Source organism: Calonectris borealis, chromosome Z (genome assembly GCF_964195595.1).
Source record: "Calonectris borealis chromosome Z, bCalBor7.hap1.2, whole genome shotgun sequence".
In the NCBI taxonomy this organism is placed as follows: domain Eukaryota; kingdom Metazoa; phylum Chordata; class Aves; order Procellariiformes; family Procellariidae; genus Calonectris; species Calonectris borealis.
The window spans coordinates 39,487,584-40,064,299 of record NC_134352.1 but is presented as its reverse complement, the minus strand read 5'-3'; the positions used below and the strand labels follow the sequence as shown (position 1 = coordinate 40,064,299).

The window sequence follows — 576,716 nt, the reverse complement described above, 5'->3', positions numbered from 1 at the left end:
AATCCAGAAAAACTACACCCACTACCTTCCCTTCATCCACTAGCCAAGTGACCTTATCACAGAAGGATATCAAATTAGTTAAGCAGGACTCTCCCTTTGTGACCCCATGCTGACTGTGCCTGATAATTACATTGTCCTTGAAATGTCTTTCAATAGCAGCCATTATGATCTTCTCCATCATTTTTCCAGGTACTGAGGTTAAACTAAGAGGTCTGTAGTTTCCTGGGTCTTCCCTCACAGCCTTCTTGTAAATTGGAATAACATTGCCTAGCTTCCAGTCAGCAGGGACCTCCCCAGAGTCCCAAGACGTTTAGCAGATGATTGAGAGGGGTCCTATTGTAACATCCGCTAGCTCCTTCAGTACTCTGGGATGAATCCTATCAAGCCCCTTGGACTTATGAACATTCAACTGGTCCCTTACAATTTCAGGGTCCACAAATGGAAAGTCATTGTTCCTGTAGTCGTGGTTTTCCAACTGAGAGGAGCCAGAAGCCCAAGGTCTATCATTAGTATTAAAGACTGAGGCAAAAAAAGCATTGAATGCCTCCACATTTTCTGCATCCCTGTTTGCCAGGTGATCATCTTCATCAAGTATCAGTCCAATATTTTTCTTAGACCTCCTCTTGCTATTTTGTTTAATACAGTGACAAAATGTATTTTAATCCTGCCTTTATCATTAAAACCCAGCATTTCCACAGCAAAGGAAGCTGAATGTCTCCCAGTAAAGCAGCTAATCAGATTGTTTGCAGAACAAAATTGTTGCTACACTGGTTACCACACGTTGTCTGAAAGTAATGCATCCAGTGAAAAGCATTATCCTAAGGAGAGGTGTTTCATTTGACTCAAGTGTTAAAACTGTATTTTAAATAGAAAGAGGATTCTAAATATTAAATAGTAATCCAAGAATAATTTAGAAATAAATGAAGACATAATTTAGTTCCACAACTGAAACTTAGTTAATCATCATGTTCAACTATTCTTACACTACTACTGAGTGTCAAAGTTATTAAAGTCACTAAATTAAAGAGACATGAATGAATAACAGAGGCAATAAATTATATGGCATAACTATCACAGGTGCATTTGATGTAGGTGCTTGTTAAACCCTCTTCTGAAATAAATGGAATTGACCTCTCAGCTCCTGCCTCAAACTACAGATCATAAATATATCCAAATTCACAGCTGGATCATATCTTTCTCTTTCTCTACATTATACACATTTATTTATATAGCAAAGGATTTATAAATAAATCTAGGTAACTGAATCATATAGCAGGGATACCTGAGAGAGAATAGGATGAGAAGGACAAAATAATCACTCTCCTGTGTTTGGTATGGATCTGAAGCAATAACTCAAGCAGATGGAATAAGTATTCTGCATACAGCTTCAGTTTGTTCTGTAAGTGCATATCTATAAATTTAATACAGAAAGGTTATTTTTCAATGTACCGGAAGATAGTGGAACATGACCTTTTTGGTACCACTACAATTTTTGTTTTTCCTTGGCATTCAGTGTTACTTGCTTTAATCATCTGCTGCACAACCTCCTGAAAAACATTACCTCAGTCTAATCTCGTCCCAACCTCAAGATGATGCTTTCTTCCAACCTTGGCAAAATATTTTTGAGAGGTGTCCCTGTGTCTATTTTCTTAGTCTGAAGAATGAACTCTTTCCCAAAGAAACAGAAGCTCTCTGCTTCAGTATTTTATTGGACATATGGAGAATGTAGAACCATGACTAAAAGAACATCAGGTATGAATCTGATCATACAGCCCGTTTTTTTTTCCTTATAAATTAGCTTAAAACTGGTTGAGATAGACCACATAATAACTCAGTACTCTGAGTTAGTAAACAGTAGTAATAGTTTGGGGATAAATTAGTCCCCAATACAGTATTTAAGAAATATTCTTACCTTAAAGGTTTAAGTGAGTTGGTAAAACTTATGTATGTACATATGTATGTATATGTATGTGTGGCAACACAGAGTTTCCTCCAAATTTCATTCAGCCCAGCACTGAAGAACAGAACCTAATTGATACCTTGGAGTGTCAGTATTTCTCCATAATACTGGGTGAATATTTACTGCAAATGGTACTTCACTAGGAAGATAGAGAGTGTGTATGAATCAAGGGCAAAACCTGAACATAGTCAGGTAAAAGTTAAATTGTTATTCTGATTTGAGAAAAGGCAAACACTGGGGAAGACAAAATTTTAAAGACATAATTGTAATATATTACAGCACAGTTAGTTCTCTAGTTAAGTTTTAGAAAATCGTTCCCATTCCTGTGCTGCAGCAGTTGTAACAAAGCATTCTATTGTTGCATTGTACAAAGCAACATTTCTTCTTCAAATCACAAATATTAGGGCTACATTCTTGCATTTTGCTTATGATACATGTGTGATAATCAGGCAATATATGTAGGATAAGGACCGTTCTGTGACAGGTTACCTGGAAATTCTTCCAAAATAATAAAATCTGTAACAAAATGATGTAAAACCGCAGTAGCAACAGGCTTTTTTTGTTTTTGTTTTTGTTTTTGTTTTTTTTCTTTTTCTACAGGTTGGAAAAGACCTCTAAGATCATCGTGTCCAACCGTCAACCCAACACCACCATGCCCACTACACCATGTCCCTAAGGGCCTCATCTACACGTCTTTTAAATACCTCCAGGGATGGTGACTCAACCACTTCCCTGGGCAGCCTGTTCCAAGGCCTGACCACTCTTTCAGTAAAGAAATTTTTCCTAATGTTCAATCTAAACCTCCCTTGGCGCAACTTGAGGCCATTTCCTCTTGCCCTATCGCTAGTTACTTGGCAGAAGAGACCAATGCCCACCTCACTAAAACCTCCTTTCAGGTAGTTGTAGAGCGCGATGAGGTTTCCCCTCAGCCTCCTCTTCTCCAGACTAAACAGTCCCAGTTCCCTCAGCCGCTCCTCATAAGACTTGTGCTCCAGCTTCGTTGCCCTCCTCTGGACACGCTCCAACACCTCCATGTCTTTCTTGTAGTGAGGGGCCCAAAACTGAACACAGGATTCGAGGTGTGGCCTCACGAGTGCCAAGTACAGGGGCACGATCACCTCCCTACTCCTGCTGGCCACACTATTTCTGATACAGGCCAGGATGCCGTTGGCCTTCTTGGCCACCTGAGCACACTGCCGGCTCATGTTCAGCAGGCTGTCAATCAGCACCCCCAGGTCCTTTTCCTCTGGGCAGCTTTCCAGCCACTCTTCCCCAAGCCTGTAGCGTTGCCTGGGGTTGTTGTGGCCGAAGTGCAGGACCCGGCACTTGGCCTTGTTGAATCTCATACAGTTGGCCTCGGCCCATCGATCCAGCCTGTCCAGGTCCCTCTGCAGAGCCTTCCTACCCTCCAGCAGATCAACACTCCCGCCCAGCTTGGTGTCGTCTGCAAACTTACTGAGGGAGCACTCGATCCCCTCGTCCAGATCATTGATGAAGATATTGAACAGGACCGGCCCCAAAACTGAGCCCTGGGGAACACCGCTCGTGACCGGCCGCCAACTGGATTTAACTCCGTTCACCACAACTCTCTGGGCTCGGCCGTCCAACCAGTTTTTTACCCAGCAAAGAGTGCACCTGTCTAGGCCGTGAGCCGCCAGCTTCTCTAGGAGAATGCTGTGGGAGACAGTGTCAAAGGCCTTACTGAAGTCCAAGTAGACCACATCCACAGCCTTTCCCTCATCCACTAGGCGGGTCACCTGGTCCTAGAAGGAGATCAGGTTGGTCAAGCAGGACCTGCCTTCCATGAACCTGTGCTGGCTGGGCCTGATCCCCAGGTTGTCCGGGACATGGCTCGTGAGCGCCCTCAAAACCAACCGCTCCATGATCTTCCCCGGCACCGAGGTCAGGCTGACCGGTCTGTAGTTCCCCGGATCCTCCCTCCGGCCCTTCTTGTAGATGGGAGTCACATTGGCGAGCCTCCAGTCGTCCGGGACCTCCCCAGTTAACCAGGACTGCTGGTAAATGATGGAGAGCGGCTCGGCAAGCTCCTCCGCCAGCTCCCTTAGTACCCTCGGGTGGATCCCATCCGGCCCCATAGACTTGTGAACGTCCAGGTGGCATAGCAGGTCATGAACTTCATCCTCTTGAATTATGGGGGGTTTATCCTGCTCGCCGTCCCTGTCTTCCAGCTCAGGGGGCTGAGTACCCTGAGGATAACCACTCTGACTACTAAAGACTGAGGCAAAGAAGGCGTTGAGTACCTCAGCCTTTTCCTCGTCCTTGGTGGCAACGTTCCCCCCCGCATCCAATAGAGGATGGAGATTCTCCTTGGCTCTCCTTTTGTCATTAACATACTTATAAAAGCATTTTTTGTTGTCTCTCAGGACAGTGGCCAGGTTGAGTTCTAGCCGGGCTTTTGCCTTTCTAATTTCCTCTCTGCACGACCTAACGCGATCCCTGTACTCTTCCTGAGTTGCCTGACCCTTCCTCCACAAGTGATAAACTCTCCTTTTTTCCCTGAGTCCCAGCCAGAGCTCCCCGTTCAGCCAGGCCGGTCGCCTTCCCCGCCCGTTCTTCTTTCGACACATGGGGACAGCCCGCTCCTGCGCCTTTAAGACTTCCTTCTTGAAGAACGTCCAGCCTTCCTGGACCCCTTTGCCCTTCAGGACCGTCTCCCAAGGGACCCTCTCGACCAGTGTCCTGAGCAGGCCAAAGTCCGCCCGCCGGAAGTCCATGGTAGCGGTTTTGCTGGCCCCCCTCTTTACTTCACTAAGTATCGAAAATTCTACCATTTCATGGTCGCTAAGCCCAAGCCGGCCTCCGACCACCACATCTCCCACCAGCCCTTCTCTGTTTGTGAACAGCAGGTCAAGCGAGGCATCTCCCCTGGTGGGCTCGCTTACCAGCTGCGTCAGGAAGTTATTCTCCACACACTCCAGGAACCTCCTCGACTGTTTCCTCTCTGCCGTGTGGTATTTCCAGCAGACATCCGGAAAGTTGAAGTCCCCCACGAGAACAAGGGCTAGCGACTGGGAGACTTCTGCCAGCCTCTGGTAGAATATTTTGTCTGCCTCCTCTTCCTGGCTAGGTGGTCTATAACAGACCCCCAGCAGGATATCTGCCTTGTTGGCCTTCCCCCTCATCCTTACCCACAAGCACTCGACCTCGTCATCACTACCATCGAGCTCTAGACAGTCGAAGCATTCCCTAACATACAGGGCTACTCCACCGCCTCTCCTTCCTTGCCTGTCCCTTCTGAAAAGCTTATAGCCGTCCATTGCAGCACTCCAATCGTGAGGCTTAGCTGTATCTATCACCTTTGCAACACTTAGATGTTCCTGAATGACTTAAAATTCATAGAATCATAGAATATCTCAAGTTGGAAGAGACCCATAAGGATCATCGAGTCCAACTCCCTGCTCCTCACAGGACTACCTAAAACTAAACCATATGACTAAGAACATTGTCCAGATGGTCTTTGAATTCTGACAGACTGGCGCCATGACCACGTTCCTGGGGAATCTGTTCCAGTGACCGACCACCCTCTCAGTGAAGAAACTCTTCCTAATGTCCAATCTGAACTTCCCCTTACACAGCTTCATTCAATTTCCTCATGTTCTATCACTGGGCACCAGAGAGAGGAGATCAGCATCTGCCCCTCCGCTGCCCCCTGTGAGGAAGGTGCAGACTGCGATAACTGCCTTCTTTTCTCCAAGCTGAACAAACCAAGCGAGCTCAGCCATTCCTCCTAAGTTTTGCCCTCGAGACCTCTCACCATCTTGGTTGCACTTCTGTGGACACACTCTAATAGTTTGATGTCCTTCTTGTATTGAGGCACCAAAAGCTGCACACAGTACTCGAGGTGGGGCCGCAGCAGTGCAGTGTAGAGTGGGGTAATCACCTCCTTCAGCCAACTAGCTATCTATGCTTGCGGCACCCCATGACATGGTTGGCCCTTTTGGCTTCCAGGGCACACTGTTGACTCATATTCAACTTGCCATCAACATACATCAAATCACAACCAAGGAACAGAAAAATAAAAGCATGTTGGTATCAAATATTCCCAGACAGCTGAGTTACTATTAAGACAACTAACCCAAATGTGATTATAAATTAGCAGTAGTATTGGACTGAGGATGGTGATGGTGGAAATGCACCTTTGACCTGTTTCTCATTCCCTAGAGCTCAAGGTGCCAAATACAGCTTAGTCTATTTGAGATGTCTCACAGTATGTAAGTTTTCTTCCATTCCAACCTGTTCACTCGGTAAAATTTTTTACATTCATAAAGTCATACGGAATTTCAAAGACATTTTAAAAAAGGAGGAAGTCAATATTGTGAGTTTTGTTCAGTTTGGGTTTTTTTATAATTTAAGCCTTATAATCAAGGTATCTAATTTAACAAACATCAGATTAAATAACTATACAAGTGAAAATAATATACAGTTTTTCAGGTAGAAGGATGTTGACAATTTTTTATTTAGAAGAACAAAACAAATCATTTCCTTCAGCATGTATTTTGCATATAGAATCATAGAATGATAGAATCATTAAGGTTGGAAAAGACCTCTAAGATCATCCAGTCCAACCATCAACCCAACACACCATGCCCACTACACCATGTCCCTAAACACCTCATCTACACGTCTTTTAAATACTTCCAGGGATGGGGACCACTTCCCTGGGCAGCCTGTTCCAAGGCCTGACCACCCTTTCAGTAAAGAAATCTTTCCTAATGTCCAATCTAAACCTCCCTTGGTGCAACTTGAGGCCACTTCCTCTCGTCCTATCGCTAGTTACTTGGGAGAAGAGACCAACACCCACCTCGCTACAGCCTCCTTTCAGGTAGTTGTAGAGCGCGATGAGGTCTCCCCTCAGCCTCCTCTTCTCCAGGCTAAACAGTCACAGTTCCCTCAGTTGCTCCTCATAAGACTTGTGCTCCAGGCCCTTCACCAGCTTCGTTGCCCTCCTCTGGACACGCTCCAGCACCTCCATGTCCTTCTTGTAGTGAGGGGCACAAAATATAGGTGTAAATATAGGTGTAAACCTGAAGTATACCAGTGGTAGTTAACATGCAACTTTTATCAACTGGTGTCATTGCTACCCTCCTAATTGATGGTATGCTCTTGATTCTTATAAACAAACCACAGTATCTCTTATCTTCTTTATGTGTGCCTGTTTATTTTTTTATTTTTAGAAATTTGAGTCTCCTGCAGAGCTGTTAGAGCTCAGAGAATGAAACATCTGAAACAAAATTTCCATAAGGTCTAAATAGCCAGGCATTAGATTTAATCTTGTTCTCAAAGACTGCAGTTTATGTGATTACCTGTACTTATCATAAAGATGTCTTTTCTGAACAGTTCAGGCAATTGTCAACTTTTCATGTTTCCAAATAAGAACAATATTAAAACTAAGGTTTTATTCAGGTTCTAAAAGAGAAGTATGGGAAGAAAACTGTTCTGATTCATTCCCTCTTGTTAAAACTAACAAGCCTGAGACATTTTATTCTGCAAAATACCTCTGCCTTTCAGAGAGATGATTATTACCTTTAGCAGCAAAAGCTGGACTGATTTTTTTGATCCATTTGGAAGACTAAATAAAACAAGGGATCATGCACAACGTAACAATCATAACTGTGAAGAAAGAAAAACAGTAATCATTGTAGAGTGGTAGTTTTACAGTTGTTGATATTAAATACTGTGTACTTGGTAACAGTTTTCAGAGACATAACCAAGATTATGCTAATTTTGATTTGCAAGAGAGAAGGGCACTGGTGTACTCTCAGTTTAACAGGCAAAGCAAAAGCTGCCAGCACAAGGCTTGTCCTCCATTGGTTCAGGTGGTTCCTGCTATAGTAATTCCTATCACATGCCACTCAAATCATGGGTTTCAACAATTTAAAGGTATCTCCACCCCTGGTCCCTTTGGGCCATGTTATAGGGTTTAACATTGCAATGAACTCCTCCCCTTGCTCTCAGCTTGGCTAGCAACAAGGGGTTCCTGCTGTAGCAATTCCCATAACATGCAACTCAAATCATGGGTTACAACAATTTAAAGGTATTTCCATTACAATCGCCACCCCTGGTCCCTTTGGACCAGACCCTCGGGCTTGACATTGCAATGAACTCCTTTCCTTCCCCTGTTACAGCTTGGATTTAACCACAGACTACAGTCCTTTAAGGGTGTACCTGCTCCAAGTGGAGCTTTATCTATGAGCCACAGTCTCTCCATGGGTATACCTGCTGTGGCACAGACTTATCCACAGCCACAATCGCTTTGAGATGCACCTGTTCCAGTGTGGCCTTCTCTATGGGCCACAATGTCTTCAGATATATACCTGTTCCATCATAACCTTACCCACAGCCACAGTCCCTTCAGGAGTGAACCTACTCCAGCATGACCTCATACGCAGCCACTGATGCTTCAAGGTGTACCTGTTGCAGCATGGACTTATCCACAGCCAGAGATGCTTTAAGGTGTACCTTCTCCAGCGTGGACTTATCCTTGGGCCACAATCCCTTCAGAGATACACCTGCTGCAGCACAGACATAACCACAGCCACAGACACTTCAAGATGTACCTGCTTTGGCATGGGCTTTTCCATGGCCACAGACACTTCAGGGTGTCCTGCTCCTGCATGGATTCATCCACTGTTCACATCACTTCGACTAGAGTTCACACCGGAGTTCCAACCTGTCCAGTTCAGCAGCACAGAAACAGCAGCGATGCCCTGGTCATCTGCCAGCCCAGGCCTATTATTTTAAGATGTGTGTTCAGACTACTGTAAATATGCCCTCTAACAATGCTGGGATATAAAAACAATAGGACATATAAAAATATTTTATTTGTGGCTTCACTTTAAACTGAGCTTAATATTTTCCATCCTCAAAATCTTTTTCTCCTTCTGTTAAGAATTTGCCATTTAATTTTAAGTAGGCAAATATCTGAGTCTTTAGTGCTCCAAAAAAAGGCCAGGATTTGTCCAAGAAAAAGCCAAACCAAACCTGACACAGATAATAAATTTAATAGAAATCCATGTTTTAAATTATATTTTCCAGTTTCATCTGGAAAGTTTCAGAAAAATTTAATTGTGACTTGGCTGTATTTGTTATATATCACTAGAAGATTAAATTCCTCTAGACTATAAAATGTCTTGATCTGTCACGGCCTTTGGCTTTTGCAGTATATTTTAGTATCCTTTAGTTCACCTTTTAACTTTTTCAGTCCATCTTCTTCTACACATTTTCATTTTATGCAGCATCTTGACATTATTGATTGTGTTTGCTGTGAGTACAGTATGAAGAGTGCTGTCTAAGTGCATGTAGGTGCTGTTTTTACAGGCAGTTCATATTCCTGCATGAAAACATATAAGCCACTAGGCTTCAAAAACTTCTGTGTAATGATCCTCAATTGCTGTTAAACCTATTCAGATAGTTATATAGTAAAAGCATACTGCATTTCTTCTAAAAGCGGTGAATATAATAGGTTCTTTTTCTCTTCAGTTCCGTTCCTCAAGAATTATGCCCATGAGCAACACAAAATTATAACTTGTAAAGTATAAGATGCATTATAAATCATGTTCTGCCCACATGTAACAAATTATAACAAATATTTGAATGTGACAGAGATACTCAAAAACTCATGAAAAAAAGGCAATATGGGTAGAATAAGCATGATGTTTAAAATAATTTTGTCTTTTAAATAAACATAGATACTCACCTAGAAGGCATTGAACTATTTTATGAATTATAGTCAAGGGAAAATCTTTGCCACTGGTCTGAAACTTTCAAGAAAAATGTAACACAACTAACTATCATCTTTATTTCTTCCCTTTATATATTAACCTTATTTCCTATTGTATACCAAACTTTCAGCAGTTAAGTTCATAATATAGGTCACACGTCTTAAAGTGAAGTAAACTGGAAAGAAAAGGCATCACTTTCCTTGATGGTAGGACAAGTACACCCAAGAACAGAAACAACTTTTCTTTCAAGTAGAAACAGCTGATTTCATTCATGCTATAAGGCAATCTGCAGTACTCCATTACAAGGTGAACAAAAGTCCATATTTTGTGGAAGACAGCAAGGTTTGTTACGTCTCTATTATGTGATAAACAGTATACTGAAATAATTATTTAAATTTTGCAGCATATCTTTAAAATGCCACGTTAGTCACTTACTCAAAGTTATAACATGATGTGTTTTAACACAAATGATACCTTATTCATAGTCCGTTCTGAAATTGCTAATTGTCAGGAAAAGCAACATGATGATGGATGTCAGTATAAATCCACAAAATAGATACTGTCAGACTCAGCAAACAAATCTCAGTAATCCTGTAAGCCACATTGTTCTTTTCATATGTAGAGCTAACAGTTATATACTGACTTGCCAGTAGCAAACATTTTGTGAAATATCTAGGTATATGCTATTGGAAAGGAAGAATTATTGGTGATTTGCATGTTGTGTCATCTTTTCCAAAAGTAGTTGCACATCACAGGATAAAAAATAGTGTGAAAATATTTGTATATGAGAGAAGCAATTTCTAATGATAAGGAAAATTGAACACTCTAATAAGTTACCTAAAGAAGCAACCTATTAACAACCTAATCCTCATCAATCGAAACTTTTAAGATCACGTTAGGCAAATACTGTCAGTAAAACCTTACATATTTAATTGTTCTTTGGTAAAAGACAAGATGGGCTACAGCCACCCACATCAAAAGTCACTTTCAATTATACTAATTTAATAGATCATCCTTCCTTTAAAATTAGGATATTGGGGTTAAAATCTTGCTCCCTTGCTCTCCCCAGGTCAATTCTAGTACTGCCCTTGTAGCACTCTAGAACCAGAGATTAAGTAATTCAAGAGGCATAATTCAAGAGGAAGAAGTTAATGACCTGCTACGCCACCTGGACATTCACAAGTCTATGGGGCCGGATGGGATCCACCCGAGGGTACTGAGGGAGCTGGCGGAGGAGCTTGCCGAGCTGCTCTCCATCATTTACAAGCAGTCCTGGTTAACTGGGGAAGTCAAGGACAACTGGAGGGTCACCAATGTGACGCCCATCTATAAGAAGGGCCGGAAGGAGGATCCGGGGAATTATAGGCCTGTCAGCCTGACCTCGGTGCCGGAGAAGATCATGGAGCGGTTCATTTTGAGGGCGCTCACGAGCCATGTCCAGGACAACCAGGGGATCAGGCCCAGTCAGCACGGGTACATGGAATGCAGGTCCTGCTTGACCAACCTGATCTCCTTCTATGAGCAAGTGACCCACTGAGTGGATGAGGGAAAGGCTGTGGATGTGCTCTACCTGGACTTCAGTAAAGCCTTTGACACTGTCTCCCACAGCATTCTCCTAGAGAAGCTGGCGGCTCACGGCCTAGACAGGTACACTCTTCGCTGGGAAAAAACCTGACTGGACAGCCAAGTCCAGAGAGTTGTGGTCAACAGAGAAATTTCTTTACTGAAAGAGTGATCAGGCCTTGGAACAGGCTGCCCAGGGACGTGGTGGAGTCACCATCCCTGGAAGTATTTAAAAGACGTGTAGATGAGGTGCTTAGGAACATGGTATAGTGGGCATGGTGTGTTGGGTTGACAGTTGGACACGATGATCTTAGAGGTCTTTTCCAACCTTAATGATTCTATGATTCTATGATTCTATGATTCTAAGTAGATCTCCTGCAAAAATCTGCAGTGCATTCTTTCAGTGGTATATACAATTTTGTCTAACTGTTAACAGGATCAGAAGAGTTAGATTAGTGATAAAGAAAACCTGAAAGAAAGGGACAGTGATGTGATTTTTGACTTTGTAAGGCTTGGAGGATGGGACAGAACTTGCCACATAAAATTTGGAAGGCTTGACTTCTGATATCTTGGATTGTTTTAATGCAGCAGGTTGTCTGACATTGCAGAGGTCAATGTTAAACTAAATTTATGGAACTGTTGTGGTCCCTCACTGTGGCTAGTGTGTCTCTCCCTATGAAAAATCTGAGATAAGCAGTCACACTTATGGGTGGTATAGATGATGCTACGTGATTTGTGTTCACAGGTGAGTGTTCCTACCATCACAGTATTATACTTAAGAATCCAAGTATTAGCTCAATAGAAAAGTTATCTGGTTATGATTTCATGTAAAGATTTCATCTGTGCTGAATAGTACAGAAAGGTTGAAAAGGTACATTGACAATTGTCTAATGCAGTAGACGGTCTAGACCTCTTGCATAAACTTTGGCAATGTTATATTTGGAAGAAACATCAAACAAGGAATATTGACCCTAAATTAATATAGTGTTAATATGTAAAGGGCAAAAGAAACAAGCCATGTACCCATAAACAAAAAGAGGAAAAAAAACCCCAAAACCCAAACAAGCACTGCTGTTCAAACACTTCCCTTATCTTACTATAAGTGGAATAGTTTTTGAGCTTCTTTTTGTTACTGCTTCCTAAACCAGAAAAACATTCAGACTCTCATTTAAAAATAGTAAAAATAATGAGGATGTTAGCATTATGGAAAATAAGGCAAAATTATCAAAGTTGACACACACGGATAAGAATGGAAAAAGTAAAACTTATGTTAAAGTGAAAATTACAGATTTAGCTTGATGTTCTACTACACATTAATCAAAAGTCTGACTATGAGATATTTATTGGTCTTAATTGGTTTCCTGCTCACTTTAGAGTGGATAGCTTAAACTATATTACAGTATTAATGAGTACAATTGATCTTCTAGGCTCTGTCTTCAAATATACAAAGGTACTATAGGAGTAGGAATCAGGCTTTAAAAGGAAATTTCTCTTTTCCGTTGTCTATGACTTATTTATGTGGGGTATTTCAAATACATTGACTTGCAATTAGTTCTCTGTGATCTAATGGATTTTAATTTAGTAGTCAAATTAGAAGCAGACAGCTAGAGTTTGCAGTGTTAACAGCCATATCAGCGTTGATAGAGGTAACGAAGAACAGCACCCTGATGAGCTAAGATCTGCCACCATTCATATTTTCTGGCAATGACAAGCCTGTCAGCAAATGCAGTTCATGCCAAAAGACAGGATGACATAGAATTGTTTAGATGGTTTGTTAAGAATCATAGAATCATAAAATCATTAAGGTTGGAAAAGACCTTCAAGATCATCGAGTCCAACCGTCAACCCAACACCACCATACCCACTAAACCATGTCCCTAAGCTCCACATCTACATGTCTTTTAAATACTTCCAGGGATGGGGACTCAACCACTTCCCTGGGCAGCCTGTTCCAAGGCCTGACCACTCTTTCAGTAAAGAAATCTTTCCTAATGTCCGATCTAAACCTCCCTTGGTGCAACTTGAGGCCATTTCCTCTCGTCCTATTGCTAGTTACTCGGGAGAAGAGACCAACACCCACCTCGCTACAGCCTCCTTTCAGGTAGTTGTAGAGCACGATGAGGTCTCCCCTCAGCCTCCTCTTCTCCAGGCTAAACAGTCCCAGTTCCCTCAGCCGCTCCTCATAAGACTTGTGCTCCAGGCCCTTCACCAGCTTCATTGCCCTCCTCTGGAGCACCTCCATGTCCTTCTTGTAGTGAGGGGCCCAAAACTGAACACAGGATTCGAGGTGCGGCCTCACCAGTGCCGAGTACAGGGGCATGATCACATCCCTACTCCTGCTGGCCACACTATTTTTGATACAGGCCAGGATGCTGTTGGCCTTCTTGGCCCCCTGGGCACACTGCCAGCTCATGTTCAGCAGGCTGTCAATCAGCACCCCCAGGTCCTTTTCCTCTGAGCAGCTTTCCAGCCACTCTTCCCCAAACCTGTAGCGTTGCATGGGGTTGTTATGTTCCAAGTGCAGGATCCAGCACTTGGCCTTGCTGAATCTCATACAATTGGCCTCAACCCATGGATCCAGCCTGTCCAGGTCCCTCTGCAGAGCCTTCCTACCCTCCAGCAGATCAACACTCCCGTCCAACTTGGTGTCGTCTGCAAACTTGCTGCGGGAGCACTCAATCCCCTCATCTAGACCATTGATAAAGATATTGAACAAGACTGGCCCCAAAACTGAGCCCTGGGGAACACCGCTCATGACTGCTCGCCAACTGGATTTAACTCCATTCACCGCAACTCTCTGGGCTCGGCCATCCAGCCAGTTTTTTACCCAGCAAAGAGTGTACCTATCTAGGCCGTGAGCCGCCAGCTTCTCTAGGAGAATGCTGTGGGAGACAGTGTCAAAGGCTTTACTGAAGTCCAGGTAGACCACATCCACAGCCTTTCCCTCATCCACTCAGTGGGTCACCTGCTCATAGAAGGAGATCAGGTGCATTCCATGAACCTGTGCTGACTGGGCCTGATCCCCTGGTTGTCCTGCACATGCCTTGTGAGCGTCCTCAAGATGAACTGTTCCATAATCTTCCCCACCATCAAGGTCAGGCTGACAGGCCTGTAGTTCCCCGGATCCTCCTTCCGGCCCTTCGTATAGATGGGCGTCACATTGGCAAGCCTCCAGTCATCCGGGACCTCCCCTGTTACAAGGACTTCTGGTAAATGATGGAGAGTGGCTCGACAAGCTCCTCCGCCAGCTCCCTTAGTACCCTTGGGTGGATCCCATCCGGCCCCATAGACTTGTGAGCATCCGGGTGGCGTAGCAGGTCATTAACTTTTTCCTCTTGGATTGTGGGGGGTTTGTCCTGCTCGCCATCCCTGTCTTCCAGCTCAGGGGGCTAAGTACCCTGAGGATAACTGCTCTGACTACTAAAGACTGAGGTAAAGAAGGCGTTGAGTACCTCAGCCTTATCCTCATCCTTGGTGGCAACATTCCCCCCTGCATCCAATAGAGGATGGAGAATATCACCCTTTATTACTGAGACCACATAGCTTGTTTAAATTGACTTCCTGACTTGGTAATTCCAATTTCTTATTTGGATTATTATGTTTTGTCTGTTCTTTGCTGGCTTTTGACAATGTTTTTTTTGTAATTTTTCAAAAGTACATGATTTATGTTGGTTTTTTTCTTTTTTTTTTTTGAGATTTCTGTTATTGAACCTGGCCACTGTCATAAGAGACAAAGAAAAAGGTTTTACAAATATATTAATGACAAAAAGAGAACCAAGGAGAATCTCCATCCTTGATTGGATGCAGGGGGAACCGAGGACGAGGAAAACGCTGAGGTACATAATGCCTTCTTTGCCTCAGTCTTTAGTCCGAACAGTCTGAACAACTGGAGGCTTGCCAATGTGACGCCCATCTATACGAAGGGCCGGAAGGAGGATCTGGGGAACTACAGGCCTGTCAGCCTGACCTTGATGGTGGGGAAGATTATGGAACAGTTCATCTTGAGGACGCTCACAAGGCATGTGCAGGACAACCAGGGGATCAGGCCCAGTCAGCACAGGTTCATGGAAGGCAGGTCCTGCTTGACCAACCTGATCTCCTTCTATGAGCAGGTGACCCACTGAGTGGATGAGGGAAAGGCTGTGGATGTAGTCTACCTGGACTTCAGTAAAGCCTTTGACACTGTCTCCCACAGCATTCTCCTAGAGAAGCTGGCGGCTCACGGCCTAGATAGGTACACTCTTTGCTGGGTAAAAAACTGGCTGGATGGCCGAGCCCAGAGGGTTGCGGTGAATGGAGTTAAATCCAGTTGGCGAGCAGTCATGAGCGGTGTTCCCCAGGGCTCAGTTTTGGGGCCAGTCTTGTTCAATATCTTTATCAATGGTCTAGATGAGGGGATTGAGTGCTCCCGCAGCAAGTTTGCAGACGACACCAAGTTGGACGGGAGTGTTGATCTGCTGGAGGGTAGGAAGGCTCTGCAGAGGGACCTGGACAGGCTGGATCCATGGGTTGAGGCCAATTGTATGAGATTCAGCAAGGCCAAGTGCTGGATCCTGCACTTGGAACATAACAACCCCATGCAACGCTACAGGTTTGGGGAAGAGTGGCTGGAAAGCTGCTCAGAGGAAAAGGACCTGGGGGTGCTGATTGACAGCCTGCTGAACATGAGCTGGCAGTGTGCCCAGGTGGCCAAGAAGGCCAACGGCATCCTGGCCTGAATTAGAAATAGTGTGGCCAGCAGGAGTAGGGATGTGATCATGCCCCTGTACTCGGCACTGGTGAGGCCGCACCTCGAATCCTGTGTTCAGTTTTGGGTCCCTCACTACAAGAAGGACATTGAGATGCTGGAGCGAGTCCAGAGGAGGGCAATGAAGCTGGTGAAGGGCCTGGAGCACAAGTCTTATGAGGAGCGGCTGAGGGAACTGGGACTGTTTAGCCTGGAGAAGAGAAGGCTGAGGGGACACCCTATCGCACTCTACAACTACCTGAAAGGAGGCTGTAGCGAGGTGGGTGTTGGTCTCTTCTCCCGAGTTACTAGCGATAGGACAAGAGGAAATGGCTTCAAGTTGCGCCAAGGGAGGTTTAGATCGGACATTAGGAAATATTTCTTTACTGAAAGAGTTGTCAAGCCTTGGAACAGGGAAGTGGTTGAGTCCCCGTCCCTGGAAGTATTTAAAAGACGTGTAGATGAGGCGCTTAGGGACATGGTGTAGTGAGCATGGTGGTGTTGGGTTGACGGTTGGACTCGATGATCTTAGAGGTCTTTTCCAACCTTAATGATTCTATGATTCTATATTACTCAAGCAGTCTTCATAAAATAGTGGTAAAGCAGTTAAGGTCTATGGGATCTCACAGATGCAGACAAAAGGTATACATTTTGGAGACAGTAGATATTGAGATGGAGATATCATAGCTGTTGCTGCATTACTGAAAAGATAATGATGTTGTTCACTACTGGGAAAGAGTTTGCATTTGTTGCTGTAACAGAAGTAGCTTTATGATTACCCAAACTAGTTTGGTATTGTCTGTGGGAAACTGGATTACAAATTTGGGACTATAGGAGTATCCATTTTCTGTAGTAATTAGTTGAAGTGTTGATGAAGTCTTAGGAAAGGTTTCTGTCAATCTGACTTCTGGACTTGTATTTGTTTTGTTGGCTTAGTCTCTCTAGACAACTAGGTTGGTTTTTTCCATGTGTTCTGTTGTCTAGACTGGAAAATTCAGCCTAAGTCCATCTTTTGATAATGAAGATATTGAAAATTTCCTAAAGCAAAACAATGGACATAGATAGCAACTAATTTATCTGAGACTGTTTACTCCTGTTATGGAAAGTCACCTTCGCTCTGGTACTGCTTTGTTGCCCCGCTATGTAGATTAATCAAGTCTGGCACAGGGAGAGATTTTTTCTAGATCATGTTGCTATGAGTCACTTGGGCAGCAGAGACAATGCATTGCTAGTTATGCTGTCACATTTTATCAGGTGATTTTCTAGCAGTTTTATATGCACAAGAAGAAAGTTGCTCCTTGTAACAATTGTCCTTGTAATCACATTTGTTGGAGATTTCTAACTCAAAGTATTGTGAATTGGAAAAACAAAAAATCACACAATAAAACGTTTACACCACCTAAAATCAGCATTAAAACAGTACAGCATTAAAACAGTACAGAGGAAAAAATATAAACACCAAACCAACCAAACAAAGAAACAAAACCCCAAACCCCCTAACAGATGGGACATCAAATGTAGCATGAATGGTCCTCAGATAATCTTATAGGGATATGCTAATTCTTGAGTAACTATATTGACCTGAATTTGACTGGTGATCTGTGCAAATATGTTGCTTTTCTTCTATAATCTTACAAATCCCAAGAAGTGTTTTACTATGCATGACATTTTAGGGATGTGAAAACTGCTACCAATCAGTTGGATATGTTGCATTTATGGACCTCTAAGTTTTTGTCTCTCGATCTGGGCTGGCTCAGAATTTGCAAGATGAACCTTGTACAAAATGCAGAGTGAAAATTCCCTATGCACATTATTTCTACCTGTATTGATAAGATGTAAGCACTTCTGTTCATATAAAGGTAAAGATATTTCTGTGTGAAAGTTGTGTTGTGTCAGATTTGATTGACATGCTTCAATGCAATTTGCACAACAATATGACCAAAGCAGCAGCACTTGCTAGAAGAGGTTACAAATATATTGAGTTTACAGTTCTGAAAGTGAATTGACTTATTCAGATTAGATAGTTGCATCTTATAAATGAACTTCATGGATTTTTGAATCTTGTTTCCTCTTATATTTTAATTGAAATAACCTGCATGTTATAACATGCTTTAGATCACCTTTGCTAAATTTACTGAAAAAGTTACAAATTGTCATTGCTGATGTTCTCCAGATGCTATACAAACTTTTTCCTTCGTATTCCATGGTATGCCATAATAGACAAGCACAAAGGAGAAAAATATGTGGTATTGCTTACTGTATGATGGTCTCAGGTAAGTTTTAATATCAATATTTTCTACCTAATAGGGTCTCTTAAAAACATTGTAATGTCCATGCACAAAGATGTTTACAACTAAATGAAAACACCTTTAAATTTTGTTAGTAGTTGAAATTTTTGAAACGTTTACTCACTTTTGAATAACATTTTAAAAAAATCCCAAACCCTTGATCTTGAACATGAAGTAGAGAGCTGCTGTGAAAATTCCAGTTTGAATAAATTAAGCATGCCAAAATTACAAGAATATACTTGGTAGCCTTAATTGTAGAGAACACTTTTTTCTGCTCTATTCATTCCTATAAATATAAATTTATATACTTATAGCATTTTATGTATCTGTGACTTCTTTCATACGTGACAGTACTTTCAGAGTGATTTGGAGTCTGAAGTCTTAGACATGAATTGCAGTATTTCAGCTTTGATGGTATAAATTTCATCTATCTTAGACATAGTTCAGAAATGGTCCACATGACCTGTTTGAAGCTTTCTGGCTCGTACATAAAGATAACTCTCTATGCGCTTAGTTGCCTAGGGAATTTGCTGTAATTCTAAACCAAGAATGTTTAGGTAAGCATCTAGAGACAGTCAACATACCCAAATAGAGCAGTAGATATCCATACATGTTTGTATGATGTTGTTGTGCATGTGTAAACATTCACTTGATTTTAATTACGACTTCTGCCTTTTTTCAAAAGCAATAAATGCAATGGAAAGATCCCACACAGTCTAGGAGTAAAGGTCAGTTTTGGCCACATTGGTGGTTGGGCAGGATGCTGAAAAAAAAAATAAAGTACTTATCCAAAATCTCTTCTTGTCTGCAGTGAGCAGAGTTACATTTAATGCAGAAATCACCTAGAATTCTGCAGTATTTGGTAAAAGTAAATATTCTTTTGATTAGAAACACATACTAGAAAGATGTTGCTGGTTCAGCTAATGTCTTAAACATCTTTCTAATGAATGTATCTTTGCAATACTGCAGTAATTTCAACCATAATTATTTTCATTAAATCTTTCTTTGCATAAACTGTTTTATTCATGCTATTATAATTTACCATATACTGTTAACAAAGCCCAGGCTATTTCATATTCCATTTCATATTCAGCTATGACTGATTAGTTCAAGCACATTGCATGATCATGCATATACATTGACACATTTTTCATCATTTTGTCTTCAGATCTGGCAGGTTTTGTTTTCAAGTAGATGATCTTAACTAATGAGGTGCACATTTCTTTATATAAATCAAGGAACAACACAAAACCCCCCTGAGCTTCCTGGATCAGAAATCTGTCTAACCATATGCAATCGACACAGCAGCAGGACAGAGGCCTACCTTAAGACTTTATTTGAGATAGCAGTCAAGAACTGTAGTCTTTCTTCAAAATAAATTTTCAAGTAATAAACATTGTAACACTCAACGACAGCAACTTCCATTGTTGCAAGTTGTTAAGAAAATCCCCTTCCCTAACCATTATATCAATCAGTCCTTACAGTACGAAAGTGTATTAACTTTTAAAATATATATTAGTTCTCATCATACACTGTCATATAACGAGGTAGTGGAATTTTACTGAAGACTTTGGTATTGTTCATGCTTAAGTAAAACAATTTAAAGGACAGCCCAGCCCGGGAAATAAGGACTTTGCTTCTTGGAAGCTTAGAGCTGTCTGTGAAGGATAAAGGACACCTCTGCACAACCAAGATAATACCAGCTTTCCAGCACGTCTAACACATCTTTGAAACCCTCCCAGTGTTGTCTGGTATCATAAATAAGAAACTATAGAAAGTCTGACTCCAGGGATGTCTGGATCAATAGACAAGCAGTAAGAATGCTGCAAAAATGTAGTTGCTTTGCAAAGTTTTACTATGATTAGTAATCAGTAGTGTGGATGTTACTGATGAGTCAAATCACGTTGTATCTGAACCTTTGAAGTGTATAAGAACCTTGTGTAAAATCACATTTGGGGTGTCCCAATATGGCTGGGACACCTCATGTGCATGAATCAATATTTACTCTTGTAATTCAACACTTTGCGTCCTAGCCCTTCTCCTTGGTTGCTATGGGCCAGTTGTGAATTTTCGTGACAAATAAAAGTCCCTGTGACCTGGCTGCATATTACAGGAGGAGAGACAAAGCACTCTTGTTCTGAGAAAAGGAGGAAATAATATAACAGGACAAAGGTACTAGAGAAATTATTCAATACAATGATGGATACGATCAAAGCATTTAGAGTGCCTTCTAGCTCAAACGTATTTTGTGATAGTCAGAGACATTACGGTTCAACTCCTCTCAACTCTTTGATCTTTTTCCACTGTTGTTTCAGAACTGGCTAGCTCTTTGGTCTTTCATTAATTATTTGTAGGAAGAACATTTTGTTTGGATTAATTTTTTATGTCCTTTATGTAGTATTATAATATTTGGATTTTCATGTAAAGCTTAATAGTTTAATGTATTTACATAACTCAGAAATTTATTTCAAAAAATGATTGAGGTCTTTGATCTCTGGAGTGTTTTTTTGTTTTGTTTTGATTTGTGTTTTTTTTTTTTTTTTTTAAATCTAGCTATCTCACTATTTAAATGTCTAACATGACTCAAGGTTTTGGAATGGGTTTTTATATAAGTCCTTTTTATTAGAATGACTTTGAGCTGCAGAAACTGTGTTAGTTCTAAAAGTTTGTATAGACACACTCAGGATATATAGAGTCATTACAACCCAGCACAGGGAGGGATCTTCAGAAACCCCAAACCAATATTAGCTGTATTGACCTAGCTTCTTACGTGGTTTGCAGCTTGCAGCTTAGTTTTACTGTGTGGTTACATGTTGATTATTTCTCTAGTTATTTTAAAATTTGCTCAACCATATTTATGGGCTGCAGTCTGATCATGACGTGTTTTCTGATCAAATAAGCATAGCAAAATCAAAAGCTTTTAACCAACTCCTTTCCCACCCATGTCAAAGACAAAATTTAATTCAGTGAAAATTTTAAATTAATGTAACCCTACTTAAAATAAAAGCTTTCTCATCATTGATAGTTAATGTGTGTCATTATACCTTTGAAAGAGAGTTTTACTGGCAAACTCACTTGAAATGGGTCAAGCTAACAAAGTAGCTTAAACATTCAAGCGCTTGTTCTTTGTGTTTCAGCAAAATATCAAGTTTGAAGTCTAGGAAATTGCGGGGGGGGGGCGCATCTGTATGTCTGTGTATCTATATGGTAAAGCGTAGTATAAATCTCAATGAAACAAGAAGTCGGAGAGTGTATCTCTCATACTTTCTTTAACATCTTCACAAAATCATTCCAAGTCACAGACAAATTTAAATGCAGAGATTTTAATTAATGATTTGAATGAATAATTATTTGATTACACGTAAATTCATTTTCAGGTCTGAAAATGAAACCTTTTTTTGCCATTTCAAGCTCTAAATTCATACTGATACCACATTCTGGAGTAAAAGTGGCTCAGCTCTGTATTGTAAGCCTATTTTTGCAATGGAGAACATTAATTGCCACTAAAATTCCTTTTTAACACAAAACAGATTTGAACATTGCTACTGTAGCTGGTGTAAACTGTTTTTCTTCTGGAAATCAGTATCTACTATATAATGCTTTTATTATCCATATTAGTTTTTGAATCACTGTTCTGTACACCCAATTAGAAAGATTTGTATTGTACTTCGTATTCACAACTCAGCTGATGAATGTCAGTTTTCATTTATTTTACTTTCTCACCCATCCCTGAAATTTCCTCTTTGGCTTAAACAAAGGGTTCAGGGATTATTCAAAGCTGCTGCTAGATTTTTCTTGGCTTCATACTCCAGCAATTTTTTTCTTTTTTTTCCTGTTCTGAGAATATAAAATAGTAAATTCTGAGTTCTGGCATTTTGGGGGGATAATTCTCCACCTTTAACCCCAATTATTTAACTATTCATTCATAAAACCAAGGAATTGTTTTCAGAACCATAGTTTTACATGGCAATATAGAAAGAATCATGAATAAAGATAAGATTTAAAGCACTCAAACAGTACCATTAAGATTGTTTGATGACTGATGATAAAATTAGATATAAGTTTAATTATTTTGATGAAATGGATCTCAGACCTTTACTTTTGACAACATATACAATAAATATACAAATAGAGGCATGTGCAGCCAGGAAAGAACTGATGTTGAATTTTAACCTATTATTCTTGCTGGACTTCACTTCTTCCTTAGGTTCTGGAACCCTAAAGTATAACGTGTTTTCAGGTATGGTATTTGCAGAAAGGCAATATAGTACAAATGAGATTTGTGGTGATATTGGTGATTATAATAAGAAGATTACACAATCTTAAGTCATTTATAGTGGAAAAACACTTACAATAGTATATGGCGTTCCTTTATGTATATTATTTTGGATGTAATAGGTAAAGCTTTTGGACAAGTATATAAATGATTAATATTTTTGTCGAGAAATTACATTGCTTTCTTTCTGTTACATTACCATCTTCCTGGCATACACAATGAGTTTGACATTAGAAAACATAAAGATAGAGGATACTTTCTGGTGAATTTGTATACAAAAAAAAACCCTAATAACCCATTTAATTTCTGTTGCTTCCTTTTTCTTATCATCCTACCTGCATAGTGAGGATCTACTCAGGATGTATTCAGGGCTCCTGGCTATTGGAACTGCCTATCTGCAGAAGCTGCTAAACATGTAAAAATGCATTTCTTACGTTTTATGCCTCAGGACAACACTTGGTATTTCATCAGGGATTCTTAAATTAATGATGATGTGAGCCATTTTGGTTTGCTTTTAGTTTTTTAGTTATGCTTTTGTTTTTTTGGGGGGCAGGAAGGGTAAAGGAAGGACTTCTTTTACTTATTTTCTTTGATCCCTAAATTCTCTTTTATCCTTTGTTTGGCAGAACGTTATCAATTTTTCATGTTTGAAGCCCTTTCTAGCTCAGATCTTTCCGACCTTGCAATGGTAATAGCTGCCACTCTGTGGGTTGCATTTAATTCTGACTGATCTAGTAGCATTAACTTTGCTCTTAATACTTCTGAAACTAGTACAAGACACAACTTTTGGAGATGACACTCATTTCCAAGGTTGAAATCACCTTTCATTTTCCAAGTGAAGTTCTGTTCATTAGGCTTATTCTCTATAGTTAATGGTTACATCCAGCCTGGGATCTCAATAGATCTCTTTCTTATAAATATGTGAGGAGGGGAAAAGAACAACAGAAGCAGATTAAGAGGAAAGAGCACTGAATAGATTGTATTCATGAGCAAGTTATGAGCCAAGAGCATGAAAAAAATCTCTCTTTTTTAAATGAGCCTTGTTAGAATTCATAAGAAGAATCAAGAATTTTATTACAGTCATGATATATTACAGATGTTTAGTAAAAGCCTTTTTTTAAGAAAGGACATAGGAAGTGAAATTTGTGTTTTCTGGAAAGAAAGTTACCTTTGTCTTCTAAAGTAATTTGGCAGATATTCTCAAGTTTTTTAATATCGTGTAGCTTAAAAAGAGAATATAAATAAATAAATATATACTTATAAAAATGAAAGCAAATAACATCACTGGTCCATAAGTCAAGCTCAAAACTCACTGACATTGGAAGAAAAAAAATCCTTGATTTTTTTTTCCTTGAATGTGTGCAATGTATACCTTTTCTCATTATTAAACTGTAAAACAGGTCAGAACATTTACAATTAAACAAATATCCTTTGTCATAAAATGCCACATGGTCCAAAAGGAAAGTTTGATGGTAACATGTCAATCTTAATCTATGTTTGAGATAAGTACAAAATATGTGGACAAAAACAAGAGAGAGTAAAAAGAAACAAGAACAAAAGCAGTCTCTTGACTGAAGAATGCACTTGAGTAAATAATTTCTGCATCAAGGCCCTGGTGTATCCTAATGTACAAATATTTATCCATTTGTCTTTTTTGTTATTATAAAATAGATTTAAAGACGTGAGGTTTTTTTTCTTAATATGGGAGAGAAAGCTTTCTCAACAGAACACCAATTAAAATCTCAGATTTTGGTGAGAAAGTTTTCAGTATAGCTTCTGCCCCTAGACAGGTTGGTAAATTTTATCAATTACTTTGATAATCAAATACATTAGACTCAAGAGACTATGAGTCTGACTGTGGTGGGTTAGCCTTGGCTAACAGCCAATGCCCACCCGGCTGCTTGCTCCGACCTGACCCCCCTCCAGTGGGATGAGAAGTAGAAAAGAGGATTGAGAAAGCTTGTGGTATGAGATAAAGTCAGGGATATAGCTTACCAATTGCTGTTACCAGAACAGACTGAACTTGGGGAAAACTAGCTTAAATTATTTCCAGTTAAAAGAAATATGTAATTACTCCTTTGGGTACTGGAAACAGAAAGACAGACTTTAAAACAACCCCTTTCCTCCCCACTTTCCCAAGCTTACCTTCACTTGTTCACTCCAGACACTATGCCCCCCCACCAAGTGGTACAGGGGAATATGGGGGTGGAGTTTACAGTCAGTTCACAGCAGTTCCTCTCTGCCGCTCCTTCCTCCTCACACTCTTTCTCTGCTCCAGCATGGTCTCTCCATGGCCTGCAGTTCCTTCAGGAATATCCAACTGCAGCTGTATAGGTCTTCCATGGGTTACAGTGTGGAGATCTGCTCCACCATGGAACACGTCTCCTCCTGCACTGACCTTGGTATTCCCTCTGGTCTTTCTCGCTCTTTTTGTTCATTCTACATCTAGCATTTTTTGCCCTATCTTAAACACATTTTTACAGTGGCACCACATGTGCCTGATGGGCTCAGCTGTGTCCTGTGGTGGGTTCATTGGAGCCGGTTGGAACCAGCTGTGTCTGGAATGAGACAGCCTCTGGTGTCTTTCCACAGAGGCCACCCCGCAGCCTCCACACTGACAGCACCTTGCCACAGACATCCAATACACTGACAAGAAAAGAAAAGTGAGCTAGTTTTCTAAAGAGAAAAAGATCTGGAAAACTGTTTCCTTCACATGATGAAGACTGTCATCTGGGAATTGTTAATTGTTCTTGAATTTACAATGATTTGATGAGTTGGCATTATGAGTATTTCATAACATTAATAATGATAAAATAAAACTGTTTGAAAGTGATTATATTTGGGGTTTGATTAGAGACAGGGTCTCTAATCCTTCCCTTAATTGGTTTGTTCATGGAAGGTGGTTGGGAAAGTGTGCTGTTCAGGCATTCTCTTTCTCTCTCCGTCTATGGTCAGAACCAGGAGTTTTACTGTCTCGTGAATTATTCATAATTAGGTGGTTTGTATACTGACCTTAAGGAACCTTGTCAGCTTTAGACACAACCATGGGACATGATTTCAGTACATGGAATGTGTACATACAAACAAATACACAAAAATGCATATATTAGTATTTAGTAGTATCATTATGTGTTTAGGATTTAGTTGTGTTGTTACGTGCAGCAAACATTTTAGCACTGAGAACCTGGCTTTCATGTAGCACTAGTAACATATACCTTCGGGGCAAAGTGTGTTCTAAGCATCTGTTTGGAGGATGGGCATAACCTATTGCATGAGTTGCTTTAGTAAATAATTCAAATGATGTAATTACTTGTGGGGCAACACTGAGATCAGTGATTTTTTTTCACCCTGCATAATCTGCTGGAACAGAAAGCCTTTCCCTTATTTTAAGGTTGGTAGAAAGTCAGATATCCTTTTTGTGGAGTCAGTACCTCACAATTCACAGAGACTGGTGTGCTACTCATCTCTTCCTCTTCCAAGAGTTATGGAAGACAAGTAATTTCCTGACCTTGAGAAACAAAGTGTCTTACCTATTTTTTAACTAGGCTTATTTCAGAGTTTCTCAAGCTGGTACACAGGTGACTTACGCAGTACTTCTTGATATTTGCTAGTAAGGTGGCAATGCTATGCTGATGGCATACACATAATAAATCATGTTAAAAGAGGGTGAAGTAGTTCAGTGCTCTTCTAATGTCACTTTTCCACACAAGCAGTTGCTGTTACAAAAATGTCGTGTGATCATGACAACAAGTAACAGGAGAATAGTGAAAGTTCATTAACTGTGTGAAAATACTGTAATATCATGACTGAATATTTAAACTTTGGTTCAGACTTTGTTCACACATCAGCTTTAATGGGCTGTTAATTTTACAGTTTGAAATGCATATACAACAGAGATACATTTTTGTACCTATCTCATACCGGAGATAAGCATTCAAAAAGGTCATGGTATATTTAAATGTGTGCAAAAATATTTGTTTCATCTCGAAAGTTCTGCGACTCTTATGATCCTTTGAGTTACGAACAATGACATGTCTGTCATGAGACATTTTTACATTTCACATTTGATGAGAGTGAAAAACCTATATTAAAATATTCTGTTATATGTGAAGTGTCTGTTTTCCCAACATCCATTCTCATAAGCCTATGACATAATGTTCAAGCAGGGTCTGTGACTCTTCCTAGAAAGAGAACAAGATCAGATGTCTCTCACACTGAATATAGTGTAACAGATAGCAGCTTCAGCAACAATGATGACTGAGAGAAGAGCTTTTGCATACCGAAGCTAGAAAAACTAATGTGTAAAACACACAGTAATTATTAAAGTGGACTAGGCATTATACTTATAATGGTTTCCTGAGGTGAAAAGATCAAGGTCTGTTTTCAATACTGGTATATATAAAATGTAATTAATTCTTTTATGGTGATAAAATATTTTTGTTTTCCCACAACACTAGCATTAATTTTACTGTGGTTGCATCATGTAACATTAGGAGAGTAAATTAGTTCAGAAGAGCAGTTTTAAGTGATGTTCACAGATAATTTAGAAGAAACATTATATTCTCCTGTGCTTAATGGAAGTCACAACTGCACTAATGAAGAACACAGTCACTGATGGTAAAGCAAAGTCATTAGGAATCAAATCTCTGATTGAGTATTTTAACTCTGTAAATGAGCTGCATAGATACTTAACCTGGGAACTCCCAGGATATTTTTAAGCATATTTCCAATTAAATCTGTCTTGAGCAACAGCAAGTAGAACAGTACTATATTTTCTTTAGAGTTAGTGGGGATATTGTTTTTCCTTTCATCTGCATGTGTATTCGTGTTCTGCTACGAAGTTATCACTGGCAGATGTTTAAAATATAGGCTGGAGTTGTATGAGTGCAACTTTTCACAGTTGTTGCACAAGTTTGAGAAGGGCAACCTGCTCTAGTGAACCCTGCTTTGAGCAAGGAGGTTGGACTAGACAATATCCAGAAGTCCCTTTCAACCTTAATCATTCTATGATTTTATAGGATAGAACAGAACAGAATAGTATAGAATAGAATAGCATAGCATGGAATGGAATAGAATAGAACAGAACAGAATGATCTTAGACATCATAATAGCACTTTGATTTCCTCACTTGTTAAGATGGGCAGTGTAATGTATGCAAACCTACACAGTGATCTTAATGGACATTCTACTGTTCAAGTATTTAAGAACCTGCTTTTTGAAATACTCCCTAAATGCAGTAAATTACAAAAAACGTCAAATCTACAAGCAGTTCAGTATTACATATTCATGATGAGTAAAAAAAAATCAGATAAACATGGAGATCATAAACATGAAGAAAAATTCATTCCATGATATTTCTAGCAGAGACTTATGTATTTCATTATTACTGTATCTTGACTTAGCTTTCTTTTCTTATGCTAAGGATCTAGATATTTTCCAGTAACATATCTGCTTGGCATTCAGCTCACGGTCCTTCAAAATATGTAATTTTTTTTGAAATTTTTTTGCCTGCTGAAATGGTCCCTGTATTATGTTTGAGCAGCTGGTTATTTCTTACAGAGTTTGGTAGAATTCAGTGTGCCATGGTATAATACAAATGTAATTTGTCAAAATAAAGATTGCAGGATGATTCAAACCTTTTGTAAATTAAAATGGAAAAATCCCACAAAAATAAATACTGCATGCCGGACAAAACAAGAATGGTGTTGCGTTGGAAGAGATACAAATATGTCATTCACTCCATCAGCCTGAGCTAAATTAGGATCATATACCTATTATGATCTATCTTTTCCTTCATAGGACAAGCATGTTTTTAGATATTCTATTTGTTTTTCAGAAACTACAGAAGCCCAGATTGGTTTAACTTTTCTAGAATACCATAATACTTTATGTATTCTTTTCAAAAGTAAAATAGATTCCACTCTATTTTTAAATATTTTAAATGTTATTACTATCTTCTTTAAATATCTTAATATCTACTTCCTTTTAAAGGAAGTATTTTTGAAGTGAAAAGGAAGTATTTAGAGGAAGTGATTTTTGAAATTATTATTTTCTCCCCTCCCTGATATATACCAGACTAAATATAAAATTGTAATTGCCATGTGATGAGTCCAGAAAACAGAATCAGAAATCCTAATAAAACAACTAGAAGTCAGAAGCTCTTCTATCAGAGTATGAAAGTATGAAATTGAAATACCTTGTGGAAATATGTCGGTTTTGTTGAATTTTTAGTTGGAAATTCACAAGAAATTTAATAACGAGTATTCTTTATTTTATGTTATTCTATATTTTTTTATTGCAGTATTTTAAAGTGTAATGTTGAATTTTTTTTTTTTTAATTGTGAAAAACCAAGCAAATAGATTTTGCGGTCCTTGAATTTCCTGAAAGATACATATTCAACTATGATCAATTGTATAAATAATATACAAACTGTCAAAATCTAGTTCAATATGAAGTGAGCTAGGCCTTTACCTTGTATAGACCAAATGGGCTAAAGAAGCTATTACATGGATACATTACTATTTAGAAGTATGACAAACTGCTCTGTACATTTCAGGCTATTCATTAGAAAACAGCTAGTGCATTACGATGAAGAAAGAATGAAGACGGTGGTTGCCAGAGACTGTAATTGCCTTCCTCAAGAGATAGATGTGTTTTAAAATACACAATAAGTTTACAACAGAGATTTATATATTTGGTTCTACAAGGCAGTCATTTGAACTTTAACTTCCTCTGTCATTATGGTAATGGCACTTTAATGGCTCAAAAAACAATTGAACTTTGATGTCTTCCATCTCCATGCAGTATGTGTTAAGGTACTGCAGTGCCAAACCTTAACGGGTGATGATGCCTGTTAATATTTCTTCCCTTTCAAACAGTGCAATCACTGGGATAGCATTTTTAATGCATAATTATATCAATGACATTATTTCTGTCTTTCTCATGTTATGACAATGGTATTTTTCCATAGATAATGATTTCTGTTACTGGAACTTTTTAAAATATTTTGCAGATGTTTCAGATGATAATTCTTTTCCACCCACTAGGAAAATGTGGCTCTCCCCTTTCCTTTTTTAGTATCTATTAGTTCTACAATTACCAAAGACGGCAAAAATCTGTATATGTCAAAAAAAAAAGGGGTGTTAATATTTCAGTTTATGAAGTATCATCAAGGTTCAGGTCATACACTTCAAATTTCAGCAATGAAAACACACAAATATATACATAGACACCTCTGGCTCCGTAGGTGCATATTTAGTCAAAAATATATTTGGAAAATATCTATTTGGTTGTTGTTAGAAATTCCATGGTTTGTTTATTTGCAGCAGAACTTTAAAAATAGAAAGGGGAAAAGTGGAAAATTAGTTCTGTTACATAATTTTGTACTTTCATGAGATTCAATAATGTTACAATTCAATAAGTCCTTAGAAATAAAGATTTTGAATCCATAATCATAAAAAAAAATATTTCTTTCAACACCTCTCAATTTATATTTATAAAATCAGAGATAACAAAAGTAAGTGTATGGTATTTTATTTTATTTATCTAATTACCAAGCCCTGTTTAGATAGTATTTTAACTCTTATCATTATGATAACAAATATATTGTGTTTACAAAGTGTTAATCTTTTTACAGACACCCACTATGTATTCATATGGTTACATGAACATTTCATAAAGTTCGTGGAAATTTTGCACTGTGTAATAAAATGGTGTACCATTTGTGATGAGCTTATGTTATAGTTTGCTATACTCTAAGAAAGTTTCTGTAGTACCTCATAGAATAAGTATTAGATACTTTAAAGTTAATGAGCATATTTCTGTGCTTCAATGTTAATAAATAATGTATCTTTCAAAGTCTTTTATAAAAGGTGAAATCTATTAAAGATTTATATTTAAGAGAACATGGCATATGTTTCATATTCAACTACAATCAATCAAGATGTTTTGACTTGATCTGAATGCTAATGGTTATTCAAGTCTATCATGAGTTTTTAAATGAAATGAAGAAAGGTACTAAGGCAGCTAAAAGAAATCTTTCTTTTCCTTCATTCTTCAGTGTATTTTTAAATTAGCATAAAGTAAGGTAATATTCATCATTGTATTCTGATACTTCCGTTTCTTTGAGCTGCAAACAATGCATCCTCATCAGTAGAATATATGATAAATATTTAAGAAAGACGATTGGATGTCATTTGATGTTGTGCTCCATTTAGTTTCAAACATTGTAATAAGGTTTTTATTTTGTACAAAACTTTTAGTCCACTTACAGTATATGACATAAGAGGTAGAGTTTTCAATAAGGTGTCTAAATTTCTGATGAATAATTGATTCTAAACGGTTAGTCAGGAATATTCCTCTGTCCAAATAGTGCATGCTGTATTCATTGGATTATTAATTTAACTTTTTGCTGAGATATTTAACAAAATTCTTCAAACCCTATTCTTTGATAACAAACTTTCTAACACGCAATCTATTAATTAAAATTAAATTTTAATGATATCTTTTTTTGACTGCATTTTTCTTTGACAGATTCAAAATAAAAGTGCAAATATCATTCCTGGTAAATTATATTTACCTGGAAAGTATCATCAGTTAAAAGACGTAGTGACTCATGAATACTCATTAATTGTATTTGCATTATATTAGAAACTAACTAGAAACTTAGTTATGCTGACCTCATTAAGAGTCAGCTTTTAATTTGGACACACAACTGGACAGACATAAGAAGCATTAAAGAGACAACATGGCCTGTTATAGACCATTAAGTGTCTTTTATATGCATTTGTGTACAGTTACTTTAGATATTGACTATATTCTTCTAGTGCAAACTACCAGCTCTGTTTTAGGTATTTTTCTTGTTTCAGAATATTTTCAAACTGAAACCTTTACTATGTTTAAGCAAAATCTGTAATTCCATTTTCTCCTCAGCTCAAATGAAAATGCCACCTGAACTCAGTACCCTGATGTAAGCCATCAGTTGCCTGAATTGTATGATGGCATTATGTTACTGTTTTATACAGCTGAAGTCACATTATTCCTTCTATGAGACTAGAGAATACTTTTGTGAGCATATTTTGTTCTCATGAATTTTTGGGAAAGCAAGTATGATCAATTTTGCCCAGTTTAATACACAAGTGACGCAGCAAATCACTCACTCGCAGAGGTTGGGAATAAAAAAATTACAAAACTCCTATTTGGATTGATGATGCCATTTAAAGTCATTTTCAGCAAACTGTTTATAGATGCACCTGACCCTCTTTCTTTCTTCCTCATTTCTTAAACATCTTATATTGAGAAAAAGCTATTCCACAGCTTTGAAAAAAACATTGATTTAAAAGAAAAGTATATCAATAACAAGATAAAGAGTATTAGCAGCTCAGATGGTACATAAACTCATAGGGCAGTCAGTAGACTATGTGTAAAGTATAGCAGAAGGAATAGTATTCTAATCTGCCTCATTCAATTCCTAAATCAGATATGAGAAGATTTATTGTATACTGTGCATTAAAGATTTCAAAATGAATACACCTTAGCTTTCTGTAACTGCTGCACTTATATGGCCAAAAGTGGTAGCACTTTAGGGCTTCATCCTGCTGTCTTTCAGGTGAATACTATTTTTGCAATGGAGTTTTCTGAGAGCAGGACTGAGCACACATTTGAGCACCATCTCCTTGCAAATTCATGCTGTTAATAATCAACACTCAATGTTTTCCTTAGTTTTATCCATAGTATTGAAAACAGGTAAAGATAGAAGCACAAAAAAATCTGTGAATAGTATTTCGTTGTGGACCTGAATGTTGATTTGAATGAATCAAATAGTATTCTGAGCTGGTATTTTGTCATCAGACCTCCCATATATTCATATGCTGGAAACCGTGTGATGGAAGTACAAATCACAAAAAGAAATGTCCATAACCATGCTTGAAGCTTCAAAACACTTCTTTTCTGGGGAAGAAAGAGGTATAAAAAGAAACTGACTCATGGATAGATATGAAAGAAAAATTCTCCTTGAAATTACTATTCTTATGTACATCCCGTAACTGATGAACAGGTGCGTGTTTGCTCAGAGACTTTGCCATCAGTGCTTTGTGTATGACCCCTACATGTTGGTGTTTTATTGGTCTTTTCCTCTGTTTCAACCTAATGAAATAAAGGGTGGAGCATATGAGTCTAATTTCTTTTGTCTGCTGTTTGTTTCAAGACAGAGCTTTTAAAATTATATTGCTCTCAGAGGCCATGCTGCCAGAAACCTTGCTGGCAAGTCCCTCAAAAAAGAGTTTGTAGGTACCTGAGTATGTGGGTATCTGGATGCCAGAGTAAGGATGCCAGGGAATTACTAACAGTAACTACCTCTCTTCAATAACCTTAGTGAGCACTAGTGTCATCAGACTTGTGACAAATACCAGAGTTAAATGTCTGAGTTGATGAAGTCTTAGTGAAATTTATTAGATAGGGCCTGGTTTTGTTTTGTTTGTTTGTTTGTTTTTAATCAGATACTAAATTTGCTTTCTTTTTTTTTTCTTCCCCCCCCCCCCGCCCCCCCTACAGAATGGACTCTTTAAGGTCCTCCGGATCCAAATATTCTCTTGTATGAGAGTTGATAATGGATACTTCAAGTTCCTCTGCTAGCCTGAAGAATACTAAGGAAATAGTTCACCTTCAAGTTTTATAAATATCAAGTTCCAAAGAAGTCTAATTTACAGATTTATGTCCCGGCAAGACTGAAGTGGTGTAATGGGCAACACAAATGATGGTATCTTTCAAAATAAAGAAATTATTTTTTTTGAAGTATAGGACTAAAGGAATGTGTTCCGAGAATGTATAAGCCTCCGTTAATTGTATCAGGAAATATATGGGGGGAAAAAAGGGAAACTGACCAAATCTTTTTAAATATAGGGTTTTTCAGCTACAAGCTTTTTAATTTGAAAGCAACTTTAAAAAAACTTGAAACTTCAAAATTAATTTTGAAAATGAAAATTTAACTGATTCCTCTGCCCTTTGTTTACACTCATAATCCGTCTCTTCCTCCTCATACAGTTTTCCCAGTAAAAGTAATACTAGGAACAAAGGAAAATAAGAAGAGAAACAAAAGAGAAGTAAAACCACCATCACAGACTGTCAATATCAAAGACCTCTGGCTATTTGTGTCTTTCCTTACTGTAAAGAAAACAAAACAGTTTAAGTGAATAACTTAAAGTTATTAAACTTATTAAATTTTATAAACTTTATTTTATTTATATATTTATGTATTTACATTTGTATTTGTAAAATTATATCTATACACTTGTTATAATTATAATATTTAACTGTAATATAACAATTGTAATATAATATATACAGTATAAAATATAACTATATCATATATAATTATATTTAAATTCATATCTAGAAATATATTTATACATGTAAATAAATAAATATATATTTTAATTTATAGCAGTACAAACTTATCGAAGTGACTAAATTTGATAGATCTGAGAACAGGAATTAATTAAAAGCCTTAACTGGAAGACATGGAAACACCTAGAGAACGCTAGTCAAGACATTCAATGATTTAGATTTTTAAATTTGTGTTTAATAATATAAGTAAATGCCTTGTATTTTCAAAACCACAGCTTTCACTGAAGTCAGTTTTAAAAAAAATATCAGTAGTAATTTTAAGGTTATAAAACGTTGAAGGAATGGTAGGATTGAGATTAGTGGTAGTTGGTCACCTGATGTAGTAAGCACTACGATTGTTGTGTTGGAGGTTTATTGGTAAAGGAACGTTATAGATGTTGCTCCATCATTTTATATAAAGACAAATTGACCTTTACTTCTCAAAGCTGCAGACTATTATAACAGGCTCTTGAAAGAACAAAAATCTATCTGTTTTTATTAACATGACCAATGTGAAAAAGTACCTTTTGGAGACTGCAGCTGGCAGGTAACATTTAGATAAAAGGTTTAGGATTGTTTCTGCCAGATTTTACTTGCATATGTATTCTTTTAAAGGATTATGAATCCTTCTTTAGAAAATATAGGCCCTCTTAGTGAATGATGATACACGTCTGTCAGAGATATTGTTGCCTGATCACTTCAGGGAATCAAGGCTTCATTTGAATTAAATAATAATTATATTGATTAAAAAAAAAAAAAGAAGGAGGAAACCTGGTTTTCCCAGCTGCATATTTTACCAGGAATTTTGGCCTCATCCAGTTAATTAATCCATGCCTATATCTAAGCAAACATATGTTTACATAACTATAGTAAATATGTTTACATGCAAGTAAGTATACTTGTATAATATAAATAATACAATATAAATATAATTTTGCATATAATGCTATAATGAAATGTAACGATATTGAATTATATAATTAATATATTAATAGCATATATATATGAATAGTAAGTATATCACAAATATATCCATATATCAGATTATGTATATAAATAAGTAAGCTTGTGATATCACAGCCACATAGCTTTTTTACAGTGCCTGCATGAGACTGTAATACCTAAGAGACTGCTTTTTGTTTAATACAAATTATGACTGACTTATGTTTTTAATAAAGATCCCAGTGGTACTTAAAGGGAGAGCTTGAATGTCATTATCATGCTGAATCTCCTCTATATTGATCTGGTTACTATTATTTAAGTTACCTGTTTAACAATAATTATAATATGCCATCCTTGTGAAGTATTTGGTGCTTAATGAGAAATAATAGATCATTGCTCTAGAGCCTTAGCAATACTAATACTTTGGCTATTTCTGTCATTTTCCTATTAGCATATGATCATTTCTTTCAATCAAAAATAGTTCCTCATTTCCTTCACCTTGCTTACATTGTTGAAGATTTTAACAAGGTTGGTTTATGGTCTTTCTACCATTTGTAGATTTATGATCACAAATAATTTAATATATACCTGTAATAGACATTATACTGATAAAAAGAAGATCAGAAGGTAATTCTTTTACTACAGTGGACCTTTCAGTTCAGTTGAATATACTATTTCGACAAGGTTTCATCCTTAAAATCCAGTATCTTTGTTGAACAGATTTCTCACAAAATTATGTTCATACCTGGGCAACATAACTGTACGACAATTTAACAGAACACTGACACACTATATGAGAATAATACTGGACACAATCTTGCAATTTGTATTGAGAGGTCAAATTAATTTGTATCTAAGTGGAATTTAGGCTTAGTTCTTTTTAATTTTAAGGCCATTTTATACCATTTGGGTCAGGCTTTAACATGAATCTAAACGTGGAGATGGCAATGTAGGGTATTTATTGGGGGTGACGTTGTGTCTAGTCCTTGAAGGTAAGAACTGAACAGTTGTCTATAGGAGCTATAGTGTCATGGAAATCTTGATTAGTGAGAGGCCTTCAGAAATTTTCCTTGATCTCACTTCCATCTAAGTGAATCTACTAAATGTAATGAAATGAGCCAGTATTTCTATGGGAGCAAATGAAACCTAAATGAGGACATGATTTGCATATTTTTTTGTCACTAATTTCCACTGATCTCCTCTGGCAAGTTATTCTAATTGCATGATATTTTGCAGATTGTTCTCTTGACCATCTCCACTTTTCTTGTCCACTCTGTTCAGCCCTGGAATTTTGCAATATTTCAGAGAAAACAAAATTTAATAGGTGCATTGGATTGGAATTTTGTGATAATATTTTTGTGACTTTTAAGAAAACAATTAAGACACATTTTCTACTCAGATTTGGAATACAGGAGCAGAGGAGTTGCTCATAGTTTTCCAGTACTTCTTAGCAGTTTAGATTATTTTGGCTTTAATTACATTTTAAAGGATTATAGTTTCATTTTAATACTCAGCAATCAAGTTGCTTTCAATGAAATAATGGAAGAAATTTCTACCAGCATCTCCTTGTGTGACGAGAATTGGGGAGGAAAGTTAGCCCAAATTATGCATGCTTTAAAGTGTTCTTTCAGAAATATCCTAGCAAGAAAAAATCTATTTCTATAATTTCTTCTTCTTTTATTTTTAGACAAATTATAACAGTGATTTTCTGAATGCTTTACTACTTCATTTGTTGTCTCTGCTTTCCGCTGAAATATTTTCTGTGAAAAAGGTTTGTTAAAGAAATACATCTAAAGTAGAAAGTCATAGAGAAAAAAACCCCACAGATCTTTGAATAATACAAATAAGAAAGTCATATGATATATGCTACTAAAATCACAAATAATGCTTTGCCTGGATAATTCAAAAGTTAAGCAAAGCTGAGAGCTTTAAGCAAGACCTGAAAAGCAGTAAATTTTTTCTTTTCTTGGGACTGAAAGATGTATGGCTAGAAATGTATTTTAAGAGAAAAAATCATGGCAGAAACTACATGTTACAGGCTCTGTTTTCTTGAACTAGTTATGAAGATATTGATGACTGACCATACTGAAGATTTTCTTATTTTCTGAATTTTTTTAACCTTTGGAGAAATTAGAAACATGTAAATGCATAGTTGCTTACTGGAGTGACATTGTTCATTGGGATGATAAAGGGATCAGAATAAGCTTTCATTTACAGTAACCAGGTTAGACCAGAGTCATGTACAAAACTGCTTGTAAATTATTCTTTGTAGCTTTATATATATGTAGTGCAGCGAGCAGGGTTTGTCAAACAACATGTGCAGTAGTTTTCTTCAGGAAGAGCAAGAGGAAGAAGAGAAAGAAGAGGTGCTGGTTCCTGGAAGGAAAGAAAACTGGGAGGGGTGTAAGACTGGTGTGAGGAGCAGGAGGTGGCTGGGTGCTCTGGGTGAATATCTAGGGATCACTGAGGCAGCTGAGGCAATTCTGAGGGCTTTCAGAGCCAGTGACTCCCACGGGAGCAGTAGGACACTGTGAATAGTCTTGGCAACACAGTTTCAAGTTGTGTCTCAGGGTAAAAGAGGTTGCTCACGGTAAGGAAAAAGGGCAGTAGCTGGGCAATCAGGGAACATTTTGTTGTGCTATAAATCTACAAAGAGTTCAGATCAGCTTGCCTTTTGCATTGTGTTTTCTTTTTCTATGGTTATGAATATTTCTTCCATTTACTAACTAGCTTAATAAGCATGGATAGGGTTAGAGAACAGCACACTTACTCATTCCTTTAAAAGAGAAACTAAATTAATAAAAACATCCAAAAAAGATGTCCAAAACAGATTTAAGTGGGTAGAAGCTTCTTAATTAAATTGGAACAAACAGTCAAGATCTTAAATGGAGGTGGTTTGTAATTGGAGAGTTTCTACTCTTAAGTATATAGATTGAGGTCTAAGGACTGAGGTGTAACTTGCCGGCTCAATGTGAAGGCTGCGCATCTTAGGAGTTATGTAGATGGGGCACTTGGGATGTAGGAGAAAAGCTATTAGTCACGGGTACATATGGTACCAGTGTAGGAGGGAAGTTCTGGAAGTTTACCTCAGGATGCTATGCAGAAGGCTGAAGCTACGGACCAACATCATTGAAATAATACCAGTTGCACATGAGAGGTCCAGGATGTAGTTAGAGATCTGGAGTCTTATGCAAGGAAGATATTACCATGCAAGGAGGAAAGATTCAGGCATGTCAGAAACTCTCGAACCCTATGGAAACAAGATCTGATCTGGAAGGAAAGGTTACACCTTAATTTTAATGGAACCAGACTGTTACAACTCAAAATTAAAAAGGTCACAGAGAACTGCTGGTTGAGAAAAATTGACAGCCACAGAAGAGCATCTGGTTTGAGCTGACAGGACTGAAGCGTGTATGACTAATATTTAATGTGTTTCTGAAAAGGCCAGGAAGAAAATAAAATAATAATTACAATAAATAAGGCAGGCAAATTAGATACCTAAATGCCAGCTGACTATGGTATGCAGTATTGAGTGAGCAGTTGAAAGTAAAACTTACTAGTGCTGAACGATGTGAATTCTGGCATCCTAAAAAATAAAATGGGACACTAGAGCTCTTGGCATCAAACAACTACAGTGATATAATAGGCATGTCACAGACCTGATGGAAGGAGAGTAATTAGTAGGATAGAGTGGTGTGGGGCTAGCACCTGTACAGGAACAGTGAAGTAACACATACTGGTAGCAGCTCTGTATTTGAAGGATTACATAAAGTATCACAGCATAAAAATGGTCTAGCAAAAGAGAAACCCCTACTGTAATATTAAAAATACAATAGTAAGACTGTAATACTGATCATTGCTCATGAGAAAAATAGTGTTGAGGAACAATTGACCAGCTGGAAATCTGGAGTAGGGTGTATTAGAGAGATTTCAGCTGTCCACAAAATGACAAGATCAATGCCACATCAAGATGGATAGTAGAAAAAAAATTTGGGATTTAATGACTGACTACAATCAAAGACACTGTTCTGCTTTTTTCTTTTGATTAAATGCATGGAGTTTAATTTGAGAAATTAGAGGCCAAGTTGCTCAGTACAATTAAATTTAACACTATAATAGAGAGAGTAGGCCAAACAAATGCAGCACACAGACGTTAAATTTCAAGAAAGAGACCTACGTGAGCATGAGTTACTCAAAACCAAAACAAATAAACTAAAAAACCACCACCACCATAAAAGAAGCAGTGTAAAAAGTGGCTTGGAGACTGTTAGAAATAAATGCTCTACCAGAAGCCCATGTAAAATAAATGTCAAAATTTAATGAGGAAAAAAACAAGCAAGAAGCTTTGGATTTAGGGAGGATCTGCCAGGAAGAAAGACTGGCTTTTCAAAAATAGATGGCATATCCTAATGAAAATTGGAAGGTCCATAAAATATAATGGATGAAATATGCGCATGAAATTAAGACGACTAAAAAAAGTATTAATACAAGAATGCTTTTCAAATGATGCTCAACTGGAAGCAAATAATTTTACACTGAAAGGGGGATTGTGGACATACTCAGATTAAACATAATCCTTAAATGGTATAAGGATCCTTATGGTAGCACTGAAGCCTTAATATTATACAGGGAGAGGACAGTACTTAACTGTCTTGTGGTAAAAGAAAATGGAGTCCATCTTACTATCTTTTTTCTTTGTTGTTTCCTTTTACCTTTGTTTTTTCTTTTTTTCCCTAAGATGTATTTTCCACTAACTGCAGCCAGGTCTGTGATGTACCTTTGTATTTACAGAATAAACTTAAAGAAATTGCTCTCTCTATAATTACTCAACTGCACATCAAATTATGCTCAACAGTTAAAATCTATTTGAAGGGATTCATTGCAGAGTCGGTCTATAGTACAGTGGTGAGTATTCCCACCTATCGGCGTTCGATTCCCTGATGGGGAGCCACTTACTGATCACTCCTTGACTCTCCAGTCACTGGATCAGCTTATGGATGGGAACCAGGGGGTCTGGATTGGTGTGATATTTTTGCTGGTGCACTGTCATGGTAGCAATTGGCACCTCCTGTTCTTTAACCTGCAGCAACCCCACCACTGACGGATCCTCTGAGAGACCAGGTGTCCTGGTTCCGGCTGGGACAGAGTTAACTTTCTTCCCAGTAGCTTGAGGGGTGTGCTGTGTTTGGGGTTTGGTGTGAAAGGAGCGTTGATGGCCCATTGATGCTTTGACTCTTGCTGGGTGATGCTTGCACCAGGGAGGGGGAGCACAGCCGGGGTGGTGGACCCAGCTGGCCAATGGGGTATTCTATACCATGTGACATCATGCTCACTATAAAAACCAGGTGTGTGGGGGGGCTCGCCCCCTGTTCATGACACGCGGTCAGTGGTCGGTGAGCAGTTGCATTGTGCATCGTCTGCTTTGTGTATTCTGTTATTGTTGTTGTTATCATTGTTATTATTACTGTTCTACTTCGTTTTATTTCAATTATTAAACTGTTTTTATCTCAACCCAGGAGTTTTCCTACTTGTGCCCTCCTGATTCTCTCCCCCAGCCCATTGGAGGCAGGGGTGAGCGAGCGGCTGCGTGGGCTTATTTGCTGGCTGCGGTTACTTGCCATGACACCAGGCAAGCTAGACAGCTGTTTAATCTTCTCTGTACTAAAGGCAGCTATACCAAAAGCTCACTGGTACCCTTTTACCCCTGGAAATATTTGGATTGGATGGGCCTCTGAGCAAACCTGATCTAGCTGAAGATGTCCCTGCTCATTGTAGGGGGCATTGGACTAGATGACCTTTAAAGGTCCCTTCCAACCCAAACTTTTCTATGATTTTATGATTCTGTCATCCCATGATCCTATGTTTCTATGATTGCAGCTACGAAGTTCAGCTGCGTAAAGATTTAGTGAAAACCAGGACCAGATTTAGACGGACTGCATGAAAAGCATTGGTTTTCTGGACCATTTTCCTAGTAGATGACTCAGTCTGCTGTCTTTTCCAAACCACATGATCAGTTTAAGAAAGACGAGCAAATGTTAAAACAGAGCCTCTCTTTTCTGACAGCTCTGAACTTTTATTTCCTCCTTCTGAATAAATGGAATAGTAGCAGGAGTTGAGGTGGGCATAGAGTAGCTATGATTTTTCTCTTTTCTTTTCCAAACTCATGTATTTTCAAGATGTGTGCTTGTTGATCTCTTTGGGAACAGCTTCAGATAAACTGTATTATTGTAACATTGTTATTGTAAAGGGCTTCAGCCTGTGGAAGTGGAACCAGAAATTTGCACTGAAATCTGACTGGCAGATGCAGGCAACACCTTTTTTTCATGTTTTGCTGTAATCTTTAAAAATACCAATATTCTAAGCCAAAATTCAGTGATTCATGCTTTTTCTAATAAGGAGGGACATATTTGAAAACCACCAACATGATATTCTTGAAGTACTCCAGTGGACTAAAACTCAGTCCAGAAAACTTTATGAATACCATTGTCCAGATTTAAGTGGGCTGATATGCATTTATTTTACCATTTAGGTAGTATAGAGCTAAAGTAACTGTGCTGTGTGTTATCGCTGAAGCAAATGTTACTTCACTTAGGCAGTTTTTTATGTGAAATTCATATGAAACATAGAGTCATACCACTGTTGTAGATTCTGACAGATACATTAATAATTTTTAAAAAAAGATGTAATTCTTTATTGAATTCTATAGATTTTTTAAAGTCATTCTGCAAAAATTTTAATTAATTTTTACTAGAACTCCTCAGTTTGTACACACTACCTTGGAGTAAATCATCCTGTTCTGTAAATTAAAGATACATAATCTGGGAAGATACAAGGAAGCACGGAGCCAGGGAAATGCCTTTGTTTTCCATGTTTCAAATACATGCTAAAAAAATATATGTTGCCTCTTCTCAAGCCTAAACATGTTTTGAAGTCACTTTTAAAGAGCCAGATACGAACTCCTCCACCTCCTCACTGATTGCTGATAACAAATTTAGTACCCTTTGGTCTCTATATATTATATTGACTGAGGAAAGTATCGTGAGTGCCTGAGAAGGTGGCAATATGTGCTTTTCTTTCAGGACACAAGATACAGTGTTGTCGCATAGCTAAGAACATAACATATTTTTCAAAAGCAACTTCAGGATGCAACATGGTCCTTAAAATATTCTTGAGATTTTTCTTTCTATGAGGAAAGGAGCATATAGTGACACCTGGCATATTTCCCATTGTTAACATTTTCAGAGTAGAAATTAGCAATCTATGGCTGTTTTAAGTGAGATGGTAAGAAAGTCCTTTAAATCTCATGAAGTTCAATGAGGCCAAGTGCAAAGTCCTGCACCTGGGTCAGGGCAATCCCCAATATCAATACAGAATGGGGTTGAAATCTTACTGCTTAACTGTCCTGTCACCTATGATATAAAAAGCAGCATATTATGATCTCAGGAGAAGAAAAAGTAGCAGATTCATGGGAATTTTTAACAGGAAAACCATTCTTAAATAACAGGATGCAAGAAAAAGAAACACAAAGGTCTGGGAGTACATATGTGTTCTGGGAATATATATAGAGATGTATGTAGATTTAGAGTTTTTTAATCTCATCCTCTTAGGGATTCATATATGTGGTATGTCAAAGAAATATTTTAGTGTTTTACACAAATGAAAATATTAACATGGATATTTTCTTTGAATGACATCAAGAATTAGTAATTTTCTGTTGGTGGTGGGTGTTTTGGGGGGAATGGAAGACTTGCTTATTTTTGAAAACTTTGCCGTACCTTCAGCATTTTTATTTTATTTAATATACGGAATTAAAATGTGTTGATGCTTTTGTATAACATGATCTTTGGTAAAAAATGTAGATGTTTACAGCATTTTAGTGAATTAACAATTTGCTATAATCTTATGTTAGACTGTATGAAGCCCACGACTCATTAGGCTCCAACTTCAATGATCCTCTCTCTTCTCCACTGTTATATCAGTGAAAAAGTTTCAGAGGGAGGTTAGGATTTCAAGGGAGAGAGACTCTTTAGAAGTAGCTCCATACAAGGCTTGAGAAAATAGAATAGGGCTGTTGCAACGTGTCCTGGGTTCCACAGGCAGCTGGTGCTGACAGTGAGTCATATATGTATTGTTGAACATGATCTGCTATGTCATGTTCATTACTGGAAATAAATTACCATGAGCACATTGGTTTAAACATAATCTTCTAGTGATAAGAAGTAGAGGCATGCATTTTTGTCATTCTGGCAATTTGTTGAATCCAAAAACTGTGACAGTGTAAAATGAATCTGTATTTTAAGTGGATGGTGTCATTACAGACGATGTTCCCATATAGAATGATTTTAGCCTTCTCAGAAATCAGTTAAAAAATAACCTTGGAGCTGATGAGAATCTTCGTTGTAATATTGGCTTTTCCTGCCATGCATTCCCCTTGTAATGGTTGCCTCTACATGTTAAATAAAACATATAGAATCATAGAACAGTTTGTGTTGGCAGGGACCTTTAAAGGTCATCTAGTTCAACCCCCCTGCCACAGTCAGGGACATCTTCAACTAGATCAGGTTTGCTCAGAGTCCCATCCAACCTGACCTTGAATGTTTCCAGGGATGGGGCATCTACCACCTCTCTGGGCAACCTGTTCCCATGTTTCACCACCCTCACTGTAAAAAATTTCTTCCTTATACCTAGTCTAAATCCACCCTCTTTTAGCTTAAAACCATTACCCCTTGTCCTGTCACAACAGGCCCTGCTAAAAAGTTTCCACCACCTTTCTTACAAGCCCCCTTTAAGTACTGCCAGGCCGCAATAAGGTCTCCCCGGAGTCTTCTCTTCTCCAGGCTGAATAACCCCAACTCTCTCAGCCTTTCTTCATAGGAGAGGCGTTCCATCCCTCTGATCATTTTTGTGGCCCTCCTCCAGACCCACTCCAACACGTCCATGTCTTTCCTGTGCTGAGGGTTCCAGAGCTGGACACAGTACTCCAGGTGGGGTCTCACCAGAGTAGAGTAGAGGGTCAAAATCTCCCTCGACCTGCTGGCACCCTTTTTTTGATGCAGCCCAGGATACGGTTGGCCTTCTGGGCTGCGAGCGCACATTGTCGGCTCATGTCCAGCTTTTTGTCCACCAGTATCCCCGAGTTCTTCTCGGCAGGGCTGCTCTCAATCCCTTCATCTCACAGCCTGTATTGATACCGGTGGTTGCCCTGACCCAGGTGCAGCACCTTGCAACTTGGCCTTGTTGAACCTCATGAGGTTCACACAGGCCCACTTTTCGAGCTTGTCCAGGTCCCCCTGGATGGCATTCCATCCCTCGGCGTGTCTACCACAGCACTCATCTTGGTGTCATCTGTAAACTTGCTGAGGGTACACTCAATCCCACTATGTCATTAATGAAGATATTAAACAGTACCAGTCCCAGTCCCGGACCTCTGAGGGACACCACTCATCTCTGACCTCCATCTGGACATTGAGCCCATTGACCACTACCCTCTGGATGTAACCATCCAACCAATTCCTCACCCACCAGACAGTCCACCCATTAAATCCATACCTCTCCAGTTTAGCGAGAAGGATGTTGTGGGGGACTCTGTCAAAGGCTTTACAGAGGTGCAGATAAATGACATCTGTAGCTCTTCCCGTGTCCACTGATGTAGTCACTACATCATAGAAGACCACTAGGTTGGTCAGGCAGCATTTGCCCTTGGTGAAGCCATGCTGGCTGTCTCGAATCCTGTCCTCCGTGTGCCTTAGCATAACTTCCAGGAGGATCTGTTCCATGATCTTCCCAGGCACAGAGGTGAGTCTGACTGGCCTATAGTTCCCTGAGTCTTCCTTTTTTCCCTTTTCAAAAATGGGGGTTATGTTTCCCCTTTCCCAGTCAATGGGAACTTCACCAGACTGCCACGACTTCTCAAATATGATGGATAGTGGTTTAGCAACTTCATCCCCCAGTTCCCTCAGGACCCATGGATGGATCTCATTAGGTCTCATAGACTTGTGCACCTTCAGGTTCCTTAGATGGTCTCGAACTTGATCTTCTCCTACAGTGGGCGGCTTTTCATTCTCCCAGTCCCCACCTTTGCCTTCTGCAGCTTGGGTGGTGAGGCTCAAGCACTTGCTGGTGAAGACTGAGGCAAAAAAGTCATTGAGTACCTCCCCCTTCTCTGTATTCCGGGTAACCAGGTCTCCCATTTCGTTCCAGAGAGAGCCCACATTTTCCCTAGTCTTCCTTTTATCCCCAACATACCTGTAGAAGCTTTTCTTGTTTGCCCTGATGTCCCTTGTCAGATGTAATTGTATCAGGGCTTTAGCTTTCCTAACCTGATCCCTGGCTGCTCGGACAATTTCTCTGTATTCCTCTCAGGATACCTGCCCTTGCTTCCAACCTCTGCAGGCTTTCTTTTTGTGTTTGAGTGTGTCCAGGAGCTCCTTGTTCACCCATGCAGGCCTCCTGGTATTTTTGCCTGATTTCCTCTTTGTCGGGATGCATTGCTCTTGAGCTTGGAGGAGGTGATCATTGAATATTAACCAGCTTTCTTGGGCCCCTCTTCCCTCCAGGGCTCTCTACCATGGTACCCATGGCACTCTACCAAGCAGATCCCTGAGGAGGCCAAAGTCTCCTCTCCTGAAGTCCAGGGTAGTGAGCTTGCTGTGTGCCCTCCTCAGTGTCCTAAGGATCTTGAACTCCACCATTTCATGGTCACTGCAGACAAGGCTGCCTTTGAGCTTCACATTCCCCACGAGCCCCTCCTTGTTGGTGAGAACAAGGTCCAGCATAACACCTCTCCTCATTGGCTCCTCTTGGAGAGGAAGTTATCTTCGATGCATTCCAGGAGCCTCCCGGATTGCTTACGCCCTGCCATGTTGTCTCTCCAACAGATATTGGGGTGGTTGAAGTCCCCCCCTGAGGACCAGGGCTTGTGAATGTGAGGCTGCCCCTATTTGTCTAAGAAGTGCCTCACCCGCTCGGTGTTCCTGGTTGTGTGGCCTGTAGCAGACCCCCACCGTAATGTCACCCTGTCCCTGCCCTCCCTTTAATCCTGACCCATAAGCTCTCAGTCAGCTCCTCATCCATCCCCCATGGAGCTCCATGCACTCCAGCTGGTCATTGACATAGAGGGTGACACCCCCTCTTCATCTGTATCCCTCCATCCCAACACTCCAGTCATAGGATCTATCCCACCACATCTCCGTGATGCCAATAAGATCTTGGCCCTGCAGGCGTGCGCACGTCTCTAACTCCTCTTGTTTACTCCCCATGCTATGTGTATTTGCATAGAGGCATTTAAGTTGGGCCCCCGATGAAGCTGTCTTACTGGATGGGGTTCCTTTATGCCACTCTTCAGGCACTCTCCTGCTGACCTCTGATCCTTCTCCAGGTTCTGGGCATCTATTGCTGGCCCTGGCATCAAACTGGTAGAATTGGGATGGATTGAGGTTCCCCTCCCCCAGCAACTTTAGTTTAAAGCCCTCTTCACCAGCTTGGCAAGCCTATGCCCGAAGATGCTCTTCCCCTTCTCTGAGAGATGGACCCCATCAGCCCCCAGTAGACCAGGTTTCTCAAAGCGAGTCCCATGGTCTAAGTAGCTGAACCCCTGGCTGTGGCACCAGTCCCATAACCATTCGTTGATTTGCCAGATTCAACTGACCCTTTCAAACCCTTATATATATATGAACAGTCTGAAGGAGCTGGAAGTGAATAAATAGCCATCTAAACCCATTCTTCTTAGACAAAGAAAAGACTTGAACCATTTTAAAAAATTTCTATTTAGCCATGAAGTTACCTAGTGACTGGTTGGGAGAATCTGTTGCTTAGTAGAAATGAATGTTGATGTCCACACTTAGTATTTTGATGTTGTGTGTGGTCATGGAAAAAACAGGGTAAGTTTAGTTAAACTTCTCTCCCAAAGATTTCATACAAGTTTAATAGATTTCCTGCGGATCAGTTTCAGCCAGATGATTTTACTGAATACAGTATCAGCAATTGAGAAAGCAATGAAGGAAGGAAGGAATGTATTTTTGTCAGTAAAATAACTCCTCAGAGATTTAGTTCTTGGATATCCCATATGTTGTCCATGTAACCAAAAGTAAATCACTTAATCCAGTGTCTTAGTTCCTTTGTAAAACTAGGAAAAATTCAAAGGATAGTTCACTAATATAACATTAAGACTATATAAGTGACTTCACAAATAGTTTCCATTCTCCCGGATATCATCCATTCAATGAGTAGGTATGTTCTTAATGATTCTAAAGGCATATGTATTGGGTTTACATGGTGAGGTTTTGTTAGTAGGGGGGGCTACAGGAGTGGCTTCTGTCAGAAGATGCCAGAAGCTTCCCCCATGTCTAACAGAGACAGTTCCAACTGGCTCCAAGACGGACACACTGCTGGCCAAAGCTGAGCCTATCGGCAACAGTGGTAGCACCTCTGTAATATATTTTAAAAAGGCTAAAAACTGCTGCACAACAGCAGCTGGGAGAGAGGAGTGAGAACACGTGAGAGAAACAAGTCTGCAGACACCAAAGTCAGTGAAGAAGGAGGGGGAGGAGGTGCTCCAGGTGCTGGAGCAGAGGTTCACCTGCAGCCCATGGTGAAGACCATGGTGACACAGGTTACCGCTCTGCAGCCTGTGGGAGTCTACAGTGGAGCAGATATCCACACTGTGGAGGAACCCACACCAGAGCAGATAGGTGTACCCTGAAGGAAGCTGTGACCCTGTGGAGAGCTTGCGTTGGAGGAGGCTCCTGGCAGGACTGGTAGCCTTGTGAAGAGGAGTCCATACTGGAGCACATTTGCCAGCAGGACCTATGGCCCTGAGGGGGGGCTCGTGCTGGAGCAGTCTGTTCCTGAAGGACGGCACCCTGTGGAAAGGACCCATGCTGGAACAGTTCATGAAGAACTGCAGCTTGTGGAAAGGACCCGCGTTGGAGAAGTTTGTGGAGGACTGTCTCCCATGGGTTGGACCCCACACTGGAGGAGGGGAAGAGCATGAGGAGGAAAGAGCAGCAGAGACAATGTGTGATGAACTGGCCTCAACCCCCATTCCCCATCCTCCTGCACTGCCTGTGGGTGGAGGAGGTAGAGAAATGGAGAGTGAAGCTGAGCCGGGAAGAAAGGAGGGATGAGGGAAGGTGTTTTAAGATTTCTTCTTACTTCTCATTATGCTACTCTGATTTGATTGGATTGGCAATAAATTAAATTAATTTCCCCAAATTGAGTCAGCATTTGCCTGTTATGGTAAATGCTGAGTGATCTCCCTGCCCTCGTCTCGACCCATGAGCCTTTCATCATATTTTCTCTCCCCTGGCCAGTGAGGAGCGGGAGAGAGAGAGTGGCTTGGTGGGCACCTGACAGAGTCAAGGTCAACCCCACACATAATCTGATACATGTACCACTTTATGCCACTAAAGCAATATGAAGTAGTCCAAACCACCAGGTAAATCAACAAGTATATTATGTTTATGACAAGAAATGGAAAATATTTTAAAGTTGAGTTAAAAATAGACACATTTACTTACAGAAGTTTTTACAGGACAGAAGTTTTGCTACAAGGAAAAAAAAACAACTTATGAAATAGGTCTGGTGTATAATTCGGCAATACTAATTAAAAATTTGGTAAAGGGAAAGGAAATTTGGACTTCTAGTTCCTTATTTTGGTGTATTATTTTTAACCAAAAAGGAATTAAAAAATATTGTTCTAGTTGTTTCTTCATTGATAAAGTAACTTGAAATATTAACTTCTTTCTTTCTTCCTTTCTTTCTAAATTTCACCTGGAGACATTGCTGTGGTCTTTCTCAGGTACATGATAAAATTGGTTTTGTAAACACAACTGAGGTAATAAATTTAGAGTAGATATGCCATTTGAGTAAATACAGTATTTCTCATTCATATAAGTCATAAGGTGCTTTTCAGAATTATAAATATTCAAGGAAAAATATTGTATCACAGCAAAAAATAAAAACAAATACAACTTTTTGAAATTCTATATATTATTTGACCATGGTTTATTCATTTGCAAGACTACACTGATTAAATAAGTGAAATATTCTCCTAAATATTTACTGGATCTTAAGAATGCAATGTACATCTATTAATTTCTGAGTCATTTGTCATGAAAATGGATAAACCCTGAATTTTAAAGAAAAAAATGGCCTTCTATCTATGCATTGTAGTGTCTACTGGAAAATATATACCAAGGTCAAAAACTCAGTTGCTGTTTGTTTTTGTCATTAAATTATTTTTCATTTCTTCTCACATTTTTAGAAGGTTGAATTCATAAATGTATAGAATACACTTCTTTTTAGATACTGAGGTAAATTATTAAAACTTGCTGTAGAACTTTGTTATATTCTAAATATATTTGAGCACAGGGAAAATTAAAGATTTTATCACCCTGGATTATTTCATAGAAGTAAATAGTATATTTTAATCTCATATGTTGAAACACTTCATTTAGAAATAAGACACCCTACTCTGTGTCAAGCTAAAAAGCAGTGTGATTTCAAACTATAATCCAGAGGCAATAAATTTGATAGTTCAGGACTAAACTTATCATTAATGTCAGACACAGTACACATTCATTTACTGGAGTTCTTAAAATATTGAATTCTTAATTTCCACATTTTGATCAATTTAATTCAAACTCCAAGACTCATTTCTATTTTAAATTTGATGATGTCAAGTCTGTTGTACCTGAAAGCTCATTTCCAGAGCTAGATTCCATTCTAATAGGGAAGTCCTATTTTTTTGTCCTCACATTAAAAGAAGTCTAAGTTAATTGATTGCAGGTGAAATGAACTATAGACTTTTCAGTTCAGTGTTGTAGTATTCAATATCCTGTTTGAATGTAAAGTAAATATAACTGGAGGAAAGTTTTATGTACAGAGATTGCTCTTTGGCCCTTGGCATTTGTCCAGATTGTCCAACTGTCATATACACTGAATAAACTGAATTTAAAAATGTTTGACTCAAAATATAGAATGTTCTGTGTTTTTTCCTATATTTTAGATGTGTTGGGGAGGCAGGAGTGGTTGCAGAGGACAAGTCAGAGCATTTCTGCAATGGTTAATGGACATTTGAGTGAGTACAGAGTACATTTTTGTAGAGCAGATATAGTATTCTTTGTCTGCCATACATATAAAGAGGATTTTCAATGGGATAACAAGAACAGGAGTCCTTTAAGAAGCAGTATGACAACTAAACATTTATTTTTGTGCAATTTCAGTCTCTGAGGAATGTCACGTATTTTCTTCTATTTTACAATGTACTGTATGAAATGCCAGTACCGTTTTGAAAGCCAATGCTTATAGATAGAGAAATAGGCAGGCATAAGTGTGTTAGCAGAATATAAACACTTGGTAAGCCCAGATAAAGTTTTGATGACAGAGTGTGGCCTGTTTCTTCTTTCTTCTTATTTTGAGAAATTTTCTGTTTCTTGTTGTTGTCTTCCTTGGATGTATCGTCTCCAAGGAGTTTAATAAAAAATATTTTTTTTCTATAGTTGACCAGTATTTCCAGGCATAAAATGGCTTATCTAACTACTGTAGGTTTGGGAATCCTGATGTGACCACTGTCCATGCATAAGTCATAGGTTGGGAAGAACTGAACTCATTGCACTCATGTATAGCTGTTAACGAGCAACTGTGCAATAGCCATAAATAATTAAATGGACTTCCCGCACATTCATATAGTAATATTGCATACGTAGCTGTGTATACATAACACTTGCAAGTAAGTAATTGCTTGATGCAATTACCAGGTTTAGTGTCTTGGAACAGACTACAAGAAATTCTGGGTGAAATACAGAACACTGATTCCTAATAAACTGGTCTGTTACTGAAAATGTCTGTTTTACATACTGACCAATTGATGCTGTATTACAAAGGTAAAGCTTTCTTATGTGTGTAGAGAAGACATTACTGTCTTAATTATTCTTACTGTGAAGTGGCTCTCTCACAACACTAGTCTAAAGAATGAACAAGAGAAAAGGTCTGTGAGTAGGCTCCACTTGATCTTTGACTGGCCTCACTACTCTTTAAGCCATTTGAAACGACTAACATCAGACTGTATGGGAAGTTCAGGCCGGCAGTCATAAAATATAGTATGTAGGTAGTCTGACTTTTACATGACAACTAACTCATATGCCTAAACAAGTACGGTCTGACTGTGTAATGTGGAATTTGATTCAGCTGTAAAATATGAAAACGTACAAAATGCAGAGTATTATGTTGTTCTTATTTTCTTTGGTCACACATCCTAAAAATTTCCCTAAGTCTCAGGAATATATTTCATGCTTTGTGTTTGTGTTCATGACCACTATTGATGAACAGAACCTGCATACATCAACTGGAGAGCATTACTAGTAAAAGAAGTAATACTGAGATTTAAACACATTTTAAACAGAGATTGATTGTTTTTTACTATTTAGATTATTTTTAAAAAGGTTCTTAAGCAAATTGCAGCAGAGGGGAGGAATAAAAAGAGAATATCAGGATTTTCATATCATTCACAGTTTTTTGAAAGTTAGAGTTAGCTGATTATGCAGCACAATAAGATGGTATGTACTATGCACTACTGTATTTCTCTTACTATTTTTCAAGAGAAAGGAGTACTTTTTGTTTACTTCAAGCAGTTTTGAAAGAAACAATCCTGAAAGGTTCCAAATAGGAAACAAATACATAGCACCTCAGGACTTAAAACACATTTTATTTTCGTGAGTTAAAGAGACCTTTGCATTCCTCATTAGTTTCAGAATGAAACGGAGTCACAGGTTAGAGAATAGGTCACCCTAATGAGCAAAAATAAAATGCGTAGATCACCTCAAGAGTTATTGTATATTCTTTGTGGAATATTGGTATATTTTTATATCTTGTTTCTGTTGAGAACTTTTCCCCTGTGAAGTTGTGTTTATAATGGAAAAGTTGTTTGTTGTTTTGTTTTTCCTCTAGAATTTTCTCTTCTCTCATGCTGCCATATAATTTTAAAGGTGGCTATACTCTGAATGACAGAATTTATGCTCAGAGTGCATTTTAAATTTTAGAAAAAATGTTGATAGAAAAAGCAGGATTAGAACAAAGAGGAAGATGCTTTTTTTTCTGTTTTTCAATTACAATTACTATTGTTGTAATTAAAGTATATACTACAGTATGCAAACAATCATAGTTCTTGTCCTCAGGTACTTGGGTTGTTATTTGAAAAAAAATCTGTACATAGTCATACATTTGTCCCCTGAGAAAGCATTAATGACCAAATTTAACCAGACTGTAAGTACTTCCACGGTTTGGGGTCCTGAATTTTGTAATAGCTACAGAGAAAGCAATTCAGATGCATCCTAAGTAATATCTGAAGGCACATGAATTATTTCTAAAGATACTTGCAGCTAACTGACATGAGACATACAGATGTGTAAATAATAAAACACAAAGTGCAACTTAAGCCCTTTCTGTGCAAAAGCCTCTCTATCTGTGATTCCCAACAGCTTGCCCTCCCGATCTTAAAACATCTCTTTCTTCCATGTCTTCAACTTCCACTTCCTCCTTCCCTGTATTCCTCATCTACACTTCAACTTTGAATCTGTCTGTACCTGAAGCATTTGATATGGGACAAAGTTACCTAAGAATTTGCTTTCTGGACTGGTACTTTTAAGAAGCTGCAGATTTTCCAAATAATGGTTATCCAGGTGTGAAATATGTCTTTCATCCAGTCTGTATTAAGCCTGCTGAGGAAAATGCAAAACATATGAAATGAAGTTCAAATTAAACATCTTTAATACACTGAAATGCTAGCTGAAACATTGCTATACAGACATATTTTTATTTATGCATATTTTGTATGCACATATATTTATATAAAAATATATATATGAATGAATTATAGAAATAAATAGACATATATTTCACACATTTATTTTTACACTTCATTTATTATGTTGTTTACTTTTTGTCTGGTGATTAAAGAACATTTAACAAGAATGTTTCCTGCCAAGGGAAGTTGGTAATCTGAAGAGAAATTATCTGTAAAGAATAATGCATAGTAATCACCATAACATCCTACAGCTTCTCATAATAGTTACAGTTGCCTGCATTACTTAAAATAAAGCTGTAAAATAGGGGAAAAAATTGCTTACTTTGTTAATGTTAAAAGTAGTGAGAAGTTTAAGTGCCAGGATCTCTCTGCAAAGAAAAACAGTACCATAGGGATCGGGGTGGTGCAAACCAATCTAGTTCTTTATGGATTCAACAATGCTAGGTAGCTCCACTGGTTCTCATTCCTCAGTCCCTGTCTTGCATCTGCTGGAGTATTTTGTATAATATCACTGTTGTGTAAAGCTACTGTGTATCAACATAGAGAAAGGAAATATAGCAAAACAGGAAGATAAACTGAAAATCTTTACTTTGTTGTGTGTAATCACAAATTAACTTAAAAAAAAAAAAAGCAAGCAATAATTCAGAAGAACATTTTCATTTTTCAGTAAGAGAAATTCTATTACTTCTCAAGAGTCGGTGAGCCAAATCAGTAAATGAAAAACCTTACATTTCTAGAGAGAACTCCTTGATGTGAAATGAAAGTAGAATGACAGACATTAAAAATAAGAAATTTTACCTATTAAACTGTTTTTATCTCAATCCATGAATTGTCTCACTTTTACCATTCCAATTCTCTCCCCCATCCCACTGTGAGGGGAGTGAATGAGTGGCTGTGTGGTGCTTAGTTGCTGGCAGGGTTTAAACCATGACAGAGGATGAGATTCTTTGCAAGTATATATTGACTTTTCTCTATTGACTTTACTGGAAAAGTGCTAGGCTACAGCAGTTGAAGGTTTGGTCATACAATTTGAGAAATGGGTGAGAACATAAAGGAAAATAATTAGAGGTGGTTGAGACTATGAACTTTATCTTAGCAAATTAGTTATGAGTTGAGTCGATAGGATGTATGTGATTGTGAACAGGAAAGTGCAGTGGTCAAAATGAAGGACAGTGAAGGCATGAATGAGATTATTTTTTTCTAAATCTAAATTATTCCTTTCAAGCACCTAAACTTTTAATCTTATACGTAAGTACAATTATGCATCTGTAGGTTTGTGATGTACGCAAAAAAGGTAAGAGGAGATCTGCTGAATCATATTGCAGGACAGAATGTCTATATTTATGGGTAGATTCAAATGCCAGAGGGTTTGTAAAAATAAGGAAAATAGAAAAGTCTGTCAAGTTGTTGATAAGGAAATCAGCGTGACCAAGGGGATGTTTATGTGATGACCGATTGTATAAAGAAGTGACAGAAAACCAATATTTATTGTTAGACTGTGTTTACTGTAAGAAAAGACAGTGATTTCTGTGTGGGCTAAGGTTCAGTCATTTTACCTTAAGTTCTGCAAATTTTCAGAATTTTGAATTTTTTTTTCTTCTTTCCTTCTAACTGGAAAAAAACTACCAATCAAACAACCCCAAAACTAAAACCTGAAGCTTAAATTCAGAAGCTTGAAAGTTTCTGAAAACTCCAGAGACTTTTCCAGCCCCTTGGAGATTTATGATTCTGTCTGGTTTTTTTCATGTCCATCTTTTGTTTACAATCTGTATTAGTACTCTCATTTGACAATTTTCTGTAACATCACTCTTCCTATCTATTGTGATTCTATAGTAGTGGTATCTGTGGTATCTTAACAAAACTGTTAGTGTCACAACAGTAAACAATTTTACAAAAAGTAGCCAAGAATACTCATAGCGGAAACTTAATAGAATATGGAGAAATCTTTTGGCACAGTGAAACATAATCTGTTCTTTCTTTTGTGTTATTTTTTGTAGGTTCTCCAAAAGTTTTTATGTTTCTTTAAGTTTTACTTTCTATTGGTAGAAAATATTAAAAAATAATTGCTGTTCAGTAATCCAAAAAAGTAATTTGTACTTGTAAGGCTATGTGGAAAGGAGGGTGACTGCTCCTTTAAGGGTATCTGGTCAATGACTTTTTTCAGTGTAAAAGGGGATAATAAGAAAAGGAAGAAGCCATAAACCAAACTTACAAGGACACAAAACTGACCTACAAATGATAAAGGAGGTGATGATGGGAAGCAGACCTGGTCAGTTGCATTTGTTGACAGAGCATGTGAGAGTGTGAGTATGTTTATTCCATCGAGGTTATCTAAATGGGGACCTTGGCAATTTGGAAACTAAGGGAAAAAGGGGGAAACCAGAAACCAAAGACACAGACCTGACAAAACAGATATGGAGACAATGACAAGAAACAAACTTTACCACTCAGACTAACTGATGGGCTATCAAGAAACTACAGGTGCCACTTACAGGAAGATCAACCTGGACAATTGTAATCCAGGGGGCATGCCAGACCAGACCGGGAGGGGTGTGGTAATCAACAGGGCTGTACAAACACCGGAGGGGACTAAAGCGGGAAGGGGAAGAAAGGAGGAACAAAGTGGGGATAGACAGAAAAAGATATAAAAGGGACAGTTTGCGTGTAAAACGGGGCCAGTCAGTACGTGTGTCTGGCTGATCCCTGCACCCGATTATTGCAGTATGTTCTTTCTTCTTATTAAACCTTTCCTTAACTATCTTTCCATGTATTGTCAGTCTTTATCCTGTGTGTATGTGTGTTGCAAGGACTAAGTGCCAGCTATTGGTGAGATCTGTATCTGTCTGAGTTAAATGTGTATGGTGCCTGGCTACTGGAGTCAGACTGGGATGTAGGCACCCTTGGCCTCTGGTGTCAGCAGCTGGAGTGAGTGGGGTAGTCTTTAACCTCTAGCCACTATGGTGGGAACAGTGTGTATCCCAAAAAACAGCTACTGGGGGACTGGTGTGAGTGAGGTGAGGGAGGGGCTCAGCACCGGGGGCTGGAGCAGGATGGCAGATCACAGCCCATGTGCCTGGTGCCATCTGAGTGGGGGGCCAAGCATCCATGTCTTCCCCAAACCAGATGTGCATGGGTTGTGTGTGCATACTCTCCAGCAAAACTAAAGCTGGATGAGCCACAGGTAAGGGAAGCCTCAGGTCTGGGCCAGGTTACCAGGTGGGTGGAGGGTCCATGCTGGTATGTCCAGGAGCCCTTGCGAGTGTGGGGTCCTTATGGGATGAGAGTGTAAGTGCTGTGTATTTGGTAGCGAGCACCAAGCTAGACCAGCTGGCGAGCTGGGGGCCTGTGGGGTGGGTAGGAGGACCCAGTATATGGGCAGGGGTGCAGGGTGGGCAGAGGAGCGAAGCCGGTACTTGGGGGATCTGTGAATGTGCATGTGCTTGTAAATGTGTCGTCTGTGTGTCCGCTTTAGTGATCTCTGGTCTCTGTCAGCCTAAGGGGAGGCAGGGACTTGGTTGTCTGTGTTTGTGTTTTAGGTGAGTCCTGTATTTGTGTTTTAGGTGAGTCCTGTATTTGTGTTTTAGGTGAGGTGTGGCTGCTGTTGAAGGCAGCGCCTTGCCTGTGGCAGTCTGTGTGACTGGCCATGTCAGTGTCCTGTGTGTGTCTGTGTGTTTCAGTGTTCTCTCTGTGTGTTTAGAACTGAATGTATGTGTCTGTCTGTGTGTCTCTGGGATACATGCTCAGCTTTGTTACTGGTTGAATCCACAAAGGGGAGAGCAGAACTGCATCCCTCAGCCTGGGCAGAAACCCTGGGTCCCCGGGGCACTGGGCTGAGCTCCAGCAGCCAGGCAGGAGGGTCCTGGGCCAGAGCAGCTGGAGGAGGTGGTCATGCGCCTAATATCATTACACATTATCCTTTCTACTGATGCCAATAGTGCAACTGTTTCAAAAGAGTTGGAAGATTTGACAGAAAATGTAAGACACCAAATATTTTTTTAACAATACAGGTGATTCACACATTATCAGCACTGTGCATAGACAATGAAACATCCCTCAGCTGTGCTAGAGTAGCACAGCAGGTAACATGATAGACCCTCTCATCTTCAGTGCCTCCACTCTTTGTAAATGTTAGTTACGTTATTATTACGTTAGTATTACGAAAAAGTGTAAAACAAAAAGTCTTTGAAGCGTAACTAAGAACAACTCAATTAGTTCAAATCAATATCAAACCACTGATATGACTGTTTTAGTTTTGTAAACATGTAGATTTTCATTGTCAAATTACTAGTCCATCAGTAGTGAAGTTTTTGTGGGTACTGGTATAAGACTACAGACCTTTTTTATTTGTTTTTTAAAACAGATGGGTTACCAATCCAAGGAAAAAAAATGTCTTTTATCTAGGCTTTTGCCATGTACACTGTAATATAGACGCCCTAAAATATAGAGTGTAATGTTTCTTTTCAACCGAAATTCTCAAAACATTCTCCCAACAGTATAGTACGCCACATAGCACTTGTGACGGTGACGTGTGTAAGTGTAATGAGAACCATTTGCTCAGTTGAAGTATTTGGCACTCTACGTAACTCTTTGGTTTCAGAGAATAAAACTCTGGAGCCTGTCTTCTGATATTCAGGTGAGAGGGATAGAACACCCATCTTGTAGTTTGAGTGGAAAATAGTGAATAGCAATCTGTGAGAGCACAAAGCTCATTTTTGGGCAGGCATCTCTGAAGAGACAGAAACTGGATTAGTTGGAAACAGACTACTTGTTCTGAATGTTGCATGGGCTTGTTTCTCTCTGCTAAAGGCTTTAAGATCGGGGATATTCCCCCCCCGCCCCCCTTCTTTATTTTTTTCTCTGTCAGAAGATGAATAATATCATCAATTTCTTTTAAAAAAAGGAGCTTTAGAGAGTGTCAAATGTCTCTAACTACACATAGAGGAATTCCAACTGCCCCACAAATTTTTGGTAACTGATCTACTGTATTTTACAACTGAAATAACATATAGTTCACTGTTTAGCACCACGTTTTGTCCTGGCATGTCCTCTTTACCAGTCTTTCCTCCTTACCATCATGAGCACTGGCTATGAGGTTTAATGTCCAGGCTTGTCCATTTAACTTCATATGTGCATCAATTGTGAAGGAATTTTCAAGAAATTATATTTTCATGGTTTAGTATCACCTATTTCCTGTCACTTGATTTCAGTGGACAGAAATCACCACTGAAATAATCCACTGATATCCATTTAGTCCATGTAGTAACATCAAGTTAATTTTATTGCACTTCTCTAACACTGTTGAGGGGAAGTCTCTGTATCTTTCAAAAAATCAGAAATTTTGAGATTTTCAGAACTGTTCACCATGATAGCAAAGGACCTACACTGGGTCAGAGGAAGAAAAGAAGAGACCATTTATCACCTTAGGTATGGTGGGTTTTTTGGGGGGGGTTAAATTATTTTTTCAAATATAGAAGCAAATTCTATGCAGAACTTTTACTTCTCTCTTCAGCTGTCACTCTAGAATTACCTGAACTGGAATACCTCTCTTTAATGATTGTGCAGTGCATGGAAAGGATATCTGGTTGATGGAAAGATCGGCATGCCTGAGGGATGGGATGCCATCCAGGGGGACCTGGACAAGCTCGAAAAGTGGGCCTGTGTGAACCTCATGAGGTTCAACAAGGCCAAGTTGCAAGGTGCTGCACCTGGGTCAGGGCAACCACCGGTATCAATACAGGCTGTGAGATGAAGGGATTGAGAGCAGCCCTGCCGAGAAGAACTCGGGGATACTGGTGGACAAAAAGCTGGACATGAGCCGACAATGTGCACTCGCAGCCCAGAAGGCCAACCGTATCCTGGGCTGCATCAAAAAAAGGGTGCCAGCAGGTCGAGGGAGATTTTGACCCTCTACTCTACTCTGGTGAGACCCCACCTGGAGTACTGTGTCCAGCTCTGGAACCCTCAGCACAGGAAAGACATGGACGTGTTGGAGTGGGTCTGGAGGAGGGCCACAAAAATGATCAGAGGGATGGAACGCCTCTCCTATGAAGAAAGGCTGAGAGAGTTGGGGTTATTCAGCCTGGAGAAGAGAAGACTCCGGGGAGACCTTATTGCGGCCTGGCAGTACTTAAAGGGGGCTTGTAAGAAAGGTGGTGGAAACTTTTTAGCAGGGCCTGTTGTGACAGGACAAGGGGTAATGGTTTTAAGCTAAAAGAGGGTGGATTTAGACTAGGTATAAGGAAGAAATTTTTTACAGTGAGGGTGGTGAAACATGGGAACAGGTTGCCCAGAGAGGTGGTAGATGCCCCATCCCTGGAAACATTCAAGGTCAGGTTGGATGGGACTCTGAGCAAACCTGATCTAGTTGAAGATGTCCCTGACCGTGGCAGGGGGATTGGACTAGATGGCCTTTAAAGGTTCCTTCCAACACAAACTATTTTATGATTTTATGATTCTATGATATACAAGCAAAGTAAACCAGTTTATCTAAGATAGATAGATAGTTTATCTAAGATAGATAAACTTATAATAGAGCAGGGGGGAAAAAGTATATGCACAGTTTAGCAGTCCTCAAATTTAGATCTTAGAAATAATTGAGATACTATCATCAATATCAGCAGTACCTTTAGTGAAAGTCCAAACTATTTCCATTGCCTTTATGAACATTGCTCTAGAATTATATACATATAGCAGAGTTGTATTTATACCTTATAAAGACTTTTAAACCTTCTCTAACTTAACCAGGGAAAGCCAATAGAGTTCCTTGGGAGTTTCACCAGTATTATTGAAACAATTGTTTAGCCCAGATTGCAGCTACTCACCTTAAACTATTAAAAATCACCTTTTTTTTTTTTTTTAATTTTCTGGTTTTTATTTTCTTGTTGGGCTTTCAGGAGGTGGGAGGAAAAGTATGGGACTGATATTGATTCATGATTCAAATCAAGGTTCTGAAACTTTCTGCAACTTAATAGGCTGGTATCAAGAAACATGTCTCCTGGTGATCTAGAATGTAATCTTACAGAATTTTTCATAACTTCACAGATGACAGACTTTTTTTTTCCTGAATTCATCTCAGTATTTTTAAAAATTATCACACATAATGCAATGATACAGAGCTACTTCATTCAAATTACTTATCAAAGAAGAGTAAATAATGAAAAAAAAAGAACGTTGGTGTTAGTAGCCAGACTGAGAAATCCCATTTTTTTTAAGGCATTGCAAATTCATGAGAAAAGGAGTTTTCAATACATTTAGCTAAGGTCTTCTTTCCTTAATGTGCTTCAAATTGAGAGGAACATAATTTATCTAAATGATTACCCTTTAATTCATAAATACACTGGAACGTTTTCGCTTTTGGCATACTTAGTGTAAATTCATCATTTTTATTTTCTCAGACATCAAAGGGGCAGTAAGATCAAGGCTGCATTGACTGTTTTTGTAGTTCACATACTGGAAGAAAAAATAATTTTAAAAAGAGTTGACGTTTTCAAATGCTAAATCACCTTGTGTTTTATATAAACATTTTATAAGATACAGCAATCTTCTCAATCAATGAAGAATAAAAATTAAACAATTTTATGTGCAATCTCCAAACAGATAAATTACAAAAAAAAGAGATTTGTGTAAAATAAATTACAAAAAAAAAAAAAAAGTTTGAAGATTTACAGGTATGGCATCTGAGTTTATCTCATGTTATACATCAGTGCTTTACATTACTTCATTTAAATTCATGTGCTGTGGTTTTGTTAATCACTGAACAAAGTAAATGTAAGATTGCTTCACTCTGTACTCACAGAGAGTCTACTCACATCGTGGCATAAGCCCTTAAAGGTCACTGTGGGAGGGTCACTTTAGTTCACTGAGAATCGTACTTGGATGTTCTGAAGAAGTAGCATCTGTTTCTATAGTTTAATTCATTAAAAGTACCAGAAATAAGCCTGTAAATTGACCATAAACATACAAAAGTTGTCATGTTGGCCATTATTTTCAGCCTGAACCACCTGGGCAACCAGTCAGCTGGGAGCTATACTGGTACTTCTCTCAGCAGGAAAGGGATGGATTTCAGGAGACTGGCTTTACTGGCTTCACTGTTTTTAAGGGAGTGTTAAAAGACAGACAAATCCCAAATAAATAAAACCAAAAATGAGTACCTCATTCTAAACTTCATCACTGTTAATGCTTAATGTCATTAAGATGAAAGATAAGGTTATAACTTCATGAGCTTGAAATTAAAACAGTCTTGAGAGAGGTCAGTGATGGTTCCCTCGTAAGTCGCAAGCTTGCGCAGCTCAAGTAAAATCACTTCCATGTGTCCTGTGGTCACCCTGCTGCACTACTACAAATGACAGAGTACAGGCAGAGTAGGGGAAGCATGAGGTTTTTTGAGTCATATATACTGAAAGCATTTATTTGCTAATGTCACGTGGCATCCACATAATCTATCTGATGTTGCTACCTGATGTGTCAGTGTCAGCTGTTGTCATGACCCTATATGAAAGAGATACAGGAGGCCTTTTAGATTTCTTCTATTGATTAGACTAAATCCTTTCAAATGAAGCTGTAAAAGCCTGAATTAAAATTCCAACCAGCCACCACTCCTTATTCATACTCACGCTTGGGATACTATTCTGGTTTTGGCTGAACTGGCTGGCTTGTAAAGGGAATGACATCAACACTATTCCTCAGTCATAATGATTAAAATCAAAAGGAACACAAATAGATTTTCCGGACTTGTAAGTCTTTTTGTAAGTAATATCATTTCCTGCATCATTTGCTTTGCAGAAACATTTTGCAATAAGCTGGGAAGACATAGTAAAGATGGACATAGACAGAAGTGTGTTTAAAAATATACGACCAAAGTAGACTTTTCAGAATGCTTTTTTGCTTTTGGAGAGCTCTTTATGAGTGTCAAGGGTTATAAGCAAGAGAATTAGAGACACAGTTTGGACAATGTTGTACCTTATCAGGTACCTTATATCTTAAGCTAAATCCTGATCCAGCAAACTGTTCCTTATCACATTTGCTAAAATTTAATAGCATGTGTAGTCAGTTGGTTTGGAGTTTGCTGCTGTAAAAATAGTTTTCTGGAGTGAATTAGTGCATTTTAAACATTAAGATTCTGCAAGACTTACAAAGTTTCCTACTATTTCTGAAAATTCTCATTGAATGTTCAGCAGCATCTGAATAACTCGATACCCTGAGTGTTGTAGGTTACTTGCCATGTACTTGTTATCCACTTCACCTGTAGCTGTTGACTCTTAGTACTTTCACCACTGTATGTCATGGTGTCTCTACGTTAACCATTTAGTAAATGAGAAAAAAACATAGGCCAAATGTTACAACGTAGCTCTCGTGACTTGCCCAGTTTCTGACACGAACTCTGTGGCACAGGTATTATCTCGAGAATATGGTGTCCTTTCTTCTCTATGATGTTGTTTGGAAATCTTCCCATTCTTGCATCAGATGAACGATCTTAAATACAATAATTCTTCATTGTACAATTTTGATTTAACAACATGCAGTGTATAACTCTACCTTACAGTAAGTAGAGCAGTCTAATTGTGCATTTGAAAACTGACATGTCTAGATACATGAAGTAACCCCTTATTCTGACAATCCTCACTTTTGAATACATCATTTTGACACAAAACATGATATTGTCAGTGTTAAGATTTTTAGACTAACAGGCCAGATCCCTAATGCATGAGCTAATGGAGAAGCAGGCATCAGTTATATGATATCAGCCGCTGGTATTGCCACTTTTTCCCTCTCTATCTTTACACCTTATATTCTATTTCTTTGTTTGCCTTACACTCCTCTACTGTGCCTACCAGGGCCTCCTGTGCCTCCTGCAATCAGCCTTTTCTACTCATGGCAAAATCTGATCCTTTTCCTTCCACCCTTTGCTCTAGCATCATTGTTGGTAAGAACACAGAGGGACCAGTCTTTCCTGCATGTGGGACATTAGGAAATTCAGCTTAATGGAAAAAGAAGAAACTCTTTCCCCAGGAACCAGTAGTCAGATTATTTCACCTGCCAGAAACTAATAGCTGGGTAAAAGTAAGTCACATGTCCCTGAAATGTACTGCTTTGCTAAATTTGGCTTGATTTTACATGGCTAGTGATGGCAGAGCTTTAACTTATGGGTAATGTCTCTATCAATTTTGTAGTCTTCTAACCAAAGTCTGGAGACAGCAAAACTTCTGAGAGAAAAACTTTGGGAATTTTTTGGTATGAAATAAGTGATTTGGTTTTACTAATCTCTTTTCAGAAATAGCTGACACACTTCAGGCAAAAATGCCCCAAAATCTAATATAAGGCAGGGAATCAGTATAGAATATTGCATCATGAAGATTTTTTTTTCTTTTTCTTTTTTTTTTTTTTTTGACATTTTCCAAACTATTAGCAGCTCGAAAAAGGGGTTTGTAAGGGCCAGGGTCAGGAAACTCTGAGATTATGCTCTTTTCATAGACCAAAGAAGTAGTCCACAACCAGTTCCCTCAGGGCTTGAGTATGTCATACAATTGATAAAACAATGATCATTAAAAAAAAGGAAAAGACCTAGTAACTATAGATTGCCATCATAGAATATTTTCTCCCTCAACATATAGGATTTTCCTTACAAATTTATAGTCATTCAAGTTGTAAAATGAGTGATATCAATTTCTGATCTGCTGTCATGCTAAGGGTTATACATTTCATTGCATTATGGAGTGAAAAAAGGAACTTCATGCCACTATAAATAATACAATTCTACCTGTTAAATGTGATTCACATCATCTGCTTTCGTGACCACTTTCCCCATCTTGAAAGGCTTTGAGGTGGTGTACTTTGAAACATGACATTCACCTGTGCTGTAAAGCTACTTAGATGAAATTTAAATATATTATTGATGAATTTTCTATCTTCCTTGGTGGTCTCTAGCAGCAAATTAATAGAAACTGGCAAAGTCAGTATTAATTTAATTTTATGTGCTATGTGAAATTTTGACATTTTCAAAAAGACTCACCCTTGAACTAGAATTAAAACTAGATTTTCTTGAAATTTCTCAAAGAAGATTTCTTAAGTTCTTCATAACAAAACTGGGCAGCTGGTTGATCTGTTACTTTAGCATTCTCTCAATTCTTAAACCCTCTTTCATTGACAATATCATGACCAGCTCTAGCAATGAGGGCATTTGACATTCCAGGTGGAAGCAGAGTGGTCTGGTGAAAGATTTTAATGTTTTCATTTGCTCTGAGCTGGAAAAAGTGTGCTGGGTTTTGCTACCCATGAGTCCTCACCCATTCTAAACCTATACTAATAGAAGTTTATCATACACCATCCATATTCTATAGCTTCCTTTGTGTCTCTGTGTGTTTCCATATATGTATTATTGACTTCAGTATACCAGCTCAATATTTGCCCCTTGAAAATGAGGAAGAATTGGTTTTTTGTCTCACACATCACATTTGATAGTTTACAAGGGCAAGTGTATTATCCAAAAATTTATTGAACAGCCTAATGTTGCAGTTCCTTAGGACACACACAAAAAGGCCCACAGGTTGAACACTTCTGATGTGGAATTGATATGGAATGTTTTGTCATCAATGTATGACTGAAGGTAGCTATCAACACGTCTCAGCAATAAGAAGTTTTTGGATATTAATGCTGGTTTCTTACTCTTTGTTATCTGAAGTTAATAAAGTGTAAAATTAGATCATTCTTACTTTGCCCATATGCTTTCTAACAATTATTTCAATCTTCAGTATCTTCACATCTATTTATGTGACTTTTTTGATGTATATTTTTGCAAAATCTGTGGGATTACATCTTTATCCTATCTGTTACCTTCCTTGCTATTTAATAATCACAGAAATGTTTTCTCGTGGTAATCAGTGGTAAAATAATAATTGATGAGTAAAATGATATATTAGATGTTATGATCAAAAATGAAGGACTGTTTGCTTTATAATGTTTTATTTATAGTATGTTGAACCCTAGTTACAAGATTAGAAGTTAGGTTCTACTATTTCACATGCATTCAATAGCAGTCTAGACACAATGTTATGGAAAGCTGTGGGAGCAGGAGCAAGGGTAAAAGGTGTGATTTGTTAGAGGTTTACCTGATAGACGTTAGACAGCAACTAAAATGTGAAAGTAGACCTACAGATTAGGTCCTCTGAACAAACCAGTAGCCATGATACCAGCATTGTGCCCCTTCCTAAGTTTATTGCTATTAAATTAAAAAGAAAAAAGAAACAAATCCCAACACCTAGTCCTAATTTAATGTCAGATCAAATAGTCTTTCTCTGGGTTTTGACAAGTGACAATGTTCTCCTTTCTGTTATTCCTTTATTTTAGTAAGTTCTGTTGTCTGTATACTCCAGTTTACCGGTGGGGGGAGAGAGAAGAATGGGAGAAGATTTCTTCATAGTTTTTTGAATGAGCCCCAAGGAGGAATTCAAGGACATATGTTCTTTGTGTGCAAAGATGAGTATTTAATCTATTGTTTTGTACTGTGGTTTTCTTGGTTTGTTTTTTTTTTTTTTTTATTTATTATGTGCTTTTGAATTGCACATGAATCTTTAATGTTGTCTGCCTGTATAATCTTAATCGTTTAAGTAAGGAGAGTGTTTGTTTTCCACTTCTTGAACACCTACTAAGTCTAAACATTTAAAGTTTTCCAGTTTTCTAGTTTTAAGCTTTCCTTTTTAAAAGTGTGTAAAGGTATTACTGCTGTTTAGAATCATAGAATCATTTAGGTTGGAAAAGGCCCTTAAGATCATTGAGTCCAACTATCAACCTAACACTATCAAGTCCACCACTAAACCGTGTCCCTAAGCACATCTACACGTCTTTTAAATACCTCCAGGCATGGTGACACAACCACTTACCTGGGCAGCCTGTTCCAACACTTGATAACCCTTTCAGTGAAGAAATTTTTCCTAATATCCAGTCTAAACCTTCCCTGGCACAACTTGAGGATGTTTCCTCTTGTCCTATCACTTGTTACTTGGGAAAAGAGACCAACACCCACTTCACTACAACCTCCTTTCAGGCAGTTGTAGAGAGCAATAAGGTCTCCCCTGAGCATCCTTTTCTCTGGGCTGAACAACTCCAGTTCCCTCAGCCGCTTCTCATTAGACTTGTGCTCTAGACCCTTCACCAGCTTTGTTGTTCTTCTCTGGACACGCTCCAGCACCTCAATGTCTTTCTTGTAGTGGTGAGGGGCCCGAAACTGAATACAGTATTTGAGGTGCTGACTCATCAGTGCCAAGTACAGAGAGACAATCACTTCCCTAGTCCTGCTGGCCACACTATTTCTGATTCAAGCCAGGATGTTATTGGCCTTCTTGCCCCCCTGGGCACACTGCCGGCTCATGTTCAGCTGGCTGTTGACCAACACCCCCAGGTCCTTTTCTGCCAGGCAGCTTTCCAGCCACTCTTCCCCAAACCTATAGCGTTGCACGGGATTGTTGTGACCCAAGTGCAGGACACGGCACTTAGCCCTTGAACTAACTGCCTTTTAAGTCTACTTCCATCTTATTGTGGTTCATTTCTACTGGTTATGGAACTTTTTGTATGCAAGAAGTGCAGCTAAGCATAACATTAGACCAATGTGACCTAAGTACTGATCTTTTTCTGTTATGATCTCAAACTTCAAACAACATTGATAAAATGTCATCATAATGACTCTACTGGAAGATGACTATTAAAAATTGACTGCCACCTTTCCCACAATATTTTGTTTGCAGATCAAATCTTTGACCAACCAGCAAATGTTACTTGAAGATTTGGAGGTTTAATACCTACAATTAAAAACCGTATCTTTTTCAAATAAAAAATGTATAGCACATTCTTTTTTTTTCTGGTTAAAATCATAGTTAAAGAAGCCAAGAGTCTTAGTTTAACAGGAAAAAAAAGTGGATAGATATTTTAAAACACTCAATAATTTCAGTTTTCCAGATTGTGAAAGTCGTATTTGCTGGTAATGACTACATAATTACTCCCACTGACTTCTTTCAAGTTAGTCATATGGATAATATCACTGATATGAGTAAATAACTGCAAGTTCAGCCTTGTTGATGAAAATAGTGCCCAGTACCAGTTAAAGTTCCTTCATTTTCAGCAAGTTAAATTGGATAAGATCATGACTCTTTTTTTTTTTTTTTTTTTAAACTCTTCAATAGATTCAGCAGGAACAGTCAACATTTATAAAGTTAAAAATTAGATTTGTATGTGCCACTTTGATGTCTGGAGGGATAAATCTGCCCACACAGCCTTTTTCACCTCTGTTCATGGGAGGGGAAAAAAACCCAAAACAACAAACTGTTCCCAATGTTTCTCTTCCATCCAACTTCTGACAAACACACTTCTTTGTTATTATTGGAAGGTTCTGTTTTTAAGTGCGCCTGTAGCATGAAGTGAATGATCCTTGAACTGTGTGAGAGCCTATCTTGAACTTCATGTTTCAGGAAATGAAGTTGCATGTATTCTGACCTGTAAAATATTGGGTGACCTATTCAGTAATGCTGATAAACAATATTCCTGAATAATTACTCTGTGGGTTGTTTACTTAAATTATAAATTATTTCAGTTCAATTAGAACTTACTGAGGTATTTCTGAGAACAACTTAGAAAGTTATTTTTTCCTGAAAGTCAGGTACAGGGAAAAATAATACTCTCTCATCTCTGTTAAATATCAACTAAATCCACATAGGGTTATAAGGAAGTAAAGATGCTTTCATCTTTATACCAGCTTGCAATTAGTCCATGAACATATCCTGAAAAGGATGACCTCAAATAAGGACAAGCCACTGATGTGCACTGCATATCTTTTATGATAGAGGGAAACATAGGCTGGCTGTGGAAATGAAAATTGGTTTAAATAAGTAAGAGATTGGAGATTTTTCATATTTTGCTTCTTCTTCCTCTGGGTATTTTGCTTATCTCAGTCTGGGTATGCACATTTTACCATGCTTGCTATTTAAATTTCAAGCTAATGCTTCTGAAAATTTGCAAATTTATAGAAACATTCCACATTCATTTTTATTTTAGAGAAAATTCACTGATATCTAAATTCTTATAACATTCCTTTAAGTTCACATTTTCATCAGAGGAGAGTAATATCAATTTGCATAGGAAAATAACTTACTTTACATCTTTCTTAATTTGGAAAAGCAAAATTTCACACTATATTGCACAGATTTACCAAACTGTCGAGTGTCAACACCTTTCTGAAAAAAATTTGCTGAACAGGAGAAGATTATTTACTGTATTCTCAATGTGGGGCAATAGAAATTAATGGAGTGTTTGCTATTGATTGCAGTGGAAGAAAAACAGGGTCGCTAATAAATGGGCTTCTCGCCTTAGTGAAAATGGTGTCAGTTTGACCTAAGGTGGATAATGCTTTTGTCTATACCTGTAACTCTCACTTTTATTTTATATGCTACAGCTTATCCTTTCAAAATTGCAAATGCAGGGCTCAGGTTAGCAAAATGCAATTCTATGTTGACTAAGAAAATTGTAAATTTCCTATATATCACTGCAAAAAAAATTATTTTAATTATGATGGATAGTAATTTTAAAGTTCCTTATTTTCTTTAACATCATGTGTTTTGTTACATGATTAAAACTCATCTGTACATCCACTAAGGAGCATAGAGGCAATGGCAGGAGGGGGACCCCCAAAAATACCCTGGCCCAGTGTGGTGGTGCATTCATACCCCCCCTTTCTTCCCTGGGCCACTTGTTGATCTGGGCCGCCTGTTGATCTCAGAAATTTCCATGAAACCTCGGCCTTTGTGTATTGAAGTCTGGCAGTTGAGCGCTCCTTGACTGTATCAGAAACTCTGTATAGCTGAGGTTGGGAACATCCTCCTACTGTCTGGCCCAGGTGTCCAGTAGAACAACACTGAAACCTTGAGAATTTTTTAGTAATTACCACCTGGAACTGTGGCCAGGATGGAAATTTACGGATGACTAAAGCCAACCATCTTGCGAACCTATAAACAGTGGTCCTAAGTGAGGCCCTTTGAGCTCTCCTGGACGGCAGCGGGCTGCACCAGCATCTCCCTCTGAGTGGGATGCCTCTCAGAGCTTGCGATCTTTCAGGCCTGCGATATTCAGAGGACCACTGGGTCCTGGGTGAGTCCCTTTCGAAGCTCAACCCTTCGCCCATTGAGAGGGAATGCCTAGACATTCGACGTGAATATTTCTTCATTGAAATTGAGGGAAATTTTTAACAGGTACCTTCTGTATATTTTTATATATATATATGTTTCTCTGTGTGTGAGAACTAATAGTAAGCATAATATGTAATTAAATTGTGATTGTAGTAGATTTACTAACTCACTTTGCAAATATTGAATTACTTAGTGATTAGGCGTTACTAAAGTTTGTTAATGATTAGTTGATAATTAAGTGTTGCTAAATTGTGAATGAAACCTAGACTGTCCCTGAAATATAAACTCTTAGATGATTTTCCTTTATATGTTTCACCCATGTAATAAGTAATAGAGTGAACCTTGCCATCGAATTCTGTTAGGTCGCACCTTTATAAATCTCTATTAAAATCACTTTCTGCTAATATCTTTGATAGTGATTCTTTAAGTGGCCTCTAAACCACTCATTTGCGACACCTAGCTACCTCTAGGCTCATTACAGGTGCTGTCAGCCCAGCAAAGACCCACCTGCACAAGTCCAGAGGACCAGGGGAGAACAGTGGTAGGTGGGAAAGGATGTATTTTCTGGGCCCTTCCCAGCGCTGTCCCAGGACAGGCTAGGCCCCAGTGTCCAGCTATGGAGGACAGGGGAATCCTTGTCAGCTCTGTGTGTGTATGTGTGTGTGCAATGTTGTGTGGGACTGTAGAAGAAGTTGGAGTGGGGCTGTAGCCTTGGAGATTATATAGAATCATAGAATCATAGAATCATTAAGGTTGGAAAAGACCTCTAAGATCATCGAGTCCAACCGTCAACCCAACACCACCATGCCCACTACACCATGTCCCTAAGGGCCTCATCTACACGTCTTTTAAATACTTCCAGGGATGGGGACTCAACCACTTCCCTGGGCAGCCTGTTCCAAGGCCTGACCACCCTTTCAGTAAAGAAATTTCTCCTAATATCCAATCTAAACCTCCCTTGGTGCAACTTGAGGCCATTTCCTCTCGTCCTATCGCTAGTTACTTGGGAGAAGAGACCAACACCCACCTCACTACAACCTCCTTTCAGGTAGTTGTAGAGCTCGATGAGGTCTCCCCTCAGCCTCCTCTTCTTCAGACTAAACAGTCCCAGTTCCCTCAGTTGCTCCTCATAAGACTTTGTGCTCCAGGCCCTTCACCAGCTTCGTTGCCCTCCTCTGGACACGCTCCAGCACCTCCATGTCCTTCTTGTAGTGAGGGGCCCAAAACTGAACACAGGATTCGAGGTGCGGCCTCACCAGTGCCGAGTACAGGGGCACGATGACCTCTCTAGCCCTGCTGGCCACACTAATTTTGATACAGGCCAGGATGCCATTGGCCTTCTTGGCCACCTGGGCACACTGCCGGCTCATGTTCAGCCAGCTGTCAATCAGCACCCCCAGGTCCTTTTCCTCCGGGCACTGCCAGCAACTGGGGAGACTGGGATCCAGGCACAGCTGCTGGGCAGGTTGCAGATCTGAGCCAGCCTGTTGGAGGGGCCTAACTCATACGTATATGTATGTATATTGTTACTCATGAACCCCCATCTTGCTCAGACAGAGAGAGGAGCAGTATGAGGCTATTGTTGCTGTCTATGTTCATGTGAGTGCTCTGAGTGTTTGCCTGTGATCCATGTGGCTGACTGTGTATATGTGTATACATGCGGTAAACATGTGTGCTTTGTGTGCATGTGCCTTCTGGGAACTCATCTTCAGCCTTCCTGCTGGTTGGACTTGGACACATGGAAAGGCACCACCCTGGCTTCTTGGATCTGACATGAAACTCTAACAGTTTTTCTAATATCCAGTCTGGTTACGAATTAGATACTGAAATTTTTTAACTGAAGTGTTTTGTAGGTTATAGTGATTAAGAATGGTGAGTCCGTTTTAAGCTTTCTAAAAGAAATCTTTTTTTTTACAGAGTACTGAAAGAGAAATACAGAATCCAGAACCTTTTCTGTATTCCCCGTTCCATATAGAGTTCAATCTTGATATTCTTGCTCTTATGGCTATGCAAATGGTATTCAATTGCTGTTGTATTTCATATTTCTTTTTCTTTTGTTGGACACACTAATATGCGGTTATCTAGACATAAGATTTACATTATAAATATGGGTCTGTAAACTATTTTAGCAGCTTAGATAAATCTGTCTCTCTGGTAAAGTCTATGTACACTGGTGTAGGTCCACTAAAGAGAAGCCTGTACTTCCACAGAGTGAAGACTAATAAAATGAATCCAGTACAAAAAGCAGCAGAAGAGGAAATAAGGTGTATAATTTGGTTTTTTTGCCCTTACTCATAAACTGTTTTCTGGCTAAATAATTTTTCATTGCTGTAATCATATTCTTAAAATCCAGTTATTCAATTGCATGTTTTCAAACTCTTGCACAATGCTGTTCACTTACATTTCTCCATTAGTATTTGTCTCTTTAATCCCTTGACGCAGCTTGCCAATTTATTTTTGACACACCGTGATTTCTGTCTTTTTGCTGTGTGAGAAGTCTGATTTGCTTGAACTTATCAGGCAGGTTGTTGGATGCTTCTTTGTGCATTTGACTCAAGTGATCTTACAGGCTCTGTGCATTTTAGTGCTGCCTAAGAGAACACACATTTTTAATCTGTGCAATTGTTCTTACTATGTATCATTTATTCTGTTTGTCTTTGAGTCATCTGCCTTTTAAGTAATGTAATTAGTCTTTCTCTATTATTTGCACTCTCCCCTTCTTCCTAAACTCTTTTCAGTAAGCAAACTGATTTCTTTAGATCCTTTAATAATAACATCATACTGTAGAGGACCAAGGAGAAAGTTAGAAAGGCAAAAGCCTCGGTAGAACTCAACCTGGCCACTGTCGTAAGAGACAACAAAAAGTGTTTTTATAAGAGTACTGATGTTGGCTCATCTCATAATATACTCAGTCTTAGTACTTGCACTATGATATCAGGGGAAAGAAACTAGATCAGGGTCATTATAGAATCAGCCAAGAAAGCACTAAATACTGAATCTGAAAAGTATTAAGGACTATTCCTTACCGTTCAGAGTTTTTGTTCATTCTGAGAGGAAAACTATAAATTTGGGGAAGGAAGATACAGATTCCTTCAGAAAATTAGATCTTATTATTTCTGCCTTAATCGTGTGATTATGAAAGACATAACTACTCCCATGAATGGAGCAGAGAACCAAGAATTAGTTTGATCCAGGGGATGCATCCATCTGGAACAAGTAATTCAGGACATCCTGGAAGTGATTAGTAGGGTTACTATGGCCTTCCACTCATATTTTAGTGTAGCAGTTCAGCATATTAACCAGCTGAGTACAGGACAGTACTACCATGGCTATCCCACTTCTGGATGTGTGGCTAGCTCCAGCTGAACTTACAGCTTAGACCAGCTGTCTTTGACATGGGAGACAGACTGTTTTGCTAGTTCCACTCTTTAGGTTAAGCATAAGTGGAAACAGATTAATTAAGTTATGAGAGGGAAGCAGATTTTAATAGTAAAGGGCTAAGATTAGCATTAAAAATGTTTTCTTGTGTTGCATTTGATATCCCCTAAGTGCTCAGTGTCACACACTGGAGACATTTTTCTTTTGAGTCCGCAGTATCTGTCAAAGTGTTTTGTGTGTTTGTGAAGTGTGAGATTCCTACACCTATATACACAACAGGTACATACAAATGTTGGCTGAGATTTGAGTCTTGTTAATTCATTTTAATAATTCCTATTTAGCTCATTGGTGTTATTATTACTAGCTTCTAAAGTAGCTAAAAAGCTGAAGTCATAACAGTGCAATGTCCCCGAGATCAAGAGATTTTTTTTTCCTCTTGCTTCTAAAGAAGCTCATTAGTCTCCACTCCACCAGCCTTTTACATTATTCAAACTCCCAATTAAAGAATGAACATTACATCGTATACTTGTTGGAATATTCTTTTTTATTAAGTCATGTGAACAATTCATATGTGAAATAATGACTTACTACATTTTTCTCTAAAATTTCTGTCTCTGTTTATTACTTCAGTTGTGTCATAATTCTGGTCATTAACTTACGAACAGTGAAGCATATAGGTGTCTTTAAAAGTGACGACACTTTTAAACTCATTTATGTATGTTTGAAATCATACCCGTCAGGACTCAGTACTAATCCTATCTCCTCTCCTGATTAGATTATAGCACTATGCCAACCTACCATCAGCCAGGCTGAGAATATCTTTCTGTTTAATGATTTGCATTAAGTGCTGACTGTATCTATTTAGTTACTTTGCCTTGATGTTTGATGCTCTGCAGTGTTCTTCAGTCTGATTAGTGTTCCAAAACTGGGAACATCTGTGTCATGAGCATGTCCCAGAAAAAGGCCCATGCAACAAAAATGCAAGATTTTTCCTGAAGATGAAAGATTACACCCGGTTCTTTCTGTCTTTTTCCCAGCTGTGGTAATGAACTCTTGTGTTATTCATAGCAGCATGATATCAGATAGTCAACCTTTCTGCCTATCCACCTGTACTGCTGCCTTAGGAAAATAACAAAATAACGTGCAAAAATAAAAAAACCCTACAGTCTTGACATAGCATGGGCAGAATCACCATGAATCAACTAGATTTCATAACGTGTAAGTCGACCAACTTTCACTTGAGCTGGATGTTTCAAGCAGACATAAGGAAGTGTTGTCACTGAACTATTGTTCAGTCCATATGGAAATTACTCCACCGATGAAAATTTACATTTCAGCAGTATTTCAAAGTAAAGAAAGAAGTCTGGGAATTGGAAAAAGAATGTAAGAAAATCCAAAATGTGTTTTAGCGTTGCAGTACTTTTTAATGACCCCTCATACAGTGGCATGTAAAACTGCATTAATTTCCTTACCCTCCCTCGCTTTATTACATTTATCTCACACCTAACTGTGACGAGCCCCACGGCAATAAAGTGCAGATTTCAGCTGCTAACAGAAACTACATGATATGGTACTAAAATGAAATGTCATAAAATAAATGAAGATCAGAGGATCTTGATTCCTTTCTTCTCAGGGATCCTGATGGGTGGATAACTTTGTATTTCATTAACAGTTCTGCAAAGCTGCTTCAACTAACATAATCTTTGTTTACAACATTGTAACCATAGAACATAAATACAATTTGAATTTTTTGAACGCTTGTGTTAGTTGTGATAGCTAAGAATATTGTGTTGTTTTTAAATCAGTAACATTTGATTGCTTCAGCCCAGTTTTCCTTCTTCTTCTTTCTTTCATTTTCTTTCTTTCTCTCTCTCTCTCTCTCTGTCTCAATTTCAATAGTTTGATTTATCAGCTCTACTCTCTAATTTACAATGAATTAAATCTCATTACTGGGTGTCATTTACATAATATATAATCCATATTAAGTATTTCAAATTAATATATGTGATCCTGACCATTTATACAAATATGTTTTGACTATATCGTTCTCATTACATGAAGTAACGATCATGGGATTCTGCATGGTGTAATGGTAGTATAATTGTTACATTTGCTGCTGACAACAATACAGCTAAATTATTGGTAATACTGAAGGATAGCGGATGTATTAGTAGTACTTATGAATTATTTTGAACCATGAGAACAAAAGCAACCATGTACACATGGAGTCATCACACAGAGTACCCAGCTCATGGGATAATTCAGAAGACCTCAGGAAGTCTCTGGTCCAACCCCTGGTCATCACAGGATCAACTAGGAGGTCAGACCTGGTTTCTCAGGGCTTTGCTTTTTCAAGGCTTGAAATCCTCCAAAGATGGAGACTACATAATGCCTCTGGGCAACCTGTTCTACTGCTTGACATTCCTCATGGTGAAAAAGCAGAGTTATGTCTTTTGGAACCTCTTCTGTTTCTACTGATCTCTCAGTCTCCTTTTCTGTGCCTCCATAAAGTGCCTGGCTCTGTTTTCTCAATAACTTCCTCTTTGGTTTCTATCAGCTTCCCCATAAGCCTTCTCTTCTCCAGATTAAACAAACTCATTTCTCTCAGTTTCTTCTCTTAAGCCATTCATATGTTTATTTGCCAAAATTACAGTTTGATGATTTTGAACCATTTCAATTGGGATTTGGCAATTTTGTTTTCTTGCCACACAGAATCATAGAATAGAATCACAGAATAATTTAGTCTAGGATGCACCTTTTGAGGCCATCTGGTGTAATCTCCTATTTAAACCGGAGTTAACTTTAAGGTTGGATCACGTTGCTTGTCTGGTTGGGTATTTAATAGCTCCAAGGATGAAGGTTTTACATCTCCTCTGAGCAATCCTTTAAATGTGCTTAATCACACTTGAGAATTTTTTTTTTAAATTGTTTCTATCTATGATGCAACTTCTGATCACTGATTATCTATCCCTTTGCTATGCACTTCTGAGAAGAGTTTGACTCTGTTTTCTCTATAATCTTTACCACCAAGTAATTGAAGACAGCAGATGGATTTCCCCCTTATCCTTCCCTTCTCAGGCTGAATAAATCCAGTTTCCTGAGCCACTCTTTGGAAGTCATGTTCTTCAGTGCCTTAGTGGTCTTCTGTAAGTTTGTCACCATGTCTTATAATTTAAACAACCAAAACTGGATTCATTTCTCCGAATACATTCACAAGTGTTAATAGGGGGTTGTAATCACTTCTTCAATCTCAGCCTTAAAAAAGATACAGCCCATGTCATTGGGCTCACTCGGGCATACATTGCCACAAAGGCACGATGCCGATTCATGTTCAGCTTCCATGCCCCCAGGCACTCCTGTCCCTTTTTGCGAAGCTTCTACCCAGACAGCTGGTCCCAAGCCTGTACTGTGGTACGGACTTATTCTGCCATTCAAATTTCTCATTTTATTGAAATACATGAGGTTCTTGCCAGAGCTTCCAGTCACTCTGGAAGGTGCAGAGTGCCCTCTACTCTACTGACCAGTACCTGCAAGTTAATGTCATCTGGATGGGGCATATTCTGCCATGTTGATTATGAAGGTTTTGAACTATTGGTCCCTGTATTCGTCTGAGAGGAATGCCATTCATAACCATCTGTCAGTTAGACTTTGAACTGTTCATTATGAGGCCATTTCAGGCTATTGTTCATCCCATTTTTCATCCATCTTGTAGTCCAGATGCTGAGATCTCACTGCCTACGTTTGGTTACAGGGGTGCTAAGGAAGACCATGTTAAAGTTAAGGTAAATAATACTCATTGATGTCTTCTTGTCCACAAAGCCAGTTATTTCATCATAGAAGGCAATCAGGTTGGCCATGACTGACTTTCTCTTTGTAAATCTGTGCTGTCTACTCTTACTCATGTTCTCGCCTTTCATGTGCTTAGAAGCTTATGGGAGGGTTTGCTCCATAATCTTCCAAGGGACTGAGGTGAGAGTGACCAGCATGTGATTTCCTGGATCTTTACTCTTATCTTTTTTCAAGATGTGCATAGTATTTGCCTTTTTCTAGTCATTACAGACCTTCCCAGAAGGCCATTCAAAGATAATACAGAGTGGTCTTATAATGATACTGTCCAGCTCTCTCAACACCCTTGAACGCATCTGGTTCAACATTTGCTTCCAGTGTATCTGTGGAAACCTTTATTATTGCCTTTGATGTCCTTCACTAGTTTCTGCGTCAGCTGAAGTTTGGGTTTCTGAATTCCATCCCCAACTGCCCAGTCCTCTACTCCTCTTGAGCAGCCTATCCTCACTTCCATCTGCTGTACATTTCCCATAGGCTCCCCTTCTTTCATTCAGACAGGAGTAGCCTGGCTTCCTACCATGCCTGCTTAATTCCCTGATCATCTGCATAGATCATTCATGTGTTTTGAGGAGGTTGTCTTTGAAGATCAACATTTAGGAATTTTATAGAAACTGTGAATGAAAAAAAACCCACCATACTAACCAGCAGACCCCAGGGAAGGGAGAATGAAGTACTCTCTCCCATCTGGCAAACTTACTTTTGATTATCTTTGTGCTTCATTCAGAGGGAAAGGCCAAACTGTTTTTAATATGTTTCTGAGTGGTGTCCACATCTGGCTGTAGGCTTCTGTATGTTCAATATGGGACTGGTTTTTGTTGGGTTTTGTTTTGGGTTTTTTTGGTGTTGTTTGGATTTTTGGTTTTGGGTTTTTTTTTTTAATGGTCAGGGCCTTATGACATAACTCCCTGGCTAGACACAGAACAACTGGACAAAATGGGCCTATGGTTATGGCTGGTGAACCTGATACTGTCCTTCCAACTCTGGCTTGGTCTATTTCAAGTAGCGTAAACCCACATTCTTCCCAATAGACTGAGGGTCTTTTGGGATGATAAAACACTACCACATGAGGCGTTTGAAAAAGAAAACTTGGTTTTAAAACTGTGTTACTTACAAAAAGTACCAAGGATTAGAAAGAAACTTATTTACTCATTTTGGAGATGTGGAAGAAGCACCCAAGACAGAGAATGGATTAATGGTGGTGATAAGTAAAAAGGAAAGAAAAAGGAAGGAGCACGAGAAGATTAAACGTTTTCTTAAGAAATTGAACTTCTGAGATAGAGATAAAGAGAGAGAAAATTTGGAAGAGAAGATGAGGGAGGTAGAGTTGTAAATCAGAGTGATCACAGACTGACAGCAGAAAGCAATTGATGAGATATTAGCTGGCAGGGGAACATGAAGTGAGTAGAAATAAAAATGGATTGTGTAGAGAAGAAAGAAAAAAAAAATGTCGGTAACTTTGGAAGTAAGATATAAAATAAAATTCACAACCAGCTAGAATAGGAATAGTTAAAATATACTGTATTAACCAGCATGCTTCATATGTTACAAAAATTATGTGTTTGCTTGTTGATTTTTAACCATCTTTCATGGCTTCAGTCTTGGGCTAAATACCTCTGTTTCTTGTTTGTGTATATTTATTTCTTATTTTAATTCTCAGTGACAGCTGTGTATTTGTTCTGTATAATCACAGTAACACTCAGATGCCATTTTCAGTGTTTCAGTGCTTACAAGATGGCAATCTGATAGAAATGAATATGTGTAGAATAGAATAGAATAGAACAGAATAGTTCAGCTGGAAGGGACCTACAATGATAATCTAGTCTAACTGTCTGACCATTTCAGGGCTGACCAAAAGTTAAAGTGTATTATTAAGAGCATTGTTCAAATGCCTCTTTTTAAGGCACTGATAGGCATAGGGCATTGACCACCTCTCTAGAAAACCTGTTCCAGTGTTTGACCACCCTCTTGGTAAAGAAATGTTTCCTAATGTCAAGTCTGAACTTCCCCTGATGCAGCTTCAAACCATTCCCATGCGTCCTGTCACTGGAACCCAGGGAGAAGAGATCAGCACCTCCCTCACCACTTCCCCTCCTCAGTCTCCTTTTCTCCAAACTAGACAAACCAAGAGTCCTCAGCCGCTCCTCAGAGGAGAAAGGGCCTTCCAGCCCTTTCACCGGCTTTGTTGCCCTCCTCTGGATGCATTCAAGTACCTTAATATCCTTCTTAAATTGTGGGGCCCAGAACTCCACACAATGCTCAAGGTGAGGCTGGGTTAATCACCTCTTTTGACTGGCTAGTTATGCTATGTTTAACACACCTCAGGGTGCGGTTTGCCCTCCTGGCTGCCAAGGCACACTGCTGACTCACACTGAGCCTACGCTTATATTGAGTGTAGATTATGTATTACTCTTAGGTGCATGAAGTACAAAAATTCCTTTTTTTAATCTAGTCAAGATTTTTAAAGCAGCTTTTTTGTTTGTCATGTCATTAACGTTCAAGCCATGGAAATGACTTAAAACTCATGATAGAATTTAGATCAAAGTATTTAACTCAAATGCTTATCTTGAATAGCTTGAGTAGTATGACAATTCTGTTTGCACCCCTCTTCTTGGATTGGTTTCTGAATTCATCTTAGGCATTTGAGGATGGACTGCATACACGATAATGAATATGTGGAAAAGTACTTTTTTTTTTTAGTGTCTGAGACTAGTAGTCTGAGACTATATAACGGACATGTAGATATTCTGATAAACAATGTTTATATATAAATACTTGTGAATTAATTCCCTTTATGTAGAAAGTATCAAGAATATCCTTGCTGTACAATTGTAAATGTATGGTAAATTGATTTTAATATAAAATCAGAGCACAAAATGCTTCACAATTTATTTAAAAAAAAAGCTTTAAAAGCTAAATTCTATATTGTTTTTTTTTTTTTAAATAATAATAAAAAAATATTCTGTGAATTATTCTATTGAATGTATTTGTCTGTGGGAATTCATTTAATGTTTTTATTGTGTTCTACAGAAACTTTCACAAATATTGAGATTAGGTTGTGTCTAAAACACAGCTAGGACATTTCAAAGAAGACTAATTTATGCTAAAGAACAAAGACACAGGTTGAGATAGGGAAGATTAATTTTCATAGTTTTCTATTTCCCTTCCAACAATGGAATTTTCTACTGGGCCTGATTACCGTACATGCTATTGGTGGTACCTTTCCTTGTAAATAATCTGTCCCTGTACAATAGAAAATGCATATTACTAAGATAATATTTATTACTAAGATAGTTACTGCTTGTAGCACATTAGATGTAGCACTGTAGGTAGATAATAATATGTGTTTTTTATTGTATAAGGATAGAGTATTCACAAGAAAATTTGCTACTTGTTTCTATTCCAAATAATCTTTTAAAATACAAAATAAAAATGTAATTTCTATTTCACAAAGTTCATGGTAAGAATAATGAAAACACAGTATCCCATTTCTGATGAATAATTTTCCTGCTGTGTAATATATTGAATGAAAATTGTATGTGTCAGCACATAAAACTTATACAAAAGGTAATAAAATCAATCTTTGCAAAGACAGTTTCTTAACAATTTAACAGTAATTTTTTATATAAACTGTATTTTATAAAGCATGCTTTAAAGGTTTTGTTACATTAAGTGTTGTATTAGAAACAACACTAAATATCTTAGAGGAATTTATGGCCTTAACCTCTAGCAATCTCTGTCAAGACTTCCAAAACAAGGTGCTAATGCATTTGGAGTCGAGGGTTAAGCAAAGTTGAGAAAAATATTGCTTGACTGAGCTACCTAGGAGACTAAGGTTACTCTCTAAAAAGAAAATGAGCCTGAAGTGATAGATTTTGAAACGTCACTACCAAGTTGTGCCTGAAAAATATTTAAACTTATGCACTAATTAAATGCTTGAATCAAGTAAGTTAACGGCAAATAAAAGCGTTTTCTCAAATAATGTACGAATCAGAGGTAAAAAAAATACTCACGTTGATCTTTGGAAAGATTTGTTAATGTTGCTTTAGGTTACATTTTCCACTACAGAAATTCAAGTGAAATTTTAACATTCATTAAAAATTAATAGTATTTTGAATAGTATCAGGAACTTGGCAAATATGTACTCCTTGTATGAAAAAAGGTCACACACAAAAACAAAGAAGCAGTCTTCTATACTCTAGCAGCGTAACTTGTCTGCCTCAGAACATCCAACTGTTCCAAATTTTGCTTGAGCTATCAAGACATGTAAGGTAATTAGGCTGGATGATTTTTAAACATGAAATTGTTCTAACAACACAACCCTAGCAATTTTCTGTTCACCAGTCTCCATGATACTTTGGCATATTTATGAATATAGTCCTGCAACATAATCAAGCTTGCTTCTGTTTAAATATAAACATATATAAAAAGAGGAATCTCATTATTTTGGCTGGATTAATAATGTATTGAGGTATTTAAAAGTAACATTATTTATATCTGTAGATATAAATAACATTAATTATATCTGTAGATTATATTATATCTGTAGATAATAACATTAATTATATCTGTAGATATAATTCTACACAACTTGCTTGAGGTTCATATGTGTGATAGAACTGGAATTAAAAGTGTATCTTTTTGTTCCTTAACCTGTATATTACCAGTTCTGTCTGTCTTGTTTAGTTGAAAATTGTAACTATTTTCAATTTGTAACTACAGTGTACAAGAACATTCAAGTCAATTGTGTTCTCGCACACCCCAGCTTATACTCATTGATGACTGTGATAATGTTAAATAATATTTTGACTTTGTTTCATGTTTAGCAGAAACAAAGAACTTCAGTCATGCATTAAACTCTTTTTTTAGGAAAGGCATATTAACTCTGAATAGTAACAGAAACAGAGTTACTCATAGATATGGTAAGTTCATTCTGAACTTCTTCTCTATAAAATAGAAAAGTGCATATTTCACATAGATTAATTGATATATTTTCTACATGATTATTTGTGAATTTGTTGTGAAATATGGTGAAAGATGATCTGAAAGTTGTTTCAGTGTTCTTCACTTCTGCTTTATTTAGATAAACATTTCAAGTCTTGTCACAATATCTGTCAGATAATAAGAAATGAATAATAACTATTGAAGAAAAGTATTAGATACACACATACAAACACATATAGTTCAATTTTGCATTTCCCTTCTTGACAAAATTTCCATTTTGTTAGGAAGTGGTTGAAGCAGTGAGAGAACTGGGAGCTGGTCCCTCTCCTTAGCTTACAGTCTCACCCTAACTTGATTTCTAATCATTTAGCCTAAAGGTGATAGATGTTTTTTGGTGTTTGTTCTTAGTAATAAGACCTGCCCATGGAAAAGATCTCCTTGGGGCTTATTTATTTCTGAATTTTAATTAAAATATCCAAACTATGCAGAGATTTGATCAATCTTCACTGCATCAAGTGTGCCTATGGGATGCATTGTAGCACTGATAGCTCTTGCCCTCAACAATTAGTATAAAGTGAGATAACAAAATATAAAATGCTGTCTTGTGCTAGCCACAGAAGTGAAGTTATGTAATAGGGTATTAAGAAGAAATGCAATCTTAAACCTTTCCAGTAATAATTCATCACCTGGGGCTACCTCAGCTTTCTAGGTTGGAGACACATGATGTTTCATTCCAGACATTTTAATTCTCTCTGTTATTCTCAGCCAGCAGGTAACATTTGTAAGTTGGTGAACTGTTTAAAATGAAATATAGCACAAGTGAGCCACAGAGAGATGATCAAAAGTGGTAAATGGAGGCACTTCCCCTCTCCCATATGTCTTCCCACCATGCCATGAAGACAACTGTTATGGTTGCCATTTCAAAATGATGACATAGCGACTCTGAATATATTCCTAAATAGCAGTGGGAAGGCTGATGTTAATTGTGGTTTTACAGCACAGAATAAGAAATGTAACACCTGCTTCCAGAAATTCCCTACTTATTTCCCTCTGCATTCCACCACCTACCCCCTACTTTGCTTCCCTACCCTTTGACCACAGTCTGGCCAGGGTTCTGCGGATGACTGACAGCCTGTCCCCAGAACAGAATCTTCAGTCTTGAGAGAGCCTGTGGATACCTGAACTTCAGCCTGGGAGGAGGGGAGGAATAGTCCTTGGTACCTTCAAGGATGGGTGGATGAAAGAGGGACTGTAGATTTATGAAAGAGAGAAGAGCCCAAGCCTTACAATACATGGCAATACTAACACCTGTTAGAGAAGATTATCCACTTTGTATCAAACATGGACCTGCTCAGAACAGATGATAGGCAAACTTTTCATGCAGTAGAGAAATGTGCATAAGACAAGACCTGCTCTTTTTTGTGTGATCCTTCATAGAACAGTGGTGTCACTATGTAACCCCTCCATGTTACATGATTTTGTAGGCATCAAATTAATATCAAGAAAAACAAAAAGGTTTTTTTAGACATCATGCTTACAGAGATGTTCCCTGCTGTAAAATTCTGTCAGGCTGAGAAGTCACGAGGTTAGCTGTCATTGTCTATTCTTTTAACTGTGTGAAAACATCACTTCGATACACCATAATGCAATATTATCCAGCAAACTTTTTCCCCCCTGTGTACAATAAGAAAGCCAGAGTCTAAGAAGGAGATCTGTGAAAAAAATCATTAATAGGTCAAATTTGACTAAACCTGTATTAGTCTTATTTGCCACTTTAGTCCAGAGTAAAAAATGTTAGAAGAAGAAAATAAAGATCTAAAAATCCTCTACAAAAACTAAGTGAAGGGAAACATAATAAAAAATTGTTTTAGATTTTCCAAAGGAACCTGAAATGGTCTTCTCTTCCATGGCAGTGACTACAACAATATAACTAGGAAGGAAAGATTAATAGTGTCCTTGAAACTATTCAAATAAGTTCTGATCAAATCCAATAAATCAAAGTTTTATATTTTCTTTAGTGTAAAACTGATTTAATGCTGAGTTCATAAAACAAGCCTTTCTAATAGCATCAGATAATCAGTAAGTTACTTTCTATTTCTAGAATGATAAAATTTCTCTCAATATTGGAGACCTTTTTAGTTAAGTGTGAACTGGTATGTTCTTTTGTTTAATGCTTTATTAAATTATTAAACAATTTCCTTCCTTTTCCTCATTTCTGCATGACTGCAATTTCAGTATGTTACTCTCATGAAGCTGTGATGAATCTGCATGCCGATAATCTTCAGAGTTCAGGGTTAACCTGTTTCTGTTCATGGATGGAGGTATTTTTTTAGAGATTAGAAACTGACTTTCAGCTCATGTAAAAAAGAAAAGCAATTTTCAGAACGGAGGGGTTTATTTTTCCATTTGTCTCACTTGAGAGACTTCATAAATACTGATATCCTAGGGCTATAAACGGCTCTCAGCTCGTGCAGCCAGCTTTCATTGACATCCCTGACATTTTATTCTTCGTCAAGGATAACATACGACCGGTCATCTCTCACAACCCTTGATCTCCTGAAGGAATAAAGCAAAGAGAACTGATTTTTAAAAATTGGATTGCTGGTCTCTCTGTTTTGTTACTTTCTGAGGTTTATTTATTTAGAGTGGCAAATTAAGTACATGCTAAGGTTTTGACACTCACGATAAACCTTTCAAATTACTCTTATCTGACAAATAAGGCCATAAAATAGTATCAGCTTTAATCCCTTCTGTGCAAAAAATTTTGACATGACCCTCACATCTTAAACTCCACCCTGGCTGTCCACATTTGATTCATTAATCAAATTTACTGTTGCCTATGCTCACCCATGACTTCTGTTAAAAACTGTTGGCAGGACAAACTATCACTGCTGCTTAAAGCCTTATTCAGATATTTAAAATGGTATTTCTTTCAGCTGTGAAATAAATCTTAATGTATGCTGTTGCTTCTTTTGGCTGTTTTTTCTGGAACCTCTTTGCTCTATCATTTGTAGCTAGAAGAAAAAAGAAATGTTTTCATTTGAGTTGCTACTGATAGACCTTCCATTTCAGATTAAAATTCTTTGTCTTTGTAAGGTTCTGAGTTTGGGAAATATACACAAGTTATCACATATCGTCACCTTTCATGACAGATCGTGGTCAGATGAAATTTACAGGTAAGTTGGAACTAGTTCTAATTTCACAAGGGTGCTCAGTTGCCTTGCTTGGTACACTCAGACATCTCAGAAAAGTTTGTTTTCCATAAATTTGATAAAATTTTTGTATTTTCACCAGCCATGATATTCTTGGAAACACTCATTTAAAGACTACAGTTCTCATGCACAAATGCCACAACATATTTGGCGAATTTATTGCAGCAATGTGTGTGTAGGAAGCCTATAAAGGAATTAAATCTTATATAATGATTTAGGAATAAATAAATGTGTTTATTTCAGTCATTAAGTGAATATATATTTTCTGTCACCTTTGATTAAGTGGGATATTTTTATTTCTTTTTCTTAAAACTTCATAAAAATTATAGTTGACTAGAAAAAGACTGAATATTTCAGTATCTGAAATACCAAAAAAATTAAGTTTTATTAGATGCTGAACCTACAGCTAGTCATTTTTACAAATTCAGTTCCTTATGACTTCACCGTAGTTCATGGGAAATTTAATTACATCTATTTACCAGTTCTCAGGTAGTTAATCCAGAAAGTTTTAAGTTGTGACAATGCTAAATAAAGCTATGTGTAAAGCTTTGAGTAGCAATGTACAGTGTGGGGTAAGTTCACTGACACTTTCTACATAAGGCTTGCATAATCCTTCAAGTTACCTCTTGCAGCTCCAGAACCTTAGAGCTATGGTGTCTCACACAACTACTAAACAGTTGGTAAGGAACACTGTGTCTGTGTGCCAGCACACTATCACCTTGTCTGAGAGGACACAAATCACAGCTGTTACAAAAGTACTATGGGAAGAGAAAAAGCCCTTTGAGCCATATCACTTCCCAAATTAGGGAAGTAGAATGGAAAATCACCCCAAATACACTATTCTTTGGTAAATATAGTGATGGAGGACAAGACTGGTTAAAAAATCCAACAGTGCAATTCTCTGCTGTAAGACACATTTGTTAGTTGTATAGCACTGGATCCTTTTTTTTTTTAAAAAAAAAAAAAAGACTATTTTCCATAAGCATGTTCTTTTTCTTCAGGAGGACATCCATACAAGTTGTTTTTAGTTTTGAATTGGTTTATATGGTTTGTAAACATTTGGTTTTCTTTTGTTTAGAGCAATTGTAATGACTTCCACTTTGGAAATTTCCACCTAGTTGTAGTGTTTATGTTCTGAAGCATTTTGATGAAAAGCAAGAAGAATATTTTTCCAGCTTTTTAAATGGTTTTGCCAAGAATAAATTGATTTTCCTGTACTACATATTCTCTATGGAAAAAAACCCAAAACATCATGACGTGTCTAGGTATAAAATACAAAAAGATTTAATAACATGCTTCAGTTGCTCAAACCAAATTGGGAAGCCTGTATGTCTTTGAAACCTGGCCTTTCCAACAGTATGGTGGTATGAATAACTGATGTAAAATGTATTGTTCCAGTGTATTTTGCAGAGTTATAATCTTTTCTATTTTTTGCTGCAGTGACTGCTATTAGTTACCAAAAAATAGATTTGAACACTGTTTTGTTTCAAATCCCAAAACTGGGAGATCTAAAAGTGATTTTAATTCCTCTAGAGAAGAAAGAATTAGAATAGATTGATAACATTTAAAAAAAAAAAAGTTCCTTTTTTTTTCCTTTTTTTCTTTATTTTTTCTTTTTTTCTTTTTTTCCCCATTTTATTTTCAGGAGTAGCACAGCATAAGAAAAATCAGTGCAAGTTTCCCTGTGCTATGGTAAGGTGGAATTTAGCCTCTGACAACTCTGGCCCATTGGTAGTTCTTGTCCTTTTAAGTAGGTGCTCTGAAGGTGTCATTTGTGAGACATGTTTTGTTTGTTCTTGTTATGGAGGCACCTGTCAGCTAGGAACTCAACTGACAGCAGGAATCTTATTATTAGGGATGTGCCAAAACCAAAGTCCCTGCTGTTTCTTTCTGCTTCCTATCAGCAGGCAAATATTCCTTCCCTACCTGTGATATAGGTTTTCTATTTACTGAGAACCAAAGTATTTTATTATCATACAATAGAGGTCCAGCAACAATGCCTGACTGAAAGCAAATTAAAAAAAAAAAAAAAGAAAAAAACCCCATTTCTTTATTAACAGAAAGTTTTACCAAAGATTTGGATACTGTATCTGGATAATAGTGAATGCAAAAGAAACTTTCTAAATGTTTAGTTATAGCAGAAAATATTTGCCTTATCAATGCTTTTGCTACGCTTCAGCAGAAAGTATTAATCGCAAAGATTAGATCCTTCTGCAAGTAAAGCACTGGCTGTGAGGCTGTGGGTCTGGGCCCTGCCTTTGGTTCCAGACTCTGGCCCTGATTCTCCTTGGTCAATTTTCTGTAGCCTGTGAAAAAGAGAAAAAAAAGTCTCAAATCAAGAGCAGAAAAAAGAAAAAACCAACAGACAAACTAAAAGGTTCTGCATCATCAAGTAAGAAATTCAGTACTTAAGAAAGTAAAGGAAAAAAAGTAGTACTGTGGATGCTGTAGTAGATTGATATTTGGAGCATTATAGGTTTGTTCACCTGAGAGGAGAAAATTTATGTGAATCAGTTTTATTCTTCAGTGAAACCCTTCTTTGCTCAGGAAAGAAAAGCACAGAGAAATTTGTGAATAGAGTAGAAACAAAAGTAAAAAGGCAGTTTTCATGCTCAAAAATCCTGAAAATTGTTTGTCCAGCAATGTCCAATTCTGAAAGCTCTGCTTTTTGTCTACACTTAAGCCATGTTTTTGCTTGCTTTTCCCATCTGTTGGCTTTCAGATCCTTCTGGACTGAGGGTAAGCAACAATACTAATTAAGCTGGTTCTTCCCATATCTTTACTGCTCCTTCTTGTCCCCTCCTTGTTTTGCAAAAAGCAACTGTTTGTACAGCTGTTCAGTGAACTGGATGAAGACTAGCTTAAAACCAGCTGGAAAAAAATTGACATTTTCTAGGTAAATTTCTAGGTTCTCTAAAGACCAAGGCTCCTCAAAAGTGACACTGAAAAACTAAAGGATTAAATTCAACAATACCAATATTAGGCAGGAATTACTCTTCAACAGCCAAAGCACTTTTGTAAATGAAAATATGAGGGTTAAAGTAGATCACAAGTACCATGTTAATAAGCAATTTTATACTGCTTAGAGAAAAACATTTCTCTAAATACATAGCTTGCAAGAAATTAATTCACCCTGCTGCTATACTTACCAATGGTTTCCCTCGCTGGCTATCTTTCCAGGTCATTTCTGAATACTCCAGTATTTTACACATATTTAAAGTGCATTAAAAATCAAAAGCTCTGATTTCTCTACTCACCCTTCACTTTAATCAGGTTACAGAAAATTTCAGTGGTGAAATAAGTTTCAAGCAAATATAATATTTTCCCTCCTTGATGAAGTTTACTCAATTCAGCATATTGAAGACAATAAGCAGTATAATTTTATCTAGACACACAGAATTTGGTGGACTGTACGAATGGTAGAATATAGGAAGTCTTATCCTTAGGTATCTTGAGTAAACTGGAAGTGCTGAAAGACTCCACAGGGGGAAAACAACATTAGGAAATGAAGCAACCATAAGCTGGTGATTGGAAATTGACAAACTCAGAAATTACTCAATTAATTTTTGCTTTTCAGTTCAGCATTAAAACAAAATTTTGAAAAACATAGGCAATTACTGTTGAGGATAAATACTAATAAGATCATGCTTTCTGAAGTAACTTGATGCTTACTGTATGTTAGAATCTTTTGTGACTGCACAAATACACCTAAACACAGCTTTGTCAACAATGTTTGTGGTCCATTGTACTTATTACGGAAACAAAGGATACCACAGAAACTGGATTCAGACCAAAAGAAGGAAAATACATCTCATCCCTACACAGTGTTCCAAGCATTAAAACACTATAAAAATTCTCAAAAAAAGACTTTTTCTAAACCTACAAACACTGCACACAAGCATAGGTTGAAGCAAACAATTCTATATTAATCCAGACCTGCCACCACTACAATAAAATACAGAGGACGTGAAAGAAAGTGGGTATGGAAAAAGAACTGCTGGTTTGGAACAATGAACGAAAACAGAAAAATCTGAAAAGAGAATAATAAAGACTCTTTTTTGTTTCATCAAATAATTTCTCAACAAGATATGAAAAGCAGTCTGTGTAACGTAAATAATTATTTGATAAAATTTAAAATATTGCTTATTTGTATAAATAAAACACTTTAAAAATCAATCTTAACTTGTGTATGATATCACCTGAGAGATTGGATTAGTCCACTGAAGTTCTTAAGTCAAAGAATACATTGTTAAGGGGGAATAATATTGTTGAATTATATCCATAACTGAAAATATGTCTCCATAAGCATTATGAAACATACTTTTAATGCAAATTCTAAATACTTATTTACAGAAAATAACATGCTACATATTTTTAATACTATTTTATCATAATTTCTGGTGAGACAGTACTGTAAAAAATGCTAGTTTAATCTTTGACAAAAATAATAAAAGTAATTCATATACTTCCTCTAATGTTTAGTTTGTAAAGAGAAAAAGATTAAAAGTTTGTGTGGGGAAATCCTCTATCTATTATCAAATGCCACTGAAGAAATAATTTTGGGACTAACCAGCAGAAAGACATAAAACAAATTTGTTGACAATAGGGGATATTAGTTATTTTCACGATTGCTAGAAAAGAAATTGTGAAACAGACTACCTGTTAGTTATTAATGTACCGGTGACTTTTTTTTTCATTGCCCCAAAAGTGGATATACAAACTAAAGCAGATGCTTGTCTTGGTTTGATTGTGGCCAGAATCCAATTAATCCAGGAGGAAATGGCTAAAATGACCTATAAAAAGGCAATACAGTTAAGGGTGTCTATGATATGTCAAAATTTTTGATACTTAAGAAGAGGAGAATTAGGAACTCTAAAAACAAATAAGCAATGACATTCAGGAAAGCCATAAATATGAAAATGGTGAGATCTCCAAGAGACAAATTTAAATGAAAAAAAAGAATTAAAAGAAGCTGAACTTTCCTTAAAGAAACACTGTAAAGTTACATGCAAATTATCCAATGGTCTACATTACAAAGGAATAATTTGTATTTGTGTGTTGTTACTTAATGGAACTATCATCTTCTCTTCTGTTGTAAAGCCTGCCTCACCTTTCCTTTGCTTGGACAAAATGGAGACTAGAAAGTTTCTGTTACCACCATCAGTAGAGGGCTTTATAAATAGATTAGATGAGTATCATCTGCTTAATTACATACACAATTACCTATGTATAATATATAAATTACATCCATGTATTTCACTCATCAGCTAACTTCATAGGTAGTGTATATATTCAGATATTTTAAATATTCCTCACTATAGTTTTACTCACTATAGTTGGGCCTGGCTTGTAGTAGGCAAAATGGTTACCCTTTGATTTTCAGCTTTTTTTTTTACAAAAATGATTAAGATTTAAGTGATGATTTTGATTATCTTATGACTTAGAGTTATGAATTAGTTTGTCATTTTACTATCTTGTCATATAAATATTACTTGACTCAAAGATAGTTTTCTTTGTATTGCACACAGATAGCTGACTAAGGGCTTGATCCATTATCCAGATAAGTCAAAGGAAATGCTAATTAAATTAAAAGCTTAGCTGAACACCCATAATGTCCTTGGAAACATTCATATGGCAAACAAATGCCAGTCTGTGAATGAGGAGCACAAGCATGTGAAAAGAAACAGGCATTCAAATATTGCCACAGACTAGAATTAAAAACTCTTATATATGGTTGGAAAACTAACTTTCTAACTGATCATCAGTACATTTAGAGGTCCTCTTTCCTAATTATTACTGCATTTATGTCTCTTACTTTCTCTAAGTTTAAATATATTTCTGAGTTTGATCCTTCAGCCTTTGTGAGTTTTTTAGCTTCTAGGACTTAATCAACAGACAACCAAGTCTTATTCTTGTTGCCAGTAGTGCACGATTGTAATTCTTAAGGCACACGTTCCCCAAAGATAGCTGTGCTGTAGAGGAAGTAAGCCTGATTACACATTAAGAGTGTTGGACTTTATATAACAATGTACTTAAAGCTATACTTAAGGGAAGAGAGGAAGAAAGGGTTCTTCCTTATAGAACGGTTAACATAAATTATGTTGGATCAAGGCTTTTCTCAATGGAGTGACAAAATTACTCTCTGAATCTCCCCTTGGAGACATGCCAAAGAAGTCCATAAGCATACATCACAAATCCTCCCTGGTGTCACGACCAAGTCTTCAAGGATAATTATTGTGTAAGAAATCACAGTCTCCACAAGACGTGTGCTGGTGTTGGAAAAGTAAAGGACAATGTACTGAAAAGTGAGTACCATGCATCAGACAATCAAAAGTGTAATGACATCTTTCTTCCCTTCCTTCTTTCCCCCACCCACACCCAGCACAGGGAGCAAATAAGGTGCTTGCAATAGGACTATACCATACATTTAACTACATATTCTGCAGTAATCTAGAAGTTTATTTATTTTCCCCAAGGGCCTATTTAGAAATAATTTGTGTTCTGCATTTAAGAAACTGTGTCAGCAATTTATTGTGAAGACAAATGGAGAAAGTTACGTGCAGTGGAATATTAGTGTATATAACAAGTTTTGAAAATCTGAGTACAGTTAGAGCTTCATTACTTAAAGGTCTGCCTGTGTAAATGTAACTGCAAAAAAAATCACAGTTAAGCTCAGGTTTTGCCTTTTGTCTTTTTTTCCAAAAAATAAATCATGCACCTCCCCTTAGCCAATGCCATATTTTAGTTTCATTATTTTTTAATATTTTATCCATAAGAATAATTAAGTCAAACATAGTTAAATTTGTGATGTTTTACCGTGCTTATAATCATATAGATGTTGAGTATTCAGAGAAAGAAAATAAGCAAAACCAGTTAGTTTTATGACTAAGAATGTAAGCTGATAAAGGAGAGATTTACCTTCAAATCCTTGCTCTAAAGAACATTGAGGCATTTTATCTTAAGTATTTCAGAACAGAGATGGGTGCTACTTCTCCCAAATCAAAGCCATAACTGTTGGAAAAGTCATGCTCATGCATGTTCTTTTTCTTCTTCCAATTAACATTTAATTATTTTATGTAAAATGAAGCTCCTGTGGTTAGAAGAAGATACATTTATTTATCCAGCGTTCCCTTTAGCCTATGGGGTAGGATGTGTAATCAGGAGAGACTAACAGAAGTGAAGTGAGAGGGGAAAATTGAGTCTCAGATTAATACATCATACATGAGTACTCTAAAAGTTAACTATTAAATCACAAAGGCTGCAGTTCTTATAATTTCACCTCTTTATACAGCAAAATACTGGCAAATACCCCTAACTCCATGAGAAAGCTAAAGCCTGGGAACCAGTGTAAAATAGTTGATACCTTGAAGCCCAGAACAAAGACCATATTAGGGATATCCTGCAGTACACAACCTCTTTACATTGCTGAATAGCAGGTAATGTAATAACTACCACCATACGGTTTAAAGGAATTTCTCTTTTTAAATACCATATTTTGTATACATAGTGTAAGACCAAAAAACCAACTTAAATGGCCTGAAAGTACTCTTAAAAAAATTGTCTCAAATTTTGGTGGGTTTGTTGACTTTGTTTGGTTGTTTGTTTTTGTTTTTGTTTTTGTTTTTTTTCCCTATGCTTGTCTGGGTCTAACTCTGGAGTGCCAGTCCTGCAAACACTCTTAATATTTAAGTTTAAATCAATAGGACTAAAAATGCAAACATACTTAAGCCCTATGGGCTTGATGCTATACAATGTTATTCTTCCAAACAATGATGCACAGAGATGGGTTTAAAACCCTCTCCCTCAGTAGAAAGGCTGGAGCAAATGTAACTTGTGAATCATCTCAGCCAAATGATGACTGCGAATAGGCTGAAACGGAACTAATCACTAACTTAAAACCCATAGAAATGGGACTATAAGCTAAAAATCTATTGTGGAATTTTCCATTTGTTTTCACAGGTAATGTTTTCTGAGTACTTTTCCCAGCAATTTTCTCTTATTTTATGAACAGATATGTTAATTTTTTCCCTTTCATGGAGTGTCAGAGAATTGAATCAAAATATTCATAACTTTTTACGTATAGTTTTTTTTTTTCACATAGGTCTGTTCAAATTCTTTATCATAGAAAGAGGAAGTTGGTGGTGTTTCATTATACAGTGGCCTGACCTGAAAAATTCCACAGAAAAATGGGCTAAAAAATGTAGACTGTAGGAAATTTTATACAAACTGCACTTCTTTTCAGTTTAAAAGAATGGCTGAAATTATGATCCTTCTCTCATGAGAAAGGCACTTCTCTTTTTGCAGTTTAGGCATGTTTCAGAAAATGCAGCCTTCAGCATCACCTTGCAACCTCTGCCTTTCTATGCCTCTCCAGGAATGGAGAATGTAGCGCATGACAGAAAAAGGTCAGCTAAATTAAGCAACAAAATGACATCTGAGAGAAATCCAGCTGTGGTGTTCACAAAACATCATTACTATTTTCAATAGTAACACCTTAGATAAAGTACTTTTTGAAACATAGAGGTCCAAAGAAAATCTAAAAAAAAAATGGGGAAGAATTTTTGTAATTTTCCTTCTGGCCATAAAAAAACCCCAAAAACCCAGCTGTATTTTTTTACTTACATCTCAAAGGGCTTTGACAGGTCTGATGCAGGCTTGGATAAGTTACAGTTAATCATGCATTGCTGGAATCAGAAGGATGTGCTAGGAATTTTCTTTATTCTTTGTGTTTCTGAAAACTGCATGTTTTCTTTACGATTCTCTGTAAAGAACACTGCAGACAACATTTTTTGCATGACGAGAATGTTGTATATCAGTCACCTTCCCTACAGAATCACCTTTTCTCTAAAAATATCTGAAAACAAAGACTTTCAATGTCATAACCTGAAATTTCCATGCAACCTGAAAGTTGTTCCAGTTATAGAAACTTTGAGCCACATAAATAAGACAAAAAAAAATTATAAACTAGTAAATGTATTTCTATTTAAAAAAATGCAGTTACCAGTAATCAAGCCAGAAGTTTAACAGTGTGTTGAATTCTTGATGTTGGTGATGAGGTGCTGGTTTTTGTCTGAATTACTTTAACTTACTTTAGTCATAGAACTATGCCAACTTTTCCAAAGTTGGAGTTGTAACAGGAGCTAAAATTCAAAATTAGAGTCAGGAATAATTTAAAACTAGGTGAACAGAGTCAGCACCTTAGTTAAACTCTTGGGTTTTATACTGATATTTTCTTTCCTTCCAATTTAAATGTTGTAAAGAAGACTTTCTCTTTTCGTAATCATCTTTCTCAGTGTCACAGAACAGAGATAGCTGAAGTCTATTCAAGGTTGACAGAAAACAACCAGTAAACTTGAAATTAAGTCCCTGAAGAGTACAAATGGGACTTTGGCTCACTTTAAACTAAGAAGAATTATAGAACAAAGATTGATTTTTGAGCCATAATGATACTTGAACAAGAATGAACTGATTGGTGCTGGTTCTATAATACAAACTTACTAAAAAGTATATGATATTTGTGAGGTGAACACCACCAGTGTGGATAGACACAGTTAAATTTAGGCTTCCAGTGTTACTTCTGTCTAAGTAAGACCAGGTAATGTAATAGAATGCATTGCTTTTTGTCAAGACTCTAGTGTGAGAATACATAACAGCAATGGACATTGTATGTTTATTCCAATATATGGAAAATTACTGACTTCAACGGGTAGCTAAATATATAACATATCTAACATTAATACACTTCAGGAATTTAAAAAGGTTTAGTGGAAAATGAAGGACAATTAGTTTAAGAAATAAGTGTATCTTCAAAGTAATTCAGTAATGGCCTGAGGTATTAGAACGTGATTAGAACATGATGCCAGTCTTCTAAAAAACCATTATTTCTGCAATCGTTAGTTGACAGTTATTTTTACAGGTTGTTAAGCATTATTATGTAAAGAAAAAATTATGGATGAGTTTTTAGAATAAAACATTTCAAGAGACAAAATATATACTAGGTCTGTTATCAAAAAAGCTATTGTGTGTTTACCACTGTGCCTAAAGGCATATCTCACTTATGCAGAGGTATGTTTCAGGCTTAAATGCAGACAATTAAAATATATTTCCACAATGCAATCATGATTTCCTCACATTTTATGAATCATATCTGAAACACAGATGTATATGTGTATATATATTGAGTGCGTGTGTACGTACACATTATAAATTAAGTAGATCACATCCATTCTTAGAATACATTTTTGAAATGTTTATTATAAATAGAAATATAGTTGCTTCCCCTTGAAACCTCTTGACTGCAAATTAATAGTTTAAATTAAAAACTAAAGATGCAATGAATAGGAATGCAACTCTCAGATAATCTAATTCATTTGTCTGTATCTAAAGTTTGCCTTAGCCAAAACTTTCATTATTGAAAATGTTAGTGTACTCAAACACCAAAATAACACTTGGAATGTAATAACTTTTCTTGAAATTTAAATAAAAATGGGTATTGTTTTAACCCTGTCCACTTTTCTTGAAAAGATGCTTCAGAAGACTTCGGATTTATATGTGATGAGGTATTTGTATGCTTTGTAAACCACATGCCACTACAACAGCAGGACACATCACTAATGTGATTAATAATAATAGTAGTATTCATATTCCTCTAGATTAACACTCTACTGTAGGTTTTCCAAGTGATGCTCAGTCGGTGGCTGTGAATTTCTTGGAGTAGGTTCCAAATGAATTCAGGATGGTTTTTTTAGCTACTTTGCTTCATCCTTATATTCACAATGATCTAGCCTAACTGTGCAAAACATTTTTTTCCTTACTGACCCTAAAGCATAGTATTAGTCTTTTAGAAATAAGAGTGATGAAGCACAGAGTGGTCTGCTGTTGAATGCAAACTAGGCACCTGAATCTTTCAGAAAGTTTAGTGCTTTTACTCTGTTATGCTCCTCATCCAAAAACCTACCCAAGTTGTAAAAACTCCCTGACTTTTAAGGCTTTCCAACCAGCACTAGATGAGGAGCTAATAATGCCTGTCAACGGACAGAGTATGACTGCCACATCACAGGCTCTGAGTATTCAAAACAAGTAAGGCTCAGAGCTACAAGTAGTAGATCAAATGAGAGATAAATGCCTCAAAACAAAATAAGCTTATTGTTTGATAGATATTTCTCTTCTTTTGCTTTTTTTCTTTTTCCTTTGAAGAAACTCTAATGTCAAATGCTTTTCTTTATGTGCTGGTTTCGGCCAGATAGAGTTAATTTTCTTCAGAGCAGCTAGTATGGGGCTATGTTTTGGATTTGTGCTGGAAACAGTGTTGATAATACAGAGATGTTTTAGTTATTGCTGAGCAGTGCTTACACAGAATCAAGGCCTTTTCTGCCTCTCGCACCACCACACCAGCAAGTAGGTTGGGACTGCACAAGAACCTGGGGGGGGATACAGCTGGGACAGCTGACCCCAACTGACCAAAAAGGGTATTCCATACCATATGACATCATGTTCAGCATATGAAGCTGGGGGAAGAACAAGGAAGGGGGGACATTTGGAGTGATGGAGTTTTGTCTTCCCAAGTAACCATAATGCGTGATGGAGCCCTGCTTTCCTGGAGATGGCTGAACACCAGCCTGCCGATGGGAAGTGGGGAATGAATTCCTTGTTTTGCTTTGCTTGTGCTCACAGCTTTTTCTTTACTTATTAAACCATCTTTATCTCGATCCGTGAGTTTTCTCACTTTTCTGATTCTCTCCTCCATCCCGCTGCTGGGGAAGTGAGTGAGCAGTTGCATGTTGATTAGTTGCTGGCTGGGGTTAAAACACGACACTTTAAAAGTAGAGTACTAAGCAAAAGCAAGCTTAAATCTCTTTACCCAACAATGCTGGGAAGCAAAATGCATTGAAAAATGTCCTGGCCCTCTTGGGTTTTTTTTGTTGGTTTTGCTTGTGATCATACAATAACTGTCTGCATTTCTAGAAATACTGACTACCTTCACCTAAGTGTCCCATTGGGACATAACCTTTTAATGGTGGAAACGTGCAGCTAAGCAAAGGAATACCAGCACTGCCAGTGTGTCAGCAAGTGACTTCTGTTCGTTGTTATCTTCATTACTAGTGTGCAGCTCAAGATATCTTTCTAAAACAAATAGTATTCTGCTTGATTGCAAATAATACAGACTTTCAGTCTTGCTACAGTAACTGACATAAATCGGGTTAAAAACTGTCAGTCAGTTGGATTCATGACAGCCATATCTTCAGAAAATTGGTATTTCATTCTATACAAGAAAATGATACATTTCACAGAATGACTAGAGCTCTTAAAAAAAACAGAGTCTGGCTTTTTAAAAGAGGATGTGCTTTTTGCTTGTTTGTTTTTTAAAGGAAAATCTACCAAATTATATGTTTCTTGTCATTTGTGGAATTTACAAATAGATGGATCAGACTTAGAAAAATATGAAATTAAACTCCATAAGTCTAGAAGCTATTCTAGTGAACTCCACTGTCCTCAGTGGAATGTGAAACTTGCCAAGCAAAAGGAAAATGTGAGCTGCCGAAACATCAACAAGAATTCAGTATAGCTTCTGATCATTAGAGTACAAACCTCCAGAGTGGGAAATGGTTGTTTCTGATCTGAGTTGTTACATCTACATTCATCTAACTAAAGAGAAGTCCAAAGTGATTGTGAAGCTTGACACCAACATGCATATTGCTTTTATTGACAGCCTGAATTCAGCTCACTGTCTCTGCTCATTGTAGCTGGCATTGGCCCACTACAGATTCCTTGTCCAGTGTTAGTCACATGGCACAGATGCCAGGGCAGCTAGAATAGATAAAATCTGCAAAAAATCCCAAAATTTGTTTCCAGGCTATCAATCAGCCTAGAAGGTAAATATGTTCTTGGTGTGAGTTGTAACATATAGTCAGAAGAACCAGCTTTTTGTTCTAGTTCCAGGCTTGAGGATATTCCAGCAAATAGTGTGGTCAGACCTCTGACCAAGGCTACCTACACAAATCATGAACCTAATTAGATAGGAAGTTGGATCTGACTCTGAATCTCTGATGAAAGTCCTAGCAACTGAGCTAAGAACTTTTCTTTTTTCCTGTGTCTCCTTGCAGTCTTGTTCAGAAATTCCATCCAAGGGATGGTATATTTCTTCTTTAAGACCTGGTTTTGAAATCAGTATTTTCTGACAAAAAGAAATGATAAAAAATAAAAGTCAGGAGATGGTGACAAGATCTAATAATGAGCACTGAACTACATGCACTTGATTTCTAGGTGAAACTGGATAATTTCAAGTTTTTGTCCACTAAGTTTGCCTGGCAGCAGTCATAAATAAACGAGCAAAGACTACATGACTGCTGCTCACTTTTTTTATCTGTTTTTCTTGGAGCCACAACTTCTCTGAATGTTAAAAATAATTTACAACCTCATCATACTTCACTCATCTGTTCTTTTCAAATATGTCATACATATTTAAGTAGAAAAAGCCTACTTCTCTACCATCCTTTTGTAATGCGGTTGATTAACTTTATTACAACTGTGTTTATAACTGTGATGTATCCACACCTTGAGTATTGCATGAATTTTTGGCTGAAAAGGATCTAATAGAACTAGAAAAGGCTAGAATGACAGTAGTAATGAAAGAGGTGGAACAGTTTCCATACAAAGCAGGCTAAATACAACAGAGTCCTTTACAATGGTAACACAATTGTGACCTGATAAAACTTCTACAATAATGAATGGTATAGAGAAGGTTAATAGGGAATTGCAATAAAAAAGCCACCCCTAGTGAAATGTTCAGGTATCCATTTGAAACAGAACAAAAGGAAAGGGAGAGGGTAAATTAGAGTTAAAAAGTAACTACCAATTTAATGCTCATGACATGAGTTTAAAACGGGGCAAAAAGAACATTTTTATGTATACATAATTATGTTGCCACAGGAAGCTGAGAGGATAACTGGAACAGAAATGCTTGACAGTCTCATTTTGTATTTTGTGATCTGAAAACAATTACAGAAGAGTATCTCTAGATAACATTTTTCTTCCAAAAAGTACTTTGGAATGGATTTATCCAAATCATAAGCTGAAATGGGGGGATCGTAATTTATTCTATCTGGGATCGGAAAGTGGTGGCAGACTGAGTATAGTGATACAATTTTTACCTTGCCAAGGAGACATACACTAATGAGCAGAAGAATAATCAAACAGCTGGAGACTATTTGCCTATTCTCAGCCACACTGCTTTTTCAGACAGTGCTATTATCGCAAAAGTTCACTTTTGTGGATTTTTCTAAGGCCATATAGCTGTTTTGCTTAGGTGTTGCTAAAGGCCTACTCCCTCCTCCCTGCTTCATAGCTTTCTTCTTTACCTGGACTGTCTTTCTTTCCACATATATTATGTAAAATAAACCTTGTCAACTCTTCTAGTCCCAGCAATGAGAAGGCATGCACCCTTGAGTTTGTTTTTCTTTTGGGATGGGAACATAATGTGTTTAAATCCTATAGTTTGCTAACATGAAGGATAACAGCATACATTTCAATGAGTTTCAACAGCATCTTTTTGTCTCTGTCTGTATGGGTTATACATAACTGAAATACAGTTCCACACAGACACAAATGATGTAGACATGATATAGTTCAGAAACTGTGCAGAGATAAGTGAAATGCAGGCTTTGAAGTATAAATACATATACATACGGAGAATGTTACTTCTGACTGCAGTTGAAACATCAATATAACCTGACGGAGTGTACTTTTTTCATGACAGAAGTTGAACATTAACAACGTATGCTGCTCACCTCACTTTTGATTATTAACTGTTTGGAAATAAACAAAACATTCTCAGTGCTGGTGCTCTTAGATTAGCTGCAGCATGAAGAGAATTGTTCCTTCTAATATATCCACCAGAAGCTTGAATGAGTCTGGTGGTTCTGTCCCTGATTCACTGGAAAAGTTTATTTTGCAAAGTGAAACCTTGCAACTTTTGCACATGTGGCATGTTATATGTCTTGTACTATTGCTGAGACCTATACTGAGAAATCAAAGCAAAGCCCTTGCGTACTAAATAAAAAATACAATATAGAATTGTATGGGATAGGTGCCTAGACTTGAAAAAGGCTTTTTAATGATTAGTCAAGGTCATTAAATATAACAAGTATTATTTCATAACTTGACTGTATAAAGAATTTGTTAGGTATTGAGGATAAAAGATACATATTAAGAAAATATTTACGTATGAACTGAAAAGAGTGGGTTTCCAGGAAGATCAGTGTTCAAGCTATTATTCATCTCAGTTAACCTACAAATTCTACCAGAGATACTGCCCGGAAATATATGCATTGTACACATTGAATTTTTAAGTTTAATCATTACATAACAGGTATGGAACGACTCAGAATAAAACAACATATAAATTACATAAAGAGTCCAGTAATTGTAATGAAAAATATACATGAAATAGCATATGCACTGCATGCTTTTTCTTTCTTTTACTTAAGCAAGTTTGCCAATCTTTCTTTTAAGATTCAAGCAATGAAGCATAGTAACTTGCTAGGGTGAAAATAGACTACTGGGAAAAAAAATAGATTGTTGAGAAATCTCTCAGAATATCTACTGGATGCCTGAAAAGTCATAATTCCACAGGTAAATAGTAAAACAGGACAAAAGAAGGTAAGAAGGAAGTTGTAAAAATGTTGCCATAAGGAGGTAGAGAAGTGAGGACAATGAAGATGTATAAGTGTGTGAATATGTGTATATGTATATGCACATTAATAACTGAAGAGAGATTTAATGAAATAGCAAGGCCAATGGCATAAAAAATAAGTAGTTCTTTTATGATAGTATTAGAAGCAAGAAAAGAACATAGTCCAGCCTATATCTAATGCTAGCTGTAAATGATAAAACTGTAAAAGTAATATAGGAAAGGAAGAAAAGCTCGGCAGAGATTTCTGCTCTTTACTTGAAATATATAATCACAGTTAAATGACATTGTCTATGCTATGTCTGAAAGAAAACTCTTCTAGTCAGATTTCTTGTCTTGGTGGCCAAAAGTGTAAGAGTGAAGAGTGAAAACAAGGAATGTGTATTTGATACTTTCACGTAATCGTTGTGCATCCTACAAGCATCTGCAGCTCAGAGTCTTCTGAAAAGGATGTGACTGCTACGTTATCTGTAACTCTTACCAGATTTTCCTTGATTAACTTGTTTTGTCCATTCTTGAATCTTTCAAATTTATCATCCATGAAGTCTCTGGATCTGAAAGGTCAATGTCTGTAATCACGTAGGGTAGTAAAATCAAACATTTGACAAGAACTGGCTGAGATTCCTCATACTCAGATTTTTTAAAAGTAGTAGTTGAGGAACCTTGTCAATGCTTATTATCAATATTTATTTAACTGAGAAAATAAAAAAAAAATGGAAGAGGCAATTTTATAAATCCTGGAATGATGTTGGTGAAAGAGAGAACATCAGGAACTACAGACAGAATGTGCATAAACAACAGGTATTTAATTAAGAATTTCACTAACAAAAATTGTAACCAAGTTTTGACTAATTTTACATGAAATAGTCAACATCATTTTACAAAAAATAGATCTTGCCTGTGTAAGCTTGTTAGATTTGTTTGATTTGTTTGATGTTATTACAGAACTGCTTTCTAAGGACACTCAATGATATGGTCGAATTTCTCAAGGTTGGGCTTTTTTTTGTTGTTTCCAAATATTATCTTTGTTGAAAAGCTTATATTAAAAATATTTAAACAGCTGTATATGTGATAGACTGCCAACTGATCTATGAATGGATATATATCATTAAAGAGGATTATTTCTGTGTGACTCTGTTTCATTGCACCCCCAAGGATTAAAAGTTTTCTGAGTAATCATGATATAAAACCTTTGATGATAAAGGTGACAGTACTATAGTAAACATTGAGAGGAACAAATTACTTATACAGGGTGGTGTGAGCTGATGGTTAAATAGTCATATTCCAACCAAATGCTTGTAATATATGTGGGCCTGCAGAAGAGCTTATGCCTACATTAATTTAAAGGGACAGATTATTAAACAACATCAATTAAAAAAACGGACAAGGAAACAACACAAAAATAATTTTCTTCTAGGTCCAGGTTCTCAGCTAAAATAAATCAGTATCTGTTAGGTTTGATGGATCTATATAGTATATTTTTATCATATATATAAAACATCAAAGCCACATGGATTGGTATCACTAATTTTGCAAATTTACTCACATAGAATAAATTTCATACTGATCACTGATTACAATATGGCAGATGATGTAGAACTGTAAAGGACTATCATGATCAGAAGAAAACCATAGGTTATTAATTTCTATAAAGCTACTCTAAAATTTACTGTTTTCTAAAATGCAATACATTCTCTGTACTAAAATAATTTCATGACAACATCTTTATTTGAAAAGGTCTTGAACTCTTGAAGTGAAGAGTTAAAAATTATGATAAGAAATGACAGCTGCTGTTTTAAGGTTAATCAAAACTCTCTCATACAAGAAGGAATGATAAACAGGTTTGGCAGAAATTCCAGCACTATGGGCTAAAAGTAGAAAGCTCTAATCTATTCTACTTGAATCCATTAATTAGGTGACTAATAGTTTTGAGAGACACAGAAATCAACCAAAGGACAATGATTGACCTCAAGGCTTTTTTGAAATCCAGTTAAATGTGTTCGCTATGATTTCCACAGAAAATTCAAAAGGTTTTCTAAGACCTTAAATGAACACTGTATAACATAGGGTTGTCATGCACCAGTAAAAAACTAAATTACTAAAATAAACTTCTGTCTAAATAAATATGATGACAACTTTCTTATTCTCAGATCTCTCCTGCTAAAGTTTGTTTCAGAGTTGTCAGACACTGTTTTCTGTGCCATCTTATTTTGATATTTAACCTAAATCTCAGTTTGTCCAAATATACAGTTCTGTTGTGTTAGTGACAACAGCAGGAGACTTCATATGGCATAGGTACTTCATTTTTAAAATCTGTCGTGAAGAGCTGAAATCTTCTTAGAGTTATGTGTGAGCTTTGACAGGGGTTTGGGGAATATCTGGATGAAAAATAAGTTCATCTAAATTTGCATGCACATTTGAAACCTCTACCATTTCTGCTAAGTTTAATGAGAGAATAGAGAGGATACTTTCTTTTCTATTGATATCTGGGTTACCAGCTGTCAGTTACCTGAAAGGCGATGAGAAAAAATAATCAGTCATAGATGTATTTTCTAACATTGGAATATTTTTCCAGTTTATGACTACAGTAAAATCTACACTACTCACTACTCCTCAAAGAGCTCTGATTTTAAACTATTATCCTTAAGTATTGCAAAATATGCTTCTCAAAATATTTCTCATGTTCCTTGCATGGAATGAGTTTCTGGTTTGGTATTTGTGTTGAAAATAGTAAAGGAAAATAAATTGAGTTTGATTTTTCAATAAAGGCCTCAACAATTAGTAACTTTGTTATTAAATATGGAATAAGTGATGGAAATCACTGAATTGACATATATCAAGTTTCTGTTGTTTTTAACTAGCTCCACTATGATACATCTTATGATGCATCAAGTTTTTAGGACTGAAATATTTTCAGGTGTATTGAAAAAAGAGTAAATGAAATAGTCTTAAATCAATACAGTCCTGACCTTTGACACACTGTTATATCAGCGTTGGTAGGCAGCTGAGCCCCACACAGCTGCTCGTTCACTCATCCCTGGTGGGATGGGGAAGAGAATCGGGAGGGTAAATATGAGAAAACTCATGGATTGAAATAAAGACAAAAGTCTGCAAAACAAAAGCTTTGTCTTGCAAAGCAAAAGCTGCATGTGCAAGCAGGGCAAAATACCCAATTCATTCACTAATCATTGGCAGGCAGATGGTCAGCCATTTCCACAAAAGTAGGGCTTCATCACACTTAACAGTTTCTTGGGAAGACAAATACCATGACTCCAAATATCTCTCCTTCCTCCTTCTTCCATGCAGCTTATATTGCTGAGCGCAATGCCATATGGTATGGGATATCCCTTTGGTTGTCAGCTGTCCCAGCTGTGTTCCCTCCAAACTTCTTGCCCACCCCAGGTTAATTGCTGGCAAGCCAACACAAGAAGGAGAAAAGGCCTTGAGACTGTGTATGCACTGCTCAGCAATAACTAAAAGATCCCTGTGTTATCAATATTGTTTTCGTCAAAAATCCAGAACATGGCACCATACAAGCTGCTATGAAGAAAATTAACGCTATCCCAGCCAAACCCATACAACCAGGCAGAGACATATCAATAGTATACACAAATTAGCTGGCTTGAAAGTAAAGGGGATGTTAATCAGTGGTTTACTGGGGGACTTCCTGGAAGATGACATTGCAATGCTTGAGGTTTTTTTGATTCTGCCATGTCAGGATTGTGAGTATAAAAGGCCAAGTTTCTTTGTAGAACTGCCTTTGATTTTAATAATAGGGAGAGCTTATATTGAGAGGGTAACAGTGATATAAAGACACTCCCCAGGATTACCTCATCTGTAACCAGTTAGTGACAAAAATTTATAAATGGATTAGAAGCTTAACCAAACAATTACAGAAATTTTTATTTATTGTTTATTAGGAAACATTTTGTTCAGGTGCTGCTGTGACTTGTTAATTCAAGCTGCGCTTTAGTGTTAGTACATGACATTACTGGGAATTTGTGCTGGTTTTGGCTGGGATAAAGTTAATTTTCTTCAGAGTAGCTAGTATGGGGCTATGTTTTGGATTTGTGCTGGAAACAGTGTTGATAACACAGGGATGTTTTAGTTATTGCTGAGCAGTGCTTACACAGAGTCAAGACCTTTTCTGCTTCTCACACCACCACACCAGCAAGTAGGCTGAGGGTGCACAAGAAGTTGGGAGGGGATACAGCTGGGACAGCTGACCCCAACTGACCAAAGGGGTATTCCATACCATATGACATCATGCTAGCATATAAAGCTGGGGGAAGAACAAGGAAGGGGGGACATTTAGAGTGATGGAGTTTTGTCTTCCCAAGTAACCATAATGCGTGATGGAGCCCTGCTTTCCTGGAGATGGCTGAACACCTGCCTGCCGATGGGAAGTAGTGAATGAATTACTTGTTTTGCTTTCCTTGTGTTCACGGCTTTTGCTTTACCTATTAAACTGTCTTTATCTCAGCCTATGAGTTTTCTCAGTTTTACTCTTCTGATTCTCTCCCCCATCCCATGGGGGGGGGGGAGTGACCGAGCAGCTGTGTGGTGCTTAGTTGCTGACTGGCGTTAAACCACAACAGAATTACAGATCTTTCTCTTAGATGTAGTGAATTCTAAGAAAAAAACATTACATTTCCCAAAGGAGTGGCTGTGTTAAATACATATATTTGTATGTATATAAACAATCATGAAACTATACATTTGAAGCCTGAAACATGCTTACTTTTCTAAATATCTTTCACAGATTTTTTCCTACCAATTTAATTTTTGCAATACCTCTTCAAACTCTGCTTGGTCCATCTTTGTAATTGTGAGTAACTGCTTAAATCTATCTTTCCTAAGGGACTTGATATTACTGCCTTTGAACAAAAGGTAAAAAAAACTTACATTTTTCTTAGGAACCAGAAAAGTCAGTATGGAAGGGCTGAGTTAGGGTAATAAACTCTCCAAAATGATGCCTTCTTCACCAGTAAAGTTGTCTGCACAAGTCAAATTTGCTTTAATTACACCCATACTTGGCAGGACCTTAGAGGACCACCCCAGATACTAGGAATTCTTTTGCTTTTGACTTCTAGCCTTGAGACTGTTCTGAACAGAAGGCCAACGTGACATTTGGGTAGGAGTAAAGGATAGTCTTAAAGAGGATATTTACGATGGTTTTCTTGCTCCTTTTCATTTTCTGCTATACAGACAATGAAAGCATCTATAGTATTGTAAGGATTAAGACCAAAATATTTAGTCTGTAATTAAAAACTTAAGTCAAGATGAAGAAAAATGTATATGAAGACAAAAGTTGCATGTTTACTTTAGTTCTGTTTCTGCAAAGCAAGCAGAAGGAAATGATTCGTGGAGAAAAGGTTTTTTGTTGCATGAACTTGCTTTGTAATTCATTAAAAGGAAGTTTATTAATACTAGGAAAAATAATGTGTTCATAGTTTCATTAAAATGTAAATTTCATTATAGGATCTAACTGATTTTTTCTTAGGATGCCTTTATTAGGCACCTCAATAAAAGTAAAAACCATTCTTTACTCAGCAACTATAACAGATATTTTGGGTTATAAATATTGGGCTAGAGTAAAATCATTCACACATATTTTTTTCTGTTAGCTATTTTAAAGGTATGAATTTGTCCCAGTTCCATTTAAGGTTTCAGGACTGGGACAAATCCATACCTTTGAAATGGTTAATAGAAAAAATATTTCTGAATTATTTTACTGAAACCGTATTAGTCTAACTACTTAAATAAAGCAGTGGGGTACTGTAATTTGATTCTATAACATTTATAATGTTGAATAATGCCGGCTTTCAATGGCAAATCAGTTTGCAGGTAATAAATGCTGAAATCTCCCTGGCTTTTCATGGTCCCTGCATTTCTAAACAAATTGAATCAGCTGTTATACCCAATGTCATCTCCATAAATCCTAAGCCATATTGTTTGAATAAAACCAATGGATGTGTCATGTATGTTTATATATTACCCTTTAGAAGCAGTGGTTTTTTTATGAGAGAGATGTCCAAGCATAATGTTGGATAGAACAGGTACTCTGTTTTGGCTTGTTTTATTTCACGAGTTTTTTTCTCTTTTTATTTCAGATCTTGGTTTCACTGATGTAGTCTGAAGTCAATGCAATGTTGCTGTCCTTACTGAGGCCAGGCTGAGGAGGAGACAACTTTTGACTACAAAGACTGGACAAACCAACATGAATCATAAGTGGAAGGTAATGTTTTTCATTATAGCATTTCCCACAGTGAGTTTCCTTATTGCAAACTATTCTCCAGTGAAGTAAAGCTATGTTTATATGCCCAAGATTAAAACAATTAAAATTGTTACTTGGGAGAAAGAAAAGAAAGTAGCTTTAGAAAGCAAATAGAAGGCTTTCCGTTTGATCCCCCCCACCCCCCACCCCCGCAAGGCCAAATACAGAACTTTTAATGCTGAATTTTAAATATATACACACTTTTTTAAAAGTAATAGGTTTTAACTTTATCCAGTTTATCTTATCTCAGTGGAGAAATCATTCTATCCTGGATGTATACCTGGATATGGACCAACATTGCCCAGAGGAAAGCATGTCTCCAAGCACAAGTAATTCTGAATATTTTTAGTAATGAAATTATGTTCCAGGACTAGAAAGCTATTGAAAACTTTAGGAAAGTTTCCACTATGAATTAGGGAATGCAAATTTCAAAAATGAGAAATCTTTCAGTAGTAGTGTACCACTGAAATACTAAGTACTCCAGAGTAGTGTCCTAATCCACAAGCTATTGGTTGTTTCATGCTTTTATTCACTGACATGACCTTACATCCTGGGAGCTGAGGAGTCTTTCCTACAGTTATAAAGTTATAAAACCAACATGTGCTTCTGAAAAGTTTTCACTTATGAATCAGTATTTTCCACTGAATCCAGCTCCTCTTTGATGAAAAGTCTTGGCCATCTTGAATGCTGAGGCTCAATGTATTGTGTGGTTTTGAAATCAAAGATGCAGCACAAGGGTTGCTATTCCATTTGGTGTTGTTCAATGCATTTTCTAAGCTATAGACTAGAATCTGGCTGTTGAGTAAATATATGCAGGAAGGCACAGTTCTGACTCTTCAGTTTATCCCCTTGCTACATTTGAAATCAGAATAAATACGGTTATATATCTGTATATAAAACAAATATATATATTTATGGTTTTACTGTTTGCGGTCTTGTGGAAATAGGTGGTTAAAGGTAACTAATTAATTTCACACCTAAATATAAAAAAACTCTTTTGCAAATTGAACTTGAAGTTGGATGAGTATCCCTCACTCATCTGCGTTCATAGGTATTCCTGCATAGAGTAAGAAGACTTGTTTTCTTCCTTATGTAGTTGATACAAACAAAATCATGCCCTGAAAAAATTACATAGTTTTCTCCTAATGTTATTTTTCCAGTCCTATTTCCTTTCTGGCTCTTTTTTTTTCTTTCTTTCTTTATCGCCTTTAACATATATCAATTAAATAGTCTATGGGTTACTGAAAGTCATTTATCTACCAAGGCACTCTGAAATGGCTTTATAATACATCTCAGCTGCTGGTGCACTCTTGAAATCATTAAGATTGAATCAAATGAAATTTTTACTTGTAACCATCAAAGGAAAAAGAAGCAAACAGAAGTACCTTGCTGAGGAGATTAGGTCATGTCATTAATAGATAGCTTTCTGCATGCCTAGCATACGTGATATTAAAGAGGTGCTCACAGAAAGGTTGAGGAATTTAAAAATGCAAAGAATCATAATACGTCCAATTTTTTGCAAACAATTATGTTCATAGGTTAGCCATCTGCAATTGGTGTTAATCCAGAGATTGTTTAAGTACTTATCATATACTGTGTATGTTCCTCACTCATTCTGCAAAGAATCTTCAAGAAAATGAACCGATTTTTCTCCAGCCTCAGCATTTCTTGACTTTTATGACAATAGCATATTTTTTTAAAGTTTCTTATCTCAGTGCACAGGCATTCTATCTTGATGGCTCAGGACATTTATGGTACGTACTTTCAATACCTGCTGACCATTATAAACCAAGGTTTATGAGCTATGGCATTAAAAGCTCTTATGTCCAGAGTATAAAGCTGGAAAAAAGACCAAGTGGAGTGATGATGTATCAAAATATGTTAATATAAACATACTGTAATCAGATGCTGTTTTCTATAAAGTATCTTCTTAAGATGTAGCTGCTGTGGAAATTGTAACTATTTATGGCAAAAGGAGTCATACTGCTAGTATGCTGTCATGTATTTCATCAGTTGGCACTTTTAATCTTATTAAATACATGATCTTGAAGGATTTCCTCAATGAGTGTCTTCCTCCTGAGATGAATATTTGTCAGAATGACAGCCCACTAAATGATGTTAAGAAATATCTAGACATAAAGTTAAAACTGAGTCTGAACATTTAAATCAATGAAAAATAAAATAACAAAACCAAAACTCCCATCCATTTGGATCTGAGATTTTGGCTGTGGGCTATCTCTGTGACATTATTAATGTTCCATCAAGCTGGTGGGCATTGTAGGCAACTATAAACACCAGTAACTTTAGATGCGGTAAAACCAATGATCCTTAAAACCACAGTACCCTGAGCTATAAAAAAGGACCAAATCATGCTGCTGATGTGTCCCTGCCTGCACCTAAATGTTATTCACAAAGTTAATTGACAGCTTCAACACAATAACCCAATCACATAACCGATTTGCTTAAGCATAAATATTACTTATCTTCTGTGCATGAACTTACTGCATACTCAAGTGTATTCAGTGGTGAGTTCTTGAACAAGAATACATAGAAATTCATGCTGATTTCTTCAGCATTCCTTACACTTAGTTAATGTTATTTCAAAAGTTAATTTAATTTCATGTTTTCATCCATTCAAAATACTTACTTTTCACCCAATTTTTTTTTCCTTCACAAAATGCTTTTTTGCTTTTTTTTTTTTCTTTTTCAAAATAACAATTTGTAATGTACTGGGACAAAATAGTTCTGTGCAGGTTTATGAAAACACATCATGAGTTTTTACAGGCACAAGAAACCCTAGTGTTGAAGCATGATTTTATTTAGTGCAGTCTACACTGACAATGCTTTTGACACTCAGGAAACTCTATACACAAGCTTCCTCAGCCATTAATTACAGAAACTGGCTCATCTCCTCTTTATATATGCAAGATACTTCCCCCTGCCCCGAGACTAACTGCATGAGCCAAATCTGTTATGACGTTAGCATGTGCTGAAATCAAAAGCCTGTTGTTTACTCCCTTATGCCCAGGACAACACAGAGCACTCCAGTGCTTCACTTCTGTAGCAGTGAAATCCTGCCATTAATTACATTTTCAGGTAAAAGAAACTATGATGCAGAACATAAGACTTCATCACTTGAGTCGCCTTCATTGCTTTGGTCTTGTTAGTCTCTCAGTCCCGTATCAGTATATCAACTGACAGAGCCACTATGTCTTTAATGTCTTACGTGTGTTGAAGGAACATGTCTTATTGTGAAAGTTCAATATTTATCTGCACAAAAGGCTGATTAAATGTGAAGGAATGAACAACAATGCATGTTAATATTGTGAAAACTAGCTCCCTGAACTACAATGGTCTTCTGTATCTTCCATGTAACACATTTTCTCCTACACTGCCCTGCAGAATTTTGTCTCTGTGCTGAAAAAAATGCTCCAGAAAACAGAAAAAAATAGATGTTTCTTGAGGAAAGATGGCTCATTTGGCTTAGATATTCTGGTTTGGGTTAAGAGAATAAGTTGAAGGAACATATTTATATTCATAGCCTCATCAGTGCAGTTCATAATAAAGTTTTTTTAAAATCAGAGACACACAACAAAATTCCATGTATTTGATTTTTTTTTGAATGAAAATATACATTAGTGCATGTCCTGAAATGGTCCTGTTGATGTACAAGACCCTAAAAGCTCTTAGCCCACAGAAAAAAAATGCCAAAGAATAAATTTGCCTGTGAGGAGAATCAAGAGTAAAGCTGTTTTCATCATTGCAGTTGTATTTTGTTCATATACACACACTGTGATGTATGTATAATCTATAGTCATATATACACAGAAATGTATGGAAATATGAAATTTAAAAATTTCAGAAAATTAGTAAGGTAAGCTAAAGAGAACAAGGTGAATCTGTGGCTAGAACAAAGATGTGCAAAAAAGAGAAATTCAAAGTATCTTAGGAACAAAAATAAACCCAGCAGTGGTATTGATTTTTTTATATATGTGAAGAGTAAAAATACTGATAATAATGGAGAAGAATTCAAAAGTGTAAGATTTATGATTCTTATTTGGGGAAAATAACCATATAACAAAGTAATACAACATTTTTAATCGAGCTAGTAGACTTTTGAGAGCAGCAGGTTCAGGGAATTTTCATTCAAAAGTTTTAAGAAAGCTGACAGAGAAACTTCTTAAACTATTAATATTGATTTTCAGTAAGTCTTAAAATACTGGAGAAGTACCACAAGCCTAAGAGAAAGATAGTCTCGTGCCAATATTTTAAAATGACAAACAGGTGACTTAGGTACTTGTAGGCCTGTCAACTCTTCATTGATCCCATTGAAAAATAATGGAAATTATGAGTCAGAAATTACTGAATAAAGAACAGAAGGTTAGTAAGACAGTAATGACACTAGGATTTGTTTATGGAAAACAGACATTGTAAAGCAAATTTTTTTTTTCAAGTTTTGTTGACAATAATAATAGTTTATTTCATATAAGACATCTCGCTCTAGGTAAGGACTGACCTAGAAATGAGAATGATACAAAAATCAAGATAGTAAAAACTAAAAGTCCATTAAAAAATGTGCTACATCTCAAAATAAAGGGAAATTCTAAATCATTATTAAGGACCTCTATACATAAGTGGGGTAGATCACAGGAGAGTTAATGTTTTTCTTGAGGAAATAGAAAGAAAAGTTTATAAGAAGATATAAAAATTACACGCAAAATATATGTTACAAGCACAACAGGTTTAATGGTCCAAACTGATTCTGATTCTGATTCTGATTCTTTTGAGAAATATGGGAGACAGGATAATGCCAATAAAAGTTGCAGATGGCTGAGGTTAATCAAATTGTTCCTCTCTATTTACTAATTTGCTCATGATTGGTTAGTTTATGACCAGATCTTGAGTTATAAAAGGTCATCTACTATTGCACTGCTAAATAGTTATCCCATATTAACCGTATCACATACTGGTCTAAGATAATCGCTATATATAAGTATAGAAAGTACTAAACCACTTCTTCAGTGTACTTCTTTTACTATAAGGCTTTACTTTCATAATAGGTGCATTCACACATTATAGAATTAAGCTGTTTGAAAAAGCTTCTGAGGTCTTTTTTGCTAATCCCTACCAAGTGTGAGAGGGAGATAGATTGGTGGAGCCACACCCTACCATCCCTGAGGCAAGGGCAGCACATGGAGGCTCCACAAGAAGCGGAGGATCCCCTGCCCTCTTGCAACCAGGCAGAAGGAGGAGACTCAGGCAACAGAGGGGAATGGACACAGGTCCCTGCTCAGGGCACCAGGCAAATCCCCATCCGGCCTTCCTCACCTCAACCTTCCCAGTTGCCCTTACAGAACAGATACGGGGCTCTGGATCTTGAGGGCCAGACAAACGAGGACGCAGATGAAGGCCCACCCAGGGGGTTGCCCGAGGCGAGGCAGTCAGCCCCACACATTACGACTGCCTCTGCTAAGAAAAAAAGGAGAGTAATTGTCATAGGTGATTCCCTTCTGAGGGGCACAGAGGGCCCGATTTGCTGGCCAGACCCATCCCACAGGGAAGTCTGCTGCCTCCCTGGAGCCTGGGTTAAGGACATTACTAGGAAGCTCCCCAGTCTGGTACAGACCTGCAATTACTACACGCTACTGGTTATACAGGCTGGCAGGGAGGAGGTTGCAGAGAGAAGTCCCGAAGCGATCAAAAGGTACTTCAGGGCACTGGGGTGACTGGTGGAAGGATCGGGAGCACAGGTAGTGTTTTCCTCGATCCCTTCAGTGGCAGGGAGGAATACTGAAGGAACAGGAAAACTCATTGGATCAACACGTGGCTTAGGGGCTGGTGCCATTGGCAGAATTTTGGCTTCTTTGACCATGGGGAGGTTTACACAGCACCAGGCCTGCTGGCGACGGACGGAGTTCAGCTGTCTCACAGGGGGAAAAGGATTCTGGTGCATGAGTTGGTGGGGCTCATCGAGAGGGCTTTACACCAGGTTCGAAGGGGGAAGGGGATAAAACCAGGGTCACCAGAGAAGAGCCTAGGGGCAGCACGCCAATCTCGGGGGAGAAATCGGCAGCCCAGCTCAAGTGCATGTACACCAATGCACGCAGCATGGGCGGCAAACAGGAGGAGCTGGAAGCCACTGTGCAGCGGGGTAGCTGTGACTTAGTCACCATCACAGAAACATGGTGGGATGAGTCTCATGATTGGAGTGCTGCAATGGATGGCTATAAGCTCTTCAGAATGGACAGGCGAGGAAGGAGAGGCGGTGGGGTAGCCCTGTATGTTAGGGAGTGCTTCGACTGTCTAGAGCTCAAAGATAGTGATGACGAGGTCGAGTGCTTGTGGGTAAGGATGAGGGGGAAGGCCAACAAGACAGATATCCTGCTGGGAGTTTGTTATAGACCACCTAACCAAGACGAGGAGGCAGACGAAATGTTCTACCAGAAGCTCACAGAAGTCTCACAGTCACTAGCCCTTGTTCTCATGGGGGACTTCAACTTTCCGGATGTCTGCTGGAAATACCACACGGCAGAGAGTAAATAGTTGAAAAGGTTCCTGGAGTGTGTGGAAGACAACTTCCTGACGCAGCTGGTAAGCAAGCCCACTAGGGGAGGTGCCTCGCTTGACCTGATGTTCACAAACAGAGAAGGACTGGTGGGAGATGTTGTGGTCAGAGGCCGGCTTGGGCTTAGCAACCATGAAATGATAGAACACTCAATACTTAGTGAAGTAAGGAGAGGGGCCAGCAAAACCGCTACCGTGGACTTCCGGAGGGCGGACTTTGGCCTGTTCAGGACACTGGTTGAGAGGGTCCCTTGGGAGGCAGTCCTGAAGGGCAAAGGGGTCCAGGAAGGTTGGACGTTCTTCAAGAAGGAAGTCTTAAAGGCGCAGGAGCGGGCTGTCCCCATGTGCCGTAAGAAGAACGGGCGGGGAAGACGTCCGGCCTGGCTGAACGGGGAGCTCTGGCTGGGACTTAGGAAAAAAAGGAGAGTTTATCAACTTTGGAAGAAGGGGTAGGCGACTCAAGAAGAGTACAGTGATCTCGTTAGGTCATGCAGAGAGGAAATTAGAAAGGCAAAAGCCCGGCTAGAACTCAACCTGGCCACTGTCCTGAGAGACAATAAAAAATGCTTTTACAAGTATATTAATGACAAAAGGAGAGCCAAGGAGAATCTCCATCCTCTATTGGATGCAGGGGGGGATGTTGCCACCAAGGACGAGGATAAGGCTGAGGTACTCAATACCTTCTTTGCCACAGTCTTTAATAGTCACAGCAGTTATCCTCAGGGTGCTCAGCCCCCTGAGCTGGAAGACAGGGACAGCGAGCAGGATAAACCCCCCATAATCCAAGAGGAAGAAGTTAATGACCTGCTATGCCACCTGGACGTTCACAAGTCTATGGGGCCGGATGGGATCCACCCAAGGCTACTGAGGGAACTGGCGGAGGAGCTTGCCGAGCCACTCTCCATCATTTACCAGCAGTCCTGGTTAACTGGGAAAGTCCCAGACAACTGGAGGCTTGCCAATGTGACGCCTATCTACAAGATGGGCCGGAAGGAGGATCTGGGGAACTACAGGCCGGTCAGCCTGACCTTGGTGCCGGGGATGATCATGGAGTGGTTCGTTTTGAGGGCGCTCATGAGCCATGTCTGGGACAACCTGGGGATCAGGCCCAGCCAGTACGGGTTCATGGAAGGCAGGTCCTGTTTGACCAACCCGATCTCCTTCTATGACCAGATGACCTGCCTCGTGGATGAGGGAAAGGCTGTGGATGTGGTCTACCTGGACTTCAGTAAAGCCTTTGACACTGTCTCTCACAGCATTCTCCTAGAGAAGCTGGCAGCTCATGGCTTAGTTAAGTACACTCTTTGCTGGGTAAAAAACTGGCTGGGCAGCTGAGCCCAGAGAGTTGTGGTGAACGGAGTTAAATCCAGTTGGCAGCCGGTCACGAGCGGTGTTCCCCAGGGCTCAGTTTTGGGGCTGGTCCGGTTCAATATCTTTATCAATGAACTGGATGAGGGGATCAAGTCCTCCCTCAGTAAGTTTGCAGATGACATCAAGTTGGGTGGGAGTGTTGATCTGCTTGAGGATAGGAAGGCTCTGCAGAGGGACCTGGACAGGCTGGATCGATGGGCTGAGGCCAACTGTATGAGGTTCAACAAGGCCAAGTGCCGGGTCCTGCACTTCGGCCACAACAACCCCATGCAACGCTACAGGCTTGGGGAAGAGTGGCTGGAAAGCTGCTCAGAGGAAAAGGACCTGGGGATGCTGGTTGACAGCCAGCTGAACATGAGCCAACAGTGTGCCCAGGTGGCCAAGAAGGCCAATGGCATCCTGGCCTGTATCAGAAATAGTGTGGCCAGCAGGAGTAGGGAGGTGATCGTGCCCCTGTACTCGGCACTAGTGAGGCCGCATCTCGAATCCTGTGTTCAGTTTTGGGCCCCTCACTACAAGAAGGACATGGAGGTGCTGGAGCGTGTCCAGAGAAGGGCAACAAAGCTGGTGAAGGGCCTGGAGCCAAGCCTTATGAGGAGCGGTTGAGGGAACTGGGACTGTTTAGCCTGGAGAAGGCTAAGGGGAGACCTCATTGCACTCTACAACTACCTGAAGGGAGGTTGTAGTGAGGTGGGTGTTGGTCTCTTCTCCCAAGTAACTAGCGATAGGACGAGAGGAAATGGCCTCAAGTTGCGCCAAGGGAGGTTTAGATTGGATATTAGGAGAAATTTCTTTACTGAAAGAGTGGTCAGGCCTTGGAACAGGCTGCCCAGGGAAGTGGTTGAGTCACCATCCCTGGAAGTATTTAAAAGACGTGTAGATGAGACGCTTAGGGACCTGGTGTAGTGGGCATGGTGGTGTTGGGTTGACGGTTGGACTCGATGATCTTAGAGGTCTTTTCCAACCTTAATGATTCTATGATTCTATGATTCTATCTGAGGTAAAACCTTGCTGGTTTATGCATTTCCATCATTGTCTTCCTTTATTTTACTTTCACAAGTGAAAAGTAATTTTTCAGACTTTGAAAACCTTTCTCTCATATGTAATAAACAAACATGTTTTTTCCCTAAATAATGGGGACTAATCAACATTGATAAATAGAAATTTCATTTTGGATATTAAATTTTCTCAACATTCTGACAGTGGAGATTTCTAGAGATCACAAAAAATAAACAGTATAATTCATCACTACATGAGAAAGTTAGGTTTTTAACATAAATTATGAAAATTAAATATTACTTCAATGCTAATTGTTTTTTATGATCAGAGGCTTCGAGATATAATGGTAGTTTCTAATCAGCCACCAAATTACTATCTTTTTTTTACAATGCAAACCAAAACACATGTGGTTTGGGGTGTCTATCAAATGCCTGCGTATTTCACTTAGGGTCATCTACTGTTACTGGAACACTTTCCTTCAAAAGCACTAAAGAATTAATCTCTGTTTATAGAAAAGTTGACCTCATTAATTGCTGGGACCTAATTAACACCTAACAGCTCAGATCTACAAATCAATGTAGAATGAGTACAAAACTCTCATATCAAGAAGTAATTTCAAAATCTCACTAATGTAACTCAATCCTTTTTGTTTCATTTTCTTTTTCTCTCCTGATTGTTTTTATGAGGTGACTTTCCTCTTCCCTTTCCCTTTCCCTTGCCCTTTCCCTTTCCCTTGCCCTTTCCCTTTCCCTTGCCCTTTCCCTTTCCCTTTCCCTTTCCCTTTCCCTTGCCCTTTCCCTTTCCCTTGCCCTTTCCCTTGCCCTTGCCCTTTCCCTTGCCCTTTCCCTTGCCCTTTCCCTTTCCCTTTCCCTTTCCCTTTCCCTTTCCCTTTCCCTTGCCCTTGCCCTTGCCCTTGCCCTTGCCCTTGCCCTTGCCCTTGCCCTTGCCCTTGCCCTTTCCCTTGCCCTTGCCCTTGCCCTTGCCCTTTCCCTTGCCCTTGCCCTTGCCCTTGCCCTTGCCCTTGCCCTTGCCCTTTCCCTTTCCCTTTCCCTTTCCTTTTCCCTTTCCCTTTCCCTTTCCCTTTCCCTTTCCCATTCCCATTAGCTTTTCAGTGTCTGAAGGTCTGTGGGTAATATAATGTCTGGTAAGAGTGTCTAACATGCTTTCCTTCTACAGCCTTTGCATTAATTTAATGAATACAAATTTAGGGTCAAAATTATCTCTGCTTTTGAAGATGATGCAGTTTGTAGCCTTTAACACTATTAGCAAATATAGTAAATCACAATATTTATCCAGTTATTTCAACTTAAGGGTAACTGGATAAGACCTTTGTGGACAATTAGTTACATCAGCTTTAAGCTTTTCTAGAGCAGTACGTTAGTCTGCAATTTTCTATTTGAAATGTCAAAGGTGTCAACAGATGTTAGGTGACATTCAGGAGTTAGAAGACACCTACTGTCACAGAAGCACTGTTTGCTTGGCTAGTAAGTATTTTCATTTTATAGGTACTTAGGGTGAGATTTTCAAAGCTTTGTAGCTATCTCAAATCAAAGTTTCTTATCAAGGACATGACCAATTCAGCCTAGCCTTGAAGCCAGGTTTGGAAATAAGTGTCAAAGTCAGAAATTAGGAAAGCTAATACTGCTATGGAGCCAGTGGTCAGAAAAACAAACAAACAAGTAAACACACCAGGGTACCACAAATTGCCAGGTAAAACAACATATTCACCCTTCTCTTGGATTGTTACCCATGGTGGCAGTAATCCCTGTAAGTGGATCACTGGCACTTGGTTCCAGTTGAGACAAATGAAACAGTGGGTCTTCTGAATGGTTGTCAGAAGCTATAGTCTTTTTAAGGACTATATATTGATGTCTCACTGTGTTGACCCGCTGTATTAATCCTTAGACCACATGTAAAGTTCTACAATTAATCGAAAAGCAAGTGTTTCCCAAGGCCCTTGGTATGTATGTTTCTTCAACAGTGAGATGTTCTAGACTTTGTGAATGTTTTAACTAGTTTGATAGGTACTGGTGCCTGGGAGGGTAGAGCTGTAGATAGAAACCGTAGCTGGAAAATGAGGGAGTCCTGTAAGCAGAGGTGGGCTGAGGTTCATGTGCCCATTCTGTGTGTGTACAGGAACCGGTCCAGGTTATCCTGGTAATATTTTGAAAGCACAAAAGATACTTTGATTTTTTTTTTAAATTCTCTAGGTGTGCTTATCTGTCTCAGTGGGGTAAGCAGACTGGCTAATCAGCTTAACATAATGGGTTTAAAGAGAACCTGCCTGAAGCATGAGATGAAATGTGGCACTCTATCAGAAACAATGCTGTCAGAAAGGTCATGCATGTGGAAGGTTTCTGTTGGGAAGAGCTAACTGATTTGCTAACAGAAAAATTTATGATAAAGCACCTTTATCCAGATATAGCTGTAAATAGTCTAGCTTAATCCTGTTTTATTAGATTTTAGTTTAAAACGACACATTTCCTGAATGAAGTGGGTTACTGGTATTAAAACCTGATGCAGTCTTACTGGAACAAACTGTATTAGAAAACAAAATTAATTTTATGCATTTATTAAAAATGAAATTGAGAAATATGAATTTGATTCCTTGATTTTGATCATAGTTTTATTATGGGGATAGTAAATCTGTTGATCACTGCTAAGACATTTCTATGGATTATGATATTCTTAAGACAAAGAAAATAACAGGAGAGAAACAGAGTGGGTTTGGAGAGAAAGGTTTTAGCATATCCATTTATTTAAAAATTGTTCTGTGAGTGGAAAGGGATCACCCTCAGTTATAAACTGCAAAGTTAAAGCTTAACTGTAAAACAACCTCAAAAAGTGCCTTCTCATCACCAGTTAGCAGCAGGAAATGGTTTTTGTCCTGAAAGAACTTAAAAAAGATAAGATACTCTTTTGTTCACAAGAAACATGTTACAACAAATAGTTGCAGTGCTTTCCTACTTTTGAACATTAGCCAATGAGTAATTCATGCATTCTGATGATAATATTCAAGAATGCATGAACAGATTTGTAAACTCAAAGAACTATCATTTTATTGCTGTATTTTACTTAAATTTGATACCTATGCCCAATTGCTATGCTTAGGCTTGTAATCCTAAAAACCTGCTCATTATTTACCATAAAATGCCTTTGTCAGTCAGTCTTCCTAGATACTCCAAAAATATACTAGCCATTTTTCTGTTGTCTCATAGAAATATATACACAGGAATGCAACAATAATTCTATCTTGGAAGTTAAAAGAGTAAGAGCATATCTGAAAATCTGTCTTAAGCTATTCTGAGATATTTTGGGTGGATACTGTGTCTTCTGGATATTTTTTCCCCCTTTCCATCCATTATAATAACACTCAGGGCTTTGTCTGCACTTTCCTTTGGCAGTGGAAATTGTTGATTGAACTGTACGTAGATTATCATTCAGTTGGAGCTTCCTAATGAAAATTTTTTAGTATAATAGACCAACAAAACAGTAATAATAAAAAGGAAAGATTTGTTTGCCCTCATTGTTTTACATCTGGTTTTTAGCTGCTCCTTAAATTATTCCTTTCAACAGATACACTCAGTACAATTTTGAACCTGAATGAACTCAGTTTATCTGCGTCTTAACATTAAACATTTTACCTGTAAACACAGAAATAAGCCTTCTATTAGCAATTTCCGTGTAGCCTGTGTTGTCTCATATTTTTATATTAACAGCTGAAATGCTGAATACCAACATGTTGGTGCCAAACAACTGTTTGAATTGTTGGAATACATGGGAATTAAGCAGAATAACAATAGACCTTGTATTTCTAAAGATATGAATTTAGATAACAGAGATAAAGGAGTACACTCTGTGCTTGACATACATCTTCTTTTGTTTGTTACATTCTGTGGATCCAGAGACATCTTGTAAAAATGCTTTGACTTATATAATTGGGTTTCATTTTCAAGTCACGATAAGGTGCATGTTCCTTACACAGTTATTTGTTTAGTTTTTACATAAATTTATTATCATGGTTCAAAGAAAAAGACGGTTTTACCCAAGATCAGCATTTCACAATATTGTTCCTTTCACTGAATCTCTCTGTGATGTGTTGACTTCTGTAGATTTCCTATAATATTGAACAAGTAACCTATAGATTGTACAGCTATAGGGAAGTAATATCCTCTGTAGAAGAGCTAGTGTTATGCTATCTCACTTCTTTCACACACATACAGGACAACGGCTAATTCTCTTGGTGTTGATATCTTAGGAGACACAATAGCTGTTTATGAATCTTGTATGATATCAGCTGAACTCTGTTTTCAAAGGGACTTCTGTGACATGCCTCATGTCATGGCAATTGCACCAGTGTATAACTGTACAATAATGTGGAGTAAATCCTATGATCATGGAACAGCCATTAAATAAGTAGATCTTCAAGTTAGTAATTTATAGTTAATAGATTGTACCTTTTTTCCATTTAATTTATATTTTATAAACAGATGTGGTTAGCAAGGCAGCCGTATGTCTTTTCCTATTTAATAAGATAACAACAAAAAATATTTTTCTGAGTATATCATTAAGTACATACCATGCCAAATCACAAAACTATTTCTAGCCAAGGGCAAGATTTAGTGTGCTAATAACAGTAAATTGTAATACAAGGATTCTCAAAAGTAGCTTCTGGTAGACGGATGTAGAAGGCAACTGAAAAATACAAAAAGTTACCTAGGAAAGACCTAGGGCGACCATTATGTCATGGTTGCAGGCTTACAATTTGAACAAAATCTTACTGTTTTAAAAGCTGAATTGACACATTCTACTCAAGATCTAATACAAACAATATCAAGCTAATCATACTTTAGCTTTAAAACAAACAAACGAACAAATAAAAAAAAAAACAAAGAAAAGAGAACAAACTAGTCTAATTAATTAATTAAGACATCTAAAACTGATGTTGTATTGGTGATCAAGTGGTAATGCTTCTTCAGACATAGCCGGGAAAAAAAGAATTGTTCAAAAGTTAGAAAAACCTCCCGTACATTTTCAGGATGTTCGTGTTATATGTGTGCCTTTTTATATTTCATGTCTACTTAGTAGTTTATGCATACCAGTGATTCAGGTCTACCAGACCATTGAGATCTCATGGTACAAGATTTCAATCCCTTTTAAGTTATTGCAATCACACAGCTAAAAAGTGTTAGCTTTTCAATGTATGCATCCTTCTTTAAATATTTCTAGACAGTTTTAAGTATTGGATAATGTAAATAGACTTAGATAAGAGTATCAGCTGAAGTAAATTGTTATGTGCCAGTGGAAGATCTGGGCTGTATTAATGTGAAATTCTTTTTGGTATCTAATTAACTCCTAACTCTTGAGGACTGTATGTATAAATATTGGATATAAAATGTGGACTATTACATGTTTTAGATAAAATAATGTCATATGTGAAAAAGTTGGTGTAAAATGTGTAGAAAGTATCATAGAATGAAATCTCTTTTATGAGAAGTTTGATATAACTGGATGAGAACCGTGAGGGTTTTTTATTAACAATATTCTCCCAAAGAGTTTCTGCTTCTCTTCATTCTGTGCACAATGCCTTCTTTGACAACATGTCATCTTTAATACTAACCAGGATTAATTTTCCTCAAATTGCCATTCATTAGGTCTCTAACATTCTTCCTAAAGCATATCTTCAGTTAATTTTCTATCCTAATATATAATACTTTACTTCTATTGTAAGTGCAATATGTAATACAAAAAATGCACTGATCTTTTAGAGCTGATATAATCTCAAATAAATACTTGTATGAAATACTTGAAGCCTACAAAACAGACATGTCTATTTGATATTCTTTTAATGTCATCAGGTCAGCTTAAATTAATTATATTGTAGATGGATATTAAAATGTAGTAATATCCCTATACTTGAGAATCATTATTGACTTATTCACAGCTGAATTTACGTGAGGGCTGAGCTCAACAACCATGAGATCTCTTTTCAGAAGATCTAATGAAAGAGAAAAGAAAAAGAAAAAAATTTCATTTTCTATATAAAATAGTATAAAATAGAATAGAATGGAATAGAATGGAATAGAATAGTATAAAATAAAATAAAAAAAGTAAAAAAAAAAAAATTAATTTCCAGTATGGAATTACATGAGAGGCATATTAGATTAGCTATTTCTAATTTAGACATTAATGATTTTCTTAAATTTTAATGATCTATTTCCTCTGCACTGATGCAACAAATTCAGTTTTGTTTATGTTATTTGATGTTCCAACTGTTTGTAGGACAGAACTGTATTGAACAGGAAGAAAATGAATCTAAAATTAATAATTACTGAAAAGGTCCTAAGAAGGCAGAAGTTGCAAAATTTCCAGCCAACACTAAAGACAGAGTATTTGAGAATTATTCACAGAGAATTTTAATACAAAGCTGATATTTCATATACTTTTCCAGAAAGTAGTTAGTTCAAATCAGTTTGGTATCACCACTACAATCATTCTGGATAATCTGGTGTGTTCAGACCTTCCAAGTAACTTCTGTATAGTGACAAGGTTCCTAACTACCTCACTTTTAATTATGAACTAGTTTATGACTGGTGAGTTAAATAACTATCAAAGAATAGACGGCTTAGTACTCAGTAACATATCTTCTTGTCATGTAACATACCTCTAGCCATGTGGGAAAAAATAATCTGACATTTGCCAGCTGGTATTTTTTATTTGTATGGCCCACTACCAACTGGCTGTCATTTCCTCAGTCACAGTGGAATGGGAAACAAGCTTCTTGCTGTACATACAAATCCACTTCTATTTGTACTTTGCCCCAGGAATAAACTAATTGATGTTGTAAAACACTGTTTGCATTTACCCAGAATTCATCTATGAACCCTGGGAGAGAGGAATGTAAAATTGTGCCAGCTGGCCTTTTGGCTTTGACTAGCCAGTTAATAGGTAGCTGTGAATTAGCTGTTCACACTGGAATAGTTAAGAAAGAAAAAGTTTACTGACATGTAAATTAGATTCAGCATCTATTGCTCATTCTGATCACTCTTTGCCTCATGGATCTTAGGCCCTATAGTTGGAAAAGAATCAATATGTCTTGTCATCTGCCTCTCTGTCAATGCAGGTTTAGTTTTTATTATACGCTTACAGGGTGCTGCCCAGCCTAGTTATGTCTCAAGTAATATCTCTCCTAATTTATTTCCTTAGGTATTTAATCAAAAGTTGATCAGATTCTTCTTTCTTAAAAGTTTTTTTGTTTTTGATTTTGTTTTTTTTTTAAATATTTCTTCACACAATATTTATTCTCTTGCCTCATAACACTCCTCCTTCATGGCTTTACTTTTCCCTTTCCATCTACTACCTTTTGCAGTCAAACACAAGTTTCTGTATTCCATTCAGTGATGCAGTTGCACTTTCTCCTTCCCCCATTGTCAAAAAATCACACTTTCTCTCATCAATACATATGCATATACCATCATTCACAAAAGAGAAAACTCTGCTTCCTGAAAAACAGTTCTTACATATATATACCTGCACTTCTATTAATTGTTGTTACTAGGCTTGACTGGGGAACTTAATATGTGACTGTATTCTAATTTACCAGATTTATTCTGATTGTAATAGAAGATCTAACTTTCAATAGATTAAATAATAAATTTGACTTCTAGTTTGCAAAATGAAAAATACGGGTCATTCCCTCACAGATAAGATATCATCAGAATCATCAGCCTTATGATGCCATGTAGTGAATTAGAAAACTATGAAATATTTAAATTGCCCTGACACTAGGATCCCATCTGGTTCTTGGTGTTGTATAAAATTCTAAAGGTCTGAAATAGCATTATACAGTTTCCTTTATGTTGAGTGCCCAACTGACCTGACTGTCAGGTGCTCAATAAATAATAGAACAATTCTACTGCTATCACAATTACAAGAGCAAGAATGTAAACCCTTGAGTGGTGGGAAACAACCACTTAGTATTTCTGATTTAGTTGACAAAACATTCCCCAAAGACTTGCCATCTTGCAAGCAGCAATTGCACAGGTTAATCAATACAAATTCTTTCTGACTGTTTTAGGGTCTTTTAGAAGGAAGAAAAAGACAGACATTTTACAGGGTAACCAATTTTGTTGCAATTACTTTAGACAGACAGGCAGGCTGGTGTTTCATAAAAGATTATATGATTTCAAATCGACTATTCTCTGAAGGCCAAGACAACCACTAAAAAACCATTTGAAATTTTGTACAATTCTGATTATGTTTGTTCAAGAAAGATTAATACAGTTTGAAACAGGCCAAGAAAAGTGCTTTTGGTGTAATCAAGGGAATTAGCAGTTTGTATTAAAACTTGCAGAGCCTGACTTGATAATCTAGTAAAACGGAGCGGAGAAGAGAATAGATCTTTATCAATGTGTCTGTGAAAGGAGGATAGGATGAACATGAGGTAATAAGCAATGGTAAAAGACACACTAGAATGTACATAAACAAGTCACAAGTAAATTTAAACTTGAGATTAAAAGGTAGATATTAACTGTCAGGAGGGTTCTTGAAAACAACAATGGGAACCTAATATACCTGTGAACAGGAGTATAAGTAGTGTTTTGGGAATAGCTGGGGTCTGGAAGGAGGCACTTTATATAAAGTTGCGTACAATATTACCAAGTGGTAAGGACTAATTGCCTGGAAGATAAATCACAGAATCACAGAATGGTTGAGGGGGGTCGGAAAGGTCCTCTGGAGGCCGTCTGGTCTAATGAGCCTGCTCAAACACGCTCGCCCAGAGCGTGCTGCCCTGGACTATGTCCAGATGACTTTTGAAGATTTCACAGGACAGAGACTCCACAAGCTCTCTGCGCAATCTGTTCCCACACTCAGTCATCCCACAGTAAAAAAATGTTTCTTTATGTTCTGCAGAAACCTCCTGTGCTTCAGTTTTTGCACTCTTGCCAATGCGAAAGAACCTGTCTCCATCTTCTTCACACCCTCCCTTCAGATATTTATACACGTTCATTAGATCCCTCTAAACCAACAGATACAGTACTGACTGTCATTGATGAATCAGTCATTGTGTTTCACAAAAAATTCTTTCAAAGCTCAAGTTTCTGATATTCTGAACTCTGCATACTGGCTGCTTTGTTTCACTTTTTTGTCTTTGTGCTAGCAAAGCTGGTTTTCCCTCTACTGCATTCTTTCATAACAGCTTCTTTTGAAATACTAACCAGGTAACCTTGAGGATAAGTAACTGCTCACCTTGAAGTTTTGTGTAAACATATGAAGTCTTAGCATATACAGATTCTTTGGGCATGGAATTGTCATGTTTCTGACTATCTAATCATAAATGGTAGCTGCTGTAAGAGTCAGCACAGTGGTGTCTTGTGCTTTGCAGACTGCTATAACACTGTGAGTCATTTGTGCTGCATCTGAGTTACTATAGTTTTCAGAGATGGCAATTTGAGGTAGTTGATCACATTGACTTGTTTACATCCAATAATATCTGCCTCTACCTAAAAGCAATAATCTGAAAAGATGCTATATGATCACCTGTTTGCTAAGATGACTTGTTTTAATAGGAAGTTTCTAAACTGATACCCATATTTATTTTTTTTTTTTTCCTCTGGGAAAATTTCTTTCAAGCATCTTTTTTTGCTGTGGTACTCCTCAAAACTTGGCAAGCCTGCCATTCTCAGTTACACTATCTGTGAGTAAAAAAAAAAAATTTAAAATTATTTTCCTGTGGTCACACAGTCAAATCATAGGAAGATTAATCAACTTTCTTTATCCTTGAAACACTGTTAGATTAATAGTTTGCATCATTCTGCATTTGTATTTATATGTTCCACTAAATAACAGATATACTTATTCTAGTTCATTTCTTATTGAATGCAAGCAATATGAAAAGATAGATAAAATATGAAGTATATTCAGAACTTCATAAATGCAGTTTATGACTGACCTGAGAAAGCATAGAGTAGGAGTTGAGAATTATGCCATTGCCAATCTCAAGTCTAAAAAAGGAGAAGAGAAATAAATTTAGAAAAAAAAGTCCCTTTAGTTAATCTTAGTACTTACTAATAACTAGTAATAATGAAATGATGAAATTAATGTTTTCTTCAGAAACAAATGGTGCAGACATCAATGGAGCTTTAATTATTTCTTGCTGTTTTACCGCACATATTGAAAATATTAAACAAGAGGAAGGTAACTGTGACTTCTATTCTAGTAGTGATTCAAAACATGAAAAAGATTAAGTAAAAAAAGGACACGTCTAAAATTGAGTTAGGCAGAATTTTGAATCAGAAAGGTTATATTCAGCTGGACTGACATACATATATAAATATAGACATATATTACATTATTATACCTATTTATATGTAAAAACACACACCTATCATTTCACACTTGTTTAAGGAGTTCCTATGCACATCCCACAGTTTTCAAGGATCGAGGTAGCACAGTACCTGTCTTTTACCAAAGTTAAATCAACACTTGGATAGCTCTCCTAAAGTATTGTGTTAAGGTCTTAATATACACTAGTAAAATTCAATAGTATATAAAATTGATTTAACATCACTTTCTTGTTGTAGATGGGTTCTGGTAGTCATTATTTTCCCCCAGGTCAACAACCTATATACAAAAGCTTACATACAAAGAAGTGAGACGTCTGTTCATTTCCATTTGCATAGTGTGTTCAAATTCTTGCTTCCTAGTCCCTATTTTGGAATGGAAAATCTCTTAACCTTTCTACTAATGATGTTTTATTAAAAAAAAAAAAGTATATGTGTATATAAACATATGTGTGTCTATGTACACATATGTATGCTTACATATTTTTATATAGACATAAATACACACATGATATACACATACATACATACAACTGTAAGTATATAAATATATATATAAAAATATGCACATGTTTATGTATAAATACCTCTATGTACATAAACATATCTATATTTCTATATACCTCTATCTATCTATCTATCTATCTATCTATCTATCTATCTACTTATCTATCTATCTATTGCCTAGGATCCTAGGCAACAGAGAGAAGGGCAAGGCAAATGAGGATGTGTTCACTATAAAAGGGAATAGCTGACTTCCAGGCTTTGATGTCTGGGACAGTTTATCTGAGCTGAATGGTTGTATTATGCAGCATGCATCTTTTACTAAAATTTCTATTGAAATTTCCTTCTGCTATCTATAATTTTGATGTGCACAGTTGTGTCTGCATGCTTTTATTCCAATTTTATGTATGGTTTCAAATCTCTATATATCTCTATTTTTCAGATAAATTTACACTATTTTGCATTTCCTCATATAAAATATCTCCTCCTCATTCCAGATAATCCAGGTTCAGAGCCAAACTTTTGATGATTATTTCTCTGCAATTAAAAAAAAAATGCAGGCGGGTGTCTCACAAAGCAAAACCTGGTGATTCTCAGAGCTTCTGGATGCAAAACACCATATTCCTTGTACTCGGTACACTCCTCTCTTGAGAAGCAAGAGGAGCGTTTGCTATGAGCATTATCAGAGCTATAATTTTAGCTGTCCTTTGGGCAAACCAGCCACCAATATGTGGGACTTGATTTTAATAGCTTGTGTTGTCTATTCAAAGGTCTTTCATGGGAATACAACTCTTCATCATCTAGCTCAATAGATGGAATTCATAGCAGTCAAGAGCATGCTTTCAAAATAATTTTCCGTGTTAAAGAAGCTAGAACAGGATGCCTACATAGGGTGTTGTGGTTTCTTTTGTGTACTAAATAGCCATAAAGATTTAAATTGTATTCCCACTGCCCCCACTAGCATTTTGACTTTTAGTTGTAGAGCAAACTAATCTTAAATCTAATGCACATTAGACTTTTGAAGCTCCAAATCTTGGGCAATATAGGAAGAAAAACTAGTGGTTATCATAAGATTGAAATCAAAAAACAATTTTTGTACTTTGTGGGATTCATACATCCCTTTAGCTTTGAGGCATTAATTAAAAGGATTCAGACAGCTCTAAAGAAAGACATTGTAAAAATTATTCCATATAATATTTACATGTAAGAAAAGAATCAAACTCAAGAAACTAAAACAACCATTATGTAGTCAAAACTATTACCTAACATATGATTATGAAGATATTACGAAAACTGATGGCTAGTTAAATGCAAATGAAGCAGCATATATAATAAATTGTTGAATAAAGCAAGCTGTTTAAATCTTCATACCAGACCATAGGTGAAAATTATTCTGGTAATGAAATCTATATTTAGACAAAGCACTACGACAGATTTTTTTGCCTTATGCTGAAGGCATTTAAACTTGCATATGAATGTGTTCTCAAGGAAAATTTAATGCTGTGTAATTTTGTCTCCAATACCTCATTAGAGTATATTTTTTATATATATACATTTTTGTATTGTAATTATTTATGTATTTTTGTACACGTAAACCTTATATACTTATCCTACACTTTATTGGGGTCATGCAATTCTTATTGGTATGCTGGAGAAGTTCAAGTGCATGGTGATTCTTATATCACTTCTTGCATGTGACCGTTACCTACTAGAGATTGTATCCTGCATTCTCCTTTTTTTTGTGGAAGATATTGGTTTTTAGTGACTTTTCACTGTGCTGATTCTACTACTCAATACTGAATGTACTTTAGTAGCAGTGTTTGGTTAGACTGATTTTGGGTTTGTACAGCTGAGCTTCTCAGCTAGTAAAAGTGCAGTGTCATATGTTACAATGATGTCCCCAAAAAATTGCCCAAAGTTGTAAAACAAATATAAACCCCCTCCTTTATCTATTAAATTGTGGTATCTCAGCAATGTGTGCAGTCTGCTGCCTTAGAAGCAGATTCACTTCCCACACAATAACACAAAGTGTAATTTATTAACCTTTATGTAACGTGAAGATATGCAGATGCAATCAAATAAAATTGTCATGATTTTATTGGATACATGCTACATGGAACATGTATTTCAGCTGAGGTTATTAAGATAGTTCCCTGAAAATTTTTCAAAAGTTTAGGTGGAGATATAAACTTTTGGGGTGAGCAGTTTAATTTAGGTCATGTTTGAAAATTGATTTTTAAATCCTAAATCTTAATTAATTATGCATCTGCATTTTCTATGTTAAAGCAAAAAAGGAAGAGGTTTTCAGAGGGCAGGCAGAGCACTTATGGTACTTCGTATTTAGATTTGATAATCCACAAGAATTGCTTTACCTGCACTTTTTTTTATTTCTGGCCAGTAAATAGACAGGTAAGTGCACCTTTGGCACACCAAATCCACTTCTCAAGTAGATTTTCACAGGTGACCTGGGTGGTATTTCCAAAAAGCTGTTCATGTAGTCTCAAATACCTACTGTAGAATTTAGTATTCCATGCAAGTAATTTGTGGTCTACAAAAAGCCATAGAAAGACTTTAATCTCTGAATTCAAACATTAAGTAGTCAGAAGGTGTAGTTATACATGTAATTTCTTTCACCTGCAGACAGAATATTTCCTTGCTCTAGATATAAGATATTCGAAAATCTTTCTGCTGTCCTGTTTACACTTAATATTGTCCTAAATTATGTTTGACTACCTAATTTCAGCCTGTAGACCAGCATTCTGAAGATTATATAGACTTGCAGCTATTGATTGCTGATAAAGTATGGGGTATGCAGCTGTCAAAACTTCATTTCACACTTCATCACACAATGAGCTTTTTGCTTAGTTTATTCATTTCCACACAAGAGACAATATTCATCAATTAAAGGTATTTATCTTGTGGAAATTATTTTGTGCTCTGTCCACATTACTAGATTATTCTGTGCTCTGTCCACATTACTTTTAAGGATGTCTGCTGTAGGTACTTAAAAATTATTTTAGCCAAAAATATGTCATGTAAAGAGACCAAACATAAAAAGAAAAAATAGTTCATCCTTACTTCACAATCAAAATAAAAACAACAGTGAAAATAAATACTAGGAACACTTTAGTTTAATAAATGTCTGTTAAAAGCCAATGTCACTATCACAAATAAACTTTGTTGGTTCTAGGCTCAAACTCTTGTTTTAGTAACGTTCTAGTACTTCTGGTTTTAGTAATTAGTATTACAGTGAATTATACCATGATACCAATAATAAGGCCCTCTGTATCACCTCTTCCCAGTTTTCGGTGTTGCTCTGGAAAAGCATAAAAATATATTTTTTTAAAAAACAAGTGTCACTCAAGTAATTTTGGTGAGTTATCTGTTCTTTCATTCTGCATTCATTCATTACTAAATTGTGGAATCTATTGTCCACTCTTTTTCAGGAAAAAAAGCCTGGAGAATTTTTGTTACAGAAAGCCTTGGTGAATATTGGATATATAAAATAGCCAGAGGTCAGTACCCTGTATTATGAAGAAACTGGAGAACTGGAAGGGTAAAAGTGAGAAAAACTCATGGGTTGAGATGAAGACAGTTTAATAAATGAAGGAAAGAGAAAGAGGGGGTGGAGCGCGGAAGAGTGGTACAATCACTCACCACTTCCCACCAGCAGACTGGCGTCCAGCCAGCTTGCAAGAAATGGTTAGTTTGGAAAAACTGCCTCCAGTTTTATTGCTGAGCATGATGTTATATGGTATGGAACATCTCTCTGGTCAATTCGGGTCAGCTGTCCCAATTTCTTGTCCATTCCCAACCTACACGCTGAGGGGCAGCGCGAGATACAGAGAAGGCCTTGATGCTATGCAAGCACAGTTCAGCAACAGCTAAAACATTGGTGTGTTACCACCACTGCTTTGGTCACAAATCCAAAACAGAGCACCATACAAGCTGCTATGAAAAAAAATTAACTCCATCCCAGCAAAACCCAGTACTCTCAGGACATCATCACGTGAAGATTGTGAAAGTGATGAATAAGGATGAACATTTGAACAATTGTGTGTGTGTGCACCTGCACACGTGTGCGATAACATGTGGCTGTTCTTCTCAGTCCTTAATCTAAATTTATTAAATTTAAATATTTTGGTTGAAAGGAGGCCTCCAGTTAGAATAGGATGGAAACAACTGAAAATAACGTCTAATGGGATGAACAATATTTTACAAGAGGAAAAATTCAGATTTCATTTTTTTAGAGGATTGTTAGCTACTAATAAACTTCCCACAAGAATAGATACAAGAACAGTCTCTGGAGCGATGTGGCAGGGTGGAAATTAAATTATTTTAGGAAGCCTGGGTACAGGTGCTGGTAAACTGAAACTACTCCCTTCATAGGCATATAAGATCATGGTGGGCTAAACAGAGACCCATTCTCAAGCAAATATGTTCCTACAAGACCTTAAGACTCCACTAGCTAGGGTGGATACAAGAAAACCATATGAATTTCAAGAAATGATAATATGGTGTCATGATGCAAAAATCAAGCTCATGCTTCTAGATTGGAGGTAGTGTTATGCAAGGAGCAGACTTGAAAAGGAAGAGTCTAAGAGGAAGTCTTAGGTAGGGTGGATAATTTGCTGAGGATGTAGTGCAGAGCTCTGGCTAGAAGGCTAAGAGTAGCAATAACTACGTAAGCGGGGGAATGCTTGAAAAAACAAAAAACGGAAGAAAGCATAGGAAAATATGCCTGTAGTGAGAGACTCCATAAGCTCAATCTGTTTAATTTATTGAACAGAAAGTTAAATGGTGACTTGATCACCAACCTAAAGAACCAATATGGAAGACACAGGAGTTCACAATATATATACAGAATGTTGCATATTACAGGTAATTTATTTGCTGGTAATTGTAGCTGGGCAAATTTGGAAACATCATCTAGTTGTGTGGAGTTTTGTTTGTTTGTTTGTTTGTTTGTTTGTCTGTTTTCTTTTAAAGAAGAAAAAGAAGTTCATCCTATAAAAACTAGATGATATTGTGAAAAAGCTAGTATCACAGAAACAGTAATTAATTTGTAGAAGTCTCTGGCTTTTTTTGTACAGAATTTTAAACACTGGACCACTTCCAATGGGCTTTATAATCAATTAGTTTAATTAAAATAATGTGATTGTAAGGGTGGTGCAATGTCAAAACTCATTGATTCTGGGATGAAAAAAAAATAACCTACTGAAATGGTGGTGGTGTAGGTAAGGAATCAATTATTCCAATCTTCTTTCAGAATAAACAGTAGAAGCAGATGAACTCTTTTACTGGAGTGAAATGGTCAAAACAATAACAGCCAGTGTGTGAAACACTAGCAAATACAAGACAGGTCATAAGTTAAGCTGTCTGCATCAAGGGGCTGAAAGTATTTTAGGCTGAATACAAATGCAGAGAACTGTGTATTAACCTCATGGAATCGGTAGCATTTGAGAGCTTAAGCAGGCAGAAATGAACAAAGATAGACAAAGTGAGAACAAAAGAGGCATTAGCAGCTGAGGAGATGGAGAGAGAAGTTTTTGACAAAAAAAAAAAAAAGGAGTGGCTGGCAAAAAACCTGCAACTGTGAACAGAAAAATTCTTGCTGCTCTTTGTTTTATTCTGCTTTGAGGAAAAGAATAAATAAACAGGACTGCCTGAAACATCAGGTTTTCATCCTCACAGAAATATCAAATGTCCAAAATAATAGCTAACTGCTTGAGATACATGGCTATTTTTAAACTACCATTTCTTAAGAATTGTCGTTTCTTAAGGATTATCTTTCTTTAGATGTATTTTGAATTATATTATATTGTAATATGTGTTATTAAAGTACATCAGAGGTAATAACTATTTTAAATAATTCTTTGTGAAAGTAAAATTAAATAAAAAAATAGCTATACAGTGGAATAGCTAATGGTTTGTAAATTACTGTGTAAAGCAGTGTTTCAGTGGCTGAATTTGGAAAAGATAAATAATTTTTAATTTGGTGAAATGTTGACATTCTTAAAGTACAAAACTATAAATATTATTGATGTCAAGAATACTGATTAACACTGAGTTAGCTGCTGCTATATTTTTATCTTACAGTAATTAGCAGTTAAAGGGAGACAAGGAGTAAGTTTTAGGATGTACAGCTAGGTTTCATGAATAATACAGAAAGTTATGCAGAAAGTCTAGAAATATCTTAGGCTCATATACCTAACTTCATTTAGTGTTAGAAATGTAATCAAATCCCACAAAGCTCAATATTATGGGGAATTTTGCATCTAACTTAAAACCTTGGCAGTTGCTGTTCTACCCTTTAAAATGTCTGAACCACAAAAAAGGATCTGAATACTTATTAACTTTGTAAGGGGGAATGCTAGAGTTTAATGCATGAATTACCTTATATGTAAAAAACTTTCAGTGGAATAGCTTAGTGATCCCAAAGCTTTTCTACCATTTTCTGAAGAGATCTGTTTCAGTTGTAACTCTATTTAGGATATAACTTGTGCATTATCTATACTTAATTTGTGACAGATAGGATATTTTTTCACCCTTGGTGTTGCCTAACTTCCCAAAGATTGGTTGGAACTGTGGGAGGTTCATGCAAATCTGTACTGGTGAAATGTTTTGCTGAGATAGAATAATATACCATTGAATTATCATGGCAGAATGATACATTTGGACCTTCATAAGTATAAAAAAAATAGATTCTTAAACCCATTTCTGAGGTTTGCATTTCTCTAGGTGGGAAAACGAGATGTGTATTATGACTTTTGTGATCAGTTTTATTTAGTATTTAATATATTTCGGTGTAGAACAATTAGGTGGAAAAAAAATACTGATATGCTAAGGAAATTGTCAGACAACAGTGTTGATAAATCTACTTTTTGTAGGACAGGGCAAACATACAAGTTGTAATTTATTTCCTCTACCACACATCCAGGTAATAGTGAGAAAAGTTTTGGTGTATTTTGGTAACCTTCGTAGGGGTTTCCCTGTATGTTAAAAATATCAAAAGCTTTTTCAAATACATTAGAAAAAGCTGGTGTTCAGCATAAAGCAGAGTGCGATTACTGAATGTAATAAAAGTCAGCTCTTTCTCTCACTACAGTGGTCCTCTTGGAGATGTATCAAAACAAGATATGATTCTAGGAGACTGTTTCCATTAGGAAGGGGGTGCCTAATCTTTTTTTTTTTTTAATGTCTCAGCTGATTAGTATTATGTTCATATAATTTTTATCGCTTCCTGTTTAAATTGCATAGTATGCTTCTTTTTTTTTCTTTTTTTTTTTTTCCTCCTTCATAACTGCAGGCACTCTGAGAAGGTTGCCAGGTAAGCATAAATAGCTGCAGCCTTAATAATATACAGCTTAATAAGTCTGACAAAACAGTGTGATATGGTTCAGAAGAAATATATCCTGCCTAACACCAGTCTTTTTGCCATATAAACTTTAAAAATGCAAATTTCCAACCTGTAGTGAATTGTTACCTGGTGATTGAGTTTAAGTATTATATTGTACTTTTTGAGTCTTTCTTAATATAAGTGTGGTTGTCAGTCTTTGAGGCGAGAGGTGTGGGTTGGTTTTTTTTATGGGCTAAATGATTAGATTTACATGTATCTGTAAAATAAGATTTCTTTTATAAATGAAATTCTATTTCAGAAAAGACAGAGTTAGGGGATATGCATGTAAACAGGCTTTTAGAAGATGGAAGAACAGAAATAAGCAAGAAGTGAAAAGGAAAAAAGTTATTTTATATTTTAATCAGAGCTGGTGAAAATTTTTCTGTGATGGGAAAAAATCTGATTCAATCTTACTGCAGCATTCTATAAAGCCTCCTGGCAAGCCTGTCTGACTTGCTTTGTGTTCACCTATCAGCTGTCGTATAGGCTGCCTACCACCTGCCTAGGACATGGGCACAGATTTAAAAAAAAAAAAAAAAAAAGTTATTTTTGATTGGTCAAAACATAATTTAAAAAATCTTTCATTTAAATTTTCATTTTTCTAACTTTGAATTGCAGCTCAGAATAAATTAAAAAATGTTTGAAAATATCAGCTTGCTTCCTTTATGAAGGTAAAATTTTCATTCCCTTTAAGATTTAATTTTAATTAAAAATTTAATAAGAAATTTTACTAATGACAGGAGATAGTTCTCAGCTCTTTATGGGTAACAGTTTTATGCCCAAAGATGCTCACATCACCAAAAGTTTTTGTTTTTTTTTTTTTAAGCCAGTCCAGAACTGATGAAAAGACGTACATATCCCTGATGAGTATTCTCAGTGGGTTTTAATTTTGTTGTCTCTGTTGTTCAAATTGAATCTAAAATAATTTGAAGTGAAAAGATGGTAGAATTATGGTCTGCATTAAAGAACTCCACTGTTTTTTATTTATAGACAAAAAAGCTACTGATTTATCTTATAGTAAAAATTTGATAGAAGACACTTATGAGTATCTTACCTTAAGATCAGCTAATATTAAAAGTAATGATACTAAAATCAATGTTTAAATCATTTTCAGTGTACCTTTATAGTGGGAAATGTTGAACATGGTTCTACCCAGTGTGTGTGGTGGTGACAGTTACAAAATATCACAAGTGTAATTAATTTTTATAACACTTAACAGCACTATACCAGGACCTGATGTCAATGCTACTATTGCTGCTGCTACTAATTCGTCAGGCTGATTTGTTATATTATTTTAAACCTGATTGCAGGAGTGTGTAAAATATGTTAAATATTTGCAGAAAAACCCATAAAATATGTAGTTCTTTAATCTTTTAACTATGGGATGAGCTGAGGTGGATGGATAGGGAAAGGTATGACTTTTCACTCACCTCACCTTCACTCACCTTGGAGGAGGTGGAAAGCTGAACTACTCCTCTGGTCTTGAGTTCTACACATGCATGCAATGATCAATTATATAAAATTAATGCAGATGTCAAAACATTCTCTTATAGTTTTATGTTGTGGTTTCAGAGTTCTGCTGTTTCACTTCTATTTCCTTTTCAACTTCACTCTCTTGAAGAAACAGAATTCTTTTCAGATGTTCAAAGTGGGCTTCTTTCACCTGAAAGATAGAAGTCCCAAATGCTGGTTTTATTGTTTAACCACATTATGAAATGACAACAGATTTCTTTTTTAAGTAGAAAGAAAAGTCCACAGTCTTCTAGATGGCTATGTAAAAAAAAAAGTGTGATTTGCCACTCCTACAACAAGCTCCTTGCTTTTCCATAATCCAACTTTAAGTAATAACAAACATCAAATTCATCAAAATCATGATGTCAGAAAATTATATTTGTCTAGTTAAGTAAGCAACTTAACTTGAAGAACAATGTTAAGCTTGTCCAAATAGTAACCTTTATGTTTCAAAACAAAGAAAATGTATGACATTTACATATTAAAAAGCAGCTTGTGACATTAGTTATTAATATGTAATTTTTTTTACTTCCACTTGAATTGAAAATCTGAAATCTTGTTCGTTTTGCAATATATCATCTTCCATAAACCACTCTCTGAGTCAGAAGATCTATTTGGTTTCTGATGGGAGAAAGATATCTTTTCCATGCTTTTACTTGACTCAGTTTGCTGGTTTTAATGTTTACTTGCATTTCAGTTTTAACCTGCAGAACTAAAAATTAACTACTAAAATGCTACTAGCATGATTCGGGCTGTAGGGCCAAACTTTCAGCAAGCTGACAGTGTGCAGAAGTATGGATTGCTTTGCCCATCTCTGCCATATTTCCAGGTATCAGCTCATATTGTCAATTAGGGACAACATAAACTTTGCATCAGCATATCTCTTAGGTAATTTTCAATGACAGAAGACTCAACCAAAATGTGGACCTGATCTCCTGACGCTGCAAATGGGACAGGCAGTGTTGAAAAACCTGGTAGCTACTGTTGATATTGTGGCTTCCAGCTCCCCCCAAAGTGTGTTATAATATATGTATAACCTGGGTAAATACATACGTAATTAAAAAGCCTTTATTGCTACCTTCTCAACTGTTCTATAGCTTTGGATTAGATCCTTCAGTACACTGGTTAGGAAGAGAAAGAAATGTAACAAGTTCTTTGATGAAGAAGCTTCAAAATTGTTCTAGTTACAGTAATAGAATTCCCAGAAGTCATTAATTTCGCTCAGAATTCTGTTTTATCGCTCTATCTATTCCCTGACCAGATCTAAAATTGTCCTACAAATAGCACAGAGCCTCTGTGGTCAATGTGCACTGATCGAGCTCTATGGTCTGCTATAAATAGTGGCATAGCCATAACTCTATATCTTCCCTATCTTTATGATTTGTTCCTGGAGGAAACAAGATTTAATAATCCTTGTAGATATGTTGTTCATAGGGACATATTTCTACATGTCCTTGAGAAGGGATACTTTTTTCTGTATTTACAAATAATACCTTCTTGCTAGTCTGCAGAGAAGGGGCCTATAAGTGCTAATAGTCACTTCAAAGCATGCTGTAGCATTCTAGATGCTACAGAGGTTCTCCTTTATTTGAAGTGAACAGACCTAAGGTCAGAAGGGTGGGAGGATTTGTCATGGAAGTGAAGAAATGGGTATCTGATTTTTACAGTAACTTTGTCTGTAATCTTTGCTGACTTATTGCTGTCTTCCTTAAATTGTTTCCAGTGATGTCACAAAAAATCACGAATCTGTTTTAAGGACAATTCTTAGAACTGATGCAGGGAATACTTGAACGATGAAGTGAAAACAACAGGGTTTTTTTGTTTTGTTTTGTTTTGTTTTTTTAACTGGTCATTATACTATTAAGAGATCTTTGGATGTAAGAAGTCAGTGCACCGTGTTAGGACATGAAGGAAGGAAGACTGAGTAAGAAACGGGAAAGACAGTTTGGTCATGTTAACTACTCTGGAATAGCATTGAAGGACAGTATATTTGAAATAATTTCTTTAGGTATGAGATCATTTGTCACAAGACTTTTTTTTAAAAAGGGGAATTTGTTAACAGTGTTTTGACTATGATGTCTGCTTAAGGAGCATTTTGTAGAAGGGAGAGTAGTTGCTTTTGGAATATTCTTAAAAGCACCTTTTTGTTAATATGTTGTAACATTTTATTTTCCTCTTTTAGAACATTGTTAAGTCAATTCTTTTTGTTAATAATCTGTATGTGAATGTATGTCTTTTTAAGGACAGTGTGATGTTTTAATTTCTAAAATCATTGTGAAGACTAGATCTTCCTAGAAAGTTTCTTAAAAAGTTTAAAAATTCCTGGAGAAAACAAACCTGGCTTGCTTATATATGCTACTCATTGTAATTCTGAATGTGGACATTATCTTCCATTCTGTCTCATATCCCCAGAAGTAGCTATTACAGTCTTTGCTTAAATTGCCAAACATGAGATATTTAACAGGACATCCAGGTAATGAACATGGAAACTCAAACATATACAGAAGCAGACAGCTGTAAGCCTAAATATAGATTTAAGTAGCTAAATGTGAGCTTATGATTTGCTTTTAAAACACTCAACTTCAAAATTGGCCGCCTTGTCAATGTAATGTGAACAAAATAGCCCCCAGTGAAATTCCTCTACTTTTTCCCTTTTTCTTTTTTTTTTTTATTTTTAAATCAAACTGACAGAAACCCCAGGATGTGGAGAAATGAGTACAGACAGGGTAAACAGAGTGCTGCTGAGAAAGGCTTTAACCTTCACTTTTCAAAAATATATTTTTCATTGTTCAAAACAGGAGTTAATGAGGACTTAATAGAGTTTTTGACCCTAGCCTAAATTGTTTCTGTATGGCTAATAAACAAAATTTATTTCAGATGAAATGTAACATAGTAGTTTTTACTGAAGTTTTATGGATTAGGATTGCACATAATGAGATCTTTCTCTAAGAAGGTTTTTATGAGTTCACACATTTTGTACAAGCAAATCTATGTACTGTAAAACATATGATTCATGAAAGAACTTTTGTTAACCAAAGCAATTTTTCTATAATGAAGTAGTAAAGCACAGAACATTTTTTTTCATTATCATAACCATCATATATATTTGAGTCTTAAAATGTTGTCTTTCTAGCTTCAGTATGTACTTCCCAGTAAATAATCTTGACCTACACAAAACATCTGAGACTAATATGAAAAGAATGCTGAAGGTGAGAAAGAGTAATTACAAAATAATACAATATTTGTTGACAAGGGGTGTTTGCGTGTTACACAATAAAATAAGACTAACTGACTCTTCTATGATGCTGCCGTAAAGTTTGAGCTGTATTGGACAGAGGGCTGAAAACCTTATTTAAATTCCAAACCAAAACCAGTGATATTCTACTATTAAAATCCATCAGCTTCCACCTTATGATCTTAAGCCATTTATTGATAAATCAGAAGTCGCATACATGAACAACTAACTGTCTTCTTCATTAACATATGTACATTTTTATAATTTTCCAAGGAGTAGGTCCAAAGGAATCTACTCGGTTTTGGCAAACATCTCTAAAACCACCACGACATTCATCACATACTAAAAAATCCATGTGCATTAAAAAAATCTTTCAGAATGAATGAATGCATTGAGCCAGACACTTCTTAATAGGCAAATGATACCCCATGTAGAGATTGAGGGGAAGCATATTTTGAGTTTTTCCTTCCTTCATAAATCTACATAACAGTGAGGTTATGAGAAAGATCAAGGTAAGGTTCTCTGCAGGACAGAACACTACCCATATGCAATACCCATAAAAGACAAATACTCCATAAAATATAACTACAATACTCTCTAACAAACAATAAGTCATAAAATGACTGCTAGTACAAATGCATCTGAAATTATGAATTGTCTGGAACTGCAGGAATTCCAGCATGTGTAGGAAAGGCATAATTTCCAACTGTAACATAAAACGGTTGCTAGACAAACCAATATTATCTACCCCAGCTGATAGATAAATGAGTAAGGAAACGGAAAGTTCCTTTCAATTTTAGGGTAAGCACAAGACTAAATTTAATGAATTAAAGAAGTTTGATTGTTACTGACTATGTTCTTTTTAAATATTCCATAATACCTCTGCAGCAAAAGGAACTCAAGTTTGTAGTGTCACCAACAAAAATAACCACACTCAGTAAAGAAGGGTTACAAGTTACTGGGAAGCTATAATTGAAACAACTTTTAATTTGCTGACTTTTCCACTGACACAGGTTCAACGTTGTTTGATTTTTCCATAACAGAAAGACCAAACGTCTTCATTAAATGCTTCTGACTTACTCAATATAACTAACACTGATGACATTGCTTCTATAACTTGACACAGCACACATTTTTCAATAATAACTTGGAAGACTGTGACCTTCTATTATCCCAAGTTTCCTTGAGTTATGGTTTACTGTGTAACTGATCCAGTTGAAGGGGACAGAACTTGTCATGCATTGAAGTACTATTTCATATTAGCAAGAACAATCTTCCTTTGGAGAAGTTTTTCTCTCTAAAGTAGCATATTATAGAATCATAGAATCATAGAATCATTAAGGTTGGAAAAGACCTCTAAGATCATCGAGTCCAACCGTCAACCCAACACCACCATGCCCACTACACCATGTCCCTAAGCGCCTCATCTACACGTCTTTTAAATACTTCCAGGGATGGGGACTCCACCACTTCCCTGGGCAGCCTGTTCCAAGGCCTGACCACCCTTTCAGTAAAGAAATTTCTCCTAATATCCAATCTAAACCTCCCTTGGCGCAACTTGAGGCCATTTTCTCTCATCCTATCGCTAGTTACTTGGGAGAAGAGACCAACACCCACCTCGCTACAACCTCCCTTCAGGTAGTTGTAGAGCGCGATGAGGTCTCCCCTCAACCTCCTCTTCTCCAGACTAAACAGTCCCAGTTCCCTCAGCCACTCCTCATAAGACTTGTGCTCCAGGCCCTTCACCAGCTTCATTGCCCTTCTCTAGACACACTCCAGCACCTCCATGTCCTTCTTGTAGTGAGGGGCCCAAAACTGAACACAGGATTCGAGGTGCGGCCTCACTAGTGCCGAGTACAGGGGCACGATCACCTCCCTACTCCTGCTGGCCACACTATTTCTAATACAGGCCAGGATGCCGTTGGCCTTCTTGGCCACCTGGGCACACTGCCGGTTCATGTTCAGCCGGCTGTCAATCAGCACCCCCAGGTCCTTTTCCTCTGAGCAGCTTTCCAGCCACTCTTCCCCAAGCCTGTAGCGTTGCGTGGGGTTGTTGTGGCCAAAGTGCAGGACCCGGCACTTGGCCTTGTTGAACCTCATACAGTTGGCTTCACCCCATGGATCCAGCCTGTCCAGGTCCCTCTGCAGAGCCTTCCTACCCTCCAGCAGATCAACACTCCCACCCAACTTGGTGTCGTCTGCAAACTTGCTGAGGGAGCACTCGATCCCCTCATCCAGATCATTGATAAAGATATTGAACCGGACCAGCCCCAAAACTGAGCCCTGGGGAACACCGCTCGTGACCGACTGCCAACTGGATTTAACTCCATTCACACAACTCTCTGGGCTCAGCTGCCCAGCCAGTTTTTTACCCAGCAAACAGTGTACCTGTCTAGGCCGTGAGTCGCCAGCTTCTCTAGGAGAATGCTGTGAGAGACAGTGTCAAAGGCTTTACTGAAGTCCAGGTAGACCACATCCACAGCCTTTCCCTCATCCACGAGGCAGGTCACCTGGTCATAGAAGGAGATCGGGTTGGTCAAGCAGGACCTGCCTTCCATGAACCCGTACTGGCTGGGCCTGATCCCCAGGTTGTCCCAGACATGGCTCATGAGCGCCCTCAAAACAAACCGCTTCATGATCTTCCCCGGCACTGAGGTCAGGCTGACTGGCCTGTAGTTCCCCAGATCCTCCTTCCGGCCCATCTTGTAGATAGGCGTCACATTGGCAAGCCTCCCCAGTTAACCAGGACTGCTGGTAAATGATGGAGAGTGGCTCGGCAAGCTCCTCCGCCAGTTCCCTCAGTAGCCTTGGGTGGATCCCATCCGGCCCCATAGACTTGTGAACATCCAGGTGGCATAGCAGGTCATTAACTTCTTCCTCTTGGATTATGGGGATTTATCCTGCTCGCTGTCCCTGTCTTCCAGCTCAGGGGGCTGAGCACCCTGAGGATAACTGCTCTGACTATTAAAGACTGTGGCAAAGAAGGCATTGAGTACCTCATTCTTATCCTCATCCTTGGAGGCAACATCCCCCCCTGCATCCAATAGAGGATGGAGATTCTCCTTGGCTCTCCTTTTGTCATTAATATACTTGTAAAAGCATTTTTTATTGTCTCTCAGGACAGTGGCCAGGTTGAGTTCTAGCCGGGCTTTTGCCTTTCTAATTTCCTCTCTGCATGACCTAATGAGATCACTGTACTCTTCTTGAGTTGCCTGCCCCTTCTTCCAAAGGTGATAAACTCTCCTTTTTTTCCCAAGTCCCAGCCAGAGCTCCCCGTTCAGCCAGGCCGGACGTCTTCCCCGCCCGTTCTTCTTACGGCACATGGGGACAGCCCGCTCCTGCGCCTTTAAGACTTCCTTCTTGAAGAACGTCCAGCCTTCCTGGACCCCTTTGCCCTTCAGGACTGTCTCCCAAGTGACCCTCTCGACCAGTGTCCTGAACAGGCCAAAGTTCGCCCTCCGGAAGTCCACGGTAGCGGTTTTGCTGGCCCCCCTCTTTACTTCACTAAGTATTGAGTATTCTATCATTTCATGGTCACTAAGCCCAAGCCGGCCTCCGACCGCAACATCTCCCACCAGTCCTCTGTTTGTGAACATCAGGTCAAGCGAGGCACCTCTCCTAGTGGGCTCGCTTACCAGCTGCGTCAGGAAGTTATCTTCCACACACTCCAGGAACCTCCTCGACTGTTTCCTCTCTGCCGTGTGGCATTTCCAGCAGACGTCCAGAAAGTTGAACAATAATATATGTATTGTGTTAATACTAAACATCACAGTCAGTGTTTTGCTGGTTTTGCTGGTAAAAGAGTTTTCATGGTCTTCCCACAGTATGAAACAGTATGAAAGAAGGCAGTGACGATACTGTATAAGCTAGGAAAAGACCTGTCTCTTCTGTCCTGAAGGGTTTAGCGTGTTAAGTGAGCATGACAAAGGAAGAACTCAATAATGCTGAGTTTGGAAGTGTACGGTAAAGAAAGAGACTCTATACAGGTTATTTAAGTCCATAATTTCAAATCTTATTTAAATAAATTTACCTAATTTAGCAAATTATATTAAACAGTCAAAAATTAAATGATTACACAGTAAGGAAAATTATCTTATTATCTATTATTAACAATACAACTGTACAGATATTATTGTCTAGATAAAAGGAAAAGAATCTTGATTCTTGATAGAAAAAAAAAAATCTGTATTAAGGGATTCATGCACTTTCTGTCTTTCTTGTCAAGGTAACTTGACAGCTTTTTTGTTGATAGTGTGTAGAACATGGGTTGTGACCTTTCTTCAACACTGAGCCAAAGGACGTGTGGAAATAAATTTTCCCACTCAGGCTGTGGAATGGCTAGACATTCACTACATGGAGACTACTCCCCCTCAAGGGATGCTTTTTCAAATTTATGGGAAAAAACCCTGCATAATATGTAGTAGTCCTGCTCCCTAACCCTTTGCATTCTACTTAACACCTTTTTCTTCCTATCTTCTTTTTTCTAGACACACTAAGCATTCACAGAAAGTATTTGTTCCCTTTCAGGACTTCTCTGACAACCTGTCAGTCAAGCTCCCCTGGAATATGTATTAGAAGTATCTTAGGATAATAAATAAATAATAACAGAAATGGTATGAAATACGTTGTCCATTGCAAAAAAAAAAAAATCAGGACTAGAAGATGAAACATATCATGTAACAATAGCAGTCAGCCAGCAATTTGGGAATTCAGCGTTATGAGTGTAATCATATAGTAATCCATATGGTTTATGTTTAACTCTATATACATAGCTTTTTATGAGATAATTCATGTCTTATATGATCATGGACTGAAACTCAAAGTTTTGCCCCTGAGCTAGTTTAAGGATAAGTTAGCACACACTAGAAATTAAGATTGCATATTGCTGGAGTTTTCATTTTTCATCAGTAACATGTTTAATTAGTAACAAAATATAAGTTCACTTTCTAAAAAGACTAATGGTATAAATTTTAATGCAACACATAGCCTGGATTTGCTACCTTAATTGTTTTCATATTTTATAACAAATCTCACTCCTTCCAGAAATCAAAACATACCTGAAATACTGCAGAACATTTCTCCATTATTTCTGCCTTGTTGAGCTTTTATGGCAAAGCTGTAATTGTGAAACACTGAAAAAAAGATTGTAGAACTTTTACAAAACAGCTGCTGTTCTTTACAAAAGATTCCATCAAGTGTCATGAAAGTGGGCTTACAAACGTCTGAATTTTATTAAGATGGCTGGAAAGCTGCCTGATGGAAAAGGGCCTGGGGGTGTTGATCAACAGCTGGCTGAATATGAGCCAGCAGTGTGCCTAGGGGGCCAAGAAGGCCAGCAGCATCCTGGCTTGTATCAAACAGGGAAGTGATTGCCCCCTGTACTTGGCACTGGTGAGGCCACACCTCGAATACTGTGTTCAGTTTTGGGCCCCTGACTACAACACAGACATGGAAGTGCTGGAGTGTGTCCAAAGAAAGGCAACGAAGATGGTGAAGGGTCTGGTGCACAAGTCTTATGAGGAGCAGCTGAGGGAACTGGGGTTGTCTAGCCTGGAGAAAAGGAGGCTGAGGGGAGTCCTTACTGCTCTTTACAACTACCTGAAAGGAGGTTGTAGTGAGGTGGGTGTTGGTCTCTTTTCCCAAGTAACTAGCGATAGGATGAGAGGAAATGGCCTCAAGTTGCACCAAGGGAGGTTTAGATTGGACATTAGGAGAAATTTCTTTACTGAAAGAGTGGTCAGGCCTTGGAACACGCTGCCCAGGGAAGTGGTTGAGTCACCATCCCTGGAAGTATTTAAAAGACGTGTAGATGAGGTGCTTAGGGACATGGTGTAGTGGGCATGGCCGTGTTGGGTTGATGGTTGGACTGGATGATCTTAGAGGTCTTTTCCAACCTTAATGATTCTATGATTCTATGATTCTAAGGGTCTTTTCCAATATAAATGGTTCTATGATTCTATGAAATGTATTTATTCAAAAAAAAATTTCCTAGTTTTTCAGGAGATTAAATTTCTTTCAAATTCTAGGCACTTCCAAATTGCATTTGTGATATACTAAATTCAGAACAGAGAAATAGTTCTTGTCATTGTAGGTTTCCTTCTGAATGAATATTCACTGGACTGATATTTCTAGAAAGAAAAATAATTGAATCTGCTGAGTCAGCTTCGATTCAAATATTGAATAGGGTTTTCTTATTTTTATTCCTGTTGTTCAATTGCTTTTATTTCAATATTCACTGAATTTCAGGTGTGTGACAGGATTAATAGTCCTTTGCCTATATCGTCCATCCCCATCTTCCATGAGTGAAATGGACTAATAACCAATTTTGAAAATACTACCAAACAGGAAACTGCACCACAACTCATCTAAGTAATTTCCAAACCTGGTCAGAGTTTGTATGACAGTGTCAGAATGCAGTTCATCTTTAGTTTTTCCTAAAATGTTTGTGTTCTTTGGAAATTTATTTTCTTAAAAGGTTTGTTTCTGTTTTGTTCTGAAATGTGGTTTTCATCAAACTCTATTTACAAACAGAATAAGAAGAGGTTGACAAAGCTGATGGTAGAATAGTAGTGTTTTTAAATTAAATGAAAAGATACTTAGTGTGCCTGGGTCTTTACCGTAAAATATTTAAAAATTGCTCAGGAAGAAGACATGGGTATGCAAATCTTTTATTCTAAAATAAATATACTTTTGTTCTGGATTCTGTCTCTGGTTGTGACTGATATTCTTAGTGAACAATAAAAAAGTATTAGTATTTATAGATATTGTTTTCATTTTTATTTGTGAATTTATTTCTTACTATTTTAATTTGTAACTATTTTTCACAACATCCTTTGGGCTTACACTACATGAACTGATTAAGCACTGTTTCAGCAAGGTTTTTAATTTCATTTGAATGCTAGCAGTCCTTAAGTTTCATTGAATAGCACTTTTAGATACTTTTAAGGTATTTTCTAGCTTTGCATGGAACTTACAACATTTTATACTGAATATCTTTTGTCGTGGTTTTGGCTGGGATAGAGTTAAATTTCTTCCTAGTGCTGTGTTTTGGATTCAGTATGAGAAGAATGTTGATAACACACTGATGTTTTTCGTTGTTGCTAAGTACCCTATAGTCAAGGACTTTTTAGCTTTCCGTGCTCTGCCGGGTGCACAAGAAGCTGGGAGGGAGCATAGCCAGGACAGCTATGCTGGCCAACGGGGTATTCCATACCATATGACGTCATGCTCAGTATATAAATAAGAGATGTGGTCCAGGAAGTAGCGATCACTGCTTGGTTATCGGTCAGCGGGTGGTGAGCAATTGCATTGTGCATCGCTCATTTTGTATATTCTACCACTAGTATTAGTATTAGTATTAGTATTAGTATTAGTATTATTACTTCCTTTTCTATTCTATTAAACTGTCTTATCTCAATCCATGAATTTTACTTTTTTTTTTTTCCCCAATTCTCTCCCCCATCCTACTGGGGGGGTGGGGGTGAGGGGGAGCGAGTGGCTGTGTGGTGTTTGGCTGCCTGCCGGATTAAACGAGAACAGTCCTTTTTGGCGCTCAATGTGGGGCATGAAGGGTTGAGATAATGACAGATCTGACCAAAGTGTGTTAAGGCAAAATTTGTTATAAGCATTCATTATATTGGTGTAATAGGCGCTGGTCACAATGTTGATTTATTGGCTCTCAAAGTTGTGGGGCTGGCTCTCAGTTTTGTGTTATGTAATACCTTACTTGGAGTATATATTTCCTGTTGTGCTGTTTATCACTGCTCGGAACTGGGTCAAGGTTATTATTTTGGTGCACTGCGTAATACTGTTTTATGATATGATAAAATCATTGGTCGTGAGTCTAATCTGGTATCTGTATTCAGCATTGCTGTCATCTCTGTATCTTGGGAACCACCTCTTAAAAACTATAAATAATTACACTCTTTTCTCCTCTGAGAACCAATTTATGGGGGAGACAGGGTGGGACACTTTCCTCCACTCCTTCATTTTCCCTTTCATATCTCCAGAAACTCCTCTTTCTTCTACCTTCTTCATGAAGCCCCTCACAACAATTCCTAAGAATTTTGAATATCCTTGGGATCTTCAAAAAAGCATGTTTGCATTGCTGAACCACATCTCCTGAATGTGGTTCGGGTCTTGTTTAGGGTTAAACAATTATTTAGGAATACTGTCTGGAGATCAACCCCAGTAACAGACATGGTGGCTACTCAAATCTTCGCGACAGGCACTGCAGCTACTCAAACCCCAGCAACAGGCACTTCAACTGAACCAGAGAACCAACCTGTGCCGGTGTCAGTCGCCCCTATACAGAAGAATAAATACACAAGAAAATCAGCTTTTTTAGTAAGGGATGAAGATGAACCAGGTCCATCATGACAACAGGAGGTGGAAAAGGCAGAAGCCATAAATGAGATGGTAACCACCCAATCCCTACACCTGAATGAGCTGCGAGATGTGCGAAAAGATTTCAGTCGTCGTCCAGGCGAGCACATTATCACCTGGCGGCTCCGATGCTGGGATAACGGGGCCAGTAGCCCGGAATTAAAGGGTAGGGAAGCCAAGCAGCTGGGATTCTTTCTAGGGAAGGGGTCATTTGGAAAAGGGGCACAAACCCTCAGCCTCTGGAGGCGACTCCTGAAGGAAAGGTATCCCTTCAAGGAAGATGTTATATGTCAGCCAGGCAAGTGGACCACCCCATACAGTACCTGGGGGAATTAGCCATGCTGGAAGTGATTTATGATGACCTGAACAACCAGCAGTATCCAAAGATCCAGATGAAGTCAAGTGCACCCGACCCATGTGGCGGAAGTCTGTACAGAGTGTACCAGCATCATATGGACACTTATTGGCCATAATGACTTGGAAAGATGGAGAGGAACAAATGGTGGATGAATTGACTGGCCAATTCTGGCAATATGAAGAAAGTCTCTCTGCCTCCTTACGAGCCTGTGTCTCTGCTGTGAAAAAACTGCCCCAGGAGTTCTAGCAAGTCAAAGAAGATATGTCCTACTCCCCACCCGTCTGGACCAGTTATCTCAGCCATTAGGAGTAAGCGCCTCTCTGGTCAAGAGAGGAGATATCGCGGGTACACACTCCAGGGCATTCTGCAGTTTTACCTGCGTGACCATGGAGAGGACATGAGGAAATGGGATGGAAAATCTACCTCAGTCCTAGAGGCATGGACACATGAGTTACAAGGAAAAACAATCACAAAAATGGGTTCTTCCAGAAAAACTGCTGCTCCAGTCTCCAGTGAGCAGTTCCCCAGACAGAGTAGATGGGCTGACTTTACTTCTGATCTTAATAAAGGGACTTTTGATTCGCACCTACAAGAAGTGAGTAACGAGTACTATGACCAGGACTAGAGGGGCCCTGCCTCCAGCCAGGTGGAGGAAAGGGACAACTGGGTTTACTGGACTGTGTGGATTCGATGGCCTGGCACATCAGGCCCACGGGAGTATAAGGCTCTCGTAGACACTGGCGCACAGTGTACCCTGATGCCATCAAGCTATAAAGGGGCAGAACCCATTTGTATTTCTGGAGTGACAGGGGGATCCCAAGAGCTAACTGTATTGGAGGCCGAAGTGAGCCTAATGGGGAATGAGTAGCAGAAGCACCCCATTGTGACTGGCCCAGAGTCTCCGTGCATCCTTCGCATAGATTACCTCAGGAGAGGGTATTTTAAGGACCCAAAAGAGTATCAGTGGGCTTTTGGTATAGCTGCCTTGAAGTCAGAGGAAAATAAACAACTGTCTACCTTGTCCAGTCTCTCGAAGGACCCTTCTGTTGTGGGGTTGCTGAGGGTTGAAGAACAGCAGGTACCAATCACCACCACAACAGTGCACCGGTGGCAATATCGCACCAACTGAGATTCTCTGATTCCCATCCATAAGCTGATTCCTCGACTGGAGAGACAAGGAGTGATCAGTAAGACTCACTCATCCTTTAACAGTCCCATATGGCCAGTGTGAAAACCTAACGGAGAGTGGAGACTAACAGTGGACTATGGTGACCTGAACTAAGTCACACTGCCATTGAGTGCTGCCATGCCAGACATGCTAGAATTTCAATACAAACTGGAGTCAAAGGCAGCCAAGTGGTATGCCACAACTGATATCACTAATGAGTTCTTCCCAATCCCTTTGATGGCAGAGTAGAAGCCATAGTTTGCTTTCACTTGTAGGGGCGTCCAGTACACCTGGAATCAACTGCTCCAGGGGTGGAAACACAGTCCTACCATTTGCCATGGACTGATCCACACTGCACTGGAACAGGGTGAGGCTCCGGAACACCTACAATATATTGATGACATCATTGCACGGGGCAACACAGCAGAATAAGTTTTTCAGAAAGGGAAGAAAATAATTCAAATCCTTCTGAAGGCCGGTTTTGCCATAAAACAAAGTAAGGTCAAGGGACCTACACAGGAGATCCAGGTTTTAGGAATAAAATGGCAAGATGGACGTCGTCAGATCCCAATGGATGTGAACAACAAAATAACAGTCATGTCTCCACCAACTAGCAAAAAAGAAACACAAGCTTTCTAAGGTGTTGTAGGCTTTTGGAGAACGCATATTCCAAATTACAGCTTGATTGTAAGCCCTCTCTATCAAGTGACTCGGAAGAAGAATGATTTCAAATGGGGCCATGAGCAATGACAAGCCTTTGAACAAATTAAACAGGAGATAGTTCATACAGTAGCCCTTGGGCCAGTCTGGGCAGGACAAGATGTAAAATATGTGGTCTACACCGCAGCGGGGGAGAATGGCCCTACCTGGAGCCTCTGGCAGAAAGCACCAGAGGAGACTCAAGGTCAACCCTTAGGGTTCTGGAGTTGGGGATACAGAGGATCCAAGGCCCACTATACTCCAACAGAGAAGGAGATATTGGCAGCATATGAAGGGATTCGAGCTGCTTCGGAAGTGGTTGGTACTGAAACACAGCTCCTCCTGGCACCCCGACTGCTGGTGCTGGACTGGATGCTCAAAGGGAGGGTCTCCTCTACACATCATGCAACCGATGCTATGTGGAGTAAGTGGGTCGCACTGATCACACAACAGGCCCGAATAGGAAACCCCAGTTGCCCAGGAATCTTGGAATTGACCATGAACTGGCCAGAAGACAAAGATGTCAGAATACCACCAGAAGAGGAGGTAAGACGTGCTGAAAAGACCGCACTGTATCGTAAACTACCAGAAAATGAGAAGCAATATGCCCTGTTCACTGATGGGTCTTGTCATCTTGTGGGAAAGTATCGGAGATGGAAGGCTACTGTATGGAGTCCTATATGCCAAGTTGCAGAAACTGCTGAAGGAGAAGGTGAATCGAGCCAGTTTGCAGAGCTGAAAACCACCCAGCAGGGTTTGGATATTGCGGAACAAGAAAAATGGCCAGTACTTTATCTCTATACTGACTCATGGACGGTGGCAAATGCCCTGTGGGGGTGGTTGCAGCAGTGGAAGCAGAACAACTGGCAGCGCAGAGGTAAACCCATCTGGGCTGCCGCGTTGTGGCAAGATATTGCTGCCCGGGTAGAGAACCTGGTTGTAAAAGTACGTCACGCAGATGCTCACGTACCCAAGAGTTGGGCCACTGAAGAATATTAAAACAACCAGCAGGTGGATCAGGCTCCTAAGATCGAAGTAGCTCAGGTGGCTCTGGACTGGCAACATAAGGGTGAATTATTTACAGCTCGGTGGGCCCATGACGCGTCAGGCCATCAAGGAAGAGATGCAACATATAGATGGGCTTGTGATCGAGGGGTGGACTTAACCATGGACGCTATTGCGCAGGTTATCCATGAATGTGAAACATGCACTGCAATCAAGCAAACCAAGCTTTTTGGTATGGAGGATGATGGTTGAAATATAAATATGGGGAGGCTTGGCAAATTGATTATATCACACTCCCACAAACCCGCCAAGGCAAGCGCTGTGTGCTCACCATGGTAGAAGGAACCACAGGATGGCTGGAAACATATCCTATGCCCCATGCCACTGTCCGGAACACCATCCTGGGCCTTGAAAAGCAAGTCCTATGGCGACATGGCACCCCAGAAAGAATTGAGTCAGACAACGGGACTCATTTCCGAAACACCCTCATAGACACTTGAGCCAAAGAGCATGGCATTGAGTGGGTATATCACATCCTCTACCATGCACCAGCCTCTAAGAAAGTTGAACAATACAATGGACTACTAAAGACTACACTGAGAGCAATGGGTGCTGGGATGTTGAAGCATTGGGATACACATTTAGCAAAAGCCACCTGGTTAGTCAACACTAGGGGATCTGTCACTCAAGCTGGCCCTGTCCAATCAAAACTTTTACATACTGTAGAAGGGGATAAAGTCCCTGTTATGCACACAAGATACATGCTGGGGAAGGCTGTCTGGGTTACTCCTGCCTCGGGCAAGGGAAAACCCATTCGTAGGATTGCTTTTGCTGAAGGACCTGGGTGCACTCGGTGGGTAATATGAAAGAATGCGGAAGTCCGGTGTGTATCTCAAGGGGATTTGATTTTGGATGAAAATAACCAATGAACTGAATTGTATGATGTTAATTGCTGTATAATATTGTAGATCATCACTTCTATGGTTGCTATATGTCATATCAAGGGTATTGCAGTAAAAATCACCCTGATTAATGAAGATTAATGAAGAGTGAATTCTAATGAAACAAAGCAAAGTGCAGCAATGATAGAACCAGACAAGCACAGCGATAATGGAACCAGGACTGGCTTCAGGATGCAACAATCCCACACCACACACCACCTCTCCTGCCCTGGAAAACTGTTATGACAGACAGAGCCCAAAGTCATGGACTAAATGAACTCAGCAGACATTTTAGAGGGATGGCCCATAGACTAAGGGAATGATATCAGTGTGTATATATCAAAAGACAAGAAAAGTGGTGACGTTTATTTGGAATGTATTGGAAAATGTGAGATCTAGGCATGACATGGATGGTTTAGAATTAGGGGTAGATACCGTCCTGGTTTTGGCTGGAGTTAAATTTCTTCCTAGTGCTGTGTTTTGGATTCAGTATGAGAAGAATGTTGATAACACACTGATGTTTTTTGTTGTTGCTAATTACCCTGCTAGTCAAGGATCTTTCAGCTTCCCATGCTCTTGCCAGGTGCACAAGAAGCTGGGAGGGAGTATAGCCAGGACAGCTAACCCAACTGGCCAATAGGGTATTCTATACCATATAACATCATGGCCATTATATAAATAGGAAGTAGTGGTTACTGTTTGGGCATTGCTCGGCGGGTTGTGAGCAATTGCATTGTGTAGCACTCATTTTGTATATTCTATCATTGTTGTTGTTGTTGTTGTTATTTTCGCTTCCTTTTCTATTCTATTAAACTGTCTTTATCTCAATCCATGAATTTTACTTTTTTTTTTCATTTCTCTCCCCCATCCCACTGCGGCGGCTGTGTGGTGTTTGGCTGCCTGTTGGGTTAAACCACAACAGGCTGTAACAGGCTGTTACAGACCATCTCATCTTACTCTTTCTGTATTGAATAACACTACAATGAATAATCTTTTTTTAGATTGGATCTGTGTTGTCCCTTCCCAGACACATCCTTTTCTCAGAGCATTATCTGTTTCTTCTATATCTTTCCCAAAATGATATGGTTAAACTGAAAAAGAACATTCAACATCAGGAGGTACCTAGTGACTTATACAAACTTAATGTCATCAGAATATTTTATTTATGAGCTCAAACAGTCCCCAAACTGATGTTGGAGCACCTTAATATTAAGTTCTGTTCACTCAGAGAATTACTGAGTGAACAGAAGTTAATTGTTACTTCTGGCTTCCAGTTCTTAAACACTTTTTAACTCATACCAGTGTTGGCACTGTGGTTATTATCAGCTTCCTTTAATGATCTCATCCAAGTGTGTCATTGGAAATCTAAGTTAATTGTGTCCTCTGCTCCTCCTCTACAGTCATTCTTTTATAATATATTGTTGTGGTTTAACCCCAGCCAGCAACTAAACATCACACAGCCGCTCACTCACTCCCCCCTGCTGGGATGGGAGAGAGAAGCAGAAGAGTAAAAGTGAGAAAACTCGTGGTTGAGATAAAGACAGTTCAATAGGCAAAGCAAAAGCTGCGAGCACAAGCAAAACAAAACAAGGAATTTATTCACTACTTCCCATCGGCAGGCAGGTGTTCAGTCATCTCCAGGAAAACAGGGGTCCATCATGCGTAAAGGTTACTTGGGAAGACAAAACGCCATCACTCCAAATGTCCCGCCCTTCCTTCTTCTTCCCTCAGCTTTATATGCTGAGCATGACGTCATGGAATATCCCCCATGACGACATGGAATATCCCTGTCCCAGCTGTTTCCCCTCCCAACTTCTTGTGCACCCCCAGCCTACTCGCTGGTGGGGTTGTGTGAGAAGCAGAAATGGCCTTGATTCTGTGTAAGCACTGCTCAGCAGTAACTAAAACATCCCTGTGTTATCAACACTCTTTCCAGCACAAATCAAAACCATAACCCCATACTAGCTACTCTGAAGAAAATTAGCTCTACCCAGCCAAAACCAGCTGGTTAAATATTTATTATCTAAAATAATTTGATGATGTATTTTTTTGCATTTCAAAATTGTGGTGCTTTGTTATAATGGAATACATATCAAGGTGTTTGTTTTGCTTTATTTGATTGCTTTTTCATTGTTTTCCTTTTTTCTGTGATAAAACTCAATAGTTACCTAATTTTTATGCAGTCAATTAAGTAGGCAGCTAGAATTTGGGGCAGATGTTTAAGAGCTTCTCTGTGTGTGTGTGTTTGTCACAGTGAATGTTTCCTCAGAAATCTAGAATATCTGTGCAAATGTTCAGTATCTGTGCACAAGGGGAATATTAGCTGTGTAATACATGGCTCCTCACACTGCATGCTGTGTGTTTGATTCTGCATCTCTGGGTACACAGATGCCTCAAAGCTGGACAAAAAGTGTGCTGGTGTTCCCATCTGAATATGTTTCCCAGAGATTCGGAGTCAGCAAGAAACCTGGAACGAAAATTGTACATTTACAAAATCTGGAAGTTGATTTCTCTAAGCACTTGGCACTTTAAATACCAGGAAAATTAATATGAAAGGTAAAATTCTAATGATGTTGTGATCATGTTGCACAAGTATTATAATTACAACAAACTCTAAGTTAAAAAGTGAAGTGTTTCTTGAGATAATCATGACAGCTTTTTCATGTTGAAATATGAAACAATTTTACTTTGTAAAACTTTTACCAGTCAAGTTGCAGAGAACAAGAGTAACTTTTTTGTTTAAAAATCAGCCTTAAAGATGTCTTCTTAGCTAAAAACACTTAAACTCCCTTCCTGTAGATAAAAATTATAAAGAGCTTTTTTTATTTTTCCTATGTGGCTGGTATAAAACTGGGATAAGGGCTGAATTCAAGAAGCATTCCTTTCTTCAGTCTCTGTCTCGGCCAGTTTAGACAGCCCTTCTCAGGAAATTGATGTCTACTTCTCTTACTTCTGTTATTTATTTCTTGCAAAGCTTACAGCATGCATAATGTATATGTGTAATAGTGTCATCATCTGATTTAACAAGCTTTAATGGGAAAGGCAGGCTTTATCGCATAAGCCTCAAAGCCATTCTAATATTATGCAATATTACTTTCAACAGTCAAGATATTATTGGTTATGTAATATTACTTTCAACAGCCAAGACACCGTAACTTTTAAGTGCTAGGTGGCACACAGCTGTTCAGTCTGCCAATAGCTCAGCTTGTTCACACTTAAGACATTGTTGCTGTGATGCCAAAGGAAGAAAAATGTACATTACATTTTGCTGGGATGATCAACCTGAATAACACAAATGTAAATTAAGATTCACAGTGAAATACCTATATTTAACTGTTATTGGCTATTCTTTTGTACATATACAACAGCAGAGCAATTGTATTCTGGTCCTTTGTCCACAGCATAAGGGACGTGTTTCATGGAGCTCAGCGCTTTTCCTTACTGCCTGTGAGCATATGTTTCCTTCCACAAAAAGATGAGGATATTTTCTTCAGCTTTCTCAGCTAGCACTCTAAGCACAGTGACCATGTGATCTGGAATTTATCTAAAAACACAGAGATTATATGTTTTTCAGGTCTCTAAAATCTGGTCTCATACAAAATCATTCAAGAGTGAGTTTGAGGATGAAATTGTAGTCAGAAGTTTGAAATTTATGACAAAGCCAACTCCTTATCATGTTCTGTGTCCAGTTACATCACACTCAATATTCCCTTGCTCTCTGTCCTGTCCACAGTTCTTGTTTGGATTATGAGTCTGTGTTGTTCTGATTTGACTTTGAAATTTCCACTTCTGCTTTAAAGTAAAACTAATCTACTTAAACATCATATTTTTTTTAATGAACCAAATGTAGTCCATAAATTTATTTTCTGGTTTCAATTTTACGACACTAATTGCTAAACGTTAGTTATAAAAGTTGTGGAGAGATTATTTTGAAAGACCTTGAAAAGTGTAATAAGGTTTAAGGTTTTATTGAAGTTAAAAATTAAGTTTTGCCAATGAAATTTCTGCATAAATTATTCATAGAAGTCCATAATGCATGAATAATTCAAGCAGCATCTTTAATTAGGTGCTAAAAAAAACCTCTGCAGCAGCCTATCATTGCTTTAATGATCTAGAAGCAGATCGAGTTTGAAAAACAAAGAACTTCTGCTCAAAGTCAAATTAGCAAGCAATTATTAAACCACTCATTGCAATTGAACTGTTATCAATACTGTTTATATTCACAAACATACAGTACATTATGATGTATAATGCTTATGAAATGTCAATAAAATGGAGTGCAAACAATGAGATTTTTAATGAAAATACAGTGCCATTTATAAGCTGTTATTAACATTGGAAAAAATGAGCTGTGAATAATAAGCTTTTGAGACCTAACATTAAGGGATAATGGAACACTATATATTAGAACACAATAGCCATTGCTTGTTTTTCTATTAATAAACATCTTTACGTTCTCATAAGAGAAAAAATTCACTTTCTTCGCATCTTGGTCCTTACCTCAAGTATTAAAATTGATTTAATATCACTATTAAATCTTTTATAAAATGTAGGAATGGAAGAGTGTTTTAAAAGTCCTTCTGCAAAATCATCCTGCTCATGGAATTGTCTGCCAAACATGGTAGATATTTTCTGAATCTTTCCTGTTCCCTTTAATATTGAGTATTTTGAGTACTCTCTTTTTAAGAGAGTATGTCCCAGGTTGTAATAATTGTACTACAAAGTTCTACCTAACATCAAGGCTGTTTCTTCATAACTAAACCCAAACATATTATATCTTGCTAGTATGGAAAGAAAAGAACAATATTTCTTTCCTCTATGCTGCAGTTTTTGTTTGTTTGTTTGGGCTTTTTGTTTTGTTTTGTTTGTTTGGGGGAATGTTTGTTTTTTTATTGTTGTCATTGTTTAGTAAAGACTTCTATGTCTGAGTTTCTCTTTATTTTAAACTTAAATTTGTAAGTTGCTTTTTTTCTTGACCTGCAGTCATTTTACTTCTGTTATGAGTGTGAGTCCTAGACTCATGTGCAGGAAAGGATGGTTGTCCAATGGGACTGCAGTTTAGTTCATCAGCCTTGACAAAATGCAAATATCTGAGATGCATCTGGGTTGTTTTCTATTTTGTGTCTATTCTGAAGGAACTTATGTTCGTATCTAGTTTCATTTTCTGCTTAGTGCATGCTCCAGATACTGTCTGGTTTACCTTTTTTCTGGTTTAAATAGTATCAGGGAACAGAGTAGTGCACAGATGTAACAAAATCTTTCCTTATGAATAATCATACTGTTATCGTGTGTTTGTTGAGAGAATGATCAAATCATGCAATAGGAATGTTTACTGTTTATTTCTGCATAAATAACTCAATATGAACAAAGTTGAGGAATTTCAGAAAAACAGCTTCTCCAGAGATGAAGTACTCAAATTCCTTTCACTGGTTGAGAACTACTCTTCAAACAGTTATTATAGTTGCTATTTCAAGATTTTGTGGAAAGGATGGATACCAGAAGAAAAACTTACAGACAAAGTTTTATGGAAGTTTTTACTGTACACCTCTGGGACCATTTTCAATTTACCACCTGCCACTGAATAGAAGCCTCACACTGTTAACATCAAGATCTTGAACCTTCTTCCTGCCAAGACAGAGACATTTTAACCTGTGCAGTTTGTTTTATGAAATGTTCCAGCAGTTCTATAGAGTATAGTGCAATCATAAGTCAATAATTTCATAAAAATTGATGCAGAAGATTTCTCAATATCTGTCCTCCTTTATGAAGAAGAAGAAATATTATTTGGCTTACAGGTCACAGTTTGTGCTGTCCTCTAATCGCTGGCTGTTGGTTTTTTTCTTTTCCTTTCTTTATGACCTTTAGAAAATTATGTACTTTATCTCAAAAGTGAAATTAAATCTAATGATAGTACTACTAATTAAGTAATATTACTGTTCATAAAATCAAGGGAGGAAGTCTGAAGAAAGCTTAAAAAAAAAAGGAATAAAACTGTGCTAGGGACATGGAAGGAGAGACATTATTATTTAATGGTCTAAGCTGTGATATTGAGATTCCTAAATAGCATTTTGTAGGTATAAGCAGACATTCAGCAAAGTGAAGTTTAATTGCAAAGTCTAAAATATACAGAGAACTGCTGTTGAGTCCTAAGACTAAAGATTCCTGTGGCTGCCAGGCTATTGGGAAATAAAAGTGAAAAAAAGGTGTAGGGTACGAAGTTAGAAGTCTACTTGTAAAGAGTAGTGGGAAGAAAAGAGAGAGTAAAAATAGGTAGCTGAGAAATTAACCAAAATTTTTTTCTTCTATTTTTTTCTATGGAAAAGAAATGAAAACAATCCCAAAACTCTGTAGAAAATCAGTAACTTTTCACAGCTACCTTCTTTTCATAGATGGCTCAGGGAAAATAAAACACCAACTCTTGCCTTGGTTCTCACTCTAGTACTGTTTAGGAATCTTGATTTCATAACTCTCATTGGCAAATAACTCTTTGTTTTTATTGGAATCTTTCAACATATATAACTACAACAGAGCATCTGATCCTAACACAGATTTATTCTCTCTCTTCTGTACTTCAACCACTGAATTAGAGCAAATTTGGTAATAATTTTGCATATTAAGTACATGTTCTTTCTTTTCCTGCTGCCAACCTTTCTTCAGAGGAAAATGAGAGCCAAATAAACTGTAAATTGTTAAAGGAAAAATAAATACTTATGTTGGTATGAATTTTCAGAAAATTATCGTCATTTAGTTTCTTAAATTGAAGCCCAAAAATATATGTAATGGAATTTGCAGCTTTTTATCTTTTGATCATATTTATTCTGTGCCTTATGGAAGTCCAGTTTAACACTAGTACTTTTTTCCAGGTCTTCTGAACAGTTTTGTTCCTAGACAACATCCAACCCTTTAGTGCCTCTAATGTTCTGACTGTTCAGCCTCTCAGCTGAAAAATATTACAAAGCTCTTCATAATTATCGAGAAAAGTAGCACCCCAAGTGTTTGACTAGCCATTTCATAGGAAAAGTCTCTTATTTCAAAACAGCTGTTGAAGTGTTCTCAGTAAACATATCTCTAGAGAACATGCACACATAGCGTGTACATACACATATATACTTAAATAAAAAAAAAATCTCATATCTTCAAGCCTAGAAAGCTTTACTGTTTTCCCATTTGTTTCCTTCAGTCATCAAATAATAATATAATCTTAAACTCTAAATAAACAGAAAGTTACAAAAGTAGGTATTTCCTCATAGGTTCAGAAGGTTTAGAAATTTTATTATATTTATACAAAGACTGGGATCCCAGGTAAGTGTATGATGTATTTAGCAGTAAGATGAGAAATTACATATTTTACACTGGGCATTTTATGGTGTAAAACTGCTGAATTTTTGAATAATATATCAAAAAAATCAGGTTGTAAACACAGTGTGAACTGGAACCTGAGAACTTGTTCTGGCTTAAATGTATCTGTCTCCAGGACTTAAGTAAATTGGATCCTCAAAAGAAAGCGAAAAAAGGGGGAAAAAAAAGGGAAAAAAAACCCACTCTAAAATTATTTGCTATTTAAGACCTCCTTAACTGATTTCTAAATTGTGGATAATTCTCTAGATTCTATCTAGAGAACAGTTAGATAAGATGCTGCATGTCTGACAGTTTTTAAAACTTCATTATTTACATAGGTTGAAAAGTAACACTTTTCCTCACAAGGCAGGATATTAGAATGACCTTATCTACAAAATTGCTTGCCTCGTAGTTTTATTCATTCCTATGATTCTACTTTTCTATCAGAAATATTTCACACTAATGACACACTATGCATTTAATTGCTTCAGCTGTAATTGGTCTTCTGGCTTTTAAATATTATTTGCATCATGCCTGCATGATCTTAGTATGCATTTTCTGTATAGTGTATGAAAAAACATATGCAAAGTAATCATAAAATCACGATATTCATTCCATTTTATAAACCCACTGTTAGGATAGAACTAGGAAAAGATCTTCTAACATTTCAGTGGTATCTGCCTGGAAGCATCCCATAACTACAGGAAAGGCTTTCCTTTGTGTAGCGTTCATTTCAGGTTAGCTTTGATGTGTTGTGATTTTACTACAGCCTTAATCTTGTGACAGCTTTCTCTCCATCCCTACTCAAAATGGTTACTCTATCTCATAATGACCAGCAATTTTGTGCAGACTTTGCAGATGAAAGCAAATATCTTTGCTTTGGAAATAGCTGAAATGGTGTTTCAAATATTGCCCTGAACTTGTGATGTATACAGTATCATTATTGTCTGACAGTGTAGCATAAGAGAGTTAGTAAAGCTGAAAGAAGACCTAAGGAAAATGCAAAAAAACTATGTATGAAGTGTCTAGAAGATCAAGGAAAGGCGAAAGTGTGTGGCTAGAAAATCACTGGGAGAGGAGATTACACATAATAAACCTTGAGCAATGGGGTGACTGAAAAAGGATAGCGGATGCTGAGGGAGAACTATGAAGCCTTCCTAAATAAGTGTTAAAAGAAGTCAATTAAATGAACCCACGTATATTCTTAAGACTTTATTTTTATTGAGGTACTGGCAAATGACTAGCTTTTAGTTTAGGAAGTTTTGTCCTTAAATAGAAAATTAGATAGGACTTCACATTATGTGCCTTTCTGGGGATATAATCGGAAATGAAAACCTGTCTATGGATGTAGACTTAGCACATTTTATGGACTCAAATGCTGCTTCCGGCTTGTGTCCTATCTGTTCTTTGGAATTTAGATCAGGTTGTTTGGTCTGGTTGAACCTACAGAATAATTTACTACGGATGTACTAACATGACCACTTTTAAATAAACCAAGCGCTCTGCATTGTTGATTTGGTTACCCTAGCTAGCTAGACTTTTGTTGAACTGTGTAATTGCACTCCCAGCATTTAAGGTTTTGGTTAAGGTCATGAGGTTATTTCTTCTGAACTTTTTTCCCATGCATTCTTTCTCTTGACTTTTTCCTCTCTCCAGATCTCTGTTTCTTTCCTACACACGCTTCTAGTGCTCCCATCAGTGCTGATTGCAGATAACTTGAATTAGCTGTGCAGTGGAACACTGAGTTTGGAAATGCAGGAATAAACCAGCCTATATCATTGCTGCTACCTTGAAGGATGTAGATGAAATAGGATGGAGAAATTTGTAGAATCTTGATTTAACAACTGTTTCTGAGTCGCTGAGGAATTAGATAATAATATATCATTGATAGTATCAGCAGTAAATTACTATATTATGTTGAGGCAGAGGAAGAAATATGCAGCTGAGGGAACTCACAGAAGCTCAAGGTTTCAAAAAAAAAAAAAAAAGAAAGATACTCATATTATGTAGTAACTTAACAAATCTGAAATGGGAAGGATGTTTTCCCAAAGTACCCTTTAAGGGATTGTGTTAGGGAGAAACCAGACACACTTCCAATAAGGAATAAAAGCTGCAAGTTCATGGTAATAGAGTCAATGCACAGGCAACAGTGGCTGGAAGCAATGGTGAAGGAAAGGGACGTGTACCAAGGCTTAAACTCTTGCCTTCAGGCTCTAACATGAACTATATCACGTAATGGTACTCTGAGACCTTAAAAACTGCAGAAAAACTGAAAGATGTGATTTTATGGAAATATTAAGCAAATATTGGAAAGATCAGATGAGTGGGGGAAATAATGACTGCTGAGTCAAATTTATTCAGTTTTATTATTTCAATCTACATAGAAGTTTTCCTGAACAGGGGGTGCCGGTGCCTCAGTTCTTTCACAGCAAATGAGCAGTGTCATTTGCCTCATCTCTGTGGTGTTACATAACGCGTAAAAAAATCATGCTAACAAAATGCTTTTCCAAGATCATCTTAAAAAAACACACATAAATTATAAAATTGTATAGGCTTTTGTAATGATTTAGCAGAGGACAGTGTTTGATTTCCACCACTTCAGCACAGCAAAAAAACAGAGCTGAAAAATTGCCCCACAATATGCCACGTTGCTAGAATGTTACAGTGGAACTCGGTTATTTTGCTTCCTGCTCAGCAGGGGTGGAATACAACTAAAGTACAAGATATTAATCAACTTAATTTCTTATGACAGTTTAGTGTGTCTTTCAACCTGTATAATTTGTATCGGTCCTTCAGTATGGGCAATGAGTATCATGTATAAAGGCATTTGAAATATCTTTATTTACTGTATGTGTTAATTACAGTCAACTTATGTGGTATGTCATATTGCCCTGGCAGGCAAAGAAGTAACTGTCTGGGAGGTTATGTTACCCTTCTATTATTGTGGTTTTCTCTGCTACTGCTTCTTCTGTAATCAGAAGAAGTCCAAGCTTATAGAAGGACAGGAAAATGTGGCATCCATGTGGGTTTTGTGCTCTCTTGATGACTAAAAATCATTGGCAGAAAGTAGAAGTGTGAAAATTATCTCTGAGAAAAAATCATTGGCTTAATTTCTTCTTTTTCTTTGTTTCTGTTTTGCTCAAAGAAACTATTTTTAATAAGGTCCCATTCATTATACAACTGGCATTTTACAGGGAACAAATTTCAGGCTGTGATTTACTCTGTTCACTGGGATTTGAAAGTTTCATTCTGTCTTCAAATGCACTATGACACTTTTAATTTTTTTTTTGCCCTGTTATTGCCCTGTCTTTCTGAGGAAGAAAATAATCAGAAAACTTCAAGTTTAAGACTCTGTGGCCCTGTGACAGCGAGGACTGGCACTGTTTCAATGTTTTCAGCCGTTTTATGGAAATGGAAAACATTTATCTCTCTAGTTGTGATCAAAAGGCAAGATACCCTGACTGAATGAATAGCAGTCATGACTGCCTGATAAAATCACAAATGTAGGGACTCTGTATATTAATTTCCCTAAGCAGATTAAAGGGTGCAAAAGACCTGTATTTCGTATTTCTTAATACGTTCTTAAAATTTCAAAATAATTTATTTTTTACAGGATGACCTGTTTGGGTCAATGATCAAAATTTTTTTTTGCAATTTACTTTGACTGAAACCAGCTAAGGCAATCTTTCACAAAAGGAAACCTTTCTTTTGGTCAAGCCTAGGGGTGACAACTCCCATCTTTTAATAATTTTAGAATCTTGCAACAGGAGGACAGAGGACATCATGGCACCTTAGGAAAGTTGTTCCCAAGAAAAGTCCAAAGAACTTGTTTTTTTCTTAAGGGCCTGAATATCTTGAAGACATATTTTGTATAAATGTGGTAAGGCCGCCTTGATAGAAGCCCTCTATTTTACCTTGGTTTTGCTTTCAGTAGTGATCATTGATACTGCATTTCACAGCTCAGTTTTTAAAAAAGAATGTCAGAATAATTTTGCCTTGTAAATGGTTTTATGTCTCCTTTCTTCTACCTTTCCACTACAAAATGGCTATTCATTTTATATAATATTTAGTTATTAGTGCAAAATAATGATTTGTGGATAGCTGAATCTAAAATTGGATTTTATTGTACGTCAGTAAAAAAAACAGGTGATTTTCTTCAAACATGATCTTGTCTCAGAGGCATTTCTTTTTGATTAACTTGTTCTTCATTCAGATAATCTAGACATGAATACCGAACTGTTTCTCTGAGGACATTGTTAACACCTGTTTCTGTTTTAAAGCAGCAATAACTATCAACATATCTAATGTGTGTCTACTCTTATCAATAGCAATGCATTGATATTTCTCTTCTAAATAGTTCGAATAGTTCAATTGCTTTATTATTCTGACTATAAATAAAAAAAAAATACCCATGGAACACAAACAAGAAGACAGTGCTTATCTCCCTTTGGGGGAAAAATAGGGCTAGATAAAATGAGCTATGTAAAATAAGCCAAGTATTGAAAATAGAAGGAAGTAAAAAATAGGCAAGTTGAGTCTTAAGTGAAAACAGGGAAATTGTCTGATAATCATGGCTTGTAATATCTGAGGTGAACAGCTCTGCAAAGCATAACTCAAAGCACAGATGTAAGAGCAAAGCCTCAAGGCTAAAATTTAAATAGATTCAGGATGAACCATGGGGAAGATACAATTGTGCTTGTGCCTATGAGGAGTTTTAAGGAGGGCATTTTCTGTTTGTTTGCTAGGGTTTTTGTTTGTTTGTTTGTTTGTTTTTCCCTAAACTGTAAACTTGCTGAGGAACAAGAAGCAAAAAGATGGTTCAGGAAGTGTTTATCCATTCCTGAAATGTCAAACATTTGGCCCAGTTTGATATTCTTGCATCCATACTGCAAAACTTAGGCTTTCATTTAAAAGTGAACGTTCCTAATCTTTTTGTGTTCTCCAAGTTTAGACCAATTAAAAACTGATGGAATGTCACCTTTTCAGTCTTTAGGTACCCTGAGTTAATGACTCTGAAACAGAGAGAAACTTCCTTTCTCTCCATAAATTTATTTAAAATGTTAATCCAGAAATTTAATTATAGTGGCTAATTGTCAGTGTAAGCCATATCAATGGTAACTATTCTGAAATGCTTCCACCTAAACAGCTAGGAATGGGTAGTTCTTGCTGAACTGATATACAAAATAATTATTTCAATAGAAACATGAATTTCTTGCCGGTCAGATCTGAACAGTAATGTTACAGGTTTATAAAGGAAGGAAAGGAAAAACAGAACTTACTTAATTTAAATGGGAAATTTGAATTATGGTTTTCTTTGATCTAAGTTTTTATCTTCCTCACCTGTAAACCTGTCATGTCCTTCTCCTGCCCCCATAAGCTTGCTAAGAAGATAGTAAACAAATAAAAGATACTAATACTATGAATGTTGAGAATGTTGTACTGATTATTACCACTGAAAAACTCCTGAAAAGTTGATAATTCAATGTTTATATTACAGTTTAAAGAGTATACATTATCTCTTAAAACATGAGGGCAAACAATAATCCATGAGATAAAAACAGGTACTAAATATATGCTCATTAAGAGAGTACATATTAGCCCAATTACCGATGCAGCAGAGGGCGGAACAAAAAATTATAGGTGATCATGAAATTTATAGTTTATATGATAAGGGATGTCCTTAAAAATTTGTCCTTGCATTTTCTAACTTTTCACTTTTCATTTCCAGTCTTTGCAATATAATTGAAATTGTGTTCCATGGTAGTAATATTTAATATTATTTATACCTTTTCTTTTTATGTTTTAATACATCTTACCTTTGGAAGTTCCTGTTAATTATGTTGGGTTTGGAGGAGTCATATTGGGTAATAATTTGTCCCCAAGTTCAAAAAGATTAAGAATTGTCCTGTAATTAGTTTTGAATGGTTTAATTCTTTTACAAGACAAGCACAGTGTAGCAAAAGTAAAAATTGCATGTTTGTTCAGTCTTTCTCTGATTAGGTGCTCCAGGTACCATATGTAATAAGATCATAAATTAAAATAACATATCAAAACATATTGACTAAAAGTATGACGTCCTAGGTCTTTTCTGTCACATCCCTTGAACTGCTCTAAAGCAGTTTGGTCTAGCACTAACTTTTCATAGTATCCCATAATAAAGTTGACTGACTGCTAAGAAAAAGAATAAGGTCACATCAAACTAGTATTAGAATATTAAGTAATAATACAAGTTATGTTTGAGACAATTATTTAATTCTTATTAATTCTGATGAGAATTAATTCTTTAGAATTCTTCCCTCTCACAATTCCTGAGTTTTGTTTTTTTAAACTGATTTTGTTATTTGTGATCAGGTAAATCCTGACCAAATTAATTGTTGGCATGCTGCAGATGTCATACTGTTGCTTTTCTTGCTATTATAAGTGATTATTCATAGTTAATGAAATGGAAAATATCTGTAGAGAAAAGGTATGTTAAGCCAAACTTTGTCCCTAGCCTAAAAAATCCTTAAAGCATCAATATTCTGCCCTATATGAGACTCCCATCTTTGGGAATTCTCAGTTTCTACAAATACTAATCTAGACATACACCATGCTCATGTAGTGTATAACCTCCTGTCACAGGAAAGAGAGAGATATGGTGAAATCAATATTCAAGTATTTTATTTTATTTTATTTTATTTTATTTTATTTTATTTTATTTGTGAGTAGTCTTTTCTCTAATACAGGTTCAACATACTGGTATCTCACAAACCTTTATCAAATAATCCTCATAATACCAACAAGTAGGGAAATAGAAGTCCCCTTGATGGTGCAAAACATCAAGTTATTGATTTGTGCAATATTACGGAAGTCTCTGAAGTGATAAGCAGAACCTTGATCACCATGGCTAGTAACCTTGCAAGTATACTCTCCTTTCTCTCAGCTGATTTAATTACATTACAAATATATAATTGTCATGGTTTAACCTGGCAGGCAGCCAAACCCCACGCAGCTGCTCGCTCACTTCCGCTCCCTGGTGGGACAGGGTGAGAGTGAGAAAAACTCGTGGGTTGAGATAAAGACAGTTTAATAGAACAGAAAAGAGAAAATAATAATAATAATGATAGAATATACAAAATGAGTGATGCGCAATGCAATTGCTCACCACCCGCGCTGACCGATAACCAAGTACTGATTGGTACTTCCTGGAACACGCCTACCATTCATATACTGAACATGACATCACATGGTATGGAATAACCCATTGGCCAGCTGGGCTGGCTGTCCTGATTATGTCCCCTCCCATCTTGTGTACCTAGCTCAGTCAGTAGGCATGGTCTTTGAGGTGACTTTTGATCTTTGAATATCGAAATGTTGGGCTGAGCACATACACACCTCCCAGCTGGTCTGCTAATTAGCCAGGCATTGCAGAGCTACTACTTTTCCACTCACAGAACAACTTCTTGTGATAAAACACTTTCAGGGTTGCTGACTTGCACATGACATGAGTTTATCCTGCGGACAGGGGGTAGTTCTCCGTCTCCCTGAACCTACCGGAATAAAAGGGTTTTGTGACTTTTCACACAACTGCTGGTGTTCAAGAGAATAGCATAACTCCCTCCATGTGGGCTCAGTGTATGTGATGTCACGGAGCAGTCACAAAACTCTGATCAATCTGTTTTTACAAAAAGATATTCATGATGCAATCGGAACCTTTAAACTAGTCAATGTTATTTCTACCATGGATGTAGGAAGCTACTTTGTTTTTTTCACATGGGAGAAGGCATTCCACCAGAGATTTCAAGTCACTGGCTCCTTTTTGGCTTGTATGAGAGCAAAGAAGCATTTTCACGTAAAATCAAACCACAAGAAGCCTTACCCAGTATGTTCTTCAGAAACACCTCAAAGAAGACTTATATGGGCTGTGAGGGTTGCCTTTTCCATTTCTGTTGTGAAGGTTGAAAAAAAGTATGATATTTCTGTACATAAGACTTTATGATCGAGGAACATTTTTTTAAATATTTAATTGATTATGAAGATGAGCTCAGTATCTCCACAACTGCCAAGTCTGAAAGCGTATAATATCATATAATACAACATGGTAACCCCTGACAGAGAGGAAAAGCTTAGTATGTAAAATGAATACGTTAGAATATATCAGCTGTTTAGTTGTAATTTTTTGTAAGCATTAAAATATAATGTGAAGTGAGTTCTAAATTAAACAAATGAAGCAATCTTTACTTTGTCAAAAATGTATCTGTCTCCTACTCTGGAATAACAAAAAAGTGCTGTTGCATCATACACCAGTTGCCCGTGCTTTATTTCTTCAATGTGGAGTATAGACCATTGGTCTGTCCTGAAAATAGCTTTTTCCTCAGTGGTATGACCAAGCATGAAGAAATTTCATGATCAAGTCCATAGAAATAACAGTTCCTTAACTACAGGCAATAAGAAGCTATTCAGTAATTTCTACTATTTCTTTAAGGGATGTCCTTTTTCTCTTTCCCATTCTCCTTTTTTTTTCTTTTCTGTAAAATTGAACCTGAAATTTAAAGATACATACACAATTAAGAAATCAAGAACGTGGCTGAGACCAGACATTTTTTCTCTGAACCTGTCCCTTTCTTTCTTAATATTATACTATATGCTTTTCGTTCCTTCCATAACACATTTTCTGAAGGGAGTGTCAGTGAAACATAAGTGTCTGAAAATGGCACTAGTGCACCTTGAAAACGACAACATGAGCCTGAATGCTGTGAATGATTCAGAAGGCTGAAAAATTCTATAGTATCTGGGTTAGCACTTCCAAACAGATGCATTGTATCCAGGCAGTATTTTTTTAAACTATCATTTATCGTTATCATCATCATCTCTATTTTACTGGTTTTTTCTCCTGTTTTTAATGTTTTGGGTTTTTTTTATCTGGATGAAGCAATCTTCTTTTATTATATGAATAGTATTTCTTATTCTCATGCTTTGAAACCAACCTTTTGAAATAACAGATCAGGAGTCATTCAAAGGAATTATTTAAACAGGTTTTAATGAAGAAGTTTTAGCATCTGGTATTTGCCATATTTGCTGAAAGATATTTTAAATCTTGGTAACTAAACTTCATACTAAATTTTAAATCAAGATGTTCCACAAATTTTATTATTGAACATATCTTTGATGTTGTTATTTCTTCTTGAATCATTCCATGTCAAATTTGCCTGTGTTTTTAGTTGTTGGGGTTTTTTAGGACTAGCAAGACCTTCCATTGCTTATGAAAGGAATCATTCTCTCAATTGGCTTTTATAATATTTTTAGACATTGCTATTTCTTACAGCCTCTAGTTTAAGCTCCATACCACGGCACAGTTTCAAAACAGAGTATTCATAAAAGCATTATGTCTCGTCCTTTTCTGTTCTATGACCAACACATCATTACTTTTTTGTAGTTGTTACAACCTCTTTGAATGTGTAGCAGTATCCCTCTGCTCACTTCCATTTACCTAGAGGTTCGGGGGAAAACAAGGTCTAAGCAAAGAGCACTCTGCTAATATCTGATGAGCAAACATGCAATTTATTCCTTTATGGAAGGTCTGCTTTGGGTTGAAGATTAAACTCTCTCCTCTCTACTAAACTGCGTCTTCTAGTTGTAGCCTGCTTCATAGAATCATAGAATCATAGAATCATTAAGGTTGGAAAAGACCTCTAAAATCAATGAGTCCAACTGTCAACCCAACACCACCACCATGCCCTCTAAACCATGTCCCTAAGCGCCTCATCTACACGTCTTTTAAATACTTCCAGGGATGGGGACTCAACCACTTCCCTGGGCAGCCTGTTCCAAGGCCTGACCACCCTTTCAGTAAAGAAATTTCTCCTAATATCCAATCTAAACCTCCCTTGGCGCAACTTGAGGCCATTTTCTCTCATCCTATCGCTAGTTACTTGGGAGAAGAGACCAACACCCACCTCGCTACAACCTCCTTTCAGGTAGTTGTAGAGCTCGATGAGGTCTCCCCTCAGCCTCCTCTTCTCCAGGCTAAACAATCCCAGTTCCCTCAGCCTCTCCTCCTAAGACTTGTTCTCCAGACCCTTCACCAGCTTCGTTGCCCTTCTCTGCACACACTCCAACACCTCAATGTCTTTCTTGTAGTGAGGGGCCCAAAACTGAACACAGGATTCGAGATGTGGCCTCACTAGTGCCGAGTACAGGGGCACGATCACCTCCCTGCTCCTGCTGGCCACACTATTTCTAATACAGGCCAGGATGCTGTTGGCCTTCTTGGCCACCTGGGCACACTGTTGGCTCATGTTCAGCCGGCTGTCAATCAGCACCCCCAGGTCCTTTTCCTCTGAGCAGCTTTCCAGCCACTCTTCCCCAAGCCTGTAGCGTTGCATGGGGTTGTTGTGGCCAAAGTGCAGGACCCGGCACTTGGCCTTGTAGAAGGCCACACAGTTGGCCTCAGCCCATCGATCCAGCCTGTCCAGGTCCCTCTGCAGAGCCTTCCTACCCTCCAGCAGATCAACACTCCCACCCAACTTGGTGTCGTCTGCAAACTTGCTGAGGGAGCACTCGATCCCCTCATCCAGATCATTGATAAAGATATTGAACAAGACCGACCCCAAAACTGAGCCCTGGGAAACATCGCTCGTGACCGGCCGCCAACTGGATTTAACTCCATTCACCACAACTGCCTTGGAGCCAGCTGGCACTGGCTCTATTGGGCATGGGGGAAGCTTCTGTCATCTTCTCACAGAAGCCAGCCTTATATCCCCACCGCTTCCAAAATCTTGCCATGCAAACTCAATACAGAGACATAAGGCAAAGAAGTAACGGTGCTGGGGACAGTCTCTGATGAACAAAAAATACAGGTGTGTGGACCAGCTGGAATGGGCAGATGCTCCATTATGCAGGGAATGGTCATTGCTTTTGTCAAGCTCAACAAACTTTATGGGACAATATTCTATCCACTGTTGAGCACAGAACCAGAGACTCACAGTTCTTTTCCCAGATTGCGGTGGCAGAGGCTGTATCAAAAATATATGTGTATGGTCAACTTTGAATGGCTGTACAGTTTGCCCCAGCTTTGTGCAGTTAACTTTATATTTTTCTTACACATTCGACCATAAAAAAAAAACCACAAAACAAACAAAAAAAATACCCACAATTGCAAAAATACTATAAAGCTCACAAATTATTTATAAGATGACTTACTGAAATCCTTTTCAACCTTTTTTTTCTATGTTTGTATGACTCATTGACTTCTGATGTCTCTAAGGATTTAATTAAGTCTCTAAAGGAGATTAATGTTTGAATGGTGTCTCTCATTAAATATTTAACACAGCAATGGTTGCCTTTTTTCACTTTGTTTCATTATTATATTGTCTTAATTAGTTTAACTGGAAGGTTAAAATAAAACTAAAATATCTACATAGTGACAAAATTTAGAATTATAAAAATGTTTTTCTTATTTCTGAAGATATTGTCCATGAATTTTGAATGATATCTGTCCAGTATCTTAATATTTTTCGTACTTGTGCCCAGTGAGTAGCTAGTAAAATAATAGAATTATAAGCTAAAGCAGAACATAGTTGTCAGAGGATTGTCTTCATATGTGTCCTAACATGTGTCATAAAGTCAATTAGAATTGATAGGCCTGTAACTTACACTGAGACAGAGATAAATTAAACAAGTAATGAACATTCAAACGAAAATAAAATTTCCAAGCTATTTAACTAATGTAGTTGATAACAAGCAAATTCTTTGCTGATAAGCACTTCACTTGTATAGAAAGGTAGGTTACAGTCCAATTACATGAAATATGAAATATTTAGGATAGGGCTTCAAATCCAAATTATTTGTAGACATTAAAATGGGTACTTTCAATATGAAAATTGAATCAATGGCCTAGGTAATCTAGTCCATGCACCACTATCTATGTAACAGGAAACGTAAGGGACATCTTGCATTCTCAGCACAGAGAAACCAAAACCAGAATGCAAACTCCTTCTTGTCTCTAAAGATAGTGATTACTCAGACCCGATGTCGGATACAACAATGTTAGGAAGCTTGCATAGCCTCTAGCTGTGCTGTATCAATGGTCTAGATATAGTACTTCAATCTCTAGAGCTGTCAACCTCACTTATTTTATTCTCAAGCACTAAAATGAAAAGAAAATGCCATTTTCCTAAAACAACTACGGTACAGTATTGTTTTTAATGACGTTGTAGAGTAGCTGGAGATACAATAAACCTTATCTGCTCCTGACAAGAGCTCACTTTGGAGGAAAGTGCATTCCAGTGAAACAGAAACTCAGAATTGAAAAAAACAAATGTTAAACCAGTAAAATAGGCAAAACAGAAAAAGAGACAATTTACTTGAATAACTAAAATTACTTTTAAAAGAAAATATTGTCAGGCTGAAAGGTACACTTAGGAATTTTTAAAAATTTTTTCTCCTCTCCTGTTCAGTGGGTACTTTCAGTGTCAGTTATGGTTTTCCAAAACTCTTAACTACTCAAATCTTATCCAAAAGTCGTATCAGCAAGAGATACCAATGGTTCATGTGGCCATCCTGAGCAGAAGGCCATTGTACATGAAGAAGTTAGGGACTCACAATACAGTATGTCCACGCCAGTTCTGTGCTGCATAGGGTTGCACATCCAGTGTGGCCTTCAGGCTGTGTTCTGCTGCACAAATCCCTTGGCTGCAGGATAACCTCAGCCACCTTACAGCAACAGAGGAGCCTGCAGGCAGCTCTCACTTGGTACCGGCAATAACGCCACCAGCGTGGCCTTGCTTTTATCTAAAAGTGCAGGAAGAAGGTCTTGTAAGAATATAATTTCTCTTTAATTGTAGAAATGATGAATAGAGTTGTTCCCTTGTAAAGAAAATCTTATAATAGCTTAAATGATTGCAAGGTGAAAATCTCTGCTATGGACAGGGTCTGCATGGCATGGTGCATGTGGGTCGGAGTCTGTTCGATGTTACGTTGCTCGGGGCTCCCAGCATCTAAAGGTATGTAGGGTTTTCTATGCTATTCTTTTACAGTGTTAAGCAGTAATAAAAGGCATTTAAATGATAACTTACTGAGTTTAAGTGCCTTTCTTACTGGGACCATAATGAACCAGCTCTTCTCAGTGCAAAACAACCCACTAAATCAAAGAATATACTACTTGTCAATACGTTTCAATTTTTAATCCCGTGTCCTTCTGTGTTTAAAAGTCTTATCAATTCATATCTAAAAATCCACTCTCAGTTTCAGCTGCCTCTACAGTTATCATTTTCATCTTCTGGTGATCATATTTACCTTATTTTTATTGTTCTCCTTCTACTGAGGTGTCAGATAAGGCATGCAATTCCTTCCCCTTTCTTTTGTGATTGTTCAGGGTGGAAAATTACAAGAAATCTACTATGTAGTATTACTTTATAAGGGCATGGGGAATAAAAAGCCTATAAATTTATTTTTGCTTAGCAACTGAAATTGCATGACCTTTTTGTTCCAACTTCTATCTGGTTCATGAACCTCTTATTGCTAAAGTCAGTCTATGAGTCTTCAGCAGAACCTATCAACCAGAGTATGTGCTCTAGATCAACTAAAGAATTTTTTTTTTCCCCCACTGGCAACAATGACATTTTATCTTTCATGTATCTACTATTCCTCTCACCTGTACTGTCTAAATTCTGGAAAACATGAGAAAACATGTCTGTCTTGTGTCACTACTTCTTCTAACATACACATTTTCAGTCTTCTGCTGATCTTTCTTTTCCCTAATGATGACCAACCATCAAGACTATGCATTTTTTTTTTCCAGAATAGAAATCAATTATTTTATTGACTATAATACAGTGTACATAACTGTTCAATGCTGGCAGGTTAGGGCTCAGGTAGTTTATCGTTTAGTGCAGGAAATAAATACACTTATCAACAATAAAGGAGGAAATGGACTAATCATAAATTACTAAGACATTAGGCAGCAATGTACCCAACACTTTTAATATTGCTTGATTTCAGTTGTGTTATGTGTTGTACTGTGTCTTGCTAGAGGAACTAATTTTCATTTCAGATAAGTTCTCAGATATACTTTAGGTCAGAATTGTATTAACACAATTAATATTGTATTAGTATAAAAAAGGATATGCCATTGGCATGTGCTCTTTGAACTGCACAAAAAAAAAAACCCTCAAAAAATTTAGTAAAAGAAATTTATGATCTTAAACTGGTCATCATAATTCACAATTAAATAGTAGGGATGCTTTTAACCTTTCCGATCTGCATTCACTTTCTGAAATTCCTGAACAGATTATTCAGAAGCTCCTGTGTACTATGATTGCATCCAAACAAGATCTTTAGCTAATGACACATTGATTTTCAGGTTTTGAAATCAGTTTTGCTTTAATGAATAATGTTGGAAAAAATAATATTGCATATGAACCATTCTAAGGAGATATGTTCTTTATTATGTATACACTAGTGAAACTGAAACTTCAGATCACTCTGAAGAGTTACTTTTTTTGTAAGTGCTTGGAATGATCATGATTGTATTTACAGAGAGGTAGTCTCTTGTATCCAGAAAGTAATTAGGGTTTGTGGAAGGACATAATCAGGCATGCTGGAATCAAGCTCTCCATTACACAAAAGACATGTTTGCATGTTATCTTACTGTGCTATTATTTGAATGTACGAACAGGATGTGGTACAGAAGAAATATCTGCTGATTGGAAGAACTTGCTTGGTCTGCTCCAGGTGAGGTAGGTGTGATAAGATGATCAGGAATGAGGTCTTGCAGCCTGCTGGCTTTCTGCACTTTGAGAATGGAGAACTAGTGCACTGATGCACTGCAAGTGAAGGTCCAGCTGCTGCAGGCTGTGTACACAGATTGAACAGACAGTTCCCAAGCAGCTACACCGTGCTGAATTGAAGGAAGCAGAGTTGCCGTAGAAAGTGCCCAAAACTTCCCCAAAGGCATCTTTAACTGAGGCTAACATACTCCCTTGAACTGTTAGCCACAAGTAGACAGCAACTGAGCATCAAAGTGAGTGATAACATAGGCCTGTTTGAAACATGGAAGGAAAATGGTGCAATATTGATCTTCATCAATATTTCAAGTGATGGTGAGACCTTCTTTTATGTTCATAGGCCAATGATATTAAACAATCATATGCTGAATTTAAGACACTGCCACCACAGCAGAATCATCCTTGACTACTTATGGCAGTTACAATAATTCTAATTGTGGTGGGTTGACTCTGACCAACAGCTAAGCACCCATCCAGTTGCTCCCCCCTTCTCCCGGCAGGGTGGGGGAGAGAGTTTGAAAGACAAACATGAGAATAACTCATGGGTTGAGATAAAGACAGTTCACTAAGTCAAGAAAAAAGTGAGTGATGCAAAAGCAGTCACTTACCACATTGCACCAGCAGACTGATGCCCGCCCAGTCTGCGCGCAAAGGCTACTTTGGAAAAACTTCTCCTCAGTTTCTATTGCTGAGCATGATGTTATGGCATGGAATACCCCTTTGATTCAGCTGTCCCAACTCTGCCTCTCACAACCTTTTGCCCTTTCCCAGCCTACTCGCGAGATGGGCTCAGTGCTGTGCAAACACTGTTCAGCAATAGCTGAAATATTGATGTGTTATCAATACTGTTTTAGTCACAAATCCAACACACAGCACTGTAAGGGCTAATATAAAGAAAATTAACTCCGCCCCATCCAGACAGTACACTGATTTAAGTTGCCATTGGTAACGTGTTTCACTTAAACTACTTTTACACAAGACCAAGAGACATGTCAGAAATACTGTCTTCTTAAAATTTTTAAATGGTTTAACAGTCCTGATTGAAAATGGCAACAATTGATCTCATATTTTTGGATTTTCCCAATGCATTTAATGTAATGCCACAAAGCATTTTTATTAAAGTACTCAGAAGACACAAACTTAACAGGACATATATTATAAAGATTAAAAACTTGATGTGAAACAATGATAAAGAGAAACCATGAATTAGGAGAAGATATAAAAATTTAGATATTTGTTACTCACACCGTGTTTCAAATGTGTTCAGAGCAAAATAGATCAGTATTTTATCCACAGTGAAATTCTAGTAGTCTCTTTTAGATTCCGTTCACACTAATTCTTTTCTCTTTGTGATTCTTTTCTATACACTGGTTATTGACCTTGATTTTGTTTGCAATTGAGTTAGGGAATTTCTTCAAAACCATGGAATGTATAGTAAATGTGAATACAAATTTGCTGGGTTTGTTTACTTGCCTATTATATGTATTTAGTAGGAGTGCTAGTAATACTTGAAAAATTATTAAACAATGAAAAACACAGCCTATTATTTATACATCACAATAAAAGACACTAATATTTGGATAAATACTTGTTTTCCTTATGCTTCCAGTAAAGCCTATAGATTTAGAAAGCTGACAAAGCAACTAGCTATGACAAATTTACCTGAAAGGGCAGGTAGTTAAGATTGCTATTATGCAGACGTGTTTGTTTGTCTTCTCAGATACGCCACCAGTGATCTTTACATTCCCATTGCATGTTTTATCAAAGAACATTGTCTCGACTCTTATGAGATCTTGCTCATAAGTACAGGCTATGAACTCAAAGGTTTGCACAGTTTGTGAAAATGGAAATTTGAGTGTTATCCAGCGCAGTCTAATGCAGCTTTCAGCATGCCAAAGAGAACTGATGACATTCAGTTTCACAAGGCCCAAAAGTCTGGCAGCCTAGCATTATGTGAACCTGAAGGAGACTTGTACCAGGGGACTGAGAATACGCAAAATAAATCCCGTGAGGTTGGAGCACGCTCATAAGGACATTTATCATCTTTTGAAGTGAGCATTTGTTAAAATTTGTAAATCTTTGAGAACAGAATCTTCTGAGACTTTTAGCTTAGACCTTTTTTTTTCCTTTTTTTCTTTTTTTTTCTACCAAAACATACAAGAAAAATATTTTTAATTACTAAAATGAAAACTCTGCATTTTTTCAGTGTTTTTCAAGAGCTAATAATAATTTGCTAATTGGATGTATGTAATTCTGCCACCATTGAGTAGTTTCATTGAGCTAATTCAAGGACAGTCCTTGCTCCAAAGTACAAAAGCGTTAGTGTTCTTCAAAGAATGAGTTGGAGGAGTTTTTGGTGGGTTTGGGGTTTTTTTAACATCTCTTACTAATGTCTTCTGGCTTAAACTTTTTAAATAGTTGATTTTTTTCCCCAGAAATTGTTCCTTTAGAGAGGATCATCTAGCACAAAAACATTTGGAGGAGGGGTAAGATCCTGACACAGTTCCAGATAACAGAAAAGAAACCCACAACAATAACGACAAATTCTCATGAACTGGTTTTTTTTGCTGATGTGATCAGCACTGCCTGTGTTATCACCTAGCTCTTTTATTCCTAAGTACGAAATTAATGCCAGATGGGTTTAAAGAATTAAACTTCAAAATAAAAACAAGCTAGCAAACAAAATAAATGGACTCTATGACACATAAAAAAGTACACAAGGAAATGATATTCATATAAATCTTTAGATGATTGTTTCTCTGCACATAGAGCCAGTAGATTATGCCTGCTGCACTGTGACTTGAATGACAACTTTTTGTACTGCTATGGCCCTCCATTTGTAATAGCCTGTTTTGAACACTATTAGTAGCTATGTCACTGACAGAGGCTTTTCTTTGTTTCTTTACTAATGCAGCCCTTTTTCGGAGGGCTGCAATCTGCTGAAACATAAAGAGTTCCCCATAGCTTGAATGAACCAGCATGGATAAGAATGCAGGTATTAAATTTAATCCAAGAATTGGAGGTAATCACAGTGATATAATTTTTTAATTTACCTTACATCTTCTGCTTTCTGAATTTCTGGGTGTCCTGGGTTTGGCTGGGATAGAGTTAATTTTCTTCCTGGTAGTTGGTATAGTGCTGTGTTTTGGATTTAGTATAAGAATTATGTTGATAACACACTAATGTTTTAGTTGTTGCTAAAGGACTTTTCAGCTTCCCATGCTCTGCCAAGTGCACAAGAAGCTGGGAGGGAGCATAGCCAGGACAGCTAACCCAACTAGCCAAAGGGGTATTCCCCAGGGTATACCATATGACATCATGCTCAGCATATAAAGCTAGGGGAAGAACAAGGAAAGGGGGGGACATTCGGAGTGATGGCCTTTGCCTTCCCAAGTAACTGCTATGCATGATGGACCCCTGTTTTCCTGGAGATAGCTCAACACCTGCCTGCCGATGGAAAGAAATGAATGAATTCCTTGGTTTGTTTTGCTTGCGTGCACGGCTTTTGCTTTACCTATTAAGCGGTCTTTCTCAACCCACAAGTTGTCTCACTTTTACCCTTCCAATTCTCTCCGCTATCCCATCAGAGGGGAGTGAGCGAGCGGCTGTGTAGTGCTTAGTTGCTGGCTGGGGTTAAACCACGACACTGGGACACCAGTAAGCTTAGTTCATTCAGATGTTGTCATAAGGTCTGAAAGGAAACATATTGTGGTCTTAGTGAGCAATAGCTGTATTTCTTGCTATTTGACTTTGAGCCAATAGACTTTATATGTCCCTTTTTCTGCTCCATTGCCCATTTACACATTTTAATTTCTATAGGATCTCTTCAAAACTTAAAAAATTAAATAGATGCATATCCCTCATCACCTTATTCCACTCCATTACCTTCTTATTATCATACTAATTGATTACTTGTTGGGTGTATAACTGAAGCAAAGCATGATAATAGTTCATCTCTTTCTTTCATATAAGATGCAAATTAGGGCAATAAAACATATTTCACCATATCAGAGTCAGTCTTTAAAGAGATAGTGAAATGTGCTGGCCTCTTTGACCTTCACGGAGATGGATTTCCTATACTGTTCCACACTATAGAGAAAAATATGCAGAGGCCACAGAAGTTCTCTCACTAAATCTATGTGTTTTTATCATATTTCAAAAAAGTATATTAAAAAATGCTTTTGGTGTTGTATGATGAGTCAATTTTCCCTGTAGTGAGTCCTTGGTCCTTTTGCTGAGGTATCATCTCGTGCCAATTAGTGTCAGTTTCATTACACTAGAAATTTCCCTTATACGGGCTACCAGCACTGCAAATACACTCAGCTTATTCATTAATTCCACAAAGGACAAGAAACATCATCTCTGAAGAGTCAGTAAGCAATGATAGATTTGGTCAAACTCAGACATGAGTTTGGAATTGGAACAACATTAGAATCCATCACTTAATAAAGAAAGTCTATGTGCACTTACTAGCAATGTAAGTTCTTTATTTGCATTTAATGATAACTCACTAAAAACGTGTCAACCACCAGAGGAAAGAGTCAACCCACTCTTTCAAGGAACATAGTTCTATGACTTACTGTTAAGAATGTAAGACTTTGATTTAAAAAAAATGTAATGGATCAAAATACATTGGTAAAGCTTTCCCAGACCACTAATTTATTCAGTGACCTTCTAAAATTCCCTGACATTTTAACTTCTGTTTTCAGATTGCATTCACAGACTCTTCTCCACCAGTTTTTGACGAGAGACTATGAGTGTAAGGGATTTTACTTTGTGTTATCAAAACTTGTGGTTCATTATGATATAACTAACCTTAAAGAATTAAATAATAATTTAATTGTACTATAAAGAATGGAAAGATAAGAAAACAGGAAATAATTATACAGGTACTACAATACATGCAAATATTTTATTAGAAAAAATACACTTGCAACATATGTCTACAAAATAAAAGTAGACACTAGATAAAGATGTACATTATCTCCCATATTAATTTATTTTGGGCCCAATTATTGAAAATCTATCCATTCTGTTGTAGTACATGTCTCTTGTAACCCCCATCTGGATTTTTGTCTTTCACATTTTATGTTTATACAAGCTGTTATCATTTGTTCAGGGTTCTGAGTTGTACATTTTAGAGGATTTCCAATTTTGAGAGCATCTGTTAGAACATGCATTCAACCTAGCAACCATCAAATGTCTCTTTTATGAATTCGTAGGTTTTTGAGAATACAGTTTAAATATTGATAAAATCTGGACTTAACTGTAAAAATACCAGAGAAGAAGTTTACACTATACAACCTCAACAGGTGGTATTCAATTTGATCATCAATTCAAATTTTCAGAAGTATGAGAGCTTTCTAGCCCCTTTTTTTCTGCTCATTTTTGACTTAAGATGTATGCAACCTGCATTGATCATAGAATCAAGGGCTATACCTCCTTTCTATCCCAACACCAAATGGAGTCGCAGCCTTGAAACCTGACCTATTTTATGTATCTTATGGTTATGTGTCCCACCAGTAATAATCCCTTTGGTAATCAGTTGTGGCCACTGACCACACTTCTGTGGTAGATTCTTGACATTCCCAGTGCAATAACTGACAGTTACTGCGGTGCTGGAATGAAATATTTGATTCTTAGCATAGCAATTTGACAAATGCAAGCCATTTCAGTGATGTGACAAATTTATTTTCTTTTGAAATTGCTGAAAACCTAGTTTAGCCTGAGAATGTCTCCCAAATAAGCAGTTTGAAGACCAGGTAAACAAAACTTAATATTCACCCAAAGAAGAGAATTACGATACTTGCGTCTATGGGAAATACTACTTTTATCATTTTTAACAGCTGTTAGCAATCTAAATACAGGGCTCACTGCTAGCTCTTTTTTCTCTCTCAAAGTACATACACCCATATTTTCAAGATCATATTTATAATTATCTTCTGCTTATGTCTGTTTCCCAGTGCGTCCTCTCACTTTTCACTGTAATGGCACTTAAAATTAATTGAGCAGTTTTGCTGTCAGTTGCTGCAGGAGTACATAAGAAAATGTATTTGTTTGCTTTCGATCTGCCTTTGCTATTCACTGCCTTCGCAGATCAGACAAAATATGAAATTAAAATTAAAATTATGTGATTTAACTTATCATATAAGTGTTACAGAGCTTATGATATCTTTCTGCCCCAAATATACTTTTTTGAAGTTACAGAGTAAAAGAAAGTACTAAAAATATTGCTTCTTATTATCTAAAAGAAGAAAATGAAAGAAGTAACCCATTATTTTTATTATAGGTCTTGTTAAAATACCTGTCAGATACCGGTATCTTAGAAATACATTTGACACATGTTTTTGTTCCTGTGAAATCATTGTTATTTCAGGATTCATGTAGAGATTTATCCTCTAACCTTCACTATCCATGAACAAATAAAAACTTGTACTAAAATTTACTTCAGATGCAGTATCTTTATCAAAGGTATTCAATAGCAGTGAGACCATAGTATTAGAAATTTGTGAGAGATTCTGTTCTTTTTCATTGTCCTATAAATAGTCGTAACAATAACTCAGAATATTTTAACTTCCTTAAAACTGTAGGTGTAGTTTGATTTTTTTTTTGGCCAACAAACAACATTTTAGTACTATTAGACCATCTTTATGTGTTCCCAGTGTGTGCTGGTTTTCTCCCTGGGTTTCCTTATGTTACAACTTAAAAACAATATTTTAATTACTGTTTTATTTACTAATCTAATTTTCTTCTTCATAAGAAAGCAAAAGTTGTCTGTACCTGTGATGGTAGAGAGCTCCTGGGAAAAACAGTAGTTGTGGAGAGACCCAACAGCAGTACAGTGAAATGTCTGTCCTACTTGTAACTTCGGAACCAATTTGTGCAAGAAGACCAGGAGTGGTCTGAATGAGCTAGTGCCCACAATGAACCTTAGAAAGGTAAATTAATCCCATAAAATGTTAATACAGAGCACAAGGAGAATCAAGCCAGGAAATGGAAACACTTCCTTTCTATATGATATGAACTAGAAATTTAAAATTAATGTAAGTTCATAAATGGAAGTTTCACTTTCATCACAAAACCAGAGCATGATTGATGCCTTGTTGGCTATGTCTAACAGTAAAGGACAACAAAATGCATTTATATTTCCTTCTGCTTTCTCACTTCAAAAGTATAATAGGAAGTAACAAGAATATACTGTGTTTATTCCTGATGTTACTTTATGCTTTATTATGACCTTTTTTTGGCAAACTGCTCAGGAATCATTTTCATTTTAAGACATGTCAGAGTGTTTTAGAAGACTGCATTGCATTGTACTTAATCATGATGCTGTTGTAAAGTCACTGATGTTGTCAGTATTCACTTCCCTTTTGGGCTTTTTCCACATTAATGAATTTCTTTAGAAGTATTGACATATTTCAAGCATATTTTTGGACAGATAATTCTGTTCTTGTTCAAGCAAGAAAATCTGTAAAGACAGTTCTAACATTTCTTTTTAATTGTATGATTTGATCCTGGTTGTTCTGACCTAAATTCCTGTGCGGTACATATTCTATGATTTTCAGATTCATGAAAATAAATAAATAATTAGATAGATAGATAAATAGATAAATACACATAGATATGTTGGCTTCCTAGTGCCCTGCCAGATCTTCATTATTCACTCTTAATCTACATTTCTTCCTATCAGGAAGCTAGCCTGAGTTCTTTATACTCTGATTGAACTTTATTGAACTCTTATTTATGATCAGGTTAAATACTTTGCCCCTCTTTCCCTATCCACATAATTTCAACAGAGGACAAAGCATTCAGGACCTTTATTAAAGGATTCTTTTTTCTGGTATATTTTTCTCCAACAGGGAAAAGTACAACGCCCCCAACTCCGAGAAGTTTTTTGTCTTCTTTTGTAGTCCCAAGAGCAATGGTGAAACACTGATATTTGTTTTGAAGAGAGGCAGATATTTACAGTGGGAAAAAAAAACCCAATAACTAAAGAATAAAAGTTTAAAGAATGCAGGTAAACGTTAGGAGCGTAGAACTTCAAACTAGGGCAGGAAAAGAGAAATACATGAAGAAGCAAGAATCATGGGGAAGAGAAATTATAAACACACAGAGTAAAGAAAATAGTAATAATTTCATATTTTCAGAAAATGAAAATAAAGAGAAAAAAAGTCTGACCTGGGTTTCAAAGCAAATTCTTGTAGTTTGGATGGATAAGAAATAAGATTTAGTGACAGGCTATCTTATGAATAGATACGGTATTTTGTCTTCTAGAAAGCCACTGACTGATTCATGGAGTGTATCGTTACTGACTTTCACTGTGTCTATTTTTTCAAATCCTTCTCAGGCCCGTGAGAGCAGAATCATCATATTTGGTTCTTTTAAGTGGAAATCATCACACATAAATAAACAGAAGGTTTTTTTGCTTAGAAGTTTATTAGTTTGGATGTATGAGAAACATAAGTACTTTATCAATACATATGTTGACCCATCAAAACTGGGACCATTTGTATTTTACATATTTGTTCTTCCACATTTTTATATCTGCTTTTGCATTTCCAGGCATTTACTCATTTCTGTTTTATATTCACTGGCATATTGCCCAGGTATGTAAAGAGAAAGCAGTCTCAAATATTTCAGTTTTGAAACTTCTGAAAGACAAACTATCCCAATATCCAGAAATTTTGATCACATTATCGCTATCTAACCTTCACTTTTGTAACTCCATTAACTTCTGAAGATGAAAGATATTGAAGAAAAGGAAAAGGTGTAGCTGAGATAAATTAAAGTAATTGGCAGTGGAAGTTAAAAATAAATCATTCAATCAAGGATCCACTGTTAAAATAATACCGGTCAATATTATTATCTTCCCCACATTTTCCTCTCCCATCCTTCCTTACTTCTTTACCTTCCCAGCTTCCATAGTCACTCTTCCTTTTGACTCTGTCCATCTTTCCAAGACCATGTTATCATTTCCCCTTGTCTTGGTGAATCAGACTTCCTGAAATTATTGTTTTGCCTTCCTTACCAAACCTGTCCTAGACTTAGTACAGTTTTATTCTGTCTTCTGTTCCAATAATGTGATGATGAGCTTCCTTGTACTTGATTGAGATTTCACTCCATTTTTTCCTTGACATCCTACCCTACTTTTTGGTTTTTAAACTATCACTTTGTCTCCTTGTCTACTTTCCTCCAGAGCCTTTAATTGTTCCTCCACTTTATGTCTTTGTCTTTTAAGAGTGGTAAAGGATTTTGCCCTTCTCTGCATCTTTTCTTTCTCAACGCTTTTTATAACCTTGTCAACATAACATTTCCTCCCTCTCTGGAATGATCATTTGCTACTTAGTTTCTTACCTCTTTCTTCCACTTTGTATTTTCATTCTCTTGACAAGACCCTTGTATTTTTGTTGCTTGCTATTACTTGTCCAAACAAGAGGACGAATGTACAACATAGTTTATGGTATTCTTAAGAAATGTTGACTATACAAATTAACTGCAACCCCAACCTCATAATTTTTGACTAGAGTAACACATAAAAAGACATATCAAAGCTGTTGTGATTTAACCTGGCAGGCAGCTAAACACCACACAGCAGTTCACTCACTCTGCCCCCGCCATGGGATGGGGGAGAGAATTGGAAAAAGGTAAAACTCGTGGGTTGAGATAAAGACAATTCAATAGGACAGAAAAGAAAGGGTAAATAATAATAAAGATAAAAGAATATACAAAACAAGTGATGCACAATGCAATTCTCACCACGCTCTGACCGATGCCCAGCCAGCTCCTGAGAAACAGACGTGCCCCCATGGCCAACTCCCCCCGTTTTTTTTTTTTGATCAGCATAACGTCATATGGTATGGAATATCTCTTTGGCCAGTTTGAGCCAGCTCCCTAGCTGTGTCCCCTCCCACCTTCTTGTGCTCCTCCAGCCTCCTCGCTGGCAAGGCAGTACAAGAAGCTGAAAAGACCTTGGCTTAGTGTAAATACTGCTCAGGAACAACTAAAATATCAGTGTGTTATCAACATTATTGTCATTCTAAATCCAAACCACAGTACTATACCAGCTACTAGGAAGAAAATTAACTCTATTTCAGCTGAAACCAGAACAAAAGCTTTAACAGTTGATTATATGAACAATTAGATTGCAGAATATTTTTCAAATAGAAGTTGTCTTAGAATGTTCTAATCTTGCATTCATATTTAACCTGATATGCATTTAACATAAAGTAAAACGTGAATAAAGCAGTTTAGTATAGGAAACAGAGCAAATTCAAGTTGAGAAATTTAACCAGAATTTTGCGTTATCTGCATACAAAGAGAACAGACTTGGGTTCTCATCTGAAGATCAGGAGTATCACACAGAATGTTCACACAGTCTAAAGCTCCCTCAACATGTCTTAGCTGTATCTGTATGGCTATTTCAGGCAAAGTCAAACAAGTGAGTTTAAATCACTGTTTTGTAGCTTAAAACAAACTTTTTTTTTCTGAAAAGGAATGATTAATATGCAATATGTACCGTCATATCCTCAATCCTTAGATCTTGGCTGAATCCAATTGCAAGTTGATTAACTAAGTAGGGGAGGTACTGAAAACAGTTTAAAAAAAGAGTTCTCATGAAGTTGGTTACAGGTGGGTTTAAGCTGAGGACCAGGCAGTTCCTTCCTGACATTGAGTTTTATTTGTTAACTTCCTGCTTGGGCAAGGTGATATAACGGTCATCCCATGGCCAGACCTGATGTTTAGCAAGTGTTGATGAACTTACTAACTGGTGACAGGTAGCTATGATTAAAACATAATTGATTGCATAGACATATCCTAAGAATTTATTCAGCAAATTTTAATAATGCTAAGTTACCTTTACTGCAAAACAGTTTTTCTTCCGTTTCTCTCCTTAACTATTGACACTTCATCTTTCCTGTCATCCCTGCTTGTCACCCAAATCACCATAGGCTCTTCTCTTGGACTGCTACTGGTTGTTGAATTCTTTGTAAAAGTGATCATCTAACAGAAACTGTGCCTCTCACAAAATGTATTGTCCTGGTTCAAACTTTCAGCCATGATGAAGGATTTTCATTCTCAATTGGAAAAATTGAAATGACAGAGTACCTGCTGCCAGCACATTGCCACACGTTGACATTTCCATATTCTTTTAACTCTGAATATCACTGCTAGGTTAGAAACCTTGGGAGTAGTAAGTACTTTCAATTTAAAACCTGATACTGCTTCACACTGTAGTAAACATGTCGCGTTCATTAGCAACTCCAGTTTTTTATATTATATTATAACATCAAGTTGTTACAGGAATTTTGACTTACCATGTCCCACCAGAGTTTTTCATAAGTTTGGGTATATACCACAGGCTACTAAAATGCAATGTGAAAAATCAAGACACACTTCTGAAAGTGTTATTGCTTAAAAAGCTATAAAAGTCAATCAAATCTATTTTTGTGAGTATCAAACTGGAGATGATTAAAAATACTTCTTCTTTTGTATAGTAGGATAAATTTACTGTTGTTATTTTTAATGTGTGTCCTGACACAATATGTTTGGGATCAAAAACCATGTTTATTTTCAAATAGTCATAATGCCAGCCTGCTTTCCAAGGAAGTCTTTTTTCATATTCCACTCATTTCTGTGAAGGCTGAAGAGAGTGATGGTTTGTTATCATTAAAAATGTCATAAGTGGTGTAGAATTTGTCTGATGTAATCAAAACTAAATTGATTTTACGTTCTTTGGAGGTGTCACCTTACTCTGCTAGCCTGTCAGATTTTTCAAAATGGAAATAGGTTTGCTGTTCTACTTTACATGTTTTCACAGCCTCTGTTTTAGTCAACAGCTTCTCTTAAGATCATTGTGACAGATTTAAAGTTCACTATAACTCCTTAGGAGTGGTATGTGATCTTTTTTTCGGTCTGAATTCTGAAATTAAAATATAATTTGAATGTTTACAGGCTGGGAGATGAGTTAGTGTGTTATTGGAAATGCATCTTTGGACTACAGGCGTAGAGACATAGAGTTGTACATCTACCATATTCAAGAGGCAATGAGTGGGCTTGTCTACCACTTCTACTTGACAAATATTCTTGTCAGGGAAGGAAACCTAAGATGTAAAGAAGGTTACATCTACTAACAGCAAAAGACACAGCCTTTTAAAAAGGATAATTCCCAAAGAAGAAGCAGATTTGCAGCAAACAAGTAATTTCTCTCAAGTGAAATTAAGATGAAGGTGAGAACCCAGAAACAACAGGGCTGCACAAAATGGGTCTGCCTTGGTTACTCTAGTCAACAGAATACCTGGTAGGTAAAAAATGAGGCCTTTCCACATTAATTTATTCTCCTTGAAATGCATAGTAAGTATTCTTCAGAACACAGTGGTGCCACAAAAACCCGCAGAGTGCCAGCTTGGAGCGTGGGAGGTGAATCATACGCATCCACATGTAGAATGGTATATCCGCAGTAAAAGTGATTGGTCCATTGCCCAGGTATTTAGCCTGAGAGTGAGAGAAGGCTTTTTTATACCAAATAGGAATAATCCCAGTTCCAGCAGAAATAAAAAGTACAGACCATAATGACTAAAGAGGATTTCTGAGGAGATCTGAAAAGGAAGAAAAGTGTAATCCTGAACCATGGTATTGGTGGCAGTAGTGAGATTGTGTTTGCTTGGAGCTACCAGGTGTAAAAGCATTTTGCCCTATTAATTTTCATAATTCTGTATTTATTTCCTTTTCTGTTATTTTCATTGATATTAGATAAAATATCAACATTATGGAAGAAGATTAAGAAGCAGAAAACAGGATGAGTCAGCTGATAGATGTAAGCAGGGGAAAAAAAAAGAAAAAGAAGAAAGAGCTGAACTCTTAAGATATGTCAATACATAACTACTGTGTTTGCTTTTTCCTACACAAATTTCCTGCATTGGGGAAAAAAAAGAAGAAGAAAATTTCTTCCAGCTCCCAGAGAACATAACAGAAGAACACTAAGATTTCTGGGTAAGGATCTTAGACATCAAGCAAACCTTCCTAGCAGCCATTTTTATAATGGATTCTTCTACTTGTTTGCAAGGTTGCGGTAGTACAGCAGATATTAATTAAGGTCAAACTTTGTTTCAGTTGGCACTGAAAGCCACGTGCATCTGTCACTGCTAAAAATAAGTAATTATTGCTCATCAGAGTACGAAGAAGTTTGCAAGATATCATAATGGCAATGTGACTCCCTTGTGGCTGATGACTGTAATGACAGGTTTTGTATCTGTTTGTCTCCTAACTGTGCTAAGGTTTGGGTAGACCTTTGGTCCTCTGAGGTGATACTGCCCAAGCTTTATTGTTTCTATTGAATTTTTTTTTTTTACTTATATCAATGTAATCCATTTTGAACCACTTTTTAGAACATATACACAGTATTTCTTTTCTAATATTTCTAGTAAAAAAATCTGCGGAGAGTATCTAATCTCAGAGGATTTTTGTCAGTGGCATACATATCATATTTCATATCGGAAGCAATAGTGGGCTGCTTGTTGTACTGAATGAGGGATCTGGGGTGTCACAGACATCAGGAAGCACTCAGGGACACAATTAAAAGGGATGTAATTCATCATCTGGAAAAACCTCTACGCCAAACACTTTGCAATACTATCTAGCAATTGTGATGTGCAGACAAAAGCAAAATGTAAATCTAGAAGAAAAAATCCAAATCATACTAGCTGAACGCAGCGGATTGATTGTTTTTTAGCATTTCAGAGTGATAACATATGGTGTAGGAAGAGATATTATATGTAATATTTCCATTTTTAGGCTTGATCCTAATAAGACCACAAAAAATAATAAGGTGCTCATGTTCTTCTGTAGCTTTTTTTGCTTTTACAACTCTGATGGACTGATCATAACCCACTCAACCCAGAAAGTGTCACAAATATGGACAATAGCACACAGAATAAACTTGTAGAAGTATTTGATTTCCCTTGGAAAAAATGGGAGATATAGTTCTTGATTCTAATCCTCAGTAGATAGACTTAAAATAAACTTTGTTCTTGTCACTTTATGTTGAGGATTAAAGTAGCCTGCGATAACGCTTAGGTTTGACATGTGGTGCATGGGGAGAGAGGTGTACTTTAGAATGCGATTCACATCTTTAGGGTGCAAAGTAGGAAATACTGAAAAAAGGGAACCAGTTGAAAATCTAGTACTTTTCAAGATCTAGCGGTTGAATGCTAACCCTCAGAAAATGAAAGCATATTTTGTGCTGGGTTCAGGAAAGGAAAGATCGTATACACAGTAGCCTACAGATTTTGACAGCCTTTGCCCCAGAAACAGGTCCATATTTATGGCCATTATGGAGCTTATTTTTCTTGAGTTGGGGATGGAGCTACAACAGCATGGGGTCTGGCGGTACAAACACTTTCAAAGCTATGAATATGTGATGATCATCCTACCAAACCACAGGGACCACAGAAAGGGAAAGGGGAAAAGTTGGAGCAAAGCCACAACTGGGATGGTGGTAGAAATGAAGCGTTGGGCAACGTAGTGAGGAAGCATGGGATGAGTGGGCAGGTGCTGTGCCAAGGCATGAGGCACCGCACCTCAAGCTCCCTGTGAGTCCAACATCTCAGCAAGTCATCATTACTTCTGATGGCTATGGGCTCCTTCTGTTCTTAGTACTGATATTGTCAGGTTTGCCCAAGACTTGGTCGGTGCAGAGGGAGGAATAGCTCTCCATACACTGAAAGCTGGGCTCTGGGGCCAGTCAAAGCTGCTAGGATAAGGGACGAGGTGGTAAAAAAAAAACCCAGGAGATAAAAAGAAGTTGAAGGCTCCCTTTCACCAATTTTCCTGAAGCATGATAAATACTGTTCTCTCCACTTCTTATCCTTAAATAAACATTAACCTAATATGGTTATTATCTACTTCAAATTCCTGTTCTGAGAGGTTCAAAACAAAGTAATTTGTTATAAGAAATCATCTTTTCCATCCACAGAAAGATTACTTTATGTCAACAGATGATGCATTTTCATCCCCTGCAGAATCTGATAATTTTTCAACAGAACTAATCATCACACAAGATTTCAGAACAAAGTACTACTTTTGTGGCTAGGAGGCCTTTACAAGATGCAACATTCTATGCACATCTGATATCAAATAAATCCCTTTTATGGACCAAATACAAGCTGTATTTGGTTTTATCTGACAAGCTTATTTGACCAGCTGTATGCTATACATCAATCATTCCATAAAAAACCCAACAGCCCACCTACATTTCAAAGATTGTAACTGGTATAATTTACCAAAGGTTGGCAGATTCCTTCCATATAATCTACTCACAAAATTTTAGGATGAACTGTGTTGCCTAAACTACTGTGCATTGCACGCTTGCCTCAGCGTGCTTCCTCAGGGGAATTACCGGAAAACTAGGGGGAAGAGGTCAGATACAAGATAAATGGAGTGATGAATTGGTCTAAAAATAACAGAAAAGGAAATAATGATAATTTGACATTATCTTGAATGATCTTCCCTAGGAAGCTGGAGCCCCACAAGGGCTTAAACACATAGAAATTGTGAAAAACAACTATGCTATCTCAAAAAGTAGATCACTAGATCCCGGACAAGCTGGTCTACCTCTAAATATAAATGTGTTCATTTATTTTTGAAAACGAAAGCTAATACAAACCTGGAAATATTGTCTCTGATATAAGGTTTATACATTATTCAGGTTAATTTCTTCTTAACAGGAGAGAGTCATTTTACTTATGATACAAAACAATTCACATGATAACTATACTTCGTGTTATTCTATGCTTTCAAGGCACTTAAAATTTTATTTTCCTTAACACTTTTCATATCATTATTCATATGTGGATAAATTTATGGCCATGGATGAATTCCATCAAAACTAGTGAATTAACCCTGTTCCATTGATGGCCGTCCATACCAGACAAAACTTTCTTCTGCATTAACAGCTGTCATTTACTAAACAAATTTAGATATTCTGGAATTCATCTAGATACAGCTAGCATCTAAAGCCCTTTATGTTACATGACTATCAGGACTAGGAGCACTCTCACTATTTCCTTTGTAGGTATAGCACTTCAGAGTGAGTAATCCCGTAACAGAAAATTGCCAAGAGAAATGTTAAAAAGCTCTAGGTTAGATTTAATAACATTGTGTTTTCAGCTGCTGCTGAATGTATAGTTATGTATAGATATTATAGTAGATATGTACCTATTATACGATAATGCATAACCATTAGTTAAAAACCTGTATCTGGTGCCCCTTAAAGCACTACCCAGAAAATTTAATGGGCTTATTATATTTTTTGTACATTCAATATCTGAATAAAACTTTAAATAGAGGGAGCGTTTTTCAAAGAAGTTTTGTTTTCTGCGTGAAAAAGTTGTGAACTGTGAGTTTTAATATCTGGAAAGGAGATTGTTTATTGTGCCATAAAATGTATGTATGTTTTAATTTCAAGGCCCATTACATTAGGCAAGAGAATGCATCTAACCTTGTAGTGTCTCTGGGTCTAGGCTGCAGAATTTATTTATTTATTTATTTATTTATTTTTAAAACTTGTAAAACTCAGGAGATCACACCAAAATACTTCATAAATGATTTGAAACAAAACTCTTGAAACATCACTGAGCTTCAAAATGGTGCACTGGATTCCTGTTATTTGGCCTTATAATGTGGTCCATTTAACCTTTTTATACTCACACAAAATTTATATAAAGTTCTTCATTAACCTGAGCTTCATAGCTCAGCAAACCCTTAAAAGTTTTTCAAAACTTCTTGTTGATCTTTATTTACATAATTAATTTTCCACTTTTTTCCTTTTCTTATTCATTAAAACAGAAGCAGATTCTCAGAGATTCTCCTGTGAGACAGATATAGAAAAACATGATATTATTACTTAAATCTAGTCAAAGATTAAAAGACAGTGTCTTTGTGTCTTTTCTTTTCTTTGTGTCTTTTTGTCAGTATGTAAATGAATAGGATGAAGCTAACACACCTTAAAACATGTCCAATTAAAAAAGAAAAAAAAAAAAAGAAAAGAATGATGAACATTTAATTGTTAGTTGTGTCAAAACTAGTAAGTAAATGCATGGTAAATATATATTGTTTCATAAATTTGACTTTGCAGTGTCAAAACAATGTCTTCAAAATATGACCTAAGGAAATTACTTTGTTATTTCCATACAAACATTTTTACTTTAGTATCTAAGTTTAAGGTTCTTGATCTTTGGCAGAAAAAAAATAATAAAATGAGAACAATTAAGTATTGTACCTTCTTATTCTGCTTAAATGAGACTCAAAGACTGACCACAAGGAATATAAAAAGTTACTCATAAATCTCTCATAATTCTCTTTTCTAGAAGACAAAGAGGAAAAAAAGAGAGAAAGGAAAAGAAGTATGAGAGAACTTTTATCTGTCTCAAGGTTCTCAGGTTCAGTTTGGTCTGAAACATCTCTTAAGTTCAGAAATTAATCTGAAGATGGATCTGGAGATGTTTTCTATAAAGGAATGGTAAATCTCAGATAGCTTTCTTCCTATTATCAATGTAAAATCAAATAATCACTGTGAGGCAGTAGTCAGCTTAGCCAGTTCTATTCTTATTTTTTCAAACATCTAGTGCATTGATTTTAACTAATTCGCATTCTAACCCAAATACTGTTCGCTGGACTTTATCTCAAATACAACAATTTTATCTTTCGGATTAAATTAATTTTAGGAGGGAGGTTATATTTACTTATACTAAATGTTATATTTTAGCATCTGCTGCTTTTGGCAAGCCATTAGTCTGGGCTAGAATTTGGTAGTTGACTTACAATATATTCCTCTGTGCAGAAGTGTCTTGTCATGTTGTCGTGGTTTAACCTGGCAGGCAGCCAAATACCACGCAGCCGCTCACTCACTCCCCCAGCGCCCCCAGTGGGACGGGGAGAGAATCGGAAGGGTAAGAGTGAGAAAAAACTCATGGGTTGAGATAAAGACAGTTTAATAGAACAGAAAAGGGAGAATAATGATAATAAATAATGATAGAATATACAAAATGAGTGATGTACAATGCAATTGCTCACCACCCGCGCTGACCGATAACCAAGTAGCGATCGGTACTTCCTGGATCACGCCTACCGTTCATATACTGAGCATGACGTCACATGGTATGGAATACCCCATTGGCCAGCTGGGCTGGCTGTCCTGATTATGTTCCCTCCCATCTTGTGTACCTAGCTCAGTCAGTAGGCATGGGAGCTGTCCTTGGACTAGGAGGGCACTGAAAACATCAGTGTGTTATCAACATTCTCCTCGTACTAAATCCAAAACACAGCACTAGGAAGAAATTTAACCCTATCCCAGCCGAAACCAGGACAGTATCCACCCCTTATTCCATACCATTTATGTTATGCTTAGGTCTCACATTTTTCGATACCTTTCAATTAATCACCACTATCTTTTTTATATATATACATATATAATACATACACATACATATATACATATAATACATATACATACATATATACACATAAATATATATATATGTCCATTGAGTTCTTTTAGTCCACAACTTTGGGCTCCATCTGTCATAACAGTCTTTCAGGGCCAGAAGGATGGTGTGTGGTGTTGGGCTGTTGCACCTTGAAGCCAGTTCTCATTTCGGTACTGCTGCGCTCGTTCAGTTCTATCATCGTTGCACTTTGCTCGGTTTCATCGGAGTTAGTTCATTCTTCATTAATCTGGGTGATTTTCACCGCTATACCATTGATAGCAACCATAGAAATAATGATATACAATATCATATAACAATTGACATCATAAAATTCAGTTCATTGGCTATTTTCACCCAAAATCAAATCCCCTTGAGGTACACACCGGACTTGCCCATCCTTTTGCATCACCCACCAAGTGCACCCAGGTCCTTGAGCAAAAGCAATCCCATGGATGGGTTTTCCCTTGCCAGAGGCAGAAGTAACCCAGACTGTCTTCCCCAGCATATTTCTTATGTGCACAACAGGGACTTTATCTCCATCTACAGTACGTAAAAGTCTTGATTGGACAGGGCCAGCTCGATTAACAGACCCCCTAGTGTTGACTAACCAGGTGGCTTTTGCTAAATGTGTGTCCCAATGCTTGAATGTCCCACCACCCATTGCCCTCAGTGTTGTCTTTAACAGCCCGTTGTATCGTTCGATTTTCCCGGAGGCTGGTGCGTGGTAGGGGATGTGATAGACCCACTCAATGCCATGCTCTTTGGCCCAGGTGTCTATGAGGGTGTTTCGGAAATGAGTCCCGTTGTCTGACTCAATTCTTTCTGGGGTGCCATGTCGCCATAGGACTTGCTTTTCAAGGCCCAGGATGGTGTTCCGGGCAGTGGCATGAGGCACAGGGTATGTTTCCAGCCATCCGGTGGTTGCTTCCACCACGGTGAGCACATAGCACTTACCGAGTCGGGTTTGTGGGAGTGTGATATAATCAATCTGCCAGGCCTCCCCATATTTGTATTTCAACCATCGTCCTCCATACCAAAGAGGCTTTACTCGCTTGGCTTGTTTGATTGCAGCGCACGTTTCACATTCATGGATAACCTGTGCAATAGCGTCCATGGTCAAGTCCACCCCTCGATCACAAGCCCATCTATATGTTGCATCTCTTCTTTGATGGCCTGAGGCATCATGGGCCCACCGAGCTATAAATAATTCACCCTTATGTTGCCAGTCCAGATCCACCTGAGCCACTTCAATCTTAGCAGCCTGGTCCACCTGCTGGTTGTTTTCATGTTCTTCAGTGGCCCGACTCTTGGGTACGTGAGCATCTACGTGACGTACTTTTACAACCAGGTTCTCTACTCGGGCAGCAATATCTTGCCACAACGTGGCAGCCCAGATGGGTTTACCTCTGCGCTGCCAGTTGTTCTGCTTCCATTGCTGCAACCACCCCCACAGGGCATTTGCCACCATCCATGAGTCAGTATAGAGATAAAGTACTGGCCATTTTTCTCGTTCAGCAATGTCCAAGGCCAGCTGGATGGCTTTTACCTCTGCAAACTGGCTCGATTCACCTTCTCCTTCAGCAGTTTCTGCAGCTTGGCGTATAGGACTTCATACAGCAGCTTTCCACCTCCGATGCTTTCCCACAAGGCGACAGGACCCATCAGTGAACAGGGCATATTGCTTCTCATTTTCTGGTAGTTTATTATACAGTGGGCTTCTTCAGCACGTGTCACCTCCTCCTCTGGGGATATTCCAAAATCTTTGCCTTCTGGCCAGTTCGTGATCACCTCCAAGATTCCTGGGCGACTGGGGTTTCCTATTCGGGCCTGTTGTGTGATCAGCGCGACTCACTTACTCCACGTAGCGTCAGTTGCATGATGTGTAGAGGAGACCCTCCCTTTGAACATCCAGCCCAGCACTGGCAGTCGGGGTGCCAGGAGGAGCTGTGCTTCAGTACCAACCACTTCCGAAGCAGCTCGAATCCCTTCATATGCTGCCAATATCTCTTTCTCAGTTGGAGTGTAGTGGGTCTCGGATCCTCTGTATCCCCGACTCCAGAACCCTAAGGGTCGACCTTGAGTCTCCCCTGGTGCTTTCTGCCAGAGGCTCCGGGTAGGGCCATTCTCCCCCGCTGCGGTGTAGAGCACATTCTTCACATCTTGTCTTGCCCGGACTGGCCCAAGGGCTACTGCATGAACTATCTCCTGTTTAATTTGTTCAAAGGCTTGTCGCTGCTCAGGGCCCCATTTGAAGTCGTTCTTCTTCCTGGTCTCTTGATAGAGAGGGCTTACGATCTGACTGTAATTTGGAATATGCATTCTCCAAAAACCCACAACGCCTAAGAAAGCTTGTGTTTCCCTTTTGCTAGTTGGTGGGGACATGGCTGTTATTTTGTTGATCACATCCATTGGGATCTGACGACGTCCATCTTGCCATTTTATTCCTAAAAACTGGATCTCCTGTGCAGGTCCCTTGACCTTACTTTGTTTTATGGCAAAACCGGCTTTCAGAAGGATTTGAATTATTCTCTCCCCTTTCTCAAAAACTTCTTCTGCTGTGTCGCCCCACACGATGATGTCATCAATGTATTGCAGGTGTTCTGGAGCCTCACCCTGTTCCAGTGTGGTGTGGATCAGTCCATGGCAAATGGTAGGGCTGTGTTTCCACCCTTGGGGCAGTCGGTTCCAGGTGTACTGGACGCCCCTCCAAGTGAAAGCAAACTGTGGCCTGCACTCTGCTGCCAAAGGGATGGAGAAGAAGGCATTAGCAATGTCAATGGTGGCGTACCACTTGGCTGCCTTCGACTCCAGTTCGTATTGAAGTTCTAGCATGTCCGGCACGGCAGCACTCAGTGGCGGCATGACTTCGTTCAGGCCACGGTAGTCTACTGTTAGTCTCCACTCTCCATTAGACTTTCGCACTGGCCATATGGGACTGTTGAAGGGTGAGCGAGTCTTGCTGATCACTCCTTGTCTCTCCAGTCGATGAATCAGCTCATGGATAGGGATCAGGGAGTCTCGGTTGGTGCGGTATTGTCGCCGATGCACTGTTGTGGTAGCGATTGGTACCTGTTGTTCTTCAACCCTCAACAACCCCACAACAGAAGGGTCCTCTGAGAGACCGGGCAAGGTGGACAGCTGTTTAATTTCCTCCGTCTCCAGGGCAGCTATACCAAAAGCCCCCCGTTACCCTTTTGGGTCCTTAAAATACCCTCTCCTGAGGTAGTCTATGCCAAGGATGCACGGAGCCTCTGGGCCAGTCACAATGGGATGCTTCTGCCACTCGTTCCCGGTTAGGCTCACTTCGGCCTCCAATACAGTTAACTCTTGGGATCCCCCTGTCACTCCAGAAATACAGATGGGTTCTGCCCCTTTATAGCTTGATGGCATTAGGGTGCACTGTGCACCAGTGTCTACGAGAGCCTTATACTCCTGTGGCTCTGATGTGCCAGGCCATCGAATCCACACAGTCCAGTAAACCCGGTTGTCCCTTTCCTCCACCTGGCCGGAGGCAGGGCCCCTCTAGTTCTGGTCATAGTATCCGCTTCTCACTTCTTGCAAACATGAGTCAAGAATTCCTTCATTACAGTCCAAAGTAAGATCAGCCCTTCTACTCTGTCTGGGGAACTGTTCACTGGAAACTGGACCGTCGTGAGACAGGTTTTTCCTGAAAACTGGAGCAGCATTTTTCCTGGGAGAACCCCCTTGTGTGATTGTTTTTCCTTGCAACTCACGTACACGTGCCTCTAGGGTCAAGGTAGGTTTTCCATCCCACTGCCTCATGTCCTCTCCATGGTCACGCAGGTAAAACCACAGGGTGCCCCGTGGTGTGTACTTTCGATATCCTCTCTCTTGAGGAGAAAAACGCTGACTCCTAATGGCTGAGATACTGGTCCGTACAGGTGGAGAATAGGACCTATTGTCTTTGAGTTGCTGGACCTCTCGGGACAGTTTCTCTACAGCCGAGACAAGGGAGGAGGAGATAGTTTCTTCAAAATCCCGAAGTCTGCTAACCACCTCATCCACCGTTGGTGCTTCTTCCTCTTTCCAGCACAGTACTGCCAACGAACTGGCGTACGATGCTGGTGCGCTCCGTACCAACTTCCGCCACATGGGTCGCGTGCACTGGACGTCATCTGGATCTTTGGGCGTTTGGTTGTCGTTCAGGTCACTATAAACCACCTCCAGCACGCCTAGTTCTCTCAGGTACTGGATACCTCTCTCCATAGTGGTCCACTTGCCTAGGCGATATATAACATCTTCCTTGAAGGGATACCTTTCCTTCAAGCCTGACAGCAGTCGCCTCCAGAGGCTGAGGACCTGTGTCCCTTTTCCAATTGCTTTGTCAATGCCTTCTTCCCTAGCAAGGGATCCCAGCTGTTTGGCTTCCTTCCCCTCCAATTCCAGGCTACTGGCCCCATTATCCCAGCATCGGAGCAGCCAGGTAACAATATGCTCGCCTGGACGACGGCTGAAATCTTTCCGCATATCTCGCAGCTCACTCAGGGATAAGGATCGGGTGGTTTCCGTCTCGTTTATGAGTTCTTCCTCTTCCTCCTCCTCTCCTTGTGATGGCCCTGCTCTTTCATCATCCCTTTCTAAATGACCTGATCTCCGCTTCCAAGATTTCCTCTTCTGTACAGGGGCAACGGATACCAGCAAGGGTTGGTCCTCTGGTTCAGCTGTAGTGTCTGTTGCTGGGGTTTGGGTAGCTGCAGTGCTTGTCATGGGGGTTGGAGTAACTGTAGTGCCTGTTGCCGGAGCTTGAGTGGCTGCAGTGCTTGTTGCAGGGGTTGGAGAAGCTACGGTGACTGTTGCCGGGGTTTGAGTAGCCACAGGGGTTGTCGTGGAGGTTGGAGTAGCCGCAGTGCCTGTCGTGGGGTTTTGAGTAGCCACCGTGTCTGTAGCCGCCCCCGAGACTCGCCGCTCCGCCCGCCCCGATGAGGCACCGCTGCTTGCCCTCCCTCTTTTCTTGTTCCTGAGGGTTGATCTCTGGACAGTATTCCTGAATAATCGTTTAACCCTAAACAAGGCCTGAACCACATTCAGGAGACATAGTACCAATATGAACATGCTTGTTTGAGCATCCCAAGGATATTCAAAATTCTCAGGGAATATTGTGGACATCTTTGTGAAGAGGATAGAAGAAAAAGGAGTTTCTGACGATATGGAAGGGAAGATGAACAAGTGGGAGAGAGTGTCCCATCCCGTCTCCCCCTTAAATTTATTCTCCGAGGAGAAACAAGTGCAATTACCAATAATTTCTAAGAGGTGGTTCCCGAGGTACAGAAATGATGGCAGTGCCGAGTACAGATACCAGATTAGACTCACGACCAATGATTTTATCACCTCATAAAACAGCAACAAAATGATAATCTTGGCCCAGTTCCGACTGATGATAAACAGCACAAAAGGGAACATATACTGCAAGCAAGGTATTACATGACCCAACATTGAGAGCCAGCCCCACAACTTTGACAGCCAATACATCAACATTGTGACCAATCAATATAATGGATGCTTATAACAATTTTGCCTTAACACACTTTGGTCACATCTATCGTTATCTCAACCCTTCGAGCCCCACGTTGGGCGCCAAAAAGGACTGTCGTGGTTTAACCTGGCAGGCAGCCAAATACCACGCAGCCGCTCACTCACTCCCCCCGCCCCCCCAGTGGGACGGGGAGAGAATCGGAAGGGTAAGAGTGAGAAAAAACTCATGGGTTGAGATAAAGACAGTTTAATAGAACAGAAAAGGGAGAATAATGATAATAAATAATGATAGAATATACAAAATGAGTGATGTACAATGCAATTGCTCACCACCCGCGCTGACCGATAACCAAGTAGCGATCGGTACTTCCTGGATCACGCCTACCGTTCATATACTGAGCATGACGTCACATGGTATGGAATACCCCATTGGCCAGCTGGGCTGGCTGTCCTGATTATGTTCCCTCCCATCTTGTGTACCTAGCTCAGTCAGTAGGCACGGGAGCTGTCCTTGGACTAGGAGGGCACTTAGCAACAACTGAAAACATCGGTGTGTTATCAACATTCTCTTCATACTAAATCCAAAACACAGCACTAGGAAGAAATTTAACCCTATCCCAGCCGAAACCAGGACACATGTGCAAAAATAGTAGAAAAGCATTCCCTTACTCACCATGCCAAAATGTCTGTTCCAAACGTTGGCAGTTCCAGGGCAGTTGCAGGGTTGCAACCTTAGGAAGGGAACAGAACAGAGTCCATGAAAAATCTTTTTTGCCATTGTATTTCAATCATTCTAAGTTATAACGGACATTTCCCACACAGGCATGAGAATAGATACTTGAATGTATAACATTTATAAGAGTGTTCAGGAACTACTTGACTTACAGGCAGAGTTCACAACCTCTCCACGCTAAGTTAACCTCCTCTGTTAACAGATTAACATTCAACTTTCACATCGTATGTTGATAGCATCACATGTTTCTATCATTTCTCCGTCAGTGCTTTTACTTTTTCTTTTGCACAGGAAGAAGGGTAAAAAGAGCCTTATTCAACAACTGCAATAGAAAGTAGTGTTGGTGTTACACTACTGTAGGGAAAGTTTCCACATCCATATTTAGGATTTTCAAGTAATCAGAGTAATCACCAAAGAATGAAGCAACCTATAAAAAATGAGAGCTCTGAGTGTAAGAAGTTTGCCTAAAGACAAAAATTATAATGTTAGAGTGACGTGATGCTTTGGGCAATTCCTGCAACATGTCCAACATACTAACACCCAGGAGAGGTGTACAGATTTAGTCTTGGAGCAGCTGTTATAGACACTAGAGGCTTATAGCTGGGTTATCACTTGAATAATAGACCCCCTTTGATGTTTCATTGGCTTTGTAATTGTTTGCAGGTGTGGAAATGTCAGCCACATGGAAGGTACGATTTAAAAGGAGGAAAAAGTTTGTAGGTGTCATTTGTCTAAGGATAACACTGCTCTTTCTTGCAAGGTAGTATTAAGATAATTGAATCACTCTTATGGTTGCATGAAATCTTGCTAAGCATCTACTCAGGTAACACCATGGTTCCTTGTTACATATGCTTTTTAAGAATGATGATTGTTTGTCACTGTGTTTTCAATGTGCAGTTTGTATTATAAAGTGCATTTTCACACTTTTATTCTAAGGGAGGGATAATGGTTCTTACTTATTAAGTAAAATTTCATTAGCCCAGTATTTTTTAAGATCAAAATGTTGGGTCTATATCTACCCCCCATATTCAGTAGGAGAGATGTAATTATTTAAACTGCAGTAGAATGAAAAAAATGGTAGGGGAAGTATTTCTATATTAGAAAAATGTGTATCTGGTCTAACTTTATGCCCTGTAAACATGCTGATAAAACAAAAGGAGGAAAAAGCAAAGATTCTTGACTGAGAGAAGATAAAACATTAAAGAGGCCATTAGCATATAATTAGAGCATAATTCTGATTATCTAAATGTCACTTACCTGAAAATTCACATTATCTGAAACAAATTTGTATTTTCCTCACATTTAGGAAGGAACCTGATACTGCTTCATCTAACAGTGAATTTAGGTAATATGGGGTAAGATGGGCATGTATGCCTGCACAAGAACTGATGAGAAGAGATCAAAGTGGAGAAGGTCTTGGGAAGGAAATAAGAGAGCAGAGGTGTGAAAAAGCTCCTAGTGTTGTATGTAAACTGAAGCCCCTCCCTGTGTGCAGGCTTTGGCAACTAAAAGCTTAAACACATAAAGATGACTGTAAACATTTAAAAAGTCAATATAGAAGATCAATAGCTGCCTACCATGCTCAAAACAGGCCAGCTAAGAGTGTATTAGGTTTGTACTCACACAGATCCACTCAGCGGCAAACGGCAACTTCTTAAGAGTATTGAGTCTAAACTAGGCTGCCTCTGGGTATAGTAGCATACAGTGACTACGAAGACAGCTGACTGAGGACTGGTAGCAGTCTTGCAGCAGCATTACAGAATTTAGGGCAGGTCGATTTTGCTTGAATTGTTTTGCAGTCCACTGCCACACATAGACTCATCTGTGGCCTTGAAATGGGTTCAACCTCTATCCAGTGTTACACTAGTTGGCTGAAGCTGTAGCAGAAGTTCCAGCTGTGGCAAATGTTCCAGCTGTGGCAGGCTCATGGTGGCATAGCAGTACTAGTTCTACCATTTACCTTTCATTTCAAACTCTGCAAAGTTGTTCTTACTAGATATCTTAAATTACAATGATTAATTTCAATATTGAAACCAAACAGAACAATGTGTTATAAAAAGAAGAAAAAATACCTCTGTAAGCATGTAGGAGAATTTTGGCAGATCAAACATTTTGTTAAAGCATATGTCCCGATCCAATGTCAGGAGAGATTTCGATATGATCCCAAGAGCAAGATTAAGATACAAACGAGGTCAAATGCCGCATAACCTAAACAAATTTTTATTATCAAAAGTAAAAATTAGTAGCAAGAGGATAGATCAGAACAAAGATAGAAACAAGCAAGCATTCATAGAGTTGCAAGAATAGTCACCACCATGGATCTGCGGTATACTTGGGAGTCCAAGTCTTTTTGTGTTTCGGCGGCAACGCGCTCCGAGATCAGCAGTGGGCGATACACACCGGACTAGTCTTGGCAGTCCTTTTTATTCCTGTTCGAGGGCTGTAGTCTCCATGGCAACAACACGTTGCTACATTCCTGTGCTCAACCAAGTCTTGCACACAACGCAGCCCCTGCAAACCGGAGGTCTCCGTGGCCTTACAGCCGCTCTTATCGTATTCAGAGCAATCTTTGAGACAAGTGTTCTACAGTTCAGTCTTTCACACATATTCAGAGGATTCTTTGTTTAGATAAGCAATCTTTGAGAGAAATGTTCTACAGTTCAGTCTCTCACAGCACACCAGCTTTATAGAACTTTTCAAATATTAGGATAGAGAATGTCTTTCACTAAATATTTGGTCAGGCCTAAATCTCATTTGCTGCTTCTACATACTATTCTAAAAATGTGGCATATTGTTCAAAAATAATCAGTGCAACGCTCCGTGGAAGTAGCAAAAAGATCTTTATTCTTGCCCATCCGCACAGCTTATATACTCCTATCTACTTGTTGTCTACGTGCTACAATATGGTCTATGTGTTAGCCCTTGTTACAATTTTTTGCATCTCGTGACAAGCAGCCAATCTTTGCATTACTTTGTTTCCAAGGCATCAGTCACGGGGGTTTCGGCCACCTGCCTCACTGTTCCCATCTCAGTTTCAAGATCACCAATATTCACTCCCTTCTTGCTGTTCTCATGGTTTCGGTGCCAGCAAGGCTTCAACACTTGCCCAGGGTTTGTTCAATGATACAAAGTCAAAACCATTCCCTGTTGCTCTTATCCCTACTCCCACATAAAAATTTGGTGCCTTAGAGTTATGTGAATGTTCAGACATTTGATATCAAACTGCATCCAAGCTTTCTTGATTTCTTAGTTGTCAAACTATGCAATAATAAAAATGTAATTAGAATGTAGAAAACTTCATTAAAATAACTACACAGACCCACTGACTATGTTGAAAAGTACCTTGCAACGACAACTACTTGTGATTAACATAGTTACTGTGAATCTGGGAGAAACATTTATACTAAAAAGCATAACAAAACCCACATTCTCTTTTGAAGAACATTAAAGTTGATGAAACTATCAACAAAATTAACTACTGGATTTCAGACCCCAGTTAAAATTATCAAGGAAAACGATGAGAGTATCAAAAGCGGAAGAGAGAGATGGTTAAAGTGTGAGAAAAAGAAACAAGACAGTAATGGGATAGGGAATTGAGTATAAAAGGCAGATAAAAATGTTGGACAGTGAAAACTATAATTTGCTTGAGTTTTACAATTTGTTTGGATGACTAAAAGTTAAGAAGTTTAATCCAGCTTGGATAAGCATGGTCTGGTCTTATCTGAACCACTTTTGTAACGAAAGTGTGCTGAATATATCAAAACCAAGTATGTTTTACAACATATTCAGAATTTCTTAGATTCTTTTCACTCATTTTTCTAACTGTTTCCTTAATAGAAAGACTTCAAAATTGATGTCAGAATATTATTCAATTTTCTTACTGTTAATAAATTTGCATTTGTTGGTTTGAGTTCTGGTCTGTGTTTTGGGTCAATTTTTATCTTTGAGTAACAGGTCACTGCCACTGAAAAAAGGTAGAGATTATTTTTACATGTTTTGCTGCTCCCTAAGGGAATGAAGTGCTTAGTGTCAAGCCACGACGCAGTACACTTCCATCTCTGTTATGAATTCACCTCTGTATTATTCATAGGAAAAGGAAATGTTTTACAAGTTTTATTTCTAGGTTTGGTAGATGCTAAAATGCAGCTCTATATTTCCTGAACAATTAATAAATAAGGTTCTTCCTTCAATGATAATATAAACTGTGACATCAGAGGGTGCTTTACCTTCACTACTAGTAAAAGGATTGAAACAGTTTCATCACATACTGTTACTCATGAATCATTTCCCACTTCAGTGTGGAAACTGTCTGTTAGAAGGCAGGAGATTTCTTTTCTTTAGGTAGCTGAGTTCTCGCAGCCACAAAAGGAAACTTAATGAAGTGCAGCTTTAAGGATTACAGATGATTAGCAATATTTAATCAATAATTGTACAAATGATCACAAATATGGTTCCTCATTGCACAGCCACAGGCCTTTTTCCTCACCTCGTGGCTAACAATATAATTACATGAGGATATGCAAATAACCAGATTTTCTAACTCCCCACAGCAAATATAACTTTGGTTTTTCTCATTCCAAAACCTTTGTGGAATTCCTTTAAATGTCTTCAGTATGTGCTTGAGCACAAAAAAATAAGCAGATGAGTGAAAACCAGAGCACGTTAGTGTCCCACTTATCGACAAAAAAAAGCTTAGGGAAGTTTTAGTGAAAGACATTTAAAACTCCTCTAATTTAGCTAATAATAACCCTTTCTACTTTTGGAATTACACTGGAGAAATATGATGACAGTTTGGTATTATTTTGTGCTTCATTTTTAGTTTTACATCTTTAAATGTAAATGAGGTAAGAATGGCATCAGCTGTGGAAATCTGTTCCTTTTCACTCTGGTGCAATGACGCCTACTGGATGGGAATCTAGCTCATTATTTTTTTAGGATTGTATTTTCTTTTACAGTCATGATTCTTGCTTAGACATAGTCTAGGTAATGCTCTGTGGGCTGGATATAAGCTGTAAAACTTCATGTCAGGTCCACTCTCTTCTCCCTAGTGAAGTGACTAGTCAGGGGTCACAGACTGAAAATGAAACGCCTTCACTGTTGGCACACAGCCCAGGTTGTAATCAATCTGTTAGAGTACAAGGAGGGTTGGGGTGGCCCTGTCAGTAGTTGCAGCGATCTATTCACACAGCTAGTGCAGAAGCGGCCTGTCGTGTTACAGATAATCTCAGATATGCTGACTGTCTCCCCCGTCCTCTGCTGGCCCGCCAGCAGGCATTTTGCAGCACGTGCAGGCAAGAAGCTGTGGCTTGCACACAGTGCAGAGAGAGGTGAGGTCCAGGATCACATGGACCATGCCACACCATTCTCACATGCAAGGTAAGAAAATGAGCTGGAAACATGGCCATAAACAGAACTGAGTGAAACAGCACATGTCAAGATGAGGGAGATGAGTTCAACAGCTCTGTTAATGGTCTGGAAAAGGGAGGAGGCAGCAAGACTATTCAATCTGTGAATGATACTAAATTTGGAGAAAATACTGAGGACAAGAATATATTTCAGGAGGATTGTCAAATTATGGGCTGACAAGAAAGGAAGATTCAGCTTAGAAACTGTAAAGTAATATATCAGAACAATAAAACACCAAGGAAATATAGGGTCTTACGGTGAAAAGCCTGGAAAAAAATTAATACCAGAAGAGACGGCGGGGATATGGGAAGTGGTGAAACAGTTAGATTACTGACGTTATGAGTCTTAAAATTACAAATAAAGTTCTAATATTATTGTCCTAAGTAAGAAATTGTAGACTTTTTTTGCAGTTTAAGCTCATCTGTCTTTCCATTTGTAAATAATAATTCAAATTAAACCCCAAATCTTTAACAGGAACAAAATTTAAGCCTTTCCTCTATTGCGACTTGCAGGAAAATTGCACCTAACCTACGCTGTCCTTCAGGACTGGTGCGAAAGGAAGATATCTAGTTTCTTTTCACCACCATCCCCTGCTCCATCAGTTCCCTGTCTCTCTTGACATCCTAGCTTGCCTGGATCAGTTCAGAGCATACCGTTTACATTTCATAATGTGGGAAGACTAGATATTTTGACATTCAGGATGAGGGGGAAGAGAACACTCACAATCACATGAAATTATCAAAAGTAATTAAAAGGATTAAAAATAAGTGTTTGAAACCTACGGTACTGCAAGTCCTGGTGGTTCAGTAAGTATTAGTTTATAAACACAGAAATAAAGTACTACTATTTCACATTGCCAAAACAACACATCACACCACAGAGCTAGAAGGTAAAGTCTTAAATTAGATGTAAAAGGAGGATATAATGTCATTGAACTGCTCAGACCTTGCACCAGAAAATCAGAGATCAAAATCTATTTAAAAGGCGAAACATGAAATATACAACTAAAAATGTAACAAATCTTTATTCAGTGGAAGTGAAGAAACACAATATTTTTCACAGGAATTAATCATTTACAATATTTTATTTTATATGTGAAATGTAATTGGTGCACATAATATAATAATGCACAGTTTAAAAAAAATATTTACTGCCAAGTTCTTTTTTTTCATGCAAAAATCTTTTTTCATGCAGTGTTCTGCAATTTCCTGCACATCAGCAATAATTACAAACTGTTATTTAAGCACATATATAATGCTATGATAAATAATCTTTACTTATTCAATGAGAAAATTTAAATAGTAATTTCTTAAAGTTTAAATTTGCTATTTTATATATAACTTAAAATTGTAAAACGTAAGAGCTGTGCTGTCACTGAGTATTATGTTACTCAGAGGAATGCATTGCTACTTATTTTTCTTAGAGATTTACAGTAAGTATAGTAGAAAATACTGGAGAGAGAAGATAAACTTACATTTTTACCACATGGATTTTCAGTATGCTTCCTCTTAAGAGAGGGCTGATTTGACAAATACCTCAGCAGGTGGAAGTTTCAAGAACTTATCTATAAATTTTATAGCCATATATTCAGTAAAATTGGATGCTTGTTGACATTACCTTTTGATTATGTGAAATCTTCTGCCTTACAAACAATTTATTCTTCAAGGCAGATTCGGTATGAACAAATGTGTACCTCTAATGAATAGTTTCTATTTCAGCTGGATCATACTGTTAAAGAACTTGCATGACAAACTCAGATTGTCCTTTTCTACTATCTTTCCATAAAAAAGAAAATCCATTAGCTGGAAAACAAAAAAACAAGCAAACAAACAAAAAACCACCCCATCCCCCAGAAATAAAAATCCTATTTTATTGCAAAGACTGAGGTTTTCATTTTCAAATTTTTTTTTTCAGAATTTTAAAATCAACCTTAACCACCTAAATGCACTGATTTCAGAAGTACTGAATATCTATAGCTCAGTGATACCTGGGAGATGTTGAACAATTTTGAAAATCTAACAGTAAACTAGATTTCAGCTTCCTTGTTTAAAAATCTTACTAATGTAAATTAATGTGGTTCACTTTGCCTTTTGAATCTAAATTTTCATTATAGAAACTAGTGTTCTTCAGGTTATGAATAAGACTGTCAATTTCCTCCCCTCCCCCTCATTTTTCACTGGTCTACTAATTACAAGGTTTTTTTTTCCTTAATACCTCTTAATTAGATTCTTTTTTTTGGCCCTTCTCATGTCCCTGCAGCTGCTGCCCTATAACATATCTGTCAAAGCAGGTGCTCTGCACTCATTTTCAACACAATTTGAGGAATTTCTTTTAGCATAACTTTGTAGGAAGGAAATTACTGATTATTAACGGCACTTGTTATAAATCTGTTTCATTTCCTACCTGACGTTTTCCTCTGGTATTTATTATCAAGACATTTAGAAAATTTTTTATAACTTTGGCAGGTTTCCAGATTTATACCCATATGTTAAGACAATAATAGCACCTCCAAAAGAAGGCTGGCCTTGGCCTTTATATTTTAATGTTCATTAGCTGACTTCATGCTGGAGAAAACAACTCCTACATATCTATTATTTCCTTTTAGATATTCCCACTGGCTCGCATATTGCTGGCAGATTTTTGTAAATAGATTAATTCTGTATAACCTTTTGCCTTCTAATAAAATGTTCACATTTGGAATTCCCAGAAGGTAGTTTTATATCTATTTTTTCACAGTTGATTAGAAATCCATCAGCACTATGCAAGCATTTTCTGCTTGCACATTGTTTGAACCATTAGAACTACTTTGTCAGCAAAATCTCAATTTAATTTCATTTTAGCCAACATTAATACTGTTATCCTTGTGCCTATCCATTAACTCAGATGTGCTCTTTTACTTTCAGTGCAATTGCTAAAGGTTAGAAGTTGTTTAGAAGATTCTAAGGCAAGACAGCCTGGGGCAGGACCATTATCTGAGAAGTCCAAAGGCACTTTATATAGTGATCACTTAACAAGCAAAAAAAGCTTATAGTAAACTAGTTCTAATTTACCGCTATTTATTACTCATAGCACAGTTGTAGCTTCTTGCCGTATAAATTGAATCCAGTTCTAGTCCATAGATTGTCTTCTAAGCACTAATTCCCAGTAGACTACTGACCTGGTTTCGGCTGGGATGGAGTTCATTTTCGTCCTATTAACTGGTATAGTGCTGTGTTTTGGATGTAGTATGAGAATAATGTTGATAACACACTGATGTTTTAGTTGTCGCTAAGTAATGTTTACGCTAGTCAAGGACTTCTCATCTTCCTGTGCCCTGCCAGGTGTGCGGGGGGTTGGGAGGGACCGTGGCCAGGATGGCTGGCCCAGCTGACCAATGAGCTATTCCATACCATATGACGTCATGCTCAGCATATAAGGCTGGGCGAAGAAGAAGAAGGGGGAGACGTTCAGAGTGATGGCATTTGTCTTCCTGAGTAACCGTTACGTGTGATGGAACCCTGCTTTCCTGGGGATGGCTGAACACCAGCCTGCTGATGGGAAGTAGTGAATGAATTCCTTGTTTTGCTTTGCTTGCGCGTGCAGCTTTTGCTTTACCTATTAAACTGTCTTTATCTCAACCCACGAGTTTTCTCACTTTTACTCTTCTGATTCTCTCCCCCATCCCATCTGGGGGGAGTGAGCGAGCAGCTGTGTGGTGCTCAGTTGCCGGCTGGGGTTAAACTACGACAACTACTCACAGGACTAGTAAATCAACTGGCAAGAAATGAAGAAAGAGACAAACAAAATAATCCCTCTGATGATCATTTAGTATGGGAAAACTTAAGGGACTGGGAAGCATAAATATATCTACAGCACCCTAGATAACATACGGCATTTTACTATTCAGAAGCAAATGTGTACATTCACCAAACTTTGGCAAAAAGTCAAAATTTTTCAGTTTGGCTTACTAATTAAAATGCGGAACAAGGTAAGACTTTTAAGAAATGTACAGGCAAAACTGTTAAGGATACCTGAAAGGGAAGAAAAATTATATCTACTTTGTGCCACTTTTCAGAGAGGGACAAAAGGAAAGGATCACTGGGGATGCTTCTGGAATAGTTTAGGATACCACTTACAGCTTCTAAATAGACTGATTTTACTTATCACTGTTAATAAAAGCAAAATCTTAAAATGGTAGAATTTTAGAATACTTATCAATTTAATGTGTGTATATAAATAGATACAAAAAAGCTGTGCCAAAATTTTTTTTAAGAATTTATTATAAGAAAACTAGGAGTCTAAGGCTGAAATCCTGTCACATTGAAATTCATGCAATAGCTTTCATTTATTTTAATGAGTATACAATGTAATACTTTTGTCTGTAATTTTGGCTGTGTGCTTTCAATATTTACTTACAGATCTTTGAAGTGTACAAGCATTCAAGTAGACATTGCACATGTTATTTGGGAATGTCATATGGAAGGCAGATTCTTTTTTTTTGTTCATTGTTTTTGGTTTTTAAGGGTTGAAAAAACAGTATGCCTTTGATTTCTTGGGAAGAAGAAATTTTCTCATAATATGTAGTCTCACCATAGCCTTTGGATGCAGCAGGAAAATGCAAGATCTGAATTTATGGACAGAAACTGACCATCCCTACCTGGTTGCCTATCTAATGTGGGGATCATTATCCTTATATGTTATAGACTTAACTCTTAAACCTTTATATTTTCTGCTTTCTTTTGAAAATGTTCTGATGTTAGAGGAGTAAAATAATCTAAATATGTATTTTCAGGGATTTTTTTGTTCATTAATCTTGCTGAGAATCATCTCCTGAAAACTGGATGAGACCCTAGATCCTTTCACAAGTGCTAAATATCATGATCTGGGAAAATCCCTTGTCTCAAATGAAAGGACAGTTTATCTCTTCTTCCAGTATCTGTATTATCTAAATTCCCAACACTATTTCATTAACTATAAATATTTGATTTGTTATTAATATTTATTCACTTAAGACTACCATTACAAAATCTCTGCGTTGATGGTAAGTTACCACTTCTTCTAATTATCCCATGGCAGAATTGTAAGAAAAGTTACCAAAAAGAATATTAACCAAGCATATCGATGTTAAAGTCTCTCTCCTTTCCCAAATGAACATTAACATTTCTTTCTGATTAATTAATTCTTATTGGACAATCACATCTGGAATAAAAGAACTAAGAAACTTGTGCAGAAGACATTCTGAGTTTTTATACTAATGCTCTCACTATCCCAGATCAAAACTTTATTTTACAAGTTTGTAGACATGCATTTCTCTCTTGCCCTGTCAGTTCTATGTACTTAGTCTGGGATCTTAAAGTTAAATTGGTTAGCTGAGTGACACAGAAATGAGACATAGTCCTTGTTTGAAAGATTTGTAGTCTTAAAATCTGTCTCCAGAAAGAAGTAAAAGGAAGACCATTCCCAAAAATATGGTTTATTGACGTTCGATTAACCCATAGTTCCATAGTTGGTTTACTCAAGTAGCTTTTTTTTTGAATGTAAGCTTTAAAATAAAGTGGTTTTGTTTGTACTCTGAATGGTCCTTCAGCTTGAGAACAGTGAAATGACATAGTACAAGGGTAAAACTTGGAAAAATTTGAATTTTGATGGTAGCCTTTGGCTTTTTTAATATTAGTTATCAAAATAGTGAATAACAGTTTAAGGATTAGTATCACTGAAGTGTTCATCCATACAGCAAGACAAACAAATTTCAAGCAGTTTACTTATGGGGTAACTAAAGTTTAAGATAATGAGGAGTTTGCACTTGGTTGATATGAGTCATTACACATTTTAAGTCAGAAGGACATATCGATCACATCAGAGTATTAGGAACATAAGTGAACCATCACAAATAACTTGTAAATAGAACCAGGGCAGATTATTTAATTATTCTGTTGGTGCTACCAGAAAGAAAATATTAATTATATGTGTTGGTCAGTGGACATGAAAAGTAGCATGTTAAATACAGAGGAAACAGGTATATGAAACAGTACTCATTTTTCTTGTACTTTTAAATCAAATTTTAAAACCATTTATATAATGATTTCAGAGTTGTGCCCATAGCTTCAGTGATTCTAGGATTACACTCTTAAAGAATAGATTGCAAAAGGGAAAGATAAAGAGCCAATGATTTTTTTTTTTCCTTAAAAAAAACCCCAACTTTGAGTTCAGGACAGTCATAGAAAATTTGTCCACAAGTGAGAATTGTTCAAAGATGGACATGTGAAAGGATTTTAATGGTAGACCTGACCAGAGCTGGTTAGACTAAGTGTAGACTTTACAGATAAGTTTATAGATGTTTGTTGTACAGATCACTGTGCCTATGCCAGTGTGGTGGTGCATTTCCCCCCGCTCCCCTGGGCCGCTCTACGATCTCAGGAATTCCCGTTAGGCCTTGGCCTTTGTGTAATGAGTTGGGCGGTTAAGCGTCCCTTGACTGTACCAGGAACCCTTGCATGGCTAACGTGGGGCACTGATCATACCAAGAACACCTATTGCTCGGCCAAGGTAGGGAACTTGAGCGGGAATAATTCATCATCCCCTGACAGCCTTGAAACATTCTCTACCTGGATCGAATGATACCATTGTTACTTTTCCAGATCATTCCGGATTGTGATCAGGATGGAAATTTACTGATGACTAGAGCCAATCATCTTGCAAACCTATAAACAATGGTCCCAAGTGAGGCCCTTTGAGCTCTCCCGGACTGTGGTAGGCTGAGCCCAGCATCTTCCTCTGAGTGGGACACCACTCACAGCTTGTGACCTCTCAAGTTTGCAATATTCAGAGCATCGTCGCCAAAAGCTGATGATGGGACCTGGACTGAAACCTTTCACTCCTCAAGGCTCAACCCCTCGTCCATCGAGAAATGCCGAGGCATTCACTGAACTTGAGGGTAATTTTTAGCAGGTATACCTTTTGTACATTTATGTATATATTTGTGTCTCTCTGTGTGTGTGAATTGATTTAGGTAACCAATAGCAAGTGTAATCTGTAATCAAGTCATTGTTGTGATTGTAGTAAATTCTATTAACTCACTTTGTAAATGTTAAATTAATCAATGATTAAGTGTTGCTAAAATCTTGTGATCCACCTTAAAACTGTGACTGAACCTTAGATTGCTGCTAGACACATATAATCCCTTAGACATAAACTGTTGACCAAGTCTGAGACTAAGATTGGGCCTAGTCGCACCTAAGCTCCATCAGGAGTTTAGAAAGCAAGGGAGTCTTCTCTGAACCTCGTGACTCAATGGGACGGTTTCCCTTACCCTTTTGCATCTTCGGTCTCTATATAAATAATTCCAGTTCAATTCTAACTCAATCTTCCTTTGTATGCTTCATCCATGTAGTAAGTGATAGAGTGAACCTTGCCATCAAACTCTGTTAAGTCGCACTTTTATAAATTCCTATTAAAACCACATTTTGCTAATACCTTTTACGGTGATTCTTTAAGCGATCTAAATCACTCATTTGTGACAGCCAGTCATCTTGACTTTATAATCGGTGGAGAGACATAGGCACTTTGGGGATAGGAAAGATCTCATTTTGAGCTACTACTTTAGGACAAGATGAATCATCTTGAAGAAATATCAGTTTCTTTTATCTGTGGAGTTTAGTCACACAAAGTTGTCCATAACAGATGTTAACTATTCGGTAGCTGAACCATACCATAACTTTGCCACAACTGCAACTTATTACAGTAACAAATATCCAGTGAGAAGATGCAGTTCTAGTTGATAATGCAACCAATTTTGTCAAAAACAACAATGAAACAGAATTAAAACAGTAGAAAAAGAAGGTTTATTCATTCTAATTAATAGGAAAAGGAGGGAAGTTTGCCATACAGAAAAACAAAGAAACAAACAAAAAAACAAACAAAAGTTTTCAAGGAGAACAATGCAGAACGTGGATAGTGAAGCTCCAAAACTAAAAAATATAGAAGTACTTGAGCCCTTCCTCACACAAAATTGAGTGACTATATTATGACCCTGATTATCAGGTATTATTAAGGAGTTATTAAGAATTTGCTTAAAAATTCTAATGCAGTTTTGATTTTTTCAGGAAAGTACTTCATAAGTTGCTGCATACATTACAAAAGACTGGCCTCAGGGAAGTTATTTAAGAAAATTAATAAGCTATTTTAGAACATTACTGCTTATTTTTGAACTGCTAAATATCACCATATTTCTTATTAATTATTTTCTAAAGTATTGTTTTTCTTATTTATCTGGACATATCAAAAGTGGTAGCTGTAAAGCACATCCTGAGGCCAATATTATAAAAGAAAACATTTTATTTTCTATTAAAAATTACATGGTTATAGCTCTAGAATATACAGACAACTTCTCCAAGATTTATATCCTTTGGGCAAATTAGTGAATCACAATTTGATTCTCATTTGCTTAGATAATGCCATTTCAAATTTTAAAAAGATACAATTTCTGATTATTTTTACTTTAAATTTATAGCTTAAAGAGCTTAATGGGCATTTAATGATAGCCTCTAAAAATATCAGAGTAACAGTAGCTGCTATGTATGAGTTGCAACAGTTTAAAAAAGGAATGTTTAACAACACAGATGCCTCCTGGCATCTGTCTTTCAAGCTGTTCCCAAGTCCAGATAAGACCACTGATTAGGACAATACCATTGATTATTTATGTATCTGTGTTTTTCAAACATTATTTCAGGTAATTTTTGTATTTAGTTGCAAAGGAAATTTAACACTGACTTCAGCGGGAGTGGAACTGAGGCCTTCTGAAAGGCATCTATAAAGACCATATGGGTACACTTGGATGACCTGTTTCAGGGTGTTCAAATAGTGGCACCAGACAGTTATAATGCAAATGTTTGTTGATTTATCTTATATCTTGTATTTTTTGTAGTTCCACAAGAGAAGTTGATTTTAGTGAGTTAAGAACTAGTTCTTAACTAAAAATATATAATATAATTTAATCTTTACAATAATAATAGTAATAACAATAACAATAACAATAACAATAATAATAATAAAGGATAATTAGTCTCAAAAAATAATAATCTGGTACCAGATTTTTTACTAAATGCGTCATTACCTCATGTCCAAACCATCTTACCTGTGCTAGAACAGTCTATTGCATTTTTCTTAAATTCAGCATGGCAAAATGCACTCCAAACCCACCCTGGGGATCACGTATTTAGCCTTTTAACACAACAATCAGTTAAAATACTTGAAATGTGAATATCACCTCCTTAGCAGAATACCAGAAGCGGTAGGAAGACTTTGTATGTTCTGGCACGAATGAAGTTATAAAGTGAAAATTACCATATATGTTATGCCCACTGATAAAACCACGAAGGGCCGTAAGTGTGAGCTGGTGAGAGCATTTAAATACATATCTGAATTCAGTTCTAGCCAGTCGGCAGAGAAGGAAACATACAGAACAGTAATGAATTGTGGTATCATGGGACTGTGGTTCAAAGGAATAGAGGAATAGAAAGCAAGTCAAGGAATAGAAAATACAAAAGATGCATGCATGTATTGGGTTTGCATGGCAAGGTTTTGGTAGCAGGGGGGCTACAGGAGTGGCTTCTGTAAGAAGATGCCAGAAGCGTCCTCCATGTCCAATAAAGCCAATGCCAGCTGGCTCCAAGATGGACCTGCCACTGACCAAAGTTGAGCCAATCAGCAATGGTGGTAGTGCCTCTGTGATAACATATTTAAGAAGGGGAAAAACAGCTGTGCAACAACAGTTGGAAGAGATGCGTGAGAACATGTGAGAGAAACAACTCTGCAGATACTAGGGTCAGAGAAGAAGGGGGAGGAGGTGCTCCAGGTGCCGGAGCAGAGATTCCCCTGCAGCCCGTGGTGAAGACCATGGTGAAGCAGGCTGTCCCCCTGCAGCCCATAGAGGTTAACGGTGGAACAGATATCCATCTGCAGCCCACGGAGGACCCCACGCTGGAGCAGGTGGATGCACTGAAGGAGGCTGTGACCCCGCAGAGATCCAGTGCTGGAGGAGGCTCCTGGCAGGATCTGTGACCCCATGGAGAGGAGCCCACACTGCAGCAGGTTTGCCGGCAGGACTTGTGAGCCCGTGGGGGACCCGTGCTGGAGCAGTCTGTTCCTGAAGGACTGTACCCCATGGAAAAGATCCACACTGGAGTTTGTGAAGAACTGCAACATGTAGAAGGACCCATGCTGGAGAAGTTTGTGGAGGACTGTCTCGTGTGGGACGGACTCCACACTGGAACAAAAGAACAGTGTGAGGCAGAAGGAGCAGCAGAGACGAAGTGTTGTGAACTGACCGCAACCCCCATTCCCCATCCCTCTCTGCAGGAGGAAAAGGTAGAGATATAGACTGAAGTTGAGCCTGGGAAGAAGGGAGGGGCAAGGGGAAGGTGATTTAAGATTTGGTTTTTATTTCTCATTACCCTACTCTGATTTGATTGGTAATAAATTAAATTAATTTTCTTGAGTCAAGTCTGCTTTGCCTGTGACAGTAATTGGTGAGTGATCTCCCTGTCCTTATCTTGACCCATGAGCCTTTCATTATATTTTTTCTACCCTGTCCGGCTGAGGAGGGGAAGTGATAGAGAGGCTTTGTGGACACCTGGCATCCAGCCAGGGTCAACCCTCCACAGGACTGCACAAAAACTGCATGACTGGTTAGGCTGAAGTAAATGCATTGAGTTATGAATTATGTGCACACAAATCTGACACAGTATCCTCTTTTACTTATTCTTTATCTATACATGTTTCATAGACAATAAGTTTTTTTTGTTTGGTTGGGGTTTTTTTTGTTTTGTTTTGTTGTTTGTTTAATAGAGATTACTGTGGGGAAAAAAAAAAACAAAACCACAAACACATTAGTCGTCCTTAGATCCTGCAATTTCTTTTGTTTGGTTGTTTTTTTTTTTAACAGAACAACTTTCCGTTAGAGCACAGATCTGCACACATCTAAAAAGAGGATTTTAGAAAAAGTATTGAGGGCACTAAGGAATTATCAATTTCACATGTTAACTGTCCTGTTTTTTGATGTTTCATAAGCAAATATTTACAATGTTTCAGGACAGTTTCTTTCTCAGTATGCCTACTAGGAGCTGAATCTTTGCTCATGACAGTTCATAAAACTCATACTTTGGGATAATCCATTCATTTACCAAAGATCAGGTTTTGTACAGAACTAAGCTGTATTGAATCAAGTTGCTTTCCAGTGAAGCTGGGCTGGAGTTGTTGCTTCATTTTATACATTGCAAAATAAAATCCCAGCTAGAATGACCTTTGTAAAAGTCTATTTGATAAATTTATTGTGTTAAAGTGAATAGGTGACAGACTAAAATTTTTAAGGTTATTTCATAGGAAGAGTTCTACTCAACTGTCTCACTACTGTTTCTTAATATTTCCTTCTTTCATGTTTTAGATTTTTTCCCTTGTTTTCTTCAGTTTTTTACTCAAAAAAATTAGTATTTCTTAATTGAACACACATTTTTCCTTTCATCTCACTGGTAGCTGGTCAAGGCCCTCAATGGCATTGAATTTAATATCTGACCTTACTGAGTTTATGCCCACAGTTACATTCTAATTTTTTTGGCTTTTAAATGAGTTAAGTGAAGATTACTTTTAACCAAAATACAGTTACTCATAATACAAATATTTTTATTTCTTCCTGCCTCTATGGTACACTGAGAAGTATTATCAACCGAAGACCCTCATAGGTAGGAAAATGGGCAATGGTCATTTTGTGACCAGCAGCGTAACAGACTCTTTGCTAAAAGTGAGTTATAAACTGTCCTGTACTTAAGCTCCCAGATACATCCCTATCATTTGTGATCTCAAAGATTGCTATTGGATTTTCATTCTGAACACATGAATGATATCAGTAGGTACAAATCCATGGCTTCCACAGCTTACAAAATAAAAAATAGGTCATCTTGTCTAGCCTGCTATGACAACCCCTATCATATCTTTTAATTTACTTTTGTGGTACAACTTCATTAGTTCTACAAAAGTCTAGCATTTCTCCCTTTGCTTTTGATACATATATTTCTCCTGAGTATAACAATTCTCCTTTTTCCTCGCTCCTGACATCAGGTCTACAAAAAGTTAATTGACAATTTGCAGAGATAATCACAGTGGATCTCAACAAAGTACAGCTTGCATTCAGAACTTGGTCTCCAAGAAAGCTGCATTAATATAAAGACCTTTGGAAGCATTTGGAAATGTAAAAGCATAAATTCTTATTCAGTAGAGAATAAATGCAAACATGTTAATCAAAAAGTCTGTAAGAAATGAAAATTATATAAAACAGGGTTACTGTCAATCCCATATTTATAATTATTGATTGCCCAGTAATCAGTAATTCTGGCACTTGAAGCTTAAGCCAACAGTTAAACTTAGTGCAACTAAAACCTCCTTCTTTAAGAACGTTTTGAAATCTCCCCTTTGTGTCTGTTCTATCCTGCAAAATCCACACCACAAATCCATGTTCCCAGATAGGGCTATCTGGTCTTGCTCTAGTAGATCAGTTGAACATCTGATTCATTCTTCATAAAGATAGCCATGGTGCTTCATTCCACTTCAGCCCTTTTCCAGGATAATATTGACAGGTACACTTACAACTTATTCCCAGTAAGATTTAGAATTCCTGAATCGTAAGAACTCCAAGACAGAAAGGTACCAGAGAATTTATTCTTTCAGAAAAGACTCGTCATATTTCCTCAGCAATTTCAAATTTTTCTCTCCTCTATATCTGTTACTTGTTTGTTACTAGTGAGCTGCTTTGTTAGCCTATGCTTACTATAGTCTTATCTCACTTTTTTTTTTTTTTGGGGGGGGGTGGTGTGTGTGCAGTATTTGTACCATTAAAAAACCCCACAATTAACAGTAAAAATGTATCAGATAAAAAGCTGTTTAAAAATGCTTTACTCAAAATGTATATTAATTCTGCCAACAAAATTTATGATGTTTTACAGATATCCTATTGCTTCCTCTTCAGGAGAAAGAAAGGATTTCTTTTTCTTTTAAACTTTTGGATTCTGGAACTCCCATTTGTAATTATAGATAAAACACAGAGACAATTGTAGTAGGTCTGGTTTTCCATTGTTTTGTTCTGTTTTGTTTTTTAACTATACATGTTTTAGTTGTTTTATATAAGGGAAAAATAATCACAAGGAAGATTCCGCAAAATCAGTATTGGAATACTGGTTTTATTGGGCAGTATTGGAATATTCTGGAACTTGCAGAATGCAGTGCAGACTCAGGCTTTGATCTTACCTCAAAAGCATGCTACAAGCTAATTTGTTATGTAAATCTCAGCATGACAATACATCATTTTATTGATGGTGCCTGTGAGTAATACTCCAGTATCAGAAAACATCTATGTGTCTTGATATTCCTGTGCTTTCCTCACTTGCTATGTTTTGCAGGCTGCTGGAGGTGACATGCTACACAGAAATATCACTTGATGTATTGGTGCGTGATTAAATATCACTGACAAAATGTCACCACCCAGAACATAGGTGATGATGATTTACTCTCCTTTACCAAACAGAGAATTTTTCATGTTTACTAACTGTTGAATGGGGTTTTTTTGTGCCCAGCAGTTCACATCGTATAGAAGGTCCATTCATCCAGTCTAAGCAGGGTCCAATTTTCCTTTTCTCCTGACTTAGGCAATTAACAAAGGATTTTTTTAGAAAAAACTTGGGCACAGCTATAGGAAGAGTTTGTTTGTCTGAAAAATTTTGAGAGCAGAGAGAGCTCTCTAATGTGTGTCTGTATATCATTTTGTTTATAGTTAATAATAATAATGGAGAAGACAGGAGGATAGAAAGAGAAATAAGATAAACACAATTAAGGATGAGATAAAACTTTGATAAGCTGAAGCGTACAATATTCAAACAAAAGAAAAACTACAGAAGTTACCACTAGAAAAGTAGTAAAGTATAAGAATAGACAATTCAGAATGAAAGGAAGTTTAAAGTTCTTAAATCTTATGCATATAGAAAGCAGTTAAGCTTCTTGGGGTAGGAACATTTAGAAAAATAACAGGCATAACTCTATAAATTGAAAAATTGTAAAAGATTTGAAGTATATTCTTTCCCTGTGGAACAAATCCTGCCTTTTTTGCCTTCTTTTGTTTTGAGCAAATCCTTTAAACCTCTTGTGGAAAGAGTTCTCGGAAGATCAACTCCTTTAATTCTTGACATAAGTTATTGCTTTTTTAGTTTTTTTTTCCCTGATGTGTTAGTATTCTTTTTCAGTTCATTCCCTTAGTAGACCTTTGTGTTAAGAAGTTTGTCCCCGCAGCTGTTATGTTTGTCTGCTGCTTGGTATACATCTGTCCTAAGACAACTGGACAATTGTATGCCACTAGAAATAAATAGTAGTCATGCTGGGGCAACAATGGGTTTTAGGTAACTGATACCAAACTTCTTCCCCTTGGATCATAATAGTCAGTTAAACTTATATAATATCAAGAAGCTGTAGGATTAAACTAAATTTTTCCAGGACAATTTTAATTTTTTTCTGTTGAAACTTTTAAACTATCAGAATATATACCTTTCTCTGGAAAGGTATCATTTCTTCTCCTTTAAATGACTGAGGGATGGTCCCACCACAATAGGAACTAGTTACCCTTGTGAATGGTAAAAGATATAATTTTTTAAGCATCCGTCCTTGACTGTTTCTCAGAAGTTCTCACATTATGCATTTTAGTGTTTTTTTCAGTGTACACTAAGATATCTCTGCCATTAAAACACACTCCTTAAATAAAGAAGTAATACAATATATACAGTCTTCAGAATTCTTTCTTATTTTTTGTACGTTGCAAACATTTATAGCTACTGAATTTTTGTGTGTGTGAATTTGTTTTCTGTGTTTTTTCTTCAATGTAACTTCATTTACCTAGGGCTTTCTTTTTTTTTCAATATTTATTTGTGGTTTGTTTTAAGGTCCAAAGCAGGGGTTTTTTACAATGTTTTGGAAATAATTTTGTTTTAAAAATCTAGTTGAGTGATTTTTTTCTTTTTTTTTTTCTTTATTATATATTTAATTCGTTTTTTTGCAAATAGTTACATAGGCAGCCCCCTGATTTGAGTGAGGTGAGATAAGTAAGCTCCATGCATCACTACTGAAATGGTGTTAAAAAAAAACCCTATATAATAATAAGCTTATTTGTCCACAAAATATTTTAAATAGTTTTAATGCAAGATGTTGTTTAATGAATGCATAAACCTTTTGAGTATAAAGCTGAAAACTGAGGATAAACTGCATATGGCAATGCTCCATATTTGTGCGGTCTGGTATATCTCATGGCACAGATTATGTGAACTAGCAGATATTAGACAAGTAGAGTTTGGTGTAAGGACAAATCTGTCCAAATCAAGAGACTTGGAAAATTTGTTTAAATGTTCCTACACAGTTTTAATTCTAGCATTTCTTAACTTTTGAGTGGGCTCTATAATCTGAATACTCTTTTAAATTGATAGAGTGTGATAGGCAGATGCTTGTGTTTTAGATATCTACTTAATTTATACTTAATATCCTGGAGTAAGATGACTTAAAAAGAAGAAAGAAAAAAAAAAAGAATCACCACAGCAATGAAATCACTGAAAATAAGATGTATTCAGTTTCTGGTTGTGATCAGAATTCAGGCTTCATCGGGAAATTATTTGCATCCAGTTAGGTTTAATCTAAACTCAAACCGACTCCAGATTCAACTTTTTCTGCTCTTTATACATATCTTACTTTTCTTGTTCGCCTTCCTTATTTTTGTTTTCAGGTAAGTGTAAGTTCTGGGAATGAGGTATTGATACTAAGTGACTGTAAGACCTCAACGAGTTAAAACAATTTGAAGAGAAAGAATAGAGGACAATCCTCCATATTCTTTTTTCTATCATGCATTCATATCTTCTTCTTTTCTATTCTTAAGAACATAGTAAAAGATATAAAAGAACATCTTTGTACACTCAAATCATAACCTCAACAAAAATTGAAATAAGTTTTTGACTGGATGTCTTTTTAAAGCACATATCTTAGAAGGAGATACTGATTTGAACGGCAATAGTAAAACCTATATACAACATTACAGCATCTTGCCTCAATAATCTTTGCACTGACAACTATAAAGAAGAGTGAGAGAAGAGTTTGCATAATGCAAGACACCTAAGATTTTTCATGGAATACATCAACATTTATTTTTTAGATATAGCAAGAACTATAACTACATTGAATATGTGAAACAGGAAAAGAATTAGTTACATTTATGTTTACAGAACTAAAAAAATTCTCATCAAAGTTGCAACAAAAATATTAAGACTTGCTTAATACATTATCTCATATTAGCTGAACTGTAATAACTGCACAATCTTACTCCACAGTAGGAAAAAAGTATTTTACTTTACTGCAGGTTACTGCTGAGTAAAATTGTACACATAGGTGATTACCAAGGACTAGCTGATCCACAATAATTTGTTATCTAAAGGTAACATGTTCATATGTCAAAACAAGAGGTCTCAGGAAAAATAGTGGTTTGCTTATTAAACCCAAATGAATAGGCTCTCCCTGTGTTTAGGCCTATAGAAATAATGTTCATTAACCCTTAAAGGATTTTTGTGGTTAGAATACATCTCAGTGTAAAGCAGCCTCAGAAGCAGGAAATTTTCTGAAGAGTTGTATAGCCACTCAGCAGTGTGTTTCACTAGGCTTTTGATTTGAAGCAATTTGTATAATGGCAAATTAGAGGAGGGAAAATAATTTACTGTGACTTTCAAATACATTGCAGTGGATCATAAATACATTGCTGTCTGTACTCTGTACTAAGGCAAATATGAGTTTAATTCTGATTGCATGCTTTATCTTTTATACATTGCCCTGTGATTATGTACAAACTAGACTTAAAAAGAAAAGCTCGCCTGGAATTACCAAATCAATTCCAGTATAAGGAGATACAGCTTCTGTAAATTTCATGCAGTAATGTTCTTCTTTGACCCAACATTTAATAGTAGCCAAAATAAATATGCTAATTAGACTTGCCACCCGAATCTGTAATGCAGAGGGATCACTAACAGATATTAATATTAATATTAATATGTTCAGTTATTTTTAAGAAATCATGTTTTTCTGAATTTACCTTGAACTGGAAAGTACATGCCTTGTTGGAATTTCTTAACAGTTCTGTCCTGTCTGCATATCTTCCTATCTATTCACTCTATCGTAACTATAAATCAGCACTGATATTTTTTTTAGCTGATCTTTGAAGCATGTTACATACAAACATTTTGGCTGGAAAAAAGGAAGCGTAATTGATTCAAAATATGGAAAAATCTCATGTTTTATTTCAGTTGTCCACAATGACATGCCAACATCCTTACCTATTCTGAGTTTGAGACGACCATTAGAATCAGTAAGTGCAAAACAGAAAACAATATTTACCATACTTTTTATTGGTGCACCCAGGTCAGATAAATAAAGTATATAGATGTTTACAATTCACAAAAAACTTTACACATTACATTTCTTGAAACATGTATTCTAGAAAATTCTTGTCTATGTTCTATAGTTTAGAAAAATGGAAAAATACCAAATCCATAACATTAATTTTTCACTGAAAACTGTTACTTAAAATAGCTAATGTTTACTTTTCCTAGTCCTGGAATCACCTAGTTCTTTCCTCCTTTTAGATTCTTATTTTACTCACACTTCCTCTTTTATTGGTTCTGTGGTGTCTCTACAATAATTCATACTCTTTCCTTCCATCAGACCTTGATCGTTTTTTTTCCTGATATAAGTACATAAAAAGGACTCAACAAGATAAACCCATGTCCAGTGGATAAACCCCACGCCAATGTTGAGTCTTCGACAGTGGACTTTTTAATGGAGATCTGTATGAAACAAAGCAAACAGTACTTTAACATACGCTCAAAGTCTGCAGGGATATACAATGAGAGATTAGAGCTATTACTAAAACATGGATTCACAGTAAAACGTTAAGTACTTCATTTTGCAGAAAAGTGGTATAAAACAACTCTTTATGGCAAACCTTTACTCAGTGAATAACTGTTTTTTAAGCACAGCATTTTATTTTCCTTCAGTTTCAATCAATATTTTATCACTATGTCCTTACTTTCACCGCTGTCCAGTTCTGTTTTTCCTTGTTACGTGGCCTATTTTCCACAATAAAATATTATGGGTTAGCCTATACAAATATTTTTCAGTTTCTTTAAAAATAAATATATCGGGTTTTGATAAACTTAAGCCTTTAAGTAATGCAAATTCAGCTCATACTTATTTCAGTGTCTTATAAAAAGTATTCAATCATATTAGAGTAAATTGCAATAGCCACTAAAATTTTTGGATATTCTAATAGATTTGGAAGAATATATACATACAGTATTCAAGAACATAATGGAAACCATAAAACCACACAAAAATCCAACCAATCTACTTTGTGAATAAACAGTCAAGAGTAAAACTAAAACTAACAAAATGGGGAAAAAAATCCATTGCCATAAACTGACTTAAACTTTTTGACACCTATACTACTATACGTCATTGGATTACATTGTTGTTGGATAGCCTGAGACATCAGTAACAACATTTCTCAATTTCCTTGTATTCACAATTTACTTGTGATGATAACAGATTTTTTTTTTAATTCTTTAGTTCTAGAAAAGGATCCAAAATTATTTTAGTGAAATCCAGCATTTCAGACAAAATATCTTATTTTGGATTACATGACAGTTAGATATATTTAAATATTCTATTGTTTTTCAGAATAAAAAAATGGAATAATATAAAAATATTTTTAAATTTTAATTGATTTTTCAGCAGAAATTATTGGAATAATGCAACTTAATAAACACATAAGGCACTTAAAACATTGACTGTTAATAAAAAATAGTTTGCTCTAAAAATTCTGTTTACAAAATAAGTATTTATCTAAGATGGAAAGAAATTCATCATGAATAAATTTGGTTCTGAATTTTTAAAATAGGTAAATGTTCTGAAATTTCATTAAACTCATTTCTGGAGCATATTTAAGTTTCAGATAGATACAAATAGATATAAAGTCTTGGACTTTTTCTTTCACTTGTAATCTGAAACATAACCTTATTGTCTACAGAAATCTCCAAGGACTGCAGTTTGGGCTAACGAAGCAATCTGCACACAGAAACATTGAAAGCTTTATTTCAGCTGAGTGTTTGTCTTTTAATTATTTCAAAATCATCCTCATCATCTGCCTATTCCTTGGAAAGGTGTCACTCAACAGCTGATTCCTCAAGCATGTTGACAGATGTCTACTTTGAAATATCTGTTGGATGATCAATGCATCAGCAAGATATTAAATTATGTTGTCATCTAGAGAGAAGAACTAAGCTGCTAAACTAGCTGCGAACACTGGCTGCCTAGTGACCTTTGCATAGAAATAGTACTTCTACCTATAAACATTTTAAGGTCATGGGATTTATTCCAGTTCCTACAAAGGCTGACATTTTGCAAAAGCCAGGAGCAACTCTGTACTGATTTTTGTTACCTAGGAAATATCTCCCTTTGGTATCCATTAGTATGGGTCAAACTAATTCAGACCGTAAGGCCAGTACACCTGATAAGGTTTCAGAGCAAAAGGATTTCTGGCGTTGCAGATGGTGGAGTTGTACCAAGAATATTTTTTCCTTCATTTGTTTTATATAGCTGCTCATGAAAATTTATACCTGAATACTCTGATAATCAAAAATACAATGGCACACAGAAAACTAACAGCTCATCCTCCACTCCCTGTCATTTTGGTCTTCTGCTATTGGGGTAGCATCATGTTTCACTTGCAAGAAAATTGGTCAGAATCAAAATAGATGTTACAAATGTGCCTGTATATAGCCATGCTCAGCAACTATCCTTCCCCACCAAACTCTTCCCCACCTGCAGTTTGTGTAAATTCCCTCCAACTTGTGCATCAACTGTTATGGTTTGGAAACACTGTGGTTTCCTGATGCATTCAGATTTGCATCCTGATGCATTAGAGTATTAGGACTTTACCTTTACTTTGTTATGACACAAATGGAACCATTGTTTGAAGATCCCAAGCAGCTAAAAAACAGTGAGTTGTGTATATACTAATGAAAAAGCAAATGTGGCTGGAAAAAAGTGTATAGAACTTTTTGAAGTATAGAACCTAAACAATGTTTGTTATTTTTTCACATATCCTTGCCCCTTTAAAAAATAATGTACCAAGTATTATTGCTGGAAGTTAATGTTGAAATGACAACTCAAGAGAGGTGGGGAAAAAAGCCAGTATTTTGATTTGTCAAAATCAAAATTAAGTTATGAACATAAACTCAAAACATCAACAAATGATTTATTGACATACACAAATAAACAGAAATATACACACACACCACTTGTATGCAAAACTGTATGTTTGAAATCAGTCTGTGGCAGACTACATGAGAGAGTATGACTTAAATCTTTGTAAAAATTTATCTTTGGTATGTATGAGATCCTAAGACAAAGTGTTCCCTTTTCTTTTTTTTTTTTTTTATTTTCCTCCTTTTTTTCTTTTCCGTTTCTCATGATTCTCCATTGTAGTTGTTAGTATGTAGTTATATGTAGTTATTAATATGATGAAGGGTATGGAATACAGTTAGAATGATTCTAAAGAGTCTGACCCTGAGTTTTGTACTGTCTCTAAGTTTTGTAATTTTATTAATGAATCAAACTGTGGACTATAAAATAAACTTGTACAATTGTAAGTTCATGTAGGGTGCTTTATAGCTCACTTTGTAAAGCTGAATGTTAAATGGGAGACTAATGTCATTGAATATCCTGGAATTAATATATCTAATGTTCATAAAGATCTGATAAAAATGAATCTTGGACCCCACATTAGTCTAAGTGAAATGTGATGCTGAATGACAAGAAGAAGAAGATCTGACCCTCTGGACTACAAACAATATAGTTAAAATTAATATGTTATGACATTGCATATCTTCAGCATTGTTGATACATGGACTAAGATCACCTTTAAGCTTAACAAAGAAATATGAAGAGCCTCTTCAGTGTAAAAATCAAAACACTCTATAATAAATCTCAGCCCAGATTGTTGCTGTGCACAAAATCCCTTCAAATATTTGAATCTGGATATTTATCTTGGATTTATTTTTAATAGAGATTTTACCGGTAACCTAGCTCTATTCTCTGTGAAATGTACTACTTTATCATTTTTAAAAATGGAAATGTGGCTATAAAATACCATTATTACATTTTGTCAGCTAAATCCCCAGACACTTTAACATTTGTTCTTTGTATATTTTCTGCATTTCTGGGTAAATTCTGATATATATGTTCGTGGTCCACAAAAATCAAATCTTCTTGGAAGTAGTTATAAAATATTAAGTCTTCAAGATTGGTGTCTGTACATTTAGCCTAAATTAAGTTAACATTCAGACTCCACGGAAGTGGAAGAGCTCTTAAAGTCTCCCTTCCTAAAAGTTCTGCATTACAAAATTCACTTTGTAAGGTGTTTTTCCTTCCCTGTAAAGTTATTTATGTAATAAAGTTGTTTAATTTTTTTTCTTTAATTGATGTATAGGCTAGACCTACATTTGATAACAAGAAAACACTGTACACATATGTATATGCATATTATAGTGTTACGTATATATAAATATGCATGTATATGCCCAAATTTGATGGAGAAAAGTTTTTATTTTGTTTTACTTCTCTGCTCATACTCTACAAAATGGCATACTGGGCATAGAGAAATTTTGTTAACTCTGAAACCATAGACACAAATTCTCATGTTACAAATATAGATGTCTAATTTGTGAGAAGACTTAAGAAAAAAAATGATGTTCAGCTGTGTTGACCAGTTACAATTTCAGAAACTTAATATACTTTACAGTCACTCCATTGCAAAATATTTCTCCTAAAAAGCAATTTTCACAAGATAGAGTATGTTACTCATACACTCACAAACGGAGAAAGTGGTAAACTTGACAAATGAATTGGAAACTTAGTTTGAATTTTAATGTCTTTGGAAATCATTGATCAGCACCTTTAGAAATATTGGGTGCTGTACATCTAAAAATAAAACTAATGAGGCCTATTGGTTATTTTAGGTGCTATCACAAAACCAGTAGGTTTTGGACACCATTCTGCAAACTTCTTTATGCTAATGGAGGACTTTCTTTAAGAAATTTCCTAGCATTTTTGTAGACCTGACATGCATGTGGAGATGAAATGTTATTGTCAAAATGGGTTTATTGAGTAACTATTATCTGATCAGAAGGTATGATTCAAAACCTTGGAAAGCAACAGAAAAATTACTTCTCATTTTAAACAATTTTTTCAGAGCACAACTTCAAGTCTAACATGCATGTATTCTGGTTGGAGAGGAAGGAGAAATGACTTTAGAAGCCAACAGCCTCCTCATATGTTTAAATGAAATAAAATTATTAGTATAATATCTTATAATATAATATATCATAGTATAATGTAACATAAAAATGAAGCATCTAAATGGGAAAAGAGCCTGTTAAAAATGAAGTACAAGTATTTTTATTACAATAATTTTTACAAAAAACAAATAAACTTCAACGTGTATATTATCAACAAGTCATGAATAGTATAAATATATTTGCCAAATGAGGATCAGAGTAAAAACACTTTCCTTTTTATTCTACTGTGAATCAAACTCAGTGGTTTTTAAATACAATGCTCATTTTTGCTTCTTCCAGCTTAATTTTCTTCTGATAATGAAATTTCCTGTTTACTCCAATGAGGTAGTCATATGCCTCATATCTCCTCTTATCACCCTGTAGAAGTCCTCTTTCAATTTTATTGGTTTCCAGTTTCTTTCTGAAAAGGGGATTCTTGCTGAAATTTATTCCTCTTGCTAAATCCTCATTAATTTCATTTCTTTTTAACCAGTACAGTACAAAGCCTGTACTGGAAACGTATGATTTGACTCTAATAAAGATTTATTCCTACTATTGTTGCCAGACCTCTTTTGTCAGCTGTTCCCCATTCTTTATTTTTATCTTCTTCTCTCTCCCGTCTTCCTGTTCATTTATCCGACTTTTTATAAAAAATAAATGTTAAAACTTTGAGGTTCAACTACTCCAGTCCTTCAGGAATTAGAAAGAAATTAGAGAGCAAGCGAAAGTAATTTTAAAATGAAATGGCTAAAGAACAATCATTATTCAGATTAAGCTTAGTCTAGCATGGCACCTCAGAAGTTAAACTCACACTATCACAGATATTAATTTTGTGTCTTATTTTTCCCCCACTTGTGCTCAAATTCATTGGTCCTGTTTTGAGAACCAATCTCAAACAAACAAACAAAAAATTCCCCCCACCATCAATATTTATATTTAAAAGAAAAGTTTTACACTTTGTTTACTGAAGACATAAAGAGATTTACAATAACCGTTGAAGTGAAAGATAATAGAAGTGTCCTAAAATGTTACAGGGTATGACAGAGAGCTGGTATGTCTTCATGAGTTGACAAGACCAGGAGACAAGTGAATCATCAGGAACAGGAAGATCGATAATCACTCACTGGAAATATTCTACGGGAAACTTCAGCCATTCATGGAATTTTTATATATATTTGGCTAAGAATAGGGAGACAACACAACTATTAAGGAAAAGAGATAAAACACAGAAGCCAGGGATTTTTTTTCTGCTAAAGGTGACCTAGTTTTCTGGTAAACAGACTTGGAAACAAACTTCAGAAGCAGCATTTCCCAAAAAAAGCTAGGGAAAGTCCAGAAATCTTCATTTCTGACAGAATAAGGAGCAGATCCCCTTCCTCCTGTCTTTTACCTCATTTGAGGGCATAATAGTTGGATGTCAGCAATGGATTGAGGATTGACATTAGAGAAAAAATGGGTGTTGACTGAAGATTTTTATAGTTTTTGCTGTAGAGTATTAAAAAAAGAGAGATCTTTTTGACAACCAAAGTTAAAGTTCATCTGTTTTATCTTGTCTTCATTCCATTTTGTCCAGCATGAAGGAAAAACAAAATTGGAGAGACAAAGGAGATGATATGAAGAATAGACCACTCATTTATCTGAGGTAATCTCAAGCAAATCAGCTGGTACTGTATGTCCTCCTGTAAAATCAGACGTCAGAGGCTGCAAACTGCAACTGACAATGACACAGTAGACTTGCAACAATTTTCCAAGGAGTGTGTGTAATGCTGGGAGGTATTGTGGGCATGTTGCAGAAGTTCACGTTTCCATGTCTTTGGCTATTATAGATGTATGCTGCATTTCATATTACCTCAGGTTTAAGCTAATTCTTTTTTTCTTGGCACAGTGAAATCATAGTAACTGAATGATTCTCCGTGGGACAGAATTAGTAACTAATGGCAAATTAAAATAATGCAATTACAAAAGTGTTCTTGTTCAGTTGTCTTTGTTTTAATGGTATACTGAAATTGTACAATGGAAGAGAGTCTTTATATTAGTTCATTTCACTTTATTAATAAAAACTTTGACTGATTCTTTCTAGTGTAGCAACCTAACTTTTGAAAATTTGAAATCTCTTGGCATCTGACCTACTGATGTTTTGCAATGAGTTCTAGAAAGACAATGAAATGCTAGCAATCACAGACAACATCATTACTGATACATTATTAAAGAGTTGCATATCTTAGAACTCACTTCTAGTGATTTCATAATTTCAGGAATATTTTCACTTTGTAGTGAGACACTGCCAAAAATTGTTTGCTAGCTTCCTTTGAAACAAAGCTAAAACAGAGAAACCCCAGAAACATTAAGCTGCTAATATTGTGATGCTTTTTTGCAAATGTTTCATCATTTTCTTTAGTATGGTTGTATTTGTCCGAATCTTTTCCAGTTTCCTAGCTTCTTATTAATGGCAGATGAAAATGTTTTCAAAAGTTACAGCAAAAAATGCAATTGCAATGTTGTAATAAAAAAGAAGAGTGAGGTGGAAAGAAGTTTTGAAACATGAAACATTTTTTGGAAGCTTGATTGTCAAATTATTTTTTTAGTGTAGGAAATGAAAAATACAGTAAGGAAGAAGACACTACAAGATTTTAAGAACTGGGAAAGTCCTAATATGTTAATTGATGTTTCAGTGCTCCAGGAAACAGGGAAAATCTATTTCTAAAGATTTTAATATCTGTAGCCATATACTGCATTGAAATGTTATTCAAAATATGTATAGTAAATAATATGGTAAAAAAAATACATACATATACACAACTAAATTAGTACTTTTATGGCCAAAAAATGTCAGTGAACACATATTTCTGAATATTTAAGGTGTCTTTATCAGCTGCAAGTTATTTAACATTTAGAAACCTAACACAATTATACAGTCAGAGTATCATGTAGAGATGGGTACTTCTGATAAAGTGCCTGTATAGGCATAAGTGTACACATAGTAAGTTTTTTGCTTTACATTTCCAAATAAGGATAGGACAATTAACTTTAGTTTTAGTTTCTTAAACCAAAAATGCAATATTTTTCATTCACTTCTGAAAAGGATTTTTATACTTAACATGGCACATTGTTCCCTGAAAAGTTTGAAAGGTTAAGACAATATGTACTCATATAAAATCTACCCGTCAAAAGCATGAAAATATTTTCTAGAGAGATTGTTAAAATTACTACCAACATACAGTACCTAAAGATAACACAGGAAGAAAAACTGGATAAAAATAAAAGTGGTATTAAATGCAAAAATATGCATATTAGTGCAGAGTCTTTCCTCATGTGACTATTTCCAAATGAGATTTATAAAATTCATTTTTAACTTTTGATAAATTTCATTTATTTCCCCTGCTCTGCCCTGTAATAGCATTTCCCCTTGATCTTAATTCATTTCCCATTAGTCTCTTGGCTTCCAGAACTTTATTTTCTCCTTCCAGCTTGCAATTTAGGAATGTAATAGGTATGTCTGAGGTTTTGTAATTAAAAAAATCTGCACTCAGTCAGCAGTCTTTTATTTCACTAACATTTAATTGGTCAGCCCAGTGGTATAGAAGAAATGCACTGAATTTCTAATTGACAATCCAAAATTTAGGATAGGTGGCAGAATCCCACATTGCACAACTCTGTACTTACAAAGCATCCATCATTGTTTTTCATGGGTAAATGAAGATTATAACATATGCATAAAAATTTTTACTCACACATTAAGGTTGGCTGATGGTGTAGAAGTACACTTTCTTGGAAATAGGAGTTGTTGGAGCTATTTTTAAACCTTTTACTTTTATCATAATTGGTTGTAATTAGTCTTTTCCTTAGAAATAAATATCCATATAGTATCTGTTTACAAAAGATTTTAAAACTCCATATAGTATTCTGCTCTTATGGCATTGAGAAAAATCAGTTTAGTAGGTTTGACTTGAAAAATTGGAATTGATTTATGTTGCAGTGAATTAAATCAGTCAACCATTTTACTTGTGACGACAGTGTTTCACACTACAGTTACTTTATTTTTTTTTCTCCCTTGAATATGTTCAATATGTAGATGCAAATAGCAAAAATAGCAACTCTCATCTGCCTTAGTTCTAATGGCACTTCAGAAAGGGCACCATCATCTAGGATGCTGCAAGTCAAGTAAAAGGTTGCCCTGTCCCAAATGTTGGGCCCCCCTGAAATCAGTAGTACATTTTAAACATTCTCAGGCAAAGTATTATCCTCAAAAACATGTTAAAGCAAATTTAATGTTATTTGCAGTGCTGCCAAGAGCTTGCTCCACATACATTCGTGACACTGGAAAGTTGGATTGTAAGCTACTTGTTGCAAATGTGACTCTTCATATCCTGACTTTCTTATTCAAGTCTCAATGTGTTTTCTTTTTAAGTAGCAAAGAATTTTTATGATGGTTGCTGTTTATGGCTGTGCTACTTTTCTTTCTTTCAAAATCTTAAAGTCCTAATCCTTACCGTCTTTCTTTTGAAATCTGTCAGCGCTGGATCAATTTGATGTGCTAGTTTATTTAAATAAAAAGAAAAATTTAAAATCCTAATGCAAAGATAAGTCTTTTTTTGTGCTTTATTTTCCATTTAATTGTTCATTTAAATCATGCCAAATGAAGGTAGTGGAGAAATTTACTCCTATATAAATGCTAAATACTAATACTAGGGTAAAAGCTGCTTTGTCTTCTGTGGGAAAACAAACAAAAAAAGATTCTCAAAAAGCAACAACAATAACACCTATCAAAAGAATTCACCTAAACTTGAAAAAAGTTTCGTATTTTCTTAAAACTGGCAGATCATTTACAATGCCTTGCAGAAACATATAAATGTTATGCTCAAGAGCATTTAAAGTCATCTAGTCATTTTTACTTTTGCTCTCAGCTTTGGATCATACTAATTCACATTTTTTCATTTATTTTAGTGACAGGAACAGAAGGAGGTTTCATGCTGTACAAGAAGAAGCTGAGGCAGTGAAGAAAGCCTTCCTCATTCAGAAGGAAAGAGGCCCAGGGAGAGAGTTTACTGTTGTGGGAAGGTTGAGAAAACTAAGAGCCAGACTCATCCTGAGGTACACAGAGGCAGAAAGACAGGCTGGAGCATGGGAAATTCCAGTTTGATATCAGAAATATTTCACGTGATGATACTCAAACCACCAAAGGGGATTCCCACTCCTTGGAGATATTGAAACATCGGCCAGATGAAGCCCCAAGTAACATGATATAAATTGGCCCTGCTCAGCATGGGTAGGTGGATGGTGTGACCAGCGGTCCCTTCCTAACTAAATTACTGGATGATTCTAGGAATTATATACATGTTTCATTTCCTGAAATCTGCCTACTACTTTTCAGGTGAGCATCATACAAATCTAACTCTATTCCCTCACACTATTGGATTTAATAAAGTGAAGATTCAGACGTGCTTTCACAGGAATAGTTACTGGTAGCTTTTCCTTTGATTTTGAGCAGGGTACATACCAGAGACATTTCCTCAAAGTGTTATTCTAGGAAATCCAGTTAAACCCAAGGTGAAAGTGAAAATAGAAACTACTTAGCATAAGTCTTTCTACTTAGCCAACTCCCCAAAATTATATTCTTCCCAAAAGAACTGTAAACAATAATTAGCTATCTAGAATCTCATCATTTTGTGTACTTGTGGTTATAAAAAGTTTACTTTCATTTTCATTTTAGATCATAAGTGGAGATTTCATTTAGCAGTGAATTCCTTTTCCATATAAACAACTGCACAAGTGCTTCAATATTTACTCACAATTGCTGTACTTTGACATGGCTGCAGTTCAAATGCAAGTATGTATCAAAAAATTAAAAGCTGTAGCGTCAGAAATCTGCTGAGATGGGTACTTTTCTAAAGGTATATGCATGCTTTGCCATGATTTTTTCTAGTTTCTGAGAAAAGTCCTGTAGCTAGGCCATGATGATGACACAAGATAGTCTCTGGGCCAAAGGCGAAATTCCTAGAGAGAAGTTCATCTAGCACTAGTGAACCTGGTGAGCTTTGAATAAAAGGACTTCATTCCTATTGCTTACAGCAATCTCAGCTTTTGTGGGGAAAAACTCCCATATGCAAAAATGGGTAAAGTTCTGTCGTAACATGTCATATATGTGTTTGTTAGTGATTAGATATGTTACTGTAGAAGTTATGATGCTATAGACTGCATTTTCTGTCCGAGCTTCTCTAGCTAAGAAATATCTTTTGACAGAAAATCCGCTGAAAGTATTTTGTTAGGGGGTTACAACAGGGTTGTAATTAGACATTGTAGACATTAGAGCCTTCTGCCACTTTGGTGCTCATGGAATGGCAATAGATGGGGGCTAAAATACAGTGAGCTTGTGAAAAGTCTTGAAGAAGTACCACAGCTTGAAGTCTTTGAAACAGTTTCTGTGCTATGAGCAGCAGTTTACGAGCATGCATTGGATTAAAGTAGTATTTGTCAAAAAAATCTCATCAGGGACTCAAGCTAGGGGATGGGCACAAAATTGGCATGTGGAACATTAAAAAATTGTGTGCTAGAAAGAACTTAGTCAGTTCATATTTTTGGTCTTGCTTCTGAAAATCCTTAATTCCAAATTCAAATACACATTTTGTAGCGAGGACCTTTTCCACAGTGTGAATCTCCTTTCAGTGCTGAGAATCTCCCATGAATTACCTCTCAGTCAGGGCTTTCTGTAAGAGTCATTGCTGTAATGACATTGCCTCTGAGTCAGTTAATGTGCTGAACATCATCTCAAACGCACCCAAATGTAGGTTAATCTTCAATGGCAGCATACCATTATTTCCTTTTGTCCTTTTTAAAGACAACACTGCATTATTCTGTGCTTTATTTCAGGATGATGCTTCTTTCAGCTTCCAGTGTTGCAGCTACCTTCTCTGCTTTCTCAGTCACTGAAAAGTAATTAACTCCAAAGCCAGTTGTCCACTTTTAAATCCATGCTAATCAAGTTTATTCCTGAGTAAAAAATTCATTGCATCCACTTAAACCATTATGAATTCTCATCAATAGTCACATGAACATAGGCACCTTACACTCTCATGACCACTTCCTAACCCCTAACATTAAATTCTGCTTTTGCCCTTATGTTCACAAGCAGTTCCCTGCTCTGTAATAAATTCTATATGATTTTTTAAAAAATAAATCAACTCACCTTCTCCCAAGAAAAATCATAACACATTCATTCTCCACAATCAAAATATTTTTTGTTGTACTGAACCTGGAGTCCTTTCCCCTGTACACTTAGCAGTAATTTTACCCAATCATATTAAGCAGTTCAGAAAGATACCAATTGCAGAATAATGGTGGTTTATCGACTATTAGGGGAGAACGTAGTTTGTTTATTGGAGAAAAGATTTTGATGGTTTTTTGTTTGGCTTTGAAGGCTTTTGTTTTGCAGCCAGGACAGCCAGTTGGATGGCCTGCAGTGACAGCCGACTTGTCCCACCTTCAGAATCCTAAATCTGACACTGTTTATATAGGATAAAGACCACTCATACAGACTGTATTAAAATGTTGCTGCCAGTGTTTTTGCTCAAGTACTAACTCCCCTTTTCTTGGGCAGTAGAGCTCCAAGCTCACATATGTTAAATTATACATTTACCCTTTAATCTTAAGCCATGTCTAGGTCTTTGGTCTGCCCCTTATTGCACTCACAGTTTTCAGGTACAATTACTCATGTTCCTTTACCCCCTGCTCATTATCATGTAATAATGCTATTTATCACCTTCATGCATGAGAGTTCTCCATCCCCAACAATTTTTTTATTTTCTCCTGTGGCTTGCCTGCCTTTGAGTTACCTCTTGTTTCACAAGTCTTTGCAGGTCTCCTTTGTTTTCTTCTATGCATGTAAGTTTTTTGCTTGCATGATGGAGTTAACCCTTAATATTTGATCTCATAAGTCCTTCTATAACAAATGGTCATTTGAAACAGCAGAGTGACAAAGAGTCTGTTACTTTTCATCAGGTAAAGAATAACCATGACAGCTCTCCCACAAAACCACTCTTTAAACTCTCTGGCTTATGTTGAATGTATTTGGGGACAGACAATCCACCACATTTCTTTCTGGGTCTTCACATATTGCCAGTAGATCAACAGAGCATGTTATGGAGCTTGGGGAAAATAGCATAAAATTTAATGGCAAAGATGATTTGATCAGATCAATTAGTCTGTAATTGTTCAAGTGAAAACTAGTATATGACTATGATTGTGATACAGGTATTGGATGACACTGTTGTATGATACCTTTGTTAGTAGTAGACACCCTACCGTCACAGCTTTTAATAAAGATAATGCCTTTTTCCAGCAAAGAAGGGATCTTCAAACATTGCAGTGATGAATTCTGTCACCAGGGTTGACTATAGCTATCTTTTACTTCTGAAGTTTATTTTTGCACATAATCCTTCCAAAAAGATTTTTTTTCTCTCCAACTGCTTTATAATCTTTTAATAAACAACACAAGAAGTTTATTTCAATGTCAGGATTTGAGAGGAAAGAGAAAATAAAATATTTTGAGTCACAGGACCTTAAACTAAGCAACTTCTCCCTGCCCTGCCCTCCCCTGGCATCAATGTGAAAACCAATGTTATCTTTATATAAAAATATACCTTTGTTTTAGGAAAAGTCTTGAAATGGCATTTGTATATTACCTGTTGTGTCCTATGGAACTCACTTTTTTGATATGCAGGGGCTATTTTAATAAGTATGACATGCAAAAGAAAAAAAAGAATCTTGGCTTCACACCATACTAAGCAACAACTTCCTTGCATGTGTGTATGTATCTAATTACATCTATGCTCAGCTGAAGACACCAAAATACTGACACGGTTCATGAAAGACTGTCAGGATTTTTTTTTTTAAATGGGGAAGAGGAATACAGGGAACAGAAGAAAAGGGTATTACAGGTGAGATGTTCAGTGCTATAGAAATTGTCCAGAATGAATAATTTATAGGACTTAGTCCTAAGAAGAAGGAATGAATGAGGTTACAGTAATAAAACAAACTGCAGAGCAATAACATTAGGAGGGAAGGACAAAACTTTGAAAGGAATGTTGCAAGATTTGCTGACAAATTCAGGGGAAAAATCAGTCTCAAGATAAAGATCTGTACCAGACAGTGGTCTGAACAGAAGGTAAGAGTTTTCTCTTTCCTTTGATTATCCCCTAAAGTCTGGAAAGGATAACCTCTGGAAGGTTAATCCTCCCAGGCTGAGAGACGAGAGAATAAACTGAACATGGACTGAGATGAATAAACTGAAGTCTGAGGCGAAGCAACTGCAAGGCCATACATGTGTTTTAGGACTGTATCTGGGATCCTTTAGTAGGATTTTGGGCATTGTTATCCTTGTATTCTCTGCTGACAGAGGAGATAAGTCCACATAAGGATTTGTGTGCATGGTAAGTCAAAACAGTACAGAGTAGAAGATGCAGAGGCGGGGAAAGGGGAAGGAGTTGTGCTCTCCTTCCTATCCCTCTAATGAAATATTTAGATCACAGGGGGTCAGAAGCAGTCCTCAGGGCCACATGGTCTCTTTTGGTTGCTCCAAGCTACCTCACAAACTTCAGATTCATCTGGAAACTTATGAGTTTTTCAGTCCTTTCTTATTATATTCTTTTCTTCACAGCCTCTACATTCCAATTATGCCTCCCCCAGCAAAATTCACAATGTCAAAAAAAATCACAAAAAACATCCAAAAATGTCCAGATCTTCAACATAGTTGTCACTCACTGAACTCTGTCATAGACATGTTATATCTTTTCAAACTCACTTATGTACCAATATGCACAATGTGCACAATCATCACTTCCTCAACCTTGTCACTGGTTATCATAAAGAAAAATATTTCAATTACAAATCTTTCATTAGAAAAGTTTAAATTTTCAGTTCCCTTTTTTTCATAATTCCTTCTTAGTCATATAACCTGTCTAGATGAAGGTAGCGTTGGCAATAATAGAATCAATGCATACTCTATGCCCACTTCTTTATGTTTATATCTAACAATATACTGTCTTTAATAATTAGTTTGTTTTCTTACATTTTGAATTTGATTGGCTAGCAGACATTTAGACATAAATCTAAACATTCTTTATATAAATTCAACTTCTGGATATTTAATTCTCAACTTGAAATTGTTTCAGTAAACAGATTTCCTTAAGTGATTCTTTGTTCACAAAAAAGCAAGCTCCTAAAATTTAGTTGGTTTTGTTCTTCATCAAAAAAAGATTAGCACTTAAAAAACAAAACAAAACAAAACAAAACAAAACAGAAATAAACAGTCTCTGACTGCCAAAATATAATGTATGATGTCAAACAGTTTACATGTCACTTTAGATTGCAATTATCAGAGAAAAGAAAAATTTACACGTTTTGTAACTGGATTCGGATTCTTAAAAACCTTGATTAGGCAAATGACCTAGTAATCTGTGTCTCATAGAATGAAAATATTCTGTTGCCTGAGCATTTACTTTGGTGGATGGATGGAGGTGGGATTGGGTGTCAGAATTCAACATCCGTTTTTAACCTATACTGGGGAGCAATGTGAAAAACAGAAACGGGACTTTGTTTTTTAAAGCAAGTTGTGTGTATAACTCCCATTGTACCTTTGAAGGTATCCCCACAGATAAAGAAAAGATCATGCATGTCCCTGACAAGACAGGTAGTATTGTTAAACTACCCATTAAAAAAACCCCAATGATTATTTAAAGAAAATGGTTATTCAGTGACAAAACCAAAGTTATTTTCTTTTTAAATCAGTGTTATAATTGTTCATAAGATAAATGCCTTGTTTGTCATATTTCTGAAAGAGTACTACCTCCAATTTCACAGGTCAATTACTAGCAGAATAGTGAAAGCTGCAATTAAAATGGATTGGCAGAATGGGGATGGAGGACATAAATATCATAATTACTTTAAATCCTGTTTTTATTCTCAGACTAATATACATATAGTCTGTGGAGTTAAAATAAATTATAGGCATACTTAAATTAACCTAAATTAACAAACAATTAAAATAAAACTATGTGATTTAGTGCTACACCAGTCAATTTGACATTACACTAAATAACAAATATATTCTTGTAGGACTATCTTCTAAGAACAGCTATATATGGCTTATAAATGATTGGCGATACAGAAACATAAGAAAAAACTATGTTTTATCTTTGTACAATGAAAACACAGGACAAAACAAAGACTGCAGATACTCAATGTTACATGCAACTAGCTGCCTATATTTCTTCTTTTCTTTCAAATTTATTTGTAATCAGTCAAAGTTCAAAAACATGAGTGACATTGAAGACATACATAAATAGGGTGACCACAGAAGCCATGTTTCCTTACAAAACCAAGCTGAAAATTCTATCTTGGCTGGTGCTGACTTATATAAAAGTTATGGCCTACACAAAAGAGTGTGGATTGCAGTAATACACAAATAAAGATAAAAAAAGACAATAAGTTTGAAACAGAACCCATACAAAGGAATGAAGAATTAATACTTAAAAGTGGTTAATGTGTCTAAGAATATCAAGATTATTTAGTTTGTATAAAGCACTGATCTTTATATATGGATGTCAAAAATGTGGAAATAGAGAAATAGCTAAAGAAATTACATGCAGTTTATTAATGAATTTCACCTCAGTCTTTTTGCAAGATATTTACAGTCATTACAATATTCAAACCCACTAATTATTTCAAGTAATCTGTGAATGTAGCTATAAAGATATTTCTGATTGAGGTCAAGGGGTGCTGCTGGGTCAATAACAGTTTTGAAAACGGTTCATTTTTTAAAATATGCTTTAAGAGCTGAGGCTTTATAGCTTTGATAGCTTTAGAATCTGTTTCTTAGGAAAAAAAACCCACAATAATCTGACAAACACTGGAAGAAAAAGGATAATGTTGTGTTAGAAGAGCATGTCAGCATTATAGTCTTTGAAAAAATAATTTTTCTCATTTTTTGTCTTACAAACTCTTAAAATGTTATTCGGAAAACAAACACTGTCCTTGTGTCATCATCAAACTTCCTTCTTGTCTACTCTATAAAAATTGCATTTAATAGTTTGATTAGACAAGTAACATATACTATATTGTATAGCACAAAACCACATTTGTTATTACTAAATTTTCAATCAGAGACCTATAAGTATTTTTCTTAGTTTTGATGGTTCAGTGTGTCATTTCATTTGCATTGATTAATTTATTCACTACCTGTAGAGGAAGAAGGAGATAGGTTTAAAAGACATCTCAAAGACAGTGACTTTGCTTTATGCAAATTGTCAAGTGCTTGTCCTAAAAGGCAAAGCTAAACAGTTTTTTGCTGTTATAATGATTTGGGTTTTATCTTTTCATAATGCTTTTCAAGTTACTAATTTGATTCTTGTGTTGTAAGTTTGGTTTTTTTGAGGTTTTTGTTTTAAATTTTGGACACCAGTTGTCAAGTTAAAAGAACAAAAGCAATTTACAGATATACCAGATCTGAAATAGAGAATTCTAGATAACTGGCTTTTAAAAAACTTAAAGAGAAGGGATTAAATAAGAAATCCGTCAAAATGAAGAGGAAAGGGGACCCCTTGGGATTGCCTTAGGCAATGCCTCAGTGCACACTGTTTGGCAGAGGGACTGTACCACAGACCTCACCCCTGTGCCTTGGTCATTGTCCCACTGATACACCTTCCCTCCCTGCCCCTCCCAAACTCTCTCTTCCCACCTTAAAATAAATAGATAAATCTGATTTATTCTTGTTCAGGCAAGGACAGGAGACAGTGTTTCTAACTTCACAACTTTATTATATACATGATAATAGATGACAAAGTACTCTAAAAGCACATGAAAGGGCCACATAGGTCACAATATTCCCACCCGATCCTGCAAGTTTCGCCTCATGAACCCCTTCCTCATGTAGGGTGGCTGTGAGCCTGCTGGTGGGCACAGTGGCTGGACACCAAGAAGACAGGGACCCCAGCTTCATCCATGCGGAGGTCACCCCCATCAAGGTTAGCAGCAGGGTCCTATGGCCCAAGAAATGGGTGGGTGCTACAGCATCAAAGGGGCAGGTGTGTGAGTAACCATGCCCTGAAGTAAGAGAGGAGGAATTTGAACTCTTCCCCATCTCAGCGTACAAGGAGGATCAGAGTATTAGCACACAAAGTTGTTCTTCGTATCCTGGAACATCTGATTTAGAAATGCTGCATATATTGAGAAACAGAACATATAGACAGACCCAAGCACATGGACAAAAAGGAGTACCTGAACCACAGCAATGCTTGTAGAAGTCAGTTTAATATACTTTCCTAGCTACTGATCTCACAGCACATTTGAGGTAACTTTTTGCTTGTCATTTTTCCTGCTAGTTTTTCCATTCTATAGGATAGCAGAGTGGCTGAGTTCTGACAGGCACCTCTGGAGACCACCTAATCCAGCTCCCTGCTCAGAGCAGGGTTGGCCAGATCAGGTTGCTCCAGATCACATCAGTCCAGTTTTGAGTATCTCCAGGGATGGAGACACCACACCCTTCCTGGGCAACCTATGCTAATGTTCAATCACCCTCATAGTAAAAATACCTTCTTTACATTCTTATACAGTTCCTTGAAGAATAATTTTATTGGTGTTGGTTGGTTGGTTTTATACTTTGAGGAAGACTGTTTGCCCTAGGGAGTATAAAGAATGAAGCACTACCGAGTTTATTCTCCATTGACCTGGATATATGAAGTCATTAATAAAGTTCAAAGCATATGTACGATGGCACAAAATCAAGACAATCCAAAGTTTCGTTTGGAAAATTAAAGGAAATACAGAGTTTTGGTACTTATTTGCCTAAAAAAATTGGAGAAAAAATTAGGAAGGTTTTTTCACTCAAAATCATGAAATGCAACACGGTTATAACATAAGCTGACAGTAATAAAAACACTGGAGACATACTATCCAGCTAGATGGACCCTTGATCTGACTCATTATTGTAGATCTTTTCACAAATCTGGTTAAAGTAGAGTTCTTAAATTTTTCATAAAGATAGGTCAGATTTTCAAAGATAAAATGGCACCTAAGAATGAAGATAAGCACCTGTTTGGCTTTTCAAAAGTACTTAGATCAAAGTACATAGTAGTTTGGAAAAGTCCTAACTGGAATCTGCTCTATTTAAAAATCTGACCTTCATAGCATGAAAAGTCAGAGTAATCTCAGTCAGCCACAAAACAAGAGTCCTTTCAGGATGTGGTTTGTGATTATGCTGATGGACCAAGAGCACTTCCCAGCTTCCAGTGTTTTAGCATATCTCAACCATCACTGGGATGGTAAACAGCTGGGCTACCACAAGTCATGGTTTCTGCAGGAAGGAAATCCAGATGTTCTCCAGTCCTAGTGTAAGAAGGCAAAAGCCCAGGAGTGGTCATGTTAGATAAATCCTGCAAGTAAACAGGAAGAAATATTTAGAGAGTGATTCTGTTACAAGGATCAAAGTAGAAGGAAGATAATGAACCGAAAAGAGAAAATAACACAAACTTTTCCTTAATTTGTCTAATTTATTTATTTATTAAAGTCTTTTTGTAATTCTGTTGTTCAAGTTCTAAGATCATGTGAGTAACATTGCAGACCCTGATTTAACATCCATGTGGACCAACAGAAGTTACACCAGTACGGGATCAGCATACAGTCCTGAAAATAGGTAAGATATAACTCTTTATTTGGCTTTGTTTACTCTGGATTTGATGTTAAACTTCCTCCCTGAAGCTGAAATAAATCCTGTTAGTATTTTAAGCAGATGCTGAAACTCACATACATAAAACTTCCATGGACAAAATATTTTTTCCCCTTAAGGGATGTAAGATGATAGCGCTGTTATTTGTTCTTTCCTCTGCATAAAGCAGCCTACCAGCAATTATTTTATGGTTCTCAAAGTCACTATTTGAACAGAAGATGAAAGCAGAAGTGCCCTGTTGATACACCACTGTAAAAAAATGACTTAAGATGTTAGTGTTCTTCAGATTGGCAACCTTTCTTCCTTTGAGATGTACTACTTTACTACTTGTGCTAAGTTATGCTAAGAATTTTTTTGTAAATCAAAGGCACTAAAACAAATTTTAAAAGAAAGTCAGCAGCAGAGTAGGCAGAACTTCTTGCTGTGTTTCAGCTGGGTGGTTTTTGCAAGGTTGTATCTGGTTGCTCCTTACTCTTTTTTTTTTTTTAATTATACACAAAAAGTTGAATGAAGTACTTTTCAGAACTTTAACCAGGTTCTGAAACCTTCAGTCTGCCCACCCCCAGATACATAATTATATATACACACACACAATTTTTGCAGAAGCCTGACCTATTGCTACCATACTCAGGACAGATTGAAAGAATGCATGTCTTTTGTTTTGTTTTGTTTTGTTTTGTTTTGTTTTGTTTTGTTTTGTTTTTAATTGATATCTCCACAATTTTTCTTGTTGTCACAAGGTTAGTCTTTGAGGAAATAGCAACCACTTATAATTAAGAGTATAGTCACTGGTTAAAAAAACCCACAAAACCCCCACAAAAACACCAACCCACAGAACTGTATTTATTTAACTTTCACTTGAGTTGGCTCAGGGAGAAAAGTACAAACTGAGACTATTCTGATCCTTCTCAACTGAGCTGTCCCCCCACTTTTTTTTTTCCTCTGTGTGTTTTCTTTGCCTTTGATATCTTCAAATAACCTCTAAAGTGTTCTCATTCATAACTATTACAGAAGTATCTGGCCTCATCTTCTTTGCTGTTTTGTTCTTCAGTTACTTCAGATAAGTGGGTTTTGCAAAATAAGATAGCAGTTCTAAAAATACACTTATAGCTTTCCTGAGTGTTTGTAAAGACAGGTACATTTTTCATCTGGCAGTGGGTGGGGAGAATTGAACAATTTACTCTCAAATCAAAACAAATAGCAACTCAAAGAGAATTTTTCTGTGTATTCAAACTATGGTAAAAATTGTTACAATTAAATCATTAATTTGTAATAAAAAAATACATGCAAAATTAAGAATTATATTTGGATGTGCTATCTACTTGAGATTAATCTAAAGACCTTTTGGTAACAGTTTTGAATCAAAAATCAGTTGAAAGTACAAAGACAAGATGGGTTTCTAATTACATGTCATGCTGATTAGAAAGTAAACTACACTGCCTGGAAAACAGGATATCTTCAATACTGCAGTTGTGCAATCAAATTGGGAGAGTGCCTGAAAGTAAGACTGATCAGCAGCTGGTTAATAGACTGAGGAGGAGGAGATCCATACTCACAAATAAGCTGAAAACATTTACGTGCACCTACATCATTATACAATAGCAATATGTAGACTAAAAGAATGCATGTATGAACTCATTACATGTTGCTGTAAACACCGGACTTTTGGTGCATGCTTAGTAAATAGGTAAAGTAAATTGACCAATTAAGACACATAGGGTAAAAAATAAAAGCAAATATAAAACTAATAATATGTAAAGTACACTTTTATTTTTTTGATCTTAGGCTGGTACACACTGGAAGCAAGTTTTATTATATGAGCACTTCTCGTGACATACTGCTGACTAAAGAAATCTGTGTTTAGGCTTTTTTGGCTTATCAGAGCTGAGTTATTCCTCGGTCTAGAAAAGGTGGGGTTAGAAACACTTTGATGCAACTAGCTGGGTCTGTGCTGGCAACTCTATTCTGAACTGAAATTGTAGCCTGAGGTTGCTGTGGCAGTGAGAGGGACATGACCACCAGCAGCAAAGGCAGCCCATACTTGGAGCACTTGTTATAACTGTATCTTACTTTTTGTATTACTTATTCATCCAGCTCTCCTAAGACGTGCTTTGTCTCTGAGGTGGGAACTTAGGGAGAAATAGCCACACCTTTTTCCTGTATACCCACTGTGTATGATTTCTTATGAGAGCTTTTGTTTTAAGGATAACACAAGCAACTGCAGAAATAGAATGCAAAGTTGCAAAAAAGTTTCTGAACAAATATTAATACTGTAAAGCATCACAGCAGTAGTAGTTTATTTATTTAAAGGACTAGAAAATATTACCTTGAGTTTGTCAGTCCTTTGCCTTATCACACTTTAAGGCCTTCTCTGCTAAGAGGAAACCTCGTGTTGCGTGAGGAAATAAATGGCATTCCCTGATGCTTTGACCCAACTTCTGTACACATTAGAGTGGCTGCAGATTGCTCCTATGCCAGCTGACTATGCCCTTAAGGAGCCAACTGTCACCTGTACATAGCTGAAGCAAAATACACACTTGTCTTTCCTTTTTATAAACAGGGAACCTCAAATTGTCATAAAATATCATCCCGCTACTCCTGTTCTCTGGCTTTTTGCCTGCACAAGAGACAGAAGGTTTTTTCTCTCTCTCTTTTTTAAAACATACATACATAAACACATGCACATATATATATAAAACATAATTATACAAAAGAAATTGAATCGTTCAGTAGATTGATTGTCCATTATTCTTCGTACACTTAATAACACTAACCAACACCGAAACCTGAAACCTGGTGGCTTCAAATTAACACCAAATTACAATTTCAAATAGAAGCAGACTCTCTTCACACATCTGACAGACAATTCAAGAAAGATGAATTATACTTGCAAGAAGCATTACGTGCAGAACAGCAATTATTAAAATCCTCAGTATTTATACAGTTTAGCCAGTCAAATTATCTGACAAGCTGAAAAACTTCTGTCATATTCCTTTATACAAAATCTTCCACAGCACTGAAATTTATTTCAGAATAACTTGGCAAGTATGAAAAATGGATTACAGTGGGCAAAATCTGATTTCCCAAATCAACATGATAAAGTCAGGCTTTTCTTCATAAGATATAATAAGAAGTTTCCCATTTAAAAACTTGTTTTCAAAGTAGTAAAGGTCAATGAACTAATAATGAAAATATGTCTTATTTGAAAGCTAGAGTATTCATTTACATATATATTCTATTATAGGTTCAGAACTGCAGTTTGTTATAAAATCATAAAAAAACCCAGATTGGTCCTCCAAACTCAATATAATAAACCAAACCCCAAATAATTCTGCTCAAAATGATTGATTATAATGGTGAGTAGTCTCAACCAGAGTCCAGATATGAGCTACAGCCACTTACACCTCTTCGCATATTTATATCATGTATATTTTTTAGTGCATTTATTGTTTTGGGAATATGAGCGTCTGTATAAAAGTAATTTCATACTAAAGCAATGAATTAAAGATGTAAGGAGTTGCTTAATAATCAGTCAAGTAAAGTAGACCACTCCCTGCCTAATAAGCATTTGCATAACTAAGAAAAGGAAAGAATCCTTAAAAAAAAAAAAAAGGATGTTAAAACCATGACGTTCTTGGGAAGAGGAGGACTAGAATGGAAGTATAAAACAGTGAAGGAGTAAATCAGCCTGGACTCATATGAAGACACTCAAGGTCAAATGAGCTCTAGGAAGGAAGTTTCTGCCAGGAAAGGGACTGGCAGGTTCTTTCAGCAGGTGCCCAAATCTTGCCATGGAAAATTACCCCATTATCAGGGGAAACCAGAAACCTCTTCTGGGAGCTTCTAAATACACTTTTTAAAGTAAATTTAATAAATATCTTTATAAGAAATAAGTCTCTTAAATAAATACTAAAGACTACCTAAGTGGTAAAAAGGACAACTTAAAAAAAAAAAACAAAACCCAGTAATAACAAAATCCTATATGTATTCAAATGGTCTTCACTGATAGCCTGACCTTAACATTAAAATATTATTTTAGGTCAATAAAAACATTCATCAAAAAATAATTCCAAAATTTGGTTTCCATCTGAATTCATTTAAATGCCCAACTAAAATAAACTAACAAAATTACCCTGGATAAATTGCTGCTGATAAGATGGCTCTTCCTTCTGTCAGCCACAAACTGAGATTTCTAGCCTTCCAGTTTAATTACAAGGACAGGTCTAAAGTTATTTTTGGAGTTAAAAGATTGGCTTTTTGGAGTTAAAAGAGAACCACTGAATATTATACCACATTGTGCAGGCTCCATATCTAGGACTGTCCTGCCTGAGGATTGGAAGAACTCTTACCTGGAAATAAAGAGATGAAGATACATATATTTAACCCCAAAACAATAAATAGTGTCATGGTTCACTGAAAGAAAAGAGAATTCTCTTAGGTAGATGGAGACTGTATGGCTACTTACATACTAACAAATAATTTATTTTCTATTTTTTCCATTAGATAACTCACCACTTAGTTTATATATCTTAAATCAATAGGGGTCCTGAGACCATTTGGGCAGTGTTCCTCCCCTTTTATATAATAGGCTTTCTGACTCTTTTGCTTTGTCAAAAACCAATGGACATCTGGGCAGACCATTGACAAGAGGGTTACAGTGTCCCTGAGAGGCCATGCTTGTGCATGTGATAGGGATGACCATTTGGAGATGACTTGTACCTCCAAACCTGCCACTCCAGCGACATGAACAGCAAATGCAGCTCTCTCAGTTTTTCAAGGTGGTTCTCTGACAAAGCACTTCTGCTTCAGTTTTTATTTCTGAATCATGGACAACCATGCCCAGTTGCTCTGCCAGGAGATGATGATTTTTTCCAGTGTTGCTGACAAGCTCTGAGGCAGCTCTATGGCAACTTTGGTCTTTTTACAGGACACAACACATTGTCACCTACCTCCTGGCATGCTGGAGCCAACAGCATTTCAGAGTTCTGGAGCTGGCTCACTTTAAAACTTTAAAAGTGAAGAAGTTTACAGAAGAAATGTATAATTCCATTATTATTAACAGTCTGAAGGGAATGAGCAGATATCACATGCATTCAGCACAATCACTAGATCAGAAACATTACAAGTTGCCAGGAGATCCTGCAGTAATAAAAACTGACAAACTAGTACAAAGAATCCAGAATCATAACAAAGGACACACTTGTTTTGGAAGCTATGGCTGTCAGTGATTGTCTCTCAGGTGGGAAACAAGATAACAATTTGCATAATTACCATTAAAGTAAATAATCTCTCTTTAATTCAAATTTTTATTTCACAAAACTTCTGCCATTACAGAAATAATTAACATTACTTACTTTAGACAGTAGCGGTTCTTCATTTATTTTTATTTTTTTCAAAGCATCATTTGGCAAAATACGAGATACTAGATGAAAAGAGCAGTCTGTCTCTTCATCAGCCATCCAACCCTTGCTCCTTTTACCACACTTTGTTTTATCAGCTTTCCAACACGTTGTTTCTTTCCACCATAAAAATATATGTATACATTTACTGAAAATGTTTACTGGGAGCTGGATTTTTTTTAGGTGTGGAAAAAGAATATTTTTTTCTTCTACAATTGGAGTGGTTCAGTGCATTGATATGCAAATATATTACATTATACAAAGCGGGTATGGTGAAATTATTCGTTAAAGAAATAGCACATGTTAAACTTCATGATAACTTTCTTTCAAGGGATTGAAATAGAAAATGATATGTTAATTTTCTTTCCAAGTTATTTCATTATGTTCTGTGCAGAAGAGAAAATTTCTCTTTTCAAACCTGCACAGAGGATCTTGATTCCTGTATTATATTCATTTTGCTTCCGTGGCACAGGGGATCTTGATTCCTATGTTATACTCATTTTGCTTCAATGCAAATCTTGATTAAACTTTATGAGAAAATTGAAATTCAATACACATTTCCTTCCAACCATGCCCACCAATTGATAGAAACTATATTTGAAAGTTAAAGGGTTCATCATCTGACCCAAAGCTTCATTGCCTGTAAGAAAGACATCATATTGAAAACCACACAGTTACCCTGACTCATGTTTGAGGACTCGCTTCCTTATTAGCAGCAGAGTATTTCTTAGCTGGAACTCAGTACATTGGACAAGATATTACAGTCCTCTGTATTTGTGCATAACATTTTTTGCACACAAATCTATGGGCCAGTTATGAAGAGGATGCCAAGTACCTAAAATCCCAAAACTTTTTTGAACCTGTAAGGTCTTAGTGAACCTAAGTCTTAGGTAACAAAATCCTCTAAGTGTCTGAACATGTGCTAATGGACATGATGGACAGATCTCCTGCACTAAGAACACAAAGATGTCTGTGCCTTCCTCAGGTCAACACACCAGTGGGATTCACTGCCTGCCTTCACATGGGCCTTACAGCCTACCTATTCCCACATCCAAGGGAACAGCAGTCCCAGAAGAAGTCAGGTTCATGGCTGTGACTGTCAAACAAAGATTTAAGCCCACAGTTTTACTCAGCACTAATTTTTTGGGCAACCCAAAAAGTTTCACTTTGTGCAGTGAGCTGGAAGAGCTTCTTCTGGCACCTTTTCTGAAAGTCCTGCCCAAGTGCTGTCAGCCCCTCCAGCGAGCCCCAGTCTGTTCCCCAGCCACATGAACACCACTGCATGACAGGGTTGCCAAAACATTAGCATCACTTTGAACCTAGCCTTTCCATGACCTCGGCCTTTATCTTTTTATTTGACTAAATAGATTTGCCTCTGTTTACCTTGTGTGAAACTGCAAGTGTGTTGGATGTAGAACAGTGAAGCCTGGCAGGGAGGCGGGAGGGCTTCTAGGACATGTACCACCAGCATGTGGGACTTACTGCCATAAGAGATAGTAGGGTTTGTGACTAAGGGCATTGGAAAGGATTTGGCATTCACATGTAAATCAAGAACATAAATAAATGCTTTATATAGGATAAAAATGTAAATCCTCATACCTCAGAGCATAAGACAGTCATTGCCACTTCTGTCAGAGGAAACTGCCTATGCAAGAAAATCTTCCAACAACCAGGTCGGCAGTTTGCTGTGCCTTCCTCTGGAGGATCTGTCACTGTCAGGCTCACGCCACCGTACCAGACACGGCATTGACCTGATCCAGAGAAGCAATTTCTTCGTTTTGATGTTCCCTCTATTTAGACATAATAAGGTCTCTGATCCTGTTTGGTAAAATCACTCTATTGTTAAATTTAAGTAAGTGTTCATTAAACTGTGTTACAGTATCACTCTAATGTTGTCTAAATCTGCTTGTAGTTAAATTTATATTTAGGCCCCTAGAGATGCTCGGCTGATTACACATTCTGTTGAGACACGACCTTTGTCCCCTTTTTTCTACACGACAGTGTTTTAGCATTGCTGACAAGCCAAAAGCTCTAGCTCTTCAATCTTTCATTTACTTGCAGAAATTATGTGACAGCACTTCCAGCTCAGAGAGGGGACTGCACCGGCTCCAGAATCCCTGGCAACTGAAGCCTCTGCCTCCGGGAATGGCCGCACAGGCATCTCACAGCCACCTCGCCCCAGGTCCAAGAAGAACACAGGGCTTGGCAAACCTGCAAGCATGACGTCAGATTATTACAGAAGTAATAAGACTTCCGAAATTACAATGAATCAAATTCTCAGCTGCTGTGAACTGATATCCGTCTAACTACACAGCCTAAAGCAGAGGAGGATTGGCTTTCACTTCTCTCTAACCCAGTTCCTATTATCCAGCCACCAAAGTCTATAAACTTTTATTTTCTGTTTGTATTGCAATAAAACATCAAAGCTTCAGTTAGAGATTAGAGTTCTGTTATGCTGTGCACTGTGCATACACACACACACATGCGCACACACAGGCACACACAAAATGTGTGTGTACACATAAAGCAAAAATTCTTAAATAATTTGCTTTTCAAATTGGTACAAAAAAAGCATTTGATAAACTGAACACTCATTTGTGATACACTTGCAAAAAAGTTCCCTCAGCCATTTCTGGAAAAACACATCCAGTCAACCAGATTCATATAAATATGTCACTGCCAAATCTTACACCTTGATGTGGATTATATAGCCCTATTTTCTCTTTAGTTAGAAAAAGTAGACCTTGAAAACTACTTCATGCAGAATGCCCTCATCACTGGAAGAGCTCATAAAAAAAATCATTTATTCCTATATTTGCTTCTAGTGTCTGTCACATTTTTAGTACCTGTTAGTAGTCTTAAAGTCCAGGAGCAAATATTTAAACATTCTTTTTTCTTTTAAAAAGTGGTAGATGAAGGTGAAAGTGCTCTGCTTTATAATCATACAGGTTCAATATTTATTGGGTAAATATTTAAATATTTTCACCCCAAGAAGAGCAATCTGGGAGCATGTTATTTCAATCAGCTATTTCAATCAACTAGAACATTAAACTAATTTACAAATATCCTCATAAGAGACAATGCTGTTATTCTCATATTAGACATTTAGGCTAACAAACTGCAAATGAAACTCTTAACAAAGCAATTATATTAACCTTTATCAGCTATGAACATATCTGAAATTTTTATTTGCCCCGCAAAGAGAGAAACAGCAGTATCAAACTATTTTTAAAATAGTGTTAAGTGGAAAGGGACAAAATCAAACCTTAGCTGGGTTAAACAATTAAAACAATGTGAGGAAATAATAAAATATTTGTCCCAAATATAATATAGGATAAACTCATTGTCAGTAAAGAGCATTAAAGTTTCATACAGCAATGGTGCTTAGGTACTTACAAAGTAAAAGTTCTTGTTATACCTAGGTATTAAAGACTTCCAAAAACCTCAGCAAGGAAGAACTTTCATGTGAATTGAAAGAGGTTGTCTCTAATATTTGACAGGCATATTAGTATGCAAGTAAGATGTGGCATTTAGTTACCTAAATGCTAATGTGTTAAAGTTATTTGAGATGTTCTAGTGCAATCAGTCTGGTCTTTAGATGACATTCCAGAAGGGTGAGGGTCTCTCTTGGGTCATCTTTTATTGTACAGTCCCATGTGGCTCAGACCTTGCTGGGTTGGCAGCTGAATTCCACCCACAGGTTGGTGTGGTAAACTCCTGATGGCTAACCATTTTAATTTCTGAGACTTTTTCATATTTTTGTACTACCATCATGTGCTCCCATAGTTTACAGGTCATTAAACTAGTAAATAAACAAAAAGAATATACAGTTAAAGATATAAATCCTGCCCATTGTGATCAATCCAGAGGGCTGATGTAATTTGTCTGTATTTTATAACATGGCCAGAGTTTCCTTATACAAAGAGATGATAGAAGGTATGAAGTATTTTAACATCCCAGGGACTAAGCTTCTTCAGCTGTTCTTCCACTGGACGTCCTCTGCTTCTGAGGATTTCAAAGAAGAACCTGTGATACATTTAAATCAAAAGGTGATGAATCTGTTGCTTAGATATCTCCTGGGAAGATTTGTGGAGGTAATAAAAATGAAGGAAAATGCAGTATTATTGGATGTAGAGGCTGTTAACAGAACTAACTGTCCAGGGGGCAGAGGAACACATTCAGACCAGATTTTTAACCACAGAGACATTACTGTGGCTGTTAGGATGCAGAGAAATCACCCACTGACAGCACTGTAATTTCTCTTTAATGGTCAGAAGTGTCTTTGAAAATTCAGTGAAATGTGAATTAAATACATGTTAGTTTTGCTGTTGAGGAGGCTTTAGTCAATTACACATCAGTGTTAAATTCTGGTACAAACATAAGGCTTTCTAGGACCTAGGCACTGCAGAGTTTTGTTAAATAAACTTTAAACTATAGAATGACATAAGTTTATGGAATAAGTTTTCAAATGACCAGGTAAGAAGGCATGTTGATGTTCTCAGGTCAGTCATTTCAGCTAACAAACTCTAAGGTCATTTGAGAATTGGAGGAGTTGTCACTCTGTGTTAACTTGCTGTTTATTATCTGTTCCCATTAAGGAGATTGTGCAGCACACTATCTGCTTAGTGCCAGGCAATCTTGGTAAATGGTATAGATAGCTTGTCTCCTTGGTCTCCACTGGCCTCAGTTGGGTATATTCACATGTGGGAGGAAAAAAAAATTTTAAAAAAGAGATTGAGCACAAGGTCATTCTGTTTGCCCTTTTATCCTACATATGTGTCCTCAATAATCCCTAAGATTGCAAACTACCTGGAGGGCGAGTGACATAAGGTTGTTTTTCTATTTTACATCAAGTATAAAAAGGCACACAACAATAACATTGGTGAAAATTGATATAATCCATTACCGAGCAGTAATGGTGTGGGACTAGTAACTGTGATAAGATTATAATATTCTATTGTTTAAAAGATGTCTGCAATGATCTGTCTTTTAAGGAAACTATTAAAAGCTTTTTTTTTTACACTTATTTTCTGCAGTAAAATTGTTACTGAAGTTCAGATCTCAATTTCAAAGAATACACATGAGAGTTCAAAACTTCCAAGCTACATTTATTTCCTACTGCCTGCAGAACTCATTGGCATGTCTGCTTATGCACAGTTTATGCAGACATATTTTCAGACACAAAGTGTATTTTGCAATGAAGCTGACTTACAGTTTTTCATAACAATCTTCAGGGTTTTCTTCTGCTTTTGCAGACTTTCTTTTTCTACTATTATACTTGAGAGAGGAGCTTTGGGACATCATGTCAAATCGGAAAAAAAATATATGCTTGGAGAAGTCATGCTAGTTAGAGGAGGGGTAATTTAGGAATTCTAATTAGTGACTCATGAAAGTCTTTACTTCTGACAGCATCGAAAACAAATCTGGCATAAAGTCACTAGATTTTGGAGACATAGGTCGCAATGCAGCTGATGGGGGATCATGATGCTGGTGCACCTGTCCTTCCTCCCTAATGTTGGCCCTTATCTCTAAATTGCAAGAACTGTCAGCAGCGATAGTACATCAGGCAAGGAAGCAACAATCACATTTCTGTATTGTCTGACCAGACTGCTGTACTGGCTCTGGCAGCAGTGTTGATGATCAGAGCTACTTCATGCCAAACACCATTGGACCTTCTTTTCTTCTGGATCCTCCTTTTCAGTTTACTACTACCTCAGGATCAGATCCTTTACTTATGAACAGACTAGCAAATCAACATTTAAATGAAAGACTGAAATGTCACTGAAAGGAGATATTATTAAGGAGTCAAATCCCCATTATCTATGTTTTTTAAGATTCCAGAGATGTATTTTGAATTTGCTAGGGACACACTATATAATTCAGATCCAAAAGCAGATGTGAATAGGTGAGATCTCTGCATTTGCATTGAATTAGGCTTGAACCATAAGAAAAGGGCCATTTTCAAAACTTAGATGTCCAGAATTAAGCTCTAGAAAGAATTAAAAGTAATGTGCTCTCACTATATATGTATTCAGGTCTGTGCTTAAGGCTAAGGAGCTCCTCAAAATCTTTGCCCTCTCCCTTATTTTCTGGGTGGTAGATAGTGATAAAGGCTTGCCAGATGTTTAACTGTAATTTTAGATAACTACCAAGAAAATCACAAGATTTTTTTTTTTAAGGTTTAAGTACAGAACATGACATTTCAGTCCGTGAAATAGTTTCATATTGTTGTATGTGAAGTTCTTAACAAGAAATGGTTCAGCATTTGTATACGCTATACCACACCACATTACACAAGTTACCAGTTTAAAGAGCTGTCAGTGTTACGGATATAGGTATAGATTATTAGAACTAGATGTCAGAGGTATAAAGCAGGAGCAAACTGATAATCAGTAAATCTGCAGGAATGATGAAATATGGAAATAACCTAGTAGAAAAATAAATCAGGAGAAACTGTATAACCTTGTCAAGAATGTTCTTTTTTTATATACCTGTAGGGACAAAGTTTTGCATTATAAATTCAAAGAACATTTATATTTAGCATTGTATTTGCAACATATTGAAAGTGAAATTTGAATCTAGACAGAGATGAACAGTGAATGCTTTTTAAAAATTCATTAGATTAACCTGAAACATAACCTCTTTTGTAACCAGGTATCTTAACTGGGCCTAATCCTTTTTCATCTATTATAAAGGTAATGAAAGGTTTATCAAATGTTAGGCAAGTATTCTTTTCTTTTAAACAACCTAAATATTTTTGAAAATGTCTAAGACCATAGTCTATATTTTTCAAGGGAAATCATACACCAGCTTTTTGCACAAAGGAAATGAAAAAGATTCAAACAGATTTCCATTTTTTTGCAGCATTTTGTAGCAACTACTGAATAATATGTCTATGATTTAAGCAAATAGTCTAGTCAATCCCAGGACACAGGGCCTTAAAGTTTGGATATCATTTACATACAGGGCTGCAGGAATCCATTTGACTCTGCATATTTTTCTGCAATATGAAATGTTACTTTTTCTTTTGATAATAGCAATAGAAATAATTGCTTGGTGCTTTAAGCAAAATAGTGTAATACTGTCTACTACAATACCAGAATATATTACAATGTAATGTATTATATTTACAATATAGTATTATAACATCATACTATGTACTATATAATATATAGTAGATAATACAATGTTTTACTATAAATACATAGTAATATATTGCATACTGAAAACTACTCTCAAGTATCTGAGGAAGGTTAGGGAAGAAGGAATGACAAACTCCAGTGAGGTTGATTGTACCATCTCCTTGGATTACTTTCTGTTGTTCAGAGCTTATTTTGTCTTATGTATCTGAATTTATTTACAAGATAATTGAATAAATTAACCTTGGCCACTGATAGGCTTTTCTTAGTTTGCCTCAGAAAACATCTCACCTCTGGAAATGGAACAGGAAACATTTGCTCATTGGAGGGATTGGGTGCCAAGGTTCATTTCATTCTTATTCCTGTTAAGTTTTATTTACCCCCTCAGACTCATATTTTCTTCTCCATTTTGTCTTTCTATCTCCCTCCTCCTTGAGTGCACTATAGAGATGGTTTTGTAAAGGGGCAGAAAATAATAAACAAAAATATATTCTTTCCAGTTCACATTTAAGTCACCAAATCCTCACTGACAAGAATAAAAATTGATTGACCTTTGGTTACTAGTTCTCACTTAATATTTCGCAGTATCTCCTCTTCCAAGTTAGATGGAAGTAACAAAATGTATCCTCTATAGACAAATGTGGTTTATGTATTTTCAGATTCTCAGCTGCAAAATAGGTAGAAGGACTTTTAAATGTATTTTCTAGGGTGACTTTGAGCTCCTGTTTAAAACAAATTCTGGATTTCTTTCCTTTTTTCTTTTTTTGCACCAAAGACTGAGATAAGCCTGGTAATGTATCTGGAGTATAGAGCCGAGGAATAGGGACTTTGCTTCTGCCAAGTGCCATTTGTTTACTGCTAAGGTTAGCTGTGAAAAAGATTTTCAATAACAGTATCTCTCTTAACATATAAAGTATCATAATCTTTTTTCCGTCTGACCCATGACAGCACAGCAGGGTATGTTTGTTTTTTTTTTTTCCCTACTGCCTAAGAGTTTGTAAACTATACACCACACAACTGGAAATAAGCTAATATCTGCTTAATTTTGACTAAAATACTTACATATTTGCAACTACCACTGTGTTCGTAACGTGAGCTTTGGCTCAATATTGACATATAGTATCCTCACCTCTGGCATTCTTGATTAAAGTTTTTTTTTCCCTAGTAACTCTAGAAAGTCCAGAGACAGGGACGCATTACTGACTTGCAAACATATCTTCTCAGGTGATTGCATTCTCTACCTGTTCTCTGTAACAGGTTTTGTTCTGAAGCCCATTAGCCTTAGTCTGTGTGTAGGATTATTTATTTGGAGCATCACATGACAAATCCATTCTTATTTGGCTAGACCAAAATCTCATCCCTTTTCTCCAAATTTCACATCAGTGATGAATTTATCTTTCAACATTATCTTTCAACATAATGAAGGATAAGCTTTCAAAGTCCCCAGATTTTGCAAGTAGAACAAGAAAAAATTAATAGAAGAGGAAATTTTAGAGACAGCTAATGCTGCATGTAAGATTAAAAGACAAACCTCCACTAGGAAGCAGCAGTGTTCGAAAGCCTAGCTTTATTTTTAGATTATTTTTTCCTCCCTGCAGGCAGCCCGGTGACCTCTGTTCCCACTTCCAAGGTCTGCTCTGGGGCAGTGAACAACACTTCTGATAACAGGAAAAAGGTTCTGACTGCAAGCAAGCGAAGCAGTCAGCTGAACTGCTACCTTCATCATCTCCCTCTTGCCTTGTACTGTGACATGCTACTTTGGCTTTTGTTCTTGTACATTTGAAAGCTGGGAAACAGTACTGAGAAAAACATGTTTTTGGTGCTGTTTTTTAGAAGAATACAGCAGCACGTGCTGCACTGCTAACAACAGAATCTCTACAAGCTATGTGCCCATAGTTTTACTATATGTGTGTTTTCCAGCTCTTAGTACGATAAGCCAATACTAAATGAAAAGTGAATATTATAGTCATGTCACTACAATATTTTTATTTCTATGTTTATGTGCTACAGTGGCATTTGTTGGTATTACTTCACAAAACAATCACTTTCTGCTTTTTCTAACCTAACCTCACAAGGTGTTTTTCACAGTTTCATTCTGTGTAAGAAACAGTGAATCCTAATGGTATTACAAAACTTGAAATTCCATCAGAACTCACACTGAGCGCTGCAGGGAAAGAATGCATTTTTCAAAATAAAGCTCTCTTTTTTGGGGGGTGTGAGGCAAGCATGGATTTTTTTTTTAGTCACAGAAAGTTACAAAATCATCATGCCTGTTCTAAACACAAAATGCTTTTAAGTGAGGAAACAAAGTATTTTGCCTTTGAAGTAGTGAAAGTGAGGCAAAAGAAAAGCACAGGAGGGACAGGAAAACAAGACACCATAGGAATTGAACTGTTTCACATAATGTAGAGATTTATAACACAAATAAAATTTGTATGACTATGTATTGCTAAGGTCTTGAAAAAACTTTGACAATTAAATCCTAAAGAGAGACAGGTTTATGTTGTGTGTCATTTGCAAGTTTTTCTCAAATTTGTGAACTTTTAACCTTGTTTAGATAGACCTAGGAGGCTGTTAAATTTTTATTCCACTCTCTCTCTCTGATGTTAGTACTTCTCGTTCTTACAATCTCTTACACTAACTTTTCCTTAAAAATCCTCAAAATCAAGTCTTTGCCTGTCTCTGCTCTTCACTGAATCAGTTCTGATACAGGAACTAAGAAATTTGCTTTCATAATTTCTGGTGGAGCATGGATTATCCTGTGCCTGGATGTCCACTAAAAACTCTTTAACTTTTTAAAGCCACAGCTGTAATGTGGGGAAGAGTGATGCCCAGCTCCAGCGAAGAAGGGCAATGAAGAATGGCAGCAGCCACCTGACCACCTCTTCCTCTTTCCTATCCATTGTATCAGTCACCTGCTACCACAGAAGTCCATTTTCTTCAATTGAGTGAGTACAGGCACTGAGAAAGCCTCAGATCCCAGAAAAGACGTTCTTCCAGCCTCCATCCTCCTACTCAGCGCTATAGCATTAAAATAGATACAGATATAGATACAGAACAACAGATATTATTGTGCTAGGAACAACAGTTTTGTCATTGACACATTCTTGATGGTTTTAATCTCTCATTCACATAGAACGCTAGGCATAAAAACTTTGTATCCCGGAATTATTATTCCAGTGCATTTCAGGGGAACAAATCCTGAATTATAAGGGAAATGTTGAGGTAAGTTCCCAAGGTACACACATGAGTTAGCCCTTGTCTCCCTAAATATTGAATGATATAGCCTGATGAGAGTGGGCACCAGCCTGTAATTATTCTGTATGAAGTTTTCTCATTATTACCCTGTTTTTGTAAAACCCTTTCAATGCTTCTTGGGTTTACATTTTCATCAAAGAATCCAATGCACTGACAATTCACTCCCAACATTCTGAGAAAGTGAGAAATAGAGACAAATACTCATGGACAGCACACAATAATATTTTTTTTAATATTATTTTTGACTGTTTAAAGAACTGTGGCTAGGACAGTCTTTTAGTTTTATAATTTGAAAACCTTTTGCAGTATCTCCATTAGAACTAGATAAAAAATAAAGGTTAGGTTTTTCTATTTTCACTTTTTATTTGAAAATATTGCATTAGAGCACATGTAATTGGATTGCAACTCCTACCTATTGGATTAGAGGAGCTGGTGCCTGTGTAAAACAAATTAACTTAAAAATGTTCTGTGTGGAGTCAAATTGAGCTGATGGTTAAAGAGAAGAAATGGAGAAATGGGATCAACTTCCAACCCTGCCAGTTTTTCCAGTGTTTTGATCAATTTATTTACTCTGCCTGTGTCTGCCATTTAGTAGATAGGCTGTTCTAGACAGTATCCATCTCATACTGTATGTCTACATGTGTGTGTATTTTTCCATTATTGCAACATGTTCGTTGTCTAAGTTGGAATCTCTAGGCACCACTAAGATAAAAATAATAATGTAGACAGTCTGAATTTTCTATCAGACGATAGGCAATAAAACAAAAAAAACAAACAATAAAAATACAGAAGGAACGATGTATTAAATAAGGAATACATGGTCTAGGGAAATACACTGTTAAAGTTGTTAAGCCATCAGATATACTAATCTCCTTAGCTCTGTATGTATATCAACTGTACTGCAAGCTATTTACATTGAACCAGATAGTTTGTGATTCTGCTGTGGCAGTTTTTAGAGAAATATATGACTGACTGTTTAGAATAAATATTTAAAAAAACAAATAGAATCTTAAAACTTGTTAGAGTATTGAATATCTATTTCAAAGTCTTTTGTTCTTTGACCTTGTGTTACTGAGTATATTCCAAAGATATGTAGATATTTGACAGTCTATTATTACATATTGCTCTGATTATTTTCAACAGGACTTTCTTTTAGCTTTTAAGCCACTGTTCCTTTTATTGTAGCCTATATAATTTTATATTATGTTGAAACAATGCCATAAAATTTGATATATGCAATGCATTCACAAACTAACTCAATCACGAATTTACAGCAAGACAACCATTTTTACAAATTATACTGAAAAAAACCAATACTATGTGATATGTTTTGGTTTGTCATTGCCATAGCTCTATTTTAATAGCTACTGGTGAGGGAGAGTCTGACATCTAGAATTTACATAGAGAAAAAAGGTAGTGGCCATTTGATTAACGCTGTTCCCTACATCTCATGCAGCCACATCAGTTCTAACACTGAGAAGCTCCCACTTTAAAGAAAATAAAAAGTTAGACACCTGAGCACAGTCAAAATAAAAAGCAGAATATTACTCTTCACTCTACCATTCAGTCTCACACAGACGTATGGCAATTCTAGTAGGAAAACAATAGCAAAAACAGTCTCTTAAATCTAATGATTACTGAATCTCTTTTAATTGCTTTTGCTGAAATCCTATCTTTTTATATAGCCTAGTTAGACATTTATATAGACTCTGATTACAATAAACTAAATTTTGCCATTTTGAATAAAAAAAAATCAGTACTAGATAGTGCCTTGACAGTAATAAGGAGAAGTACCGGCAGGTACATTTTAAGACTTCTGAAGAAATTTGGCTGATTAATGATGTTTATGATGTTAACGGTATGATTTTCAAATTATCTAATCAATTTACATGATCAGTTTATGGATACAAACTGCATTCATGGGGAGGAATAACCCCATGCACCAGCATATGCTGGGGGCCATCCAGCTGGAAAGCAGTTTTGCAGAAAATGACCCAAGGGTCCTGGTGGACACCAAGTTACACATGACCCAGCAATGTGCCCTTGCTGCAGGGAAGGTCAGCAGTATCCTGGCTGCATTAGGCAAAGCATTGCCAGCAGGTTGAGGGAGGTGATCCTTCCCCCTCTCACCAGCACTAGAGAGTCCAGGAAAGGGCCATGAAGATGATTAAGGGACTGGAGATCTCTCCCATGAGCAAAGACTGAGAGAGCTGGTGCTGTTCAGCCTGGAGAAGAGAAGACCCAGCATGGGAACTCATCCACGTATATAAATGCCTAAAGGAAGGGTGTAAAGAAGGCTCTTTCCAGTGCTGCCCAGTGAAGGATAAGAGGCAGTGGGCACAAACTGATCCATGGGATGTTCTTCCAGAACATCAGGAAACGCTTTTTTACTGTAAGGGTGACTCAGCACTGACATAGGTTGCCCAAAGAGGTTGTGGAGTCTCCATCCTTGAAGACATTCAAAAGCTGTCTGGATATGGTCCTGGGCAATCGGCTTTAGGTAGCCCTGCTTGCATAGGAATGTTGGACCAGATGACCTCTAGACGTTGCTTCCAATCTTCCGAATTCTGTGATCCTTTGAACTGAATATTTAGGTATTTTGTTCAGAATGCCGAACAGGTACCTGATCCCTGAATCAACGTAAGTGCTTTTGAAAATCTTACTTATCTTGTCTGAGGGAGGATGACTGACTTCTGGAAGCACATTCTTAAGGCATTATGCGGTATCATTTTCTTGCCTCATGTTGCTGTCTGTGGGGTAGAGCCAGGTACTGTCCAACATTTGTCTCCTGGAGCAAAAGCCAACAGTTTTGAGCGAGATGTCTCAGTTGTCAGCCGGAGGTAAGTAGCCATCATGCTGTAAGGCTGTTGACCTGATCCAATTAATAGAAAGCATCACACACAGATTTCTTAAATAATACCACCCCAGGCTGGAAATTCGAGGGTGGTAAGAGAGCTATAACTTCCCACCGAATATACTGTACTTACTGTGTCACACGCTCAGGAGAGGCTGTATTGCATCATTGCTCTGCCTCTACTGGTTGCAATTATAGGGACAGCACTGTGCTTAGCTGAGTTATGTAGTTCCTAAGTTTTTTTATTTTCTCTAGAAGTGCCTTCAAAGAGTGTATCAAAGGTCACATTGCTGTTTTTCTCTCCACTAATAGGAGAAACCTCAGCTCCTGCTCCTCCTTTGCACCTTCCCCCTCAGCTCCCTGGGCAGACTGGGTCACTGTCAGCCACAGCCTGCACCGCAGCCTCCCTGCTGACAGCCTGTCAGGTCATGTGCCTCCTTTCTGGAGACTGAACAGAAGTTGCCAGCCTTGACTTTCTTATTCTTTTTATTGATCGTGTAATAAGAAGTCGTCTCCAGGTTAGGTATATCCATATGTGGCTGCTGCAGGTGGCCTTGCACCATTATGTCCTGTAGAAACAGCAGTATGCATGCTTCTTCCAAGCTTCCAGCTGAGATTAGAACCACAGAGAAGCGCTACGTGACTAGTCATGTTTGGTCAGCTAGAATGGATCACGCTGTGCTTGGAAGACCTGTGCACCAAAGATAGGTGATAGAATTTTTTTCCCAGGAACTCAGTCCAGAGGCACTGAAATGCATACAGTTTGGCGGGACACAGTTCAGCAAGATGGAAATAAGACAGCCATGCACTGACAGTGCAGGGGAATACTCACAGACCTGACTTATTGTGAGCTAACTGATGGTACCACAGCCACATCATGGAAAAGCAACCTCTGTAGCAGCAACCTTATACGTAATTACACTTATAGATTCTCCACTAGTTACTTGTTTATGATCATAACACTGGTGCAAAAAATAAGGAAATTCCTACATGCAGTAAAAAAGACTAATGTGAAGCAATAAGACATGTTTACTGCAAACATTTAGCTTTTAAGGATATTACAGTATACTATAGAACCTTAAGGTGAATCTGGTAATGGAAAAATGACTGTTAATCGCTAGTAAGTGTCACAGTGGGCAAGCAGGTACTGCACAAGGGCAGCATTACCACCGTAATATGCACTATTTGACTCATTTAAAAAACATTTCATTTCTCAAATGTAGCACTTAACCATTCTAGAGTACTGAATAACAAGCATTTACTAATGCTTTCCTAATTAGATTCTAACTAAAGAGGTTTACTTGTAATCATAAAATAAGACTGTCAAGGCAACTCTAGACACTCAGAGATCTTACTATTTCAGGGGACTGTTAATTATTGCTATTATTTTGCAGAGGGAAGGTATATACTAGATATTTCATGCTGTGCTTAATTTACAGATTGAAATACTTTATTGAGGCAAACAGACAGCTAGATATCAGCTTGAAATTAAAATTACTGTTAGCTTGTTTTTGCAAATGATTGAAAGGAGATGTGCTTGTTAACATGATCCCAAATAAACATTTCATATGAATTGAAAAATAGCTGTCCAAGACTATGATAAAAACAAATTTTCAGGACTTTTATAAAAAACAGTTTTATCAACAAATAAATTTCCTGGTTTATATTCTTCCTTTTCTATGAATTTTGCCCTTTTATTCCCATTATGTGTTCTGGAATAAATAATAAATCCATCACAGTATGTTCTGTAAAAATAAATTAACTTTATCAATGTGTAATGTAAAGGAATATATGACACATTTTTAAACTCCTATCCTAAACTTAACTGTTACTTTCTAGTAGGATTTATTCTGTAAGACACCTGAAACATAGCACTTTTATGTTTATGACATTAATTAATGAAAAATGACTTTGAATCAGACATGCACATAATTATGAACTTGAACATCAAAGAGACAAAATCATAGCAACGCAACACCAATAATTCAAATAAGAGTTGCTGATTTACAGATCACAACACTAAACCATCCATTGGAATATTAATTTCATGGGGAATTTTTGCTGTGCAAGAACAAAGCCCTATATGTTTTGCAATAAAAACACAGTAACTGCTAAAGGACTTCCTGACCCTACCTGTAAATTACAAATTATTTTGCAGGTAAAATTTTTGAATTTCCATGGTGAGGGACCATGACTGAGTGGTTACTCTTTTTGAGATGGTATAAACCTCTATTTCTAGTGCCTCTGAATGTAGTGGGGGAAAAAACATTATACCGTATAAGGAGTATTTATTAATATTTTCAATTAGAAAAGAGAAAGTCTATCTCTTGCAACTACTGAAAAATTCTGACAGTTTTATTACTAAAAGTGTCTATGGTTTTTAAAATTAAATATTAACATCCTGTAGCACCCTTTTGAAATTTGTTCACAACCAGTATGTGATTAAGCTAAAAGTAACAACCCCCTCTTAGATTACGGGGGGGGGGGAGGAGGGGGGAAGCGGCGGTGCACACAACAAAACCTCAAAAAACCAAAACAAAAACCCAACCCAAACCCCAAACCAGTGTATGTTTACTTTTAGATTTTCTACTTCATATAGAACATGCATGTTACTAAACACACATTATTTTATCCAGATAAGGAGTATTTATATATGTAATAGATTTAAAGGTATTAGAACACAGTAGATTTTTTATCCTGTCATCTAAAAAACAAAATATGGTAAGCCTAGCGATTACTAGTGGTTAGAAGAGTAACTCTGTGGTAACTAAACATAGCAGCAAATAGGATTAATGAAGCAGCCAAAATTACTAAGAAGGAACCAGGAATTACGCATCAAATATATACACGTGGTGTTCCCTTTGAGCTAATCAATTAGCAGGAGACATTTTATAAGAATGTAGATGTGTTATTATAATCCATGTTTCATGTTTATCTATATGACACCTCTCTTGTTTACTTCAACTATTACCCATCTAGTTAGATGAAAATGATCTGGGCTCTAATTTGCTGATAAAAGAAGACAGGCAATCAAATCTATACGACACCAAAGAGTCCATGGTTTGTTTTTCTCCTTTTTATTCATGTGTCACTCTATCTTTATGCATAAAAGAACATTATCTCTGACTGAAAGAAAAAGGACCATCTCCTGAAATAAATGTACTAATATAAATACAGATAATTAATGTTACTTACCTTAACATTATTTGCTAAATAAAAGATAGAATCTCATTTCTATTATGATGCTGCCCATTTATATAAAGGTTTCCATTTTCAAAGGGCTTCACAAATATTAATAAAGCAAGCTAGTCAAAACTTTAGTATTTTGTCCCTATTGAACAAATGAAGTGTAAAGGTTAATGGCTTTTTTCAAGGCCATACACTTAAGAGCTGGAAAAATGTTCCTGGGATCCTCAGAGCTCAATCCGCACACTTCTGTTATTGGAGAAGTGTGCTGAAAGACTGTTAAATTACTTAAATAATTTATATGCAAGCATCCATCACTGAATTTATATTATGTTGTGAGGGATGTTTTTGCAACCTTTACTTTTTTAATCCAGAAGATTTTATGACGGCTGCTTTCAGTTAAATTAACATTGGCCTTATAAATTGCTTGCAAGGCACTTCTGCTTTTCAAAACAAAAAATCATTAGTTCATAGACTCCAAAAAGATTGCATTGTATTTGAAATAATAAGCTCTTACATGTATCAGAATAAACTAGAAGACCCAAAGTCCATGTTGTATTAAAAAGTATAACATACAAAGGTTACTAAGTCCTATGTGGTATCTGTCAGTTTGCTGAATAATATATGTGTTATTTCAATAGTTCTTTTTATGCTGTTATCACTAGGTTCTTGATGATAAATATATACTTGTGAAATCTGATATAACCTAATTCCTCTTTAATTTTCTTGGACTTCAGAAGGATTTTGTGTAACTGTTTCTCTTCTGCAGATTTAGGAGTCTTTCATTGATTCCCACTGCTTCACCTAATCTGAAGGCATGAGTCCTGATGCTTCCTAAAAGCCAGTTAACTGACTAGGAGAAGTACACTGCAAGTGAATTGGTAAAGGTCATATCCACTGGTTAAAAGATTATTAATTGATTGGTGTTTTTCCAAGACACATATTACACAGTAGCTGAAATACGCACTTCAATGTAGTTATTTTGTGTGTGTGTGTGAAATAACACTTTATTTTGCTATCAGTCAAATGATTTGTCAAGTCCTGGATGTAATTAAGGAAAAAAAAAAGGGAAAAAAGAAAAAAGAGGAACCTACTACAGCACTGTCTCTGTGTGAGAGATGCTATGACCTTTTCTCTTCCCATCAGCAGTCTGATTGTCTACCTTTTACTGTACTGGAAGAAACTGCAAGGTCTAATCTTTTTTTTTTTCTTTTTTTCCTTGAAAAAACCCTGTGAAATCTTAAATATTTTGTGAAGTGGGTTGGATATTTTCCCAGCATTAGGGAAGGTGTGTTTCTGAACTCTGGAGTGTTTTTCAGTATTTGATATAATACAAAGAAAATGGTAAAGTCTAAAGAATCTTAGCTCTGACTACATAGCTCATTTACATGCGTGTGTGTGTGTGTGCATGGATTTCCTCACATGCTTATGGAGATTTTTACTGTGGATTTACCACACTATTTAATAAGGACTTTAGATATGATTTATCCAGTGTTATTTATATAAAATGTTAGTAACATCAGAATGTCATCATAGATGGAATTTCTTGTCAAAAAATATTTTTCAGACAGCCTTTCAAGAATGAGGATGAGCATGGCTTCTTAGCAAAGCACAGTCTATAAACACCTTTGGAATTTTTTTTCTGTTTCTCATATTAGCAGCTTTAGCACTTTCTGTACACAAACCCATTAAACCCCTTCTTCCCACCACCATCAAAAAGACCCAATAGAAAATTCTGAAAAGAGTAAATTTAAAGAGATGTTCCTTTCTTTTCCTTATTCTTTTAAGCAGGTTCTTGTTTGTACTTTAAAAAAACACTGAAATTACTTCAGTACCTTCTTACTGTAGCTTTTCATTCAGCTCTAATTTCTGTAGGATTTTTCATTTTTATTCCTTCTTGATATTTCACAATCTCATTAAATGATCAGAAACATTATGGATTCATTATACTTTTGGCTGCAGAATTAGGAGCTCGATTTGATAAAATTATGCAACATTTCTGCATGCTCACTCCAGAGAATGTGCATTGCACCCCAGAGACCAGGGCACATGCTTTTTCAGCATTAAGTTTTCTGACTTAGCAAATATACTTTTCTGTTACAAAGAACATTCTTCCCCTGTGACATCACATGCATATACAGCTACAACTATGCCTTGAGTGTAAACTGTTACAATTACTTCTCAAGGTAATTGATTTTATTTCAAAAGAATATTTTCCTATCAATCCTTGACTGACCTGCAATAGTTGCATCTTCTGAATTTATCTCACACTGGTGCAGCAGGCTTTCTGGCATCTAAATCTAAATCTGTGTACTCTAATCTATGCAGCTGATTCCTCACAGGAATTCTGTCTGGTTTGTCATTTACACACTTTTTTCCTTGTACGTCACTGCCATGAATAATGGTGCTGTAAATTTATTTTGATTGTTAGTACATTTCATGTTAAGTTGTGCATTTAGCTTATTACATACTCTTCATCTACACAACAGTGGGTGTATTGGAAAATGTTTTCTCAAAACCTAACTAATCATATTTATGTGCTAAATGTTGAGTACTTAAATAATTATAAGCCCTTCGTAGCTAGTACCCGCGCAAAGTTTTAAAAATGTACCAGCATACATGCTGCTATTTATTTTCTAATGTACTTAAGAAAAAATATATTTGTCATGGAAAATATGTCAATGTGTACTAAATTTGTTACATTAGCACTCAATAATATCTATAAATAACCACACTCACCAATATATTATGTGCACTTCTACATATTTTTACTGTTTTAAAAAAAATCAGTATATTGTTGTCAATTTTAAACTTTTTAATACAAACTTTTTAAAAAATATTTTCCTCACTTTATTTTAAAAAGTGTTTATTAACAGAGAGGTGAAAGGTCACACATTGGTATAGAGAATCAAAAAAGGGACAGCACAATGATGTCTCAGCGCACTTTGGTGCCACCATTTTTTTGTACCCATAGAAATGCAGCAAGTAATGGAAAATGCTGCTTCATTGAGTATGAACCTGTATATTTTGGATTCTGGACAAATATATGATCACTCTTCCCATGGATGAAAATGGGCATTTGCATCTTCAGAGAGACATAATTATTGTATGCTACAAATATGCAGATAGATGTGCGTTCAACAAAATCCACTTTTGTTTTTCTCCTTAAAATCCTTCACATAATAAAATGCCTTAAAAAGGTCTTTGAATGAAATAATGTGCCATTCACAGAGGCATTTATACCCTCCCTCCCTCTTTTTTAATTAGTCTGTGAAATAGGGGTTTTACTCAGCTTTTCCCTTCCCATTGCTTTTAAAAATTCTAAGGAATAAGGAAAGAAAGTAATTATTCATTTGGAAGAAAACAAAGTAAGGGAAGAGATCTTTCTCTCCATCAAGACACACAATAAAAATTAACAAGGAAACAAAAGTAAAAGCAAGTGATTGAAAAGTTAGGTTTGCATACATCCAGCTTGTCCTGGTGTGGGTACCCTTTAGGTTTTATTAGGTTAGTATATGGGTAACTCTTATATGAATAGTCTGACTTTTTTCATTCAATCAAAATGTCCATTTTGGTGATCTCATGTGTTATAATCAACACCGTCATACAAGTTTTGTCCCACATGGTTACTACATCCCACATTGATAAAAATGGAGTTGAGTGGGACTTATCACTGCTGATAGATTTGTTGATACAAGTGACACAAAAATGTGTACACTGTCATATCTATCACGAGAAGGGAAAGCCTCTTGAGGTGCAGAGGGTATGAGTCACAAAGAAGTCCACAGAAGAACTCCTCTTGAACTTAATGCAATTTAGGTCAGACCCTTGAAAAGGAGGAGTCATAATTTTCCCTTTAAAGTAACTAGCTAGACTGAGATAATCCAAAGTAACCAATGTAACAATTCAAGGTTTTCTTCTCATGACCCATATGGGGCTTTCATCTCCTTCACTCCGCATCCATAAAACAGGGTATTCTTACCCATATCATTTATCAGGAACAGTCCAGCATTATTCCCTCACCCTGTTCTGTCCTTTTTAAAGGTGACTTATTATCATGGACCAAACTGTATCAACAAATACACTAACATATACAGACATGGATATCCAGCTCTTGATTCTGTGTCCTCAGCCTGATTAATACACCAGACATGCACGTACAGTTGGAAAACCGAGAACAAGAAAGCAGTGCATCTTAATTTGAACAATTTCTGATTTCAGAGCCTCCAGGTACCAAAAAAAGGAAATAATTTGTTCTTAAAAATGAAGTAAAGTTGTACAGGAGGATGTACAATTCTGAAAATAGAAAGTAAAGACTGATGGAAGAAAATAAGCTTTAAAAGATATCTGCTGGATGTTTATATTTACAACTACAATTTATGTAAAGAAATTTACATATTAAAGGTCTAGACACACCATATCAGGTTTTCATGTGTTTATAATATTCTTGGGCATCTATGATAACAGTCTAGGGTCTAGCTTTGATTCTCCTCACTGAAAGAGGAGAAAAGCAATGACCGTTATCATTGCTTTCAATGGGAGCACATATAAATCAATTCTGAAAGCTGTTTAAATTTTAAGCTTAAGTCTACAAGGGCACAGAATTCCTGATTCTTTCTCAGATCCAAGCTCTAGGCACACAGTCTTATGTCTGGGGAAAAAAAAATCCCTGGGGGGATTACATAAATATTAGTATCTAGTGCCATTTTTGATACCTTGGGGTGTTCTACCCTTCATATCTGATAATTTGTCTATACAACATCATAGAGACCTCTCATTTACTCTGTCAGGATAGTAAGCACCTGATTAATTTTGAGTGGTATAATCAGACCTTATCTTACAGAGGTATAGTAGATACTATTAAGGGTGAAGAACAAAAGCATTCAAGAAGCAGCCACTGTACTAGACTCTACATGCCTATTTCTATTGTCATAATAATCATAAATAATTTCTATCATTTAGAACAACTTAATCTTGAGGTCTGGAGCAGATCATAGATAAAATGTTTTCAAGGAATACGTCCCATATAGTGCACAGAACGTTACTTCTTGACAGAAGAAACATTACTAATTTCCAGGGATAATAACCTTGATCATCTTTTGGTGTTTTCACTCATGATAATTTAACTACTGTTAATATATTACTCGATCTTTCCAAGCAAATGTCTTTCCTTTTATAATCCCAATTTTATTTAAAATAGAGCGTGCATGAGTTTCTTGGTGCCATCACTTGACCATAAGTGAAAACCTGTTACAAAAGAGATTTTACAGCATTTCAACACATTGTACACCCTTCAGTTTTAAGTCCTGTTAGACTTGCCAAAAAGAAGGGATAGTGATGGCATTGGTCACATTCCAGGGGAGAAAAGTACAGTTTGTTTTAGACACCAAACTCCATGGCTCACAAGCAGATGCTGACACCAGCCAAGAGCAGTTCAAATGGCATTTTCAATTTAAGGAAGTAAGTGGGATCATTATAATGTAACACAGCAGAATTTCTTTAGTAACACAAAGTATCAGAATCCACCTTTCACCTTGAACAAAATTCCAAAATAAAATTTTAAAAAGAAGGATAGGAATAACTTAGCAACAATTTTCCCATTCAGAAATCATATTCAGTATGTATGTTAAACTTCAGTTGTAGAAGGTCACATCAGAACAGTCGGAAACTACTAACAATGAAATTGGTTACAATATCTAATTCACTGTTACATAAAATGCATTTACATTATAATAGCTAAGGAATGCATGTCATTTAAAGAGGCCCCCCATAGCAATCACTGAGACTGAACATATGCAGTATAATAAGTCTCAAATCTGTTGCATTTACTGTAGAGTGCAAGAGCTTTTTCTGTCCATTGAGAGCCCCTGGCTTAGCAAGAAAGTCAGACTTTCACATTATTATATTAAATTAAATCATGAATGCCAATCAGAAGAAGTATTCCTTTTGATTTTCATTGGCCGTGTTTTGCATGCTGAGCTCACTTTTCAGTGCAGATTCAGCACTGTCTTCATTTTCAGATCCTTTTGCCTCATTTTTTGAGTATATGCCTTTTTTTTTATAAATGTGTATGGCTATGGCAGTGATGCAAAATAGGATGAATATCACGACTGCTATCACACCTAGGAGAAGAAAAGAGAAAAAAATCAAGAGAAAGGATAGGCAAGTAATAACTCATGGGCCAGAGAGTAGGGCAAAGAAGGAATGACTCCATCACATAATGGAGGGGGTTGCAGCAAAGCCCAAGAAATAAGAAGCCATTGCTGCTTTCAAACCAGAAACAACACTGTAGTATAAGCTTCATGGTGATTGTTTTGAAATTTTGCACACTACTAATACCCCCCCGAAAAAAAAAATTCCACAGAATACTATAATTTTTGAAACTTATAAATGGAAGACCAATATGGGCCTTAGGGTACTGTAGAAAAGGGGGTGTCTTTTCCTCTGTCACCATCAGCCCCAGCCCTCTGCCAGGCTGGGAACTCAAGCCACTGCAGATTTGAGAAGCTGTTCTTCAGGGACTGTCCTGACAGGCAGCCAAATACCACGCAGCTGCTCGCTCACTCTCCCCACCCCCAGCGGGATAGGGAGAAAATCGGAAGGGTAAGAGTGAGAAAAACTCATGGGTTGAGAGAAAGACAGTTTGATAGAACAGAAAAGGGAAAATAGTAATGATAATGATAGAATATACAAAATGAGTGATGCACAATGCAATTGCTCACCACCCGCGCTGACCGATAACCAAGTAGCGATCGGTACTTCCTGGATCACGCCTACCCTTCATATACTGAGCATGACATCACATGGTATAGAATACCCCATTGGCCAGCTGGGCTGGCTGTCCTGGTTTTGTTCCCTCCCATCTTGTGTACCTAGCTCAGTCAGTAGGCACGGGAGCTGTCCTTGGACTAGGAGGGTACTTAGCAACAACTGAAAACATCAGTGTGTTATCAACATTCTCCTCATATTAAATCCAAAACACAGCACTAGGAAGAAATTTAACCCTATCCCAGCCGAAACCAGGACAGGGACTTTCCTGCCAAACAGTGGAACAGCACAAAGGGCACTACTATGATTTTCTCCTTTCCCCCAACTCTTATGAGTGTTGGACAAAGTATTCTCCCTTTTCTCAGACACTTATGTCTCTCAGGACCCTTTCTCAGGTCACATGTCATCAGTAGGGGACTGTCATCAGTAGGACTCTGTTAGTCCCTTGGCTTCGTTTACATGTTTTTCACTTCTAACAAGCTAGCTTATTCCAGTATACCCTTCCCTATCAACCCTACAAAGTTAGCTTCTTCATCTAATTAACGTAAAGTACAAAGTTTCAAGGTTCTTTTATCTATTGAATGTCCAGCCTATCTATTCATGAAGCATTCCTAACCCACCTACATCATTCGAACCAAGGAATCTCATGTCTCTTCACTGTTCCTTTCCTTCCTTATAAGGTTGTTCCGTTTCCGTGATTATTGCTTACTGGAGCCTAACAATGCTTTCAAGTTACACAATTTATCTACATACCTACAAACACAACACCTCTTAGTTACCTAACTTTAAACAACAAATCTTAACAAACTATATCCCCTACATAAATTTGAGACTTATGATATTGCTCCCTATCAATCCCCTCTTTTCTTTTGAGGGTATATAGTTAAAGCTATATCCCTCAATAAATTAAACTCCTTTGAGACCATAGAAGGGGAACCTCACTGTAGTTCTTATATTAGTCTCACTCTCTCAGAACTTTGGTTTCCAATTACAGAACAACATTTCCAAAAACACTGTACTACAACATATATGCAAACAAAGCCTAATATAACAATCATAAGAATACCTAACAACTTTTTCACCCATTGACTAAGGTCGAGAATCCATGAAGTTAACCATTTGAATGTTTCCCCTAATCCATATGAAGTGTCATGTAAAATTAATTTCCACAATATTCTGGAAGCTATTATAATACGTTCGTCTGGTGTATATACCCATCCGTCATCTTTTTCTTTCCCTCCTAAGTTGTCAATCAAGTTCCTATCTTCCTTTGAATATTTTTCAGAGCCTAAATTTAATTTTAACACTTGAAATTTACCCTCTGGAATCAAAGCCAATGTTTCAAGGGGACACGTGTCCCATCATCAGCTTTCATCTGCCAAACAACTCTCCTATCACTGCTCCAGGTCTGGGGGAGGAATCTGGAGACCAGTGGCAGAGCAGAACAGGATGAAGACAAAGGTACCAATCTGGAATTCTGAACCAGGTCCTCTATCTGCTCTGCCTGTGTACACGACAAAGTCCAAGCCTCAGACCCTTTGCAGTAAAAATTGTTGCACAGAATTAGTCCCATTCATATCCAGTACTCCACACAAATTTGTTCAGACCACAGATGACTGGTTCTGACTAAACAATGCAGCTAATGAGGAGAATTTATAAAAGAAAATGTAAAACAGTTCTTCATAAGGACTCCAGTGGAAATTGGCCAGTGTTTATAGCCATCTATCATCAGGTCAAATGGGACAGAAATTTAACGTTTATTCTGCCTTCTGGAAGAAAATCCCAACTCCTTTTGACTGCCTTTGGTACATCATAATGGGAGGAAGAGGTTTTCATGATCTACAATAGCTAGGGCTCACATTTCTGTAACTGCATCATTGCAATGAATAGACACTGTTAAAACACTAAAATACTCAAATCAAGGCTCACTTCATGTTCAGGTTGAAATAATATAGGTTTGACTCCTTCCCTTCCTTTCAGGTTTGTGGCACTTGTTCTGACATCCTAGGTGTGTTTTTGCTTTGCATGGCTACATGACCTTGGGTTCATAAATAAACAAGGTCCCTGCCTACACAGGTGGTAGTGAGCTTCCTTTTCCAACAGCTTTAACATCCCCATCTGGTAGGGTAAAATCATCATCAGTACAGCCACCTGCATTATGGTGTTCTATCTGATCAGTTAGAAAGCAAAGGGGTAGGAGCATAAGCTTTATATAGGGGACTCATCAGGTACCATATGTGCCACATATTTAACACATAAGAGACTAAATGGAATAGGCACTTAGTTTTAAAGATGACTATTTAAGATTTACTGAAGTGTTACCAGGGCATGCTGCTCCTAGTGCAGCAGATTAGGAACAGTAAGGAGAGAGATACTTCCAACAGAGATAAGCATGACCTTAGAGACTTCCAGATCATTTCTTCTCTTCCTCTTTCATCCTCTCATGATGGTCTCTGGCCCTCAAGTTCATGAGCCAGAGGTTGAGCAGGAGAGGAATTTGAGGAGAAATGAAACACAAGGGAAGCAGAAAGTGCTTGTCAAAGAAGCAGAAAGCAAGACTAGGTTGTAGGGAGGAAAAAAGCACTAAACAGTCTGGGAAACAGTTGTAATGCAGTGGCTCAGCTGTACTAAATGAAAGAACAATCTGCTGCATAACTTGGCCACTACTGCAAGAAAAATAAAAATAGTCCCTTAGTGCTGCAAATAAAAAGACTATCCAAAATTCAGCACTTGTCAATTTTTCATTCTCTAATATGAGCAGCCATCCTTCGTGGTAGGAATACAAACTTTTTTGTGTGGTATCTTCTTCTCTGGAATAGACTTTATAATCTGAGTAAATCTTGTTCTTATTTAGATTAAGTAGAACCGTCATTCTTTTGTTTCACAGTCACAGTACATGTCCCCTGTAAGGGCCTGCCTATAAACTTGCCTTGTCTGAGGGAGCTGAATTGGTACAATTCTCAGTTATACTCATTTAAGGGTACTTACATTAAACTTTTACTGAGTATTGTACAGCTTGCTTTATTTTGACTTTTAAACAACCATAGTTAAGCAGTAGAAAAATTGTGAGTGCATATTCCCAAATATGCTTAACAACAATAAAATTGTGAGGTTATTATTATCTTAAAAAGACCGTAACTATTGTAGCTTGAAGTTCAAAAATGTCTTTGTTGTTAGTGTACTTTAAAAATCCCTACCCCTGCTAAATTACCTAGTACATAAAGTGATTTTTTTGTATAGATGATTATGTAAAATAATACTTATCTCTTGAAACAACGAAGTAATTTTTAACAAAGTTAGACATGTAGAAGAACTCAGAAACCATATTTTTAAATTCTGACCTCACTGAATTCAGTGGTAAGATTCTCAAAGTTTGCGTGTATAAAAGTATACAGACATAAATATCACTTTATAAGCAAGGAAACTTCTAGATTTTATTACCTCTTCTTTTAGTATCTTTAGCACTGCTGTGTTAAAGGTCACTACCCAAGCAATGTGCGTTGGCAGGTACTGACCATAGCAGGTAGCATTATTTAAATGACAGACACGCAGGTGACTGCAGATTCTTATCTTAACTCCACCTTCCATAGACTTAAATTCTTTTAACCTCAGTGAGAAGCCTTGGCAGCTTTATTCTGCTAAATCCTACTCTGTCATTTTCTGCTGAGGCTTTAAAAACCCTTAGAAAGGAAATCTATTCAGAATTTAAAAGATGGAGGGGATGACCTTTCCCTCCCCCTGATCTCTTTCTGTTGAAGCAACTAATGGAAATTGAAACAGTGAATTATGTTGCGAAAATACCATCTTCATGAGTGAAAACAAGTTTCTTTCCCTCACCTTCTCCCAAGAGAAGAAACACCACCGGAAATTCTCACAGGAGAAGATTGTCACAAGAGACAATGCTATTCCTTGAAAGAAAAAAACTGAACTGACATAGCCATACACTTGCTCCTCCAATACCAGTGACAGGAACTGAAATTCTCCTGCGGGTCCCCAATCTCAAACTCTTCCTATTAAGGCTCACTTGAGTACTCCTCCTTCCTGCTAAAAGATGAATCTTGGCTTAAGGAAAGTCATTCAGAAAGACAAGTAATGGAACCTGCATATCCTGATTATCAATCCTGTACTTTAAGCACAAGACAGCTAACATAAGCTTTATACCAATATGGTATAAATAATCATAAAAGGTAAAGGGACTGTCAACATATTCACTTTAGGAGCAACTGAACTGTACCTGGTTCTTCCTCTATCCCCCTGTTAAAAATAAGTGTTTTGAAAAAAGTTTGTGGATGATCATTTGTAGTTCTATTTGAGCTGATGAAAGTGGCCAAAAAAAAAAAGTAAGAAAATGGAGAAATGGTATTTCAAATCAACATTATATATATTATATATTCAATATATATATTGAATATTATATATTCAAACCAACATAATTATTTTTTATTATTATTATTTTAACATGCATTTTATTTTCAAGCTGTGAAGCAATGCAAGTCATAGTCTGTCCAAGAGTACATTGCTTTCCAAATGTGGAACCAGAACGAAACTTGCCTCAGTCTGTCAAAGGATTGATTCAAGCAGTCTTAGACCCCATTTTCTCAAGAAAAATCTGTTTTACTCAGTTTTATTAAAGACAATTTTGAACTTGACTGTGTAGCAAAAAGTAATTTTTTGGCAAAGTCAAGGAGCAAAGATTGTTCTTTCTCAAACATATGCTATTTGTCACAACATATCCAAGTACTTTTCAAAGTCATAAACACTAGCATTAGGCAGGTTGGAAACCTGTTCTTAGTATCTTGTGTTTGGGCCGAATGTTCCAATGTATAGAAACACTGATGGCATAAATTTATGTAATACGAAAATATAAGAGCTATTGATTGCATTTTAAAACAATGCTTGATTTTTGTCTGCCTACCACTTGTAATAACATAAAGCCCTTTTACTAGTTTCCTTATGCACACAAAACTAAACTGACTTCACTTCAGTGTTGAAAGACTCACAATTATTAGAAAAAAAAGTTTCCCGTGAAGTTGTTATAGTCCCTATTACCTCCAATAATTGCAGAGTCACTTCTGATTGCATTAGCCAAGGGCTCTCCCTCATCTATTGGTCCAGAGTGATCTGCAGCAGAAAAAAAGGAAAGTGACGGACAAATAGAAGAAGGGTTTTCAAGAAATTCTCATATGTTTATAGCTCATGTACAGTACGGTACAGTGGCAGTAGTGTGGGTCTGTAAGCATGCAAAGGAGAACAGTGATGTAGATGATACTTTGCAGAGATAAAGAGAAAAATGTAAACATTCAGAGGAAAAGAGAAAGGCTAGAGAAAAGGAAGGAAGTACATAGAAAAGAATTATTTTTCAAACTCCTCCAGAGATGTTGACCCACATGGAAAAAAAAAAACCAGACAGTTGTGATTCAAGTCATGGGTACTCTATTTAGATTTTGCTTCAGAGAACAGAACAAGTGATAACCATATGGACCTGCAAATGAATGGGTTGTTTCACTTGATGTTGAGTCAGCTCCAGTTAAAGTACCACAGTTGGATTCAGTGAAGCGTCCCTTTACATTGACGGGGGCTGAGCTGCTCTGGTGCAGTGCAGCCTTCAAAGGAGCAATGTGGTTGAACTGCACTGAAGAGAGACATCCAACAAACCCCTGAGAATTTGCCTTCATAGTCTCCTCATCTACATCGCTGTTTTCTGTTAATCAAAAGGAACAGAACACAATTAATCATAGTGCAAATGTACAAAATAAAGTGACAGAAGAATAAATGAATAATTAACCTGTGTTCCTCTGAGTATATTTGAGTTACAGTAACATATGCAGATTCACTGAATCCCTTTCTTGTCTGTCTTTAGTGAAAAGACAGTCAGATACATTCAACTTTTTTTTTTTTTTTTAACAGATGATAGTTGCTAGTCTGCTGAGGGAAATGCTTTTAAGTTCCTACAGCAAGTTCCAAAGCAAAAAGATTCAAATGTAACTAAAATATTTAAATTAAAATGCAACACTTTTTCATTCTACAAAAAGATAAGGATGAAGCATACATTCATGAAAAATACATATATTATTAGATTTCTTTTCATAAATATGTACATTATTGGATCATATTCTTTTCACAGATTCATATGTCTACTCCATCCCATCACCATCATGTCTGTCAAAACAAAAACTCTCTAAAGATCTCAGATCCTGGAAATCCATCAAGATATTTTCTGTGAAATTCTAAAAAATTAATGTTGTTCCAATTTACTATACATTTTAAACATGATACCATTATCTTTCTCACTACGGGGGGAAAAAAAAAAGAAAAAACACCCCCTTTTATTCTCTTGAGCTACCTTTCTGAATGTACCCTGTCAGAACTCTCTATTTATTCACCAGCTAATGCTCACCAATGCACTACTTTGGAAATGGAAAACAGTTTATTTACTCTGACAATTCTAATGTAAGCAAAAACTCTGGAAGTACTAATTATTCAAAGAGGACTCTTAAGGTAAGTAAATTTTCAAATTTTGGGCAAATAAAATGGGAATTTAATCTCATTCCTCTCCACCTCCAACTTATCCTAGATCCCATGAATGAACTTGTGATCTTTACAATGGCTACCATAACAATTTTAAATACCAATGTACTAATGTAACAATTTTAAATACCAATTCTCAATACAATTAGGTTAATAGTGAAAATCGGGCTAATGTGTTTTGGTAGAATATTGCAAAATAACACAGCAGCATTTTCCTCAACTACCCTCTGCTTATTGCAGTGATGATGTATTATTAGATAAATGGATATCAGCCAAGAGTCTGCTCACCTACACTGATGGATTACACAAAATTTTGGTTGTTTAACTGCTTGTGTTCTCTCTTTAGCATACACTCCTTCTAATGATTGCCTCACCACACTGAAGGATCTGGATGTCTTAAGAAAAAGACTAACCTGAAGTGGCAAGAAAAAATGTCCAAAACCCCTTGTGATAAAAATACGTATCTCTAACTATAAGTAGGATCAAAAACCTCAAGAGTGAAGCATTTTCTATTATTTTCTAGTTTCCTATATAAACAATTTCATAAACATTGTATGTGTATAATATGAAAGGAAATTAGATACTTAAAATCCTTATAGTTCACTGTCTCATTAATTAGAAAATACTGCTGGCATAAAGTAAATCTTTTTATTAGATCAAGAACTCTTGTTGGTAAAAGTGATAAGGTTTAGAAAAGACAAACTCTTCTCTGCCTTAGTGCTGAAGTCAGATTTAACTGACTGAAAATGACACACACACACACACACACACACACACACACACACAAATTGTTTATTGGAATCTATATTTTATAGTAACTTGCAGTCATGTATCCTTAAGCATCTTTATAGCAATTTATTTGCTAAGTGTACTCAAATTTTTTCAGCAAAGAAAGACAAAATTACTCCACCTGCATTGCCTTCTTCAAAAAAAACCCACAAAGGCAAAACAAAACCCAATACCCCTCTTTCTTTATTCTGCTTCAACTATACTCTGCTTCACAGGGTATTACTCTGTGAGGTAATACTGAAAGTCAACAGATATACAGCTCCTAGCAGAACACTTTAAGATAAGAACTGTGCAATCAAAAGACTAGCTTTGAACTTTCTGCTTTTACAATGTTGAAGATTTCAAAATTTTTCATGTTCCTGTACAATCTTATATTGTCTCAACATTAGACAAGTCCATAATATATTAGGTGAACTATTGGCTCACACATTGGGCTTAAAGAGTTATAGTAAATGGGGTTGCATCAGGCTGGTGGTCAGTCACCAGTGGGGTTCTCCAGGGCTCAATTTTAGGGTCAGTGTTCTTTAATGTTTTTATAAATTATCTGGATGAAGAAGTCAAATGTACATTAAGTAAGATTGCCGATGAAAGTAAAGGAGGAGCAGCTATGGACTCCTTCGAAGGTAGAGAGACCACACAGAGAGATCTGCATACACTAGAGATCTGGGCAGTCACTAACTGTACAAAATTGAACAAGAGCGAATGCTGGATTCTCCACCTGGGATGGGGTAATTAATCCTGGTTATACATACAAATTGGGGCATGAGAGGCTGGAGAGCAGCCCCACGGAAAGAGATCTGGGGATTTGGGTTGATGGCAAGTTGAATATGAGTCAACAGCATGCCCTGGCAGCCAAAAGGGCCAACCATGTCCTGGCGTGCAGCAATCACAGCATAGCTAGCTGGTTTGAGGGAAGTGATCGTCCCACTCTACACTGTACAGGTGTGGGCCCCACCTCAAGTACTGTGTGCGGTTTTGGGTTGGTCAATACAAGAAGGACATCAAACTATTAGAGTGTGTCCAGAGGAGGGCGACCAAGATGGTGAGAGGTCTCAAGTGCAAGACTTAGGAGGAATGGCTGAGGTCACTTGGTTTGTTCAGCTTAGAGGAGAGAAGGCTGAGGGGTGACCTCACCACAGGCTACAACTTTCTCAAGGCGGGCAGCAGAGGGATAGGTGCTGATCTCCTCTCTCTGGTGACCAGCGATAGAACACGAGAAAATAGCATGAAGCTCATCAGGGGAAGTTCATATTAGACATTAGGAGAAGGTTCTTCACTGAGAGGGTGGTCAGTCACTGGAACAGGCTCCCCAGGGAAGTGATCACAGCACCAAGCCTGTCAGAGTTCAAGGAGCGCTTGGACAATGCTCTTAGTCATATGGTTTAGTGTTAGGTAGTCCTGTGAGGAGCAGGGAGTTGGACTCAATGATCCTTATGGGTCCCTTCTAACTCAAGATATTCTACGATTTTATGATTCTATGAATCTGCCCAGTAGAAAAAATTAACATGCATTTGACCTTCACAGTTAAATTGCCAGCTGGAGGTACTAACTGTGCTTGGAATAGACTCCCACAAAATCTCACATTTGTGCAACAAGCCTGTGTTGGTAGGAAAATTTTATTATGACCAGGCTTTTTGCATTAAAAATGTTTATTACATTTAAAACTAATTACATCTATACACTCACTGGTTTCAGTTGAATTATATATGGTTAGTTGGTTGGTGTTATTTTCCCCTGTGGTTAATATGTGACCACATAAATGCTGCTACATGGTTACTTTTTTTTTTTTTAAATATGAACAAATACAACATTATTTTACTGAAGTTTACTTATGATTCAGATTGAAGTGACCAGGAGGAGATAAATTACTGAAAAATATTTCATTAAACAATTATTTTTCTGATTTTTGTGCACAAAAGACTACCCTTTAAAAACACTCCAAAACAGTCTAGACTCCTTTGTTTTTTGTTTCAGCAGTTTACTGCTGAAAAAAATGCCAATAAAAAAATTAATTTGATTAACAGAAAGTAATAGATAGTTCTGTCATTGAGGCTTTTTGCTGCTTTTTCAACAATATAAATCCAGCAATCAGGAATCACAGGTGGGTCATTTGTTACACTGCTGATATTGAGTAGAAAAAAAAAAATTAAAATAAAACATCAGAAGGTAAATATTTTGCCAACAGAATTATTTCATCAAACTAAATTATCTCTATTAAATCCCTGAATATTGATTTTTTTAAATACTGGTATTTTGTCCAAAATTGCAAGACTGTGGAAACTTTCTCTTTCCCCAAGTAATTATCCTGAAAAGCTTCTGTATTGGAAGTAAGCCTTGACAAACTTGGAGGACTAAATTAAAAACCTGATGAAAAAAATTTTTAAAAATTTTCATATAAAAAAGTTTAAAAAGTTTTCATATAAATTTGCTGGAGTACAATTATGTGTACTTCAAATTGTGGGAATTGCATAAAAATGCATATTTTACACGAACAAACAGACTTATATTAAAGGCTTTTCTAAACCAACTTTAAAAGATTGAATTATTCTACTAGAAAAAGCTGCATAAAGAGAAATGGACATTTTTAAAAGCAACTACTATTTAGCATGTGCAGCATTTTTTTGGGAGTATCCAAATATTATTGTTTTAAAAGGCTGATTTTCAAATTGACAATTGGAATTATTACTATATTTTTACGTATTAGTGGAGCACAGTGAGAGTGTTGCAATTCCATCATTCCTTTATCAATCAAACTATAATAATTAGAGCTCTTAAGCAAGCTGTGCAATTATTAAATATCCTGAAAGATATTCCCATAACGACAGAACGAAATTATACAATCTTATAATTTCAGAGACAAATAAACCAATATAAGAAAGGACAATTTCACTACAAATACAATGAATAGTTTGAATACACAGAAATTCTATTCCAAATGTGGGTACAAAATATTTTACTGGTTTAACTTAGGCCTTCTTATTAAGAGTATAGTGAAAATTTGTTTTTATTTATTACTGAAATACAAATTTTTACATTGTTGGAGATGTCCATATTCAGTGTGATGACTTTGTTCAAGTGAATCAGCTTAACATCATACATTCTCTTAAGCTGGTGGATAAATGAGACCTTTGTGGATAAATGAGACCTAACTAAATCTTGTTGAAACCCTATCTTTATTTCAGTTAGATAGACTAGTTAGAAAGATTAGCAACTCTCACTGAAGAAAAATGTTGCACACAGCTCCCCACCCTCACCGTGGGGAAGGCTAGGAAGCTTTGTCTTGGGCAAATGTGGCTTTACTCAGCAGAAGTAAATTGCTTCCTCAGTGGGTTGCTGTAAAAAGAGAGGTTTCTTCTTACAGTGTGGAGTGTTTTGAGAGAAAGTATCTTCTAAGAAGGAAAACAAAAACATAAGGAGCCCTTTGGCTTGAATGCTGTGAACTCTGTGGCTGAGTCTCTTTTCCCTCAAAATTTAATCTTCACATATTTTGCTGAGTCCCAACACAGCCAAGCTCCCTGACTATTTTGTCAGAATGGTGCATAACATAAATTCAGAAGTCTTTAAATTGGAAGGCTTAGGTTCTGGGAAGTGAGGAAGAACACTGATTTTTTTTTTCCTGGGAATTCAAAACTAGTTCAACAGCTAACTCTCAGATTTGCTTTCAACAAAAAACTGAGCTATGCACAATACAGAAGAGCTCAGACAAGTACTTCTCCCATTGAAGATAATTCTTCAAATCCATAGCTTTCTGGCCTGCTTTAAAACTTGTGGGTTTTTCCTGAACAACATTTCAAAGTACAAGAAATACATGATGTCATATTTTGTTATTCCTTCTTCTGTTTAGACCTCTTCATGGCAGCAAACACTTATTACTCTTTTCCATTGCCTTCAAAACATCTCTAGACAGGACTTCACAGGAATGAGGACCCAAAGCAGTCAGATTTATAAAAGAAACAACAGCTCTTCAACAGCATCTCTCCTTTGAAAGGGAGAGAAAAAAAACATGTTTTCTTCAGGAGAGATTCTGTAAACTGAGCCAAATTGGGCTGAGTGCCCCCACAGGTAGGTCATTGTAACTCCATGCTTCACACTACAGTGATGATGCAAAGCCATCGTATAACTGATGAAATTTGCACCTTTGAACTGTGGTGGGTGGGTTTTTTGGAAGAGGCGACATTGGTCCTGATCAAAGGAGACTGCTATTTGCCTAAAAATGTGGATTTCATTACATTGCATCAAATACATTTTTAAGTAAATTGATGCAAGCTTTCATATGGAATTTCATAACAAAGATAACAAAACCTTTAATTCTTTACTGGTCATTGTAGTATTACCCTTATGTTAGTGTGACTGCAGTAGACTACTACACTTCAAAACATTATAAATTCCTGATTCAGTTTTATCATCTATTTGTGGGATTTTGAAATATTTTAAACAATTTTCTTCTAGTAGTTTATATTTCAGCTAATATTGCTTTAAAGTTATGCTTAAATGATCATTCTGTTTTCCATTCTCTGTGCATATTTACATACCAGTTCTTTTCTGGACTGTGAATTCTATAAAGAAAATCTACCTTTCAAAGGTAATATACATTTCTGTTTGTGTTAGAGGTCCTTAGTTATTTTTCCAGTAAGAAAACAGATCAGTTACACTGAGATTCTTCCAGACAATCACAACTAAAGAATAATAAGGATTTTTTTTTAAGTCTATAAATATAATCTTTAAATTTCATTATTTAATACATTTTAAGCTACTTAGCATTTGGTTACCATAATTATGCAAACAAGTATCACTGTATGCATTTTATTATATATTCAAAATTATTCTTCCACCTATTCTAGATAACACTCTCAGAATTGAAAACCACAACCATCTATTTGATGGATAAGGAATGAGCTCGATGGCCTTATCCAAATAGTTGCATGCAGCACCTCAGTGGCTAAGTGGAGATCAGTAACAAGTGGTGTCCCTCAGGGGTCCACACTGGGATCGGTACTGTTCAATATCTTTATTAATGACATAGACAGTAGGATTGAGTGAATCCTCAGCAAGTTTGTGGATGACACTAAGCTGAGTGGTGCAATTGATTCACTAGAGGGATGGGATGCCATCCAGAGGGACCCTGACAGGCTTGAGGAGTGGGCCAATGTGAACCTCATGAAGTTCAACAACGCCACGGACAAGGTCCTGCACCTGCATCAGTGCAACCCCTGGTATCAATACAGGCTGGAGGATAAAGGGATTGAGAGCAGTGCTGCTGAGGACTTGGAGGTACTGATGGATGAAAAACTGGACATGATCCGGCAATGTGCTCTCGCAGACCAGAAAGCCAACCATATCCTGGACTGAACCAAAAGAAGTGTGGCCAGGAAGTCGAGGAAGGTGATTCTGCCCTGCTACTCTGCTCTGGTGAGACCCCACCTGGAATACTGCATCCAGTTCTGGAATCCTCAGTAAAGGAAAGACATGGACCTGTTGGAGCAGGTCCAGAGGAGGGACACAAAAATGATCGAAAGGCTGGAACACCTCTCCTATGAAGAAAGGCTTAGAAAGTTGGGGTTATTCAGCCTGGAGAAGAGAAGGCTCTGGGGGGACCTTATTGAAGCCTTCCAATATATAAAGGCAGCTTATAAGAAAGATGGGTCTGTATGACAGGACAAGGGGTAAAGGTTTTAAGCTAAAAGAGGGTAGATTTAGATCAGACATAAGGAAAATGTTTTTTTTTTTAATGGTGAGAGTAGTGAGACACTGGAACATATTGCCCCTAAAAGTTGTGGATGCCCCATCATTGGAAGTATTCAAGATCAGGTTGTATGAGGCTTTGAGCAATCTGATCTGGTGAAAGATGTTCCTGCCCATGGCATGAGAGTTGGCACTAGATGATCTTTCAGGGTCCCTTCCAACTCAAACCATTCTGTGATTCTATCATCTTATACATGAGACTATTAAATTAATTATGTTTGAAATATCACATTCAAATCTCTCTCAGTTAATCCCTTTGCATATCTAATCAATAATAGGTCAGAAATCATCTTAATTATGCTTCTCTGTTGTGAAATTGAACTGAAGATTTCATGAAGTCCTTTTTAATAGCTGAGATTGCATACAGGAGAGGATATATTTGGAACTGATTTTTGGGTGTATGTGTGTATGCGTGAATGCACACGTGTGACAGAAAGAGTTAAACGATTTTTTACTCAGAATAGAGTAGAAATCTAATTTCATACATATTTTGTTTTGGATTTACATTATTTGAATGTAGATAGAGGTCAGACAGAAGCTGGCGGAGACTTAGTACCTCCCACCCAATGGCATGATAGACTATTTCAGATAATGTTTTGCTTATCAGTTGTCCTGGTTTTGGCTGGGATGGAGTTGATTTTCTTCCTATTAACTGGTATAGTGCTGTGTTTTGGATGTAGTGTGAGAATAATGTTGATGACACGCTGATGTTTTGGTTGTTGCTAGGTAGTGTTTGCGCTAGTCAAGGATTTTTCATCTTCCCATGCCCTGCCAGATGTGCAGGGGACTGGGAGGGAGCGTGGCCAGGACGGCTGGCCCAGCTGGCCAATGGGCTATTCCATACCATATGACGTCATGCTCAGCATATAAGGCTGGGTGAAGAAGAAGGAGGGGCGGTGTTCGGAGTGATGGCGTTTGTCTTCCCAAGTAACCGTTACGCGTGATGGAGCCCTGCTTTCCTGGCGATGGCTGAACACCTGCCTGCCGATGGGAAGTGGTGAATGAATTCCTTGTTTTGCTTTGCTTGCGTGCGCGGCTTTTGCTTTCCCTATTAAACTGTCTTTATCTCAACCCACGAGTTTTTCTAACTTTTACCCTTCTGATTCTCTCCCCCATCCTACCCGGCGGGGGGGGGGGTGAGCGAGCGGCTGCGTGGTATTTGGCTGCTGCCAGGTTAAACCACGACACAGTAGGAGATACTTTCAGAAAACATAAGAGTATTTTCTACCATCATAGCCAGGAGAGTATTTCTGGGTCTGTTACAATGGCAGAAACATTGATTTACCAAAGTTGTTATTTATTCCCAAAGGTACTATACAAAAAGTGGTAGATATACAGATCCTAGAGGGGCACCTCGGATTCCTGTAAACTAAACCACATACAACTGAATGTGAAGAAAACACTTCTTCGATCTTCTGGTTTAGGATAGGTATTATATAAAACATGTAAATTGTTCCTATAAACCTGGGGGAGCAAGATAAAGTAATATATCATCTGTACTAAGTTGAGATGAAAACTCAATTTCTTCTTTGTCCTGGTTTCGGCTGAGATAGAGTTAAATTTCTTCCTAGTGCTGTGTTTTGCATTTAGTATGAGAAGAGTGTTGATAACACACTGATGTTTTCTGTTGTTGCTAAGTAGCCTGCTTGTCAAGGACATTTAGCTCAAGACAAAAAAAAAACAAAAAAAAATAAGCATTGGGAGGGAGCACAGCCAGGTCAGCTAGCCCAGCAGGCCAACGCAGTATTCCATACCATGTGACGTCATGCTCAGTATATGAACGGTAGGCGTGATCCAGGAAGTACCGATCGCTACTTGGTTATCAGTCAGCGCAGGTGGTGAGCAATTGCATTATGCATCACTCATTTTGTATATTCTATCATTATCATTATTATTTTCCCTTTTCTGTTCTATTAAACTGTCTTTCTCTCAACCCATGAGTTTTTCTCACTCTTACCCTTCCGATTCTCTCCCCATCCCACTGCAGGGGTGGGGGGAGTGAGTGAGCGGCTGCGTGGTATTTGGCTGCCTGCCAGGTTGCCGAAACCAGGACCGTCACATATCAGAGTTTTCTGAGTTTATTTCTACAAAAAACCTTCGTTAACACTTTAGCTTACTTAAAGAGATTTTTAAAGAACGGGAAACCATCACTCCTTTACAGGCAGTTTACTGGCTAAATGTTCAAGCACCAAGGAGTTAGAGTGGGAGGCGGTTCATTTCCCAGATCTTGTTTTGTAACATGGTTCATAATTTCTGTTAAAAATTGCTTTTATTAAAAATAAACACAATTGCATTTGGTAGCGATGATAACCTGTGCTATATGAAATGATAAGCATTTAAGATCTATAAACTTAGATATAATCTTTCCAATAATCCATATTTTGGCAAACCTATTTATTCTACACTTAGCCCAAGATCACATGTAGGACGAAAATAATTAGTCTAACTACAAATGGTGAAAAAGCCAGTGTAGCCTTAATTACGATATATCACAAACTATACCAGTTCTGTTTTCATATTGTTGTGACAAAAAGTGCTATTAGAGGAAGAATGCACAAATGGACCTTTACTTGATATGAGAATGTAGCAACACAAACTTTAAATTACTTTAGAGGAAAGAGGAATACCCTTTAAATTTTCTTCAGCACCACATCTTCCTCTGTCATTGAGTTTTCCCAGTGTCCTGGCTTCAGCTGGGATAGAGTTAAATTTCTTCCTAGTGCTGTGTTTTGGATTTAGGATGAGAAGAATGTTGGTAACACACTGATGTACCCTACTTAGCAACGTCAAGGTCATTCAGCTTCCATGCTCTGCCAAGTTCACAAGAGGCTGGGAGGGAGCATAGCTGGGACACATGGTCCAGCTGGCCAACAGGGTATTCTATACCATGTGATATCATGCTCAGTATATGAATGGTGGGCGTGATACAGGAAGTAGCAATCGCTACTTGGTTATTGGTCAGCAGGTGGTGAGCAATTGCACTGTGCATCACTCATTTTGTATATTATTAGAATAATTATTATTATTATTATTATCCCTTCCTTTTCTGTTCTATTAAACTGTTTTTATCTCAACCCACGAGTTTTTCTCACTTTTACCCTTCCTATTCTCTCCCTGTCCCACTGGCGGTGGGAGAGTGAGCGAGTGGCTGTGCGGTGTTTGGCTGCCTGTCAGGTTAAACCACGACACCCAATGTGAGGAATATGAAAATAATAAAATCTTGAGAATTTTAGGTCACACTATTTTATTTAGCAAAATTTACAAAATGGTAACTGTAGGTAGGTAAATTCCATTTTGATCATTACTACAGAGAAACAGACATCTTTTGATGAATCATCACTAGACAAAATATTTTGTAATAGCTTAACTTGTTTTCAAAAAGTAACTCCAACAAAGTTTTTGCCTATGTTACCTTTTTCCTAACTGTTTACATCAAAATCTAATCACAGAAAGTTTTTCAAATATGGTACATGATTAATAGTATTCTATGGTCTTTCTGTATGATTTCACAGTAATTTATTTTTTACTGACAGTAAAAAAAAAATGGTGTTTCATAATTCTTGATTGCAAAATGAGAGGGAGAAGTGTGAAATTATTTTTAATGGAACCCACTTGATCATTTTTCAGGAAGTACTTACTCATGATTATATTTGTATTTCAACAAGACTGAAGTTTCTAACTTGATTGTGACTCAGTGTCTAATTAAATCCAAGACAACGAATGTCTTTCAATGAGATTAAGGTTATTATTTTTTATGTGCTGTGATGACATTTTGTTCTATGTTTTAGAAAACGCTGTGGTGTTCCACTTACCTAAAATCTTGCCAAGTGTGAGAGACTTGATTGCATTGAATTCTGTGCCTGAAGACAGAATAAACTTCATTCTTTCATTCTGGTTAACCTGCAGAATGGTGCAGTGAAGAACAAAGTAGAATAACGGAAGAGATATTAGTCAAAGTTTGCAAAAAAGCAGATAAGATCAAGACTGAAAATAAAAGGAGCTAAGGGAAGCATTTGATGGTTATAGCATAAAAACTAATCTGGAAATAAATGATCAGCTTCCTCAAATCACTGATTATAGCTGTGATACTTCTTAAGCATCCCACTTAATAAGCCTTTATTCATCTTATTGATTTGGCTGATTCTTCTTTTTTCATCTATAAGATGAATAAAAATGGTAAACCTTCAAAAACATGAAAAAGGCTTTTTTCATTAAAAAAGGCACTCAACATTTAGTTCATAAAGATAAAATATTATACTGTAATTGTTCTGCCCCCAGAGTACCTCTAGAACTACTTGCCTTCAAGCCTTGTACCAATGCATAACTAAGCAAACTCAGCTGTAGTCTCAAAATACTAACTTGTAACATCCAGGGTTTCCAAATGTTAATTTAAAAAATTAAAACACATATACATGTCAGTATCTACTATTAGCAAATAAAATATTTCCATTTTATCACCAAATTTCTGCAAAAAATAACACAAAATCTTTTCCTTAGTAGTCACATCCTTTGATGTAAAAGGGACCGAAGAAAATTAGTCAAATAGGTTTAAACTATTATTTAGATGGTAATATACTTGTACTGTAGTTTGATATGTAATTGGAAACAAAAAATAAAATGCAAGACCAAAAACAAATGACAGCAGTCATACACATTTCACAAATTGTGAAAATTTAACCATCAAAAAATTCATTGCATTTTCATATAAAATTATGAGGAAGTATTGACCTTTTGAAATAAACAAGATGAACACCAAAGAGATTGTCTAATGTAGATTTTCACTGTGCATCATCAGTCTGCTAACCTTTGCATTATTTATTTGAGATATTAAAACACAGTTCATTTGGGGGTAATTGCCTTTTTGTAACTATTTACTTCATTTTGCTTTGGATCTTCTACTTTTTTATGATAATCCACCCTTTTTTTTTTTTGTCTAACTGAATTACCTCTACAAAGAGCATTTCCTCCTCTCTGTTAATCTTCACGTGTTGCAGTTGTCCATCAGCCATGCTTCTGATATTGACACTGAAGACATCAGGATCTTGATGGCTATCTAGTTTGTACCTGATCTGTAAACTTCCTGCAGGGATAAATAGAGCAAAGGGTATAGTACATTACATACACAACAGGCAGTGTGAATCATATACAATGCCTCCTGCTTCGCAGGTGCACTTGAAGAGCAAAACCAATGTTTGATCTATTTAAGGAATTAACTATGAGAAATTGACATAAGTGAGAAATGAAAGAAGGCAAGAAGAAAAGTAATAGCAATGTTGGAAGTAGTATGTAGTGGCAAAGATAACCATAAACTGTCACAAATTTGAATAATGAATTAAAATTTGTGCAGAAATTTTAGTAAGTACTTTTATAACTCAGCTGAGAAAGACCTGGTCTGGCAGCTCATACCAATGTGACTTATCAAATAAAACTCATTACCTTACAAGTACTGTCCTTGATGTAATGTTTACACTGTCCAGACCTGTAAACCTCTGACCAGTTTAGTACGACAATTCTGACAATTCAGCATGATGCAGTTAATAATTTCTAGCTCACTTTCCATTTCTTGTTGTCAACTTCCAGCATACTGTCTGTATGCACATAATCACACAGAGACTCTTTCACAGCAGGACACAGAGGTAGCATTCTTGTCAGAGATTCCCTCTCATCTGTAGGTGGACTACAACTTTCTACTCATCCTTTGGAAAGCAAGGCCCAGGGCAGACCCAGGCCAGTCATGAGTAAAATGTGTTCCACCTCACATGATGACATATGTTATTCTACATCCAAATCTGTATCTGGGAAAGCACAGAACCTTGTTTGAGCGCAGAACCACTGTGACTGCAAAGAGTCTTTGATAAACTTGAAGATTCAACTCAGTCTGTGGGGTTTTTTAATTAAAAAAAAAAAAAAAAGTTATCTAGACATAGAAAAAAGAATGAAAAAGAAAAATCCAACTAACATTTAATATTCATCTTAAAAGGAAAGAGCAATTATGTTATGTGCATTTTCACAGGTATATATGTGTATTTTCATAGGTATATAGGTAGCTTATTAAATTAGTTGAATGAAATGACCTCTGATTAATTTGGAAAATGGATAATGCGCTTTCAAAAAGTAGTTTATTTCATTATTTATCATGAGGATGGCAATTAATACACTGTGTGAGTAGCAGACAGATCAGATACATTTTGAGTTTCATTTCAAAACTTAAAAAAAAAAAAATTGAAATATTTTACTTCATTTCTAAAGGATTTCCAGAAATAAGTATTTTTGCTAACATGATAAAAAGGAAACAGTAATAAAAGTTGAAATTACAGTAGCAGAAATGTTTTTCATGTGGAAAGCATTGCTTAGTGCAGCTGAAAAATAAATATACCATTTAAAGCAACAACAGGACAATGCTTAGTTTGTGATTCAGGTCTGGAAATCAAAGTGAATCTGAGTTGGAAGCTATGACGTTCATTAGTGTTTCCAGACGACCTATCTGAAAACTCACCGTTTCTAGTGAGAATGATCGAAAGATATTCCTTGTAGAAGGAGCTGACATAAAGCAGTAAGCTTGGTGTCCGTGTTGTTCGGAAGGCAAACGTAATTGCTTCCCTGTTCAGTGTCATGTCAGCATAGAAAGAAGAAGCATGAGAACTGGAATTTTTAGCTAACGTGTAGTATTCTTGAAAATTGTATGTCACAGAAGTGCTAGTCCCAAAATAGGCAGAGATCTCTGAAACAAAAAGTAATTCAGTTTTTAAATATCATGCAAAACAAGAGTAAAGCTCTTTTATTTTTTCTTTCTGCCACAGAACAAAATAAAATGTATTCTTAACTATTGTGATAAAGATGAAAAAGAAATATAAATGGAACTAGTATTGAGAACTATAGAGAAAAATAAGACCCAACCTGGGCTAGAGCAAAAGCCCAGTTAGATGTGTCTTAAGTATCTGTGGCATGAAGGAGTGCTTCTTTTTGTCTAGTTTTAAACATGTCTTGTTTTTTTTTCTTGTTTGTCTCTGTCCTCAAGCCCAATATGTCCTGTCTTGTATGTATACTGCTCCTACAGAAAAATGGGTGCAGCAGTCTGAATCCTAACATATTGATTAAACTTGGCCACACCTGAAACACATACTAGGAAAAGAGACTGGTCAGGTGGGAGAAAGAAAAGAAGAATACAAACTGGGTTATGGTCTTCTTATGGATGACTCACTCATAGAAGGCTTTTGTATCACTGTGGTATCTCACAGCCATTTTCTGCTGATTGTCTTAGACTACCCTGTTTTCACACACAACCTCCACACTTCAGAAACATTTCTGGAAATTTCTGTAATCTGGCTCAGTATCTTTGACAGAAGCTGACTGAAAGTTATCACTATAGGTCATCCCACACTTTTAGCAACAGGAGCCACTCTACCCCTGCAGAATAATGAACATGGAGTGTGACCATTAGTCTCTTCTGCTGTTTGTGGGGGAAGAGGAAAGTATCATTTCTCACTTAGTGGCATTAGCTCCACAGCAATAGATATGGAAAGACTTCCTTTATTCTTGTGGTGGCAGTGGTGGCTGCGCAGATGTTGTGCTCACTAATTTAGAGAAACATGGAGTTATGGCATTTAAGCCACTGAGTACTTTGCAGAATGTATTTAATACATGGCGGAAGCAAATCATTTTTAGCAGATCAGAATTTTATGCAAATACCAAAATTCAAACTTGACAACTTGTGATCATTTAGCAGTATGACATCGTCACCAAAGAATTCCTTTAAAATGGCTGAAAACATGGACTCAGTCCTGTTTCTGATGATCTCACTTTCTTCTTACAGTAAAAAGAAGTTTAAGGTTTCTGCTTCTTGGTTTGTTTTCTAAATTTAGTCTTAGTTTTGGGATTAAGACTTGAAATACAGAAATCCAAAAGTTTATTCATAAAGGTATAGTTCCTAGCTTTAGTATAATATAAAAGGAGTTGCATAACATTAAAGAAAAGATGCTGATCCTTTCAGGTAATGTGGTTCCTGCTTTAAATAGTGTATGGTGAACGTATCTCTGAAAGGCAGTGTTTAACAAAATTTACACTTACTGAATAAATTCAGCTGAATGTTTCTCTATGTTAAGTAAAACATAAATGTTTTTCAAGCATTTAAATATATCTTTAAAGGGTTGTAAAGATCCTGTTCTGGACTGTGTGGTCCTGTTTTCGATAATTGATAAAGATAAAAGACTGCTTGCCTTTCTTACAGAATGGCCCAGCATAGGCAGAGAAAGTGCAATCACAGGAGAATCCACTGTATTTCTCTCTACATTTTCCACCATTATGACACAGGTTACCATAGCTGCTACAATGTCCAGGACAGCCTGGTTCAACTCCTGGCGTTATCTTTGCTCTCTCTTCCAGGTCAAGGGCCATTCCATTCAACTGTAACGAACGAATGCATCCCAAAAATCCTTTCTGCCTGGATGCTGTCCCACCTGAAAAAAAATCATGAGCTTTTAAAAATTTAAAAGAATTGATGTGTAAAAACCTCTTTATGTTTTACAACCCCTGAACAGTCTGTTATGAATTTCTAAGATACAAGCCTATGCAAGTGAAAATATTTATAAATAGCTTTAAAAGCATATCTGTTTTCTTTTTTTTGTCAAGTAATTACAGCAAACCCTTGAAACTTTTAATGGGAAACATGGATTTTGCACAGTTAGATACCAAGCAATGATGCATACTTCTATTAATTCACAAAGGAGTAACATCCAGAAATTAGGTGGTTTTCTTTTTTTTTTTCTTTTTTAAAGAGAGAGGGAGAGGAGAGGAGAGGAGAGGAGAGGAGAGGAGAGGAGAGGAGAGGAGAGGAGAAGGAAATAAAAAAAAACAAGAAAGAAAAAAGAAAAAAAAAGAAAAAATAGAAAAGTAAAAAAAAAACAAGAAAGGGAAAAAAAAGGAAAAAAGAAAAAAAAGGATGGGAGAGTGATAAGCTGTACAGTTTTACTCTTTCAAGATCCTCCTGACTGGTCAGCTGATCTCTGTGTGTGTCTGCCTGTTAGTTTCATGGTATGGATCATGATACCCCACAGCTGGTGTCTGGCCTGACATACTTTGTCCCATACTGGAAGCTGTGCCCATTCTTGAGCAATAGGAAAGTTTATCGCCCTCACTAAAGAGGAATATCGGTCAGGATATACCTGACTACCAAGTGTATGTGATAATGTTAACAACAATTGCTGCTTCATTTGTTTTCATAGTTGTTTATTTTTAGCATACTTCCTGACAGCCAGCATTTTATTCATCCTGATTGCTTAGCAAGGTGTGCAATCTACATACCATTTCTCTTGTCCTTTGTTGCACAACTATCTTTGATATGTCCTGTCATTTGTTCTCTTTTAAAAAGTAAAAGCAGAAAATACTCCACAATATGTAAGATTACCAACTATAATTCTCATACATTTCAAATAACCTTTGGTTAAATGTTTCCATGTGACCATCCATTTTCATCCTTTTTTATTTCAAAGTTTGGAAAATTCTTGGTGCTACATGGAAAATCTTGACACAGCTGTTGTTATTTACAGATACAATGGCACAAAACATCCTAACAATATGAAGATTTTATATTATCTCTGCTAAAATGAGCATTTTGATGGCAGCTTTAGGTTTTAGTTCTTCTTCTGGCACCTTTGGAAAACCAGAGCATATACATCGAAGAAGTTAAGAGTGTTTTAGCTTGAAGAAATCACAGTCCTAGTATGTTAGTATCTGACTGATGGGTGACTATGGCAGGTACTAGGTAAACAAGATGACATTTAAGTAAAGAGTGCCTCTGCTAATGTCATTCTTAGGACACTGTATGTTTCATTTTTCTCTAGATCCTTTGACTCGCTTGAGCAGACAAGCCTGAGTCTGTACCAGTGGACTGTCAGTGGAAGTGGTCAAACAGTCAGGCTTACTACTCCCTCCGCTAAAGAAAATTATATTTAATTGAAGAGAAGAAAATACCTTATAAATGGGAGTTATAAAAAGTTGCATTATCCAAAAGACTGGTTTAACTAAAACACAAAATAAACTAGACACCATATTGATCCACATGACAGTATTGCAGTTGCGGAAACAGAACACCCAAAAAAATTTGCTGCAGTCATAGCAAACCCTGACAAATTACACTCAGGAAATGCATGATACAAATGATTGAAATGAATCACTATCATTTGTCATGTCACACTTCAAAAACACTGTTTTGACTGAATAAAATTAAACAAATGCCATTTTTATCTGTTCTTTTCCAAATTATTTCAAAATAACTCATAAGGGATTTAAAGGTACACCATAGTATAATGAATATAATTTCATTTTAATCCTAGGATCTTCAAGAATTTTCAGAGAGGAAAAAAACTCGCAACACCGGAAGTAAAACAACAGAATCACTCTTCTAATACAATTATTCACCTGAACATTATCTGAAGAAAACAAGCTAGACAGTTTCTTGTAGATAAGTCAAAAGAGTTTTAAAATTGTCAGCTCTATACAGGAGATGTATGTATATAAATTTACTAGAATTTGTCAACTTATTTGACAAAAAAAATCACTCTATTCAATGGCCAATTACTTCATAAAAAATTGCCAGAAAGTGCAACTGTCAATACAGGTTAGTACAGCATTAAACTTTGGGAGAAGGGTTCGAAGAACTAGAGATCAATTAATTGTAAAAATTATTAGAAAACAGTTTAGACTTGACATTACCATAAACACCTGCAGAATTAGACCATTTCTTAGTCTTGTTTCACAGATCAGATCTTGAAAATTCAAACGGATCTAATTTCAACTGTTCATATGGTAAGTTATATGGTAAGTCAAGTAAGAGGACAGCAATATAATTTATTGTAGTATAGTAAACAGAAATCTCCTACTCCTTCCGTTAATAGTTTTAGTCCATTACTGTGAATATAAACTAATTTTAAGACTTCTCAAAACTCCACTATAGCTAATATCTTGGATATCTTCTTTGTCATAGGAAACTCCATGCTTTTAATCAAAATATAAAATTCTTCAATGTTTGGTCTAGTCTCCATCTTCTACCCTCGATGCCTTTTGAGGCACAGGTCAGGATTCCCATCCCAGCATACAAGGGTTCCCTTTCCATTTAATTTTTTCCTAAGGATTCACAGTTTCTGTAACTACATTTGCAGAACACTATTCCCCTTAACTGCACTCTTCCCCAACACACAGCAAATAAACATATGCTCATTTAGTATGTTGTATCTCACAGCAGATATAGACAAAGATCCATTAAAAAATAGGGCAGACTTTATATGCTCGTATACTGTACACCATGCATATACACCAGAAACTTATAAATTTATAATATGGCAATATTACAGTAAGAACGCTACCATGTACATAACGCATAGCTCTACATAGCTCTATGTAACAGCTAAATAAACATTAACTATTTTTTTCTTATTCCATTTCTGCTTTTCCAGTGTTTTATCTAAATATATTAATGTCATATTTGCTAAAGTACAAAGGCAGAAATATTCAGGTAAACTTCTTCCTTTGAAACTTTCACACTTTAGACAGAACCAATCGTAGATCTGGATTTTTCTTGGTTGTGTGAAATCAAAGAATAGTCCCTTTCTCTTGTTTCCAATATTAAGTAAACACAGCCTGATTATTTCATTAAATGTGTTAACAAAGCACAGAGGAGTAGATCACAGATTCATAGAATTGCAGAATGGTTTGGGTTGGAAGGGACCTTTAAAGACCATCCAATCCAACCCCCCTGCCATGGGCAGGGACATTTTACATTATATCAGGTTGCTCAAAGCCCTGTCCAACCTGACCTTAAATACTTCCAATAATGGGGCATTCACAACTTTTCTGGTCAACCTGAGAAGCTGTGGATGAAAAGAGACAATAAAATTTCCTTGAAATTACAGAAGTAACACATCTTCCTCCAGCAGATGACATCCTCTCAAAAAATGGTGCAAATGAAGATCCTTTAGTTGTTCTTCAAACAAACCTCAAAAGAAGAAAAATTGGTTGAAATCCTGTCCAGCAGCTACAACACTGAATTTGTAATCTCAAAACAGAGCTACATCTCCATGGATTTTTCACAAAGGCTCTCACCTCATCATACAAACTGCTTTCAAAAGACCCAGTTGCTATCTTTTTTTCTTCCTTTTTTTTTTTCCCCCCTTTTGTTTTCATATTTTCATGATGATAACTGGTAAAGATTTTGTTAAATGGGTGCCTACCTACAAAAAGCTGGCTGTTGAGCTGCAAGCGAATATGCCCATCAGGTGGAGCACCATGAGACTTTTGAGGAAGCTGATCTACTTGTAAGGATGCCTCTTTGATGTTTCGTTCAGCCTTCACATAATGCCACTGGTTGTCATTTAAGGAAGTGAGCGAGTGCACTGTAACTTCACTAGGTCCATTTCCAACATCAAATGAAAAAATCACTTCAGATGGAGCTAGAAAGAGGACAGTAATAAAGGAAATTTAAATTATTTCACAGTTAATTGGGTCACAAAATCATCAAGTGGCAGAACAAGTTACTTTAAGGTCTAGCCTACTATTTCATGAGATGACTGATTGTTTTAGGGGAAAGGTTTACTTCAGGAGGCCTGTCCCCAAAGTTCATTCTTCACACTCACTGACAGTGAGACCAATGATTTGTCAACAGCGTGGAAATCAAACTGTCTGTGGACCCCTAGAAAGCATAGTAGTCAAGAAACAGTTAAAGGTGCTAGCTTTATTATTTTTCAGTTTGGATAAAAAGCACCTCTTGCTTATATGCTGATTGATTACCATTGTTAACTATATTTAAATTATCACCACTGTAATCCAATTAACGTCTTCTACTGTCTATTTGCTTTTGTTATTTATTCACACAATCTCAACAAATATCAGAGGGCAAATTTTGATGTAGTTTATAAGACTATGCATATAGTGAATTAAACTGAGTCATTCCCTAAACAACTTTCACATTACATGGGTTTATAGTTTGCTTAGAAAATCATAACTGAATCTTTACAGGTCAAAATAATAAGATGAACAATATGCCAGAAATTGAAGATCTGAAAATTATGAATATTCTCTCTGAAACTGTTTCTTTCAGATATTCAAGGACAGTGTGTATGAAAATAAGTAATCCCTAAACAAAGGATTAACAACATTTTGAATTATTAAGAATTTGATTAAAGGACTAGAGATCTGAGAACATTCCATGAATCCAAGAGAAAGGTTCCCATTTATGTCATTGGACTCTGGGATAAAAGTAAAACAATTAGCAGTAGTCACGGGAAATAAATCAGCTTCAAACAACATTTTCAAAGATGAATTTACTGACTTTAAAAAAAAAGTTTCAATGAAATACTTTAATTTTCTTTTCACTTTTCAAAGATACATTAGACTTTTTATAATATTTAGATCCACTTTGGCCAACCTTTAGACTGAGTAATGTCACATGCTTGCACTCCCTTAAGCCCTGAATATGGTTGTTATAAAGTATTTTTCTATAACAGTTGAACCTGAGAGAGAAAAATAAAATTACAAATACACAAAGCATTTGACTTTCCAAATAAAGTAAAGCATAATGTGCAGTCAATTTTTAAACAGAGTGCCTTTTGTAATAAATGATCTCTTCTGCTTAAAAATCAAGAGTGTTTTATGCAACAATAAGAAATAACTGATGTCTAAAACCAGTTCCTTATTAAAATGAATTTTAGGATAAATTTGTTTCATTTGGACAAAGTTGAAAGCTCAGTCTCCCCTTACTGAGGGGTAAAAAAAAAAAAACAACCCACAGTAGGAGAACAAAAGCAACAGAAACTCCATGTGATTGAGTAAAGGGAATTTCTGCTGAATGTTACCTTCTGTAGGGAGGTCTTTGTAATCCTCTGGATACTGTTGGAGTGAAGCCTGAAAACACAAATTCTGCTTTGAACTCACTAAATGTGCCTATTAAATAGTGTATTAGAATGACAGATCTGATTTAAAAAAAAGATACTGTTTAGATTTTAAAGGGAAGAAAATACATAATAAAGACTTTGAAATAACCACTGAAATAATGAATTATGTTAGTACCACTAAAAAAGTAATATAATCTTGAAAAAAGGAACCAATCTCAGAAGTTCCAGAGATGAAGGCTTGGCTAGCAAAGGTGACCTCACGGTCATCCATTGGAGTGTCTGAAGACTGACCAGAATATGTTAGAAAAAGTGAAAAATAGAATCAGTTAACATTCTATAATACTTTAAACAGTTCTACTAAAACCAACTACACTGCAAATTTGGAAGAAATTTGACATTTATAAGCACAGTGGTCAAACCACCTGTGGAAGGTATGCCACAGGATGTGGAGAAATGCTGACTGAGTTCTAAAAGTTGTCCTTTTGTGACAAAGGACTGAGGTAAAGAGCATTTTGGTCATTCCCCGGGCAGCAAGGGAGGGTACGTCCAGGAGTTCTCTTCTGGTGCAAAAATACTTTGTGGGCCCTACCTACCTTGGTGTTACTCAAAAATTTTCCAAACATTACAGGGATTCTTGTGGCTCTAATGCATTCAAACATAGGCAGAGCACAGCTACAGATAAGCAAAGTGGAGCAGAAGATGCAGTTGATGGTAATCATGGAGAGTGGTCAGTGGCTAGCTATGGCTAAAATGACTAACAGAAAACACAGTCATCAAGAACCATTCAGAGTATCGAGGTTGAGCATCACTTGCAGAAGCAGAAAGTGATTACCAAGTAATATGCTACAGAATACAAAACCCGAGCACTTTCCATAAAGAAAACAATTGAATTCCACTCATCCTGGACAATAAGTTGTGAATTTAGGCAGACGAAGGCCAACAGCAGCTGCAGATTGGACTCTTCAGAACTATTTTCAAAGCAACCACAGAAGACTCTCCAAGTTAATACACCATAGTGTTCCCAACCCTACTTTAAATTTCTGTTTAACTCATTGCTTTTAAATAAGAAATAATCCTTCAGTGCGCACTCAGTATAAAATAGTTACTCAGGTTTTTGGCTAGAGGATGTAACCTGCAGTGATGTAAGTATTTAATAGAGTGTACTATTCAGAGTTGAATCAGCCTTGTTGCTGTCAACTGTTACTTCTGCAGAAGGTTACAGACAAAAATTCAAAGACTTGAGCTTTTTATAATTCTGTAAAAAAAGAAAAAAGGATCAAGTATCTTCTTCAAGATGATTCACTTCCTCTGTGTTTTAAAATACAGTTAGGACGCACACCTCCATTTTTGCAATAGCTTTCTAGAATATTATACATAGATGCACTGCAGTGTTTATAACTTCATAAAATCAAACAAACAACACTAAACTTCACATTTTCTATTAAGATTCTTGATCTGATACTTTTGCTTTGGCAAAGTTAGACTTAAAGGTCTAAAGGTCATTATGTCATAAATAAAAGAATTAGATATAAAGCTTGAGAACAATCAATAAAATGCTAAGAAAAATCATTCTGTTCACAAGTATGGAATGCCAAATGTTAATGACCTAATGAGTTTTAAATGATTTCTAACACATCTTCATCTTAAACACTGACACCTTACATTTTCATTATTGTTATTTATTGTTACACAAATCAAACAAAGACATTGATTTATGTGGAACTATTAATAGAATATCAAATGTAGGTTGGTGATTTACATTCACATCTGTCATAAAAGTGTATGTGATGATGAAATCTAAATGATCCTATACAATATGAAATGTTCAAGCTGATTAATTTTTCTTTTTTTGAGAGAGAGTGAGAAAGGTAGTCATGACGGAAATATATATTGCTCGTTTCTGACCGATATTACCCTCAGTGTAAACACACAATTCTGGCTCCACTACAAACAATCCTACCTATGATGTTCAAAAAAGGATACGTCTGTCTATTCAACGAATTAGAATGTTTCTGGAAGTGAAGAAATATCTCTGCATGCCAAACAATAGTGAGATAAACTTTGTTTTTTTAAATGCTGAAAATACAGACCAATTCAGCCTTTCACTTTTTCTCATGTCTCACTAGTTACAAGTCATATGAAAACCATAAGTATACAGTAGTTTGGATGCTTAGGAATGAATGGGACAAGTGATGTGGGTTTGTCTGCACATTATTATTCTGAAGAAAGAGTTATGGTCTTCTGCCAACTGTCTGAATAAATTTAGCAGTCAGAAGTATTGCTTTAATCTTTCCATGATTTACCTGTTTATTTTGAAAAAGGAAAATCATTTGTCACACAAGAACATCACCATTACTTCAGAGATTCTCCACTGAAGTGCTGACCCAGTATATTTTCTGTATTGCATGACACTGAGATTATAATGTTACTGTGTTTTCATCTGTTCACAGAACTTTAACAGAATGCAGTTATACTCTTGAACATGGCAAAAACACTGTTGAAAACAGGGTATCTTTCAAATAGAGCACTACAGTTTGAGATAACGCAAACCAAATTGATTAAGCATTACACAATATTCTATAATTAAACTGCCTACAGAAGAACACAGTAGGTGTTTTCCGTTTGTTTCAAGAACCTAAGACATTGGCAAAAAAACAAGCAAGCTGAATATTTTACTTTTTAATAAAGATGCATTAATGTTTCTATAGTAACATTTTGCATTATATGATACATATTTTTATATATATATATATTTATTTGTACTCTTTACTGGAAAATAGTTAAGTATGATAACACAATGGATTTGTAAAAAAATGAGGAATTGTCTAATCTCAAGGTAAAAAGAGTTCTAAAGAACTCTCAGAGGTACCTGTCAAGTATAAGACTTTTTAACTGATGTGCCATTTCAAATGAATCCAAAAGTTTTTTGAAACAATACTTCAGCCTTTTAAATATTCTCCTTTTTAATAATGAACAGTATAAGACATTGAGTCAACTAAGATAAAGCTTTCATTCTATATTAGTTGTCTTACTGAATTTAGTGAGACATTTAATTTTCTCTTGTGCAACAATAATTTGTGTGTAAATGTCTAAAGATTTGGGTATGTACAAAAAAAAAAAAAAAACCCACAAAAAAATAATGATGAGAAAGTGTGACTAAGCTAGGATACTGTGCCACAAAAGGTCTGAGTCACACATTGTGACTGGGTGAATCTCCCAGCAGCCACATGTAATGCCTGGCCTTAAAATTTGGAGGATGTTGTGGTTTAACCTGTTAGGCAGCTAAGAACCACACAGCCATTCACTCACTACCCCCCTGTGGGATGGGGGAGAGAATTGGAAAAAAAAAGGTAAAACTTGTGGATTGAGATAAAGACAAAGTAATAGGACAGAAAAGAAAGGGAAAATAATAATAATGATAAAACAATATACAAAACAAGTGATGCACAATGCAATTGCTCACCACCTGCTGACCGATGCCCAGTCACTTCACGAGCAGTGGACCCCCGGCCAGCTTTTCCCCTAGTTTATATAGTGAACATGGCGTCATATGGTATGGAATATCCTTTTGGTCAGTTGGGGTCAGTTGTCCTGGCTGTGTCCCCTCCCAACTTCTTGTGCACTCCCAGCCTCCTCGCTGGTGGGATGGGGTGAGAAGCAGAAATGGCCTTGACTCTGTGTAAGCACTGCTCAGCAGTAACTAAAACATCCCTGTGTTATCAATATTATTCTCATCCTAAATCCAAAATACAGCACTATACCAGCTACTAGAAAGAAAATTAACTGTATCCCAACTGAAACCAGGACAGAGAGAGAGAATTTGGTGGCAGGAATGCAGCGAGCAAGGGAAGGAGGAACAGTCAGGGGAACAGTCTGAGCAGTCAGGGGCTGATAGCTGTGCTCTTAGACTAAGAACCCTCTGGGGCAGAAATTACCTCTGGATGGATATTTGTATAGTCTCAGTGCTGGGATTTTTGGGGGAATGGTAAAGCTCCAATAGCAGTAGTAACAGTAATAAAGTTAAAGAGCAATTTTAAAATATTGCCCCTTTAAGTTAATTCTAATTTAGTCCAACTGAAAGCTATAATAATAATAATAATAATAATAATAGTAATAATAATAATAGTAATAATAATAATAATAATATAACAACAACAACAACCACCGTCAGTCATGTTACTTACAGTGTAACTCTATCCTTATGAAGTCTTGAATTCCCAGGTTTTCTAAAAACACTCCTGAGGAAGAAGTAGTTTTAAAGAAAAAAGAGACATCTGCACTGAGCTCTCCATGGAAGGTGGGGAAATGCAGGTAGGACATCTCTGTGTTGAAGGATGCTGAATTCCAAAATGTTCCTGGTTGTCAAAATGAAAGATTAAGTGATAGATACAGTGTTATCTAATATTGCCAGTATAAGTTTTATAACTGATTAAACCAAGGAAAGTGCCCAGGTCTAGGAAGGGGTTGCAATGTTCAGGGAGTCTAGCTTCCACAGAAGCCTCCTCCTTAGCTTATAAAACAAAAAGTGGGAGTTCTTGGAGACACAGGAAAATGATTCAGCAAGAGTAATTAAGGTGCTCAGTTCAGACAACCAAAAACCTATTAATGGGAAATAAAATGCCTGGCATCTCAGCTAGACAGTCCATTAGGGTCTGATGTATCCTTTTATGAAGTAAATAAACATAGCAGCTTTGAATGAAGTAGTATACCTACATTAGCCAGTATAAACTCTATGACAGTTGTTATGTATATTTCTCACATAACAAGGAAAAGAGTCTTGTTATTGTTGTAGTCCAGTGAAGGTTTACCAGATATCACAAAAAAGGTAGGATACAGCTCCTAGTAATTACTGTGGAAAGAATTAACAAAAAAACAAAAAAAAAACCAAAAAAAACAACAACAAAAAAAGACAGTATCTTCTCCTTTAGTTGACTGCAGTTTAGAAATTCATATGCATCCAATGTAAGTCAGTTTTATTCAAAAAAAGGTTACAAGAGCAAACATAGATATTTGGCTTTGGTTTGTTTGGTTTGTTTTTTCTTTAAGCCGGTATTTAATCGTAATTTGTTAGATTTTGTTCTTGATTATTAAAAAGCTTATGTAAAATGTCTAATAACATCCTGTTCTAATAAGAACATAATCTACATTTATGGTGTTCAACTAGAAGTACCTTGTTTATTACTGCGGAATTCTTACAGTTGTATCTGTATTTCTTTATTAAGCTATATTGCTCTTTAAATGAAATGAGACATTCAGTACCTTCCTATCTAATTGAATAAGGCCATTGCACATTCTGCTGATAATGCTGTGATCTGGGTCTAAATACTATGCAAACCCATGATTTTTGCTCCAGGCACTCTCTGGTCTTGGGGAGTGGAGGGGGCGGGAAGAAAAAAAAAATTTGCAAATTTCTCTCTTATCTGCAAAATCAAACTCTCTGATACAGTGTACACAGAGGCCTGGTCCACAGCCCAGTGAAGTAAAGTCAAAGTCCTTTCACTCATTGCTCCTGACTTTTTAGCAGAGTTTTAATCAGGGTTTGGATCCTGCACCTAGAAAAGAAGCATGGCAGGGTATTCATACATATTCTGGCAGTAGCTTGCTGCGACACTCGCCGCCTGGGAGTACGGCCAGCCATCACAAGTTAGAGCAGCCATCAGGACAACTTTTACATGGTAGGGTAGAGCTGTGAACAGATGGCTCAGGCTGGGAGAGGAAAGCATAGCTTTGCACCTCACTCTCCTGTGCTGCCTGATAGGCTCCTCGGAGTTATCAACCTGTGCAAAGTGCCATCAGCCAAAGGCAGCAGCCTTACATATTGCGATTAGTTTTAAACCTGTGTTCCTCAACTGTTTCAGGTCATGACTTGCACAGAGCAAACCACCACAGTTATGACTCAAGTATATAACAGCTATTTAAAAAACAATGGGCTGGCTGATCCTAGTAATTCAAACACAATAGGAAGTTTAATACTAGTAATTTATACAAAATTGGTAAAACATTGCAAGTAATTAGAAGAGAGACAATAGCGGCAGTAACAGTCCAGTAGAGTAATGATACAATTAGCTTCAATGAAGCATTTGAATGACCTTTGTAAATCAGAATGGAGTCCTTGGGGGAGGGCAAGGATAGGAAGTTTTATTCTTCCTCTCTTAATTTCCTGTTTTCTCTTACCTAGCTGTTGTTTTTCTCAGCTCTGAAACTCGTGTGATTTATGAATGTTAAGCTACTGTATCAATAAAGAGGGTTAAATATAGATCTAGCAAAACTATATTACAAAGTATCTTATGCTGTTGTAAATCAGGGTGGGAAAATAATTTCTTCACTTTACAGTATCTGGCTCACAGTATCCTATTTAGTTTTCTGGAACTGCCAAACACCATGTAGTTAGGAAATCAATAATATTTAGCATTCTATCTGAGTAGTGAGAATGCAGTCTTTCTATGAGTAAAAAAAGAAGGTCTTGTTTGCTATAAATAAAACAGCAGCATATTTATATTGCAAAAAATACTTTAGTTTTTGGCATGCATCAACTACTCTTATCTTGAAATTGTAAAGTGAAAAAGGGACAAATGAGAACAAGACAGATAAACTAGCCATTTCAATGTTGCAAAGATAGTAAAAGTGACTCTCAAAACAATTGTGCAATTGCAAATTGTAGCACTCTTCAAGTTTTTAATCAAAACTGAAACCTGTTTGTTATTTGTATCAATTCTTTTCGATATCTCTAAGTGTTGCATCATTCATTCTCTCAGTGCGAAACTCCAGGATGGATAGTGAGTGCTGAGGCAGAGAAAATAAAGATCTTATGTTGCCGAACAATATTTTCTGCACTTATTTTTTTGACTAATCTTCCCTCTCCCCCAAACAAAACAAATCTCTAATTGACATGACACATAAAATCCTACCTCTTATGGATTGACATAGGTAAGGCACACTGCTGTTAATCTGGAGGTGCTAGTTGTGTTCTCAAAGCAGCTGTAGTCTTTGTGAAGATGTAGTCTTTGTGCCTTCCATCTTTCCCATATTCTCCCTCTTAGAGGGATTTTATGAAACACTCAAAAGGGACTGAGAAGGCTTACAGCATTCTCCTCTGTAAGAGCCACTTCTGGTCTCTGGTACATTGACAGGATTTTTGAATTTCACTGAAATGCTACTGTGATCAGATTATAAATGCATAGTAGTAGTAATGTAGAATGTTAGAATGTAATGTAGAAAGTGTGCTTATGATAAATTGTAGATCCTGTTAGCCTGTCTGAACGACGCTACTAGGTTATCTGATCTTAGTCAAACTACCAGTAGATAATCAGGATTTTGTCTGTTGCCTTTGGTCTGCTCCTCCCTATCTGGACTCTTAAACTGATCTTTAAATTATGTGATCATCTATTATTTGTATCCTAATGGTTTTGTTTGTTTGTTTGCTTTGTTTGGTTTTGGTATTGTTTTGTTTTGTTTTGTTTTGGGTGTGTGGATGTGGGCGTGTTTTGCTTTAGTCCTGTGCAAAACCAAACAGGAAATTCATCACTACCTATTACATATTTTAAATACACCTATTTCTCTCCATATTTGCCCAATATTTCTGTCAGTTTTGCTACATGCAAAAATTTCGCTTCATCCAGCACAGCAGGGAGGAGGCCAAAATTACTGAAAAGTGTGCAAATTGCTTCTTCTAAAGCTATCCTCCTAACCTTATGAAGTCTGACCAGCTGGCAACTGTTTTCCTCTGAGAATTTGTTGAGTTCAGCTGCCCCATCTGTATCACTACTTCCAGCTCCGCTACATTGCGGCTTATTATAAGATTCATAGATTAAAATACCAGAAGGGAAAACTGCGATCATCTAGTTTGACCTCTGATATGCCACAGACTGTATAAATTCCCTGAATCTATTCTTGTTTGAAAAAGAGCATTTATTCTAGGAAAAATATTCAATCAATTCAATTAAAAATTGCCCATTTATGGAAAATTCACAAATGTTCTTATTGTTAATTTTTATATATATATGTATGCACACATATTCAGCCCATTGGCCTAGTTTCAAATTCCGACCACTGGATCTTTTTCTGATTTTCTCTCCTGTTTTCAAGAACATTATTTGAAAGTTCTTACTCTGTGAAACTCTATTTAAGTCGAGCATATCACCTCAGATTTTGCCTGAGTTAAGCAAAAAGATTAAACTTAAGAGGCTTTCACTAAAAAACGCATCTCTTAACTCCTGCAATGCAATCCTTTCACCCTACATCCTTTTTATATAGTGTAAAACTGTAACTACAGACTTGTATTAACTTCTTGATTATGCAGGAAGCAGTAAAGAGGATCAAAATAATGTTGATTACACTGAGGTTAGGACAAAAATAAATTAATATTGTAAAGCTGAATAAGAGGAAGAAGTGAACACTCAGTACACAGGTACTTCCGTTATTAACAGTCAAAGACATGCTCTGATTTCTCAGGCCACTGCATATAGGTGAAACAGATTTTTTTGGCTAAACTTAGAAATTTACTGTGCTGCTTTAAGAAGGTATCACTTATGATCAGTTAATATAGTTGGTCTCTAAAATTATTATGTCTAAAGCTCACAATAGGTTTTTTGGTTTAAATGTTAAACTGGGAATTCACATTGAATAGATTATCTGCCTGCATTTACACCTGCTTGTACTATCATTTTGCAGTTGAATTTGTACGTTTCCTTTTTTCTTTTTTTTATTCAACCAAGTATGTGACACTCTCTCAAATATCTTACTAGACTCCAATTATCTCACCTCACCAGTATTGCCTTTATCACTACTGAAGTCCCTCAAAAGTTTGGTCAAATTTACTTTATATAAACTCATGCTGAATGATATATTATCTTTACATTGCATTGCACTATCTTTATATTATATTTTATTCAATTAAGATCTATATATTCAATTTTATTTTTGGGCCAAGTATCAATTGGATGCTGACAGATTATAATTACCTATTTATTACTTACAATTTTGGCACATTAGCTTTTTTCCAGTGTTCTGGATATATTTATATGTACTAATACTTATTGGAACTTCACAGTAATAAATCGGAGTATTTCTAGTCAGTTCTTGCAAGGAAAACAACAAAAAAAACCCTTGAATGGTGTGGTTTTTTAAAAGTCTACCCATACTAACTGACTCTTTTCATTAGATTTTAATCAACATCTGGCTTTTTTTTTAATAACAACAAAAATAATGGAGATGCCTCTTCCTTTTTTATGAAAACCATAGTATTTCTGTTTATTAATGGCCCAAAGGTTTCTTTTGTCCTCATATGCTTCAAAATCTTTCCTGTTACCCTACTCGGTTGATATAGGTTAACTTGAATCTTAATTTTCATTATATTTAGATATATTTTTCAATCTGATACCAGCAGTGTTGGCATACAATTTATTAGATATACTGTATTGTACAGCAGAACAGGGAACATAGAAATGAATAAGTAATATATTTTAAAGGTGACAGAAACAGGTGAGTGCTACTCATATGTATAAAGCTGAGTGTCACCAAATCCTATGGCCTAATTTCTCTAAATGGCCATATTCCTCTAGAATATCATTACTACTTTCATTGCACTTTGGCATCTTAGAAATATAGATAGCTAACTCTATCACAAATGCTGAGAAAAATCATTAATATCTGAATGGAATTTTATACGTAAAAACAACTACACTGGTATTACTTTTGCTATTATTTTTCTTATATTAGGTTACTCTTTCCTGCTTTGTTCCAGCAAATATAGTTTAGTTTTCTGTAAGTATCACACGTCATTGAAGAGAATCAATCCATGAAACCTAACATAAAGAAACCAAGTACAGTAATGCAATGTTAAATGAAAAAATGAATATAAAAAATGTGCAATGAAGAATAGGCAACTTCTGCTGGACTGCATTTGAGTTATGATACATGACTTCTAAGAAGTTCCTAATGAAGTAAATCTAACTTGGAAACTTAGTCAAGGGATTGCATGGTTTATGACAATTCAATTCAACTATCTATGGGTCTATTTTATTTTGCTGTGGGCATAAACAATTATTTTTATCTCTAAATAGATGTCCCAGAAGGAATATATTATTGATGCAATGAGAATTTGTGATCTTTTAGTTATGTATCATTTAACGAAGTACTAAGTGTATCACAAACACAAGTAAACTTTCTCCTCCACATTTTTATGTTGTACGCCAGTGAGTTATTCTGAAGAACTTATGTCTGTCAGAAAGAACAAACCTCATGTTTAATAAGATGATATCCCCCAAGAAGTAGAATTGTATAATTTAGTTTTAGAGAGTGACAAAACCAGAAATAAGTAATAATATCTCTGGAGAGTACTCAAAACACACTTGTGAATCCAAGAATATCTATTTTTCCTTGTTTGACAGCACTTCTAAGAAACGGGTGTTTGCTACTAGATATTTTTTGTGTTCTTCAGCTATCCAAAGGTGCAGAAGAAAATAAATGTCATTAAAAATGCTTCTAATTACACCTGCAACCTCAGACTAGGAAAAAATCTTAATGATGGTCTGCTTCCTTCCTGCAGCTTCAAAGTGCTAAATATGTTATTGCTGATCTTACAAAAGAGTTTAGACATACTTCACCGGTTTTGTCTAGTGTGAAACTGCTACAACTTATGACTTTTTACATTTTCTAGAAAACTGAACTTAAAGAAAATTTTCATTATAAAAACCACTGCTGATACATAAAGACCATTGCAAAAAATTCTGAGTCATACACTCAGTCATTTCCAGTATAATGATTAAAATAATAGAATAGAATAGAATAGAATAGAATATTTATTGTAATATATAATGTAATTATGTTGTATATGAGAAAAGGTATTGATACAATTTAATACAATATAAAATATATTGTATATATAGTCTATTATATGTGAGATATCCTATATTATATATTATTATACTATAAGATATATAGAATAATATAGTATGATAATGGTATAATATAGGTAATATATTATATACGATACATGATACACAATATATGGTACAGATATATAACATATTATATGATACTTCAATTATACATATTTTATTATATATTATCATACAAGTAATATTTTATTCAACACCTTGCACTTTGTTTTATGTCAAAATTCTATGATTTTACATTATTTTTTTCTTCAGAAATTCTGTGTTGTTTTCTCAAATTTTAGTCCCTACCTCCCTAAAAGCATGCCTCTCTTATTATCTTTGTCTTTATGATGTAAACAGCTGAGAAAAATTGCATTATTACTGCTCTTATTAAACAACTGAAGTTAATGTTCCTTTTCAAGGTTTTTGCTGTATTATTACCATTAACTGTTATATTCTGAAAGGTCTTTTCACGAAATTATTTCAGTCCGAAATTGTTTCCTGCTGAAGTCAAATTCTGTAATCTTGTTCTGACATTACAAAAATATTTCTCTGACATTCAGACTCTGACTTGTTGTGCTTGTAATCATGATATTTTAGAGTTCTCTATTGCAGCTTGTCTAGAAATACTGTGATCATTTTGCATCAGTGTGAAATTTTGCAGCAATTCAATTACTCAGACTAAGCAAACATCAAATAAAGGCAGGGAGGTCAATGGGTGTCAGAACTGTCTGCATGTTTTAATAATTCACCCGGGGAAGCTAGCGGGCTTCCATGTTTTAAGATTTGTGATAATTGGGGTCAGGTTATATAATTAATAGTAGTTGGGAACTTGGTGAGTAGTGAAATTGAAATTGTCCCCACTTATTACTACTGCACAAGCTGTAGATACTTCTGGTTCATCGCTGTCATTGTCCCCGGTTTCATTGTCCATGGTCACAAGGGAGGTCTGTGGCATCATAGGCTGTATGAGCATGGCCAGTCAATTGAGGGAGGTGGTTATCTCCCTCTATTCAACATTTGTAAGACAACATCTACACACTGCCTTGATTTTAGGTCCTCCAGTACAGGAAAAACATTGGTAAACAGTACTGTGTAAAGGGGAGGCCACCAGGATGTTCTGGAGCATTTTTCCTGCCCTTCAGGCTGAGACACCAAGGCCGGTTCAGCCTGGAGGAGGGACAGCTTTGTGGCAGACCTGACAGCAGCTCCTGAAATCTAAGGGGAAATCACCAAGAAGATGGAGCCAGGCTGTTTGCATTGGTGTATGGTGTGAGTATCAAAGACAATGGATGTAAGTTGAAACAACAGAGTTTCAGGCTTGGTCTAAGTAAAAAGAAATTCTCAATGAGGACAGTCAAGCAGCAGAGCAGGCTGCCGGGAGAAGCAGTGTGGGGTCCATCCTTGGGGGCTTCAAGCCCCAATTTGACAAAGCCCTGAGAGACCTGGTCTGAGCTCACGGCGGATGCTGCTGCAAGCAGGACACCTCCTTAGGTCCTTTCCACTCTCAATTATACCATAATCCTATACCATAACCCCATGATTTAACAGTTCTTTGATAGGTTGGATAAATGATCAGTTCACAATCAGATGTCAGACAAGTGAAAAGGAAGTACCCAACAAGTCTTTTTTCATGTCTTATAAATTTTCGTAAGAAAATTAGAATGCATTGCTATAACACACATCTGTTAATAAATCTTCCAGGCATAATTACCCTGACAAGTCACAGGAATGAAAGCAGAGATGACATAAAAATAAATACATGTTAATTTATATTTATTTATCTTTTCAGTCTCCTGAGTGAGCCTAAAAGTATAGAGCTGTACTTCTTTACCAGTATTCATTTCCTTTTATTCATAAAGACTGAAGAAATTTGAAAAACAAGCACAACATCATATGATGGAGGAGGAAAATCACATAATGAATTAAAATTGTAATTTTTAATTATTTAAAACAATAGTGAAGTTCATGAAAACTCATAGGGTAGCATCTGATGTAAAGAAATTAAACTTATTAAATATTTTAATCCCTTACTCAAATGTAGACAAAATCGTGCCCATTCAACTCTTCAGTTAAGATCTTTAAGATAATCTATAGCATTGTTTCTCCTGACTTTTGGTTATAAACAGCAGTAGCGATAGAATTTTGTGCAATATTTTACTTTTTAATATAAACCAAATCTGTTTTCTTTGCCAATCTTTGCCAAGATGGAAATTAATGAAATCAGAAATGTCATCACAAATCTTCAATAAGGTATCAGTTTTGCTTCAGTCGTCTTATTACCTTTAAATGTTTTCTTCACATATTTTTCTGGTTACTACATACATATTCAGGATGTACAAGCTTTATGTTTTGAATTACTGTATAGCTTTCTAAATTCTAAATTCTTATATGGAGTTGAAATTTTGCTCATAGATATTGCATATACTGGATTAATCTCCCATAGTATAGTTTTCCTAGTTGCACAAATACTCGGAGGATTTAATATGCGTAATGTTTGGTGATGGAGGCATGAATATCTAGTGAAGGGTATGTTTCTCCCAAGATATGGTAATCTGTTATGAATTCCCCTTCGTGTAATGCTTTATTCATAACGTAATTCAAATTGCATAAAAACACTGGACTTTGTACTCAGAATACTATACTAACTATTTCTGTCTTCACTATTGATGTGTATCATCAAAAATATATCTTTACAATTCTACCCTCGTTTGCACTGGACCATGGCTTTTTGTCTTTTTCCTTTTTAATTTATAAAATAACTGTTTAGCAAACAACATTTATTGCAGTCAAAACCCACTGTTACTCAGCAAACCTCTGCAGCTGTTACTTACTGTCACCATGGCAAAGCAAAGGCCCCAATTTGTAAGCTGCTTCAGAATTCGGTCTGTCAGTATCTGTGATCACAATTTCAGTTACTGGTAGATGCTCCTTGTAGGACAGGAATCCAGTATCATTAGTCCTGAAAAGTAAAATGAAAGCCACAGCTCTCTTAAATGTTTCTGATAAACATTTCATTATCATTGACACATTGCTGGGGAAAAGGAAAGAATTAAATTATGAAAAAAAGTGCTGCATAACTCTATGGGTAATACAAGCAACTGTGAATGCAACCGTATGCTTTGGTATTGATATTGTGATCATTTGACAGGACTGGAACAATTTCATGTGAAGTGGGCAGTTTTATGGTTGTGTTTGTCTGCATAACCGTGAGAAAACTCTTTTTGACACAAATGGGTACCTAACTGGCTGCCTAAGTGTCGTGGTTTAACCCCAGCCGGCAACTAAGCACCACACAGCCTCTTGCTCACTCCCCCCCAGTGGGATGGGGGAGAGAACCAGAAGAGTAAAAGTGAGAAAACTCATGGGTTGAGATAAAGACTGTTTAATAGATAAAGTAAAAGCCGCGCACGCAAGCAAAGCAAAACAAGGAATTCATTCTCTACTTCCCATCGGCAGGCAGGTGTTCAGCCATCTCCAGGAAAGCAGGACTCCATAACGTGTAACAGTTACTTGGGAAGACAAATGTCATCACTCCGAACGTCCCCCTGCTTCCTTCTTTTTCCCCCAGCTTTATATGCTGAGCATGACATCATATGGTATGGAATACCCCTTTGGTCAGTTGGAGTCAGCTGTCCCAGCTGTGTCCCCTCCCAACTTCTTGTGCACCCCCAAACTACTCATTGGTGGGGTGATGTGAGAAGCAGTAAAGGTCTTAACACTCTGTAAGCACTGCTCAGCAGTAACTAAAACATCTCTGTATTATCAACACTTTTTCCAGCACAAATCCAAAACACAGCCCCATACTAGCTACTATGAAGAAAATTAACTCTACCCCAGCCAAAACAAGCACACTAAGCTAATATATTTGCCCATTTCAGTAATTTTATGTTGCTGAGGACATACTGTATCTATAATGGCCTGTCTCTTCATTATGGAATATTAAATGGCTTAGCATAACTTCCAAGTAAGTCTAATGTTTTTTTTTCCTTTTTCACTTTGACAAAAGTTAAAAAAAATCAAACAGAAAAATACGAAGTCATGCTGAGTGTACAGGAAAAGCAGCATATGCTACAAATATATAACTCGCAGAAAAGGAAATATGCAACCTAACACTCAGAGCACACACCCAGTACTCATAATCTTAGACAAAATTCCTTGTTTAAAATCTTTGTTAACTTAGTGTCAGAACTGAATTTCTAAATTTCATAAGCACCAGTTTTGGCCCTAAAATTGCTTCCCCTGAACCCATGGAAATATTCAATCACTGAGGACCATTCTGGAAAATTCAATCTGTCCATTCAATCCTTTTATAGTTATATCTTCCCTTTAACGGGCAAAGCAAATAGCTCAGAGACAACAGTACAAACTCAGAGAGGGGAGGCAACCTGGAACTCACACTGCTCAGAGATTAAACACGAGACACAAACCTCAGCAAGCAAGCCATGTTTCTCTGGAACGTGGTTGGTGTTAGCAACCCCCTTTCTCAGTACACCATGCACTGGGTCTGAGACAACGGGAAGAGATTCCATCCTTGTGCTGAATGAATTTTGTGATTTTTTCTCCCCTCCTCCCTCCCTTTACTAACATCACCATCTTTCCCCTGTATACAATTTCTATTTGTCTGTCTTGGAGCACAGTACACACAAATGTACATTTTTTTTCAGGAAAGTTTTTATCTTAAGTGCGAAATGCAAAACATTTTTTAAAAAATGTTAATTTTTAATGAGGTGAGATATTGCAGACTTCTAATTTAGAACTGGAAAAAAACCTCAAAACACAAAAAAAGGTGTTTGCTTCAGTAAAACTATGCTGCAAATAAAGGGAAACTGATTAGAAAGTAGCTTACCTCTTCTGCAGAGAGGATTTGCATTTTTGTAGATCTTTAGGAACAGATTTTTTTTAAAAATATCTTTTTTGTTTTAGACTTTTAGAGACTTAAAGATTTTGATTAGTCAAACAAGGAATTTTAGAGCTAAATCTATGTCCAATCTATGACAGAAGATAGATTTCACTATGAAAATAGAATGTTAAAACCATATTTTCAAAACCATACTGTGTCTAACCCTGGTTTTCTGTGCCCAGAAAGCATCTCAAACAAGCATGGCGTCTATCTACTTTTTTTGCCCTATGAACAGTATTGAGTCAACTGATTCAAACCAGTACTCTCTACGGAACTAAATGTAACATGAAGCACAACTACCAAAATAAGTGTAAACATAGCCTTCATAACATTGGAGTTATTGGAATAAGTCTCTACTCAAAATGAAAATTAAAGTGTCAAAAGTGGATACATACAGAAATATAAACCAGGAGTCATTATATTTTCAATGTAATACACTCAACAACATATGTAATTTACTCAAAGTGGTTATGGTGAAGACATGCATGTCATCCTCTATCTACTTTATTTTCAAGTATATTACCATTATAAATTAATATATATATGTGAGCATGGATTAAATGAATGACAAAACTGAGCAAGAATGTATTACATATACTAGCAACAACTCAAAATCCTGTCTCAAAATGTGTTCATCTTTTAATACTTATTTTGCTGTTGGGAATCAAAGATTGATTGTATTTTTGTACAGCACAATAATAGGGAAATTCCTAGTGTTCTGTGTATTTGTTTAATCTCTTTATTGGAATGAGCACAGCACATACCACTCTGTGAGTTTTACTGCAGATGCAAATTCTTTCCCTATAGAAACTTTTGAAGCTTGTGAAGAATTCTTGTGTTCTTTGAAGAAGCTTGTGTTCTTTGACTAACCCTTTGTTGTATTTTCATTACTGTATCTGCTGAGTTCCCTGCTCTGATGAGAGAATAAACATTTTCCAACCAAATTCACTAGTTGTTCCTTTAAAGTAAGGGTGGATATCTAGCTTGAGGAGAAAATAATGTATTGCTTCATTTTGTACACATAAACTAAGGAACACATACTGTTCCTTAGTACATTACTTACCATTTTCTACGTTCAAAAAACAGATGTTGATACATTTATTAACATGCATATATTAACCTACTCACTGAATCAGATTTATATAAGTTAGATATGATTTGCAAATTTAAAAGCTTAAAAGTTTCTTCAACAGAAAAACTTTCATTTGAAAAGTCCCTGCCTGCTTTATAAAGTCCTATACTGGACTGGAGTTATTGTTGAGAAAGTTGTATCTGATCCTCTTAAGTAGAAAGTCAGGTTCAGGTTTTACATTGTAACAGGAACTCATCTCTTCCACTTGTACTTGAAATTCTCTGATGTGCAAGATCTACGTTTTAGAAAACCTTCTACCCTTAGAATAGGATTCCATATGAGTGCTTTGCTTTGCTGATAGCAAGGGTGTCCAATTTTAATTATTTAAGTTGTAGATGACAAAAAAGGGGTAAAAAGTCTAAACTTAACAATGTAGTTTAAAATTATGATAAAAATTAACTTACTTTTTCCAGAACCTTTTATTTTAGCTTTAATTACTTTCAGTATTCTAAAACTAATAACTGAAATTGTACTAAAGACCAGAGGTAATGTCCTAATACGTAACATGCCATATACTACAAAAGTAGAAAGTATCTGTATAAAATTAAACTCTCCCCAGAATTCAGAGTGAAAGAATTAGCAATAATACTTTATCTATGTAGTTATAATTTTGTGAGAAAATGCATTCTATATCAAAGAAACAGGTGACACTATGGTAATACAAATTTACAACAGCCTTGATGTTCTAAATGTGTTAAGGCCTGTATATTTTCTTTATTTATTTTCCAGGAAAAAGTATTGTGAATAAGCAACAGTAAAAAGTCACCATTCATCTCTGTCCGCATCACAGTTGCAGTAATGCTGGGGATCAATGCAGCTCCCCTCTAATCCACAAGCACATTTTTGTACAGCAGGCAAGGAACCTCCCCAGTAAGTCTGTGTTTCATTGGTTCTTCCAATCCACCAGCTCAGTGGCATCCCATCTAAAAGGTAGGTTAGAGAAAATCAGTGCCCAGTCTTGTCTCCTACTTCTCCCAGTTTTTCTCATCCAAACAAGTTTCCAAAGGTTAAGCAGAGAAAAATCACCCCTCAAATCTAAAAACTTTAAACAACAATTGGAAAAAAAAAATTACTACCTTTACTTGATAAGTAATTATTCATTTTAGTACTTCATTATCACGTATTAAATGATTGTCACAGGTTTTTGCTTGCATTAGTGGAAAAGGGAACTCACAGTCCCTAGCTCAGCCAGCCATGATATTAGAATCATTTATCTTAAGCAGGCTATTTATATAATTCATTTTAAAATGGTCCATGAAAAAGGAGATACCATCGCCCTAAAAATCCAGGTAGTTTTTATTCCCAAGTAAAGATCAATTTCAGATCATGGAACTACCAGCAATAGAACGAGAAGAGTTACAGAAAAGCAATGCAGAAATGGTCTCATCCCACTACCAAGAGTACTACAGGATACTACTATCCATATCTGTGATGAACATTAAGCAGCTGAATAGTGGTGTTAATCAGAAATGCCCAAAGATAGCTGTTAGGTCACGGGCAGCGGATTCAGAATTTATATATTCAGAGACAGCAGAAATCATGTTAATGGTGCTCCCATAAGCAAGTTGATGTATCTGGTGAGCAGAAGTGAGGTTTCCCAGGACTATTACATCTCTGTTGATATTGTTTGTAGCAAAATGATAAAACTGGATGTTTCCTTAATGTTACAGTACTGCAGATTAAGCTTAAAGTTGCTGCCAAGAAAGCACAGCAACAGAAAATATATACAGTACAGATAATAGCTAAAAGATCTGAAGCGTAAAGATAAACCATCTCAAATGAGAAGGAAAAGGGGTGATGCAATGCAAGAAAGTCAAGGCATGAGAATAAATCAAGTACTATTAAATTATAAAGTTTCTTATAGTGGCACTTCTTTTTGCTCCTGTTGGAGCTCCAAGCAGCAGGCCCCCGCAATGAAGCTGGAATTTATCCTAATCTCAACTTTACTTACAACTGCCACTGCTTATTAAACCTCACTGTTAGATAAGACCTCTGTTACGCTGACAATCTCTTAGATCGTAAACATATTGACTGCATTCATTACCACACAACTGTCGGCCCAGCAGGCCAAAAGACAGTGTGAGCAGTTTCTGGAAGAGTCAGACTTGCATAATGGCATCAACATCCAATATCAGTGTTTGTGTTTGCAAGCCATCACAGGAGGAAGAAAACCTAGAGACAGTTTAATAATTTATCAGACAACACTTTAAAAAGCTTCCAACAACTAAGACTGTAAAAAGCAGAATATTTTTGCTATTTCAACAGCATGCCTTAGCTTTATATTGTAGTAATGAATTAATATTCCCAGTCTTTAGCTAAGGACATTGGGGTATGTTTAAAAGCTGGTCTCCGTTATTTATTCACGCAGGAGGGTGAGGAGAGAGTATTTACTGAAATGTTGCAAGTTCATACTGATTAGCCCAGATTGTTATCCCTGCTTTGGCAGAAAATATTGCCTAAGCAAAATAAAGCTATTAATTAAAATGGCTAGAGATTTCTTCATAATGATCACATAAATGTTTTAACAGGTGACTTCTTTAATGAGATCATTTGCAAATGCTATCCAGGCTGATTGAATACAATGTATTTTTAAAACACAGTCAGCTAAGAATTACCTCGTGGACTGCATGTTCCAAAAAATATTTCATGTGACCATCATCAAATTTTGTACTTGTCAGGCATAGTTAGTGGAAATTAACGATAGCAGAAGTGGGAGGGATTAAATTGTGTAGGCAACTTGATAATGTACTTATTTGCATTTCAAATTCTGATATTTCATAGTGCTCGTAATAAATGAAACACAACAAACTTATTTCAGTAAAATGTTGTTTGAATTTTGTTTCCATGTCAGGTATGCTTCAGTTATTAGCTATGTGTGATTGATTGTTTTTTGTTTGTTTATTTTGTAATTCTGACTATAAAATCATCCAAAGAAACATGCATAAAGTCAGCAAGCAAATACAGCAAGCAAATACATAAAGGTGATCTTAAACAGGAAAACTCAGTGAAGACTATCTTCAGAATAGACGAAGTAGCAACTAAGTCAGTAAGTCCAAAATTTCAAATTAGATCACCTTACCTTCTGAAACTTCCCTCAAATTTTTAAATCATTTGTATTCCAAACAGAATTCTTATTTGGCTCTCTGAGATCTTTTAAATAGGCTGAGCATCCTATAAAATTTAACTATAATTCACACTTATATCTGCAATGTACTTACAAAGATTTCTAATGAAACTTCTAAAGTTTATGGTACTATGTCACACTGAGACACTAAAAGTTAGAATGCATACCTGTTGGAGCAAGCTGGAAATCATATGTTTCACTTAAAAATAGGTGAGAAATATATTTCCAAAGCTCTCAAAAATACAGAACAAGATTTTTCAGTAATAGTTTGAAATCTGAAATTACTACTCTTCAGAGAGAACAAGTAATATGTTCTGTCTTGTCTTCATACTTTTCAATGGAAAGATACATCTTGAAGAAAAAAGACAGGAAAACAAGAGATCCCTAATTCCTCTTTTTTTCCCCAGCTCTCTGATATCCAGGAGATAAAAGAAAGAAGTATTTCATGGGGTGGCATGACCTTAATATTTTTGAAAAATACTAGAATTCTCCCTTTCCATGATATCAGCAAGTTCTAAATTTATATTTGTAGAAAGAAAAATATGATAAATTGGAGGATATTTGAAAAACTTACTCTCACAACCTCAGATACAAAAGCCCAATGGTTATATTTTGTTGTGTTCAAAGACTAAAAATATTTACCAGACTAAAAATATTTACCAAACTAAAAATATTTTAGAATATGTTTACAATACACTGACTGTTGTCAGTTTAGATGCATCCCAGTTTTAACTAGGGCTTATCTAGGCATTGCCAGTTTTGCTTAACTGTAGATGGCTTGACTGCTTCTAAGACTGTACAGATGTCTTTGAGAAAGCAGTACTGATGTGGTTAATTTTGTAAATAGCTCTGCGTTACAGTACTGTGCTGAGCTAGATATCTGGCCTGCACAATTTAAAGGTGATTCAGTCAGGTTTTCTTTAGCTGCAGTGATCACTGTGTAAATATAACCCTAATCTTACACCACTTATCAGATATGTTGGATGCTTATATGCACCAAGACTTTGGAAGGAGTGGCTGATATTCCAGAGGGTCATGCTGCTATCCAGAGGGACTTTGACAGGATGAAGATAATGGGCTGATAGGAATGTCATGAAGTTCAACAGGGGAGGAACAGCCAGAGGCAGCAATATATGCTGGGGGCTACTCAGCTGGAAAGCAGTTTGCTAAAAGAGGGCCTGGGGGTCCTGGCAGACACAAGGTTGAATGTGAGCCAACAATGTGCCCTTGCTGCAAAGAAGGCTAATGGTATCCTGGGCTGCATTAGGAGATTGAGGTGTTGCCAGCAGATTGAGGGAGGTGATTCTTCCCCTCCCTCCGCACAGGTGAGGCCACACCTGGGAAATTGTGTGACCAGTTCTGGGCTCCCCATTACAAAAGAAAGATGGTAATACTAATGAGAGTCCAAAGAAGGGCCACGGATGTGATTAAGGGACTGAAGCATCTCCTATGAGAAAAAGATGGGAGAGCAGGAACTGTTTAGCCTGGAAAACAGAAGGTTCAGGAAGATCTTATCAATGTATATAAATACCTGAAGGGAGGATGTAAAGACTTCTGAGACAGGCTCTTTCTAGTGGTGCCCAGTGACAGGACAAGAGGCAGTGGGCACAAACTGATACATGGGACGTTTTTCCTGAACATCAAGAAACACTTTTTCACTGTGAGGGTGACTGAGCACTGGCACAGGTTACCCAGAGAGATTGTAGAGTCTCCATCCCTGGAGACATCCAAAAGCCGTCTGGACATGGTCCTGGACAACTGACTCTAGGTGGCCCTGCTTGAGCAGGGGCATTGGACCAGATGACCTCTAGACATCCCTTCCAACCTCAGCCACTCAGTGATTTGTGATTCTGTGATTCTAAGACTGTATAAAACTCATACTCTTTGCTGCTGCTGTGGTTCAGATGCTGAAAACAACATCTATGTCAGTGAATACTCTAGGTGCACTGATCACTGAGTTCCCTGAAAAAAAGTACCAGCACATATATTTTGAAAAAAACCCCACTTTTTTCCTTCTCCTTGTAGGTGAGACCTAGCCCTTCAAAAACACAGAGCCATCTATATCTACAAAGGGGCATCTGCTTCTTCTCCCAGGAACTTTATCTGTTTTTACTGTTACTGTGACTGAACGGGTCAAAGAGGATCTGTCCTTATGAAGTCAGTCATCCACCATGGTCACTACCCTTGAACTGAAAAAGGGCAGATCTAAATCCCGGAATGTAAAAATCTGAATTTTATTTTAAGGAAGTGATTTAATTAAGAATGTTAGAAAAGATAAGGCAAAGATAATACATCCTCTAAACAGTTACAGAAGTGTGGCTCTGGCTGCTTTCAAACAAAAAGGGAAACATAAACCCTAACTCTCTTTAATAAGTGTAGTTATTTCATCCCTATATTACAAAACTCAGCGTTGTCTTTTTTAAGCAACCTCACTGCAGAAGCCAAGACTGACCGTCACTAGATCCTAGCTTTCTTTTAACTCAGAGCTCTCTCTTTCAGAAAAGACTAAAGCCCACTCTTCAGAGGAATGGCAAGTTGCATTTGGTACAGTCCGTGTTAGTGTTTAAACAAAGAATGATTTTAGAAAATCTGTAGAATTCACAAATAACTTTCCCTTGCCTATTTACTCCTAGCATTCAAAACTCTAAATTTTAGATGGTTTAGTGCAAATTGACTGATTGCACTCTTTCAGCTTTCTAGAGAAGCCTCCATTTCTGTGCAAACTCATTGGATCACAAAAAAAAAAAAAAAATTTCTGCTTGCCTGGGTCTTTCCCTCTCTTCTTCTCTGACCTAAATTTTTTCATGGTTTCCAGCTTGATCACTCTGCTGAAACTGGTGAGTTAAGAAGGTGGGGTTTATTGTTGTTTTTTTTGTTTTCACTTAATCTCTGTGACAGTTAATAGCCAAAAGATATGAAATACCTGGACAGCACAGTCTTGAAACCCTCTGCTTGGTGTAAACCAGACTTTTGAACATCTAACCATAACTTTAATTTGGAGTCCATAGGTAAAAAGGAGACTCAGTGGGACATCTTAAGCGGTAGGTTCACCTTTTAAGCTGCGGAGAATTTTTCGAGCAGATAGTCGGCCTAAAGTGAATTCTAGTCTAAGAAGTCCAGTGATGTCCATGACATAATTAAGGAGAAAGAATACGTAATGAAAGAGTTTAGAGACAGAACCAGAGACTATTGCACTCAGAGGCCTGCTCTCTGCTTAGTAGGAAAGAATGCCAAGAAATCAAATTGAGTAGTTTCAGAGTTTCTGGTGGACACTTAGTTTTTCAAAACACAGTAAATAATGACATTTTTACTTCCACATTATTTGGAGTACTTGGATTGGATTTTCATGGTAAAGTCTGTTAACAGCAGCTCTGTGTCAGAGAGAGTTAAGATTTAAGTAGACTACATAACTTCATTTTTCTTTAAGTACATCAGAGGATCTCCATTAATTTTTCTCTTAAAACAATTATATGTTTGTCAATAATTCACATTTTAACTATTGCTTTTTTTTACGAATGCTTATATTGGACAGTGCAAATATAATGTTATCGATGTCTTTTGTCAAGCACTCACAATATGCACATTAAGTGTTCAAAAACACTCAGCGATAAACTTTTGCTGATATCTATGCAGTAATTTGTGTTCTTTTAAGGAGATATTTCCTCAGTAATTCCTTCATTAAAATTTAAAAATCCCTGGAAGGCAGATGAACAGGAGCTCTGTTAATAATAATTTCTGTTAATTTAAAAGACTTATGAGAGAACTTAACTTTGAGAGCACTTAATAATGTGAAAGAAGATCATTATAAACTGACATTTGTGTTTTCCTGGTTCAAATATCTCTTGGAAACTTACATGAATTTGAGTATTAGATATTTGAAGTAGTTCAAACTCCATAGTAGCAAAATGCCATAACCTTGATAGAAATAAATACCTTTAGTAGCCAGTAAAATAAAATGTACTATGCAACATAATAAGTTTTGTCTGCTTTACTTACCTGGCTTATCTAAAAGCCTTGACTTTTTGCAGTGGTAAGCAAGCTCCTGTTCACAGTGCTCTGCATGGTTAATTGTAGCCTGAAGCTGGTCTAGGCTGGCAGAGTACTTGAAAAACACAGTATGGGGGTTCTCTCGATTAGCACTTTTGACTCTGGTTAGGTTGGTGTTGTTATGCTGTATAATTGTCCACGTTGTATCTTTCAAAACACATGTGAAAAGTAATAAAGAATGAGAAGTAGTTGCATAAGTTGGTAATGGAAAGGGAATGTATAATGAAATCAACCAAACTTTAAGGTGACTTCTTTGATCACAAAAAGTGCTTCGGGGCATATGAAACAGAGACATAAATCACTGAGCAAAACTGAAAACAATTATTAATTGTTTCTATTTATAAGTAGATTATCATACCGTGACTGTAACAGGTATTCAGCTTGTTATGATTATTGAATAAGGAAAGAGTAAGTGACAACACCCAAATAATTGTCTCTGAAATAAGATATAGTTTATTTGGTAAAGTGCAATGAAAGAATAGAAATAAATAATACTTACTATTGTTACTTTTCCCAGGCTTAAATTGTTTATAAAACAACATTAATTTCTGTCCTAGTTTCTAGCTACACTACATATATTGCTATAATTTGAATTAATTTATTCTGTGTGAGAAAATGGCCTACGACTTTTTTCTATTATACAAAGAAACAAAAATATCTTGCAAATACTGCATTTACTATCAGATTACATGAAGGTGAGTTATTCTAACCATCTAAAATCAAATAGTAGTCATTATCTGAAGTACTAATCAAAACCTGTATTTAGTCAGGGACAAAGAATCACAGCTTCCAAAGTTCAATAGAAAGTTGCTTCCAAACACCTGATGTAATATTAATTTATGGTGACCACTATGGTATGCCCACTTGACTTGGTACTATAATATGATGAAGTACTAGTTGAGAACTGAGAGCTGCATTTCCCTAAAAAACACATTCTGCTCTTAAGTTGACTTTTAGCTCAGATACTGCTGGGTAAGGCAGCTACGTATTTCATTGCATTGTGTAGAGAGGCCTTATGATTTATGCAAAATATTGCCAAAATATTTATTCCAGAAGCAATTGAACTGTGCCTGCAAGATTTTTTTTTTCCATGAATCACTAGTAAATATTCAGTACTCCAAACATTTTTTCTAGAAAAATATGTTGCGAAGTAATGCTCTTGTAATAAATGAGCAGAAAAGACTTGCATATAAATATACATATAATTCAAATGGTTGAATAATAAACAATATATTGCACGTTTATGAAAGGCATATGCTAAGATGTGCAGTCTGCTGTGAAACAGACTTTCTCCAACTTGGAGCCATGTTGCTTACACTAAGCGTTAAAGCAGTTCAATAGTTTTCCAGCTATATTGATACTTCACAAATATTCTTTCATTAAAAGTCTTCTTTTAACTTCCTACAGCAATTATGGAAAGCATTTTTAATTGTAAAAACTTACTACAATGCAAAACCACACAGATAAAGAACAAAAACTGATGTTACAACACTTACCTGAAGGCATCACTTTAAAAGCTACTAAAGGCCATAGGCTAAGTACTATGTATTTACTTCGAGATTAGAAAAATAATTTTCCTGTACACTGAGACATAAGAAGGATGAAACTGGCTGGCAACATAGCACAGGAATGCATTGGTCACTCTTTCCTATAGTTTGCATATAAGGAAAAGTAACATCAGACACTCTGCTTGGGACTACAGACATTACTCCCTCTATGTTCTTCGAAATATAAATTGCCCTAAATTTTGGTGGCTGATAAAGGCTCAATGATTCTTCTGTTCTGTACTTTTGCCAAGCCCCCTCACCTATGAATAGGGAAGCACTTGAGCTTATTCTGTTTCAACTTCCACTTGCAAAGCCTGTAACAGTCTGACCCCCATGACTAAAATTCACTTCAAGGTAGAGCTGAGCAGGCTCCCAGTTAAAGCCAGTCTGCGTCAGTTAAGTCAAGTTTACATTCATGTTCACTGTATTCTTGTATCTTAATGGCCAATGTAGTTTGAGTAGATATGAGAAATATTATTTTTTCTAATTTGTACTATTGATGATAATATTTCTGACGTTCGAATTGTTGTATTTCTGACTATTTAACAGTTGTATTTTATTTCATTAGCTTCCTACAGGCCACACATGGCTGACATTATAAGATATTTATAGAGGAAAGAACTCATGGTCACTTAAAGGACAAGCATTCATCGGAAAACCTAAAGGAAATATCAAGGTGAGACGTCTATTCAAAAAATATTATATTAAAAGGAGTCTATTTATGCAACTTTTTTATCATTGCTTACCAGTTTTTGGTTAAATTATAAAATTTTATTAAGTACGTGCTCATGGTGTGAAAAAGCAGATGGCTGGAAATATAGCAAACTTAGATTTCTTTTTGTACATGCACATTCACGCAGACACAAATATATCTAAAGGCCATGCTGAACATAAAAATTAAGACAAACAGGTCAGCTATCAGACTCATTGTCACACTCCCAAATTTACAAAGAAAAAGAAAAGCACTGCAAAGTTTGGTTATCTTAACGGCAGTGTGGACTTTTCATTCTGAAACTGACCTCCAAGAATAAAACCAGGGAAAGGCACCTCCCTCCCAGCTGCCTGAAAATAGAGCCCCATGAATGTCAAAGACAAGGCTGTGCTGTAAGAAATGTGGGCATCTGCCTTCCCTGCCTCTGGTGGGAAAAGGGAATACCAGCCATGAGAAAACGGGGAACAAAACAAATATAGAAGATTCATCCTGTCAGGCTGCATCTCGAGATGAAGAACTCATCAATGAGGTTTGCTTAATGTGGTGAATAAGGAGTGACTGAGGAAAACAGTAACAGCTGTTCATGGACACACAAGGATAAATCAGACACTACACTGTACCTTGGAGGGTTATACCCACTTAAAAAAAACTGTCATCTTTTCTGCCATGATTCTTTGGTCTCTTTTAGGCTCATAGGACACTGGGATATTTCTTTTTAAGGGCCTGTGTCAATCTGAAGTGTGTCCACTGTGAGCTAGCACAGTTCACTGTAGAAGTCAAAGTCAGGATCTGACATGGTGAGACTAGTTAATTTGCATAGACTGATTGAAATGATAAGAATTCTATTATTTCAACAAGTATAATAAGTATTCTTTAGATCACTGTGAAAATCAACAAATGCCAGTGGCAGACAGGGTCCTGTCAGTTTCTCAAGAAATGGACGTGACCACAAATTGTTTACAGATCAACATCAAAAGCTTATGATAAGGTTTCTAAGTCAAGTTCTCAACGCTTAGGACACACCTCAGCCAAATTCAACTACAGCTTATTCATATAGTTTTTTTAAACAGTTATAACTGCGTAAAAATATATTTTTGTCACATAAACCAAAAAAGTGTTTCTATCACTTTGGCTGGAAAGCAAGTAAAATAAATAGAGGCTAAGTAAAAATAAAAAGAAACAGCCACAAATAAAACAATAATAAATTTCAAAAAGGCATTTAAATGTAAGCTTCATTGAAAGGACATATACCAATAGGCATACTCAGACAACATCATCTGATTTGTTAAAAAGCAGACTGACAACAAACTGATATCTAAAACTTCTAGTGATATAAATGATCAGGTTCAAAGAACAGGGTGCAGAAGAGGAGGCAGGTTGCCTGAAAGTGAGGCTGCGAGAATCCCACTGCTTGCATTTGCATTCTCCAAAAGATCTACTTGCAGTTTGAAAAATGAAGGTTAATGTCTATATTCCTCATAACAAAGGCCAGTTCTGAATTACAATTTTTCAGAAGGCTACCGGGAAATACAAGTAATTTTCTCATACAACATAACTTATTTCTCATTTCCTTAAATGTCCTCAAGAGGCTGTAACTTCAATGAAAACAAAGCTGCTCCCCAAAAATGAACTAGTATGACATTGTCTCCATATGGAACACATATCCCATTTATGCAAAGCAGCACAGGAACATAGTGTTAGCTTCACAGCCTGAATCCTTTTATTATTCTAATTTCTCTGCCTAATTCTTTGCCCAGTATTCTGAGCTAAGGGGTCACCTTTATTTTGTTGTGTGTATACACATTAAATTTAGGAGCTACAGAGGCTTCTTACTTGGTAACTCATGTTTCAATATAATAAGCATGCATACAGGCCCAGCTGTGAGTTAAGGAAGTTTATCACCTCACCTGTCATATTACAGTATACAAGAAACGGTCCCAAGGGGCCACTTCCATCCGAATCAATATTGTAAAAACCTGAAGTGTTCCCTCTGTGCTTATAGGCTTCACATGATTGTTCATAGATGGCTGTAAAAGAACACATTTCATCATAAATGTAATGGCATAATTTTACATTTTATTCAGGGAATTAAAAAAAAAAGTGCATGGAGACTGTCAATGGGGAAAAGAAGTTGTGTGCTAAAGAATACAGAAAAAATCACAAAATCAAAACTATACTTTCATTTGAATTTGTGAAGTGCGCTCGGTTTTATCTATTGGGGAGATCACAAGGGCCATTTTCAAGAATTTTCTTCTGCATTTCAAGCTGGAAACTTCAGGGAAGAAACCGTGAATTGTGGGTGAGTACATGGTTGTAAAAACTGCCAAGTAATGTGAATGCCAAGCATAGTACTTAGACCCTGGTAATCAGATTTTGAGGAAACAAACACTAACTACCTCAACCAAAACAGATTTTTGTTGTTGTTATTATTACATATAACAGAAAGTAGGCAGTGTTTCTTGGTGTTCCAATTGTCTTCTGGCTGGTTTTGGCTTTAACATTTCTTATTTTCTTCCCTTTTTAAATAGAAGGGCAAATGACTTGTCAGATACTGCAGTAAAAGAACTAAATAAGGAAAGACAAAATGACAACTCCTCGGTACCATGTCATGTATATTTTATATCAGTCAAGGCCTAAAGAAAAGCCTGTGATGACTTCTTTATCAAAAAACCTGAGAAGGACTTGTGAGGCCATCTCTGCACTTACACAGGAACCACTGGTGATAATGCTACAGCTAGACCACATTAGCTTAACTTCTCCTTTAACCATTATAATGTTATTGAGCAGTCATACTGTTCTGGTCTTTCTTTTCAAATTTAGACTGTGTGCTCTATCAGTTATTATCAAAGCCTGAAAACACTCTGCCAAAAAGAAGGAGCCATTAGATTAAAAAAAAAGTAGTTATGAGAGCTATACAAATAAAAACATAACTCCATAATAATTATTAACAATCTAGAAGATTTTGATCTATATAAATTCAGTTTGTTTTTTTTTTTTAAAAACCTATAAAATACTAGCACAGTAATCCAAAAGACGTGCTGTTTTTTTAAAAAGAAGCTAGTTTTTGCAAGTGTGTGATCTCTGTATTTTTTGCCTGATATTTACTGACATTATATGGTAACACCTATCAAAAAGACAAACAATTCATTCAGATTGCTTACTCTATGAAATATTCAGAATGCACAATTTATGTAATTTTCAAACGGAATTTTATGTTTCCTTACAGTAAATAGTCTTAATTAAATTTAAACACGACAAAAGAGATTCAATTATTCTTTTTTTTTTATTAACATGGCTGTTTGTATATTAATATTTTGAGATCATTAACTTATTTCTAGGTTTATAACAAAAAGAATGTTTCTTTGAGAATTCAAGGGGAATTTTCTCTTTTGAAATTACACAGAAGTGTGATAACATGGCCAAAAATTATCCTAGGATCTTGATTTGAAATCATTATTAAAATCAATAAAATAAAGTACCAAGAGTCATAGATACAGAATTTTATTAATCATAAACAAACATCCCAGAAGGCTTTTATATGTATTTTTGACAATTAATAACAATTCAGTAACACTTATCATATTATTACATTTTTCATGGAGTCCTAATCATCAGGAAACCATGGTCTCCTTCTGTCCTCACAGACATCATCAATTGATTCACCATATGATTTTTCAAATTATAATGAATCAAATCACCTTTATCATCACTTTGGACTTGTCATAGTTTTATATTATACACTGTAGTATTCAAAAGCATCTGTACTATTGGCACCCTTTCTCTGTTACACAAATTTTCTTAAAATTATTATTTATGCCACTGTGTTCTTCACAATTAAGGCATTACAGGAAAAGTCATCACTGTTGTTGACTCTGTACAAGCGAGATTTAATAGGCAGTCTTCTAAAATCAGTGATTTCTCAAAAAATCCCATGTGTGTAGACTTACGTTCTTTTCATAAAATCTGCCAACAAAGATTGTATAGATTCTATAAGGACAATCTACAAGGCAGTCTTTGGAATTTTTAAAATTATCTGTAAAGTTTCATAGGATTTCTAGTTATTAAGAGCATATAATGAAGGTCAGAGTAATGATTTATTCTGCTTCCTAGAACATGTTTAAAGCAGTACAAGCATCTTCTGTGGAATTAATTAGGTTACTTTCAATTAGCTTTTTTAAAATTTCTCCTAATCTACTCCCTGATTCAGCAAACTACATAAACACATGTTTAGGGCTTAGCATGTGATTACCTTTGCACATGGATGTAGTCTTATTGTCTCAGAAAAAATTAATATTAATTGTTGTGATGAATAGAGATGAATTAAACATTTCTAAATGATTTGCTGATTCAGAAAGTGGAATTATGTAGATGGAAGAGGATATTACTGACCATCTTGTGTAAATTATGAAAAATGTGAACAGAAACAGATAAACATTAGAACTTTCAATGAGTTTTTACTGCTACACATTTTGAATTCTCAAGACTTTTCCTTGAACCAACTTATGAATATTTACATCACTGAAAAATCTTCTAATAAGAATGATCAATAGAAATATATATTTTTGTGGTGAAAAAAATCAATAGGAAATAAAAGCATAGTCAGAAAACATCTTAGACTTACGAGAGTGGCAAGTAGCTCCCTTGTAACTGGTATTGGCACAGTTGCAGTAGAAGCTGTTCCAGGACTGTGAGCATTCACCACCATGTTCACAGTAATTAGGCAAACACCTAAAATGAAAAACAAAGAGCATTTTCACTCTCTTTTCCGTTCATTTATACATCACTTGTACTTATCAAGGGATGTAAAATCATGGAAAAGAAGTAGAATAGCATGAAGGAAGTCTTCAAGTTCATTGGGGGAGATGTCTATATAATTACTAGAAAATTAAGAGAATTTCCCTTCACCTTTCCCACTATTCCTATTGCCTATAATAAATATATTAATTATGCAATAAGCCTGTGAGAACAGAAATAAAGTGTAAGATGCATAATTGTTACTTATTACCATTCAGTTATCTGCAATTCAATACACATTGATAAACCAATGAAAGATTTACATGCTGATAATTCACTGGCAAATTTTGCAACTGATAGGATTTCTTCAACAAGATGTGTCACAATAAAGCTGCATCACAACAGATTTCTTTCTATTCTTCTAAAAATAATAGAAAATTTTTCAAAAAATCACATAACAAATGTGATTGTACCTGAAAGCTATTTCTTATTCTAAAATCATCGTTACTTCCTATTCTAGAAAGAGTGAAATATTAAGCATGTCAGTTCCATCACAAGAGGTAACTACTAGTAAAGCCAGTTTTCATTCTGGTGATATGAGCAGAAACCTGAAGAATTTTGGTGGCTTTCTTCTGGATTTACAATGGTTGACTGCAAAGAAAATTTGCCTGTAACTGCTTAATGGTTAAGACTGCAGCGCTATACCTAAGTATAAAATATTGCATAAGATGAAAAAAAGAAAATTTATCTCTTTTATAAACACAGCTGAAAAGATATTGAAATAGAGTGGCACATTTTAACCAGAAATTTTCAGAAATTAGTTAACATTCTAATTGCAGTGAGTGTATGTGTATATGCATGTGTATGTGATACAGCTCAGAAAGTATAAAAAGGCTTTGTTGTTGACATTAACCACAGAAAAAAGAAAATAGGCCCACTAATATTCACAGGATCTTAAAATACCTTTTAATTAATTCAAGAAATCTTAGGAGGGTATTAAATTAGGATTGTAGAAAGTCCAGCAGTTCACACATTGCCCTATGAATAGTTCAGGGCCTTTGTACATTCACTCCTCCTGGCTCTCAAATAATTTTATCTTCCTTTCATGCTTATAAAGGAGAGGTTTTCAGAAAAGGGAAGAAAAGAAAAAAAAAAAAGTAGTACCATGTAAAGTGCAGGCAAAGTAAGTAAAGTGATATAGGTCACCTATTTTCAAGGAAAAAAACTGACATCTTTGCCAGTGAAAGAGCTGATCTTGTATCTATTATCTCACTCACAGAATGTATTTCCAAGACAAGTCTGTAGATGACATATGCCTCGATGAGTTCTGGTTTGGAACATAAAAATGAACTTTAGGCACCGGGCTTACAATTACTTTGATATTATATACTTTGTTTGAAGGAATTGTATCAATGTGCACAGTAATTTTTCTTAGGATAAATGCTTAATTTTGCTTTCTACGGGTATGACTAGTCATAAGTTATTATAAATATACATGTCCTCTAACATAACTGCCATTCAGGACTTTCAGTGCATCCTCTGACAGCTGCTCTGCTTGCATGTATTTCAGTCATAGTTTTTCTTGTCTTATTCCTTTTTGATAAAGACATCATTATCCCAAAATTGGAAGTGATTTACATGGTTTTTACTGTATTGACTCCCTGTCCACATTAATTAATCTTCCTAGTAGTGTCCACAAGATGGAAAGCTTAGATGAAACTGATGATGCTTGAACCAACTCTAATAGAAGTGCAAGCAATTTAGAGTATAATTTAAATCTTTTAACATTAAATTTTACATCTTCCCTCTTTTTCAGAACTTATAATAGAAAGTAGCCACTAACTACATCAAAGTGAAGCTATAATTATATTATATGCTGCAATCCTACCCAAAGTAAGATTTAGAACAGTATTTTCTCTGAGGAAACTAATCTTTTAACACAAATATTTCCAATATTAGAAAAAATATTTCTAATACTTCATCTGTAAAAGGTAATTTTTGCATTCATCGCCATGTCTGCTTAAACCAGAAAAAAGCCAGCTGATTAAGCATTTACCACATATTTCTTGATCATATGCTTTTAAGTGCATAACATCTGAAAATTATGTATGATTTAAAACCAAGGCAGCAGGCTAATAATAATCATAAGCTAATATTCAAAGGAGAACACTGATCCAGAACATTAATATACTTTTGATAAAGAAGGACAAAATAAGAACTTCATATGCCAATTATCTGCTAAATATATTTTTCGTGAACTATCCGCTTATCATGGTTCCAAACTATGGTTAAAAGATATTTTGAAAAGAATAACTAATTGCTGCAATTTTCATTATTTTTCTTTCTTCAGTCTTCAATTAAAAAAAAAAAAAAAAAAAAAAAAGAGGGAGAAATATATTTGAAAACTATCCGTGCCAGTGTCTTTCTTTTTTTACATATAAAACCATTTATTCTGTTTTTTCTACAACACATTGGTGCCAAGACACCAAAGGCAATAACTTCTGGTAGGCAATCATATGTTTCTGTGTAGGGCTTGATGTAATTATGACAGATTCATCTGGTACTCTCTCCTCAGGGACTAAATGTGCTAACTTTGTAAGGCATTTAGAATGACACTGTGTCCTTTAAAGTTATTTTGTCAATGGTTTATGTACAAATAGTAGTTATTAAACCAATATATATTGATAAAGGAGCTGAGAGAAAGGATATTAAGGAGAAATATATGAAAAGAATTATTTGCATGCCCTAGAGGTATATGAGCAATGGAACAATATAAAGGTATTATACAATGAAAAGGTTAAATGAAGGAGCATGGGAAGAGGAATGACTGGAAAGAGTCATAATAATTTAAGCATAGGAGGAGGAATTGGAAATTTTATGGAACTGAGAAAACAGAAAATAGGAAAATGGTAGGGAATTCTTTTGTTTAAAAAGAAGAACAGGTTAATAACTTATATCCCAGCAAATAAATGAATTATTAACTAACCATCTGTCAATGAGGATTGTAAATCTGATAAAGTAAAGAATACTCTATATATGTTAAATATGTATATATATATGAGATAAAGAATGGACTCAATAGAACTATTTTCCGTTTATTTACTATTGCATATAAATTCAGATCCCTATGCAAACAGTAATTCTTATTTGTGCTCATGCACTTTAAATGTCTAAAACTATTACATTTAGTGGACCATTGTTTCTTCTAGAAAAGCCATTAGTAACTCCAGAATTTGGGTCATGCTTCACTATTTGGAATTGGAGATGCAAAGACTCCCATAAAGACTCCAAGACAAAGAAGTGGTTTGTTTGCCTCAGCTGTAGTGGGGATATCTACCATTGGGAGCACAGTGACAAAAATGCTGATTACTCTAGCTTAGGGCAACCAAGGACATGTAGCAATCATTGTAGGAAGGAAATATTTTCTCTCAAATGATATGGTGCACAAGATGATACAAGCTACCTATTAGAAATTGTTTAATACATGTAAGCAATTTTAATATTGGCAAAGAAGAATGTATCTTATCAACTGGGATTTATGGTGACATGTAGAATTAGTCTGATAAAGAGAAACATGAAGTTTTTTCCATATCATAAGCTGCAGATATCAAATGGAATGAGACTGTGTGAGGAAACTGGAAAGAAACAGTCCCTGGAGCAAGCTAGCACAAGACTAGAAAGGATTTTTAAAAACAGCCTAGTTTAAAATAAAAGATAATGAGTGTAATGAAATTGATGAAAATGGGTGGATTGAATTTCTATTTTGATAAGTTAGGAAAACATGTGGTAAGCATGCTGAGAGATGAAAACTAAACCTGGCAGAGCTAGTGCAAGAAAGGTGCAATTGTCAAGATATAAGAAGACAGGAATTAACATTAGCAAATTTTAGAAAAAGCAAAACCAAACAAACTAAAAGCTTCCATAAAGGCTTTTTTTTTCTTTGGTATCATTGATCATGGGAAACCACATATAATGTTGATAAACTATAACAGTAACATAAACTCAAAAAAAAGTGTCAGAAAGTAATAAAAACACTTTGAAGACTGTGGCTGGGGAGTTTAAGTGGCTTACACATGTCCATAATTAAAAAAAAAAACAGTGGTATTGACATAAAATAAGGATGGTAACTATCTTCATATACTATAGAAATTCAACAAGATAAGAATATGAGGAAGGGCTATATATAAATCTAACCCCTTTGATTCAGTGCTTGAAAGAAACAAAAAAGCAATCAAAAGGGTAGGGTACAGTTCTGAATAAACTGAACTTACACTGAATAAGAGACAAACGTTATGACATTTGGAATAACGTAAATAATGCTGGATTTCTATATACTGAGATTCACAGAGTGACTTTATACATATTTATACACACAAACTTCTTTTTAAAAACCCACGTGTACACACTTACATACTATGGCTGTTCAAAAGCTGAAAGGAACTGGAATCACTACATGTAAAAATGTACCATCTTCCTTTAAAAATTTAGATAAAATATCTCTGTTTTTATGGAGGAAGAGATGGTTCCTAAACCACAGATCTGAGATGAGCATTTTGAGAGGTCTCCAGTTACACTATATCTTGAAAAATCCATGGTAAATCAGAGACAGAAATTGATATCAATTATACTATTAGCCAATTAGGTAATGTTTTCCACTCATAATCTTGCTTAGATCTCCTTTAATATGTTTGATTAAAGAATACGCAGATCGCCGCATTACATTCTTTTGACCTGATTCTGTTCCTGATTCTGTCTCTTTACTACAAGCAAAAAAACCAAGCAGTGTAATGGAAGTGAGAAAGTTCAATGAGTTGAAAAAACAGCTGTGATACAGTGCTTTAGAAGCTGGAAGGAAGTGTCATGAGGTCTATCAGAGAGGAGAGGAAGGAGCAGGTGAAAGAAGTTTGAAAAGTGAGAAAATGAGTTGAAATGAGTAGGGTGCGAGAAAGCTAAAAAGAAACATAAATGTATGCTGCATCCTAAATATAAATCCCTAATAAGTTATATGGTAGAGTTTCGACTAAGGCCAAAGTCTGTTTTGTCATATGTCTATCACACTTACTGCCTACTGCAAAGCCAGGACTAACTCAGTAAGGGATAAATTAGTACAAAGAATGATATATATGCAACTGTATATGTTCTTAAAATATGATAGATGTAGAAAGATTAGTGAGAATACACATTAAAACCTAACTGAAAGGATCACATTGTAGGCAGATTTTTTAGCCTCCTTTTGGAGGTTTCTCTCCATAAACTTTTATGAACAATTAGGTAAAGAACTAGTATTATTTTTGTCTTTGATCTACAAGGCATTGTGACTTTCTTCAAAATAATAAGCTGGATAGACGTACACTGTGTTACCTCTATGAATGGAAAGCAGGTCACAGAAACATGTCTATGTGACTGAACCTGAAATCGGCTATGGTCTTGAAGCAGATCTCTGCCTACACTGCTTTCCCCAAAGACAGCAATTTTTAGAAGTCTTATAAGTCAAAGGGCAGAATCTTTTAGATCAAAGGCAACTTTTGAGGACTAGAACTTAGGGAGTGGGGGAGAAGTGTTTACAAGCACATCTTTCCCCTGCCAGTTGTGTCATTTCAGTACAGCCTTTCAGCTTGGTCCAAGGCAACCATTTCTGGATTAAAGCAGACTTTGCACAAATGCCTGTGACTGCATTCCTGAGTCTACAGAGAAAACTTCTCCTTCCATTACCACATTGTTTGTGTGTCGGCTGCCTCTCTTCTCAGCAGTCTCTGCTGCTCTGCAATATCCCTTTTGGCTTATCCTCTGCTTTCTCCACACTGAACTCCAGCAATGTCTTTCCACCAAGCATTTCGGTCCACTTCAGGGAAGGTATATAGCCTTTTCTCCCTGCAGGGGGAGCCACTTCAGCTAGTCGCTTTCTTTTAGATAGATGCTAATACCATCTATTGCGAGTTAAGAGATTAATTCTGACCATAACCTAAAAAAGATCGCTCACTCACTGTGATGAATACTATGTACTGTGCTTCTGGATGGGTGGAATATAGGAAGCTGCAGTAACTTGCAAAGAACATAGCATTTCAAAGGGTGAATGGGACTACATGTCACAGGAGGGGGTTTATGTCTATAGCTTTACTTGAAAAGAAAGTGAGATATTTAAAATTTGTCAGAAACATCAAATAATTTTAACCCCAGTTACTTTAATTTTATTTGCAGTGCATGGAAATCTAATTGCTGTGCTATGTATACTGCATTTATTCTAGACTTTTGAATTCTCATAAAAGAAGCAGCATGCCATTTTGTAAGCATTCTTTTCTTTGTCATCAAGTCAGTATTGGAAACAAAACATTCAAATAAATAAATAAATGAGTAAATATTATTCTCTTACCTGTCTATAATGCCACATAAATCTATCTGAAGGTCACTGAAATTGCCAAAAACATTTTGCTGAACTGAGATCATATCCACTGCTTTGTTACCAATGGAAATGAGTCGCATGCATCCTTGAAAGCCACCAAATGAGGTATTACATTCAGAAATGTTTCCACTGCTAGGGCAGCCTGAAAGAAGCATAAAACCTGGAGTTGAAAAAAAATATTTTATTGAAAAATTTATATATTCCAAAAGTAAACTGAACTTTGATAATCTCCAGGTGTTGTAAACTTTGTGAGTGGAAGACTTTAGCGAGAAGCTCTTCTGATTAGGCATGGTGGTGCAACTGTAAATAAATACTTCTGTGCAGTCTTACTGTTTTTAAAGCATATGCAAAAGGATCACTAAAAATTTGGGTAAAGGATAACCCAAGCAGCAGTTCCAAAGCAATGAATGGAATCAAGATGTAAACAGATTGACTGACTGACCTTAGTCACAAAATGACAGCTTACAATGCAAGGTGCACATGATTTGGACAAATTTTAAGTCACAACTGAAGTCAAGTAAGACAAAAATTAGTTACTTAATACAGTGATTTTAATTTATCAAGCAATTCAGAAGATTCTGGAAAGTACTGAAGACAATTTCTTCATGCAGGTCATCAATGATTCAACTAGGAGAGATGCTCTGTTGGACCTGTTACTCGTAGACAAGGAAGAAATGGTTGAAAAGGTGAAGGTCAAGGACAGATTTTGTTACAGCAGACATGTGGCTGTGGAGCTTATGATCCACAGAGAAGCGAGCAAGAAAAAAAGCAGAATTACAACCCTGGTCTCCAGAAAAGCCAATGTTGGTCTGTTCAGGATCTCTTTTGAGGATCCCATTGGAAATTGTTGTGGAGAGCAAAAGGGCTGGGTATTTTTCAACAAAAAGCTCTTTGGAGCATAAGAAAAGTCCATATCCATATCAAAATAATTAAGCAAGTGTGGCAGAAGCCCTGCAAACATAAACATGGAGCTCCTGAATGACTGCAAACACAAAAAAAAAGTACAAAAAGGTGGAAGCAGGGACATGCAACTTGGAGGGGAATACAAAGACATCACCTGTCTGTATAGAAATCCAGTTAGGAAATCCAGACCTCAGGTGGAGTTGAAACTATCAATGAAGGTGAAGTGTAACAAAAAGGTTTCTATACGTACAACAGTAGCAAAAGAAAAGCTAAGGAGACTAAGGGTGCACTACTCCATGGGGCAGGGGACATAGTGACAAGGGTCTTGGGAAGAACTGATATGTGCAAGGCCTTTTTTCTTCAGTCTTCACTGGTAAAACCAATCCTTAGGCTTCCCATGTCCTAGCAGAGTATGAAGAAGGGAAGCAGTACCCACAATAAAGGAAGAAAGAGTCCAAGGGGCACCTGAGGGTGCTGCAGGAGTTGGCCAATATCACTGCAACAATTGCCATTGTCATTGTGAAGCCATTATCATTTTAATCCTCAAAAGGTCTTGGCAATTTGGTGAATTTCTTGATGACTAGAAAAAGCAGATGTTACACCTATCTTCAAGAAAGGCAAGAGGGAAACTAGAGGCCAGTCAACCTTACTGCAGTCCCTGGCAAGTTCATGGAGCAAATCCTCTTAGAAGCCATTTCTAAACACGTGAATGACAAGAAGGTAACTGGATAACTTTAGCTTCAAGGCTAAATCATGCCTGATGAAGCTCTTTGTTTTCTTTACTGAGGTGACGGGCACTGTGAACAAAAGGAGAGCAGTGAGCATTGAATACCTTGACTTTAACAAAGCCCTTAACAGTTGTCTATAGTCTCCCTATCACCAGGTTGATGAGATATGGGTGGGATAAGTGGACAATTGATGATGCAAAGTCCAACTGATGATCAGTGAACAGAGGCTCCTCCCAATATCAGTACTGAGAGCTATGCTTTTTAATGTCTTCATTAATGACCTGGATGACAGGACAGAGTGCACTTTCAGCAGCCTGTGACTGATACCAAATTGGGGAGTGGGGCTTAAATGTTGGAGCGCAGGGCTGCAACTCAGAGGGACCAGGGCAGGCTGGAGAAATAAGCTGAAAGGGATGCCATGAAGTTCAGTAAGAACAAGTTTAAGGTCTTTAATCTGAGATGGAACAAGTCCATGAAACTATCCAAGCTGGAGGATAACTGCCTAGATCCATAAAGAAAAGCCTGGGCTCCTGATGGCCAGCAGGTGGACCATGAGCCAGGAATGTGCCCTTGCAGGACAGAAGGCCAATGGCATTCTGGGCTGTATTATCAAGAGCACAGCCAGCAGGTCTGGGGAAGCGGTCCATCCCTCTATGTGGTACTTGTGAGACCACATCTGGAGTGCTGTAGTTCTGGACTCTTGTCCTGGTTTTGGCTGGGATAGAGTTAATTTTCTTCCTAGTAGATGGTATAGTGCTGTGTTTTGGATTTAGTACGAGAAGAATGTTGATAACACACTGATGGTTTAGTTGTTGCTAAGTAGTGCTTACATGGTCAAGGACTTTTCGGCTTCCCATGCTCTGCCAGATGCACAAGAAGCTGGGAGGGAGCATAGCCAGGACAGCTGACTGAAACTGGCCAGTGGGGTATTCCATATCATATGATATCACGTTCAGTGTATAAACCAGGGGAGCAGCGATTGCTGCTCAGGGACTAGCTGGGCATCGGTCTGTGGGTGGTGAGCAATTGCATTATGCATCACTTATTTTGTATGTTATATAAAAATAATAATAATATAATATAATAATAATAACAATAATAATAACAACAATAACAATAATTTCCCTTCCTTTTCTGTTCTATTAAACTGTCTTTATCTCAATCCACAAATTTTACTTTTTTTTCTGATTCTGTCCCCCATCCCACTGTGGGGGTGGGGAGTGAACGAATGGCTGTGTGGTGTTTGGCTGCCTGCCCAGTTAAACCATGACAGCTCCCCAGTACAGGAAAGACTTTGTCACCCTGGAGTGAGTCCAGCAGAGGCCTCCAAGATGGTTGGGGAACTGAATGCACAGGGTGTATGAGGAGAGGCTGAGAGAGCTGAGTCTATTCAGTCTTAAGAAGAGAAGATAAAGCTGTCTGATAAGATGATACAGACAAGATGGAGTCAGACTTTTTCCAGAAGCACACAGTGGCGGGACAAGAGGCAAAAGCCAAAAGTAAAAAATGGCAAATTCTGATCAGACATTAGCAACAACTGTTTTTACCATGAGGGTGGTCAATATTAGAACAGTTTGCTCAGAGGCGTTACAAGTTTTCCATTCTTGGAGCTGTACAAGGTTCCAGTGGTCACAGCCCTGTACATCCTGATCTAATCAGACTTGTCTAGAACAGAGGGTTGGACTACTCAGTGCCTGGATATCCTACCCAACCTATGAATAACATTCTGTAAGTATCTAATATTGTGGTTTGTCTATTGTGTTACTGATCCTGAAATGTCTTGTTCACTGATTGCCAATTAATTAAATATTGTTAATAAATCAATAAATTGCTTTGATCCTGATTTGATTTAAACCATGTCCATTGAGCAGTTTTTCCCAGTGGCAGCTGAACACTGCATAACAAAATACATCTAAATGTTTTTTTCTTTGACTTTCTTCTAAAGGGTAATATTGCATCTGGAATGATGCACAAGGGCTGTTCTCTGATCTTAGTCAAACAATACTGCATTCTGATTCACAGCATTCAAAGACCTTCTTGTTTCATGATGTTAGGAAGCAGTGACTTTTAAGACACTTCTCTATTCCACAGAGCTAATGGGTACTTTCTGAAGTCCTGTAAAGACAGTGCAGAGGTTTACTATACAGGAAAGTAAAATGTCAGTGGAAACTAGTAAATCTATTCAAATAAGTGTACAACAACATAAATAGTATAGATATGTTTTTAAGAAGTATACAATAGAAAATGAACTAAAACTGAAATGAAATAAGTAAATAAATTCTCAGTGTGTTTTACTCTGGTGAGGAACCAAACGGTTCAAAACTGTTAGTACCCTTCTAAAGGAAAATGTTTATTATCCACTTGGTATATTGCTTTAAGAACAACAAATCCATGGATTTGAAAAAGTGCAAATAGGAGCACAGTAACTTTTCAGCACCACACACAGTTAGACAAATCAATTACAGGTCTAACCACATCCTTTACAGCATTCTACAATAAAACGGTAAAATAAATTCTGTCATTTCTGGTGAAAAACCTGACACTCATTTGAGAATGAGATACTTCCAGTGGAGTTCATATTTAAAAAAAAAAAAAAAAAAGCCAGAGAAGGCAGGAAGTTTATATCTTTTACACTTAGCTATTCTACAAAATTGTCTTTCAGATTTTTTTCTTGGTGTCTATCTTTTAAAAGTTGTCTTCTAGTTCTGTTATAGAAAAGGCAACGTCATTAATATTAATGAAACTGGGATTCCTGATAATTGTGGGCTGGATATTAAAGATAGAAAGAAATCCTTTAATAATGAAATTTACCCTATGTGCTTACTGCAATATTAAATAATCTCTTTTTGCCCTTATTATTCCAAGAACTGAGAGAGGTAGTATAGCCTTGATGATAGCATGACTAGAAATTGTGCTGACATAACACTAAAATATTTTCATGTTTATTACACAATTTCCCAGCTAAGCATACACATTTCTTGCATACTTTGTATTCATTAAAACAAGTAAACTAACCATGATGTCCCCAGGACACCTCTCCAGGAAGGCTGATATTCTTGTTTTAACAACCAGCATACAGAAATGTGGTAAATATTCATGTAAACTTAGAAAGTTACAGTGGTATATGACATAAAACTTTAATAAACAAATTTCTAAATTCAGAAATCTTCTACTAGTCTTGCCCAAGTTTGTACAACGTGCACAAGCTGCTGATTTCAGCAGTAAAGCTGAACTCAGAGAAGCAGAGGGGTGAATATGCAGTTAGTACTTTCAATGTTCTTGGAATTAATTTGACCCCTCCACCCCCGCAAAAGAAAAATAAAAATGTCCTTGTACAACTTAATTGAGTATGCTGGGTTTTGCAACTGCCCACATCCCTCCTAATCTGTTTACCTGTGCTATCAACCCTGCAATGGTGCAAATCACCTAATCAGAGATGTAAGAACCTGAAGCAGCATAGAACGAAAAAAACCCAAACTTTTCTGGCTATTCAAGGCCAATATTCCATATCTTTCTCTGATTATCAGCCAGGTCAAGGGGTATCTTTAGTAGAGAAGGCTAGATGCCAGATGTGAAAAGTCACATGGATGTTCATGTAGCAGTTCCTATATTTAAGGTCTGCTTGTGAGCATGAAATTTATTACAACTTATTGTTTCAAGGGAACTGATCTGTAGACAATGACTTGGTCCATATTAATTTAGGGTTTTGTATGCATTTTTCAATTTTCTTTGAAATCTGAGAATTATTAATAAATATTTCAGTCGTGAATTCCTAAGCTACCAAGAGATGAAGCATTAGGCTGGTGTTGAATAATGCATTCAGATGCTGTTTAACATTGCTATTATGTAGCCCATTCCAAACTGATTTAGACATAACAACCTGGTCAGCTCTATCAGTACCAATATATGTGATTAATGACAAAATCCCTTCGTGACAGATAATTATCAATATTCCTAGGGAAATGAAGATATCTAAACATAGCATTTAGGCACACGTTATAGTCTCCAAACATAGAAAAGTTGTGTCACTTTTGTGGTAAAAAAAATTAAAAAATTAAGGGTGTGTATCATGTAAAGAGGATATTTGCACAACTAAGTAAGCATTCAATAAAGGTGAAAATTTGAAGTCATCCCAGTGGAAGATTCTCACAAAAAATGAATTTGGCAACACAGTAAGCGTGCAACAAGAGATACCTTTGTGTGTCTGTTTGATTGTCAGCCAGACTATATTCAATTATCAGAGCACGATACCAGAAAACGACATTCTAAAAAGTGACCAAGGATTTTAGGGTGGTAATTTATTCTACCCAACATTATATAATTTTAAGGAAAAACTCAAAAACATCATAGCAGCACCTGAAAACCAGCTAGGCAAAGAAGACTTGAGGCAAGCCAAATAACTCTTGCCATTTGATTAGATATGTCAGGAAAAATTGATGTTTAACTGGGGGATATTGCCAGCATAAATAAACAACGTATTTCACCTCCAAAGTAGAAAGCATCTCCTGAATAAATTTGCAGAGGCATGGAGGCATAAGCAGATGAGGTCACATCATTGTCCACTACTACACTGATACGATTCCTTTTGGCAGAGAAGGATACAGAATGCCACTGGCCATTATTTAATTCAGCACCTGGAAGGAAAATAAAAAGCAAAATGAAATATAAAGATCCATTATTTGTTATACTACCTGTATGTTATAGACTTGAAGGGAGAAGAGACCGGTAGAGCAATCATAGCCCACATAAAAACTCCAAGTGACAATGAAAGGAAAAAAAATGAATAAAACCCACAAATGTCTTTTGTGAAAACAGAACATTTGTCCATTCCCTTGCTTCACATCTGATAAAGAAAAAATAGAAGTACTTCAGTGAATAAGCCTTACTGTTGTAACACTCCTAATTACCAGTAATACATCCATTTAATGTAGTGATTACGAAAAGTATCCTCCCAATCTAAGGAGGTTATCATTAAGATATTATTGTGATGGCTGATACAGTATTTTACACATAATATACATTTTTACTGCACTATTACAAAGGATTTTTTCACCTTTTAAAATCAAAGGTAATAATTATATTACAACCCAGTAAAATAGCAAAATCCTGTAGATGCTAAAAGCTTCAGCAACCATCATGTCAATGTCACAAGATTATTTTTTGTTCAGTTGTTTCTTTTATTGGAAATGTACGGGAAATTTTTCTGAGAGTTTAGCCTCTCACACCAATTTACATTACCTCTGGCTGTGTAGGTGTAAGGTGCCACAAAGCAATAAACCTAAAGCCCTGATTCTGGAAAGCACTTACATATATATACTTAAATACATTTTATAAAGTATGTAAGCACAAAATTATCTTTAAGAAGTGCTTTAAGTCAATTATGTTCTTGAGTGTTCTTTAGAACAGAGATAATTCTTTCAGTGAAGAACAAAGAATACAATCTTTTAACTATGTAAAGTCTTTTCTCGACTGCAGAATGCCTATGATTCGTGATGTCTGATTTCCCTCTGGAAATTTCACGTATTTATATACTCGTCTCTAGAATATTGTTGTATATTCTAGTGAAATAGTCCACCAGTTAACTGATTAGTTCAAACAGAAGGAAAAGAAATTAAAATAGAAAGATGAGAAAGTTCAAATAGCTAAATTACATCATAACTAGGATCTGTATATTGTTAACTACCATAGTCTAAACACAACATCAGCATATAATCAAGAGATAAATTTTATAATCATATTACAAATTTAGACAAATTCTCATCTAGAAAATATCTCTAATATATTTAATAGAATATTAGTTTTATACACCTTTTCTATTCTTTGTTTCCTTACTTCAACCACTATATTTATTAGGGACCACATAACAAGAAACCTTAAACATTTTGCTTTATACCCAGCCTCAGTGGAATTCTTTAAAAGCTATGGCTAACAGATCTTCTTATCTCTGTGTTGCACTTTTAGGAACAATTCACCTCTCTAATATAACAGCAGAAAGCACATGATGGTAGTCATGGATTTTCTGATACCATTCTGGCCATTACTTATTTTAGTTGCAACCTTCTATGAGAAGGGGCATTTGAGTTTGCTAACAGGAGCAGTGCACTTACAGTCAGAGCAAATAATCAACATTAAAGATATCATAAATTTTCTGGGTACATAGGTGTATTTTCCACTTCTGTAAAACTCCATATTCATGATATATATAGAGATGGACTTCTTACTAAAATAAAAATTGGAAACCTTATTCCACACAATATAAAATAGTATTAATGCTATTACATCTGGCTACCAAAAGGTCACCTGCAGAGGGATAATCTTTTGGTAACAAGGATTTACATAGCCCTACAGGCAATGTGAAGGGAGTGACTGGAGTTTCCCTGTATTTTCAAGATGTCCAACTGCTGAAGAAGTCCCTTTGTACTGATGACAGTTAATATAACTTACAACAGCCTTTAGGCTGGTATATTTTATGTTAAGGCTGGCATATGATTGAGCTGAGGATCAAGAAAATGCCTTAAAGCCTAGCCATTTTGTTTCTAGTTATATTTTGGCTAGATAATATGATGTGTAAAAAATATTTAAAAAAACAGGGTAGGTAAAGCATTAGAAAAATATTATTTCTGCCTTGCAATATCATGGGCATAGATGAGTCACACTGTAAGTTTTTAGACTTAACGAGTACTATTATTTCTCTCATATTTTTAGTACTATTTTACAGCAAAAACTCATCAAATATATCAAAAGGTTTCGCTAACTTCAAACAAGAATCACAAACAGATAAAGCATCCTTAGGTCTTTTATACCACTGTGAACCTCAGTGAACTACACTCTTTCATCAAAGAGATAATAGGTATGCTAAAACAAAGAATATGAATAATGTATTTTTTAAAGCACAGAAAATTAAGACTGAGAAAGGTTTTTTTTCCCAATTCCCAGTAATATAATTTTTTTTCCTATAAATTATTGTAGAATTATCCTTCAATATGAAACTAAATTGTAAAACATATGTATTGTATAAAGCTATTTTTCACACTGTGTTTTTAACATTAGCCATTTCAGAAAATAATTTTTAAAAGAGGAATTATTTCCCTCTTTCTAGCCTCCATCCCCAGCTACCAAAAGCTCCAGCTTCTTTCACCTCATGTCTAAGATTAAGCAAGGAGTTTCTTTATTTGTAGAGGTACTTCAAGTGAATGATGTTTTCCTCAGTCACATCTCTGCAATATGCTATTTTTTCCTTTAGTAATCAGAGAATTAGAGAATCAGAGAATCAGAGAATAGTTTGGACTGAAAGGGACCTTTAAAGATCATCTAGTACAATCTCCCTGCCACATGCAGGGGCTTCTTTTACAAGATCAGGTTGCTCAAAGCCCCGTACAACCTGAGCTTGAACACTTCCAGGGGTGGGGCATCTAAATCTAACCTCTTTCAGTTTAAAATAGTTACCCCTTGTTCTGTCACTACAGGCCCTGGAAAAAAATCTCTCTCCATCCTTATTATAAGCCCCCTTTTAAGTATGGAAAGGCCACAATAAGGTCTCCCTAAAGCCTTCTCTTCTCCAGGCTGAATAACCCCAACTCTTTCAGCCTCATAGGAGAGGTGTTCCAACCCTCTGGTCACTTTCGTGGCCCTCCTCTGGACCCACTCTAACAGGTCCATGTTTTCCGTGTGTTGAGAACCCCAGAGCTAGATGTAGTACTCCAGGTGAGGTCTCATGAGAGTGGACTAGAGGGGGAGAATCACCTCCCTCAACCTGCTGGCCACACTTCTTGTTATGCAGCCCAAGGTACGGTTGGCTTTCTGGGCTGCAAATGCACATAGCCAGCTCATATCGAATTTTTCATCCACCAGTATCCCCAAGTCCTTCTCTGCAGGGCTGCTCTCAGTCCATTCATCCCTCAGTCTTCTGTATTGATATTGGAGATTGCTCTGACCCAGGTGCAGGAGCTCGCACTTGGCCTTGTTGAACTTTATCAGGTTCACATGGGTCCACTCCTCAAGCCTGCCAAGGTCCCTCTGGATGACATCCCTTCCCTCTAGTGAATCAACTGCACCACTCAGTGTCTTCAGCAAACTTGCCGAGGTTGTACTCAATCCCACTATCTATGTCATTACTGAAGATATTAAATCTAACAATAAATTCTGTAATTTCATTTCAATTGTTGTAAGAATAATTGCTTTTAAGTCTTAGTTTTGCATCCTGCTTCAGTATCTTCTTGTTTTGGTGAGAAAACCATATTTCAAATATTGCAATATTTGACTGTCAAGGTAAGTAAGAGAATACCCTAATATAAAGAAGAAGATTGGATGAATGGCTGAAATAGAAAAAATTTTTTGTTACTGGAAAATCGATTATATGAATTTTGACTTTTTGGGTTTTTTACTGTAGCTCATCATACTGACCTACTAAATGATTTTGGGATGGACATTTTATTTCCTCTTCATACAGGCTGCCATGATGAGAAGTAGTAATCGATGTTCATTTAGGTCAAGTTAAGACTTCCCAAAAGACCCTTTCATTAAGTCTGGGGACTGAGGAATGCTGTTGTGGGGGAACAAGACACTCCTGAGAAAACAGCTCATTGTAGCCCTTAAATTGAGAACCTTGATTAAATTCACATTTTCTTGTGCGAAGCCATGGTGTGGTATGACATATAAATGGTGAAGACAACGGACTACTAACATTTCCATTCCACCTGAAAATTATATTTTCTGGTGCTTTACTAGGAGTTTTAAAAATGCTTTACCAGAAACAAGTAAGGAAAAAATAGCAATTAAACTTCTAGTGCATAATAAGGTATGCTATTAAACAAGATATCCATTTATTCTCATTAGTAGTACTTCCATCATTTTAATATCTAAGTACTAAAAAAATGGTCAGTGGGAGGTCTTGCATAAAAATGACATCCAACCTTAGGAACAAATATATAAAAAGACAATGTATATAGCTTATTAGGAGATCAGTGAGAAACAAAAAAAAAAACTAGTTTAGAGAAAGTAATTTATAGATTAATCTGAAGTATAACCACCAATGACTGTTAACATCACTTAATTAAAAGCTGCATAAAAATGAAAAGCTGCATAAAAAGACAGAGTCACATGAAGAAACTGAGTAATAAGATCTCAAACATTTATATGTTGTAATTCAATTTGGTCTCATCATTCAACAGAAATTAATTTTGTGTTAATTTTTTTTTTTAATCTATGTTATTTCTTTGTGAATATTTGATGACCAGCTTGTAAAAGAGGCTACAAAGGAAAGATATTAAGCAACCATTCTGTAACAAAAGGATATGGCTTCTTATAACTTATTCAGTCATGAATTAACATGCCATTCTCCTTGTTTTTATATGGTTGAAGAAATCTTTAAAAAACACATGATAATGAATTTAAGAACTGTGTACAAAGAAATATGCTTTGATTTAATTATCAAATATAGTGTGTGTGTGAAAGTCAGGTTATAAGTCCTTGCCTGTAGGGGAACAAACCTGTCCAGCCATCCATAATTTAATTACTCAATCTCCAAATGCAGACTTGAATTGCTTCAGTGAATGTAACAATAAACACTTCAAAACCTCAAGAAAAAGTTCCTCATATGGTTTTGTTAGATAACTTCTTTCTCAGAAAAGAATAAGATGGTTTTGCAGCAATTTCTGTGTTCACAGAGACAAACACAATTCCTCCTGTTAGACTTTGAGCTTAACATAGCATGAGAACATTAAATTCTGTTTCAGCATAAAGTGTCAAGATTTATTTTGGAGTGTTTCAGCTAATATGTTATGTATTGTGTTGCAACTTTGAAATTTAATAAATTGTTCTATGTGCGAGTCTACAGCTGTTAAAAGTGCCACCACCTTTCAGCTGGTCTGTTAAAATGATGCTGCATGGCAATAGTTTCTTTAACATACATCGCCTAATTGAACTGCAATTGAAATAGCTCCTAAAAAGCCAAATTCATCACTGTTAACTATAATACCACTGACATTCTTACTAAGGAATTGACATTTTCAAATGGTGAGCCTAGGGAAACCTCTTGTCATTAAAATGCTACTCTTTGTACATCAGTTATGTTAGATTATAACAAATACCAGGGCTGATCCCATTATCACCCACAGAAACAAGATCAAAGTATTTATATAAATTTCAACATTATTCGTGATCATTACTGGCTTACAGTCTTTTCCTGAATCAAAATAATCAACTGTTTAAAATTTTACTTTTAATCATTATACACGTGTAGAAACATAATGAGTTTCAGAGTTATGTTTAACTTTTTCTTTTTTCTTTTTCTTTTTTTTTTCCCCTCAGAGGAATTCTCCTTTTCTATCAGGAATTGAAGTAAGGAATCAATCTAAAAGAAAAGGGGCACAAAACTAAGATTAAGAAGGTTCATCTTCAAATCCTGTAGTTGTTTCTTTGCACTGCTTGGTTCTGCTTTGCTCTCTTTGCCTGCTTTACACTGCCAAACACATGATTTGTGAACATTATAGATAAGTGATTCTTATTTTGTGTTTTTACCAATTATAATTTTTTTGTGACATTTTCTCTCTCTTTTACATAACTTTTTTTCATTCTAGAGAGTCTGAAAGAGACTTGGGAGCTTTGATTTTTATGATAATTATTTTATTATTTATTATTAATTTTTATTTCAGTAAATCCTTAGTTTACTTACTGTATTTGTTATTGTTCAAGACAAACTAGCACTAAACAGCATCAGTAAGCTCTCTATATTCTGGCCTGAAAACTCCCCTGAAAGATGCCTTTGGTTTGGTCCCTATCACTCCAATGAATATACTCTATAGAAATGAAATTCTTCACCCATTCAAATCCTTAACTTGTTTTCTAAGTACCAATGCAAAATGCAGTTTTCCTACCTGTTATTCACCTGTTAATTTAGTTTACACATTGCGTTACTGGAACTAACTTGGTTCTTTTTTCACTGATAATATTCCTGCTTTACGAATATTAAATATATGATTGTACACAGTTCAAAATAAATCTAGGATCAGCTGATGGTTTTGCTATCGTTATCGTGTTTTCTGCAGCCAAATTACCCATTGCTTCTATGACATATTCCTCCAGCTAGTGGACTCTGGTCATCTTCTTTGTCCATACAGAAACCACTCCAATCCCAGCCTCATTTCCTCATCTGCGTATATTCTTCGGAATCCCATTTATCCACCTAATCTCTCTGGACCTGTTTTTCCTGTCTGAGAACTCATTCTGGAACGACCGTTTTATCCTTCTACAAGAAAGGGGCAAAATTCAATTTGTTTACATAAAGGATAAGAAACTCTGAGGCAGCTGCGATATGTGGAGTGTCAGAGCACAATATACTACTGATGAAGACTGCTAGGTGAAGGTATTGATATTATCACATGGTGATGTTACTGCTTCTCACCATTTTTTAAAAAGTCGTGGAAGATGGAGATGCTGGCTCTGTCCGGCTCTCACATTTCATGAAAAAAGAAGATTCCTAGCTGGGCCAGCAGTCTTGCTGTTCTCACGTCAAGTGCCAAGAGCATGCAAAAAAACTGAGGATCCTCTTTGTGAGAGAGGGAATCGCCTTGCTCCCAAACTGAGTGAAAGTGAAAGCTGGGAGCTGCTTCTCAGGATCCCAGTTGGATACTCTCTAACATGACTATATCTTACTATATTTGGCTCATCCTCTTGTCCTTATATATTTGTTTACCAACAAGGAATTGGCTTAGAAGAAGACTGGAGGGTATGTTTTCTGGAAATCTCAGCTCCACCCTGAGGGCTACTTGGCAGTGCACACTACCAAAAGTAAATTATCTAGTCTCAATTCAGTGATGAACCACAAAAATGACCCTCAATTATTCAGTCTCCTCAACTTCTCCATTTCATTTTGTCCTTGCTATAAATCTTTTTTTTTTTTTTTTTAGGTGTACACTCAATCTTGCCGCAGCTTTCTGGAACACAACCTGGTATTGGGCATCCACTGTCCAAATTTAATGGATAGCTCTGTAATTGAGATGTCTAGAAAATAGCAAACATAATATTTATAATAATTTGTAACTTTATAGAAAAATTAGTTACTTTATGCCCTGTGAAAGCACTGACAACTGGTGAAAAACATCTTAATGACTTAGCTTGACAGAGTAAGAAATTAACTTGTTTACACTTCACAACTGAAAAAGTTGCTTAGATGTCTCAAATTTCCCAGATTATACACATGAGCTTTGCATACTGTATGTACGTAAAGCTAAGGATTCATCTTTGCAGCCTATATTATTGCAAGTAATTTCTGTTCAATCATGGGGAAAAAAGCATAGATACATGTTTGTGAGAAAAGAAAGTGTTCAAAAACATTTGGGAATAAAATTCACACAAGTGAATTTAAATGACTTTACATTAACCTATTTTTTTATGCATAGGAATCTTGGATTTTTTTCTTCATTTCTGTTACCTGCAGTGATGTCACTCAGTGCTTTTCCTGGTTTATGAAGACTGATTTTGACTTTCCCATCACTCAGATATAAGAGGAAACCACCTGAAGCCTGGTGTAGTTTACTAGATAATAGAAGTCCCTCCTTGTTCCAGGTGCGAAACTGGAAACTGATGAATACTTCGTCTTGCCCTGATGTGCCTGGCAGTGCCAGGTAACTACTGGAGCTCAGAAATGTAACAGGAACCATCTGTGGCTCTAAACATGAGAAGGACATGTTGCCCTAGAAAGAAATGAAACAAATATGGTATTAGGAACATTCAGGGAAAAAGTTATGAGAACTTTTGTATGGAAACTGCAGAGTTTCAAAACATTGTGCATAGAACCTAATATTTGAATGTGTTAGTCTAAAAATCAACTATGAATACGTAAGAACATCATCAGTTTGAGAACTAGTTTACCTAATTGTTTGACCAGAACAGACATATCTGCCTGAGCAAAGAGTGGCAAGGACCTTTGAGTGAATGAGGTAAGATCCTAAATTACATGGGTGATTTAATGGTACTTCAGGAGTTAGACAGACCTGTTTTGTTTCCATTTTGGTTCAGCCTCAGGAAGCATTAGGGACTTGACAAATTTCTGAATGTCAGATAAAATGCCACCGAATGCCAAGCTTGGTTCAAATATTTATACGGGTCTAAATGCTTGTATGCAGAGAAAAATGTTGCGTTTGACTACTGATTGCTTAAGGCAGTGTTAAATTTGAGGAAAAAAACATTTTGCCAGACCAAGGAGCAGTCTTTCCAAATCAATGCAACTGGAGCTGTGCACTGACCCCAATATTTGTTTTCACAAATAGCCAGAGAAAATTCCACGTATAAACTCTTGCTACTTACAAATAAGAAACTCATACTTCATAAATCAGAAGGAAATGTGTTTTCAAGCAGGCTTATATGGACCAGATCATGAGTTGTATTTAGGCACCTAGCTTTTATTTTGTGCTTGACTGCTTCTGAAATCTCTGGTTCTTAGCTACCGAAGAGATGAGTTCATTGACAAACTCTGAGCTTAACCTTCATCTGTGGTTGTACTGAGTTATATAGATAAGAAGACTGGAATGGGAATAACATATTTTTTTCATCTGGTGTCAGAGTTAGTTAATACTTTATGACTGTTGATAGCGATACAATATGCACTTTGATCTAATGACTTGCTGGCACCATTTGAACTATAACTAATTTGTTCTGTACAGATGATTACTAAAAGATTAATGTCTTTAGGATTTAAAGTACATTTAACTTCTGTTCAATACAAAGAGCTTTTAAACTTTTGAACATACATAAAACTTTGACCTTATAGTAAAAAGCTAAAAAAATCAATTTAAGAAAAATACTCACTAGCCCCTGGCATGGCAAGGTATTAAAGTTTATCCGTTTTCATTTGCTTCAAGGAAAATACATAAATAAATAAAAGCTCTGTCTTATGAACTTAGCTGTAGAGAAATGAATAGTCAACTGAACTGACCCATAGTGAAAAGGCTGTGATCAGATTAATAAACCTTGTTAAATGCTAAAAGCTTACTATCTGCAGATTCTGCCTCCACGTTTCTGGACAGCTGCCTGATACTCTATCAGACCAGTGAAGTGGCTATTTAACAAGCATTGTATGGTAACATAGATACTTTCTAGCACATTTACATTATAAAACATCTCCTAAATAGTTTTGAAAGTAGTACAACAGTTTAAATCATTTGAGATGAAGATGATGAAATTTCCTATGACAATAATTTCATAGTTCTCCTCTCACTAATCCATACAGAGCTTCCTATAACTACCCTCTTCCGAACATTCATCAGCATCATGGACAGGATATTATACGGAGGTATCAGTTTAGTTAGTTAGTTGGTTCTGGAATATTTCAGATGAGCCTCACATGAGATGAGATGCCTGTCATCTGTTTTTTCTGGGACAGAGAACCAAATTTGATTGTTCATATTCTGAATTGAAATCCAAATCAAAAGATTTGGAGCTTGAAAACATTTCATATTTTGTTAGTTATTTTGAACAGATTGTTTCCATCATATCTCTACATTTCCTGCTGCTAAATAAATAAATACTGCAAATAGAGATGGCTCTATGGATGGAAAAAAACCAAAGGACTTCAAAAAATTTATAGAAAACCTTCTGTAACACAGAAGGATGTTGATTTGTTATTGGAACCGTTTGTCTAAATGGTAAGGATTTGGCTAATACAACTGTTGGTCATGTCACAATAAATGCATTAAACCCACCAACATAAACTACAGCTATTCAGACAAAGGGCAGTATAAATTGACAAACAGAACTTATCTATCAAAATCATAATGCTCTAGAGAAAACAGAGTGAATCAATGTTCTCAGCAATAGAAGACGTTTTAAAACGTACTGCTGGTGTTCTTAATAGTCAGGTAGAGAAGTCAAAGCTAAAGCTTCGATGACTTCAGATACATCTTACTTTGCTCACTGGCTTTTGTACATACACAACAGCGAGATATCACACAACAGTGAGATATCACACACATCTAAATATCAGCTAAAGAGCTGAAGAATAAAATGTATCCTGCAGTGTCTACTGGATGAGTCTGTACAGTAGCAAATATAAAATAGCCCAGTTAGGTGATTCCTTAATTTTTCTTTCATTAAACAACATAGATTTTACTAGAACTGTGTGTTAACAGATTGCATATGAAAGTGGCTGTGGTCTTTTTCTTTTCTCTATTTTAGTTATTTATTCTTTCTTAACTATGAATCTCTTACCACAAAGTAGATCTGAGATTTTTGCCTCCTGGCCAGGTCAATAATGTTCACTCCATTATAATAAATATTTTCAAAACACCCATGAAAGTTCCTGCGTGACAATGTCCCTGATTTTCCAGGCACTGGGATCCCTCCAAAGCTGAGCTTAGAAAGAGAAAAGAAATCAATTATACTATTAAATAATTTTCTAAAGAAAGATGTTGCCAATATTGTAAGAGCAAAAGTCAAAGACTGGCCAATAATGAATCTGCTACTTCTTGGCTATTTCCTTGTATCACATCTACATATTAAAAAAAACAGCCTTACAAAAATTAGGCTGTATCAAGTCATATGTATGTGTTAAAATATTCTGAAATGTTGGCTTTTTTTTTTCTTCTGAGGGTGCGTCTTAACAGTTACTTAGTATAGAGTCTTACAAGTTTTCAGGGTCCATTACAGCTGCAACACCAAGGAGAAGAAGGACAAGACCCAGTACATGTAGACCATGCTGAACAGTGAGAAAAGGGAGAAGAGAATTCACTAACAACTTCTTCATGAATTTTGAGCCTGACTTCTCCACTGTGTGCAAATCATAACTACCTTAATAAAGAACAAGAGTGCATCAGATTAAATTATTCTAGGGCAAATGAAAGGAGATACTTTTTCCCTCTCAAAATGCTTAGTCTGTGCAGTTCCTTGATGTGATGCTGTAGGTTTATTTGGGTTCAGAAAGAGATTGGAAGATTTAATAAAAATAAAAATCCATGGAGAGCTATTAAATTCAAGAATATCACTCTGTTTTAATAAGTCTCTGAGGCAGAAAGTGTTAGAAAGCAGTAGATTATTTCAGAAAAGCAATACTCTGGTCTATTTGTTTCAGAAAAACATACTCTGGTCTATGTTTCCACTCTTGGGCACCATCAGAAACAGGATGCCTGTTTAAGTGAACTTTTGAATTCACTCATTTCAAAGATATTCCGGTTGACATTGTAGAAAACATCAGGTTAAACTATTTATTTTTTAATTTTGAAATTTCACTTAATATTTTAAACTATTTTATGAAAAAAAAGATGAAAAAACAAAATTAAATATATCATGTTTCAATAAGATATTAAATTGAGAATTTTTAATAGTCAGAAATACAATTCTAGTTACAGTGGCTTATAATCTTTTGGAAGTTTTTAGGCTTTTCTCCAGCTTTTGCTTTCCTTTCTACCTTGTTTTGGTAACACATACTTCAAACTACAGTATGCGGAAGAGAGGAAAAATTAATTTGCAATACCGGTTGATTTAGTAAAATAAATCTATTTGCCAATCAGTTAAAACTGACATTTGTTGTTCCTTTTTTTTTTTTAATTGGTATGATCCTTCAAGCCTTGGTATTGTGGCTTAGATTCAGAAATTTTAAGCAGAATCATAACTTTAATCTTGTGAATGATATTTTTGAAATGGAATAATGCAGACATGGAACAGCATAAAATCTTACTCTAAACTGCTTAAAAACTCAAATGAGTAGAATAAAGTAATTTAGATCTGTGGGTTCTAGACACTCTGCTCTACCACTCATTGTCTCATCCAACAAACAGGACAGGGGCAAACATAAAGCAGCCAGTCATCACATTACAACTGTGAAATAGTGGTATTTTTAACCATAGGTGGGGAACTGTCACAGCAACATCTACTCCTTTTCGTGAATCTACCATTTGTGTAAGCAAGATTTTTTCACAGTACATTTGCCAGATTTAACAGGAATTTAAGTCTTAATCTAAACATTTCTAAACTGGCTTTATGCTGATTTATTGTAATTTTCATCAAACCATAAAATAATAACTTCGAGTTGGGGCTCATTCCTTGTGTTTACATACTGTTTACCACATTTGCAACGCCACTGAAACAAAGATTAAAATAATGAATTCTGAGATGAAAAAGATGGTCTTTTGAAAATTTTGAGTTGCAAGTGTAGTGGAGCATTCATAAACTAAGAACATCTCTTTTTCTTTCATTCATTCCTTTAGGAGATAGAAAGTCCCTAAAGTCTTAAACACTACAAACTTCCTTAAGTTCTCTCTCCTTTGCTTGTTTGACTGCATTTACATAACAAAGTTAATAAATGTAATAAAGGAAAGGTAATTTTCACACCTCATAATCAAGGTCCAAATAATTGAATTCTCCTTTTACATGAAAATGATGAGTGTGTTTATCCACTGTAAAGTTTACTTGATTGTTAAAGTGCTCAAGGAGAACAGAATGCCACTGTTGATCATCCAAAAGGCTGCCCAGCGTAATATTAATTTGGGCATTAGAAAGATGCGTTTTAGTATCACCTTGAAAGAAGAAAAATAAAAACTATTAATTCCATATAAAAATATAATTATTCAAATATATACTGCTAGTTTATCATACTCTATACATTAAAATCCACTTAACAAATTAAAAGAAGTTTTAGTCAAATAATGCCTAATAACTATATTAGACTTTATGAGACTGTAACTGTTACCTAAATTAATGAATAGGGACAGCTTCCCTTTAATTAATTCCAGAGTAATGTGGTCTCCATTTTGTCCTTCTCTGTGGAGGAGAATTCCATCACTTTGCATTGTCTTAAACTTCAGAGAAATCACATCTTTCAGTGCACTTATGAGTTTTTGATTAAATGTGTAAATTAGACAACTTTTCCCATCAAAGCCAACCACCTCGGACCCTAGAAGTAAAGAAATGAAAGAGAGTGTATAATCCTATGTATAAAAGAAACAGTTGCATGTTACTGCAATATGATATGAAGTCCCACCACTAACATCCTTAGATTCACCTCTGCCCAGTAAAGTGTAGCTTATTTCTGCTATTCCTGTTCTTCCCCAAATGTTAAGACTGTCCTGTTTTAATGATGATGCTATCACTAGATAATAAAGCAAGGTGAGCAGAAGAGATCCAGCTTCTATTCCAATCTAGTGCTAATCACACATACTGAAAGGTCTTCCTTGCCTTGGAGCCATGAAGTACTTTGACCATTCGTGTTCTTACTGTATTCTTAGGGTGAAAATCTCTATTAATTTATCTGCAATTAATTCCAGTTAACAAAAAAAAAAAGAAAAGAAAAAACATGTCCATTACATTTAACTGAATTTCAGGGTCTTCATGCAGGCTGTAGATTTAAGCCACTATTTAAGTCAATCTAGATATCCATACAGTAGTTCAAAATAATATTATGGCATACTATTCTAGGAAAGAAACAAAAATATTCTAAAATGAAAACCTGTCAGCTGTGAGTAGGGCCTGGTTCTGTTCATCAAATGTTTTTTTACTGGCATCATAAACAAATTACGACTTTAATTAAGCTGAATTACAGTTTTAGTACTGGAATACAGGACTTTATACCATCAGTTTTCCAGTATGGACATCACAGAATCACAGAATGGTTGAGGTTGCCATGCACCTCTGAAGATCATCCTGCTCAACTTCCCCACGCAAAGCAGGGTCAGCTCCAGCAGATTTCTTAGGGCTGTGTCCAGTCAGGTTTTGAGTACTTCCAGCGATAGAGACTGGGCAACCCATGCCAGTGTTCCACCGTCCTCACAGTAAAAAAATGTATTTCAGTTCATGCCCATTGCCTCTTGTCCTGTCACTGGACATTACTGAAAAGATCCTGGCTCCTCCTTCTTTACACTATCCTAGAAGGTATTAATACACATGGGTAGGATTCCTCCCGAACCTTCTACTCTCCAGTCCCAGCTCTCTCAACCTCTACTCATATGGCAGATCCTCCAGTCCCTTAATCATATTTGTGGCCTTTTCCTGGATTCACTCCTGTATGTCCATGTTTTTCTTGTAGTAGGGATCCCAGAACTGGACCCATCAATTCAGACATGTCTCATTACCACAGTTGAGTAGAGGGGAAGGATAGCCTTCCTCAACCCGCTAGCAACACTCAGCCCAGGATGTTGTTGGCCTTCTGTGTTGCAAGGGCGTGTTGCCAGCTCATGATCAACCTGGTGTCTACCAGAACTCTCATGTCTTTTTCTTCAAATCCACAGTCAGCCCCCAGTGTGTACTGGTAAACCCTTGCTGAGATTATTCTTCCACAGGTGCAAGACCTTGCACTTCCCTTTGTTGAACAGCATGAGATTCCTGTCAGCCCATTTCTCCAGCCTGTCTGGGTCCCTCTAAATGGCATCAAAGCCCTCTGGTATGTCAATCAGTCCTCCAGATTTTTATTGGCTGCAAACTTGCTGAACCTACACTCTTTCTCATCATCCAGGTCACTAATGAAGATGTTAAACAGCATTGAAACCAGTATCAACCATGGGATATACCACAAATGAATAGACTCAGCTTGACTTTGTGCCACTGATCCTTCAGCCAGGCAGTTCAGTCTGGTTTTAGTTTGCTTCATTGCCCACCTGAATAGCCTGTACTTATCAGAAACCAACAGCAAACACTCCCTTTCACTTACCAAGCTAGTTATATCACTGTAGAAGGCTATTAGTTTGGTCAGACATGATTTCCCCTTCATAAATTCGTGCTGACTATTTCCAATAATCTCCACATCCTTCACATGTTTGGAAACAGTTTCTGGGATTATTTCCTCCTTCACCTTCCCAGGGATTGAAATGAGGCTGACCAGTTCGTAGTTCCCCACATATTCCTTCTTGCATTTGTTGAAGATAGGAGTGACATTTGCTCTCTTCCAATCTTTAGGAACCTCTCCCAGTTGCCACTACTTTTCAAAGATAACAAATGTGGCCTCAGGATGACCATGTCCAGTCCCTTCAGCACTCTTGAGTGCATCCCAATAGGTCCATGGACTTATATATGTCCAACTTGTTCAAATGTTACATAGCCGGACCCTCCTCCACTGAAGGTCTCGCTTGCTCTAGTCTTTCCTGTGGGCCTCAGAGACCTGAGATTCCTGAAGGCAAGTCTTACCAGCAAAGACCAAGGTGAAGAGGTTATTGAGTACCTTGGCCTTATCCATGTCTTTTGCCTCCACATCCTCTGCCCCACTCAGCAGTGAGCCCACATTTTTCCTTGTCTTCCTTTGGCTCCTGATATACCTGTGGAAGCCCTTCTTGTTGTCTTCCATGAACTTTATCAGTTTCAAATCCAGGTGGTTTGGCCTTCCTAACCACATCTATGTATGCTCAGACAATGTTTCTGTACTCCTCCTGGGTCATCTGATCTTGATTCCACCTCTTCTACACTTCCTTTTTATTCCTGAGCTCAGTTAGGAGCTCCTTGCTCGTCCATGGAAACCTCCTGCTACTTTTGCTTGATTTCCTGCTTGTCAGGATAGACCTTTCTTGAGCTTGGAGGAAATGAACCTTGAAAATCAACCAGCTCTCCTGGATCCCTCTTGTCTTCAGGACCATCTCCCATGTCACTCTTCCAATCAGGTCCCTGAGCATGAAAAAACCTGCTCTACTGAAGGTCAGGACTGTGATCCTGCTATTTGTCTTGTTTCTTTCTCTCAGGATCTTGAACATCACAGTCTCATGGTTGTTGCAGCCAAGGCTGCCCCAGCTTTCACTTTGACCATCAGTTCTTCCTTGTTTGTAGGTATGAGGGCCAGTAGAGTGTGTCATCTTGTCAGCTCCTTGATCACCTGTGTTGCGGAGTTATCACTAAAGAATTCCAGAAGCCTCCTGGATTGGCCTGCTGTGTTGACCCACCAGCAGACACCAGGGTGATTAAAGTCCACAATTAAGGACCAAGGCCTGTGAACCTAAGGCTTCTTCCAGTTGTCTGAAGAAGGCCTTATCCATTTCTCCCATATCAGGCAGTCTGTAGCAGATATCCACCACAATGCCACCACCTTTGGTCTGTCCTCTAATCCTAATCTAGAAACTCTGAGCTGTCTCATCATCTGTCCCCAGGCAGAGCTCCATGCACCCTTGCTGCTTGCTTACATAAATGTTAACTGCCTTTCCTCATTGTCCCTGGCTAGTCCTTTCTAAACAGCTTGTATCCATCTATGGCACCACTCCAGACGTGTGAGCTATTCCACCATGTCTCTATGGTCGTGATGAGATCGTAGTCTTTCAAATGCATGAAGACCTCAATTTCTTCTGTGTGTTCTCCATGTTGTGTGCATTAGCACACAGGCACTTCAGAAAGGCATTCACTCGTGTTGATTTCTCAGAAAAAGTGTGAGAACTTCCCCATCATGTTGCCCTCACAGCAACACTTCCCTATTTGTGTCTTTACACTTGAGATATTCAAGTGCTTGCACTTCAGCCCTGGTTTGTTGTTTCCATGGCCTCTCTTGTCCACACTGCCCTGAAGCCTTTGTTTCTCAAATCAGTTCACCACTTCCTCACTTGATTTTGGGCCATCATCTCCCTCCCCCGTCATTCCTGGCCTAGAGCTCACTAGGTTGGCCAACCTGTTGGAAAAGATGCTTTTGCCCTACATGGTCAGATGGATTCTGTCTCTTCATAGCAACTCTTGATCCTCAAAGAGTGTCCTAAGGTTATTAAATCTGAATAATGCTGCTGACACCAGCTGTGCAACTAGTTGTTGATCCAAAGGATCCACCCAGTTCTCCTCAGGAACAAGGAAAATGCCACCTAAGACTTTATGCCCTTGCTCCTTGCCCCTAGAGCCATGTAGTCATGCTTGATACACACCAAGTCTCCCCTGGCAGTACTGTTGGTGCCCACATGGAAGAGTAGCAGAGGCGTATAGTCTGAAGGTTGGTCAAGTCTCCACAGTCTCTCCACAATGTCCTGGATCCAAGTCCCTAGCAAGCAGCAAACCTCCCTAGAAAGCAGGTCAGACAGTCAGATATGGGGGCCTTCAACATCTACTATGGGGAGAGTGGGGGACACACCTCAAGGGACATCTTTGAAGCATAGAATCATACAACAGTTCGGGTTGGAAGGGACTTTTTAAAGATTACCTAGTTCCAATGCCCCTGCCATGGTCAGGGACATCTTTCAGTACATCAGGTTGCACAAAACCCCATACAACCTGACTTTGAACACTTCCGATGACGGGGCATCCACAACTTCCCAGGGCAACCTGTTCCAGTGTCTCACCACCAAAAACCAAAATTTCTTCCTTATGTCTAATCTAAATTTACCCTCTTTCAGTTTAAAACCAGTCCTGTCCTGTCACTACAGGTATTGGAAAAAAACTCTTCATCTTTATTATAAGCCCCCTTTAAGCCGCCTTCTCTTCTCCAGGCTGAACAATCCTAACTGTCTCAGCCTTTCTTCATAGCAGAGGTGTTCCAGCCCTCTGGTCACTTTTGTGGCTCTCCTCTGGACCTGCTCTGGCAGATCCCAGTCTTTGTTGTGCTGGGGACCCCAGAGCTGGATGCAGTACTCCAAGTGGGGTCTCACAAGAGTGGAGTAAAGGGAGAGAATCACTGCCCTTGACCTGCTTGATTCTGTACTATAATTGACAAAATAATAAACTCCCAAGTTTTACAGATTAAGAGTAATACTGAGGAATTTTCATTATGAATGTATGCTTTCTGACTTACTTACATTCATACGTCTCGTGACTGTGCTAAAAGGTTGGTACAGTGTTACAGCTCCATGACAGTGCTCCAGTGAAATCTACTTTCTATTTATGACAGTGTTTTACTTAATTTCTTTCAAGGTCACAGACTTTCACTTTACTTGGGGGAAAAGGGACGGGAAGAGGGGAAGGGGAAGGGGAAGGGGAAGGAGAAGGGGAAGGGGAAGGGGAAGGGGACGGGAAGGGAAGGGAAGGGAAGGGAAGGAGAGGAGAGGAGAGGAGAGGAGAGGAGAGGAGAGGAGAGGAGAGGAGAGGAGAGGAGAGGAGAGGAGAGGAGAGGAGAGGAGAGGAGAGGAGAGGAGAGGAGAGGAAAGGAAAAGAAAGGAAAGGAAAGGAAAGGAAAGGAAAGGAAAGGAAAGGAAAGGAAAGGAAAGGAAAGGAAAGGAAAGGAAAGGAAAGGAAAGGAAAGGAAAGGAAAGGAAAGGAAAGGAAAGGAAAGGAAAGGAAAGGAAAGGAAAGGAAAGGAAAGGAAAGGAAAGGAAAGGAAAGGAAAGGAAAGGAAAGGAAAGGAAAGGAAAGGAAAGGAAAGGAAAGGAAAGGAAAGGAAAGGAAAGGAAAGGAAAGGAAAGGAAAGGAAAGGAAAGGAAAGGAAAGGAAAGGAAAGGAAAGGAAGGAAAGGGAAAAGGAAAAGAAAAGAAAAGACAAGACAGAAGGAAAGAAAAGAAAAGAAAAGGAAAGGAAAGGAAGGAAAGGGAAAAGAAAAGAAAAGAAAAGACAAGACAAGACAAGAAAAGAAAAGAAAAGAGAAAAGAGGAAAGAGGAAAGAGAAAAGAGAAAAGAGAAAAGAGAAAAGAGAAAAGAGAAAAGAGAAAAGAGAAAAGAAAGGAACCAGCTGATTTTATCCCAATAATATAAAAGAATATCTGTCAAATTCAGTACAGATTGAACAAGAGATACACAAAGGAACTGATAGCAGTATAAAAAGCTCATAGAGTATTCACAGTTCATAAGTAAAGAAGAAAAAGGTAATTACCCTTGAAAGATACATTTGTGAAATAAATGAAGATGTAAAGGACATTCAATAAAACATGAAGTTATTTTTCAATTGACTGCTTGACTTCTTACAAGTCAACGGAAATCCATTATCTATTTACTAACTTTATTTAATATCACTAAAAATGTTTCTCCAGGTTGTTGGCATGGAAATGAACTCAATTCAAATTAACTATAGTACTTAAAATCAGTAATTTATATTCCATTTTCAAAAATTCTTGTCAAGTGAATGGAGCTATGTTTTTAAATACAATTTCTTGATTTTCTTCACATCTTGATAATGTACTTCTTACTTATGAAGAATTCATTTACCCATATACAATGAATAAATATGACATTTTACCTAAAAATGAATCCTAGGTTGACTGTTTTACTTCATTATGTCATTGAATGAATGTGGACAGTAAAAGCACTAATCAATATTAAATTTAAATAATGAATGTGAAGTTTAATAGCTTCAATAAAAACTTCAATAATAGAACTTGTACATTGTTATGTATCTATCAAACCAGCTAACTAGATATATTCTTATATCTGATAACAGCAGCGTTTTTTGATTGGGAACATACTCTTCTTATTAGTTATCGAGATAAGAGCATAAACAACATTTAGCACTGCTCTCCGAAATCCCTTTCACTATTCTGCAACACTAACTCCTAAGAGCTGTAAATCTACCCTGTCCAAATTTGGAAAATAAACAAAATCAGACCTTTCCCTCACCACCATGCATGAATGAAGATTGTGAAAGGGCTGCAGATGTTAATCAAAATGCTTATAACATTTCTCACATATGTTTTGTCTTCACCATCTGTGCATCACCTCTGGAAATAAATTGAAAGAGTTGTGAGAGATAAAGCTTGGGTCTCCTACAGGGTTATCAGGATAGAAAGAATGAGCCCAAACACCCAGGGTGCCATAACATTTTCCTCTTTCATATTTACAAACTATTCTCAGCTTCTAATAGTCCCTGGACTTGAACATCAGTCTCCATGGGTTTTCTCTACTGTTATAAATAAGGAAAATAAAAAAGGTTGATTTGCTTTGTGAACACTCATCTTTTGTTTTCACAAATTACATATGTGTTTCTCAAATTAATGTAATCTAAATCCTTAGTGAAAATACTATGAAAATACCTTTAGCAGTGATGAAATGCCTCTGAGAAACTGGAAATACTGGAAGCCTCCTCACACACCATAGGATCAAAACTTCTAGTGATCCTGAGCAAAAGTTTTAGTTGCAATGTCTTTTTTGAAAAATGATTTTATTTTTGTTGATATTTAAATTAATTGAAATTAATGTTAATGTTCTATAAGGAAAAAAACTTAAACCAATGCAAATTGTTTGGCACTTTTTATTGTTTTTAGATATCCTTAGTCCTGACCAATTGTATTAAAATGAGAAATCTGGTCTCTGGCCCTTTCCAATTTTGGGAAAGCAGACCTGAAAATGTTCACAGTGTTCAGAAAAGTTAGGTAAATCAGGACTTAGGTATTGCTTTAAACAAAGCCTTTTAGAAAAAAAAAAAAAAGTGGCATGTTAAAATTGTTCATAATCATAATCCACCGCCTTTAAAATTACCTTTTTTACAATCACATTCACATTAAGCTCTTAAAAGCACATTATGCCAGTTATGAAGAGGATGGGACGTCCTTCCTTTGACTGATGTAACTGTGCCATCAATTTTATGCATTCCAGACAGGAAGAGAATGCTCAAAAAACCTCAACACATTTGACAGTGTTAGAGGACTCTGGAAGAGGGTTTGCATATCGCAGTATCTGCAGTGCTTGTTGTTAGGCACTGCATCTAATGATGTTTTAATGTACAGTGTGCATTTAGTTCCCAGTTATCTTTCTCCTATAATTTTATACAATTACCATTTTCGCATTTAAACCCGTCTTTCTGTCTGTCATATGAAAAAGCCTTTTTTTTTTTTTTTTTCCTTCCTATTTTTAGCCTACTGGTTTTCAGAGGATGGAATGAGAAAGAGAGTGTTGTAATGAAGGGAGGAAAGAGTAAGCCAAAGAAGCTTCTAATTTCCCTTTTTTAGTGCCAGGGGATAGCTTAACCTGAACTGTGTTTTACATGTCACAATCTGACATTCAGGAACAAGACACAGGAAATGTCTGTAGAGATTTATCAGTCTCTTTTGCACACACTAAATAGGAATAACTATCAGACAGAGGCTGAGAGAGATTTTAGGGTGGTTTTTTTCTGGCAGCACAGAGTGTTTGTTGTGTAGTCATGACACAGGCAGATTTCATCAGTCCACATGAAGCCAGGTAGTTCACCTGGAGGTAGAAAACATCTTTCTTTCTTTCTTACATGAAAAAGACTGTAGGACAGGAGTAAGAAAACTGAGGAACATGGCAGAGGTATCAGAGTGAGGAAGGAAAAGAACTAAACACAAAGAATACAGGGGAATTATTTTAATGGGTCATATAAGTCCATAATTGACTACCTTATTTAGCTTTTTTATTCCACAGGTGCTAAGAGGCAAAAATGGAAGGACTTGTTCTGGAAGCATGATTTATAAATATACAAAATGTGACAGTCCTTGGCCTAAAATGTTTATGGTAAAAAAGGAGTTCTGTGTAAAAAAAAAGGAAACAAAACTTATAATAGAGATACTGTAATTAAAGGGGAAACATCAGTTCTAGGCTAAGTTATTCAGAACAGGTATTTGGCTGGAAGACAACAGAGCAGCAACTTGAAAGTGGTGCCAACAGTTATGCTGTAAGTATTACTTCACTAAGATAGTAATGACTTCTTTTGGATGTAACAGACATGCATTTTTCAGTATCACTTTATGGAATAGTGAGATCAACTCTATATGTTCTTGCAGTTTTAGTTTTAGTTGTGCAATTTGCAACAGATAAGACTGAAGGAAGAAATTACTGTATTTGTATCTAAATACAGAACACAGTCCACATATTCAGTGGTAAATGGAAAGACAGTTACTTATTCTTACAACATGAGACGCAATGAGATGTCTCTGAGGGGAAGAATGAGAAATGGGAAATCTGGAAAGTGTGAATCAAAGTTAAAGTAGGTATCATTGGCATTTCTGCTTTTCTTTATTTTCTGGCCCCGCTTGGAAAAGTACATAGCAATTCAGAAACAGCCAAGCATATTTACTGTAACAATAAGTGCATGTCCTGCATGTGTCTGATAAATGGAGGAAAAGACTGGAGAGAAAGAATTCATCTTGCAAATTATTAAATATATTTTAAATATATTTTAAACTATAAGACTATAATCACCTGATTTGTCTTCAATAACAATCACTGAATTGAACTACTAAAAGCACATGGTAATTCTAGATATTCAAAATAAATAAAGAGATGATAAACAGTCTGCAATTCATTTGGAAAGAAAGCACTTATACATAGAAAAAATAAGCATTTCAAGAACTCACAACATCATTAATACGAAAAAATCTTAACCAATTTAAAGAAAAAGTTTCCATATTTTTAACACTATTGCATGCTTTATGTACCACATTACAGTGGATAATGGATAAAGCAAATATTCCTTTTAAATTCAGCCTGATATTAGAAGATAATTATCATTGATTTGTTTCGATAGGATCGTTCCTGTACCAAATAAGCAAAATACAGAAAAATACATAATCTTCCTCAAATGTAGTTACTGACCACACACAAAATATTTTAACAGTGTAACTGCTTATTCTATATGTTTTATTATTTTTAGTAACATGGACACTGTCCTCTTTTTATCCTTTAGACTTGTAGATTTTCCATTGCCAGCATGGCAATAGGGATTATCACAAAAGAGAGCCATAAGATACCTTGCAAGGTGTGATAGAGAAAATTACAGTAGTAAATACAAACAATTAAAATCTAGATTTTAGGCATATGCAAAAGAGAGCTCTTCAGTTTGGACATGTTTGAGAACAAGGCTTTGAGGAAGGATTTAAACATTGTCAAATGCACAAGGTAAAGGACTAGGAAGAAGCAAAGCTGATTGACTTTCGGTGGAGCTTAGAATTAGGAAGAATGTACTGTCATCAAGTACCACACAGATGAGATTTCAGATGGGAGACTCAGATGAGCTTTCAGCTGGGAATGATAAAGTCATCTGTTCAGCCTCCATTTTTAACTTTTAGGGAGGGTGGAGGGTAAGTTGAATCTTGGCCACATTTTTCAGTTACAGCAGTATCACTAGATTGTTCTAGGAATCATAAGTCATGTTCCTAGTCTCCAGAGAGATGTCACTGAGGAATTCTGTGTGCTTTTAGCTTCTCACACCCTTCTCCTAGCATGAACTGTCTGTTCTCTGGGATGGGGCAGTTACTTAATTTCTGAGGTGAGCTAATCTCCTGCAGCCAGATTGAAATTTTCAATATCTTTAGTTCACAGTCTTTCACTCATTTTACAAAGCCAAGTTTAAGGCAGAAAGCCCAGAGATTTGTTTTACTAATGTTCAGTTTAAAGTAAAATACTAATGAATGGAAATAGAAGAGAGAGATATGGAGACCATTCAGAAGAGATCAGCTGTGGAAAGCATGACTTAAGCATAGAAGTGAAAAAAAAATAGAAGTGAAAAAAAAATCCTACAAAAAAGAACAGATGAAAGTACTTAAAACAAGCAATTAAAGAGGTTGCTTAAAATAAACTCCATTTCCCTCATAGAGAAAAGTTGTGGAGAATAAAAAGCAGTAAACAACTAACTAAGAGGAATATTTTTTAAAAAGTCCAGGGATGAAGAACTGTAACAGGAGGACAACAGGAAGATTTACATTGTCCAGTAGATCAACACAACCATAACATGTATGCATTTGTCTTCCAAATGCTTGTATCAGTTTTTGTTTTATTAATGACACAAAAAATATTCTAAAAGTAGCCCTTAAATATGTAACAACTTTGAAGTATCCTTCAATTGTGCTTTTGTGGGTCTATCTACTTGTACTCTTATTCGCTCAGGACCAAGACCACATATATTTAAAACTGTAAACATTTTTCACATTTCACCCTGTTAAGGGTTATACTTCACCAAGTATACCATGTTAAGATGCAGTTTTTAATACTATCAAGAAAAGAGTTTGCAGTAAATCAGTTTTTGGATTATGTCCACACCATTCATTCCAACGCAGAAAAAAATGGAAAATAAGCATCACATATTGTTAGATGATGTAGAAATAGTGAAGACTGCACATAAACTTATTGAATCAGTTTTATTCAAGATTAAATTTAAGCTTAGAAATCTACTTTCAAGTATAATTTAGTTAGCAAAAGACAATGATGAATAGTCACTTCATTTAGCTGATTCAACAAAACACTTACTGTATGTGCATCCATACACTTCAATGCGCATTCCAATTCTGCCATTCGGATTCCAGTCCAAAGGCACAAAACGGAGAAATCTTGCTTTAATGGAATGCTGAAGCTTATAGTATACGACTGTGTCCGCATTTGTGTTTCCAGAGAAGGCCTAGAAGAAAATGAAAAAGAGATCAGCCACATCCATATTGAATACAGAAATATATGGAAGTATTGCTGATCTTTTCATTTTATACCCTCATCTGTCAAACAGTCAAGTACAGGAATAAAATGTAATTGTGAGTGAATTCCTGAATCAATCTTGTCTATTCTACTGGATCAAGTGTAAAGTCATCTGTGCATTTAGTACCAACACCACATTCATTGGAAAATATCACACCTTCTACAATTTAAGTGAATGAAACATTTCAAAACCAAACAGTCCTTTCACAAAATGTGTAGAACATCCTGGCATTTCAGTGTATTGTACCATCTGCTTCATATCTTTATCAATGCTCTGGATGAGGGGATCAAGTGCACCCTCAGTGAGTTTGCAGACGACATCACGTTGGGCAGGAGAATTGATCTTGAAAGTAGGAAGACTCTACAGGAGGATCTGGACAGGCTGGATCGATGGGCACAGGCTAACTCTATGAGATTCAACAAGGCCAAGTGCCAGGTCCTGCACTTGGGTTACAACAACCCCATGCAACGCCACAAGAGTGGCTGGAAAGCTGCCCAGAGGAAAAGGACCTGCGGGTGTTCATCGACAGCTACCTGAATACAAGCCAGCAGTGTGCCCAGGTGGCCAGGAAGACCAATAACATCCTGGCTTGTATAAGAAATAGTGTGGCCAGCAGGAGTAGGGAAGTGATTGTTTCCCTGGACTTGGCACTGGTGAGACTGCACCTCGAATCCTGTGTTCAGTTTGGGGCCCCTCACTACAAGAAAGACGTGGAGGTGCTGGAGTGTCCAAAGAAGGGCAGCGAAACTGGTGAAGGGTCAAGCGTCTAGGGTTTTATAAGGAGTGGCTGAGGGAACTGGAGTTTAGCCTAGAGAAAAGGAGGCTGAGGGGAGAACTCATCACTCTCTACAACTACCTGAAAGGAAGTTTCACTCTCTTGTACATGAATCTTTGCGCCTTCCCTCCCCTGTACTAATAAAATTTTAATAAATTCTAATCTCTGAGCATTCAATAGGAAAAAAAAAGAAAACAAAAAAGAAAACAACTAGTGAATGGGCTCATTACAGCTAACTTATTAAGCTAGTAATAAGCAGTGAGAGTTAGTGACTCTGAATGTCCACACCACTTTCAGCTTCATGCTTTATAATTTCACTATCACAGCAGGTGAAAGTGGAAACATGTTAAAAGAAATACCGGAGAAGAGCTACCATTTGGAGGGTAAGACCCTTCCAGACCTCTTGCCGTTTCCTTATTTGCAGTCTGTAACAAACATAGCTGCCAATGAAAGTGCCAATTAGTTTGTTGACTGAACCAGAACCCAGGCCCCAGAAGTTTAAGTACTGTGAGCAAACGAAGTGTTCGATTAAGATTTTAATTTTTTCCAAAATCAGTTTTGGAGGGCAGCCACCCCATGAAAATTAGTTGTTGAGTACAGAATGTATATTGCTTGATTTTTTACTGCAGGGTGTACTTAAGCCATGTGTTCTTAATTTAAAATTAGGTTTTTGACTTCAGTAACAGCCTAAAAGTAATTCAAACTACTCCTTAAACAATTCAGAATGGTTATTTTAGAAATCAATATTTTTAGCTGTCATTTTACAGAGCTTTTATCTAAGAGAAACACATTTTAAAGTGTATCGGGTTGAGTTTTAAATGGGTCTTTTTTGCTTGATTTTAAACACTCTAAAGGTTAAAATACATAGTTTGGGCCTTTTTTCAGTTTTAATCCTTTTCACAAGAAAGAGAAAGAGGGGGCAATCAAACAGCTTTTCCTCCAGACTACAAGTGCTAAAGGCATACTCGAAGCCTATGAAACAGCTTGTAGGTTTTTTAGAGGAGAAGCACATTCAACATGACAGATACACTCCGGTCTCTCCAGTAGAATGCAACTACTGTTTCATGGTCCAACCCAGCAATCGTTTAAACACAAAACAATTATAATCATATAACGAGCTTCCTTCCTCCCATCCCTGTGTTCTTCAGACTGTTCAGATCACTTCATTCTTGTGCCAAATCATTCTAAGGGAACATGCCATTATTCTAGATTATGCAGAGTCTTCACAACCTACACAGGGATCTGATGGTTAAAAAGACTCAATGTGATCCTCAGTTCATATGAATGTTACACATAATAAGCATTGTTTGCATAAATATTAATAGGGTCATAAAGCTAACCCCTCCAATATAACTACCTACTGAATCTTAGTTGATGCTTTTACAGGTACTATATTATACTGCTTTTTAATAGCATGAAGACATACCATCTTTCTCAAAGAATGGAGTTTTTGAAACACGGAAACACTATATTGGATTTTAACCTTAAAAGGTAGCAGGGGCACTCACTAGCATAGATGTCTAAGTAGATAGCTTTTCACAGCCTATTTTAATCCGCAAAGGAAAAGCACCCTGGCTGTACTGAAGGCCTGAAATGAGGGCCTACTCTCAAACTCATTTTAACCCTCCTACTCTATTTCTAACCCTGTAGTTTCTTTACCTCAAGCTACTTTAACCCTGCTTTGAACACAGAATTATTCAGTTCATTATGGCATCAGAAATCACACATGTGCTCCAGACTATATTAGTAAAGTTAAATTCTGTGTGCAGAAGGGTATCACCAAGATCAGAACAATTGTGAAGGTAAGATTACATCAAGATAAGGTAAAAAGGAAGTTCTTTGTTTCCCTCTCCACCCTCTATCTAGAAAGCAAATGTGTTTTTAGACCACGTCCAAAACTTCCTCAGCCAGTCAAAAAGTCCTCCATAGGTAAAGCTGGGTATGAGACGTGCACTGTGTATACTGAGCCATACTTCACATCACCTAGAACAGATGACTACTTACGAATGCAACTTTTACTTTCTAATGTACTATATATATACTATAAAACATACTATAGGATTAAATAATATGCACAATGTTTTTACATATATTGTGTACCCATTGTAAGAAATATTATGATATTTATTACAAATATTACTTCATATTAAATACAAATATTACTATGTTAAATAAATATACTTAGATGTAAATCCTTATTTCATGTTTAAGGACAAGAACTGGAACAGGACCCCAACCTGGATAATTTTGTCAGAAGAGGAAGTTTAGCAGTGAGGTACTAGTGTACCTCAAGAAGGGTCTGAGCTTCATCGTGTGTTTTATGAATTCTACTGCCAAAATCAGCAAAAGCAGTTGACAAAATCAGTGTGAAGTAACTAAGAACTGTTCCTGTAAAATACTTGCTGTTATTGCACGATGATGCAAACATCTTTGGAAACACTGTCAAGACAAACTGCCTGTACAAGTCTTTCTGCTTATGACACACACCAAAACTGTAGTTGGTATTAGTGCCAGGCATCATCAGGAAGGGAATAGAAATCCCAGTAGGCTACTGGCAATTTATTCGCCTTAGAGCATCATCCAAACTACTTTAATAATGCTGCAGGATTAACCCATCTTGAGCTCTTCTGAGAAGTAAGGGAGTTCAAAATAAATTATTTTCTCCCATAACTTCTAAGCTTCAAGTTGTTTACCATTTTACATCTCAGTAACAAAAGGAGTATCTACTCAAGTTAACCTAGCACACCGTACAATTAACATCAATGTCAATGAAATATTCACTGCACAAGAATCCAAACATTCAGACTCTTCCTTCTCATCCTACTACCACTGTGGGAAGTTATTGTTAGTCCTCCTGAAAGTCAACAGATATGAACTGTTTGGTTAAAGTGAAAAAATGAGTATGAAAGTCCTTCACTCTGACCAGAAAACACTGTACCACACAACTGCCTCCTTTACTTGATCTCCAGATTGGAATTATGGCTAGGAGAAAATGTTTGCATAGATAAAATGGTCAAAGATTTTTAGGACTTTGTTGGTTATAATCAATGATTTATGTAAAAATCGACAGATCTGTTGGCTATAAAATATTAACAGTGCCATCTTAGTGAGGACCCCTGTGCTGTAAGTTACTCACTGTATTTTTTACCAGGTCTTGTCTCTGAATTGTTTGAAGATGTGGTTGAACTATACTCAAGTAATCTTAAAATGACAAAAACACACAGCTGTTCCACATATTCATAAATTTGATTGATCATAACCTCTTTTGTCAAGAAGAATGGTATACATTAATGACAACATGTTTAATATAGACCAGATAGAAAAAAATCTGTCTAGAAAACCATCATAAATTCTTCTTCCAGTCAATGTTCACTGCTTGTAACATCTTCTGCTATTTCCATAGGAGTATACTCTATCTGGCAAGTTCTGATGCATTTACATCATCTGCACGTTGTGCACATCATCTGACAAATGCTATGGTCAAAAGAAAAATATCTGACCAGCTATAGCAACAACACGATTTCCAAGCAAAACAGTGGAGGGATCTTAAAATCACTGCCATGCTGCAACCATGACTAATTAGTGTCAGTTATATCGATGTCATGCACAAGATACTATGTTTGCCCTTCCATTTAGTGATGCCCTCAATCTATCATCTTCCATAGTTACAATGGGCTTGTTTGGGTTTTTGTTTGTTTGTTAGGTTTTTTGTTATATAGATATTTCTAATGTGCTTGCTTAAAAGATTTCAAATGTTTGCGGCTTATTGATTTCATCATGTAATATTATAAATTTGAGCGATGCGATTCACAAAATACAATTCCATTTGAACAAAATGGTATTTGAAAAACAAAAAATAAACAAAAATAATTTTAAAAAAACTCTGAAAGAACAGATTTCAGAGACTACTTCATCTATAATTATATTTTTCACTTAATATTTTTGCAGTCCATTAAGAATGTGTTAAGGAATACTTATATTTTAAGTATCTCTTAATTCATTGTGCTGTAGAATTTGCCATTAAAGTATAATTTATTTTACTTTTAGATCAAGAGTTCAGAATTGGAATCTTATAGCTTTTACCACTGAAAATACTACTGTGTTTTTCTTTCAGAAAATAATGTCACTTACCAAGAGGAATACAAATCTCTCATTTAATTACTAGCTATCTCTGAATGCTATTAAAATTACAGATGGCAAAAATGGACTATTGGGTGCTCTTCAGAATGTTTCAAAACACTATTTATTTTGCAACTGCATTACTAATAGTTTTATACATGATGAGCTAGAAATGTAGAAAGAGAATTTATTTAATTAAAGATTACATTATACATATTTATCTTATATAGCTTCCCTTCACAAGAAGTTACTAAACTGTGTCTCTGTTCATTATAGAACACCTCAAGGTGAATTATTCTCATGTACTATGATGAAAAACAGGAAGAGAATGGATATCTTTTGAAGAAATAAAACTCTAGCTACTATATATAGCTAGCTATTTCAAATTATTCAGTATCCAAAAGAATTCTCTGAAAAACTCCAGAACAAGGCATCAGTTCCCTCCTGTAGTATCTTCTGCTGTTTATGGCAGCACATTAGGGGGAATGCTTTACCACATTAAACTGGTTGGTTGACCAATATGACCGTGACCTAATCCTCTTTCCTGTCTACTACTATTTCTTCCTAGATTTAAAACTCGAGCTCCTTATATTCCTTATATTACCTAGCTCATAGCCATGTCCTGTTATATGGTCTTGTCATTTGCCTATTCATGTTTCTTAACTTCTTTAAGATCTTTTTTTTTTGTAATAATAACAAATTGTAGCACCATAGAAATGTTCTGGATGTTTTCCAGCTTTTAAACAGAAAAAAAATTCCTAAAATTCACAGCATAAAAGACAACAGGCAGTGAAGGATGAAAGAAATCGTCATACAATTAAAATGATCAGCAAGAAGATTGGTACGACCAGTGGAATTCCTCTATAACATACATCAACTACACTCAAGTTCTCTACAAACTTGTAAAGACAAATTGTTCCTTTTGCAGTTCCCTCTTTTAAGGATTGTTTAAAATTAACTTCTTCTCAAAAACTTGCAAACTATTTCTATCTTCCACCTAAAAGTGCTAAAGGACTGCTGAACATCAAAACCAAATTAAGCCAAATTATTTAAATGTCAAACAAAATAATGGTATCAGCAAGCCATAACATACCTTCAACCCATAACTGGATTGTATTTTATGCCACATTATTTTTCATTTTACTTTTGTACTTTGTTTGCTGACAATATCCTCCTAAAAACATCACTTGGGTACTTACTTAGATTTATGTAAGCAGTGAACCTATGTTTCACTTATAATATTAACTAAAAAGAAGATACATGATCTTGAAACAGCCTTAAACAAAAGCATTTGCAAACATGTTTTAGAGAACAGAAAGAAGCAAGAAAACAACTACTGAAATTAATGGGACCTCTGTAGATGTCAAAACACTTGAAAAAAATAGTTGTAATTATCACCAATTCTCAGATAGGAAAATTTAGAAAAAAGCAGGTTAAATGTTCAGCACACTGTGAAATAGCTGGTCAGATATCTATGTAAAACTGTATCTTCTACCTCCTGGACTTAAATCTCTGCAATTTCTTCTTTGGCAGTGATAATGTGGAAGCAGGATGACTCTTGTCCCCGTAATTTTTATTAAAAGGTGAATATCACAAGCTTCAATATAAGTAAAATGTCGTGAATGGAGTTAAATACAGTTGGCGGCTGGTCAAGAATGATGTTCCCCAGGGCTCAGTTTTGGGGCTGGTCTTGTTCAATATCTTTACCAATGATCTGGATGAGGGGATTGTGTGCTCCCTCAGTAAGTTTGCAGATGACACCAAGCTGGGCGGGAGTGTTGATCTGCTGGAGGGTAGGAAGGCTCTGCAGAGGGACCTGGACAGACTGGATCGATGGGCTGAGGCCAACTGTATGAGGTTCAACAAGGCCAAGTGCCAGGTCCTGCACTTTGGCCACAACGCTACAGGCTTGGGGAAGAGTGGCTGGAAAGCTCCCTAGAGGAAAAGGACCTGGGGGTGCTGGTTGACAGCCGGCTGAACATGAGCCGGCAGTGTGCCCAGGTGGCCAAGAAGGCCAACGGCATCCTTGCCTGTATTAGGAATAGTGTGGCCAGCAGGAGTAGGGAGGTGATCGTGCCCCTGTACTCGGCACTGGTGAGGCCGCACCTCGAATCCTGTGTTCAGTTTTGGGTCCCTCACTACAAGAAGGACATGGAGGTGCTGAAGCATGTCTAGAGGAGGGCAACGAAGCTGGTGAAGGGCCTGAAGCACAAGCCTTATGAGGAGCGGCTGAGGGAACTGGGGTTGTTTAGCGTGGAGAAGAGGAGGCTGAGGGGAGACCTCATCGCGCTCTACAACTACCTGAAAGGAGGTTGTAGCGAGGTGGGTGTTGGTCTCTTCTGCCAAGTAACTAGTGATAGGACAAAAGGAAATGGCCTCAAGTTGCGCCAAGGGAGGTTTAGATTGGATATTAGGAGAAATTTCTTTACTGAAAGAGTGGTCAGGCCTTGGAACAGGCTGCCCAGGGAAGTGGTGGAGTCACCATCCCTGGAGGTATTTAAAAGATGTGTAGATGAGGCCCTTAGGGACATGGTTTAGTGGGCATGGTGGTGTTGAGTTGATGGTTGGACTCGATGATCTTAGAAGTCTTTTCCAACCTTAATGATTCTATAAAAGTTGAAATTCAGAAACTACTTTTTCTTAGTCAAAAACATCTCTGTAGACTCTCCGTACTAGGTCTTCTGTCAAAAATCTCATTTCTTTACTCTATAAACCAGGTGTAGTAATTGTAATGTTAAGGAACGTATTAGTATTGATTTAATATTATCCAAATAATAAATGTTATTCCACTGTAGTAGAATGATCCAGCAATCAAATGGACAGGCTGCATACCACCATTAGTGCCATCCTTCTTAAACAAAGTTTCTCATCTCTGTCTTTTTGACAGACTTTTTTCACCCCATCACTTTTCCTGACAGTGATGCATCAAACCTCAAAACAGAACTGAATGCCTAAATAGAATATATGAAAGAAGAACTATGGTGGTGTTAGACAGAGTTTTCTAATACTTGTAGCTGTAAAAGTTACTAGTTACTTTGACCACATGCAAATGAAATACTTGGCTATTGTACACAAGTGTAGTAAAAACGTAGACTCCACTGGTGACTTTAATTCTGCCATATTTGAAAACTGGCTGAACAGTTGGGTCCAGAGGGTGGTGACCAGTGGCACAAAATCTATGTGGAACCCATTAATAAGCAGTGTACACCATGGGTCAATACTGGATCCAACCCTTTTTTAACATCTTCATTAATGATCTGGATGATGGGACACAGTGCATCCTCTGCAAGTTTTCTGGTGACATCAAAACTTGGAGAAGTGCCTGATACACCAGAGTTGTGCTGCCATCCTCAACAGGCTGGAGAAATGGACCAACAGGAACCTCCTGACATTCAGCACAGGGAAGCACAAAGTCACCAAATTAAACATGAGCCAGCAACGTGTCATTATTGCAAAGAAATCTAATGGTATTCTCTGCTGAATTAGACTAAGTATTACCAGCAGGAGGTGATCTTCCCATTTATTCAGCACTGGCAAGGCCACACCTGGAGTACTGTGTCCAGTTGTGGGCTTCCCAGTACAAGAGAGAAATGAACATACTGGAGAGAGTCCAGGAAAGGGCTACAAAGATGATGAAGGGACTGGAGCATCACCCATAGGATGAAAGAGAGCTGTCAGCATAGAGAAGAGGGGGCTCGGGGGATATTGTCAATGTATATAAATACTTGAAAGGAGGACATAAAGAAGATAGAGCCAGGCTCTTTCCAATGGTGTGCCATGGTAGGACAAGAGGCAGTGAGCACAAACTCAAACACAGGAAGTTCTGTCTGAACATAAGGAAAACTTTTTACTGTAAAGAAATATTTTTTTTTCCAGAGACCTGGAACAAGTTGCCTTAACAGATTGTGGATTCTCCATTCTTGGAGATCTTGGAACATGCCTGGACATGTTCCTGGTCAATCAGCTCTAGGTCACCCTGCTTAATCAGGGGTGTTAGACCAGATGACCTCCAGAGGTCCTTTCCAACCTCAACCATTTTGTGATTCTGTGATATTTGGTTTCACATTATAAAATGGAGGGTTTTTTTGGACATTTTTTGAGTCAGGTGGTGGGAGGCGAAAAAACAGAGTTCATAACGTGACACCAGACTGAAATCCCAGCGGAACCTCTGTGAGGCTCAGACCTCCACGTCCACCTCCTCCATGCTGTGGGGACTAAGAGTGTTAATATCTCCAAAGCAATGCAAGGGAGTGCACCAAAAACTTGATGCACAAACCACCCCTTAGATATATATGTTCCTTTCGATACTTTCTGAATATTAAGTTGATGTTTGACCATGTAAAATATTCCCTTTTCAGTCTGCTCTTCTCCTTTCTCTTTCCTTTGCCCAAATTTTTATTTTTCTTTTGTAAAAATGCTGGGTCTATCTTTCCTCTTCAGACTTCATATTTCAGCCCTGATCTTAAAGCTAAATGATTTGGAGTTTCTGGTATGTGCCATTGGTGATGGTGGTGCAGTTTTGCACCACTTCTGTCATCTTTACCAATTTTTCTTTCTGGGAAGTAGTGAGCCATGAATCACAGCTGGCTGAGACACCATACCTCGTGAGCATTCACTAAATCCTCAGTGTCAGTTAGAAACAGGATATTGGGGTAAACTGTACCAATAATCTTTCAGTCTACCTCTTTCTGGTATTTCTTCACAATGGGTGAGTGTTTTATTCACTGGGGTATTATATCATGTTTCTTTCTCTTTTTCGCCTTTCATTGTGTGAGCAGAATATCAGCATACCCTTACATAAGAGAACAGCTCCAGAAGTAGGAAATGAAGAGAGGATGAGATCGCACTTACCAGGTAATTTATCAAAGGCGACAGCCTTTGTGAATGGACCCAGTGCTAGAGATTCTTTCTGTCTTTCTGTTTTGTTGTTTGTTTTTTTCTTTTCTTTTCTTTTCTTTTTGAGAAACAAAATTTGAAACAGTTTGCTTTCATATTAATATAGAAGATGAAAATTTTAATATCTAAAAAATAAGCTAACAACAAAGGTTTTTGGGTTTTGTTTCTTTTTGCAGCAGTAGCTGTTGAATATCACATTTACTCAGCAGCATTGCAGGGATGTGTGGGTAGGGTATGAATCTAGGGCCCTTGAATGTCTGTTGCTAGCCAACAGAGGTCTATCACCAGTTAGCTATTCTCCTTTGGAAATGTGGTTAATAAAAACAATGTCTTTTTTCTTTCTTTTTTTTTTTTATGTTCAGCAGATCTGAAATGAAAACATACTTCATTTTCCAGATGTCACGGTGTAGAGACTAATGTATGCATTAAAAATATTTTAATATAAACCACCAGAGACAACTACCTTCTTGAATTCTTCCATCTACCTTATTTCCTGTTTCATTCATCCGTATGTAGCAATAAATTGTATGTGAAGTAACTTGTCGCCGTTGGAGGGAGCCCTTGTATTAACACAACTGGGCACAACAGTGAGGTTTGCTAATCCTCTCTTAAAAAATTATCATAACAACTCTTCTTTATTAGTTCCAAATATGTAATTATGAAACTACTATGCTTTATTGATTAATACCTAAGCACATGCACCTCACAGATATTCTCTGAAAATTGAAAACATGAATGTGTTTTGTAATAATATTACTGGAATTCTAAACAATCTTTATCCTCAATAAGTTTCAAAGGTTAGCTAATTCTTTATCTGAAATGAATATATATATACTTTTTAAAATACGGAACTGTAGTCCATAAATTTGGATTCTGATATTCTAAAGGTAACTCTGATGATCTGCAAGGTTAACAACCAAAATAATTTTAATGTAAGTGTTAAGACAATTTATTTCACTTTTTTTTTTTTTTAATAAATCCATTTGAAACGATCTGTAAAATACGAACACATTGAATTATGACTCTGGGCTACAGTGTAACTGTCCTTTCTACTTTCAAATTAGTTTGAATTTTAACCACTACTATGTTGGGTGAAGAAATGTTTTTACTAACGGTATTTAATGTTGACTGTCAAATCAAATACATTTACATACTTAGAAATAATAAGCTCCATAAATGTTATGAAATGTTTTCAAAGAGCAGTAAATTATTTAACCTGTTTATTCCACATATTTACTTGTTAAAAGTTGTAAAATTTTGGGGGATGGTATATTTCTTATCATATGAAATTTAGGCAGGAATCGGGATTCATGATCATACTTCTACAACACATAACACAGCACAGACACTACTAGAAAGAAATAATAAATAAAGATAATTCACGTAATTTATAACTAAAATAGCTACCATGCAACAGCAGTGCATCTACTGAAATGTACATGGGAATCCTGTTTGTTCAAAGCAATATAAAACACCTGTCTTAATATTACAGTATAATATTCCTTTGCATACAATTTCACACTTTGCTCTGAAATGAAATTAAATGACCGGAAAGAAAAGAAGGAAACCTCATTAACTATGCAACATAGAAGTGGCAGAGCAAATGCTTTGTAGCTTTTATGTCCTGAGGGTCTTAGAAAATAAAAGTTCAATAAAAAGGCTTCCTACTAAATTTATTTCTGTGGCTTTTCATATGTAAAGTCTCACCATTTCTAACTTTACAGAAATGCCTGTATATGAATTCTTCTGTAACTTATCATTATGGACTTAAAATAGTGTATAACACACCAAGTCAACATGATGATAATCAATTTCTTATGTTGCTACAACTTCCAAATTAGCCAAATATTTCACTCATCTCACCAAAAACTTCAGTGGCAAATTATAATTTTTCTTTTTACATAGTGCTTGCCGTTCTGGTTATAAGAAAACCTTTCAAAAGCAAGTAGCTTCCATGTTGTTTGTTTTACTCTGTTGAAAGATACTATAAAATGAAACCCCAGAGAAACTCACTGAAGAGATTAAGCTCTTCAGATAGACTGTAAACAATAAGGTTCAAAGACATTTCTGCATACTAATACTAATTCTATATTAAATTTTAGCAGAAATATTCAGCAAATGTCTATTAAGTTTGCATTCAGAAGTAGCTATCAGTGACTAGAAAAAATTAAATCCAATGTGTAAAATATTTCCTGTTAAGAATTTGGGGTACAAAAGCAGAGGTTCAGTTTTCCAGAAATGTCAGCATTCATGGTAGCCACACTAAAAATAGATGGACCAACAGGATATATGAAGCACTCAGTGTTCAGATGAAAATCCTGGGTCCTGGAGTCAATGGTTATTTGAGAATTTCAGTTGTCCGTATGTATTAATTAGTCAAAATAAAATAGAACTCTAGTTTTCATGCTTTCAGAGAAAAAAATCAAAACATGCATTTTGAGCTACCTTCATGATCTTCATAGCTTGAAGTAAAAGTTGTGAAATTGTCGGGTTGAAAACACTATTATTTCCTTCTTCGAGGATTAAAAAAATAAAAACCAAACAAAACGCCAAATAACAATTTAAGTTAGGTATCAAGAGACTAGGATAACTTCCTTCTGGTTATAAATAAAGGAAGATTACTGCATGAAAGAAAACATTTCATATTCTATAATTCTGTGATTTACTTCTGCTGTGTTTAGTCTTTTTATTTGATCTAATAAAATCAAATAACTTTTTTTTGCATTCACAAGAAACAACACAAGCATTTCAATAAAGTTCATGTTTCATCATTGATTTGGTTAATAACTTTGACTGTATGTTGTAGCCTTGAATACAATGTAAAAAAACCTAACTGGGGAACGCGCGTTCTCGGTAGTGTTCAACTTAGTGAACATGGTGCTCAATAACACCTGTTCCACTCACAAGTGCAGAACTTAGCTATTCATGAGGATACAAAATAAAAATAAAGTTCTGTCTTCAAAATCAGAGACAAGCAGTTAAAGTAACCCAAAATGGTGAGCCGTAAGCAATAACAAGCAATCCTCTATCAGCACTGAAGGTGATAACAGCATGAGATGGTTTTGTAGTGATTGTATTTGGAGCCCAGATGGAAATGCAGAGCAGCAGAAAAGAGGTGTAGAAATTTGAATTAAACAAAGCAAGAAAAGGTTTTCTAAAGAAAGTGGTCTGAACCTGTGGAATAAAATGGTATAAACTTCAGTAAAAGGTTGCTTGACCTCCCAGGAATCCTTTTGTTGTAGCCTATTTTAGCAGAATAGATTCAAAGAATATTACTCATTTATTTGGGAAGAGTGGGGGAGGGAGAAGAAAGAAAGAAATTTTTAAGTGTCTTGGTTTCGGCTGGGATAGAGTTAAAATTTCTTCCTAGTGCTGTGTTTTGGATTTAGTATGAGAAGAATGTTGATAACACACTGATATTTTCAGTTGTTGCTGAGTATCTTGTCAAGGACAACTACCCTCCAGGAAGCTACCAAGCTGCTACCCTCCCAAGACGGGGAGGAGGGAACACAGCCAGGACAGCTAGCCCAGCTGGCCAACGGGGTATTCCATACCATGTGACGTCATGCTCATTATATGAATGACAGGCGTGATCCAGGATGTACCAATCACTACTTGGTTATCGGTCAGCGCGGGTGGTGAGCAATTACATTGTGCATCATTCATTTTATATATATTATATATTATTATTATTATTATTTTCTCTTTTCTTTTCTATTAAACTATCTTTATCTCAACCCATGAGTTTTTTTCCTCACTCTCACCCTTCCGATTCTCTCCCCACCCCGCTGGGGGTGGGGGGAGTGGGCAAGCGGCTGCGTGGTATTTAGCTGCCTGCCAGGTTAAACCATGACATTAAGTTTGGGAAAAGATCTGAAAGTAGCTGGAAGAGTGTGCTAGTTTTGGCTGGGATCGAGTTAATTTTCTTCATAGTAGCTATGTATAGGGCTATGTTTTGGATTTGTGCTGGAAACAATACGGGGATGTTTTAGTTACTGCTGAGCAGTGCTTACACAGCGTCAAGGCCGCTTCTGCTTCTCACATCACCCCACCAGCAAGTAGGGTGGGGGTGCATAAGAAGTTGGGAGGGGACACAGCTGGGACAGCTAACCCCAACTGACCAAAGGGGTTTTCCATGCCATATGACGTCATGCTCAGCATATAAATCTGGAAGAAAAAGAAGGAAGGGGAGATGTTCAGAGTTATGTCTTCCCATCGCATTACATGCGATGGAACCCTGCTTTCTTGGAAATGGCTCTAAACACCTCCTTGCTGGTGGGAAGTAGTGAATGAATTCCTTGTTTTGCTTTGCTTGCGTGCACAGATTTTGCTTTACCTATTAACCTGTCTTTATCTCAATCCACGAGTTTTCTCACTTCTACCCTTCTGATTCTCCCTCCCATCCCACTGTGGGGGGAGTAAGAATTGGCTGTGTTGTGCTTAGTTGCTGGCTGGGGTCAAACCATGACAAAGAGATGTTCTTAATCCAGGCTTCATTGAAGACTGGAAGGTTTCATATCATCTGTTGCAATTACATTTATTTCTAGACTTACTACTGGTATCAATATCTTTATCCTATATGATGCACATAGGATAAAACACACACAAACACAAGTATTTGCTCATATTAAACAGAAAATAAGAGTCATTTGTATCTTCTGTTCTTTTTAAAAAAGAAGCAGAGAAAATCCACAGCATGAGAAACTTAACTATGTTTAATAGCTAACATACTTACAGGCATACTACTACTCTAGCAGGCATCTGATGCCTCAGAAATGAAATGCAGAGATCCCACAACTAGGATATCCACAAAGCCTGCACTGTAAACATGCTAGATCACTTAGGAACATTTACTAGAATGCTCTCTTGTGCCCAGGGGATGTGTCCTAAAAGCCACAGTAGGATTTTTCAACTAGTGAATTGAATAATACCAAGTTCCTAGGTATTTGTTACATGGAAATTTTGTGTCTGACGCAGAATCCAGTATTAGTCTAACCAACAGATTTGGATACCTTAAGCAGCAAAATAATGGTAGTTCAGCCTTTCCTATACTCCTGTGCATTTAAATACAAATAAATTACTAGCAAATACAAGTAACTAGCAAATATGGCATGCAATGAAAACAACCAGGAACACCTGCAAACCTCAGCAAATGGTATGATTGTGGAAGGGAAAGTAGAAATGACTGAGATGGTTGTGCCCATCAGCTATGGGAAGGGCAGGCAGAGGTGAGTTGGCCACCCACACAGTGGGGAAAGAGAAAATAAAGAAGGTCTCTGCAGAAACATCATTACATTAGATCTCCAAACAGAGATGGGAGAAGACTATTTTAATCTTTGTGGCTACTGCTCAGAGTTGTCCACCCTGTGGCATACCTGCAGATCAAACTTATTGTATCAGGTATGCCTTTGTTTCTTTGACTATAACACAGTTTCTTTGCAGGAAGGAATTTGAATAACTCCATTGATCACAGGGAAAATATGACATGGTTTGTGGCCTGAAGTCACATCAGTGATGGTCATCAGCTTTCTCCATAGTAGGATATCTGGTGGAAAGTAGAAGGAATGTACCATTACAGTAATAACAATAATGCTGATATATTACTTTCTGTAGAAAGCTAAACCAGATGAGCCTCATTGAACACTAATCCCATCTCCTCTACAGAACATTTTACTTCATCTTCTCTGTTTGCTAAGAAAAAAAAAAATGCAAATTGAATCTGGAACTGATAAAGTGTTGACTTCAATTGTCCCAACTGCTGTATCCCAAGTGTAAAAATACAGAATGCAGTCATGTCAAATGATATACTGCTTGTAAGTCCAACTTACACTGGCGTTGATTTATCTCAAAGGTAGGCATTTAAGTATTTGCTTTATAGTCCCTATTGTTACTGCAAACAGTACTCAAATCTAGCTCCATGTTAATGGTGTTACAGCAATTGAGAAACACATCACAAGAAGCCAAGAGTAAGAATACATAAGTATATGAACATCTTGTTGTTACAACAGGATGGACATAGCACTCAATTTGAGATTTCAAGGGTCTTTCCAACGGTTTTCAAGTCTAATAATCAGGAATCAGACCTTACATGGGGTAAATAGGAATAAATCCCATTTAGTGCATGACATGAGTAACCATAACTCTGCCTCTTCAGTGGAGGTGGCTGAATACATGGGAATAGTGCTGGCAACTTGTCATGCTAATCTCCTCAGTTTATGTAATCATAACAAGCATTTAATTCCATCTCTATGTGTACATCTGTCAGGAAGGTTTAAAGCTAAAATACAGACCAGTGAGAAAAATGTTTATAATGGATGGGAGCTTGTATAGATTGCAAAGTCCACACTACAAGACATTTAATTCTAGACATTCAACCATTTTCTTGCAATAACTGCCTACTGGATAAAGTGTCATTGAAGAGGCATGATTAATATGAAGTACAGTTCTTTATATTAAAAATGATCTTCTTAAATGAGAGAACAAAAAAATTCTCTTTTCAGTTGCTCAACATGGTGCCCCTAGAGGAAGGTTCTCATGCCAACAACATGTTTATGAGACAAAATCAAAGCCACAAAACTCTGATGAAGTACAAGTGTTGCCAGCTTCTAGTATCATAATTTCCAGAATATTTAATCTTTTATGTCTAACATTTATGACATAAAGCTTGAAGGATGAGAGGCAGTGAGGGTCATTTGTGTGTTGCAAATGATTACAGGTACATGGGTGGTCACATCTCTCAAGAAAATTCTTCTTTGCTCAAGTGTAGTCTTGATATTGATTTTTATTTCATTAATTTAGATATTTTAAGCATACTGTATGGGAATAGCTTTTCTAAAAGAAACAGTACCATTGAACTGAAACTGCTCCTAAACCCATTCTTTAAACCAAAACTGGGCATAGATGGCATCTCATGGCTTTCTGTAGGGCAGGAAAAGAAAGCAATAACTAAATATTGAGAAAAATTAGAATTTTACTACTTTTTTTTCTTTTATTTTTTAATGTAGACATTGTTTGTGGAACTTAGATCTCCATAAAATCCTCTTTTCTCCTACACTAATCTTGACAATAGTTCTTTGACTATATATTTGTGACACAAGAGATTTAATTTCAAACTCATTTTAATAGTAAGTTTAGATGATTTTTGGATGTATAGATAGCTGAAGTAGTCTGTAGGAAAGTGTGTGACATAGATTAATTTTTACTGCCTTAGACTTTCTGTAATATTTCAATGTAATGGATCTTGCTTACATTGTAACATCTTTAAACTGGCTTTCATGCACACTGGTGCTGTAGAGTGGGTATAAATAAAGCTACCTCAACTGGATAATTCTAGTTTGCTAGTCATCCTCACTTACTCCATGCGTCTGGAAAAAACTAAGTGCAAGGCAGAAGAGAACAGAGAATTAACCTCACATACCTGGAGAAAACAATGCATCTAAACAGATAAGCTGATTCTGAAATGCTTTTGAAATTCATTCAAACTGAGGTCTAACTATCTGAGAACTTGAAGGAATTCAGATACAAATCTAAATTTGAATTCTAGTAAGAGGCTCCTCTTTAAATTTTTTTTGTATCTCCTGTAGGAGTTCTTGAAAAAAAACCAAACCAAATTATCACTTGATTCATGTAACAAACACCAAAATCTATTTAAAAATTATTCCTCACCTGAATGAAGGAAACATGAAGTTGCAGAGATGCATATTAGTAAAAGTATTCTTAATCTACTTTGTAAGTACAGGTTGCATCAGACAAAAGTAATTCTACTGAGGACTGTTTTTCATTTACAATTGACACTAAGGACATACAGTTTAATTCACAATGCACTGTTAAGGACAGCAAGTACTTAAACTTATTTAGTATTTTTATTTCATCTGAACAAAAAGAAATAAGGAGAGCATTACTGCCTCCGGGGGTGTGACCACGGGGGTGTTCCATTGAACCCAAGTTTAAAAACCATTTTATCATTACAGTGGAAGACAGCTTATTCCTTGCTTTTGATCAGTGAATTTCAGTATGTTTGTACAGTAGAAACGCCATTCTGTTTCCTAAGGAACATCCAAATTTGGAAACAAATAAGTTAAAACAAAGATAAAGCAAGAAGTTGCCTGACCACAGTTCAGCAATGCAAATAAGAATGATTGCTTTTGAGTACCAAGAGTGCAAAGGTTAAAAACAAATTTCTAGATAGTAATACAATATAATTAACTGAACAATTAAAGACTAATTCACCAGTGTGTTTTACAAATACTAGGGGTGGAAGAACAGTCTGAGAAAGGAAAGAGGAGAAAATACTTCATCACTTCATACAGGTAATCTGTCTGATAGTGAGCGACCCACTCAAAGCAGTTGGAAGTGCCCACAGAAGTCATGTCAGTCATTCTCAGGATCTAGTTTCCAGCTCTTGATATTTAATATATTTTAAAAATTGGCCAGTTCCTACTCCATGACAGCTACATTATGTACTTTTTTCTTTTTTTTTTTTACTTCTGACCGTCAAGTTTTGGATTAAACCAATACTGATTTCATTCTGTAATATAGTCTGGTCTTTATAATAGCTACCTTCTCTTTGAAACAAGGATTTGTTTCCTTCCAAAAAACATTGTCATCATTAAATAAATCAAGGATCAAGCTAATCATAAAAGGAGACTGCTTCTGCTTGGCAAATTAACATCATGGCAATCAGAAGTGATGTCAAAATAAGTACAGGAAAAGGACACGACAATTTAATAGGGTATCAATTGTATATATTTTTAGATCTGTCAAAATAGGGAAATAATTCTTCAGCTTTCAAACTACATTTCAAATTACCTTCATATACCACAGAGTGACTAAAAGATTTCTAATAGTTTTTAACTGAAAATGTCATTCATGTTGTATTTAAAATATTAATAAATATCATACTTTGTAAATTCATTTTTTTCATACCATAAGGTAAGAAGCCACTGAAAAAATATATTTATAAACAATATCACATAGTTTGTAAATGTCTTTAAAATGTATTGCCCAGAAACATTTGGAATAAATACACATTAGAAAAAAATAACAGGCAAAAAGCACACAATACAATAATGGATGGATAGGACTTCATTACGAACATGAATTTAGTAGGTGTTAAGTCATTGCTTCATGTAACTCTTCAAATAAGTTACCATTTTTATAATAGTTTTGTTATTTTAACCTACATAAGATAGCTTAAAATGTGGGTTTTCTTAAGATATATGTGTGTGAGTATTTATTTATTTATTTATTCTAAAATATTATTAACTGAAGCTCAGAACTGAAAAAGAAAAAAAAATGAACTTTGAATTTTTCAGACTCTGCTTTCAGTACATATACTCACTTGGTTTGTTATTAAGTCTATGTGAAGTTTTATCTGTCATTACATCTGTGTGAAGTCTTATCTTAAGGGGAACCTTACCAGAGCAATAATCACTAGGAATGCACAAGACTTCTTCAGACCTCTGTCATATCTAAAAAGGCTTATGTGATCATGCTGCCTGCCAGTCTGCCTGTTTTTTTCTCATTAGCTGGTAAAGAAAGAGATTTGGATTAGCATCTCTCGTAGAAGGAAGGTCATTCTATAAGTTGGGAGTCTACGTACTGATCAGCTTTTAGCATACATAGGACTGTAAACCAGGAGTCTTACCTTGCCAAAGAGGTAGAAGACACGGAAAGGAAATTGAGAGAAAATGGTTCTGCCACAGACAATAAAAAAATTCTAGGATCATAATTGGGAGCTGTGATAACTGAAGCTGATAAATTAACATGAAGCATAAACATACAGACTTCATTATTCTGCAATTTATTTGTTATTTACAGGTAAAGGTTATGAAAGTTGCTTTCTGAAAATGGACCATCTGTGAGATTATGTGCTGTATCATTGATGTTGTTGGCATGACTGGATATTTTGGCAGTGATAAGTAATAAAAAGGAACTTTTATTTCAGAGTGAATTTGCATGTGTAATAACAGAGAAAGAAAAAAAAAATCTAATAGAAGTAATTCAACATGATCCCCACTTATATGCTTTGCTTTCCCTCCTGTAACCTTGTTAGCCCATGACCCAAAATAACTACTCCTCACCATCATATTAGATGGATAAATCAAGTCTTTCTATCTGACACTTGCTCCTAAGGTCTGAGGTGACCCTAACAGCTTTTAGCTGCTAAAGATCTAGAGAGAAAATTCTGCAGCAGAAGTCTGTCCCCATCTGTGCATATCTGTGCATGTACGTTGTATAACACAACAGAGGCTTAACAGAAGGATATAATGGCAATAGTGTAGTTTATTATCAAAATAGTTTTATCAATGAAAGTATATAGTTGTTAATCATTGGAAATAAGAGAAAATATCCATTGCCCCCTTGTAACTGACTCCAGTGTAGCTCCCCTTTACCACTCAGTCCAAATTGCTGAATGCTTGGCTCTAAGTTTGGGGATACCCCATGAAATCCCCACTTGGACCTACTGTGCAGAATGTTGAGAACACCTTTAAGCGCTAATTAAAAAAAAAAAATTCCATAGAAACTTAATAGATGTTGTAATAATCTTCCATGAAGTTTGTAGCTAATTCCGTTGCACAAGAGAGGTAAGCTGCTGTTCCATTATGCATCTACTACATGTTGCTTTAGAGACATAAAGAAATATTTTAGCAAGGTTTCTGCTGTTTTGGCAACGTTTCTTCTAGGGACAGACCCCTCTATCCCCAAAAAAAGAGCTGGTCCCACCTGAGGCTGCAGCCACAGAGGACGAGGCTGCTACCTAACTTTTATGACATGCTTTTTTTCCAGGCTCTTTCTCTCACCAAGACCTCCTATAAAGTCTCCTGGCAGCTTATATTCTTAGTAAGTCACTTTCTAGACCTTACTGGATTGAGGATCATCATTCAGAAATTGTATCTCTCTTCAAATTCTACTCTGTTTAGGGCTATTCCATGGTTTTACAGCATACTTTATATCATCATCATGAGCATGAGCCGGCAGTGTGCCCAGGTGGCCAAGAAGGTCAATGGCATCCTGGCCTGCATCAGAAATAGTGTGGCCAGCAGGAGCAGGGAGGTGATCGTGCCCGTGTACTCAGCACTGGTGAGGCAGCACCTCGAATCCTGTGTTCAGTTTTAGGCTCCTCACTACAAGAAAGACATTGAGGTGCTGGAACGTGTCCAGAGAAGGGCAACGAAGCTAGTGAAGGATCTAGAGAACAAGTCTTATGAGGAGCGGCTGAGGGAACTGGGGTTGTTTAGCCTGGAGAAGAGGAAACTGAGGGGAGACCTCATCGCGCTCTAAAACTATCTGAAAGGAGGCTGTAGCGAGGTGAGGGTCGGTCTCTTCTCCCAAGTAACTAGCGATAGGACAAAAGGAAATGGCCTCAGGTTGCACCAAGGGAGGTTTAGATTGGACATTAGGAAAAATTTCTTTTCTGAAAGAGTGGTCAGGCCTTGGAACAGGCTGCCCAGGGAAGTGGTTGAGTCACCATCCCTGGAAGTATTTAAAAGATGTGTAGATGAGGCACTTAGGGACATGGTTTAGTGGGCATGGTGGTGTTGAGTTGATGGTTGGACTCGATGATCTTAGAGGTCTTTTCCAACCTTAATGATCCTATGATTCTATGATCTTCAAAAAATAATAAATTACCTCATCCAGCTTGTTCTGAGGTCTCTGACAGAAGTCATTGACCACAATAAAGAGGACCATCAGTTTATATTTTGTCCCAGTCATAACTTTTCTAATCCCTTAGCCAAACCTACAAGTAGTATCATAAACCTAAAGATTTACTTGATTCTAGAGATTTCTGTAGTTTTCTCCAACTATGGCCCAAGAAACTGAAATCCAACTCCAGCTCAGCAAAGCTAAATTAACAGAAAACTCATCAGAGCTGTGCAAACAGAAAAATAAATCTCAAAACTTTGAGCTGCTTATGGAGAGATCCTTGCTGGTTGCCCCAAGTCACATGAATACATCTTGAACTTGGATGGCAGTCAATATCTCAGCATAGGAGAACACTGCAGTTATAATAACCAGCTGCGCTTTTGTAAACCACTTCAGGGTGCTTTTTTGCATGCTTCTCTTTGCAGCCTTTACAATAAGTCCGCTCTTGTGCTGACGGAGACTTGCTCTACACTATTAGGTGAGCTTTGTTCCCATACTGTTCATTTTCAGCCAGGTAAATAGGTTGGAGTATATGGCCTACAAGCTACACACATATCCAGACAAAAGTTTGTCCTACACAAATAAACTATACTTCAAATATGACCCCCAAATCTTACTATGGAAAATACAGGGGAGTTTGGGCAAAAATTCAGATTGTGATGAATGGAATTGCAATCCATATCACCAAAAATCTCTTAGAATTGATGTATTCCCTCAGAAAGTCCTGAAACAAGACTGTTTTAGAGACACACCTGCCATGTTAGAAATAATCTCCATAGATGATCAAAATCAAGTCTGAAAATTAATGATAGGCATTATCAGTGACAGAAAGTAGGACAAATGGAAGTTTTCTTTGAAGGTACATTGGTTCTGGAGTGTAAAAAAGGAGAAAACACCAGTAAAAACCTGCTTGTTAAATCCAGAATGTTTAATATTCTAACATATGTCTAAGTGATCATTTTTGCTCAGCTATAACATCGCTTCAAATTCCACTGATTTCACCTCACCTGACTGCTTCTTTAAAAGGGAAGATCTGACCTCACATTAGGAAAAGGCTAAGACAACATTTTGAAATCATTCTTTTCAGGACAGTATTTTCAGTTAAAATATTAAAGTATAAATTTTCATTACAGAAATTAGAAAAAAATTAGAAAGGGAAACATGGTAGATGAAAGAACAAACAAATAATGCAAGTTAGAACAATTGCAGTGTGCTTTATCCAGACTGAGGAAAACATGCAAGATTAATCAACCATTCAAGCCCTCCTTAAAAAAAATCTCTTTGTGAGGAAATTAGCTATGGATACTTAATCCAATTAAGAACATAGCTGTTTCTTATTGTTTCACTCCAGCAAACTAGAATTTGGCAATCTTACTTATTTCTCATCTTCATATTTTCAGAAAGTTAGTTTGTGCTTTTAAAGGTTTGGAGTTTGTTTTCTTTTCTTTTTTCCTTTTGATTTCCTCTATTCTTTTTTTTTAAAATTATTTATATTTCTTATTTTTAAAGTCTGTTTCCTAATCGCGTGGTTTTCCATTATTTTCTGAAAGAGAGAAAAAAGTATATACTATAAACAAACTAAAAAATCTTAATCTATGATTGCCAAGCCAGTAATATACAGCAAATGCATTTGTCTTTTGGCTTTTTATTTATTGTTTAAGAAATTTTTTCAAATAAGCTGCCTTTGAGAGCTTTTAGAAATACAGGTGTGAAAGAATGGAAACTAAGGTAAAGTCATACATGCAAATGTTCATGTCTCATATTGTTCCTGGTAATTTTAACTATATTAAAATGTATTAGTTAGCTCAATCTTCAGTAAAAAGGTGTATGACTATTTCTTCTTTTACAGTGGCCAAATGGCATCTATTTCTCTACATCAAAGTTGTTTCTATATGATTTTGAGGTTAACTGACTTGATTGAACCATCCTTAACAAAAAATTTAAACACATTAGTGGACTCAACTTCTTATTACTAAGACAGTTATGAGTTAACCCAAAGTACAGCTGTATTGTGCATTATTGAGATTCTCCTACCTTCAACAATAAAAAAAAGATATTACTATTATTGCCTTGCAATTTATTTATATTATTGTGCTGGTTTTGGCTGGAATAGAGTTAATTTTCTTCATAGTAACTAGTATGAGCCCGTGTTTTGGATTTGTGCTGGAAACAGTGTTGATAATACAGGGATGTTTTCGTTATTGCTGAGCAGTGCTTACACAGCATCAAGGCCTTTGCTGCTTCTCACCCCACCCCACCAGCGACTAGGCTGAGGGTGCACAAGAAGTTGGGAGGGGACACAGCTGGGACAGCTGACCCCAACTGACCAAAGGGGTATTCCATGCCATATGACGTCATGCTCAGCATATAAAGCTGGGGGAAGAAGAGGGAAGGGGGGGACGTTCAGAGTGATGACATTTGTCTTCCCAAGGAACGGTCACGCTTGATGGAGCCCTGCTTTCGTGGAGGTGGCTGAACACCTGCTTGCCGATGGGAAGTAGTGAATGAATTCCTTGTTTTGCTTTGCTTGTGTGCACAGATTTTGCTTTACCTATTAAACTGTCTTTATCTCAACCCATGACTTTTCTCACTTTTACTCTTCCGATTCTCTCCCCCATCCCACTGTGAGGGGAGTGAGTAAGCAGCTGTGTGGTGCTTAGTTGCAGGCTGGGGTTAAACTACAATAATTATGTACACTATATTTACATATACTTTTATACATATTCATTTTTTTTTTTTTCATTATTGCCTTGCAATTATCAGTCACCTGAGACGATACAGATTTCCAATCTTGCAGAAGCTACCACAATGACCTCTTTTTTTTCCTGCTGCCATTCATTAAATCTTTAAAGCTTTCAGCTTCTCCTGTCTACATCACCAGAGGCAATGTACTTCATGTTCCTAAAGCTCACCATCACAAACAGGATTGGAAGGGTCACACTGTTCAAAAGATTAGATCCTGCACTAAAATAATTCTGACAGTGGATTTTTTTTTTTAAATCTTAGCTGTCTTATTTATAATAACTGTAATGGATATCTGGGTCTAACAAAAGTACATATACTCTTTTTTCTGAAGACTATGATCTTCTGGCCTTACTAAACAGAAGTTGCTACAGGTTCTTTACTGTTTCAAAATAATTTCTTTTCTATGTTAGATATTTTCTATGCAAGATTTTTCAGCTTGAATAATATTTGCCTTCTGAATATGACATACTGGAATGCAAACGTAATTTCAACTCCACACAACACTTATTAACCAAACTGTAATGCAGACTCCATATGAACAACTAAATCTGTCTTCAAACAAATTATAATAGCATTATGATAAATATTGTCTAAACAGATAAGAGCCACAGCAAATATCACAGTGTGATTATCCATTATTCAAACATCCAGAACTCAGTATCAAGAATGTGTTTCCCATATGACACAAACCCTTGATACAAATAATTGAAAGAAAGAACAAGTTAAATTTTCTGTATTTGGGAATACTATCAAACACAGAATGTTTATATTGTTATAACCAGCATCCCTAATTATTTGAACTAGCAAGGTTTTTTCTTTATTGGAATATATCTATAAGACCTTTTATATAAAATATTTTTATTTTGGTGACAATACTGACGATTATCTTCATCACTATAAAAATACTTCTATAACGATCAGACTTAGTTCTTTTCTGAATGCATTATATACAAGGAACAGTCAGGCATGCTACAGTGTAAGATGTATCACCCATTTAGTGTTCTAACGACAGGTTTAAGCAGCCTACTCAGAACAAACATCCCAAAGTGATGATTTTTGTTGAGTCATGAGCAGAGTACATGATTCCCACTCTGCTGTACTGGTAGAGGCAATGAACAACTGATGTCCTTTCTCTTCATGCCATTGTGCTTACAGATTTCTGTTTTATCCATACTCAATATTCTCTTTTCCAGGCCAAAGAATCCTGGTTTATTCAGTCATTTCTTTCATACCAGCTGTCCCCTTTTTAATCTTTTAAATCACCATTCTCTGAATCTTTTCCAGTTCTATTATATCATTTTTGAAATGGGCCATCAGGTCTGCACTGAAGACATGAACAAAACATATATTTACACAATGGGGTAATGAGGTTTTTCTCATTCTCTACTCATTTGTTAATACTTCTTAGACTCCATTTGCATCATTGTTCCTGAGGATTGAGCTGATATTTATAAACACTTTAAAACCTCACACTCTTGTCCTGTAGTAGTCCACTGACAGTCATTTAACATGGTAGGATGGAGGGTTTTTTTGGGGGGGTGATTTTGGGTTTTTTTTTGCCATGTACATCATCTTAGTGTAGGTAGTTAGGATCTGGCGGCCGGAAGATATCGCACTGTACGGAAAGATAGGACACCTCCCCTGATAGCCAATAGCGTTTAGTTTGTGATGTAAGCAGACGGAAGTGATGTCATAAACCCAAGGTATATAATGCTGTGTTACATACCAATAAACGCCATTTGTCGTCCACCACATTGGTGTCTGTGAGCTGATGGCCTGAGCGGCCCGGGGTCGGTCGCCGTGCCGTTCCTGAACCAGGTCGCCACGCCTTACGAAGGCAACAAGTGGTGCCGAAACCCGGGAAAGCCCACCTGGAATCGGGTGAACGGCGGCCGGAGCGGCAGGACCAGCCCGGCGGGGAGGACGCTCCCAGACCAACAAGGAAGATGGAAGCCCTTGTGAAGGTCGTATCGCAATTACATAAGCAGTGGGGTATCGATTGTAAACCCAAAGATTTTACTCTCGCCGTTGCGAGGTTTTTGCAAATTGGGGTCATTGATCAGCCAGTGGATATTCTCCACCCTGAAGTGTGGGATAAATGTACTAAAGCGTTGACCGAGGAAATGATGTCCTCGGGCTGCGGGAAAAACCTTAAGTCGTGGGGAAAAGTCGTACAGGCTCTGCAGTAGGCAATACAAGAACAGGAGACTTGGAGGGCGGCAAAGAACTGTTTGTTGGCCACCCCGAAATTGGGAGTCGGGGCAGCCACGCAGACTTTGCACCCCCTAGATGATGATGATTCTGCTGAGCTTAAAGATCTGCAAGAGGGTGACATGTCCCCTCAATCCCCGAACCCTGACCCGCTTACAGAGGCGCAAGAGAGAGCTAAATCCTTTTGGGGTGGGTTGGCTGAGGAGGCCAGGGGCGTCACGAAAAAAACAGAGTCTGAGGAAGCCCAGGCTAGACCACCGCCCTACACGCTCCAAGATGGCGCCAAGCACAAAGGGGAAGGGCGGGCCGAAGATGCCCACGGCGGGAACAGGGAGGAGGCGCTAGCATTAACAAGCGCACATGAACAAAAAGGGGAGGAGAACGAGAAGAAGAAAGGTGGCGGGAGTGGCCAGGAGGAGGAGGGGAGCATGAGCGAAAGGCGGAAAGCCAATCAGAGCGGCCAGCTGAAAAAATGCCCTCATAGGGCAGACACCCCGCCGAGCAAAGGGCGGGGCGAACCAGAAAGGAGGGGCGGGTCAAGAGGGAGGCACTGGCCCGCCCACAGGAGAAGCGGGCGGGGCCGGAGCCCGACAAAAAGGTATCAGAAACCGGAAGCAACCAGTCAGTTGAGTTCCGGCTCCGGATCAGACACTAGCTGGGACGAGTGGCTCGTGACTGATCCGAGCTCAGAGGAGGAGGAAACGGGAGTAGATACAGTCAAAAGCCAAAACATTCCCACCCAAAATAAAAAGGGACCGCGAAGAGAAAAAATCCCCCTCACCGACTGGAGGAAAATAAAGACTGCGTGTGCCGATTGGGTCCCATTGGCCACGCTAGCGTTCCCGGTCCGGGTGACGGACGGGGGACAGAGGGTTTACTCGCCAGTAAACCCTACAAGCGATCGTTAAGTCGATTGCAGATAAAGGCCTTAATTCTGCCATGGTCTCCACCCTCATAGATGGTGTCTTTGGGGGAGACGATGTGCTCCCGTTTGATATAAAACAAACTTGTAGGTTGGTCTTTGACGGGACAGGGATGATTGTTTTTAAACAAGAATGGGAGGACAACTGTGCAAGACAATCAGCCCAAGTGACTGGGGCAGACGACCCGCTACACGGTTCCAGCCTGCAGCAGCTGATGGGTACAGACCCCACCATGATTACCCCCCAGGCGCAGGTCCAGGGCCTGCGGGCCCATGAAGTTATGACAACTACCCGCGCGGCTAGAGAAGTTATTCGCACCGCTTCTAGAGTTATTGCCAAGCCGTCGCCATGGTCCACAATTAAGCAAAATGAAAGCGAGAGCTTTACGCAGTTTGTGGATCACCTTCAGGCAGCAGTCGACTCCTCGACCCTGCCCGCGGAAGCGAAAGGCCCGGTTGTTGCAGATTGCTTATGTCAGCAGTGTAATTCGGCAACCAACGAGATCCTACGATCACTGCCAGCGGGGTCAAATATCGCAGACATGATCAAGCATGTCGCAAAGGAAGAGCATCTAGCCCCAATTCAGGTAGCTGTTTGTACTGCAATAGCTAATGTGATGGCATGTTTTAAATGTGGTCAGGTGGGCCACGTGGTGGCAAACTGCCCTCGGTCAGGGGACCCGCCCATAGCACTCCCCCCGCGCCAAAATCGACCGAGAAGACCGTGTTGGGCCTGTGGAAAGAAAGGACATTTTGCCAAAGAATGCAGATCTAAAAATCAGGGAAACGGGAAGGGGAGAGGGCACTCGGGCCGCGCACAGCCCTCTCCCACTTGGGACATAAGGCGGCCCAGTTATGCCAACCCCGGATGGGGCACAACACTCCCGAACCCGCTGCCCCCTCGAGAAACGACCAACTTTATGGCTCAACCAACGATCCATCCGAACCAGTCCCTACTTCAAGGGCAGCAACAACCATCTCCTGGGGGAGAGACCCCAGGCTGGCCCTGGCAGTAAAATGCGATAGCCCGCCAGTGGTGTGGGGGATCTGTTCCCTTTATAATACCCTAAATGACACCACCATTAGTGTCCCCTTTTTGATTGATACCGGAGCAGATGTTACAGTTATTCCTGAGACAAACTGGCCCCCGCATTGGAAATTGGAAAACGCCCCCATGGTGGGTGGAGTCGGGGGATTAACCCAGGCTCGGAAAAGTGCTCAATTAGTAGCAATCACGCTTCACACTGAAAAAGGGCCGGAGAAAACATTACCCTCTTCCCATATGTCATGTCAGAGGTCCCACCCCTGCTGGGAAGGGACGCTCTGGCCCTTTTGAAAGCCAGGGTGACAAATTTATTGTGAGGGCCACTGCCGCACACCCACTTCCACCTATTAGACTGACGTGGAAATCATCCGACCCAGTGTGGGTCGAGCAGTGGCCCCTGTCGAAGCCTCGAATGGACGCTCTTCTTAAGCTAGTCGACTGCGAGTTACAACGAGGTCATATAGAGCCTTCCACTAGCCCATGGAACACCCCAGTTTTTGTAATACCCGAATGAACCGGCGAGGGGTTTCATCTCCTCCATGACCTGCGTGAAGTAAATGCGAAAATTCAACCAATGGGTCCCGTCCAAACGCTGCTGCCCATGAACTTTATGATACCAGAGGGACAACCGTGTGCCGTCCTTGATATTAAAGACTGTTTCTTTTCAATACCACTGCATGAGGAGGACAAAGAGCGGTTTGCTTTTTCTGTAGTGTTCCCAAACAGCTCACGCCCCAACCTATGCTTCCAGTGGAAAGTGCTGCCTCAAGGAATGATCAACTCGCCTACTACCTGCCAAATTATAGTGGATCGCGCGCTAGCACCGGTTCGGCGCGCTGATCCGACTGCGACTATCATTCAATACATGGACGATATTCTAATCGCCGCGCCGACAGAAAATCAGGTGAACCAGCTAGTATCAGCGGTTTCGGAAACCTTAAAAACAAACGGGTTCGAAATCGCGGGCGCGAAAGTAAAAAGGGGACCATGTGTAACTTTCCCGGGGGTGGGGATCACCAGTTCTTACATAACCCCCTCCCAAATAAAAATCCGTCGGAACATCAAAACACTCCATGATATGCAGCAATTGGTGGGATCCTTGGAATGGCTCCGTAACATTGTTCTGATCCCTCCCAAAATCATGGCCCCCCTATACGATCTTCTGAAAGGAAAGAGCCCTTGGGAACAAAAAACTCTGACGACGGAAGCATTGAACTCTCTTGACTTTATCGAGCAACAGGTATCGTCGAGCACGCTCGCCAGGTGGAACCCAGGTGTACCGCTTGATCTGCATGTGCACTTCACGGAAGGAGGGGGAGTAGGGGCACTAGCCCAGGGGCCCCCTGAAAAGGCTCAACCAATACAATGGATAGTCCTGGGAAAACCATCACGTGCATTCTCTCCAGGAGTCGAGTGCCTTGGTAATCTCATCATGAAAGGCAGAAAACTCACCCTAAGACACCTAGGCATCGAACCCGCCAGGATACACCTACCCTTCCGCAAGCAGCTCCCAAAGCATTCAGTGACGATGTCAGAGTATCTAGCTATAGCTCTTGTTGGGTTTGGCGGAGAAGTCCGGTATGCTACAAAGCCCCCCTGGACTCAAATGCTGGCCATTGTTGACGTCAACCTCCCACAGAAGATCATGGACCGGCCCCAACAGGGACCAACGGTCTTTACAGACGCATCCTCAACGACCTCAACCGCGGCGGCGGTATGGCAATCTAGAGAAAAATGGCACTGCATTAAAATGACCGACTGTGCGCTTTCAGTCCAGCAGCTAGAAGCGATGGCCGTAGTACTGGCGTGCGGACTGTTCCCAGAGGAACATCTCAACATAGTGACCGATTCGATGTTCGTGGCCAAGCTTTGCTTGGCCATGGCGGGGCCCAGCGTGTCAACATCCGCAACAGCCCTAATGCTGGAAGAAGCACTTTTTTCTCGAAAGGGCACCATATCGGTCATCCACGTTAACAGCCACAACCCAATCAAAGGGTTTTTCCAGACTGGTAACGACAAAGCAGACGCCGCAGCGAAAGGGTTGTGGACGCTAAGGGATGCCCGTCAGCTACACGAGTCCCTCCACATCGGAGCTAAAGCGCTAGCGAAGAAATGCGGGATCTCGGTCACTGACGCAAAACACATAGTAGCCACGTGTCCCCACTGTCAGAAAACACCACTGTGGTCCAGTGGAGTCAACCCCAGAGGTCTCAAAGCCTCCGAAGTGTGGCAAACAGACTTTACGCTCTGTCAGTTGCTAAAACCCCGAGCATGGCTAGCAGTAACTGTAGATACATATAGCGGAGTGATCGTAGCCACACAACACCTTAGAACCAACTCCAAAGCAACCATCTAACATTGGTTAACGGTTATGGCGTGGCTTGGCATTCCTAATCAGATCAAAACAGACAACGGTCCGAATTTTGTCTCTAAATCAGTCCGGGCATTTGCTTCGAAATGGGGTATTACCCTGACACACGGCATTCCGTATAATAGCACAGGACAAGCCATAGTCAAACGAGCGAATCGAACTCTAAAATCTAAATTAGAGGTGCTGGCAAAAACAGAAGGTTTCACCAGCACCATTCCCCCGGGAGACCAAGCACGCCTGTTAGCAACCGCTTTATTAGCACTAAACCAATTTCCCAGGGGGGAAGAGAGAAATAGCCCCACCCAAAAACATTGGGCCACTCGAGCGCTAGAAGAAGGCCCGTTGGTCATAATCAGAAATGAGCTAGGAGAATGGGAACAAGGGTGGAGGCTAGTCCTTACAGGGCGAGGGTATGCCGCGGTCAAAAGAGATGGAACAGTTAAGTGGTGTCCGCTTAAGTCCATCAAACCAGACCTCCAGAATAAAACTAATAAAAATTGTGAATTTTTCTCCACAGAACCGGATTATCGGACACCCTCGTAATCTGTATGCTCCGGTAGCAAGAGAAGACGACAAGTCAGCAAACATCCTGCCCACACCTGAGAGTTCCGCACCAGCAGAATCCGGACAACGGCGACACAACCCCCATAAGCAGAGGCTACAATGTTTACACCCACAATGTGTAATCTTCATTTTAGAGCTCATTGCTATGGGACAAGCAGTATCAGAACACCATCCCCATCGTCCATTTAAATGGTCCCTCATTCGAGCTGAAGATCAGCACGTTATCGCTACTCGGATTACATCAGGTGCGCCGAGCTTCACTGCCACTCCGTGTCAGTTTGTCCCGATAAACCCATACTGGGAATAGCTGGAATTTTATATGTGCCCCAGCTCTAATCCTGGGAAAGGTTATTGTAACTACCCTGATTAATATTTTTGCGGTTATTGGGGATGTGAGACCATAGCCCCTACTTGGATACTGGGTGACGGTAAGGATAAACACCTAAAAGTCCGGTGGGGTCCGTATAAGTGTTCCAAACAGCTAGCAGAGGCAAACCGTCCAAAATGGCAGATCGCTCGCCGGGGAAGTGGCCCGGCACAAGGGCCAAAACGAGCGCATCACCAACCTTGCTCATTCCTCTTTCTAAATGTTACCAACCCCCGAGAAGACACTTGGCTTCTTGGGAAAATGTGGGGAGTAAGGTACCTAGAATTAGGGTCAGACAGAGGTGGTTTTATCCTCATAAAGAAGGAGATTGTTCCGAAAGATCCACTGCCAGCAGGTCCCAACCGAGTAATTGGGCCTATCCTGGTTCTTCACCAAAAGCCACCTGACCCAACGACACCTACACCATTACCATATAGTATTGTAAATAATACCACAGTTATTGCACACACCGCCAAAATTTCTGACCGAAATTCTCTCTGGAAAATGATGCAAGCTAGCTATCAACTACTGAACAAAACTAACACAGATCTTACGGAGCATTGTTGGTTGTGTTACGGAATACGGCCACCCTTTTACGAGGCTGTAGGAGTAGATGACAAGCCCGTGCGGGTAAATGGTTCAAATCCAACCCAGTGCACATGGGACATAGAAAAACAAGGGATTACGTTAGCAGAAGTTGTAGGAGGCGGCGTGTGTGTGGGTAAAGTCCCAAACCATAAAAAACAACTGTGTGTTAATAAGACACAGGATAAAACTCCTGCAAAGTGGTTAATACCGGCCAACAATACCAAGTGGGTTTGTTCTATTATGGGAGTTACACCTTGTTTGTCGTTGGACAAATTTAATGAAGCCTTAGAATATTGTGTCCAAGTAGCTATAATCCCTAAAATCTTTTACCATTCCGAAGACTTTGTCTATGATTCACAAATTACCCCAGAACACCATCTGTCAAAACGGGAACTCTTTACAGCACTAACAGTAGCTACTCTAATGATCATAGGAGGTACGGGAGTGGGTACAGGAGTAGCATCCTTGGTGCAACAAAATAAAGAATTTAGCACCTTGAGAATGGCAGTGGATGAGGACTTAGCTAGAATTGAACAATCCATAAGTGCATTAGAAAGTTCACTTAGATCACTATCTGAAGTAGTGCTACAAAATCGAAGAGGGTTGGACCTAGTGTTCCTACAACAAGGGGGAGTATGCGCTGCACTGAGAGAAGAATGCTGTGTATATGCCGACTACACCGGAATAGTGAGAGACACCATGGCCAAATTGCGAGAAGGACTAGAAAAACGAAAAAGGGAACGAGAGGCGCAACAAAGTTGGTTTGCATCATGGTTTAACCATTCACCATGGCTGACCACCCTGGTATCTACCCTGATGGGGCCAATTGTAACAATCGTAATGGCATTGATCTTTGGACCCTGTATATTGAATAGGCTCGTGTCGTTTGCCAAGAGCCGGCTAAAAAAAGTTAACATCATGTTGATAGAGCGCCAACAATTGCTTTAAAAATATTCTTGCTCAGAATTTTTTACCTATCTCCAGTTATACCCTGTTATTCTCTGTTATGTCCCAGTTACCTCTTGCTTAGCGTGCCTTATATTTTCTATTCAAGTTTATGGTATATGTTTTAAAAATGTTATAAAGCATAGATTAAGAACACGATACATTTAGCATGTTCTTTATCCAGGATTGTGATATATGCATTTTTAAGATTGTTACATTTTAGCTAGTTTAATTACGCATAGGGAGGGGGGAAATGTAGGTAGTTAGGATCTGGTGGCTGGAAGATATTGCACTGTACGGAAAGATAGGACACCTCCCCTGATAGCCAATAGCGTTTAGTTTGTGATGTAAGCAGACGGAAGTGATGTCATAAACCCAAGGTATATAATGCTGTGTTACATACCAATAAATGCCATTTGTCGTCCACCACATTGGTGTCTGTGAGCTGATGGCCCGAGCGGCCCGGGGTCGGTCGCCGTGCCGTTCCTGAACCAGGTCGCCACGCCTTACGAAGGCAACATGTTAGTAATGAAGCCAGAATTTTTTTTCCGTTTCATTATAGTATTTTATATATATGTGAGCTTATAAATGCTCCAGATCAAAATCTAGGCCATAACTCAATCTAGGAGTATTTTTTTTTCTAATTTATTTAATATTTATGGTACAAAAGAAAAAAAAAAAAAAAAGAAAGAAAGAAGAAATGAATACACTTTGTCTGACCATATCAGAGAAAATTTAAAATAGAAGGATCACATACAAGACACCATGGACAAATTTAGAAGACCAATTTGTTAACTATTTCATATGTTTCTAGTTATGCATTTGGTACTGCAATGCATTTTTTCTGCCTGTGATAAAGAGGTGCCTTCAGTCAAGTTTTAATTTGGTATGCTTGCTTTGCACAAGGATGTGATATTTCTTTCACACAAAAAGTTATACTATTGTCTTGTCTAATTAAAAAAAAAGTAAAAAATCATATTTTTCAGGAACACACTTTCAAAATTACCCATATGCTTTTCAAAGTGAGTATTTTGAGCTGAAGTTTGCATGTCTGTGTCACAAAGAGACAGAAAATGGTGAACATACAAGAATACCTGTACAGCTTCATAATTTTCATTGTTGGAATTGTTTCAAATATGGGTGCAATCTAAAGAAAAATACAATCTTTATTAATTTATATGACATTCAAAGATGAACCTGTGACAGTTCAACATTGGGAATGTAGAGGAGGAATTGCTAAACAGTTTGTGTAATGTTACAATCATCCTGCTTCCACTGAAACTAAATGAAACATTAGCATGTTTTTGTTTGTTTCCACACCATGTTAATATTTTTTTTTTCCTTTTGCAAAATAGTAGGAGAGATGGAAAAGAAAAAGGAGAGAAGGTGAATTGGTAAACTAAACTTCAAGAATCATTCAAAAGAATACCATTTCCTTGGATCACAGGGCAATTTGGGTTGGAAAGATCTTTCAGTCCAACTTCTTCCTTAAAGCAAGGTCAGCTATTAGGTCAGACAACATTACTCAGGGCTTTCCCAATGCCTTGGCTTTATATTGATTAGAATTTTAAGTATATGATGAGGAATTTTAAAGCTATGTGAATGGGCTAAGACATTCCTACCTGGATGCTTTGAGTATCTCGAGGGAATATCTTGAAATATGGTCATAATTTTTCACTAAGCAGCTACTGCAGAGATTCAGAATTACTTTTCAAAGATATCTATTTTGCTGTGCCTGCTTAACATCTGTCATATTCACTGATCTCTTTTCTTCCCTTTTCTTTCTTGTATAGCAGGTTAGAAAAGAAATGAGACAAGCAGAGTGCATAATTAGACACTCTTTCAATTTATGTCAGCTTATTAAGGGTTTGATTCTTCCAAGATGCGAAGTATATCATCTCTTGCTGAAGTCACTTATATGAGGTACTACCTTTGGTGGTAATGCTCCAGATACCACATGAAGTAGATCAGAGGTTAACAGAGTAATTTCACTTCATATTACAAAAAATTTGTTTGAAGATAGATGAAGTACAGATATTACATGATCTGAATAATCATATGCAGGTTTTGCTTTTTTTTTTTTAAGATGTTATCATGCTGACTATCTGTTACAAACTAAACAGCCTGGGCAGTACTCTGAGGATCCCATTTTGTTTGTCAGCCTCCTGGAAATAAAAATGAGTTATTAATCCAATTTTATTTGGAATTTATGACCTTCAATTCCCAAATGTCATTTACAAACAGGGAAGAAAAAATGAGAGAATTTAAATATATTTAATTAATATGTACTAACATATAAATAATATATAACATTAATAAATTATATTAATTTTCTAATTTTAAGATTTAAATATACATTTATATAATAATAATTAAAAATACATACAATATATTAACTACTCACTAATTTTTGCCTGATTTTTAGGTTTGTTTTACCACCTCGACATCCACAATTCAGGTGCTCAGGTTTTGAAGTCACATTGTGTCATTCTATGCTCACAAAATACAAATAACAGAACCAGCTCACATAATTTACAACTGAGTAAGTATCTTGTAAACCTCTACCAGCTTCACTGCGTCCAAAGTGTTTTGCATCTTTGGAGAATAGAGACAGATTTGGCATTACCTCAGGTATCCACAAAACAGCATGAAAAATATGCCAGAAAAACCATTGTTAATGAAGAAAACCTGTTTGTTTTCACTACTTGGGCATATCCAAAATAAATCTTAAATAAACATACAGACCCTCACCTACAGTCTGCTACTAGCTGAAGTGCCTAAGACTTGGTCAAATCTCAGAAGAATTTTGTCATGAATCAAATCACAATGCATCACAGTGAAATGCAACTGAACTAAATTCTTTAACTACACCTTTTTTTGGCTGGATTCATCTGACTGGTGAACTGGTGCACTGCTTAGTACCAAATCAACAAGCAGGAGCTGGAAATTACCATTTTGAGGGAAGAAAAATGATTGAGGATAATGTATATCCTTTTCATTACTATGGAGCTAAGTTTTTAAACATCAACACCAAAACAAGAATCATTAACCTCCTTTTGCAATTTTTTTAAATTTGTAGTGGCTGAGCTAAAGACACACAGAACACAATAGGTAATATCCAACACTACTAGCCATTTTGCTTAATTGTTTGGGTTTACCCTTCGGAATGGAGAGCCCACAAATCAGCATAATATCATACTAACAATGTCAGGTGACTTTTTAAAATTTTGTAAATGAACTGGGAACTTAATCAAGCTGAAAAAAAAAGAATGGAAACTTTATATCTAGATCCTGATAATACTTTTCAAGATCTTATCTTCACCATTTTTTATATTGTTCACCTAACATAAGTCTATAGGAGACTAGTGTTATAGAATCATAGAATCATAGAATCATAAAGGCTAGAAAAGACCTCTAAGATCATCCAGTCCAACTGTCAACCCAACATCACCATGCCCACTAAACCATGTCCCTAAGTGCCACATCTACACATCTTTTAAATATTTCCATGGATGGTGACTCAACCACTTCCCTGGGCAGCCTATTCCAAGGCCTGACCACTCTTTCAGTAAAGAAATTTCTCCTAATGTCCAATCTAAACCTCCTTTGGTGCAACCTGAGGCCATTTCCTTTTGTCCTATTGCTAGTTACTTGGCAGAAGAGACCAACACCCACCTCGCTACAGCCTCCTTTCAGGTAGTCGTAGAGTACAATGAGGTCTCCCCTCAGCTTCCTCTTCTCCAGACTAAACAACCCCAGTTCCCTCAGCCGCTCCTCATAAGACTTGTGCTCCAGGCCCTTCACCAGCTTTGTTGCCCTTCTCTGGACACGCTCCAGCGCCTCCATGTCCTTCTTGTAGTGAGGGGCCCAAAACTGAACACAGGATTCGAGGTGCGGCCTCACCAGTGCCGAGTACAGGGGCACGATCACCTCCCTGCTCCTGCTGGCCACACTATTTCTGATACAGGCCAGGATGCCGTTGGCCTTCTTGGCCACCTGGACACACTGCCAGCTCATATTCAGCCGGCTGTCAACCAGCACCCCCAGGTCCTTTTCTGCCAGGCAGCTTTCCAGCCACTCTTCCCCAAGTCTGCAGCATTGCCTGGGGTTGTTGTGGCCGAAGTGCAGGACCCGGCACTTGGCCTTGTTGAATCTCATACAGTTGGCCTCAGCCCATGGATCCAGCCTGTCCAGGTCCCTCTGCAGAGCCTTCCTACCCTCGAGCAGATCAACACTCCTGCCCAACGTGGTGTCATCTGCAAACTTACTGAGGGAGCACTCGATCCCCTCGTCCAGATCATTGATAAAGATATTGAACAGGACTGGCCCCAAAACTGAGCCCTGGGGAACACCGCTCATAAACAGCCTCCAACTGGTTTTAACTCCATTCACCACAACTCTCTGGGCTCGGCCATCCAGTGAGTTTTTTACCCAGTGAAGAGTACACCTATCTAAGCCATGAGCTGCCAGCTTCTCTAGGAGAATGCTGTGGGAGACAGTGACAAAGGCTTTACTGAAGTCCAGGTAGACCACATCCACAGCCTTTCCCTCATCCATGAGGCGGGTCACCTGGTCACAGAAGGAGATCAGGTTGGTCAAGCAGGACCTACCTTCCATGAACCTGTGCTTGTTGGGCCTGATCCCCTGGTTGTCCTGCACATGGCTTGTGAGAGCCCTCAAGATGAACTGCTCCATAATCTTCCCCGGCACTGAGGTCAGGCTGACAGGCCTGTAGTTCCCCAGATCCTCCTTCCAGCCCTTCTTGTAGATGGGTGTCACATTGGCAAGCCTCCAGTCATCCAGGACCTCCCCTGTTAACCAGGACTGCTGACAAATGATGGAGAGTCTCTTGGCAAGTTCCTCCGCCAGCTCCCTCAGTACTCTCGGGTGGATCCCATCCGGCCCCATAGACTTGTGAGCATCCAGGTGGCGTAGCAGGTCATTAACTGCTTCCTCTTGGAGAATGGGGGGTTTACCCTGCTCTCCATCCCTGTCTTCCACCTCAGGGGGCTGCATACACTGAGTATAATTGGTCTGACCATTAAAGGCTGAGGCAAAGAAGGCATTAAGTACCTTAGCCTTTTCCTCATCCTTGGCGGCAATGTTCCCTGCCACATCCAATAAAGGATGGAGATTCTCCTTAGCTCTCTTTTTGTCATTAATATATTTGTAAAAACATTTTTTTTTTAATTTCTTATGACAGTGGCCAGATTGAGTTCCAGCTGGGCTTTTGCCTTTCTAATTTCCTCTCTGCATGACCTAATGAGATCCCTGTACTCCTCTTGAGTTGCCTGCCCCTTCTTCCAAAAGTGGTAAATTCTCCTTTTTTTCCTGAGTCCCAGCAAAAGCTCCCTGTGCAGCCAGGCCGGTATCTTCCCCACCAGTTCTTCTTACGGCACATGGGGACAGCCTGCTTCTGCGCCTGTAAGACTTCTTATACAGTACAACATATTATAATTATAATAAAATATACATTTATAATATAGTAATATATTATATAAATTATTGTATTATATGTAGTATAATGTATATGAATATGTATCTATAATGCTATGTTATTTATAGTACTTTCAATGATTGCTTTTAACAGTCATCAACACGTCATTCAAGAGCTTTACTATCTCATGATTTCATGTCATAACTTTTCACAAGACTTTGCTAAAAAAAAAATTGAAATCACTCACTTTTCTTACCAATCCAACCATTTTGTTTTAACTGCTGAGATTCATTTATTACAACAATGAAAAGTAACTGCAACAAAATTATTTGAAGCATTCCTTTAACTTATTTTTGTCAACAACCTCTTTAAGAATTGCAGGTAACTCTAGCAGTATATTTTTCTCTAAAGTAAATGTTTAAAGCATGATTTTATTTTTTCAGAATCCCTGAAAATCCCTTTAGTCAAGATAATAAATTAAGAAACGGTATTGATATTAAAATTAAATTTGTTCAATGATATTTATTTTCTGAATACCCAATTTCTGAGTAAAAGAAAAGATTATCTTCCACCCTTTTGTTGACTTCTAGACCTAGAAAAGGGTGGTTAAATCACATCCAGCCTCCCATTAAAGAATAGGTAGAGCAGCTTCACTGACATCAAATGGAAGACTGTTTTTTTTTATTTTGTTGTGTTGTTGTTGTTGTTTTGGTTAGTTTGTTTTGCTTGTTTTGTTTGTTTTGGTTTGTTTTTTTTCTGTTAGCTGGACTCAAGTAAAATACAGACTCAAGCAGGCTATTAAGGAATACCAAATCTCACCACGCTCAAAAATATCTTAGAGGCAAATTTCTAGGATTTTTCTTTCATAAGTTTGACACATGGTTAATTTACTTATTGCATCACTTCGTGCAAAATTTTCATTTCTCTAGTTCAGGGAGAAAACCATCAGTGGAAAATCAGGGGAATAAATACTGTTTTTTCAGCAGGTGCTCCTGCAAGTCTGAGGAAGGTCTCTGGAGGTAAGTTCAGATACAATACTATCTGAGCAAAATGAAAAGATAAGCCTACTGGGTTCCTCTGGGAAATTTCTGAGGAGGCATTATGTAAAAATATTTTGACATAATGAAATACAAACAGATTGTACAGGTAATCTGAAGAGTATTAATCCCTCAATTGTATTGTTGGATTTTACAGTATTTGTGGCATTTTGGGGGGAAAGGCGGGAGAAAGGTGTTTATGGAGAAGAGGCAGATAAGAAGAGAAAGACATCTGAACTACAAACATGATGATACAACAGGAATGGTAGAAGTAGGAAAGTATAAGAGGATTTTTGAAGCTACTTTAAATCTAAGAAATAAAGAAATATTACAGTCACTAGTAAACAAAATCTTTAATAACAAGTTCTATTATTCAAATTTACTCTTTATGAAACCATGAAAATATACATGACAATATTTCTTTTTATTAAAGACACAGGTCTAAATTATACTTTTAAGCACTCAGTTGGTGTTAACAGTTCCATTTCCAACATTTATTTATCTCCTTATCGATCTAAGGGTTTTCACACAATGGCAGCTACAGTTCTAGCATTTCTCAGAATTGTTCCAGTGGTCAACAGCTTTCACCATGGAAAGACGACTGAACAACAGTCTTTCTGAAGGACTGGGATGTATGGGCAGAAGCAACAGTGTAAGCTATTGTAATGAATTTAAGTCAGAAATGAATATGTTATGATGTAGTGAAATTCAGACAGAGTAGTAGATCTATGCAAAAATTATCAGGAAATGCAACTCTAATGAAAAATGTAATTGATTTAAAAACTGCTTTTCTTCTTTTTTGTAGAAGCAAAAATAGATTAGCTACAGTAGGTGCCTGAGAAAGCACCGCAGGAGGACGAGGCAGGAGGGGAAAAAGGGAAGCCCCTTTTTTTTTGGCTTTTGCTGGCAGGGGCAGCAGTTTCCATTCACCTGTTGTTTCTCGGGCGCTGTTGAGAAGGATGCGATGCCTGCATAGACTTGCATGACCACATGTATTTAGACATTTAAAAGCCACCCTAATATAAAAAAGATGTACTGTCCCTTCCTTGTCAGCATTAGATAGATAACTTTGATATCCGAACTTTTCATGAGATCTACATTCCATAAAGTGGATTAAAGCAACGTAAACTATAAATACAAACATAACTGAACATATAAAACCTTTAGTCTGTACACTATGCAGCGCTAGAGCCTTATATGCAATTGTTTTAATTATACTGTATCAAATGCCTTGTAGGATGAGCATACATCACACCGCTATTTCAAAATATTGTTGAGCATATTGTTGGCGTCTAGGTAGAAAGGAAGATTCTCAGCATTCCTACCAAAAATGATGGAATTCTGATTTATTTCCTCCTATGAAGTAAAACTTGCTGTTATCAAGACCAGAGAAATAAATCACCTCTCTCAAGAGCAGTGAGTTAAGTTAGGATCTCAGTACAGACCTACAGTGAAGAATGAAGCTGGTCAATGAGTAACGAAGAGTAAATTTAAGATATAAAAATCCACTATACTCTTAGTAATGAGGAAATACTCCTGAAATGTTAAAGCCTATTAATATGTGAACTTAATCTGCAAAAATGTCAAATACAAAAAATCCTAAACAAAACATTAGTGTTATTCTACCTTTATTTAAATAAATACATAAATTTTAAATTAAGGAAACTTTTCCTACCGACTGTCTAATTAAAAGAGTTAATTCTCTGTACTTCATCTGAGATATATTTGCAATATTCCATAACAGTCTTGTGGCTGTTCACAACTAACATTGGTTCTAAAGGTCTGCATTGCTAAATCCTCTCAATAAATCAAAGGTACAATATTAAGATAAGTCCAAGCATGTTGATAGTAATTGCATCTTATTAATTACTATTCTGTATTTGCAACTCCATGTGTTTTACAGACATTTCTATTGGAAAGGAAAAATTAGCCTAGTGAGGAAATGGTGGGTGATATTTTGCATTAAAGACGTAAGCTTGTATATAGACTAGAAACTTGATTTCAGTGCCTATTGAATCTGGGACAATCCTTTTCTACTGGATAAACACTGTCCCTGATGAATCAGTTCTCTCAGAATGGTTGTGTCACTGCAAAAGGAACTAAACCGAAGTGCTTACAAATGCCTGAGCTCTTAGTATATGGCAATTCCAGAAAAATCTCACTATTTGTCAGTGAAAAAGAAAGTTTCTATTCATGATTATGAGATAAGGCTTTACAAGGGCGTGACAAATGTTCTGACACTTGAACCCTGCAAATCCTCAAACAGTAGTTCAGATACATGACTTGTTTTGTCCTGTGAAGTTTTGTGTCCAAGAATAATAAGTGGCAACACTTCTTAATTCTGGCAACATTCTTGGAAATAAATCTGTGACTACATATGAATCCAGAATGCTGGAACAGTTAATTATATTTTGGGTACTAGGCACAATGGCTTGAACATAGACGTAACTATGTGCATGTAGAAAACAAGCTATCTTTTAGGAGGAATGGGCTGCTCTGTCCACCATCACTGAAAAAAACTACAAAAATGAGAAGCCTAACTTACAGTATCTAGTAAAGTATCTCTAATGAGGTGGGATAAACCCTAGCCAGGGACAGAAGAAAACCATATCTGCTTCTAGAATTTGTGCCCCAGAGAATGGACATACATGATTTCTCCAAAAAGTGAAAAGCACACTTTTAGGTAGCAAAGTTACATATTTTATCTATTTTTTTTCATCAGAAATGAACAGATAAATTTATTTGAAAATCTTCCTCCACTCCCAGCCTCAGAGTGAGAGAGTTGTCTGGCCTAGAAAATTTTAGACAAAATAACTCAAGTCTGGCAGATGTAACCCTAGCATAGACATGTGTTTTCTAATGGAACCTTATTTACAACTCGCGCTGCAAACACGATCTGTTTTTTACAAAAAAAACCCCAAAGTATAAGTAATTTTGCCTAGGATACACAGTATACTGCAGCATATGATCTGAGAAAATAAACAAGAGGTATCAGAGGTTTCCCAGTAGAATTCTAGGGACAAAATGATCCTATGATATAAGGTGCAAACAAAATCAAAGGCAGGCCACAAAGAGAAAACATGATATAAAATACAGTGCAGAACAGTTTCCATCTTGACTGCAGCTGAAGAATAGCTGTTGTTTCACAGTATATCACTTTTATTGGAGAATGCTCTCAGCTTGTAGCACATCTCTGAGGAATATCTTGAACAAGTACTCAAGTAAATCAACAAAAATGAACTATAACTCAATAAAAGTGCCTTTTACAGATTTACAATTATTTCCATAACATTTAAGTCATTGCCCTCATTGCAATTGTATCTGTCAGGAGCCCAATTAATCCATATATTGAAATCATCACTCTTCAGTACACCTGACCCAGGATAGAATGTTAAACCTGTTTATGAATTGAGATACTCAAGAGAGCAAGAAATGGGAAAAGCAGCTTTTCATTTATAGGTGACCAGTTTAAATTCATTCCAACTCAGCAGTGACTGAATATTACTATCTAAAGACTGCTTGATGACTTATGAGAAAAAATTTGTTGATCTTATTCCAGTTCCTAGTGGAAAGGTGCAACATTCTGTACCCCAGAATATTGGCAATATTCCTTGTGTTTTAAGTCTCACCAGCTTTCATCTCAGATTGGAAACTGCAATACAATGTCCTCTGACGGAAGTGATTCCTCTAGGTTAGAAATGATGAGCTCTACTAAAATGAAAGTAGATTCTCTACTTAGTCTGTGCTGTGTTGCAACAAAGTTAGTAAAAAATGAATTGTTCCTTTTCCTGAATACACAGCATATTACAAACATATGCTCTTACACTACTTAAAAGTTCTTGGCGATAACACTGCTAAAGTTATTAATCTTCAAAGAAAAAGGTGAACTTAAAAATCTAGAGTAGGGCATGGAAGATCTGCTATAGATTTCTGTTTTCATCCAACTTATGTACAATGGGAATAATGTAATTCTTATTTTTTCCAGATTCTTTTTTTTTGCCTTATGTAAATAAGAAACATACAGGTAAAACACCCTTTCTTAAATTCATTAATACTTTTTTTAAAAAAACATTGACAGTATAATAAATTTTTTTTGTCCTTTTATGTTAGTGAAGTTCAGTTAGCTAGACTGCAAATTTTACACAAAAATTATCTCACTTAGGATAATTCTCTGCCATTTTTTAAAAAAAAATAAGATAAACTGTAGAAGACAGACATAAAATGTCTTGTCTTCTTTTTTTTTTAATCTAAATATCACTAAGATAAGTTAATCAACTCAGATAAGAACTTTGCTGTTGTTCCATCCAACACAAGCAGCTTTTTCAAGTTAAAAGTATGTTCTGCTTCTCTATCTAATTGAAAAACATTCCCTTCTGTCGCGAGAGAGTGGTTTAGAGGCCGCTTAAAGAATCACCATCAAAGAAATTAGCAGAAAGTGATTTTAATAGAGATTTATAAAGGAGCAACCTAATAGAATTCGATGGCAAGGTTCACTCTATTACTTATTACATGGGTGAAACATACAAGGGAAAATCATCTAAGGGTTTATATTTCAGGGACAGTCTAGGTTTCATTCACAATTTAGCAACACTTAGTTATCAACTAATCATTAACAAACTTTAGTAACGCCTAATCATTAACTATTCAATATTTGCAAAATAGGTTAGTAAGTCTACTACAATCACAACTTAATTACAGATTATGCTTACTATTAGTTCTCACACACAGAGAAACATATATATATAAAAAAATATACAGAAGGTATACCTGTTAAAAATTCCCCTTGATTTCAGTGAAGAAATATTCACGTCGAATGTCTAGGCATTCCCTCTCAACGGGCGAAGGGTTGAGCTTCGAAAGGGACTCACCCAGGACCCAGTGGTCCTCCGAATATCGTAGGCCTGAAAGATTGCAAGCTCTGAGAGGCGTCCCACTCAGAGGGAGATGCTGGGTGCAGCCGCTGAGGTCCAGGAGAGCTCAAAGGGCCTCACTTAGGACCACCGTTTATAGGTTCGCAAGATGGTTGGCTTTAGTCATCCGTAAATTTCCATCCTGGCCACAGTCCCAAGTGGTAATTACTAAAGAATTCTCAAGGTTTCGGTGTTGTTCTGCTGGACACCCGGGCCAGACAGTAGGAGGATGTTCCCAGCCTCAGCTATGCAGAGTTTCTGATACAGTCAAGGAGCGCTCAAGTGCCAGACTCAATACACCAAGGCCGAGGTTTCATGGAAATTTCTGAGATCAACAGGCGGCCCAGATCAACAAGTGGCCCAGGGAAGAAGGGGGGTATGAATGCACCACCACACCTTCTCTATTCAGTATAATTGAGGTCTTGGGAAGACTATCACAGCCACCCACTGACACCTTGCTATTGTTTACCGAAGCTGCATCCTAATAACAACTTCCATTTACAGCTTTGGACTCAGTTTTTGCTCATTTTGTTTTAGAATATTTGTATATTTCATTCTTCATGTCGGTATACACCAGATGCGTATTATTAAGCATATTATCAAAGGAAACATCTTTTGGTGAATATCAAGACAAAGATCTCTTTAAGCTAAAGAACATCAAGAACATCTTTGATATTATGATCCTGTGGAAGGGACTTTGGCTATATTGTGATCAGCTCAAGTTTAATTTCAATTTCTCTCATATTAGTGTGCTTGAACTAAATACCTTTACCATCCCACAGATACAAAATTTCTTCATCTTGCTTTTTAATCTTTTTTCTCCTAAGTGAGTTTCAGGATTTGGTAAAATTGATCTTGGTTTATAAGACAGCAGAAGTAGAAATATATGACACCCCCCAGTATCAGTTACCCAGTACTGTTATAAAAAGTAATAAATATAGCTTAAATGCTAACCTGATCGAAAGAAATTTAAGTGGCTTATAAAGCTCTTGAACAGTGGAATGTTGTTTATAGCAAAACTTTCCATATGCCCTTCTCATATATAATACCTTTTTCCTTCCATGAACGTCTTTTGAGAATTAAAACGGTTTTACTAAAAAGAGTTTTACTGCAGTTCCTTTTTAAATAGCACTCTGTAGGATGGTGTATTTATGCAGTAATTTGGTACTCCTGATAATTTATTATCAGGAATTAAGTCAAATAATTTACATCACCTTCCAAGAGCATAACAGTAATATAACGGTAATTTCTTCCCTCCCCCTCCTGAATTCTACATTATGAGGCATTAAATCTGCTAAGGAGGCAGTGGACTGATTTGTAGAAAGTGTTCAAAGAGGAGGATTATGTCTTCACAAACGTGAATGTAACTGGGATGGAAATCTTTTCTAATGGGAGACTTCTATTTTTCTCTTTCTTAATGGGACAAAACAAAGCCTTTTAATTTCACTGTCAAATCTAAAATACCACTACATGAAATAGAAACAGTTGCTTTAAATGAAATCGTGTAATATTACGCACAAAATTTCTGAATGTTCATTAGTTGAATGTGTTTACAGGACAGGAGAATTCAAGAAGTGACCCTAAAAGTGTACACATTCATCTAAGAATCAGAGGTCATACTGGGGCTGATCAGGGCTGATCATGATTATGTCAAACTATACTAAACTTAAAAGATGTTGAAACTATGGTAACATCCACAATAAACCCCTAGTTTCATTTCAATAGACCAGCCTCACCGTCCGCTGTTTTTTACTTTGTGACATTGTTCACAGGAGTGAAAAATGGGTGCAGGAAATTCAGAAGGCTACTAGTTTGCTCCCAGCATGACAGCAATTTTTGTGCATGAATGACTTCCCAGAAATCCATGGTATCCGACAGTCAAGCAGCTGAGCCCATTGGAGTGGCAGGCAAAAGAGACCTAGGTGCTGGTTGCTGCAATCCTACCCGTCCTGTTCAAACAACACTGCTCTGACTTTTCTTTTTTAGTGTATAAATAGCAAAGACACAATGGAAATGAATACCTACTGATCCAAAGTCATCATTGACAAAATGTTGAAACCGGTAGTTACCTCAGGAATTAATTTTTTTTTTTTTAAGTAGCTCAATGAAAATACTTCAGTTTTTTTTAAGATTCCAAAAATGTTTAGAACTACATATATCTGCTAATAGAATAATTACATGTAATATACCTTCCTTGCAAGAATGCTAAAAAAACCCCAATGCCATTAAATGCAAATATTTCATAGGAACTTATTTTAAATGCTGAAATGCTGAAAATGTTTCTAGGAATGAAAACTGTTTATTTCAAAGTAATTTTACAGCTGGAAATATGTTATAGCTGTTTTAAGGACCAGATAATTTTCTTTATTATTTGGCAGTTACAAAATGTCTTTCTATTGGTAAACCTGAAAAGGTTAAATTTCTTTTTACAGCAATATTTCTTTGGGAAAAAATCCCTCTCCATATAAGGTTACTAGTTCTTTGTTGATTTGACCTTACATCATATGTAAAATATGAATAAAATTATTTTTTGTAAACTGGATTTTTTTCCAAATATTTCACATATTGAAGTTAATCTAAAATATATGTTTTGTTAAAATTTACTGAGTTTGAATGTATTTAAGATCAATAGATTCACAGCATTTATCTAACCTGAAATGCATTCTAGTGTCTACTTTTATGGAGAAATAGTTTCATACCAAAAAGGTTTTGAGCTCTTCACAGAAATTGATAATTTTCTTTCTCAGTGATCTTTAGTGCGAGTAAAAGAACAAATTAATAGCCTGGGAGTAACTAAAAATCTCAGCCTGCCCCAAGCATGGCATACACTTTATCAGACAAAATACTTTTTTTCTGGAACTTCTTTATGTATTTGACATATAAAATACATTGTACACACATACACAAATACTATCTGGGTGCTAATCAAATTTTAGCCTTTGTTTAATTGTTTCCAAAATGTGATTTCTGGAATCACTCATACCTATTATGTTCTTCCATTCAAGATTTTATATCTTAGACTGTATAGGACTAGTAGTCTAAATCTACTAAAGAAGATGCTGTAGAAATCCATGAAGTTTTCTGTGACTTGATGTCCTGGTTTCGGCTGGGATAGAGTTAATTTTCTGGGGTTAAACCATGACACTTGAGTAAATGTGCTTGACCCACAGTTCACAAGAAACATGCAAACAGAGAATTCCTACTCAAACAAACAGAGTGGGTTTTTTTTTCTCTTTTGTCTCTGTTCTCCTTGGAAATCATAGGAAGAAAATAGATAGGTGAAAATGTCCTTTAAGTTTCAATTTTTATTTTTACCAGAGATATACATAGCAAAAATTGTTCTTCCTTTTTTTCCCCTTCTGTGGTGGTGCATTCCCCCACTTCCCCTGGGCCACTCTACAATCTCAGAACTTCTGTTAGGCCTTAGCCATTGTGTAACGAGTTGGGCGGTTGAGCATCCCTTGACTGTACCAGGCACTCTTGCATGGTTAAGGTGGGGAGTGGCACTAATCATACCAGGGACACTGGCTACCTGATCAAGGTAAGGAATGAGAGCGGGAGATAATTCATCATCCCTGACAGCCCTGAAGCATTCCCCACCTGGATCATAGCTCAAGTGGAACGATACCATTGTTACCATGGAACAATACCGTAATTACTATCCCGGATTATCCCAGATAGTGGCCAGGATGGAAATTTACTTATTCCTGGTTTCGGCTGGGATAGGGTTAAATTTCTTCCTAGTGCTGTGTTTTGGATTTAGTATGAGGAGAATGTTGATAACACACTGATGTTTTCAGTTGTTGCTAAGTACCCTCCTAGTCCAAGGACAGCTCCCGTGCCTACTGACTGAGCTAGGTACACAAGATGGGAGGCAACATAATCAGAACAGCCAGCCCAGCTGGCTAATGGGGTATTCCATACCATGTGACATCATGCGCAGTATATGAAGGGTAGGCGTGATCCAGGAAGTACCGATCGCTACTTGGTTATCGGTCAGCGCGGGTGGTGAGCAATTGCATTGTGCATCACTCATTTTGTATATTTTATCATTATCATTATTATTTTCCCTTTTTCTGTTCTATTAAACTGTCTTTATCTCAACCCACGAGTTTTTCTCACTCTTACCCTTCCGATTCTCTCCCCGTCCCGCTGAGGGGAGGGGGGGGGAGTGAGTGAGCAGCTGCGTGGTATTTGGCTGCCTACCAGGTTAAACCACGACAGTCCTTTTTGGCGCCCAACGTGGGGCTCGAAGGGTTGAGATAACGACACATCTGACCCGAACAGGTTAAAACAAATTTGTTATAAGCATTCATTATATCAGTTTAGTACTCGATGTTCACAATGTTGGTTTATTTGCTCTCAGAGTTGTTGGATCTGTTTTTTGGAGTTGTGGTATATAGCACCTTACTGGCTGTCTATACTGCTGATTATCAGTTTTTATGTGGGGTTGATCATTTCTGGGAAATGGATTAAGGTCATTGCTTTGTTATACTGTGTGACCTGGCTTTATGTTATGATAAAATTATTGGTCACGAACCTGTACTCAGCACTGCCATCATTCCTGTTCTTTGGGAGCTATCTTTTGGAAACTATTAATAATTACACTTCTTACGTCTTCACCTCAGAGGATGAATTTAGGGGGGAGATAGGATGGGACACTTTCTCCCACTTGTTCACTTTCCCTTCCATATCTTCAGAAACTCCTTTTTCGTCTATCCTCTTCATGAAGACGTTCACAATATTCCCTGAGAACTTTGAATATCCTTGGGATGTTCAAACAAGCATGATCATATTGCTATGTCTCCTGAACGTGGTTCAGGCCTTGTTTAGAGTTAAACAACTATTCAGGAATACTGTCCAGAGATCAACCCCAGCAACAGATACGGTGACTACTCAAACCCCCACGACAGGCACTGTAGCTACTTCAACCCGCACGACAACCACTGTGGCTACTCAAACCTCTGCGACAGGCACTGTGGCTACTTCAACCCCCACGACAACCACTATGGCTACTCAGACCCCGGCAACAGTCACTACAGTTACTTCAACTCCCGCAACAGGCACTGCAGCTACTCAAACTCCGCCAACAGTCACTGCAGTTACTCCAACCAGTGCGACAAGCACTGCAGCCACTCAAACTCCGGCAACAGTCACTACAAGTACTCCAACCCCCGCAACAGGCACTGCAGCTACCCAAACCCTCGTGACGGGTACTACAGCTGAACCAGAGGACCAACCGTCGCTGGTATCCATCGCCCCTGTACAGAAGAAGAAATCTTTGAAGCGGAAGTCAGGTCATTTAGAAAAGGATGATGGAAAAGCAGGGCCATCACGAGGAGGGGAGGAGGAAGAGGAAGAACTCATAAACGAGACGGAAACCACCTGATCCTTATCCTTGAATGAGTTGCGAGATATGCAGAAAGATTTCAGCCGTCGTCCAGGCGAGCATATTGCTTCCTGGCTGCTTCGATGCTGGGATAATGGGGCCAGTAGCCTGGAATTAGAGGGGAAGGAAGCCAAACAGCTGGGATCCCTTTCTAGGGAAGCGGGTATTGACAAAGCAATTGGAAAAGGGACACAGGTCCTCAGCCTCTGGAGGCAACTGCTGTCAGGCGTGAAGGAAAGGTATCCCTTCAAGGAAGATGTTATATATCGCCTAGGCAAATGGACCACTATGGAGAGAGGTATTCAGTACCTGAGAGAATTAGGCGTGCTGGAGGTCGTTTATAGTGACCTGGACAATGTCCGAACATCCAATAATCCAGATTAACTCCACGCGACCCACGTGGCAGAAGTTGGTACGGAGCGCACCAGCATCGTATGCCAGTTCATTGGCAGTACTGTCCTGGGCAGAGGAAGAAGCACCAACGGTGGATGTCTTAGTTAGCAGACTTCGGGATTTTGAAGAAACTATCTCCTCCTCCCTTGTCTCGGCTATGGAGAAGCTGTCCCGGAAGGTCCAGCAACTCGAAGAGGGTATGTCCTATTCTCCACCTGTACGGACCAGTATCTCAGCCATAAGAAGTCAGCATTTTTCTCCTCAAGAGAGAGGATATAGAAAGTACACACCACGGGGCACCCTGTGGTTTTACCTGCGTGACCACGGAGAGGACATGAGGAAGTGGGATGGAAAACCTACCTTCATCCTAGAGGCACGTGTACGTGAGTTGCAAGGAAAAACAATCACACAAGGGGGTTCTCTCAGGAAAAATGCTGCTCCAGTTGTCAGGAAACACCTGTCTCATGACGGTCCAGTTTCCAGTGAACAGTTCCCCAGACAGAGTAGAAGGGCTGATCTTACTTTGGATTGTAATTGCGATGAAGAAATTCTTAACTCACGTTTGCAAGAAGTGAGAGATGGATACTATGACCAGAACTAGAAGGGCCCTGCCGCTGGCCAGGTGGAGGAAAGGGACAACTGGGTTTACTGGACTGTGTGGATTCGATGGCCTGGCACATCAGACCCACAGGAGTATAAGGCTCTAGTAGATACCGGTGCACAGTGTACCCTGATGCCATCAAGCTATAAAGGGGCAGAACCCATTTGTGTTTCTGGAGTGACAGGGGGATCCCAAGAGTTAACTGTATTGGAAGCCGAAGTGAGCCTAACCGGGAATGAGTGGCAGAAGCACCCCATTGTGACTGGCCCAGAGGCTCCGTGCATCCTTGGCATAGACTACCTCAGGAGAGGGTATTTTAAGGACCCAAAAGGGTACTGGTGGGCTTTTGGTATAGCTGCCTTGGAGACGGAGGATATTAAACAGCTGTCCACCTTGCCTGGTCTCTCGGACGACCCTTCTGTTGTGGGGTTGCTGAGGGTTGAAGAACAGCAGGTACCAATCGCTACCCCAACTGTGCACCGGCGGCAATATCGCACTAACCGAGACTCTCTGATCTCCATCTATGAGCTGATTCGTCCACTGGAGAGCCAAGGAGTGATCAGCAAGACTCGCTCATCCTTTAACAGTCCCATATGGCCAGTGCGAAAGTCCAATGGAGAGTGGAGACTAACAGTAGACTACCGTGGCCTGAACGAAGTCACGCCACCACTGAGTGCTGCCGTGCCGGACATGCTAGAACTTCAATATGAACTGGAATCAAAGGCAGCCAGGTGGTACGCCACAATTGACATCGCTAATGCGTTCTTCTCAATCCCTTTGGCGGCAGAGTGCAGGCCACAGTTTGCTTTCACTTGGAGGGGTGTCCAGTACACCTGGAACCGACTGCCCCAAGGGTGGAAACACAGCCCTACCATTTGCCATGGACTGATCCACACTGCACTGGAACAGGGTGAGGCTCCGGAACACCTGCAGTACATCGATGACATCATCGTATGGGGCAATACAGCAGAAGAAGTTTTTGAGAAAGGGAAGAAAAAAATTCAAATCCTTCTGAAAGCCAGTTTTGCCATAAAACAAAGTAAGGTCAAGGGACCTGCACAGGAGATCCAGTTTTTAGGAATAAAATGGCAAGATGGACGTCGTCAGATCCCAATGGATGTGATCAACAAAATAACAGCCATGTCCCCACCAACTAGCAAAAAGGAAACGCAAGCTTTCTTAGGCATGGTGGGTTTTTGGAGAATGCATATTCCAAATTACAGTCAGATTGTAAGCCCTCTCTATCACGTGACCAGGAAGAAGAACGACTTCAAATGGGGCCCTGAGCAGCGACAAGCCTTTGAACAAATTAAACAGGAGATAGTTCATGCAGTAGCCCTTGGGCCAGCCCGGGCAGGACAAGATGTAAAGAATGTGCTCTACACCACAGCCGGGGAGAATGGTCCTACTTGGAGCCTCTGGCAGAAAGCACCAGGGGAGACTCGAGGTCGACCCTTAGGGTTCTGGAGTCGGGGATACAGAGGATCCGAGGCCCGCTACACTCCAACTGAGCAGGAGATATTGGCAGCATATGAAGGGGTTCGAACTGCTTCGGAAGTGGTTGGTGCTGAAGCACAGCTCCTCCTGGCACGCCGACTGCCGGTGCTGGGCTGGATGTTCAAAGGGAGGGTCCCCTCTACACATCATGCAACTGACGCTACGTGGAGTAAGTGGGTCGCGCTGATCACACAACGGGCCCGAATAGGAAACCCCAGTCGCCCAGGAATCTTGGAGGTGATCACGAACTGGCCAGAAGGCAAAGATTTTGAAATATCCCCAGAGGAGGAGGTGACACGTGCTGAAGAAGCCCCACTGTATAATAAACTACCAGAAAATGAGAAGCAATATGCCCTGTTCACTGATGGGTCCTGTTGCCTTGTGGGAAAACATCGGAGGTGGAAAGCTGCTGTATGGAGTCCTATACGCTAAGTTGCAGAAACTGCTGAAGGAGAAGGTGAATCGAGCCAGTTTGCAGAGGTGAAAGCTATCCAGCTGGCCTTGGACATTGCTGAACGAGGAAAATGGCCAGTACTTTATCTCTATATTGACTCATGGATGGTGGCAAATGCCCTATGGAGGTGGTTGCGGCAGTGGAAGCAGAACAACTGGCAGCGCAGAGGTAAACCCATCTAGGCTGCCGCATTGTGGCAAGATATTGCTGCCCGAGTAGAGAACCTGGTTGTAAAAGTACGTCACGTAGATGCTCACGTACCCAAGAGTCGGGCCACTGAGGAACATCAAAAAAACCAGCAGGTGGACCAGGCTGCTAAGATTGAAGTGGCCCAGGTGGATTGGGACTGGCAACATAAAGGTGAATTATTTATTGCTCGGTGGGCCCATGACACCTCAGGCCATCAAGGAAGAGATGCAACATATAGATGGGCTCGTGATTGAGGGGTGGACTTAACCATGGACGCTATTGCCCAGGTTATCCACAAATGTGAAACGTGCACCGCAATCAAACAAGCCAAGTGAGTAAAGAGTCTTTGGTATGGAGGACGATGGTTGAAATATAAATATGGGGAGGCCTGGCAGATTGATTATATCACACTCCCACAAACCCGACACGGCAAGCGCTATGTGCTCACCATGGTGGAAGCAACCACCGGATGATTAGAAACATATCCCGTGCCCCATGCCACTGTCCAGAACACCATCCTGGGCCTAGAAAAGCAAGTCCTGTGGCGACATGGCACCCCAGAAAGAATTGAGTCAGACAACGGGACTCACTTCCGAAACACCCTCATAGACACCTGGGCCAAAGAGCACGGCATTGAGTGGGTACCCATATCACATCCCCTACCATGCACCAGCCTCCGGGAAAATCGAACGATACAATGGACTGCTAAAGACTACGCTGAGAGCAATGGGTGGTGGGACATTCAAGCATTGGGACACACATTTAGCAAAAGCCATCTGGTTAGTCAATACCAGGGGATCTGCCAATCGAGCTGGCCCTGTCCAATCAAGACTCTTACGTACTGTAGATGGAGATAAAGTCCCTGTCGTGCACATAAGAAATATGCTGGGGAAGACAGTCTGGGTTACTCCTGCTTCTGGCAAGGGAAAACCCATTCGTGGGATTGCTTTTGCTCAAGGACCTGGGTACACTTGGTGGGTGATGCGAAAGGATGGGGAGGTCCGATGTGTACCTCAAGGGGATTTGATTTTGGGTGAAAATAGCCAATGAACTGAATTTTGATGTCAACTGTTACATGATATTGTATATCATTATTTCTATGATATAGCAGTGGTATAGCAGTGAAAATCACCCAGATTAGTGAAGAATGAACTAACTCCGATGAAACCGAGCGAAGTGCAACGATGATAGAACTGGACGAGCGCAGCAGTACCGAAATGAGAACCGGCTTCAGGATGCAACAGCCCAACACCGCACACCATCTCTTCGGCCCTGAAAGACTGTTATAACAGATGAAGCCCAAAGTCATGGACTAAATGAACTCAGTGGACATTTTAGAGGGATAGTCCATAGACCAAGGGAATGATATCTGTGCGTGCCTATGTATATGTGTGTGTATATATAAAGAAAGATGGTGGTGGTTAATTGAAATGTATTAAAAAAAGATGTGAGACCTAAGCACGACGTAAATGGTATGGAATAAGGGGTGGATACTGTCCTGGTTTCGGCTGGGATAGGGTTAAATTTCTTCCTAGTGCTGTGTTTTGGATTTAGTATGAGGAGAATGTTGATAACACACTGATGTTTTCAGTTGTTGCTAAGTACCCTCCTAGTCCAAGGACAGCTCCCGTGCCTACTGACTGAGCTAGGTACACAAGATGGGAGGCAACATAATCAGGACAGCCAGCCCAGCTGGCCAATGGGGTATTCCATACCATGTGACGTCATGCGCAGTATATGAAGGGTAGGCGTGATCCAGGAAGTACCGATCGCTACTTGGTTATCGGTCAGCGCGGGTGGTGAGCAATTGCATTGTGCATCACTCATTTTGTATATTTTATCATTATCATTATTATTTTCCCTTTTTCTGTTCTATTAAACTGTCTTTATCTCAACCCACGAGTTTTTCTCACTCTTACCCTTCCGATTCTCTCCCCGTCCCGCTGAGGGGAGGGGGGGGGAGTGAGTGAGCGGCTGTGTGGTATTTGGCTGCCTGCCAGGTTAAACCATGACAACAAGCATCTTGCAAACCTATAAACAGTGGTCCCAAGCGAGACCTTTTGAGCTCTCCTGGACTGCAGCAGGCTGCACTCAGAATCTTCCTCTGAGTGGGACACCTCTCAGAGCTTGTAAACTCTCAAGTTTGTGATACTTGGATGGCCATGAGGACCTGGAAACATTCCTCGGGGCCCAACACTTCGCCTGTTGAGAAATGCCAAGACATTTAACGTGAGTATTTCACGAAACTCGAGGGGAATTTTTAACAGTTACCTTTTTTAGCTTTGGGAGTGTGTATGTGAATTGATTTAGATACTCTGTGTGTGTGTGAATGGATTTAGATAAACAATAGTAAGCATAATCTGTAATTAAGTTACTACTAAAATCTTGTGATCCAGTTTAAAATTATGAATGTATTTTAGATTGCTGCTAGACACATCTAATCCCTTAGATATAAACCATTGACGAAGTCTGAGACTAGGGGTAGATCCAGCCTCACCTAGACTCCTCTCTGAGAAGGAGTTTACTCTGAACCTCGTGACTCAACGGGAGGGTCTCCCTTACCCTTTTTGTCCTCAATCTCTGCACAAATCATTCCAATACAATTCTGACACGATTTTCCCTGTGTATACTTAATCCATGTAATAAGTAATATGGTGAACCTTGCCATTGAATTCTGTTAAGTCTCGCTTTTAAAAATTTCTATTAAAATAACTTTTTGCTGATACCTTTGCCGGTGATTCTTTAAGCAGCCTCAAAACTACTCATTCGCGACACCTTCCAACATTCTGATGAAATCCCACTACTCTGATTATTTACATTATACCTTAACTGATGCACTATATTCATTTTCATCTCCTTACAAGGATTTTGACACCAACAGAGTGACTACCACATTGTAATTTCAAGGTGACAGCATTTTGAAGACAATGAAATGATGCACAATAAATGTTCCCACACCATGAAAATACATCCACAAAATCACTATTTGTAATTGCATCAAACCTTGTGATGTTTATAAATGCTATATACACTGAGTATAGTAATAGAATGTGTGTTGATGTAATGTTATATATACTGATATATAATAATGGCAACAGACCATTACTGCAAGAACTAAAAAAACTCCACATTTTTTAAACACAAATCACAATTCATCAGAGATACTTCATGTCAAATTAAAGCCCAAAGCAAATTTTACAGTAAAAAAAAGTTCAAAAGACTTCAGGGTAAAAAAAAATCCTGATAAATCCTTTACAAAATAGGCCCTGTAAATAAGTCCACCCTGTACAAAGGACTTACAACTGTAGGGTACTGAAGCTACCTTTGGAAAACAAAAGAGATTAGCCAGAGATAAATTCTATCCCACAGCACTGATAACCAAGCTCTGCAGCCTGAAATAAAACATAGCTACAAAAGCAATGATGTGGATTTTTTTAAGACGACTATTTCATATTACTAGGTACAGCTTCCACCCCTCTTACTCTCTTTTCTCTATACCTCAAACCATGATTTCTTCTGAAGTTGTGATCTAGATCTGTATCCTTGTGAGGGCAAAGGAATTATCATTAAGAGGAAAGACTAGCCATCTATTGAATGTGTTCTAAAGATAAGCTTACAGGTGTCTCTATGTTCTATATGCTCATCTATGAATAAAACTCCCTTTTCATGATTAAACTAGCAAATGTAGTATCTAATAAAATGTTAACAGGATTTTCACCAAAGTTGGTAAGACAGCTCTATAATCCTATATCCTAACTTCACTAATACAATTTCTGTCTATGGTGATATCAATTACTTATAGTGAGCACAGAGAAAGAAAAGTTCTAAAAACCTAGCAGTGATAATTCCACTTTTCATTACATTTGGAAGTGTCTCCAGAGGAGCTATACATTATTAGAAAAAGAGGATGTTACAGAATGTAATATTTTCAGAAGAAACAAGACAGAACAATTATATTCCATCACAAAATTTTATTCTTGGATAAGAGTATAATGTTCTGAAGATATCCACTGCTATAACTTGCTGATGTTAGAACAACAAAAATTTTTGATCACGTCAAACAATGTTTTTCAAATTCTTCTAATGAATGCATACAAGCAATGGCAGGACCTGGAAGTAAGCAGTCTTTCCAAGGCAAGGTCTGCACCTTCCCAGCACAATAGAACACTGGTCTAGGTGACAGACTATCATTTCTTCTGTAAAGCAGGAAACAGTTATCAATGTGTGTGTCCTCATGCAAGTCAGGCAAAATATATATTTCTACAATTATCTCCAGTGTCCTCAGTGGCTTGATTTAAAGTAAAAAACCAAAAATTTTATAGTATATGTAAATTTCTTTTTTTTTTATTAACAATATTAGTGATCCCTTACTGCTCATGGCGCAGAGTCTAATGTCTATGTTATATAACCAGTACACGGCAAGAACAAACTGGAAATATTATGGGATTGCTTACAATGTTATGAGCAGAAAGATGTCCTACAAAGAAATTCAACCACTACCAAAGTATTTAGATTTACATAATATCATGTCAATCAGTTCCAGAACAATTCTTAATTCACTGTTTATTGTTTATTGATACTTACACTCCCTTGATAACATCTTACTTCTCAGAAAAATCATAAAGTGCTACTTATTTTGTTGAGAGTTTGAAACGTCTAATTTGTAAATACATTAATTTCCATTCACAACTACTTGTTTATTTATAATGGCACAAAAGCATGCTGAAATCTGTACTTCTTTTCTCACACGTGAGGTTCTTCCCCATATTGTTATCAGAAGCAGTTCTTAACCAGCCAGTGGCATGAAAGAAGAAATCCTTTCCATCTAATTCAATACATGAGGCTAACTACCATGACACAGGTTCATGCAGCACTGCATTCAATTATTTTTAACTCAATGGCAGTAAGCCAATCCCCCGACACCCAAAAAAACATGAGAGGCCACACAGTCTGGCTCTGAATAGCACTTACAATACACAACTTGTCTGCTTGTTTGTGGTAAGGGACAGAAAGAAAATTGAAAAAGAAAACTGTTTCACAGTGAAGCTTAACCATAATAAATACCGTCTTAACATATATGCCATACTATCCTTCCTGTGGGATATTTGCAGTCCCAACTACATGCAGTTTCTGGTTTCCGGTTTCCAGTGAGTTCCTTCTCAAAGTAATTACCTGTTCAGTTCAAAAACATTTTGGTCTTTTTCTAAGGCTAGGGCTGTAACTCTGCCATTATTCGGACAATCTTCCTAAATGTAAATGGTCAATAAACTATAAAGACAAGTATTGGAGTTAAATGGGATATATATGTGATTGATGACAAGCACAATGTTGGATGATAGTTCTTGTAGGTGGTGTGTCACAGCTTCTTTTTTGTAGTGTATTTTCACCGACTCCAAAGTATTACTATTGTTTATATAGAAGAAAGCAAGATAGAAAAAGAAAGATCTAGCAAAATATACTCAGATTCAAAATTACCTTTATATTTAAGATCAGAAATATCTGAATACGTTAAGGTTCATGGAAGGAAAAGCATGTAGCCTCGTATTTCTATATTACCCTGCCGAGACTGTCAAAAGGTACAAAATTCACAAATATATAAATTAAAGAAGGGTAACAAATTCTCATCAGCTTCATGAGAATGCAGATACTTTAGTCTGCAATGTCAGTTTTTTCTAAGCCATCTGGGAGAATGAGAGAGAGAGAGTAAGAAAGGGAGGAAGGCAGAGAGAGGGAGAGGGAGAGAGAATTTATTCCTTGGAAAAGCCAAGCTTGAGGAATAGTTCAGAAAATGAGCTTTGACTTTAGAAACATAAACATTGTTGTATCCTTCTTATCAGCTTATGCCTTTACATTTTCAATAAGTACGTAACAGGATTTCAGCCTTGAGCATCCAGTTGACCTGGCCAAGCATCTTAAAGCTTATTAGCTTATTAGCTTATTAGCTATCCATCATCTCTACATGTATATGGCAGACAATGGCATCTTCCAATTACTGACTGAATTTTGAGGGGAAAAATAAGACGTAATAGGAATTGTATTTTTCATCCTCCTGAGGGAACAAATTGTATCTGCAATGGGAAAAACATGTGTGCTGACATAACACATAATGAAAAAGAAAATAAATAGATTAAGTTCTCGAAGTTGTATTAATGGTCATAACAGACATGTATCTTCCTGCCCACTCACATTCTGTGAACGAATCCTATCACTCAAGCATGTTGCATAAGTAACTCTTTATGACCTTCTATTTTGACCTCAGGGCCTGTATGTAAGCCCCACAAGTGCCTTAATGATTTGAAGAGAATCAACACAGAAGTGAGGTTATCTTGGTTCGAAGCAGCACAATTGCTCTTTGAGATACAGACTGCCAGAGATATTTGCCAGGTAATATACACATGTCAAAAAACCCACAAGCAGAAAAAATATTTGTAAAAAATAAATCAAGAACAAATAGTTTGAACTATCTTAAAAGAAAAGGTGAAAATATTTCTGTTGAAAACTATGAACAAAAAAAGTTATTCTGAGCCATGTTCATGTGCCGTTATTTCTCGTTTTTATGTTCTGTATTTTTATACCAAATTAAACTTTAGTTTTATAAAGAAAGTCAAGGAAACATAGTTTGATTATGATATCTACCATGGGCAATTTACCCGTATAAAAGCAAAAATCTTGGCTTACACAGTGTAAAAATCCTCTTTTTGAGGATTTTTTGAGACATTTACTCAATATTTGAGTGCACTGGTTTTATACAGGGTAAGTAATTTATTGTATCGGATCAAGGTATTCAACATGTTTGCTGTCATTAAGAGGAAAACATTCCTTCTGCAATTTTTTTTCTTTTAATAACAGTGCTATGATTTTCATTTCCATGTTACATTTTAAATGCAATGAATGCCTATTTTCTCCAGCAATAATTTTTGGGTTTCAGTTATTATAGCATTGAGTATGTTATCTGTTGCATCAGTAACATAATAAAGGAGAACAACCACCACAATATATTTAAAGCACATTTACATATAGATTAAAAACAATTTAGCCTTTTCAAAATATCTGTAACATGTATTTATTCACAGCTAAATACTTTTACCTAGCAGAAAATTTAGAAAGACTGTAAAGCTAAACTGAACAAGTGACCTATGAGGTGTTTCAGGGAACTTTTCATTATAAATGGTTTCTGAAAACCATTAAGTTCCTGACCTAAGCAAAGTCATTATTTCACTACCTTTTCAAACAATAAAATGTAGCAGCTTGTGAAAACTGGAATTAAAAGTTCCACATTTGCTATCTTCAACTTTTTCTTCTAGCTAAGTTTTATTCATGAGGAGTTCAATATTTACTTGTATTTAGCCTGTACAGGCAGACGAGATTTTTTCCTCTAAATTCCTCCATAGAATAAATAACTTGAAACTTCTATAATACAAAGTACATAGAATAACACTTTAGATACTTCCTCTCCCAAAGCAATCTGATTTATTTTGTAGATATCAAAATAAAATAATGCCATACAACACTTTTGTTCTAACCCCAGAAAGGGATAGGTGAGAGAAATAATTACAATTTGGTAGGCTCTATTACCTCCAAAGGCCTACGTTACTTAGCTTCCTTCAAACTTTATCTCTTGTTCACAATGATTTCCATGAGAAATATAGAAATAAAAACCTCCTTTGCTATAGAACATTCTTGGATTAGCACATGATCAAACAAAAATTACCTAGGTACTAGGGTAGTGTGGCTGAAGAACTTATTGATACAGCTGTTTAACTGTGCTAGTGTTGATTCAGTTTATAGTCCCAGCTTGCAAACACTTAGGCAATCACACACACTCTGCTGACTTGAGTTTATATGCTGATTTCATGTGAGCAATATTATAAACATCAGGACCTCCTGAGTCAGAAAGGCAAGTCACAAGCAACTATGTCATATCATTTCCACCACAATAATCCTCATCAAATAATCCCTAATGCATTTAAATCTTTCTTTGAAGAGAAATGCCTTCATGTCACCTTACATTGCTATAAAAAGGAAGGGAAACTACTCTCAGAGGAAGGTACGCAGTTGATCAGTGCATATAAAATTATCTCAAGACATTAAGTCACACCCAACAGAGGAACCCGCAGAAACTTTGCATAAAGCACAACCACAGATCTGAGTAAGATCATAAAAAAAAAATTGAAATAGAAATATTACAAGAGTTCCTAAATTCCTGGAAATACAGTAATAAAAAAAGACCCAATCAACTACACAAAGAATATTTAATAACTGATTTCTTGCATTGAGAAAGAATAGATTAGCAGATGTCCAAATAAAATGCTTAAGTGTACATACTAGATACAAATAAGCACAGCTGAAGGTTTTATTACTATGATGAAGTTCTAACTGTGTACCTAATTGTACCCACCTGTATGTAAATATGAAGTTCTCCCCATAATTATCAATGGTCTTGAATGGCTTATGGAACTGTAGGGTGTAAGTAGCCCCATACCTCAATAAACCTAACCAAACTCCTAATGTGAAGAATGTACCATAGGCCAAAATATTTTTTCTGGTGCTATAAAAATAAGTAAAAGCAGCTCTATCAGCACTTAAGTGCCAAAGCCATCTGATAGAATGAGAAAGATAGTACTGAATTGGACGGCTTTTACATTAGACCTTACCTACAAGGAAAAAAAGACAAAAAGACAAAAAAAAAAAGGAAATAGAGTAAGAGAAGAAAAATGTATCATAAAAGGCATTGCTATCTTTTTTTAGGATGCTGTAAAATCAATGTAAGACTAATAGAAATGAATTTATACATGGAGATATTAGCTGAAAACCTGTTGCTGGAGCCTGATCACAACTATTCAGCTGTGTTTTTCTATCAAAAAATTATACATATAAGTTTTTATTAACTTGTTCTGAGCCAACTTTGAGGGTTTCTTGCTCCCTTCCCCTGCAATTTTTTCTTAAATAGATGTTATCTCCTTTTAGTTTGTACACTTTGACACATTAGATAGTGAACAAAAGCCCTTCTCAGCTTTTTTTAATAGACTAAACAAACCAGAATGTTTTTGCCTTCTCTCAAATTATAGGCTCTCCATCTATTTGACAATATTCATAGGCCTCCTCTACCCGTTCGTTTGCACTCTACTGTAATGTGAGTAACTAGGATAGCATCAAACATACCAAGTGGAGTTTTACTCATGACTCCTATTCAAGCACTTCTCTTTCCATTCAAAAATTTTGCCTCATACACATAATAAGCTCTATTGCCTTTTTCAGAACCATGTTAGTAGCCCACAGGCATCTTCCAGGTAAGAAGTGCAAGCCTTGAGGTTCTTCTAAATAATGAGCTCTCTGCTACTACTGATTGGTGCTTCATTCTTGCTGCCCCAATACTCAATGTTATGCAGTTTTGTTTATAAGCTACTCTTGTCTTTCTGTGTGGACAACACAAATTAAATAACATCAAATTTAATTAACACACTTCTAGATTTTTTTCCCCAATCAAATACAAACTATTAAGTAAATTTTGTATCAAGACCAACCCTCAAAGAAGGCTTGATCTAACCTGTACCTTCCTCCTTATTTACTTCTCCCATAAGTCAGAGAAAGAAATTTCTTTCGTCAGTTTCTTGAATGATTTTGAATTAATTCAGATCTTCTGCTGACTAATGACTTGTGAAAACATAAGAAAGATAAAAAGAAAGTATTTTTTATCATTTTATTATTATTTTATTATTATATTTTATTATTTATTTATCATTGCTTTGTTAGATAGAGCTGCAATTTGTTCTGCAGTATAGAACAGAAATATATAAAATGAAGCAAATGTATTTTTGTGACAGGATAGATAAATAGTGTGTGCTTACCTATATGCAATGAAGGATTTGAAAATGAGAATATGGATCTGCAATCATTCTCCTGTTCATTTTATCTGACTATCATTTTATGATGATGGAGGAAAATACCATACTTGTATTCCTATGAATAGGGAATCCATAAAAAACAAACCCTTTCTTATCATTTGTTGGAACAAACAAGTATTAGTCTTGATAATAATGTTTTCAAGAAAAAATGTAGTCTGAAAGAAGTGTACTACTACCAACTGCCTCCAAAAGATATGAGAAACAAATGACCTCCAGTGATGAAGGATTAGAAGGATTTCTTTGAATCCTGAGCATGAGAAAGAAATACAGCTCTCTATCACATGGAGTCCTTTTTGAGCATTGATTTGCACGTCCTCATGTAAAGGGTGCTTTTGCCAAAGTAAGCCTCACAAAATCTGTGACCAGTGTCTACAGCGTAATGAGCTAATAAGCTGTCTACAGCGTAATGAGCTAATGAGGTCAGGAAAATGGTACATGACCTGCAGTGCTGAAATTAAAAAAGCAAACGAGAAATACTTACTGACTACACTGTGAGACAGTCCAGTAGGGTAGGAAGAGATATGGACATGGACAGGAGACATATTTCTTGATGGATTAATGGGTCCAGAGAAGAGGAATGGATGGAGGCGAGGAGCAGATTTTACTATTCTGTCATTGAGGAATCATAAACCATGAAAATTTTATATCAGCCTATGGACAGGACTTTGTACCAATGCTTTGTCACTGACATTCAAATTTTAACATTTTGCTGGAACAACCATGTTAGGCCAATGAACCAGTGAACAGCTCTGGCCAAGTATTTTCCATTGTGCCTTATAACACAAGAATAGCATTGGATTTGGTAAAGCATGAAATGCAACTTTCTTGGCACTGAAAGTAAAGGTTTTATTTCCTGTTTTAAATGACACCTCTGACATATCCATTCCACTACTTTGATAGTGTTCTCCATCAAACCACTTGTTCACCACTTGCCACACCTGAGCAACTCTACTGGCACTGAAGGTTACCACTAGCACCTATGCCTATTTTACTACATGCTATGGTTTATTGTACAAGAGAGAGAGAGTGAAGAAATAGCTGTGTTGCTTCTCTATTTCCCAGGAGTTCAGCGTGCTCTGATGGCTTAAGCCATCAGATCTGTCAACTGTCTACAGATTTTCTGTGCCAGAGATTTGTAACAAAGAAGGATTTAGCTTTATATATGGACTTGTATAAGTCTATTAGTGCACTTGTAAATTTTTTCACATCATACTAAGTGTTAAATTAACTCTAGGTGCCATTCTGCAATTCAAGAGATACAAATTAACAGAACCAGAGAAGAATTAGTATTCTTTTCATTCAAAATGCATTAAAAAAAGGAAAGGAAAAAAACAATCTGTATGACTCTCATACTACGAAGATTCAAGAAGTAAAAGAAGATGTATGAGGAACAGATGAAAACTTTTACATAGATGTGAAAAGTCAAGACTTAGGGGGGTGTAATAAAAATCTATAAATATGCTAAAGACAACCCTATTATTCATGGAAATACTGGAAGTTATTCATGGTCTCAAAACAAAGAAATAAAATTTTGTTGAAGTTAAGGGAACAAAAAGTTGAAATCCACATACGGAAAGTAATTACTAAATGACACACATAAACAAAAAACTGATGATGGTGGTGAAACACCCCTAAGAAACAAATAAAATGTGGATTAGTGGTTTGAGCCCACTAGGTCTAAGGTTTTTGGAGTTGCAGAAAGAGAATAATTATTCCAATTAATTTCTAGCCTGTGGAAAGCTTCTTACTCACTATGATTGAGGGTTTAAAAAAACCATAAAATTAATTTTCATAGGAGCATAATTCTAACAGATTTCAGGGCGTCTTATGACATTTATAGTATGATTTCACTGAGATATTCTTATATTCCAGGTTTTGAAGAATTCTTTTCTTTTTATATTTACTTTACAATTTAGGTTAAGTTCCTCATAAGAAACAGAAATCAACTAAAGTTGTTTCTTTATTTCTGTTTAAAAAAAAAAAGTAGTATAATACTAATGAAAAAACAAGTTTTGTTCTCTACTTCAGAATTGCATGTTTCAGTTCAAGTCTGGTATTTCTCAAAAAGATGAAAAGTAAAACATAAACCTTTTTAAGCATACATTTACCAGAATTTTAATCTTGCTTCTGTATAGAAGCTGATAAGCAAGTTTGTTCTTCTTTGACACTGTTTTGAGCAAGCTTTTCAATTCAACATATTTTTAAAAATAATATTGAAGAAATGTTCCCAATAGAAAGATAGAAAGATAGAAATGTTGTTGTTACCATGAGTGAACTGAAAGCAAATTACTGAACAAATGTCAAGCTATGACAGCTCTTCTAGTAATTTTTAAGATGTCTTAAACATCTGTCTTACTGTTAATATGCTTATCTCACAGCTACATACCATCAGTTTTTTGTGGTGATCATCGCTCGTGGAAAAAAAATGCCTATGTGAACTGCCTATGTATTTCTCCAAATGTATTTGAGGTTTTGCCCATTTTAATCATCATCCACAAACAAATAGGACTGACCCATATACAGACACAAGAAAAAGGAGTAAAACCACTTAAATTTTTACAAAAGACATAGCCTTTCAGTCACAAAAGATCAGTACAGAATTCTTCATGCGATTGCACATTTTTCCTACATAACATAGTAGGGTTTTTTCGTTATTTCTTTTTGATAGCTAAAAATTTCAGACCAATGTGGAGGGTTCATAAAAGACACTGTTCAACAGTGTTGAAGAGAATATGCTAACTCAACTTACAGACTAAATGAGTGGCAACAAACTGTTTATTTGGCTGAACACTAGACAGAAAATAGAGCAGTTTTTCTTATGCCACAACTCATTTTTTAACACATATCTCTGTCCCTTGTTCCTTCTAACTATTAAAAGATATTATTGTCCACGAGACCCTTCCATCATTTCCTGGTTTCAGCTGGGATAGAGTTAATTTTCTTTCCAGTAGCTGGTATAGTGTTGTGGTTTGGATTTAGTACGAGAATAACATTCATAACACACTAATGTTTTCGTTGTTGCTAAGCAGCACCTATATAACTCAAGGACTTTTCAGCTTCCCATGCCCTGCCAAGTGCACAAGAAGCTGGGAAACAGCATAGCCAGGACAGCTGACCCAAACTGGCCAACGGGGTATTCCATACCATATGACATCACGCTCAGTATATAAACTAGGCACAGTTGGCCGGAGGGCAGTGACTGCTGCTTGGGGACTGGCTGGGCGTCAGTCAGCGGGTGATGAGCGGTTGCATCACTTGTTTTTCCTGGGTTTTGTTCCTCTCTCTCTCTTTTGTTCTTTTCCTTTTCATTACAATTTTTATTATTATTATTGTTGTTGTTGTTATTTTTGTTGTTGTTCTTGTTATGACTATTATTATTATTATTATTAATAACAGTGTTAAACTGTTATTATCTTAACCCATGAGTTTTCTTACATTTACTCTTCAGATTTTCTCCCCCACTGAGGGGGAGAGGGCAAGCAAGCAGCTGTGTGGTGCTTGGTTGCCAACTGGGATTAAACTATGACACGTTAAAACAAGGATCAAACTAATGAAGATTGGACAGATTTCCATACTATTATCAGCTGGCCAGAAACTATTGTTTTCCAGTAATGTGTTTTGAAGAACTCTAGTTTCAGTTACCAAATTAAAACATAAAATTTCTTCCACATTAACTTGTTTGGCATCATAAAGTTGCTAATCTTACAAAGCCAAAGCCAAATATGGTAACTTAACCCAAGATCAGCTTTTAACGACAAGAAAATGCTGTTACCAATATCTTCTCTACAGTAACATTTTCATAATGGTGAGTTTAAGTTTTCATGACAGCTTATTTTTGTTTCAAAAGGCAAAATCTTTTGAAGTGACAGAAAAGAACTGTTAATATTGTTCTAAACTAGTATGGCTTTTTAGAATTATTTTTGGAAAAAGCATATAATAATGCTGTTCACCATAAAAGGTATGACAGGAGGTACAGTCTTTAATAGTAAGACCAGTTGTTCTTGGGGTACCCAGCCCCTTGACCTGGAAGACAGGGACAGGGTGCAGAACGAAGTCACCATAATCCAAGGGGAAATGATTAGTGACCTGCTACACCACTTAGACATACACAAGCCTATGGTGCCAGATGGGATCCACCCAAGGGTACTGAGGGATCTGGTGGAAGTGCTCAGCAAACCACATTTAATCATGGATAACCCAGCTAACCGGGCTAATCCATGTTAACCCAGCACTGCTCAAGGGTAGGAAGGCTCTACAGAGGGATCTGGACAGGCTGCATCGATGAGCCAAGGCAAATTGAGATTCAACAAGGATAAGTGCCGTGTCCTGTACTTGGGTCACAACAACCCCATGCAACGCTATAGACTTGGGGAAGAATGGCTGGAAACCTGCCCGGCAGAAAAGGACCTGCTGGTGTTGGTCGACAGCTGGCTGAGTATGAGCCAGCAGTGTTCCCAGGGAGCCAAGAAGGCCGACAGCATCCTAGCTTGTATCAGAAAAAGTGTGGCCAGCAGTACTATGGAAGTGGTTGTCCCTCTATACTTGGCACCTTGAATCCTGTGTTCAGTTTTGAGCCCCTCACTACAAGAAAGAGATTAAGGTGCTGGAGCGTGTCCAAAGAAGGGCAGAAAAGCTGGTGAAGGGTCTAGAGCACAAGTTGTATGAGAAGGAGCTGAGGGAACTGGCGTTATTTAATCTAGAGAAAAGGAGGCTGAGGAAAGACCTTATCACTCTCTACAACTACCTGAAAGGAGGTTGTAGCAAGATGGGTGTTGGTCTCTTCTCCTGAGTAACAAGTAATAAGACAAGAGGAAATGGCTTCAAGTTGCATCAGGGGAGGTTTAGACTGGATATCAGGAAAAAATTCCTCACCAAAAGGGTTATCAAGCATTGGAACAGGCTGCCCAGGGAAGTGGTTGAATCACCATTCCTGGAAGTATTTGTAGATGCGGTGCTTAGGGACATGGTTTAGTGGTGGACTTGGCAGTGTTAGGTTTGCGGTTGGACTTTATCTTTAAGGTCTTTTCCAACATAAATGATTCTATGATTCTATAAATGTTGCAAAGGATGAGGTAAAGGTTTTGAACTGGTTACTCAGGAACACTTATTTCCTATGTACATGAGACTAAGGTGTTGTTCTTGCCTGGCAGCCAGACCTCACATGTAGTTGTACTCATTTCCAGGCTTACTCTTTCCCTAATGTAAAAAGATTATTTGAACAGTCATAGCTGGCCCAAAAGAGAGTTCTCAAACAACTAGTTGCTATTAAAGTCTAATAATATCATGGTCAGTACCAGGACAGGGCTAAGAGAGGTACACAGATCTCTAGTTTTACACAGAATCAACTTTTGTCCAGCAAATAATCTCAATTTTTGTCATGTTAGCAACAGAGATAATTTATTACAAACATATATAAAAGTATTTGACTTGCCTATATCACTTCACAGATGTCTTTGGGAATTGTGATATTTTCTGGGAAATGTTATTACTCTGTCCCAGAGGCAAGAATCCCACCTTCAGGCACTTCACTAAGAAGTCTAGTGGGCATGAAGTTTAGTAGGCATGGTGGTGTTGGGTTGACGGTTGAACTCGATGATCTTAGAGGTCTTTTCCAATCTTAATGATTCTATGATTCTATGATTCTAATTTAAGGGTCTTGTGACAGGAGAAACAACTGGAGAGACACATGGGTAGATGAAGACAGTGGTTCAGACTCTGGTAAGATTAGATATGTATCTTCTCTTCACTAAGAGCAAATCTCACGTAACAGAGTTTCTAATTTTGGTTCTTTACTACTCCACTACCGATGTACAATAAGATCTTGGGGAGATTGAGTTTATGATGGCAATTTTTTGAGTCTGGTAAACATGAAGAATAAACCTGCTCTCCGGGACCTGATATGCTTTCTTTCAACTCCCACCACCCACTCTGTGTCCCAGAACATGATGGGGATTGATGGACAGCCAGGAAGAGAAACTAGAATTCTTGCAAATCTCAACAATGTAAAGAAGAAATGAAAAGTTTTTGCTGTTGTGGTCACCAAAAATCTCTTTTTCTACAACTCTTACTGCCTAGAGTAAAACATTGCATCTGTTCACATACAGAAGAAAACTTTTGTAACTCCATAAGCTAAAAAGAAGGAGGCAATTACTCAGAGAAAAAAAAAATAATTAAAATTTTAATATCTGACATTTAACAGCAAAAATAAATAAATAAAAAACATTGGCCACTTCCTTTGCTCATTCTCCAGTACACTAAAATAACAACTTCCAATAAAAGAGTGTAAGAAATGAAGACATCATAAAACTAATCTAATCACAAGTTCATGTCTTATATCAAGCTACACAGTTCTACAGATTAACTTAATTTTCATTCTGCCAGATATTCAAGTCCTCATCACTTATCCAGGATTTACTTCAGTCTGCTCTTACAAAAAAACAATATAGAATTAAGATATGAAGAAAAGTTTAAAAAGGGATAAATTTTAAAGTGGAGAACCACAAATTTTCTCATGGTCAACTTTCATGAGGGTGATAGTCCTCTCAAACCTACCCTCAATCTTAAAAAAGCAAAACCAGAAGAAGTCATGTGTGTCCGGTGCTAATTAAATATACTGTAGACTAAATAAATTGGAATCAAGGTGTAACTTTTGCAACCTGAAAAATCTGCCCACAATTCAATTTGACTTTGTTACGTGAAAAAACATGACAAATCCCTCCTTTAAGTCTCAGTCTTTTTCCTGCATCAAGTGAAGTCTGTCTTTGGGTCTCTCTTTAAAATCCAATTGATTTCAGAGTCTTACCCGGTCATAATGCTGGAGGCAGGGGAAAGCATGTTCCTTTATAAAGTCACCACTTTATCAGCCCACAAAATCTTGACAAAAAATTGCACTGGACAAATTTCCTTGAGAAGGCACTGATGTGTGGACTGTCAGTGGCGAAGACCACAGTCGCTTAGTAACATTCTTCTACTGTAACTTTATACAGTGGAAGAATAAAGCAAAAGTAACTAAATGGCTTCTGCATGCTTTTGGGGATTCACTCACCTGAGGAAAAAAGAGAACTCTCTTGTTTCCACAAATAAACAAACAGTTTAAAGCACAGAAATTTTTCACCTTCTCTCACTTCTTAAAATAAGCTTCTGTATTTTGTTCTAGGGACTGGAGGTGAAGCCTGACCGTAACTCCCATTTGTATTTCATGGGTGTAAGAGTTGATTGTGCCTTCATATGTTCTTACACAATCCTCCTTCCTACTTTTTTTTTTATGTCCACGAAAATACATTAACAACAAGCACTAAGACCAAATAAGTATTAAAACATAATCAGCAATATCTGAGGATATATTCAGTGCTAATACTCTTTTAGGTATATCTGATTAATTTTGCTTTCCACTGACTTCAAGGTTTCAAAGTTCTTTGTTATTGCAGGTTGGAAGATATGCCCAAATATTTCTGACTGGAATTGAATAATACCTTCTAAGTTTTGAAAGATACAATTGTTTGAAAGAGCAATATAACATATGTTTGAATATGTTGAACTGATTCATGAAAGTAGCTGATACAGCTGTTACAACTTGCAATTCCAAGGCTAATATGTATATCTGTTTGGGGCAAAAGAATCAGTTAAATCAGCAAATTCACACACAAAACCTAACAAATACTTTTCCATTATTTTTCAATTTTCCAGTGACTAAAAATTGAAAATAATTCATACTACTTGCACTCAGTAAAGTTGTGTTAATTTACACCACTTTCATCCGTAATTATGTCAGTGAACTTAGATTTCTAGCTGATCTGCAAAGCATTTGATTTTAGTGCTTATTATCTCAGTACTCCTGGACATGCAAGAGATTTTTCTTTCTTTTTTTTTTTAAAGTAATACATTTGTAAACTTGCTGTAAGAGCTTTCCCATATTGAACAAAAATTCTTTTTTTCGGTTTTATATTAACAAAATTTTCTCATACAGAGTTGCTTCATTTTCCTTTGGGACTCAGACAATTGGCTAGAATTGCGTAGTGCTTTGAAAATGTGTGAAAGAATAACCAAGTAGCTGTTTTCAATATTTCCTAATATGGAACAAAAGATTTTTCCCTCAGTGAAATAACTCTCTCTCTCTCTCCATCTGATAACCTTTAAGGTAGACCCTTTGTTTTGAATATGCTTGTCTGAATGTTGTTTTGAACATTGGCAGTTTTTTTCTGATTTCTCAGTAATTGGAAACACCTGACAGTGCACAGAGCTTAGGTTTTTCTAATGTGACATGGCTAGTTAAACTGGATAGACTATTTTTTCTTCAAAGAGCCAGGATTCACTTACCAAAGGGGAGGAGGGAGAAGGAAGACACTGTTTTATTTATATTAGACCTTTTCTTGATTTTGCAGACACCATCCTGCTAGGGAACTCATGTGACCTCTTCAGAATCAAGCATTTCAGACAACAATTTTCCTTGAAAGTGTTTGAGACATTAAGCCACATATAAATCAGCCTAGACTCAAGACTAAGCAGATTGCATAGTACTTTCTGTATGATCAAATCACAAAACACATCCTGTCTTCCCTTAAGTACAACAGTAAACAAGATATAGAATAGATATTAATGCAGTCATCTCCTTTTCTCACAATCATGACTTTCTTTAAAAGAATTTGTTTGACACCAGTGAATATAACTGTATGTAAAACTTCTAACAAGATGGAAATCTAAAATATAGTTTATTAATACATCATTAATAAAAGGCAGCTAGTATCACCAGGGCTCTGTTTCACAATGTGATATATCTATTTTGGAAGGACTTCAGAAATTCTCACCCTCAGTAGCCAAATAGCTTTTTGCTTTTCAGCTCTTTGACTGGGTATCATGATACTTTAACTCGGTATCACGACACTTTCAACAAATGTAAAACAGTACAACTACCTTGATTTAAGCTTCATCATATAATAGCAGATTTTTTACTGACTCAATGCTTTAACAATTTCTTGGACATTTGTTGTGAATCCTGGCGGAAGTATTTCAAAAGTCTGCATCAGGAATTGGTTTACAGTTATATGGTGTTGTACAGCCTGTGTATCTACAGCCAATGGAGAAGGCCAAAGTTTTTTTGGAATAGGCTAGCAGGGGAATCGCTGAATAAATGTATGTATACAAAGAACAAAGATAAACTTCTAACCTTTTCCCATGTTTGCCTCCTAGCCTTATGGTCAAGTTTAGAGCAACTTCCACAACATACAATTAGTACTTGAAATCTCTGTTTAGTGGTGAATTAACATGTATTTCTCGCTCAACATTACAGAACTTCTTTCATAAATATGAAACAACACTACAATCTGGTCTGGAGAACCAGACCAAAAAGACAATTTTTTTACCCCAGTCACTGATAAACCATATCTTTGCTTGACATCTTCAGCAGTGGAATGCTATTTTCCTGTCCATAGCTTTGGTTAGAAAACCTCTATCAGAAAGCTTTTTGATTTTTCAACACCATTAAACTTGTGTGTGCATTTCAATGAAAAGAACAGAAAAACATATAGAGGTTAGAGTTTGGCTGCATGCAATTAACCTTCATCCAGCTTTCGAGGGATTTTAATTTTCTCAGGCAGACTTCATAAATTTCATGGTACAACTCCAGCATTCTTAAAAACAATTGTACAAAAATAGAAAAAAAAAGATATTAAAGGGGAAAATATGTGCACCTAAAATAGCTGAGCATTTTTAGATGCTCACTGAACAAACATTCTCTTTGCTTTGCTCAACTGAAAATACTCCAGAATGGCTTTGGTATTTCCCTCTTTAGGAAGATACAGCTTCTCTGCATTTCATCCAGAAGGCTCCTTTGAATTCAAATAATTTAAAGGATCTGCTTTAAATTGAAGAAAAGTTGATATCATTATTCCAGGAAGTTTTCCAGCACAGGTGTCTGAAGGTGCATGCACACTGTAGACACAGATAAACCAGTATATTAATTCTTCCGTCTTTCAGGCAATGGGCATATTACAGACAGACATTGTTTTTGTGGTATAAGATCATTTGAAAGCCTACAGTTTAGCTCTTTGACTCAGTTACTGAAAGTCACAGGTCATTTTCAGGCTTTCCAGTTAGGGAAGATTTTTCCCAGTTAGAGAAGATAGATTTTATATCATGCTTTATTTGCTTTGTTAGAAAACTCGACTGACTGATCACAGTGTCTCTATAACATTAAATTCCAGTCTTCATATATTGAAAATGAAAGAAGGAGTGATGGAAACATTCAGCAGTAGAATATAAAAATCCTGGATCCAACTTCAGATGTACTGAAGATCTTTGGCTTCCACTGAAGTGCAAGGTGCAACACACCTATGAAAATCTATTTTAAGTCATCTATTGACAGTTCAGGGATAAAATGGATAATCTGTTTAGTGAAAAAAAAGCCCCAACAGCAACAGTCTTATGAAAAATAGTTAATCATGTAACTCTGAAGCTTCAGATCATCAGCCATCAAGTTTTACTATCTCATCATTGACACTAACTGGTTTTTTACTAGATAGAAGGATTATTTACCCAACACAGAATGTTGTTCTTCTTTTATTATTTGAAAATCAATTTCCTTCCTACTTCACTTGCTCTATGGCTGTATGTGCTGCATTTAGCGTATTCAGATTTCCTAAAGTAAATAATCTCAGCATTCTAGAAATATATATTTTGTATTCCTTGGTGCTGACCACTTATTTCTTTCAGCTTCATGTTACATGGGTAAACAAAGTATTAGTCTTTTTAATATTTTTCCAATTTCCTTATTTTTTTCTAGAAAAATCTTAATGTTAAAGTTGTCCGGGGTGCCTTGTGAGGTTTACAATCCATCTTTTTCTAATGAAAAATGTAAAAATAACAAGTATTTTCTCTTCCTCTTTTAACTGTATTAAATCAATAACAACTGAAGACTGATCTTTGCTATTCCACACATGTATTCATGGATTAGAACTCTTTGGACAAAAATAACGGAGAGACCAAGCCAATGACAAATATCTTTGGTTTTCTTCTTCCAGTACATGACAGTATGCTTAAATTACTGAATTTACTCTGACATTCATAAAGCCTAACTTCCTTTTCGATGATGAAGTATCATGTGTAGAATATATTTTTAATGTTCCCCTCTGAGACAGTGAGAAGTGATTTACCCATAGTCATTAATAAGTCAATACACAAATAAAAAAGTATTGCTTCTCAGATCTTTTTTCCTTATATCTGTGATTATGCATCAATACTATGGTGCTTCTCATAAAAAAACAAAACAACACAAAACACAACTTTTTCTGTTTCTTTCTTTCCTGATTTTTTGTTTGTTTGCTTTTCTGACGTTGCTTTAAACTGAACTGTAAAGCTTTTTTCATGTAAAATTTTCCGTGGGTTTGCAAACAAAGTTTCAAGAACACAGGAGGACTGATATAAAAGTAACAGAAATTTTCCCATGCATACCATTGTTGTGTTTAGGAAAAGGGAAATAACCAGCAGTCTAGTTCTTTGTTGTGGATTTTCCCCTCAGCTTCTCTCAAGTTCTTCTTTAGTCTTAGTCTTCCCTGCCCACAGTCAGCATATGCCAGTCTAAGTTTCCATCTGTTTTTATTTATGTTGTCAATCTGTATCTTTTCTCTTTGGTGCTTTGTTCTGTTCACAGAGCTATGTCTTTTGTTTCTCACTACTGTTCATGTCATCATACATGTTTCTCCCTAAGCATTCCTCCTTGGTTAACTCTTCCTCTTCTCCATTTTAGTCTAACTCCTCTTTTCTTTCCCTTTCCACTCCTTTCTCCTCTATTTGTTACCTCATCTGTTGTCTTCAGTACAGTACCTTGATTTCATCACAGGTTTTTCTCTACTATCTCCTTTTTACTTTCAGGTTCCCATGCACAGTCTTTTCCCACATTCTTTTGTTCATCAAGTGTCTCTAAATTGTGTGTTTTGTCCTTGCAGCCTTTTCCCTCTTGTATGCTTTGTCCTCCTCTCAAACTCCACCACTCTTCTACTGCATTTCCAGTCCTAAGATCTTTCCTATGAAGTCATACCAAAAAATACATTTCAATATAACCATCCAAAGACATTGTACATCTTCACCATGCCAGCATCTTTACTGTTCACACACCTCTGTTATCAACATTCAGGGAAAAAAAAAGAAAAAACCCTTCCCAGTTTCACAGATAAACTCTCCTATTTTCTTCTTTTTGTTTTCCGATTTCTCTAGTCTTTGCTTACTTGTGTTTTAAGGTTTTATGGTCCTTCCCCTCTTTTAATTGTTAATCAGAAGGGACAAAAAGCCTTTGAAAAATGTATTGTCCACTCATACCATGCAGTCCCTTATAGACTTTGCAAAAATAAATTTAAAACCAAATTGTGAAATCCCTAAATATATACAAGTTACCAAACAGGTAAACAATAACCCTACTTCTCTTCTGCAAGAAAAACGACCTTGTTGCTTTCTCATCAAGGTCCATGCTTTGTCCAAGGACAAGCCCAACTTGTATTATTCTATTTTCTATTCTTTATTCAGCTTAGTAATCATAAAAATTTGGTGTGTTTTGGGAAACAGAAATTCCCCAAAATTTCCCCCGAAATACATAACAAGCGTAACACAGTAAGCATAATATTGATGGCACACATCTAATAAAATGTTGATATTGATATGTTTCCATATCCGAACGGAAAGGTCAGCAAGAATAAGAACACTGTGTTTTTAACATAGTGAGTATAGATCTACATTTCAATGAATAATCTGATACGGCAAAGTTTATCACCTCAAATAGAACAATATGGACAAATCAAGTTGGTTTTCTTAAGAGATCAGAATTGGGTTGATAAGGAAAAAAACCCACAACACAACAGCATTTCAGTAAAGTGCTTAACTTTGACAATTGTATTCACATCATTAATTTCTTCTCAGCATGCTTTACATACTTCAGCTATTTTAAAAAAAAAAAACTTTAAGTCTATAGAATTAGAAACTGTTTTACTCTTTTTAGATTTAGATTGTTTTACTTGTTTTATTTTGCTAGATGTTACATTTGCCATGTGATTCAGTTACATGAGTATATTTTGGAAATTGATTAATAATAAATTATAAAAGATGGTTCATATGATGTGTATACATCAGCAGTTTTCTGATGACATTGGTATGCCTCTGAAAAGGTCTTCAACATCCTTCCCACTGTATCAGCCAAAGTATTATTAACATTTCCCATATTTATGTAAATAAGATAAAACTCTATGGAAAGGACTTTATGGTTAATACACGTTTAAAAAAAAAAAAATCTGAATTGTAGAATTCATGTACACTAATGCAAACATACATACTAGCTCTCTGTAATTTAACAAGCAAGGATCCATAACAGCATTGTAATATTTCTTTAACTCTTACCTCAGTAATATGAATCCAGGTAAATTCACTTTTTTTTACATCAAGAATTTTAAAAAGGAATTAAATAGACTTTTTTGCTCATCATATTTTAGTTTAAAATAGCATCTTTCACTTAAGATATTATATATAGCCAACACGACTGAAAGATATCAGTGTCCAAATTGAAGACATCAGACAATCAATATGTTGTGTACTACACTGGAAGACAGTGAGGGAACAGACTGTGTACTGACAATTGAAACAGCATTATCGTTTTCTTCTCTATCCACAAAGGGAGCTTTCAGCACTTCAATTATGGTCTTATCTGAAAAATCAGACAGTGAACAAGAGGACAAAGAATGAATTATTCTGTATCACCCACAAAAGTGGAGTTTATCCTCTCCAGTAGCAGTAATGCTTTTTCCTTTCTCTTTCAGTTTTATTTCTTAATTCACCTCCTTCTATCCCAGACATGGTTTACTAAAATATCTTCCTTAAAATAGATTGCCATCTTTCCCCCTTTGGTATTGTCCGTATTTATATATTCCTTTTTGCAGTGCTGCTCCCATCTCACAGTTGCAAGTAGTTAAAGAATGTATTGCTTAACATTAGACATTTGCACAATATTTAATTATATTAGCACCTAGAAAAGAAGTGACGTATTCAATCTTAGCACATAAATCATGAATATAAAACAGATCTTTTAATGAATAGTTACGTACCTTTCACAGTAGAACACAGCTCAACTCACCAAATTTTTCAGTTTTCTTTATATCACATAACTATTGTGATTCCTTAGTAAGACACAGAAAAATCAGGAAAGAGAAGGTGGCAACGGATAGATCAACATGGTTATTTTTAATGTAATCCATTAGAAATTCCTGACAATAAAACAGGTTGTTCATACAAGATTCATCTGTCATATGAGGCTTAAAGAGATGTGTTTCTGGAAGTGTATCACTCTGTAACAAAGATAAGATAATAGTTCCCAAATGTGAAGAACCACGCCATGCTGACTCCACTTCATATCTATGACTAGACACTAAAACCTAGTTTTTACTATTCCACAAAGAACATACAATCCCTTAACAATTAACTTCGCACAAAAATTTACAACCACCTGATTCAGATGCAGGATATTACTCAGTTAAGTTACTATCACTTTTCCTAAAATTTCCTGTCAGTAACTCTAATAAATAATAATAAATGCTGGGACAGGAGCAAAACTCTGTACAGACAGCTAGTTAAAAAAGATGATTATTACAAATGACATGGAGTCTTATACGGAATTCTCTGATGTCTTCTACAGCCTAAGCTGTCAGAAAGGTGAGTGCGATAGTAAGACAGACAAATATATAGCATCCATGACCTGTCCACTAAACAAAATAAGTGTTTACCTAACAGGTAAAATTAAAACTTAGCTGTTTTCTATGGAAAATTCTGGGAGTTGCTGAAGTCTACACAAAAATCTATATGCTCAATTCCTTTTTTTTTTTCATAGCTAATGAGTCAAAGATGTGAAATAGAGCTTCAATATGTCCATGGGATTTAAGTAAAATAATTGTGACCTTCACACAAGAAAATCTGCTGAAAAAGTTGCAGGTAAATTAACAGATATAGGAAAGACATAATTTGATAAAGGAGATAAGTATTGTTAAAATAGATATTGTTAAAATAATTGTTAAATGCTGTAAGTTAGAATGTTTCATGGAACTTTTCTGAAACTCTGACTCATTTCTGGAGATCAAAAAACCATGCAATTCCAGCTGATTTCCATACAACTAACTATATAGAGAAATAGGGGAAAGGGCACCTTGAGGCACATTAAGGAAGTTCTTGTCAGTGATATTTTAATTAGGGCTAGTGACCTTCCAAAAATTAGGCCATTTAAGAAGTGGGAAAGAAAAAGGCGTTCACTGAATTTTCAAAGTATAGAACTGATCTCATAGAAATCTTTACTAGATGTAAGATAAGTAGTGCGGCTATAATTGCTGAAACAGTTATTTAAAACACATTGAAATATTCTTTTCACAGTTTAAATCTAGCAAGTTTTATACAAGGGATGAAATACGCAAAAAAGTTCATTTTAAACCCATTTATCTATGATGTTTAAAGCAAGTGGTAGCAAATGTCACTGGCAATAGAAAATGTAGATTTAAATGGGTTAAACACCAGTCTACCAGAGAAAAATTTCTTTATTCAGCATGGAAATGCATGCTACTAAGAAATAAATACATGTCCAGTGGAGGAACACCATTCATTTCCATTTATGAAAAAGTCCTAAAATGTGGCAAGAAGAAACTACACAGTATTGATATATAAATTATTAATCTTGTTTGTTCTTACATGATTCATTTTGCCAAAAATGAATCAAAAATATATTAAGTACATGCTTGTAAAATTTTAGCAAACTCTATGGCATTACCAAGGCACAATGCTTCCAAACTATGAAGATACGATGACCACACGGAATCTTAGTCAAGTAAGAAATATGCACAGCAGAGATTTTATCAAGATACTGATCAGGTCAATATCAATTGAAGGTGGTATTGATAAAACCAGACATTCATACTAAGAGGTATATGATCATTTTACTTCAAAAATCAACAGAAATTTCATACATACTCTCAAAAATGTTGTTGTTCTTATATAATTAACCATTATAAACTCTGTCTTAGACATATTCACCCTACATTTAAGCTATATTTACCCATTAAGAAATGTACTTTAAGAACAGATTTCCCCCCCCCCCCAAAAAAAAAAAAGTCTCTGTATTCTAACAGTGTTTAGAAGTTAATGTCTAGCCACTATCTACAACTTTAACTACATAAGAAAATGATAAGGTAGAGGTTATCCAGATTTCTGGTGAATGCTTAGGCATGGGTTCAGTGTGCAGTGTGCTATTGCAAACTGAACAGCTCATGCAGGATCATACAGCAGGGTGGTAATTGCCTATTCCATGTTAGATCATACAGCACAAGAAATAACAGGGACTTCTGCTGTGTTTATGGAACAGAAAGCTACAGAAGCATAATGGCAGATTTTTCTTCTTCAATAGCCTGGTACATGAACTGGGACAAAAAACAAACATACAATTAGACCAGGGGAAAAAAAAAAAAACCACACAAACAGAAAAAAACCTACAAAAAACAATATTATAAAACTCTAGTGATGCACAGCAATTCCTATTCAAACTGAAAACTGTCATCCAATCATGTAAGAGAAGAAGATTATTATCATGGTATCTGCTTTATGGAAATACAGATCCAGAGAAAGAGCAGAAACTGATGAAGACTGGATTGAAACCGCTGAAATACTACAGATAAAAATCAGATTCCTAAAAGTCGAAATAGGAATTTGGGCATTTAAGTGTACTTTGGAGCTCCCAGGTTCAAGCAAGCCAGCAACGCTTAGAACTCCAAATTCCTATTTCAACTTTTAGGAATCTATGATGTCAGTGTTTAAAAAGTTTTCTAAAGGAATTTTGAGTGTCTAAAAGGGAAATGTGAAGATGATACAAATATGATTATGCTGTAAAGATAATATACTATTACAATGACATGACCATCACAATATCAAGGTTAAGACCGGCCATATATACTCAAAATAAACTTGAGGTTTTCTCTGAAGTTTAATGACCGAAGTTTTTATAAAAATTCAGGGCTTTCTCTTTGCTTAACTATAAACCTCAGGGATTATACTAGGCATAAAACAAACCCATGTAAAATAGAGAGATCTTCCAAATGAGGTCTGAAGTCCATTACTGAAAGTATTTTTTCTACATCTAAGAGAGTGGCTGGGATAAACAAGAGAGAAGTTGAATGTGGGATCTGCTGCTACTTACTAGCTCAACAGGCCTCGAGTAAACTAAACACATCCCATTCTGTTTATGAAGATGAAAAGTTTTCTTCAAAGACGGCTTGATTTCCTCAAGTCATTGGCAATGTTCACAATATGTCTGTTGCAGAAAATAGGGACAATATTTTCCTATCTATAGCTATAGATTTTTCCCATCCATCGTAAGTAATTTTCAGACAGGAATACATGTTCAAGTAAAAACTTCTCATATTAGTACTAGAATGATATGATCAGTATCATATCACTCTAGAACAGCCAACACTTCAGAGGCAAAGAACTAAAACTATTTTTTTTCTAGTTGTAACACTTCCTACAGTATTTTCCACAAAGTGGATATTATAATGTTATTGACTTTAAGACAACCGATAAGTAGAAACAATATATAATAATTCAGCATCTACCACAGTGAATTATTTTCATGCAAAAACTGTGTGCCACCATCACCATATTTAGCTTAGAGATAACCAGAGGTCTAAAGAAAAGAATCACCTTCATGAAAAACTACTACTGATATTTATAAAACCAACTCAAGATAATAACACTGCCTTTTCCAGGATTTGTGCATATTAGAAGTGCAAAGTTATGCTCAGGCTTTTATAGGACAAACTCACTTAACTAAACATGCAGAGAAAGGCAGAAGCAATGAACTGGCTACTTGCTGTTTCTGTTATACTACCCAAATACAGCAAGTTGTAGTTGCTTTTCTCTTGCTTTCTCTTAAGATGACCATGGTGCAGCAGGTAACTGTCAAAAAACCACTTCTGATAAGACGACTTCCAGAATCGAACTCTAGTGCTAAGTTGATAATTTACATGGGCAGCAGTCTTTAAAATAACAAAATATTATCCTAACACATTAGAATTTGGTTCCCAAAGCTCCTGTTCACCTAGGCAATTTAATGACTGCAGTACTAATACATACATTAAAACTAACCTGTGAATGTCCAATTCTAATAGAACACTTACTTCTACATGTTGCTGCACTTGCATATTTTCAAGGCATCTTGCTGTCCTCAGTTAAATATGGTTTCTTTAACTGCATGCATGTAACTCTTTTTTTCCACATATGGACTGCCATAATATATGCAGAGACAATATATATTTTACCTGTTATGGCATTAATAATTTCTTTAATGTTTACCCACACAATTTATCTAGATTTTAATTAGAACACTGCATTACTTGCTGATGTTTCAATCTTTTTTTTCTTCCTTTTAGCTTATATTAAATATTCTGGGACAGGTTAACCTTGATGCATGCATTCATCTCTTTACCTACTATAAGTTATTTTATACAGAGTATTAATCATTGTGACTGCTAAATTAGCCTTATTAGCTGGTCTTTTAAGTGTCTAAAAATACCAGTGTGGTCAGAGGGCATTTTAAACAGAAGTGTATATAGAAATCCCAAAGCTTAAAAGTTATGTTCAGAAATTTTAATGTTTTAGAAAAATATCATAATGTCTTTGTCATAAATGGAAGCTTATGCAAACAAGCAGTTTCAGAAAAGCTTCTGCACAATAGACCCATGCATTTATCATTCCTTCCAAGCGTCCCTGTATCTCTGATTTTCTTCATACTGCATTATTAATTTTTCCCTTCAAGCTCCTTTTACCCAAGTTAGAGTATTCCCCCCCTTTGGTTTCTTCTGCCTCTTCCTGCATCCCCCAACATTTTTCTCCACTCAGCTGTTTCTCTTTTTGAGTTCCAACTACACACCTGTAAGCTTCTTCTCCATGCAAACAGTGGGCAAAACACTGTTTGAGTAATATTACCTGACATCAGTCCACCCATTTTTCCCTCAATTATAGAGACATATAAGTTTATTTTTATAGCAATTCTCTTGGTTAGAATCTGTATCAGTCAGTTTTCCATGGTGGAATGTATCTCTGCATTTATGGGTGTGGGTGTACACATGTACGTACAGCAAAACATTGTTTCAGTTGCAAGGAAGACAAAGAGGTCAGGTTTTGCATCATTTTATAACATTTTACCAAGTAACCAAAGAACTTTGAAAATGTTATTCAATGTACTATTTCTGACAATTACAAAAGATAAGCAGCTGCTGTGGAGTCAAAGAGAAAGGGCAAGAAATCAGTTGTTACTAGAAATATCCACAAGATTAACTGTACCAAGATGCTTACATTTAATTTCCCCTAGAACAGTGCAAACATTAAAACTGATCAGTCATAATCTTTTTTAAATTAAATTATTTTAACCATTTTCATATCTCATTTTGTTTTCCCTACCCACAATTTTCTAGTTCATGGGGTACTGTAAATATATTCACTATGGTGTCATGAAATTAGTACAGAATTCTTCTGGTAAATTAATTTCAAATTCATTATTCTGAACTTTTACTCAGAAAGCCCTGATCTTAACACTTATGGTTACTTAGTTGGGGAATTTAAACATAGAATTGTGATCTGTGTTCTTATTGAAAACAGCCCAGGATATGTTCCTGAATACTGCAGCAAGCTGAATAAAAATCACGAACTATTTTTAAAAACACTATTCTGAAAATAATTTGAAAATAGCAAATTCTTTTATGTAAATCATATTTTAACAGACAATTCTCAGGCAGAAAATGCAAACATTCATTGAATAAATTATTAGTTATGAATTATTCACCTGTCTGTACTCTCCTCCTCACATCAAGTGAAATAACAGACTTAACAAACATTTCAAATGTCTGAATTCAATAAATGCTTCAGTATCCAACCCTTTTTCACTGAACCTCATCTTTCTTATCTAGCTGGGATTTTAGATTCTTGTTTGGACCCATCTTGGATGGGTTCAATAGGAGATAATAATACCCATTTCCAGTGCTCATCTCTTACTCAGAAACATGTCACCATCAAAACACAACAATGTTACATTAAACTGTGAAATAAGTCAATTCTGCTACACAATATAAAATTATTTCCTTGCCATAACTATATCCAGTGACAAAAAAACATTATTATGATAGATAACACCATATGGATATGGACCATTATATATACCATCTAAAGGCTCTGGAAAAAAATTATTTGTATTATTTTAATGTATATATATGGAACTATTTATTTCTGGTTCACTATAATTATGATAATGGTGAAATAAGGAAGAAAATATAAATACAAAAACCTACAAAAGCTTATGTAATATCGTTCTGCATACTCTATAAAAAGAATTACATTTGATATTTACCGTAATAATACTTTAAAGGTGAAAGTCTTTAAATTATCATCTTAAGCTAGCATGATACAGCTGATTTGTTTATGTGCCATTAAACTTTGAAGTACCTTTTCTCACTTTCAGATCCTGAGAATTTTAAATATAATTCAATATCAGCAGAAAATTTACTTCTGTCCTGCATAGATTTTGATAATCACCATTTTTCACAAATGTATTCCTGATTCCCATCCTTCTAGTCAGTGGCTCTTGGTTTTGTGTATTAGATTTGTATATCTAATGTTTTGGACAACAGCGATACCATGACTGTTCCTATTGTTATTTTAACAAACCTTCCTGAAACAGAACATTTCAAAGACAAGATATTTTTATGCCAATGATACATTTTAAAATTTTGGGATACACATTCAGTTTCTTTTTTTTTTTTTTTTTTTAATTTAAAACACACACTCTGTATAGGATGCAGAGGATTTTGATCTACATGATAAAGTAAAACACAGTTTGTTGGTTGTTTATGCTATTATTCTTTACAAGGAAGAATTTAAAAATTTAAAGCTGCAAATATTTTTTTTTTTTAACAACTTTAAACATACTGGTGAACTTTGGCATTTTTACACATAAATTATGCAATCTGACAAACTCTGATGTTTTTCTCTTTGAGGATGTTACAGAAAGACAGAGATCAGTTGCAGCTAAGTTGTTATGTGTCCTTGAGTTACATAGTTGAGTCAAGTAGTTTAAAACTGTTCTGTTGGGAGTTTTTTGGCTGAAAATGCAAGACAAGTAAATGATGAACAAACTACAACAAATAGAGGCACATCAGAACCAACTGTGTTGAAGTCATCACCATCTGCCCTGCTTTAATTCATAGATAAAGAGGTTCTTTATCTTCTGTGAGTGGCAACAGAAAAAGTGACATGCCAGTCTGCGTACTGAAGTCACAACATTTGGAATCTGTACCTAAGGAAAATGTAATGATGGAGTACCCATTTAAATTATCTATGCCTTGGACTGCAGAAGGAATCAACAGAAAATTGTTTTGGTTCAAAGAAGTAATTATCAGAAGTCCAGGAAAGTAACATGTAGGTACACCCTTTTGCTTTTACAGTGAAGCAGATTATCATCAAGAATGGTGACTCTGATTTTTCTCCAAGCAGGAGGATCACAGCTTCTAGCAAACACTTCTAGCATTCACTTCTAGTGAATCCCTGAGACTGAGGAAGAACCACCAGCTTCAAGAAAACAGTGAAGCAACTCCACACTCTTGAATCTTATAATGTGACTATCACAGAATACTTGTGAATCAATATTCCTTAACCTGGAACTTTCCATAATGGTGAGTCATTTTACAGTATGGGAAGTTTCCAATAAACTCTAACACCCCAAATCCTTTAAAGAGGAAGTTGAGAATACGTGTAGCAACGCATGCGCAACAAATCATTCAACATTCATGCAATTTTATTACCTGCCATCAGAATAGTAACTGTTAGAGTGAAACTACTTCTATGCAAACTCACAAGATTGAGAAAATTATGATAAAACAAACTTCCAGCTTTAACTTCAGCTAAGGTAAATAAAATGGAAAACAGACCTCAGGACTTAAATACACATGCAAATATACACAGACATAAACATTCTTCTACATTGCAAAGATTTGCCTTTTAAAACAGATGTTACACAAATGGTCAGAATATCCCCAAATTTTAGCTAACATAGTATAAATATTCGTTTTAATTCCTCTGCTTTCGATCTGTCATTCAAACTGTAAATTGCTCTCTTTCCCCCTCTTAGCTCTCCTTTTGAAAATGATGGAGAATATAATCTCTATTACCTTATTACTCTCTTTTTAAAAGAAACATTTAATTAGTAATGTTAAGGAGAGAGTACACAGCATAAAAACATTTGTGATACAAAACTATGAAATTAGTTAAAACTAGAAACTACACTAGTTAAAAGGATTAACCCCAAAGGATTAGCCCCAAATAGATAAACTATTAATTGCAATATGAAGTTCTTCATAGATAAAATACAGGTGATGATATCTAGAATACAAATTGCTAGGAAGAAGTAATAGCAGTACGACTATTACAGGTAATTTTTAAAAATGTAAAAATTTTCTTAGAGCTTCTTCAACCAAAGCTTAAGTTTACCACACATTCTTATGATGTTTTACCGTATACTTCCTGAAGTTTGAAAGAAAACAATCGACAAGAATTGTCCTGTCCAGAGTAAAAATCTGATAGCTTAATATACAAACAAATTTGAAATCACTGCTCATTTTAGACATTAAAAAAAGAACTATGCAAAAGGTTGGGCTTGGGAGGTTGGGCTTTACTGCATCTGAAATTATATCCTAAGGAATTCAAAAAATAGAAATAGATTGAAAAACATACACATAAAGACACACAACAGTCCTTGCTGAAACGCATTTACATTTACGGTAATATTAAAAAAAAATCTAAAATTGATTTGAATTAATCTCTTTCCAAGATTAAACTACTCCTTTTCAAAGGGAAAAATTTCTGTCAAAAAATATGTATTTTACCATTAATAACAACTATTTCACTTGAGAAATATATCTTGATCAGAACTATACCAACTTTTAAAAAGTTGTTAATATTAATCCTAGGAATTGCTGCCTGAAAAAACTTAACATAAGTATCAAGAATAGTGCAGAAAATGTTTAGAGGTAACTTTAAAAAAGACAGTAATAGTCATGCGAGTGAGGAAACAAATCAAAATGAGTGTGTAAATAGATTTTTTTGTCGAAGAAAAAACTACTAAAAAAACCCATACCTAATTATACTTAACAATTCTTAATCTACAACGAGAGCAGTCCTAGTAACTGCAATGGAGTTAGTCTTTCACACGTATCGTTAGTAATTAAAGGATTTTAAACAATAAATAAAATCTACCTGAAAGATAAACTTATAAGTATAAGATAACAAGTGAGGCATACATTTAGGTCATCAAGGTATATTGCATGGCTAAAGACTATGGTCACCATGATTCCTTCTAAAACAATTCCTAATATGCAGAGAAATGAAAACAAATCATATTTAGCAGCCACAAGAGGGGAGAGAGATTCATCTCACCTAACTTTAGAGTATCTACATACAAATTCAGCACCAAAAGGTAATGAAGCACTTTATAGATGGGGGAGGAGTAAGATAGTTGTACATGATTCATTTCAACCTAACAAAGACATCTAAGGTCAGAGGAACCAGGCTTAGAAAAGGCTACCCTTTCCACAGACTATAAAGAGAGTTTTATAATTAGAATATTTGCAGATGCCTAGCTAGTCCTCTTTGCAACTCAGTTGTTATAAAAATTTTACAGTGAGTAGAAAAGCTGTGATCAGCTCCACTGACAACAGGAGCTTCAGAACCTTAAGTTAAGATAAGCCATAAGGTGACTAAGACAATTCCAAACTAACTTCTGAAAAGGAAAATAAAAAGTAGGGAGCTGTGAAATTGTACAGAAAATAAGTATTTTTTCTACTTAAGTTTAGAAAGAGTGTTTACAAAGTGCAAATCCTTACATACAGTAAAGAATTCTGAAGTACTTATAGCAACACAGAGCCCTCAAAACTGAGCATCTTCCGTCTTTCTAATGCACAGTAGTAGTCAAAAAAAAAAAAAGGAAAAAAGTTATCTCTGGTAAGCAATCTTGTTATAGGGCAATGACTCGGTTAAAAAGAAGTTAGAAATAACACAGTAGGTATCATAAATGGGATGTTCTTGCCTGAAATGAACTTGGGCACTTTATTTAAGACTTAACATAAACAGATAACAGTCAGAGAAGATCTATAAAATAAATAGAGATTTAAGAGTTTCATTCCAAGACTATGTCTATACATTAGTTTAGAAAAGAGAAAATATATTCCCCTAGAAACAGAACTCCTAAATAAAGATACATAAAAAAGATCAATAGACTATCCCTGAATTTTACAGTTTACACACTTGAATTATGTATCACTGCCTGCAAGCCATACCTCCAATCTGCATTGCAATCATTAAGATTTTTTTTTTTAATTAAGTTTGAAATAATGGAATTGAAGCCTTACTTTTCCCCGCCTACAGATCTAACAACTTCCTTACCCCAATGTCTGCATCAGCATTTAACAATTTTTTTGAACTTCTGTTTGATATTTTACTGGTGGCAATATTCAAGAAATAACTATCTACATCACTGTTTGCAATACCAATATGGGATTTCAGAAGAGCCCTCACTGAAGAGATCAAGCAGCGCTGCCTCTCAGATTTGTTTTATCAGTCTGTCTGAAGATGGGCAAAGACAATATTGTACCTGCTTATGCTCATGTAACATTTGGAAGATTGTTTTTCTTTTCTCACTCCCCACAGCCATATGGATTAGAAACTCATTTATTTCTGTTTGTTATGAAAACACAATCTGAAGCGGAAGTATGTAGCAAATTCAAAAAGAAGGATAATTATGGAACAAGTAAGCCACTGCATAATCTCATTATATCATAGATGAGATTTGACAATAAGAATCACAAGAACATTTTGAATTAATAGTTAACAAAATTAAAATGTTTAAAATGAAATACATTTTAAAATAATGTTTAACTGCAGCAAGAAACATATGAAATCTAAAACTTAGTAAAATTTAAAAATGAATCAGATCTTTGTATGGACAGAAAGATAGAAGTAACTTGACAGGATAAAATCGTAGACCACAAGTATAAATATTCTTCCTTTAGTCCAAGCTGCTAATCACTGAGGATCAAGGAAAGATGCAAGTCTGGTCTAGAATTGTATTCAGTTTTCCATGAGGATTTTGGACATTGTCTGTCTGGTATTGTGTATCTTTTGCTCTCAATAAAATACATGTGAATAGAAGGTCATGAGCATAGCAAAGCTTATTAATTATTATTACTAGCTACAAAGCTAATAGGAGATAAATGGGTTGGAACATCAGAAATGAGACTCTCAATTAGATGACCAAAAAATAAATATTGCTTAATATTTATTTGTTTTTAAATAAACTGGGATTTGTTTGGTTATGATTTTGATTTCTTTGTGTTGTTTCTTTTTATTTTTACAATAAGATTAAATGTCCCAGAAAAAATAAAGCAAGTGTGGGTTTTTTTTTCCCCCTAATTAAAAAGCCAAATTTAACACACTGGGATCAAAACATTGGGAAAACAACTTTACTATACATAGCAAGACAAAAGAGATTTTGCGGTACATTTTTAGTCCTCAGAATACCTCCTTGAGACTTAATGAAGTAACGCTAAGTTTAGGTTTTTGATGTTTGTTTGCTTTTTACAGCCTTTTATCTTGTAAAAATCTAAATAATTTTGTATATTTAATTATCTAAACACTTTCAGTGTAGTTCTTTATATTCCACTGCTTTGCTTATATTTGCAACAATGTATAGCACAAGTATTTTAAGTCTTCTGCAGAAACTTAATTCTCATTATTGAAAGAACATACCCAAATGCTTTCTTCTTGACGATACTGCTTCCAGTTTCGTCCACTATCACTAAACATCAGAAGGTAGCTTGTTACCCAGTCGGAGCTCCCGTAACCACCTTGAGTAGCAACAGCAGTAATCTCAGTTCTTTCACCAAGATCGATCTGAAGCCATTGATATATATTGGACACAAGTGGAGACCAGCCACCAGCACCTTAAAAAGAATGAAAAAGATCAAAAGAAGCAAGTTAACAGAAAACTTGTATATGCAAAAATGAATTAATTCATTTGAGCAACTGATCTAGTGAAGGATGTCCTTGTCCAAGGCAGGGGTTTGAAACTAGATGACCTATAAAGGTCCTTTCCAACCCAAACCGTTCTATCATTTTATGATTCTAATTCAAGATATAGTTGCACCAAATCTGTCTTGGTATTATTTAGCAACTATTACAAAAATTGATACAGATTACCTGATATACGTAACCAATTATAACTATTAAAAGTCAGTGTAAATTTATTCACTCCCTTTTTTCTCTCTCTAGCTTTTGTCATGAATTTTACAGAGTAATTCTTATCCAATTAGACAAAGTTCTTCAAATAAAAAACTCAGAATTTTGTTTATTTGTTTTATACATCTCAACTTCATTTTATATGGAATAGAAGATCTGAGGTCCCATCTAAGCTGAATGATTCTGCACGATTCTGTTCTGTGAGGTCTGGATATACAGATTTGTATATGAAACAATAAAGCACAGTTAGATGATAAATTTACACATGCTTCTTAAAGCGACCAACCAATTTGCAGGCAAAACGGTAAGAGAGTATGAGGTATACACGTGCAGTTTCAATCAGGAGACAGACCAGTTCTCAAAGATAAAGTTTAACCCAAAACACATAGCTATATATAAAACTCCTACAGTATTTTAACTAATCAGAAACACATGTTGAAATGAAGAAAGACATCACATCAATTCAGTCTCCATTGTCTTCCTTTATTTACTCAGATCAGGCTACCACCTTGTCTGTAAAGTTGATGGAAAAGCCCAAGGGTAAGTCGCACACAATCTCATAAAAAGAAACCATTTTTATGAAAGTATTTTGCAAAATTTGCAAGTATTAGACTTGGTTTGCATCTGGTGGATTTTATTAGAGAAGGGGGTGACAACAAATGATAAAAGATCCATTTTGTAAGCACAGCTTTGGATCTAATTCAGACAAACTCACACAACATAACAGGCAACTTGAAAAGTTCTTAAAGCATACAGACACAGAACAAGAAGAATATATCTAGTTCCTACAGTAATCAATAAACACTGTATTATGTGGAAATAGACAATTGCAATCCAATCTTATGCTTGTATAGGCTTCAAGATGCGTAACATTTCATAAATAAAATATCACATATGGTTTAATTCTGTTCAGGATCATGAGTCAAGTTTTTAACATTACTTCCTTTAGGAAAAAAGAAAAGAAAAAAGAATTGTTACTTAGGTATTTAAAACTGTCACTTAAAAATAAAATGGTGGAATCATATAGGTGTTCATAAGGCACAAAAAGTGGGGATCATTTTACAAAGCAAGGTAAGTGGAAAGAGCTGAGAGAGATACATAAAGCTCCATGTATGTAACAATTCCTTTGTCCACACATTTATGAACTAATTAAAATGCAACAGATTTAAATCTATGGATGGAGTTAAAGGCTGTGTAGATTTTTTTTTTTTTAGCTCTTTATCTAAATCAGAATTTAGAACTTTGTGTAAATACTTTGAGATATTTTGCCTTAACTTCCATTGAGTTTCTCCTTTTATTCATTTCTTCATAAGAGGAGATATCAGATCCGGGATATATCTTTACCATTTTCTACACATGTATTTTCTGTGGTTTCTTTATGAACCTGTTTGTCATGAAAACTGTAGCAAAGTGGGGATTTGAATTTTCACTTAATCATAATTAGTGATATAATTATTTAGCAAACTAATTTAAAAACAGCTACAGTTAGTCTCAGCAGTGACTCAAAGGCAAATATTGTATCCCACTCATGCCCTTTCCTGATAAATTTAGAATATTTTTTTAAAAAAGATGATAAGAAAACAATTCTGAAGGAATATTCACATCACATAAATTAAAAAAAAAAACGTTTGCACATACAAGTTGACAAAATGGCAAGAATTAACAGTTTCTGAAAACAGATTCCTTCAAAATTGGAAGTGTCTCTAGTAAATGTGAGTTCTGACATAGAATATGTTCTTCCTTAAGTGAACACTTAACTGACTACCTCTAACAGAAGAAAAACAGACACGACTCTGAAAATGAAGATGGAGAACAAGAAACAAAGAAAGAGCACTTGCCTGAGATAGGTATTCACTGAAATTAAGTATAATGTAAAAGTGGTATTCTGCACTTAAAGGAGGCAAATACAATCATATAGACTTTGTCACATCAGTCTGTTTTCATTGAGAATGTGTGTGTGGGCGTGGTGGTTAGTAATTTAAATTGAATTTCCTACTTGGCGTCTTTTACTTCCCAAATCCACAGGTTACGTTAAATGATATAAAAACAGATTTAGAAAAGTCTGTTATTAACTATTATTCCCTGAATTAACTAAATGATTATTTATTACATTAAGAACAGAAAATAAGTTAGCATGCCTGTGAAAACACACTCACTTCCTAATATAGCAGGGGCAAAGTCATACATATTCACTTATGTTTTCTTAATGAAAAGGATATTACTAGGTGAAAAGGTGTCTATATTTTTAAAATAAAAGCTTTGACTTTTGTTCTATGTTTATTTTCAATTTCCTGTGCCGTAATAGTCCATTATTCTTTAAGAAGAATCTATTCTACCAGTACTTCAAGGTGCTGACTAGAAATTCTTCATACTCAGCAACAACATAAATGCATAGAAATAGTTATAAAACAGCTTTCCAATTTCACTAAAAAAAAAGAAAGAAAAAGTCAAGATTTCAGATGTACTTCATCTTGCACGGAGAGCAAATGATTCTTTTTTTTTCTAATCTTTTTTTTTTCTCTTCCCCCCCCCCCAAAAGCAGAGAGATGACCAACCATAACAAACAGCTCTCGATAAAATACTAAAAGTATTTCTGTAGTGAGACCATGTAAGTCTCCTTTCCAGACTGGTCATTGGTCTCCCACCCAGCAGCTCTTGGTTTCTCTATGTCTCTTCCATGATCTTGTTTTCACTAATCTTTCTAAAACAGTATCAGTGCCTTGAGGGCACTAAAAACGTTTAATAGCCCTGCCCAGTCTCTTATGGGGCCTCCCCCTATGCCCTGCCCTTGGGCTCAGGCCCCCATTTGAGCTCAGCCAGCCCGTCCTGCTCCCTGACATAGACCTTCAAAGTTTTCACTTAGTTTCTGAAGTTAAAGAGCCTCATTACACATCTCCTCACCAAATGCTTTATATATTACACCTTATGTCACTAGCATATTTCTAATAACGTATTTGGTACTGCAAAACCAAGACTGCAAAACAGAGACTACCACAAGTTTGATCTCTGGGAAGGTGTCACTGAGGTCTCCGTGTTTTCTCAGGCAGCACTCTCAGAGAAATGTGGCCCATTCAGCCACTCCCCTGAAAGCAGGCACATGCAAAACCAGCACATTTCCAGGTAAAATACAAGTTCTAAAAACTATTAACGCAAGATAAAGATGACATTGAATTTAAGACAATCTCTAAACTACTGGAAAAATCCCTCATCCTCCTTTCAGGTAAATTCAGTTCTTCATGAAAGTCTCCTTTTTCCTATCAAGAAGTTTCCCATGTAGCAGCCTCCATTTGCACTACACTCATCTTCACACATCCGCCCCTGTCATGTCTCATCTCCTCCCGCTTATGCTGGTAGCACTTACTCAGTGCCAACAGATGTTAAGCAGAATATGGCATACAACCCAACAGGAAGGGTTTCTCCCTGCAAGGAAGGTAACGGGGCAGTATTTGGGACAGGGTTGCTGGGTTCCTTGGTTGGACAGGGCACCATGACACTCCCTCCAACCCACCAGCCTTGACAGCCATGGCCATGCCATCTTGTGTTGTGGAAATCAACAAATGAAAAAACAATTCGCCATTCCTGCAGCTCTCTGTGAATCATATAGATCCTGCACTAAAATGAGAAGCCAAGAAGTTTCTTGGGGCTGAAGTTGGGCTGTAATGAGGTTGGGCTGAAGTGCCAAAAGGCATGTTCCTTCAAAGCCAGTAAACCAGACAGAAAGTTAGTGGGATTATGGAAACTATACAAAATGGCAAATCAGTGTGAATACAGAAAAAAACTGCAGTAAATTTATTTGGCCCGTAAGTATTGTAAAATATCAATATATGGCTCATCATTTCCTAAGCAAGAAATACAACTTCCTAGTATTGATAATTGAATATGAGAGTTGATTGCAATACTTCCTCGAAAAAACTCAGTTTTCCATTAAAAAAACTACATGACATTTTGTCTTCAAAAAAATTTAGTTTTCCATCAAATAAAGCAAATATCTTTTTGTGTTGTTTCATTTATTTTTCAGGTCTGCCACAAGATCTACAAATACTGATCAAATCAGTCACTTTATGAAAAAATCTACTGCTCCCTCAATTCAAGCAGGGTTCTGAATATTTACCTGGAGATTCATCCTTTGACACCTTCCCAATTTAACTATGTTAAGTTAAATCACCGATAAATCTCACATGCTCACAATTACTTTCTATGAAGAGTCCACTGATATTTCACATGCTCTACTTTAAAACAGAGGAGGTCAAATAAGATTTTTCTTAAAATTACTTCTTCAGGAAGAGTAAGTGATACTACCTCCTCTGTGGTTTCAGTGGCTGCACCTCAACTGCCCTGTTGCCACCTCCACAGACTTATCTTTACGTCCATATTGTTTCATCTTTAGTGGCTGCGCAGAGCAGTGTGGCAGCATCAGGCAAGTAAGAAAACTTTGTGAACACCCAGTCCAGGAGGTTAAACAAGGGACTTCACACCCACAAGCTGGGCAGTCCACATCCATAGCATATACTGTATCTGTGGCACACACCACACAAGACCAGACAACTTTCTCTACCAAATCCTCAGCTCATGCACTAACACTTCCAGGCACAGCATCATCCTGCAGTGCCGTAGTATCCAAAGCCTTCTCAGAATACTGCGTCACTGTGGTAAGTTTGGTGACAATTTTGAACTTCTCAATTGAAAGGGAGGGTTGTATCGTAGTCAACAGGAGCAGTCAGTCAGACTGTACTGGGAACATAATTTTCAACCTGCAAAAAACATTTTCACTTGGCGACTGCAGAGCTTCGTTCAGAATGTAGTGATAGAGCAAGTTAGAAAGACATAAACAAAAAATGCCCGAAAAGCCAAGTCTCTGTCATGGCAGCAGTACCCGCGGCCAGCTGAGGGAAGTACTTCTGCCTTTAGTACCGCATTTTCCCAAAGTTTCTGCACGGCAAGCCACCAGGTAGCCTATTCGCCCTCATCATACTGCACTACATCCTGTGGAAAGAAAAGAAAGAGGCACAGATACACAGGCTTCTAATGCCAGGGATAGTTGATTTGGGGCATTACAATAAAGATGCACTCCCAGAAGCCCTCTGTCAGCCCTCTGCTGACCAATGCCACATAAGACCCATATAGAATAGCCACAGAGCAGAAGAAGCAAGATGTCTCCAACGACCTGTCTGAAGACACAGCCTGGCCTGAATCACTGTTCAGCAGCTGCAACATGCTTCCTGCAGCGCTCCACCATTCTAGATCACATGATGTCTTCACCTGTCAAAGGCTCTTCAGGAGCTCTCCTGTATGACTATCCAGCAGCCAGCTGTCCTCCCGGCATCTGACTGCTACCTGCAGCATCACGAAGATGAAACATTTGTGCAGTCCTGCAGGAAACACTATTGGAGCATGTTAGCTCCTCACCCAGCAGTTTATAGTCTTTTTTACTATGTGTCCTATTCTTGCAGCAAGATTAATGTGTGTACCAAATTGTAGTGGCTGGCAGAATCTTTTTTGTTGTAGCATACGCCTGGGCATGGTGATGCACAGAAGTTGGGGGCATAACAGATGTCAAAAGGATCTTGTTGAAAACCCAAAGGGCTTGTCAGATGTTCATGTTGTGTGGTGTGGATGTTTCTGGGGAGATCTGGGGAGGTCCTCTAGACTATCTATGGGGATGCAGATACGGTGTACATTAGTCAAGACTGTGCCAAAATATATGAACACACAGAGCTAAACTAAGATTTACAGGAAGAACATAACTTTGTTGTCCCTAATCTTTCTGAATGATTGACCTTGCACTCTTCACCTTAATTCTCTAACTTTTCTTCTTACAACTGTCATTTATGTAAAGCATACATTTTCTTCAGTTACCTCTCACTGTATTTTCTAACAGCCACTGACAGAACATCCTTCCTTGTGAACTAGCAGCAAATCAGAAAAATCATTTTCACAAAGGGAGACAACCTCTATCTAGAGATACTTTTTTTTGAACTTTGTCTCAGAAGGCATTTAACCCTCTTTATTTTCCACTGTCTCTTGCCAATATTGAAATTAGTTGTATGCACTGTACCAAAAATCTACATTCAGGCTGGAAAAACATGCAAGTTTCATGTTTGATTTCCGTTTAAAAACCAAGCATTACACAGTTCCTTTTTATGAAAAACATGCTAACTTGAAGTTGCACAGATAATAAATACAGTCTTTTGATTCTATTTAACGTTAGTTCTTCCTATTTTAATTGTTTTTTAATATAAATGTTTGAAAAAAATGTTTGTACACGTATGGTGTAATTCTCTTTAAAGTACATTAATTTACTGAACACATCTAGCAACCACACACTTTTTCTTAAGTACTAACTCTTTTTTTTAACTCATGAATCTGTTTTACAACTCCATTTTAGTAGCAACTTACCAGCTTGCCTTGATGGCTGGCAAGTTAACGGAGTGTCTATGGTTATTGGGAGGCTGGTTTCATCCAGCCTAGCAGTGATTTAATCAAAGTTTAAAGTTTCCATCAGTCACTTGTACATACTAATTGATAAATAGACTCCTTAATTTTATGTAATATTCATAAATAAACTGAGTATTAAGTGATGGGGAAATTTCCTAAGCTCTTGATATTTTTAATGTATTAAAATTGATTGATTTGTGCTGGATATAAAATCTAAGCAATCATGCATCTTTCATATGTTATTGAACTAAATTTTGCCTTGTGAACATTCATTACTCTTGATTTCTGTTTCTACAATGTTATAACATTCATTTTCAAGTCAGTTAAGTGACAATATATTGGGGTTTCCTCACACCCTCCCCCTAAGTAATGCACAATCCTTTTCTGCAGAAGTTATACAAGAAAGTGTTATTCATTAAAGCAATCAGCTTACAGTTTAGTCAAAAATTTCTTAGTCACTTCAGCTGCTAAACTATAAACAAGATCATAGTCGTGTAATCTCTCCTGGATTTAGACATTAAATTTACAGGAGAAAGTTTGCTTTACTTCAGATTGCCTATGTTTCTAGAAGATTCTCATTCTTAAGCACTTCGCATATAGTTCAAATTCTATGAGATTGATTTTCTTGCTCCTGGAGGTTAAATATCCTCTGCCTTCCCCCATGGCCACCAATACAAATACATCACAACACTTAATGGATAATATTTCCTCAGCCTGTCTCCTGTCTGCTAAATATGTCTTTTAAGAGCATGCATCTTCATAATTCCTTAGCTTCACAAGGGTGACGATACCATTATTGTTAAGGTGTTGAAAATAGAAAAATTAGCAAACTTAAAAAATAGCTACAAAAAGACAAAGCTAGAAATGACTGAGGAAAAAGTCAAAAACCTCAAATCCACGACAGAAAATACTCTAGTATTCTTACAGTGGATTTGGAGGGTTCTATCAGGGTTAAAACTTAACCTTGCTAGCAGACAATTTATTAGTGATGCCTAAGCTTTCCAAACCTCCTCTCTGTAGCTATCAGACTGCCAGGCTCCTTTCGCTTCATTTTAAAAACTCTGAACTACAGAGAATAGAAACTGATATAAAGATTCCCCCTTTGTATGAATAGCACCCCCCACTTGTTTATCCTGCTCTATGAGTACCGTTGCCTATGTTGTTATGTAAACCACAACACAGTTACACACACATGAGCATTACCACCAGCTTCGTCACATGCAGTTCATTATACCATTTAGCCAGCATCACCTTTTATATCACTTTCAAATTCGATCTATTTTTTGCATATTTAATTGTAATAACTGCAAGCATTGCATATAAGTAAAAATCCAGATTTAAACTAACACACATCGTAAAGGATACCTTCCTTTGATTAACCAAGCTGTGTATTTCCCATATGGATCATTTAACAGAAGCTGATTTTAATTTGAAGTCAATAAGGTTCCACCAGGGATAAATTTGGCTGCACATATTACAAAGCAGATTTTCTACATGCAAGTAATTGACAACTGAGGCTTCCTAGACTTTGAAAAGTCAAATGAAGTGTTTTACAACATCCAAAAAACCTAAAGTACCAAAATATGACATCATTTCCTTTCTTAAGCTGAAAAGCAAGGCATCCTCTTTCATAAATGGAGAATTACAAAACTGTAAGCTTACACTTAAGTAAACAATGCAAGGGTTTTGTTCTCTAAAAGTTTATTGACTGATGACACGAGTGGGCAGTGGAGGGTATATCTGATAAACAGTGTTGATGGATTGCTACCAGGCAAGAACCCCCTTGGCCCCTTAGTCTCTTTGAGTAAGAGAACTGGGGAACAGGATGAATGCTGGGATCAAACGTTTGTCTTCTAGATTTTAGTTCTCCTGTACTTGAATAAGGCAATCCAAGAAATAGAGCTCATGCAACTAGAAACTCCCATTTATACACTAACAAAGTGCAATAAAAGTAATTATCAGAAAGAACCTAAACAGCCAAAGATGACAAACTTAGCCAGTTTGTCAGAAACGCTATGCAAAAGCTATCACAGTAATGTTTTTCTGAGTCATATCTCAGTGATGAAAGACATGAACGTAAGCATCAAAAATTGAAACCATGGATAAACTGAGGCAAGTAAAACTGAGAAGACGATGAGGGACCTTGAACTATGAATAAGAAATACTGGGCACAAAAGGAGGCAGAGAGGGACTGCTAGATCAGAAATCACCTCTGCAGTTAGTGCTCCATACATAAAATTTCTGCATAGTATTTTTTAACCACGTTTGATAGCTGTATCATCTTTTGCCTTTGATCTAAGCAAAATCCTATTGCTTTCCATTAGATTATTTTCAGGATTAAAATTTTTTTCTCATACTCATGTATTACCTATATTTAAAACTATCATACAAACCAGCCAATCCTAACACTTAAAAAGACAAAAGGGCATTCAATGCAGTAAAGCTCAGCTCTTCAAAAAGCATCATTATTGCCTGAAGAAAGGCCCATATCTAACTGGTCCCAGACAAAACAACCGTCGTGTTTTCATCTCTGCAGTCTCCACTCCTTATTTTAAGCTGGTGAGTCTAGCAGATATATTGTGTTCAGCTAAATTCTAAAAACAAAGAAATACGTCTTTATTTAGAGATTACTAAAATAGTAGGCTTTGAATAGTTGGGGAACCTAAGACTTAAGAACCTAAGAACCTTAAGAACCTAAGACTTCCAGTAAGCAATTACTTTCTGCATGAAAGAGACATATTACTCATTTGGGGGAGACTAAAACAGTTGTGACCTGCCACTTTAACAGTGTATAAGAAGACTCCATGGCTGTCCTTCAGGACAGTGTCATGGTTCAGTATCCTTGCATAACTGGATTCCATAGGAAACCACTCAATGTCTTCATCACTTCCTATTGATTTTCATAGTGTTTAACGTGAGTTGAATCTAGGAAACCAAGTACCAGCTGAAGCTATCCTAACTATTAAGAAGAACTGGTAAAACTAAGAAATACTCCCAACTTTATGCATAGCTCCTTAGCTGTTTTCTGGTCTTGTCTTCCTGTGTTACAAACTGACAGAGATAGGTTAAGCTCAGTATAAGTAGTAAGGTCTTAATCACAAGGAATCACAACAAGATTTCCCCTTCAAAGAAGTCTTCTGAATGGTGCCCTCTTTTAGGAAAACAACCCTTGTCTCCCTATATTACAACAAAATCAGATTTTGTTGGGCTATATAAACTCTGAAGGTTTTGAGTACCACCCATTCTTTCCTAACAGTTGAACCAACATTTTCTGGATTGTTAGGGGAGCTCTTGGCCAGGTTTCAGAAAATATTGTGAGAGAACAACTAAGAGATGCATTTATGAAGGCCTGGTATTTGGGAAAACCCTACACACTAAAAAAAAAACCAAACCAAACCCAAAAAAAACAAAACAAAACCAGAACTTCTCACTCACAAGAATATTTCATGAGATGCGCTGTTTGAATAAAGACTGAAAAGTCCCACATGAATGGCATCTGATTCTGAAAGCTGTAAGTTACTTTTGCTGTCAAGAAACAAGTGAAGAAGTTTTGCTTTTTAAAAGTTGAAAAATGACAGGAATTTGTCTGAGTAATTTCCAGAAATAAGTATAGAAATAACAGCTATTTTTTAGCTTATGTATGTAAGGAAGCTGTATTTTCCCAGTAGTATTTCATAGGTGGCATGCACAGCTTTCTCAACGGAAATGAGAACTACTGAAAAATTTCAGAGACTTTTGAGCTAGGCAGAACATGAAAGGAGTTATATGAATGCTTCAATCAGACAGACTCTCTTCTAAGGGAGGAGGATGGAGCAGCTACTTCAGTGGCCTCAAAGGCAGAACAAGCTTAATTTTTTAGGAAGGTCTACCATATTTTAAGATACTCTGAACCTGAGTATCAATGAAAAAAACAGGTATGATCTTAGAAGAGAAGGAGCAATTGCATTTATTTTTTCAGCTGTCAGAATATTTAATATGTAAGGATCTTAAATTTCAAAACTGTCACAGGTGTTCTAAAATGAATGTTAGGTTTTAATAATCATTTGTGACAAGTAGCAGTTACTATGTCAAGAGAAGTTTCAGAGGCATTTTGGATCTGATTCAGCGTGACAGAAAGGCACTGGGAAATGATATTAATAATGACAAAATTTGCTCTAGCTTCATGGAGCCAGTTAGAAGAATGTAGCTAACTTTATTTAGCCCCCCTTCTGCTGCATTAACAGTAATTTAGGTGTGTAAGTGAGTGAGTGAGTGAGTGAGTGAATCCCATTTTACATTCCATCTTCAGAAGGCTTTGAAGACATTTCTCCTCAATCAATCATTATGTAAATATATCTAGGGAGATATTTTATAAAGGTGACTGCCATAGTTTATCAAAAGAAGAACTTATTGGCAATGATTCAAAGACTTATCAAAGCTAGTATTTTTTCTTCAGATTTTTCATCACCATCATACTATTAAGTGCTATGAGCCAGCAGTCTGTTAGGCAATATGTTTTGTATGTGTTGCAAAGCCCAAGTTTGAGTCAAACACTTTTATGTAATTGATACTATATTTTACTCTTTTAAAATACTCCACGTTTTCTTTTAAATAGGTAAGATTTTTAAAGAAATATTATAATGAAGCTGTAATTGTGTAGCATATAGTCTGGGACTGAGCCATTCCTGCTATGTATTGAAAAGGGATTTTTTTTCTCCCCAGAAGAAGGCAGGTACTAGAAAAATGTCCTTCCAACAGATTTCTGCTGGGAAAGAAGTTCTTGTTCTTCACAGACTATGCTTCTTAGGAAAAAGTATTTTGGAAGGGTGCCAATCCATTGCAAGATTTGCATAATTCTTGTTATTACCATCCACTTTTATTTGATGATCATCAACAAACTATCTCCCTTACTAGGAACTAAGAATTTCACATAGCTTACAGGTATACCCCTTTTTAGCAAGTATTCTGACAATAATCCAAGACTGAAACTAAGCCAGGACTTAATTTGGGAGATTGTTTCATTCTTAGGAAAATGCACTCTTGCAGTAGTGCTGTTCTCTTTTCTTTCTCTAGTCTCTGGATATATCCAGGTTTAGGATGTTGTATTAATAAATCCTGCTGTGTGTGAAGTTTGGATCATTTCTTTTCATCCTCAGTCTTCTCTCTCTTTTTCTTCATCAGCAAAGTGGGGATTGTTTACACCTCAATATTGTAAATTTTGTCTGAGGAGGTAATTTTATTCATAGGTGGATGATGCTCAGAAAAATTCATGGGGAAAACAAAAAAAAAATAATCTCATTGCCACCTTCTTTCATTACACCACTGAGTTTAAGTAGAATTCTCACTTAGAATTCTGTACTGATGTAATCTCTAATTGTATATACAACATTCTGTTAGGAAATATAAACCAAATGGAGTGGAAATAGAAAATACGTATTTATTGTATCCATATTTGTTACAATAAAACAAAAAAATAGCATAACTAGCTCCAATACACTGTTCAGCACAGTTTGATAAAGTTATACAACTTCTTTCAGGTTAATAAATTTTTACACGCTCTTTACATAGCAGCTGATTTCAATGAACCACCTATATTTGTTTTCCTTGTTCAGTGGTCTTACCCAACACGTTACTCTGCTGTCTTGCAATTTAAAGCTAGCACTGATAATAAGCCATAGCTTTCATAGCCAAAAATGTTTTTACATTGACAAAGATGTTTTTACATTTGAACTTCTGCAATTCATTCACTTGTAAAAAATTTAATCTTTTTCTTTCTTTCTGGTTGTTTTCCTTTCATTCCCTCAGATGTGAAACAACCAGATAAAACCAAACTATGAAACCACATCAAACCTGGTTCTTTTTCATTGACCGCTGTTTACTTCAAGCCAGTGTGCCATCACAATATTTTACTGACTGTGGTCACAGAATCAAAAGAAAAGGAAAGCAAGATTAAAACCTTTTGCATTGGCTAGTTGGTCTCAGTATATGCGACGTAAGAAGACTGTGAATATTTTAAATATATGCCACTATGACAGTGTTCTGATGATGTTTTTGAGAGTAATTAAATTAAGCTAACAAGCTACAGTCTTCAGTAATGTGAATTAAACTGAAAAATATAAATATGTATACCCAGATTGTATTTCTCTAATCCAGACATTCATTTGTGATTTGTGTTCCTATCTCCTCAAACATAAATCCACTATCGGCATTTTAATAGGAAATACTGATATTTATTAAGAGCAGACTGACACAGGAATGGACTAAAAAAATTTTTTAACTGTACTGCAAAAAAAGTAAAAATATATTTCAGATATGCCTGTATTTTCCTTGAGGAATTGCACACTAGTTTGGAGAGTGTTAAACAGCAATATCAGTGAACTGTAAAAAGAAAGGTAACAAATTTAAAAATAATATCAAAATAAATCTTAAATCCCCTGATATTTATCACCCAGTTCTAATGTAAAGCCAGATGGATCATCTCAAGTTGTACTTAGCAGGAGTGATCTGTGTGTATACTCTGCTAGGGAATGAGAAAGGCAGTATCTCTGAGCAGATGAACATGTTTGTGTCTGCCAATTTTACCACTACTTTAATCTCAATCCTCAATGATTCACTTTCTGATGGTGGTACTTCTGGAAATTCTATTTCAACCCTGGAAATGCTGATTCACTGCCTTTGGCACCTGTTTTAGCACATACAACATGGTGCATTTAGTGCAGCAAAGCAAACAGATAAAATATTGTCACCTGCAAATATTTTCCAAGCAAAAATACTCTGAGTGTATATATTTAAAACAGAAAAGCTCTATTTTGTTTTCATTATTGTGAGTATAAATTACCACAGCTAGCAGCAGGGTAAACTGGCCAACCCTCTGGCTATTGGCCTGCATGCAGATCTGACGTGCACAAAGAGAACATGATTTTATAAGTTAGAGAACAAGTGCAGTGTCACCTTTCTGGTGTTTAAAGTCTATTTGAGCTTATGTGCACAAGAATATGAATATTCTGCAATGGACTGACAGACACTCTATAAGTCAACTCAAATGTCTAGTCTGATTCCATTTCGGCTCTGTGTAAGGTACTCTCTTTCAAGTGTTGCAACATGCATGCACATGTGTGGTTCCTTTTGTGTACATGTACATTTGTGAGCTACTTGACCTGACAAACACATGAAAAGATGACATCAAACCGTTAAGTGCAATGTCCTCTACATAAACAGTATTTCCCTAATTTGGTGTTCCAGTTATGACTCCCAGCTTTCCGTTCATTTATGCATTTATATGTCATATGATATTTATTTAGAAAATTGGCACATTAATAATTTGTCAGTCTCCTGACATTTTTCAGTAATTCCAAGGTTATATAGCAATTCATTCATTTATACCTATAGACACACTATGCCATATCCTCAGCTGGAAATTTAGTATAGCTCTCCTTAAGTCACTGTATTCAGTTTTCAATCATCTTTTCCATATTGACCTGAATGTTAAAATGTTGATACAGTAATTTAGTATGGAGCTTTCAGAAAGCTACGATTTAACCAATCCATTAGCTCATTTGCCTTCCATGCTTTAATATTCCTACTCTTATAAAAAGAATTAAAAATAAGCTACACTATTTCTCTTCAAACCCAAGGGAATTTCTGGTTTTGTGTAGTTGTGTAATATCTGTGTTTTTCAGAATTCGTAGATTCTGATGTCTATACTTCACCACAGAATTTGGAAATAAGGCCTCATGAGGGCGATGAAGAAGAGGTTTGAACACTTTAAATTAGAGGACAAACAACATTCACTCCTGACTCAGTTTTGTTGGCATAAAGACTAAGAATATAACTATGATGGCTAGAAAAATAGCATAAGGAAAATGCAATTGAGCTAGACTAATGGAATTTCATGATCAGCAAATTTAATTGCATCTGGCTTAATTGTCAGAAATAGAAGATAACATCTTTGTTGGTTAAATGCTTAAATTATAGATAGTACAGCTATAAATATTACCAGATTAATTACCAGAGTTTTATTATTGTTTCATGCAATTATTTCATGTCTTTTGGAGGACAAAATTTATTAATTGAAGTATCTAACAACGAAGAAAAAGTGCAGTTCAATTCACTAAAATTTTGTCCTTGGAACAAAGCTTCATTTTTCAACATTCTGGATTTTTTTTTTTCCAGAGTATTATAATGACATTAGTCCTCATTTGTGATTTTCAAAAATATCATTATAATGTTTATGAAACTAAATCAGCCAACCTCAACAGCCAAATGAGAAATTCAGGGACTTTGTATTTGCATCATTTTTACGACAACTGGTGTATAACAAATGCACAGCTAAGCTGTATTATTTATAAAGCTATGTTTAACTTAAAAGCTTTTCTCACACTGAAAATTGTGCATTTATGCATATTCACATCCCATCTTTTCAGAACATCACAGCTTCTTACTTTTAATGACAGCCATTACAGAGAGCAGAACTACTGGAATCAGGCTATATAATATATGTAAGAATAAATAAATCATAGTAGTTGTTGTGTAGAAAAGTTTCCAGAGATTTCAGAACAGTAATATTCTTGTTAAAAGCCTTGATGAATTGAACACTGCAGTTTCTGTGGGCTACTATGGTTCCAACTTTATTTTTTCTTCAGAAATGTTATCTTATTTAAAATATTGCAGAGAATTTTTGTCAAAATGACACCAATCCATTACACCTTAATAATGCTTATACAGTCTCTTCTTGCTTGTAAGAATTAATTTTGTAAACTGACACTTCTTTAGCATGAGTCTGATGAATTAGAATTTAATCTGATATCAGCAATTATCCCTTAAATAATTGTATTTTTAGGAATAAACCCACTTTATTTGTAAATTATTTTCAATCTCTTGTAACACATGCGTAAATAAAATGCTAATTACTAAAATAAAAACTTTTTTAAGGACAAAATAAAAGGCAAAAATTAGATATAGCCATAAATAAAATGTTACCAGACAATATTTGTGCTTTGTTTACATCTATATTTATGCAATTACTAATTTCCAACTGCAAACTAATGTCTGACAGCACTATTGTGGTTCTGTTGTCTATGTGGAAACATTCATACGGCAGCTTAACTAACTCTATATACTGAAACATTATCCTAGGTGACAATGTATCCAGGATTCGCTAGATGGATATTGAATAAGAAATAGGCCTGTGCTCTCTACTCTTTTTTCTAAGAGGTTTCACGGCTGTCTTGTTATCTCAAATGTGTTATGGAAGAGTAGGGTACTTTGAGTTGAAATTTTGGGTTTTATATTTTAAAGATTTCTTGAAGTAGATTATTATGATAAACATTATATATATGTATGTATAAACATCATATATAGATACACACATAGTATATATACACATCATATATATATGTATATAAAAAAGATAAACTGACAGTACCCATCAGAAAAGCATATATATATACACACACACACACACACATATCCCTTAAAGTCCCTTAAATTTTAACAGCACATTACTTATTTGATTTATGAATGTCAGGTGGCTAAGAAATACACATTAGTAACTGGATTGCAGATGGATTTATGAACTCAAGAACTCATTTCTACTTACTCCTAAATAATCTCAAGAGCTTTAGTCAAGGATTGAGGCCAAATTGGTTAAAAACTGTCCAAAGAGTAAAAACTCAATCTCTGCCTCTAAGCGAGACAGATTTAGAGCTTGAAACTTCTGAGATGTGATGTAGATAACACATTTACCCACATAACATTATATTTTTTGTTTTGCAGATTTATGTCCTTATGAGGAAATTTTGTCTACTTAAGGAGGTGAATGAAGATGCAGTATGGTAAAGATTTCTTTACAGTGAAAACTAGTATTTAGAGTAATTTGCTGTTAAATAAGTATATGATAGTGAAACTGCTGATTAATAATTACTGGAAAATAGTTTATAAATTATTTATTAATATTAGCATCTTTTTTTTAGTTGCCAATTGTAAAAAGAAACATCCTTTATTATGTGACCAGTCTTTTCTTTTACAGGGCTATAACGAAATCACAAGCCAAACAACAGGAAGACCTTTTCCAATTGCTGTGATTTAAACTTTTGCCAGAACATTAGTTTTATAGCTGTGCAATAATAATGATGTTGCCTGAGTGTGGAAATTGTCAAATAATAGAGTTTGTTTGAGAGGTTACCAAGGCTAACCCATAGTTTCATATCCTAAGAAAAGACCAAAATAGAAACCAAAGCTTCGCCAAAACATATGACAGACTTCAACAATTATGCCAACAAGTGAAAAGGAATGCAGATATAGCACATAAAATTTGGATAGGAAAGTCAACATGTTCTTAACTGCTGATAATCAAACTTAACTGCGGTTCTCAGCAAAAAGATCATCTCCAATAGAAATAAACCTGCTCCCTTAGTCAGACCAGAATACTATAGCAATGCAGCAGATGTTACATTAAAAAAGGGTGTTAAAAAAGTCAAATTTCCCACAAAGGTGTTTGTGGGAAAGCAGTGTATTAAGCTTTTCCCTTTTTGTCATCAGAGACATTCTGTCCCACACCTCTCATCTCCCACTTAATGCAGGCAGTCACAAAATAACACCAAACACCAGGTTGCCCGAGTTCTTCCAGCCGTAAAATTTTTATACATTTTGCATATGTAAGTGTCATGGAGGTGTTTTCCTTCTGGATGGTATTTAAGACTTTTGGAGAGCTATTAACATGTAACTGCTTCACAAATAAAATAACCAAGGGTGTTCTATTTTCCAACACTAGTACGAAGAATATCCATGGTATCAGATCTTAGGGGGGGGTGAAAGGGAAGAAGTTAATCTGAATGCTTTTGTATACTACATTAATATAGAATGACTTTGTGTCATTCTAAAATGGCTAAACCAAATATATAAACATATGATTCTGTTACTAAAAAATTAATATCTTCACTTAGATGGCAGAGTATTGATATCATCAGAGGTCCAAGTATAATCTCTAGAAAAAACACAAGTATTATGTTTGCTTTTTTTTTTTCTTATTCAGTATCTGACAGCTATCATATCTACTTTATAAGCCACCACAGAAATTAGAGATATGGTAGCTAAAATTCCACTTTCAAGTCTATTCCTTAATTTAACACTAGTAAGTACATTTTGTTTTACCAAATAGGATGATACAGAAATGGGCTTGGAGAGGGCCACCAGTCAATCACAAGCCTGCCCTCAGCTGATCATATTAATGGAGCCTTTTACAGTCAGATGTCAGCTCTCAATGTTGATTGCCCAGTCATAGCCTGTCAAGAGCTGATATGTTCTTCCTCCCTTATTAAGTTATGTGAAATGGAAAAGATACAGATCTGGATTTCAAATCCACTGATCTGTAAAAAATGCCAGAAGAATTACATTGAAGGAAATCTTGGTAGTATGGTTTATTACTAAGTTTATCCATTACTTCTAATTACAATTCCCTGTTTCCAAGTATTTCAAATCCTGTCAGACTTACAACTAGACTGAAATCTTTAGTTGTTTCAGGCTTATTTTTCTCTCTTTTTCTATTTCCTTTTTTATCTGACAAATGTCCTTAGCAATTCTAAGATTTAGATCAGGACTTTGCTAGTTATTAGATGTGTGTTTGTTATTAGAATGTATGTCAGCAATATGCTTTTTTTTTCTTTCCTGATCAACAACCACATTTGGCTGACGTATAAACCTTTGCAAACAAATGATCAAATTTGTTATAAGGTAACTCTGAAAGGTCTGCCTTCACTGCTCCACTGAAGTACTGGTGCTGTCGAGATTTATGGGCTAACACCAGGTACCAGAACTGAAATGAGGAAATTTATTTTGCAGCTCATTTCCATCTGCTTTATTTAGGTGAGGGGAAGGCAGAAGTTTCAGTACAGGGAGACAAGAGTTTGATCAAAGATGAGAAATATAGATTGGGACAAAGAACTCCATTGTGACTTGAACTGGACTTCAGTTAAAGAGGTTTAATACAACTGCATCAGATTCCTCATGAATACTACATAAATACTTAATGTGTGAAGAATATATGAAGAAAGTCTTTAAGTGAGCTGAAAACAGGGGATGATAATGAATGACTCAGAATAAATTATGATCTTAGAAAGACCACATTCTTTAATTGCTGGGCCATATTTTTTTTTCATAAATATTGATGCTGTGAAGCAAAAAAGGTCGAGCATGTTGCACAAATGGAGAACAAAGAGATATTGCCAGTAGGTAACTTTTATGACATTGATGAAGATACTAAGATACTATCTGCTTTTGATTCAATGAGAAGTCAAAAGCTTATCAGTACCAAAACCTGAATCAGTTGCAAGTAACATTCAATTTCTTTAGGCATTTTGGGGTCAAGACTTTTTTCCGATAGGTAGGATATTCTGTATCTGCAGGGTCAGTTCTTACATGTGACAGTCAACCAGGTGCAGTGACTTCAGGTCTGGTTTGAATATCTGATAGTTCAACTGTGAAATTGAGTCCAGGCAGTCTGGAACTTGGATTAAAGGCCAGAAGGACGTTTATAACCATGTAAGCCAAAACTGCCTCAGCAAGTAGGAAGCTACAAAAATAATTGTGCCTTTGTCTCTTCTGATCTTAGAAATTGTGTAAAGGTTAGAGAAATGAGTGGAAAAGGTGCATAAAAGGACTTGAGAGTTACTGCAGATGGAATATAGCCAGAAAGTGTGCTGGGACTCTTGTCTTCTCTAAAGCAAAATTTTGGTATTTAGAAAATTGTTCTTGTCTGTCACTATGTATGCCCTCCCAGATGGAGGCTCCAGCTGCTTCAGATCCTGGCACTAGGTCAAACAGTTCAGCAGTATCCATACGGACATTCTTGGTGTTATAATTTTATGTGCCGGAAATCCCAGTTCAGTCCTAACTTTGCCAAATTCTTCCTGGTTTCTTTTCAGTTCCGAGTCCCAGAAAATGATGAATACCTGAGGAACAATTGCCTAACAGTGGCTCACAAAGTCTCACTCTGGCTGAAAATACTGTCTTTGAGACTAAAGTGAAACACATGGATCAATCAAGTAGATGAATCTGGAAATAAGTTTCTAGGAGTCCTGGGAAAGATGGACACAGACAAGTTTTCTGGATTTGTGAGAGGAAAAATATCTTGCATGCTTTTAAGAAATGAGAACATAGCCATGGTGGGTTTTGTGCTCTCATTTGAGCATGAAGAATCCTATGCATGCGTATGGTCCTTTAGGCATGTCTACTCATAATAGTCTGATTACATTACTCTGTGTTCCTATGTACACACACTAGAAAACTTAAAGGCACCAACTATGATCACATAATTAATTTTATGTGACTAATAGCAGCAAAAATAAGAGATTCTTTGTTGCAGTTCCAAATAGAAGGTGAGGTATCGTTTTTTGTTTGGTTTGTTTTGCTTTTTTTGTCAGGAAATAATAAGCTGAAATTACTTTTTTTTTTTAATACTTGTATCTTTATCACTTCCATCTCAAAAAAAATTAACTGATGAAAGCTTTTCCATATTTCTACAGGCTAGAAAAATAATCAGGCCTTCTTAGCTCTCCAAAAGGCCATACGATACCTTGAGGAAACACAGTCAACAATGTAATGAGTTGTGAAATCTATGATTTTAATGGATCGTTTCATTTTTGCCTAAGCTGCTCTTTCATGATTACTCTTCTAAGCTTATCAATTTCAAGGTCAACTGTTTACTAAATGTAGACAGCTGGCCTTCTGCAGTGAATTAGTAGTTAGTACTGAGAATATATACAGAAACATCTTATTAGAGACTGTGATTTCCCTACAAAATATATTTTAAGACTATTACTGCTATGACTATTAAAAGGTGTAAAAAAGGTAAGTCAAACAAATAATTTTCAATTTATGAAAAAGGCCTTATACCTAAATACGGCTACAGTGCTAGAAGGTAAGTGCAGAAAGCAGAATGTCACAGAAAACAAAGCTGTTGAATTATTACTTTAAAATACAAGAAGCTTGATTCATCATTAAAAATCAATAGCAAAACTAAAATCTGTTCTGGTTTATTGTATTTTAGATTATGTATGAGGCACACACAGTTAATAGTCAAAGTACTTTTACTCATCTTTCTATTGAATATTTGCATCTCAGCAGAATGGAAATGTATATGTTTATGGATGTGTTAAACTTTGTAAACCTAAGTCAGAATACTTAGTAATTCAAAATAGTTCACCTATAATAGCGGATCTTTGAAAAACTGTAAAGCTATCAATTTTTAAGTAAATGGTAGATTTTTTCCAGTATCAGTTTCATTCAGGAGCAATTAGTTTTTAAAGAGGAAGAGGTGTGTCTTTTGCCAACTAGTGGTCACTTCAGAATGCAATATTCTTTTTAGCAATGTAATGTGTCCCACATTTATTAGCAAAAAATCAAAAGGATATTCTGCAGTTAACAGGTGGTTATTTGTGAGAAGAGACTGAAGACCTAGAAACATAAAACAATATCTTAACAAAGGACTAAACAAATCAACACTGCATACATTTCCCAGAATTATTATGATTAATGAAATTAAAATGTCTATTTAAACTCTCATGGCTCATTAATCAAAACATGTTTATAAGGTGTTTTGAAGCTTTTGGATATAAAATATTGTAAAGATACATTGGAAGACATGCAAATGGTCCACTGAATATCTTATGAAAAATCTTTTGTGGAAAAAAAAATTGGAACAAAATGAGAAAAAATACAATGATTTCCAATAAATAGTGATGTATTTTCCAGTTCTTTCTCATCCCTAACCAGTTCTGATTTTGGTTTGATTTAAGATACTTTTACAATTTTTAAGCACCTAAATTTAGGATAAATCCATTCTTGACTACAGTTCACTTTTTGCCCTTTTTTTGGTTTTGTGCTTAACTAAAAACTCAATGATTTTATAAATTCTCTTAAACTGTCAACATCCTATTTCAGAAGTGCAGACCTACAATAACCTCAAATAAAGGGTTGTGCTTCCCAGATGTAAATCTATTTATCCCTCTCAACAACAGCAAAAGTGGAGATCCCACTTCACCCATTCATTCTATATTTAGAAATCAGGTACGCTTTGACATGAGGCAGCTTAATCCCATTTAAAATGTTAGAAGTTGAAATACCAAGAGCTGTCTGAAAACTGATTTATCAGTGAGCTCCTGCCAGTCTGATTTTGACAATTTACACTTTAGAATAAATAGACCCCTTTGATTTCTCATCAGAAAGACATCTGATCTATAGCTCAAGGATTTAATATCAAAGTCAGTCTTTGACTGCTTTATTTCTAAAAATAATGAGTACAACTTCTACTCATTGCTCACAAAACAATACAAAAAATTGTAACACTGAAAAGATTTGGATGAAGTCTATTTTATATACCTGTTTATAAATTTTTATTGAATTATTACAACTATTCTTTAACATTCCCTTTTAAAAATTCAGAATTTTCAATGGAATTTCACAGTATTACTGAAATTAAACAACTATCATCAGAAATGATGCTTAAAGCTCTATTCACATCAAAGGGATCTAGAATGCCTGTGTTAAAAATCCCACCCTTGTGCCTCTCTTTCAGCTGGCGACATTGGAGATCTCAGTTGTGGATGTTTTTAAATCAATGCCTGATCAATAACACTAATTATCTACTTAAAATTCCATCTGCATTTCAAAATTGTATTAACTATACTTGTAGTGTACTGCTCACACTTGCAGGGTGTTCAGTACTGCATATATTTTGTTACATCTGAGAAGTTTTAAAGTAAGAGACCATTTCTGTTTATCAACAAAAAATAAATGTTGATAAAGTGGGTAAAAATACTTCTTTTATTATAATACCCAAAAAAACAAACAACAAAAAAAAAAACACAAAAAAAACCCCACTCACCCCAGAACAACAGAAAACTGTAATGTGAATAATTCTTAAGAGGAACAAAGAAGCAGTAGTGCTGGTGGCCTAGATAAATTCACATACTATATCAAGGAAGAGAATGTTTTTACCCTGAGTTACTGAAGACTGAGCAGTTTAATTTACTGATGACCTTTTACTTTCATTTAACATGGTTCATGAGCTATAATTTAAAAGTTAGGAAGCAAAGGCCAAGTTTATATTTGGTACTAACTGGTTCCAAGTACCAATGTGATACTAGGAAGAGACCACAACAACAGAAAGCATAATGAATAAATTATTTAATTTCTAGAATCTTTATGACACTGCAATTTATGTCCCTAATATTTAAAATTGAAGGAGGACTGTAAAAACTACGAAATCATAACACAGCTGACTTGCCATGATATTTATGGAAATTTTAGATTCTTTTTTATCTTCTGTTTAAAAGGTGAGAAAAAATAAAGAGAACACACAGGTTAAGGCTTTGTGGAGTATCTACATGCTTATAAATTATTTAACCGTAGAAAATAACTAATGGAAATACCTTTGATCCTGCAAATGACATGAATATTAATTTTAAGGTGTATTACAATCTATTCATTCCTAAATGACATTACCATATAAAAATGCATAATACTGAATTGTATTTGTATTACTAAACTTATAACAGAATTCTTATTTTTGTTAAATAATGACAGAAAAAAAATGAAGTAGTAGGCAGACAAGTCTCTAAAAAGACTACTTCTATAAAAGAGTAAAAAAAGTCTTCATAAAAAGTTCTACTGGTTCCATTCAGATCAATTCTACTTAACTCTACCTCACTATCTACCATCATGTCAATTTAACTGGCTTAAAAAAACCCTTAAAGTACATTATCACTTCTGTTTGTACATCAATAATCCTGATGATGGAGCTCCTTGACCTTTTTCTGCTGATTTCAGTCATTGGGAGGAGTTATGGGAACAACCCCACTGCAGATGAAGAAAATCATAAAGTCAAGTCCACACAGTCATCTTGCAAGCTTAGCTGGTCAAAGCTGGACCATAGCAGTTTTTCTGTGATATTTATACCAGGAGCAATGGATGGAGTTAATTCCAACATTGGATAAGGATGTTAATGTACTGTTATACACTGCTCTGTACAGCTGAAACCTTTGTTATACCCTCTTTCCATTCACTACATTTAAATAATCTATTACTACTTGTCTGCTTATCAGTCAAGCTCCCAGACAACAGCAAAATTGATTGAGGAACCATGGATAGATTTTATTGTTCACTGGAAATCTGAAGAAAATATAGTAGCAAATATAATGTAATGGTTTTATTTTACACTAATTTTCACGATCTAACACTAATTTCTCTGCCTAAGTACAACAGCTTGTAACTGAAAATTATTCAGCTAGAAAATAAATAATTTCTGTTTTGGAAGAAAAACAAAAGGATATATGGCTGATAGACAGAGACTGCTGTTCTTTAGCTTGCCTGGATACCAATTAAATTTATTCAAAACTGCTAAATAGGATTTCAATGTCAATCTCACTTCAACAACTCTCCTTAGTTATTTGTCTCCTGAGCAGGACCAGATTGTGACAGAAAGTTTAAAAAGTGAATGAAAATATAAATATGCATTTTGCATACATAATGCCATTATCTAACATATCTGTGTATTTAAGCTATTATTTCATATTACATCTATATTTAATATTGGATTTGATTTAAACATAAAATCCTATTAATGGATACTTTATTTCTATTCACTTGTACAGCAAAAAGATGAGACAGAATCAAGTCAACGTTACTTTCCACCAGTGAGTCCTACTTTAGATATTAGTCAATTTAATGTGAGGAGTCTGTTACTTCCCAGAGACATATGTTTCATGAGTGTCTAACTTACTTTCAACTCTTATGTACTATTTTCTGAAGTGGCTTAATACAGGATTTTCTGCATCTTTGAGATGTCTAAAGGTGTAGATCAGAATGTAATACAATAAATTTGACATAATATTATAAAGGTTATGATATCATTTAGTTGAATTACCTGCCTATCTGACACTGAGGGAAATAGTGACTAAGATATTCATAAGAATGCCACATTTTGTAGGGCTTTGAGATTTATTTAGCCTAGGAATTCTGAGCTCTCCATCCAGCTGAGCTGGTATGGCAGTACTGTCCCAGTGCAATGGCAGTATGAGTAGGATCATAATACGAAAAAGCACATCTTGTATGCCAGCAAATTGAGCACTAACGGGGTAAGGAAAAGTATTTTAAATGAGATGGCAAGAGACAGACCCTTTGTCAAACTAAAGTCTCTGAACTTTTTGTAGGGGTGTGACAGGAAGAATGTTTTTATTTTTATATTACTTTCCTTTAAAATTGAAAAATTTAAGAATTCTTACAAAATTGGAATTTAAGATACTCAAATTTGTTTTGCACTACAACTGAAATTAGTCAAGATTACATCATATGGAAAATTCCCTACCCTTTTTAACTTAGGAAATTGTCCAAAATCTCACCCATCTAGCAATAGCTGAATGCTTTTGAGTGTTTTCAATTTGTCAGCAAAAAAAATCCAAACCACCTCCTCCTGCCTTGAACATGCAAGGAAAAATTTGATGAAAATCACATGTGTCAGCACTTATGATCTATTTTTCCCTCCCTCAAAATATTAAAGGAGGTATGATCTTAAATTATTAATTACTGCAAAGCAGGCTTGGGAGTCAAATTCTATTATGATTCTCTAAAAAGCATCACATTGATTCAAATTTTGGATAAAATTCAGTCTTTAAGATTATTTAAAACTATCTAAACCCAAAACATCAATATGGATAGATCAAGATTTCTATTTTTATTATATTGACTTTACAATGGTGATAGCATACATGAGTTGTAGCAAAATTGATTTCTGAAGTAAATTTTTATTTGATCTTTCTCTCAGCCCGTTCAAGTCTGCTTTTAAGAGTATTTGAATATTGTAGTTCTACGCAACTTTTTGCAAAAATTGTTCTCACTTTTTTCTATTCCCATAGCTATATTTCAGGTAGAAAAATAGTCTCAAAGAATTTCAACAATAAATACCCTTATTTCCTTGCTTCTGTTGTGCATTTCACCATAATTTGAATTTGCTATTCCACAGATGTTCTCACACATGAAATAGTCTGGTTGAAACCTTTTATTATGCTTTGTTATGGTTGAATGAATTTTGACAACAAAGCTGGAGTTCGGTTTCTAGAAATAACTGTATGAATATTCCTAACTCCTCATAAATGTTCATGAAAGCACAATACTCTGTAAATATTTAAAATATTTGTAAATATTTTATCCTATTTACTTACTCTCCTTAGGAGTAATTTTCTTTTTCTTTCTTCCTTTCTTTCTTTCTTTCTTCTCTGTTTCTTTCTTTTTCTCTCTTTTTATTTTGTTCTTTCCTTCATTCGTTCATTCTTTCTTCCTTTCTCCCATACACCCTTTGCAATAGCAGAATCACACCACACACACACACAAACCCAAAACAAAGCAAAACAAAACCAGCATAAATTGAACTTTAGATGTTAATGAAATGCCACTGCTTCAAATCCTGCCTTCACTGAAGCTGGTGTAAACTGGATAATTTCTTAAAACTTTAGTGCATCTACAATACCATATACAACGTTCATATGTGCCCATATATTTTCTCTAAGGTGTTTAAAACAGGTGTTAAAAACATTTTCTGTAGAAAAAGTGGAGCTGTAAAATGGTATTAAATGCAGAGAGATTGATGGCAATGTTCTCACTGAAAGCCCTAATTATTACAGTAGTTCAAAAAAAAATCTACGATTTCTTTCTCAGAAGCTGAACGGTACTGGAATTTCACTGACAATATAGCAGTACACATCATCTGTTTTTTCATGCATAAGTCACTGTAGCTACTGCTTATTTTAATTAGTTTAAAAATAAAAGATTTAGATTGTCACTTTTACTTTTTTCCCAACACACTTATTGAAGTCTGGTAAGTCATAAAAATCTAAGCCATGATTTTAGATGGATCAACTTAGATTTGCTATTAATTTATACAAGCACAATGATTACCATCGGATTGGATCTTTTTCATTCCACCTTACTTTTCTTATCGCTTGTACTAAAGCAAAATATCAGCCTTAATGAATTTTATTTGTATACTAATTAAATGGAAGGACTAAGCTCTTTCTAATTATCTTTTGGTGACTAACAAACGTAGCTGCTGTTGAGTTTTTTAATTTGTCTGCTATTTATTTTAATTTTTAGATTAAATTATGCAGGATAAACTGTTTTTTTAAAAAAAAAAAAAGAAAATTGCTGAAAATAGACCTTTCTTCTTATTGTGTGAGAAATGTTCTTTTTTCTTTAACTGTTTCCTTGATGTTTTCTGTAACTACTGATACGTTTTTATACTGATATCCACTTTGACCTACTTAGTGCAAGTTCTCAAAAAATGATTAAACTATAGTGTTTTATAAAAAAAAAAAAGGAGTTTACAGCACCATATTGAATAAACTATCCTTTAAGTGCTCTTTGTACTAAAAAAAGTGCAATAAGGTGTATTTGATATTCAGTGAAATGGTAGGGTAAAGATCAATGAAAAACGCAAAGAAGCTCCATATACACACTAGAGAAAAAACAGATCTGGAAGCTGTTAACTCATTCAAGTTTCCAGGCTGCTTCTGAAAATCTGGCAATGTAAGCTGACAGCATAATTAAAATACATGGGTTTCTTCCTACTTCAGGGAAAGAGAGAGCTCTAAGCAAGATTTTTTGGCTACTTAACAACTTCTATATTCGATTTTCTTCTGTCGTATTCTAATCAAGTAATTGTGTGTGAATATGGGACAAGGAAATCACAGCCAAATCTGTGTCAGCATTTAGCTGCCCAAATATCAAGGCTCTTCCATGGGTATGTGTACTCTTGTAGATCAACTGTCTTCTGAATTTTTTACCTGTAAAGTTGCAAAAGTTCATTAATTCAAAAGAAGGCCCGCATTGTTGGGTATAATGGTTCACAGTCCCATTAATAAATCTTTTCTAGTGGGATTGGAATGGTGATGGGAGGAATTTGTGTATGTACAACCAGTGTGAAATACTGATCCCACTGCAGACAAAACTCAACAATGACACAACCTTCTCCCTGTCTGGCAGAGGACTCTTCCACAGATCATGGCTGGGAGATAGTATGTCAAGTAAACCTTCTATATTCACAGACGGAGCAAACTGTCTGTAGTGCCAAACTTCAGCTGACTACTCATCACGAAAATTATTGGGAAACAGAAACACATCCTTGATGGCCCAGATTAGATGTTGGTATTTACAGTTCCTATCGCTAGTCCTAGTAGGCATGCTTTACATGCTGGCCATTTTCTCCCTTCTTTTGGGATGCCTCATTTCTCCCTATAAAGAAGCATGTGTTACCTGTATATTTTACACAAAAAAAAAAAAAAAGAAAAAAAAAAAGGACTCTCCTTTGGACCAAGTACCTACTTTTAAGACATAAAAATCCTTAAATCTTTCTGTCCCCACCTGGCTTTTTCAAGTCTTTTGCAGATCTAAGAGCTTAACTAGGATGGTCTTTGTTTCTTCTCTTGTTTGCTTTTTGGATTTTTGTTGTTGTTTTTTTTTTCCTTTTGTTTCTTTTCGCCTCATGTGGAAAGATATATTAAAAAAAGCATCTCCCCTAAACATTTTTCTGTATCAGCTATTCACAGTGATGGAACCGGCATAGAAAAACAGCCTAGTTTTTCAACAAGCCTTTCAGGATCCAGAATTTTACAACACAGTTCAGTGGTAAAGTATATAGCTATATGGACAGTAAGAACTCCTTTCTTCTGTTTGCATATACAAAAACTTCATTACTTCTTTTTGCTAAAGAATATGCTAACGGTGAATTGCTAATGCAGCTCAACTCCCCAATTAATTTGAGTCACAACTTTGTAGGATACAGTTCCTTTTTGATAAGTATGACCTCTGTTCTTTCTTCTAAACACTTTATAACTCAGCCTGTTAAAGTGCTTATTTCAATAGGTAAATTGATTACCACATCTCTGCATAATTGCTTTGCCATGACTATTTACCATTTCACCAATCTTCATGTCATTTATGCATTTCATCATAAATTATTTCTGTTTACTTGTATATAACCAACAAAAGTATTGAACAGAGTTGGCCTTAGAGTTTCTTCTGAACTTCTGTGGAAACACCTTTATACAGTAATGATAAATGTTTTTTGAGATCAGCCAGCTAGATCTCAATCCATTTAATTTGGACTGTATTGATATTGTGCTATTATTTAAAATTAAAAAGGTCATACAACATTAGGCCAAAAGGCACATTCCATATATATTAAATCCCTGCATTTATGTCTACTAATCGCAAACAATTAAATCAGGGTTTTATAAGATCTATTTTTCCATTAAACATATTTGACTGCTATCAGTGTTTGTTTTTTTCACTTAATTCTTTTTACTTGACTCTTCTATCTACTTTTCCATTATTGCAAGCAGAGTTGATGTCAAAGTAACTACTTTAGCAGTTAGCAGGAGTACTCATTGGCTATGCTTGAGTATTGAGTATTTGAAAAGCTTTAGTAAACCAATGCACTAATAATAACTAAATGTTTGAAGAACATTTAACAAGTTATTCCTAGATGTTATCACTTTCCTTAGCTGCTAATGGACTGAAGAAACTCTTTTGTCATCATGTAATTCAACCACATTATCCTTTTCCTTTACAGAGAGCTGAAACATAATTGCAGTTAGTTATTTTACTAATATGTCTCTGCTGTCACCATTTTTATTATATTTTATTTAAACTCCATACTGTACTTTTGTTAAAACTATGCATTCTCTCCTCAATCCCTTTAATTTTTCCTATTCATTTTCTACATTTAGTAAACACAAAGCTATATGGTTAAAGAACTACTCTCTCCTCCACTACAACTTCCCACATTCCTGATAAATTTCCTGCTAATTTCTACCTTTTCTTTGCCAACTGAAACAGTGTAGGTTTATCTGCATATTTGTTTTATTTCTTTACTGATGAATGACAGCAGTTTGAATCCTAAGTAATCTGTATAAAAACACGGTATTTCTTCCTGTCTAAATTGTGTTAAATTTTCCCTAATATTGGCATTTTAAGGACCACGTATATTATTGGACTAGAACCATAATCTGCTTGTCTAAATTGAATGTTAGAAGGTCACAATCACTCCCAAATACTAACTTTGGCTGAATGATTTGTTTTTATTCAAAGTAGAGAACTACCTATAGTAAAGGCAAACCCACTTACAATTATCAGACAGTTTATTTTGAAACTGTAATGATGTGTTTATTGCTTCCATGAGATCACTGACAACAGAGCAATCCAAGTCATATTCTCCTAGTCTGTATAGTTTAACAGTTCCAGTCTATATAGTTTAACAATAATTTCTTGTGTGATTAAACCCATTTATTTATAACCATGTATGTATAATGACTTGCCTTGTTCCATCCAAATAAAACTTTCATGTATACACACCTACAAATATAGTCAAGTTTTAAAAGAGTTAAATACAGGTTCAGTACAGAAAAGGTATTCCTTGTTCCATAGTGAGTCTCTACTCTCACTGAAAAAAAGAAAATATAAGTTAAAACTAATTTATTTAAGATCAATTTATTGAAGACTGAAGAAATTTTTCTTCTTACCTCATCTACACAATTCTATAGAATTATGTCTGAATGAACCAAAAGGTACCTAATCAAACAGTCTGGTCATCAGTTATTAAACCAACAAAATATTTGAACATGACAAATGAGTAAGACATTCAAATCTGTATCCTGTTGAGTACCGTGAACCTGAGGTACATGGAATGAGAAGGCAGAGAGCTAGCAATTTTCTAATTAGGAAACCTGCCGCTTTGTACATACATGAGATGGAAAGATACCAGATGTAAAGTTATGAGCATTTCTAATGTGTGCACACACTTATAGGGCAATGTGAAGGAAATACCTAAAAAATGCGTGCTAACATGATGCAAACAACTTCATAGCACATGAAAAGAGCCAAATGGAAGAAGTTTTTAAATGTACATTTTTGGGAAGACCAATATACTGTTTGATGACAACTCATGTGTCAGCTAAGATTCTAAGAGCACATATTACTTCAAATTTAGGCAAGTCCTTCCACAATATATAATATTCTTTAATATCACAAATTCATTCAAAGCAGAAGTTCATGCTTATCAAATTTGTACACTAAGATAATGAAATAGATTGCGATATTCCTTCTTCACTATAGAGTTTCTGTCTATCAGTACATAGCAAATGTTCCAGTAAATCATGGCAATCCAAGAATGGAAATGTTTTTGGCAGTGCAAAGTATTCTTAATATTTAATTTACATACTTATCAATTATATACATTGATATAAAATATAATAATATTTAATTATATTATAGGGGAACTAGATGTATTTGAATGGCTCTAAATAACCAGCATGGTTCTTATTGTACTAAAGCTGAATTATTAAGATTAGATTGTGACCTAAGACACAATATTTCAGCGAGGTCTCCCAGGACTGCACCTTTGAGTCAGTTTCTTTCTTGCTTCCTCATGGGTAATAATTAAACAGAAGTCAGTATCCATAGAAGCTTGTTCTTCCATAAGCCCGTATAGCAGCTCAAGCCACTGTGTGCTTATGTTTTCAGACACCTTACCAATGGGTGGGAAGTTGAGCTTCTAACTTCCCTGAACTTACATTACGTGGATCATGGTTCGTTTACAAACACCACAAAGATGATTTGAAACAGTTACCTATGCTCTTGGATATCTAAGCTGATTTCATTTCAGCCTGGATGTTAGCTGTTTTTAAAGCCATAATTTTAAAACGGAGTATTATTTTTAGGTATGTCAACAAGTGGGATTTTGTTTACCAATAACACCGTATTGCCACATTTTAATAAATCCTTCCTAAAGATATTTATTCCTCCTTAGCATTAGCACTGTGAGGTTAAGACCAAGAACCTTGCTGTGGAAAAAAAGGGGAAAAATTGCCTTAAGTATGTTATTGACAGGAATGACTGAGTTCCGGTATACTTGCCTAATGAGGCTGATAACTGAGATTTCTCAGTATTTAAAAGTTAATTTTTATCTTTTTAATGTTCAATGTACTTATATGTATTTTTTAACATAATTACTTGTTACAAATAGGCCACAAACAGCACAAAATCTAATGTGATATGTCTTGACAGTTTAAATACTTTTTTTCTGACAGATTTTATATAATCTAACAGATACTGTCAAAAAGCTTCGGAACAGATGTCCTTCACACAGAAAGTATAAGACTGTTATCATTAAGTATAGAAAACATGTTTATAGTAATTAAAAGAAATTCATCATTCCTACAGTATCCTTGACACAAAATATAGATTTGAGTTACCACTAAACTTCAGCTAAAATGGGTAATCTCCAGACCTTTTGACATATACCCAATTGTTTAAACCTTTTTGTTGCATGTCAGAAAAGACAAAAATAACAATGCTATCAAAGTTTAATTGCATTTAACAAAATTGACCAAAAAGACTGAAAATGTATGTTTAATTACTGTATCAAGAAAATTAGAAATGGTACAGAGCTTTCAGAAGATTTATGTAGAGGGGTAACACAAATAATAACCTCACAGGCAGTTTCCTTCACTTTAGTAAAAATTTGGACCATATGCCAGTTACGTAGTTTGCCACAGTGTCAGTGAATAAGCATAATAAAATACTAGTCTCAGTGAAGAACTAAAATTACAATAATCAAGATTTTAAATTGCCAAGAAAAAAGAGAAAAAAGTTTCTCAAAAATATTTCCTGAATATCTGGTCCTGTGTTTCCAAATGGAATCTGCATTTACCCTTATTTCCTTACGGAATGACATAAATGACATTCATATGTTTGCACTTCTTCTATTTGTCCTCTAAGAGAAAAGAGATTATTTATGTTATTATTGCCTTGTTAAGAAACAAAATTAATTTAAATTTTGTTTTAGGAGTAGGCACAAATATATGTCCAAAGCTGTCTACATTTTATGCTGGAAAATCACATGGAGATTTTGGTTTAAGTCAGGATGAATCCTTTACACTAAAATTAGTAAAACATTCACAAGGGTCTGAATGTATAATTTTACCATGAAAAAACTTTGTGTACATGGTAAAGTGAATGCTTTGAGACTATTTTACCTTCCCATTCTCCTTAAAACACCAAACGTAACTCTCTCCAGCTCCAATAACCCAGAATATGCTCACTATGTATCATTTCAATATTGTGCACAACTACAAAAAAATGCTTAAAAAAAACTTGTAAAAAAATAACATCAATCAACCAATAAAATGCACTCACCCTCTCTTCGATTAAGCCTTGCAAATCCAGGGCTGTGGCTGCTAGACAGCTCTGATGAACTGCTGAATGATGACTGAGGCAAAGCAGACACCAACTGATCATCACAATTATCTGCCAGTGAAAAATATCACGTTCAGATTAATACAATGAATACCACTTACTGGAACTTAACCAAAGACAACACTAGAAAAATATCTGAATCAACCTTGTATCTGAGATCGACACATCTCTAAATATTTCCTCTTGCTGTATTATATGTAAAAGTACCACTACTGGGCAGTACTTCCCCCCCCCAATATTTCATGAGACTACCACGATATAAGTTATTACGTTCTTCAACTGGCTGTACTTGCCCACTTTTAACCTAACTTCTGAGATCATACTGATAAATGGTTCACAGTTCACTCACTATCATTTAAATGGATAGCAACTGACATCTTCTAGTTCTCATCGTAGCATGAAGCTACAGCCTCAGACATGCTCTTTATTTTCTTTAGACCTGATGCCAGCACAGGTGTGTGAAATCACATTTAATGTGCAATCACTTTAAATACAGCTATTTCTTCAAAAAAAACCCCGAACCAAATGGAATAAAAAATAATCTCATCCCTTTTAAGCACTGTAAGAATGACAAAAAGGAGAATCTTTTGCTTTGCCAATCGTATGCGTGTTTGATAAAGACACAGCACAAAATCATTATTGCACGGTTATTAGTATGCAAGTCCTAACATCACACAGAATGAAACCTGAGTGTTTCAGAAAAAGAAGACTTAACTGCAGTTCACAATCAATGGTGCATAAGTAAGCAAATGCTAATCAATACTTTGGATGTTAAATGCTTCTCCAGCTCAATTACTATACAGGGCATGTGTTCATTCTCCATTTAAATTTGAAAAATATAAATTGAGAATCAATATCTGTTCTAGTTTTAGCTGAAAGAAGACTGACTTTAAAACACTAGAAGAAGTGTAAGCAAGTCTTTCCTTAGCTATACTGTGCTGACATCTGTTGTTTAGAAAGTGAAAGGAAATTATGTAAACTATTATTCTTTATGAAATCGGGTTTTTTAGGACGAACACATTCTCTGGTTGCAACTGATAAGTGACAAGTCACAGGAGAGTCCTTCTTCTTCTAACCCTTCTGTTTGTCTACCAGATTTCCACCATCAAAATCATGAATATTAATTAATACAAAATCTTTTCCTGACTCGGTGATAATTAAGTGGTTTTGTTGAATAATTATGGATATTTCTAATTAAGAGCAAGACTTTTATATGAATGTCTCATGGGGATTTTTTGATCACCTTCAAAAAATATATTTTTTTTAAAGTTTATTCATCTGGTTCTTTAAGCAAAACTCTTCCTAAAAAGAAGGCCTGATACTGACCATGACTGTTACAGTTAGAAGTTCTCTCAAATCCCATAAATAATATCCAGTCACTACAAAAAAGAGGATATATTAATTGCTCTTGTTAAGCTTACATATACCGTACTTCTACCAAATTCAGAGTACCTCACTCATGTGAAAGGAAAAAAATAAAATTATTATTTACTTTCATAAGTTTATTTCCTGCTCTAGTCTTCTATTAATACAAACTGCAAAATTTTAAAACTACTCCTTCTTGTCTAACCACAAGCTCATTTTTCACTTCATTATCCACAGATTAGATTTATAATGGTGAAAGAGGTTGTGGTACTTGGGAAAAATTGTCCAACTGGTAAGCACAGAAGAAAAAAAATGAAGGGAAACAAGCTTTCATCTTATGAGCAAATGCATGACACTGATAAGTCTTAGAAAAGGATCTCATTAGTGAAAGGTTTCTTTACAGCACAGAAAATAAAAAGAACTTACTAGTCGTAAACTACACCAGAAAGAGAAGAGTATGATGCTGCTGTGTTTCACACAGAAAGCTACTTACACTGCTGACGCAAGAAGCGCTGCAAGCGCCACTGATACTTATTCTACTGTCAGAGCCTACATTGTAAGCCTAGATACCAAGATGAAAATTAAGAGGAGAGAATAGGAAGGCATTTTCCCCCAAATCTATGTACATAATCTAGAATCATAGAATAACAGAATCACAGAATTGTTTGGGTTGGATGGGACCTTTAAAGGTCATCTAGTCCAACCCCCCCTGCAACGAGCAGGGACATCTTCAACTAGATCATAGAATTATAGAATCATAGAATCATTAAGGTTGGAAAAGACCTCTAAGATCATCGAGTCCAACCGTCAACCCAACATCACCATATCCACTACACCATGTCCCTAAGTGCCTCATCTACACATCTTTTAAATACTTCCAGGGATGGGGACTCAACCACTTCCCTGGGCAGCCTGTTCCAAGGCCTGACCATTCTTTCAGTAAAGAAATTTCTCCTAATGTCCAGCCTAAACCTCCCTTGGCGCAACTTGAGGCCATTTCCTCTCATCCTATCGCTAGTTACTTGGGAAAAGAGACCAACACCTACCTCGCTACAACCTCCTTTCAGGTAGTTATAGAGAGTGATGAGGTTTCCCCTCAGCCTCCTCTTCTCCAGGCTAAACAACCCCAGTTCCCTCAGCCGCTCCTCTTAAGAGCCCCGTCCAACCTGACCTTGACTGTTTCCAGGGATGGGCCATCTACCACATCTCTGGGCAACCTGTTCTAGTGTTTCACCACCCTAATTGTAAAAAAATTTCTTCCTTACATCTCATCTGAACCTACCCTCTTTCAGTTTAAAACCATTACCCCTTGTCCTATCGCAACAGACCCTACTAAAAAGTTTGTTCCCATCTTTCTTTTAAGCCCCCTTTAAGTATTGAAAGGCTCCAATAAGATCTCCCCGGAGCCTTATATTCTCCAGGCTGAACAACCTCAACTCTCTCAGCCGTTCTTCACAGGAGAGGCGTTGCATCCCTCTGATCATTTTTGTGGCCCTCCTCTGGGCCTGCTCCAACAGGTCTATGTCTTTCCTGTACTCAGAACTCCAGAGCTGGACGCAGTAGAACGTCTCATCACTTTCATATACCTCATATTTTTAACTTTGCTCTTGTGGTGAAGGGTGGCTTGTGTCATGAAATGAATCACCAGGAATAAGACTATGTGATTAATACTTACAAGCACTAGCAGATAAACAACAGCAGATACACTATTTTTACATCATCCCTGGGTCTCTCTGAGTCTTTGAAACTTTTTAATTCAGAAGGAAAAAAAAACATTTCCATTGGATGGATGAGACAGCTGCCTTTGTATTATTTGCTTCTGCTGACTATACTTGTGACCTTTTTCCTCCTAATGTACGTTAGAAAGGAATCAACGGTACTGCACTATTCTGCCTAGATGGTCTAATACACATATTTCTGTGAAACTCATATATTGCTTTGAGATATTCCCAGAAGAACTCATTGAGCACTTATATAGTATTTATCCTATAATAATTTATGTCAATGTCAATTTATAATAGAAAGGTACATAAACAGTTGAATATACACAAGATGTTATCCAAAATCTAACAGTGCAAGACATTTTTGTTGCCTTTACACAATAATGATTAAAGAGAAATAAGCAATGTATCACAAATAGATCTACCCTGAGAAATTCTACATTTTACAACAGCTGCTATGCTTTATTTCAGGAAAATAACTTTATATCAACTTATTTTTTATTGCTTAGCACATGTTGCTTAAAACATGTTCTTGTTGCAGCTTACAGTGTGCAATGTAACTCAAAATTTAGTAAGAATTACAGAATTAAATCCAAAACACTTTGTAGAAATTGGCAGGAATCAGATGGTCATTATCGACTTGTTTCTCAAATTTAATAAAAGCAAATGAAAACATAATCTGTACAAGATGACAATTCTATGTGGTTTCACCTACAATGGAAGACATACTACACAATGGGACACTGAACTCAGTGTTTTCCCACATGCTACTGGTCAGCTCTTCATTTCTCTTGGACACCCTTCCTCTGTACAACAAACAGATCTCACTGCTGAAGGTGATCTAGGGCTTTCTAGGGATATTTCACATAGCTTCTCCAAGCTAAATGAATACTTAAGTAGTCTGTTCTAATATGAGTTTTAAAACAAAGAATTTTAGTTAAAAGCTATGCATCATATAATTTTTATTAGATTTTTGTGATAAATCTGTTTTTTTTTTTAAACAATAGCTAAGGATACCAAAAATGTAAACAAACCATAGGTTTCTGTAATACGCTAAAAAATCTGGTATCAAATAAGGCTTTGTGAAGGAAAGAATATGTATTTAATTGTGTGATGTTGATGTAGAGACCTTTTGGAGAATAATATCAAACTCAGGCCTACAGAGACATTGTACAGCATCTGTACAATGAGAAGAGTGAGGAATAATTGTGAAATGCTAGGGTTGCCTAATGCAGTATACTGCCATGAGCTGTATCAGTAGCTATTTAAAAAACAGTGTCTGAAATGAGTAGTATTCAATGGGACAGAAAGGCATTACTCTGGGAATAAGAGGTGAAACACCGAAGTGCAACTGGTAAAAAAAAAAAAAACAAGAATGTGCAAATGGAGGGAAGGATATATAAATAAAAATACATTACCTGTTTCATCACTAAATGAAAAAAGTTAATCAAGTTATATAAGGCATGCCTTTCCATATACCATAATTCCAGTGCAGCTTTAAACAAATTTATGAAGCAACTGAGTCATTTTATAGGAATAAAACTGTAAGTGTTGCGTGTACAAAGTATGCCTATCATTTCTTTTCCAGTTTCAAATACTATCTCATTATGCAAATTCAGAGTAAACTAAGAAATTATTCATACAGTGGTACCATAATTTACATAGATCATGCCATATGATCTACAACAGATGGAGTTCAAATAGGATATCGTGTAGTAACGCAGTTATCACAGTTATGTTTATAACTCTGATATGGTTGATCAAATAAATTTCGTGCCTTCGACTAAAGCAGCATCTTCCTAAAATAAAAATAAAAATAGTAATAAAAATAGTAAAATACTTGGACAACCTGAGATTTATTTCTTCAGGATGCATAAGTGTATATTTTCATTTCCATGTAGTGAAAAAACCACAATGCCATTTACAGGCATAAACCTTCTTTTTTCTTTTGCAACATCAACAATATATGGTACTGATTTTAGTTTGAATGTAATAGTCAGGCTGCTCTTTGTCTTCTAAATTTTCAGCTTAGTCCATAATATAAATGGACAGATTTTCACGCATTTCAATTTGAGTGCAAATTTACTTGGAATAAGCAAATATCAGAGTCCAGTGCTACAAGTTGACATGCAATAAGGATTCTGTTCATAATTATCTAAAAAGTACATGTATTACATTGAGACATTCACTTTATTCAAGACATATCTTAATTCGAATTAAAACATCCCAACACAAGAACATACACAAATTAACATATTACAATTTCACTTATTTAACTTTTTAATGAAATTAATTCCAGCTATTATATTGTATAACTTTTTTCCTTAAAATGTAGTTTGCTCAAAACTTTCTCAACAAAAAAGAACTACTAATTTCTTAATAAACTATTGAACTTCTGGTAAAGCAGGACATAGGTAGCAAAGAAGGAAAAAAGATTATAATGATTGACTTCCCTAAAAACCTGTTAAGTTCTTCAGCTTTATCAAGGATTCAAAGAAGATACAGAGTGCCTAATGAGCACAGTAATAAACATTTTAATGTTAACAAAAAAAATCTGTTCCAGTAAGACACATGAAAATAAAACAAAACAACAACAACAAAAACAAATCAAAGAAAGTTTAGCAATCTTTCCTCAGTTAGGGAAAAACAAACACCTAATCATCAGAGAATTAGACTAGCTAGGGACAACTGGAAATGCAGTCTTAGTGGAACAGAATAGAAGAAATAATAACTCTGGGAGTCTCTAAGAAGTTTATTAATGTTCATTTTTCCCATGCAAGTAAAGCTGCAATGCTTAAGAAGGATCAACTTTGCTGCCATTAATACATTCAGATTTGAATAAATGAATATCTGTGATGAAAAACTTTATGAAAAGGACTGAGGCTTTTAAAAATAAGAGATGTCATATTGTATCAACAGGATTAGTACTTGCTAAAACCTCAAAAAAGGTGCCACATAAACTACCCTCCAATAGATATTTATTAAATCTATGATTCAGGCATGTGGACTTCAAAGCATTCCTTTTTCTATTCCTGTGAAGACCAAATATCCTTGAGTCCATCTACTGTTTTCAACAGAAGATATTTATTTTTCCCCAGGAGTGAGCACGTCTCCCTTTACTTAATAAAACCTTTAAATATGTTAATTGTGGTAATTTATTCTTCAGTCCACATGCCGGCTTGTAATTAGTTTCAAAAGAGTCATTGAATTTAATGAGATTCATGTGACATAGATAAAAAGAGATGTGCCCTTCTCCTTCTTTTGCTGAGAGGTATTGACCATTACGTTGATCCTGATTATGGTGAACTCTTCATCAGTGAGGATAAGAATAATGAGGAGAAGTCAAGTTGATAGATTTACAGACAATTAGATCAGGTTAGTTTCAGGCCTGCTAGCTACACAATATGCAATGTCACTTAATGTAAAACTGGCCTGTGATTGCTGCTGCTATATGCTTTCCCTTGCACTTGTTTCCTGACCAGAGATCCTAAGCACTTCTTCATCTTAGGTCTACTGCTGCCTGTTTGTAGCTAAAAGTTTAAAAACAACTAACTAGAAAAGTTGCACTGTTTCATGGATGCCTCTCTGAGCTCCTTGAAGCAGTTCTGAGCCACTAGTGTTACCTTTTTCCACGCTTCAGTTCATTTTGTGGAATATTTTTAGACATTTCCACATATTCCATTTGAACTGCATATAGAAACCATAGAAGCTCACAGTGCTTTGCTTTGCTGAGATTTTCTAGCCATTTTCAGCTGCTTACTACTTTGAAAAATGTTAACCCTTCAAGTTCAAATTTCATTGGTGATTGGCCCAGGATGATTTTTTTTTTTTTTTTTTCAAACATGAGTTTTCATCAACAGATTTCAGCTATTTCCTGGAGGAGGGTGGAAGGAGAAGAAAGGGAGCTGATTTCCCAAGATAAAAAAAAAAAGTTTAGGCTTTAGTAACAGTTTCTCAGTGAATGTAAAGAATGATTTATCAAGAAGATAAACTTCATGGCAGGGCTGATACTTTTTTTGAATTTGAAACAAAATCTTCTAGTTTTCTGATAAAATTGTTAGCCTTGCAAACTGTGGTTCACACAGATTCAGCACAGAATTCTGACACTTAGTATTCAGTTGTTCCTAATATATTATTCACACCAGGCATGTGATGTTTACCTTAACAAAAAACAAGCAATTCCTTCCTTTCAAGGAGCCATCCCCATTTCACAGTTGTAGTTATTTCATGCCAAGGAGGGATCAAGAACAGGAAGTGAGTTTCCTCTGTGCTCACTGACCACCTTGTTGTTGTCTAGGGGCATGAAAGTCTTTTTCTGATTGAACTTAGACAGTGACATAGTGAACTTAAAAGCCAGACCAGAAAGAAGAAAATAAAGACTATAGTTAGCTGGATTACAATTTAATGATAAAGGACTGGAAAGATAGATATAAAATTCGGTTTCCAAACACAGACATTTGCAAAGATTCATACCTTGCAATAAACTCGCATGGTTCTTATATCTGGGAATTATGCTTTCCATAGGTTTTCACTTATTTATTTATTTATACTTTTTATTTTTATCTGACTTCATGAGCCACTTTTGCTCCATAGTTTAGGAAAAAGGAGCAGGAAAAATCAGGGAAATCTTCTAATAGTATTAACAAAATGAAATGAAAGACTTTCTTCTTTTTAGCACCCAGAATCAGCCAAGAGTCAACAATGGAATGGGTCATTTTCTGTTAGGCTACTCTTATTCACTTTAAAGATGTATAGCAAAATTTCTTAATTAACCAAATATGATGCAGTAATGCTTTTAGATCAGCTTGTTCAAGGTGTACTTCATAGCAAATCAAGAAAACAGAGGGGCATACCTTCTACTAGATAGACAAGTATCTTGTTTATTTTTTACTCAAAGGCATTTTTCTTATCAAACAAGAGTCAAAAGTGGCAGGATTAAGTAAAACACACTCTAAAACATCAGCAGAATCTGACATTTGTGGAATCTTATGGGCCCTTGTTTAGTTGTATAAACTCAAATTAATATTGTTTACTTAATAATTCTACTATTGAAAGAACTGTTACTGTGGTTTTTATTGCCACTGAGTTTTGGTGGGGATCTTGGCAACATAGAAAAAGTTTTTCATATTAAAAGGTAGTAATATATTAAATGTTAATAAGAATGATCTTATGAGCAAAAATTTAACTCAGTAAGTATAATGGGTTCATTCTATGAAAAGCAGTGAAAGACTAATGCAATTTATAATGTAAGCTGAAAGTATCTTAAGCATGTGTGGTAGTAAAATGGCAAGCTTTTTAGAGAGAACAAAACAGGTTTTATATATAATAAGGGAACTAAAAAAAGTTACTTATAATTTAGAAGTAAAATATTTCATACTGATCAAGAACAGATCACTTTTATTATCAGCATTCATTTTTTCCCATGTAGGTGTGCAATATCTGAAAACTAATTTTGTAACAGCATGAAATGTCCTTTCTCATTGGATTATTAAATTTTCACTGTCTCTGTGCTATCTCATAATTTTCTTTAAAATTTGGACTATTTCATTATATACTTCTTTTTCTTTTCAGCTGGGATAACATAAACATAGCATAAACAGAGTTTAGTAAAATTTTTCTTGAGATCAATAAAAGAATTTTTACCAAAAGTCAGACTATTTCAAATGTCTTATTAAAAAAAGAATATAGAAATTGTTTGGTTTTTTTTTTCTCATAAACTAGCAGATGCAGACAGAATTCACACAGAAGGGGGAAGAGTTTGTTTCTTTATTTGTTCCCATTATAGTTTTAATTTTTATTTTATTAAATCAAACTTTGCTCAAAGGTAGGGGTTTTCCATTGGATTACATTTCACCCAAGAAACAAACTTCCTGTACTTGAAGTTAGAAAAGAACACTTCGTTTTTATTCAAGGCAAAATTTATACCAAAGTGTTTCAGAGAGAAATAAGCAATATAATTCAGTGCATGAAAAAATAAAATAAAAATTCAATCCAGGACTCTGGCAATGAAATTAACAGAAGGAAAGTCATATTCATGTAAATCCCATCAACTGTCACAGAGACAGCTATCTTTATAATCATGTTACACAAAGTAATCTTAAACAAATCACAGATAAAAAGTTCTTCATGTTTGGAAAGATACTACCCACTCTAACAGTAATATAAATAAAAACAGAATTTCACAAATGTTTTTTTAAAAAAAAAGATATTTGAAATTACTTTAACTAAAGCTTTTCAGATAAAAGGAAATTACATGTGTAAGATTCATCTTAGAACCAAAACTTTATGAACTGTCTTTTCCTGGATGTTAATCGCTTTATGCAGTCTCTCTAAGGAGACCCTTACAAATGGGTAGTATTTGTCCGAGTCTGCAAGATTCCGCCCACAGACAAAACATTGCAACACTGAATCCCCTCGACTTCACTTTCTGCTCCAGTCTTACAGCTATGCTCCACCACTGACTCCCAGCCAACTTTTTACTGCAACAAACATGATATTATATATAATTCTATATTTATATATAATATTATATTTTTAGTAAAAATAAATTAATAAACCACTCACTGGAAACATGTTACTAATACTCTTTCCCATCTATAGATCTGGTTGTATGTTATACTTGCATGACAAAACTCTACTTGCTGTTAAACAGAGTGAGGGGAAGGAGAAGGAATGGTGTTTAGGGGAAAATTATTATAGGTAAGATTGTCCAAGCTGTAAAAGTCTCACGATTTTACTACTTTTATCAATATTTAATTTTGTATTACTATCACTATATCAGCATAGCAAAATGCCTCCTTTCAAGACAAGTATAAGAGTTCACAAGTAACTTCCTGTACACAAGCCCCAGAAATACAATTATTGATTAGGAGACCAATGCAGCTGGGTCATTGTGCATCACATTGGATTTGAGACAATCGTCGTCAGCCATTGCATCTCAACTAAAGTAAGATAATTTTTAAAGCATCTCTGACAATATCACTTGCAATTGTTTAATGAGATTTCAACAACTCTGGTTATCTTTTCAACTACAAAGCACTTGCTTCCATTCCTGTCGTGGTTTAACCTGGCAGGCAGCCAAATACCACGCAGCTGCTCGCTCACTCCCCCCGCCCTCCCAGTGGGATGGGGAGAGAATCGGAAGGGTAAGAGTGAGAAAAATCCATGGGTTGAGATAAAGACAGTTTAACAGAACACAAAAGGGAAAATAATAGTAATAATAATAATGATAGAATATACAAAATGAGTGATGCACAATGCAATTGCTCACCACCCGCGCTGACCGATAACCAAGTAGCAATCACTACTTCCTGGATCACGCCTACCATTCATATACTGAGCATGACGTCACATGGTATGGAATACCTCATTGGCCAGCTGGGCTGGCTGTCCTGGCTGTCTTCCCTCCTCCCAGCCTCTGCGCTTGGTAGCATGGAAGCTGTCCTTGACTAGCAGGGTACTTAGCAACAACTGAAAACATCAGTGTGTTATCAACATTCTTCTCATACTAAACCCAAAACACAGCACTAGGAAGAAATTTAACTCTGTCCCAGCCAAAACCAGGACAATTCCCAAAGCTGAGGCTTCAGAGGAAGGAACAATAACATCAAAACTCTTCTGGTAGGTATCACAGAGATATAATTTAAGAGCAATTCATTTGGATGAAAGATAAAAACCAAGAGGGAAGCTCCAAGGTGAAGCAATACTAGGCACAGCACTAGTGACTTCCATTGATGCTTTGGTCAAAGACAGGAGGGAAACTAATTAGTTAGTATTCTGGCCCCTGGCCATAACCACCGAAGGCAGAGTGCTAGCTCTGCTCTGCTTGAAAGCATCTGGCCCAAGCAATTAAACTCAAGAGGTCTAAGAATGCTGAGAGCAGTACAGATAAAATCCTTGTTATGGCACTGTAGGAAAAGAGGAAACAAGAAAGTGCATACACTTATTAATTTCAGGATTAAAAAGATCAATACCAAATTGACTCCACTTACAGACTATAAAAATTTTCCCAGAAACAGAACAGAAAACCAATAATTCATATATATATATACACACATAGTGTAATTGTATTTTACAGTGTTGTAAATTCACCTTTTTCTTCATAATTTTATAAATTTAAATATCATTACTGCTAGGAAATAGTATCTTTTTTCAGAGATAAGATTTTAAAGATAAGATCGTAAGTCTAGCTTCAGCTGGAAGCCTTTGGATCTTGTTATCTTGTCTCCATATAAAGGAAAAATCTCCTGTCTTCACGATCAGTTATATTATTTCAAGTGCAAGTTTGTACAGATGGTGATCAAGTCACCTCTCCAATTCTTTAGTAAGACAAATTCTTATTCTGTGAGCCTTATTTTCCAGCCCCTGCATCACTTTGCAGGCTTACTTTGAACAGTCAGCATTTGCATATCTTTCTTGAAGGGAAGCTACCAGCACAGAAATCGGTAGCAGAGGTCAGTGCTGTGTGCTGAAAGCAAACTGATTCCCAACTTTTAGTCATTATTTCCTTTGTTCAACTACTTTCATATACTGTATTTGTCAAACCTTTGCCTGTGGCATTACACAAGTCTCATTTTGAAGAAGTTTTACCTAATGATCTCTTAAGCATTTCTTAGGTCAGTATTTCTTGGGCTACTTTCCCATTTAATGGACATAACCTGATTTGGTAGATCCCAAATGTACACCCACACTACCCAATCTACATTTATCTCAACAAGAAACGGTTGTTTTGTATTGTGAATATGTAAATAGACAATTCATCCTCTAATGACTAGCTACCTGTCTTTTTTTAAATTTTTATTATTATTTACATGATCTGTAATTATTATGTCATTTTTATCCTAGAATATGTCATTGACAAAATAGGACTGGATGAAGTACCTGCCTCTGACGCATCCTTCTAACCAAAGCTCAATCTATTGATATCACCTTATTTACAGCCACATATTTTGAGATTGGCATTGAGCCAGTTTTTAATGCATTGACATGGAATGCAATTCTTTTAATCAAAGTCTTATGCAGCAATACATCACATGATTAAGAGTTATGCAAGTATATAATATTAGAAGTGCTTTTATCATAGATTTCTAATTAATATGTCATTTCCCCCTTCAGATTATTAGTGGAAGTTTTAAGTTCAATTGATCTGAATACTAAAGCCCACCCTGAAATCCTGTACTAGACTCAAACCCATTTACTATTACTCTAGTTTGTCTTTATACATCATATCCAAATCTTTATGAAGGTATGTTGCTGCCATTAAAAACTATCACTATCACTTCATCGAAGTCCAAATACTACTCCTTTTCACCGACAAGTTTGTTAATCACCTTATAATTTGCGAAAGCCAACAATGAATAAACTGATGTTATGAGTTTTTTAGAATACATGGACATGCGTAGACTGCAAGCAGTGATACTTTTTTTGAGAGATCTGATATCATCATGCATAGTAGACAATGTAATAAACTGTCAATTTCACTGGCATGCATGATGAAAACTCACCTCATTAAACAGATGCAATGAAAACCTAAAAAAAAGATTTAGGAAGATCCACTAGAAAAGCCTGTTACATATAGAAATATATAGGTCTTTGTATTTCAAAGGAATGCTTGTGCAGACTTACTAATTTCCTGAAAAAGAAAAGTGCTCTGAGCATGCGAAATTTTAGATAGAGACAATATCTCCATATATCTTTGGTATTTATCTATAATAAATTATATATGGGTACAACTAAAATTTAAAAAAAAAAATTATGTACAAGTATTTACAGCAGAAACATTACACATTGCTTACAAATCTTGAAGCTTAAGCTTGCATTCATCATTGCATGTCACTGCATGCTACAGTACCTTCTCAATTATTATGTTTTGCTGGAACATACTTCTCTTTCCTTTTTGGTGCCATTTTTCCACCTGCCCCTTCAGCTGGAGTAGAGTCACACACTATTACCTTTTGAATGCTTTGGAAGAAGTGTTTTGGATTCTAACATACCTGTTAGAGCATTCCAAACTACACACATAGATAAAGAATGTCTTGTTCTTATCCAGGTACTTTAAATCACATTAAATTTACTTTTAATTAAGGCAGAAGGGAAAAAAAAGTTTGTAAAATTTCTTTCTATGAAAAAGTGAGAGCCCACACAGTCAGACAACTAACACTAATCAGAAAGATTTCTCCTTGTCTCTCACTTTTTTACTCAACTACCTTGCTGTTCAATCCTTATAAAGCATAGTTACTATTTCAGACTTTCAGCACATAATTTCAAGGCTTGCATGTTTGGGACTATTTGTCACAGAAAACACCATCTGGAGAGAGCTCCTCTGTCAATGAACAGGCTGTGGTGCCCCTCTTCAAGTGCTTCATTAGCTCTTACAGGCAAACTCATCTTCAAAGTCTCCTAGGGATCCAGAAAGACTTAATTTTTCCTCCCACGTTGCCTTCTAGTCCCTCCTTGAGCTGACCACTCTTCATAACTAAAATAATCCTTGCTCTGTTTCCTTGAATATCCAGATGTCTCTTTGCTAGGCTGGCTGCCATCTCTACTTCACTAGCTAGTAAACAGATCCTTGCTCCAAAGAGATAAAGCACCCTCCAATCTCTTAAGTAACACACTGGAGTGTGCTACCTCAAATGTTTGCACTGGATAGGTTATTTAGTGTTTATCAGTTCACTAAGGAACATAAAAACACCTAACTGTGATTATCTATTTAATCTGTTTGGGGTATGAGTAAATTTGAGGTGACCTACACTATGCTACATCCTAAGCACACTGTAAAATATCCTGCAGGTTTTGGTTATCCAGCAAATACAGATGATTGAATGTTCTCTGATGAGTTTAAATATGTGCACCTCATTTGAGTCAGTGATGTCTTTTCCATGTTTTCCAAATGAAAATATTCTACAACAATATGACTAATGATAAAATAACATGGTGGATTCCACAAATAAAAAGCCTCACAATGCAGGCTTCACAGGGATGAAAGCTAACAATTTCAGCTGTGCACAGAGATCAAGCATGGATACATCTGCTTGTATACATGCGGTTATCCCTGTATCATTCAATTCCCTATAAACAGCTTAAGTCCTGTATAGCACTTTACATAGGAATGAATTTCTCTAGGATTTATTCAGGAGAAGTTTCTCTTAAATTAAAATACATTTTTCACACATACCTCAACAATTAGTTACCCCCTAGAATAAAACAAATCAATATTTGGAGTGAAGCCCAATAGGCATTGATAAAATCCAAGAACATGAAAAGAAGGCATAGGAAAATTACCAGCTGGCAAATTCCCACCCCTGGTTCAGAGCACAACTGTGTCCCAGGAAGAAGGCCAAAGGAAAGTATCTTCCTTTCCATAATCCACTAACTTTATAAATTCACTCAAACCAGCTCAGTGCTAAGCAGTGAAAGTTTCACTGCATACTGTATTTCTTTGGGAAGTTTCTCTGAAAATCCCCCCAAATAATTTTCTCTGTTAATCAAAAATTCAGCACAGCTCTGACTGAATAACCAGATACTACTACTACTACTACTACTACTACTACTACTACTACTACTACTACTAATGTGAATGAAACATGGAGACAAAACTGTTTGTAAGACATTTGGATAAATCTTCATATAACAATCGCAACTCCAAAATCTCTTACGAAACTGGTGGCATTACTTCTCAGAATAAAACACAGCAGAGGGAACGATACCACACAGGGAAGTAAAACAGTGGACTGTACCCCATTATAAGTTATGATATCTTAGCATTATGACTTCAACAGTGATTTGGATAATAATTTCCTTACAATAAGGACTTCCTTTTTTTGCACAAGTTCAGCTGAAGCTGCCTGTGTGTCTGGCACCACATTCAAACTGTAACCTAAGAAGAACAGTGGCAACATGCTTTGCCAAGTGAGTCTAACCCAGACAAAGGACTTTAACCACTGCTTTATGTTAAATCTCTTTCCATTGCTCTAACACAGTAATAAGGCATTGAATAAGGAAGCTCCCCAATATATTTCCAAAACACTGAATTACTCCTTGCAACAGTGCACATAGATTTAAACGGTCAAGCATCTCAAAATAATATTCTACAAATTTGTTCTATGGTGTGTAAGCATACATTGAATTTAGTAGTTAGTTTATGAGGATAATGTATAATAGGATGCAGAGTGAAAGGAAAAAAGAGTAAGATCAGTGTTATACACTGTTAATTTTACATTTTTCTAAGTAAGTTACATGTAGAAAGTAGGGAAATAGTTTCCTCTTCCTTTTCTTTTCTTTTTTTTCCCAATAACCACTTTTAATATGAAATTATAAAGCAAACCTTTCAGAGATTTTTTTGAAAGCTTATTCCCAACCGACCTTATTAAAGCGACTTAAAACATTTCAACTGATGGAATGTTTTCCTTGAAAGAACAAATCTATAATGCACAAAACATGGTTTTTTTAATTTTTTTTTTAAAATACGTTGTTAAAATGTCATGTTGAATAGAATCAGATTTCAGGATTTTGTTTTGAAAACATTTTATTTATCCTTTTTTAACATGATTTGAAGAAAGCATACCCTAGATACCAAAGTTATTCTTCTCAGGAAGGGATGAGCACAAGATTCTGACTACAATGAACTTTTATTGTTCAAATTCAAATAGAAGCCACATGATGCCACACAGGGAAGAAAAATAGTGTACCATAGCCCATTTTAAATTATGTTGGTTTTGCATTATGACTTCAACAGTGATTTGGGTAAGAATTGCCTTATAATAAGGACTTCCGTTTTTTTTGCACAAGTTCAGTGGAAGCTTCCTGTGTGCCTGGCATGACATTCAAACTGTAGCCTAAGAAGCACAGTGGCATCATGCTATTCCAGGTCAGTCTAGTCACTACTAAATTTAGGAAAATTGAAATGAAACCAGTAAAATTCTATGTGATCATATTCTGAGCATTTACCTGATTTAAACTGGAAAGCTACATCTCAGCCACTAATTTTCCGTAAGTATGTTATTTACTGCTTTTTCTTGTTCACAATATGGTATTGGCAGATTTATATTCCCTGGAACCTATAATTTTCAACAAGTTAATCCTCGCCCAATCTCATTACAGCAATAAAATTACCAGAAACAGCTGTCTCAGGTAGTAAAGTTACATAGTTACATCCATGTTGATTAAAGATAAGAGGAATAATACAATAGCATTGCTAATTTTTATTATTTTACCTGCAAAGACTTTTGCTGTCAAAAATCCTGTAGGCTTCCCTTTAACATTCATACCAGGAATGCAAGGCTGGAACTGACATGGTTTAGGACCCTGTATAACAGCTCAAAGTCATGCAGATCCCTCTAAACAGTATGAATCTTCAGGTCATCAAATCACCAGCTTCCTGACTGCTTTAAATTATGAAAGCAAGAGCAGTTATCCAGTCTAAAGCATTACAGTGTTTCCTGTTTTCCCTCAGTAGAGAGAACAAACAGGAGAAAAAAATAAAATCATTATGACTGCATTGACTTTTGTTATAAGTAACTCAGATCTTTGTTTCAATCATTACTTGACATTCTGCAGCCACATTTCTGAATGTATTTTCCATATGAAAGGTCCTGCAGTCACTTAATGTACTGCTAGCTTATTTAATTTTTAAAAAAAAAAAAAAACATCAACATCACAACTAAAATAAAACACTAGAAATGTTCTTTCATTTCAGAAAATTAAGGTGATATAGTGCTCAAAGCATTCACAGGTAATTATATTAACATACAAGACTAAAAAATTTTGGATACATTAAGTACAACTACATGGGGGAAGATTAACTTTATTGATTGGTTAGTGTTGCGGTTTAACCTGGCAAGCAGCCAAACACTACACAACGACTCGCTCACTCCCCCCACCCCCGCAGTGGGATGGGGGAGAGAATCGGGGGCGGGGGGGGGGAAGTACAATTCGTGGATTGAGATAAAGACAGTTTAATAGAACAAAAAAGGAAGGGATGACAATAATGATGATGATGATGATGATGATGATGATGATGATGATGATGATAATAATAATAATAATAATAATGGTAGAATATACAAAATGAGTGATGCACAATGCAATTGTTCACCATCTGCTGACTGATAACCAAGCAGTAATCGCTACTTCCTGGACCACACTTCCTATTTATATACTGAGCATGATGTCATATGGTATGGAATACCCCACTGGCCAGTTGGGTTACTGGGGTATGCTCCCTCCCAGCTTCTTGTGCACCTGGCAGAGCATGGGAAGCTGAAAAGTCCTTGACTATAGGGTACTTAGCAACAACGAAAAACATCAGTGTGTTATCAACATTCTTCTCATACTAAATCCAAAACACAGCACTAGGAACAAATTTAACTCTATCCCAGCTGAAAGCAGGACAGTTAGTAATTTTTCTTCCTTAAGATTACACTTCAAAACCAACTGTGTCATCAATTCAGTACTTCCAACACATATGAGCACTTTCATTTAAATATCAAAACATAATATGAGCTGATAAAATCCCTCTGAAGGAGGCAACATTATTTCTCTAAATAATTATAGCTGTTTCTTAGCTGAATAGTAAGCTTGGTTCATCTTAGTATGTTTAAGTAAAATATAAAATATCTGGTAGAAAGCCAAATTATAATGGAGATATTCAGCTAGTTACAAAACCCATTGTCACCTCTGGCTATTTATTTTGGTTTAAATTCTTCTGAAAACTCTTAGGTTGTTTTTTTTTTAATATTTTTATGAGAACACTGCAAATAATTTCACCTTCTCAGAAAGTTCAAAATGTAAATTTTTTTATTACAAACATCTCTTATTTTTACTCAAAGAGAAGAAAACCGTGCTTGATTTTAAGGAATTTCACATTTTTCAGATACAAAACAAATTTGATGCTGGCACATGGCTTATCTTATCTAGACTTTCTATGTTGCATTACACTTTAATATAGATTTGAGGCCTTTTTATTTTATTAGAATGGAAAAAGGTTGCATTTCAAAAGAAAATAAGGTCCTGGCAGTTCTAAGAGGTTGCATAGACTGTAAGATATCAAACATTTGAATAAAGAGAGATTATAAATCTTCACATGAAACTACCCAAAACTGAAGCACTACTGTAAGAATAAATAACAAAATTTACTGAAAACCAGAAAAAATCTAAGGGTGGCACTAGTAAGAAGAAAATTAAAGCAAACTTCTATTGTTTTTTAAATTAACTGAAAGAAATTATTGAAAATAGCAATTAATTAGATCCACAGTAATGTACTGTGGGAAAAAGATATTTTTATAATTAATGCCACAAAAAAAAATCTGTTAAGACAGCACATAGAAAACCTTCATTTCAGATCTTTTTTTGCACTAAGACGTGGGTAAAGCTGAGATAAAAATGAAGTCACAAGGTAAAAATTAAGTCCAGTAGATGATGGAGAAATCCTATAAGAGTATGTTCTTGTCAAATAAAGTAGTATCTGCCAAAGTAGTCATCTGTCACCAACCTGGTGTTTTCAGGAAATGCAAAGAATCCAGTTAACTGATGCTGAAAAGTCTGTTCACTGGGTTATCTCCCTCTCAGTCCCTGCCTCAGTCCTTTACTCATACCTCTTGTTTTTCAACAGCATGCAAATTAGGATGTCACTTTAAAATGTTTTCTACAGTTTGTTTTAATCTGTGTACTAACCTGGAATAATGACTATCTGGAAAGAGACAGAGTTCATTTTTATTCTTTGTAATTACTTCTATTTTACAATAAATCCAGGATGTATGATTTCTGTATATGTATTCAACATAGGAATCAAATTTTTGTTTGCTTCAGATGAGTGTGACCACCTATAGGTTCTACTTAATTGTAGAAAAACTGCGTTTAGCTCAGAATATCTGAAGGTAATTCTTTTTCTATACCAGGCTGAGACAAGGCAGAAAAAAAGCCAGAGTATACTGGCATGAGACAAAGATTACACCTTAGTTTCCCTTCTTTTCCCTTTATTTCAAATGGTAGGGCTAAATGAAAGGGAATAGCCAAGTTTTCCACTCTCACAAACAGGACAACAATCCTACAAGCCTCTTCATGCGGCAAATGCACTGAGAAGGAGTTTTCAGAACAACTTGGAATTTGGTAAGCTACCAGATCAAAATGGTAAAATCTACCAAGAGATGCATGAATGACAGTGGAAATTCCAAACTGTTGTCCAGCACTGCAAAGAAGGAAAAAGCTTTCATTGTTTAAGCCAGATTTTCCTCTAGACCATTAGTATTGTCACAGACATTGATCCAAAAGCATGAGAAAAGTTTAAATAGTTTTTATAATTTGCATGGTGTTTTATCTTCCTTTAGCTATACACAGGTTAAATCTACTCTTGATTCCATGGATTATAACTTTGAATATATTAAATCAATAGAAGATTAACAACCAAATATTGAAGTTGCTTTTGGAAGCAAAATGTGTTTGTACTCCATTGGAAATGTAATTACACTATTAAAAAGCCTGTTTATTTTTTTCATAGAAAACAGTTCCAATATTTGTATTGTGATTAAATAGGATTTGTAAACTTCATAAATAGGTAGCAATTCATTGTTAAAAATTTAATGGGAATTTTTAATATTACTAATTTTCCCCTAAGATTTACTGAAAGATTACTTTATTCAACCATACACAATTTAATGGCATCAGTTATTCACTGGAGATTTGTTTTTAACTGATATTATGAGTTGCTTTTCAAGTGTTTAATTCTGCAGAAAGGCCATTTAAAGTTCAATTTGGAAATAAGAGCTGTTATAAATATATTTTACAGGAGTTTGTGATAACCTAGCAAGTATTCCCAAAGGCAATAATACCATTAACTATTTCTAGTTTTATAAAGACTATAAATAGTAGTTTATCATTCATTTATCATTTCTATTGTTTCTTGGTAAATCTAGTTTTGTCTTTATAAGGCATGACAGGGTCTCAGCACTTAGGAAGTGAATGGAGCATAAAATTGTTCTTCTTTTTCCTAAGGAACTTATGTAGGGTTGTTCCATTAAAGAACTCTGAGGAAACGACTTACAGAAGTTTGGGGTTGGTTTTTTTTTTACTTGAAAATTTGACCTGAAGTCAAATCATGCCATACTGCCACTCCTAAAATTCATGGTATTCTTGGAAGCATTCTGTTTTGGACACGATTTACCTTCAGAGAAATGATAGTCCAGAAGTCCAGATGACCACCTTATGAAGGAATGATTTACACTACAAAATGGAAGGTAGAAGAGTTTACAAATGCTACACTTACAATAATAAATGAAATATGCCTGTGATATGCTCGGTGCAGAGGTCATTCATCAAAAAGTCTTCTAGTCATATTGCTAAACTCTCCCAACGACCCAAACACCGTGGCTATAGCCAAACTTCCAATACTCATGTAGTGTACCTGTGTCCTGGTTTCAGCTGGGATAGAGTTAAATTCCTTCTTAGTGCTGTGTTTTGGATTTAGTATGAGAAGAATGTTGATAACACACTGATAATTTCTTGCTAAGTAACCTGCTAGTCAAGGACATTTAGCTTAAAAAAAAAAAACAAAAACCAAACAACAACAACAACAAAAAACAAACAAAAAACTAGGTGCTGGGAGGGAGCATAACCAGGACAGCTAGCCCAGCTGGCCAATGAGGTATTCCATACCATATGACGTCATGCTCAGTATACGAATGGTAGGCGTGATCCAGGAAGTAGCAATCACTACTTGGTTATTGGTCAGTGCAGGTGGTAAGCAATTACATTGTGCATCAATCATTTTGTATCTTCTATCATTATTATTATTATTTTCCCTTTTCTGTTCTATTAAACTGTCTTTTTCTCAACCCATGAGTTTTTCTCACTCTTACCCTTCCGATTCTCTCCCCATCCCACTGTGGGGGGGTGGGGGAGTGAGCGAGCGGCTGCGTGGTATTTCGCTGCCTGCCAGGTTAAACCATGACAACCTGGGAATGAGTGGAGGAAGAGACCAAAAACTTGCTTATGACAATTTCTAACAATGTAGATCATCAAGTTCCATTGCTGAAACACTCCCCAGCTGGCATGTAAGTATAGCCATAGCATGTAATGTTTAGTTCTAGTACCTGGACTTCTTCTCGAGCTCCAATTAGCTCACATACAGTTAGCACAAATATTTCTGTGTTACTTCATAATTCTGTCCTATGTCAGGTTAGAAAACCTCATATTTCTGATTTTTGGAAGGTTATCTTCAGGAGTAGAAAGAAGCTCTACTTGACATCATAGTTGTTTTGTACTTATTTGTTTAATATACATGAAATTCAGAATTTTTATGTAAATATAGACATTTGCTAATTACACAATTTAAATAGTTTTACAGATTTCAAATATATATATATTTATTTAAACCATATTTCTTAACTACTTTGTCAATAAACCAGCTGACTGCAAAAATTTTAATGGAAATGTGGAGATAAGGTATATATGAACTCTGTCTCCTGCACGTGTCTCCAGGCCCCATCTACTTAATGCAGGAATAACTACAAATCTAGGGAATTAGAGTACCTTGGAAATAATGTGGTTGTACAAGTAGTTATTGCCATTCATATGCAAGATCATTACAGAAAGAAAAAAACTTAATATTACTGTATCAAAAAAAAACCACATTTAAAAAGTCATGTTTCCATAAAGCAATTGAGATTCTCAGGAAAAAATATTTTCAGTGGAAGTAATTTAATCTTCTTGGCACGTTAGTGTTTTATGTGATGTTTAATAAATACAGTATTAACTGAAAATGGCAGAACATGATCATAACATCTGATAATTCTTGTGTGACAAGTATTCATCCAAATCCTGTTTGATTGAACTGTATTGTTCTACACATGTCAAGAAGGATTTATTAGATTAACAAATTGAATGAAGAAAGAAATGGGAATATTTCTCTCTCTGGACAATTGACCTTTTTTTCACCCTGACTGTGGGTGAAAGGTATATATGAAATGAAAAGCTCCATAATTCCCAATCTTTCTGAAACAAGACTCTACAATATTTAATTTCTAGTCAGTTCAAAATAAAAAAAAAATCTTTTGGGAGCAGTAGTTTACATATCCACGTTTTTTTCTTAGTCAGATCTTTTTATTAGACTACTTATCTGTGATGTTTAGTTAGAATGAAGAATACAGTAGTAGCTAAGAGCTACCAAGAGACATTACAACATCTTAGAATGATAAAAATTATCTTTAAGCCATGTGATTAAAATATTTCTGTCCAGCAGTAAATAGGGATTTAATTCAAGTTGAATTGATACAAAACTAATATTTAATTTAAAGAGTACCAATGGATTTTTTTTCAGTGAAGTAAAATCGAAGTTTTAGAAAGGTAAAAAAATAAAATTTCCAATCAGATCCAAGAATGATCTACCTAAAGAGAAGTGGTATTTAGCTCACTGTCATTGTTTTATCCTTAAAGATTATAAATAAAGTGCCACGATTGGAGAAAAGAAATGAGGAAGAAAAAGAAGAAGAAAAAAACAACCCTATAAATCAGTTTAAAAATTTGATCCTTGAGGAAAGACTGATTGGCTTCTCTCTCTATGAAGTAAATATATTATTAAGGAAGGAAACTACCTGAACCTGGCATGGCAGCCTACATTGTATTTGTAATTTATTTCAGGTGATCATTCTAAATCTGTGGGTTTGGTTTTTTTTTTGGGGGGGGGGGTCACATTCAGCATTTGTTTTCATGGAAAATGGAATTGAAGCAGAGTTGGCAAACTCCATCTGAGTTGTCAGGACAATTGTAAATTTCATCTCTACCTGTCATCTAGGCTGGGAGGGCTGTTTTTCAACACCAACCCATTAGCCTCTGAAGTCAGCATGCTAAAATATGTTCCTTTTCATGATGATTTCAATTATGTGGCTGCAACCTTCTATTCATCTCAATTTGAATTAAATATATCAGTGAGGGAAAAAAAAAGTGGGGAAAAAGTAATACCTGCTGGGGAAGGAGACGGGCAAGGGGGAGGAAGCCCTGTGCTTAATACTGTTGTAGTAAACCTGATGCTCTCAGGTGGAGATGGTGCACGACTGCATTCAGGAAACTAGAAACTGTCTGTGCTCATTTTACAATATTTGTGAGATTCTCCTTCACAGCAATCCCATAATATTTACAGGAAAAACAAATAACCGCAAATAAGAGAAAAATCGCAGACTTATATTTATTTACCTACTTTGAAGCAAAACTAGCCAGCAAGATTTCTCCCCACCTTCTTGTTCAGTTTACTTTTCATGACATTTGCTCCAGACAAACAAATTTCAAAATGCCAGAGGCAGGATGCCGCTTTTCTGCACTTAGGACTTATACCATAAGCTTATCTTTTCCATGTTGTGCTGGTGGAACACATATACTGAAACTGAAAGGAATTAATAACTATTCTACTTAGTTCACAATACCCTTTACTATGCCATCTGAGTGTGTCAAATCTGCAAGATATTTACCTTCAGGAAAATTCTGAGACATACCGGATGGTGTAAATGAAGCAAAGAAAAGGCTTAGTGGCTGTCTCCCAAGCATTATGCAACTGGACAGTTATTTTCTCCCAAGTTCATCCAAGAACTTAAAAGATGTACATGAAGAAGGAAAAATACAGTTTGACTTGGTTCTCTAAAGAAATAAAGTATAACAATTATGTGACTATATACAGTGTGTATGACTATTTTTGTCTCCCCTTTATTCTGTTGTCCAACTTTTCATTCTGCTTTCTAATTTCAACTACATTTCAAGAACAAGAGAGGTTCTAAAGATAACAAAGTTCCTAAAAACTTTGTGATCATAAGGGAAAGGGGTTTTATTAGTGTCCTGCCTGCAGGCAAGGCTGCCAGATGGACTTTCATCTTATAAAACACCAGAGAATCCACACAGTCAACTACAAATAATCACAAACCCTAGTAAATGTTTACAATGGAGCTCAAAACGTCTTGTATAAGTCTACATATATTCAAATCTTACACTGTAAGATGTAAATCCATAGAAAAGTGGCTTCTTTAGTGCCACTTTCTATTTCTTTTTCCTCCTCTGACAGAAACAAAATGAATTCGTTCACACAGCATATTTCACATGCAATGAACTGGAAGTTCAATTCCACCAACCATTTCTTATTCCAGCTCCATTCATCAGTCTCAAACACGTATATTTATTTACAGGCAGGACCAAATCCCAGTATAACTTATATCTGCATACACACGTTCTCAGTCTTTGAAGGGTTAAAGAATTCAGTTAGCTGCTCCCAAGATCTTTCTTTCCTTTACAGAGAACCTTATTCATAGGAGTGTAATAATTTTATTACAATCATGCCATGTCTTGCCATCAGTTTTTCTTTTCGCAATTCATTTTCCTCATCAGTTTTGTTTTTTAATGCGAGAAAGTAATAAAGTTTAAAAGAGCAGAAAGAAAATACAATTTTTCTCCACTATGATAGACGATAGCATATGCGCATGCACATGTACACGCACAAACAAATAAAATCAGTGTGTGTGGCGACTGAAGGAATGTACTGCTGGTGCCTTAAATACTAATGGGAAAAACCAAGGTTGGAGAAGGTTTTATCAAGATGGAGAGCTTTCAAAAAAGCTCAAGTTTGGACTGCCTATAAATAAGTTTTATACTCTTCATTTCACAGAGTCCTAAGAACCTTGGCCTTTAGCGGGAGAGTTCATGGTGAGACTGCCAAGAAATAAAACAAAAAACAAAAACAAAACATGAAAAGCAGAGATACACATGGAAGGTGGATAACTAACCCTTTATTTCCCAGTATTTTTTAATAATAGTTAATATGTAGTACATTCTGCTGAAACTCCATCTACAGCAAGTTAAAACTATTTTTAGGAGTTTTACCATTTTAAGGTAGAAGTAAAATACCATGTTTTCTCTTCACAAAAGTCTCAAAAGTTGTAAACCCCCCAAAAAAGCCCAAGTCAATTACACAGTATCATTAAGTTTACTTTCTTTTTTCTTTTTTTTTTTTTTCAGGGTTGGGAAGGCACTGGATTACTACGGAATATTAATCTTTTCCTTCATATAAATGAACAACCAAACAAACAAAACCCTAAGTCAAGCAGAGGAACAGCCACCCTGCTATATTATAAAAGGAAGATAAGATAAACAGCAAAGAAATAGTTTCTCAGGATAGTTACCTTATGGGACTATTCTATCCTGTAAGACACACATTTTAATATCATCCATTGGCAATTCTTTTTTAGTTTAATTCAATGAGGTAGTATTATACTACTCATATTGTTGTTTAATGTAATTGTTAGCTAAAAGTTATTTAAATTTACATAATAAAAGTACCCTAAAAATTGGGAATGAGCCAAAGTAATTTCCATAAAACAATCATTACATTTAACTGCTTGTATTTATTCAAAATGATGGGCCATTACTGTTATAACGCAGCACAATTTAATCATTTTCTTTTAAGTTTATACATATCGAGAGAGGTTCAAAGCTGGATCGCTCCAGACAAACATAGTATTTTCCCATTTCATATAAAGAAATGTCTATATACTACTCGTGTAATTGTTTACAGTTATTAATTTACGTGTTACGTTGAGATATACAAACATAGATACTTACAGACAATCAAATTTTACACTTGGTGAGATTCCACGTAACATTTTTAAAAGACTTAATTGACTGAGTGGCATAGATCAATAACTTTTACAACTAAATCAAAAACATTCAAAGAAACCTCCACTCAGGAACTTGGAAGGGAGAGATATTTTTAATTATTAAAAAAAGTGTTTATAGAATATTCTACACAACTAAAACATTTCTATTGGACACAACACATTTGGGACATTAAACAGAACTCACTGATGTGTTACATTTTTTTGTGTGTGTGGTGGGCGTCTTCGTTTTTACTAGGTATTTTTATTAAATTCAAATCATTTATTGACTTGCAGCAGGCCAGGTACATTACTTGATTTAACCAGCTTAAGAAAACAGGTAAAAGAAAAACCAATTGTACAAAATTAAATTGAATTGTTCCCTCAAAATGTATTAAAAAGCAAATATAAAATGAAGTATATGCAAAGAATTTTTAGAAGCAATAATCCCAGAAATATTTCCAAAGTTCATATTACTTAAACATTTATCGGCTGTTACCACTCATATATTATGACGTAATTTAAGAATGAATTCTGAGTACATCTTTATCTGTTAATATCCATGATTCTGCAAATCAGTATGTTTAACAAGTGCCTATGTTAACAAGCCTATGTTTATTGATGAGACACTCTACTTTCTGTAACAAGCATCTCATTTTTTCTTGAACTATGAAAACATTTAATGTTAAATGTGAAATTTCTTTGCTCCTCCTCAAATATGATGTTAGCTACTAAGTTATATAACAATCTCTCTCAAAATATTTTAGAAGTGTGATTGATGACCAAAGGAACAGAGGCAGATGGATAATGTGAAGGGACAGAAGCAGGATGGATAATGTGAACAAATGAAAAAAAATTAACAGCAGTGGATTATAACACCCCCGTTCTATTCAGAATAAAGTCTGTATCTCTGAATTCTGAAAACCTGATACAAGATACCGCAGATCCAGAAACAAGGACAGTAAACTAATCTATCAGGGAGAATTGGTAGTGAATAACTGGACAATACCCTGTGTAGTATAAATATAGAATGGAGGAGGTGAGGAAGGTAGAAGGTGTGCAAAGCATGCAGTAAAAATCTGTAGATCTGACTTCAATAATATGTGAGACTTTAGAACAATTTTGAAAGGAAAGAATATTTAAGGAAAAGGAAGTAAGTGGAAAACTAGATCAAACGGAACAAAAGTTATCTAATGTAGATCATGTCAAAGTAATCTATGGTTTTTTATGACAGGCAATTTTTAGATTGAAAAGCAGTGGCTGATTTTATCTATTGTTGCACAGGAAATTGCTAGTCATTCATGAGTAGATGAGAAAAGAAGCTACATACTGCATAAGGACAGGAAAATTATAATGGAAGATACTGAGAAGGGAAGAATCAAACCACACAGGAATTAATAGTCTGGGAATCAAGGCATTCCTTAATTTCATTAAGACCATGAAACAAAAAATAGAGATGTGTTTATGAATTAATCTCCCTGTAAAATTAGGAGGTGTCATCAATACAGAGCAGAATCAAGATCTCATGAGAAAGAACTAGATGATGACAGAGTAACAGAAACAGAATGAAATCTGGCACCAGAAAGCACAAGGTCATGTACTTGACAGGAAATAACAAGAATTTCAGCTCAGGTCAGAAGCTCATTAGGTAGACGTGTCTGAAGTGTATTAGTCAGTCATAAGATGACATAAAATTACCTACTAGTATGAACAACTGTGAAAAAGCAAGTGGCTGCTTAAATTTATCACATTCAGTTGCTGTCTCAACATGAAGGATTACAAATCCATGCCCCAGCCTCAAAGATATGGATATAAACAATCTACTGTAGGCCAGTGGTAGTGGGTAGCATCTCATCCACAACCCTCAATCATTTGGGCAGACAAGAAAGAAAGAGAGAGCAGAAAATAAATCATGATTTTGTACACTCTGGATTAGGAGACTTATAGAAAGGAAAAAGTTCCTTTTTCAGGGGTCATTTTCGCATTTTACATTACACATTCACAAGGAAGAATAAAGTAGTGGGACGGAAAATAAAATTCAGCATTACTGATTGCTTGTTCTCAGATGAATAACAGAATTCTATTGAACTAATAACACACCACAAAGCAATAAAATATACTGATAAAGTCAAGCCTCATCATATAAAACAGAAAGTCTAGAATTTTAAAACGGGATCATTTAATTAAAATCAACAGCTTACACCTAATCATTATTTAAACTTTGCAAGTGCACTATAATTGCAGTCCATTGAGGGACTTTGGATGGACATATGGATAATCAGCCTGAAGAGTTCCTGCTTTATTTAGATCGTTAACACTGTCATATTTATGTGAGTGTATAAATAAAACCAATCAGGCTGCCTATCTGAAACAATGAAAAATACAGGTAATGCACAAGGATCCTCCCTTTCCACTTATTCCTGGAATAAAATATTGCAAAATTATGATGAGAGCTATCAGAGAAAGACAGAAAAATAAGAAAGGAAATTGTCTTTATTACAGTCCCCTCATGTTGTAATAGAGCTGAAATACTGTATAAAAGTAATATTCAAAAAAAATCTTGATAAATAACACATTTTTAAATTGTTTTAAAAGAATTAATAAGGCCTTTGAGGCATAATTTAATTTTCAATTTACTTGCATAATAAATCTTGCAGCCCGATAACTCTTTTTCAATAAAAAAGATTGGAGTTGGAGAGAAATTTGCCTTCATAGTTATGAGACCAACCCACAAAGCTCTGACTTTGTTAGCTGAATTATCACATCTCTTATCAGTATGTCAATTTTTTAGTAGAATGAAAATTTTGTATGAGCTTCTACTGATTTGTTTACTCAAGCTATAAAGAAAAGGATCATTTTAGGCTGAAGATGATAAAATCTTAATCTCTTGGCAAATCCTGAAACCTCAAAGGCACAGTAGATAGCACAAGTATGGGCTCCTTTTTCTGAAAAGTATGCATTGTCTGACAGAACTCATTGGTTTTTCTCTTGGCCCTAGCTTCTCAAGTCTTTCTTCATCCTTTTCAGTGACAGAAGTCTTTGCATGCTGATGGAGAGGAAACCTCTTGCTGGGCACTTCTATTTAGCACAGCGTCCTCACATTTCCATACATAGTTGCATATATCACTGCAAAAGCAAAAGGTTTGTGCTTTGCTGTATGCCTTATCTTGTTGGCCTATTTAAAGAAATGTGATTCACCTTTAAAGAAAACAAATGGAATGATCTCCTAACATAGCATGGTGTCTAGAAAAACCACTGCATTTCATTATTTCTTAATGAATTTATCCAGTATTAAAATAATACTCCTCTTGTCATTCTAATGAATGCTCCTGACCTAACTAGTAATGTATTATCTATCCATTTTCTCTTCAAGACAGTGCCTAACTTTAATATCATACCATGTATTTCTTGCTATTAGATCAATAACTTAAAATGATGGCAGGGGGCAGGCAGGGTGGTGAGGGAAACAGCTATGTTTTGGGGGTTTTGACTGAATACAGCACTATCAAAGACATAAATATCAGGATGAGGTTTTGAAATCAATGGACTTTTGAAGTTGTACCACGTGGTCAAAAAACAATTGTACAGTTTCACTTGCTGTTGTGGTACATACAGCAGAACTGTAATCTACATAACCCAACTTCACAAGAAACTCTCTGCTGAGGCAAGACATTGCAAATGGACAGAGGAAGGGAACGAGTTATGCTACATGTTCCACGTGCATTTGCAGAATCAGGAATGTCCAACCAGTTTCTCTAAAACATAAAAGCAGACCTGAGACGAGATCTATAAAAAGGAGTTACCATGTTTTTTTGAAAGCTCATAGTCAATGTGAAAAACTTTAAGACAAAACACAGTCCAAGGTTCATTACTCTATGGTATCTGTTTCTGGTGTAATTACGCCAAAATATAATCAAACCAGAAGGAATAGACAGAATGTTGATATTATTCTTAAAAGCAGAAACATTATAGCTGTTGTGAAGCACACACCCACCAATACACATAAAAAACCCTTCAAGATTTGGCTGTTGGCATAGCTTTGCTAGCTTCTGTAGCTTGCCACCAACAGAAGGCATGCGGTGGCAGCATACTCTATAATCTGCCTTGCTCAGAAAATCCCACAGAGACCAGTCAGGAACACCCTCCATCTGGACTCCTGCTAAACCCTGTAAATGGAATCCACCAATCTAATAAGAACACCTATTGCCACTAGAAGTCTTAAAAAAAATCAGCCCTTTCCTAAATGTCATGTTTATCTCCTCTTTTGACAGAAACCAGTGTTTTCACTAAAAAAAAATGCTCTGTTCAATGGTGTGACATAAAAGAACCAAGAAATGGTCACAACTGCTACCAGTGAGAGAAAAAGAGGCATTAAAAAGAAGCTTTCTATCATTTGGAAATGCATCACTTCTTACGGATGTGAGTTCAACACACAGCAGCTGTGAATAAAGCATCCAAAAAACCCCCAGAAAATGTTTGTGCAGTCTGCATTTGTATTTTTTCTCTGAATGTGTACTAAAATTAATTCTGAAACTTTCTAGGAAGAGCAACAATAGATCTTTTCTGTATCATTCTTAGGTAGGTTCTGCATTGATATGTGCAGTTAAACTACTTGTGTTCTGTATTAAATTCACGTATGCAATTACACATGAACATCAAAAGGAAAACCATGTAAAAACTGAGCACTCAATAAAGGTCAAAGAGAGCTTCTCCAGTGTGAAGCACATTGAAAAGATGTGCTTTCATTAAAATAAATTTTAAAATCATGATTTATTATAAAAAAATCACAACCCTCCCCACCTGTATGCAAAGTCATTTTTTTACATCTAGATTTGCAAGCACACAGTTACAAGTGCAATATTGCCAGCCTAAAGAATTCATTGATATTATGCATAAAAATATTATGAAGTTTAACTCGTGAGAATTAAGTGATAGAGTTCTTTCTTCTTCCCCCCTCCCCCTCCCCCGATTTTAAGCAATAAGGACAGAAGATACCTGACACTACAATCAATTCTCAAATCAAAAATCAAAAATAGCTAAGATGCATAAGCACTCTGAGACTCAAAACAAGGGAAAAATCAGGCAATATATTTAAAAGGTCTTGCTTTTTTACAGGTGCTGATGTCAGCTAGGTCCCTGCTGAAGTCCTTCCTGTGACAGCCAGGACTGGAAGTCCAGAACAGTACCCACACTTAAAATCCTTGAAAGCTGCATGCACATTGTTCATGCCTTCAGTAAGATAACTCATGAAGTGTTTTTATTCTCTGTTCCACAATTACAAACATTAGATCTTAAAAAAATCCTTGGAAAGCTTTCATTTTGTGCAATTGTTTGAATACTGAGTTTCACAAGTGTACGATACCAAAAGACATCATAAAAACTATATGAGCTAGCAACACTGTACGTGCAAAGAGTGTTGACATGCAGAACCTTTGTGAGTAAACCCATTTGCTAGCACAGAAGATGATGTGTTACAGATGGGCTATCAGCGGTACACATTTTAACTGACTATTAGGCTCTTCCCTTTTTTATGAGTTGTTGTTTCAAATATTCAAGTACATGCAAAATTTCCAAGCTGGAATGATCTATCTCCATCTACTTACATCACTACGAAAACTCCACATTTCTCAGGAACAGTAAGAAAAGGTAAAGAGCAGAGTAGCCAAGGCCGGTCTTGGCAGCCAAACCACATGTCAGAAGTAGAGATAATTCCAATCCTTGGGGAACTTGCCAGGGAAAAAAATGAGGCCACGGTAAAAAGAAACAATCTGGCATCTGAATTTCTGATGCCTGCAAAAGGGAATGGAGGGAGTTTACAAAATACGGTGTCACTGGCAGAGCACTGGATCTGCAACCTTTGTTTTGATTAATCATGTAATATTATTTCATACTACAGGAAACTTCGTCCCTGAAAAAAACTAAAACTGAGCCAATTAAAAAACAAACCAAACTAACCAAAAAAAAACCCCACAATGTTGTTTCTGTGAACATTTTCTGCACATTAAAAAAGTGTAAATATTTCTAAGTAAATGAATGAATTTTCAAGTCCTTCAAAAATTTGGGCCAGGCATCATTCTTTACTTCAAATTTTCTTTAGAAAACATAGCAGACCAAGTCATAGATATCTGTGTTTTGCCCATGTCCACATTCTAGACCTTCAACAGCAGTATTGTATGTCAGTCTGCTGGAAATTCTATTTTAACATATAAGCCACAAAATCAGACTTCTCAAGTATAATTTAAAAAAATAATATCTAAAAAGCTACACAAGTAGAAAAGTAGTGAAGGGAAAATTCGAATTGTAACTGCTCAGCAGTGGTAAATTTGTGACCAAGAAATGATCGGCATGGAGGGCAAGAAGGCCCAACTGCAGAGGGGGTTAAACCGGCTGGGAGCAAGAATGCCGGAGACAGAATGACTCCCTCTTGTCTTGCAGGCATCCTGGTATACCGGCAAGCCCTAAGGGGCCCCCTTTGGGCAGCAGAGCTGGGCCCAGGAATGGACCCAAGGGCAGGCTGAGGTGCACTATGTAACCACTCACAGGATTGTCGCTGGGGAAGTGTATATAAGGCATCTGCTCGTGAGGCGTCTTTGCAGACTCCTTTTAGAACCACTTATTGCAGTAGGATTCTGCTCAATGCATTGTTCATGAATTTTTTTTTTTTATATTTAAGCACAAACGTGTTTAATTCACCCCGAGGGGTACAACAAAAATTCCCCAAGAGTAGTTTAACCAGTAGAAGAACACCATTTACTATTTTAAAGAATGTTTGATTTTCTTTGTAGTCTTGCAGTTATGCTTTGAAAATAAAATCTCTGTTCAATCTGAAGGAATAACACAATTCCTCCTTCATGACAAAGTCCACGTTCTAATATAGGTAGTACACTATGATCTGGCGTATGTTTTCTTCTCTCAGTGATGACAAAGATTAATTGCAGTAAAAATGCCAATGAATTATTTGATTAGAAGAAATTTAAGTGGATCATGATACTATCTTTCAAATACTTTTAGGCAGACATTAAAGGATACTATAAAATAGACCACTACTTATATTCCAAGTGGTAACATACTGAGTGCTTACCACCCACTGCCATTTACCTGGTTATGTTTTAAGAGAGACTACAGTTTAAGAAACATTCAGTATTTTACAGTGTTCTATTCTGAAAAAGGATTTTGCACTAAATAGAACCTGATTTTCTGACTGAAACTCTGCATTTCTGTGAGTATGGTTTTAGCATGGTTTTAGCAGGGGTTCCAAACTCAGAAGAACTCCTTCTTCACCACCACTTTCTCCTACACATACCTGTCTCCTGGCAAGTGGCAGGGTAGGAAGATAAGGATCACAGAAACATTTCAAAATCCTCATAAGTCTGGGTCTTCCAGGCTTAAGATTATTTTGTGTTATATTTATCCAACTTGAATGACTGAGAAAAGGAGACATATCCAACTTGAGATGTTGTTTTCCAAATGTACTTCTACATTAATTAAAGCCACAAAAATAATTTAAATAATTAAATATTTATGGCATCAGTAAATCATAACACCTCTGCTACTATCAAAAAACAATACAGGTGTGAAAGATTAATCTCTCATTTAAAAAAATCTGCTGATAAGCAGTTAAAGCATTCAACAAGATATGGATACAAATAACTATAACTAACTTTAAAAGCCAATGTGTAAATATGAATGTCATATTCAGCATTTCTTAAGTAAGCCATTGTGATCCATCATACTATCAGTTGACCGATACTAGTTCTCTGGTAGATTTTTGAATCATGATTTTCAATCTATAATGTTCAAGTATGCACAACCACGCACTGCAACTTGACATAATTTGGTTCCACTCAACATACATTTTCAGCACCTGCAGCAGTTTCTTAGAAACACATCCACTGAGACATTACAAAAATATATTAGAGACATCAAAACAGAAACTACCCCCTTCAGTACCTCCATCACACATACACACTTTACTAGAGGTGAGAGTTAGAGCAGAGAATTCTGTTAGAATTTCTCAATCTGTCCTTACCTAGAATATCTACAGAGAATACATTACCGCCCTTCTCAAGAAACAAAATGTTGTCAAATTTCTAAGTAGTTGCTGCAGAGATAGAAGAAGAAGGAAAGCAATCTTTGCCATAGTAGATTCCCCTCCTGCTCCCCCGAAAACACGACACAAGATGGTGAAAAAAAGCTGACTTTCTACTGCATTATCCTAAGGATAACAGAGATAAAGTTCAGCATAACTGTGAATCCATCCCTTACCCATTGCTCAAAATTTGGGGCAGTCTGACTGGGTATCTACCACTTCTGGACTACAGCAAATACATGTAGACGTTTTGCAAAGGGTTCAAAAATAACAACCCTTCATTGCAGACGGCACAAAAATGTGCATATTGGTACTTGCACATCAATCATCTTTTTCCCCAGTCTCTATCTCTTAAATTCTTTGTTTTCCTGTCCAAGGAGAATGAATCAAGACACACTAAAGCACAGCTATACAGCATAAGAATGATCTATGAGACAATCACAGTTCACAAAAGTCAAAACAAGTTTACAGTTGAGTACAGATTAGGTTTTTTGAGCCCTCGGGAAGGAAAGAGAAAAAAGAGAAAGAAGTCATCATGCCTCAAAACACATTAGAAATAGACAAGGAGTAGATGGTAAAAAGTGATCTTCTGTAAAAGAAACTTACACATTTCCTAACATATTGTAAAGGCTTCTTCTTCAGGAGAGTGCTATTGTTACCTTTAACCTGTCACCTATGCTAGGACATCTGAGAGTTTTACACTTATTTATTGCTATATGCACTGTAGGTTTCACCCAGCCGAAAAAGATACATCAATAGTCTCTTACAGTAACAGCGGGGCTATCAAAACCAAACAAAGGTTTGGTAGCTGATTCATCTATCACTGAATTTCTGCTGTATTTCACTTTACTTAATTACTTACTGAAGTCAGAATAACATTTTTACAGCACTGTGCCATGAGCAAAACCCTGTCATAGTCCCCCTCTTGTGCCAAGCTCCTCACTGTCATCCAGACCTTCCAAAAGTACATTAGGAAATGAGACCACAAACCACCGGCGTTCTGTTTCTCCTATCACACAGGGAAAGAAACATATTCAGTGACATACATTTACGTTTACAGGTATGTTTTATGTAACAAACTAAACCAACTAAAATCATGGGTTAGTGTTTGCAAACAAGTTTTATGATGATCCCTCCTTTCTCCAAGAGATCTGTTCTCAGTCTTAATTACTAGAGGACACGTCTACGCTGTAACAGAATAGAGTCAGTATCCGAGACAGACTTTGCTTGAGGACAGAAATGTAATCACAGCAAGCTACAGTGGAGCTCCAGAGCACGCTGGCATGGTACAACTGAAAAAGAGCCCTACAAATTCCACGTTCAGGCTGATAAAACTACGAGTTACTGCAACGCACCTTGTAAATTGGAAGGCAGAGCTCAGCAACCTCCAATGTGCTCCACTGCACTCAGATACTCCTGAAAGAACTAAGTTTTGAGAGGCTATTTCACCCTTGAAAATTAAAATCAATCATCTTGATGGTTTTAAAAAAAAATGTTACCATTGGCTCAGGAAAACAGAACAGTAGTTTTTCACTGCAGGCATATAAATTCCCTAACCGCAGGAACTAGCGAAAATTCCAAATGTCTTTTTCTCCTCATATTTATTTTTTGTCAAGTGGGACAAATGAGTAATTCTTGTTTGTTACGTGGTTCTGTATCTGAGCCCAAACAAGGCAAAATGAAAAGACTGGTACATAGGAAGGAAATAAAGAGACCAGTTATATTCAAACTATGCAACATATCACTGTTGAATGAATATTCAGCTCATTCTTTCTAAAGTTTTTATGCAATATTTATCTAGGCAAAGCTCCCATTGATTTCTCTAGGAGCTTTAATTGAATAAGGACATTGAGAAACAGTGTCGTTTTCCATTGATTAAAAAAAAAAAAATCTTAGTTACTAAAGATTGCATTTTTTTCTAAAAAAAGAGTGTTAAGTAAGTCTCACCATGATTACAAAACTATGGCAGACTAGACTGATGCATAATAGATAGGCATCCTGTCACTGATTGGGAAAAGAAGTTACAGTGAGACCCACAGTTTGCTGTGGGCATAAAAGGGCTTCCTATCCTGTATAACAATCCTTCTATAACCATCATTAAATGCTGGATAGTAAAAAGGTTTTAAAATAACCATGAAAGTACCAAGATACTTTTATCTGGTTTATTACTATTTTGTGAAAAGAAATCCTGTAGTATTCTACTGATTTTGTTCTTATACAGTTTCTTTTCACTCTATGCTTTCTTTAGAAGCAAAAAAGATACATGTTTTGACAAGACAGGGGTTAAAATGAAGCTTTAATCATGGTTTGTCGAAGGGGCAGAAAGATCAGACTGTCCCAGGTGGATAGAATGGGCAATTCCAGGTTATTTACGATAATGAGATTTTCACTTTACCAGAACATTGTTTATGGTCAAAATACCTGTATATTTAATCCTTTCAGGAGTGAAAGATGCTCTCACTGGTAGGACGTTTCCAGGTCCTCACTTAGTCCCTAGACTTTGTCTAGAACTATCAATAGCAAGCAGCCTTAACCGTTGGGAAATCAAGGAGAATCCACTTACCCAAACACAGACAAGGGAGACTCTGGGAGCTTCAACACCAAATACGAATGCGTTGGGTATTGCCGGTGATTACTGTACAAGGCAGTCAGTATGGCTTGCCATACTTTTTTTTAATATTCATTTAGAGTAGGAAATTTTGGTGGAACTGAAACCCATCTCATGTAAGTTTTGATGTCTACAAAGCCTACAGCTGACCTAGTTATTTTGACTCAGAGTCATAATCAGTGATGAGACAAATGGCACTTCTACACTGCAAATTGCCTTATACTAGATAACTAACTTTGCATGTGATTTTTTCCTTCCATCTTCTGCATAACTTCTTCCTATAAGAACTATTTGTTCTCTCATATGACTAAAAAGGGACTTAGCTAGCTCAGAAGCAAACATCCAAGTGTCAGATTTTAATTTTAGACAGGTAAATCCCAATTTTTCTGTCCCTGCAGAAGCCATCGGAGCTCATCATATATCTCAAAAATAAGGCATATTTGCTAATAAATGAAGCAGTGAAAATTCAGGAGAAACCTCCCTTCTGCAGCTCTTATATTTCGAATTTAAAATGTCTTCCAGCTTCAAATTAGTATTTTCTTATTAATACTGCATAGCAGTAAACATCATTTTACCATAATTCGTAATCCTGAAGAAAAAAACTTTCTCCTCTCCTCTCCTCAAAACTTTTAGGTAATTACAGAATATCCACGTTGAGCATATCCAGTCTAATGTTACAGAGTATACAGCACAATGCTGCAGGTGAATTAACCAAAGTGATTCAGGTTCCCCGTATGCAACTCAGCCTGTCTACAGCATCACTTTTATAGTGCGTGTTACCCTCTGAAGGTCTTACTCTTGCTGTCTTGTTCAAAAACACTGCTCTAGACCTTCTCTAACAATAACGTGCTCCATTTGCTCTCCTAGTGAGATTGTTTATTAGGTTATATGGCATCTGAATGATAATTTTTTTATACCCTGTTTAACCGAATACTTTATGGGACTTCATTTTTTTGTTGTTTAGAATTTTCTTTAAAGGTATATTTTCACAATAACTCCGAACAGGTCAACCAGACGCAGCTGGGGATTTTTGGTGGCAAATTTTAAACCTAATCAGGAAAAAACCTTCATAAAATCATATTTTTTAGGCACAACTTAGGTTTTGAAAAACACTTTCTATTTAGATTTAAAGGTGGACAGATAAACATCTAAAAAAGAGCAAGATCATCTTCAGCTATTGGCTGAATAAAGAATGATATTAAGTAATAAGAATAAATTTAAATATTCCAACATGCTGTTTCTAATTTGTTTTTCCTTCAAGACCACATATATAAATATGTTAATTGCTAAAAGATTGTTATAGAAACAAACAGGCACGCTAACAACAAGGAACAAGCAATAGCTTATTCCCGAGCACAACCAAATAACGAGACCTACTTAATAAAAAAGTAATTAGACCCGCTACCCAGCTGGATAAATTTCCTAACCCTATTTTTTCTCAATCCTTTGAGATTTAAAACTCTAGAGTTAGTTTTCTTCACTAGTCTATTAAGTGAGTATGGTATTTAAATAATAATTCTGAGGTTACTAATTTTAATCTACTTAAAATGTCAGAAGTTTCCAGGATTTTAATCATCTTTCAAATTATTGTACTGAAAATAATCATTAAGTAGAATACAAACAGTATCATTTTTACCTCCCAGTCTACACTACATTTTGCTTACTAAAAAATAGCATAGCGATTTGTAATAAACACTGAAAACTGTCTTCTGAAAAGCAAGATAATTGAACACCAACCCTCCTCTGCATTTCGCAGATTTAACTCAAGATTACTGGCATAGGTTTCAACTGATGGAAGGAGACCTATAGAGTATTCCTTTGATAAACATTAGTCTGTAATACTATGCTTGCACTTGTATAAAATACAAACACACCACAGATAAGTAAGCATGATTAAATACATAAGTATAAAACACTGCAAAGTTAAAATTTCAGTTAACCACAATGTTAAACCCTAGTGTTAAAGATGTATCATTTTTTACAAACAAACAAAGCAAAACCATTTTCATCTTGACAACATACTGTATCTCCTATACATTTTATGTTATTTTCAAGTTTAGAGAGACAGCTTTTGTCATACTGACATTTATGTATTACATGCTAGCATACTGAGAAACACATATCTCTTTTTCAATTTTAATCTAGAAGTCACGCACAGGCCCTAACTGCCAAAGTTACAAGTTGTAAGTTACAAAAAGTATTTTATATTCAAGAACTACCAGATTAATCTACAAAAACATTTAACCTTAGTCATATTTAACAGTGCAAAAGAACAAGCAATTGTACAGAAACTTGTAAAATCAATATTATCACTATTGTTTTGGGTTTCCTTCCCTCTTCAAAAAACAACTGAAAACTGAGAGGGAAGAGCAAATTTTAACTTTTCACTTAGAAACCTCTTAAATAAATTTATCTTGTACTTCTGGAGTCACCGGCAGACATGACTAATTTTAGTATTTGGTATTTCTTTATCATTCTTAACGAATAGCTTGGTGTGTTCTAGGAAGGGCAGCCCTTTGAATTAGTGATGGATATCACTGCCCCCATCTCTGTTATCACCTTGTCACATGAGAGCAACTAACAAGGAATAAACATATAAAAGTACTGAGAAGCAGTTCTAACTTTGCCACAAAACAAAGCTCTAATCCTGTGCAATACTGCACACTACACTCTCAAACTTGCAAGTAGCACCAAAGCACAGGGTCATTTTTGAGGAAAAGAAAATAAATATTTGAAAGATGTAATGCTTCTCGAGCATTCAAGTCTTCTTTGATTTGCTTGTTTGGGTTGGGGAGGCAGCAGGGGTAAGAAGGGATAGGGGAGAGATTTGACCTATTTTTTCCCAGCTAAACTTGTTAGAAGCTATGAAATTGGGATTTTTTAAGTTCTTACAGAAGATGAAGCAGTAGGCAGAATACTGGCAAATATATCATATGAGATATATTAATATATGCTATTTGTTGTTTTCTACTGCAGCATAGACGCATTTGGAAAAAATACTAAACTTGAGCATTGTAGCTCATATACAATGATAGAAGTGTACATGATTTTGTGACATATAGGTAATTGGATACAACACCTTAGTTATAGGTTGTCTTTCTTGTGGATGAACATAGATGTACGCTTACATCTACTTATTATGTAAGAAAGAAAGCCAAATGGCCATGACTGCAGAATTATCAAGATGTGAAGAAGTTACTGATTACTCTGGAGCTCCTGGCTGGTACTTAACTAAAACACAGTAGATCCTAACACATAATGCAGATGTTATTACTAGCACTGACAACATACTTTACATATAACCTATTGCATTTTCTTTTTATGGTTGATTCTATCCCTCTTTGAGAATGTCATTACTTGTCTGTCACTATCCATCAATCATGACCAAATTTGCTCCATCCATCCTGCTGACTGAGCCCAGGGACAAATACGTTCATGGGAATTTGAAAGCCTAGAGCAATGGGATGCAAATTGTTGATTATACTTAGAGTAATCCACCCAAGGCCTTTCTGTGAATTCTCAACCTTGAAAGTCTGAAATAAATTTTGATAGATCTTTCCATTGGTATTGGTTTAGATTTGATGTTGATACAAGCTTTTGATGTTACTGTACTAAACACATGCAAAATATACTAGAGATGCCTGTAATGTTTTAGTCATGTAAATAATTGCCCAGAGATGGCCTGATCTCTGGTGGGGTCTCCATTGCTATCTCAGAGCAGAAATAGATATTAATAAACAGAAGATAAATATTAATGAGGCTAAAAGAAAATTAAGGAATTTTCTACTTTTTCCTCCCCTACAGTTCACATCAACCACAAACTAATGGTAAAAGAATCACATTTTAATTTAAATTGTTTGTGATAAACAGCATTTTAGTTTATTTTTAATGCGATTCCATAAAGTTGTCACATAGTCTATGGAACTGTTTGGTACTTATGACTAACATCAGAATTAAATTATTTTCTAACTTAAGATACAATATTTTCCTTGTAGCAAGTAATCTCTTCCCTGGAGATATTACTTGTACCATGACTTGCATCTGATAATATAATCAAGGTATGTCATCACTCAGTCCTCTATTTGAAAACTTCAGCATCATTAATAGTCATTCGCTGTCAGCTTTAGAGTAGGTCTTCTATTGTAGCATTAGCAAGAAACCCCTGATATTTAAAATAATAACAGCAATAATAATAGTAAAAATTTCTGCATTTATGATCATTGCACTATAAATATGAAAATCTGAATTGATAAAAGCTTCTGTAAAACTGGAGAGTTTTAACAAAGAGAAGTAGGTATAAAGAGGTAAGAATTTACATGGAAAGTCCCTAATTTGTTCTCTTTATTTCTATTCACTGTCAAAATTAACCTTAATAATTTTTAGTCACAGTTGAGTTGATGGGTATAAAGGGATTAATTATGTTTGGTGCAACACTTCAGTTTCAGAGAGTTGGTACTGCACCTATTGGAGTACCAACTTCTGGCAAATTCTCAAGGGCTGATTTAGTAACTTGCAGATTTACAGCTGTTTCCTAGCTCCAGTGAAAAAAACTTACAAGAGTACTTGCTTTAATCCTTCATTTAAAACTCACACTTGACCTTATACTGTTACTTACTCAGGGCTGTGCACTTCAAACTTCTTTCAAATGTTTTGGAAGTACAATTCTTTGGGAGGAAGAAAGCACAGGAAAGCACGAAGCAGCAGTACTACAGAACTTTTAAACGATTCAAGTTTCCAGCAGCAATTATTACCTCTCTTGGTTGGAAGTGTCAGCATTATTTTTCATAGGAAAAAACCCCAAGCAGCCAAACACAAAAACCCAAAATAAATGCCAGAAATAAACCTTCATATTCTAGATGATAGAATATCACTTTCAGATAACCTAAGAACTTCAAAATCATTTTACTCAAAAGAAGAATACTCTGATTCCTTTAAGACAGAAATAATTCTGAACACATCAATTTCTCATCCAAGAAATTTTCGATCCAAGAAAATTCCTTTATACAACTGACTTAGTAACATTAGCATTGACAGTTCAAGGTGAAGTGTAAAGGTCTTTACTTTGGTTTTTTCTTAATGGCAGCTGGTCTGAAGAAGGACAAACCAAAACTTAGGTATTCAGGATCTGATATTAAAGAAAGAACCATAAAATTAAAAGAAGAAAAATAGATTAATTTAGAGGAAGAATTAAAAAAAAATCCTGTTTTCTTTGATGATTGGCAGCCTACAGGACAATCTAAATTCATGCAAGAAAACTGAACTTTACCTGGTTTTATAAACGTATTTCAATACATTAATGCCAATGGTAGAACCACCTACTGAAAAGGATTTCAATTCCTGGTCAACTTCTGAAGAAGAAAGGAATAAAATAAGCTCGAGTGAGTAGATAATGGCTGCTGCCTGTATCTACTATAATCAGTCATTATGAAAAACCTTTTCTCTGAGGTCTTTTTATGAAACCTAACACACTAACCAAATTCATACCTTGATGGAAACTGTTACTTTTAAAGCACACTAACTCTCCCACAGAAATGTTCACTTCCAAAATAATATATATAAGGGGATTTTTTTTTCCAGATTAGATATTGAAAAGGAATAATAAGTATTAGATTGGCCAAGTTCTCTTCACATGTTAGCACTCACTCCTTAATTTAAATAATTTCATTTACTCTTCCCACAATCAGTTTCCTTGCCTGCAGCATGGGGAGAGTTCTTACTTTTTCAGTTCAGATGAGTGTTTTGACATAGGAGTTAGGACTTATTCATAAATAAAATACTATAAATTTATAAATACTAGCATATATGTGAAAAATCTGTTAATTCAAGTTACTCATTTGATACTGTAATTGAGTTTGGCTTGTTTTTGAGAAGTATTTGAGAAAGCCAGTAGTAAATATATTTCATACCTGATTTGTTTTATCCTTCATAATTCTGTATTGGGAAGAGGCTTGAGCCTTTGCCTCAAACCTTGCTTCCTAAATTGTAAGAGTGACCTCTAGTGCTTTACTGCTTTGCTGTGTGATGCAAGTCTTTTTTGCAATGGTTTTAATATGCCTCCCTGTAAGCGACTGATTTAGTTTTGTGCATAGTGCCAAATGCTATTAATGTGCAATTCAATTATCATGGTCTTGTGAAAATGGATGTATTCATAAACTGTACAATGCAGAATGATGAAGAGAATTAAAGCTGCGGCTGGATTGCAGCAGGGTGTTTAACAAGAGGAACTTAGTATTCATGTTTAGGGCTACACTATGCACTTGAGTATCAAATGAGATATCATTATTGAATGACAGCAGAAGATCATTTTGGTACTGCAATGTGAATGTCTGGCTTATGGGAGCATGTTTAGTTTACAAACTATCCATATGCAAAACCCTAGGCTATAGACCCATAGGGCACTTCAAACTTCTCTGCCATTGCTCAAATGTTTCCAGGAAGCTGTCCCCTGCCACTGGGCTGTAAGGTTATTCCTGAACATTCCTCCTTGCTTTGGCATGCACTTTCTTCCCACAAAGGCATTGCTTCAGCCCTCCCCATTCCTGTGATGCACAACCAGTGCCTTAATAGGAAGGGGAGAAAATATGCTCAGTTCAGGTTATGAGCATCTGGCATTTAGGCTACTGTTCTACCACATGTATACAAAATGAAATCCTTCAGCTTGCTGAAGCTGAATCAAATGGAACAAGAATAGCTCAGAACTGCTACTGAATGATAAAACCCCTGAAAATTAGCTTCTTGATAAGTTTTTTCTTTTTTTTTTTTTAGTTTAAAGATAATTAATCTAATTAAACACTGCAAGCAGAGATTTTCAGGTATATATCAGATTTGCCTCCTAGAGGGCAGATTGTCTTTAAAACTGTAATCACTATCTTTATTTTGCAATATCACCCTACTGGTTAACTATGAATTACTCATTTTTTAAAAAACTTTCTGCTGGAACTGATAGCGTTCTCTTCTTTAGTCATGCATGAACAATACTCCCTAAGCAATCACAGCAGAGACCACAAAGTCGTGCTATCCACATTTTTCCTTGTTATATTTGTACTGCTCTTGAACTGCACAGTAATGTCCATTAGAGTTATTTGAGTGCCAGCTTAATTCAGGAGATGCAGATACCAGCTTTCAAAATTATACATTGCTAAAAATGAAGCTGAAATAGTACACAGTAGAAATCTGCCAGTAATTTCCACCTAAGACACAATTCCTTGGAAAATGCTGCACTTACAAACAGAAAACAAAAATGAAAATGGGGCTGAACGTGCATCCCTTAGTAAAATGCTCCTTTCAGATACTCTTAGACTGCAAGCTTTATAAACAACATTCTTTACACAGACTCATGACAAAAATCTATAGAAGGATTTTAGAACATTTTCAGCATAACGGCTTGATGTCATAATTTCAAAGCAGTAATTTGTCTCAAAAATAACATTTATTCTAAATACAAATAAAATATCCCAGAAGTTTTCAAAACACTCTGGATTGAGTTTTAAATCATATGCAATACTTACATTTATTCCCTGCCACTGCCGTGTGCCAGTTATGAACAGACAGGAGAAGCAGCAGCTTCAAAAAGATTTCAGTGACAGAATCCATCTTCACATTCACTGAGGCACCCGAAATAACTGGAGTATTAGGAAACAGCTGCTCTGTACTTCAGTCCTGCTCCTGCCGCTTCTCACTGCCTCTCTCTGCCTCTTCTCGCAGTGCTTGCCTGTGGCCAGACACCTCAGTCAAATGCACTCCGCATCTCCTCACACGTACACACACGCCTCCAAATCTGCTTTTCCCTCTAACAACAGCAATCCCTGAAGAGCAGCAGCGAGAATCTCTCCTTCGATTTCACAGAATCACTCAGGGCTAAACTGCCAGACTCCCCTGCACCGCTCGGTGACTGAAGCCTCGCGCTCGCAGCGCGTCCTGGACACCCCTTGTGGTGACAGGTAGGAAATGTGGGGCTCTGCTGAAAGCCAGACAATAAGACAGAGCAGCCAGCACATGAGCACTGAGACACAGCCGCTTGCTAGGTGCTCGCCCTGGCCAGTTCTTTGTCATTATCTTTTTCTTTTTTTTTCTTTTTTTTTTTTGGCGGGGGGTGGGGAGGGGAAGCGAAGAGCATTTAGCTGTGCGTGCTGCCGTTCCTCGCGTTTTTTCAGCGTGGTCATTTTTTACACTTTCAGCTGCAAAAGCATTACAAGTTCTGCATTTTTGAATGAACACATTTTGCCTGTAGTAGAGAACCTAAGCTTGCAAGTAAAAAGAGCAGTCTGCCTTTACTTATGAAGTAGGACCAAATGATCGGCTGCCCCTCAGAAAAATGCACAATGAATGTCCCTGGTGGGGTTTATTGCTATTAATACTGACATTAAAGAATTATATTCTCAACTCCTTAAAGTAAACATTTATAATACAAACATATGATTGTGCCAAGCTTTCCCAAAAAGCTTTAGCTCCTAAATACCCACGTAGAGCACATTTTGCTTTCTATACTTTTGCAAAGAGAAAGCTGCCTTTAAACTGTCCTAATGTTTGTACTTACGTTTCATTGGGAAACAGCTTCATTTGGGAAAGAGCTTCAGAGGAATTTTAGGCCATTATATTTAAACTATATCCTAAAAATGTTTTTTGCAAAATAGGCTAATTTGCTGTGTATGTTACTATAGAAATTCACAGTCCTCAAGAATGAGGAATAACCCACTTATTACTGAACTCCTGACATTAATGAGGACAAAGGCTGCATTAAAGGACCACATCAGTGTCTCCATCTCTGCTACTTCTGGAGGGCTTCCGCTGTACCGACAGCCTTTATATTTTGGCAGAAATTACTATGACAATGCACTACAAAAGGGCATTCCTAGTTACCCCGAGGCGCATAAACAACAGACTTAGCAATTACAAATTCAGCCCCGTGGCCCAAGCTTTGCCTTCCTACTTCATGTGGACTATATAGGAGCTCAGATATACCAAGAGGTTTTTGAATCCAAAAGGATTCTGGTATCATGAATCAGACACTAGGCAGCATACTGCTGAGTTTCCTTCTTGCATGTCCCAGAGACTATGGAATTTAATGCAAATTGCCATGTAGAACTGTTTGGTGTCAGGAACAACCATGGGACAGAGATGAAATGTGAATTAAGCCCCAGAAGCTTCTGAACTTCAATAGCTTATTTAAATCAACTTCCTCAGCCCTTGAAGGATGCTCTGATTCAACTAGAGAAGGAAGAGTAAGCTGTGTTTTGGTTCCATGCTACCTCAGCCAGACTAATTTAGGTTTTACAAAAATATATTCAAGGCTCAGCCAAAACATCAACAATAAAAATGCTAAACAATAAAAAATATTTTGAAAGGGGCTTAATGCAACTTTTGGTTACATTTTTTTTAAAGCAGCAAATCAGCATGATTAAAAGATTAAAAAGGCTTATTTCTAAATGACCACACTGGGCAGAAAGATTCAGGGGAAGTTAAAATAATTTATTGTGCATCCAGTCGTCTTCTCCTCCATATCAACTTTTACCTGTATAAAAAAGGCACGGAGAAACTGTATTAAAGATTATGTGGATCATAACCTGCCTTCTAGCTCTCCTAAGTCTTCCCTTAAATTCTAAATTCTTTCCAGGGTTTAGTGCAACTATAAAGTAACTTGTCCATAAGCTGGATTTCTTTGTCATATAGTTCCTTGAGTTAATATTGACCTTCCGACTAAATTAATATGAGCATAAAAATGTTCCTTCTGCTGCATCCTGTCTCTAAAGAATATCCCATGAGATGGTCCTGGACACTGCAGCTAGACAAAATTTCATGTTTAAAAATAGGACAAATACCACATAAAATCTTGGCAAGGACTTTCTATGGAGTGATGTTCTTTAGGATTAGCTCTAAGAACCCCAGGGCTTTGAATTAGGAAGAATTATTATTCTGGTAATGTAGTGCAAATTCAGTAAAAAGGCCAATGCCATTGTGGGTAAATATTTGTCTTACAAAATAGCTTACAGTCACCAAAAAGGAACATCTGACAGAGAAAGGTCATAGGATTTTTCTTTTTTTTTTTTTTTTCTGAATTACAAGTAAATACATAGATGGATATAACTTTTATAATCACGGAAAAGCCAGTCTTATAACAAAATAATATGCTGAAATATGTACATATGTTTGTGTGTGGACAGAATTACAGAACTCTATACAACAGTATGTATCTGGAATGTCAAGATAATCATCCTTATCCAGGAATGAATCTATGGTATCCAGAAAGTGCATAAAATAGCATAGCTTGACTCACCAGAATATTGCAACCTCCTCTCTGCTTTGCATCATAACATATCTCCCTCCTGCATCCATGAAATGTTTCTGCTCACATAATCTTATCAGTCTATTCCAGCATCTCATTTCCCATTTCTCCTCCATACAGTGTCGAGGTTTATCATTGACTTCTGAGTTCCTCTTTGTGGAACTCGGACAAGTCTTTCCCATTCCTGTTTGACTGCATAGTTTTTCTACAAGCCTCTTTTCCTGTTGTGCTCTTTTATTTCCCTCACTCTTTCAGTGTTTTGTTTTCTTTCTCATATCTTGTTTTTGAAATTTCCCCTGCATGCCAAAAATCTTACTCATTTTATTTGTCTTTGAAATGAAACATTTTGTCCATTTGATTTGATAGAGGATCTTTCCCAGTGGATCTGCATATATGTATTATTTAGAAAGACTGCAACTTCACCAGAACAGCAACTATGTCTTGGTATAGATTCATGCTTACAGTTGAAACATCTGCAAAACATGGTTGTGCAAAACTTGAATCATTTGATTTGGGTATTGCCAGCCTTCATTTACAAATGAAAGACTTTGTAATGAAGTCCTTTTTCTTAGCAGACTCAAACTAATAGAAAAATAATTCCTCTTTAAAATTATTCTCACTGTCACTTTTGTCTATAAGGAGGAAACACTTTTAAATTCATGCGGACCATACTCCTGCGATCTGCTTATTCATTGTAAAACAATTTAAAAAGATGATAAAGACATTATAAGCTATAGGCCAGCGAATGCACTTTCCTCTGCCTCTGGCAGAAAGTCAACTTTACAAGAGAACAATTATTTTCATTTTCAGTATATTATAGTTATCCACTACACATTATTTAATGACAACAAATGTAATAAATGAATATTTGCTTACAAAGCACAAGAATAGAAGTAAGCAAAGCCAACAGCTTCCATACCGGCTGGCTGAAAATATTTGCTTTAATCCTCCCTGGAAAATTCCTCATTCCCCATGAAGTCCTCGGAAATCATCAACCAAACCGGAAATTAATTATTCACTTATTACCTTCTGCATCTCACCTTTCATTAATCCAGCTCCATCAAGCCACCATTTTCTATATCTAAGCAGCTGTGCCACTTTATCCTTATTTCAGGAGACTAGATAGAAAGAGATACAAATTTTAAACGTTTCTATTCTTTTAATCCCATTTATTTCTGTTTTCTTGGTCCCCTCATCTGCCTCATGGCCCTGGTTAACCCTCCTTCTAGTGCCACCTGCTGCAGTTTTGTTGGTATTACAGGTTTTTCTTTACCGCATGTAGTCCTATAATGCAGCTCGAGAATGTATCTTTTTAATGCAAACTGAACTCTTTCGAGATCATGTAAAATCTGCTTCCCAACACTATTAGCAACCCTGCAGAAAACCACTGCTGTAATTGTCTGCAGAGACTGCAGAGAGCAGAAATGCACAAAAACAAATATAAACCAAAAATAAATGAACAGAGCCACATTATGCCGGGTACACTGATAATGAGATTTGGAATATTTTTTAGCCATTTGTAAGACAAAATAAAATTCATATCCATCTAATACTACTACGCATATTTTTTTTAATCATAGATCTCTATAATAGGGATGGAATAGAGTAAAAAATGCTTGTCAGAAATAAAGGCAGCATAACTACTAGTCTTAACATTATTTTTTTTCCAGTAGGGGCAGAATAGTACAGTTTGTCTTCTGATTGCAAACCTGCAAGTTTCCATTCAGGCTGTATTTGTTAAAAAGGAAAAAAAAAAAAAAGCTATCTGTGTATGGCACATTTTACAAATTATTGCAGCTAAATATGACTTCATTAAGGATTTAAAACCTATTTCCTTCTCAGGTGAAACACAGAACCCAGAACAGAGCAGACGTGGCTCCATGCACCTGCAGGAGAAAAATTCACTCCCGTAACACTGTTGTAAATGTGGGTTTGAAGGATGGAACAAGATGTGTGGCTGCACAGACATTTTATCTGCTGCTGCTGTCTGATCATTCAGATTTCTCACCTGAAAAGATGCAGTGAAAACCCTGGAGGTATCTTTCTTGAGGTTTTGTGAAAATACTTCCTTTTAGCCCTTGTGAATCTTCTCATTTCACAGTCAAGAGTTTTATTCCTTCCACAGTAAACACTCTGTGTGTCATGGTTCCCAACACAGGAAGCCACAGTTTCAATACAGGGCACTGGAGAATTTATTTATGCATCTTTTAATAAACATTTTTAACAAGTCTCACATGTGAAGGGGGTAATTTGTTAAAGAATAACATAAAAAGTAATGTGTAGAAACAAAAGAAATGGGGGGATAATAAAAGGAAGCAAGAAAGCAGTCTTGCAGAACTTGATACTAAGCTACTTTGGTGGCTTTGCTCCTAAGTGGAATGTGTGTTGAAGGACAGAATAATTAAAGACATGGAGATTGAAAGGGGACAGTGGAGTCATAAAATATAACATAGATTTACCAAAGGCAGATCATAGTACACTAAATAGATAGCTCTCTTTGATATCTAATTCCTTCCTAGAGGAAAGAAATACAGATTCTTGGCACAGAATGCATATGACTATAATATAGTTATGATGTTTCTTTGATAATGTAAAAAAGATGGAGTATAGCAAAGAGTATGTGCTATGAATAAGAGGGTAAGATGGTAATGGAAGGGGCAAAAAGGTATCAAGGTATATCATTAAAGTATAAACCTTTTTTAATATATTCACTTTTAGTTACAGTGCAAACAGAGGGAACAGGCTTGTGGGGCTGGTGGTTTGGGAGACGTTTAGGAAAATATTGTCAGTGTAGGAAAGGTCTACAGTATCATACACAAGCATAGAATGATCTTCCTGAAGAACAAAAGTTAAACAATATGCAATAGTAAAATATGCAGAATGTGCATTATCTAAGGGTGATAATGACGACATCAGCTGTAAGTTAGTTCTTTAGTTGGAAGCACGTGACAATAGAAAGGTCCTAGCTGAATCAGCCAACAGTGAGCTGAATATAAGCTTCCAGTGAGTGAGCCACAAAAAAAAAGACCAATTGTAACATGCACCAGGGAGGTATTTGTAGTGGGAATGCAGTATAGAGGTATTTTACAATAGGAAGGAAGGTTTTTGAGCTGGGAATGGAGTGAGACCCAAAGGACCTGACAGGAGATGAACAAAGGATCCAGAGAATCCCTCTCCCTGGTTTGGTACTGTTGTGCTAGGGTTTAGAAACATAGATTTGAAAATCTTCAGGGGTGGTAAAAAGCCAAGAACCCAAGATCCATGCCCTGGATTGCGACTCCAAACACCAGACGTTTTGGAAAACTTTTCAAATAATAGAATAACTCCTGCTTCACTTTCCAAAGAAGACAATTAAATCTTGGAGAAGGCTCTGGGCTGTGACTCCTGTTTGATAGGTATGGCCATCTGGCCCAGAATCAATCAGTAGGAATAGTATATTAAGATTATTCCCTACTTCAGTGCTCCACGCAGACTAACTTACATCATCGCCCACTGAGTGTTCAGGTTGGTGCAATTATCATTCACAACTAGCTTTCTCTCGGCATCAGATAGGGAGCTTAGCTGCCTGGCTGAAATGTAGAGATTTCAGGCACCTGAAAGTCAGATGTGGAGCTGTTTGCTTTCATCATGCCCAAGGCTATGGCTACACAGACTGATGCAAATAAGACTACAAAACATCCAGCCTGGAGCTATCTTGTGTCTGTCTATTCAGTGTATAAGAAAAGTAGCTCAGGTCTATCCATACCTGTTTAAGAAGATATTGCCTGGTTTTCTTTGTATATCAAACCTAGGTTTCATTGCCAAGAAAGCAGAGTCACAAAACTATGATTCCATAATAAGCCTGGATTTTATTCCTCTATGCAAAAGCCAACCCTCCTTGAAGTAGATATATTAGGTAAACATGAATAAGTTGCTTGTGTAAAATTTGTTTAGACCATATGAAAAAAATGCAGAACTATTAGACTTTAGTTCTATGTAATTTTTTCGTGTTCAAAATCTGTCAATTCAGTGGAAAGAAAACAAAGGTTCAGTTGCTGTACAACGTAAGATGTAATTTACAGAAGCCCGATTTCCTCAATGTTAGGAGAAAAAGCCATGTAGTATGGCTTCTCTGTCTTAATTTGTGTGAAATTGTTCGTTTGTCAACAGAATTTGTGACTGCGTTAGGATACAAATCTGGTGCTTTGTTGAAGCAATGTGTAACGGAGAGATAATACGAAAGAAGAAAGGCAGTAAACAGACTTGTGCAAGTTGAACAAGGTCAAAAATATGGGACTCAGCTTTTTCAAAAATGTGAATATCACTAAACTGAATGGGCAGGTCTCACCTGCATTGTCAGCACTTGGAGTAAGCTGCAAATAACCAATGTTTCATTGATCTGGACTACATTTTACAGACCAGGGTCAAATTCTACATACTGTAGGTTAACTGTTGCTCACATTGTTCAATGTGTTAAGACATACACAAAATTCCCTGAAGGGAAATTATTTTGTTCTGTTTTTTTTTCCTTTAGGTATTATTTTGCAGGCATCAGAAAAGGGAAAATCACTTTACTCTTTTTGTTCTTAGTTCCCTCTTTCCTTTGTTATATCCCTGTGGGGATTATATAAAAAGTACCCAGCCTGAATGTGTAGATTTGCTTATATATTTTTTAGTGGTATAAACATTACATGATGCTATGAGCAACTCTTACTATACCAGTGACTAGCTGGTAAATATGATCACGATCTCTTCAAGAAGTAGAATTTCTTTGTAGGTGTGTTGCAAGTAGGTAGTCTGCCTTTATTTCATTGTGAAACAGAGACACTGAGAGCGAGAGACATTTGGGATACAAGCAGTGACAGAAAGATTAGCAACCACATGAGTACTTCTCCCCATCCATATCAGGAAACAATCAAGCTCTTGCAAAGGCTGTTTCATTCTGAATGTAAAATGAGCAATTGTCTTGTATGATTCTCTTTTATAGAAAACCGAAAAGAATAAATTCTTCTTGTGGTTTTTTATTATTACAGACATGACTGGACAAATTTACTCACTTATTTAGGCTGTCCTTTTTGCTGAATACTGCATCAGGAACCCAGAGCAGCTCTTGTCTGAGAATGAGAGATCCATGGGAGTTATGTATTTCTATGTTTGATCTCTAGGGAAATCTCATGAGATATAGCACAGTCCTGGGATGACAAACAAGATGCTAATGAATCAGAGGTGCCTAGCAGCTTTTCCCAGCTATTATTCTACTCTTTTTCCACTAACTGCCAGCAAGACTTTTCCCACAAGGTTAGCAAAACAACAAAACAGGCAATAACCAGTTGGTTTAATACACAGTGTCACGTAGTATTGCCTTGTTTGCTTTAGTGCTCAATACTTAGCCTCTGACGCTCATCTTTCTCCTCATCCTGAAGGAAGTGCTTGTCTTTATATACAAATAGCTCATGCTATATTGCCACTGCAGTTTGCTTAAGGCAGCATTAACTTCTGAGTCCAAACATTGGCCTTCTTTGAAACAAGAACTAATACTCAACCAGGAAGACAGCAGCAGAACATCCACTAAGCCTTCCACATTGCTAAGGGAGAGATGTCTCAAAGGCGTGCTGCAGAGGCTAGACATCTGTATCTTTGCACTAGGAATCATGATTCACTTCAGATCCTCACACTTGATCCAATTACAGGAAAGATTATATTCTTTAGGCCTTCCGTTCTATCATTAATCCCTCCTGAAACAGCAGATAATGCTCTGGGTTTTCCACAAATCAAGGTTTAATATTGATCTTTCTCAGTGCTTTTCCTGTAGAAGAGAATGATTTGTCTGTAATACAATCTTGATTGAGCTGTTCATGCCCCTGCTGATATCAGCAATACTGCTAGTGCAGTTAAAAACTAAACAGGGTCAGGAAACATGCAGATTTTATGGAGATCTGGAAGAACGTAAGGAAATGACAGACAAACTGACAAGTGTAGACATTAATTTTGTGACGCTGGGAAGGACTATAAGGGAATGCTACAATCAGTCAAAACAATCAGGCAAAGTTTTGGTCTTATTTATCATTTCAGAACCACACAATGGAGAAGACTGGACATAAATTCCTGAGATTAAAAAAAAAACAAAAAAAACAAACAAAAGCTACACAAAAAGAAGAGAGCAATTTTAGGTTTACTTCTAGCTTTACATCACTAGAGAGGGCCCACAGAGTATGGCTGTTGTTGCCTTCTGCAGAAACTCTCCAACTTTAATTAAAGCGAACTGAAAGAGGTCCTATACTCTCTTTAATCCTCAGTCCTGTTTTTGTTGGGGGAGCTCGCACAGGGATGGCAACACAGTAAAAGCCATCTGTACTGGTTATAAGCACTTTCTTCACCTGGAAAATTTTCTCCCTTCTACTGTAACCCCTTTACTAACTTTAAACACACAGCCAATGTAATACAAGTCACTATTTGTCTAGTATCTGATAAACAGAACTTACAAAAGGATGGGGTTTTTTACTTTTATGAAGTCCGTAGTAAAAAAATGGTTACAGAAGACTGAATAAAATCATAGCTAGTGTTGCATACTGATGGATTTTCTTATTCATTTGTATGTTGTACATGATCAGACATTAATCTCATATATGTCACGTTCAATATGTTTTATAGTTGTTCTCTTCTTTTGCTTTTTCATGTTTTAATAATAGCGAAGAAACAAATTAAGTATTCAACTGGCTTTGCTGTGTTTTGAAATGCAGCTTCATCATGCACTTTCTGAATGCAAATGATAGTAAGCTTTTTATTTCCTATATAACCTATAAGGGAAATAGGGATAATTAAAACCTGGGACTTTATATTGAGACAGAGTAATGAGCTCTCACTGATTTGGAACTCCATATGAATAATCCTTACTCTTTGCTTTTAATGTGTACATAGAAAAAAACCAGTTGACAACTAATGAAACCATTATATGGATTTGGTTTCAAAATTCCCCATTAAGTGATATTTCAAGAACGTATTAATTTTTACCTCACATGATTTAAGTGCCAGAACTTCAGAATATTTGCACACAACAAAAACAATACAAAATTGTCTCTCTTGTATCTGTGAACAGGACTATACTTCCAGTGTTCCAGTCTCAGTCTCACAGCTATCAATGGGAGTTTTATTACGCCAGAAAACTGAGCCTTTGAAAGAAGACTAATACTGAAAAACATAACCTTTAAAATCTAGAATAACATCTTCAGAACAGGTGTCTATGATTAAATTTCTGTTACCACATATGACATTTAAATAATTATTAATCTTATATATCAAGGAATTGATAGATTCTTGGTATTTTGACTAATTAAAAATAACTAACTACACTTGGATATTGGCTTAAAATGTGATTTCCCAGCCTTTGGAAATCAGTTAACTTGAAAATTTCAGTTGTCTTTAATAAGAGAGGAAGCATAAGCCAATAATTTTGGCACTAGTCTAATACAGGCTATTGAGTATACTTTGCTGGCACAACTTTCCTGAATAAGTCTGAGCCATTTAGGGCAAGATCAAAAGGAAGCTATCAAAGACTTATGAGTTAGGTGTTGCATTCCAAATTGCAGAGCTACAAAATTCAGCCACCCACTAGTCCTGAAATCACCTTTACTCCGAAAACTGTCTCTGTCTTCCAGTGTTGAGTGGCAAAATGGCATTCTCATACCTGGCTGAGCTCCAGAATCAAAGCATTCACCCTGTTGCATCTTTCACAGGGTAGTCATAGCCAGTGTCTAATGCACATGTAAGGGCCTTAATGATGCAGTAAATATATTAGTGGCAAAAAACATCCTTTGCAAACTGCAGCTTCTGTGGCATTCTATCTTTCCTTTTTTACAATCACCTGGAGGTTGGAGCACTTGCCCCATGAGTGGAAAACACGAAGCAGCCTCAACGTAAATTGAAGCCACATGTCTCTACTTCTTAAAGGGTCAATTTTGAATGGTAGAGGACAGTCTCTCCCATTTTCTGAAGCTATTCCATTGTCAGAAAAGCAGTTTAAGATTCCCTGGCCAGTAAGAAATGAGAATAAGTGCACAAGCAAACACGATGTTGCAGCTCAGGAGTCAGGGGATTGCATCTGAACACCCCTTACAGCTCCCCGGCCTGGGTTCTGTCTTCTGGGTAGTTACTGCTCTATGCAGAGTGCTGAAACAGTTCCCAGGGCAAGGCTCCAAGTTTCTTACTCAGTTCCAACATTATGTCACCTACATTTTAGCCACAGGGAAAACGGTGAAATTGCTCCTTAGGCCTTTCCTGTTTCCCTCCCTGTTTTAAAAATACAGGTAACTCATATCTTCTCACGTCTCAAAGATGTATAAAAACAAAACATTGTTAATTGTGAAGGGCATGGACAATGCAATAATGAAACCATTTAAATGCCGAAGATAAATAAATTTAGTAATGCAGTTTTTAGACGAAATATTTCTTGTGTCTCTATGATAAAATATATTTGATTTGTTTATGCATTTTAAGCACAATTATATTAGAAAAACTTAGAGAAGGTGTTATTAGGATTGACTAATCAGAAATATATAGAGATAAGTTACCTCATATTTATGGGGCATAGTACCTGCAACAAAAGTTCATCTGTCTTGAAGCAACCTGTTTGAAAGCTCACACTTTAAAAAGCCCCAAGCTATATTTTAAGTTTTTTTAAAGCTGTTCACTTTTCTCTTCCCTCATTTACAGGATCTTTATGTTGGTTTGTTACGATAACCGGTAAGAGACATTGCTACTTATTCTTTATTACTTTCATAGTTTTCTCCTGTGTGCCAGGATTATTGTCAAGGAAATTAAGCTCAGGAAATACTATAGTAATATATACAATAGAACTATCACAAGGAAAAGCAATACAAGAACCAGAAAAAGCACACCAAGACTCTGTGAAGAAGACTTTATGTAAGTCTGCAAAATTTAATATTTTTCTCATTTATTTAAAAAATAAATTAATACATTTACTATATGTATAATTTAATTCTGTTTTTCTTTTTTTAATACAGCTTTTTAGGCTGAAATATTTATATAAGCACAAGTTTTGAGGATCCCATAGAAAACCCTACCTGGTTTCACATGTAAATACACACACAGTAAATCCACTTCCAGAAGCAGTCCTGATCCAGACTTTAGATGACATTGCTGGAAAGCCTTGCATCAGTTTCAAGGCGTTTGTTGCCCAGACCTCGACTGGGTCATTTAACCTAACAAGTGTGCAGTCAGAGCTGACAAATTATGTTCATATTTTAAGAATTAAACAATTGAATCTGTTCAAGCACCGTTCAAATCAAAATTTAAGTACAGAAAAAATTATGTAAGATTTTAGGTAAAATAATTACAAAAAAAATTGTTTTTGAGAAGTAAAGGAAGTAATGTAATCAAAGCATGAATTTTTCAGCAAGTGGTACTCTTGGCCTCTCATTCTAATTTAAGTCCCATTTTAGAATATTTTCAAGTAATTTAAACACAACAGCTTTGAACGACCTAGTGTAGGTGAGCTTTCAGGGCCAGTAGTTCAGATTCACAGGTGCCTCCCATTCTTTAGACACAGGCTGGCTGACAACACAGATTAAACACATAATTTTAAAATGTCATTTTTACATTCTACTGTAGAAACAGAGTACAGGCTTCTGGGGAAAGGAAGGCTGATGAGTAAGTGAGACTGAAAAACAGTCTGGATAGAATATAGTTGAATTATAGAATCATAGAATACCAGTTTGGAAGGGACCTCAAGAATCATCTGGTCCAACCTTTCCAGCAAAAGCACAGTCTAGGCAAGATGGCCAGCACCCTGTCCATCTGAATCGTAAAAGTGTCCAATGTTGGGGAATCCACCACTTCCCTGGGCAGATTATTCCAATGGCTGATTGTTCTCATTGTGAAAAATTTTCTGCTTGTATCCAGTTGGAATGTCCCCAGGAGTAACTTGTACCCATTACCCCTCGTCTTTTCCATGTGACTCCTTGTAAAAAGGCAGTCTCCATCTTCTTTGTAGCCACCCTTTAAATACTGGAACATGGTGATAAAGTTTCCCCTAAGCCTTCTTTTCTCAAGGCTGAACAAACCCAGTTGTCTCAGCCTTTCCTCATATGGCAGGCTTCCCAGTGCTTTGATCATCTTTGTGGTCCTTCTCTGGACCCTCTCCAGCCAGTCCACATCTTTTTTGTATAGCGGAGACCAAAACTGAACACATTATTCCAGGTGTGGCCTAACAAGCGCTGATTAGAGTGGGATAATGACTTCTTTATCTCTGCTGGTGATGCCTTTGTTGATGCAAATCAGCATCCTGTTGGCTTTCTGTGGTGCAGCAGCACACTGTTCGCTCATATTGAGCTTGTTGTCCACCAGGACCCCCAGGTCCCTTTCCACGGAGCTGCCCCCCAGCCAGGTAGATCCCAGCCTGTGCTGCATTCTTGGATTATGTTTTCCCAGCTGCAAGCCTTTACATTTGTCCTTGTTGAACTTCATAAGGTTCTCGTTAGCCCACTCTTCCAGCATATCCACGTCTTTCTGCAGGGTGTCCAAAGTGTCCACTTCCTCGTTCAGTTTGGTATCATCAGCAAACTTCATTAGGGTACACTTGATCCCATCATCCAGATCACTTATGAAGATATTAAACAGTGTTGGGCCCAATATTGATCCCTGCGGGACTCCAGTTGTGACAGATTGCCAGTTTGAAAAGGAGCTATTTATCTTGTTGAGAGATTACTGAGTGATAGGACTGGCCTTACTTTGAGAAAAAGTTTTCCTCTATTACGTGGTCTATTCAACTTATTTTACTGGCATTTTTTACATGTGCAGTCTGTTTGGCACACAAATTGGCTCTTATTATCTTGAAATAAAACACACAGGGAACTATTACATGGAAAAAAAAAAGAAAAAAAAAATGTATAAAATGTCAGAAATTAAATATAAACCAAATTGATACCGGTAGCTTGATGCTTAATGTAACCAACATATCTTTTTCTAGAAACAACCATTACCAGAATCTCAGGAGAATTATGTTATAAATGTGCATGAAGCAGAAATGTCTGGAAAGAATATATAGCACAATTTCCCTCTCTTTCTTAAATTTAAGTGTGACAAGATAACTCCTCTCATTTGAGAACTGTACAATTTGGAAACCCAGGTTTTGTATTATCCATTTTAGAAAGCAATTCCTTTCATCTTCAGTTTCTACCATCCACAGACAACCATGGCCAAAGATGCTTCACTTGTTTTAGCTGACTGTCTAGAAGCTGTAAGAAATTTGAATTTTCTAGAAACTGTAAGAGAGCTGACCTACGAGATCAATCATCACAGTCACAGGGTCAACAAGTGCTGTGCAATGCACTCCGAGAGCTAGCAAGGTCTGAGATGAATAGATGCAAAGCCTGTTCCCCAACACAGTCTGGATATTATGAGACGTGAGGAAGGGAAAGGGGACTACGATAAATTGCAGAAGGTTAAAGACCAAGATACAAAGAGGTGTAGGGGAAAGAAATCTGGAAGAAGCAGAAGCTGAAATGGATTGTGTAGAAGGCGTTCAAAGGAAACTGGTACCTGGTAGGAAACCCTTAAGTTTGGGAACAAGTTTCCCATGTGTCTGTGCTACTTTGTAAGAAGTCTGTGAAGCTCACAGCTGAAAATTTCTTTGTTTCAGCAGTAATCTACACAGAAGATATCAAAATACTAGTGCCAATAGATGCTGCACTCAGTTGTGCAGCACAGTCTACAGGGGATGTAAAGACAGCCCCAGGTCTGAGATTTCAGCAGTTCATTCAGTGACTACGTTTCAGTATTAACAGTTATCCTAACAGCTGTTATTAAGATGCCTGTGTGAATATAACCATGTGAAGGTGTAAGAACATCCAAACTAACCAAAGACGCATTTTACAAAAAGTCTTTGGTTTGATTTCTAATTCCAGAGCAGTTATTTTGCTGTTCAAGTAAAAACCCACTTACAAGGGCAGCACAATGCATAAAATGTGATTACCCCTACCCACAGAAGAGTGACATTATTGTGCCAGAAATCTTTAAATGACAAAATACACTATTTTCCCATTTTAGCACTTTCAGAATGACTATGCTTCTAATAAATTAAACAAATGAACAGCCTCACTGAAAACCTCTATCTACACTTCCTAATTCTTAAAAAAAGTATTGGTTTTCCTAAGAACATGCTTTCTCTACAACATTTTTATTATTTCCTGTCTGAGTTGGTTTAACCTACAGTAACTTCATCCCAGTGACTTTATCCCTCACTACCAATTGAAAGGCAGAAAAAATAAGTAAAACAGAGGGTTGGGGAGATGAAAATTTATTGAGCAAAAGTGTAACCAAGCATTCAGAATTTTCTTAAATATAGTTCCAGAAATAAGCAAATGTTTGTGTGGCTTCCCATGTTTTCTGAATTATCCTCTCATCACTAATTCAAACATGCGCAGCCCTCTGTAGAAATACATTCCTAGGCTGAAGGTAGAGCTCAGCAAATTGTTCCCAGCAAATAACATACTCAACAAATGTAAACATTTTCCTGACATTATAGAGAAATCGTGAATATAAATTTATAAGGTAATTGTTGTCACTCACATAAAATGCTGCAAGATTAAGATCCTTTCACAAGAACCATCTACCCTTGACAGTGACAGTGCCCAGTCCATTCTGTACAGTTTTCATGCCCTCTACTCCAACTAGGGCATGGACTCCTCCAGCTTCTGAATATGGCCTCTGGGCATTCCAAAAACAGATGCTGTACAGGTGATGTATCTGTTTTTACATGCCCAATAATGGGAGAAATGGCTAGCCAGAGATCTGGGTTTAATTCTTTGCTTAGTCTGTGGAAAATCCTTCCCACATATTCTCCATCTTCCAAGAGAGTGTTGTTTCTGACTTTACAAAAAGAGTATTTAATGTGAAATGCAGGCTCTACCACAGGCATCAGATCCCTTGTTTGTGAAAGTCCTAAACAGTAGTTTGGTTTGTTCCAGTTTATTCTCTTTTTTACACTGTGAGTCTTTTCTTTTTGCTGGAGTCATCCGACTTTCAGTGAAGGAGTGAATAGTGCCTGTTCTTTGCCTTTGAGGTAGCATTACAGTTAAGACATAATCCTGTGCAGTTAGAAGATGAAAGCTGGAACCCTGTCAAGTGAAGAATGACAGAGGCCACAGTGTTCCATCCCCTAGGGCAACAGTCTTATGAAAGATTGGTGGCCATGTCATCATACCATATTAGAAGAAATAACAGAGGTGGAATTTTTTTTTTTTTTTTTTGAAAAATCCTAATTTCTTCTATGGAGGAAAAAATAATAAATTTTAAAACGCGTGTTAGGATCTAGCTAGGTTCAATACATGGATTGTCTTCCTTGAACATTCTGATTTGTGCCCCTACAGCACATAAATACAGGTTTTCACATTAAAAAAATAAGCAAACAAACAAACAAAAACTACCTTCATGTTTAGCATTTCTTAGATAACAGTTTGCACTTTTTAGGTTGTTCCATGTCTGGTATGAAGAGGTTAAAAATCAGCCTTGATGTTCTGGGTGGCCCTTTGGAAGACAAGTGCTTAAAATTAGGCACAGAATCCTAATTTGTTGATACCTGTGGCAGGTGCACCCGCCCTGACGAAAGACCGAAGGCGTCAGGACCTCAGCGTCCTCACTTTTTGTGCCCTTACTTTCATGCCTTTAAGGTGGCAAGTGCAGACCATCAACTAGACACCTTGGGTGTCACATATATACCTCTGACGAGGAGTAAGATAGTTAAAGCCCTCAGTCAATTAGAGTTGACAACGGATCAGTTTCAACTGATAAATGGTATAAATGGAGCCCCACCAGAGCGCAAGCTGAGCCGGTCCTCCTCAGAGCAGCAGGTCTGCAGTTGGGGACTCTCCCCTTGGGTTGGGACACTGCCCAAGGAAACTCCTGGATGTTGAAAGCCTTCATCTTATAGGTCAGTGTTTGTGCACATTTTGGATCCTCATTTCTAAATCTGGCTGTGCAGTATTAATACCTCGTACATCATCCTGAACCTGTGGTTTACTGATATTGTCGAAGTGTTGAACGATTTTGATGAGCCTCATTTCTAGTTAGTTTTCTGCTGAAAAATTTTGGTTTAAATAAAGTTTATTTATTCTGTCACCTGCCTAATTTGATTTTGTGAGCCTCTGCAACAACACCTACATCATTAATTGACCTAGTTTCTAAGTCCTGTGAAAATAATTCTTGAGGCTTGGCACTGAAATTGGAATTTTCAGACAAAAACCCAGCACTGACTTGACATCATTCCATTTAACAGCAAAAGTAAAGTTCTGATTTCATATTAGTAGATATTAAATTCCACTATACAGCATGATTCAACACAAAGAAATTACTTCTAGCCAGGCTTGTAATGTTTTCTGCATTTCTTATACCAGTGACATTGTGGCTGGTATACACATATTTAATCATGATGGAAGTGACCTCATATGGTTTGACATCAAAATTCAGATTATGGAAAATCTGCTTCCTCTACCTATTTTTGTAGCTGTTGAAGTAGGTCTCACTGCAGCATAAAACAGAATGAAAAAAGGCTGTACTGGTACAGTATTTAAAATAAAAAAAAAATATAAAAGAAGACGGTGAAAGCATCCTACTCTGCTTCTAATTGCAAACATGTATTAATGGAAGTGGCACCATACAGGACAACCAAATGGTACATAAATATATCCATTTGACCATTACAGAAATGAGACTTGTGGAGGAAGAAAAGAAGAAATTGGTTCCCTGACCATAAATAACTTAACTTCCTGTTGTAACAGTATGTACCGCATACATTGATTTTCTTTGCTTATATCTTCAAGCAGCTTTAGGTACTTTATATTATCCAGAGCCTAGCCCTTGAGTCACAGCCTTTGCCTTCATTTCCCATACAACTTTGTGCCACAGAATGACAATCAGCTAAACGCGTGCCTATTGGGAAAAGATTCAGAGCTACAGGAGAAATCCCTGCAGTCCCCATGTCTCCCACAAGTGTTCTTTTATGATTGAAGTAGGGGCACTGCTTAAAGCCCCTTCACTTGTCTTCTCAGTTTTCTCAGATTAGCAGTCAAAACTGACACTTGGTTTCTTTTACAGGAGGTGTTCTTCTGACAAACTGTTCATTAGTGACAACAGGAAGAGCAGCAGAAGAGGAGGGAGTATAAAATATATTAACCAGGTGTTTTAATTGATGTTCTAAAGCAATCAAAACCTGTGGGGGGCAAAGCCATAGCTTGCTCAGTTTTCTTTTCCGATTTTTGCGGTCTATTACAGGCTACTAGCCTGTGGCTCAGAGTCTGGCAAACAGAAGTTCAGCAACAGAATGCACAAAGGAAAAAACAAACCAACCAACCAACCGACCGAAAAAAACCCAACATGTGCAAGGCAGCAATGTCAGCCTTGCTCTGATCACAAAGAATAAGCTGACTTATTAGGACAGAAATCTCCTAACCCTATTCATTGGTCAAAAAGCAGATATTTCTGTCTAGAGTACTGCTCTTCCTTTGTCCCTTATTCATATTCTCCACCTTTTGCCTTTCTTGTTTTTTAACTTCTTGATTCACCATCAGCTTGTTCTTTGTCTTTTCCACCTTTGTATCCTCTGTATTGTCCCTGCTGGATTTGGTCATGAATTTACCCTTCTAAGAAAAAGACTCTGCTCTGGTTGAGAATTATATGCAATATAGGAAACAGAATATAAAACTAACTTATAATGAAATATGGCAGTAAGCAGCCAGGGGGGTGGTAAGTACATACAGTGTTAAAGTCAAACTAAACCAGACATCTAAGGTGATTTACAGAAAAGGAAAACCCTGCTGAGGTAAATCCTAAAGAGATGTCTCAGACCTAAACATTCATCACTACGAAACTAATGAAGGTCCTTTAAAGGATAATTACAGACCCTTTTGAATACTTAAAGCTCTGTTAAGAATCTGAGAAGCTTTTAAAGGACTAAGTGGAATCATAACAAGATAAAGTGCATGGATAGAAAAAAAAAACCAAACATAAAGGTGATGGTGCATTGAAGCCACAATCTAATAGCACATAATTTGTTCCTGTGATATGTATCAAAATTTACAAATTAAATTATTTACAAATTAAATTATTATCAAACAATTTACAGATTAAAAGTTTATCGACAAAGTTTGGCCATGAAGGAAATACCACCCAAACCTATTACCCCAAAGATACATTCTGTGGGACTAGGATGCAAAATCAGGTTTTGTGCATATTCGTTTCAGAAAAGGATTATGGGTTCTTCATAGCCCCATGTAAAATGGTTCTACATATTTGGTAGAGTCAATAAGGATGCTTTTATTCTGTCCTGTTGTGTGTGCCTAAGAGATGTCCCAGACAACTAAGATTCTCCAATTCCTCTGCTCTGAATAGATGCACAAATCAAGTAAGCATGACTTTCCTTTACAAAATACACAGGGAAAGGATCCTACTATGGCTGCTTATGTACCATCTGCACACCTGTGTAAAACTAGCCATAGTCAGTCCAAAACCTATACTCAGGCATAATCACTTGAAATTTGTGATGTAAAATATTATCTGCACAGTATCTGTGAATCTATTTATTTATTGTTTTCCTGCTCCAAAACTGAAAGAGAAATAGAGATGTGTTACAGATTTTAATTTCACAGTTTAATTTCATACTCCAAATATCTGGTCAAATTCTTTATTTGGTAGAATCTCAGCTTTGTAAAAGGGAAAAAATAAATTCAGCCAGCTAAATCTGATCTCTGATCACCTGGTGATCTCCTCATTCATATTTGTGAGCCTAGGAGATTCTACAGAATGACTCTACTGTATTATTTCATGAAGCTACACTCTCTGAAATCAGTAATAATTAGGTTTTGATGATTGGTGTTGGAGTAGATATCAATATTATATATAAACAGTCTGTAGTGGTATGTTTTGCTTTGTAAAAAGCAAAATATCTACAAGGACCCCATTTTTGTCTTGATTTGCTTAGCAGTAATTACAAGTAGCGTGAATGTAACCGATAGAAAATTGTCAAATTAAGTAGCTTGTCAATTGGTAAAACAAAATGTAATTTCTGAAAAAAGTATTTCTCATTATATTACTTTAAAAATCCACATATTGATCTATTCTTTCTCATCAGAATGTTCTAAAACTTAAATTTTAAACCATAATAACATAAAAATGTGTTTTATCAATTTTTGAAGGCAAGTGGATTTCTACTCTTTGTTTCATTTCTATTGCTTGTTTCATGCAACAAGGTAAATAACATTCCAAAAATTCAAGTAGCATAGCAGAACTTGGTTTTGAGATTAGGAAATAAACTCTGAATAGATAATAGCTTGTATGGACACAGATTTACAGCTAACCCCAAAGCATTTTATACAGTATATAACTAAATGAATAAGTAAAGCCATTAAAGATTTTCTCCATTTGATAATAGCTGTGTGTACACTGTGCACAATAACTAAGAGAGGTTTCCTTATGTATAAAAGTTTCTTTGAGCTATCTTCACAACAGAGGTAGAGCTTCTGGAAGTATCATAATAAAGACCAAAGCAGAAATAACGTCTGGGGCATGCAGAGACCTAACCAATCTTGGCTGCATTAGTAGCCTAGAGAGTCACAGGCTGTGCGCCTGTGCCACTTGTGCCAGAAGCCTAGCTGCAGTACAGCCTCACAACAGAGGTACAAAGATGTCTTTATATTCCTCTCTCCTCAGCTACGGCTAGGGTTTTCTTCCACCGTATTCCATACGGTCCAGATCCATCCTAAAGGACAAGTGCAAAACAATTCTGAAACACCAACTTCTATATTTATTTTGAAGATATGCATGTTCAAAAATTCTTTATAGTCACACACAAAAATCAATACCTGACAGATTCACAGCATCTCTGGAAGGTGTACAGGAATACAAGCAAAAATGTCTCCTGGTAGGGATAGCAGTGCATAAGTAAGTATGTACATGTGCAATGTAAGTTATAGCTGGGCATGAGATGAACAGCTGCATAGACACAGTTGCCTTGCACTAGTCACTGTTAAAAAGCACACAGCAGAACTGAAACTAACATAACCAAGTAAAAAGCAGGTGACAAATGATTTTTATGAGACTTTTAGGTAGAGCTTTTGATTAGTAGTGCAAGATTGGTTTTCTAGATCTGATCTTGACTGAGTAAAGGAAGATTTTTTTTTTTTTAAAGGTATTGGCAATTGCAATACGAATTAACATCACAGAAAAACTCTGTGTAGAAAAATAAGACCACACAGTTCTCTAAAACCACTTCGTTACATCTTCTAATTATGTCCTATGTAGCCCATGAAAATGCAGCCATGTTCATCTCCTGTAATGATTAAAAACTTTCTTTCAAAAAACTGGTTTTCAAACTTCAGTTTGTTTTGCACCATGTTAAACCTTGGTTTACCTGTACTATAAAGATTCATACCACAAAAATTAAATGCAAATGCTTTAGGAAACAGCAAGTAAAAGGCACTACATGTACTCAGGATTCTGAAAATATATGTCTAGAAAGAAAGTTGCACCCTTAAATATTTGAACATTGCGTTACAAGCCAGAGATTTTTTGAGGAGAAGTAGTTGTCACATACAAAATTCAGCGTGGGTGTTTACTCTCCTAACTCCCTGTCAAGGTGAAGATAGCTGATGTGTATTTCACCTTAATGACTGTGTGTAGCTCCTATTAACTTTAATTGCCTAATGGATTTGTCAAGAAGAACAAGGCCCTGGAGCCAAATTGCAAAGTTTCCATGAATTTCCCTAGTCAGTTGAAGGTAAAATACAAAAATAATATATTCACCTTGCTTAGAGAAAAATGAAATAATGCTAGATGTTACAAGAAAACAGGAAAAAAGTAATCCTTTTTTACTGTCCCCTCTTTAACCAGACCATACTTTAATTTAAAAATCAGTTCACAGTCTGCTGAAATAAGTAGTGTTCACTTAAATGGGAACGATTAGACAAATGGGGCTTCAAGCTGCAGATGTGCTAAACTATCCACTGGTAATTTCGTCCAAAGATGCATCAGGAAGACTAAGACTTCTGCATGTCATTTATTGAGTTAGTTAAAATTTGTTCACAGAAGATCATAGCAAGGTAAATCCCAGAGCTGTGCAAAACAACTCATATTTTTGTTACTATGTTTTGTGAATGTAAATTCCTACTCTGGTTATTTCAGAAAATATAACTGTGTCCTCCATCGTCTTAATGTTTATTTCGGACTTCTGCCCCCTGTCTGCAGTTATGTAGTTCCTGACAAAGGAGGTATAAAATATGAAGATGTGCAGGTATTTACAGCCCTGCATTTGCCAACTTTGAGCATAAACTGTAAAACTGTAAATTAATAACAATTATTATTATTGAAAATACCTTACACCTTTTGGCATTTTTCATCCTGAAAGTATTAGAAGCATTTTGAAATTTAGCAAGATACCTACACCCAGGAACCCAGCAGATATTGCAAACAGACTAGCATGGAGCTTTCAGACTGGCTGTGGTTACCCCAAGCCCACTCCCAAACCTGCAGCACTGCCCACATTTTCCACATCTCTTGTCTTTAAAACTGATCATCTCTGTGACTATGTCATAACCCATCTGCACATCTTGCCAGCACACCTTAACCTGGCTCTGCATTTGGATCTTGGAAGCTAGTTCAGTGAAAAGTTTCCTTACATCTGACCCCTATGATTCCCCAGAACGTATACATGCTGCAGCAACTCTACATATCTCTCTGCCTTTGAGCATAGTTAGGTTATACCACTGTTGATGTTTTTAGGGATTCCCGGACATTTAAAGCCTAGGACAAACCATGCCGTGCTTTACTGTGTTTATATCAATGCTAAGCACACATATGCATCTCACATGAATGGAATACAGATCTAGATAAAGGAATAATTCAAATATTAATTTAAATACAAACATTAAATTCTTGAGTTTACTATAAACAATCATTTCATAGATTAATGTGTTTGCACAAGCTAAAAATTTGATTTAAAATTATTTTCACTTCTGATAGAGTGCTAAATATAAAATATTTGGATTTTGATCATTATTGCTAATACAAGAAAAAGTGCTACTAAAATATCTAATTCATAAAGCAAAAAAAAAGAAATGGTCCAAATCTTTAATGATGGAAAATTATAAAACAACAACACAAAAGTAAAATTGGGGGTGGAAAAGGGATGGCATGTACTGATTATGTTGAACTACAGTACATTGCACTATAAAGGTTTAATCAGAGCTTATTTAGGCTACCCTGCCAGTCTTCACATTCCAACCATGGCTTATGTGACCATCCTGAACTTTGGTGAAATTTGGCCAATAAAATGTTCATGTCAATCTACAGTATTCAGTGCTCCATCTTTTGATTTATTTGTATCTTTTCTTCAAACCTAACCTTTGTTTATAAGATCAAGATTGGCTACTTGTGGTAAGCTCTTCAAAAGAAAAAGTTAAAAAGCAAAGAGCCATATCTTGTCATAGATGTTCTTTTCCAAAATGAAATCTCTGTCTGTCAATTTGGCATGTCCACACAGATATCTAACTATTATCTCAAACTTAACAAAGTTAAAATGGAGTTCTTAATCTTTTTCTTCAAGCTCTTTGAAAATGTCTCTCTTTTTTTTTTCTCTCTTTTTTTCTTTTTTTTTTTTTTCCTATGGACTATCCCATTATTTGTCTGTCACCTATTGCTAACATCTGAATACAATATTAAGCACAAGTCTTTCTCTAGATCCTCACCCCCGTATGGTCTAATACCTTTCTGCAGAAGAATATCACGTGAAATACAGCTCCTCTTATCTATCTGCATAAAAAAAAAAGTGTTGTGCCAATTCATTTCTCACAGCCGTATTTCTAAGACACCTTTTTTACTGGCCTTGGTAAATCTGTCTTGTCATTCCACCCAAAATTCATTTTTAAGGCCATTTTCTAGCCCTGTTCATTTAATCATGCCTCCCTCCTCATGGAGTTGTCCCTTCTTATCCCAATACTTGATGTCACATTCCTGCATTGAAAAGGTAGTGCAGCTCCTATTTCCATTAAACGTTGATCTCTTTGCTGAAAATATTTATAGTGTAAAGTGTATTTTTTGGCAAAAGTCTGAACACACACCACTTCAAACATAGATGAATCCAACAACTCAATTCACATAGACTAAGAGCAACAAGGATTTTTAGTCACTGTTGGTACCATTTATCCCAGCATCATAAAGTTAAAAAATTTCAGAATTTATTACCTGATTATCGAGCCAACCAGAAGAAAGTATTTTTAGTGTTTTAAAGCATATTCATCGATTTCCAACAAATTTATTGGGGTTTATTTTTGCATAGGTGTAGAAAATGGTATTTATTAAGCACCAACATTTTCTAGCTGTGTAACATCAATAACTGTCTAGATAATTGTGTGTTACTACATTATACATTTTTGTTTGGCTTTATAAATATAGTGCTGTCACCTGCTCAAACCACATTTGCAACACAAACACAGCAAACGTCAACATCCAAGTCACGTGGCTTCAACATGGCAAACCCCCCGGATGATAACTCCAGAAAGAATATGGCATTTGTTAGTCTGTGAGGTGCAAGACATAGGCCCTCTTAACTTTTTCTTACCGACAACACTCAGGACATCACACAAGTATTTTAAATTACAAATGGGCTAATGGGTATTTGGTTCTGAAGTTGATTGGTCTTCATCCTGCCAGATGTTATATTAAAAGTGGTATAATTTTAACTTGCCTGCTGCTGGTAAGCTGTAAATTCTCTCATACAGCCAGGTCCCAATATACAATCCCTTAAATCCCACTAGGGAATTGAAAGAAATGGAGTGGATCTTCAAATGTATGGATCCATTTGACAATTGGCAGTCCCCATGAAAGTTAAGACAGCCTTGATGCTTCAGAAATAATTTCAAAATTTAGCTGGGTACAGCATTTTGTTTTCTGTCAAACTGCATACAAACTTCTTACAGTTAATTATGGATCTGAACTGTCCATAGACAGGGCACAGAATCTGACCTTTTCCTTTCTTACACACTTGCCTGCTTATTAGTCAAACACTTCAAATAAAAATACGTTTGGTGTTTTTTTCTCCAAACTCTCAGTCTCTTTTCCAGCTGTAGTCCTGATTTCCATAGTTATCAGCTGTGTAGGTGACGTGTGAATTGTGTGAATGCACAGTATGTTATGTGCACACTCTTACACTGGGACAGAATAAGATCCCTTTCCCACATTTAATACATTTCCACTGCAGATTTTTTTTGCAACTTTTAATGGCATATGTCTCCAAGTATAAGAAAATGCTGGCTCTTGCTTTACACAAGATGAAATAGAACTTTGTAAATTTTCCTGCAAGAGAGGTATTAGAATTCTCACAGCTCTTCAACATTTTCTTTTCATTTCTTTCATGTTTCTTTTATTAAAGAAATACCCCAAAACTTTATAACTAAGAAAATATCTTAAACTATAATTAGCTCAAACAAATCCTTTATTTCACTGAAGCTACAACATTAAAAAACAGAAAATTCATTAATTTCCGAGGAGCACTGTATTGGAATTAATAAGTTTTTTTTTTTTCCTTAAATAATTAAACATTCGACAATTGTTTAATAAGCAGATTTAATTTCACTACAAGGCTCTTGATTAATTTAGATTCTCCTCGCAGTCTGCTGGAATAAGTAGTATTTAATTAAAAAGGAACAATTAGACAAATGGTGTTCTATAAGAAGTGCCAAACTACCAGACGGTAATATGAGTACTTTTCTCTGAATGTGGAGGTACACGTACTATCACCCACAAGGTATTTTTGCTTTTAGGTAAATTTTGTGTACAGAAGAAGTTAGCCATTTAACACTCCATTGTCTGGAGATGTAAACCCTTTTCCACATGGAAACAGCAGATTTTGCCACATCTAAAATATCGAAATAGTATTTAACTGGGCATGATGTTTTTTAAAGGTCAATTTTTCATTCAAGCCATCTACAACCTTTAATTGGACCAGGATATTTAGCTTTAAAACACAGAATAATTTTCCTGTTAAATTACAGTATTTATTGGATTTAATTTCATAGATTGGGGGAGGGGGAGAGGCGGGGTTGGATCTGAGGTCATTCAGGGTAAAATTACATTAACAATTTGCTGTATAGGGAAATCAGGGTACAAGTTTACAGAGTGCTCTTCCTCAGCCATAAATATAACACAACTTACTCCATTTTAAAGGCCTGAAGAAAACTATATAGAGTTCAGACAGCTATGGGAGGGGAGAGTGAGACTTATCCAAAGAGCAGCAACTCTTATGGGTTTCCTTATGTTCTACAGCAATACGTAAACTTTCCATTTTACAAAGGGCTTGTATACAGGACTATCAGGTGCACCTGCTATGAGCAACGTTATGCAGTAATCTTGCCGCTGGAACCCCCAGTGTTGAAAGCCAAATTGGAGGCAGCTGCTTTGGTCAACCTATCACACTGCTTCATTGGCTGCCAGCACACAGCCTGCAGGGACAGTCCCAGGGCAACAAGGGGCAAAGGCAAAGAGGGTACCCACCCATTCCTTTCTCATGCTTTCTAAAAGCAGCAGGACAGCCTTCAGTAAACTGTAATTTAAAGTGTGTATTTAGATTCTCATTCTCCTGTTCCCAAAACCCTTAGACACTGAATTTAGCATCCCTTCTGCCCTGTGCCATTATACCTGCTCCAATTATTAAATGTTTGTCCTGGTTTCAGCTGGGATAGAATTAATTTTCTTCCTAGTAGCTGATGTAGTACTGTGTTTTGGATTTAGTATGAGAATAATGTGATAACACACTGATGTTTTAGTTGTTGCTAAGTAGTGCTTACACTAAGTTAAGGCCTTTTCAGTTTCCCACGTTTTGCCAGATGCACAAGAAGCTGGGAGGGAACATAGCCAGGACAGCTGACCCAAACTGGCCAACGGGGTATTCCATACCATACAATGTCATGCTCAGTGTTTAAAGCTGGGGGGATTTGGCCAGGGGGCAGTGATCGCTGCTCAGGAACTAGCTGGGCATCGGTGGGTGGGTGGTGAGCAATTGTATCATGCATTTGCTTTGTACATTCTATTATTATTATTATTATTATTATTATTATTATTATTATTATTATTATTATTATTATTATTATTATTATTATTATTATTATTATTACCACTACCACTATTACTACTACTACTAATTTACTTTATTTTATGTCAATTATTAAACTGTTCATATCTCAACTCACGAGTTTTCTCAATTTTACTCTCCCGATTCTCTCCGCCACCTCACCAGAGACAGGGGAGTGAGCGAGCAGCTGCGTGGTGTTCAGTTGCTGGGTAAGGTTAAACCACCACAATGTTCCTGCTCTATCTCAGCCACACAAGAAGCCCAGAGCTAAAACTGTCAGTTCAAATTAAACCATATTAGGTGCTCACTATCACACACGTGGAGGCCAAGTACATGCAAAAAATCTCCACGTCAGAAATTATGGCTGTATTATCAAAGATAAAAATCATGAAGTCTAACTTCTGTGGAAAAGGGTAACAACTGACATCCTCAGTCATTATTTTTCCAGACCTATCCAATCCTTGTCAGAAATAGATGATCACTGTTAACAAAGTTTTAAGACAAAAGGAAATAAATTTACCAGGCAAAGTTGATCCACAGCATAAATCCACTAGGTATATTAGTGCAAGGAATCAAAAGGCTACACTATTCTTTAGGTCAGTGTTGCCAATCAAAGAGGAGTAGAAAGCAAAGGGAAGGCTGCAAGTCAAGTAAGATTTTATTGGCATCTGTTGCCAAAAAAAATTTTTTCTGTCTACATGACTGTATTCATTGGGTCTTCAGAATAGTCTAAGCCAATTGAGAAGGCAGACACAGACAAATTGTACAAATGTATTGACTTCTCATGCTTACCCTACCAAAATAAAGGGAGAGGAGGTGTGTAAAATAACCGAATAGCAGTCTGTCAAAGATTAGAAAAAATAAGTCAGATGAGAATGGGGCAGGACATCATTCTTCCATCCCATGAAAGGTTGAAATTTCAGTATAGAAAATTTTTAATGTAATTCAAGAAAAAGGAGTGTGAATAAACACAGACCATCTGGAATGTGGGAGAACAAAGCTGAAATCCCTACTCCAAGGTACTTGTTTGCCACAGGAGGGATTTAAGCATATGTTTCAGCTGAAAAATTTCTGGTAAACCTTAGGCACAGCGCGGAGTACAGGAAGGTATCAAGACCCATTTGATGGAAAACAATGGTTCTTTTTGAGATCTCTCATGTAAAGGAAAAGCATGCTTGCTTCCAGTTCCTTACAGGGTTATCACAAAAGTCTCCTTACACTGAACTTTGAGTCCTTGGAGCAGATGGAAATACTGTTACAGTTTCTGTGTAAAAGCAAGAGCCAAGAAGGAAGTTTCTTGCATCTGGAAAGCAAAAGTTTCCATCTCTCTAAGTGATTCAGAAACCCTAATAAACTTGTATTAAACACTAATAAATATGTATTTCTTTCTAAAAGATTTAAAGAGAGTAGATGAAAGGAATGGTTTTAGACTATTTACCTAAAGTCATAATGACATTTGAAAAATATATATCAAAAAATGAAAAAAAAAAAATTTTTTGTTATAGCAGTCAGGGGAATCATCTAAATGCAGTGTGTATGGGAGATAAATCTGTCAGACGAACTTATTGTTTTAGAAGCTCTACATGAAGCAATGTTGGAAAAAAAATTTGCATGCAGCTAGTACAGGGTGAAAGATGAATAATCTGGCTGTGCTTTTTAATGATTTTGTCAGGAGTTAAGTATAAGAATATTTATGTTTCAGATGAATAGAGAAGTTACCAGTAACTTGAGTCTTGAAAATGATAATAGTAATGATGGAATTATGAAACCCTAGTATTCTAATTTTTATTCTAATTTTTGTCATGGTTTAATTGATTAACTCTCTATCTTCGTCTGATGAATTAAGAAGATGGAAATTTTGCTGTTGCTGCAGCTGTGAAAAACTGTATTCCTGTTAAACTAAAGCTCTGTATTGTTTATATCAGTAATTATTTTCACTCATTCCCAAAATTAATTTGTGTATATTCTTACTTTATACATATCTCATGACGATTTAGGTCTTGACTAGAGATATAGGAATGTGATGTAAAAGGACCGCAGTTTTCCATTTGCTAATGAATAATCAGTAGACTAGATTATAAGGATTTAACACCTAGCAGGAGGAGAAGCCTGGATTGTCTTCTGTGCTCTGTCTACTATACCTAAAGCCTAAACTGTCCCAAATTACAGAAGAGTCCCATGTCAATGTGAACTCATTTTATCACTACCGTAAACAGCAAAGGAGACTAGAGAAATGATCTAGTCCTAAACTACAACTATATACAGAGCTCAAGAGTACACTGCAAAGCCTCATGTAAATGTTTGCCTCCCTGCCTACTTCCTGATATGCACCATGTGATCTGACAAATCTCAGGATTTTACTGCAAATCGTGTGACACTGCGAAGGTTCCTGTTAGAATCCCAGCTGTTGGAAACATTTTACTACCCAAGTACATATTAAATTCACTTTCCACTCAGGCAGAAACTTAAATTTAAGACTTTTATTGTTCCAATAGAACTAGGGGGAAGAAACAACTGATTTGATTTGAAACACTGTGATTTTTACACAAATCTCATTACTTATGTCATCTGCTGTTTCATCAGAAAACCAAGGTTAACAAAACTGTATGAAGATGTTTTCCTTAAAACTCTGCCTTTATGGTAGAACTTTTATTAGTAGAGAAAAAACAGTGACACTATAGAGGAGAAAGAGCCAGTACAGAGCATTAAGCAGTTATTCAACTGTGCTATTTAATTATGTTCCAGAAAAGTTTAATAATTTAGTGCAGGTGTATGATTAAGTACTTATACCCATAAATAGTTTACTTCTGAAAATGAATTTAATTGAAATTTAGTAAATAATTTTCCTTTATTGGGCACTGGGAAAACACAATTTCAGTTATTCCCGAACGATATATGAATTAAAGATAAATTTGGTAACATTATTATCTGCAGTTTCTGTCACTAGATAACAAAGTTTTAGTTCCTGGTCTGTTTTATGCAATAATCTTGTGGCTAATGCACTTCTCCCATAAGTAAATGACTTGTTTCTTTCCCTCCCTATAGGTTTTGTTCCTCTCATTTCCTCTTGCGAAAAGACTACTCCAGCTGTCAGGCTACATGGTGTTCTCAGGTAACTTTTACTCAATTGTTCTTGTGACGAAAATTAATATGGACTACTTTAAAAATAATAAATCCAGAGAATTATGATGGTTGTTTGCCTGATAGGGGGAATATCATGTGAGGGATTATCATTATTTATTGTGATTGTGATACTCAGTTTGACAACTGCCCTGAAAAATCTGTTATTCACCTAGACCTACTTTTAGGCTATATGCTCTTCCTTAGGATAGCCTATGCCTAACAGACACAATTTACTTTTAAGAGATGAAACATAAACTAGTCAATTTGTCACCCAATGCTGCTATTGTTTCTGCTCTACTCATTTTTAAGACATTCTTTCCTATGGATAAAAGATTGAATGGCTCTCTGGAAATGGAAAATCTTTACCGAGTTTTATGGATCCTAAGTGGCAGTCAGTAATATATCTCATGGTGGAATGGCCAACCAGGGCACAGGACACTGAAAAGATCAAAGTTCTACCACCTTAATTCATAAACTATATCAGTATTATTAGCATTCCATGATAACCCATTCTCCTGACAATTAAATCAGAAGAACAAAAGGGGAGAAATTAATCAAGTTATGTACTAAAAATTGTAATGAGCCTTGGAAATTGTAAAATGATTAATTCCCATCCAATATAAAATTAACCCATTTTCAATGCTTACAGGTTCCATTAACTAGAATATGGTCTTCTACGGCATGGAAATCACTGAACAGATGAGATTTGCTGATCCAGCATGTAATTCTCACCACACTAGCAAGAAATCCAGACAAATGAGTAAAATATTTTGTCTCTTCTTTCTGTTACCTGTCTTTGAAACTAAGACGTGGCTTATAGATGTAACGTCTTAGTATGGCCTTATGTTTTAAAAACACAATCTAATAGACTCAAAGTCAGCAGATTCAAGCAATTTGACATGTACTTATTTCTTCAGTTTCAAGATTATCCCACAGCAGAAATAGAGTACCAGTATCATTCATTCTTAAAGAAGAGGAGGCAAAGACACCTCTTCTGCTTTTTGATTAATTAACCTACATTGCACAAATTTTCAAATCCTGGCTTTAAATATGAAAATGTTGACTCTGATCACATTGAACATGTTTGATAGATGCATTTTTCTTTCAGCATGCCTACCTTAAATACATCAACCTTCATAAATTTAGAATTATAAATTTGTATCGTTAGCAAATTCCTAATTTTAATAGAGCATGTGTGTCAGATGAATACTTAGTTTATAATATTCATAACACTGCTTAAAGAGGATCTTGATAATGGAATATAATCTGTGATTAATAAAAATGACATTTTTCTATCACAATTATGGACTTAAAATAATAAATACCTTCTTTCTCTTTTTCAACATATTTTGATGGTAGGCATTGAGAAATTTAAAGTGTTACTTATAGTCCTATATAAATACTTCTTTTCCCCAAAGATTTCTACTTTACTTAAAAATACAACCTGGTAATCCTACCAAAAATGTCCATCTTTGCTCAGATCACTTTCCTGGTCAAAATATAATTCACTGAAAGAAGAGACCTTATTTCCTCAAAGATATTTTTAAACTAGTCAAAATTCAAAACTCGTAAGAAGGTATATGTGAAAAGGCTTCTGCTTCCTCTTCAGATGCTTGGGAGAATCGGTGTTGGACCTGTAACCTCTACCAAGAGCCACCCTGGCAAAAGAGACCCAATATATCTCCTTTCACAGATTCATCTGTCCTGAAGGGTGGTGAGCAGGCTCACAGAAACTTCTGAAGTAAGTAACTTCTGAATTATCTCAGCATCATATGCATTAGTGTCCTGGTTCTGGCTGGGATAGAGTTAATTTTCCTCCCAGTAGCTGGTATAGTGCTGTGTTTTGGATTTAGTATGAGAATATTGATAACACACTGATGTTTTAGTTGTTGCTAAGCAGTACCTAGAAAGTCAAGGACTTTTCAGCTTTCCATGCTCTGCCAGCAAGAAGGTGCACAAGAAGCTGAGAAGAAACATAGCCAGGACAGCTGACCCAAACTGGCCAACAGGGTGTTCCATACCATATGATGTCACGCTCAGTATATAAACTGGGGGGAGTTGGCTGGGGAACAGCGATCGCTGCTCGAGGACTGGCTGGGCATCAGGCAGCGGGTGGCGAGCGGTTGCATCACTTGTTCTTCCTGGATATTGTTCCCCTGTCTCTTTTTTATTGTTTTCCTTTTTATTACAATTTTTATTATTCTTTAGTATTAGTATTAGTATTAGTATTAGTATTTTATTTCAATTATTAAACTGTTCTTATCTCAACTCACAAGTTTTCTTACTTTTGCCCTTCCAATTCTCTCCCTCATCCCGCTGGGGCAGGAGGAGAGTGAGCAAGTGTCTGTGTGGTGCTTGATTGCCGGCTAGGGTTAAACCACCACAGTCCTTTTTGGCACTCAGCGTAGGGCTTGAAGGGTTGAGGTAATGACAGATCTGACCAGAGCACGTTAAAATAAATTTGTTATAAGCATTCATTATATTAGTTTAATAATTGCTGGTCACAATGTTGTTTTATTTGTTCACATGGTGTATTATGTAAATCCTCATTTGCAGTATGTATTCCCCATGGTGCTGTTTATCACTTCTGGGAGATGGGTCAGGATTATCATTTTGCTGTACTGTGTAACATCGGCTTATGATATGATAATATTACTGATAGAAAGACCAATTTGGTATTTGTATTTGGTATTGCTGTCATCTCTGTATCTCAGGCACCATCTCTCAGAAATTATTAATAATGACACCCTTCACCTTTTCTCTTCAGAGAACCAATCTATGGGGAAGACGGGGGGGATGCTTTTCACCATTCTTTCACTTTCCCTTTCTCCTTCAGGCTAGTTGCACCGGCTCTCGAGAATTTTGAATATCCTTGGGATGTTCAAGCCAGCATGCTCCTGCTGCTATGTCTCCTATGTGTTTCAGTTCTTGTTTAGGGTTAAACAAGTATTTTAAAAAATCACCCAGAGAACTGCCCCGAGGCTGGGTAGTCATGGCTGGCATGGCATGTGGGAGAATACGGGCACATACTTAGAGAACTTCTCACCTCCAATGGTCTGAAACTTCACTCCCAAACAACTACAGGATCCTGATGAAGTGATAGAATGTTTGAAAAAAAATGCTGTGGTTATTCCAAAGAGGCACAACTTATTGCACTGTGCTGGGCCCTGGCTAGTATCTACCAAATGCTGTTTGGTATTATGCAGCACCCTCAGGGAGAAAAGAGGGAAAACAAACCAACAGGCACTGCGGCTACTCTAACCCCAGCAATAGGCACAGTCGTTACTCCAACCCCTGCGAGAGACACTGCGGCTACTCTAACCCCAGTGACAGGCAGTCCGGCTACTCCAACCCCACAACAGGCAGCTAAACCAGAGAAACAACGCGTGCCGGTATCAGTCTCCCCTATACACAAGAAGAAATATTGGAAGCGGAAGTCAGCTCGTTTAGATAGGGATTAACAATCTCCTTCTAAGAGGAGCAGGAGGAAGAAGCATACTGGCCTGAAGCAAGAAGGCAGAATATTCTAAAGCAGGGCCATCATGAGAACAGGAGGAGAAAGAGGAAGAATTCCCCGTTTCCCCCTGAAGAAGAACTCGGCAGGAGGGTTCCTCCTCTTCCTCAGAGGGAAAGGAAGAACTCATAAACAAGACAGTAACCACCCAATCTCTGAGTGAGATGCGAGATATGCAAAAGGATTTCAGTCGTCGTCCAGGCGAGCACATTGTCATCTGTCTGCTCCGATGCTGGGATAATGGGGCCCAGTAGCCTGGAATTAGAGGGTAGGGAAGCCAAGCAGCTGGGATCCCTTTCTAGGGAAGAGGGCATTGACAAAATGATTGGAAAAGGGGCACAAGCCCTTAGCCTCTGGAGGTGCCTGCTGTCAGGCGTGAAGGAAAGGTATCCCTTCAAGGGAGATGTTACACGTCACCCAGGCAAGTGGACCACCATGGAGAGAGATATCCAGTACCTGAGGGAATTAGCTGTGCTGGAGATGATTTATGATGACCTAGACAACAAGCAGTTACCCAAAGATCCAGATGAATTCCGGTGCATATGACCCATGTGGTGCAAGTTTGTACAGAGTGCACCATCGTATGCCAACTAGTTGACAGTAATGACCTGGAAAGATGGAAAAGGACAAACAGTGGATGAATTGGCTGGCCAACTCCAGCAATGTGAAGAAAATCTCTCTTCCTCCCTTGTGTCTGCTGTGGAGAAACTGTCCTGGGAGATCGAGCAACTCAAAGAGGATAGGTCCTACTCCCCACCTGCATGGGCCAGTATCTCAGCCATTAGGAGTAAGCGTTCTTCTGCTCAAGAGAGAGGATATAGAGAGTACACATTACGGGCTACCTTGTGGTTTTACATGCGTGACATGGAGAGGACATGAGGTAGTGGGATGGAAAATCTACCTCAACCCTAGAGGCATGTGTACGTGAGTTGCAAGGAAAAACAATCACAAAAGGGGGTTCTTGCAGGAAAATTGCTGCTGCAGTTTCCAGTGGGCAGTTCCCCAGACAGAGTAGAAGAACTGATTCTACTTCCAATCTTAATGACGGGACTTCTGATTCATATTTACAAGAAGTGAGTAATGAGTACTATGACCAGGACTAGAGGGGCCCTGCCTCCAGTCAGGTGGAGGAAAGGGACAACCGGGTTTACTGAACTGTGTGGATTCGATGGCCTGGCACATCAGACCCACAGGAGTGTAAGTTTCTAGTAAACATCGGTGCCCAGTGTGCCCTAAAGCCATCAAGCTATAAAGGGGCAGAACCATCTGTATTTCTGGAGTGACAGGAGGATCCCAATAGTTAACTGTATTGGAAGCCGAAGTGAGTCTAACTGGGAATGAGTGGCAAAAGCACCCTGTTGTGACTGGTCCAGAGGTTCCGTACATCCTTGGCGTAGACTACCTCAGGAGAGGGTATTTCAAGGACCCAAAAGGGTACCGGTGGGCTTTTGGTATAGCTGCCTTGGAGACGGAGGAAATTAAACAGCTGCCTACCTTGCCTGGTCTCTCAAAGGACCTTTCTGTTGTGGCCTTGCTGAGGGTCAAGGAGCAACAGGTGCCAATCACTACCACAACAGTGCACTGGCGGCAATATTGCACCAACCGAGACTCCCTGATTCCCATCCATGAGCTGATTCGTCAACTGGAGAACCAAGGAGTGATCAGCAAGACTCGCTCATCCTTCAACAGTCCCATATGGCCAGTGCGTAAGTCTAATGGAGAGTGGAAACTAACAGTAGACTATCATGGCCTGAACAAAGTCACGTCGCCACTGAGTGCTGCCATGCTGGACGTGCTAGAACTTCAATATGAACTGGAGTCAAAGGCAGCCAAGTGGTATGCCACAACTGATATCACTAATGCATTTTTCTTAATCCCTTTGGCAGCAGAGTACAGGCCACAGATTGCTTTCACTTGGAGGGGCATCCAGTACACCTGGAACGAACTGCCCCAGGGGTGGAATCACAGCCCTACCATTTGCCATGGACTGATCCACACTGCACTGGAACAGGATGAGGCTCTGCAACACCTGCAATACATTGATGTCATCATTGTATGGGGCAACACAGCAGAAGAAGTTTTTGAGAAAGGGGAGAAAATAGTCCAAATCCTTCTGAAGGCCGGTTTTGCTATAAACCAAAGTAAGGTCAATGGACCTGCACAGGAGATCCAGTTTTTAGGAATAAAATGTCAAGATGGACATCATCAGATCCCAATGGATGTGATCAATAAAATAACAGCCATGTCCCCACCAACTAGCAAAAAGGAAACACAATCATTCTTAGGCATTGTGGATTTTTGGAGAATGCATAGTTCAGATTGCAGCTTGATTGTAAGCCCTCTTTATCAAGTGACCAGGAATAAGAAAAACAATTTCAAATGGGGCCCTGAGCAATGACAAGCCTTTGAACAAATTAAACAGGAGATAGTTCATGCCGTAGCCCTTGGGCCAGTCCGGGCAGGACAAGATGTAAAGAATGTGCTCTACTCTGCAGCGGGGGAGAATGGCCCTACCTGGAGCCTCTGGCAGAAAGCACCAGGGGAGACTCGAGATCAACCCCTGGGGTTTTGGAGTCGGGGATACAGAGATCTGAAGCCCGCTATACTCCAACTGAGGAAGATATATTTGTCCTGATCCAGTGGCAGTGGAGGTTTCGATATGATCCCAGGAGTGAGATTAAGACACAAACGAGGACAAATGCCACCAATTTCAAATGTCCTAAACAACTTTTATTGTCAAAAGTAAAACTTAGCAGTGATAGGATAGACTAGAACAAAGATAGAAATCAAGCAAGGAGTCAGGATAGATTTGCAAGAATAATCACCACCATGGATCCGCGGTGGCCCAAGGGTCCAAGTCGGAGGTGGGCAGCAGCAGGCAGTTGTGCCGGGGTCCAAACCTTCGGGGTTTCGGTTGCGGCAGTGGGCAGTCGCAGTGGGGTCGGCGTGGGCGACACGCCAGGGCTTGTCTTGGCAGCCCCTTTTATCCTCACTCAAGAGCTGCAGTTTCCATGGCAACGGCACATTGCTACATTCCTGCGCATGCGCATATGCTTCTCGCATATGCTTCTCTTCACGTGGCTAGCACGTGGCTGCACATGCGCACACGCTTCTCACGACTGCGGCTAGCACGGGGTCTCTCGTGACCTTCAGTTGACCCCAACCGAATCCTGCACACGGTGCAGCCTCTGCAAACCAGAGGTCTCCATGGCCCCGCAGTCGCTCCCATACTATTCTTCGCTTAGACAAGCAATCTTTGAGACAAATGCTTTACAGTTCAGTCCCTTACAATATTGTCGGAATATGAATGGGTTCGAGCTGCTTCAGAAGTGGTTGGTACTGAAGCACAGCTCCTCCTGGCACCCCGACTGCCCGCACCGGGCTGAATGTTCTAAGGGAGGGTCCCCCGTACACATCATGCAACCGATGCTATGTGGAGTAAGTGGGTTGCACTGATCACACAACGGGCCCAAACAGGAAACCCCAGTCGCCTAGGAATCTTGGAAGTGATCATGAACTGGCCAGAAGGCAAAGATTTTGAAATATCCCCAGAGGAGGAGGTGACGTGCGCTGAAGAGGCCCCACTGTATAATAAACTACCAGAAAATGAGAAGCAATATGCCCTGTTCACTGATGGGTCCTGTCGCCTTGTGGGAAAGCATCAGAGATGGAAGGCTGCTGTATGGAGTCCTATATGACAAGTCACAGAAACTGCTGAAGGAGAAGGTGAATCGAGCCAGTTTGCAAAGGTGAAAGCCATCCAGCTGGCCTTGGACATTGCTGAACGAGAAAAATGGCCAGTACTTTATCTCTGTACTGACTCATGGATGGTGGCAAATGCCCTGTGGGGGTGGTTGCAGCAGTGGAATCAGAACAACTGGCAGCGCAGAGGTAAACCCATCTGGGCTGCCGCATCGTGGCAAGATATTGCTGCCCGGGTAGAGAACCTGGCTGCAAAAGTACATCACGTAGATGCTCACGTACCCAAGGGTCAGGCCACTGAAGAACATCAAAACAACCAGCAGGTGGTTCAGGTGCTAAGATTGAAATGGCTCAGGTGGATCTGGGCTATCAACATAAGGGTGAATTATTTATAGCTCAGTGGGCCCATGACACCTCAGGCCATCAAGGAAGAGATGCAACATATAGATGGGCTCGTGCTCGAGGGGTGGACTTGACCATGGACATTATTGCACAGGTTGTCCATGAATGTGAAACATGCGCTGCAATCAAGCAAGCCGAGCGAGTAAAGCCTCTCTGGTATGGAGGACGATGGTTGAAATATAAATATGGGGAGGCCTGGCAGATTGATTATATCACACTCCCACAAACCCGCCACGGCAATCACTATGTGCTCACCATGGTAGAAGCAACCACTGGATGGCTAGAAACATATCCCATGCCCCATGCCACCGCCAGGAACACCATCCTGGGCCTTGAAAAGCAAGTCTTATGGCGACATGGCACCCCAGAAAGAATTGAGTCAGGCAATGGGACTCATTTCCGAAAGACCCTCAGAGAAACCTGGGCCAAAGAGCATGGCATTGAGTGGGTCTATCACATCCCCTACCATGCACCAGCCTCTGGGAAAATCAAACAGTACAATGGACTGTTAAAGACTACGCTGAGAGCAATGGGTGGTGGGACATTCAAGCATTGGGATACACATTTAGCAAAAGCCACCTGGAGAGTCAACACTAGGGGATCTGTTAATCGAGCTGGCCCTGCCCAGTCAAAACTCTTACGTACTGTAGAAGGGGATAAAGTCCCTGTCGTCCACATAAGAAATGTGCTGGGGAAGGCAGTCTGGGTTACTCCTGCCTCTGGCAAGGGAAAACCCATTCGTGGGATTGCTTTTGTTCAAGGATCTGGGTGCACTTGGTGGGTAATGTGGAAGGATGGGAAAGTCCAATGTGTACCTCAAGGGGATTGGATTTTGGGTGAGAATAGCCAATGATTTGAACTGTATGTTAATTGCTACGTAATACTATATGTCATCACTACTGTAGTTGCTACGTGCCATATCAATGGTATTACAGTAAGAATCACACAGATTAATGAAGAATGAACTTTGATGAAAGCAAGAAAGTGCAGCGATGATAGAACTGGACAAGCACAGCGATAATGGAACCAGAACTGGCTTCAAGATACACCACACATCATCTCTCCTGCCCTGAAAGACTGTATGAGAGATGGAGCCCAAAGTCATGGACTAAATGAACTCAGCACACATTTGAAAGGGATGGCCCAGAGACTAAGGGAATGATATCTGTGTGTATATATCAAAAGGCAGGAAAAGTGGTGGTGATTAATTGGAATGTACTGGAAAATGTGAGACCTGGGCATGGCGTAGATGGTATAATATAAGGGATGAATACTCTCCTGGTTTCGGCAGTGGTAGAGTTAATTTTCTTTCTAATAACTGGTATAGTGTTGTGGTTTGGATTTAGTATGAGAATAATATTGATAACACAGTAATATTTTAGTTGTTGCAGAGCAGTGTTTACACTAAGTCAAGGACTTTTTAGTTTCCCATGCTCTGCCAGCAAGGAGGTGCACAAAAAGCTGGGAAGAAACATAGCCAGGACAGCTGACCCAAACTGGCCAACAGGGTATTCCATACCATACGACATCATGCTCAGTATATAAACTGGGGGGTGTTGGCTGGGAAACAGTGATCGCTGCTCAGGTACTGGCTGGGTGTTAGTGAGCGGGTGGTGAGCAGTTGTATCACTTGTTTTTCCCGGGTATTGTTCCTCTCTCTCTTTTTTATTGTTTTCCTTTTCATTATATATTTTATTATTCTTATTCTTATTCTTATTTTATTTCAATTGTTAAACTGTTCTTATCTCAATCCACCAGTTTTCTTACTGTTGCCTTTCCAATTCTCTCCCCCATCCCACCGGCCCGGTGTGTATGGTGCTTAGTTGCTGGCTGGAGTTAAACCACAACAATTAGTTATGCCACAATAAGACATAGATAGTGCATGTAAAAATTCACTTCATGGGATTCAGATGTCTCAGAAGCTCCGTTGTACAAAGAGCTTAGACATTGCTGCTAACACTTGTTTTTTAGGTGTTACCAGTTGAGAAAGGTGAAGGTCAAAGTAAAATCTATGACACCAAACTTTCCCAACCACAAAATACATATTTTCCCCATATTTAAATTTGAGAGTTTTCAATGCCAAGAGTAGCAGTGATGTTCATGCATGAAGTAATTTTACTCAGTCAACCGTTATTATGAAATATAATCGCTCAGAGTGATTTTTTCAACCAATGCTATGAAATAATCCATCAGACCATCATTTAGATCTTTTTTTCAGCCATTTATTTCCATGTTTTTAGGTAGGGAAAGTTATAAAAGTAAAAGAAAGCCATCAGTTATAAAGGAAGAGAAGGGAATTTAACGCAGGTTTCTTACGAATGTACAGAAGTCTGCCCCGAGATCCATGGATTCAGAGAAATACTACAGTTCTTGGAGATAAGTAATATGCAGTTTGAAATGCCATTCTGTGGTATGTAAGATCGTCCAGGGATACTTATGAGTATGAATGCCTGTGAATTTGAAATAACCTACAAGTATTACTGATCCAGGAGAATTAGTTTTTATGAATTTAACACTAAATTAAAAGACTCAGATGCTGCACTGGTTTGCAAACATCAGAACACCCATACACTGACTTGCTTACACCAATGCTTTCAGGTGTCTCAAATGGAATATGAGGCTGTTTTGAACTGAAAGTGTAACATCAGCTTAATAATATGCTCAGATATGCATGTTAATCTTATTTATTTAAGAGTTGTAGGTCTAATTCCACAACAAAGATGACTATGTTGGCCACAGAATTATGAGCATTTGGATATCTGTCAAAAATGAATGTTCAATGCAGAGGTAAATAAGCATCCCTTGTTTCCCAAAGGAATCTCCACCCTGAAAGACCTCTTAATTTTTCCTTAGCTTTTTTGACATTGAGGACAGTACAACATTGAACCGACATTCAAAGAATTTGGCAGTATAGTACAAGCTAAAGCAGACCTTAAAAATTACTTTCTTAAATTGCCTGTGGGCTTGAGAAATCAGTTTCTAGATTTTTAATATAGAAATGAATGAGCATTGCTATTCAGGTATGTCATAGTTGTTTCATGTCACTAAAGGTATGGCATTTTTTATGTATTTTCTTTTGTTCATTTATCATAAAGAGGCATTGACACTTATTTTACTCCAAATTTATAGAACCTCAATTTGACTTCATTCTGCTAAAGACATAAAATACTTCATTATTAAGCAGATTCTATGAAAAAGATGGCAAAATCTTTTTATAATCTTGTTATTTGAAGTTGGGCAAATGGCCTTGGCCTTTAATTATTTATCTACTTTTGAAGTTGATTGTACAGCAAGTGGTAATTTTTAATTTTATGTATCTCTCAATATCTAGAAAACAGGTCTTTTAAGGGGCAACTTCACAAAGAAGTCTAACATATCACTCAGATCTTGCTTACTTAGTAATCTCATTCCCATTCCCATCCTCAGAGACTCATCAGTCTTCCCCACTTCCTTTGGAATACAAAACCAGTCTAATTAATGTATTTATATGTTGGGTTTCTATATTTCATTCTTATTTTCAGTTAGTTCTTTCTTAATTTAATCTTAAAAGACCAGCCCTTTATACAAGAAAGTCTCAATGGAGACAACAACCATACATGATAGCATAGGGTATACATTTATGAAATTCACAAACGATATGCCAGTTGAAATGAATGCAAACCTATTAAGAAATAGATATATTTTCTGTAATAAATGAATGTATTAAATTTGAAATAGGATATATTATGTATAGACCCATCCATGCTTAAACTACAACAACTAAAATTAAGGTATGAAAATAACATTCAGGCATTCAAAGGTTGCAGATGAAGTTTCTAAGGAATTCAGATAACATATTCTGTCATCAGTTATATTGTGTATATACAAGAGTAAAACCAAATTTTGAAAGTTATAGTATTTTTTGTAGTATCTATAACAAAATAAGAGATTCAGACTGGATATAAGGAGATTTTTTTTCTCTTTGGGGCAGTCAAGCAGAAAAGCAGGTTGTTCACAGAGGCCATGCAGGCTCCGTACTCCCAGGTTTTCAAGCCCAATTGCATGAAGCCCTGAGCAACTTGGTGTAAGATCATACCTCATTCTTCTCTGAGCAGGAAGTTGTACCAAGATTTCCTGAGGCCCTTCTCAGCCTGAATGTCCTAAAATTATATTCTCACTGCAGGGCAAAACTAGATGAAAAACGTAAACAAAATTACTTTTTCTAAAATCTTAAAGAACAGGTCCAAAATTCAGTATATCTGCAAATAACATAGCCACTGTTTAGTGGACAAGGTAGCCAAACAGGTTCTGAATTTTTTCCCCTTTTTCTTGTAAATCTACTTCGTTACATAAAATTTTATTTAATTATAATTGTCCATCAACATGTTAAGTACTGATGTCCCATTCATTTTGTAATACAGCAAACCCACAAAATATTAAATAGACCCAAAGAGCTAAAGTGATTATTTTCTACTTTTGTTTAATCTTAATTTCCATTTTATGTGATACCTTTAAAAATGGCTAGAATCATTAAATGGCCTTTAATATTTCTTAATATTTATTTAATATATTATACTACTGCACCAAAAAGAAGCACCAAATACAGTACAAATACTATTTTAGTCACCAGTCATCCTACCCTAAATTCTTACTAACTAATAAGTTCCAACTTTTCTTTAGAAACTGACTAAAATATATGTATGTAAAACAAGACTAAAATAAAGAAGTGCAGGCTTCTTGCCTGCTGATTTAAATAATGATTAAATTCAGTGATTTAAATCCCTATATTTAAATAAACTCATGTGTGCTACAAGACACAGGATAGTGATGTTAACAGTGACATCTTCAACTAAAATTTGAAAATACAGGCACATTCTCTGATCAGAGAGTAAGATAGGAAAGGAAGGTTAACTGGCAGGTTAATTGGTACATGCAGTTTAATGAGAAAATCTGAAAAATTTGTGCAGGAAAAGTAACATTAATCTTAAGTTCATATCTCAATGAGACTTTAAAAACAATAACAAAAATTTAATACATTTTATTTCATGATCATGTTACTACTTTTCATTTCCTTCTGTTAAACTACATTTTCCAGATTTATAGGAGGAATACTAAGATATTTCAAAAAAAGATGCTGAAATATGCTATTTACATATAAAACACAGGCCAATAATTTGGTTCTAAAGAGCCAAATATTATAAACAATTACTCAAACCAAGCATAAGATAGAGTTACACAATAATGGCTTATACAACTGCAAACCGTGTTAATTTTCCTCAGTATAAATCTAATTTCATACAATTTATTTCTATCCACTTGCCAACTATGACAGCTGATACATATCTTGTCCCAGTTTTCCTGCCTAGTGCTGGTTACCAAAAGACATTTCTTCCTTATGGACCAGAGCATTATCAGCTCTCAAGCTAATCCGTCAATTTAAGTGAAAAGAGAGTTTATTGTGCCATGGATGTGCTGTGAAATGTGCAGTGGAGGTGGAACAGGTCACGTTACAGGTATCCTCATGTTACATTTCTGAGGACTGCCGTCTTAAGGAAACAGCATAAGTCAGCCAGTTCCTTGAAACCACTTTTACCTCAGATTCGTCCAGGCTAAAATTTGAGAAAAATAAACATTTATAAAAAAAACGCAAAATATTCACATAGATGACATCAAGCATTATGCATTGGCACAGAAGAAAATAAGAAGAGAAAATGAATAATTCTACTTCATTTCCTCCCATCCTTCTTAACAGCAGACAGACTTTAAGCCTGATATGGTGGAAGTTGTTTGGATTCAGTTCTCCCTTTTCCCCCTGAACACTTAGTGTTCATTAACCCAACGTTTAGACCTTCCTTTCACCAAATTCATGTCTGGCACCTAAGCTTGAAGATCTTAAAGACACAGAGAGAGCCCAAATAATTGTCACATACTTCATCCAAAGGCAGGGTGGGAGTCATCTATTCCAATTCACATCGGGGCTAATTCTCTAAACTTTTATGGTCAATACAGAGAAGGAGCTGCTGAAAGGCTGCAATTCATCTAAAACAGGTTACATGAATCCCTCTGCAGAAGGGCCTATTTCTCAATAGTAACTATAAAGAGAACTCAGATTAGTATCTCAGATGTGTATTCTACACTGTAGATATCTAAAGGTTGATGAGAAATTTCCATACAGACTTAACTAAAACCATTAATTCCCTCTGAAATATACATAATGTTACTTGCCATTGACTAAATGTTAAGATCTCTTACACAAACCTCCTCTTGTGTATAAACACATAACTTGCTGCTCATGGAATCACATAACTAGGATTTATTCATACAGTTTATAACCGATTCTCATCTAAGCCCAAACACAATACTAACCACTGTCTCTGAGACAGTGATTTTGGGATTTCCCATTGAATTTCCCATTATACTCAGTACTGTAAGAGAATGTGTGATGACAGAAAAACAGGACTCTTGAACAGGGGAAGAAACAGCAATTCTAAAATTGCTGAGGTTTTTGAAGTTGTCTCATATAACACCTTCCTAAACAAATTAAGGAAATCTATCCTATATGAAATCCCTATAAGGTAAGTTGCAAAGCTGTTTGGAAATGGTAATCAGAAAATACTTATGAATCTTTTATTGTAGAAGTAAAAACCTATGAGGAGAAGGATTCCATATGGTTTCTCTGGGTCTATTAGGATGCAAAATAAAATAGGTGCATGACATTTTTGTAGGCACTACGCTGAAGGAATCTGTCAGTTCAATGGAAAGCATGGTTTGAGTTCACAAGAACCTTAACAAAGGAGCATTGAACACAATTCCATATTCCTGTGGGAAAAAACTGCACCATTCAATTGGTTCAAGTGTGAGATTTAGGCAGGAAAAAAATCAGCTGCAGAAATAGAGGGTCAGAATGATTGCGTAGACAGTATGTGTGCAGAAAAAGGTCCAGAAAGCAGAACATGCTGGAATGGATCACAAGGAAAGCATGAATTAACAGTGTCTGGCTGATACAAGTAGCAAATGGACAACGCAATGTAAACAGAAAGATAGATTAGAAAATGCATGAGTATAGACTTTGCTCAGTATCCTCTCAGGAGTCCTTGTGAAATTTTGCATTTTGATACTTCAGAGAAATATATAATAGCTAGAGTCAGCAGAGGAGAACACGAATAACAATCAGCAACCTATCAGGAAAGACTGAAGAAATTAGGGTTGCTGAATTAAAAAAAAATACGTTATTTATCATCTAGGCTCTTACAAAGTAGAAGGAGGCATTCTTTCCCATTTTTCATCTTGGCAATTATTTGAAGTAATGGGCTTAAATTATAAGAGGTGAGATTCAGGTTTGACATTAGGGAACTTTTCTGATGTTAACAACCATTAAGCACTACCAATATGTTGCAATGTTTAACTGCAGTTTGATTAAAAGAGATACCACACTTCTGTCAGATACTCTAATAGTTGTCTGTACCAGAACTGTAATCACCGAAATGATGAAGGGAATGTTTTGTGTGATTACATGAACTTCATACTACTGCACATTTTTCCCATATACAATATATAGATTTTTTGTTTTACGCATTTGCCTGACACAGAAAAATTCTAATAGTTCACTGTCAAAAAATAGATTCAATCCTGAAAATAAAGTTATACTGAAAATACTGACAGAAGTTTAAATACAGAGAGCTGAATACTCTGCTGTGATGGTAATTAGTAACAAACTCAGGATGATTTTCAGTAGTGATGCCTGTCTATCTACTCTATTATTTACAGTGGCTGAATACATAGTTTAAAACACAATATATTGCGGGGACTTAATTTTTGTATTTGCATTAAATTTACTAGTAGATTTCATTAGTGGCTGTTACATAGATATTATAAAATAGAAGGACCTTGCTTCACTTTTAGTAGAACTTACATGTTAGTTGAACACTAACGAAGTATTTTACATGTTATAAATAAAGTGCATATGTGCATGAACAGTCAACTAGGCTTGGTTTTGGACAAGAAAAAATGTGAGTGTAATCAGACTGTAAAATTGAGTCAACATCTTGAAGAATAAATAGAATCAATAAAAGTGCATAAAACAATCAAACTAGAAAAAGTATTTATCTTCATAACTGCTAGATGACTTTGCTGTTTCTCACACTTACATCAAATTCAGTGAAGAAAGCAGTGAATGTTTTAACTTCAAAGCTTAAAGAGCTGCCCGATCTTGGATATTTAAATTAAGAAGCATATCCAATGACCTGCAAAGTTTTTATGAGACATTCTCCTGACAAAATAGCTGTAGTCAAAATAACAAATATGTACAATACCTGAGACTAATATTTAGGGACACTGCTGTACACTATGAAAATAAATTGTTGAATATACAGACAAAATTCACAAAGAATTTAGGAGAAACTCAAGGAATGTAGCTGTTATAGGAGACACTAAGAGACCTAGACCCTTTCCAGTGTATACCATAAGCATGCAATGTATATCACCGTTATTTGGCACAATGCTTTTCTGTCCAAGTCCCCTGACTTCCACTGTACAGACCTGAAAACCATTTGTCCCATTTTACAGACCTGTTATCTTTGTAGAGAAGGTTGCTTCTCACTGCGTCCTCAACCTCAAGTTCTGCTGTGCAAGAAATTTAGGAATGTCTGTGGACCGAGATAAGGAGTAGCTCTTTTGAACTTGAAAAGTGGAACAGTACTATTTCAACGCTGCCCTCCCTGAAGTAGGATGAGTATTTGGTTTATTTTGCATAAAAGAACTTCTAGGAAAAAAATAATTGTCTCGGTTTTTGTTTTGTTGTTGTTTGCTGGTTTGTTTGTTTCTTATCTAACACAACTTCTAAAGATATAGCATTTTCTGTTGAAGAAATTATAAAGTACTACAGTTGCACTGAAGTGATGTAGCTTAATCTAGCTGGTGCTGCTTCCACCCATTATGGTTTTGTAATAGTTAAGGAACTGCAAAATTTAAGCTGGCAGTAATCCTTTTTTTGGCCTTTAACTCTACTACACACATTAACTTTGTCTTAAACTGCCTCCTTTTAGGTGAAAACAGAAGACTACACGATAAAATGTTATTTAGATTATCTTCTCTAAGCTACGATTTTACAGTTGTCTGATGGTCAACCTTGCCTTACCCTGAAGACTCACTTGTGTAAGAGGTGACGTTTTCTAACTTGAACAAATGTAATCTTCTGAACAAAGAAGACTTAAACTTGCTTTTAGGAGG

The 576,716-nt window shown here is 36.8% G+C and overlaps 1 protein-coding gene across 1 annotated transcript; it reads right to left on the bottom strand.

Moving 5' to 3' along the window:
* Window positions 1–267,051: 267,051 nt before the first annotated feature.
* On the bottom strand, window positions 267,052–530,291 carry CNTNAP4 (contactin associated protein family member 4). Its single transcript, XM_075138182.1, has 24 exons — window positions 529,886–530,291; window positions 485,916–486,026; window positions 452,772–452,965; window positions 363,695–363,842; window positions 352,374–352,577; window positions 352,016–352,200; window positions 349,898–350,041; window positions 347,124–347,385; window positions 339,178–339,327; window positions 333,033–333,204; window positions 326,550–326,656; window positions 323,836–323,955; window positions 319,619–319,816; window positions 313,265–313,421; window positions 309,298–309,425; window positions 299,771–299,941; window positions 293,928–294,146; window positions 289,920–290,159; window positions 288,200–288,424; window positions 286,650–286,783; window positions 285,516–285,603; window positions 274,127–274,345; window positions 273,694–273,765; window positions 267,052–267,998 (listed from the first exon to the last, which is right to left on the bottom strand). Exons 1-24 carry the CDS (start codon window positions 529,968–529,970, stop codon window positions 267,805–267,807), a joined length of 3,927 nt encoding a protein of 1,308 aa, XP_074994283.1. The 5' UTR covers window positions 529,971–530,291; the 3' UTR covers window positions 267,052–267,804.
* Window positions 530,292–576,716: the final 46,425 nt, after the last annotated feature.

Bases quoted from the DNA above. Each gene is read 5' to 3' on its own strand.
- CNTNAP4 (XM_075138182.1), bottom strand. From the start codon at position 529,970: ATGGATTCTGTCACTGAAATCTTTTTGAAGCTGCTGCTTCTCCTGTCT. The intron at 352,578-363,694 runs GTAAGTGTTTTG...CTTTACTTCTAG, and splicing joins AGTGTATGGATGCACATACA to GGTCCGAGGTGGTTGGCTTT. The intron at 333,205-339,177 runs GTGAAATACGTT...TGCTTCTTTCAG, and splicing joins AGATGCTTTCTACTTTGGAG to GCTGCCCTAGCAGTGGAAAC.